This window comes from Stegodyphus dumicola, chromosome 3 (assembly GCF_044657685.1).
Source record: "Stegodyphus dumicola isolate Sdum_Otavi_A_Nest chromosome 3, ASM4465768v1".
In the NCBI taxonomy this organism is placed as follows: Eukaryota; Metazoa; Arthropoda; class Arachnida; order Araneae; family Eresidae; genus Stegodyphus; species Stegodyphus dumicola.
In genome coordinates, this window is record NC_140770.1 from 142,276,931 (window position 1) to 142,842,240 (window position 565,310).

At 33.7% G+C, this 565,310-nt stretch overlaps 4 protein-coding genes, 1 long non-coding RNA gene and 2 other non-coding genes across 14 annotated transcripts; 5 read left to right on the forward strand and 2 right to left on the reverse strand.

Annotated features, from left to right (window-relative positions):
- The first annotated feature begins 30,935 nt into the window (after window positions 1–30,935).
- LOC118191847 (potassium channel, subfamily K, member 16-like) lies at window positions 30,936–308,669 on the forward strand. Of its 4 annotated transcripts, none has more exons than XM_085813392.1 (6): window positions 30,936–31,088; window positions 211,329–211,479; window positions 270,440–270,610; window positions 278,470–278,808; window positions 294,626–294,852; window positions 299,677–308,669. In XM_085813392.1, the coding sequence occupies exons 1-6, from the start codon at window positions 31,074–31,076 to the stop codon at window positions 300,190–300,192; spliced, it is 1,419 nt and encodes a 472-aa protein (XP_085669518.1). In that variant the 5' UTR covers window positions 30,936–31,073; the 3' UTR covers window positions 300,193–308,669. The 4 variants fall into 4 exon arrangements, with proteins under 4 accessions (XP_085669518.1, XP_085669519.1, XP_085669521.1 ...); XM_085813393.1 differs by lacking the exon at window positions 30,936–31,088 and adding an exon at window positions 106,833–107,642; XM_085813391.1 differs by lacking the exon at window positions 30,936–31,088 and adding an exon at window positions 170,314–170,470.
- Window positions 88,591–94,413, forward strand: LOC146998101 (uncharacterized). Its single transcript, XR_015040288.1, has 3 exons — window positions 88,591–88,653; window positions 91,173–91,262; window positions 94,281–94,413. It is a non-coding gene; the product is annotated as an uncharacterized LOC146998101 (long non-coding RNA).
- A 9,578-nt stretch (window positions 308,670–318,247) lies between the features above and the next one.
- On the forward strand, window positions 318,248–400,903 carry LOC118191845 (RNA exonuclease 1 homolog). The gene is made up of 15 exons (XM_035362702.2): window positions 318,248–318,946; window positions 332,356–333,992; window positions 340,670–340,762; window positions 343,724–343,828; window positions 345,703–345,903; window positions 353,626–353,757; window positions 366,428–366,665; window positions 368,723–368,869; window positions 377,011–377,124; window positions 386,691–386,764; window positions 391,433–391,546; window positions 392,891–393,006; window positions 396,900–397,038; window positions 397,501–397,621; window positions 399,080–400,903. Exons 1-15 carry the CDS (start codon window positions 318,847–318,849, stop codon window positions 399,166–399,168), a joined length of 3,420 nt encoding a protein of 1,139 aa, XP_035218593.1. The 5' UTR covers window positions 318,248–318,846; the 3' UTR covers window positions 399,169–400,903.
- A 3,209-nt stretch (window positions 400,904–404,112) lies between these two features.
- On the reverse strand, window positions 404,113–436,562 carry LOC118191846 (uncharacterized). 4 transcript variants are annotated; one of them, XM_085813397.1, is made up of 5 exons: window positions 436,217–436,562; window positions 436,041–436,091; window positions 418,484–418,592; window positions 414,467–414,541; window positions 404,113–404,268 (listed from the first exon to the last, which is right to left on the reverse strand). In XM_085813397.1, the coding sequence occupies exons 3-5, from the start codon at window positions 418,587–418,589 to the stop codon at window positions 404,132–404,134; spliced, it is 318 nt and encodes a 105-aa protein (XP_085669523.1). In that variant the 5' UTR covers window positions 418,590–418,592; window positions 436,041–436,091; window positions 436,217–436,562; the 3' UTR covers window positions 404,113–404,131. The 4 variants fall into 4 exon arrangements, with proteins under 4 accessions (XP_085669523.1, XP_085669522.1, XP_035218594.1 ...); XM_085813396.1 differs by lacking the exon at window positions 436,041–436,091 and having other exon boundaries at window positions 436,217–436,561; XM_035362703.2 differs by lacking the exon at window positions 436,217–436,562 and having other exon boundaries at window positions 436,041–436,197.
- A 6,302-nt stretch (window positions 436,563–442,864) lies between these two features.
- LOC118191844 (somatostatin receptor type 5-like) lies at window positions 442,865–508,767 on the reverse strand. Of its 2 annotated transcripts, none has more exons than XM_035362701.2 (3): window positions 508,598–508,767; window positions 449,557–449,762; window positions 442,865–446,182 (listed from the first exon to the last, which is right to left on the reverse strand). In XM_035362701.2, the coding sequence occupies exons 2-3, from the start codon at window positions 449,745–449,747 to the stop codon at window positions 445,399–445,401; spliced, it is 975 nt and encodes a 324-aa protein (XP_035218592.1). In that variant the 5' UTR covers window positions 449,748–449,762; window positions 508,598–508,767; the 3' UTR covers window positions 442,865–445,398. The 2 variants fall into 2 exon arrangements, with proteins under 2 accessions (XP_035218592.1, XP_035218591.1); XM_035362700.2 differs by lacking the exon at window positions 508,598–508,767 and adding an exon at window positions 476,969–477,147.
- On the forward strand, window positions 505,913–505,985 carry TRNAT-UGU (transfer RNA threonine (anticodon UGU)). Its single transcript has one exon. It is a non-coding gene; the product is annotated as a tRNA-Thr (tRNA).
- A 6,597-nt stretch (window positions 508,768–515,364) lies between the features above and the next one.
- On the forward strand, window positions 515,365–515,435 carry TRNAG-CCC (transfer RNA glycine (anticodon CCC)). The gene has a single exon. It is a non-coding gene; the product is annotated as a tRNA-Gly (tRNA).
- The last annotated feature ends 49,875 nt before the right edge of the window (window positions 515,436–565,310 follow it).

Below are 565,310 nucleotides of genomic sequence, written 5' to 3' on the forward strand. Positions count from 1 at the left end.
CCCCCCTTCCTATCATGCCTTTGTTGTGTAGTGGTCAGCACACTGAGCCGGTATTTCAGAAGTCCGTGGTCCGGCTTTTCCAATAAACCTAATGTCTCTACAATTTAAAGCAGTAAGATGGGTCTTTTGCTTTACCAAATGTTTAACTAACTTTTTTTTTCCAGTACGAAGTACAAGTGCCAACAAAATGAATAAGAGGGCCACATGTGGTCCGTAGGCCGTGGGTTGGACCACGGTGGTTTAACCCAACTCTCTAATCTTCAGCAGAAAAGTTTAGGTATACGCCTGATGAAAGTTTTTGAGCTGTTAGACATTTTTTAATCTTTGACTATCTGTTCACACTGCTTTTGTTAAACTTACTAAATTAACCCATTAAACTTTTAAACTCACTAAGCTTCTGACCTGAACCTGAACTCTTCCGAGGATACGGTATAAGCTGCATTTTCTTTTGTCAAGAACTGCTATCGCAGAACAGATGACATTTAATTTCTACTTAAATTTCAAACTCTATCAGGAAAGATATTTGTCTGTTTTATAATTCAAAAATTCCCCATCCCTTTTCAAAAAATATCTGGAAGAAAGTTAATATTTTGTTTTAAATAATGGTATACATTTAAGTTTCGTAGTTCTGGGTGTTCAATTCCTAACTTTTAGTTTTTTAAACATTGTTATTACATAGTTTCAAGTAATTATGTTTCTCTGTGTGTAGTTTCAAATACTTCTCTAGGTGCTTCCTGATTTAAAATTTTTAGGATTCTGTTATTGAATAGCTTATGGCGTAAGTGCGAAGATAATGATTCTTAATAATAAAGCTAAAAAAACAAAAATAAATGGGTAAGCAGGAGTTAGTACAATGCATGGGTTAGCAGTAAACTGTTAAACTGCAAGCTTATGGAGAGCGTAAAAAAACCTTACAAATCCCTTTGGGAGATCTTTAAAATCTGAAAACCTTTTAGATTTTGTTTGAATGTTACTCAATGTTTAAAATATGGTATGGTGTATATAACGATTTTTACAGAAAGATCATAGTTTCCTCTAGTACCAACGTCTCCAATAAAAGCAAACATAAAATGAATTCATTTGCTATTTGAGCTAATGTCAGTGCTGCCAGTCTATACCGAGCAATGGAATAACAGATCAAAATAAACAATAAGCAGCTTTGTGTAATGAAAAATTAAATCCTTTAAAACTATTTTCTTCATTTCAAGCCTTTTAGAAGCATAACTATAAGTAATTGTCACATTAAAGAAATTCTGTTGTTGTTGTCGTTGCTGTTACCAATCTCACTTGTCTGGCAATAGTCAGCACAAGCCCGCGACATTCATCGTTGCAAGGAGTCAAACATCGTTGGCAAGAGCCTTGAGCAACATAGAGATAGATGACTGCTCGACTTTAGCCCAACGCCCATCCCTTTTCCTCTACCATCAACGTCTCGAAAGGACTTTCGTGTCGCCGCATACTTAGAGTGCCTTATGTCGCTCAGACACTATGTATTTACAAACATTCATTCCTTCTAAGGGATTTGAACCTGGGCCCTTCGGTACGGCAGTCGGAATTACTAACCACTATTGCAGTTGGGCGGATTAAGGAAATTCTAACAACGAGCAGATGTATTCAGTGCAGTTTATTGTATAATTCTTGTGGCATTTGAAATATAGATGCGGCAGATTGAAAAGTGCATTCATTAATGTAATATTAGTAAAATATGAGTATAATACATACATTACACTAATTATATACTAATATTACATTAATAATAATTATTAATGTAATATTAGTATATTACAAAAAACAACAATTTTGATTTATTTTTAAAATTCTGAAATATTTTTATGAAATTACACTAATTAAACTCATCATAATAGTAAAATATTTTCCCTTTTATAATAAGTATTTCATTCGGTTGGCCAAGCAAGCGGATGGCATTTAAAAAAAATAACTATCGTAGCAAATTTCATTTCATTATGTGTTATAAGATTACTAAAATATTTCTCCAGCCGCTGAAGATTATCTCCGAGAAATGATGCCGAAAAACTGTGACTCATTCTAACTTTACAGCAATGATAAACGTGAACTTATTTAATACTTAGAAAAAAGCTCAAAATTATGTGGCAATATCTTAAAAGTCTAGATTTTAAAGAAATAATCGTTTCTCTGCTCTTACGTTTGTTATTTTTATTAGTATTTTTTGACTCACGAGTGCGCATTAAGATTTCTTTTCTGGACGATTCCCGCATATTTTTACTAGAAATATAGTTTCCAGAAATAGAACATTTCCTAGCCATTTCCTAGGAACATTAACGTATTTTAAACATTATTATACTGATTTGTAATAACTCCTGAAAAATGAACAGAGCATCGTGAGGATACCAGAGTAGCATGTGTAAACTGTGCTTTCAAATGTTAATACAGACTTCTTTTTCAGCTGCAGGACCTGTAATGTGAATACGAGATATTTTCCTTAGAAATTTGCTCCATGAGTGCATCCTTTCCTTAGACAAATAATTGTCTGTGCGTTTCTATATGCAAAGAGACAATTTTTAGCTGAAGGAGTGAGAATTACGAGTGGGCAATATCTACTCACAAAATAACAATAGATAACAAATCTGATGCGGACACCGCATGACTTCCTTGCATGGCTTACTAAATTATGCACGATTTTTGCTGCGTTTCATTTAAACTTATTTTTTTGAATTTCATCAGAGATATATTTCTTATTTAATTAATTTAGTACTCGCTTCACGACAAGGCAAAAATACATAAAAACTCAAAGCATCTTTATTAAAAACTGTAAAATGTGGAAAAACAGAAAACACCAAAAGCAGTTAAAAAAATCAGGTTTTAAAATTAAAATTAGAATTTATGCGCAAAAAACAAGCAATTCGGCCAGCGGACAGGAAGACAGAATTTTTGGTGCACAAAATTTAAAGTTCACTTTTGGTCTCACTCAGCAAAAAATCACTGAAATTGCTGTACAAACTGATTTAATTCGCTATTCTACCAGCAGTTTCAAATGTAAATAAATGGTAGCTTCGTTAGGCTTAGTACCGCTTAAATAACTTTTAAATTGTTGATAATTGTACAGCTATTGTATGCAGATTAACTAAGAGCATAAGTACGTTAACTGAAACATAAGATCAACATAATTCAGTAACTTTTAAAGAAACACACATTTTACCAATACATAATGAAAAAGCTGAGCTCACTGAGCTGGTAACAGAGTGGGTATATACACTACCCGACATTAAAAATCTATTAATAAGAAGGAATTGTCGAAAAATTACGCAAATTTCAGGGTAGACGCACGTCACATAGCTATGCGAATAATGTGAAATGCGCAGCTCTCCAGCACACCTTGAAGAAGATATAAGGGAAGGAACCTGCAGAATGTTTAATTTTCATCCCGTTATTTCTGTTAGCATCTACTAGATCTTTTCTAGCATCGTGGAATTTTTTTCTTGTCTCAGAGGACGCGTGTAATAGCACAAAATGCCAGGCCGTCGTCAATGTAGGCAGTTCCAGCACGATTTTACGAGGGGCGTGGTGATCGGACTGAGAAGGGCAGGTAGGTCTATACGGCAAATATCAGCTGACAAAGCTATAGACGCGTCCACAGTGCAGCGAAGATGGCTGAAAAAATGAAATGCGGCAAGTTCGAAGGGTGCCGATGCAGCCAGAGTCACGTCAGCACGCATGGATCGGCGCATCCGCTGATAAGCGGTGGCGAACACGTAAGCAGCTTCTACTTCCAGTCTGCAGCATGTTCAAGACATCCTGCATGTTCCCATATCGACCAGAATTATTTGACGTCGAGTGGTGGCTAGTGGCCTGCACTCGCGGAGTCCGTTACGAAGACTACTATTGTCCTTACATCATAGACGCCAACGTCTGCAATAGTGCCGGGTTCGAGGGATATGGACGACGGAATGCTACAGGGTCGTGTTCTCAGATGAGTCACGCTTCTGTTTCTCCAATGATAGTCATGGTATACTGATTCATTGTTAGGAGTGGGCATAGCTTTAACTGAGTTAAAAGGAAAAGGAGTAGCAAAGTGAAAGGTCTGCCGTTAGCAGTTCGCTCTGAATTTAGCTGGATAATTTCAAGAACTGTTGATACCTCAGGAAGAACTACCTCACTATGTTAAACAATACTATATACACTGCTGATCGACTTATTGGAAAATCTGCAATTTAGAAAATGTGTCAAATATAAAAGCACTTTTATCTAAGCCAGAGAGGTATGTGAATTGCACTTTCAAAATACGCATGGGAAATTTCTCGTTAGACTTCCTTTTAAGAACTTGCGTGACCAGCTGGATCAATTAAAACAATGGGAAATGAAGAGATTCCACAGTTTAGAGAGAACGATTTCAGCAGTTTCCGAGATTGAATAACAATGCCAAGACTTCATGAAAGAGCATATCGGACATACGGAGAAAATTTTGATGTTAAAGATTCGAGAGTTGCATCAAAAGGTTTCTATTTGCCACACGATACGGTGATTAAGAAGTTGAATGTGATGACAAAGTGATAAGTTATTTACACTCATGTCCATAAATTAAGGATAATGCAAAATCAGGCAAAGGAAGAGTTAGAAGCAAAACAAATTTGATTTATTTGTAAAGCTTATTTATTAAATAGAAGGTAAAGAGCAAAAAAAGATGCTATATGTTTGATATTATTAAAAAAATTAGCGATTTTTTCTCCCTGGAGCAAATTACAAAAAAACCTATTTACAAAAAACCAATATTACATGGTTGGTATGACTGTTAATATATTGCATGTCTCCCAGACGATGCAATACAGTCTGTACAACGCCTAGGCATGCTGAGTATCAAATTATCGACCTGATCTTTGGGGATATTTTACCACTCAAAAAGCAATGCACTCCGAAGTTCCGGTAGACATGTAGGAGGAGGTTGACGGGCTGCAACTCGTCGGCCAAGCATGTCCCACACGTGCTCTACTGGATTCAAGTCCGGTGAGAATGCTGGCTAGTCCATACGGGGGATATCTTCCGATTGAAGGCATTTGCTTACGATGTTTGCACGGTGAGGACGGGCGTTGTCATCCATAAACACAAATTGTGCGCCCATGGCGCCCCGAAACAAACGTACATGTTGTTACAGAATGACGTCCCGATAGATTTGGCTTGTCATGGTTCCAATTTGAACATGCAGATCAGTTCTGGAACCCAGAATAATTCCACCTCAAACGAGCACTCCTGCACCACCTTAACGGTGTCGTTCAATGATGGTTTGTTGGTGGTAACGGGTACCTGGAGCTTTCCGTATGAACGTCCGACGAGAATCAGACTGCAAGCTAAACCTGGACTCGTCGGAAAACATCACACAAGCCCACTGTTGCGGTGTCCACAATGCATGCTCTCTACTCCAGGCTAACTGCAGGAGACAGTGAGTTGCAGTAAGTGGAACGCATCTGACAGGTCTACGAGCATATAGACCAATCTGCCCTAAGTGTCTGTACACGGTCTGCCTCGAAATTGTCGTACCAGTGGCTGAAGAGAACTGGTGAGACAGGTCTGAGGCTGCGCTCCGCCTGTTTCTTTTGGCAGTAATTGCCAAATATCGGTCCTCATTCGGCGTTGTAACTCTGGGGCGACCTGTGCTGTAACGTCTACTCACATTGCCATCATCTTGGAATCGTTGCCAAAGCCTGGAGATGACACTTTGGGCATCTCCAGGCTGTGTTTCCGAATTATCCTTAATTTATGGACATGAGTGCATTACACGACGGAAAACTCATCATCGGGACTCTCGCTGAATTACATATTAATGGAGGTTAGGCAGAGTCCGCCAGATACGAGTCCGCTTGCTACGGGAAGTAATGCCTTTACGGAGGAATTTCTGTATCCATATCACACGTGAGGAAAACCACGATAGTGCTCGTGCGACCAGCCGTTCGTCTGAAATAGAGCCCAGGTTGAACTACCTGTATCGCTGTGCCGCTGGTAGCCTGTGAGAAAATACTTTTAACAAAATGTAAATATATATTGCATTGTGTACTCAAACCATAACTACGGGGGGAATTTCGATAATTGGAATTTACGACTCTCATATCCTTACGGACATTAAGCTTGGATCTGTAATTTGTTTAAATGCGATCAAGTTAAATAGACAACAAATCAACTAAAATTAACCTTTTTATAGCCTTGCTGTCTACACTCTTGTGAAAAATTAAGCAAATTTGCCCATTATGTCGAATTACTGAAAAATTAATGCGCAAATTTCAATGAAACTTAGTAACAAAATACATTTATTACAGAAAAAGTGCTGTACACTGCGAAAAAAAAAAGAGGACAGTATTATATCTCTCGTTTTACTGGGCCGATTGACAAAATTGAAATTGCGTTTTTCATGTCTCGAAGCGCGACTTAGGATATATATTAGATTTATATATAGCATTATACTAACGTAGGTAATTTGAGAGAAAATGGGACTTTTTTTAAAATAACATACTAATTTTTTTTCCATATTACGATTCTACTACTCAAATTATGCCTAGATAATTATATCTAGGCATAAATTATGCCTAATTGGCATGTCAATTCAGAAAAAATCCGATTTTGTGTCAAAATACCTATAATAGAACAATGCCATTTATAAATCTAAACATATCCTAAGACGCGCTTTCGAGACATGAAAAATGCAAGTTGAATTTCGTTAATCGGCCCAGTAAAACGGGAGATAGAGAACAGTTTGGGGGAGGGAGCATGTGTACTATTCAAAAGTTATTTTATGTACGCATGATTATCAGTAAAGTTCACAGTGAAGGTATGTCCAGCATCTCCATTGTGGTATTGAACTGGAAAGTAGTCTAATATGGGATATGGTCCCCTCTCAGAGCCAGACAGTCATGTAGCGTGATTGAACAGGCCATACTGGATATTTGCATGCTGGCATACTGGACAGGTGTAATGGCATACGTACAGGGGCCAATGAGTAGTCCTTGTAGCAGCTGATCCCAATCCTTCAGCAAGGCAGTTTTCAACTCAGGGATGGTTCTCGGAGGGAAATGGCGAGATGAAGTTAATCTCATAAGAGCGTATGGAACATGCTGTACAGGGTTAAGATTAGCAGTTAAGATTAGCAGATTCATGCGGCGAATGTCCTCGCTTTTCAGGTATCTTCGACCAGTTGAGCTCTATGTGGCAGAGCGTTATCGTCCATTAACAAGAACCCAGGTTGAACTGCAACCCTCAGAGGTCTAATATAGAGCTCTACGATCTCCTCTCTATACCTAATAGCAAACAAGGAGACTTTATTAAGCACATGCAGGGGTATGCAGCCGTTCCAACGTAATGTCTGCCCAAACTATTGATATTACACCTCCATCATAGTTATGATACTTTTTCCTTATAAGAGAGGGATGGTATCGCGGTCCAGGCCGTTTCCAAATACAGATACGCCAAGAATCAGTGTCCAAGCTGAATCTCAACTCATCTGTAAAAAAGCACGGAGATCCACTGAAGTCTAAGGCGTAGGTTCACTGCACCATACTAAGCGCACTGTCTTGTATTTTGCATTGAGAGGGAAGCAAACAAAGGTCCTTTGACATACAGCTCTCACGATGTATCCTCATTAGGGTTTTATTTTTCTGAAGTAGGAAACGTGAAACATTTCCATAGACCTCACTGGGACTCGAACTTGGAGCTCTCGATATGCGTCAAGTGTGCCATTAGTGTACCATTAGATTACACTTTCAAGCACTGGTAAAGCAGATTATATATCCTGCTTCACCAGTGCTTGAAACTGTAGCAAAGAAGAACATATTTCAAGATGGAATGGCGGATGTTACGATAGCGATAAAATCCCTTGTATTAGAGCTTGAACTGATAAAAGCGAATGAACTTTAGCACTTGAATGATGTTAAATTTTTGCTTTTCTTTTGAATTTGTAGTAATGGTAAAACAACCTTAATGTGAGCAAGTTGAGAATTATAAAAATAGTGTGTGTGTATATTTTACCTGCATATTGTCAGTAAAAGTTTATTTTTTAAAATCATATCAGAGTTATACTACTCGGTGTCTTGAAAGAGCGCAAGAAGAAAATATGTTTGATTATATTTATCAAATATATTTAATATATCAAATATATTTAATATAGAAAATATGTTTGATTATTGTTTTATATAATTATTTCTTGATACTTTGTTCTTAACACAGGCTGAAGAAGATCAGTAACACATTTTTTATTGTGACGATGAAAATGATGATACAAATTGTAGTTACTAATGGAAGTCTGAGTTTTATTAAAAATCTATGCCAGCCATTAATCCCCTTGAACCATTTTATTTTTTGGATCACCGTAAACTCGTAAGTTTTGATTCTAATTTTATATCAATTTCATTCAGAATCATCTACACCAGTCTAAATTTTCACTTTCGCCTAGTTTTAAATTCGTGTTACACTCACTGTTCAGTCTTCTCTGGAAGTACTTGTCAAAATCAACCTGCAATTTTGAGAAATTTCTTACAATTTCGTCATTTACCCCCTTTATCCATTTTGCTTTTTGGATCGCAGTGTTACATTTAAAGAGGATTGTTTCAGTCTCGGAAGATGGTGAGTTTTGATTGGAGTTTTATTCAGAATCTACACCCGTCTAAGTGTTCTCTTTTACCTAATTTTAAACTCATTTTACTAATACCTATGTTCAGATTACTCAGAGTAATTGTTAAAATGAACTGAAAGGTACGATAAATAATAATAATAATAATAAAAATAAATAAAAAACTGAAATCCTTTCGGATTCTAACGGCCGCCCCAAAGGGTCTATTACGGTTTTTTACGCTTTCGATAAGCTCGCAGTTAACCTGTCTGGTACTATACTTACACACTGATTTTTTAACTGATTGTACTAACTGATTTTTTTGTCTTTTTAGCTTTATTATTAAACATAATTTTCTTCGCACTTTACAAATAAACAATTCAACAGCAAAATTACAAAAATTTTAAAAGCAACAGAGCAGTATATCTTTAGAATTTCCCATGCAACGTGAAGTGTTGGCATACATTCTGTTTTCTTCAGTCTTTTGTCTGTTTATCGTATCAATGGTCAATTTTCTTGCTAAGATGGCTTTACAAAACTTTTTTTTTGTCTTGTTTTTATTAACGTTTTGTGTGTTTACTTTGTTTATGAAATATATTCTTGTCACTTACGCTCCATAAAATTCTATTCAAGAGCGAAATCACAAAATATTTAGAAACCGCATACCTTTAGAGTTTCTGATAAACAGTCTCGCACGTTTGAGATAAAAATGTTTCTTTCCCCGTAGTGTTGCCACTGCTCTCTTTGAAATCGTTGAGTTTGTAAATCAAAAATTCGTTTTGGGTGGAGTATTACGTTATTCAGAACTGGATGGGTCTAAGTATCGGCATTTTTCTTTCATTGCGAGATAGATGCATGATTCATGCAGATTATTCATTATTTAATTACTTTAAATGTAATACAGGGCGATAATATTTGGTGGCAACAATCTAAGAAGTGATACGAAATTTGATGTGGCCCGAAGGCACACCCGCTTTACTAAGAACTTCTCAGCTCTTCTACGGAAGTGGCTGAACTTCCACATTAAGTACTGGTTCTACTTCATAAAATATCTACTTCATAAAAGGCGACACTGGAATTTCATTCTGACAGGGAGTTTCAGGTGGAAAACAAAACTTTTAAAGGAAAGGGTTTCAAAATTAAAAATAACTATTAGAAAATCAAAATAATCCCTACAGTATATATGTTACCGTGAAAGACCGAAATTGGAGAATGTCGAATTTCATCGGAGAATGTCAACATTAGATCGAATATTGCATGACATTCTTATACATTCGGACGCTCATCGGTGTATGTCGACAATCCCAGATATGCTCTGGTGTAGGTCGAAAAGAGAGGAGTCTATGTACACTCTGTCATTGCTAAAGGAAGTGTTCCACAAAGTAAGGGCAAGGTGTAAGGGAAGTGTTGTAAAAGCAAGGGCCTCTTGGGCAATTCAAAGTGTCATAATAGTTTACGTTGTTGCAATAAATAAGATTTGAATCACATAATTGAGTAACTTTTTAACTTCTATTATTTTCCTTTCTCATTTTGAATGTATTGTGTGTTTTAAGTTTAATGTTTTTAAGTTCTTATTTTATGTCTCAAGTGCGTTTTTTTGCGACTGAATTACGGAGAAGAAAATATAATATTCTTATACGTTCAACATTACCATTAGTACATGGTGAATGTCGACATTGACCGGTGTAAGTCAGAAATAAGAGTATTTGGAAAATATTTCGGACATACACCAAGCGACTAGGTGAATGTTGACATTCACCGGTGAAAGTCGACATTTTCCAGATTTCGGTGTTTCACCGTAACATATATATTTCTACTTTTATGATTGTCATTTTAAGCCTCGTGGCCAGTTTCATAAAAATAGAAATGAGATAGTCTTTAAAGAAATATATACTCAAAAGCGGGGAGAAAGTCTAAATAACTGTGCTTTATGTTTTTCTAGTTTACTGTTTTGACTGAAATACTCTTATGTAATCAGAGGAAAAAATAAATAACTCGAAAAGAAAGAGAAACAGCCCTGTCGTCAAGAAGAATTTGGAACGTTTGATCCAACTTCGACATTTTGCAGTTTCTGTTGTAACAGTTCTTTTGTTTTCGCTCTTAATGAATGCTTCCATTGTTGAAAGACGTTTTTTTCAGCAAACTTTTCATGCGAAAAACTTTATTTTTAACACCATCAAAGAGTGGGATCTCTTCTGCACCGCCAGAGTGATGTTTCTGAAGGCAACCTGTAAGATTAAAATATTTATACAGCAAGATCTTGAGGGTTTAACAACATTTAGATAACAGTTCCAGTTGCACAGTAAAGAATTATTTTATGTTGCCATTAGAAACGTCCTTAGATGAGTCTTTCTAAAATTTTACACACTCGTTACATTATTTTGCTTTCATCATAAATATGTCACCTGCTCGACAATATTAAGATTTCACGAAGCATAAAGTATTTAAATTTTTCACGCGCGCATTGCGTTGAGAACTAGTTGCGCAGATTTCTATGCGCACAACTAGTTCTCAAAAGTGTTGCCATTCAGTAATCCGTTAACTCTTTATCTTAATAATTTTAGTTAGTTTGTTATTGCTTTATAAACCGAGCGATTTAAAAATATTAAATGAATTTCTTAATATTTTATTAACCCAAAGGCGCTTTGCGTCGGTTCACTATAAATTCACTTTTCAAATTGTTGCCACCAAATATTAGAGCTCTGCATTAATTTAATGAAATTAAATAAGGATGAATCTGCACGAACGTATATATATGTTTCTCGCATTGAGAAAAAACCACGGTTCATAGGGACATTTTGAATAATGTACTCCTCCATTCGAATATGGGCATCTGGAAGCCCAAATTTGGAATTTGTTTAATTATCTATTTCATATTTTGTCAAACTTTAAAGAATTCTTGATCAACAAACTCAACGATTTTAAAGCGAGCAATAGGAACACTGTACGAAAAAAAAAAAAAAAGCATTTTTATCTCCGGCCCGCGAGACTGTGTATCCGAAATTCTAAAGATTTGCTCTTTTTCAATATATTGTGATCTTGCAGTTGAATTAAAGTTTATGGTTTTAGTGCGAAAAACATGATATTTAATAAGTAAAGATAACACACAAAATGTTAAAAAACGCCCCTTTGGGCGTGATATGAAATATAAAAACTTTCAGATTTCTATTTTATTTATTTTATTTTAATAAAATTATAATAATAATATCTACACACCGTGTTTACAGACGTCCTTATCCTAACTTTATTTTCGCAATCGTTTGTCGTAGACATATACTTCTAATTCCACTAATGTTTAAATGATGGAAATATTCATGTTTTGGCATTTCTAAAGTTAAAAAAGATAAATTACATAAAAATTGCGGAATTTAACATTTCATATATTCTTTTGGTCGCTGTACTTATGATTAGGAAAATGTGTACTCTTTATAAAAAATGGAATTCAAAATGTATGGTTTTTGTACGGCCAGAAACTGCCTGAGATATTCTGATTCAAAACTGGAAATGCTGTTTGGGGAACAACTCTCAAGCTGAACAACGAAATATTCACACTCGTACATAAATAAAAAAATATCAATTTATAAAAAGTTTTCTGTTGTTCATAGATTAAGTGAACAGCATCTCTATGCATATGCAGATTATTGTGAAGTGTATTGATAAATATTATGTATTTTAAAAAGGACATCGGGCATCTTGTTAAGAGAATATTATTAAATAGAATAAGAAATATAGTCTTAACTTTTAGGAAACACTGGCAAACACATAACCAAATAATATTATGAGTTGGCTACGCACTCTATTATTATTTATATATGTGTTGATTTAAAGCTAACTTTATAAGGTATTTCTCCAGCCTTCTATGCGTGCCTTCGTGGTGTGGTGGTCTGCACGCTGGGCGCGTATTCCAGAGGTCCGTGGTTCGATTCCCGGCGAGGGAAATGCTCATTTCTCATCTCTCCTGCTTTCAAAAAATACCAAATGTTTCTACAACTTATAATATTATTTGCATAAATTAGATTCATTTCTAGTTAATGAATTTTTCTGTATAATTATTAGATTATGATTTTAAAATAATGAAATTGCATAAGAATATTAATAACGTATTTTTAGCGTTTGAAATCTTATAAAGCGAAAATGTTTTCGACGTATATACCTCTTGTAGCAAAATAAAAAATAAAAAATTGTGGTACTTTTCCGTTTCGCCGGCACAAATCTCGCCAAGCAGACTTTGTTGGCGACAAGATACAGCATATGCATAAAAAATTTTAACGAATGTTAGTTCTAAGAATTTTTTATTCTGAAGGTATAAACATTTTAATATGGTTTAAAATTTTATAAAATGCCAATAAATAAAGACAATAAATTTGTGAAAAGACATTAATTTAAAAATTTACTATGCTTTCATGGTTCAACATCCTGATTCGCCGGTTCGTACCATGTGACCCCTAGTGATCTCATCTCACGTAAACTACGCTACAAAAATCTAATTCTCTCAGTAATTATTTACACTGATTTCAAGTTAAATTTTAATTTGGAATGCAAGTTTAAATGCAAGAATTATTTCAATTCGTACATATAGCTTATTCAGAAATTATATAAAACCCCAGTGCTTTACTTCGCTAGTGCATTCTCATTAGAATGGATGAATGTAACTCTTGATTTTGCCTTTTCTATATTTTCGCTTTCGGGTAAGTGGTGTGATTGCATTCTAATTGAATTAATTACCGCGAATCGTCTTAGAGCATAAAATTTAACTATCTTGTAAAAATTCTATGTAATTGTATGCCAGTATTGAAGGAAACAATCATTCTGATAAGAAATAGCTGCGACTTGTTTTGAAAATGAGGCGTAAAAGGTTACCAGCGAAGATATTCCGGCATCAGTTGTACCATTATTGGCGACTTTATCGTTTGCGCCGGCAAAACAGAAAAGTACCAAATAATTTTATTATAAATTTCCCTTTAACAATTAAAATTTGAAAGTGATCCTATGCCGATTTATACGAGTTATTCTACAAGAATTTATCTGTGTCCTGGAGTAATACGGAGTAAATTAATATTAATAATAAAAATTAATAAATATTTGAAAACTTATAAATACATTATGATATTGAGCAACGTTGATATTGATTGGGCAAATTAATGGCGAAGCTGCTTTACCTCATAGTGTAACGGAACAAAAACTGCTCTTTAGCTTTCGCGTCCACAAAAGCATTTCTTTCTTCTATTTTTCATTATGTTCTATTAATGAGGAACTATATGAAGCTAAACTCATACTTAAAGAAGGAAGTATTGTAATCGCGAAAAGTTTCAGGCAGCATATTTCAACGAAAATATCCATTTTGACCGCTATCGAATGCAATTTAACGATGTATTTGCGTGATATCTGTACGTAAGGACAGAATAAAAGACTCTTTTCCTCCAAAAATATTATAAAACTGCTTTAAAATGAATTCTGAAGAGAATTTTTCATGGCGTCTGTACGAACGTACGTATGTATCTCGCATAACTCAAAAACGAGTAGCCTGAGAACGTTGAAATTTTATATATAGGACTACTATAACATGTAGAGGTGCACCTCGTATTTTGATTGCAATCGGCCGCGCCAAACATACATAAATATATCTATATATATATCCACTCTGTTACCCGGCTGAGTGATCTCAGTTTCTTTACTCTTATATGTTTGTAAATTGTACATTTTTTACTTTAAAAATGATTGAGTTATGTTGTTCTTATCTTTCGGTTAAGGTTTTTATGCCTTTAGTAAACCTGTATGCAATATTTTTAGAATTATCAACAATTTTAAAGTTGTTTAAGTGCCGCTAAGCCTAATAATTTTTTTTGATGGCGGCCATTGCTTGTTTACATTTGAAACAGCAGAGTAGTGGATTTGTTGCCAATCTAGAGAAACGTAGCTTCGCAACAACAAACATAACGCCTTCATTTATTATTGCGAATTAAATCATGCTTAATCCTTTCTGGAACTTTGTCGAGGAAATAAGTGTTTAAGATTTACTTCGTAATTTTTAATACAGATATTTTGAGTTTTTATGTATTTTTGCCTTGTCGAGAAGTGAGAACTGAATTAATTGAATGAGAAATACTCAATCGTCTGTGAAAAACTGTTTCTTTTTTGTTTTGTTTGCTTAATTTCTTTTATACATCGTTCTAGCTTTATTATAGTATTTGAATAGAACATGTGGCAACGATTAGATAATTCTTTAAATGATATCAATTTTGTGCATTCTGAGTTGTAATATAAACGAAATATAATACTGTTAAGTGAACCTAGCACGAGAATGTCGCTATGGTAAACAAATAAAGTGAATTTTAAAGAATGCATTTATTCTATTGTGGCTGACTACCGTTCCGAAGAGCCCGGCCTCGAATCTCGGAGAAGACATGGATGTTAGTAAATGAATACTATCTCTTCGGCATGGGGGCACTCGAAATATTCAGCAAGCCGAAAGGCTGATGATAGGGAAAGAAGGGTGAGAGACTCTCGGACCCGTCCCCCCCAGGGGGACCTTCAAAATCGGGGGGGGCGGAACTGAGCAAAGTCCTATGTCACCTGTATGGTGTTCGAGGCTCTTGCCAAAGGCGCAAACTTGCACTCTTTGTCACGACCAATTTCGTGGGCTTTTACTAATGTTACAAGTGAGATAAGTCACAACACAACATGTTTCTTTAGCACATTAAAAAGAAAATACTCTCTTAGAAATAATTACGATGATACCGTTATCACCTCTTCTTCTTTTAGTTGCTAAGCTGCTTGAATTTTCTCCAAGCTTAGTCTTCAGATTACTTTCTGTCTTGATGAATTGGTTTGATTTATTTGATTATGGCAAATCACTAGAGGACTATCTGCCTAAGGGAAAGGATACCTTCGTGGAGAATTTTCTAAGGAATACTGGCTTGTATCCAGGATACGCATAAAAAACATCACGAAAGCCCCATGCAGCCAGCCATTCGCTGGCATTCGAACCCCAAATCGAACTACCAGCATTCAGGGACTTCAGTGTTTTTTTTTTAAGCAGCTTCTCTCCTGATAGAATTCGTTGCTTAGTTCTTAAAGCTTTTACTTCAGTTTTTAAATTTCTAGCAGATTAATATTGTTACGAATTTGGTATTTAAAAAGCTAATGTTAGTTCAATTATAAATTAAATGGTTTTATTTCTCGCGCAGTGCAGCGCGTGACGAATATTAAAAGAAAGCTAAGCCGGAAAAAGTAAAAATACAAGAGCGCGTGCGTTAAATAAATAAATATCTCTTTTTGATTTCGAGAAAGTACTGGAAAATTCTAGCGCGTGATTTTAAAATCTTATAAAAGGAGGAAAACATCTCAGTTTGTAGTAGTTGCTTAGTTTGTTGTTGTTTAGAAAACTGCCGTTGTTGATTGTAGCGAATTCGCGGATTAGCGTTCTTTAGCTGTTTTGAATTACGTTCTATTGGATATTTGAGTAGTTAAAAGATAACTACTGTGAGATATTGTAATACTGCATGATAATTTGAGAAAATTTAAGCATTTGTTTGTGACAATAATAAATTTTTGTTCATTTTTCATCGGACTTGTGTATTCATTTCATAACGAACCCGTACGCACGCAACAATTTTTGGTGTCAGAAGTGGGATGTGAATGCCAATCACAAGAGCGATGGAAGAGCAATTAAGACAGCTGATATCAGCGTTTGCCTCGTTTAAAGAAGAAATGAAAGCAGAGATGAAATGTAATCAGGAAAAGATTGAAGCAAGACAAGAAGAGATGAAAAGAGAAATTACCAGCGTAATAGAAAACAAATTCGAGGTTATGGAAGGCAGAATTGACGCACTTGAGAATAAAGTTGGAAACATTGAAGAAAAAGTTTCTTCGGTAAAAGAAGAAATAGAAGAGAGAGTTTCTGCCGTGGAACAACAAATTAATGATAGAGTTTCTGCGGTCACCAAAGAAGTTGATGATTTAAAGAAATTCGTAGGTAAATTTAAAGTATTATAGTATATTCGTAGGTAATTTAAAGAAATTCAGGTAGCAATCCGGAAGGTTTCAAATTTTTATCGATGCCTGCTCGTTCCGTTCTGAAACTATCTACATATGATGGGAAGACCTCCTGGCAGGTGTATAGGACACAATTTTCTATCGTTGCGGATGCGAATGGATGGGATTCCCAAGCTAAGGCCTGTCATCTCGCCGCTTCTCTGAGAGCAGACGCAGCGGATATCCTGCAGACGCTTCCCGAAAATCAAAGGCTAGATTTCGAAGCTCTATCCGGCGCTTTGGAGCTGCGCTTCGGCGAGAAATGTTTAAAAGACTACAGCAGGCTCCAATTAAAATCTCGTCAACAGAAGCCTACCGAAACACTTCAGGAGCTCGCCGCGGATGTTGAAAGGCTGTCCCATCTCGCCTTTTCGGAATGCCCGACAGAAACAAGGGAAATCCTGTCCTTACAATACTTTATCGACGGCATCCGAGATACTGAAATACAGAAACCTCTTCGAATGGCAGATGTAAAGGACATAAAAAGCGCTCTGTTGTACGCCATGAAGTTCGAGGCAGCCCAGCAAGCAACTAGTAGAGATCGCTACCCAGTTAGAGCTGTGCGAGTCCATGAGCCAGTGGATCAACTGATGGCTCGTTTAGATGATTTAGCCAGACAAGTCGAAGATTTGATACGGAGTAGGAGCAAGAAGAAAGTGGCTCTAAGGTGTTGGAGATGTGGTAGTGAAGGTCACCTAAGACGGAATTGCAGAACACCCCAGGGTACGGAATATAAAGCAGATGATTTTACCAGACAAGTCAGTGGCTTGAGACGGAACAGAAGTGAAAAGAAACTAATTCTAAAGTGCTGGAACTGCGCAGTTGAAGGCCACATACGAAGAAACTGCAGAACACCCCGAGGTACGGAAAATAAGACCATTTCCCAGCAACAACGCAGTAAACAAATTAGTGACCATATCGAGGAACGGAGGTTGCCAGATAGTGAAAAACCTTGTTTTAAAGCTCTTAAAATTTATACAGTGAGTGGCAACAATAACGGACTGTCCATCAATGGGAATATCGATGGAGTTCCTTGCAGTATGATCATTGACACAGGAGCTAATGTTACCATCATTAGGAAAGATTTAGCTGAACAGTTTAAAGATAAACTTATTTGGACGCCATCCTGTGTTACCCTTCAGACTGCGTCTGGTGACAAGATCGACATAACTGCGAAGTTAAACGTAAACATCACGTTTGGAAATGCCGCCTATCATCACACGGCATATGTGGCGGATATTACAGATCCATGCATACTCGGATTGGACTTTTTAAGGAAATACAATTTTTCCTTAGATTTCAAAAACAATAAGCTGCTTTCAGCATCTGATGGCATGACTATCCATCCTCAAAAGGGATCCTCGCCTGGAAATGCCGTCGCTTTGTCCGAAAGAACCAGCTCGAGAAACAGCCGAAATCATGATAGGGTCGAAAAGAAACATCAGACTACCAGCTATTCTCCATCTCAGATGCTCTTCGGTCGAGACCTTCGTCTGCCTTGTGACCGCCTGTTTCATCGCCGTACGGATGCGCCTTCATCGCCTGAGGAACACATCCAAGATGTCAAGGCCCGTTTTGAAGTGATGCACCGTTCCGCACGAAAGCGAGTGAACTTGGCGACGGAGAAAGTGAAGACCAGATACAACACGAGAGCTGCTGGACATAGATCCGACGAAGGAGACAAGGTGTGATTGTGGAACCCGATTCGACGAAAAGGAGTCAGGCCTGATTTACAGTCGCCTTAGGATGGTTCGCACACAATCCTAAACAGGCTAAATGACGTCATGGTTCGGATCCGTGAGTCTTCGAACTCTTACGACAGGTTAGCTCATTACTATGGCCATAGTACGTAATGTAAATAATTGTAAATAGTATCAGACCATGGTCCTTTTTGTTTATAAATGTGTATTTAGTATTTGATTTGTATTTAGTATTTGATTTGCATTTAGTATTTGATTTGTATTTAGTATTTGTTTTGTATTTAGTATTTGATAGCATTTGATTTGTTTTATGTATTGCATTTATTGTTCATGTTGTTTATTATAGTAATGTAATGCTTATTAATGCATTTATGCCACAGTTGTAAGTTTAGCTTCCTGTCCAGGGATTGTACTGCCCGGGACGTGCAGTCCTTGGGAAGGGGGCAGTGTTACGAATTTGGTATTTAAAAAGCTAATGTTAGTTCAATTATAAATTAAATGGTTTTATTTCTCGCGCAGTGCAGCGCGTGACGAATATTAAAAGAAAGCTAAGCCGGAAAAAGTAAAAATACAAGAGCGCGTGCGTTAAATAAATAAATATCTCTTTTTGATTTCGAGAAAGTACTGGAAAATTCTAGCGCGTGATTTTAAAATCTTATAAAAGGAGGAAAACATCTCAGTTTGTAGTAGTTGCTTAGTTTGTTGTTGTTTAGAAAACTGCCGTTGTTGATTGTAGCAAATTCGCGGATTAGCGTTCTTTAGCTGTTTTGAATTACGTTCTATTGGATATTTGAGTAGTTAAAAGATAACTACTGTGAGATATTGTAATACTGCATGATAATTTGAGAAAATTTAAGCATTTGTTTGTGACAATAATAAATTTTTGTTCATTTTTCATCGGACTTGTGCATTCATTTCATAACGAACCCGTACGCACGCAACAATATAATTTCCTTTTGCGTGATTTAATATATGACCTTGAAAAAAGGAAGAGGATATGAAAATATCACATTAAAGAGCCAGATTCTTAGATCAGAAAAATAAGATTCAATAAATCTTCCATTATTATAATATGCTATGACCTTTATTTTCCTAAAAATCATACAAAACCTTCTCAATTTGATGAACTAGATCTCTCTTTAGCCATCCAATTTTAACTAAATCTATAAACTTTAGTTGATTATTCCATTTCATATTTTTTTTTTTTTTTGTTGTTGTTTTCTTACTAGTTTATTTCATAGCTGACCTAATATACTTACTTCGTTTTTGTTTCATTTATTTCTGTTTTGTGAGACAGAGGGATCTACGATTGTTACTTCCCTTTATTTATTTATTTATTTTGTTTCGCATATTTAAATTACATTTTCCAAATCTAAGATGATCCCACATTCATCGCTATTTAAGCGCACTGAAGGTTTTGTATAACTATTGACAGCATTTACACTGGTGTGCAAAAATTAAGGACGAGACGGTTTTTTCAATATAACTTTGTACAAAAGCTTTCCAAATCAACACATTTAATACCGTAAGATCCCCAATACGTAAGGACATGAGTAATGTAAGCAACACTTACTAAAAGAGAAATCAGAGGGATAAAAAGAAGCTTTATTGAAAAAGTAGCATGGAGCGCAATGCTACTGAAGACCGAAACATACCTGTGATGGGTGTCCAGCAAGAAACATCCGGTCTTTAATAGGGGATATGATCTCCCCTTACTGCTAGGCAGGTTTCACAGCGTCTGCCCATGCTGAGAATGAGGGTGTCAATGAGTTGTTGAGGCATTGCTGCCCATTCGTCTTGCAGCGCCAATCGAAGCTCCGGAATCGTTACTGGTGGTAAGGTACGAGCTGCCAAGCGTCTGCCTAGAAAATCCCATACATGCTCGATGGGATTGAGATCCGGAGATCGTGACGGCCAATCCATACGTTCAATATCCTCACTCTCTAAGAGCTGTTCGGCAGCTACTGTGCGATGACATGGTACATTTTCGTCCATGAAAAGGAACTGCGGACCCATAGCGCCTCTAAAAAGACGCACATATGGAAGAAGAATCTCGTTACAATAACGGGTCCCGTTGACTGAACCTGCGTCGAAGATGTGAAGGTATGTTCGACTACCAAGCATGATGCCTCCCCAAACGAGAACACCGCCACCTCCATACCTGTCCCTTTCAATGATGTTCGAGGGATGATTGCGGCTTCCCCGCTCTCTCCAGATGAGTATGCGATGAGAATCGCTACTCAGACTGAATCTGCTCTCATCTGTAAATAATACTCGTCCCCATTCATTGTCTCTCCAATTCCGGTGTTCCCGGCACCACAGAGAAAGCCTTCTCCGATGGGCAGGCGTTAGAGGTACACACCGTACAGGGCGTCGTGCAAACAGACCACCACCGTGCAGTCTTCTGGCCATGGTAAAACGCGATATCGGTCGTCCAGTCGCCCGTGTCGTGTGTCTAGCGATTTTTCCCGCTGTCTGCCGCCTGTTTCTTCTGGCCTGTAAGGCAATATACCGGTCATCTGCGGGTGTGGTTCCTCGTGGACGACCACTACTAAACCCCCGAATAGCTGTTCCTGTAGTTTGAAATTGTCTCCAAAGCCGTGAAACGATGCTGTGAGCAATTCCGAACTCTGCAGCCACACTTGTCACACTGCGGCCTTCCTCCAACTTCCCGATGATTCGGCCTCGGGTAAAAGCATCCAGATGTCGTCTAACAGATTGATTATTCGCCATTTCTCGTTGAGGCAGCAACTCGGTGTGATTTTAACTGCTATACGGCGTGCAATCTCTTTGCCAGAAATACTGATCTTACACCGACAACATGCTTTATACTACTCAGACACTCCCTCATTACGTCTACCTGCATATCTGCGCATGTGCTACCTAAAAAAAGAAGAGACCTACTAAAAAAAGAAGAGGATATGAAAATATCACATTAAAGAGCCAGATTCTTAGATCAGAAAAATAAGATTCAATAAATCTTCCATTATTATAATATGCTATGACCTTTATTTTCCTAAAAATCATACAAAACCTTCTCAATTTGATGAACTAGATTATCTCTTTACTTAATCTCCTGATTGGTCTTTCTGTCCGATCTGCCTCTTCGTTCAGCTGATATGCTAATTTTTCGACTTCGTCCTTAATTTTTGCACACCAGTGTATATAATACTGTAATATTATTAATAAAGAAATTTATATCCAGTAGATATCAATGTTCATGCAATCCGTGAAACTGGTATTATAGCTATATTTTCTAACACTGCTAATTGCTGTCAACATGAAACATAATTTTCAGAAAATGCAGTGTAAGAGTAGAATTCATAGAAATAAAATTAAATGTGAATTTCCGCTTTTCAGTTTTATATTCTGTTATATGTTAGCTATTGTTTCATTCATTATTGTTAACAGTGTATTTTTCATCCGTTTTTATTTCCTTGTACGAAGTAAAAAGGAAGTATTGTAATAGCTAAAAATTTCGGGTATCATATTTCAACGTAAATATCCATTTTGCCCGCTTTGGAATTCAATTTAACGATGTTTTTGTGTGACATCTATACGTAAGGACAGAAAAAAGGACTTTATGCCCCCCCCCCAAAAATTATAAAACTGATTTAATATGAATTCTAAAGAGATTTTTTTCGTGGCGTCTGTACGTACGTATCTCGAATAACTCAAAAATGAGTAGCCTCAGAACGTTGCAATTTTGTATATAGGACTGCTATAACATGTAGATGTACACCTCTCATTTTAATTGCAACCGGCAGCACCAAAAGTATATAAATATATGTCTCTCTCTCTCTCTTTGGCCTGACTAGAATTGCCGGTTTGGCTTTAACTTATAACTCGAGTAAAGACGAAACACTTTCGTATTTACGTATTTTTATCAATTATTGTTCATTGAACGGGAGTTGGTTTGTTCCCCTTGAAAAGTCAACTAATTTCCGATCAATGACAATGATTACATGTTTTTAACTTTTCCTTTTACAATTGAAATTTTATTCTTCATGATGATTTAACTCCAGTCCCCGTTAAAACATTATTAACATTTTGCTTTCAAATTACTTCAAAACATCTTTCAAAATATAACTTACCAGTATGGATTCACTCTTTTAAAATAATTCTACTTTAATTTAACTTAGGAGATAATATAATCAATTAATCAATACTGTTTAGGAAATAAATTATTATATATATATATATATATATATTCACTCTGCTATTCGGCTCAGTGAGCTCAGTTTCTTTATTCTTATATGTTTGTAAATTGTGCAGTTTTTGCTTTAAAAATTATTGAATTGTATTGTTCTTATCATCCGGTTAAGGTTTGTATGCCTTTAATTAATCTGCATGCAATAATTGCGGAATGATCAACAATTTAAAAGTTGTTTAAGTGCGGCTAAGCCTAATTTTGGATTACCATTGCAGCCATATTTGTTTACATTTGAAACTTAGAAGAATAGTGGATTTGTTGCCAATCTAAAGAAACTAAGCTTCGCAACAACAAAGTAACGTCTTCTTTCATTATTGCGAAATAAATTATGCTTAACTCATTCTGGAATTATCATTTAAGTTATTAGCTTGTTTTTGCGTAGAAACTGTAATTTTAACTGTAAAAATTATTGTTTTAACTATAATTCATGTTTTATGTTTTCCTATATCTTTCAATTTACAAGGAAAATATTTTGAATTTTAATATATTTCTGCCTTGCCGTGAAGTGGGAACTGAATTTATTAGTAGCGCATGCGCATTAGGTAAGCGGCGCTGAATCGTCTGGGAAAAACTATTTCTTTTTTATTTGTTTAATTTCTTTTATACATCGCTTTAGATTTATAATAGTACTTGAATAAACATGCGGTAAGTCTCCAGATGATATAAACTTTGTACACTCTGAGTTATAAAATGAAAGAGATTTAACGCTGTTAAGTGAACCTAACGCTGAAGTGACGCTATGGTAAATAAATATAGTGAACTTTAAAGAGTGCAATTATTCTATTGTGGCTTATGCGATATCGACAAAGTAGATTTAGTTCAAAATTCGTTAACTTAATTCAATATGTTTAAACGAAATGCAGAAAAATTGCGTATGATTTAATATTCCGTACAAGGAAGTCATGTGGTGTACACATCAGATTTTTTACATTACAGTTTCCTGTCCTTGCAGTTGTTGGTGCCAAAAGCTTAAATTTAATACATGTTTTAGAAATTGGTGGTAAGACATTTTGAGAATTATCAAGAAATTGATTTGTTTTGCAGAATTTTCTCTCTTCTTTTCATGCCTTTGTCGCACCTTATCACAAAAACAAAGGAAGCTCAAATCCCAAAGTAAAGGTACACGCAACTGGTGTCGTTGAAGGGACAACACTGCATCCAGCTGGAGGATGTCCAAGAGCACAAAAAGCGAAAAGAATAGTTGGTTTTTGCGTCTTGAGTCTGAACTGACGTCTAAACTTGTGACATTATCGCCAAAATGGTCTCTGTCTTTCTGAAGTGGATTGAAAAGTTTTAAAACATACATGTTGAAATATGTTTAGATCCATCATTAAAACAGTGAACTTATATATTCACTCATATACCAAATTGAAATTATATAAGTCATCTACAGGATTTTAATTTGCATTTTAACTCAGTTAGTTTCCCTGTATTTTAGAGGTAAATTGAATTAGAGCAAAACGAAATTCTGCTACTAACACAGCTATTACAGGCCGCAGATAAAAACACATCGAATAATACTCTTTTATATTTAAATAATTACTGCATGTAATCAATTAAAATGAAAAGAAAATTTCCATAGTATGAAGTGATTTGTTTTAAGTTCAAGTTACAAAAATCTAACTGAATTCAACTTAAGGACTCTCGCTTGCACAGTAACTGAAGGTATTCTTGATAATATTAAGAAGACGTCTTACATAGTTAAATATTACGGTAAGCTTTTAAAGTAATAATATTTTTATGAATTTTGGAAAAATTCTTCAGAAACTTTCCTTTTATCACTTAAACAAATTCTTAAAAAAGTTTAACTCTCGTACGGCTAAAACTGATGAGATAGTTAATTTAAAAATTTTGGATATTTGACGAAAAATGCAAGCAATGCGTTTTTAAATTTGTGCATGGCCCTTAAAATGATTTCCAAAATTAAAATGAAACAGCTGGGTCAATATTTGCTTTGCAGGAGTCATACGTTTTGTATTTTACTTTTATAAGTATAAAAGTTTTCTTAATATAAGTACAGGTACCTCGGAACGTAAAAAAAAAAAAATTAGATTTCATTAACTTTCACAAAATCTTAATTTATTTTTTAAAACTTAAAATTGCCAAAACATTGGTTACAGCCGAAAACATCGCGGCAAAAACATTGTGGACGAAAGCGTTGCGGAGAAAACAACGCAAGGCTAAAACGACGTGTTACAAAACATCGTGGGAGAAAACATCGCAGTTCTAAAACATTGTGATACAAAATATCGTCGTCCAAAACAAAACGGTTCAAAACTTTCGCAATTTAAAAACATCGTCGTCGAAAATATCGTGGTAAAAAATAAAGTATCTACAAATCATCACAGGACGATAACATCGCAGACATGCTTTTTTCAGGCTTTAATAATTGTAAATGGATATTTCCATAATGATTTGTGAGCGCAAGATGGAAAGAAGGATAATCTTTACTTTCATATTTCTTATTAACTAATAAATTTTTGCTGAAAAAAGTATTGTTACGAATTTGGTATTTAAAAAGCTAATATTAGTTCAATTATAAATTAATTGGTTTTATTTCTCGCGCAGTGCAGCGCGTGACGAATATTAAAAGAAAGCTAAGCCGGAAAATTGAAAATACAAGAGCGCGTGCATTAAATAAATAAATATCTCTTTTTGATTTCGAGAAAGTACTGGAAAATTCTAGCGCGTGATTTTAAAATCTTATAAAAGGAGGAAAACATCTCAGTTTGTAGGAGTTGCTTAGTTTGTTGTTGTTTAGAAAACTACTGTTGTTGATTGTAGCGAATTCGCGGATTAGCGTTCTTTAGCTGTTTTGAATTACGTTCTATTGGATATTTGAGTAGTTAAAAGATAACTACTGTGGGGTATTGTAATACTGCATGATAATTTGAGAAAATTTAAGCATTTTTGTTGTAATAATAATAAATTTTTGTTCATTTTTCATCGGACTTGTGCATTCATTTCATAACGAACCCGTACGCACGCAACAATTTTTGGTGTCAGAAGTGGGATTTGAATGCCAATAACAAGAGCGATGGAAGAACAATTCAGGCAAATGATGACTGCATTTGCTGCTTTCCAAGAAAAGATGGAAGGGGCCGTCAAATCCGTTAAGGAAGAAATGAAATTGGGCCAGGAATCCGTTAAGGAAGAAATGAAATTGGGCCAGGAATCCGTTAAGGACGAAATGAAAGCCGTTCAAGCTGGTCAAGAAAAGATTGAAGCATGTCAAGAAGAAATGAAAAGAGAAATTACCTGCATAATAGAAAATAAATTTGAAGCTATGGAAGGCAGAATTGACACAGTTGAAAATAAAGTTGGACAAATTGAAGAAAAAGTTTCTTTCGTAAAAGATCAAATTGAAGAAAGAGTTTCTTCGGTGAAAGAAGAAATAGAAAAAAAAAGTTTCTTCTGTAAAAGAACATATAGAAGGGAGAGTTTCGGCTGTGGAGGAACGAACTGAAGGAAGAGTTTGTGCCGTCCAACACCAAGTCGAACAACAAATTGATGAGAGAGTTTCTGCAGTTGCCAAAGAAATGGAAACGTTAAAGAAATTCGTAGCGACGGCAGGGAGCAAGAATGATGATTTTAAATTCTTACCGATGCCTGCTCGTCCATTTCTGAAGCTATCCACATATGATGGGAAGACATCCTGGCAAGTGTACAAGACCCAGTTTTCTATCGTTGCGGATGCGAATGGATGGGATTCCCAAGCTAAGGCCTGTCATCTCGCCGCTTCTTTAAGAGCCGACGCAGCGGATATCCTTCAGACTCTTCCCGAAAACAAAAGGTTAGATTTCGAAGCTCTGTCCGGCGCTTTGGAGCTGCGCTTTGGCGAGAAATGTTTAAAAGACTACAGCAGGCTTCAATTAAAATCCCGTCAACAGAAGCCCACCGAATCACTCCAGGAGCTCGCCACGGATGTTGAAAGGCTGTCCCACCTCGCCTTTTCGGAGTGCCCGACAGAAACAAGAGAAATCCTGTCGCTGCAATATTTCATCGACGGCATCCGGGATCCTGAAATACAGAAAGCTCTTCGAATGGCAGATGTAAAGGACATAAAAAGCGCTCTGTTGTACGCCATGAAGTTCGAGGCAGCCCAGCAAGCAACTCTTAGAGATCGCTACCCAGTCAGAGCTGTGCGAATCCACGACCCAGGGGACCAATTGATGGCTCGTTTAGATGATTTATCCAGACAAGTCGATGCTTTGATACGGAGTAGCAGTGAGAACAAAGTGGCTGTAAGATGCTGGAGATGTGGTTCTGAAGGTCACCTACGACGGCATTGCAGAACACCCCAGGGCACGGATAATAAAACGGATGAGTTGACAAGACCAGTGAATGCTTTAAGACGGAATAGTGGTGAAACGAAACCGACCCTAAAGTGCTGGAATTGCGGTGTTGAAGGCCACCTACGAAGGAACTGCAGAACTCCCCAGAGCACGGAAAATAAAGCATACGATTTAAACAGACAATTAAATGCCACGGGAAGGAAAAGGACTGACAAGAAACCAAAGTGCTGGAACTGTGGAGCTGAAGGCCACGTACGAAAGAATTGCAGAACACCCCAGGGTACGAAAATTGAGACAATTTCTGAGCAACGACGCAGGAAACAAATTAATGACCATATCAAGGAACGGAGGTTACCAGATAATGAGAAACCCTGTTTTAAAGCGCTTAAGATCTCTATAGTGAGTGGCAACAATAACGGACTGTCCATCAATGGGAATATCGATGGAGTTCCTTGCAATATGATCATTGACACAGGAGCTAATGTTACCATCATTAGGAAAGATTTAGCTGAACAGTTTAAAGATAAACTTATTTGGACGCCATCCTATGTTACCCTTCAGACTGCGTCTGGTGATAAGATCGACATAGCTGGGAAGTTAAACCTGAAAATCACGTTTGGAAGTGCCGCCTACCATCACACGGCATATGTGGCGGATATTACAGATCCATGCATACTCGGATTGGACTTTTTAAGGAAATACAATTTTTCCTTAGATTTCAAAAACAATAAGCTGCTTTCAGCATCTGATGGCATGACTATCCATCCTCAAAAGGGATCCTCGCCTGGAAATGTCGACGCCTTGTCCGAAAGATCGAGCTCGGGAAGCTGCCGAAATCATATCAGGGTCGAAAAGAAACGCAAGACTATCAGCTATTCTCCATCTCAGAAGTTCTTCGGTCAAGACCTTCGTCTGCCTTGTGACCGCCTGTTTAGTCTCCCTACGGATGCGCCTTCATCGCCTGAGGAACACATCCAAGATGCCCAGGCCCGGTTTGAGGGGATGCACCGTTCTGCACGAAAGCGAGTCAACTTGGCGACGGAGAAAACGAAGACCAGATGCGACACAAGAGCTACTAGACATAGATCCAACAAAGGAGACAAGGTGTGGTTGTGGAACCCGATTCAACAAAAAGGACTGTCACCTAAATTACAGTCACCTTCGGATGGTCCATATACAGTGCTGAACACGAATGACGTCGTGGTTCGGATCCGTGAGTCTTCGAACTCTTACGACAGGTTAGCTCATTACTATGGCCATAGTACATAATGTAAATAATTGTAAATAGTATAAGACCATGGTCCTTTTTGTTTATAAATGTGTATTTGATTTGATTTGTATTTAGTATTTGATTTGCATTTAGTATTTGATTTGTATTTAGTATTTGATTTGTATTTAGTATTTGTTTTGTATTTAGTATTTGATAGCATTTGATTTGTTCAAGTTAGTTATTGCATTTATTGTTTATATTGTTTGATATTGTAATGTAATGTTTATGCTTCAGTTGCATTTATGCCACAGTTGTAAATTTAGCTTCCTGTCCAGGGATTGTACTGCCCGGGACGTGCAGTCCTTGGGAAGGGGGCAGTGTTACGAATTTGGTATTTAAAAAGCTAATATTAGTTCAATTATAAATTAATTGGTTTTATTTCTCGCGCAGTGCAGCGCGTGACGAATATTAAAAGAAAGCTAAGCCGGAAAATTGAAAATACAAGAGCGCGTGCATTAAATAAATAAATATCTCTTTTTGATTTCGAGAAAGTACTGGAAAATTCTAGCGCGTGATTTTAAAATCTTATAAAAGGAGGAAAACATCTCAGTTTGTAGGAGTTGCTTAGTTTGTTGTTGTTTAGAAAACTACTGTTGTTGATTGTAGCGAATTCGCGGATTAGCGTTCTTTAGCTGTTTTGAATTACGTTCTATTGGATATTTGAGTAGTTAAAAGATAACTACTGTGAGGTATTGTAATACTGCATGATAATTTGAGAAAATTTAAGCATTTTTGTTGTAATAATAATAAATTTTTGTTCATTTTTCATCGGACTTGTGCATTCATTTCATAACGAACCCGTACGCACGCAACAGTATTTATTTAAAGGAAATTTAAGCATAGAAAATTAAGGCAACTTATAGCACTTAATAGAATTTTAAACTGACATAGTTAACTAGCAAATGTCATTGATAAATCATTTTTTATAAAGTTTCTAGTGGTAATTTTTCATTAAAAGTATAATCTAAAAATGTTTAGAAAAAGGAAGCTACGTAACTGCATGACGTTATCTATAAAAAATTGCTAATTATGAGATTATTTTCTTCACTTTTGTCAATCTAATACTCTTATAATGAAAATTATTTCCTGTTCTGCTTCAGTTTATTCTTAAGTATTAAGTTTCCTTCTTACGTTTTAGCAAAAATTTATTAGTTAATAAAAATATGAAAGTAAAAATTATCTTTCTTTCCATCTCGCGCTCACAAATCATTATGGGAATATCCATTTACAATTATTAAAGCCTGAATAAAGCAGGTCTGCGATGTTATCGTCCTGCGATGATTAGTCGATACTTTATTTTTTATCGCGATATTTTCGACGACGATGTTTTTAAACTGCGAAGTTTTTGAACCGCTTTATTTTCGACGACGATATTTTGTACCACGATGTTTTAGAACTGCGATGTTTTCTTTTTGCGATGTTTTCTCCCACGATGTTTTGTAGCACAACGTTTTTGCCTTGCGTTGTTTTCTCCACGACGTTTTCGCGTGCGATGATTTTGCCGCGATGTTATCGGCGGACACCAAAACATCAATATTTGAGTCATTTTTTAAAGCCTTTTTTCTAATTGGAAATGTATGTCTGTTACTCACAGTTGATAAAATAAAGCCTAGATAAGGACTTTTGTGGACACGGTGCATATACAGAAATATCACTTTCCAAATGGATAGCAAATAAATCAGTTTGTATCTTTATTTTCAAAGTGTTGTTTCAAAACACAACATTCCATTTATTAAGTATATAAAACAGTTGCGCAATTGGGAAAAAGTTCATATTTAAAACTTAGTTTAATTCTTCATTATATACTAAGCGAATTTGAAGGCATAAGTATAAGCGAGCTTGAAATACATTAATCAAGAATGTCGTGCTATAATGTACAACTTGCTCCAAAAAAGGGGGAACTACTTACTATTCGGCCGCTGTTGTACTGAAGACATTTCCTTTCATTATAAAAGCAAAGAGAGATATAACGTCATTAAAAAGGTAAAATTGTAAAATATAGTTAAAGGACTTCCACATTTAATGAAAATAATTAGAATCTATGCTGCACTGATTTGAGAAAGATTTGATTTGATTTATGTAATGACGGCAAAGCTTCGAGGGCTATCTCCCTAAGGGAAGGGATGCCTTCGTGGAAGCCGTTCTAAGGAAAACTGACTCATATATGTTTGCACGTGGGGAAAACCACGAAAACGTTCATACAGCCAGCTCGTTTGTGGGATTCAAACCTCGGACCGAATTACCAGCGCTCAGCGGCTTTACCGCTAGGCCGCTTGTGGACCTATTTGAGAAAGAAAAGAATGATACAAATAGCAAAATTCTTAAATGCGGCCGAAAATCTTTCACGTCTCACAAGAACAAAATATGCTGCACTGATTTGAAAAAGAAAAGAAAAACAAAGAGATACATTCATTAAAAAAGCAAAATTCTTAAATGCAATTAAAAAAAAACTTCCACGTCTCATTAGAAAATTAGAATCTACGCTGCTCGGACTTGAGAAAGAAAAGATAAATTCATTAACCTTTTTTTACAAACGCAGACAAGGAAATTCCACGTCTCATGAGGACAATTCGAATCCATGGTGGTCTGATTTGAGAAAGAAGAAGAGATGAATTCATTAAAAAAGCAAAATTTTCAAATGGGGAATAAAATATTACACATTTCATGAAGACAATTAGAATCCATGGTGTACTGATTTGAGAAAGAGAAGAACAACAAAGAAATAAAAGGCACAGCGACAAAAAAAAAAAAAAAAAAAAAAAAAAAAGAGGAGTCCGAAAAAAAAAAAAAAAAAAAAGAAAAGAAAACTTCTCGCAGAAGCAACCGGTGTCGGAGTCTGAAATGTCCAACTGGAGGAGTTCCAAAGCAATCGCAAGCGCTACAGACGGAGTAAATACTAAAAATACAGTCGTGTGCGAGCGCGTGTGGGACATGACGATGCTCGTGGATCCGATGAGCACTCTGGAGGACAATTCTTCGCCGCTTCATCGAGGGGATGATCCCGAGAACGGTAAGCACGCCCCTCACTCCTCTTAAATCCAACGCGCTATGTCGTACTGCGCTCACTGGCCGCTACATTTGGTTGTGTAAAGGACGCATGAAAAACTTTTATGCTATCTTTCATGTAATCGGTTAAAACATTAGCATATCGTAACATAGTTCAATAAATGTTTGCAGTACATATAAGGAGAACTGCAATCTTGCCTTGCGGTCAAAACCTGAATGTAACTAAATACTGGAGATCAGATGGTCACTGGCTTTACTAGAATGTCACTAATAGTGAAAATGCATTTAATCGTGGAATCAAATCAAAACATTGATTTCCTACAAATCCTAATTTGCTTATCGTGCTTTTGACAGTGTCCGGATGGTCACTGGCTTTTCTGGAATGCCACTAATAGACAAAATGCATTTAATCGTGGAATCAAATCAAAACATTGATTTCCTACAAATCCTAATTTGTTTATTGTGCTTTTGACAGTGTCCGTATGGTTACTATCTTTTCTGGAATGCCACTAATAGTCAAATTGCATTTAATCGTGGAATCAAATCAAAACATTGATTTCCTACAAATCCTAATTTGCTTATCGTGCTTTTGACAGTGTTCGGAAGACTAAAAAAATGCGATAAGCCTTTTTGAATTTGTGTCTAATTGGAAGCTGAATCGCGCATTTGTGATAGCTGAGAAATCTCTACATTAAATAGAGTTTTACTCCTTAAGCATTCCTGTTTCGCTCTACATAATTAATTTAATAACTATAAATGGTAATGTGTCTTACAAAGATACCGTAGAAAAACTCATTAAATTTTAGCATCTTGCATGATAACTAAGTAGAGAGAATTCTTTAAAATTATTTCTTTAAAAAGGGTGAGCATGCTGGAAATTTCACTGAATTTCTTGTTATAAATAGTAATTTAGGCAATTAATTTCATATACTCTGGAAAATCCCCAAATTGTTTTGCATTTATCAGAATACATGACTCTTTGGTCTAAATAATATCGTTTGTAAAACTTATAGTTACACTGTTTTTAGTTATTTTCCTTTTGAAGTAATTTTTGAAAAATAATATTGTTAATTACGTTAAACCTTAAAATTCAAAAAATGTTATTTAATGCAAAAATATTTTAAAAACTGCAATAATGTATGTGTAATAATGTCAAAAACATTAAAAATATAACGAGTACATTTAAAAAAGAAAGTACATGTTCTTGGATTTCCATCCAAACCAGTGAACCTTGGAGTTGGAATTCCGATTTTTTTTCATTTATTTTACATATTCTGTGAATTTAATGAAATTTTGAAGACGAAACGCAGCGATTTAAATCAATATGTTGTCACTCGCAAAGCGTAAGATATTTATGTTTCAAAACTCAGGGATTTTTTATAAATATATTACTTATACATCATATAGAAATATATACTAATACAGAAAGTTTTAATGCTTGTCAAAGCATAAAATATTTAACTTTCAAATTTCAAAAAATAAAATAAAATATTTAAAAAAATCTGAAAGTTTTTAGATTTTATATTACGCCCAAAGGGATTTTTTAATGTTTTCTGTGTTACCTTTATTTATTATATATAATGTTCTTGGCACTTAAACCATAAAATTCAATTCAGCAACAATATCGCAAAATAATTTTAAAATGAGCCTATCTTTAGAATTTCCGATACACAGTCTCATGCGCTGGAGATAAAAATCCTTTTTTTCCGTGCAATTTTGGCATTGTTCGCTTTGAAATTGTTTTGTTAATCAAAAATTCGTTAAAGTGTTACAAAATAGGAAATCGATAATAAAACAAATTTCAAATCCTAAATTAGGGCTTCCACATACCCATATTCAGTGGAAGATTACGTTATTCAGAATTAGATGGCTCTATGCACCGTTGTTTTATCACAATGCGAGAACACATACATGCATTCATGCAAATACTTCATTATTTAATTTCTTTAAATATAATACAGGTCTCTAATAGTTTCTGGCAACAATTCGAAAAGTGATTCGGACATTTTATAGTGAACCAACGCAAATGAATGAACTAAGCAATTTTATAGTAATGAGCGTAATGCTTCATCTGTTGTTATTCACTAGTTCGAACAGTGCAATTGCGTTATCCTGAAATCATTAAAAGCATAACATATTTCTCATATTTTATAATAAGTCATTAAAATTAGGCTGCTGCGCACGCAAGACACTAATAATATTGAAAAGATGGTTTATAAAATTTTGCTTAGCATATGTGACTTAACTTCAACTGTTCTAGAAAATTTATTCTCATAAATCTGATATCTGAAAATATAATACCTTTTACCAACAAATTATATACTACCACAGCATTCACTTACCTTTTTATGCTTCTGTTCGGGAAAGTGATCCATGTCTTGTCTTTATTTTGGAAGTTTAAGAATGTAAAAATGCAGTGGGAAATTGTATCTGAATATGAAGTAAATGACAAAAAGAGATATTAATTTTTTTCGTTTCTGTTATTAAAAATAATCACAAAAGTAGGGAATTATTAGCCTAATCTTAATTTGTTTATGGGTCACACAAAAATCTGCCCTATGTTTTCTTTCGCACGACATAAGACAGAAGCAACGTTTTTCAGTTTTCTCCTTGTAGAAAAATATCACTCGTAGAAACGGTTACGCTTTGCAGAAGAACATCGAAATTATTCATTAAAATTTATAAATACAAAGCTTAAATCAACTGCTGTCGCCCAGGTGGTATAGTGGTGAGAGGAGCCTTTACGGTTCCATAGGTCCTGGGTTCAAATCCCGGAGCAGGCATGAATGTTTGTAATGCATTGTGTCTGCACGGCATGGAAGGACTCTAAATATGCGGGAGTGGAACTGGATCCCTCGAATACGCTCCGAATGTGCTACCGTTAAACCACGAAGGCATGCAGAAAGGAGGGAGAAAATACCTTATATACTCCCCCCTTTTATAGGGCGAGTGAGGATTAGCGGACCCAATCGCCAAATCCTGGGGATGAAGAATCATCCTCCCCCACTTTCCTGTTCGACCACCAGTCATACGGATTTTTTTTTTTTTTTTTTTAAGTGGGAGAAGAGTAAAATGTGCAGTGCCTGCGCCGGGACTCGAACTTGGACCTCTCGAATAAGCGCCGTGTGTGCTACCATTACACCAAAGCATGCAGAAAGGAGGAAGAAAATACCTTATAATACTTAAATCAAGATTATGTGCTTCTTTTATTAGTCGTCAAGCTGATAATATCAGTAAATATTAGGATTGGTGAATGCAAGTTTGGTTCTTAGCAGCGGAACTGGCTGTTTGTGTTGCAGTTTTTATGGTTTATCTCCCGTGGAAAGTAAGCAGGACTCTATTTTTCCAAGAGTTTCCTTCAGAATACGACACTGTATATTAAGGGTAACTTTCGTGTCCATTTTTATTGTAATTTACCTTTATTTATAAGAATATGCTTCAGCGGATTAATTATTAAAAAATCACAAAAACACCTGCACGCTCAATTTATATTATGCCAATTCCATTTTTAGCCCAAAAGGAACGTTAGTCATGAATGGGATATTAGTCTCGAAACGGCATTTTGCGTTGAATCGCTATAAATGGAATATCCCTTTTGAAATTGTTGCCACCAAAAATTATTGCCCTGTATTATATTTAAAGAAATTAAATAAAGACGAATCTGCATGAATTTATGCATGTTTCTCGCATTGTGAAAAAACAACGGTACTTAGAGCCATGAATTTTGAATTGCGTAGTCCTCCACCCGAACATGGGCAGCTGGAAGCCCGAATTTTGATTTCGAATTGTTTTACTATCTTTATCATATTTTTGTAAAACTTTAACGAATTTTTTATTAACATTTGAACGATTTCAAAGCGGGCAGTGGCAAAGCTATACGGAAAAAAAAAATTATCTCCAGCGTGCGAGACTGTCTGTCGAAAATTCTAAAGGTGTGCGATTTTTAAATATTTTGTGGGTTTGCTGTTAAATCGAATTGTATAGGAACGCCAAGGAGCGCCAGGAATGTGATATTTGATAAATAAAGTAAACACATAAAACATTAAAGATAAAAAGAGAAAAAAAGTTTTGTAAAGCCTTCTTAGTAAGGAAACTTAACATTGATATGATAGAGTGAGAAAAGACTGAAAATAAATAGAAAAATATATGCCAACAACAACAACAAAAAAAAAAAAAAAATCTTAACACTGCATAGAGAATTCTAAACGTATATTACAATGCAGCTTTTTTAAATGTAATTTTGCTATTGAATTGTATATGGTGTAAGCGCAAAGAAAATTATGCTTGATAATAAAGCTAAAAAGACAAAAAAAAAAGAGTGGGTTGGTAGGAGTGAGCGCAATAGCAGACTGGTCGACTGCGAGCTCAACGAGAGTGCCCTTTTAGGCAACCGTTAATATTTGTAAACTTTCATATTATTGTGTTTAAACTAAAGCTAATATAATACCTATTTTATTGAAGGAAGTGTTTGCAACACCCTTTACAGAAGCATATTGTTGATGAACCAGGTTTACATGTTATACTTTGGGATACTCAATCAGATTAAGGTCTTGGCTTTTCAGTTGCCGAATCGAATATAAGCTCTTCATTTTTGGGATTAGTTTTTTTTTTTTTTTTTTTTTTTTTTTTTCCAGTAAATAACTTAAGCATAAATTATTACCTTATTGAAAACTCTATTCACTCCGATCTAATGACATTTTAAACGGGTCTAGAATATTTCGCCGTCGCCATTTCACCGTGGCCGTTTCGCCTTCGGGATATTTCGCCTTCAAGACATATTTTCGTTTGCATGACTGTATTATATCTTACCATATTATGCTCGTATTAAATTTATTTTGTTTAATAATTCTGCTTATTTTTGTATACTTAATAAAGCTTGCTTGTAATATATATAATTGTTTACAAGTATGAGATATAAGGAAATTACATATAGATAGTTAAAAAATGATGTCAGCATCAAAGAGAACTAAAGCTAAACCTCTGATATAATAGAAGATATATTATCGATTTTAAAATTATGCTGGTTCAATATTTGCATCATTCGTCAAAATGTATTGAAATTTTAATCGGTTAGTTTATAGGAATCACTCTGCAAGCAGGAAACTGACATTTTTATGAAATGTAGAAACGGAATTACTTTGGAATTTTGTCAGCGTTATTATTAATATTTAATTATTATTATTAATATTTCATGCGCAACGTTGTATTTGTATAAATTTGCACACACAAAAATATTTTATATACAATTTTTATTAAATTAAATTAAATTATTAAACTAAATAGAATTATTAAATTAAATTAACTTAATATAATATGGCAAGATATAGTACAGTCGTGTAAAGAAAAATATGTCTTGACGGCAAAACGTCTCGACACTAAAACGGCCCGACGTCGAAACGGCCACAGCGAATAGTGCCATTTTAAACTATCAAAAAGTATAGAATGATAACAAATGATGCTGTCTGATAGTGGCTGTCTAGTGCCAGACTTGCCAACGTATCTAAACTATATCCTTATTATCACTATAGCTGTCCATTTTTATCTTTAGGCATAACAACATCTTATATCATGAGGATCGGCCTCACTGAATTTTCCTCTTCTATAAAACGCTTATCTTTCACATGTCTGATAATATCATTCGTTACGCACATTAATTTTTCAGCTTTATACCTCTGTCTTAATAAATAGGTTTGCTCTATTTTAACATATTTAATATTTTAATTTAGCCTTAAAATACGTACGGCTATTATTATTTTAATTAATCAGAATTTTATGATTTGGATCTTTATAACTTCTACTTTTAGCTTTCCTCACAAGAATGCAAATCAGTTAGCTAAGCATTTAAATTGATGGTTTTGAATTTTAAGATAGAGTGTGTTTCTGACATGTATATGCACGCTACATTTAGTTCCTGCCTGCTTTGGTAGCTGTATTTGCATTTTTCACTGCGAGCAAATTAATTTTGATGCTCCGGTTACAATTACTCAGCTTAGAATAAGATTTCAAGTATGTAGTCTCTGATTACTGTTGTGCGTTTTAATTTGAAGTGATTGTTCTCCTTAGATACATCCCCACGAGCTGTAGCTGATATTAACAGCACAAGAAACTGCGTTTATATTCTAAATTCTGTTTAAATAAAAAGATTGTTTAAATCATTCCACGACTGTGTAATTATTCCAGACATAGCGATAACTCATTTTACGTCTGTTGGGAGTTATTGGACTTATACCAGTTTCAGATCAAATAAAACCTCATAAATGGATCACTGAAAATTTTACCAAAACGCAAGAAATGGCAGCCTTGAATGCATAGAATGTATGTACTTCGAAACAGAACACTGATATTTTGCATCTTTCACTCAATATGAATTTTCTAACAATAATTTTTAACTTAATTACAATCTTGGTTTGCTTTCAGTATAATTTGTATACTAAGATTAGTTAGGTTAGGTTATTTAATTACGGCAAAGCCTCGAGGGCTATCTGCCTATGGGGAGAGATGCATTCGTGGAGGACTTTCTAAGGGAAACCGGGCTCGTATACACGTTACACATGGGGAACACCACTGTATACTAAGAATAGATGTATTAATTAATCTAGCAAATCATTCATACGCTTACTTTCATCGTTATTAAAAAACATGTGTTATGTCATAAGACATTTGTGGCGCATCAGCATAAATACAACATTATTTTTAGATGGTTTTTTATAAATTAGAAAAATAACATCTAATGAAAATTATACACAGAAAAAGAATTTAATTATATTTTCCTCGAAAGTAACATTTAAATGTTCCTAAAATCGACTATTTTTAGACATAAAATTAAAAGTAATTTCTTAACTTTGCGTGAGAAGCGTAGTGTTTGATCATTTTAGAATCAAATAAGGTTCGCAATTTCACTGAAAATTTACTGAAAGTGTAAGCAAGTTTCAGGGATCTCATGAGCACAAGTAGGAAAAACATCGTTTTCAGAAATTATAAATTAATCGATATCGATATCTTTATTATATTAGAAATTAATAGGTATCGATATCTTAACGATAACTTCAAATCCTAGAAATGCAACATTATTATTAAAGATTAGTAAAGAAATGTAAAAAAAAAAACAAGTTGTAAATGCGCAAAATTATATACTTAAACAATATTTCATATATATTCTTCATAATTTAAATTGAAATAATGAAAAGTTTCATTCGATTTCAAGTTTCATTATAGTTCCAAAAGTTCTTAAGTAAGGATCGTAATAAACAAGTCATTTTACACAAATATAGTGCTCGCAGCTTTAAGAGAATTTTTAAATTTCTAATATACCAGTTCAGAAAAATCACGAACGCAAGCATCCAAAATCTCATTTTTATGAAATTTTATTGAAAAGTGAGATTACCTTGAAATATGTAAGCACATTAGTTCCTTGAATTTAATAAATACACAGAAAGATATGTTAATATGTTACTTTTTTATCATATGTAACTAGTATATATTTAACATAAGGCAACTTATAAATATGTAACGAAGTTTGCGTAAACCAACAGATCCTGCTGCAAGAAAAAAAAAAAAAATCTTACGGAACGTTTTACAGAAATGCCCCCAGAAATGTAACAGAACGACAAACGTTCATCTGGATTAATTTCCTGGTAGTACAAAAGCAATTTATGTATGCATTTCATGGGGTTTAATACTCGGAATTTGCTAAAATGCAAATAAAAACAAACCAGCTGCTTCTTTAAATGGCAGAATCTCAGAACTTGTTTTAACATAAATCTGGTTCTAGACCGAATTCATGCATAGGATTTGTTTTAAAATGCTTATTTAAACTCCAAATTTAATATAAAGCATAAATCATTTCGATTTTCTTAAAATTTATTTAAGGGCTCCTTAAGGAAAATGTAAAGCTTAGTCATCAATAGAGTTGAGTACATTTTAAACCAAAATCAGTTAGTCAACCTACTGCGAACTTCAAAGTTTAGCATTACGAATAATACAAAACACCGTTCTTCATGCATACGATTAACTCTCGAGTCGTGCTTTAAAAATAGATCTCAGCTTGGCAGATTAAAACATCGTAGAAGGAATACAATTACAGAGTTAATCCAAAGAACGGTAGAGAACGCCTACACAATTTTTTTTTCTTTTCTTAACTCTCTTCTTAACAAATCAATGACGCTTCATTATGATACAGCGATTGGCATAGAATGTATTATCGTTTGTACATTGTTTCAGTTATTTTCTGATACATGAAAAACAAAGTGTCATAGTAACTGTTTCAGTTATGCTCTGATACACGAAAACAAAGGGTTAAAGGAATGTAAGTTGCTCTGTCCGGACAGTAGAAAAAAATCTCTTGTGGACACCACATGACTTCCTTGCACGGCCTATTAAATTAAACACATTTTTGTTTCACTTCATTTAAGCTTTTTTCCTCGAATTATTCTAACTTAATTAACTGACTTCTCAAGGCAAGTTGAAAATGACATCAAAAGTTGCAAATTTTTAAAAAAGTGAAACTGCCTCCTATTTACGCTACACATGGAAAACCACGAAAACCAAATATGCAGCCAGTTCATTCGCCTGGGATCGAACCCAAGCTAGGTCGAATTACTAGCATTTAGTGTCTTACCCGCTCGGCCATTGGTGAGGCCATTTCAATATGCGAATGGTAATTTTGGAAATAAAGTAATGGCTTAAGTAATTTTAGATTTAGCGCTTAATTGGTCATCTGCCAAAATATTTATAAAAAAGAATGTCCAATGATTTTTAACGAATCTCGTTAGTCCACTTAGTCCTTTGGGTCGACTTAGATAATTTCCTAAAAATATTGAATGATTTTTTGCAGTTAATTAAAAGTAGTGCTTTTCCGATTAGCAATCTTAATAAATTGTTCTACTCCAATGATTCTGGATTTCAGATGCAACAGAAGTTATACGAGGAGTCGTAGTTAATATTGCAGCTCATTGTGCAATTTCTTTAACATGACAATATTTTTAAGTATGCTGCGAAAAGACCTGAAATAAAGACAAATATGCCAACTTATATTTTTCAGTGCTCAGAAAGCAACTTATTATTTAACAATTAACTACCGGATATGAAATACAACAGTTTATTTATTTAGTTCTGATCTTTTCAACTATATGTACATTATTTTTGACATTCTGTTGTATTTTTCAGTATATATTGGCATCATTAATATTAATCATTTTATTTTGTTTTTGTTTTTATTGAAGAAGAGAATAAACGAGGAAGCAATTATATTTCTATAACAGTCTTCTTACATACCGTTTCTGTAGTAAAATTCCTTTTTTCTTTTTACCGGGAGAATCTTCTTGCCAAAGAAAGAAAACAACAACTCCCCCCCCCCCGCCAAAGAAAAAATATCTGAAAGTTTTTAAAATACGATCAAAGGGGCGTTTTTTTAACGTTTTGTGTGTTACCTTTACTTGCTAAATATCATGCTGTTTGCACTCAACCATAAAATTCAATTCAACAGCAATATCACAAAATAGTTTTAAAATGAGCATATCCTTTAGAATTTCCCATACACAGTTCCGCGCGCTAGAGATGAAAAGGTTCCCCCCCCCCGGAGAGTGTTGCCGTTGCTCGCTTTTAAAATGTTGAGTTTGTTAATCAAAAATTCGTTTTATAAAATATCAAATCGATAATAAAACAAATTTCTAATTTGGGCCTTCAGATGCCCATATTCGCAGTAGGATTACGTCATTCAAAATTGGATGGCTCTAGGTACCGTTGTTTTATCACAATGCGAGAAACATACATACATTTATGCAGATTCTTCATTATTTAATTTCTTCAAATATAATACAGGGTGACAGTATTTGGTGGCAACGATTTGAAAAGTGATGCGCCGCTTATAGGGTTCCGACGCAAAATGGCAAAACGAAAACTACAGTCCTTCAGGGACAAAGCCCTTTTGGACTAATAGTAATAATAATAAGGAAAGAAGCTTAAAGCAATATTACCACAAGATATAGGATAGATTGTGCGAAATAAATATAACGATTACTGAAGAATTTTCGTACAAATCATGAACAAAAATCTAGCTAAGCAAGACATTGTCATCTAACATCTTCATATTACAACATTTTTAAACGATAAATCCTCGAAAAAGGATTTTATTTTTATAAAAAGTAAAAGACCTTAAAACTAGAAAAATTATTCTGTACCAGTAACTTATTAATGTTTTAATAGAAAAATCCTTCAATATTTATTAAAAAAACTATAATTATTAATTAGATACATCACGTATTAAAAGAATTTTTATTCAAATTAATCAGACTAAAAGGTTACTGAATCTATTGCTTTTATATAACTTAGTTTCTTAATTAATTACAGATAGATTAAGTCTGAAAGTTAAATGTCATACATGTTACCGAATGGCAACACAGTGAAGCGAGGAAGGTAATAATATTTTATTTCTGGCAGTGGCAACAAATGCTTTTAAATAACCGATATTGTTAATTAAATTTAAAGATATAAACACTTTGCAAACGACAACGCACTGACGTGCGGAAGACAAAAGTGTTTGATTTCGAACTGCTAACTGAGTCTGCTATTCGAAAACTCGTTGCTTTAACAGAAAATGTGATGTAAATAAAAAAAAAATTCGAAATAAGGGATAAGGGCTTCTAAGTGTACGTGTTTGTGTGGTTCTGTACCCGAGGAACACAGATACGTGCATGCATGTATGCTGTTTCTTCATCGTTTGCTAACAGAGATAGCGTATTAAGTACATGAAGCAACAGATGGTTTTGACTAAACTCGGTTATAGCACTACGAAATCGATATGTATTGAATAAATATGAACTTGCAAGCACTAGGAGAAGGTGTAGGTTGGCAAGATAATGATATACGATTAAGTTTAAGTATCATGTAATTACCAAGCAATTATTTATTTTTCATCACCTTTTGCTTTCTAAATTGATAATAAGCACTGCAGTATTTTCCACAGTTTCAAAGACAGATTTTCCTCTTTAGACTAGAATAAAGTATCAGTACTCAGACCATGATCTCTTGCCTCAAATTATAAACTTCATAGGTTGTTCTAATCGTTTTCCATAGCCTTATTAAATGTAAAATGAGCTACTTTTCTTAACCCACGATATTCCTTTGCAGTATTTCATAAAAATGTAACCAGTTTAAAATAATCTCTACTTTTGATCCAAAGTTAATATCACCTATGTTGCTTATGATAGTGTAAAGACAACTCTTAAATATAGAAAAAAGTTTCATTAAACTAACAGATCCTGGTCTGGAAGACTGAGTTATGGCATAATTTTTAAAAACACATCGCGAAACAGAACTGAACGACAAACATTCACCTGATCTAATCCTTTGAGTCTTTTACGGAGATCTACTAAGGCCGATACCATTTTGTTGCAGACATTGCGATCTTAAAGAGAAGAATTTACTAAGGCATTTAACGAAGATTACTTTAAGATACCCTGACGAACATCATTTGGAGTTTGATTGCCACTGAAATATCGTTTGTGCTGGTAAATGGTACCATACTCAAAGGTATTGGAGACTATGAGGACTTTTGCCTTAATTAAATCAAGTCAAGCTTACACACTAATAGTCAAAAGGTGGTTGTATTATGTAGTACATCCAGCATAATACTTATCATAAGGGGCTTAGTTACTTCCACTACATATTTCGAAACAAAGTAAATTCATGGGCTTGTGAAATTATTATTTGAAATTATTTTAACTTGAGTTTGAATTTTGCATGCTAAAAGTGAACGAAAATTTCCAATGATTTGAAATCAAATGGCACAGGCTGAAACTATGATGCAGATCTATTTACAACATCAATTAAAAGCCTAACTCAAGACCTTGAAAGACACGCCTGTTTGGCTCTCACACTCACTAAATTCTATCTGAAGTAATCTAACTTTAAATAGATTATCTAGGCAGTCAAATTCCGAGTGATTCTTATCTTGGGCTAGGATAGCTCAGCGTGTTTGAACAGCAAAGCAGACAGCTTCTTAGTTAAGGTTGCCGTTAAGCTCACTCTAATTAATCATAGTCACACTTCTTTCTAGACTTTTTTCTATCCTCCATTTGCATATTTCTGGAGTCAACGAGTGAAAATGAACAAAAGAGATAGAAAGGAAAAAACATTGAAACTTAAAACGGTTATCAAATATAAATATAATCTTACAGCACATTTATAAATTTGCTGATGTCTTGTTAACACAAGATCTCCCCAACGCAAGTGCGAAATTGAATTTTAGACAATGAGATTATAATGGGTTTGCATTCTCAAATGTAAATCATTTGTCATTGCTGAGTTAACTTCTAGTTGTTCTTTGATTTCCTTTAATAATTAATTTGCGTTTCCTTTTGCTAATTTCTTTCTATTTTAGCATTTCTTGGCTGATATATAATAATTACATCATTATCGTTTTTCTCAGATTCTTTGGCAGATTTTTTCATGTTGCGACTTATCTCACTTGTTTCACAGTAACATTAGAAACGTCAAAACAATTCCACAAATTTTACTGTGCGTAGGAGTGCAACATTGCGCGTGTCATTGGTATGGGCCTTGAGGACCTAATGGATAGAAATACAGCTTTTCCAGTTTTCAATAAGAATTCTCCGGAGGACGGGTTCAAGATCTTCCACCTCTCATCCTCTACCAGCAAACCGCTCGAAAGTGCTTTCGGCTCGCCGTTTATTTTAAGTACCCCCATGCCGTAATGGCAATATACAATAACAAACTTCCAAGCTTTCCCCGAGATCGAACCTGGGCCCGATGATACGGTAGCCAGCAACGCTAATCACTATACTGATGAGAGCGGCGCAGACTTTTGCTATGATTATGAGTTAGATCTTTAAAATTCTAATAATATTTGCAAATTTCACCCTTAAATACATGCAAAATGAAATCAAACGATAGAAAGTAAAATTTTGGATAAATCTGTTCGCAGCTGCAATTATAATACGCAATTTCAGAAACTTTATACATAAACAATTTACACATTATGTCATTTCTTTAATATTACAGTTGTCTTAATATTCACTAATAACTCGTATTTGGAAGCAAATTTCGAATTACTTTAAGTCTCATACATAAATCAAATCGACATCAATTCCTTATTAATATTAATATTAACGTTAAGTTTAATATTATGAAATTAATAGCAATATGAAACTTTTTTTCAAATTCTTAAATTTTTTTTTTCGTTCTTTCCGTGACAAGTGAATTCTTGTTATGTCAGCAATAAAAGTCTTGTTGTTTGTTCTTAATTTTCTATGATCATTATTGCTCTAAATAATCCAAGTAACATGACCAGTTTTTATAAGTGACTTAAACTTTATAAGTATTTTCCAACATAACCCTTAATTTTATGTCACTTAGAGTATTATAGTGTGAGATCTAGTGTGTTTTGCAGGCATGAAATGGTAACTAGATCTACTTAAAGTTCGTACCTGGCGATATCTCACACAGGCGTGAAGATGAAGATAACAGGGAAAGGATATAAAAGATCCTTCTTTTATCACAACTGTATTTCAAAAAGCATGGACTTACATGCTTAAACAAAACACGGACCACTTCTGATGAGAACTTAACAGTTATTAACTATAAATTTAAAAGTTATGGTGTAGTGCTTAACTACACAATTCAATTCAATCTAACAGGTTGATTCAGGAACCTACACTGGTGATATACAAACTGGACGGCCAGAATTCGCAGCCGCTACTAAGATTAACAGCTGAAGGACAAAATGACAAACGGGCGCCTCATTAACTAAATCATGCTCTGTCCAAACTTTTCTTTTCAACAGTTTAAATACTTTCGTTCGCCTATTTAATTTGCATCCTGGGGAGAAATTGGGAAGTAAGAGAATTCACGAAATGCCCAAAAATTAAAATAAGTGATAGTACAGCAAAACAGGACCCTATAATAATATAATTTGTTATCAATATTCTTCCTCTAAGAATTCGTATCTCTAATAACAATTGTAGAGTCAGTAGGTTATTTTTTAAAGCAAGAGTGATGAAAAATGAGCAACGCCCTCGCCGGGAATCGAACCACGGTCCTCTGCAATACGCGCCCAGCGTGCTGAATACTACACTACGAAGGCATGCTAAGAAGGCGGGAGAAATACCTTATACAAAATATAAACATAAAATTCACTACTGAAACTCAATAAGTGGCGCTTCTCTCTAGAATATGTAATTTAAAGCAACTTATTTCCAATGCATCCAGCATTGGCTGCTGGTTACCACTCATAATTGATTCGAGTTAAAAGTATAGCGAACGGCCTGATTGCCTGGATGTTTTAATGGTTTTCCCTGTTTATAATGTAGATAAGACCCATTGTCGCTTAGAAAGTACTCGACGAAGCTATTATGTACCCTTAGGTATTGACATCTCTAGTCTGCTTTGCCATAATCAAATAATTCAGTTCCTTTCATTACTAAAGAACCAAATAAATATCTGCAACAATACCTCACCAAATTCGAGTACCTGATTCAGTCAATATCCCAGGCAATTAGAATTCGGACTCATTGGGAGACTAAACACATACAGAAATTGATAATTGGTTCTGAAAACTTTTATCTCTTTTTCAAAATACAAAACGCTGTAAATAAATCCGAATGTCTTTTCTAGAAATAATTTTAAAAATACATACAAATTTGATTCCCTAAAAACTGTAATATCCATATCTGTACATTTTTCCTCTTTAGCGCCTTTTTCCTTCATATGTAGAAACGAACTATATACTGTTTATCATTCGGCGAATTGTAAGGCATCGTTTAATGTTCGGATCAACCTCTATTATGCTCTAACAACATTCCAAGGATTTCAGTAACTATTTTTTAAATTATAACACACCGAGATATTCATTTTAAGGTTAGAGATTCTATTCTAGGACTACATATAACTTGAAGAGCGAAATACACTTGTAAATAATAAAAAAATAAAATATTGTTTTGGAAAGAGGTTTCTGATGTTAGGTTAAGTGAAGTTCTCTGTGCAGACTGTCGTAAAAAGTATTGACGAATACAAAATTTTTGAGAAAAAAAGATCTTATTCCCTGAGTTTTAAAAGTTTGGTTTATTTGATTATGGCAAAGTATTCTAGAGTTATTTGTGTAAGGAAAGGGATGCCTTCGTGGAGGACATTCGAAGAGAAACTTGCTCGTATACATGTTACACATGGAGTGAAGCAGGAAAGCATCCACGCAGCCAGCCCATTTTCCCGGAGTTTAACGCAGGTAGAACTATTAGTATTCAGCGACTTTACTCCTTGGTCACTAGTGGTCCCAGAGTCTTGTAGAATTTGCTCTCTAGTAAACATAAGCCCTCTTCAGTACTGGTCCATAGTCAGCATATTTGCATAAATTAAATACACAAATTTCTAATTTAATGAATTATGCGCGTTGTTATTGTTCTAAAGTAATGAAATTATTTAATAATAATAAAGTGTTTTTTAACGCTTGGAAACTTATAAATTACAGCATGTTACACACTAGTTAATACGTAAAAAATATCATTGAGTGAAAAAATCAAAAAAGGAAATCATCAACCTCGAATTTTAATTAGCCCAAAGGGCCCAGAAGGCCTAGAGGTTCGAATCCCGCGAACGGGCTGGCTGCATGGGCGTTTTCGTGGTTTTCCTCATGTGTAACGTGTATACGAGCCAGTTTCCCTTAGAAAGTCCTCCACGAAGGCATCCCTCCCATTAGGCAGATAGCCCCCGAGGCTTTGCCATAATCACACACACACCCAGAAGGCTTATTCATTTCGTTTCGGCGCTTTGCGGTGGTTCACTATAAATGTGAGTTTACTTTTCAAATTGTTGCCACCAAATATTAGAGTCCTGTGTTATATTTAAAGAAATAAAATAATGAAGAATACACATAAATATATGTATGTTTCTCACATTGTGATAAAACAACGGTATATAGAGCCATCAAATTTTGAATAATGTAATCTCCCAATGAATTTGGCATTTGAAATTTGTTTTATTATCGATTTCATATTTTGTAACACTTAAACGAATTTTTTATTAACAAACTCAAAGATTTGAAAGCGAGCAATGGCAATACTGTGCGGTATAAAAAACATATTTATCTCCAGCGAGCGAGACTGTATATCGGAAATTCTAAACATATGCTCATGCGATATTACTGTTGAATTGAAGTTTATGGTTTAAGTGCGAAGAGCATGATATTTTATAAATGTAGCACAAACGTTAAGAAAACGCCCCTTTGGGCGTAATGTATAATCTGAAAGTTTTCAAGTTTTATCTGTTTTTGTTATGTTTATTTAATTTATTTAGTAACAGATTGTAATTTTAATAATTTATTTATTAACCATTCTCTCAAGATATCGCTCAGTTACGGCACAGTTTGAAATATGAACTTGTTAGATAAACGTTTTTAAATTTTTTCTTGGCTTTAAAACACACGAATCATACTCTTAATGAATGGTTTTGCTTGGTTTATGTGTGTTACCATCTTATGATAAGTATTACAATATTATAAAATGGCATTCATAATGTTTCAGTGTTACGTCATTAACCAAACTACAAAAAAAAGTAAACGATTTATAAAACAATAGCCTGTATTTGCATAAATTTCAGAACAGAATCTATTTTTAACATTCAAATGTTCGATTTCTGTAAAATGCTGAATAATAGTTTGGTATTGCATTACTGACTAAAATCTCTTCTTTGATATTGCAAAGGTTTGTTGTAAGCATTCAGCTTCCTTGGAGGATTGTAAACCTTTCCTTTTCTGGAGGTTTGTTTTAAAATCTGTTTTCTTATAGAAGAAATGATCCAATGATTATTTTTTTACTTTTTTCGGAGAAATGTTTAAGTGTAAACTGTCATTGTTATGTACTTATAATAAAATTTTGACACATCTCCTCACTAAAGACGTCATTTCCTATTTCTAAAAGTTTGTAAGGGTTGCCTTGCTTCTTTGCCATACTACTTAGAGAGGCGTATTGATATGGAACATAGATGGGGATCGATTTCAATATTTTCAATTAAAGAGTGAGCCTAATCTCCTACATTTTGCATGTGACCAACAACAATAAAATTATGTGTTATGCTTTTAATCTGTAAGCATACCACAACATGCAAATAACTGGCAAACTGAACACCTGGCTCAAAATAAGATGTGTGAGTACTGCAACCAGTGTAAGCAAGAAACCAAAGGATTTTAAACCTTGGATCTTTAGATGGTAAAATTTGCATATAGCCAGTAATCTTAGAGTTTTGCCCTGAGGCGATGATAACATACAATATAACGAGCTCTAAGCGAGGAATACTGTGCCTTTGCCTTCATCTGATTACACGAAACAGAAGTTTTCTTCAACATCATTAAGAAATGAGCTGTTCGAGTGGTGAAGAATTCTAATGATACGGGAAACTGATATGATGTTGTTGAGGATCAGTTTATTAGGTTTGCACCTTGCAGTTAAACAGATAATTGAAGATACAATATAGCAAAAGATGAAAGTCTCTTAGTCCTGTTTTGTCAGGCACTGCACAGGAAAGTCTACAGGCTACGTTTCCAGGCATGTATAGAAAAATATAGTTTCCCCGTATACATACCAAAGAATGCAACAAAGTTCGTTACAGTCTGTTATTTTAGAAGAGGCACTTGAAAGACATTTCTTCTCTCCAAACCATGACTCTTGACCACGGCAACGAGCGTTGCGTAAAAAAGGTTGAATCCCCTAATTTGCTAAAATTCCACATTTTGCGCAGTGTGCAAAATTCTGTGCGGTGATGACGAACATATTGTTACTCTTTCTTCACGTACTTACGGGTTCATGCATTTTGAAGTGAATAACGCCGACGCTTGATTAGCTAACGAAACACAATTTATTAGCCAGTATTATTCTAGACAGTTCCAATAACACGTTTACAGTCGTCAAAGAACTACTATAAACGCACTGAAATAATTAGCGACACAGCCTTCAGACTAACAGGCTATAAAGACAGCTTCCCGGCCAAGCACCAGAGTAGAGCTCCCGACTCTACTCGGTCATTCTAGGAACTCTACGTACTCTCTAGACTTTAGACGCTACAACTCGCGATGCTCCCGACTTGGTTCGCTCTTTCTCAGAGCTCAACACACTCTAAGATGAACCTCGACGATGCACTAACTCACTGAAATAATTAATAACGCACTGAAATAATTAGCGACCCAGCCTTCAGACTAACAGGCTATAAAGACAGCTTCCCGGCCAAGCACCAGAGTAGAGCTCCCGACTCTACTCGGTCATTCTAGGAACTCTACGTACTCTCTAGACTTTACACGCTACAACTCGCGATGCTCCCGACTTGGTTCGCTCTTTCTCAGAGCTCAACACACTCTAAGATGAACCTCGACGATGCACTAACTCGCGATACACTAAGAGACTCTCTCGATGCATTCGACGACTAACTCAGCACTAAACTTCGAGACACTCGCTCACTGACTCTTAACTGACTCGACTAGGCACTCACTGATTGACTACCAACTCGATGGACTCGGCACGAACTGACTGACTATCAACTCGATAGAATCTGCATAGACTCGCGATCAACTCGCTAGACAATACACTGACTGACTATCCGCGTACCAGCAGGGTTTATATAGCTCTTAGCTTGGGTTCGAGAACATTCTGGGCTAAACCAGAAAGAATTAGTTCCAGAAGGTTCTCCATTCGTCTATGGCATATCGCCAGTTTTGTCACCAAATTTTGCTAAATGGACGATTTCTCGCGAAATGTGGTAACCCTGCCTTCCCTTGGCGTTATCTGGCAACCCTAAACCTGCTTTGCGGTGGAAGCTATTTTACCGCGCCTGGACATTTCGTAACAATATTGTAATATTGTTAATTAGGGGAGGGTGGCTACGACTTTGAAAGGCGTATTCTAAACAGACTACTGCGGTAGTGAAGTGAAATAAGGACCTATGCTGCTGAAGCAGAGAGGATGATTTCACGATATTGGAAACGGTCATAGTTCAAAATTCGTATATTTTGAGTTGTTTCAGTATTGCAGCTCACGAACGATAATTTTCTCTGCGATTTCTTACAAAGATCGGGTATCACTCGGATTTTGTTCTGGGGAATATCATGGATGTTAATTTAAAATCTTTCGCATATTCTTCAATTTCTAAGGCTGCTGTTACACATCTGTTTGTTTCGGGCGAATAACTGTTTCAAACAATTTTTCTATTTGCATTACAACGAAAGAAAGACGCATGATTTCCCCCCTCTTTCTTTAGGAAAAAAATTTTAATTGTTTGTTTTGAACAACCAATTAGCTATCAGCATCGAATCCGCCGTCATCTGTAATGGAAAACAAGTTTCCCCTTTCCTGAAGGTTAGCTATTTTGTACCATGTGAAAAAGAAATGTGCTTAACAGTTGTTATTCCGAGATGTTTTGAATGTATGATACGACATTAACATGCTTCTGACAATGGTAACCTTTGTTAACTACCCTTGCAATAGATTCATCACGAACTACCCTTCTTTATACTTGCCGCTGATTGCGTTTGATATTCCCTTGTAATGCGCAAGAGCGTTTTATCAAAGATCAAACACAAATTACCCTAAAGAGCAATTCTTGAAAATTTTAAAGTAAGGTAAATTTAATATTTGTAATGAGAGTTTGAAGATTTCCTAATTACATTGCGTAATTGTTCCAAAACGAGTTATATTTGGCCTTAAGAATATCTTTCATTGATTATAATGTTCAAATATTAATAAATGTTACGAATTGAATGTATTATAAATTACATAAATTACACGTATTTTAAAATTATAATAATTGCACCGTTTAAAAACACATTTCAAAATTATGATAATTACATCATTTAAAAATACAGTTCAAAAATAAAATAAAGATAGAAATATTTATGAAATAGTTATATTGCTACTAAATCTCTCTAAAAGATTCAATTACAGTTATAATTTGATTTAAGATAAAAATTTTACGCCAAATCGAGTTGCAACTTTTGTCAGAATTAATTTTCCGGATTGTTTTAATGATAAATCTCGGGTAACTTAGCGTACCTTCATGTAGCAAAGCAATAAATGTAAAAACTAAGCCTCAGATTTTTCGAAGAGCAGTATGACAGAGTGCTCATAATTTAGAGTGGAACTAAATATTTATTCTTTGAATAGAAAAAGGTTTCGTTTATATGGTTACGACAAAGCACTGGAGGGCTAAGGAAAGGGAGGCCTCCGTGAAGAACTTTCTAAGGGAAACCGGTTCCTATACACGTTACACACGAGGAAAACCACAAAAACGCACATGCAGCCAGCCCATTCGTGGGCTTCTAACCTCGGAACAAACCAAATAAAGCAGAATTTTCAGAATATGTCTATTTTGATCGTGTGATCATTTTTTGGCAAAGTCTATCTAGTCCCCTAGTTATCTGCGACTCTCGATGATTTAAAAGCAATGCGTTGTTACTCGGCAAAGGGTAAGATTTAAGGCAAAGGTTACTCGGCAAAGGCAAAGATAAGATCTTTCACATTTAATCAGCAAACTAAGTGATTTTCAAAACTATGCTGCGACCAGGAAATGCATAAGATATTTGTCTTCCAAATTTTATCAACAAACGGGAGGATTTAAAAGAAATGTTGCAATCGCCGGAATTTAATATATATATGCTGATCTTTAATCTGCCAATATCTTGGCACTCGGCAAAGCGTAAGAAATATATTTTTGCTTCAGATTTAATTTATCTGCTACTGATTAAAATAACTAAGAAATTTAAAAGCAATAAACGCATTTCTTTATCTCAGTCATTATTAATTACTAGCTAGATCCGTGAATTACAATAGCTTGACATTATTTTCTATTTTTACAACAATTATTTTAGGCGCGAAACACGCAAGTGGCTGGTTATTAACATAAAAATTCTGATGTGGGCACCCCACCGACTTCCTTATACGGCCTATTAAAATTATACACATTTTTTATTGCACTTCATTTTAACTTGTTTCCTCGAGCTGCATTAGAGATATATTTCTCATTCAATCAATTTAATTCTCACTTCGCGGCAAGGCAAATTGTAAAACACAGAAAAATAACTAAAAATACAGTTAAAAGCAATTACCAAAACAATTTTTACAATTAAAATTAGACTTTCTAAGCAAGAACAAGCAATTCATCAGCCAGCGGACAGGAAGACCAAATTTTCGGTGTACAAAACTAAAAGTTAACTTTTGCTCCCAAGGTGCAAAAGAGACACTGAAGTTAATGCACCAACTGGATTAATTCTCTCTATTCTACTGTTTTCAAATGCAATCAAATGGCGGCCTCGTTATGCTTAGTCACTTGAAGTTTTAAACTGTGCATAATTCTATAACTATTGCATTCAAGATTAACTAAAGGCATAAAACCTTTTAAACAGAACATGATAACAACATTATTCGAACAATATTAAAGCAAAAAATACGCTATTTACCTACACATAAGAACGAAAAAGTGAGCTCACTTCAGCCGGTTACTGATAATATACGTAATTATACAGGATTAGTGCGGCCGATTGAAGTGAAAAAGGGAGATGTACATGTTATAGCAGTCCCATGTAAAACATCTCAGTCTTCTACGATAACTTGTTTTTGAGTTATGCGAGATAGTACGTACACTGCGAAAAAAAAATCTATTATCTACACCACATGACTTCCTTATACGGAATATTAAATTATACGCATTTTTTCTTGCATTTCATTTAAACTTATTGGATTGAATTAAATTTATTTCGTCATTATCGCATAAAGCACAATAGAATAAATGCATTCTTTAAAATTCACTATATTTGTTTACCATAGCGACACTCTGGCCCTAGGTTCGCTTAACAGCGTTAAATTTCACTCATTTTAAACTCAGAATGCACAAAATTTATATTATTTTAAGAATTATCTAATCGTTACCACATATTCTATTCAAATACTATAATAAATCTTATTAAACGATGTATAAAAGAAATAAGGCAAACAACTACAACAACAAAAATAAATAAATAAGGCTTTCACAGACGATTCAGTATTTCTCATTCAATTAATTCAGTTTTTACTTCGCGACAAGGCAAAAATACATAAAAACTCAAAGTATCTGTATTGAAAATTATGAAGTAAATCTTAAACACTTATTTCCTGGAATAAATTTCAGAATGGATTAAACATGATTTAATTCGCAATAATAAAAGAAGGCGTTATCTTATTTTTGCGAAGCTTACTTTCTCTAGATTGGCAACAAATCTACTATTCTGCTGTTTAAAATGTAAACAAACATTGCCGCTATTGCAAAAGCCTTAGCGGCGCTTAAACAACTTTTAAATTGTTAATAATTCTAAAAATATCGCATGCAGATTTACTAAAGGCATAAAAACCTTAACCGGAAGATAAGAACAACATAATTCAATCATTTTTAAAGCAGAAAGTGTCCAATTTACAAACATATAAAAATAAAGAAACTGAGATTACTGAGTTGAGTAACAGAGTGGATATATATATATACATATATTTATATACTTTTGGTGCGGCCGATGGCAACCAAAATACGAGGCGCACATCTACATGCTATAGCAATCCTATATACAAAATTTCAATGTTCTGAGGCTACTCGTTCTTGAGTTATGCGAGATACGTACATAAGCACAGACGCCACGAAACTTTCTCTTGAGAATTCATTTTAAATGAGTTTTATTTATTCATTTATTTTTTTTTTTTTTTTTTTTTTTTTTTTTTTTTTTTTTTGTAGGGGAAAAGAGTCCTTTATTCTGCCCTTGCGTACGGATGTCACGCAAAAATATCGTTAAATTGGATTCGATAGCGGTCAAAATGGATATTTTCGTTGAAATATGATGCCTGAAGTTGTTCGCGATTACAATACTTCCTTTTTACTTCGTAAAAGGATGTAAAAAGAGACCGTTCTACTGAGCCGATTGACGAAATTCAAACTGCATTTTTCATGTCTCGAATGCGCAACTAGGATGTATATTAGATTTACACATAGTATACTTCTACCATAGGTATTTTGGGTATTTTGACACAAAAATCGGACTTTTTCTGAAATAACATACGAATGTTTTTCCATATGTCGATTGTACGATTCAAAGTATGCCTAAATATTAAATTTTGTAAAATTTGGTGAGAAATTTATGGAGAAATTCACAAATTTATCTTCACACATTTTTTTCAGTTTGCGCCAAGAATAATTCACTTCTTAATATATGGCAACATATTTTCCTTTCCTTTCCATTGTGCAGGAGGGGGAAAAAAGTCACCTAGGTCCTAGATTTTTACATTATTGCATGAGCAGCTTTTTACATTATTGCATGAGCAGAAAAAAAGTCACATCGTTCCTCCTTTCAAATAATTTTAAAAACGTGCCTAAACCACATTTGATGTTATTATCGCTTTCAACGAATATGCTAAATTTCAAAACGCGCCAATCTATAAATTCACGTATATCTTCAGAAATTTTGAATCAAAAATTGCAATGTTTTGCAGGTATGCTTAGAAATACATCTAATTTAAGATAACGTTAAAAATTTTATAGATTAAAATTAAAAAGGTTTTCCGAAAAAATTCATAAAAATGAATTAAAAATACAAATTTTAAAAATTAATCACGAAATTACTCGTGGCAAGGAGAGCAAGATTACGCCTATCATTGGCTACAACCTTGAGTATCTCACAGCTGATAGTGCGACTTAGCTCAGTTCCGTCCCCAATTTTGATGGAGAGCACCCTCCGGGGAGGAACGGGTCCAAGGATCTCCTACCCCTCTTCCCCTACCTCCGACTTCTTGAGAAGACTTCTTGCCGCCTATTTAGAGTGCCTCCATGCCGCACGGATACTATACATTTACAGACATCCACGCCTTCTATGAGATTCGATCTCGGGTCCTACGTCACGGTAGTCAGCGATGCTAAACACTCTATCACCGGTTGGGCAACAAAAAGTGTACAACTACGCCTTGAATAATATAATTTATCTTATTAAACTATTAAAAAATCTCCACATGGTTATATTATGAAAGAATAATGTAATAAGAATTTCATTTTTATATATTTGGATTATTATGTTGAGGAGCTCGTTTTAAATATATTTCTGAAAGTAATGGTTTCGTAGATGTTTCTTAAAGTAAACCCTCAGATGAAATGTAAGAATTTTGCAGCTTATTGGGAAAATAATAATGCTTTTCAAAAATTACTACTTGCAGATAACTCAAAGAGAACGTTGATATTACGCAAATCCTCCTTAACATAGAAAAATATCGGAAATTACTGATATCACTCAGAGCTCTAAAACGCAATTCTGCTAACTCTCTCTCTCTCTGAACTTTAGTCTCTCACAGCTACTAACAAAATGAATTCTGCTGGCTGTCGAAGGCGTATTTATAGATTTTGCGTCTGGAAGCTTCGAGAAAAATCATCCCATAGCTCCGAAATTGCTTTTTCCCGAAACTTTCAAAAAGTCGTCGTTCTGTTGGCGAAAAAGCGGTAGATATCACCAAGATCAATTTAGGTTTCATCTTCAAATTGAGTTATTTTCTCAGTTTAAATGTTATTTAATTCACAATCCTAAGATGCGCGATGCATAGATATATACGTCACGAAAAAAATCTCTTTAGAATTCATTTTAAATCAGATTTATAATTTTTCGAGGGAATAAGTGTTCTTTATTCTTTCCTTAAGTACAACCAGAAGTAGACCTACATCTCCAATGTAAAAAATTACTTGTTTATTAGGGAGTTGCGGTGCAGTCTAGGAAGAACGTAAATGCCGCGAGCGCGCAGCCGCGAGGCCGGGGACTCGAAAAAAACGTGGCCGAGGCTATAGCATCGCCACTGACTCGAATGACTCCCAATGATAGAAAAACAGGAGAGGTCAAACAGGGGACCGATAGGACGGACAAATGTCCAACGCCAGCCAAATGGCGGCTTATGCGAGATTTTAATGAAAAGATGTAACATAGTTACATGTAAATCCCAGGGAAGATGTAAAGCAGACTAATCATAAAGACTAGAGGTCATAACCTCTAGTCTTAATGATTAGTCTGCCTTCACTTCATTAAAATGATGAGCCACCATTTGATAACCTTACAAGATCAGCTGTAGGTAGCTGATCAACTTAAATATGAGAAACGCACGAAACAAGGCTCCACAACGAATTAAAAGATCCGCATTCCCAGTGAGCTAGTGGGATTCGTCCCCAAGTGACCATCTTAGAATCCGTTCGCTAGATTCGAGGATTCACCTGGTGATATAGCAGATCCTAATTGCGAGGATAATACGGCTATAGCTTCGTTAAAACGACGAGAGCTACCATTTTGATAACCTAAGAGACGAACCCAGGCCTCCACACACTAAATCCGGCATCGTCAAGAAAGCCGTATTAAGTACCACAACTATGACTCCCGATCAGGGCAAAAGTGGCACTGTCTACAGCAACCGGAACTCGCCCGAACATACAGTTAGCCCAGGCTGGGAAGAGGAGCCACAGCTTGGTTACGTAGTGCAGCCACGAAGAGGCCTATCTTCGAGCTAGAGCAGTGAGAGGCTATGTATTCCGCGTCATCTGCCCCATCCTCTTTCCAACCTCTCGGATTGTGTCCGGTCAAGCTCCAGGTCGCCTTCCATTGATGTGGCCGGATCCGGACAACCCGTCCAGGCCTTTTCCTTGAGGAGGTTTAACTGTTTATCAACTGTCCTTACGTACAGACATCACGCAAAGACATCGTTAAATTGCATTCGGTAGCGGTCAAAATGGATATTTTCGTTAAAATATGATACCCGAAATTTTTAGCGATTACAATACTTCCTTTTTACTTACAAAGAAGTAAAAATTACGAAGTAAATCTTAAACATTTATTTCCTCAAATAAATTCCAGAATGGATTAAGCATGATTTAATACCCAGTAATAAAAGAAGGCGTAACTTTGTTGCTAGGAAGCTTAGTTTCTCTAGATTGGCAACAAATCAACAATTCCGATAAGTTTTAAATGTAAATAAATATAGCCGCCATAGTAAAAATAATTAGGCTTAGCCGCACTTAAGCAACTTTTAAATTGTTGATAATTCCACAAATATTGCATGCAGATTTATTAAAGGCATAAAAACCTTAACCAGAAGATAAGAACAATATAATTCAATCATTTTTAAAGCAAATAGTGCCTAATTTACAAACATATAAGAATAAAAAAACTGAGATTACTGAGCCGAGTAACAAAGTGTATATATATATATACATACATATATTTATATACTTTCAGTGCGGCCGATTGTAACTAAAGTACGAGGTGCACATCTACATGCTATAGCAATCCTATATACAAAATTTCAATGTTCTGAGACTACTTGTTTTTGAGTTATGCGAGATACGTACATACGCACAGACGCCACGAAAATTTCTCTTCAGAATTCATTTTAAATCAGTTTTAGATTTTTTTTTTTTGGGGGGGAAGAGTCCTTTATTCTGTCCTTACGTACGGATGTCACCCAAAAACATTGTTAAATTGCATTCGCTAGTGGTAGAAATGGATATTTTCGCTGAATTATGATACCTGAAATTTTTCTCAATTACAATACTTCCTTCAGGGTTCGTACACATTTCTGCACATGGAAATTAAGTACTTTTAAGGACTTTTAAGGACCATTAATGAAAAAATTAAGGACCTATGAGCAAATAGCAAATTAATAAGTTCAATTAAAAATACTATCTATGCCTGAACTTCACTTTTGTAATACCGTCCAAAAAATAAAATAGATCCCTACGTAGGATGCATTATTATTAAATATAACTTAATTAACATAATTATTAGTAAGTTTGAATATAAAATATACTTTATGAAATTTATCAAACAGCATTAAATATTTTACACTTATAATAGTTAAGCATATTTGAAAGAAAATAAGTGACATTTTATTTATGTTTTACTAATAGTTATGTTTAGTTATGTTTCATGTTGGATTTTTTTTTTTTTTTTTTTTTTTTTTTTTTTTAATGTCTCATTACTTGCTCAATCTAGAGGTTTAGTGAATAGCCAGGTAGATTTTATGTCAAGCGTCATGGGTTAAAATGAGAAGTAAAATCATAATAAGAATGAATTATAACAAAAGACTGGCTGTTGTCACCGCTGTTCCTTGCCTAAAGACAGACCTGCAGACCAGAACAAAACTGAAAGGCCTAATGTGGGCACGGTTAGCTAGTTTTTTAAGTTAGTTGGACTCTGTCTGTTGGAGTTAGTGTCGTAGCTCCGTGTAGAGTTCCAAAGATTAAAACCCAGTTAATATACTTTAAGGTGTCGTAACTCCGTGTACAGTTCCAGGGGATGTAATCCAGTTAATATACTTTAAGGTTCCAATAAGCCACTAAAGCACCAGAGATGACACTAAGGCTGCTTTGTATTATTTTAGGTCTCACTAGATACGAAGAATAAGTTTTACGTGAATTTTTACATTTTTGTGTTTTACCTTGTACCACGCTAAGAAATAATGAAAGGCAATAACTCACTTTAATAGGCACAGATAATTTTTAAGGGTAAGCAGTTAGTTATAAATTAAATTAGATAGTTAGATAACCTTAGTCATTATGGATTTACATGACCACTATTAAATTTTACCTATTTTTTTAACAATACTGTTAAAAGTACCTATTAAAATCACAATCTAATAAAATTTCACACTTTAAAATAAATGCAATTTATGTCATTGATTCATCAACGATATTAGGATAATTATACATTAAAAGCTACAAAACATTTATGTTTTATAGCAACAGCACTCAACAAAATACTTATGCTTCTTTTTAATTTGAAGCTTGGCCAGACATTTTGGCTAATTTATATCTATTTCCTTCTCTTTAAGCATCTTTACTAAGAATTAGAAATTTCTCTCAATATGCAAACCAATGTTCTCATTAGTTTCTGTGTGTTTTACCTCCTAAATTGTCAACCTCTCCACAATGTACCTAGGAGGGTTTACTTGATCTGGTAAAAGTTAAATAATCCAAAAACTCCCGAAAGATGTGAAGCAAATTATCGCTATGTCTCAAAGTAACTATAAGGTTTAAATAACCCTCTTATTTAAAAAGAACTTAAAGGTATGTTCTTATGCTAACCAAATCAATTAAAGTTTGGGGTGATGTAATTAAACAAGAACAATCAAATTCAAACAAAAAATGTGGACTAGTGGTCAAAGACTATACAATTTAATTTAATTTTAAGCTGGCTAAGTAACTCTACTGTCATAACAAATTCAAATGTCAGCAGCAGTAATGCAAAGACGAATAATTACAAATTATCAGAGCCGGCAGAAACTAATGCATGGAGCAAGTGGAGGTCAGAAACACACTTTTTTTCGTCTTACACTCCAAACACCTCAGTTTAAAAATGTCTAAGTGATTCCCACTCTGGGGAAAAAATACAAAAGGGAAATTATAGTAATAGCTGAAATTGTAAACAACCAGGTAATTTACATAATAATAACTGTACATATCTTTAAAGAATAATTTTATATATTCAGTTTCTTATTTGTCTATATTTTCTTTTCATTTTAGAATTTTTGGATTTAGTTAAATATTTCTGTTATTCTAAAAAAATCTGAATACATTTAAAATGTATAGAAAAAGCTGCTAATTTTATTTCTTTAGTAATATAGTTATTCACAAAGATATGAAATATATATGGTAAGGGCCGGTTACAGAGCTGGTGTGGCAGAATTTTTAGAATTTAGTGACACACCCAGCAACAAAATGTAGAAATGGCAAAACTTTTAGAATTTAGAGCAGGCACTGGAAGCAGAATTTAGAAAGGCACTAGTCAGCAAAATTTAGGATCTACACAGAGAGGTTTAATATTCCACGTGATTGCACTAGGGGGGAAAATGCCTAGCGTCAGACTAGTGTATGATGCATTAAGACATATTAGATGGATTTTTTAAATTGCCAGTTTTCAATTTCTTTATTAATCAAAAAATTCCTTTCTATAATGCCTGTCCATGTGATAAGATTCGAAGCATTTTTAATATTTTCCATACTTGTGTCTAGTGAAAAGTACAGAAAATAAAGGGAAGATAAGAATGTTATAAAAACGATTCTACTATCAGAAGTAAAACATTCAAGTATTATGTTTTTGTTGTTTTTCCAGATGCTATCCAAAAAGTAAGAAATTCATTGCAAATGTTCTGTAAAATACATCCATTACGTGTTAATACCATAGTGACATTTTTCATTTTGTCACATTTTACTAAAATCTTATGGAATCGTGGGTCTATAAATTTTGTCTTCAAATCTTTCTAAACTTTTCAAGTTGCAGTGTCTAACGTCACGAACAAAAAATACCCCTACCAGTTTTGTAACAGCAAACAGGCAGAAATATTTTGAAAAAAATCAGACGAAAAAAGTGTGAAATTAATTCATTAATTTTATAGAAAAAACTGATGCATATTATGACAATTCGGAATACTCTGAGACACATGAGAAACATGAGAAAACTGTTATCATGAAAAAAATGGAAAAGATATTTTTAAATTAATATGTTACTTTTTAAATATTTAATTTCAATATAATACCATTATTTTAATGAAATTGATCAATGTTAGAATGTTTAAAAAAAGTCGTCGAAAAATTCCCAGCTCTTGGAATTTAAAATTTTCTATAGAAACTGATCTTAAAAATCGCCAAACTTAGATCCGTTCAACAAAAGAATTCACATCCCTAAAAGCAAAAAATTGTTTAAGAGCTCTTCATTAGAAAAAGTGAAATAATTTCTAAATACTTGTTTCACTTCTTGCTCAGAAACTCGAGTATCCCACCACTTATATTAGAAATAGGAACAAATCATAACCCATTCGAATAACCATATTTATCAGTGAATCGCCAAAAATATACCTCCAAACTGCTAATTCACTCTCAAAATGGCAGTCGTAAAAACAGAAAGAAATTTCACATGATTAAAATTAAGGACCTTCAGTCGATTTTGGCCAAAATTAAGGACTTTCAAGGACCAAAAATCGATTTCAAAAAACTTAAGGGCTTTTAAGGACTCTTAAGGACCGTACGAACCCTGTCTCCTTTTTACTCTACAAGGAAGAAAAAAGATTCAGTAAAATTGTGTATATTATTATTATAGTAAAATTGCGTACACTCTTATAAAATGACGTACGCGTCTTTTATGATCTCAAACACTACAGAATAAATTCTGAAAATTGCTTAAAATAAAAATCAATCTGATGGATCTCCGCCCCCCAAAAAGTGGTTTTAAGAACCTTTTATTGTGCAGTTTCTTTAATGATTTAAATAGAAACTTTTCTTTCCTTGTATATATTTTTGCTTTTTAAGATAATTAGCTCTGTTTTAGAAACATAATTTTATACTTTTTAGTGCATAAAAGTATCTTATTCGTTTACGATTAAATACAGAGAATGGAACATGAAACAGATTTTATTTTCATTTATAGAATTCTATGCTAGAGGGCACAACAGGTGTTCTGTAGCAATTACTTTTGTAGTAAAAATACTTTATTCTCTTCACCTATGCAATAAAACTTGGCGATCGTTCTTGAAGAACATTGAAAAGGACAATGAAAGCAGCTTAATATTAATGACGCAAAATATAAAACAGACTAAACGGCCTAAAAATTAATGAAGACTGAAGAATCTCCGTAAGAAATATTTGCACGTGTCCACTAGTTTTGTACACAGAATCAGAATACATATTACGTGTTTACACACGTTACTTGCGTCATTGATTAAATAAAGAAAGAGCGATGATCGAACGTTACAATTTCAAACTGAGAGTATACAGCTGCAGAATCGCCACATATTTCATCATTTCTATCTAACGTTCCGTTGGCTCCGCTACGGAGCCGTCCGTCGTTTGTTCCGTAACTTCGTAGGCTCCGCTGCGGAGCCCAATGTTTTTAGCATGATTAGGCTTAAGATGTTACGGAATCGTCGGAGTTGGCAATAATTATCTGTAGTTAAAACGTGCTCAGTCTCGCTACTGTTACGATTGAAACATTATTTGAACCATTTTATGGTTAGCAACATGAAGAAAAATCATTATTGGGATGAGAATATAGAGTGATAGTGAAGATGTGCTTCATGTTTCATTGTTAGAAGATATTGTGGAAGACAATGTTGATTATAATTCTGACACTTCAAGTAGTGGTTCCGAAATTATATTACCAAAGAGACGACGAATGGTAGTTATTGAAAGAGAAAGCGAAGAGTCGCTGGAGGATTTAGATGAATGGCGCGATGTCACGGAAGAAATAGATATTCCGGATAGAATACATTTTAGTGTATCGCCAAAGGTCATTGGACCATGTATTCCTACAAATATTGTACAGCCGACACAATATTTCAAATTTTTTTTCCGCAACCGAACTGGTAAATAAAATTATAAAAGAAATCAGCAATTACGCAGAAAATGTTCTAAAGAATAAAGAAATATCTAGTAATTCTATTTGGAAAACGTGGCGTGCGGTGGAAGAGGATGAGTTTTGGGCTTTTATTGGAGTTATTATCAATATGGGTACGATACCCCTGGCGAATATGCAGGATTATTGGTCAGTTAACGAGAATAGTCACATTCCTTTCTTTGGTAAAATATTTACAAGAAAGAGATTTATGCAGATATTCTGGATGCTGCATTTAAAACAACGGATCCTGCGAAAATGTACCGGAGTTGCTAGTAGGCAGTAGTACAAAAACATGCGAAGCGCTAAGGGCTAAGTTTTAACGTTCACGGGAACTGCAAACCGTGAGAAGGTACTTAACCTAGATTACTCAGCGACGACGAAACAAATATATATGCTACTTTACTCAGCTATTTTTTTTCAGTCATACATATTAAAATTCGTTATTAGAATTGGTCAGCTGTTTAGTCTAAAAACTTTCTCTGCAATGATGCATTTCTGCTGTATTTCACTTTGCTTGCAAGAAAGAAGCATTTAAAAGACAAAGACAGACATGATAACTGGAAGGCATATGTTTAAAGAAATATTCTAAAAGTAAATATGTAAATAATTATGAAAATAAGTATTCAAAAAATTATTAGTTCAAAGGGGCTTTGTCCCTGAGGGACTATTGTTTCCGTTTTGCGATTTTACGTCGAATCACTCTGAATGTCCGTTTCACTTTTCAAAGTGTTGTTCCCAAATATTATCGACTTGTATTATATTTGAAGAAATTAAGTAATGAAGAATTTGCATAAATGTATGGATGTTTCTCGCATTGTGATAAAACAACGGTACATAGAATCATCGAATTTTGAATGACGTAATCCTACTGCGAATATGGGCATGTGGAAGCCCAAATTTGGAATTTGTTTTATTATCTATTTTATATTTTGTAAAACTTTAATGAATTTTTGAGTAACAAGCTCAACGTTTTGAAAGCGAGCAATGGCAACGTTGTACAGAAAAACATTTTTATCCCCAGCGAGTGTGTATCGGAAATTCTAAATATATGCTCAATTTAAAATTATTTTGCGATATTGCTCTTGAACTGAATTTTATGGTTTAAGTGCGAAGAACATGATATTTAATAAATAAAGGTAACACACAAAATGTTAAAAAAACGCCCCTTTGGACGTAATTTAAAATCTGAAACCTTTCAGAACTTTTTTTTTTTTTTTTTTTATAGTTGTGAAAATTTAACAAAATTTCTTGGTATTGTCCTTTTCTTTGCTTCTATAGATTGCTTAGGTATTCTCAGGGAATAGCCTAATCGCCATTCATTTAAAGTTCGAACATCAGGAGGTTCTGCCAGTGGTTGAGTTCACCGTCGAACCACTAAGCGCTAAGATTTGGACCTAAGATTTAATCCCATGTGATTGGACTGGTTACATGTTTAGATTTCACAGTTTCCGCTACTACGTGTTTTCCTTAGTAAGTTCTCAATGAAGGCATCAATCCTTGTATGCTTTGCCATATCTGAAGAAGCTAACCTAATCTCAATATTACGAAAATTGGTAAACCTCATCCCTCCACTGGCAGAAGCTTCCCAAACGTTAGTTTCAGATCCGAAGGATGAGTTAATTGATTAAAGTAAAGCAACTCGAGGTCAATCTGCCTCATTTGCGATTCGACACCGAGATCGTTAGTAGGATCACGGTTTCTGATAACCACATATTAGAGATCTTAAATTACTAGATAGTCGTCCAGCCGGGATAGTGGTTAGTGATCCTGATTGTCGTAGCGATGCTCCCGGCTCAAATCCCGAAGAAGGCATTGTTGTGACTGTGCGTCTTCTTCATAAGAGGCAACGATGGCCATCTATTAGGTATTCTATAATGAAACGGTCACCACTACAGCCCCTATTAAAGCGCCCGGCTGTTAAAAAAATTCTAGACATCAATTTTTAAAAAAACCTTATTTCGATATTGAGATTCACAGTTAGAATATGTGAAAAAATATTGAAATGGAAATATTAAAAAACGCAACTAAATTCAAGCGATCTTAAAGTATGCTACTATTTTGGAACTAATAAATATGTTTCATTTGTTGTGTGTCAAGTCTGCGATAGTTTTAGGCTTTCAATATTATTTTTTCAAAGTCTTTCTGTCTTCGAGTTACGAGTGGAGGACGAGGTCTCCTTTATATGCGAATAATTAACTACCACTGACTCACAGAATATGGTTTAATATTTGAAATAACAGTTTATATATAAACAATTGTTCTAGTAGGGAGAAAATATAACGTCACCAAAGGATCCTTTAAAAGAATAAAATGTCATCAGTATACTTGTCGGTTTTACCTGCGAAGCACCAAGAGTAAAATGTAGCCAAATTTAAGAACCATGTAAATAAATAAACAAACAGTTTTTCTAAAATAACGTAACGTAATAATGTAACGTAATTTTAATTGTAAAAATCTAACGTGAAATGTAAATGTAATGTGAAATGTAATGAATGAAATGTAAAAAAAGGGAAGAAATTATTTTATTTCCAAAAATACAAAGAATGTTGGCAAGTCTTATGAATCCGCTAATGCTGTACGGCAGTTTCGCTGTCGATATGAAGGCCTTTCGCTTTCTATGAGGGTTCGAATTTCGGCCAAATGGTTGCCGGCGTGGGCGTACCTTGGGTTTCCTTTTGCCTAATGTAGCTACGAGCCTTCTCTTAGAAACTGCTTTACGAAGGAGGCTATCAGCGGCCAAGCGGTAAAGTCATTGGACATTGGTAGTTCGGTCCCAGGTTCGAATCCAACGAACGGGCTGGCTGCATGCACGTTTTAGTGGTTTTCACCATGTGTAACGTGTATATGAGCCAGTTTCCCTTAGAACATCCTCCAAGAAGACTTCCTTCCCTAGAAGAGAGATAGCCCTCGAGGCTTTGCCGTAATCACATAAACCAAATCAAACCTTTACGAAGGCATACCTCTTTCTAGGAGAATTGCTCTCATAAGCATTTCCATAATCAAATAACCTAAACCAATTCTTTTTCTATTAATGTTTCTCATTCCACCTCCGTGTAACTTCTGCAGTACTATAAAGCTTCCTTTCATACCCGTTTTCATAAATCCAGGTGGAAGGTCAAATAGCCCCTTTTTTTGGAAGAACGCAAAAGCTTTATTTTTCACTTAATGATAAATTGAAAATTGTCATCACTATAAATTCTCCCCCCAACCCCCCAACCCCGAAAAAAAAAAAGAAAAAAATTTCCTAGGAAGGCAAAAAAAAAAAAAAAAAAAAAAAAAAAAAAAAAAAAATCTCAGAAATTCTTGTTTTGGGTTTGATTTCTAACTCCGGAGGATGCACGTATGCTTTACAAGCATGAAGACGCTTAAACCGAAGAGATATCTCAAAACTCATCAGCAAAATATTACAATAAGAGTAAAATGAGAAGTGAAAAATCTTTAAGAGGTTTTGGTTATGGTTTTGTGTTTGTCATGTCATTTGGCGATAAGATTCGCCAAACTTGGAGTTTAATCTCTAGTTGTCGGTAAAATCAGCGAGTATCAGGTCATCTTTGGAATTTTTGTTTCTACAAAGCAAACGCGTACACTTGCCTTTTAAAATTAATGTGAACTTTACCTTGATTTACAAGTAGCATCTAAAAGAGTATGCTTTTCAAATACAGAGGGTTCCTTTCAGTTGGGCATTTTTGTTAAATCACCGTTTGGATGTGTCAAGATTTAAGCACGTTACTTCTCTAAACATAAGCTATATAAACTATTATCTTCAAATTCAAAACTTCGTTTTCACTCAGAGATTCTCATATCCTTTCATTAAAACATCATATTTTGGAATTTGTCGCTGTTTTATAGTTTGCTGATAAAAGCTACAACAAACATTTTAGGACGATTATGCGATTTTTTTCAAGATTTTAGTTACTGCAGAATCTTTCACATGTCCAACAATAAGCGTATAAATCTGAACATTAAAATATAGTGATTCGTCAAAATGCTCTAAAGTGCAAATGTCCTCCAAACGCGGGAGTTCCAGATTTCTCTTAAGAACTGTATGACAAATGAGAGTAACAAATGTGTCATTTTCTTTATGAAACGAATAAGCTACAGAGGACAGTTATTTCTAGGATATATAAAACAGAGAATTAGGTTTATGATATGCAGAAGTTGAATTTGATGTGTTCTTTTTTTCTGACAGCGTGTTATGTTTTGGGAAGCTGTTTTGATTTCCTGGTAATCCGTCTGTTAACATCGAGGTAGCATTGAGAAATTTTTGGAACGACACGTAACTACGAGGTGCTCTCGGTAGGAAGTACGTCAGAAATGTCCCTGAGCTCACTGACACGATACACGTCACTTAAAAAAAACTTTTCTTTCCAGTCTATCTAAATTTAGTTGCTCAACGAACACAATCTATTCTTTGATACCAGTAACCGATATTATTCTTTGCTATTGTTGTCAGTAACGTTTGGATTTTGTTTTGGATTTACAAGCCAAATTGTAGCTTGGAATTTAAATTTTTATGCATGCAAGGTGTTAATTTAAAGTTTTAGACAGGTAAAGGCCAGATGTTTTCTAATTAAGTAGCAACAATAATAACAAAACCCGAGCGATTCTGTATCAGATAAGTAATATATGATGTTAGAAATATTTCTGGTGCTGAAAAATAAAGTTTCATAGTTTTTAATTTGCCCCAGTTGAATCTATTATTAAAAATAAAATAAAGATTTAAATTATTGAGAACTGTTTTCAAAGCTCGCAATTGTTTGGCCATTTATACGTTGATTAAATTCGAAAAACAAATTAAACATTATTATAGGTTTTGCCAAATGGCAACAGTGAGAGCTGTTTAACCACTTGCGTTACGACTAAACTCCATAGTTGCGGTGCCGTGCGCTACAATATAACAAGCGGTAAAGTGTCTCATTTACGCCGCTCCGCGTCTGAGAGTGCAATCCAGAGCTTTAACTCGAGAAATAAACAATCTCGTTGTTAGGCGACGTGTGCACTACGTTATTTTTATTTTTGCGATAAATGCCTATCGACGTGGTGTTCACGTCGCTCGCGGTTTGAGACAAAAGCATCTCGATGTGCGTGGCACGTCTTTTCAGCGCAAGTGGTTAAGTGCGACGCTGCGTGGAATATAACTTAAAAAGACCTCATTTTATGTGCAGTAGTAAGTTTACTAAGACGAGAAGGAACTATACTCACACTATAGCGTAACCAGTGGCAGAATGGCCAAAGAAATCGGCCTTGGCAGGATAAAATATGTGGGCTCTAAGGTCCCATATGAAATGTCATTTTCTACATATAAGTTATCACTGCCATCATCATAAAAAATAATTTTTAAAATTTTTTTAAAAAATTTAAAATCTGAAAGGCTTCAGATTTTGAATTACGTCTCCAAAGGGGCGTTTTTTAAACGTTTTGTTTGTTACTTTTATTTATTATATATCATGTTCTTCGCACTTAAACCGTAAATTTCAGTTCAATAGCAATGTCCCAAAATAATTTTAAAATGGCTCTATTTTTAGAATTTCCGATACACAGTTCCGCGCGCTGGAGATAAAAATTCCCCCCCCCCTCGTAGTTTGTTGCCGTGGCTCGCTTTCAAATCGTTGAGTTTGTTAATCAAAAATTCGCTGAAGTTTCACAAAATACGAAACCGATAATAAAACAAATTTCAAATTTGGTCTTCCAGATGCCCATATTCGCAGTAGGATTCATTATTTAATTTCTTCAAATATAATGCAGGACTCTAACATTTGATGGCAACAGTTTGAAAAGTGAAACGGACATGTATAGTATTCAACGCAAAATCGCAAAACGAAAACAATAGTCCTTCAGAAACAAAGCCCCTTTGGACTACAAATATACCTTTGCAGAAAAGTAACACTTTATATATACACATATATATGCAAATAAAATACAAACAATAAATAACAGTAACTAAATAATTATATAAACAAAACAGCGGTTGATTCATAATTAGCCATTTTATTTCTTTATTCCAAGCCCGCATGGGCAAATATTTCCTCCATTACATCTTCAGTTTTTGCTTTAGCCAAAATATCCTTCTCGATGTTCGTCAATAGCAATGAATCCAAATGAGCTTGCTTCATAGTACTCTTTAACCTACCTTTTACACTTTTTAAATTCAAAAAAGATCTTTCGTATTCAACTTGTGTTATAGGTTGAGTTACTACAAACTTATAAGCAAAAAAGGCATTGGCGCACGCGTTACTATATAAATTATATTTCAAGAGTAATTTTTATGCACACAAGATGCAATTTTTTGCAAAGCTTTGGATGAATGTTCATTAATAGATAGAGTACTCTGTCTTTCTGACTCGGTATCAGATTGAAAATAATGATTTTCAATTGAATTTTTTAGTATTTCCCGTTTACTTACTAAGTCCTGATATTAATCTTTAAGATTATCAATTGTTACTCCTGCGTAGTGCCCTAATCATGTAAATTAAATAGTCAAAAGAGTTCGACGACAATGCTTTCGAAAATCTTTGGGGATCGAGAAGAGGTATGTATTTGTACAACTTCCTATGCCCTTCAAACCTACTTTCCATCGATGAAATGGTGTTATCCATTATTGAATTAAAGACAGTAACTTCGAAATTTTTGACAGGGCAATTGATATTATAGTCGAACGGTTCTTCGTAGTCCATTTGCTTCACTTTACGACATCTTCTAGCTGGTAGTTCTTCTATAATTATATTACAACCCAACCTTTCTAGTTTATTATTGCAATCCGTTTCAAGCAATTTTGATGCATTAAATATTAAATCAAAGTTTCTAGAAAGGGCTTTTAAAGAGCTCGTAACCTCTTCAGTCAGGATATGCTAGTTTGTAATCTAATCCTTTAGTCTGCAAATATTTCGTTACTGGCTCAATATATTGAAGTATTTTCAAATATACGTGAACAGACAAAATTATTCTAAAAGTTGTTATTTTGTCCAGAATAGATTTTGCCCTTTGTCGTATCTGTAAATTTTGTATATCATTGGAAGCAATACTTTTGAGTATAAGTATTAATTCTACGTATAAACAATAATCTTCAGTAATCTTTGCAATCGAAAGTGCCAAAAATTTGTATTAGGACGTTTCTTTTCTCGAATTTTCTCCTTTTATTTTTGGTTTATCCATTCCACGTACCTAAAACGCAATGTAAAAAAATTCAACTGCAATATTTTTTTTTTTTATCAACTTGCATTATTCAGTGACACAGCAAAATTCCCTAAAGAGTCTCTTTTAATCGCAGTTATAATGGAATATTTTCAATTTCACAATTAAAATAGAACATGAATGTGCTGTATTTTCATAAATCTACTTTACGACTGTCGACACTGTTGACTATAGACTCTACGCTATCCCTATAGCCTACAGGTACCTCATCTCAGGTGAGTTTGAGTGCGATATGCAGTCCGCGCTTCCATGTCTGTTTCACGCGCAGGGCTATCTCGCAGAGTCATCCGTGTCGATTCGATCTTTCGAGTTTCTTGATCGGCTCGAAATCGCTCCTGCCCACCGGGCATCTGTCGCCCCTATTCGCCACTGAACGTAACTTCGAAATACTTAAAGACTCTGCTAACGACATTTCTAACATCAATACACAGCACAAAATTTAGAAAAAATCTATTAAAGGTGAATCTAACGTATTCTAAATCATTCTTGTTTCCTTCTATGCACCTAGATTAGAATATTTTATCCTGAAAGTTTAGATTAAAGAATTTTTATAACTCAGACAACTACTCTTTGAAAATTACTATATTTAGAGCTCGTAGTATCTTATTGTAAGTTGTTAAATAGTAAATAATAATCCAAAAATATTATCAAAGCTCTTTTAAATAAGTAATACATTTTGCGCAACTTAAAAACCTGGTTTTTGAGTTTCTTTTTCTCTGCAGATGAGAGCTCTAACATCAATGACGCAGATTGAAAAAGCTTTAATATGTTAACTTTTAAATGGTTAAGCAGAATATTTGAATACGGCAAAGAAAACGAGGGTTACCTGCCAAAGGTAAGACATATCTCCATGGAAAGGTTTTTAAGGGTAAACTAACTCGTATGCAAGTTATACATGGAAAAAATAAACCCAATCATACAGCCAGCCCTTTAGCCTAGGATCGAAGCTGGGTTAAACTTCCAGCATACAGGAGTCTTAACTACTAGGCTACTTATGGGGCAAATATTGAGTTCAAACAAAATGTATTAAACAAATTTAACAAGAAAATTCTGGTGTCGTAGCTGCTGCTAAAACTTGCTCTGAAATCTCTTCAGTTAAATCGGTCGTAGGCATAAAAATAGCATGAGAAAAATTATTCTTAATACCTCTATAAATTTTGAACTTAGTCAGCGTTTTATTTTCGGTGGTTATTTTAACTTAACATATTGTGTTCTATTGCCCTGCTCAGACAGTGTGATGATTAGTGACGCTGACTTCCTTACCGACGAGCCTGGGTTTGAATCCTGGCGAAGGCATGGATATCTGTAGGTATATACTGTCTGAACGGAAAGACACAGTCAAAATACACGGGGAGCGAATTGTATAATTGTCTGCTGCGAGATGAGCAGGAAAAAACACAATTGCTAATATACAGTACCCTTTGATCGGCTTCTGCGGACCCTTGCCTTCTACCCGACGCTCTCCCAAAAGATATGTGCAGACTTGGGGCAAAACCGTAGAAAGAAGTCTTCGCCTGTGTTTGAGCCTTTTACTTCTATAAATTTCTTTTCTCCTTAGGCGATCACAAATAGAAACTTAAAATCGGATATAAGGACATGAAGCTTGAAGCAGGAGTCTTAATCCATGGTACCAACCGCCCCGACATACATTGTATAAAGTTATGGTGGTTATGTAATGATAAGAATGTTTTTTCTCAGCAACCAAGTTTTGAGACTTCTGGAGCTTGAGTTTAAAACATTCATTGCATCTCAGTACGTAAACCTTCTGGGTGATCACTGACCCTTCACGCTTTTTGCTGCTCATGTTACGTGTTCCAATTGGTTATCACCTGATTCGAGATTCATTCTACTGAATTCTCTTTACTGAGTTGGCCACCGAGAAGACACGACTTAACGCCTCTGGAAAGAGGTGTACAAGAACGTTGTCACTTCTAATATTCTTAACTGACTTGTGCGAAATTTTAGAAGGCATTTCGCAGACCATGCCTCTGAAATATTTTACCAGACTCGTTGAAACCATTTCTCATTACGTGCCCTATCGTTAGAATTGAGAAAGCCTAATTAGCGCCAAATATCGGCGAAAGTAGTTCCTGGTAACCCAAAGCCGGCTCTGTTTCACCAATGTTATAACAAAACGTTTGTTAAAACATTGTGCTAATGTATTTCTTAAGTTTAATTTGACTAATTTAGTGATCGATCTTAGATTAGAAACATGTGATATATACCTGTATCACGTACTACAAATAATGTATTTTTAATTTTGACCGTATTTTGAATTGTTGGAATTTTAACTGCCGTTAATTTATCGTTGGTTTTTATTAGCTAGCTTGTTCTAAATTATCATTGTCCCATCACATCCTAAAGAAATTTATCTAGTAAGATAATAATCGCTTTTTCCGTTGGGAAGGTTCCCACGAAATAAACTTTGCACCGTTGTTGATTGGAACAGTTAAAACAGGAAGTCTGTGGCCATGCATTAATATCTAGACCGTCAGTTGAAATAGGTGGCACTGGAAATATTGTCGAACATGACGAAAGTCTGTTTTCGCGTTGAATAAAAAACGTTGGTTGCAATTCTTCCACCCCATTGGATGTGCGGTGGGATTTCCCGAGAAAAAATAAAAAAACAGTGTGTTTAATTAACCATACATATGATTTTTATCGATCCCAATACTGGTTGCCATACTCGAACTATTTAAAGGTCATGGGGAAGTACGAAATAGTGAAACAGATTACAACTCGTCGCTGACCGTAACCAGTTAGATTCTTATTTGAGTTCATGTGGCGGCAGCAGCGTCCTAAAATGTAAATGTTTTCAAACAATTTTAAATGATATCCTCAGTTTCGTGCCTCCGCGTTGATCTTAATTCGCTAACCGACTCTTTTTTTATTTCTTTAGCAAGCTGTTTAATTAACACCATAAATTTCTGATTTTATGAATATCTGTTCATTTGTTTCCCTTGGATTTTTCTTCAACTTAACCGTATCATAAATATTTTGACGACTATTTTTATGCTTCGAATTTTTCGCTCGGTAGTCTGTTTTTTGGCGATATCTCAATATCCCGATAACAGAATAGTGCCGAAATTCGTAATGACAAACATATTTTAGGGATTATATTGTAATCTGAAATATTCAGATCGCAGATCCGGATTTTACGTTTCTATTTGTGATCGCCTAAAGAGAAAAGAAGTTTATAGAAGTAAAGGCTCAAATACTGCCGAAGACTTTTTTCTACGATTTTGCCCTGCAAATATCGAGTGGAAGAACGTCCGGTAAAAGGCAAGGGTCCGCAGAAGGCGATCAAAGGGTACTGTATATTAGCAATTATATTAGCAATTGTGTCTTCCCTATTTATCTCGCAGCAAACAATTATACATGCTTATTTTGAGTATACTGAGATTATATCCATAGTAATATACAAAAGGATATATTAACATACAGCAAGCTAAAGTACTGTAAATAGTATATACTGTAAAAATTGTACATGTATAGTCTCACCAAACTAATTGTGCAGCTCCTTCCCAATACCGAAGGAAAATATCCCTGGAGGCGGTCTGAGGGTTTCCCTACCTCTTCTCCTTTCTTTTGAGATCTCTATCCCTAACAAGAGACTTTACGCTCCCCGTGTATTTTGACTATCCCCTTCAGACACTATATACCTACAGACATCCATGCCTTCGCCAGGATTCAAACCCAGGCCCGTCGGTAAGTCAAGCTTCACTAATCACTACACTGTCTGAGCAGGGCATTAAGTTAAAATAACCACCGCAAATAAAACGCTGATTAAGTTCAAAATTTACAGAGGTATTAAGAATAATTTTTCTCATTCTATTTTTATTCCTGCGACTGATTTAACTCAAGAGATCTCAGAGCAAGTTTTAGAAGCAGCTGTGACACCAGAATTATTTCTGTATTGGGTTGAACAACATACGATCTTAAATTTGTAACCGGACCTTTGGAAGCATTTATTAATCCTATCTCTGCGAATTTTGCATGCTAAGGAGTGATATACTTTGCATTTTAATTAAACGTGCAAAATATATAGTTTACCAATCATGACATTTTGCACTAACTTAATCATATGAAAATTAAGCCTTAGAAGGAAGCTTAGAACACTCAAGCGTGAATTTGTCTCCATAAAGTTCTTCAGTATTCTTCAGAATCTTTCCTTTCTCATAAATGTAATTACCTGAGATCGGCTGTCGTTGATGAATATTTCTCCTAGCGATCACTGAGGAGAAAGCCTTTAAAAAATTTATCTTTCCGTCAAAAAAACATTCTATAAGAAATAACAGTAATAACATTGACATTATTCCATTCCAGCCTTCTATCAGTCAAACAATCTCACGGACTCTCCGAAAATTCACCTTTCAGGTCATTTTCTCACCTGCCAATAAAATTCTTAGTACGTATATATCTACGTGAGTTTATAAGAAAATCTCCCTTACGCCACAAGCTATACCCATGTGTGAATTGTTTACGATCATAGAAGTTTAGAACGTCTGGAACGAAACATTTTGGGACATGCATACAATTTAAAATCTTTCCCCAAGAACGAAGTATCTAAGAAAGGATCGAAAATTATTTCGTCTTTTTGAAATACTTTTTCTGCAGTGAAAAATAGTTGAAATGTTTTTGTGTTAAAACTGTTGCCCTAGTAAAAAGGAAAGAGTAATTTTGAAGTGAATAATATAGCAGTGGAGAAGAAATCTCTCGCGAGGCTTACAAAAAATTCGAATATTAGCAATGAGGAACACTCGAAAATTTTCAGAAAAATAATGATAAACCAAATTACATCTTCGGATGCTGATTCAAATACTGACGAATGCAATAATAATAAATGTGGTGTAGATACTACTGATCACATTTTATAAAAATTGGTTGTTTAGGAAAAAAGAAAAGTGGACATCGAAGAAAGCACAAGTTTAGAATTTTTGCAGTCACCCGAATACGGATGACTTATCAGAATTTTTGCCGTCGCCAGAATACGGGTGATATGGTAGTCAAAGTATTAACGATCCATTTCCTGGTTTTAATTCTTGGGAAATTTTTAGTATGTCTTGTGAGTGTAGTTTTACATATATATCTGCCACACTAAAAGAGCATTAAATTTCACGTCAAGGAAGACGAATTTTTGTCCAAACAGGAAAAATACACAAAACTTCAATTGTTAATCAGATGTCTTCAGTTAATCGCCATTTTGGAACTGTCTTTGCAACAATTATCAATAAAGCTACTAAAGGGGGTTTTCTTTTTCATTATTGATTTTACATTGTTTACAGTACGTACACTGGCAAACATTTATTTTCTGAATTATAAGGAATGAAACCTGTTATTGTACATAACCATACATTATAATATGAGCATTAAAATATATTACGCAATTAACATATTATTTCGTTATACACTGACAAATATTCAGCTGATACTAACAAGTATACATTGCGAAAGGAGGATGAAAATATAGTAGCAAGTTACAATACTTATGGTACTCAGACAGGCTGGAGTAATTTTCAGCTGGCATTCCTCGTCGCCAGCACGGCTCCTGTATGTTTTATGTTTGCAGTTAATGTATTTTATTTAAATTAGCTTTTCCCGTTCGTTTCTGTTTATACTTATTTCCTATTGACTAACCTTGACCTCTGCATCTTGTCTTACTTAATGTATTACGTTTACTTTTTTTTAATCAATCACTCTGTTAATTGTTTCCATATTCATAATTAATGCACTATTTAGCTGATTGTAATTCAGTTATACCTCTACTTGTAGTTTATCTACACACAGTACTCATTTATTGTTCACATTGTGGATGCCTATTGACAGCATTTCAGTTGTAATCATCTATCTGTAACTCTGTACATGTGAAACTGGAATTATTCTCTCACCCGCACTACACCCTTCTTCCATCACTGTACTATTGGCTCGCCCAGCGTTTGTTCGCATTTCCAGCACTCGTCTTAAACACAATATGCACCAAAGTGTGTTATTTGGATATTTGAAAGAGCTGGACCACATCAATTTACTTACTCATTTGCCAAACGTAGGCCTAGGATGCCTGTAATCCACGAACTTTTGTAACCAAGTTAATTCCGTTCAGTGGGGCTATCTGGCCGATCGGCTAACTGCCTCAGTGCCTCGCTGTCGATGGAAAGAAAGAAAGTCCTTGTGGTGATAATATATACCTTAACAAAATATTCAGTTAATAAATTACGAAATAAAATCAATTATTGTTGATAATTATACATTAAAACGTAAAAAAATTAATATACTCGTTGCAAATAATGATTCATTGCTGTGACAGCATCATATCAAAAACATGATTACAGTAATTTTATATTGTTTCTATTGACAACAGCTAAGTTGGCCCATTGAGAAAATTTGCATTATGTTTTATCTATAAAATATTTTAACTATAAATATTTACACTAGTTTAAAATACCCAGTATATTCATAATGAAGAAACTATTTAAAATTTACAGATACACTGGTTATCATAAAATTAAGGAAAAATCACAAAAATAGCGACCGTGTAAAAAAATCAAAAATAAGACAAACCGTGTAAAATTTGAATATGTTGCCAAGTAAGAGTAGCTGAGTAAAACTGCAATATGCAAATTAGTGGCGTTGCACTCGAAATACGTCACCTGCGAGGAGAATAAAAGTCCATTTTGAGAACAAGCCCACATATTTCACTGTGATGTGACATCAGAAATCTGAGATATTGGGAGACTAGAGGCAGGATAAAGTCAAACAGAAGTTGTCAGATGGCTAAATGTGAGTCCTTCTGTGTTTCATAGACTTTGGAGGCGATTTCAAACCACAGATTCGGCCTCTAGAAGGTTCCCTCAAGGACGGCCAACTGCTACGACGAGCGCTGATGACCGCTATTTGACATTATGTGCACACAGAAATAGAACCGCTACTCCGACTCTTCTTTGATCCTCCCTTGCTGCAGCCACCGGAAGGTTGATGTCAACGTCAACTGTGCGTAGAAGGCTTCACAAAGGTGGTCTGTATGCGAGACGACCAGCCATTTGCGTGCCACTCACTTCACGCCATTGGAGAGCCCGTTTGCAGTAGGCACGACAACATGTCCACTGGACGCTTGATCAGTAGAGGGCTGTTCTCTTTACGGTTGAGCCCAGGTTTAGTCTAGAAAGCGATAGTAGGCGTTATTTGATATGGAGAGAACCTGGAACCCGTTATCATCCGTCAAACATCCGTTAAAGAGATGCATACGGAGAGGCAGTGTCTGTGTTTGGGGTGCCATCTCTTTGGGTGGACGCACAGACCTCCATGTCTTTCCAACGGAAACCGTGAATGCTCCGGTTTATAGAGATAGCATCCTTGATGCTTATGTGGGCCTATGTGCCGGGGCAATAGGTGATGCTTTCCTGTTACAGGATGATAACTCAAGACTACACTGGGTTCTCATCCTAGATGATTATCTTCTCAGGAAACAATTATGCGCATGGAGTGGCCAGCTCGATCTCCGGACTTGAATCCTATCGAGCACGTTTGGGATGATTTAGAGAGACGTCTAGCTGTGCTCAGTCTGCCTCCTAAGACCCTTGCCGCGCTTGCAACAGCTTTGCAAGAGCAATGGCTCTCGCCTCCTATGAAATTGATAGACCGCATAATTGAAAGCATCACGCATCACTGTATGTGCTGTATTGCTTCTAGAGGCGACCCTATTCTCTATTGAAGGTACTTTTACTAAAGCAAACTGACACCTTCGATTTATTCATTTTATACATGTGCTAATTTCTATACTACCATAATTGTCTGGTAATTTATTTTTATGTTATTTGATACCTTACTATGTGTTGTATGTTGTGGGCAAGTTTCACAAAATTCTACGTGTAACTTTTTCAGTAATCGTGAATTTTGTGATTTTTCCTTAATTTATGATAACCAGTGTATAACTGAGTGCAGCTCAGCTGGCTATACCCAGCTCATTGTTCTTCTGGCCTCTTCAAGATGGGATCAGCAATACTCACGCATTTTTTCACTCTTTCAATCTCATAGAAAATGTAAGTATTTTACAAAAAGGGTCTCATGTTTCTATAACAAAAAGTACAGAGCGTGATAATTAAGCTACCTGTTTTCAAAATAGGGTTATTTTACGCTGCACTGAATACAATTTAGCACTGTTAAATATGTCAGTTTCTTGGATTCATAAAAACCAGCTTCGCGTTTTCAACCCGATGTCCTAAAAATATTCGCCATGATAATCGAGGCATTGTTTCCATCTTCAGCAAGTACATTTGACATGCCATTTTCCCCCCAATGGCGGGCACAAGTGGTCCTAGACGTTGGCTACTATTAAGGCTGGAAGAGGTGATCACTTTATTATGGAGGCACCTAATGGATGGTGCCACCGTTGTCTGCTAGGAAGGGACAGACCATTTGCATCCATGCCTTCTCCAGAATTCGAACCCAACGGACCGTCCTCCCGTCTGGGCGGCACATTATAGGATGCAGAATGTCTTACATAACATTTACGATCTCCTGACGCATTGCATTTTTAAAGGATGTAACTGGAAACCTGGGCTTTCAGATACCCTTATAATAATTCACTCCGCTTTTCGGGTGAGTCTTCTCTCAGTTTGGTGACATGAGTGACTATCAAGTTTTTACTGCAGCAGACTAGTTTTATTTAGGCTATTTTAAAATTCAAGTTTTCACTTATATCTTACTTGATAATTGGTTTGTTTAATAATGATTTGGATCAAGACGAGAAAAGTGACAGAACATATTTTATTTGTTGGAATACATACATGTGTATCGCAAGTAATTCCTCCTCAGCTGGATGCACAGTCACATTTCCAAAGGAGTTTTCGGATGGCTGCAAGAAACCACTCTTTAGAAGTACTATGGCCTCACTCATGGACAACCTGTTGTAATTCTTCGTTGCTGGCTAATAACTGACCACGAAGGTTTATCATTTTATCAAAAAATGCATGGTTCGACGCAGAAACTCTTGGCTCATTGTGTTGTTTTTGCAAGTCAGTGACCTATCGGGAATCCAACTTTTATACACTTTCAAATTTTCGTGCACTATAGTTGTATGGAGTTCCTCTGCCAATACAAGTTTTTTATAGTTCAGGGGGAAAAAAGGTTCGACTTGTCAGTATAAAAGTAGACATTTATTAGATTGCGGCTGGTGTGTGCCTTCTCTACTGATCATTCCTATGGCTCATTCATTACCTTGTTTTCTTTTCCTGACTGATCATTCCTTTAAATGCACTTTCATTTTAAAATTCCTTACCTAGTTAAATACTTAGCTTCCTGTAATAAATAGCTCACCATGTGCAGCCACTAGTTGCTTGTAAACTTGAGCTACTGACTGTCTCTCTTTCCGAAAGAACCATACAGTCTAAGAGTGGACTGCATGGAAGATAGTGCACAATGGTACAGAATGATTAGGTTCATTACCTGCATTTCACCACGACTACACTTATTGACAGTTTTCTGAATCGTAGTTCACATTATGGCTTACTACTACTATCGCACTGGGACTAAGCATGCCATGATACGTCAGACTGTTGTACTCATTCTACATCTGATGCAAATACCAGTATAACGTTCAGCGTTTTGTTAACCTTGCACATCAGTACGAGCACAAATCTTTGTCGAATGAACTAAATATTACCAGCCTTAAATCAGAAGATTACGAATGTTTCTCAGGATACTCTCGAACGCAACAAGTCTTGGGAGATGACATCTCGCATTGGTTATCAAGGAAAACATCTTCTAGAAATTGTGTCTAAAAAGTCAGGCTTCTTTCGTAAATCTAAAACACGGGGCCTTACCTAAACTTGTTTAACTGTATTTATTGCTTGCTGTGTACAATAAATGTGTTAGCCTACATAAAAAAAAAATGCGTAACCTTATTATTAGGACATAAAATGTTACTATTTTACATCCAAATATCAATGAAAAAGAGAATATTATTTCCTTCGGCTCTTCTTATTTTCTAAAACTTACGTAGTCCTTCCCCAGAGGATACTACTATCACATTCATAATTTTATTTATTAAAGAAAAATCACTGCATTCGATTGGAGAGAGATAGTCTTTTAGAAGGAATTATATAACACCTTTTAACAAGTGTTAACAGCTGACCGTAAAGTTTCATATTATTGGGACATCAAAGAAAGAAGTTAACGCCATTAATTTAAATATGTTGTCTTACGCATAAATAAAGCGGTGTAGTTCCTAAATATAAAGGTTTGAGAAGATTAAACGTTGAATTACATTATATGTGGATACGTAAGTAATCGTATCCACATATAATGGATACGTAAGCTCTTAATAAAAGAAGCAAAACTTATTTATTCCGGCATATTTTAGTTGCTAAGCACAAAAACAAAATTCTTTCTTATTCGTGTACTCTAAATACATCATCCAAATTTTCTGTTTTTTTTTTTTTTTTTTTTTTTTTTTTTACGCTTGCTGAGAAAACATTTCTTTTGCACTATTGTCAAACAGACACTTCAAAAAGATGACATCTCCGAAATTGAAACACCTTTAAAGTTTTTTTTTAATTTTATTTTTTATTTATTTTTACTCATTTCTTGCAGTTTCGAAAGGTTCAGCGAAGCATCTGGGCTGTTCAAGTTCATCGAACTTTTAACCCTTTGTAAATGAGGGTCGTAAGTGCCAACATTAGCGTTTTTCACTGAATAGAAGACTATTTTTAATTTTAGTCTCACTGCAACAGTTTAAGTAGATCTGATCCATCTTAGTCGCAGTTGAATGAAGTAAACAATTAGCATCCCCCTCAGTGATGCTAGACCATTAATTTGCACAATATAGTTAATTAATTGCATATAAAATATCTAATGCCACTGCACGTGTTAGCGTCCATTAATATAATACAGTGTTAATTACCCCCCAATGGATATATTCATATTATAAATAAAAACAAGAATGTAAATGAATTTTTTAGCTAGTTCTGCAAAACCTGAAGAAGTATCATTAGTTTATATGTGTAGTCTCTTTTAAAGCAACACATCGTAGAATCACATAAGGTTTTTCACACATTTAAATGCAGCGATGTGTATCGTGTTACACATTCTACATCTATAAATATGTAAATAATTATATGATTATTAATTTCTAAACTTGATACTTTTATTTACTACAAAAGGTGAAGACAGAAAGTTTGATAAATTTATTTGAAATTTAATAACAACCTATTGGATGTACGCATAATGTAGCTACTAATCTGAGCGGATAGTTCTGCCAAAATACAGATAGCATGTTTGTTATACCTAAATCCGTAGAGAGCTAGGTTTCAGGCAGTGAGTGTACCACAGATCTTTTGTCGGTACAGTAAGAATCGCAACGATTTTTTTACTTAGTTATTACGTGATCCGCCTTTACGCACTACACGGAAAGTGAGAAATGCTCTGTAGAGATCTTTAATCGCTATGATAAATGTCTTCATTACAACAGACTTCGTCATAGATGGTCTGCGGTGAAACATTGAAGATCAGTAGGGTTATAGACAAGAGAGTTTTAGGATACAGTTTGGCTCTATAAGGCTGGCGCAATAGCAAGTATTATGAACTGGCTTCATATCAGCAAGTTTTGAGTCCATATCAGCGAATTCATTAACTCTGATTTCAGTTGTCCATTGTTTACAGAGAAGAAAAAACATGCTTATAAGTTTTCAAAATGTACGCTAAGTGCTAAACAGCCTATAGCCAAATGTGAAACAGGGCCACTGAAGCAAACTAAGCGTTAAATTTTTCCACAGTAATCACGACTATATGGACGTGCATACAAGCTTTCCTAATGGATGTTACTAAATGAGAAGGGAGGATGAGAAGGATGAAAATGGAAATTTTTGGAATCTCATTTATGTTCTCAGCTCGGTTATAGCTCGGTTCTCAGAAATTATGCTTTCCTTGGCTGATTTTTTTCCCGTGACGGTTACAAAAATACCAGCAAAAGCTATCAGTGGTCAAAATATCTGGATGCTCTCTGTCTACCACGTACCCAATTTTGCCCGTTAAATGTCTCTCAGATAAACTTTTAGCATTCTCCCTTTTCTCATTAGCGACATTTTATCGCAGTTCTCGTATTCAAAATCTTTTTTTATTTGCGTTACAAATTCTTCCAAGTGTAAAAGTAGTAATTCTACCAGTGGTTCTAAAGCGTGAAGCCGTGATGTATTCTAAAGCGTGAAGCCGTGATGATATTCTTTAGTGAAAAAACAAAAATTTTGAAGCGTACATTTTGGTGTTAACAATATACTCGTATAATAACATTGGTGTTAACAATATATAATAACATTGGTGTTAACAATATATAAAATGGTACATAGTGCAACACCTTTTATTATTATTCATTAATAGTGGTAAAGCCCTAGTGGGCCAAATTTATTAATTTGACTTCACCGAATTTATAAATGTTACATGTAGAGAAAAAGACTATTCGCGGTTGCCATTTCGCCGTGGCTGTTTCGCCGTGGTCGTTTTACAGTCAAGACATATTTTTCTTTACACGACTGTATTATATCTTGCCGTATTATATTAAGTTGATTTAAACTAATAACTCTGTTTAGTTTAATACTTTAATTTAATTTAATGAACATTTTATATAAAAATACATAAAATAATATATTAAATGTTTTTTGTGTACAGTTTTATACAAATACACCGTTACACATAACATATTAATTTTAAGAGAGTAAGATGCTGACAAGATTCCAAAGTAATTCCGTCTTCCATTCAGATTTCATAGAAATGTGAATTTCCTGCTCATTTTTCTGAACTAGCCAATTAAAATTTAAAGAAATTTTGACGAATCATGTAAATATTGTACCCGCATAATTTTAAAATCGATAACATAACTTCTATTATATCAGAAGTTTAGCCCCAGTTCTCTTTTATACTGGCAAAATTTTCCAACTAACTATGTGTAATTTCTTTATATTTCATACTTGCAAATGACTTTCTTTCTTGCCACCGACAGCGAGGCAGCCGGTCCACTGGGTAGTTAGCATATCGGCCAGGTAGCCCCGCTGACGGAAATAACTTGAACAAAATAACACACTTATAAATACATATTGTGCTCAAGACGACTGCTGGGGGCAGTGCAAACAAATGCTGGACGAAGACGATAGTGTATGATGGAAGAAGGGTGCATTGCCGGTGAGAAGAACAATTTCAGTTACATATTTACAGAGTTATGGATAGGTGGTTACAAATTCTAAAAGTAATAAGAAGTAAAATACTAGAAAGTAAAATAATACATAAAATTAAAAAAAGGCAAAACAGTGGAAACAATACATAAAATAAGGCAAAATACATAGTTCAAGGTTCATAATTCAAGGTTTACAGTTCAAGGAGATAAATATATACAGAGAATAAGAAAAGCCGAATAAGCTAACTTAAGATAAAATTAGTTCACTACAGGTACTGAGTATACAGGGGCTGTGCTGGTGACGAGGATGGTGGCTGAGAATTACTCCAGCCTGTCTGAGATTTTGCGTGCAATGTTTATGCAGTCGCATATGCGTTTCAATGCATTGCGATTTTTTGAAGTAGCTTCGGCCCATGCATGGATGTGGTTTGCTACTGGTTGCCTAAGATGATATTTGGCAGTCTCAATGCAAGCGAACAGATAGTGATCCGGATCTCCTACCATCCCGCATGAGCAATGCTCGTTTTCGCGTCGTCTGAAGCGATGCAGATAAGTCATGAAGGGAACATTTCCTGTTAGATACTGAGTGAAGTGAGACGAGCCATATTTTAGAAGCCGGCAGACTTTTGGAAAAATTCTGTAAACTCTTCTGCCGGTGGTCTCTGTCTCCCACAGATGTTGCCAACGTTTGAGTAATTCTCTCTCGAGCTCAGCTTTTAAGAACGAAACCGGGAGAGGCACGTCAAGTGTGCGAACGTGGGGGGGTCAGTTGCTGCTCTTTTGGCTATTGCATCTGCAATTTCATTGCCCAGTATTCCAGTATGGGCAGGTACCCACTGGAGTTCAGGCCTATAGTATTTAGGTGTTCTTAGTAAGAGTTTTTGTACGGCCCTGGCGAGTGAATTTTTACTACATGTGCCTTGGATTGCCTGGAGGCTAGAGGCTGAATCTGAATATATACTGGAATAGTTATTTTCCAGTGCGTAGAGAAGTGCGGCCACGTTGGTGACCCGCAGTTAATCGAGATGTTGAATTCGGCCGGGTGGCAAGGTGGCTCGGGAATGCTTTGCTCATAGTCAGTATAAACATAAGTCATGTCCCATAAACTTATTGTCTCTTTGAGTCGGAGCACTCGCACTATTGCACTCTCGCGCTGAGCTAAGAGATGCAGAGGCGGTAGTCCTGAAATCACGTTAAGAGCATTAGTGGGCGAGGTTTTATATCCTCGGGTAATGCTTAGGAGGAATGGTCTTTCTGCTGAGCGTAGCAGATTCTCCATTTTAGTAGTGATCGTTATGCCCCACATGGAGGCCCTATAGAGTGCAATACGTTCAGCAACTACAGAGTACCACGTCTTAAGCATCCTCGAAGAAACTCCCCATATTGGTGCTGCTGTTCTGAGCATGGAATGAAATATCCTGTGAAGTCGTGCCTTGACCTCCTTTAAATGTGGGATCCAAGTGAATGTGTCGTCAATTATAACTCCAAGGTACCTCAAGTTTCTGACTATTTTAATGTTTTTCCCATGAAGGTTGATGCACGGGGTTCTTCGATGACGCTTACCTGGGCAAATAAGCATACCTTGGGTTTTTGAGTTGGCAGTAATTAACTTATGGTCATTGGCCCATTTGGCCATCTTGTCCATTGCTTGTTGCGCCATAGTCTCATATGCGTTGCGGCTGTGCCCTTTGGTTACCAGCAAAAAGTCATCGGTATAAGCCAGTATTTCCGTGTGAGGATCTGTGTTAAAGAGAGACAGCGCTGTGTCCGCTACAAGATTCCAGAACAGTGGACCCAGACAGGATCCTTGAGGACAGCCTCTATTGATGGAACGGGAGTGCACTCCTGCGTCCGTAGTGGCGTGTAAGGGCGATCACTTAGGTAGCTGTAAATAAGGTCAAAGAGAATCTTAGCGCAACCCATGTCCTGTAATCTCTTCAGTACATCGGGCCACCACAACGAGTCGAAAGCGCCCTGTAGGTCCACAGAGATAATGAGACTATGTTGGTTATTTCTTCTGTTATTTGCTATTAATTTTCGTAGGTGCTGCAGCGCGTGATCCACTGATCTGCCAGGAATGAAGCCGAATTGTTTGTCATTTATGCTTTGTCCAGACAGGATATAGTGTTTAAATCTTTGAAGGACGACTCTCTCTAGTACTTTACCCAAGGCAGGAAGAAGGCAAATAGGCCGGTAAGACGTTGGTACATTAGGGTCTTTTTTCGCTTTGAGGAAGAGCACCACCTCACCGAGTTTCGTGCCGGATGGGAAATATCTGTTGCGCCAACACGCAGTAATGAAGGCATACAGTAACTCCGGATGCGTACTGTTAATGGCTTGCAGAATGCCATTATCTATCCCATCAGGACCTAGGACTTTATTGGTGTTTAACGCTTTAACAATGTCGTTCATTTCTTTGGCGTTTGGCAGCGGTTCAAAATCTGTTTTCTTGGTATTGTAATATTGCTCAACACTGGCTCTGATATTTCTTTGAGCGGAATTATCTGTGTCTGCGTTATCAGGTCTAAAGATATTGTCCAGAATGTGCGCAACTACTTCTGTGCTGGTTTCTGCTCCGTGGCTTATTGTGGCAGTAAGATTAGTAGGTGTAAACATCTTATCATGTGCAACACGGAAGACAGTTCCGAACTTATTCGCAGTGTTAGTACAGTACTCTTTCCAGGATGAAAACTTCGCTTTTGCAATCTGTCTTTTGTAAGCAGCTCTGTGCTTTCGAAAAATTAGCGAGTGTGTCTCTCTTTCTAACGGATCCTTGCATGTTTGCATTCTGCGCCTTAGGACACGGACTTTGCTGCGTTCAGCAGTCAGCGTGGCGCTCCACTAAGGAGTGCATTTCAGGGCTGCGTAATGGTTCCTTTTCAAGACTTTTTCGCAAACTGAGAGCAGTGTTTGCATAAGATCTTCATGCATGGCGTCGATGTCTTTACTACTGTTGCAATTGTTACATTGTGCGACGAGACTTTCAATATGGGTTGAGAGTGAATCTTTAAATTTGTTGAGGTTTATTTACTTCGTTTTCCATCTGTTTTTTGTGATAAATTGGTGCTCCGAATCAATTCTGAACTCAATGTAGCGATGGTCACTGAACGAGGGGGTTTCGCTAACCTTCCAATTGTGAATATTATTAAGTATACCTATTATTAAGTAGTGGTGGCTAAAGTGATATCAGGCCACCCCTGAGCCCTGGTAGTCCAGTATGTAGGAGAGCTGTCGCAGGAGTTGACGACTGCAAGGTTATGAGAAGTGATGAAGTCAAGGACAGGGCATGCACTCCTGTTTTCCTCTGGCGCACCCCATAGAGGGCTAGCAGCGTTAAAGTCCCCAGCGATTTTCTTATTCCTAGTCGGAATCATCATGACTTGTTCCAGCTCCTGGAGTGCAGTGACAATGTCGTGCGAAGGAGGAAAATACACGCTGGTGATGGCAATCTGACCATAAGGCCCTTCCAGGTGTACAGTAACGGTGTAATCTCCTTTATGCATTAGCAGGGGCGTGAGTGGACCATTGTAGGCGATGGCTGCTTGATTGCCTACTGAATGGTAAGTTTTGAAGTTGCTCAATCCTGTGATCCTGTTGTTAATGGAATGAAACTCTTGTACTGCGGCTAGATCTACATTGTTTTCTAGAATAACCTGGGCTGCATGGACAGTTGCGGCTTGGCTGCGTTGCAAGTTACCTTGAAGAACTGCAAAACCATGTACTGTTCTTGGATATGCAATAGCCTGCTGTTCATCTAACACTGCGCCGTTGTTTTCATTCTGAACAGTTCTGCCTTGCAGGCTTGACATTGTCTTGCACTACACGGGTGTGTGGTGTCGAAGCTAGTGCCTTTCCCCCATAACACAAAACATCCTCAGGATGTCCTATTTAAGTCGCAATATCCCGGGACATACTTAAGATGTCCTAAGGATGTTGATTCTCAGATGTCCTGAGGAGATCGTAATTTAACATCCTGAGGATGTCTTATTTAAGTCGCTATGTCCCGGGATATGACAGGATGTCCTGAAGATGTTGATTCTCAGATGTCCTGAGGAGTTCACCAATTTCACATCCTGAGGACATTCATTCTGCATTGTCCGGAGGACTTTCGTTGTCAAACATTTTGAGGATATTTGTTCTCAAATTTACCAGTTTTAATTTTTTGACATTGCACATCTGAAACTTGCACATTATTTTATTTTTCATATGTATTTTACTAAGTTGTTTCTAAATGCTGTACATTAAAAATATTGATATGATTGATGATTTATTCTTGTTATTTTGTTATTAATTTTAACTGCTATTTTTCTGACGTTTTTAAAAATTTATTTAGTCATGGAAAAGATTTTTTTCAATGGATCAGCATTTTCTAGAATATTTGCAAAATTCTAAATAAAATACATTTTTTTTATAAAAAAAAGTATAAATTACATGTATAATTACTTACAGATTACAAACCCTACTACAAATATAGGTAAAATTAGATATAGATATATTTAATTACGGAAACGAATTTTTTTTTAAATTTGGGTATAGAGACATTAGGTATTTTTTTGGAAGCAGGAAACATGAAAAATTAGCAACTTCCTTCGCCGGGAATAGAAGGACGGACCTCTGGAATACCGGCCCAGTGTGCAGAACCTCTACACCACGAAGACACGCTAGGTGTGGTGGTGGTGTATTTAATTATGGCAAAGCACACTAGGGCTATCTGCCTAAGGGGAGGGATGTCTTCGTGGAGGACTTTCTAAGGGAAACTGGCGTATACACGTTACACGTGGGGAAAACCACAAAAACACCCATGCAGCCAGCCCGTTCGCGGGATTCGAACCTCGGATCGCACTACCAGGGTTCAGCGACTTTACCGCTCGGCCACTGGTGGGCCGAAGACACGCTAGGAAAGCGGGAGAAATACCTTATATTACTTCTCTTTTTAAAGGCCGACTTTTTTTAAGGGGATCCAATCACTAAATCCTGGGTGTGGATATACCTCATCCAACACCTTTTTAGTTCGGGCGCCACTGTAGAGACATTAGGATTTTTTGGGGAAGCCGTAGAGATGAAAAATTAGCAACCGCCTTCGCCGTGAATCGAACCACGGACCTCTGAAATACCGGCCCAGCGTGCAGAACTATTACACCACGAAGGCACGCTAGGAAAGCGGGAGAAATACCTCATAAGGAAAATTTTTTTCCTCTAATTACAGGACAGAAAATGTTTTTCAATCGCGCGATCTGTTATTGATATTGAATTACAGTCGTGCGATAATTTCGCAGTAAAGATACATCTCTGATGACTATCCAAGATTCTAAAAACTTTGGTCTTATATAGAGATGGTCGTCTTATAGAAATAAAGCATAATATCAGTATTTATTTATAATCTCAGAACTATTGGTCACTTTCAGAAGTGGTCGTTTGAGAGGCGATATTCTATATATTTATTTACCGATACTCTCAGATTCCAAAATTTGTTTATATTCTCAGAAATATTGGACGGAAGGTGGTCGTCCCATACATGCAAAATTGTACATTTCATTAAAAATGAATTCGGCATTATTTAACTATTTCCCTATTAATTAATTAATTAGATAAAGAAAAAATTAGGAAATAGTACTGTTTATTACGGAATAATGTAGGAAGTTCTACAGAACTATATTCTTTCGCGTCATTGCACAGTGTATCCGGCAAACTACTAGTTCCTCGTATTCTTCCGCAAATCCGTAAACATCTGTCTGATTTGAAACGAAATCCAAAATGGCTGCGCCATGAGGTTAACTTGTATGGATATTTTTTGTTGCATGAAAGGTAAGTTCAATTGCAATACTTGTATGTTTACTTTTTTTGCTTTTCGAATTTATGTCATTTTGACAGTTAAATGTTTCACAGCTTTATGAATTGTTACCATTCTGTCGTGAATTACGTGTATCTCAATGGCTGGCTGTCTTTTCAAATATCTAATTTGCCCTGCTATCCAAATGTTTATGACTGAATTTTTTTAGTCTAGTTTATGCATTCAGTTTCAAAATAATATGTGTGATCAGATTGCTTATTATTTTATTGCAGCAATAAATTTATGTTAAATAGTTTGAACAATTGTATAAAAATAAGAGTTTTCATTGTTTTGTCCAAAATATGTATGGTTGAAACATTATCTTAATCTAGTTTGTAATTTAAGTTTTTTTGGGGGTACTGTTCTGTTATTGGGACCAGAATCGGAAATGTATGAACCTGTGTTCGTAAGTATGTGCATAGATGTGTATATGTAGACACACAAACATACAAATGTACAAGCATACATAAATACAATTTTGAACCCGGTCCTGATAACAGAACAGTACCTTAATCTTTTTTGAATATTTTATAAAAGGATTAAGCATTTTTCAAACTGCATATCATTTTAAGATTCGACTTGCAAGAAGACAAAATATGGTCATTCAATCAAATGCTTATGATTGCTTTTAACATTTTCTCATAAATATTGTTTGCATTTTTATATTAGGAAAGCTGAAGAATAGGAATAGCTACCATAATACATGTATTTTTTCATAGAGCCCATTGTTTTAGAAACCAATGCACCATTATTATATGCTGGCTTATTTTATAGTTATATGCAGTTTAAATTTATGTTCATGTTACTGTAGTATTGTCATTATAATAAAAGTATTGATAATTTTTGTTGAATCTTGCAAGTTGCCTAACATTCAGAATTATTACTACCGAATTTTACTGATAGGTTTTTTCGAAATGACATAATCTGTCTGATAAATAAAATAAACTGGTGTTTAAGTTACATGCATTTCTCTTAATGTTTCATTGAAAGTGAGATGGAAATATAAATGCTATCCAGAAAAGTGAATTCTTTTTGCCTGAAATAACAAACTGTACTAAATGATTAATGTTTATATCATTTTAGAAATGTCAATATTAAAGTTTCTCCTCCTCTCTTCTTTGATTTTGAAATAATTTATAATAAAATAATATATGCATAAGTGTAATTAATGTAAAGTGTCATTCAATAATATAATTTATTTTTACTGATATTTTTATATTTCTTATCTGGGTTTTCTTTTGGTGTTAGAAGGAGGAAAAGACTGTAATGTTTTAATTAAGGAAATAATTAAAACATTACTGTCTTTTAAATAACACAGTTACAGTAATGTTTATTGAAGCAATCAGTACTGTGTGATTGCCAGTGATTGAATAATGTTAAAATGCATTGTTCATAATGAAATTTGCTTATCTTTGTGTTATAGATTTTATTTTGACACAAGCTGAAATTTGAATTATTGGAATCACTTTGAAAACCCGAATTATTTCCTGAATCATTAATCAGGCCAATATATAACATACAAATTTTCATACAAAATTATTTCTTTGAGCATATTATAAAGAGCTCATTTAATTTTATTATTTGTACAAATTTTAGACAAAAGTAGCATGTTAAGATTTATTGAAGCCTACTTGTTACTTGTGGTAACAAAGAAGTGTGAAAGATATTGCCACATTAGCGAACATGACGATCATTGATGCTTAGTTTAGTAATTTAATAATATATTGAGAAACTAATTAATTAAATAATTTAATAATATAAGAGAAATGCTGGGAACTTTCAGAAGTAGGCATTTCGGAAATGATGGGCTTGATAAGAAATTTACGTGGTTTTATTATTTATTCTTTAGTTAAGAATGGATTTTAGATGTTCACGTGAAAGAATTCTGTTTAATTATATGTGAAAGAATTGTTAAAGTTTGGCATTTAAAAAAATGAATTAATAATATGCAATTATCTTTTTATTATACATATATTACTATATATTTCTAATGCGCTATGTAAATGTCAGTGCTAAACAATTGAGATACTATTGTCAGGGCAATCTTTTCTTATACATGAAAAATTCTGATACTTTCTTATCATCTGCCCTCACAGCTTCAACTTATGCTAAAACAGCAAGAGTATGCACACGATAATAGCAAACTATGAATATGCATACCACACACATGTATTTACATGCTTTATATTTAATCTTTATTTCTGAATAGTATTCCATTGGATGAAAAATATGTGAATATTGACCCAATGTATATATTTTTGTGTGTGTGCATCCTAAAATTTGTTTCTTATAAAGTGCTTATTTGAATTACTACTTGTGAACAGAGCAGTAGATATGAACCATAAACTAACCATTTTGCCAATTTTCACAGCTTTGCAGATAGTCAGAAAGCACCAAAATTTGTAATAATGTTAAGTTTAAATGATGTTCTATACTTTTGTGTTAATTTTTCTATTCTATTAATTCTATTACTGTGTTATCAAACTTTCTGCAGGAATTTCACCTGGTTAAGATGTTATTACCATGTGGAGAAGAATTTGGTTTTCAAGCTAGAAAAAATTGCAGCTGAAGGATTTTGTAGAAGGTCAGTCAAACTGGTTTTAGTTAATTATAATTTAATTTTGGGTGAAGAATTCTCAAATTTATTTATAATAAGTGTCTAAAGGTCTTCTAAATTAAATTCTGCTTGTTTTTGAAATTTTTCATCAGATTCATTCTTTTATTATTATTATTTTTTTTTAATTTACTAACTTATATCCAGGCACATAATGTTGCATTTAATGCCATACCTTAAATATTATAAAATGTTAAAATAATACATTTCACTTAAAAATGTGGTTGTGACAGTAAATTTTCTGTTACATTTAATCATATCTATAAACATTGGTATACATCATTTTTCAATAATCTGTATATTATTTTGTGCATTTCTTTTACATCCAAGATCTGGCATATGACTTGCTTTTCAAACTGATAACATGGTAATAATGTAATCTAATGGTTAAAGTTTACTATGGAACGGGCCAAATTTAATAAATTATTCTTTGATAGAAATTTATTCATGTGTTCAGTGTGTCTCATCTCTTTAAATTGCTAAAGTAAATTTTATGTACTTGCATTTAGGAATTTGACTGTATCAGAGTAATTTTGTTTCAGTTATTATAACATGCAAGGGAAAAAATTCATTCACAGCTCCGTATTTAAAATTGGTTAATTAAAGTCCTTAATAAAGAGGGACGTTTTGTTGTTTTTAATGTCGATAGAGTTTAATTCAAAAATATGCCACATTAAGGGTTACTTTTTAACCTAATTTAAAATTTTCATTACTTTAACATGTCCAATAATTGTTATTTTAACTCCGATATTGTAATAATATCAAAATTCCCTATTTTTTTGATAGGTAATCCAAATGTAAAACAAGAAAAGAAAAAATTAAAATCTAGAAGTATATTTATTTCATACCTCTAACAAATAAAAACAACACAAGCACTTTTTACTGTCTATCTGCATAGTGTGGCATGTCCCGTAAGACTGAGATTTGTATGGTCAAATCCATGTTTCAGTTAAAGGAAAATGCATGCACAGTCTTCTGATTTTCCCTTTGATTAAGGATTCTGTATATACTAGCGTAAGAAATATATTAGTTAATGCAGTGTTATACATCAGTATTTATAGACAATTATTGTGGCTATGTTTATTATAATTTTGTTCACTGTAATGGTTGGAGTGCCTAAACCATCATGCTGTGTAAACAAAACTCAAATCTTCATCTCTGCATACTGCTCCACTAGTGTTTAAACCACAGAAATGATGATTATGGTAGAACATCTTTAGTAAAAATTTACTCTACTGTAACCCTTGCCGAATCGTTTCTTTTTTTTTATATCAAGATCGTCACCTGAGAGGATCAGCACCAATTTCAAGGTGGCCGCTACACAAAACCAAAATAAGAAGTCAAAGACATACACAAACTCTGTGTCCATGTACACATCGACCTATTAAAACAGAGAACTGCACAAACTGGGCATTGTGCACTGCCTTAACTTTGTCCATGTACACATTGATCTATTTTCACTTTAAGAAAACCAGAAAGTTAAAAATATCATAGTTACCAGAAAAAATTTGCCTCTGTCTTAACACACAGACAACCAAAAATACACAAACAGAGAGGAATAAGTTACCAAAAATACATATTTCCTAACATAAAAACATTAAACAATAAATCTTCCAACAAAAATTAACACACAGAGACAAAAAAATAAATGAAACGTCATTTTTTTAACATACCTTTTTTTTCACATGCATATATATGTTTAGGCTTCCCACCACCATCCTCCAGGTAAGCAATTCAATTAAATTTTTCGTCTCTTAGTCACCTCAGACATACTCAAACGATGGTACCCACACCAAAATAATAAATAGCATGTTCAAAATACAAGACCATACCACTTCCGTGCAACCAAACACAGCAATTGAAAAGAATAATAAGAACCAAAAACCTGGGACTGTACAAAAGGTTTACTATTAAAAAAAGTAGCCCAAAACTAAATTTATCACAGCACGTTGGCAATATTTGCAGAAATAACTCCTTTTTATTGACAAAAAAAAAAAATTTTTTTTTTTTTTTTTTTTTCCCCCAAAGGCTACTTTTGCCAACATTATCAACATTAGGGTTACCGAAAAACTTATTTGACGCAATGGGCTTCCACATTTCACAAACAACCAATACCACTTTGCAATTTTTTTTTCAGACAGAAACCAAGGTGTACCATACAGTAAAGATTAGCCACATCTTCATTTACTACTGTTACAAGTACTTCTTTGGTAAATTTCTGCGGTTAAATTCAAAAGTTTAAAATTGCATTAACATGATCAGATTCAGAGTCATAGCTAGGGTTTTCAGCGCTCAGGGACAACTGAAGATTTCGCACCCCCTACTGCTTGCCAAGGATGGAAAACATTTAATTCTAAAATGTTCTAACATCAGTTTGGCGCCCCTTGGATTCTGTACCCGGGGACAGATGCCCCTTGCCCCCCTCTAGCTACGCCTCTGATCAGATTTTATTTTCTGCACGTAGCTAACAATTACTTATGTGTTGTCAGATAAATGTTACCAGATGCAGTTAATTATTTTTTACTTGCCAATCTCATGAGACAAGTTTTTTTTTGCTCCTGCAAGACTTTACTTTGTGTTGCAAAATAAATTCATTCTCACTCTTTTTGGACTTGCCTACACATTAAATTTAAAATAGTTTTATGAATAGGTAAGATGTGATTATCATAATTTTGTTTCTCTCTTTATCTTGGCAACTTTATATGTTGATTCAGTATCCAGGTTACCTACCAGTGGCTGATTGATAAAACTGTTCATATGTTCAGCTGGTGGTTTGAGTTTATTTTCTGACATAAAAAATTTTAAAAGGCATCCCCCATGTTTATTTTACTATAATCGAAAAATCAAATAATTGCTACTCTGTTTATAGGTACTAAATGTTAAAATATTTTAAATGCTTCCTTTAATTTCCATTCTAATAGTCATTTGTTTAAATTTAATTATGAATTATATTCACATATAGTAATTGTGAGTGTTTTTTTATTTTAGGTGCTGTGAAAGGCAATGACAGAGATCCAATTTATCAAGAGTTCTTATATACATAAGAATACATGGATATAAGATTGTTTTTCATGAATTCAAATAAAATGTGATAAATTGGATTAATAAAAACTATTTTGAATTTTGAAAAGTGTTTATCCTCTGTTAATCATGATATAGTGTCATAAATTTCTGAATGTGTTTATCTTTCATCCAAATAAATAGCTTTACAAAAATTTGTCATATTAATAGATATTGCATAATTTAGCATTATTATAAATATTTATTATAGCAGATTTAGCTGAACTACTTTTTTAGTCTCTTTGCAGATGAAGTCACAAAGGTAAGTGGTTAGATATTTTTCTATATTCCCCATTAAGTAATTTTATCTGGTAAATTACCATTACTTATATACTAAAGGTGAAAGAATAAGCTTCCTTGAAGATACAAAAATTTGCAGTTATTTCAAAAAATTGGTATACGTAAAAAAGTTCTTAAATTGCCACATATGTGAAACCGAAAATGTTATATATGAAATAGTTCAGAAATATAAATATTTTCACTATTTTTTAACTATAATTCACTGCATTTGTTATATATAATCACAGTTTAAGGTAGAAGTGCTTTTCTCACTGTGATTTCTCATGTATTTTGATTCATAAATACACGTACATAAATCCATGTATTTTGATTTCTCTTTTGAGACCGAATAAAAAATGAACTAAACATTCTCGTTGACATTGAGAGTTGAATAAAAGCTCACCTCAAAATAAAATGAATTAATAAATTTATGGAAAATTTTACATTGCATATATTGAGCAGAAAGAGTAAACTGAATATACTTAATGGAATTAATAATTGGTAGAGTTGATAGCAGAATAAAATGCCTTAATTGCATGGTAAACAGTAGATCTTTTGAAGTTTTTCTATGTTGGGTAAAATGCAGATTTAAATTTTTGATATTGATTGTCATATAAATGGCAATTACTGTTTTATTTTGCTCTGAAATGAATGGTTAGTAATAAAATTCTGGATGAGACAACCTTTAACATGCGCTAGAATTTACAAAGTTTAATTTGGTGCTGATTTCAACGGGTAAATTTCATTTTACTGAATTTTGCGTAAAATAATACCAATGAACCATTGCAAATTATTTTCAGAACTTTTTTTTTTAATCTAAAAGGGCTATTAGTTTTGAAATGTGACTTCATATTGTCAATCGTAAACTTGTTTCGCTTTTCATTCAAGTCTTGCCATTTGGCAAAATTTAACATATTTACCTTTAAAATCTAATATATTATTGACTAACAAGCCAAGCTATTTAAAAGCATTACACACAGTTCTTAACAATGCTTTTTTTAATTTTTAATCTGATTGATTTAAAATGCATTTAATTCATGATATATCTAATTGAAAACATTTTAATATTTCTACATAATTACATGATATATTTCTTCATTTTTCAAATATATAGAAGATATATAACTTTCTGGTGTCAGTATCTTATAAAATGTTTTGCTGTTTCCACTGCCCCATCTGTATTGATAGTCTATGCATTCATAAACTTTTAGCCTCTTTGAGTGACTGCTAAAATCTGAGGCCTTTCAGATTTTTTTTTAATTGTGTGAGCAGAAAGATAGAATTTTAGAAGAGCTTCTTGAGTTACCTTTTGAATGATATAAAGAATTGTTAACATAATGTCAAATTTTTACAACTAAATATTAAATATATAAAAAAGCCTGCAGCATTCTCATGTTACGAAAACACATTTATTTATTCTGAGGCTAGGAATTGATTTAGTTTTAAAAATACAATTTATTCCTTTTAACAATTTCCCAACAGTGTCATGAAAACACTATAAATTCCTTACATGTTTTAAAGAAAGATGATTCATTTATGTAAAGATTATTAAATGGGTAATTTTATTATTCAATTTTTAATACAAATTAACTGAAATTAGAAACTGATTTTGTAAAATAATTTGATTATGAATAATTCAATTTGGGGGCTATTGGATGTTTAAAAATGATCAAAAGATTTTTAATATCTTAAAAATAAAAGCAAAATTTTCAGTTTTAATATTTTGTATTAATAATTCATTTTAATTTCCTTACTTAGTTTTAATATATTCACAAATTCAGATTTAAAAACAAAATAAGTTGTATAAATATTTTCAACATCTGATTTTTCCATAGTAACCATAGGAGAACGATTTGAGACTGTGTAAAAAAAAGTAGGTTTTAGATCATCACACCTTCACATACTTTCACTGGAATTTTCCTCTGTATATATACTGGGATGTGACACTAAGCAGTTGAGAGTATGTATTTAAGAGGTTAAATGGATATTGTAACTAGTGTTTCAAATCCTGATAACATCCCATATGCTGTCGGTGGGACATAGATAGGATGTCCTAAGGATATACTGGGATGTGACATTAAGCGCTCAGGAGGATGAGTTTAGGAGGAAATTGGGATATTACGGGATGTCCTGACGATGTAGTAAGTAGGACTTTAAATCCTAATAACATCCCATATGCTGTCGATGGGACATAGATAGGATGTTTTTAGGATATAATGGGATGTGCTTAGGAGGTTTGTGGGATGTCCTGAGGATGTAGTAAGTAGGAGTTCATATCCTAATAACATCCCGCACGCTGTCGATGGGACTTGGTTAGGATGTCCTGAGGATATCCCGGGATGTGACATTAAGCACTCGGGAGGAGGTTCGCGGGATATTCCGGGATGTCCTGAGGATGTGCGCATATCCCGCGAGCAACATCCTTGGGATATCCCAAGGATGTTTTTGTGCTATGTGGGTTGGATTTATTGTGAGTTGCGCAATTGACGCAGTGTGGAGTCTGCTTTGCAGTTATCCTGGCTATGAGCTTGACAACAGTTTACGCAGGCCAACGCTGCTTTACAAGAACGACTCAAGTGTCCCAGCCGCTGATAATTAAAACACCTTGCAACTTGAAAGTATTTTCTGAAAGCACAAGAGCTGAATCCTATAAGAATTCTCCTAAGACCCTTAACATCCTCGTACAGATTCTGCTGTAGGTCGACGATCCAAGTGAGGCCGATAGTTGTGCGAATAGGATTTCTTGGATGTATTTGTTCTTCACTTGCTGAGGGCACCAGGCTCGCGAAAGCTTCACGTATGTCGTCTGCTGTTGCGGATGTTGGGGTACCAAAGACGATTATTCTGGACTTCCTGAAAGAGGGCTCTCTGAGCGTGACTGATGCTGAGAGTGACGGCTTTTCCTCAATCGCTTTCCTGAGTGTTTCTATATTTTGTCTGTGGCTGCACCTAATTAAAAGTTCGTTAGAGCCTGTGGGCCGCATTTCTTCAACAGTAATGCCCAGTTCCCTGGCGCTAAGTTCAGTAGTCAGTTGTGATCTGACTTGTTCTGGAGTTCTATCTGTTTCTTTTGCTTTTAATAGGAGGACGTGGTCTGATAACTGTTTGTTAAGTTGCGCAGTTCGTGCTTTTCTCCTTCTCTTTTTGACTTCGGTAAATGGGGTTTCTTCTGTTTCCGTCTGTTCTGGAAGGTCTTCTGGTGTGGCCGGAGCTGTTGAGGAACGATTATCATTCACGCTGAGTTGCTGTTGCAGCAGCTGAATTTGTCCTTGCAGACTTGCACAGTACACTTCTTGTTCTGTTAACGTATTGCGGATAGAGGTAATTAGTGAACCAAGCAGTTTTTTCTCGCTCACGCTGAATTTGCGGCTGTCTCTTGTTTGCATTAAAAATGAATGCAGCTAGTCGCTAAGATGATTGATGGTCTCGATTCTGGAAGCTGGTGAATTGATAGTAGTGGTACGCGTCTCAGCTGGAGGGGAAGCGTTCACATTAATCATAGCACCATCTGAGTTTGCTTGGGATTTTGGAGTTTGCGAGCTCATTCTAGTGACTAGCAATATCTTGCATAAACAATACAAGTAGGTTTAACTCAGCAAGTAATATAATACAAGTAGATATAACTCAGCACTAGGATGGTAATTGCGTAGAATTATATGCACCGTCGCACTGAGAGATCCTCTCAGTAGGGTACAGAGCCTCGACTGCCAGCCCCTTTAAATAAGCATATACAGGTAATCTTAGAATTAAACAGTTGGAAGTATCTTAACTGAACACACTAAATACTATTAAAAAAATTGCATAATAAGTATGAGCTAATAGCTCAGAACAAAACATAGGGGTGATGCACAGCGTTAATAAATTTTTAAACAGCTACATATAAGATAAACCAATACAAAAAAAAATATTAAAACAAACAATTAATTCAATTATACAATGTACAAGGAAATGAGAGAAAACTACGGATAACTGAGATACACTATTTACACTCAACACGTGTATTTAACTCAACACGTACTCGTGTTATTTACACGAGTATGTTTCAATTATGATGGGCAACATATGCTAGGAATATTCAAATAATACAGAAATTAAAATTATAATATCCGGTAGTCACAATGTTTGAGAATTGAAATGTTTAAATTATGATGGGTTCAGCATATATACTAGGCATATTCAAATAACACAGAAATTAAAATTATAATAACCCATAAGCACAATATTTGAGAATTGAAATGTTTAAATTATGATGGGTGCAACATATACTAGGAATATTCAAAGAATACACTAATTAAAATTATAATATTCGATAAGCACAATGTTTGAGAATTAAAATGAATATGTAATGTAGAATATTAAAGGTACAATAATACAAGACGGGCGAGACCACTGAACGTACGTTGCGGAGTTACTGCAAAATTTGCGACACTGCAGATTTTAGCAGAGAGATAGTAAACTGTGGCATGCAAGATGAGAACTCAAAAATGCTCCAATGCAATAAAACAATTTTAAAATCCTACCTTATGATATTATACATCTATTCTTCTCTTCATAAGATCCACAGATAAAACACATTCTGAAACCTGCACTCTATTTTTGGTTCGTACACTAAAAACGCAGATACAAATGTTAACACTGAAAACACAGACACTAATGTAATTACCCGAATTGACTGGGTATTATCTAGTAGCGGAACACGGGATGGCCTTGCCTAAATTCACTCTTATAACGCTGTACACACAGATGTAGTCACTAATTTAACTGAAGTTAATTAGTCGTATGCATAGATCGGCTTGCAAAATTCAGACTAGAACACACTTCGCGCACAGACGTAAACGTAAATTTAGAAGCGTTGAAGAATAATTGCTTGTCATTGAAAAATTTGCTTAAATCACTGAAACCAATTAACTTACTATTCCGTCAAATTTGAATTTTGAGTTGGTGGTGTCCTTCGCTGTGTAAAAAGTTCGAATGAAACTGTATAAATAGCTAGACTTGGAGTTTTCGAACTAACAGTCCGAATTTCTTCAATTTTAGAAACTTTGGTTCCACTCGATATGCTGTTTATGGGAAAATTAGATTGGAGGCGCTAAAGTAATTAGCAGCGGAGATATGACTTTGAAAATAAACACACACTTCCATTTGTTATCTCTCCTTATTGCAGCTCCATAAGTTCCCTTTGCAGGGGGGAGCGGGGAAGGTTGCACTGCTGCTCTGCGAAGGTCAAAGTTCACGGGTGGTGCCGCTTCTAGGGAAGTTGTAGCTCCTAGCTTTACACAATGCACGTAAATAGAGATACTTTAATATTGCTTAATAATTTTCATAAGCGTCACACGGTCAAAATCGTTAATCAATATGTACGATAGAGCTTGCTCTTTGCGATGATACTATTTTAAACTATTGTCACACACTAAATCTGCATATACACGGCTTTGAGGCGAAGCGATAAAAAACGCTTGCTACTTCCTTTGTCCTTCCTCCTACCTCGTTTTTTACTTGCAAATGACTATATATATTGAAAGCAAACTTTATTAAGTATACAAAAGGTAAACGGAATTATTAAACTAAATAAATTTAATACGCGTATAAAACGGCAAGATAAACTGCAATCACGTAAAGAAAATATGTCTTGACTGCGAAACGTTCCGACGGCGAAACATCCCAATGGCGAAACGTCCCGACGGCGAAACATCGCGACGGCGAAACGGCCACGGTGAAATGGCGACGGCAAAACGTTCTAGACCCTCTACATGGTACATCTTGTTCTACACAGGGTTTGGTATTATCCTCGATTTCACGTATCTATGATATGTCCTGGAACAAGTTATCCGTGGATAAAGTCGTACTATATTATGTATGCCACATTGAGACATGCCACGGAGGCTTTTCTGCATGACCTCAAACGATTGACACTATGCATTAATTTCCAGATTAACTTCATACCAGTATTATCCATATTAATCAATGTGCAGTTATCCCTGCAACTAACATCTAAGTGTTGTTGTCTTTCACAATCATGTAATATTATTACAAGCACCCATCGCCTTTCTGCTATTATTTAAAGTCGATAGATACAATACGCCGCTTCCTATATAAGATCGCAAAACACAGAATGTTTCGAATAACTGGGTATAAATTTAAACTGAGATCACGGAAAAAAGTATGTCATTTTTCAACATGTTACTTTTAATAAATCAAAGTGATTTTGGAGTGATCAAATCGTAATCTAATGTGCACTAGATGCTCTTTTATTTCCATTTATAAGTAAACTATATACTCTCAGAGCTTTGTTGCGTAAAGTCATAAGAAGATGTGATGATCAGCCCTGCATTTGTGTGCAGTGTTCCGTTTAAGTTATGTCCCAAAATATTGTCTGTCATTCAGTAAGCGTGTCTGGATTTTGTAAACATACTTAATATGAATTCCGTCAGTGTTGTCTGATATAGTCAAAATGTTCTTGTGACATCAAAAGTACATACAGTATTCAATAGTCACAATAATGGCAAAAAAGTGATTATGTCTGACTGAGTACATGGAGATCTGCACTTTTGAAATTTAACAGTCATTTTCCGATTAGTATTTCTTTTTATTACTTTTATTTTATCGTACCGAATCGTAATATAATTATGGAATTTTATTTCTTACATTTTCTTTATGGTCTAGTGTATGCTGAAGTTTCAACTATTTTGGGGCGACCGCGGCCAATGCATAGTGTCGAGGTTGTGCCATTATTTTTTTTAAGTGTGAAACTAGACTGGTGTACTTGGAAAGGTTAGGTTAGGTTATTTAATTACGACAAAGCCTCGAGTGCTATCTGCCTAAGGGGAGGGTTGCCTTCGTGGAGGATTTTCTAAAGGAAACTGGCTCGAATACACGTTACACGTGGGGAAAACCACGAAAATGGAGCCAGCCCTTTCGTAGGATTCGAACCTCGGACCCAACTACCAGTGTTCAGCGACTTTACCGCTCGGCCGCTGGTGGGCCGTACATGGAAAGAACAACAACGTAAAAAAATTACAAAAGGATTCTCAGAAAACATTATGTGGTTTATTTTTTAATAAATGCAGAAAAAAATGCGACAATGGATACATCTTTGAAATAGACGTTAAGATATCCAAACGTTTCTCTCCAATGTCTCCAACGAGTTCACGACTTTTCGGTGGAGAATCAAGGAAGTACTAAGGAATATTTTAATCCTTTGCGTGCTTTTCTGTACCTAAAGTCTGTTATTAGAATTGATTCCAAACTTGGTGGCATATAGTCTTTCATCATTTTAATTCGGAAGCAATTGGGAAGTTTTGGGCCTCCGAATCGAAATGTAAATTGAGAAGAGTTAGGTTGAAGAATCTTTGAATAAACTGTGCCCATTCCGAAGCCTAATCTGGTATTTTTATTTACCATGGACACATTTGGATTTGTGCAGCATAAAATTAAATGTGATCATAATAACAGATGTCTTAATTCTTTATAACATAGGAACTTGAGAACGCGTAAAATTACAAACAAAAGCAATAGCGTATATAAAATTTAATTTAATGCAATTAAGTGCTAATCATTTGTGTAGAAAATTTTCACATACGTAAGGACATGTAAAATAAATTTTCCATTAAATTAAAAAGTTTTTTTCAAATGTCTGTAGATTCCCGTAACAGAAGCAAGTGTTGAAAACCTGTCAGCAAGTTGTGTTTATTTGTGCTAAAATACATTGGGTGTTGACTTTGCTAGTGTAAAATGTCGCACCGTATGCCTCGTCTTCCAGGTAGAGTCAATTACACCATTCACGAGACGAGTTTTGTAAACATGTTCTGGAAAGTCTCCAGCTTACGTTTTTTGTTTACTTTGGTTTATATGACAAGAAAATGTATATAAAGGAAGCAGACTGTAGTTGTAAATAAAGAAAACAGAGGGAATATTAAATATATCTACAAATTGTATTTCGTGTGATATTAAGACGAAGACAAGAGAAAGCATGCATCGATGAGTCTCCAGACCATTTATAAATACAGCTTCAGGAAAAATAGGATTTAGCAAGAATCTATTGCCAAAAATTAATACTCATTTAAAATACTTAAAACTAACAAATTAAATCTTACTTCTGATGTTGTCATCTAATTCTTATTTATTTATTTACTTTATTTTATTTTATTTTTTGCTTCCAAGCTCAGATTCCCTTATAATATGCTCCTTTTCATGCCTTGTGGCGAAAATAAGAACAAGAAAATAAAAAGACACATCATTCATCTTGTTGGATAAAATAGGAAATATTTATTTGAATTGTTGGAATCACCCCATACCTGAGACTCGGTAAAACTAAAGAAGAAGAATGAAGAAAATGGGAGTTAGGACTGTTTTTTTTTTTTTTATCTGATAGAAGTATTCCACCACATTTTAAAGAGATATCTAAAAGAAAGCATTTACACCAACAAACTTCCAACCGAGACAAAACTAAATGATATTCAAGATACTGTAAAAAACAACCAATCGCAAACTTCGATAAAAACAGCAAATAGTTCTGCAAAGAATATGAAGGACTCTAATCAAGTATGATCTAAGCAAGTTCCAACATTAATATGCATATGATAGTCGTATTAATTCTTATTTTATTCCTTTTTTAGCAGACAAATAAATGCTTACAATTTCTTTGCATGCCTCAACGGCAGAAACAATTTGATTCTTTGTAAATTGTTTGTGCTAAGTCTTGGGGCTAATAAACTTGATCAGTTGCAGCAGTTTTTCTTAACTTTCTTTTAATATCGAACCCCTTGACCTATCATCACTGCTCTACGTATCCCAATCCCCGCTATGTATAATTACTAACATCTAAAGGTACAGGAATAACACTATATAATACAGACAGTTATGCAAAAATGACGTACACTGCGCCAAAAGAAAGGGGGGCAGTTCTATATCTGCCATTCTACTGGGCCGATTGACGAGATTCAACTTGTGTTTTACATGTCTCGAAAGGGCGACCTAGGATAAGTATTAGATTTATATATACCATTGTTCTAATATAGGCATTTTGACAAACACCAATATGCCGAAAACCCGTCTAACGTTCCAACTTATCATTTTCTATGAAATGGTTTAAGCCACAGAACATTGACAAATTTCTAGTAATTGAAAGGGATGTTGAGGGTGTGAGTTGTGTCGGTACTTATTTGTTATAGCGCCGCCCGAGACTGAATCGCCAACCAACCAAAATATCTAGTCAAATTGTGGCTGCTTGTTCTTATACCTCGCCGCGTAATCGTATGTATCGCTTTCGTATGTATTTAGACATTCATTTATTATGTATTAACGCGGCAATCACGTAATTATGTGTGTATTTATGTGTGTACCTATGTGTTAAATTACTTCGGTCTGTATGAATGAACATGTCGCAAATGTATGCTTATATCTAAGTATTCAGTTTTCATGTAACGTCGTATTTAGCACTCATATGCACACGTACTTAGTTCTCAGGTATTTATGTATTTAGGAATCTTTTTATTATGTACTTAAGTGGCACTTTTGTATTTATGTATCTACGCGTGTATTTATATGCTTATTTAGGTCGGTCTTATGAATGAACATGTCGCAAATGTATGCTAACATTTATGTATTCAGTATCCAGGTAACGTTGTATTTAGTACTCATGTGCACACGCAATTAGTTCTCAAGTATTTATGCATTTGGGTATTTACTTGTTATGTATTAAGTGGCATCTATGCATTTATGCATCTATGTATGTATATATGTGTTTAATTAAGTCGGTTTGTATGCACGCAATGTATGCACAATGTATGCCTGTCGCAATGTATGCACAATGATATCAAACGAATGTATTACTGCCCCTGTTCGGCCATGTAAACTTTTTATTGGAGTTCAATATATGCTGGGCCGGGACACTTTGGACGGGAGTCCACCCCGTTGGCATTTGATCGGCATGACTGCTGACGGTACGGTCCGGGCGTTGGGACAGGGCATCCTGTGCGAGGCTTGCGTGTGGCCCCTGAAGCCGGACTCTAGATAAGGAAGGACGTGGCGCTATACAAATTGACCATTGTGGTAGAGCGATGGTGCCCACGCCCTCCGTCATTTATCACTTATTCACTTATCGCTTTCGCTGCGTGCTCTTATACCAATCATTTTTGATGAGGGATTTCGAATTCGCATTGTTTATTTAAAAATATATCCCTTGTTTTTTTTTTTTTTTTTTTTTTTTTTTCTTTCGCTGAATAAGACGTTAGCGGTCTTTATTTTTCCAAGTAATGAGGTGGATGCCATGCCATTTCTTTAAGAGAGAAATTTTTAACCTGACAAACGAGTGTGCGAAAATGGCCACAACTTGAAATTTTATGTTAACGACGAAACGATTTGGAAGTACATTGTTACGAATTGCAAAAAGGAGAAAGATCTTCGTCTTGGAAATTGGTTCAGCGGTTCCTGAATGCCGTTCATCTCTGCCATTATTCAATTTATGTATTCTTGGGCAGAGGAGCTGAAGTTGACGAAATGGTGTAGCAAACGGCTAAGTGCTGCAGTTAACTGGAACGATTACATGCGATAAAATAGTAATAATAATAAGGTTAATTATTCTTAAACATATTCTTAAGAAACGACATGTCAGTATTATTGTTATTATTATATATTGTATTGTTTATTTTTACATTCGCGCTTCACGAGCTTGGAGAAATTATAAAAGGTCTTGGTGCAAATTTAAAATCTCCAAATGTGGTTGGGCGCTGCTATAACAAAAAAGTACCGTTGCGTCATTTCCCGTGTTTTAAAGTAAATGCTACCTAGCTTCTTCTGTATCTGTATCAATCTTGCTTTTTAAGCAAGAAGAAAGGAGATGAGGACTTTGGCGAACGCCGTTTTCTCCAGTCCGTGAGGGTTAATATTGAAACGAAGACAATTAACAACAAACTGTTTTACAACTTTTTATTAAATATTTACAAATATCCATGCCTTCTCCGGGATTCGAACCCGCACCCTTCGGCATAGCAGTCAGCAACCCTAACCACTATACCGGTTGGGCGGCACCTAGCTTCTTAAACGTATAAGAGTATTAGAGAGCCGACTGTAAAACTAAAGGGCCCGAGTTCGAATTCCGGATAAGGCATAGTTGTAACTGTCCGTCCCTTCATGGGAGGCAAAGGTGGCCCACCTTTAGATGCTTCCATAATAAAGTAACCACCGATTCTGGCCTTAGTAGTGGACAACGTCTATAAGGATGACTCGTGTCTGCCATTGGGAGGGGGGAACCTAGCTTCTTAAAAAAATAAGAAATATTTACTTAACATGAGCATATAGCTTTGCTTTTGTTGATTACGGAACCAACAAAATGCTAAATAACATTTCAAACGACTAAGATACAAAATGTCGGAAAAGGAATTGGGAATTCACCAGTTACGCTCAGATATACTGAACTCATTCATACTCCGGTTTGGCGAATCAGTGTGCATTGGTATTTCGTTATATTCTTTCTTATTTATCGTATTTACGAAGAATACTCTCAAATTATATTTGAGAGTGAATTCTTGAAGAACTACATATAGGTAGTGAATACTTGAAGCAGAATAAAGAAGCTTATTATCTATATTCTTTTTCTTCCTTTGAAAAATCATGCTTGTAACTAGAAACATAAATATTATATGATTTGTTATTAAGCAACAAGAAAATTCAAAACTTTTCGTAGTCTTTAAGATAATAAAATTATGACTTCAGTCTGGCCGATACACGAATAAATAATGGTTTTTTCTCAAGTATTTTGCATTAATTTTTTCATCATTCCAGTTTATTGCATAAATTAAGAAACAAAAGTAAATTTATTTGTTTCTTGGAAACGTAATTTCGATTCTTCTTTTATACATTTGAATTTGTGTTGGTTTCGTTAGACAAATATTAATTTTTTAGGCGAAAAAGGACTGCAAAATTTAGCTGAAACACTGGATTTTTAATATTTTGATTATCTGAATTTTATTCCTCGTTTCATTTGATTTTTAAAATTTTAAATCTGAGATTATTGTAACTTTAAATCATGGCTCCTAAAATATAAATGAGAAATTTGAGATTTATTTTTTATAAGAAGTCAATTTATTTCTTTTCTTCCAAAAGGTAGAATTTGTATTTTAGTGTATTAATACTTGATTAAATAATACTTGTCTAAAAAAAAGTGTTATTATCTTAACAATTTTATGAAAAGCATTCTGGATTATTTAATAATGCATTAATTACTTTGTACTATTTAAACTTAAAATGACATTAAAGATTAAATATCAACAATTCTGAAATTTTAAAAATTGCGAAAGTATAATATTCCAGTGATTTTATATTATAATTATTATATGTATTGCCTATTGGCAAAGATACTTATTTTTCAAATTTAATCCACAAGCACAGAGATTTAAAATAAATGTGTTGCCGCCGTCCGAAATAAAATATTTTTATCTTCCACGCGCTAGTCCTCTGCCATGGAGAAGTAGTCATACATTTATTTATTTATTTCAATCTGTTTGTTATTAATTAGCAAGCGATTCTATTTCATTCGAAGAAAGTTTTAATTGCATTCATTATTTAGTGCAATTTTGAAAAAAAAAAAAAAAAAAAAAAAACGTGAAAAGCTGTTACAAAATAACGTCTTCCTTAGCTACTCGCAACGTAACAACTACGAAGAAAGACAATCGTAAGTTGAACAGGCAAAATAACTAAACATGATGTGGCGACAATAATAGAAACAGAGTTGTGTTTATTGCGGTGCCTTACTTCGGCGGATGTCAAAAATAGGTTTTCTACTGCCGGGATCGACTAATAATAAGACTCATCTCTGGGCCAACCCCTCAGTCCCCAGAATGAGCAGGATCTTTATCTTTCAACTAATTTCTCTTTGTCTTGGAGGCTTATTTTTTATTTTTTTGGTGTGTGTGTGTGTGTGTCTTCTTTGTCTTGTTTGTTGTTGTCATCTCGAGTTGCTTTCCACTGACTACCTAGCGGAGCGTTAAAATAACCAGAAATTGCAGCATCGTTGTAAGTAGTAAATTATATGTACTCATTATAGACGTTACAGTAATATGCTAAATATGACACTGTCTTGCTGGAAATGGGCTGAAGAGTAAGGCATTTATGGTAATAAATTACCCGTAAGGTAATTAAATGCCAAATCAAAATTCAGATTTTTAAAGCGAATCTTAACTAAGCTTTTCAATGTAATTTGCAACACACGATTCTCCTTAAAAATATTTAAAATAAATAAATAATCGGTATGTGTTTCATAATCTGTTATTAAATAATTTCTGTATAGATATGTACCTCGCACTGTGGAGAAAAACGGCGGCTTCTGGAGCCACGAGAATTTGAGCAGGCCTTTACTCGTACACGTGCAACTCGAAGGCCGAATTCTGTATTGCAAATTTGTTTATTTATTTATTTCGTACTTTATGAGTTTTAATTTTTGTTCAGCACACCCAGCTGCTTAACGTAATGTATTTCCATCAAGTAAAGAATGAGAGGTTTATCTTTCAAATGTCATCAGAAAACTCAGAGATTTTTTTTATAAAAAAAGTTTTAACATTCGACACTATGTAAGATATTTAGGTAATAATGTAGTGTGCTACCTACTGCTTTGAATTAGCTGTTTACTTTTAAGGTGGTGCCAATATAAAACGCTTTTTTTAAACATGAAAATAAATTAAAATAATTAGGACTACCTAAAAGAAAATAATTTCATTACTTAATTTAATAAACAACTTTTTTTTAATTCTATTAAATTTTAATTCCTTCCTATTTTACGAAACAAAAGCAGGATTGACCAATAAAAGGGCCACTTTTATGAGTCAATCATATACATTATGAATGTCACACAGTATGGCCAAAAAGTAGTCATAATTTTTATTAATGGTTATCTGTCACGCTTCTGTGAGGTAAGGTGCAAGCATCTGTGGTGTGATACTCCTCAAATCTGTGCAGAAACTTTAATTTCAAAATCTCCAGCACGATTCAGTTGTTGTACCATCTACAGGATTGGGAAGAACTCCCAATTCTGCAAACAGTACTATAATGTGTTACTATAGTGTGTTAGTTTAAAACAAGCAATTTCAAAGTTGTTGCCTGTTCCCAGTTTGAGATCGTAACTCGTGTCGTCATCACCGCAGACAATTTATTTTCTCTGCGGCTTCTGAGGCTAAATTCAAGTCGCTTTCGTTCGCGTGCTTTTCATGAAGTGAAAAACGCTAAACGGAAATGAAGTAAGGAAAAATTATTAAGCGACTCGGACTTTTTTCCACCTCTGTTTCTTATTATGGTTACGAATCAAATCCGACGGTGAAAAAAAAAAACTTATTTTAAAGCAATAAAGATCCTATTTTAAAGTAAAAGACCATAATGCTAGCGGTACTAAATTGATTAAAATAACAACCAATTTTACAAGAGCCATTTAAAAAATAAATTAACTAAAAAGAATAGTTCACATACTACATCATTACTGATATCTGCTTAATAGAAGTATGTTACCACTGCCCCCAATAAAATATTTTTAGCTTCCACACTCCGGTGTCAAAGTGCAAGATATTTCAATTCCAGATTTAATCTATCTGTTACTGATCAACATGGTGATTTAAAAGCAATAAATACAATTCTTCATCTCTTATTAATTAATTGCTGGATATTATAAAAATACCTTAATTGGATCCATTAAAGCCCTATATTTCTTTCTTTTAGTCCAAAGGGACAATTTCCACCAAAGGGGTCCAAAAGGAAGGCCTATTAATTCGGTTTTGACATTTTTCTTTGATTCAGTACAAGCGTTGTTTCACTTTTCATATTGTTGCCACTAAATATTTTCGTCCTGTATTATACACTGGTGAAATAAATTAAGAGAATTTGCATATTTTACCGCATTGCATGAAAAGAACTCAACTGAAAGAAAAACCATTGCTTCTAGATAAAAATGCAAATCTTGTACGGCAACTACTCAAGCGTATACGTGTGTGTAGGCGGAGCCAGCTCAAAAATAGGCTTTATAAGCGTGTGGATGGTAAGGCGAATTGCGTTACCTAGCAAAACTCCGCGAATTCCTTTGTGTTATCTCGCAGCAATCGGTTAAATTCACATCGGAACATTAAAAATAAGTAACTACCAACGTTTAGATGATGGAATGAGGTGGCGAATTATGGGGAGGCTAGAGGCAGGCCAATTGCAAGTCCAGATATGCACAGAGTTTAACGCCCAGCGTCGTGTGTAACCTATGAAAACAGTTTCAGGATACTGGATCCATCGAGAGAAAGCCTGGCAAGGTCGTCCAAGAGCCACGACGGCCAGAGAAAATCGCTATTTGTCCATTTTAGTGAGGCGTAACAGAGGGGCTACAGCTTTTCAGCTCTCTCAGGACCTGTATGCAGCCACAGGAATCCGTGCAACAAGGGTGACTGTTTTCCAAAAGACTGAATGAGAGAGGGTTGTTTGCCAGAAGACTGGCTGTTTGCGTCCCGCTCACGTCCACGGACAGGAGAGTCCGATTAGCATAGTGCAGGCAGCATAATGATTGGAGTATGGAGCAATGGGCAACCGTTCTGTTCACCGACAAGTCCCGTTTTAGCCTACACACCGATTCTCGTCGTACTTTCCCATGGTGAGAGCCGGATACCCGCTACCTACCCTCCAATGTCCGCGAAATCAACAATTATGGCGGTGGCGGTGTAAGGTCTGGACAAGCACACCTCTCCATGCCTTTGACTGAGGTTCTGTGACTGGTGTGAGGTATAGGGATGAGTTCTTGGAGCCCTATGTTCGCCTTTTCCGGGGTGTAGTGGGCCCCAAGTTCATCTTACCGGACGATAGAGGCCACATACAGCTCCTCCGGTCGACAAACTTCTCGAGAGCGAGGATATTCGCCGGATGGAGTGGCTAGCCAGGTCTCCAGACCCTCAACCCTATACAGCATATATGGGACGCTCTGGGAAGGACAATTGCAACTCGCAACACTCCTCCGAGAACCGTTCAGGAACTGAAAACAGCGTTGCTGAATGAGTGGGAACAGTTGCCACAGGCACTGATAAACTGCCTTATTTCCAGTATGACATCACGCTGCGAGGCCTGTATGGCTGTAAGAGGGGACCATACCCCCTATTAACCCCTTTCCTTTGTGTCTTCTGGAACCGCTGTTTTAGACCTTCAGACTCCCATGAGTGTTACACACGAACATGTGTGTCTATTATAACTGTTGAATGTTTATTTTGTTTGTATTATATGGACCTATGTTCACACCAAATTTTATTAAAATCTGTCCAGTAGTTCTGGAGATCGTAGATCAAATATGAAAATTCTCTTAATTTAATTCACCAGTGTATTACAAAAAATTAAATAATGAAGAATCTTCATAAATGTATGTATGTTTCCGCATTGTGATAAAACAACGGTACCTAGAGCCATCCAATTTTGAATGACGTAATCCTACTGTGCATATAGGCCTCTGGAAGATCAAATTTGGAATTTGTTTTATGGTCGATTTCATATTTTGTAAAACTTTAACGAATTTTTGATTAACAAACTCAAGGATTTCAAAGTGAGCAATGGGAACGTTGTACAAAAAAAAACATTTTTATCTCCAGCGCCCGAGTTTGTGTATTGAAAATTGTAAAGATATGCTCATTTTAAATTCTTTTGCGATATTGTTCTTGAACAACTGAATTTTATGATTTCAGTACGAAGAACATATTTAATAAATAAAGATAACAGACCAAATGTTAAAAAAACGCCCCTTTGGACGTAATTCTGAAACCTTTCAGTTTTTTTTTTTTAATTCTTATTGTTGTGTGCGTACGGGTTCGTAATAGATTACATGTACAAGTCCGATAAAAAGTTAATAAAATTTATTCTTAACACAAGAAATATAACAAAATGCAGGATTTTCCCTCAAAGATATTCGTATAATATTACACTATCACGCAATATAATCAGTAGCTATATTTTAAACTACTGAAGCATTAAATAGAATGCAATTCAAAGCTAATCCGATCAATATTACAGCAGCTAAGTAAATAACAACAGCTCACTAAAACAACTGAACTGAGATGTTTCTCTCCGGCTTTATAAAGCATTTTAATCAGTCACGAGAAGGTTCTCGTAATTTCTGTTTTCTCGAGGTTTCTGGAAAGAAAAAGAGTAGAATTACGTGATATCTATTTATTCACTAATAAATGCGCGTGCTCCTGTATTTTTACTTTTCCGACGTAGCTTTGTCTTAAAACTTTTCACGCGCCGAACTGCACCGGGAAATAAAACAATTTTAATTACAATTCTACTAAAAATAGCTAACTAAATACAAAATAAATAACATTGTTCTTATTTTTATTATTATAACTGTTTTAGGCAGCTAACAACTATTTAAGCTTATAATAATAATACTCAGCGGTAATACTCAACGGATATTGACGTTAACGCCAGTAACGTTACTGTTAACAACCGTCGATGTCTTCCTCTCTCGTATGCTACTCTGGCCCTTAACCAGTAATGTTCCCAATTACATTTGCATACTAACATTCCTACTAGAGATGTTCCATTCGTTTTTGAACTGATTCATTTTATGTAAGCAAGCTAATGTTGATTCAAAACAGCGGTAATTCTTTTAAGTTTATCCACCGAGAGGTCTGGTTGGAGGCCTACCAGGATAGGGTAGTTTGGTTTCCATTTCAGGTAAGAAAGGAATATTTATCCTTGCATATTACAAAATTAGTTAAATTTTTATGCTCTCTCAACGTTTTGGACATTTTTCGGTCTAGAATGTTACTGTTCTATGTAGAAAAATGGTTTTGCCGACTCTAAAAACTACACTGAAAAGAAATTAATCCAAGGAGTTATCAATTCTATATAGCGTGTTCTCCCGATATAATTGCTCGTTCGATTCTTTCTGCTCTTCGTTTAATCCTCGCACACCTTTCTTGATTCATTTCTCGTTCCAAATCTTATTCATTGAGGTTGTTGTGAGAGGTGAGTCGTAACAGAGAAACTCATTATGTTCAGTGAGCGAAGAGATCTGATCTCATCCTATAAAAGAGCGGTTCTTCCACCGCTAATTCCAAATATTGCTGCCACAGAGATTTAATCAGAGAAGAAATTGAATTCTAAATAGTTCCAATTCGAAACGAGCAAAAGATCTTACAAGACTGTCACTTTTCCCATCATAAAAGCGATTTATCAAATCATAATATAATGCATTTACGCAAAAAATTCAATTCTTCGTTGAGATTCAATTCACAAAAGAGGAGCCCCGGAGATTTTAGTAACAACTGAATCTCGGATCACGAACGCTTTACTTCACGAATAAATCGGTTCATAGACAAATTATCTAAACTAAAAACGTCTTTGACGACAAACGTTTTCTCGATTTAAAGATACCAAAAATCGGCAACACGGTGGTTGTCAAAGCAGTTTTGAAATACATTTTGCGAGATATATAAGTGCCCCAAATTATTTTTTTTTTGTTCAAGCTGTACAGGTACTGTAATTAAAAAAATCTTTTTTTTTTCTGCCCCTTATTTTGTAGTCGTTCGAAGAGAATATAGTACTATTCTCTTACTCACTTTAGTACAAGTGTAATCTTTGGCAAATGCACTTTTGAATATTTTGGTGCGTACTCTCAAATTTCATGCATAAAGTTCATTTCATACCATTTTTTTCATTTCATACCTATTTGTCTTTCGAAACTATTCAGTTAATGGTATATAGTTTATAAAATATAATGGATTAGTATTTAAAATCCTTTATATCCTCTTTTTCCCCTCCCTCTTTTTTCTTATCATAAAGTTTCATTTCAGTTGTTGTAAACGTTTGCTATCAAAAGGCTTTTTTTTAATTTTGAAACAGAACAGCACATAATACACAGCTTTAATTTATTTAAAATAAGTCCCTATAAGCTCTTTTTTAATTATTAAAATTTATTTCGTAATGTTTCTTATGTCTTCTTATTTCATTACCTTATATCCACTTCTTACTGATGTTTAAGTATGTATAGTGCTTTTTTGTTGTTATGTCGTATCTCACGTGTCTGATAGTAGCTTTATAGCAAGCCCACATATTTTCCGCGGGGGGGGGAGGGAGCGCAGAATTGCTTCTATCATCTGAATGGACTCAGATAACTTGGAGAGTATTTACACGGCGATCTAGTAGTAATTATTTTCATAACACTAAGATTTCCACAATGAAGTCCGTCAACGCTTGTAGAACAGGATTTATTGCGTAGCCAGTCAGAGACGATAGTATTGCGTATGAGTCTACGTGCAGTTGACTCAGCGAAATCATCGACCGAATGTCAGTTATTGTTCGCTTCATTGTGACTGGTCGGTTTTTATACCAGGTTCACATGAAATTGAACAGTTAGAATATTTAGGCAAAATCCTTCTGCCAGTTTGTGGGACATAGCAAGGTCTGGTTGTTTAACGACGGAATTAGGCTCACTTTAGCAAAGCCCTTCGTATAAACGATCTCGTATACAGGCAACACTATAATTTAGTACAGATTCATCCCAATTTTGAAGGATAATCCCAGTTTATTAGCATCCAAGCCATTTCTGGCATTCGAAACCAGATCCAACGATACATTCCCCAGCAATGGCAACCACTATACCGAGCCAAGAAGGGGAGATAACTATGTAGTGTTTTAACAACGTATAAACAATTTTGCAGGGGATTTATGAACGGCTTAGAAGATACGGAACAATTGAGAAGCTGTCATAATGCAATGACACGGATATATTTCTTTATAATTTAAAGAAATGTCTTAATGGCAGATAACTACGACTTTTGGCAGCACAACAGAAGAAAAATTTATCATTATATGGATCAAAAAGTTGTTTTCAGGCCCCGCATAGTCACACTCTTTGTTGTATTGCTAGTAGAAGAGTTATAACATGAACACCCTCGTTAGCTGTATCTGTAGTTGTCCTTCATCGAAAACATAAAAACTTAGAGGGCTTTTTAATTGCTTCTTTACTTCCTTGTACGAAGTAAAGGAAGTATTGTAATTACAAAAAATTCCGAAAATATTTCAACGAAAATATCGATTTTGACTGTTATCGAATACAAATTAACGACGTTTTTGCGTGACAACTGTACGTAAGGACAGAATAAAGGACTCTTTTTTTTTTTTTTTTTTTTTTTTCCCAAACGAGTTGCAAAATGGATTCAGAAGAGATTTTTTTGTGACGTCTGTACGTATGTACGTATCTCGCATTATTCAAAAACAAGTAGCCTCAGAACGTTGAAATGTTGTACATATTACTGCTATAGCACGTAGTTCTGCTCCTCTTTTTTTGGTTGCAATCGGCCTCACGAAATTTACCTAAATATATATACATACTTACTCTGTTACTCGGCTCGGTGAGCTCATTTTTTTTTTTATTCTTGTATGTTGGTGAATTGTGCAATTTTTGCTTTAAAAATAATTGAATTATCTTGTTCTTATCTTCCGGTTAAGGTTTTTATGCCTTTAGTTAATCTGTATGCAATAATTGTAGAATTATCAACAATATAAAAGTGGTTTAAGTGCGGCTAAACCTAATTTTTTTTTACCATAGCAGTTTTAATTGTTTACTTTTGAAACTTGACAGAATAGTGAATTAAGCCAGTTTCTGAACCTTCGGTGTCTTTTTGACGAGTGAGACCAAAAGTAAACTTTTAGTTTGTGCACCGAAAATGTGTCTTCTTGCCTGCTGGCCGAATTGCTTGTTTTTGCAATTCGGCCAGCAGGCAGGAAGTGCCTTTAGTAAATGCCTTTAGTAAATCTGTACGCAATATTTTTAAGAATTATGAACAATTTTAAAGTTGTTTAAGTGCCGCTAAGCCTAATAATTGTTTTGATGGCGGCCATTGCTTGTTTACATTTGAAACAGCAGAGTAACGGATTTGTTGCCAATCTACAGAAACGTAACTTCGCAACAACAAAGATAACACCTTCCTTTATTATTACGAATTAAATCATGCTTAATCCTTTCTGGGATTTCTTTCGAGGAAATAAGTGTTTAAGATTTACTTCGTAATTTTTGATACAGATATTTTGAGTTTTTATGTATTTTTGCCTTGTCGCGAAGTGAGAACTGAATTAATTAAATGAGAAATACTCAATAGTCTGTGAAAACTGTTTCTTTTTTGTTTTGTTTGCTTAATTTCTTTTATGCATCGTTCTAGCTTTATTATAGTATTTGAATAAAACATGTGGCAACGATTAGATAATTCTTTAAATGATATAAATTTTGTGCATTCTGAGTTATAATATGAACGAAATATAATACTGTTAAATGAACCTCGCGCCAGAGTGTCGCTATGGTAAACAAATAGAGTGAATTTTAAAGAATGCATTTATTCTATTGTGGTTTATGCGCTGTCGGCGAAGTAGATTTAATTCAATCCAATAAGTTTAAACGAAATGCAAGAAAAAATGCGTATAATTTAATATTCCGTACAAGGAAGTCATGTGGTGTACAGATCAGATTTTTTTTTCACGCGTCTTGGACAGAATTTGTGTAATTGTAGCAAATAACTTCATTGTAACACCTGATAAAGTAAATAAAACAAGAATTTTGCTGAGAAAGTTAATTGCCTTTTCCTGCCCCTCAAAGAGTTAAGAAATTTAGAAATGACATTCTCTTCCTTTTGAATTCTACTTACAAATGAATATTGCACTTTTTTGTGCCTTAAGGAGAAATAACAAATAGTTCCGTTGATACAATCAAAAAAGTTTAAATTAGCATTGCACTTCTTTTTGGTGCATTAAGGGTTTATATTCCATATACAATTAACAAACTTGCAAATGAACATAGTTCTTCTTTCTGGTGAATTAAGGGGTTATAACAATTAAAGGAAATTTAAAAGGAACATTGTTGTTATTTTTGGTGCATTTGTTTCCCCAGCTGTGGAATAAAAAACTTTCCGACAGGTTATTTTAAGAAAAGCTCTGAAAGAACTGAAAACAAAATCTTGTGCTTGTCTGGAGAAGTTTCTTTGTGTAACAATTTAATTTGTAGAATAAGGATGGCACACCTAGTTGTGGTTTCAAAACAAAACAGTTTTTTTTTTTTTTTCAATGGTTAACAAGTAAAATGAACATGGCGAACAACTGCATTAAGTGGAACCTAGCCAGATGACCCAAAAGTTTTATTTTGGAAAGCTGAGACAGACTAGTTTTCAATAAAAATTACACCATTTCATTAGTTTTACGAAAATGAACGTAGAAATCTGTTTATTTGAAATTATTATATATTCATCAAAAATTATGTAATTTTTGCCAATACCTGATGTTAAATTTCTATGCTTTCACGAATTATAAGCATGGAACATTGCTCCATCTTTTTCTTATTGCATGTTACATTCTTATTACATTCCTTCTTATTATATGAATTGAATTCCTATAACACATTTGAAAACTGCTTTGTGTTATGATACTAACAGATAGCAAAATAGAATTATGAATTTTAGTTTTTAACACGATATTTTTATTTTATAACATTTTTCGGAAATAACAATGATTCACACTTATACTAATCATAAAATAATAATATTTTATTAACTCTTAAGTATTATTAAATAATACAGTACTAATTCTTCTTAGTACATTGTTTAATATTTCTAATGCTAATCAATTTTATTGATTATCAACTGCTCAAATGTAAATTGAAATAGCAAATTGTGCGAAAATATAATTTCAAGTAGCAAACATTTACGACATTTGACACCGTAAATATACACACTTAGACAGGAAAAAAAAAAAAAAAAAAAGACGCACCAAGAAAGAGTTATCCGAATGGGACGAAAATCGGTAGAAGTGATGCACATGTACAGAAAAACAAATGATTACAGTTTGAGAAAAATTGGATGATTTATTGAAACGACAGAGCTTCACAAAGTGAAAATGTCAGTAACGCGTTTTTCCACCTCTGGCCCTTATGCAAGCAGTTCTTCGGCTTGGCATCGATTGATAGAGGTTTCGGATGTCTCCTTGAGGGATATCGTGCCAAATTCTGTCCAACGGGAGCTTTAGATCGTTAACATCCCGAGCTGGTTGGAGGGCCTTGCCCATAATGCTCCAACGTGCTCAATAGGAGAGAGATCCGACGAACTTGCTGACCAAGGTACTGTTCGGCAAGCACTAAGGCAAGCAGTAGAAGCATGCACAGTGTGGGGACGGACATTATCTTGCTGAAATGTAAGCCCAGGGGGGCGTGACATGAAGGGCAATACAACGGGCCTTAGAACTTCGTCGACATACCGCTGTGTTGTAAGGTTGCGACGGATGACAACCAAAGGCGTCCTACTATGAAATGAAATGGCAACCCAGACAATCAATCCTGGTTGTCGGCCTGTCTGTCGGAAGACAGCCAGGTTGGTATCACACCACTGTCCGGGGCGTCTCCAGACTCGCCTTCGCTGGCCATCTAAGCTCAGTTCAAAGCGGGACTCATCACTGAAGACTATTCTACTCCAGTCAGTCACATTCCAATGCGAATGAGCCAGACACCACTGCAAACGGGTTTGACGTTGTACAGAGGTCAATGATAGTCGGCGCAAGGGGGCGCCATGACCTCAGCCCCCTTTCTGTGAGCCGTCTATGAATGGTCCTTGCGGTCACTGAAGCACTAGTTGCCCGTACAATCGATGATAATGATGCATCTGGGGCTGTGAGTGCCGCTCTGACGATTGCTCGGTCTTCACGTTCTGTCGTTTCTCTAGGCCTACCGCTTCCTTCTTGACGCTGTGTGCGGCCATGGTTCACCCATTCCTGCCACCATCGTCTAATAGTGTCATCGCTCCTGCTCAAATGTCGAGCTATTCGCCGATAAGACAACCGGCTTGTTTGGGTCCGACTACACGACCTCTCTCAAATTCTGACATCTGCGCATATCGTTCGTGCAACTGTATGCGAAGCATAGTTATTGTCTACCAGAGTACACGGAATGAAATTCGCGAAGAATTTATGATCTGGAATCGTAATTTCTTCTCTTAAATATCCTGCCAGTTGCGCAGATCAGATGCGCTGTAGCGACAACCGTACATTCATTGGCAGCCAAAATGTAAAATTTTGCATTTTCCGTCGAAATCTGCATGCATATCAATTTGTGTCCAATTTGCTTTATATCTTCTCGGTGCGTCGTGGTGCGTCTTTTTTTTAATCTAAGAGTGTATATTTTCGCAGAAGCCACAGTACTATACAATAAACTCCTGATTAAAAGAGATAATACTGGCAATGGCATCCTAAAACTACGGTCTTAGGAGTTAACCTAAAACTACGGTTAATCTGGAAGGCGTTAACTAGTTATTTGAACACGAGAAAGCAAAAGAGAACTATTTGCCTCAGAAAGGGATGCCTTCGTGAGAAACTTTCTAATCGAAGCTGGTTTAGTATTCACGTTACACATAAGAGAAAGCATGAAAATCAACCATGTAATCAAGCTGTCCACTTAGGATCGGACATGGGTCGAACTACCAGTATTCCGCGGTTTCATCCACTCAACCACCAGTGGGGCCGTCAGACGTTTAAGATAAGATATACAAGAAGGAAGAATAAGCCATGTTATTATTAACAGAAAAATGCTATTGACAACTTACTTATACTTTAAAGCAACATAGCTTAGAGAATAAGTTCATTTGGCTGCTTGAATTAAATCAGCATTCAAATCAAGAAACACACACTTCGAAACCGAAAAAATAACGTCTCTCTTTATATTATATTTCTATTTCAATAAAAGTTAAAGGGAAACAAAAAACTCATCCCACTAATTAATTTGTAACTAATGACTTGACAATTTTTATATATTTTAGGCTATGCATAACTAAATCTCGTAATTTTAAGGATAAAAATTTCTCTTAATACTTATCCTTGAACTTATCCTTGAGCGAATATATCCTTGAACTGTGGTAGTTCGGCCTGGGCCTATAGCAAGTTTTCGAAGACGATATCTCTCCCTTTAGGCAGACAGCCCTTGAGTGTTTTACCGTAATCTAAATTATCCAATCCAATCGAATCCAGTTCTAGATACTATTATATTCACTGCTTTTATCTCACAAATATTTTTCTCATTTTTGTATCTCTCGTAAAAATTTCGCTTTACTCTGATGATTTGCGATGGCAGTTTTTGACAACTTTCCAACAATTAATACATTTAACTTTTTTTCACTGAACATGAACAGATTAATATGGAATAGATGCATTTATTTTTAGTCAAATAATAAATATAAATACACAGGTTATATGTTAAAACAAACAGTATGTTCCCTGACAAACAATATCCTTAAGCAAATATCGCATAAAACATACTTCACTTCATAAAACGATTCTTCTGGAATATCAGTATTTAGTCATGATTCTGATTAATTACTATTTTAATTTGGGTTAAGCTATTTAATAAATGATTACCATTTTTACTTCCTTGTACGAAGTAAAGGAAGTATTGTAATCGCGAAAAATTTTGAGTATCATATTATGGTGTGTTGAGGTTACGGCTTGTTGTATACCCCTAAAAGACATGACTCCGTTTCGTTAAACATAACTTTTATTCACAAACACCATAATTTTAAACACAACTATCATAACATAACAGAAAACTACTAAACTAAAATTCGTACATCCTACGCTCGAGCTAAGGGCGAAGTGGGCGAGTTCATTGCCGAGCTTGCAGTTTCTACAAACACAACATGACGTGGTCTAGCGACGCACGCAGTCGAACAACAGACTGTCACAATATTGATATATTGTACGTACGGACAGAATTAAAGGACCGTTTTAGACAAAAAGGATTGAAAAATGGATTCAGAAGAGATTTCTTTCTTGACGTCTGTACGTGCGTATGTACGCACACACACACATATGTATGTATCTCGCATAGCTCAAGAACAAGTAGTAATAGAACGTTGAAATTTTGTATATGGGACTGCTACAGCATGTAGTTGTGTCCCTCACGTTTTCATTGCAATCGGCTGAGATAATCATCTATAAATATATGTAAATATATATATATATTTTCTCTGTTCTCTGTTACCTGGCTTGGTCAGCTTAAATTTTATATTTTATATGTGGGTAATTTGTGCATATTTTACTTGAAAAATTACTGAATTTTGTGGGTTTTATGCCTTTAATTAATCTGCATGCACTATAATTGTAGAATTATCAACAAGTTAAAATTGACGAGTTAAGCCTAACAGACCGCCATTTATTTACATTTGAAACTCAGCAGAATAGTGAGTTCCGTTTCTGCACCTTCAATATCTTTTTGCCGACTGGTACCAAAACTAAACTTCCAGTTTCGTGCACCGAAAAATCTGCCTTGTTCCTCGCTTGTTTTTGCACAGAAACATTAATTTTAATTGTAAATGTTTTTTTTTTACTGTATTTTGTGTTTTATGTTTTTCTGTATTTTTCAATTTTTAATGTAGGCTGTTTTTATGCATTTTTGCTTTACCGCGAAGTAAAAAAAAGTTTAAATGAAATGAAAAAAAAAAAAAAAATGTGTATAATTTAAAAGGCCATACATGCCAAATAAAATAAAATAAAAATAAATAAAATATAATAAAATAAAAAAATAAATAAAATATAATAAAAAGTCATGCGGTTTCCACATTAGATTGCTTTATAAGGCTTCGTTAAGCAAATCCACTCGCATAGTACTGTGTATTTCATATGTGCCGATTTCAGAAGCATTATTTACTTGATAAATGTTTGAGAGACATATTGTTCCGTCTTTTTGGTAGATAGGTGGCGCTCTTGATGCGCGCCGATGAAAAATATATCACTTGACGCTTGAACACGAAGAATGACGCATGTCATATTTATTTGATGCTTGATTATGTTTCATGGCCGCTATAAGCGGAAGTAATATAAGTTTATCGTTAATAAATGTTATTTCTATGTTCTAAGAAATCTTGAAGTTTTGATTTGAAATTCTAATGCTCTCCCAACCTTGACTCCTGAAACGAAACGATCTTTGAATTTATGACTCAAGAAGAGAGACACACACACACATATATATATCCTTAGATGCTGATAGGAAATTTTAGCTATTCCTCTCTAGCTATACGCTTTCTAAAGTAAGAAACACAAATAATCAACTATCCTTAACTGGAAGTCAGTTTTCAGATCTTCCAATGCTACAGTTCGTTACTTTAAAATAGGCACTTCTAAGTCGTAGTGACTCTACCTTCATTTAACAACCGTAACGCGTGTAGTCACCACAACGCAGGAGACTTTGACAAATCTGAGGATTCGACCTTTTTTCGCAGCAGTTGCAGCCAGCCCGTTCGCGGGATTCGAACCTCGGACCGAACTACCAGTGTTCAGCGACTTTACCGCTCGGCCGCTGGTGGGCTGGCGCCACTGTAGAGACATTAGGTTATTTCGAAGCAGGAGACATGAAAAATGAGCAATGCCCTGGCCGGGACTCGAACCTCGGACCTCTCGAATATGCTCCGAGCGTGCTGACCATTATACCACGAAGGCATGCTAAAAAGGCGGGAGAAATACATTACACAGTCGTTAACATGATTAAAATGAGAGCCAAAAGGGAGAATGGCATTGGTATGCCTGTTTTAAAATAATAAACTCTAGGTGGACGTGTTACCACTTACACCATGAAGAAACTCAGAACAAAAGGTGAATATTCCTTACATTTTTCCTGATTTAAAGGTAGGGTTTTAAATCAGGGGAGATAGGATTCTGAATCTCTAAATGCAGGTGGCAATGAATTATCGTCCACCGTATATTAGTATCGCCTGCTCTAGAATCTTTAGATGTTTTCGAAGCCGAATAACAGGAAGAATCGACTAAATTCTCGAAGATTTGAACTCTGAATCTTCCGATATTATCTGGACATGCTATCACTGAACACAAAGAAGGCCCTCAGAGGCGAAGGCGAAATCTCTTTGTATTGTAACAATAATTTAACTATCAATTTCCATATGATAAATATTTTTAGTTTAATTTAGCTTAAAATATTGCATATATTTATTTCACAGATTTAACCAGCTCAATCAGATTAGCATTGAATCAGCAAAAATATAATGCAGTGACTCAAATGTATTTTTATTGCATTTTTGTATATGTTAATTGAAAATGGAATACTAATGAATGATGAGAATAATTTTGTCTATAAGTATAAAATGTTGTTGAAATTATGCCTTGCTTAATAATTTCAGACTCCAAAAAATGTTTAACTGCGTCAAATGTCTTTCATGCTTTTTTCGTAATTTTGTTAAGTAACGAATTCGTTATTTTCTGTATTTCACTCAAAATATCATTGCAAATTATGAATACGATTTATTCTCTTACTAATCGTTGTAGTAGTTTTATTTTATAGCAGAAGTATAAAACTTTAACGAGTAAAGAAGTAAAAAAATATAAAAATTAAAGAAAGAAATTTTTATTTGCAACGAATAATATAAATTGGTGAAGAAAGCTAGCTATCTCTCGATACTCTAAAATATTTAAAATCTAATTTTAAAGACGTAAAGAAAAGACACACACAAAAAAAAAAAAAAAAAAAAAAAAAAAAATCTATCTTAGTAACAAAACGATACATTTTAGAGTTTGACGGGTTTTCAAACCCGTTTTTTAAAAACCGGTTTTTAAAGTAAATTTGTCACATTTCTTAATTAAGAAAACCGGTTCTTAATTAAGACTTATTTTATGTTTCTTAAAATCCTATTTTCTTAAGAGAAATTAAAGTTAGTGAAAATAATATAAACATTATCTGAAATTTTGTTCGAGTTTTCGTTATTTTGTATCCTTAATTTATTTTTATATTTTGACTTTGATATTGATTTCGTTATTTTGCGTAAGTAATATGTATATATAATTCTTAATATTTTTTATATTTTGACTTTGATTTCGTTTTTCGTTATCCTTACTAATACTATAAATACAAATGTGAGTTTGTTTGTGTGTTTGTTTGTTTGTTACGCTTTCACGCCTTAATTACTTAATCGATCATCATGAAATTTTCAAGAAATATTTTTGATATATCAGAAAAGGTTTTATAGGCTATAAAATGTCTTTGTATGACTTCAATTAGGCGAGATATTAATTAAAAAATACTTTTCCCCTACATTTTCACTTACTTTGTTGGGGTTTTCCCTATTAAAGGGATTTGGCTACGCGCCAATTTATATTTTCACAAATATCTATGGAACGGCGGTTGGTTGAATTTCGAGACACATATCTGCTGATTCCAAAAATTCGTCGGAATACACATGAGGGATTTTTTTCTTGAGTCTTCCCGTGTGGGTCCAATAAATTGGTGATAAAAATTATAACTTTTGATTTAATTATCCAAATTTCTCGAAATTTAGAATTTTGTGTCGCTCTCTGAATGATAGGAACAATTGGTGATGTAACTGTTTTTGTCGCTTAATTATTTCCAGTTTAATCACAGATGAAATAATACTCCGCTTGCTTTTGTTAATTCTTTGTTGACAGGCTGGGATTCAAAAGCGACGGAGGGGGGGGGGCAGCTGCTATCCGGTTGACCGTCGGGTTGGCGAAAAGGTTAACACTTTCCGGCACGCTACCTTTTAAAGTTGGAGTTTTGATTAAAAAAAAAAAGATAGGCAGTTTAATTAGGCCTAGAGGAGTACACAAGTAAAATTTTGTGAAGATAAAAGTTATCGTTTTACTTCTGCGTGTGTACCCAAAGTGGCGATTGGTTGAATAGAGCTTCGAAAAGAGTGCTGAAACGAGCATTGTTGTCAATGAACTGACGATGAGATGCAGAGAAACAAAGAATACAGACTCTCAGTTGTCCTAGAATATCGGTGAGCCCGGTCTAGGTACACATAGGATTCGCCGTTTGATTTTAGGCAAGATTTCAAAGCAAAAGTTTAAAACTAATATAGAATAAGGAGATTAACATATAGCCAAAAAATAACAAAGAAATTTCTTTTCAAACAATTCCTTTTATACCCTAAAAAAATCTCGAAGATTTCTTTGAGAAATGAGGGTCTTAAAAAACTGAACATGGCTAAAATATATGGACCGGTTTGTGTTGAGCTACCATCTACTATAAATAAAGAAGGTTCTATAGTAACCTATAAATCCTTTTTCATTCAATTTTTCTGTGCGTACAGAAGGAAAGTTTTAGGTGTATCTACACCGGACACACTGTGCCGGAAAGGGTTAAAGTTCGTGGATTTACACGTGGAAAATCATTTTAAAATTAATAACTTCTAATTAACTTACCGACTTGAAACTATTATCAACATTTCGACTTTTGTGATATATTTAATGTTTTGTTTCGTATTTTTTTTTAAAATCTATTCATTCGTGTTGTATATTTCTGTTATTGTTGCTTGAAAAATTGCATTTGCATTTTATATTCTTTACATTTTACTGTGTGCGATAAATAATTTTGCTTTACCATTTTAAGACGCTCGAATGTTCTTTATTTTGAAATTTTACGCGGAGTGTATTTTTAAAATTCACGCAAAGTTGAAACTTATTTAAGGACATCAACGCGAGCGAAGCCGTTGGTAAAGCTAGTTTTATATAAATTAAATAAAATATTTTGCTTTAGTCTATTTTTTTGACAAAAATTCGAAAACTGGTTTTTGGAAATGCTAAATTCAAAAACCGGCTTTTCAAAAAAGTAGGTTTTTGTATAAACCCTAACACATTTCAAATAAATATATCTTCAAATAGCTTTAATGGTTTTAGTACCAGTGTTTTATTTTGGGTACGAAATATAGTCCAACAACTAACAAAAATATTTTATAATTGTCTAAAAATATCGTTTGAAACTTCTTCAGAGAGATTATCAAATTCTGGCAATGTCCTAAATCAAGCAAATCCTTTTAAAACAGACCCAACAGCAGTCAACTTGCTTCTCTTTCTATCCTCTATTTGCTCTCTCTCTCTCTCTTTTTCTTTTTTTTTTTTTTTCTTTATGTGTTCAGTCTGTGCTCATGGTTAATGGCAGGTGAAAAACCTTGCGTCACCGTCGCAAGCAGATGATGGAAAAGTCGCTGACGAGTGTTTCTACTAGGGTCGGAGGTCCCGCAGGAAATGGGGCAAAATAAGCTTGGGAATTATATTTTTAGCAGTTATTAGTAGAGGTGAGCAAAATAAAGTCCACAGACGGTGTCGTCGAGCACGTTCCGCTCTAGATTTGTAATTCGCGAAAAAAATGATGAAGATCTTTTGTTTCGATGGGACCTAATTTAAACAGCTCAAAGACGCGTACTTAATTTGTCAAAATCATGGACAACTTTTAAACAAGTGATTTAAATCAGCACGTCAAAAATGAAAGATTGTACATATGTGTATAATAAATAGCATAATTTCATTTTTTTTTTTTTTTTTTTTTTTTTTTTTCAGTGAACCTTTTTTTAAAAAAAGAAAATTAAAATTAGGTTGCTGCGTATGAACTATCTTTGAGCTACTTACCTTCTAACGCCCAGCTGTACAGTGTAAGCAATATGTAAATATTACATATTCCTTTCACTGCAATATGTAAATATTTTTAAAAAAACATATGGTCTTAACTGTGCAAGATAGTCCGGGAGTCTGCTGAACTGTCTTGCTGCTGCGGGATTCTAGGAAAATATCAACTTCTCTCTTTAAATCAAACCCGCACAAACATTTTGGACCAAAACGCCCATTTGGGATTAAAGGAAAACAACAGCCTGCATAAAAAAAAAAAAAAAAAAAAAAAAAAAAATTATAAATATATAAATTATTATTATCTGCAAATTCCAATGTAAAAAATACCTGATGTAGACACCGTATATGACTTCCTTGTATGGCCTACTAAATTATAAACATTTTTTGCTGCATTTCATTTAAACTTATTTCCTTGAATTTTGTTAGAGATGTGTTTCTCATTCAATCAATTCAGTTCTCAATTTGCAGAAAGGCAAATATGCAGAAAAACTCGATCCCCATTAAAACCTGTAAAATACAGAAAAACTAAAACACCAAATTTAAAAAAAAATTAAAAACAATTTAAAGACAATGTTTAGAATTAAAATTAGTTTCTACGCAAAAACAAGCAACCAGCCAGCGGGCAGGAAAACAAAATTTTCTGTGTAAAAAGTTAACTTTCGGTTACACTGGGTAAAAACACACTGAAGGTTGTGCACCAACTGATTTAAATCACTATTCTACTAAAAGTTTCAAATGTCAACGAATGGCGGTCTCGTGCTTAGCGGCACTTTAACTTTTAAATTGTTGATAATTCTACATCTGTTGCCTGCAGATTAACAAAAGGCATAAAAACTTACTAGATTATGACAACAACATAATTCAATCACTTTTAAAGCAAAGTGCACAATTTACCAACATATAAGAATAAAAAAAAATCTGAGCTTACAGAACCGGGTAACTATGGCAATATACGCATGTAAAATATAAAATATACGATGGCTTTGCTCTACGCGAACAGGCAACCTCTAATTAACTTTCTGCAACTCAAGATCTTCCCCCTAGACCAGGGGTCGGCAACCTACGGCTCGCGAGCCACATGCGGATGTGAAGCTGCGTCTCTTTAGTTCCATACGCAAATATTATTTATTTTATCCCCCCCCCCAAAAAAAAGAGAAGAACTGAAGAAGAGCATCGAGAATTCAATCGGCATTGGACACAGTCGTTTTCTTTCATATGCAACTGAGATGGCCTTCCGACTTGTCTCATTTACCTCGAAAAACTCGCACACAATAAGAAATCAAATTTAGAGAGACACTTCACTAAAAACATACTCAGTTTGCTAGTAAATATCCAGCCGGCAAAGAACGAAAAAAAGCTGTCGAGGAGCTCCAAACACAAAAACAGCAATCAAGTTCCATGTTAAGTACCTGAACGCAATCTACAAGTAATGTTAATTTGGCAAACTCGCGGTATCATTAGAAATTGCAAAAAAAGGCAAACCATTCACAGATGGTGAGTATGTCAAAGATTGCTTCATCCGTGCATCTGAAGAACTGTTTTGTGATTTCAAAAAGAAACCAGAAATCTTGAAAAAAAATCAAAGATTTTCCACTATCCGCTAAAACAGTACCAGATAGAATAGCAGAAATGTCTTCAAATGTAACATATTTGCAGATAGAAGATTTGCAAATATAAGGAGCACCTGCAAATATATAGCTGAATATCTTCTACCTGCAAGATATTCAGCTTTCTTCTGCCTTATCACTTGCTATAGCTGAGCTTGTGACATAAAAGACACGGCACAAGTTGCCCTTTATGTCAGGTATATGTCTTCCCAAGATCCAAAAGAAGAACTTATAGGATTGCTAGCCTTGAAAACAATAAGATCGATTTAAATAAAATCGTTTCAATAGCAACTGATGGAGCCAGAAGTATGACATGGAAAAATAAAGAGGCAACAATGATTCTTATTAGCAAAATAAACCACGAAATTCTTACGTTTCACTGCATAATACACCAAGAAGCGCTTTGTGCCCAAACATTTCCGACCGAAATAGTTGAGGTCATGAATTTGGTAATCAAACAGCTTGTCAAAAGCACTCTACTATCGTCAATTTAAAAAATTCTTAAGCAAAATGGAGACTCAGTATTCCGACCTCCTTCTTCACAATAAAGTGCGATGGCTTTCCAAATGAAAGGTGTTGAAACGTTCTGCTTTGTGCTTGAATGAAATAAATCTATTCCTAAATGAAAAAGGGCATTAATCACCCTGAATTAGAGAACGACAAATGGTTGCAAAAATTTTACTTTATGGTGGATGTCACAGCGAAATTAAATGATCAAAATCTAAAACTGCAAGAAAAGAGAAACCCAGCTTATGTTTTAGAAGAATTGGTTTGTTTTGAAGAAAAATTAATTCTTTTTGCAGAAGATATTCAGAGCGGTAAATTACTTCATTTTTCAATTTCTAAAGCAATATCGGGATAAATCCAGTGCAATTGTTGATACGAATTACTTCAGCACAGTTACAAAAAAATTAAAGATGAATTTGCTGACAAGTTTGAGCAATTCAAAAACAACAAAACCACTCTAGCATTCATAGTAAATCCTCTCAACACAAGTAGTAACGAAATCCACATTGAGCCATTTGGAATTGATGCTGAATCTCTAGAAATGCAATTGATCGATTTAAAAAGTAAAGCTTTGTGGAGTCTAAAAGCAAGTTGGAAGAGTTGGAGGTCCAGAAATGAATGTAGGTAATGCAACAAAAGTGGACAGTTTTAAAAGAAATGCCGCGAGTTGAGGCACTTATATTCGACACATGAAATAGTCTTTCAGATTGCTACATTGAGGTGAAGGAGTTGGCATTTAGAGTGCTAACTATCTTCGGATCTACATATTCGTGCGAGCAAGCGTTCTCTTGCATAAATATAATTAAAAATACAGTAAGAAGTCAACTAACAAATAAAAATTTAGAGTCGTGTTTGAAACTTAAAACAACCAGTTATGAGCCAAACTCATCCAAACTTTCTAAAACCATGCAAAGGCAACGCTCCCATTGAATTTGTTTGCTCAATTGTTTCTTATTGAAGTACAAGTTAGTGTTGTAAGTAAATGTTTAAGTGCTTTAATTTTTTACTTAAATAATAAGTAATTATCTAATAATGTCATAAATATATTATCTAATTTGTTGTAAAAAACACTATTTATATATGAATAAATAGATATTTTTCTTATGAATAAATAGATATTTTTTTCTTATGAATAAATAGATTAGTTTTTGTTTATAAAAAACTTTATTTATGCGAGTACTATTTATTATTGGCAAGAAAATTTTGGTGTCTCTTTAAAAACTTTGAAATTTTGTAAATTGCAATTTGACTCTGCCGACTCAAAAGGTTGCCGACCCCTGCCCTAGACCAGTAGCTTCCAGAACATTCGAGCTTATTACGTAACCGCTATTATAAATAACGAATGCGCGCCATTTTGCGGACAGAAGCTTTTCTCTTCCTCGGCTGTTAGGATCTATGCTACTGCGCTTCTCATCTGCCTTCCTTTTACTAGAATTAGTTATGACGCAGAAAGTTTAAATTCAATCGTACTTAGTTTAAATCACTATTGAATATGTAAGTTGGAGAATTTCATATGAAGTAAAGCATGATCTAAGGTGAAAATTGAATTAAAGCTATAGAAAAAGATGCGCACTTTAAAGCTAAATCATCTTGTCTCGCTATTTGGATTCCGCCTTACCACTCTGCAAAAGCAATGCGTGAACTTTGATGCCAAGCTTCATCGCGACTGCTGGAAAATATCACATGCATATATGTATATGTATTGTTACAAAATGTACAGGCGCGGTAAGCTGGCTTCCCCGCAAAGAAGTTTTAGGGTTGCCATAAAATAGCAAAGAAAGCAGTGTTGCCACATTTGGCGAGAAATAGCACATTTGGCGATATTTGGCGGCAAAATTGGCGATATGCCATGTACGGATGGAGAACTCTCAGAAAAAATGGAAAGAATTCTGGAAAGAATTCTTACCGATTTAGCTCAGAATGTCTCGAACACCATCCAAAAGCTATATAAACCCTGCTGGTACGCAGAGTGTTAGTTAATATCGAGTTGGTGTTTCGTCTAGCGAGTCAATCCCTGCAGAGTCGACCGAGTTGACAGCCGGGCAGCGAGTGCCGAGTATATCGTGGAGTGCACCGAAAGAGTCTGATAGTGTATCGCGGTTAGTTCGAGAGAGACTCGAGAGAGCGTGTTGAACTCCGAAAATGACTGAACCCAAGAGTTGGGAGCTGTGCTCTGTGTGTCATCGAGTGCATCGCGAGTTGCAGCGTCAATAGTCTCGAGAGTACGTGGAGTTCCGAGAACGACCAAGCAGAGTCGCGAGCTGTACTCTAATGCTTTGCGGTGAAGCTTTCTCCACCGTGATAGCCTGATAACCTGGAGGCTGTGTCGCTGATCGTATCAGCGTGTTTATAGTAGTTCATCGACGACTGTAAGAACGTATTTTGGAGCTGTCCTGACAATACTGGCCAATAAAGTGTGTTTCCATACTTCATCAAGTGTCATTGTTATTCACTCCAAATTTACAAAGCCCGTACGAACGTGAAGGAAGAAAATAACGCAACAACTGGTGTAAAAAAAAAACGCATCAATATATACATATATATATATATATATATATATATATATATGTGTGTGTGTGTGTGTGTCTTTGTGTATGTATATATATATATATATATATACATTCTTTTAGTGAGGCGGATTGTAATGAAAAAGGAAAGTGCGCAAATACATATTATTCCAGTCCCATATACAAAATTTCAACGCTCTACAGTTATTTGTTTTTGAGTTATGCGAGATACCAATCTACATACATGCGTATAGACGTCACGGGAAAAAACTCTTCTGAGTCCATTTTACCATCCGTTTTGCAAAAATGAGGCCTTAATTGCGTCCATACGTAGAGATGTCACGCAAACATGTCTTTCAAAGGGATTGGAGAGAGGTCAAATGGATATTTTCGTTGAAATATGATACCCGAAATTTTTCGTGGTTACAATAATTCCTTTACTTCGTACAAGGAAGTAATAAATACATGTCTAACGCTTAATGAAATGAAATAATGGTATTTTACAGCTTTCATTCTCTCTCTCTCTATATATGGTGTATATGTGCGTGTGTGTATATATATATATATGTGTGATCGTCTGGATGGAGGAGATTTGAATTTTTTTCAGTCATGGCCGATGTTACAGATGACAATGGCCATGACGTGTAGATGCGTAAATATGTAGTATGGCATACATACACGTAGTCTAATGGAGCCGTCGTGAAGATGTAATGCACCTTATTTCTAGACAAAACAATTCTTGAGATGGCGTTCATATTACGAATTGCACATGGCTATGGGCGCAATCTGCTCGCCCGTTTTTAATTACATTTGACACTTTTCTACGTGTTGCGACAATACGATGGAGGAAATAGAAAAGTTCATTAAATATTCAGGACGTGAAATCGTGAAGATTCAATGCACCATGAAAGGAAACAGAAGAACTAAGAAATTCCTGGTTCATGTTAGCAACATTGAAAATCATGGATGAACAACAACCAAGATAAAAAAAATATATATTATTTCGAAAAATTACTGTAAATGACTGCTTTGAAATATAGATCGTAATAATCTTAAAAGATCTATCCATATAATTTTTTAATCCATTAGCTTTCTAACTAAAGCCCCTTCAGAAATGATGCACATTGCGTATTTTTCATTTCTCGATTTTCAAGAAGTCTAATTATTATAGCAAAGTGGGATAAATGCGCGAATAACTTTTTTTTTTTTTTTGTGCGCTTCTGTAAAATTCCATAAGCTTTGGATAAATTATGTGCCAAATCTCCGCCTAAAAGGTATCGAAATTTGCATACCAAATAAAAATTTTCTACAGAACCAAACTCCTTTAAACACTATCTCTGGCTCTGTGTAAATGTCATATCTGGCTTTTGTTTGCAGACAGGCAAGCGATTTATCGCCCCGACGTACTACTCTCTCAGAGAAATAACACTGGACAGAGAAGAAGGTTTAAAACAAGCCTTTATATTATATCTTCCGCCTAAGTTGTTTCACAATTCGTTCGAGCAATGTTTAATGTGCGCAGTTTAAAGACAAGTAGATCGCTGTGTACATGGATAGCACAGCAGCTCTCTTCATGTGCACAGGGATCTTTTTCCGCTTTAAAAACGTTACAGAATTGCACAAATTCGACATTCCGCACATTAAACTTTATAGCTACATATATATATATATATATTGTTACGAAATGTACAGGAGCGGTAAGATAGCTTCCCCGCAAAGCAGTTTTAGGGTTGCCATAAAATGACAAGGGAAGGCAGGGTTGCCACATTTGGCGAGACATCGCCCATTTGGCGACAGAATTGGCAATATCCCATGGACGAATGGAGAAACTTGTGGAACGAATTCTTACTGGTTTAGCCCAGAATGTTCTCGAACACAAGCCGAAAGCTATATAAACCCTGCTGGTCCGCAGTCAGTGAGTGTGCGTGTCTCATCGAGTGAGTGGTCTCGTCTCGCAAGTCAATCCCTGCGGAGGCGATCGCGCTGACAGCCGGCCAGCGAGTGCCGAGTGGGTCGTCGAGTGCACCGAAAGAGTCTCGTAGAGTATCGCGGTTAGTGCATCATCGAGAGAGCGTGATGAGCTCCGGAAACGACTGAACCGAAGAGTTAGGAGCTGTGCTCTGTTGTGTCGTCGAGTGCATCGCGAGTTGTAGCGTGGAGAGTCTCGAGAGTACGTGGAGTTCCGAGAACGACCAAGCAGAGTCGGGAGCTGTACTCTAGTGCTTTGCCGTAAAGCTGTCTGTACCGTGATAGCCTGATAACCTGGACGCTCTGTCGCTGATCGTGTCAGCGTGTTTATAGTAGTTAATCGATGACTGTAAAACGTATTTTGGAGCTGTCCTGACAATACTGACTAAATAAAGTATGTTTCGATACTTCATCAAGTTTCGTCGTTATTCAATCCAAATCCACACAAACCCTGTACGAACGTGAAGGAAGAATATAACGCAACAATATATATATTATGCGATAAATTAAGGTTTTTACAATCCATGTCTACTATTATTGCATAACCCCCCCTTCTCATGAAGATTTACGGATCGTTAGGGTTGCCTTCATTTACTTAGATTTCAAGCAAATGTTTAAGTTTGGCCCTAAGTGACGTCGTTAACAGAAAAGCATCTATTCCACTGCTTGAGAGATAAAGATAACACAGACGTTAAAATTAAGTATTTAAAATACGATATTCACAAGACAAAGATGCCTGTTTTTAAATTCAGCAACTCTCTTATAATTTGTGTTATATACGGGTAAAGCCTTGTTTCTGATTACACAGTTTGAAGGTACTATGTAAAGTTTAAGAGCGGAAATTTCAACACCAAAGATCGTGGACGACCGTGTTTTGTAAGCAAGGGGCTATTAAAAAAAACCTTCAGTTTTAAAATGCAAAAACATATTAAATTTCTCGAAATCTTTAGTAAAGTACATGAAGCCTTTATATATTTAAAATACAAAAACAAGTAAATTTTATTTGTAAGCTAGAGAAGAAAGCACATATCATTGTGATGCAGCAAAATTTGGGAATTTTGCAAAATCAGTTCTAAATACAGAGGAGAATCTCAGAACCTGTTTTTGTACTTCTGCTTAAATGTACCTCAAAGTCATTTAGAAATATTTACTTTATGCACATAAAGCTGCCTATTTTTGTGTTTTGAATGTTTTTTGTACGAAAGAGATACAAAAACTACTTTTAAAAGTATTAGTAATTAATTTTAAAAAGCATTTTGCATTACAGCTTGCTCTTTTTTAATTGTTAATTTTCTTATTTATTTGTATTTCGTTTATTAACAATTCTTTCAAATGGTCTATAAATAAAATTCTCAACTTCGAGTAAAGAATAGACTGTGTTTCAATCTCAAGGACTGACGACTTCAGCTTTAAAATACGTTAGTAGTCTTGAGAGTTCATTTTCTTAAGAAATTGCGAAAGATACAAGTAACGTCAAAAACACTCACCGTCTTCAAGAACAAGATTTTGACAAAAATAAACTGTGAACGATGAGCATCTGAAGAAAAAATCTCATTGAAGACGTTTCGTCGTTTAACTTGAAATGTTCCTAGACTTTTTAGAAGCGAAGCACCTAAGAGATGGTTATGAAACGTTCTCTGATGGTTGTCACAACGATGGGGTAAATAATGCAAGCATTATTTCTTATATCGTATGTGTTTTTAGTTCCTTTATTTAGAAATGAATCAGTAACTATGAAATATTTCTATGCAATTGTTTTTAGCAAATATATATATATATATTAAATCTAATTCTTATAATTTACATTATGTAAGTACATCTTTGTAAGTGCAATATGATCTGGTGACTTAGGGCATACTCCTCTTCAAACTGAATAAGTATTAAAAATACCTGCGGGCGCGCAAGTGCTGGATACGTTGCCTTGTTTCTACGGCAGGCTTTGAACTACGTCACCCTATTCTAAAGAACCCACTCGGCTGTCTTGAAATTGTTGCAAGATTTGTTTAAATGCACTGAATGCGGCATAACTGGAAAATAAATAAATTTTAAAAAATGTGCATTGAATGAAGCGAAATTTTTCTGAGGACATAGCCCGATAAGTGTTTACGCAGGCAAAGAAATTCTGATTGGTGAGAGGAAGAGTAGAATAATTGCATAGCCATGGTAAGTCGAACTATCTACTAAATGTTCAAAAATATAGATGATCTTTCATTCAAGGTACATCGAAGATCTTAGACCACTTCTGGCTTATTTTTACTCTTCTGCCAATAGGTTCTTCGTTCAAATCTCAGTTAAAGTGTGGGTTGTTCGTATCTTTTCTATATCAAGTTTAAAATTCATCTTTTATCAAAGACTATGAACAGTGTACTAAAGTCCTTACCCGACCTTTATTTTCAGAACCATTTGTCACAGACATGTACTTCCTATTCCAAAAATGTTTATATGGTGCAAAGATTCATATTTTCTGTATTTTAAATTTTAAATATTTAATTTTCTGTAAAATACACGCAAAACATATGAATTGTATAAAATACGTAATGTAAAAAAATGACATTTTAAATGCTTTCTCGATGCGAAATACTTAGAAAAATTCAAAGCCAAAATGTACGGGAAAATTCTTAACTCGTTTTAAAAATAAAATGCAAAACTTTTGACCCTCGAGAAACAAAAATTGATCTAGATATTCAATTTCAAAATTTGTAATTTTTGACGTCATTTTCAATTTATGTTGAAGAGTCTGTTAACAAATATATTAGAATAATTTGAGATTGATTTTTTTTCTCTCTAAAATGTCATTCAATAAGATTCTTTTGGGATTTATTATTGTTTTTAATTTATAAATATGTTACATTTGGTAGGGCGAAACAATCGAAAAAACGAATTTCCGCATGAGAAAATTATAAGTTTTCAAAGTATAAAAGTACACTATTAATATTGTCGTGAAGTTTTATTACTTTAGAATTACAATCTGATAATCGTAAAAAAAATGAACTATTACAAATATTTTGGATTTTTCATTAATGCAAACAATACGAATTGACGACTCTACGAATTGAGTACGAGCCAATATTGAAGCCTGCCAGTGTTTCCTAGAACACGAATTCTGTAACACTGTGTGAATAAGATCTCTGTTCGAAACAAAATTACATTCATCATTACTTTTCAGAATAATCTGCAGAAACGCTTGTCGCGTAATTATTTAATTTCAGAAACCTTTTTCTAAACAATATTTTATTTTTAGTTACGTACAAAATCAAAGATGATTCGATTTGTGTGCTACCCCTGAATATGATTGTCAAATTTAGTACGAATTTTTGTCGTACGAGAGTCAAACTGCAAAGAAAAGCAATGTACGGAAGCGTAAACCTTCACGTTATTTAAATCCTTTTTGTAATTGGAAGCGTATGTCTACGACCAACGATTGCTCAAATGAAAGCCAGATAAGAATTTTTGTGGATATTGTGCATATCCAGTACTTCGTGACGTGTGGTGGAAGAGGTGGTGGAAGAGGATGAGTTTTGGGCTTTTATTGGAGTTATTATCAATATGGGTACGATACCCCTGGCGAATATGCAGGATTATTGGTCAGTTAAGGAGAACAGTCACATCTCTTTCTTTGGTAAAATATTTACAAGAAAGAGATTTATGCAGATATTTTGGATGCTGCATTCCGCTGCGAAAATGTGCCGGAGTTGCTGGTAAGCAGTGGTACAAAAACGTGCGGAGCGCTAAGGGCTCAATTTTAGCGAATTTATAGTATATCTAGTCATTATGGTTTGAGATACATCGGCCAAACTAAAACAGCATTGACGTTTCGCGTCAAGGAGCACAAATGTGCGTCCGAAAAGGAGAAATAAACAGATCTTTAATAGATAATCATAGTTGGAGACTTGATCACAGTTTTAACTTAGGGCCTGATAAAATCATCCATAAAGATTCTTTAGGGGGAGGAATGGATTTCTTTGCAGAATTTTCAATTGCCAAAACTTTATCTTCATTAATTAATGGCATTAATTTCAGTTCGGTAATTCCTAACGCTTTCAGAGTTGTAATATTTTACTTCTAATTCATTCTAGCATTTCAGAATTATAATATAACCGTAATTTGTTACGTTTCATTACTATTTTTCCCGATAGATGGTGTTATGTTCGTGCTTGATTTGCTCCGCCCATTGCTTTCAGTGAAAAACCGGTCATCGCTCCTCCTATTTTGCAAAAATGTATTTGCTCCGTGAAACCCATGTCTGATCGCCTTCTAAACAGAAATAGTTTTTTTTTTTTATTCAAAATCTGTGCCGAAATAAGAATGCCTATTCTAACCTTTAGATACACTGCTCTTTTTATCACGGATATCCAAAAAAATGGCAGCATAGAAATGATTCAAACGGATAATAAAATGACGATATATAGATGGTCAGTTTTAGCAGCAATAGAACTTTATTTAATCCGTGGACTAAATAAAATGGTATACATTTGGAAGATTTAAATTTCTTTATTTTTATGTCATTTTGTATTTATTAACTCTAGTAGCTTTGCTAGTTTAATTCAGTGCGCATTGTCTTAAAGATACACCCGTATATTGGCCAAATTATACTGTTGATTAATCTAGAAAAAGAGATTTCTTATTTATCGTATTTAGTTGCTAAATATAAAATCTGTAAAGATTCTTTTAAAGGAAGTTAAGCATTTTTCAAGATATAGTTTCACTGTCACTACTTACAATAACTCAAATACCTTTAGCTATGGTAAACTAAAAAATATATTAAATTAAAAATCAAGCAAGAGAAAGCCGCTAGAATATTGCCATCTTGAGAAAAATGACATGATTTTTTTTAACTAAAATGCGCTGCAATTTTGCGTAGAAAATATAAAATCACATAAAATATTTTTTACTCACTTTTATTTAACAGGTTTTTTTTTTCTTTATTTAATTGAGCCAAATATTGATAATAATTTTTATTTATCTTCCTTTAAATATATTAAACATATGTATTTATAACCTAACCTAAGCTAAATCTGTGATAACCTAATGTTTATGGTACCATCAATTGATGATACCTTAAACCACGGGAATTTTTCGAAATTTGATCTATATTTTTTTAAATTTAGTTTTGAATTTCTTTTATGTACGAGGGGAAGTCAAATGAAAACCATAATTATTTTTTTAAATATTATTTATTGGTCACACAGGGTACAGAAGTAAATCACTTTTCAACATAGTCCCCTCCTCGTTCAATGCAAGTCCGCCAGCGCTTCGGAAGAGCCTGAATACCTGCAGAAAAAAAGTCTTTTGGGCGACGGCGCAACCACTCGTGCACCGCGTTGCGTACCTCTTCATCGGAGTGGAACTTCCTGGCCCCCATTGCTTCTTTGAGCGGCCCAAACAGATGGAAATCGCTCGGTGCGAGGTCTGGCGAGTAAAGGGGATATGGGAGGTATTCAAATTTCAGGTCTGTGATGATCGCAACCGTTGCACGCGATTTATGGGGCCGTGCATTGTCGTGTTGCAGCAGCACACCGGCTGACAGCAATCCACGTCGTTTCGTTTTGATGGCAGGCCAGAGATGATTTTTTAGGTGGTCCGAGTATGTAGCACTCGTCACAGAGTTTCCTCGTGGCGTGTAGTGTTCCAAGATGATGCCCTTTTCGTCCCAAAAGAGGGTCAGCATAACCTTCCCTGCAGACGGCTGTGTCCGAAACTTTTTGGATTTCGGTGATGAGGAGTGGCGCTACTCCTTGCTCGCTCGCTTTGTTTCAGGCTGATGGTAATGCAACCATGTTTCGTCACCAGTGACGATTCGTGACAGGAAGGCATTACCGTCACGTTCAGCACGCCACAAAAGGTCTTCGCACGCATCAACACGTCGCTGTTTCAGTTCAGGCGTCAGTTGTCGGGGCACCCATCTTGCAGACACCTTATGAAACTGGAGAACATCATGCACAATATGATGTGCTGATCCATGACTCATGTGTACACATGCTGCAGTTTCGTCTATTGTCACACGGCGGTTTTCCAAAACGATGGCTTCAACGGCTGAAATGGTCTCTGGAATCACTACGCGCCGAGCCTGGCCGGGGCGTGGAGCATTGGTCACGTACGTAACACAATTTTGATTGAGAAGCTGTATTTTATAGATTACGTTGATTCTATAGATTACGTTATTTATTTATAGATTACGTTATTTATAGCTGTATTTTATAGATTACGTTGATTTTGTATCATTAGAGTTGCCGTCTTTGACGTGAAATTTAAATTCCCGTGAAAGAACTATCTATGCTTTCTTTTATTTCCTCATGTTCAATATGAATGGAGAATTATAATTCGTTCTAATTATTCCTCGAAAAGTAGTAAAAGCATACTATTTTACATGTGCTTTACACGATTTTTGTCTAACGAAACCACAGTCATGAGCACAAATCATAATCATGAGCCGTACCTCCGACGGCCAACATGTATTCCATAATATCAAACTTCACATACTCCTGATTTCTTAACTGACGCTAGTTTTTCAAAAATATATAGATATTTTTTTTTATCCTTTACAAAATAAAGTACGGTGATCTCCTAATTCAATAACAAATTAAATATAATGAAACTTATCGCATCTAAACTGTGCACCAAGTGGTACAGTGATAAATATGTTTTAATCAATATTCGATTTAGGTTCAAAATGAATTTATAAGAAATATCATAAACAAATAATCTAAACTAGAAAAATCTAATATCTTACATACAAATTACATTTAAATCACAAATTAAAAGAATGCTCTTTTTCTTTTGTTGCGGCTTATCATTCATATAAATGGCATGCGCCTTTTATACCAATATTTGTTGTGTTGCCGCTGAGTGGTAGTGAAAAATGTATATTCATAAGAGAAATAGTGTTTTATTGCTTGTTTAATCAAGCAGGGTATACTTTTGGACTAAGCTAGGAACATAGTCCGCTTATAATCAACAGCGTTTCCTCGATGAAAAGAGTTTTATTAAATTAATTAGTATGCTGCATGCCTTGAATGTTTGCAAATTGCCAAATATAAATCAAAGTACGGAGTAAACGAATAAAAAAATTTAAACCTTTGTATAAAACTACTTTTCTAAATACTGCTTCAAAAATCTTACGACTTCTAGCTCACTGAAAGGAAAATGAATGCTCCTAAATTATGCATAAATTTATAAAAAATAATTACCTAATTATGTAAACAAATCTTATAATCTTCTGTATTTAAGGATGCAGTATAAGTATGCATAATACATTGTTGGAATCTAAAAGCAAAATGAAAAAGAGCAGCTTTATTTTCATGCTGTTAGGTACCTTACGTACATTTATTTATTTCGCGAGTGGAAAAATATATGCAATCAAAGAAAACGATACATCAAGAGAACTTACCTGCTATAAAAACACTAGACGTTTTACGGATAATCGTCGGGTTTCTCAGAGCGAATCCTTTTTAAAAACCTAAAGCAGCGGGTGCCTTTTATCACGTTTTTTTTATCAGTCTCTTAGACCTCCTTAGTGCACGATGAAAACTTCAAACAGATACAGCTGCAAAGTGTGACAGACCCTCCACGCTGTGGCTGGCATCCAAATCCGAGACGTTTTCTAGGGAAAAAGAGGAGAAATTAAATGAAAACCGAAAATAAAAAATTTCTTCAGCTTTCTTTTGAAAAGAGCTCTCATTGAAAATTTCTTCACACGCGATAATGTTTAGTGCAACGAGAAACACCTCAGATGGTGAGTACAGGTGAACGTATCTAATTTTTTTTTATTTTAGATATTAAATATATTTATGTGACTAGGAAATGATTTTACTAACCTGCGCTAATACCAGCAGTAAATATGAAAATATGTATCGGAAAAAGCTCAAAAAGCACAATTTTATACATCTTTGCAATAATTTTCAAATTAACTTATAGACGAGAGGATTAAGGTCTTAGACCTAAAAGATTCTGTAATGAAAGTTTTACAGTAAAATTGCTGGGGAGACTGAAGAAATCTTCGACATTAGTTAGACTTAATTATTGTAAACCTGTCTAGAAGTAAGTGGACAACAATAGGAATGCAATAACATTTAACTCAAACCTAAAATTATTATCTTAACCCTCTGAGTGGCACAGCTTTTTGGGATCTCCTCATGAACACCTGTATTTAAACAGCATTTAGCTAGATTTGTATCCTAATTTGCTTTAATCTCTGTTTTTGCAAACTTGCATTCTTATTCTTCAAGACCGACCAGAGGCTGAGCGGTAAAATCGCTGAACGTTGGTAGTTCTGACCTAGGTTTGATTCCAGGTGAACGTCCATGAAAGCATCCCTACCCTTAGGCAGATAACCCTAGTGTGTTTTACCATGAATCAGCCATTTAGAGGAATTAAAGCAAGTGTTCCCCAGTCAGTTTTGCGAGCAAAAGTATTCCGTTAATACCATAATAGCTATTTTTTCTAGTCTAAAGATTAGTGCATAGTTCGTCTGATCGTATACTAATTAACGCTGCTGGTTGCCGTATCATTGGGTCCGAATTCGTATCTCGGATACGGCTTGAATGTTTTTTAATGCATAATATCTGTGCAACATGGAAGCGCTTAAAGCACTGGTGAGTAGAATTTAGGTGACCGAAGGCCACGAGATACGGCTCCTGGGCAGAACTCTATCCCAGAAGAAGAAGCAAGGTTCTTGCATAACTAGCAAATTAATTACGATAATCAAAACTCGACTGATTTTCTGGTAAGAAAAAGGGGCGGAAGACCCTCGGATCCGCCCATCAAAAATTGAAGTAAAGCTTTCCCCTTTTTTGCATCTGTGAAATCGGTCCCCTCCATGGAGGTAGGAAGTTTCCTACCTCCATGGTCCCCTCTTCTGCTTTCGCCAAGTTCTCGGTGACCTTGGGCAAAATTTTCGGTGAATCAGATAGCCAGGTCGAGATTTATATTCACTATTCCGGACGAATGAACTAACTTGAAAATGTCCGGACATTTGGTAACAACAATAATATAATAGCGAATTTTCCTTTGCGATTGTAATGATCCTGTTTCTTCTTCCTCGGAGTATGTTATTTCTGTTATTTTTATAACAAATCAACATCAAGATGATATCTTTTTTACTCCCTTGCACGAAGTAAATGAAGTGTTGCAATCACAAAGAATTCCGGGTATCATATTTCAAACAAAATATTCATGTTGACCACTATCGAATGTAATTTAACGATGTTTTTGAATGGCATCTGTACGTAAGGACAGAATAAAGGACTCCTTTTCCCCCCAAAAGAATTATAAAACTGATTTAAAATGGGTTCAAAAGAGTTTTTTCGTCGTGTCTTGTAAATACGTACGTATGTACAGATGGAGGACAAAATAATACGAACTTCTGTTAAATAATGGAAAATCTTTCCTAATAGGGGATTGTACCACTTTTTGACTGAAGTACGTGATTGAATGTCACGTAGGATAGATGCATAAAGGTCATGAACAATATTTAAAGGAATATTAAGCCATTCCTCCTACAGAGCGGTCTCTGATTCCGAAAGTCCGAATGGAGGTGGAAATCGAGAACGAAGTTTGGACTCCAAATATGCCCATAAATGTTCAATAATATTCAAGTCCGGAGACTGAGGGGGTCAAGCGAGATGTTCAGTTGCATCGTCATGCTCTTCGAACCATTCTTGAATACACCTAGCACTGTGGATATGTGTATTCGTTGTCGTCTTGAAAAAGCGGTCGTTCCCCAGGGAATACAGTCTGGACAAAAGGATGGACATGCAGTTTTTCACCTCCTACTTTGGTTGCAATCGACCGCACCAAAAGTGTATGTATATATATATATATATATATGGTATATATATACTTATGATATATATACTTATGTTTTCCAATTTTTGGTCTTTGTGAAAAATTTCTTCTTCTTATATATATAGATAGATAGATATAGATATAGATATAGATATAATAAGAAGAAATTTCATATATATAGATATAATAAGAAGAAATTTCATATATATAGATATAATAAGAAGAAATTTTTCACAAAGACCAAAAATTGGAAAATCATAAGTTTCAAATAATCCTATAAATGCAAAAAAGAATTTAAAAAATGTTAAAACTGAAACTCTTCAAACAAGCAATACTCCAATTAAAAAAAATCAATGAAATTTAAAGAAAAACGTGCATTAGAGAAGAGGAATTCAAGCTACTCCAATGCCACATAGTCAGAAGGAGGACACTGAAATCATTTGAAATCTCTCTTCCAGAAAAATCTTTGCTTTTCTCTATATGAATATATCTCTCTATTTCCCTGTATATCTCCGATGAACCCTTTCAATATATTTGAATTATAATAGTTCACCCGAATGTTCTGGCCTCTCCCCAAAGCAGGGAGAAAACCCACTCTGTTACTTGGCTCGGTGAGCTGAGGTTTTTTTATTCTTATATGTTGTAAATTGTTCCTTTTTGCTTTAAAAAATGATTGAATAGTGTTGTTCTTATCTTCCGGTAAAGATTTTTTATGCCTTTAGTTAATCTGCATGCAATAGTTGTAGAATTATCAACAATTATAAAAGTTATTTAAGTGCGACCAAGCCTATTTTTTTCCCATAACAAACATGCTTTGTTACATTTAAAATGTAGCAGAATAGTGAATCAGTTTATGCACTTTCAGTGTCTTTTTGCCGAATGAGACAAAAAGAAAATTTTAGTTTTGAGCACCCAAAAATATGCATTCTTGCCTGCTGGTCGATGGCTTGTTTTTTCGTAGAAACTCTAATTTTTAATTGTAAATTAATTTTTTTCATTGTTTAACTGTATTTGATGTTTTACGTTTTTTTATATCTTTCAATTTTTAATGACGATATTTTGAAGATTTATGTATTTTTGCCTTGCCGTGAAGTGAGAAGTGAATTAGAAATCTATCTCTAATGAAATTCGAGGAAATAAGTTTATTTATATGAAATGCAACAAAAAATGCGTATAATTTAATATTTCGTACTAGGAACTCATATGATGTCCGCATCAGCTTTTTTTTTTTTTAACTGCTTCTTTCCATTTATCCATTTTCTGGTAAAAATTTTAATACTTTTTATATTGCTAGAAAGAAAAAATATTGATATGGAGCTATATGTATGATTTTATTATGATCAGTCTTTAGTTGAGATAATATTTCGAAGTTTTGTTTTTTCCGATTCGGGTAGGGTTCACCCAGTTATCCGAGTGTCATAAACACCGTTCCACAAGGGGTATGATATCTTTTTGAAAATTTGCATTTAGATTTTAATAAGTTCCTAAAGCATATTTCATGATTATAAACATATTATCTAGAACTTAAAATGGTATTTTGTACTTAAAATATTTGATTGAAAATCATATGCGAATTACGTGTACAGTCTAAAGCTTAAAAATATATTAAAATATTTATGAATTTTTTCCTCAGAGTGCAATGATTTTTATCAGGATCCCTTTCAGTTACCTTTCTTTAAAAGGAACGAAAGAAAGAAAAATATTTCCCAAAATATATTTGAAGTATGTTTTTCCCATTTGAACTAATAATTGGAGGAGGACATGATAAACTACCTGCATCAACTTGCTACAGAAATAATTAGCAAATTTAGCTTGTTCTTATTCTTAGTACGAGTTTTTATGAGTGCTTTTGATTTTAAAATTGCTTTTTGAAAGTTAAATAGAAGTGAAAAAAGAACATATTCAGCATATTTTGCTTTATGAGTTCAGTTAAATAATTATTAATAGGAATATTAATGCAGTATAAGGCGTTCGTACAATAAGCCAGTTTTAACCGTGATCCGAGGAACTCCCAGCCAAAGCTTAGACGATGTGCCTTGTTCTGGAAGATCTGCAGACCTGGATAAAGACATCTCGCTAGTTCTGGTGGAACAAAATCCCATTCGCATCGTAACTAATAAGAACTAGGGGTACAAGTCTGTTATCGGAATCGGGTTCAGAAATGTATGTGTATGTATGTATGCGCATACGTGTGTGTACATACATAAGTACGAATACTCTGCACCCTCCCCCCGAAAAATGGGGCACTTCTATATCACTGGTTCTACTCTCTTCTATCGAGAAAAATTAATTTGTGTTTTTCATGCCTCGAAAATGCGACATAGGATATATATTAGATTTATATATAACATTGGTATTTTGACCCAAAATCGGACATTTTCTGAAATGACATACTAATTGTTTTCCATTTTTCGATTCTCCTATTCGATACTCCAGTTAACGTATAGTGCAGGCCAGTTAAAAATGCTTATTTTTATGATTATTTATGAATACAATATTACTTATTGCCGTAAAGATTCGAGACAAATGTTAATCGTCAGTTCACAAAGTAGCCAGTAAGGTGGCCTTTCGTAAGGATGCGGATAATAAAATAAAGTACCAACACATGCATTTCTAAGGAGCGTTACATGGAATAATGTTCAAAATTCTACAACTACACACTTGAGTTGCATTCGGAAAGAAATTACTGTCACTAAATAAATTAATGGACATCTTTCAAAGGCCTGCCTTTAAATTTCATCTAGAAAATTACTTTCATAATGTTTTTCATTCACAGTACTAATATTTATAAATATATATATTGATCTGATATGTACATTTCACGTTTCTAAAAAAAACGGCCGGAACGCTGGTTGTTAGAGTTAAGTTCGATTCCAAGCGAAATGGCTGATTGCATGGGCGTTTTCGTGGCTTTTTGTAACGTGGATGCGAGCCAGTTTTCCTTAGAAAGTCTTCCCCGAAGCTATCCCCCTCCAATCAAATAAAACAAACTAAACATGTTCTAAGACAATTATTTTATAGACTGTAGAAACTTATTCCAGTCGTATATGCAAACAGCTACCACTTTCAAATCTCATAATAGTGTATAATTAATTATCAAAGCCAAAATAGTTGATTCTGTGTCAAAGCTGGAGAAATTCACTGTAAATAAAAATGATCTCGATCGTACTCAACTGTAACTGTCACTTGAGATTTCAGAAGATTTTCGTTGTTTAGGAAAAGAAGTAGAAATTCTTCTTGAAAACTTCCATCTTTATTTTAAAATGCCTCTCGCTGTTTGATGGGTTTCAATACCAGTTAGTAAAGTTAATTCAAAACCTTCTCCTGCAAACATAATTTTCCTGTATTTCTTATAAGCTTTAATTTAGTTCACTTATGGCGTTTCACTATGGACGGAATTTTGCCATAGATTTTTTAACCTACTTTCTGATAAGTTCAAATTTTGTACACGCACAATTGGTCGATTGATCACGCAATGTGGAGAAGCGATTTTTTTTAAAAAATTCTATTTAAATGCATTTTTTATTTATTTAGTTTTATTAAAACGGATAATAAAAGGCTTTTGGCGATATTCAAAAGTTGCACGTTGTAAATTTACCAATAATTTATCAATATGGCAAACTTTACACTTCTTTAACAAGAATGTAACCTTTTTCCCAATTTCCTCCCAGTATCGAGGTTTTTGATTTATATTGAAACTTCATATGCTATGAATATCGCAGAAAATAAAATATTGTGCATAAAATGATTAAATTATGCACATGTGATATAATAGCATAATAGTGTTAATTATAAACTTAAAACTAATTATTTCATTTTAAGAAGTAAAAGAAGTATTGCAATTAAGAAAAATTTCGCTTATCAGATTTCAACAAAAACATTAATTTTGACCATTCTTGAATCCATTTTAACTATTTTTGCGGGATGTCTGTACTTACGGAGAGAATAAAGGACTCTTTATTCCAAAATGGATTGTGAAATGGATTCAAAATGGATTTCTTCGTTGCTGTCTGTACGTACGTACTTAAGCATCTATATCGCATAACTCAAAAACTACCGCAGATCGTTGACATTTTGTATATGGGACTATGGGTATAAAATCTAGTTGTGCGGCCTCTTTTTTATTGAAATCCGCAATACCAAAATTATATATATATATATATATATATATATATATATATATATATATATAAGGATAACGAAACACGAATTGAGTAATTGAAAAGTTAGGTTTGGAGGCAACTTCCCCTTGATAAGATCTGTCTCCTGCCTGCTCAACAATTATTCACTTATGCAAATTAATTTAGTCTTAATTTTTTTTTAAATTTCTGGGATTAATTTTTTGGAATATTATATATTTTTATATGGTTTTAGATTAAAGTGACCACATTTTCATTGAAACAAAGTGGGACAAATGGAATGAAATTAAAATTCTAATTTAGTTATAGAAGCAGACCAATAATTCAAAAAAATATATTTTTATATGTATTCATATACTTGTCTACAAATATACAAAAATATATTTATTATTAATTATTTGTAACTACAAAAATATTTGTAAAAAACAATAATTTGAATATTATTTTTTAAAATTAATTAAAAATTTTATTTAAAAAAATTATTCACGATTTTCTTTCACGATCATATTTTTTATCCGAGTGAATACTTTTCACTAGATTCGAATCACTTGTTAAAATGTCGTGAAATTTCTCACATGAATTGGTCAAATTATATTTTAGGCTTAATACAGATTTTAAAGTTTTAATGTTCATATGCGTTTTTTCAATTGTCCGTATTCTATTGATACTAGAAAAAACACGTCTTGTTGCTGCATTTGTTCCTGGAAGGGAGAGCGCGTGTTCTACAATTTTCAAAATAAGGAATATTATTATTTCGAAACAAGGAACAAATAATGTTTAAAGTGAAGGAATAACTCCGTCCATTTTTTGTTTGTTTCCACATTTGCAGACACCAACATTTAATTTTTTCATCAGTAACGCATCTTTTTACCAATGACACCTCATCAAAAAGATCATTTTCGCAAATATTATTTTTCGGAAAATAGTTACTAATATATTAAAAAATATTTTTCCACATGTTCCCATAAAATCTCCTTTTTTAATGTCACGCAATGAAAATTTTTAATATCCTCGAATTGAAATGTCCGTTCTTCAAGATATTTCATGTAGTTATTATAAAAAATTCTGACTTTCAGAAAATCCGGTCGTTTAATGGCACCTTGTTTTTCCAACCTAGTGATGTCCTTTCGAATAACTAAAGAAACGTAATCGTTATCAATTCTTTCTCGCAGTTTTATTTTTAAATTATTGATTTCATTTGACACATCCGTAACTGAAATTTTCTCCCCTTCAATAATTTTCACAGCATTGAAAAGTAATGTAGCTTGGATGAACTGAAACCAAATTTGTGATGTGTCATTTTCAAAAAAGAGCTGCAATATTCTTGGACATTTATCTTGTGATAAAAAGTATGATTTTAATGGTTTGTATATTTTAAAAACATTTTCTACAGCTGGTAAAAAGAACTAGCTATCGTGTTTTGCTGTAACCAATAATTCTTTTATATTCGATTTCTGCGCTTTCACAAAAATTCTTCAAACTTTCAACATGCACAGTATATGTAAAAAATACGAATAAATTTTTGTAATAATATTTTCAACATCCACTGGAAGTTAAGCCAGATGCTGTTTGAATAGTATTGTGTAGAATGTGCGCTGCACAACCTACTGCAGTGATTTTTTGGTTCAAATGATCGTTAAGTTTCGTAAAAATGTTATTGATATTTCTTCTAGCTTTTCCAGCAAAATCTGCCTTAGTGTTATCCTCACAATAGACTATAATTTTATTGTTTAAATTATTCTCTTTTAAATTAGTAGTTATTGAATCAAAAATTATTTATGAAGTGTCACCCGGCAATGAAACAAAATCTAATATTCTAATTTTAATTCCTATTTGGGATCAAAACGTCTAACAATTGTAGGAAATAATTCTAAATCCTTGTGGCTGGAAGCATCGTACTATATGTATATAAATGTGCATTTATCTAATTCTTTCTGCAATTGCGAAAACGTATATGGAGAAAAAACATTACAAATAATGCTTCGATTTTTATCCTTCCACATGCAAATTTGTTGTTGTACAATGTTTGACAAACAATCAATTGATATGAAACTTTGATTGTGGTTTATGGTGTGGAAAGCAAATAGCCCTTCAGCTAATGCTAGCTGTTCCTCCGTTAGCAATACATACTCCTTGACGAGACCTAACGACATTGATCGAACGTCAGCGAGTAAATCTAACTCGTTACATCGCCTGATTTAATTTACTCTGCATGCATTTTATGTGTTTTTTTATTTATGTATTTTTTATTTCTTTATATTCACTATAATAATTAATAAATAAATAGGTAATATATTTTTACAGTACATTTAAAATAAGAAATTCAGATGTTTTCTGAAAAGCGGGACATTTTAAAAAATCGGTGGGACGCGGGACAGTCGAACGAAAAGCGGGACTGTCCCGCCAAAATCGGGACGTGTGGTCACTTTTTTTTAGATACTTGCACTTCTTTATCTTTATATTATATAAGCGGCTAAAGTGTGTGTCGCCGATAGTTTATTGTTGCTACTCGGAAAAATGAGCGCGGAAATTAACGTTTCCGCAGTTTTTAATAAATATGTCGGCCGATTAAAGTCGTACGAAAATGAGAGCGGTATCGATGGATTCGGAGAATTTTTTGGAATCCAAAGATACGCGTTTCGAATTTCAATTCCGTTCTGTAGATATTCGAGGAAAAAGAATTTGGCACGTAGCCAAATCCCTCTAATAGAGAAAACCCAAGAAAGAAAGTGGAAAATGTACGGAAAACGTAAAGGGAAAATAGTTTTTAATTAATATCCCGGCTAATTAAAGTACCAAGAAGACGCGAATGGTCAAAATGGTGTGCCACGGACCTGCGGAATCGAACGGTGTGCTTCGTTAAGCCCAGGAACCAGCCGTTTCGGAGGAGATGATGTTACTTCGCCCCATATATATATGCGGCTTAAGTGTCTTTTTGTCGCCGATAGTTTATTGGTTGCTTGCGTAACTGTACTAGCCAATGGGGTGAAATTGCCACGGCACAGGGTTGCCGTTTCAATTGAGACGTAGACAATTTCCTGTAAAACTTGCCTTTGCTATGACCATCAATAAGTCTCAGGGTCAAACGCTTAACCGTGTTGGCATTTTTTTACCTGAGCCTGCTTTTGGACACGGTCAACTTTATGTTGCCTGTTCAAGAGTTCGTTAAAATTAAAAATAATTGATGGTCCTCTGCAAGGCGAGCTTAAAAATGATGGAAAGATCTACACAAGGAATGTTGTGTACAAAGAGATCTTTGACATGTGAATTAACATTTTATTATTTAAATCACCTTTATTTATTGAGCTTGCGTTGGCTCTTAAGAAATGTACCGTCAGTGGTTTCCTTCATTACACTCTACTTTAAGAATTTAAGCAAGTAGAAGGGGGAAACCCCGTGGGGCAGTAAGCAAAGGGTGTCTTCGCCGCCTGCCCTGGGTAATTCAATTTAAATTAGCAGACACCTTTGCACAAATCATTTTAATTACAATTTATAATATCTAAAACAGCGGTCATATCATATGACTGCCCGGCCTTCTAGTATATATATAAATACTAGAAGAATGTGTGTGTTATGTGCGGCTAATGTGTGTGTCGCCGATAGTTTATCGTTGCCACTCGGAAAATGAGCGCGGAAATTAACGCTTCCGCAGTTTTTAATTAATATCTCTGCCGATTAAAGTCGTACGAAGATGAGAATGATATCGATGGATTCGGAGAATTTTTTGGAATTCGAGGATACGCGTCTCGAATTTCAACTCGGCGCCGTTCCGTAGATATTCGAGAGAAAAGAATTGGGCACGTAGCCAAATCTCTCTCATAGGAAAAACCAAAGAAAGAAAGTGGGAAATGTAGAAAAAACGTAGGGGTAAATTAGTTTTTAATTAATATATCGGCTAATTAAATTTCCAAGAAGACGCGAATGGTGAAAATGGCGTGCCACTGACCTGCAGAATCCAACGGTGTGCTTCGCTAAGCCCAGGAACCAGCCGTTTCGGAGGAGATGATGTTACTTCACCCCATATATATATGCGGCTTAAGTGTCTGTTTGTCGCCGATAGTTTATTCATTGCTTGCGTAACTGTACTAGCCAATGGGGTGAAGTTGCCACGGCACAGGGTTGCCGCTTCAATTGAGACGTAGACAATTTCCTGTAAAACTTGCCTTTGCTATGACCATCAATAAGTTTCAGGGCCAAACACTTAAGCGTGTTGGCATTTTTTTTACCTGAGCCTGCATTTGGACACAGTGAACTTTATGTTGTCTGTTCAAGAGTTCGTGAAAGAACGGACGTAAAATTAAAAATAATGGATGGTCCTCTGCGAGGCGAGCTTAAAATTGATGGAAAGCTCTACACAAGAAATGTTGTGTACAAAGAGATCTTTGACATGTGAATTAACATTTCATTGTTTAAATCACCTTTACTTATTGAGCTAGCGGTTGCTCTTAGGAAATGTACCGCCAGTGGTTTCTTTCATTGCACTCTACTTTAAGCAATTAAGCAAGTAGAAGGGGGAAACCCCGTGGGGCAGTAAGCAAAGGGGCGTCCTCGCCGCCTGCCCTGGGTAATTCAGTTTAAATTAGCAGACACCTTTGCACAAAACATTTTAATTACAATTTATAATATTTAGAACAGCGGTCATTTCATATGATCGCCGGGCTTTCTAGTATTTACATATGCTCTCAGAATTTAAATGATATTGTAAACTAATCCGCAATAATAATTAATCTTTCATTTGTATGCAATTAAAATTTCATAATTTAAAATTTAAATTTAAATTAACTTTAAATTAGCTTTATACGAATAGAGAATATTTGTTAAATTATGTATATATATCCGGTTTAAAAATCTTTACCTAGCATTTATTTTCGTAATCATTGGTGTAGTCATAAACTTCCAATTGCAGAAGTGTTTTAAATAATGAAAATATTCATGTTTTGGCAATGTAAAGTTAAAAAAAAAAAAAAAAAAAAAAAGTTTATTTTGAGCAGCTAACAAAATCTAACTTTTAATGCGATCTCCCAGTTCCTATACTTATATTTGGGAAAATGAAATAGTATCCAAGCGCTAAAATCGCTGAACACTGGTAGTTCCAACTTGAGGTCGATTCCAGACGAACGGGCTGGCTGCATGGGCGTTTTCGTGTTTCTTTCCATGTGTAACATGAATACGAGCCGATCCCTTCTCGTAGGCAGACAGCTCTGGTATGCTTTGCCATAATTAATTAAAGCAAACCAAAACCGAGTTAGGTTTTTAATAAACAACAAGATTTTTTTTTTATTCCAGTGAAAAACAATTCTCTAATTCAAACCGTTTCTCAGCATTACGCGAATTTATTTTTCACATCTCATGCTTAAATGTATTTACAGAATAACGCTTTTTGATGCCAATTGGAGTTTAGGCAACAATAAACTTACGTTATACATTTCATTGTAAGAAAGTAAATTAGGCGCTTTACGTACACTGTCAATCTTATGAGGTAAATATATCGTAAATTAACTAATTTATTCAAGACAATAGATTCCATATTATCAGTTTCGTTTCAAATATCTTCATATTTTGTCAAATTATCGTTTGACGTTCAAATTAAATCATAAGAAATTATACTTATTATGAATTCAATATTGTAAACAATCCTTTAATATAAACTGTTGGACTAACTGTGACAACAAGACTGCCCTCTGGTGAGTACACAGAGAAGTACTTCAGTAAAAGCCAAGTGTCCCACTTGATAGGTTGTACGGACCCTTGCTCTGTAATTTTTCTTAACCTTTAAGTGCTGTGAGCGGTCTCTCAGACCGCGAGACATTTTTCATTAAATGCTTCCACCCCTTAGAATAATTAATGGGTATTGCCATTTCTAGTACCTTCCTAAATCAGTTGTCCAAGGTCACATACCAAGTTGCATTTGGGTAACTATATTTCTTCTTTCCCTTTTTAAAAATTTTTCCCCTCAGCGGTCTGTGGGACCGATCACAGCAGATACGATTCAAATTTCGGCCGATAAAGTTCAATTTTCGTTGTTGTTACATATTTCGCTTTTTTATAAATATTCTTGTAATGGTTTCAAATGCGTGCAGAAAACGTTCTATATATCTTACCCAAGACCAAATTGACTACATAGTTCGAAATTGGTCTAATTTAGAGTTCTCTGATGAAAGTTCCCATGATGAAATTATGAAGCGCGACCATGACACAACTTCAGAGATATCTGCCGATGAAAATGAAAATCCATGTTCTCCTTCTACAGGAGATTTTTTTATTGTAAAAAATTAATTCATATGGTCTATTCAAGAGTCCAACAAGGGTGTTCGAACTCGTAGTCACAATATTATTTTTCGTTCAATCTATTCAACTGCTCGTCGAACACGACGTTGGCCTATGGCAATATTCTTCAGAAACTTGGATATCTGTGCAATAAATGCATTTGTAATTATTTCAAACTTAACCCATTGAAAATGAAACGAAAAAATTTTAGCAATTCAATTGGTGCAGTCTCATGTAAAACGGAGGATAACTTCATCATTTTTACCTAAAGAACTCAAATAATAAGAAGAGCGGAATAAATGATGATGAAGCGAATCATCACTGCGATCGAAGACGATAAGTAAGATAAAAAAATGAACGTGCTGTATTTATCCACCGAAGCAAAAAAAAAAAAAAAAAAAAAGGAAAACAGCTTACGAATATGTAGCATGCAAAGAATCAGTGTGTCTACAAAGCAGTAGAAAAGTATGTATAAAATGCAGCTCGAATTATAATTTTTAAAATAAAAATTAATTTTCTATATTCGTATTAAAGCATTCTTATCGCAAATTTTAATGTAAAATAAAAAAGTTGAATTTTAAAATTTACTTCTTCCATCCAGATACGTGAGCGAAGGAATTATTATCATAGTATATATTTTATTTTAATGAACTGATTTAAGTATAAAAATTGCTTTATATCTTCATGAAAACATTAAATATATGAAATTAAATAACATTTACTCAAATAAGAAAAAAGAAAACAATATCTTATTTTGTTTTTAGTAGAAGCGGTCTGAGAGATCGCTCACAGTAGTTATGCGACAATTTAAGTCACAGTAGTTAAAGGTTAAAGTTAAATATAATGTCTGTTTGTAACTTAAACCTGTTAATAAATACTTGTTACACTATACAGGACTCTTCTATGATCTTATCTAAAACGATCCCCTCACAAAGTGGCGTCCAACGTTAATGTTTAGCTTTAAGAATTTTCCTTGGCTTTTGCTAACTTTCTTTTTCAGAAATAGTACTTGCATCCACCCCGTTGGATCCAAATCCTAAAATTTTAGGAAAAGAAATACCTCGCCCATCAGGTATGAATTATAGTGTGTGTGCGCCACTCCGATTGCTTATCAGCAACAAATAGTTGTTGTTAGTGTTATAATTTGTTTTGCATTTAAACACTAATGTTCTATAATGTGTTAACTCTTAATTTTACTGTGTTCTTAAAGTATATATGTATATCTTTTATGAATATTGCATCATCCTGAAGTGATTACGAAATTCTTTCATTTTGTTTACACATAATGAGTGTTCGAGAACTGCATAATTATAATATACAGTTTTGTTTCGAAATGGTAAATGTGGTAAAACATAAAAAGGTATAACATATGGCCAGTGGCTTAATGACATGTTTATTACCCTGGTGCGTCCATAACGGTTTTATTTATTGATATTTTTTTTTCTTGAATTTCCGGTTACATTGCGGAAAATTGTTTATATTTGATGATTTAAAGAAGCGTAAGATTCCTTTTGGCAAAATGTTATTTTTTTATACTGATTGATATACGTTTCAGATATGCGTAATTTAGTTTCATAAGTGTATTGCTATCCATGAATGTTTTATTTTGTCCTTTGAGAATAGAAATAATTAACAGAAAAGGATTTTATTGATGTTATTTAAGCTGTGCCATTTCTAAGCCCTGTAAAATGTTTTTTTTTAAAGAAAACAGTGTTTTTTATATATTATTTTGACACTGTGTTACTTTTGATACAACTAACTTTAGTATAGTGCTATTCTATAGTAAAATTACTACAAATCGTTTCTAGGTATAGTGTAAGGTACCAGATTTTAACATTGTTAAAGAGGGACACCACTGACCGGGGGGGGGAATTCTTGATTAAAAATTTGGTCTATATGGAGCAACACAAATTTTCATAGAACGCAAAAGTAGTATTGTAATATATATTTTTTTAATTCCAACATAAGTACAATTTACGAATATAATACATTAAGAAATTACGTATAGTATTATTTCATTCTTTGGCATATTTCTCATTTGAGTGAATTTAGTAGATTGCTGTCTTTTTTTGTTGAATAACGTTTGGACAACTTGTGATGTACAAGTTGTGAAGAAATAATTGTGATTATTAGCATGAAAAGACATAAGTTCTCCTGCTAATGCTAATTTCTTTTCTTCGTCTCCATAAATTGTTTTCCGAAAGAATTCCTGCGTTTTGGAGGAAGATGCAGTAGTATTTAAATATCTTTTATGTTTCTGTGTCCCCGAGTGCTTTGAAATATCATTCTTACAGCCGGGCGAAATAGAAAATTCACCATTACATTTCTCACATTTTACCATGTGATCGCCTTTTTTTTTTTTTTTTTTTTTTTTTTTTTTTTACAAAAGTAAATTTACTTCTTAGATCATCTTTGAATTTGCATCTTCTGTTCTTACTCATTATGTTAAAAATCTAAAGAAGTAATTTATTATAAATTACATTATAAATTTTTATCCCTATATATTGCTTAAAAACACAGTAAGTAGATTATAAATTTTTATCCATATATATTGCTTAAAAACACAGTAAGTAGGTACATAATTACATGAACATATTTTATTGTTAAAAATTAAATTAATTTGTTTGTTATAAAGTAACTATATTTTAAAAATGATTTAAATTTCAATCCTATAATTCTTTCTAAATAATAACAGTATTAACTTGTATTTACTTTCTTCTGAATTTGCCGTAACGTAAGTCGTAAGCGTCACTTTCAAGACCGACGCTAGCCTTTTGCCGCCACTAAGAAATATAAATAATAAGAGTACTATCTGCTAAATTCAAGAAAATATATGTGTTTGTGAAATAAGTAAATAAATTACGTACCTAAATTATCTGAATAGCTGATTTGTTGACATCACTTCTTTAACTAGCACTGTCACTAAAGTTTGAACGGTAGGATACGAACTGCGCCAAATTTGATCGAAAATCCCCGTCCCACTCTTTTTTAATCCACGAAGTGCGCGACGTTTGTTTCCTGTCCCCCCCAAGAAGATTGGGTACTACAAAAAGTCGTTTATCGCCATTAATGGGACATTCTATTGAGACTGCAAGCCTTTATTTTCGTTTATCAATATTGTAAAAATTGTGCATATAAAACAAATATTAATTTAAAGTCTGGCGGGTGCTAAAAAATAAATTTCTTTCACACTCATTTTAAAGTTTTATGATGCTTAAAAGAATGATAAGCCAGATCTTTTTTATTCTCTGTAAGAATTAAAAACTTTCCAAATTGTAGATTTTAGTCGCTGATATATATATTAGTTTTGAATAGTAAAATTGATAGATTAATGACATACACAAAACTGATACATAATCAGTGGGCCCACCAGCGGCCGAGCGGTTAAGTAGCTGAACACTGGTAGTTCGGTCCGAGGTTCGAATCCCGCGAACGGGCTGGCTGCATGGGTGTTTTCGTGGTTTTCCCCATGTGTAACGTGTATACGAGCCAGTTTCCCTTAGAAAGTCCTCCACGAAGGCACTCCTCCTCTTAGGCAGATAGCCCTCGAGGCTTTGCCATAATCTCACACACACACACCCACACATAATCAACGTATCAAATATCGGATTTGTAGCTCACCTTAAACAAGTTTCTTGTCTAGATAAATATTAACAAATCTTCTTAGATAGCAGAATGGTTTTAACTTTCAAATTTACCATTTTAGGTAAACAGTTCTAATTTAATTATAAAAATTATCTTTATTAAATCTAAAAATTGGACTTCTTAAGTCGTTCTAAATTCACACTAATATTATTGCAATATATTCCCGTGTTAAGCTTTCCATTTTTAATCATTGAAGTTATTTTAAGGTTATTTAACTTTGTTACAAATTCCATATTTTAATACTAGAAACGTTTAAATATTTATTCTGTTTCCCACCTGATGTACTTTGGCATGCATTTAATTTCTAATACACATTTAATTAATAAATTGATAATTATGAGCGTCATCAGAATTTTTATAATTAACCAAAAAAAAAATCAAACTCCCTTATATTCGTATCCTGGGATTTTCAGTCTCCCTTTTAATCCATTCCTTTTTCACATATTGTTGCACTGTACTCAAGTTTTCATGTATGTAAAATTTATATAATTTGTATTGTATTTATGCCAATTTATAATTAAATGATAATTTTTACAAATTCTTGCTTCATAACTCTAGTTAACAGAAGATGTTTCTAACACCTTGGCAAAGCTTAATCTTCAGCATGTAGCTTATTTTCTAATCTAGTTTCAGGCTGAATTATTTGTAAAATTAGTTACTTGAAATTATTTGTTAACAAAGATGGTCGCTGAATCACGCTAATAATATTTCTATCTGTTGTAATTTATAATGCAACGAGTTCATACGGATTTATAATATAATTCATTTATAATTTTTTCATCAGTAATGAAATTAATAGCAGATACTGATAATGTTATACATTTAGATTACAATGATTTAGATTGCCATTGCCTTCTTGCCCACCAGCGGCCGAGCGGTAAAGACGCTGAACACTGGTAGTTCGGTCTGAGGTTCGAATCCCGCGAACGGGCTGGCTGCATGGGCGTTTTCGTGGTTTTCCCCATGTGTAACGTGTATACGAGCCAGTTTCCCTTAGAAAGTCCTCCACGAAAGGCATCCCTCCCTTTAGGCAGATAGCCCTCGTGTGCTTTGCCATAATTAAATACACCAACACCAACGCCATTGCCTTCTTCACTCATGCTTTTATGCTACTTCCTAATATTTCATAATGGCATACAGATAAGTTTAACTTATTCATTAAACATGTAAATCTATAATTCAGCCCACTTTTGTTCTTACGTGTGCTGTATCTTCTATTTTCTTTAATATATTGTTCAGCCTAATTTAAAAATGTCTTATGATCAAGCGGAAAAGTCACTAAACATTGGTAGTTCGACCCGAGTTTCTAGTCCCAGTGATCCCCTAGCTCTTTCTTTTCTTGTACTTATTTACTGTGTAAAAATGCATAGTAAAAATTTCAGTTCATGAAGTAAAAATACTTTTAAAATTTATTCTTTAAAAATATTGCGAAATTTTTCATCTTAGCGTATCTTTTTAGAAATCCCTCTGATAAGAAAAAGTAAGGAAAGAAATTAACTTGGTTTCGGTGATTGATACCTCAGTGCAAATTATGTGTAACTTTTTCCAAAAGCATAGAGTTTAGTATATGGATATCAATAAATTATGGATTATTTCTCATCTAATTTTCTTAACATTTTTATTCCAGAATTTTCCTTTCACACTGTAGTGTTTAACTCTATGCGTTTTGTATAATAATTTACATTTGTTTATAATTTTACGCGAATAAAAGTGATTATTCAATTGTATAAACTTTGCTGAAAGATAAACGAGAAAACAAAATTCTATCACTTGCGGTCAAGAGAGTATTTGATGTAATAATTCTTATATATTTTCTTTGATAGTTTTTATTTAATTTCTTTCACTTATGCATTACTACATAGTTCTTTTCAAAAAATATTTTTCTGTGCCGCTATGTCCGTATTTCAGTTTCAAGGAATGCGTGCTCCGTGTAGGGTATATAATGCTTAATAAACTTATGATATGAAAGATATCTAAATTCTCTTCTCATTTCTACTGTATTTTTTAAATTTCAACCCCTAAGAAATTTACTCTAGAAATCGTTTTCGTGATTTAATATTTTATACTTATTTATTTATTTTATTCATACTTTAGCATTTTCTTTAAGTTTATCCTTTATCATGCTAACCTGTTTTTAAATATTTTTCTCAGCAAATATTCAGAAGCAAATAGATTTTTCACCAAGATAGTCAAAGAATCATTCGGAACTGATTGAAAATTTAGCTATTTAAGTAATATACACTGGCTTCCGGTTGTAGGGGTGAAAAAGGTCAGAGCCAATAGTTGTGCTCATGAAGAATGCCCTGTAGCGCCACATGTTGTTACAAAGATTAATTTAATGCCTGCAAGAGTATTACGAAAGTCCTCTGAAAATTTCTTTTGTGTTACAGAGCAATTAACAAAAGTAAATCTAAAGTGATGTATAAAAGAAATTAAACAAACAAAAAAGAAACGATTTTTCACAGACAATTCAGTGTTTCTCATCAATTAATTCAGTTCTTACATCACGACAAGGCAAAAATACATAAAAACTCAAAATATCTGTATTAATTACGAAGTAAATTTCAAACACTTATTTCCTGGAATAAATTCCAGAAAGGATTAAGCATGACTTAATTCGCAATAATAATAAAAGAAGGCGTTATCTTTGTTGTTGCCGAAGCATAGTTTCTCTAGATTGGCAACAAATCCACTATTCATTTATAAAAAATATATTTCTTTATTTTTATTTTCCTCTTGGCTACAGTTGGCTTCGAAAAATAAAATTGTATTGTAACCCTGTAGGCAACGGGGGAAAGTAATTTTGATCGGCGCAGTTGGACTATAGCAGGACGAGGGGTAGATTTTCATCAGCGCAGTTGGAGTACACCCGTTTGAACATACTTACTCCAAAACAATATGTTGCCACGCGACAAATCGTAAAATATTTATGTTTAAATTCATTAAGAAAACTCAGCAGTTCAAAAATAGTACGGTGCTTCTCCGAAAAGGATAACATATTTGTCTTTCAAATTTTATCAACCAACTCAGCGATTTAAAAAAAAAAAAAAAAACATGTTACATACTGTCCGAAATAAAATATTTTTATTTTCAATAAGCCACTATTTTGCCATTCGCAAACGATAAGATATTTAATTTTTCTTCCACATTTAATCTGTCTGTTATGTTAAGTAAATTAAGTAATTTAAAAGTAGTAAACGCAATTTTTCATGACTGTCATTTTTATTTTACTAGCTGGGCTCGTGAAACTACACTAGTTGCATTCAATAAATTCCTTATACATTTCTTGTTTTCATAACTACTTTAGGGGCTGGCCGCGTAGGTGGTACTGTACATAAATAAGAAAAGAAACTACAACTTACAAACTTCTACATATATATAATCCCACTAGACAAACGAATTTCTGTTGCTGAAATAAGAATTCAGCGTGACGGAAGGGGATATAGTCTAAAGTTTAAACATAGGGAAGCAAAATTACTCAAGTTCTTTTTCCACTATATCTTACTAAAAGTGTTTTTTCTAAACACTTTGCTAAATTTGTAACGTCTTCCTTCGAACTTTATTCTTAACTATGATTATCTATTAGTCACACGTAACGCTGTTTTGGGTGATTTTCTCTCCCCCCCCCAAAAAAAAAAAATCAGCGAAACTGCGTTTGCAGTAGCAGAGGCAAGAATGATATTAACTGAAAAAAAAAAAAAAATGTTTCAAACTTCAGGTCACGCAAACTAAACATGATGTGCAGCTAAAATGTGATGGAAACTTTGCACACCTGTTCAGTAACTGTTAATGATTTACATTCATGAAATACACATTTCCTTTACGCTTATGTATTCTTATGTATTTTTTATGCTTATGCTTATTTTTATGCTAGTCCAAAGGAGCAATTTGCCCTGAAGGACTATTATTTTCGTTTTGGAATTTTACGTTGGTTCACTATAAATGTCCGATTTACTTTCCGTTAAGTTGTTGCCACCAAATATTATCGTCCTGTATTACATTTTAAAGATATTAAATAATGAAGCATCTGCATAAATGTATGTATGTTTCTCCCACTGTGATAAAATAACGGTACCTAGAGCCATTTAATTTTCAATAACATACGTTTCCATCCGAATATGGGCATATGGAAGCCCTTATTTTAGAATTTGGAATTTGTTTTATTTTCTATTTCATATTTTATAAAACTTTAACGAATTTTTGATTAACAAACACAACGATTTAAAAGCGAGTAATGGCAACACTCCACAGGGAAAAAAAACCTTTTTATCTCGAGCGCGCGGAACTGTGTATCGGAAATTCTAAAGATATGCTCATTTTAAAATTATTTTGCGATATTGCTCTTGAACTGAATTGTATGGTTTAAGTGCGAAGAACATGATATTTAACAAATAAAGGCAACACACAAAACATTAAAAAAAAAACCCGCCCCTTCAGACGTAATTTAAAATCTGAAACCTTTTAGATATTTTAAAAAATTTCTTTATTAGTTTAAAGGGGATTTGTTCCTGAAGGACTATTGTTTTCGTTTTGCGATTCTGCTTTGAATCACTATAAATGTCCGTTTACTTTTCAAACTGTTGCCACCAAATGTCCTGCATTATGTTTGAAGAAATTAAATAATGAAAAATCTGCAGAAATGTATGTATATTTCTCCCATTGTGATAAAACAACGGTACATAGAGCCATCGAATTTTGAATGACGTAATCGTCCTACGATTAAGAGCATGTGGAAGATCAAATTTGAAATTTGGAATTTATTTTATGATCGATTTCATATTTTCTAAAACGTTAACGAATTTTTGACTAACAAAATCAACCATTTAAAAGCGAGCAATGACAACACTCTACGGGAAAAACACACCTTTTTATATCCAGCGCGCGGAACTGTGTATCGGAAATCCTAAAGATATGCTCATTTTAAAATTATTTTGCGACATTGCTATTGAACTGAATTTATGGTTTAAGTGCAAAGAACGTGATATATAACACAAAACGTTAAGAAAACGCGCCTTTGAACGTAATTTAAAATCTGAAACCATTCAGATTTTTAACGAGGTACTAGGCTCCGAGTTTTGCAGTCAGCTTAGATTATTTATAAGTAATCTTCTTCCTTAGGTTTGAGCTCCTCAAAGTTGTAGAATTAAATAGAGAGGGAAAAAATTGTATATCCATCCTTCTGTGAATAAATCGGTCCTAATGGCGCATGCGTGTTTGTGCTTATGGTTTGATAAAGGGCATACAGTGGGATAGTTCCAGGGATCTCATACCCGCCTTTCTTTCCACCAAGCCTTTAGAAAACTCGTAGATACATTAAGTATTTTTTTAATGCAGGAGATATAAAAAATAAGCAATACCTTCGCCGGGACTCGAACCGCAGACCTCTCGAATACGCGTCGAGTATGCTGACTACTACACCACGAAGGCATGCTAAGAAGGTGGGAGGAATACCTTATAAACGTTTCCCTCGATAATACTTTAAATGCGTCCATACTATAAACACATATATACTACTTACAAACACACATGTCTTTTCTAGGATTGAAACTAAGTCCAAGGCTACAGCCCCCTTATCAACATGACAACAGAACCCGCCGGAACAAGCATTTAAAACAGGTGCACAATTTAATAGGCATGTACAGCTAAATAAATAGACACTGTTATAAATTTTGATACTGATTTTAATTTCCATTAATTTTAAACCTGATATCCATTTTTTAAAGCGCAAATATTTCGTAAAATTTAACAAAACTTTTTATTTTCTTTTTTCTTTTTTTTTCTTTCTTTCTTTTTTTTTTTTTTTTTTTTTGAGAATTTGGGAGAATTAATACAAGATTCTTTACTGATTATATAAGTAGCATATACGTATTCATTCGAATGATATTGATCTTCATTGTGTTATTTGATAATATCGCATTTTTTTTCGCTTCGCATGATCGTTTAAAAGTTTATATCTACTTTTTTTCGTCAAAGATTTTCCATAATATTTTTCATTGAACAGCGATAAGAATGAATGCTAAAAGTCATCTCTTAATTTACGTTTGCTCCACCATTAACCGAGTGGTTATGACGGCTGAATGTTGGGTCAGTCCCACACAAACGGGTGGCTACATATTTGTTTTTCGTGGCTTTTCCTATTTGTAGCGCGGTTAGGTTTGCTTTATTTGGTTATTGCAAAACACGCGGGAGCTATTTGACTAAAGGAAGGGATGTCTTCTTAGAGAACTTTGTAAAGGAATCTGGCTCGTATCCACGTTATACAAGAAGAAATCCACGAAAGCACCCACGCGGGCTGCCTGTGCGCCCGGAACTACCACGTGCTTTTAATCTTTAACCCCGTATTAAATAATGCGTCGATGACAAGTGTCCCACAGTTATATTTGTCTCAAGTTTAAAACACTGTGCGTTGATTTTTGGAGTCGCGCCTTTGAGTAGCTGAACGTCAATAGTTGGTGTTTGTAATCGCGGCAGTAGCACGAGAATGATTTCCCTTATTCTAGATGCACTTTAATAGGAAGTTGACAGATGTCACCCACCTATTAAAATATATCTAGAATGAGGAAAATCATTTTCGTTCTAATACGTACGTACTTTTCTAATGCAGGGTTAATGTACAGGGGGAATGTAACTAAAATTCACGTTCAAAATCGTCTGAAATAAGAACTGCTGAACAGAACGACTTGAAATTTTACGTAATATTGGTGAAGTAATGGAACTTTGAATAAAAATAAGTCTTTCAAAATTTAACTGCTAGATGAAATAACTGACCTTTTTATTATAAGGAATATTCAGTATTCTATCCGCATTTTGATGTAAGCAAGCAAAATACAAATGTAACGACGAAGGTGAGTGCTTCTGCAAAGATGCTGTGCATACAATACGTGATTCTACCTTTCAATTCCAATATAGTATTAGTTCGATTCTACTAAACTTAGTATTCTTTAGATACAGTGGTACACTGCGGGGGGAAAAGAAAAAAAAATAGGACAGTTCTATATTTCCCGTGGGCCGATTGACGAAATTCAAATTGCGTTCTTCATGTCTCGAAAGCGCGACTTAAAATATATATTACATTTATATAAAGTTCTATTCTAACATAGTTATTTTGACACAAAATCGTACTTTTTCTGAAATAACATACCAATTGTTTTACATATTTCGATTCTATGACTCAAATTATGCCTAAATATGAAAATTTGGTGCGAAATTTACGGAGAAACTCACAAATTTGTGTTGGCGCTTTTTTTTCAATTTGCGCCAAGAATAGTTCACTTGGCGAACTTCTTAATATATGGCAACCTATTTTCCTTTCCCGTGAGTGGAAAAAAAGCCACAATCGTTCCTTTTTTTCAAATAATGTTCTTTCTATTATATTTTTAATTATAATTGTTATTATTTTAAGTAAATTTTTCTTTTTCGAATTTCATTTTAATTGTTTAAATTGCATGGTTTCTTTCAAATAACTGTTTTAAAAATTTCCATTTACCCATTCGAACTGCGTAGTTTAAATAAAAGGTGCATCGTTTATTTTTTTCATATAGTTTTCTATATAATTTTTTTGGTCATAGTTATTATTTTAGGTAATTTTTAAATTTGTATACTTTTATTTTAATTGTTTGTCTCTTCAGATAATTGTTTTAAAATTTTCTATTTATTCATTCGAACTGAGAATTTTAAATATATTTATTAATATAAATTTTTCAGGATTTGATTTTGTTTATTTGAATTGCGTTTCTTTCGGAAGAATGTTTTGTGTCCCAGACTAAGATGCAGCTGAAAACAAAATATATTAAAAGAAAAAATACAGTAAAGCACAGTTAACACGCCTTTCAATGTTCCGTTCAGAAAAGATATACTATAAAGGAGAAAAATGTATAACCGACATTGTAACTTAGGATGACTTGCATATATTGCTTTAAATAGCTTTAACAAAATGCTCATTGCTTTGCACAATTTTATCATCTTACATTTAGTTTCTTAAAATGTTATTCATATTTTAGTCAATATTTTATTTTTGAAATCGCATTTGGCTGTATATTTGCAAAATGTAAGAGTAACAGACCAAGAAAATGAATAGAATTTTAAACATTTTTCTTTGGACTCATGGGCTAACGACTGTATTGTATTTTTAATTACATCAAGGATATTGAAGCTATTTTGACAACTTTTAGCATTTTTAATATCATGATTAATTAATTTTATAATGAAACTTGCTGCTACTTTTTCACTTCTTACCACGGTCACTTCACATGTGGAAATGTTTCTAAATAAATAATAATTTCTGAATGTGGACGATAATTATTGTGATTTATTTACGTTTAAATTTTAAAAAATTATGTAGACGCTCCATGACTCTTTGTACGGCCAATTAAATTATACACATTTTTTACTGAATTTCATCTAAACTTATTTCAATGAACTTCATTAGAGATATATTTCTCATTTAATTAAGATACTGTTTGTTTCAACATATAATCTATGTATTTACATTTATTATTCGGCTAAAAATAAATGCATCTATCATATGCATTCATTTTCAGTCAAATGTAACTCTCGATATATTTAGTTGTATTTCAATAATTTTGTCAATAACAACAACGCGCATAATGAGACTATATTTTAAGTTATTTGAAGAATAATTAACCGGCGACGTATTAACAAGGTTAAAAATTAACCGGCAGCATATTATCTGGGTTATGGATTAATCGCTTTGTCTAAAAAATGTTAAATGTATTATTTGTCCATCAAAGTAAAGCGAAATTTTTACGGAAAGGTGGAGAAACAGACTTCATTCAATATTCTGCAGAGTTTCAAATGTAAACAAATGACAGTATCTTAGATTTAACTCGCCACTTACATTTTTAAATTTTTGATAATTCTACAACTATTGCATGCAGATTAACTAAAGGCATAAAATCCTTAACCGGAACACAAAAACCACGTAATTCAATCACTTATAACGGGAAAATATGCACATTTTGCCAGTGCATAAGATTAAAAAAAACTAAGCTCTCCGAGCCAGGTAACAGAGTAGGAATATATATATGTAAGATAAAAAATATGAAAGCAAACTTCTAAACTTAATTCACTATAACTTCCATTATTTTCTATTTCATTTCAGAACTTCCTCTATCTATCCTAAAAATAGCGCTTAAGTCTAAACTGTGTCATTCAAATTAATCATGCGATCTTACTTAACCCATAATGCAGATCCCTCTCGACCAATCACCGAATTGTAAACCAAAACTTTTCTCTTCGCCTGCTTCCATCCTTCATAACTACGCACTTCAGCTTTTGCTCTCTACTTTGCTAAGATGTAATTTCGCTGGCTTGCTTTCTATTCCAACAATATCAAAAATGTAAATCTTCTGTGGAAAGGCACGACTAGAGTGCCAAGTGATTGTGGCCACAAATATCAATTGCAAATAAAAATGGAATTAAAACTGCCTCGACTGCCAAGTTCTTTAAATACTACGCAATCAAAATTCTTCTTCAATATGGATCTAATCACGCATCTACACTGCTCCGTCTTTTTTCCTTGTGCTTTTAATATTACATATATACATACGATTGTTGCAGCCAATTGCAACGGAAAAGGGAGGTGCACAACTACATGTTATAGCAGTCGCATATACAAAATTCTAACGTTCTACGGCTACTCACTCAATACGTACGTAAGTTCAAAAAAAAAAAAAAAAACTCTTCTGAATTAATTTTAAATCCATTTTAGAATCATATCTGGCATATACAGTCCTTTATTCTGTCCATACGTACAGATGTCATGCAAAAACATAGTTCAAATGATTTCGAGAGCGGTTGAAATATGGTACCCGAAATCTTTCACTATTACATTACTTTCTTTACTTCGTATACAGAAGTAAAAATATGATAAGAAACACCGCCTGCCAGTATATCTTACCAAAATTTTCGAGTGTCCTTATTATTATACTTGTTACTAATTAAAATTTTTGAAATAACTTATTTATTGCAAGGAATATTTTGATGCTGCTCATTTTGTAAAAACAAGGCTTAAAATAAATATACGTAATATATTACAAAAAAAAAATCGAGTTCAGTTATTCAATATTTAGTACAACATCCATGTAAATAAATTTGAAAATATGCAAGTGTCCGAAAACACGTGTGAGCGACTGTATATAGTCATTACAATCCACACCATACAGATTATCATTAAGGATGGATAGCAATATCTATTCCTAATGAGACAGCAAAGAATGTATTAGATGTGAACTACAAAACATTTACATATTTTATTTATTGATTAAGTTAACTTTTTATTTGAAGTTATTAGTTTTCGAAAGCACATTTCAGATATGTTACCAATGAAGAGAATATCATAATTATGAGTCATTATTTTATTTTAAGATAAATTACTTCCAATAGATTTTTTAAAATGATAAAAGTGCAAGATATTCTGAAGTAAATGAAATATGTTAACGATGATACTCATTATACCATGCAAAGAATTATGAAGAACACCGACAGATGAATGTTACAATTCTAAAAAAAATATATAACTTAATTAGACAATAAAAACTAATTAACTTTTATTACAGATTTTAATCAAATAATAAAAACCCCAAGAATGAAACATACCTGAATCGAGTATCGATAGAATTTAGCGGTGCTTTCATGGATGCTATGAATTGATACAGACTACAAAATCAACAAATCCAGTCACATCCAAATTTCTTTAATGTGCAGATGATTTTAAAACTATGCAGTTTCTTTGAGTAAAGACACATACTTAACAAAATCTCTTTACGTCAGTGATTCGATATTCAAGCGACCATAAATAAAACTTATTGTTCAGCTTGAAATGCAGTGTGTAGGTTATGCTGTATTTTCGGAGAATCAATGCACAGGATTCTACACACATCTTTTAAATATATACCGATAGTATCACTTGTAAGCACAGCCACTTAGTGAATTTTATACGTGAGAAAGTACTTATCCATTAGTAAAATAGTCTAATGTAGTTGTTTCAGTCAAAGAACGAAATAAATATCGAAGAGTCCTTTTCAACACTGTTTGATAACTTATAAATGTCCAACAGCATATGACTTAAAACTCACGTAAGAAAGCTGATGTTCACTAACACCTTATCAAACTGTTAAAATACATAGTTGCATGCTATTTCAACTATATGAGTTTCGCTGTTTTTCCTCAAATAAATATACCTTGAGATTAAAATGCTAAAATACGACTTCTGCCTGGAATAGACTCAGACCCATTCATGAGGGCCTAGAAGACATTCTTTTGGCAGAAAATAAAATAAATGCTTCCCTGCGCAAGCTTCAAAGAAACATAAACAGAGTGACTTGCTTGGATAGAGACCTCTTTCATAAAATCTGCATTTAAGCTGTTGCCTGAATATGTATCTCAAGTGGCCGTAGCATGCTTCGATGCAAGCCAAGGAAATGAAATTGCTCAGAGATTATTATGAAGTCTGGCGGTTTCAACAATGTCCAGTGATGTATCTACGATGTTATTTGAATTAAGTCCCTTGTTGATGATTTGACAATTCCCTAACAGATTCTAGTAACTACTAACGACATTACGGCTAATGTTCACTTGCATGGCTGCTTGCTTTCTTCCTCTTTCATTCCTCATCTAAAAGAATTGTGAAATTTCATGGTTGTTAACCTCGATGTACTAAGAAGTACAGGTGATCCTCGATTTAAGGTGCTTTGCTTGCGATTTTTTGACTTAAATGTGGTACAAAAGCGCTATCATTCAGTATCTTTCAAATTGGTCATTTTGATTATTCGAATCTTTCAAATTGGTCATTTTGATCATTTTCTAAGTTAACTATATGCAGATATATGTAGCACATATACGCAAAGCGTTGCAAGGTATATGCAATATACTCTTCCTAGAAAATATACAAGGAAAAGAAGAAAAAAATATACTTTTAAAAGCTTATTCTTTTCTGAAGAAGTCAGTGTTTATTTAACCATTTAACCATTAGTCATTGTCCTGGAATTTTTATCAGGTATCCCCAAGTTCATCAGAAGAAAATAACGTGATTTGCTGTAGCATCCGAGAATTAATTTTAAAATCAATGCTTCTAATTTATTCAGTATTATTTAGGCGGAGTATGCTTTCAGCTGGGTCCGTTAATGGTGAGTACACGTACAGCAATAACATTGTTCACTTTTAATGCAATACTTCGGAACTGATATTAAACTTTATTTCAAAACGTTCTTATTGTTAAATGAGTTTTCCTATTTAAGTGCTTCTGTTTGCATTTTAGGAAGTTTGATTAGCTTTATTGTTTGATAGATCAAAAGTGTTTAGGATTTACAATATTTCCTGCTTATGGTGATATTATTAGCATGTAACATGAGCAAAAGTTGAGAAACACCTGCTTATAGAGTTAAGGTTTTCAGATTTACGAATTTTGAAACGAAATAAAAACACCCGAAGGTGTTGGTAAACTGAGAGATTAAGATATTAACTCTTAATCTAAAATACAAAGCTCGCAGTATTTAAATAAGATGCTATAGTTTTAACATCCTTATTTCAAAATAAAGTGTCAATTTATAAAATTCTCAAAATATTAATTCTTATATTGCATTGAATATTTAAACATTTCATGCACCTCTACATTAATTGAAAATAGTTTGGTTTTTCACTTTCCTGGAAGCCCCTTGATTCGTGTAAGTTTCCACCCCCCCCCCAAAAAAAATATTGTTTCATTTTCTTTATCATAGTATTTACACACATCTGCGGTTAAATTAACTTAATAATTCAAAAACTTCTAATTTCAAAATAGGATTTAAGAACTGGAAATTTAAAGCAAACGAATTTAGGCACCTTTCACAGAGATTAAGAAAACATTGTAGAAATAAGAATTTTAAATCTTTGAACTCTGATTTAGCTTTTAAGTATTGTAAAAGCTGATTATGTTTACGTTTCTTTCATATCAGAGCTTTGGAATGACGTAATACTTTCATTCTTAGCGTAATAAGTGTTTTATTAAGTTTTTAAACGTTTTTATTCATCGTGTAGGAATTGGATACTGTTTAAACCTATTTTTTCAGTATACTTTAAGCCGATCTTGCTTTAATGTGAAACTAAATTCGAATTTAAAATTTAAATTTATTATATATATATATATGTATAACAATCCCACATAGTTTTCTTAAGACTTTCTTTTATTCTGACTGTACTTTTATTACACTAACAGCCTAAAATAGTTATTAAACAAATATATATACATACATATATATATATAATGATTCTGATGAGTCTAGCTAATGTCATATCTCGAGACCAGGTAGTAATTAATAAAAGAGATGAAGAACAGTGTTTACTGCTTTTAAATTTCTTAGTTTGTTAATCGGGAACAGATAGATTAAATTTGAAAGAAAAATTAAATATCCTACTCTTTTCCGAAGGGCAACTCACTGACTTGTCGAAGGTAAACAGATTTTATTTTAGGCAGTGCAACACTTTTCTTTTAAAACCACCGAATTTTTTTATTAAATTTGAAAGTCAAGTAATCAAAATAAATTTGAAAGTTGCTTTGTCAAATGGCAGCACATTTCTTTTAATTCGCTGAGATTTCGTATTAAATTTCAAACATGAATAGCTTAAACTCCCGAACATATGCAGTGTTTGGGAGGGGGACTGCACGTGACAGTTTCCAAAATATTACGATATATTAAGTAAGTTAATGTGAAGCATGACATCCCAGTTATTTCAGCATAGAATATAAAAATATTATTTTCATTATAGAAGCTGAATACAATTCAACTCTAAATGCTGAGTATCGCTTGTTGATTGTTTTTGTTTCGTGTAGTGATCTTTTAACAAAAGTAGAGAACGAAAAACTGCTATCATAGATAAATTTATATATAAATTTAATTTTAATGTGCATTTATTAAAACGTTGTTCATATACAAATTAGGAGTATAGTTTGGATTCCTACACGCTTCTTAAAATTTATCATGACGTCGCTCTTTCGTTTTTCGACGATACTTCCCTTTTCAATAGACGTAAGTAATACTTCGAATAATTTTTTCTTGTTTTATGAAGTGTAAAAATTATTTTAAATATTAATTTTTTTTCGAATTCATTGCAATAGTTATATTTTACTACAATAACTCGATATTTTATGTGCAGCACTTCAGAATTGAGTATAATAAATGAGAACAGTCTGAATAGAATAAATGAGAATCTTATGCCACGCAAAAATGTTCTATGAGGCAAAGTTAAGATCTTCAGATGACTTCTTTTTTAAATGTAGGTATACCATATTTTAAATTTTTGCAATAATTTTGCTTTTTGCAAAAGATCTTTTATGTCATTAGTTAGGAATTATTGTTAGGTTATGATAACGGAAGTACGTATTTGCTGTGTAACACATCGAGATGCAGTGCTGTGTAATACAGTATAATGAGTTCGATAATGTTTAAAAATATAATATAAAGCATGAATTATGACAAAATTGAACCTAACATTGGTATTAATAAAATATGTTTCTACTTATTTTTCGGTAAAGGGTATGTTTCAATCCAATAAATTTTTGCAAATAAATATTTTATGACACTTACCGCTTTTGAAACAGATAATATGAATCCTGATTTGATATTTCTTCATAATCTGAGTTGTAATAGTTGAACAAAAGTTATAAATATTATTATAGTTGAAGAACTCAGATTCGAGAGTTTTAAAATTAGCATGCATCTTAATATAGCAATTTTTAGGTTTTTTAGCATTCAAAGGATTGAAAAAAGAATACGACTAAAGTATTCCTAAAATAAGAAATGTTTTTAATTTTTAAAGCTAAAAAATTTGCTAATTTAATAATTTACTGTAAGAGACGTGAATTAAATGCTGAAGCATGTATTAAAATACACTCATGTCCATAAATTAAGGATAATTCGGAGTCACGCGGAAATCGAACTCTAAAATAAATATATCACCTGTAAAATCACTACACACATCTTCAAGAATCATATGGAAATTTCAGTAAGTAACCAGATGACACCGATGGCACGTCACAATGACGAGAGTGTAAGAGAGTGATATATACAGTGTCTCACAAAAGTGATGGGACACTTGTGCTTTACAAAAGGAAACTGCAATAAAATAAATTAAAACATGTAAAATTTTTTGTGGGTGTGTTTCATACTTAAATTTAGTAACAATTATTACATAACATACATTTTCTCAAAATATTAAAATATTAATTTAATAAAAATACAATTCTTTAGAACGGAGCAAAAAATGGCCCACATAAGTGATGGGACACTTACTTTTCCATCAAATATTTATTCAAAAATTTTACTTTTTAAAAGGTTTTAATATTTTGTTGGATTTCCTTTTAACACAATTGCTTAAAACACGATTGCGAATTCTTGATTCCAATTCTTGCCAAATATTCTCTATGGGATTTAAGTCTGGAGATTGTGGTGGTGTTTTTATTATTTCAGGACAGTTATACAGCCACCAGAGTCTAACATTCAAAGCAGTGTGCTTGGGGGTCATTGTCCTGGTAGAATTTAAAATCGTTATGAAGGTTCAATTTTCGTGCTGAAGATTTCAAATTTTGATTTAAAAATGTCAATATACTTGAACTGATCCATTATACTGTTAATAAAAACAAGATTACCAACTCCAGCGGACGACATACACCCCCATACCATAACTACTCCTCCACCATGTTTTACTGTTGGCACCAAGTTCTGTTTGCGAAATTCTTCCCTGGGTTTTCTCCACACCAATATTCTACCGTCAGAACCAAATATATTAAATTTACTCTCATCAGTAAATATAACTTCAATCCAGTAATCAGAATTCTTATTTTTATGTTGGATTTTGCGAAAGCCAGTCTGTTTTCTATTCTTTTCACTTACGAAGAATTTTTTCTTGGCTGCTCTATCGTGATATCCAGTAGATCGAATTACTCTTCTAATAGTCTTAGAATTAACAATTACTCCATATAATTCATGTAAATCAGCAGCAACTTTAGGAGCACTCATTCTTGGAATTTTTTTAATATTTCGAACGATAATTCGCTTTATTCCATTGGATAGCTTTGATGGTCGGCTAGGTCTTCTTTTATTCTGAATCATATGATTCTTTTTATATCGTTTAATGATATTGAAAACTGTTGAATGACTCAAGTTAACTGTTTCAGCAGTTTCTCTAATAGATTTTCCACGTTCAATATGCAAATTAATAACTAATTTTCGACTTTCAGGCAAAGTTTCTTTTCGTTTAGCATTCATGGCTGCACAGAGCTAAAAAACACAAAAATTCCAAAACAAACTGGAGAGAAATACTGCAGACGATTTTATAAGTTATTGCTAATTGCTTTTGAGTAAAAATAAATACCCCAAAAGATATTTTTATTGCTTACTTCAGACGATTTTTGTTGCATAGTACGTAGTGTCTCATCACTTATATGAGCCATTTTTTGCTCCGTTCTAAACAATTGTATTTTTATTAAATTAATATTTTAATATTTTGAGAAAATGTATGTTATGTAATAATTGTTACTAAATTAAAGTATGAAACACATCCACAAAAAATTTCTACATGTTTTTTTAATTAATTTTATTACAGTTTCCTTTTGTAAAGCACAAGTGTCCCATTACTTTTGTGAGACACTGTAAGAAATACAGGCAAAGAACTAAAATTGTTCGCAGGCGCTTTATAAGCATTTCAGTGCAATAACCGAATAGTTATGACACAAAGGACGCATTTGGATGATTTTTTACGTGGTAGAATTATCGGCCGTCTGGAATGTGGGCGTACCCAACTGGAAGTCTCAGACGAACTTGGAATTGCCCAGAGTGTCATCTCCAGGCATTGGCAACGATTCCAAGATGATGGTAATGTGAGTAGACGTTAAAGCACGGGTCGCCCCAGAGTTACAACGCCGAATGAGGACCGGTATTTGGCAGTTACTACCAAAAGAAACAGGTGAAGCACAGCCTCAGACCTGTATCGTCAGCTCTCTTCAGCCACTGGTGGGACAATTTCAAGGCAGATCGCTTAGGGCAGATTGGTCTATATGCTCGTAGACCTTTCAGATGCGTTACACTTGCTGCAACTCACTGTCGCCTGCAGTTAGCCTGGAGTAGAGAGCATGCAACAGTGGACAAACACCGCAACAGTGGGCTTGTTGTGGACACCGCAACAGTGGGCTTGTGTGATGTTTTCCGACGAGTCCAGGTTTAGCTTGCAGTCTGATTCTCGCTGGACGTTCATATGGAGAGTTCCAGGTACCCGTTACCACCAAGAAAACATCATTGAACGACACCGTTACGGTGGTGCCAGAGTGCTCGTTTGGGGTGGAATTATTCTGGGTTCCAGAACTGACCTGCATGTTCAAATTGGAACCATGACAAGCCAAATCTATCGGGACGTCATTCTGGAACAACATGTACGTTTGTTTCTGGGCGCCATGGGCGCACAATTTGTGTTTATAGATGACAACGCCCGTCCTCACCGTGCAAACATCGTAAGCGAATGCCTTCAATCGGAGGATATCGCCCGTATGGACTGGCCAGCATTCTTACCGGACTTGAATCCAGTAGAGCACGTGTGGGACATGCTTGGCCGACGAGTTGCAGCCCATCAACCTCCTCCTACATGTCTACCGGAACTTCGGAGAGCATTGCTTTTTGAGTGGTGTAATATCCCCCAAGATCTGATCGATAATTTGATACTAAGCATGCCTAGGCGTTGTACGGACTCTATTGCATCGTCTGGGAGACATACAATGTATTAACAATCATACGAACCACGTAATATTGGTTTTTTATAAATAGGTTTTTTTTTTGTAATTTGCTCCAGGGAGAAAAAATTGCTAATTTTTTTAATAATATCAAACATATAGCACTTTTTTTGCTCTTTACCTTTTGTTTAATAAATAAGCTTTACAGATAAGTCAAATTTGTTTTGCTTCTAACTCTTCCTTTGCCTGATTTTGCATTATCCTTAATTTATGGACATGAGTGTAATTTATTATAGTAGAATAAGTAATTCTGTAGGTAAACCTAGAAGTTCTGGCTTGGCGTTTATGATGTAAACCTAGCTTGTTAGCTTACTGTTCAGCTCAGAAAAGTGTAATGAGTCTTCATTTCGTTTAATTTATCTTCATTCATCTCCAGTACAATAATTTGTGGTTTAAACACAGTAAGCATAAGGCTTCCTAAAGATAATCTTTGAAGGAATTTTGACAGCGTTTTAGCATTATGTGAACGATTAACATTTTTTTACGTTAGTTGTCATTAATGCATGATAAAGGTACAAATGCTCATAAAAATTTTAGCGGAATTGTAATTTAAAATATTTTAAACTATATCAATTAGACAAACTTTCAAATGACTAAAATAAAGCTAGGAACTATTAAAATGTACATTTATTGCTTTTAAATGCAGTAAAATTTGAAGATCCACAAATATAATTTGAAAGATAACTTTTAATCTAAGACCACGTCAAATAGTAACATTAAGAATTATATTATTCGTCAGGCCGCGTAGAAGCTAATTTAGAGATCTTATGTCGCTTGGAATGGCAACTCTTGTCAAGTCACATTTGGTTTCATACATGGGAAAGCCACGAAAACACTCATGCAACCAGCCCGTTCGCCAGAATACGAAACCCGGACTGAATTACCAGTACTCAGCAACTTTGCCGTTAATAGGCACGCCAAATCGCATAGATGATAGATGCCATATAATATAGTGTAATAAAGCAAAAAAAAAAAAAAAAAAAAAAGAACTCCGAAACCAAATGTTCCTACAATTTTGTTTTTGATTTTAGTTGATTATGGCAAAGTAATCGAGGACTATCTAAGAAGAAGGGGTGTCTTATTCGCGGGTGACTTTTTAAAAACTTACTTCTATATAAGTTACGCATGGGAAAAACCTCGAAGACGCCCATGCAGTCTACCCTTTCGTCTGAAACTACCAGTGTTCAGCGACTGTACCGCTCGGCCGCTGTTGAGCTGCTTCTAATGTTAAAGTATAAGAAATAATATCGTATTCCTAAATATTTATAAAGACTTATCTTGTATGTGTATGATAAATAAAAAAATTAAATTAAAAAAAGATTCATTTGTTACCATACGATCGTACATAGTCTTTGTGTGTTTTGGATTAGTCACACTAACCAATCAACTCATGGTTACGATAGGCCCACAAGCGGCCGTGCGGTAAAGTCGCTGAACACTGGTAGTTCGGTCCGAGGTTCGAATCCCGCGAACGGGCTGGCTGCATGGGTGTTTTCGTGGTTTTCCCCATATGTAACGTGTATACGAGCCAGTTTCCCTTAGAAAGTCCTCCACGAAGGCATCCCTCCTCTCAGGCAGATAGCCCTCGAGGCTTTGCTGTAATTAAATAACCTGACTCAACCATGGTTACGATAATGCATCTAGTTTAAGCTGGTGTTTGATGAAGATGAAAAGCAAAGATGATCTGTGACTTTGTCAATAAATCTAAATGCATGAAAGTATTAAAACAGTGTTTATAAATCCGTGATTGTATTTAAAGTTCAAACGCAGTTAATGTAAATGAAAAAAAAAATATATTTTTCAAAGCATAGTTTATTTTCTTAATCATTTTCTAATAAAGCTGAATTAATGAATAGTGTTATTGTAGAAATAAGGTGCTATAAAGGAAAGCTATACAATTTACAAGCTTGTTACATATTTAGATGCTTTTAATTCATAGGTGCCCTCTAATCTTTCGTAACTTTTGGATCACAAATATGTTCCAAAGGCCGCATTAGCAGAACAAAATATTCCAACAATAGCCAGCGGAATTTAAATATGATTATTTACGATTAATTCGCACCCCAGCGAAAAGTCGCCAATTCTTTGACAACTTGGTAAGTTGGCGAACACCTTCTGCTTGGCTATCTTTACAGATCATAGGTATTGTTCTATGCTTAATAAAAGGAAGCATTTTATAAGAACCGTGAAATTTTGTGAGAAAGAACTAAAAATCTAAGTGACCGATATTTACATTTTTACAGCCGGTAAAAGAAATTACGCTTTAATGCAAAGCATCTAAGTCGATGTGTATCGATATGTACTCAAACATGTATGTAGTATGCGCTTGCGTGGACTGGCTATTACTGTATTTGTCCATAAAATTCGTCAAAAATAGAGCAATTTTACCATACATAAAAATGGGGAATGCAGATAATCAGAAAACATCTTTATATTAACTACCACAGTACAATATGTATTAATTGTATATCTGATAAAATTAATGGGGTTTTCAAATATGATTTAAACGAATGAAATGAATAAAAGAAATATGGAATCCTTACATACTTATAAAGCATCTCATGATTCGAAGACATCTTCCTTATATGTCTTGAATATTTCCTAACATTCGGGAATCTTTTTCATACTCTCTTCAAAGATAGTACTTTAAGATGGGGCATGGATTTTCTTCTAAATCATATTTCAGCCTTGCAAACACTTCATAATAAATCTTTACTACAAAGAAGACGTTCCATAGACGACGTATACTACCCATCCATACATCTCCCTGTTTTTGACGAAATCTGGTCAATATCCGAGAGCTTCAAATCCATTTCTTGATTAAAACCTTAACGATAATATTTCTTTCACAAACCGGAACACATCCATCTTAATTATTAGACTCACAGTTTCCACAAAAGACTCCAAGATCGAGTTTGAATTGCATTTTAAGCAACGTGTTACGATCAGAGTATCCAAGCTTGATTACAGTGCCACAGGAAGCACTATGTGAAAAATCGAATAGTCCGTGCCATATCTGACCAGGAAGTTGACTTTCTAATTCGAAAGATATTTAGTAGAAAAAAATTATGAGTAAACGGTTTTTAATAACAATCGAGGAAGCTTAATTGCGATTGCAAGGAGTATATTCAAGAAGTTCATCGGACATTTTTATTGTTCTTTTGCTTTTATATGATTTTTTGAGTGAAAAAATTGCTGTAAATACACATGATTTGAAAACGAAGCGTAATTCTTTATGAAGCACTGAAACGTTTTCTTCAAATGGTGGATATTTATCAAGTTGTTAAGAAATAACTTCTCCTTTTAATTGTTTTATATAGTGAAATCGGTACAGTTTGGTTGTGTGTGTGGGGGGGGGGGGGTACCGGCCGGCCGTAATTGTGGGCTTAAATGCAAAATGTGGTAAACTGTTCATTTCACTTTCCTGTAACGATGCAATGATATTGAACAATAATGGCGCGGTGTATCTCTGACGTTCCAGGATAACTCAAAGACTTGCCGCATCTAAAATTCTATATGAAGCAATTCTGTTGTAATTCTGTCTTAAAAATATATTCCATTTAATTTTAATATGAATTTATTGGAATATTGAAATAATCTCATCAGCAGCATTCAAACCGAATTAAAATAAATCGAATGAATGTTCTATTCCATTCTGTTGCCACTTATGGTTTTAAATTAAAGCGCTTGTACTGCTTTTCGCGTTGCCATTCAGAGACAGAGAAAAGTGTCTAGTCAAAGCGGAATAGGCATCATTATGAAAGAATAAACAAAAGCGGAAAGAATAAACATTGATCACGTAATTTTCCCTTTCGAGATTTTCAGCTGCTTGTACTTAACTACCGAAATAGGAATGCAACGAAAGATTGTGTTGCGAAAAGAAAGATTTTCAGAGAACATGCCAGTTTGTATATTCCTTTCCTTATCACTTCGTCTTATTTAATTCCGATCAAGACCTTACGGAATAATTCCATCTTTTTTTACTTCTTTGTACGAAGTAAAGGAAGTACTGTAATTACGATATTTAAATTATAATAAAAATTCGGGTATTATATTTCAACGAAAATATTCATTTTGACCGGTATCGAATGCAATTTAACGATGTTTTATGCATGGCATTTGTACATAAAAAGAGAATAAAGAACTCTTTTTCACAAAACGGGTTATGAAATGGATTCAGATGATACATTTTCCATGACCTCCGTACGTGCGTATGTATGTATCTGGTATAGAGTAGCCTCATAACGCTGAAATTTTGTATGATGTAGTTGTACATCTTCCTTTTTGGTTGTAATCCGACCGGACCAAAAGTATATATATTGTGTGCGTACGGGTTCGTAATTAATTGAATGCACAAGGCCAATGAAAAGTGAATAAAATTTATCATTATCCCAAGAATAAATACAAAATGCTTAAATTTCCTCAGAGATATTCGTACAATATCATAATATCTCAACAGTGGTTATATTTTAAACTACTAAAACGCTGAATAGAACTCAATTCAAAGCAGAGAAAAAGTTAATCCGATCTCACCGCGAATTCGCTACATTCAATCAGAGCACTAAGTAAACAACTGAATTGAGATGTTTTCCTCTAGCTTTTATAAGCTTTTTTAATTATGCACGAAATCATTCTGGTATTTTCTCGAGTACAAATACGAGATATCTATTTATTAAATGTTAAATGCGCGTGCTCCTGCATTTTAACTTTTCCGGAAGAACTCTCTCTTCAAATAAGTCTCGCGCTGCATTGCACGGGAATATAAAACAATTTTAATTACAAATTCTAGTAAAAATAGCTAAATAAATACAAAAACCGTGACAATATATATACACCCAATCTGTTACCCAGCTCAGTGAGCTAAGCTTTTTTTATTCTTATATGTTGGCAAATTGTGTTTTATTTACTTTAAAGGTGATTGAATTATGTTCCGGTTAAAGTTTTTATGCCTGTATTTAATCTGCATGAAATAGTTGTAGAATTATCAACAATTTAAAAGTTGTCTAAGGGCGACTAAGTTTAATAGAGCATCCATATTTGTTTACATTTGAAACTTAGCAGAATAGTGAATTAGTCAGTTTCTGCACCTTCAGTGTCTTTTTGACGAATGGGCCTTCTTGCCCGTTGGCCGAATTGCGTGTTTTTGCGCAGAAACTCTAATTTTAATTGTAAGAAAAAAACTTTAACTCCTTTAATTGCATTCGGTGTTTTATGTTTTGGCTATTTTTTCAATTTTTAATGATTGCTAAATGTGGTGGTTACTTTGAATTAGTTCTTAAAGCGACTGTCAGAAAATTTCTGCCAAAACAAACGATGCAAATATAATCCACTTATAAGTAGATTTATTAATTGATTTTTCTGAATAAATACTTAATTAAAATGTAAAATAGGTATGCAATAAATAATGTTTTGTAATTTTTAGGTCATCATCCTCTTCTCTAATATAAAATCGCCAACTACCTAATAGAATTTGTTAGCATTGTTTTTCCTTTGGTTAAAGCCAAATGCTTTGAGCAAAGTACCAATTTACGTGTTTTTAATCCAGTACAGTTCAACCAGTTGAAGTTCCTTTGTAATTACGGTAGCCATTGTTCTTCATATTGTAAATAAATCTCTGAATTCAAGCTGTGGTCCGTTAATATTTTCTTAAAACTGCTGAATTTCTAAAGGTGTAAAAGTGTTTCTAAATCAGTTCCTGCGAAACATGTATTGGATTCCTCGGTTTCAGATTCAACCAAATGAGAAATTTCACTTTTTTGGAGCCATTGATCATCATCGTTTTTCTACAATGCTCTTTTACCTTGTCTAAACGGCAAATTTGTAAGCTATTCATTTATGGAAGATTGATTCCACCAATCTAAATTAGAAAAATTTATTATTCCTTCAATTCTGTTTTTTACAAGTACCAATGAAGCTAATGTTGAATAATTATGGAAGCTTTAACCAAAAATAAAATTTAGTATGGTTCAGAAGTTTCAAGTTACTACTCCTACAAAGAGCAAATTCAGATCTAGGCAATGCAATTTCATGTACCGGCACACTTCGAGGTTGCTAAAATTGTACTGGATTTTCCACTTGTAACATTATAACTAAATAAATCACACGTCTTTTGCTTGCATCTTCAAAACATTTATCTTCATTTGCCAATTAGTTGATTCTTCAGTTTCCTTTAGTGCAAATAAATGTTTCGATAATGAATTTTTGTTCAAGTAATGTAGTTATTCACACTATTCTTATGGTACGGATCTTCATTGTCATATCTCTTGAAGTATCACTTTTGCTCCAACTATGTGTGAAGAAATAATCCCAGTTCTTTCTCATATCTTTCCGACAGTTGTTATCACACCTCTCTTTGACGATTTTAATTCGTAGGCATTCTTCGTATTCTTCAGTTTTTCGTTATTAATTCTTATACAATTTTTATTTGAGTTGCTTCTATATCGAAAAATCTTACAAATCAGTAACAGTTTTTTGAGATAGTTGTAAGTTTAGTATTTAAGTATCCGAAATAGATTTTTCATTGATCTTGAGGTTAGCTGTAAGTTTTGTTCGCCATTTTCCCGTGTTGAATCCTGCTTTTTCTTAAATGAACTTCACCTAATAATGCACTTAATAGAGCATCTATATCTGAGATAAGGTAGATTATTTATCTTAACTGTGGATAAAACCAACATATAATTTATTACTCAGAATTTGGAAAGCAGCGGGGTAAGCTTCTTCGCACAGTTTTATCTGGTTTTCCAGTGTTATGTTTAGTAAGAATGTACTCACCCTCGTAGCTCCCAGAACTTCTGTTCCATATTCGTGTCATCCAGAGAAATCTGACAGCGTTTCTATCATCCTGAGCTAATGTTATCTGCAGGAACTCACCTTCACTATTATTAGCTTCATGGCAACATTATTCAATCTAAATTGCAAAAGTGATACTAACCAACCTGGTATTACGTTCGGAACTAAATTCAGATATTAAGGGAGAAACGTTAGTGCATTAAATGGACATCAAAAACAATCCTCATTTTTGTAGTTAATTTATCTTAACAGATTACTCCTTGGTGAGGCATATAATAAATGCTAAAATTTTTATCTTGAGGTATCATAAAAGAAAAGACTTTTCTTACTTCCTTGTACGAAGTAAAGGAAGTATTGTAGTCGCAAAAAAAATTAGGTACCATATTTCAACAAAAATATCCGTTTTGACAGCTCTCGAATCCATTTAAACGATGTTTTTTCCTGACATCTGTATGACAGCATAATGAACTCTTTTTTTCCTATAAAACAGATTGTAAAATGGATTTAAAATCTATTCAGAAGAGATTTTTTTCGTGACTAATTGTGCGTACATACGTACGTATGTATATATCTCGCATAACTCAAAAACGACTAGCAGTAAGAAGGTAGAAATTTTATATTTGAGACTTATAACAAGTAGTTCTGCACCTCCCGTTTTCGTTGCAACCGCCCACAACAAACATATATAAATAGATACATAAAAATATTTCAGCGCTATTACCCGGCTCAGTGAGTCCAGATTTTATTCCTTTATGTTCGTAAATTGTGCATTTTTTGCTTTAAAAGTAATTGAATTATGTTGTTCTTCGGAGTTTCCAGTTCTGATTTTTGTAACTTAAGTCAATATGCTTGCAATACTTGTCTCCATTTGAAACGCTTAGTAGAATAATGAATTATGTCAGTTTATGCACCAGTTTCAGAATCTTTTTGCCCAGCGTGACCAAAAGTTAACCTTCAATTTTGTGTACCGAAAACTTTGTCTTCATATCCGTTGGCCGAAGTGCTTGTTTTTGCATAAAGTCTAATTTTAGAAACTGTTTTTAACTGCATTTGGTGCACTAGGTTTTTTTAAATTTAACAATTTTTAAATTTACAATTTTTTTTTAAATGTATTTTTGCCTTGCTGTGAAGTGAGAATTGGATTACTTGAATGAGAAATATTTCTTTAATGAAATTCGAGGAAATAAGTTTAAAAAAATGCAGCAAGAAATGTGTATAATTTAATAGGCCGTACAAGGAAGTCGGTGTATTTTTGCTGAGTGTGACCAAAAGTAAATTTTCAATTTTGTGCGCCGAAAACTCTGCCTTCCTTCTCCCTGGCTGATTTTTTTTTTTTTTTTTTTTTTTTTTTTTTTTTTTGCGTAGAAACTCTTAATTTTAATTGTAAAAGTGTTTTTTTTTAATTGTTTTGGTATTTTATGTATTTCGGATTACAATTTTTAATGAAGATGCTTTGAGTTTTTATGCATTTTTGCCTTGCACCGAAGTAAGAACTTAAATTAATTAAATTAGAATTATATCTGTAATGAAATTCGAGGAAATAAGTTTAAATGAAATGCAGCAAAAATGGGTGTAATTTAATAGGCCGTTTAAAGAAGTCAATTATAACTAAGAAAAGTAATCCAAAGATAGGAGACGCCACAGAAGGTAAACACTATAATATATTGAAACACGAAAAAAAAACTGAAACTTTTCAGATTTTAAAATTACGTCTAAAACAACGTGTTTTTTTAACGGTTTGTGTGTCACCTTTATTTATTAAATATCATGATCTACGTGCTCAAACCATAAAATTCAATTCAACAGCAATATCGCAAAACAATTTTAAAATGAGGTTTTTTAATCAAAAATTCGTTGAAATGTTACAAAATATGAAATCGATAATAAAACAAATTTCAAATTCAAATTAGGGCTTCCACATGCCTATATTCTCTATGGAAGATTAAGTTATTCAAATTTTGATGGCTGTAGGTTCTGTTGTTTTATCACAGAAACATACATACATTCATGTAGATTCTTCATTATTTAATTTCTTTAAATATAATACAGGGCGATAATATTTGGTGGCATCAATTTGAAAAGTGATTCGCGTTTAAAGTTCTCAACGCAAAATGCGAAAACGAAATTAATAGTCCTTCAGGGCAAATTGCCCCTTTGGACTAATAAACATTAATAATACGTTACAATTTAGTATTAGCATTGAATAGATATCTTATATGTAATCATTCTTGCATCTCTGCCGGTTTCGAAAGTTTTAAGTAAATTAAAACTCCTGCTAGAAAGATGCTGAAATGTAGCTTGCTTCTCACTCCCTATAGTTTTGTGGTAAGTTCTTACTTTCGAGACAGGGCGCCTTTGGTTTAAGACGTTCCCTGTAGATGGATGGGAGTCAAAAGGAATCGTCAAATAGGGCGGGGAAAACCGCGGTCGCAAAGCCTAACTTGGAACAAAAAAACAAAAAAAAAAAGTCTTTAGTCCAAACGGTCACAGTATTTTATACCATTTTAGATTATTAAAGACATCATATAACTTGATATTAGCACTTTAATAATCTATTTCTTTTACATTACATGAAAATGCAGGAAAAAATGCTTACATTGAGAAATAATTTTTGGAAGAGCTACTCAAATTATTCCGAAATTGTAATTGATAGATATATTACCGACTTTTAAAATTTATAAAAAAATACAAGAAAAACTTTTTAAAGAGGACGTAACTAAATAAACTTCAGTTTTACTTTCATGTAACATTTAAATCAGTTCTCTCGGCTATTCTTCTTCAACTTTGCTTCGAAATAGCCTGGTTGTAACAAAGGTTTTTCGTCAAAAAACGCTCTTAATAAAGTTAGGAAAAAAACAAGAAAGCAAGTGAGGGTAGTAATCTCAAGTGAATGGGGGTAACAACAGGTTCATACGGGCATCTACTTTTGCCTATACTGTTAAAATTGTTACCAGAAAACATGGTTCTAGAATTTCATAAGAAAAAGAATACAGAAAATGAGTATAAGGTCAATGACCTGTTGGAATTTATAAGAGAAGATTTACGTGCCCGTGAGGCCACATTATTAGTAAATAATTCTTCTAATAATAAAATACATGACACTTACAGTAATTTTAATTCCAAACAAAAATATAATCAGAACGTTTCTTCGGCTGTGTTCCTTCGGCTGCTGCCTTGAACACTTCTATAAAAATATATTGTGTATTTTGTGATTCTTCAGATCATACAAGCTTGGGTTGTAAAAGGTATACAGACCAAGAGAAACGTTTTAAATTAAAGAAGGGAGGACGCTGTTACAAGTGTTCTTGAAATCACACCTGTCTTCTAACTGTAAAAGTAAATTAACCCCATGTTCGAAATGTGATAATAAATTTCACAATGAGCTGTTCTGTAACAAATCAGAAAAACATGAAAGTCCTGAAAATATTAACACAGATAAATCCACAATCTTAGTATCTTGCGTTTCTGAACAGAAATATAAAACTATTTCTACATTACTCCAAACTTGTATTGTATGTGTCTCTGGTGGTGAAAACAGAATCCATGCAAGGGTTTTGTGTGATAGTGGTTCAGAAAAATGCTTTATAAAAAGAAATTTAGTAAGAAAACTGAATTTAAAGCCTATTAGAAAAGAAAATTTATTAGTATATTCATTTGGCGCACGAAAACCACAAGAATCATCATTTGACGTAGTTCCTCTTGAATTACAAAATGTTTCGCAACCAAGCAATACCATAAATATTGAAGTTGAAAAAATTGGTAGTTGAAAAAATAACTGGCGCTACAGTCAAAATTCAGACAAAGGTTTGATTCAACGCTTGAAAATGAGAGGATTTAATCCTGCTGATACAGGGCATGAACGGGAAATAACTATTTTACTAGGGTCAGACTTTTTATGGCAAATTCAATTAGGTATTGTAGGAAAAATTGGAAAACATTTATACATTGCAGAAACTATTTTCGGACATACTATTCAGGGGCAGACAGAATCAAAAAATAGAAAAATAAATTGTTGTAGTGTATCAGTTGAGAGTGAAAATGATGAACTGAAGAAATTTTTGGGATTTAGAAGTCATGGGTATTGTTGAGAATAACGAAAAGAATTCTAGTGATTTAGAAATCATAAATGACTTTCAAAATAATTTGAAATTCAAAAATGGTCGTTATGAGGCAAAGTTACTATGGAACAAATCTCGCGATTTATTGAAAAACAATCTTGAAGTGGCTAAAAGAAGATTCGCTGGTCTAGAAAATAAATTTAAGTGTAATGAAATGTTATTTGAGGAATACAACAGTATTCTCAGGGAACAAGCACATTTAGGAATTGTAGAGGTATGCCCTGAAAACAGCTCGACACTTAATTCTTATTATATGCCTCACCATCCTGTAATTAGAGACGACAAAACAACAACAAAAGTACGCATCGTTTACGATGCTTCTTCAAAATCAAATAATGCTCTTTCTCTCAATGATTGTCTTCACCCAGGGCCAAATCTAAATCCAAATGTTTTGGACATTATTTTGAAATTCCGCGAAAATAGGATCGCCTTTTCGGCAGATATCGAAAAGGCATTCCTTCAAATATCAGTCGCAGAAGAAGACAGAGACTATCTGAGATTTCTTTATTTTAAAAACCTTGATAGAAAAGAGAGTGTAATTTCTTACAAAATGACAAGAGCAACCTTTGGTGTAACTTGTAGTCCTTTCATCCTTGCCTACACAATAAAACATCACATTGATAAGTACAGGAATTCTAACTTTAAGACTTTTGAAATGCTTAACTCAAATCTTTACGTGGATGACCTATTTTCTGGAGCGACAACTGTTGAAGAAGCGCTTAATCTATCAAATGAATCTGTTAAAGTTCTTGCTGAAGGAGGTCTAAATCTAAGAAAATTCGAAACCAATTCCCTAGAGCTTAAGCAGAAATGGCTTGAGGAAAAGTTAATCTCTCTCAATAATGACACTGCATGTACATCCTTAAAGGTACTAGGTTTAATATGGAATAATGATTAAGATGTCTTAGGACTAGAATTAACACCCTTACTGTCCTCTATAAACACTGACTGTACCAAACGTAATGTATTAAAACTAGCAGCCAAAATGTTTGACCCATCTGGATTTATCGCACCCTTTGTAATTCGAATTAAATGTTTATTGCAACAGCTATGGCTTCAAGGGGTACCTTGGGATGAGGTCTTTTCTGGAGAACTCGAAAATGACTGGAAAATATGGCTCTCTGAAATAAAGAACTTAAAATGTTGAAAATTCCCAGATATTATTTTCATGTACCAAATTTAGACAGGGACACTGTTCAGTTACACATTTTTAGTGACGCTAATCCGAATGCGTATGGCTCAGTCGCATACTTGAGATACAGAACTGATGAGGATAAATTTGAAACTACATTTGTTTTGGCAAAATCACGTGTTGCACCATTAAAGAAATTAACGCTTCCCCGCCTTGAATTGATGGGAGCACTGGTGGTGCTAGGGTTGCCAACTACCTGAAAAATATTCTACATATTTCAAATGTCATTTTATGGTCAGATTCGGAAATAGTTCTACATTGGATTAAAAGTACAGCTAAAAGATGGAAACCTTTCATTGCTAATAGAATTTCAGAAATACATGAAATTTCAGATCCTTGTTCATGGAGACATTGCGAAGGAAAACTCAACCCTGCAGATCTAATAACAAAAGGTTGTTCTGCAAAAGAACTGATAAATTCTTCGAAATGGTGGCATGGCCCTGCATTTCTTTCGCTATCTGAAAGTCAATGGCCAAAACCCAAACTATCAAAGTCAAAATCACATGATGTATCAGAAGAATCTCGAAAATCGGAAGCTATCCTAGCGTGTTTGATCAAAACAGACAAAACTGAAAAAGTTCCACTCATGAATTTGACAAAATTTAGTTCCTTGAAAAAACTTTATCGTGTGATTGCTTGGATTTTCAGATTTATATCAAATTTTAAGGTAAAAAGGGAAAATAGAAATTTTGTGGAAATTCCAGCGGATAGGGTTAATGAATCTCCGCCTTTCGCAATTTGTGGACTCGATTTTGCAGGTCCTTTGTATGTAAAAGAAAATGACAACGAATATTACATATTATTGTTTACTTGCGCCACTACAAGAGCTATTCACCTGGAGCTCGTAAAAGGCATGAGCACTGAAGAATTTTTACTTGCGTTCCGCAGGTTCGTATCCCGAAGAGGTCTGTGTTCCACTGTGTACTCGCACAATGCTAGAACATTTAAAAGAGTCGAACTTGAATTAAAGCAAATGTGGAAAGTGATTAACCACCCTGAAGTTAAAAAATTTTATGCTTCGTATGGAATCGCATGGAAATACATTGTGGAACGTGCTGCACGGTGGGGCGGTTTTTATGAACGTTTAGTTCGCAGTGTAAAAACTAGTTTAAGAAAGAACATTGGGAAATTATCTTTGACTCAAAGTGAATTAGAAACGCTTTTGCTTGAAATAGAAGCGATGATAAACTCGCGTCCATTAACATATGTCTTTTCTGATCTTGAAGAGGCCCGCCAGCGGCCGAGCGGTAAAAGTCGCTGAACACTGGTAGTTCGGTCCGAGGTTCGAATCCCGCGAACGGGCTGGCTGCATGGGTGTTTTCGTGGTTTTCCCCATGTGTAACGTGTATACGACCCAGTTTCCCTTAGAAAGTCCTCCACGAAGGCATCCCTCCCCTTAGGCAGATAGCCCTAGTGAGCTTTGCCATAATTAAATATACCACACCACTGATCTTGAAGAGCCCTCCGCACTTACTCCAGCCCACCTGTTGATTGGTAAACGACTCTTGAGTTTGCCAGCTGTAAGGAGGAATGACTTGAATTTACCAGGTTCCAGAGAAGTAATGTTAAAACGTTTCCGTACACGAGAAAATCTAATAAATCACTTTTGGAACAGATGGAAAAACGAATATCTCCTTTGCTTGAGATCTGCTCATTATACCGATCAGAAGAAACCATCAGCATTCAAAGTAAATGATATAGTGCTTGTTCATAATGAAAACTTACCTAGAAGCTGGTGGAAATTAGGAAGAATAACCAAAACTTTTATTGGTAGAGATGGAATGATCAGATCATGTGAAGAGAAAACTGGTAATATCAAAAATAGACTGAATGACTGATAAACTGATGATAAACAAAAAAAATATTCTTTCCTAATGTTTTCATTTATTCATTTTATTATTTTCATTGGTTTAATGATTTGTGGTGATCTTGAGAAATGTTAATTTAAGTGTTTTTTTTTATAGTTTCAGAAAAAAAATTAATTAAGAAATTATTGATATAATGTTACCTGTATATGTAAGTAATTTTTATTTTTTTCTTATTTTTATAGTAATATTGTAATGCTTAGTTAAATGTGTGATGAACCTATTGTTCATCGGGGCGGGGGAGTTGAAATTATTTCTTTTTCCCTCCGATGGAGCGAATTTTCCTTTATTATTTATCGTCTGTCGCCGACTAGGTCACGTGACTGGCGGCAGAGAAAGAATGTAATAACTCTTTTAGTTAAGTTTGAGTGCGACGCTTGAAATGATCTATTCTTGGCCGCATAGCTGTAATCAACAATTATAATAATTGGTCTTGATAACCTAATCTTGGCCCTATGATGGGGAAATTTATATTATATGCAAATTTTGTGTTTTGAATAATGTAAATAATGTACATAAGCTCTTCATTAAATATTTCTGTGTTTCAACTGGAAGTTCTTATTTTCAAGTTGAGTCTTTTTACGTGAAAATGGTATATTGACTACTAGTATATTCTTGATTAAATTGATGCTCTCCCAACTCGTGACAAATAGAATCGTGAATTCGTGATCATAAACGTAACAAGTTTTTATAATAGGTATGATTTGGTGACATTCTGTAGCTGACCTTTACAAATTTCACAACGCAGTCTTCTAAAGCAAGTCTCTTTCATATGCCAAAAATCGTTGACGAAACATGATTAAAGACGCCAACGCGAGCAGTTTGCACAAACAATATTTGCGGTAGTGGGCAACTTTTGTTAAAACTCGATAATTTACTCCTATTGATTAAGAAAGAAAGGATTTTCTCTTAAATTTTTATCAGTTTTCAAAAACGTTCTTTAGCATTGGGATAATTATTGAATAAAGCTTCTGCATATTCATTCCACGAGAGATTGATTTGATAACCATCAACCACTTTTATCAAATTTTCGAAGTACTTTAAAACAATATCTCGTTCTAAATAATCACTACATTCGATTCGCAAACTTTCTATCTAAAATATTTTCTTTAAAGTCTCAGTAACCTTCAAGTTTTCGTTTCAAGCAAAGCCTTCGCCCACCAGCCGCCGAGCGGTCACTGGTAAGTCGCTGAACACTGGTAGTTCGGTCCGAGGTTCGAATCCCGCGAACGGGCTGGCTGCATGGGTGTTTTCGTGGTTTTCCCCATGTGTAACGTGTATACAAGCCAGTTTCCCTTAGAAAGTCCTCCACGAAGGCATCCCTCCTCTTAGGCAGATAGCCCTAGTGTGCTTTGCCATAATTAAATACACACACCAAAAAAAAAAAAAAAAAAAAAAAATACAAGCAAAGCCTTCATTACTTTAGTAGAGTACTATGTGATTGGGGTGTCAGATGCGTTGAATAAGTATCCCAGTTTTATTCCCATTCCCACCAATGATCATGACATTCCTTTTATTTTCACAGTAAAGATAGTTCAAAAATTATCTAAACAAATTAACAAGCTTATATTCTATTTCTTGAATTTCAAAATCTGATTCCCCAAGCATTTGTATATTCATCTGTTTACAATATTTTCTAATTCCTTTGCTGGGATTTTTAATTATCGCTTTGGAAATACGTAGAATCCCGATAGCATCTAAACTTACTATTTCTTTCGAATTATAAACATTTATCTGTTTTACTCTCAGGCAGTTACTCCTTACTTTTTTTTGGTGCTCTTCAGGCCCTCTTAAAAAACAGTTAAACGTTCTTAATCTGTTTCTTTCCCATTTAATATAAGAGCTATCTGTTTATCAATAAAAAAATTTTCACTACTATAAACATTTAATTTTTACTTTCGGTTTTTGCTGAGTCGACAAAGAAATAGCTGTATGTATGTTGCAACCGTCTCGACTCTCGTATCCACATTACGCATAGAGAAAACTACGAAAACTCGCATACAGCCAGCCCGTTAGCCCACAGTCGAACTACTATTATTCAGCGACTTTTGACGCTCCCCTCTGTTCGGGCAGTCGACTGGAAACGGAATAATTTGATGAAGGATTTATGTAGCTGACGTTATCTGCCTTTACTTTGTTTATTTGTTTCCACGATAAGCTTTTTGCCATTGTTCCCTCCTCTCACATTTCGCACACCGTATGCCATCGCGGTAGAATCTTGAAACATAAGATTTTTTTTTTTTTTTTTTTTTCAGAAAAGACTTCGAATCTTAATAGCAGTTGTTTCATGCAACTTTCTCGTTCTTTTGAATTCGAACACGATTTCACATGATTTTGTCCAATAGTTTGTTTACATAAGAATATACAGTAATTGTCGTTTTACCAACGTTTTTGTAATAGCTCAGGTGCTGAATCATAAATAGTATGCGTTAAAGTTAATCCTTGTATACATATTAATGTGGAAACTCATACGTTTTAATGCGGATTTTCAATAGTTAAATTTATTCTTCTTTGTTATTCTCGTGAAATTGCATCTTCAATTTGTCCCAAATTTTCCTGCCAGTTTCCATATTTGTAGCTCAAAGGTTCTATTTTTAATTTCTGCAATTTGACTAGATAACTAATATTTATCTTTTCTTCAGAAGTTTTAGATGCGCTGATTGTAATTTCATTTTGATTTTACTTTTAAAGTTTTTGTCTGTCTTTCAAGTTAATTTAGAACTGGTAAACTTTTAGCAGTATTGCTGGCTTGCCAGAGCATCAGCTTCAAGTATTTCTAAATCATTTTATAATTCATTATATTCTTAAATCTAGCTGAAAGATCTGATTAGCTCTCTCTTCTAATTTATTTTTCAATCTTCCAAATCGTCATCATCAGTATTGTCTTCCTTTAATGTATCAGTTATTTTGTTTTTACTTATTCTATCGAATACTTCTTCTTCTACCATTTAGCTTCTCTATTTCACTAAATTGTACTATAGCTTTCAATTTTTTCGATAGCATAAAATTAAAATTCAATCGACAATCAGTTTAAATAAAATGAAACAATTTTTATCAGGTTCTTGATGATCTGCTGAAATTCTTATGTAAGTAATTGACCACGATTTACACATAAATTCTTTATTTGACACAATATAATGGGGACAATTTTACGCACTCAGTGATATACAACACACATAAGCTATATCAAAACGTTAACTGAAAGCCCACAGTAATGGGATATTAGTGTCTAGAATTCACAAAAACCGATAGTGAAATAGTCCAAACTAATTCAGTCCAATGTATATCTCTTATTTGCGAGTAACGCATCTGCAATTTTTGATGGACATGTAAAGATCAAATTTTAATTGTTAATGAACATTAAATAATGTAACATTTTTCTTCAAATTCTTGTGTTTTTTCTATCACTGATTTAAAAAACTTGATTCCTTACATAATTTCAGAATTTCCGGTATGCAGACTCTGATAACTTAGGAAATAGGTTTGGTATGCAGAAGTTTCAGATTGAATTCGTCTTCTTAGGGAATGCTCGTATTTGCCAATTAAAGCCAAATGCTATTAGATAAAAGTTAAATTATTTATTATTACAGTTTATTAAGGCCTTTCGAAGTATCTAGCCAAGATGTATGTGTTTCCGTTATATGTGAATTTCCGCTTGAATAGGTGGATGATGTTATGTTAGGGTAAAGGAGCAACACGAAAGTTATCTGCTCATAGGAAGAGATATTTTCATTTCTAAGAGAAATTGGCTGGTATCCTTGTGCATTAGTGGGTTTTCATGAGTTTCCCCATGAATAACACAAAAATGAGCCAGCTTCCCTCAGAAAATCTTCCACGAAAGCTTCCTTATTCATTAGTTAGATAACGCTTATATGCTTTCTCTAAATAAATTCAAAGAAACATTTGAATTTCCGTGAAATAAGTAACAAGTGGCAGTTAGTTAGCAATCCTAAAAATGCGGAAATACTTTTCCCGCGCATTTCATTCTCAAATAATGGAACTATAGAATTCCAGGTAAGATTAAAAGTTTTGTCATAAAATACATCGAGCTTTTCGAAAAATAATTTTTTGTAGGATTTTAAGACTTTCTTCATCGCTTCTAAAATTGGTACAATTTTTTCAGAACTTTACTTGTGACTACGTAAGTTAGAGAAACATTTTTGAACTTCCAAAGCAAATAATTTTATCAATTACTTTTGCGTGGATTATTTAAAATGCATTTACTCAATAGTAAGTAATAAATACACCATATACGTGGGGGGGGGGAAGAAATATTTTAATTGGCTTGACTATAATCTTAATAAGGGCAGTGCTGAGTTTAGTAGAATGGTGTTAGCTTCATGTGCAGGAAAGGAATATTTTATTTTTTTATCTAGAACACTGTTTGAGTTAGGGCTTGTGGTTTGCTTTTTGAGAGCCTGGGAGTAATTGAAACCAAAACTTCCTTTATATGGGTAATCTGTTCTTTTACCTGGTTAAAAAAATTTAATGCAACGGGCTGGAAGCAGCAATTTTTGGAGAAGTGTTTCCACCTATGACAGTTATAACACTGTGGAAAGGAGTTTTTTGGTTATATATTTCTCCTCATATATTGAGAATAACAGATTTCCTCAACATTTGCTTTCTGCATAATTTAAATTAAGAATAATGGCTTAGGTGCTCTTATTTTTCTGCGTTTCAGTGTGAAATCCTTTTTACTTCCTTGTACGAAGTAAAAAGGAAGTATTGTAATCGCGAAAAGTTTCAGGCAGCATATTTCAACGAAAATATCCATTTTGACCGCTATTGAACGCAATTTAACGATGTTTTTGCGTGATATCTGTACGTAAGAACAGAATAAAAGACTCTTTTCCTCCAAAAAATTTATAAAACTGCTTTAAAATGAATTCTAAAGAGAATTTTTAGTGGCGTCTGTACGAACGTATGTACGTACGTACATATCTCGCATAACTAAAAAACGAGTAGCCTCAGAACGTTGAAATTTTGTATATAGGACTGCTATAACATGTACATGTGCACCTCGTATTTTGGTTGCAATCGGCCGCACCAAACGTATATAAATATATTTATATATATATCCACTCTGTTATCCGTCTCGGTGATCTCAGTTTCTTTACTCTTATATCTTTGTAAATTGTACATTTTTTGCTTTAAAAATGATTTAATTATGTGGTTCTTATCTTCCGGCTAAGGTTTTTATGCCTTTAGTAAAATCTGTATGCAATAGTTTTAGAATTATCAACAATTTTAAAGTTGTTTAAGTGCCGCTAAGCCTAATAATTTTTTTTGATGGCGGCCATTGCTTGTTTACATTTGAAACAGCAGACTTGTGGATTTGTTGCCAATCTAGAGAAACTTAGTTTCGCAACAACAAAGATAACGCCTTCATTTATTATTGCGAATTAAATCATGCTTAATCCTTTCTGGAATTTTTTCGAGGAAATAAGTGTTTAAGATTTACTTCGTAATTTTTAATACAGATATTTTGAGTTTTTATGTATTTTTGCCTTGTCGCGAAGTGACAACTGAATTAATTGAATGAGAAATACTCAATCGTCTGTGAAAAACTGTTTCTTTTTTGTTTGCTTAATCTATTTTATACTTCGTTCTAGCTTTATTATAGTATTTGAATAGAACATATTGCAACGATTGGATAATTCTTTAAATGATATAAATTTTGTGCATTCTGTGTTATAATATGAACGAAATATAATACTGTAAGTGAATCTAGGGCCAGAGTGTCGCTATGGTAAACAAATAGAGTGAATTTTAAAGAATGCATTTATTCTATTGTGGTTTATGCCCTGTCGGCGAAGTAGATTTCTTTCAATAAGTTTAAATGAAATGCAAGAAATAATGCGTATAATTTAATATTCCGTACAATGAAGTCATGTGAAAAGTTCTATTAGTTGTAGCTAATTTAATGCTATTTTGGTTGGTGATGGAAGTCCTCTGACAACTTTTAATTGGTCTTTTGTGCTTTGCTTTGCATTAATGACATAGTGCACAGTATTTCAGTGATGAAAGAATTCTGTGTCAAGGGTATATCGTTTATCTACAATACAAGTTATTTTCTCCTTTCTTTCCACATGCGTTCGTGATGTAACTGGAAGCACACTCGACGCGTATTTGGGAGGTCCGACTTTCGAATCCCGGCCAGGGCATAGCTCATTTTTCACTTCCCCTGCATCGGTAATCCCAATAACTCTATAGTAGTATTAGGTATAACTTTAATGTTTTCGCCATTAACTTCTCCTGGGAGTTTAGTTGGTGTGGTTTGAGTTAATTTGTTTAGAAACTCCTCATGCGAAAATGATGCAGGACTAATTTATGGTATCGAAGAGTGAATGCTCATAATATTATCTTCCTGCAGCTCCTGTGGGATCGGAGATTCTTCAGAATTTGCAAGACTACCAAAAACTTAAAATTTGTTCACTATGAGCATTGATTTTAGGATGTTTGGACGTTTTATCGGCTGGTAGGAATCCATCTTGTTCCGAGTTACTGGGCAGTTCCATATCATATTTTGTTTTTACATTTTACAGTCTTATTATTAAAAGTTTTAAATATGTCATTTATAGCGGCGGTTGAACCTGCATTATTAATAAAATTTACCCCTCAGATGTTGAGCTTCTTTTTTGACGATAGAAATCTTTTTTATTTAAGGATGTCGTTATTCATAGTATCAATGGAAGAAGAGAATCTAATAGATATGACTTGTAAAGCAATGTCATAGTTATTATCGAATTCTTTAATACGCCTTCTTAAGATCACGTGTTCTGAATCTTGGTCTATAGACGAGTTCTCATGAGTAAGCCCGGTCTTTGTCAATTAGCATTAGATTAGAGCGAGTCTTTGCAGCTAAATGCACTCATAAGCAAATCGGAGAGCTCCTTCACGTATAACGGCTAAAAGGCGATTTTTTTATCTTTCACTTCTGATGTACTAACTTGACTGTTTAACAACATAGTGTTTGTCACTGCCTGAAACAAAATATTTTTATCTTTCGTTCGTAAACGCGTTGCCATTCTGCAAATCATAAAATATTTAACTTTTACTTTTAATCTATACTAATAATTAACAAACCAGGCAATTTTATACCCCCCAAAAAAGACATTCTTAAGAATATTTTCTATTACAAAATCTGATTGATTTAAATAAAAATGCATTTCGATATCCGTTTCGTAGAACTATTTTACAACAAACAAACAAACAAACAAAAAAACAAATAGAGTAATGAATTTTATTATATGTTTATAGCACTAGTATAAGATACGTATATATAATATTTAATACATAGAAGATGAGATTACGCTATGTATTAGTAGCCTCTACTATGAAAGAGTATGTATCTGAAATTCTTCCCTGTACGCTATTGTTTGTATCAAAGGTAAACCCTATCATAAATTTTAAATTATTTAGCTATATGTTACATAGGTTATATATTTTTCATTCCTCTTTGACTTAATTGATAATACAATTTTTATATACTCATGGATTTGGACCTTTTAACGTTTAAAAATGTGGAAATAAATAATCGAGCTTTTAAGAACTAGGAAATACTTTTAACTTAAATCTATCATTAAGATAGCTAGCAACACTGTTGATAATTTTAATGGCATTTGTGATTTCATATACAATTGGGGCTCCTTAGAGCATCGGTGCCCAAACTTGTGCTCGCCAGCCCGATTAGGTACTATGAACAAAAAATATTTTTAAAATAACCATTCATTTATATTTCTTAATTGTTAAAATATGGTAAGCATTTATAGTCATAAGAGATATCGGTACTATTCCGTTTTGAGGACCTTCAAAATTACCTTCAAAATTAGGTTTTGATGCATTTTCAATATTATATAGTGTGTGTTGTCTGTGAAAGCAATAAAATATAGCTAAAACATTGGGAAAATGCGTTAAATTGACGACGTAATAAGTAAAATAAATGTGTAAACAGAGGATTCGATTTATCTTCCGCACCTTGAGATTTGTTTTCATAGCAAACGCATTAACCCTTTCCGTCACGCTACCTTTTAAAGTTGGAGTTTTGATTAAAAAAAATGGTAGGCAGTCTAATTAGGTCTAGAGGAGTACACAAGTAAAATTTTGTGAAGATAGCACTTATCTTTGTATCTTTGCACTTATCTTTGTTTTGAGGACCGTAAAAAAATTGCAGCGAAAATGTATGCTCAAAAGCGGCAAATCTAGCAAACGCGCCCATTTAACCGCGCGCCAAATCTAGCATACGCGCTGATTTCAGATTGCGTAAGTTTATATAGTTCTATATTTCTTAAAACGCCATTAAAATACTAGTTTAATTTTTAAATCCTTTTCTGATTTTAAGTCCTTTTTTGATATTTTATGGATTTTAACAATTTGGGAATTGCCCATGACGAAAAAAAAAAAAAAAAAAAAAAAAAAAACTTGTAAAGCAATGAATTTTGGGTAAAGTGCAGAATCACCTACTGCTTGACGCGTTTTTTAAGAATTGCACATACTCGGTATCCATGTGCACATCGACCTATTTTCACTTAAAAAAAAATCCCAAAATTGCACAAAAATGGCACTGCGCACACCCTTGGCTTTATCTATGTACACATCGACCTATTTTCACTTAAAAAGTAAAAGAAAAATGACAAAAATCCAATTGTTTTTACCCTTGTAAAAAGGTGCAAACAAATAAGTGAGCGATTCTGCACTTCACCGAGATTTTTTTCAAAGAAAAGGCATCATTCATTATAGAAAATTACGTTTGAACAACCAACGAGATGAAATTATGCTTTTTAGCGATAAGTCGGTAGCGAAATAGCGATGCAGGCATCCATTCAGTTATGTTTAGCAATTTTTATATAAATTATAATAATGATCTGAAATAGTAACTTATGCTTCCATTCAGTCATGTTTAGCCTTTTTTATATAAATTATAATAATAAAAAAGTATTATATGAAATTAACCTTTCATCTAAATTAAATCATCGATCTTAAATAGTTATTTACTATTATACTTCCTTTCTCGCATTAGGGTTGCCGCAATTATTTTTGGCAGCACTGTCATCAACAATTGTTTGGCGATTTTTTACGGCCCTCAAAACCGAATAGTACACAGATATCTTGCAAGACGTTATAAAATAATTGATTGCTGACTGATGAACTTGATAGAGAACATGGCATCTTATTGCTTCGTTCCGATGTTAGATGGCTCAGCTGGGAAAAAGTACTTCAACGATTTGTAGAACATCTTTCGCCAATAAAGCAGTTTTGGAAATCCGGAAACGAAAGTTATAAAGAATTGGAAGACAATAATTGGTTATCCGATCTGTATTTTCTCACGGATATAACAGCTAAACTGAACGAAGATCTCCAGATAAAAATTTAAAAACCCTTTTTCAGTTGACTGGGACTGTAACTACTTTTCAGATAAAGATAAATTTGTGGGCAAATCAGATGAAAGAAACAAATTTCACCCATTTTCAGAATTTATCAAGCCATATAATAACCACAAGGCAATTGAAACAGAGAAATACTCGGAAAACCTAAATGCACTGAAACATAATTTTGAACTCCGCTTCTCTGATTTCCATAAAGTTCAACTAATATTATTATTCATCTCAAACACATTTGCCGAAATTAATATTTCTTATGTGACATAAGATTGGAAATACGTTTAACAAAAATGCTGATGTTTTGGAAATGTGCTCGCGAGAGTCCAAGGGTTGGGCACCACTGCCTTAGAGGGTCCTGCAGCTTCCAAAAAGGGCAGAGGAACACGAAATATTTATATGATATCTCTCCGCTTTCTATTTGAGCTAACTGCAATATGCAAAATTCAGAACTTTTTCAAATGTTATTTATACTTCAATATTGTTAAAAAGTCGATTTCCTTTTATTCATATAAAATAGGCAGGTGAGGATTTATTTCCCAGTTACACATTTTAAATTACAAGCATACCAGTCTAAGATACTTGTAAGTACTATTAAATCAGAAGGATAATAGCTTAGTTTTATTACCTTCAAAATTAGGTTTTGATGCATTTTCAATATTATATAGTGTGTGTTGTCTGTGAAAGCAATAAAATATAGCTAAAACATTGGGAAAATGCGTTAAATTGACGACGTAATAAGTAAAATAAATGTGTAAACAGAGGATTCGATTTATCTTCCGCACCTTGAGATTTGTTTTCATAGCAAACGCATTAACCCTTTCCGTCACGCTACCTTTTAAAGTTGGAGTTTTGATTAAAAAAAATGGTAGGCAGTCTAATTAGGTCTAGAGGAGTACACAAGTAAAATTTTGTGAAGATAGCACTTATCTTTGTATTTTGTGAGTGTGCCCAAATTGGGCACACTGATTCTGAAACGAGCATTGTTGTCAATGAACTGACCGATGAGATGCGGAGAAACAAAGAATACAGACTCTCAGTTGTTCTAGATTATCGGTGAGCCTGGTCTGGGCACACCTAGGGCTCGCCGTTTGATTTTAGGCAAGATTTCAAGGTAAAAATTTAAAACTAATATAGAATAAGGAGATTAGGATACAGCCAAAAAATAACATAGAAATTTCTTTTCAAACAACTCCTTTTATACCCTAAAAAAATCTGAAGATTTCTTTGAAAAATGAGGGTCTTAAAAAACTAAACATGGTTAAAATATATGGATTGATTTGTGTTGAGCTGCCATTTACTATAAATAAATAAGGTTCAGAGTAACCTATAAATCCTTTTTCATGCAATTTTTTTTGTGCGTACAGAAGGAAATTTTTAGGTGTATCCAGACCGGACACACTGTGTCGCAAAGGGTTAACGCGTTTACCCTTTAATACATTTAACCTTCAAATTTTTCTCGCATTGCGCCGATCTGATAGGCAAACCTTTTCATGGAGCATTCCATTCACCTGGATAAAATAAATATACACCTAAAGAATCATTCTGAGATAGAGTTAAAACATTTTACAGCTAGAAATTCCATAATTGTGAATCACGACGACTTCATTTGACTGCCATATTTTGCTATTGTTGCTTCCGTATTTCTTGTTTTTTACCTACATATATACGCAGGTGAGTTTTATTCCATAATGTCCAGACTATTTGAAAAAGCAGTACAAAAGCATAAAAAAACTTTAACGAATAGCATAAGCACTGTTCTGTTCTATAATTATTTGCCGTATCTCTGGGAGCAGGGAAAATTCCCTTTTTGAAAAGGCCATTAGGTTTTTTCGTAAAAACGTTATACAGGAAATTGTCAATAACGTTTCGTAAAAACGTTATTGACAATTTCCAAAGAAGTTAACTCCAAGCCGTTTAGAGAATTTTAAAGTGACTTGAAGAGATTTTATAGTCATAAGTTTTTTTTCTTTTTTTTCTATTTTTTTTTTTTTTTTTTACCAGGAGACCTAAAAAATGGGCAGGGTCCTCTCCGAGACCACAAATACGCGTCGAGTATGCTTCCATTTACACAAAGGCATGCTGAAAGGAGGGAGAAAATACCTTAAGATGAAATTCCAGTGAATCCAGTCAAATCTGTTGAATATGGGAAGTGAAACAAAATTGAACACTGGTAGTTCGACTTGTTTTCTGTTTCCAAGCGAATGGGCTCCATAAATAGAAAGGGCTAGTTCATTCCTTTGTTCGATTCCTCGTTGACACTAGTCTCACGGGGAGAGTTAACTGGAAGTTATCTGACGTCACTGGGTTGCACCTGCTCTGATTTCGCACGTTTAAAACTATAGTTTCATTCAGCTGGGAGACGATTTTCTGGAAGTCGTATATCCCAAATTAATTTAATCACATATATTTATTTTCTAATAATGTTAATATTTAAAATAATTTGTATATATATAGTTTTAGTCAGTTTTCCTTTTAAGTTCTAAAGTATCGTTTATGTAATATGGCTTAATGCTCTATGGCAACGCGCCGTAACACTTATAGAAATACGAAAGGAAGAGATATTGTATTTCATGCTTTCCCAAAAGACAATTTGCTTTTGACAAAAGAATGGATACATAAATGCCGAAGACAGGATTTTATTAATGTGAAGGGCGCCAGAATTTGAAGCGAACATTTTCTATGATTATGAAGATGATATGAAAAATCACTTCCTGGATTACCGCAAAGGAAACTGTTGAAATGCAATGCTGTGCCGAAAGTAAATTTACCGTGTGAAGTAAACGAAATAACACTAAAATATTGAAGACAAGATAAAAGAAAACGAATACTGAGTGCTTTTGAAAGACTACACGAATTAGCCCAAAGAAAATTCATTTTGAAGCCAAAACGAAGTTGATAAAGACAATAATAAATCAAATGTGAATGATTTTAAAGTAAAACTCAGAAATGACAATGTAAATATCCGTGAATTTCCTAAATGTAAAGATAAACAAGAATACATTGAATAATTTGAAGAAGAAAATAATATCTTTAGAAAATTGTATTAAAATATTGAAAAATAGAGAAAAGAAAAATCTTAGAATGTTTTCTCAGTGATAAGGAAGGCGGACGACATCCATATTGGTATCAGAAATTCAAAAATTAAAACCTCAAGTTATAAAATATTTCTCCCATTTTCCCAGCGTGCCTTCGTGGTGTAGTGGTTCTGCATGCTGAGCCGGTATTCCAGAGGTCCGTGGTTCGATTCCCGGCGAAGGCGGTTGCTAATTTTTCATCTCTCCGGCTTTTCCAATTAACCTAATGTCTCTACAAGTGGCGCCCGAACTAAAAGGGTTGTGGATGATGATTCTGCGCACCCAGGATTTGGCGACTTGGACCCCTAAAACCCTAGTCGCCCTTTAAAAAGGGGAGTATATAAAGTATTTCTCCCACTTCCCTAGCGTGCCTTCGTGGTGTAACGGTAGCACGCTGGGCCGGTATTACAGAGGTCCGTGGTTCGATTCCCGGCAAAGGCGACTGCTTATTTGTCATCTTGCCTGCTTTCAATTAACGTAATGTCTCTACAGTGGCGCCCGAACTAAAAGGTGTTGGATGAGGTTTCTCCACACTCAGGATTTGGCGATTGGGTCCCCTGAAAACCCCAGTCGCCCTTTAAAAAGGGGAATATATAAGGTATTTCTCCCATTTTCCTAGCGTGCCTTCGTGGTGTAGTGGTTCTGCACGCTATGCCGGTATTCCAGAGGTCCGTGGTTCGATTCCCGGCGAAGGCGGTTGTTAATTTTTCATCTCTTCGGCTTTTCCAATTAACCTAATGTCTGTATAAGTGGCGCTCGGACTAAAAGGGGGTTATGGATGATGATTCTCCGCACCCAGGATTTGGCGACTAGGTCCCCTGAAACCCAAGTCGCCCTTTAAAAAGGGGAGTATATAAGGTATTTCTCCCGCTTTCCAGCATGCCTTCGTGGTGTAACGGTAGCACGCTGGGCCGGTATTCCAGAGGGCCGTGGTTCGATTCCCGGCGAAAGCGTTGTTAATTTTTCATCTTTTCTGCCTCTAAAAAAATCCTAATGATTCTACAAAGTAGCAAAATTTAGAAAAAAAACGGCACGGATCGGAGAATTTGGTGTGGTGGTGTATTTAATTATGGCAAAGCACACTAGGGCTATCTGCCTAAGGGGAGGGATGCCTTTCGTGGAGGACTTTCTAAGGGAAACTGGCTCGTATACACGTTACACATGGGGAAAACCACGAAAACACCCATGCGGCCAGCCCGTTCGCGGGATTCGGAGAATTTGGAAAAACGTCTAAAGCAAATTTTTACAAAGACGCAGATTAATGCATTGCAAGAAAAGAAGGTAAAAATCAGGTGCATTAGTGAAGATATTTCACTTTGCATTGTCACAATAGCTCTGTCATCTAAAAGCTACGATTTTTGAAAAGGAAAAAATGGGAATTCTTTTACCTTGTTCTTTTACCTTACTTTAAAGAAATGTCGCGAAAAGATAGCTTAAAAGGCAAAAAAGTGGATTGCTTCGAATGTGGCAGCTAATAAATAATATTTGAACAGCTTGTACTTGCAATGCGATTGTGCAAGTAAGCATTTATATCATTTGCATTTAAATATAATATGTTTTGATTTGAAATATTTTTGAATGACATTTTAGAAGTTAATAGCATAAACCATACTTTTTTTTTCCCAATGGCGGGCACTTGCCTATAACAGCATTGGCCACTACTAAGGCCAGAAGTGGTGGCCATTTTATTGTGGAAGCACCTAATAGGCGGCCACCGCTACCATCCTATGAAGGGACAGCCAATTTTGCAGCCACGCTTTCTCCGCGATTCGAACCCGGGCCCTTCGGTATCGCAGTCAGGCTCCTCTAACCACTAATGCCGTTTGGGCGGCTAAACCGTATTTTAAATGAGAACTAATTTTGTTAAGTTGGTGTATTTAATTATGGGAAAGCACACTAGGGCTATCTGCCTAAGAGGAGGGATGCCTTTCGTGAAGGACTTTCTAAGGGAAACTGGCTCGTATACACATTGCACATGGGGAAAACCACGAAAACACCCATGCAGCCAGCCCGTTCGCGGGATTCGAACCTCGGACCGAACTACCAGTGTTCAGCGACTTTACCGCTCGGCTGCTGGTGGGCCTTAATTTTGTTAAGTACTTGTTAGGTTATTCTTATTGTATGCTTTGTAACTAATTATTGATTCGATTTTGTGCTAGCTTAGCATTCTAGACAAAATATAATAGTATAAAACACCCAAAGTAATTGCCATAAAAAGACCTCCCTCCTTAACCCCCACTTTTAAAAAATTAAATAATTTTTCAGGTACTGTGAGTAAAGCTGTTTTCTCAAAAATAAGATAAAAATCTTACATATCCCAAATAACACACTCTAAATAAATTCGCTGGTTCGATTCTTTATTAATTCTCATAATTAATTACAATTAACTCATAGCTGTGACCAGCATTCTTACACCGTCGATGGCGATTCTCAAACTCGTGTGATCATCACATTACAGAAGCGCATGCGTGGATTACATTACAGATGCGCAGGCGCGAACATGCCGCCCGCGTTGCAATGCTTAGCATTCAAATATTGTAATTAAGATATAGCATAAAAAATTAAACAAGTATATCATAAACAATTCTGAATAAGTACTATTTTATAAAATCATTATTATAATTAGACATTTACCATATACATTAGCGTATAACTCAAAGCAATACAATATAACATTTCAGTTACATAATGACATTTTATGTGAAGCACATTCAATACTGTACAATAAGTATAAAGACAATACTCATTTTTGTATTGGTAAGACACATAATTTAGTAATTGGTCGTTTGAAAGTTCCAGTTTGAGTTTTTGCTTTACACACGCGAACCTTTCCATCTTTACCATTAAATAATTCTTTCTATTATACGACCAACCGCCCAATTACAACAAGGCAAATTATCTTTAATTAAGACCATGTCTCCAACTTGTATATTGTTTTTAGAACTTTGCCATTTAGATCGATTTTGCAAATGACTTAAATAATTGGAGTTCCATTTTTTCCAGATAATTTGTACTAATTTTGTGACCTGTTGCCACAATTTTAACCTGTTAATGTCAATTTCCGTGATATCTGGCTAAGGGATCGAATTAATTGCTCTACCAATTAAAAAATGCCCAGGTGTTAGAACCTCTAAATCATCAATGTCCGAAGAAAAGGGTGTCAATGGTCGGGAAAATTCCTTCAATCTGAATCATAATTGTTAAAAATTGTTCAAATGTCAATTTTACATTACCTACGACACGTTTGAAGTGGTACTTAAAAGATTTAACTCCAGCCTCCCAAAGGCCTCCAAAATTGGGTGCTCTGGGAGGAAGAAATTTCCATTCGATATTCTCAGAACTCAAATAACCAGCTAAAAGCTCATCTTGTTCGTTCACTAGTTTGTTTAACCTCTTTAATTCTGCATTTGCACCTACAAAATTCGTAGCGTTGTCACTACAATTTTTTACAATTTTTCTACAAACATTTCTACCACTTACAATCCAAAATTTTTGTCTTATATGATATAACAAAGATTGAGGACCCACATGCAAATATTTTAAATGATAGTAATTAACTATTAACTCTGTTAATTTATGTTTAGAAGGCAGAATAATAGGAAATTTTTTCTCATAAGTTAAATTGCTATTTTTAAATCTACCTCCAACTCTCAACAGTCCATTACTGTCAATGAAAGGGTTAAGACTTTTAATAGAACTATTTCTTGGATTTTTTAAGATCATTTATCTCATTTATAAAATACTCACACTGTACTAATTTTATTAAAGTTTTTTCAGCTGCTCTCAATTCTCCCACTTGTAAATTACCTACCTTCTTTTGTTCTTGCTTACAATTCTTGTAAAACCTAAAACAAAAACTTATAATACGAATTAATTTTAAATACTTATTACTGCAATTCAATAAATCATTAATAAAATTATTCACATTCAGATTTAAACATGTAGATAGTTCAGAATCAGCAAAGCTTTTAAGTTCATTACTGTCCTTTTCAGTAATTGCTTCAGGTATAACTCTTATAGGGTACCCATCCTTCATTAAGAAGTCAGGCCCGTTCCACCACAGTTGACTTAATTGCAGTTTTTTGGCAGACATACCTCTAGATATGAGATCTGATGGGTTTTCTTCAGAAGCGATATGATGCCACTGTGCTCTTTCAGTCAGATCCTGTATCTTTGAAATCCGGTTTGCAACAAATGTCTTGAGCAGATGTGGCTCTTTGTTGATCCATGACATAATCATAGAATCGGTCCAAAGGTGGATAGCAGTAAGCTCCAATTTTAACGATGATTTCACTCGATGTATTAGTTTAGCTAACAGCACTGCTGCGCAAAGCCCAAGTCTTGGGATTGTAGTCTTCTTTAGGGGGGAGACACGCAATTTACTGCACACCAGCCTCACTGATGTATGGTTTGTTGCTGATGTTGCTTTACAGTAGATAACTGCTCCATATGCGGTTCCTGAAGCATCACAGAAACCATGTAATTCAATCTTGATTCTATCTGGTAATAAAATACATCTATGGACTTCAATGTTGTTAATTAGCTGCAAGGTAGTGGAGAATTCTTTCCATTCTTTAGCCTCCTTTTCTGGTAAAACATCATTCCAGTTCAATTTTAACAGCCATAATTTCTGCATAAATATTTTTGATACAATTATAACTGGGAAAACTATGCCCAATGCGTCAAAGATGCGAGATATGACGGATAACACTTGCCGTTTCGTTACCTTTACGTTGTCTTCGATTTTAACGTTGAAGCTCAAACAATCTCCTTTTGACTTCCAACCAAGTTTGCTGTTTGTATTCCACAAGTTTTTCAATGTTATTCCAAAACTGTTTGATTTCTCTTGACATTATGCTTGCAATCTTGCGAAGCCTCATTTGTTCTTCTCGCTCAGCTTTCTCAGCTTTTATTTCCTTCTCTTGAAAGTACTTCGTGATCATACGTGCACACTTTTTAGCAGCAGCTTTCTTCCATTTTCGTTCTTGAGCATAGTCTGTTGCTAGCCATACCATTTCTTCTAAAAGATAGTCCCAATGAGCTTTTATACGTGGACATTCTGCTACATTTGGAAGTCGTTTTAGAGACCATAATCCTTCTTTTTTTAGATCGCCAACTCTCTGCATAACATAGGCTTCCTGCTTAGCTCTCTCCACTATTTCTTCCTGTGATCCAATTTGAGAATAATAGACTGAAGATATAGAGTTATGTTTTGCAGATTGCTTATGTGTCGTAAGTGGCTGTCGGACACCTTTAGTCGCTGATGTTTGGGATCCAGAAAATGAATCTGCCGAACGCTGTAATGAAGATGGCAATGGTGGAAGGCGAGAAGGGGATGACTGGGAGTGACTAGAACTCACTGTATTGGATTTAGATGGAGATGAATCACATGATGCAAATCTGCAGTGTTTCACTTTTGATGAATATCCGTATCCAAAATCAGCGATATTCGTTGAAAAGAACAAGCTGGAAATACTTGTAAACACAAACACTCCTGTGTTCTCAAAAACGAAACACTATTTATTCACGCACAAAATTCACGCTCCGGTCGACTACGATCAGATATGTTTGGGTCTCATCCCAAATAACACACACTAAATAAATTCGCTGGTTCGATTCTTTATCAATTCTCATAATTAATTACAATTAACTCATAGCTGTGACCAGCCCTCTTACACCGTCGATGGCGATTCTCAAACTCGTGTGATCATCACATTACAGATGCGCATGCGTGGATTACATTACAGGTGCGCAGGCGCGAACACATATATTTATTTAAATGTAATATAGATGTGATATGTAAGTATAAATTACAAAATTATTTTAAAAGTATCTATTATTATATTGAATCTGAAGAGAAATATGCCAATGTAAAATTAACAATTAACATCAACCTTAGATTAGCAGAAATTTTGCCACATATACCATATATGTTTAAAGCTATGTCAATCTAAGTTTTTCTTTTGATAATTTTAAATAGCTGTTATCGCATTTACAGCAGTAGCAGAATTTTCTCAATTAGCATGCAGATAAAGAAATAATTATAAATAAAATCTCATAAAAAGGGGGGGCAAATTAAAAAAAAAAACTTTATGTTAAAAGAGTAGCGCATTTTTTCAAATTTGAATAAGTATTATTAAATTTTTTAATATTCAGCGTAAAATGCATACAGCAGTAACATTGTCTCTTCAGAATTATAGATATGTTTCTCCCGCAGTTCGTTTTAAACGCTGATTCTTCAAATCTAAAACGCAAATTATGTCTATGTTGTGAATTGCATCTCCGGGCTTCGTGTCAACATGACTACGTCATCACTTCTCACTTCCCGACTTCCTGCTTCAGGGGTGAAAAGCTGTATGAGCTAGCCTTTCTCTTTTAAGTCCTGGAATGTGTTAGCTGCATGGGCGTTTTTGTGGTTTTTCCCATGTGTAATGTGTATACAAGCCAGTTTCCCTTAGAAGGTTCTCCACGAAGCATCCCTCTCCGTAGGCAGATAGCCCTAGCGAGCTTTGAAATAATCATATAAGCCAATCTTATTACTATGAATTTTGAGGAGTTTGAAGAGAAACATGCCAATGTGAAATTCAAAATTGGGTAAAAATGCGACTTTTCTTCAGTGTAGATTTTAAATAAAGCTCCGTCAATCTTTCTTCTTAAGAGGAAAAAAAATTGCAAAAATATTTTTGTTTCTGAAAAAGAGACTTGTGTCTGATCGCTCTTTTTTTCGAAATCAATGCGTTTTTTGTTCCAAATTTACGTCAAGCTAATTTTCTTTCTTTATCTAATGATGTTTGATGGTCAAGGTTTTCAAAATGTAATTGTAAAAAATATATAATCTTTGAAGGCTGTTTTCCAGAAGATTCAATATATCGTTTGAAAAATAGGATTATCTGCTTTGTTGTATAATTTTACGTCGTAAGGTAGTAATGCTTTAGGGTTTATCACTTTTTTTTTTTTTTTTTGGCTTGAAACGTGAAGGAAAAAAAAATCTAATCAAAAATCATTTTCTATAAATATTGATTTTAGTTTGTCAGTTGATCCAGATAAAGATAGCTATCTGATTAAAGGAAATAAACACCATCGTGAAGTAGTTTCTAAAGAACATCGGCTTGTATTTTTAATACACTGTGGAGAAACCTATGAAAACCCCACACAGCCGGATTCGGATGGAATTATCAATACTCATCCTATCCATTCGGCCATTTTCTATGAACAAATATCTATATTTTATTTTCCAAGCGAACGCAGTACGGAATCATTTGCCGGCTTGTTGCATTTTCACAAGCTGAATTTTTCCGTATTCTCATAACTACGGAATTCAATTCTGAGTATCACAATGTTACATAATAATAGAGTTCCCTTAAACATAAAAAAAGCACTGTTTTTAAATTACCGATTTATACTACTTATAAAAGATTCATTAAATAAGCGAAGATTCGTAGGCAAACATTCATAGCAAATAAGCGTTTATTTACCCCGCCCAAGCGGTATAGTGGTTAGCGTCGCTGACTGCCCGGGTTCGAATCCCGGAGAAGGCATCGATGTTTGTAAATGTATAGTGTCAGCGCGGTAGGCGACACTCTAAATATGTAAACAAACATTAACGGAAAAATACATTTTTAACATGCATAATATTTTTTTTCAGTCAAATCATGCATAAAATCTTCCGTTATATTTCCAGTTCAATGTAAGGTAAGTAAGTTAACTTGAAAGAATATTTAGTTAACATTTATATTTGATACTTACGCCTTTTACAAAAAAAAAAAAAAAAAAAAAAAAAAAAACACCCTCAGAAACAAGTACTGCAGTCTTTAAATTGAAATAAATTTCGAATTGAAATCACATTGAAGTACCTAATGAAACTATTGATTCGTCTAAATCGGAATGGTTTTGTTGAATTAATTATTGCAAATCAATCCAAGAACTATCTGCCTGAGACCAGGATGCCTTGATGGATAGATCCGAATTCATCCATACATGGAGGAAAAAGAACATAAAAAGTTCCATGCAATCAGTCGTCAGTCCGTTTGCTAAGAGAACAACCCGGGCTCGAACTGCTGATGTTTAGAACTTTTGTCTACCCTGCCCCAGATGGGTCAAATCGCGTAATACGGATAAGCCTTTTTAGATGTTTTCTGTGAGTTTTTTTTACTTCCAGTCGCGGCAGAAAAATAAAAAGAAAATTCAAATAAGTAAATAATACTGTATTCAGTCACGATGACTTTGATGGATTTAAAACATCTGTCGGGCGAAAGTTCAAAGCTTTTATGAAGCTATCTAGAGTTTTTACTGGGAAATTACAATTTGACAGTAGCATTATTTTCGCCCCCCATTTGATTAGATTAAGATATTCCTGCCCCACTTACTTAAACAAAGGAGTAGTTTTTGAAAGTTCGCAGTGCATAAGATTTAATTGTCTTGTTAAATAGAGAATTGCACCTTAAAATCAGAATAACTATGAAATATTTAATTATGAATAAATATCTTACGAAATATTAAATAGTATAACGGTTCGCGGTAGCTTCTGGGAAGCTAAAGCTAATATGAGTAATGCTATGCAATCACTTGTTTCAAGGTGTCTATATTGTTTTAAGCTTTAAATTCCTATAAATATTTTCGATTTATTGTTTATAGGGTCAAATGATTCTAAAACTATTTTCTCTAATTAGCTTATCGTGCATACTGTTTCTAATCAGCTCAAAGATAAATGAAAGAACTTACGCGTCACGTCATTTTCCACTTATTAAAATTTAGAATAAAGCATGATAATAATAAGTTTTCGATTACGCTTCCCTATTTCCGGTGTAACATCACTTTTTCCATGCGGTGTGTTCTTGTTAAATTTGCGCTCACAGATAGATTCGGTAGTCCCCCCTCCCGCAGATAGAACACCTAATAGACAAGTACCTGACATTTGGGAGGGGGAATATTATTTGTATATGTAATCAAATATTACTTGCATATGTAAACTACCGCTATCAAACAATTCATAAAAAGTAAGTATACTTTTAAATGCTTCTTTCTCCCTCAGTGACTTTTATATTATTCTCAGAAGGACGAACCAGCTATTTTAAGAACATTTAGATACGAGTGTTGCTAAAATATTTTATAATCTGATATTTTTATAATCTATATTATTCTCAGAAGGACGAACCAGCTATTTTAAGAACATTTAGATACGAGTGTTGCTAAAATATTTTATAATCTGATATTTTTATAATCTATATTATTCTCAGAAGGACGAACCAGCTATTTTAAGAACATTTAGATACGAGTGTTGCTAAAATATTTTATAATCTGATATTTTTATAATCTATATTATTCTCAGAAGGACGAACCAGCTATTTTAAGAACATTTAGATACGAGTGTTGCTAAAATATTTTATAATCTGATAAGGTCTAACACATTCCTAGATAGCCCTCGAGGCTTTGCCATAATCAGACACACACACACACACACACACTAACACATTCCTCACTAGTTCTTAATGCATTTTATACTGCCATACCTACATAATCTAAATTATATAGTAAATCTATAGTAAATTCTGTTGTATATAATAAAGAAGTTTCACTAAAGTTTCTTTAATTAAAGAGACCTTAATTAAGTTTCTTTGATTAAAAACCATTAACATAACCATCAATGCTAGCTATAGGCGTCCTTTATTCGGCATGAGATGTGTTCTATAGAAATACTATAGCACCCGAGGAAAAAAATGGAAAATAAAAGAAGTTGATTGCTTTTGAAACACCAAAAATGAATATCTATTTAAGTACATTTTATAGTAAAGGTAATTGTACATTTCAGTAATCATTCTCATCATGCAAGTTTCTCCTTTCCCTCCTATCTTATTTTTTATTTCTTCTTTCCTTCGTATTACTTGATTAATGCTATTTTTACAGCAACTAAAAATATTCTTTAATTATTTCTCGGAATTCAAGTAATCACCTCTTGGCTGTCAACTGTGACTGACCTGTGACAGTAATCAACTGTTAGAATAGCTGTTTGCAGTTCTAAAAATAGTATCAAGAATTTGCGGTTTCTTGAAATCAAATTAAGAAAAAAAAAGCAATTTCAGAATTTTGAGGTGCATTCGTAATTTAATGGAATTTATGTATGCTGCGTATATTTAGAATTTTGGACAAAACAATTCTTTTATTTGATTAATTATGAAATAGTAATTTGACTTCTTATGAAAACACAAATTAAATAATACAGTGTGAAATTAATTCTAAATTACGTGCCTCAAGTTGTCTCATAATTCTGATCTAGGCGTTAGTTTACAACGCTAAATTTTCTAATGAGTGTTTAATAAATAATTCCTATGAATGATGTAAGCTCGACAAAATTCGGCTTCTGTTTAGTTGAATATTTTCATTTAATAGCAATACTAACTGTTAAATTTTGAGATAAATGAAAATTAATTTTAATTAACTCAGAATTTCTTGTCATATGTTGTCTTGCATTTATAGTAATTCTTAAACTCATTCCGAAGAAGATTTATTTTTTCATTTTAAATACTTTAGGACTATTTATTGGGATGTAATTAAAGTAGTATATAAAACTGAAATATTCTCTCTTTCAAGTTGCTGTATCAAACCCTTAGACCATTAAATTGCAATTAAAGTTTTTTTCCCCCATTATCGTTAAATATACGAACGTCCTTTATTTTGTTTCTATTTTTCAGGGCATCACCGTCAGCAAAAAAGAGCTTCTGGGTTTATTGCTAGTGTTTATAGCTTATGTTCTGCTAGGTGGTCTCATTTTTATGCTTCTTGAAAGCCCCCTGGAGGAGCAGCTTAGAAAAGAATTAGATGAACTTCGAAATGAATTCCAAGGTAAAATTCATATTTTCAGTAATTATTTATATGCTTTTGAAAAGCAGAATTTTTCAGTCTAATATTTATGTAATAATGTAGCATATGAAAATTAATTAACCGTGTCTGACTGCATGATGACTTCATGCGTTTTACTAACATGCCATTTTATTATTTTAGAATTAAGAAGGTGTAAATTACGTTTGTTATGTACGGTTTCATAAGCTTGGATTTCAGATAAAATAACTAAAATTGAATTTGATTTTTATTCTCCGAATGTATAATATCTGTGATATTCCTTATCATACCTTCCTTACAGAGGGATTCGGAAAGAAAACGCCAATTTTTGTCCACTCAGACGTTTTTTAAGCAACTCAAGTCTATTAATTTTTGTCATGTTTACAATGTGCTAAAATTGTTTACAATGTGCTAAAATTGTTTACAATGTGCTAAAATTGTTTACAATGTGCTGTGCGTGTTAAATTTTATTTTTGTATGTTTATTGCTCCAAATTTTAACAGCGATTAAAAAATTTATTTATAAATCCTCCAAACTGCTCATTAACATTTGAAGACGTGATATCCCATTTCAAATGTTTTTCGCGTCAGGTTTTCTGCAGATGGCAGCAAAAGTCATGTCACTTCAGTATTTTTCTTCCCTTCTTTCCAGTGATGAAAATCATAAAGCGTGCCATTTCAGCTCTTTTTTCCCGCTGGAGAAGAAGTTTTTCTTTAACAAATAATAACCGTAATAAAAGGCATAGATTAAAACTGTATTGAGTAAATACCAGACTTATTTCACCTACTTCACATTAAATCTTATCTATAACCAAAACTACCATAAACAAAAGACTCAGTTGGCTTTTTCAAATAGTTTTAATTAACAAAACACAATTAAGATAAAACATTACAATTAAGGGCGTTATAATTACACATTTAGGTTACAAGGTAAATCTCGGGAAACATCATGCTTAGTGTCTTGAGTCCAGTACGTCGACTGACTGCTATAGTCTTTGTTGGCCGATGTTTTTCCGGCGGCCGCTAGGTGGCGCACGTTAAGCCGTGGGGTTACATATCTACTTATCAGCCATCAAAAGTTTATTAGTGAGAAAACTCTCTCATAGTTTGCTGTAGAAACATCGAAGCATCGACTCAAAAATAAAATTCACTCATACTTTAAACAATCCTCCCTACACCCAAATTGTGGGTGAAACAGGGATAAACGAAAAAGAGGGGACATTTTACGGTTGATAGATGACACCCATTTAACTGTAGAAAGAGGACGTAGCATTTATTTTAATATTGTATAATAACTTTGTTCGTCAATTGGCCAAATCCATTTCACTATAAATTTTTCATCGCTCTGCACGATGAAGCAAACATTTAAAAAAAATAGTTTTTAAAATAAAGAACATTTTATTAAAAACTTTGAATAGCAGCATCATGTACAATTTTCATGTGTCTTCGGAGTATTATATTTTTCGATTTAATTTATTGCTAACCTCAGTTTTTCGTTTCCATTTAAAGTGTAGAGTTTTTAAAATACTTTAGCCGCGATTATTCTCTAGAATTCGACATCTTAAGATGATAACAATACACTGAATGACGATTAAGTAAGAAGTATCTGATGTGTACACCACATGGCTTCCTTATACTGTCTATTAAATTATACACATTTTTGCTGCACTTTATTTAAACTTATTTCTTCGAATTTCATTAAAGATACATTTCTCATTTAATCAATTCAGTTTCATTTGGCGGCAAGGCAAAAATACATAAAAACTCAAAACATCTTCATTAAAAATTGTAAAACATAGAAGAATCTAAAACCCCAAATATAATCAAAAATGGTTAAAAAAAAACTTTTTCTACGTTTAAAATTAGGCCGTCTAGACGGTACAGCCGTTAGGGAAGCCGACTGCGATACTAAAGGGCCCGGGTTCGAATCCGGAATGCCCAGAAAGGAAATTTTTAAAGCTTAATTGCTGGAAAAAAGAGTTAAATGACAACAGTTTTCAAATAATTGAATCCAGAGTAAGCAAACCTTATAAAGAGCAAACCTTGAGAGCATCGCAAAACGTTTAAAAATGAAATAAATACAGAAATAACCTTTGACCTAGGTTCCTCCTATTTTTGAAATTAAATTACCTAAAAAGTCTAAATTACCTAAAAGTTTGGAGCCAGTGGCTCCAAACATATTATGTCCATGGACCCCTTTTATAGTAGAAACCTAACAATAAATTCCGAAGTGATGTAACTCTACATATCTGCATAATAGGAAAATTGTAAATTTAACTTTGATGTCTTGAATGGTAAATGGTGATTTAAAAATAAAATATTTAAAAAAACGATATTTAAAATAGCCTTTATTGATATTATAACTTTTGTTTGAAAACGCAAAAATACGTTGTTTTTTTTTTCCAATGAGATGGGTAAATCTGATGGAATGGTATGAAATTATTTATGTTCGGCTCTATGTTTGTAACATTCGCATGTCTCCATGAGCATTAATTTCCATTCGGTTTCTATCTACCATGATCTGCACTAAATTCACTTTCTACTAGATGGCAGTTACAGGAAAGTAATCAACAGTTTCGCTACATTACCCATAATGAAGACAAAATTTGTAGCTCATTATATAAACACAATTTCTTGTATGCTTGTTCAAAGATTGACTTCAGCTCCTGACTTATGGATAATTCAATAGATTGATTCTGTATATGTAAGAATTCATCTGAGTTTATGGGTGGGTCTGTTTGCAAAAGGATCCAATATCCAATCGGAATAACTAACTGAAGAATGTCCTCAAATGTTTGGCTGAGGTCAGAATAAAGAGCAGTTAAGTGTCGAGAAGAAGCAAACAAATATTCATCTAGTTTTTGTAAATTTGAATGATTTGGGAACTGAGAGCATTCCCCTCTCGCCAAGTCGTGTTTGTATAGAAAACGTTTTGCAAGAAAGGCAGATAATAGTTTTAATTTTGATTAAATTTAATTGATCGCATTCGAGCTTCTAAATGCTTTTGCGAAGTTTGAAAGTACGGGATTATTGATATATTATGATGTGTTACTTGTATGATTAAAAAGTTTAGTAAATTTCAATTTTAGTATATTACAACTTAAAAGTGATATATAAAGCATACTGAAATAAACTAACTTTTCTACCCCTGAAATATTTTCGCATGAAGCATTCTTTATTAAATTTCGATAATATTAGAAATAAATCAAACATGTCACTTTTTATAGGAAATATTAGAAAGGAACACTTAACTGAGAGCTAATAAAACCTAAATAAGTCCTCAAAATAATCATAGATGTCATTTTAAAAATTGTAATGCTATACACATACATTTAGACTTCAACCCTATTTCTTAATAATATCCTAAATATTGTTAATTATAGATATCATCTTTATTTCTTTAAAACAAGAACTTAACAAATAAGCTAGTCATATAAGTTATTTTTTTAATTAACTAAACAGAGCAGCAGATCACTGCCTTTAATTTCAGGAATTCCAACACTGAAGAGTGTATAAAATCATTCTAACTTGCACTTTTAGATAAACAAAGAACTTCCCATGTCAAGTAATAAACTATTGTAATGAAATGCTCTAACCTATAGCTTTAACCTAATTTCGAGAACATTATCGAGAAAACTGCCAAGACGAGCAAGAATGTTCTCGCTCCGTCTATGGCATATCGCCAATTTTGTCACCAAGCGGGCGATTTTGCGCCAAACCTGGCAGTCCTTCCGTTCTTTGCCAAGTTCTGACAACCCTAACTCCGCTTTGCGGGAAAACGATCTTACCGCAGCTGAGTATTTCGTAACACTGCAAACGTGTTTTTGGAACTGTCCTGAGTAATAGTGGCAGATAAATTGTATTTTGATTTTCATCAAGTTTTGAAAGCAATCATTCCAAATCCGCGAACCCATAGAACCCAATAACTGGTGTCAGGAGTGAGATTTGCGAGTGAATGCCAGTGACTCGCCTGCAGGAGAAAGCCACGGCGGAAGAAATGAAAGATTTGATGGACTTGTTTGCAGCTGTAAAAGCTGAACTGAAAGAAATGAAGGCTGAGATGAAAGCCGGCGAAGAAGAGTTAGTTAGCGAAATAAAATCGTGTGGAGTAGAAATAAAAGCCGGAGCGATTTCGCGCGAAATCTGGCAACTCTGCCTTTCCTTGTCACTTTATGGCGACCCTAACCCTGCTTTGCGGGAAACGTATCTTACCTCAGCTGGGTATTTCATAACATTGCCCCACACCAAAGACTGCACGTCCCGGGTAATACAATATTTGGTCAGAAAGCAAATTCAATACAAACAAAAGGTAAAAAACAAACAAAAAGGATAAATAAAGATAAAAGAAACAAATATTTAAACTATTTACAAGTTACGTACACAAATTAACTACATAAAAATGTTAACTTATATAAATTAAAGTTCAGAATGATTTTCAGTTTCAGGCTTTTCATTAAGTTATACCTGGGTTAATTACTTTTTCCCTGCAATTCTGAGATGTATTTCTATTTTGCATATCACAGTCTGAAGATTCAGTACTTTCAGATTTTTCATCCACAAGAAGATCTGAAAGAGTTTACTCACCAATCTGCACTTTATTCGCCTCATGTGTTCAGATTATATTCGGTATTTTCAACAGTTGGTACTTGCCTATTTTCCTCTATTTCCCGAAAAGCAGTTCCCATGCTTGCATTAGAGTTAGGAACAGAATCCGATTCTTTACAAATAGAAGTATCTTGGCTTAGAATCAAGTTTTAGGTCTGTACAATAGGAGACACACACTTTATTTGTGAAGATGTATTTTTCTACAATATTGGAACACTGCTCAAGCTGTACATCAGCTTTTCCCAACCCTACGTCACATGAACTTACGGACTGCGATTTCGTAATTCCAGTATCAGTTTCTACCAACTTAACAGCCACATTTTCACTTTCTTCCATCTCTACTTCAGACACTTAAGAAGCAGGAACTTTATTTCCATGAATTATTTCTTCACCTTTTTCAGATGCTTTACTAGCCACTTCTTTCATTTCATCTTTACAACCAGTATTATCGCTTTCTTCCCTTTCCACTTCAGACACTTTAAAAATCTAAAGCTTCTTTGTCGTCTTTCATTTCTTCAGCTTTTCGTTCTAGTTCTTTAATCTCGTCAGTTGTTTCATACCTCATTTCTTGAGCTTTCTCAGATAGTTCATTAGATACTTCCTTCATTTCTTCATCCTTCGATTCTTCAGATGCCACTATTGTCATTTTCACATGTTTTATTTTGGCTCTAATTTTCTCTCTAAACTCCAAGACGTCTCTTATAATCTCATTTTGCTTCACTTCAACTCGTTAGAGTTGCTCTTGCACCTTTTCTTGACGGCATTTATTTCTGATCGACACGATTTTATTTTACTTACTAACTCTTCTTGTCCGGCTTTCATCACAGCCTTCACCTCTACGAGTCCAGCTTTCACAGCTGCAAACGAGTCCATCAAATCTTTCATTTCTTCCGCTATGGCTTTCTCCTGCAGGCGGGTGACTGGCATTCACTCGTAAATCCCACTTCTGATAAAAGTTTATTGCGTTCTACCGGTTGTTGGATTTGGAGTGGCTGATGACAAAACGATGAATCACAATATAATTTATTCGCCATTGTTACTCAGGACAGTTTCAAGAACATGTTTACAGTCGTCAAAACACGCTGAAACAATCAGTAACACAGCCTTGAGGCCACAATGGTAAAGACAGCCTCACGACAAAGCACTAAAGTACAGCTCCCGACTCGGTTCAAGGTAATCTCTGAATGCTCAGTAGTAGTGTTTTTGAGTCGGAAGCTGTATTTTAGTGCTCCCCCCCGGGGGTTGACTCAGGAGAATTCCTGGGAAATACTGGTTAGATCTGTACCTAGGCAGTCTCAACCACGGGGGTATACAAATTGTCTTCACAGGACTAGAACCCGAGTATTGTACTCAGGTAGGTTCAGGCTTGGCAGGGACCGTACTGGTACTGTCGTGTCTGTTCCTCTGGCTGTGGTGGAGCTATATACAAGATGTTTGGGCCTTCTCGATGGGGGTTCAGTCTCCAGAGTCCTAGTGGCGGGGACTGACATAGTAAGGCAGGGCACCGATTTGACGTACGATGCTGAGGGAGTAGTGCCCCGAAGCAAAGGTGTCTCAGCGATTTGAATTAGTCACAGCGATAATCTTCTTCGTCCTTCTGGGGCTGTGTATAAAGCCGGGCAGCGACTGTGGGGCCTGCGCCGTCACTGAGGGGTCCGTCATGGCCCGGATATATAAATCCTCGAAAGGCTTACCAGGACGAGGGTCTTGGTCATGGAGTTCTGTATTTTAGTGATTTACCGTGAAGCTGTCTTCAGCGTTGTAGCTTGAAGGCTGTGTTGCTGATTGTTTCAGCGTGTTTAACGTAGTCTTTTCGACGACTGTAAACTTGTTTTTGGAACTTTGCTGAGTAATACTGGCGAATAAATTGTATGTTGTTTCTTCATCAAGTGTTGTCGTCAGTAACTCTAAATTCACGAACCCGTAGAATGCAATACTACTGCAATCTACGTTTATTATTTTCCAAAAAAAGTTGAACGTACAAAATCATAAATAAACTCTCATTTAAGGGATTCCTTTTGATTTTATTAACTTCTCTAATAACATAATCTAGCTGGACCATAGAAAAGTTCACGACTTTTATGATGAATGATACAATGTACAAATAATAGTACAGAATGTTTTATATTGAAATATATATATATATATATGATATATAGGGGTTCAGAAAGAAAGCCTAGGTGTTAATGCTATAATTGTTTCATTTTGATAAATCCAATTTACGTGGAAATACCCATGTTTCTACAGATGTTCTGTGTATGCCCCTCCGGTGAAACGGCAAATATCTTTGCGGCATTCCAGTTCTTGCCACAGTCGTGGTAGATTATCCTTTGTTAATGCTTCGTACACTTTAGTTCTCTGTTGCTTCAGTTGCTTTAAGTCCTGGAGAAATGGAGGCACTTTGTCTTTAATAAAATCCCGTAGGAAAAAATCACAAGGGGATCTCTATGGCCAAAAAAGCAGTGGCATAGCGTTTGACCTAGGACGGCCATTACAGCGATGAAGCTAAATGATTGTAAGTTTTTATGTCAATGTGGTGGAGTTCCGTCTTGCTGCAGAAAGAAGTCCGGAACTGCTTTCTCCAACTGAGAGAACAATCATTCTGATAACATACCTCCGTAAAGGCCCCCAGTAACGATTTTTCCAGGAAGAAAAAAAGGACCAAAATCACAACTTTTGAAAATGTCACAGAAAAGATTCACCTCTGGAGAATTACGCTCATGTTCCATTACACCATGTGGATTTTCTGCGCCCCAAAATCTTAAATTATAGAGATTGTGGTATAGTGGCCGAAACCGCTATGCAAACCCTGGGTTGTGACATCAGGTTCAAAACAAAACACAGCATAAAAATTTTATTGAACGCAAAAAAAAAAAAAAAAAAAAAAAAAAAAAAAATGGCTACATACAATTCGAGAAGAGAGAAACTTACTATTTTTAAAAATCAAATTCTATACATTTTACGTGCAAGAGCAATTCGTGGCTCTCGAGCTTGCGTTTTTAACATTGCCAACGATTTAATTATTTTCATAAAGACTATTTTAATAACTATTGAAAACGTATTTTGTAAGTTAAAAAAAATTATAATTTTCAGCTTATGCTCACGAGACATCCTTGTCCATATAAATCTTCAGTCTATTCTTCTTTTATGTAACCTTATCACAACTCCTTCCCTCATAAAGAAATTTTTCTTGACTATGGAAGGAAAAATTCTAAATACATTTCACTGCTTTCAAAACACAAGTGGTAACCCTTTAAGTGATAATAGAGAAGTCAGTTAGTTACATTACCCTGCACTTATTTCTAGATAACATAACCGCATAAATACAACAAGAATAATTTAAGCTACTCCTAATGTCTGCCTTATACAAAGCATATTCCTCAAATTTTACACAATGCTAATATTTAAGATAAAACATTTAATTCTAACAATTTTTTTGAAAATGAAACACACAATGCAAACAATTTTGAATATACACAAATATAATTCCAAAACTCAACAAAAATCATTTTCACCCATTTTCATTACTTTTTTACCTTACTTTATATCCACTAGTGATATCCAGTCACTAGACTAGGGCACGACTCAAGCCATCTGCATTACCGTGCAATTTGCCTGGCCTATGAACAATTTCAAAGTTGTACTGTTGGAGGACACAATGCCCAGCGAGTCAAACGAGAATTTGATCCCATCATTTTGTTTAAAAAAGTAAACGGATTATGATCCGTCTGGATCTTGAATTTTGCCTGTCTAAGTAATGACTTAGTTTCTTCAGTCCATAAATAATGGCCGCTAGTTCTCTTTCAATGGTGCTATAATTTCGCTCCGCTTTAGTAAACATTTTGCTAAGATACAGTATAGGGTGTTCCTCCCCATCCTGAATTTGAGACAACACAATACCCGCACCATAAAAGCTGGCATCTGTCTGCACAATAAGTTCTTTAGAATAATCTGGTGCAAATAAAACCGGAATTTTTACTAGTTTGGTCTTCAGTTTATTGAAAGCCTCGTCGCACTCTTTTGTCCAAATCACTTTTTCTTTTTTGTTTTTGCCCTTCAAAGCGTCTGTCAAAGGTGCCGCAATACTGGCGTAGTCTTTTATGTACCTTGCATAGAAGCCCACAGTACCAAGGTAGCTACGTATCTGTGTTTTAGTAGTGGGGATCGGAAAATCTCCGATTGCTTGAATCTTGGCTTCACTAGGCGACCTTTTCCAAGACCCTACTTCATGACCCAGAAATTTCACATGGTCTTGTGCGAATTTGCATTTCGAGGGCTTAACAGTCAATTTAGCCTCCTGAAGGCGACTTAAAACCACATCCAAATCCTTCATATGCCTGTCCCAAGTCGGCGAAAAGACTGCAATGTCGTCAATGTACGGTAGAACAAAATTGTCCAGCCCTCCTAAAACTTGAGCGATCAATTTACAAAAATAGAAAGGCGCATTTAAAAGCCCAAACATCATTTTCTTCGGGATCCAAAAGGCGTCACAAATGCGGCATACCTACGTGCAAGCTCTGTGAGTGGTATCTGGAAGTATCCTTTGGTTAGATCCATGATTGTGATAAATGGAGCTGCGCTGACTTTTTCTACCACTTCTTCAATATTGGGAAGAGGGAAAAATTCGGTCATAGTTTTTGAATTTGATTTTCTGTAGTTTATACAAGGACGAGGATCTTTACCTGGGACCTCTACTAAGATCATAGGCGAAGCATAATCAGATTGCCCGACTTCTATGACTCCTAGCTCAAACAACCGCCTAATTTCCTCTTTTAGGATGCCGGTTTGTCTCGCCGACATTCGGTAAGGCCTGACTCTAACCGGAATCTCATCCAACAATTTAATATCCATTTCGACCAAAAACGTACAGCCGGGGTCGGATGAAAACACCGCTCCATACTTCCTTATAACTTGTTGGAATTTTCCTATTTCCTCTGCCGAAGCTCTTTCTTCTAGCTTACTATCTCCAACTATTTTCCAAAAATCTACCTGAGTTGGATCAGCCAAGGGATAAGGAATATCCACTTCTCCCTCAATATCTTCCATGACCTCCTCCATCACAAGATTCACAAGCTCGGGGCGCTGATAATAAGGTTTCATCAAATTTACGTGATAAATGGTGTCACTGCTACGCTTACCCGGAATCTCTACCGTATAATTGGTTTCGGAAATCATACTAGTTACTTTACCTGGCTCTATCCAGTTCAGAGCCATTTTGTGTGGTTTAGACGTGGCTAAAACAAGCACGAGATCTCCGACCTTAAACCTTCTCGTAACAGCGTTGCGATCATACCAGAGTTTCCTTTTACTCTGACACTCTTTCATCCTCTCTACAGCCAGCTCCTGACACTTCTTTAATCTGTTTATTAAGTCTAGAACATACTCGACCACAGTGGGGTCTGAACTTTCTTCCTCTAGCCAGTTTTCATACACAATCGTTTGAGGCATTCTCAAATTTTTTTTTCATGTACTAACTCGCAGGGACTAAAACCTGTGCTCTCATGCCTAACAGTTCTGAGGGCGAACAAAGAACATGGCAAACATTCTTCCCAGTCCTTTCCGCTTTCCAAGCACAAAGACTTCAGTACCCTTTTCAAGGTGGAATGCAACCTTTCAACAGAATTGCTTTGAGGGTAACACACAGAAGAATGATACACCTTAATTCCGAACTTGCTAGAAAACTCAGACGATCTACCCAAATCACACTGAATTTCCTTAGGGTAACCTGATCTAGAAAAGATTTGTATCAAGGCTTGAATCAAACATTTAGAGTTTAAATTCTGTATAGGAATGGCATCTGGATATTTGGAAGCAACACAAATAGACGTAATTAAGTATTTATTTTCACGCGAACTAGGGATCAGAGGTCCTACTGCATCAATATTTAATCTGCTAAACACTTCTGATATAACAGGCACAATCTTCATAGGGGCTTTCTTTTTATCCTTATTGTGACCTACACGCTGACAAATATCGCACGTTCTCACAAATTCTTCAATTTCCTGGTAGCAATTAGGCCAGAAATAGTGTGTCAAAACTCTGTCCTTGGTTTTTGTTACCCCTAAATGACCAGAGATTTCCTCGTGGCATAACTTCAAGATCCCTTTTCTAAAAACGAGAGGCACATACAGCTGACGCTTATCTTCCCCTTTTTTAGAACTTGCCACTCTGAATAGTCTTTCCTTGACTATTATAAACTCTTTTTCATTTTCACTTTCCCCTTTCTTCCACAGGGTCGCTAAACTAGCGACGGCCCTTTCACTTTCTATCTCTTTCTTTACTTCCGATCTGGAATCTAAGTCTTTTGCACTCGCTCTCTCTAAACTCCTGCGCGCATGAGCCTGACTACGAGTCTCCACAGCATTCAAGAGAACCGGTCGTTCTCTAATTTCCTCAATCAACTGTGCAGTTTTATTCCCTAACAAATAGTACTCTTTATCTAACTCTACCGGAGTAACCGCTGCCTTTGTGGTGACCACACCAAAATCAACTTCAATGGTGACTTTTGCCAAAGGTAAACATTTACATTCTGAGTCCAAAGGCTGTTTCACCCATACAGTTTCCCCTAATAAGTCACTAGTATTAATCCAAGTACTATTACACAGATCTACACCAGATCCAGTATCTCTCAGATATTCTCTCTCTATACCATTAATTACTGCTTTCTTGAAATACGGCTCAAAACATTTTCCTAAACTCTCCGTTCCAAGATTATTCACCAGATTAGCCTTATTCTTTTCCAGCGATGGACAGTTAGGTCGGATATGTCCGTCCTTTCCACATTGGTAACACCTTATTTTCCGCTGTTTCTCGAAACCTGCTTCATTGAAAACTTGCTTTTTTTTAGGAGCCTCCACTTTTCTATGCTTCTCTGATTTAATTCTTTGATGACCACTACTTTTCTGATTATAACTACAGTTAGAATTTATATACCGCTCTCTATCTTTCTCAAATGGTTTCTTTAACCCCGCTCTCTGTTCTAACTTCCTCATATCTTTTCGCAAAGCCTCATACTTGTCGCATTTCTCTGCTAAAATGGAAGCTGTTTTAAATTCTTCCCAATTGTCTAAGTAGTGCTCTCTTATTTCTAGAGGGACTCGCTGCTTAATTTTCTCAGTGAGCATAAGTTCCTTAAGACTTTCAAAATCTTGAACTTCTACTGAATCCAACCAATTCTCTAAATACACTCTCAATTCACACACTAAATCCACCCATAACATTCCGTTTTTTCTAGAATGTTCTTCAAATTTTGTTTTTAGTGCCCAAGAAGTAAGCTTGAATCTTTGCATGAGTAATTTCTTAACATGCTAATAATCATCCCCTTTATCCGCTGGTTCTTTCACTATTAACTGGGCTACATCGTGAGTTAATAAAGGAATTAATTGCGAGACCCAATCAATCTCATTAACGTTCTCTTTTTGAGCTTGTTTCTCGAATAGAAAAAATAATAATGAAATATCTATATTACTCGGTTCAAAACGCGGTACTACATCTTTCAAATTAACCTTTTTTTCTCTAGATTGTTCAACTTTCGAAACCGTGGAAGCTAGGCTATTAGTCTGAACCACATTCATCAGTTTTAACCTTTCCAATTCAAAAACTCGCTCTCGCTCCCGTTCCGCTCTCTCTTGTTCACGTTCCCCTCTGCTCTCTCTTGTTCGGCTATTTCTTCTGCTTTTCTCTGTTCAGCCGCAGCCCAAATTCTTGCCGCGTATTCTTTCGCAGCTTCTTCTTCATAGTCCTCGGCATATTCTATTTGCCTGAGACACATTTGTTTCAAACTTCTCCGCTAACTCCAATAGCAGAGCTTTAGTAAATTTCCTCATAAACTCACCCATTATGGAAAATTAAACCTACCCCGAAATACAATAACACAAAAACAACAACAGGTCTATCTCTCCAAAACTGAATGATTCCCTAACAATTCTGAACACAAATTGCCTTACAACACTTAATGATAATACCTATGCCTACAAACAATATGTATATAAAAAAATGCTAATTAAGAGGCAACCTTTTCCTGCTCTATATCCAAAATAAGCCTAGTCTCGAATAACTGGCATAACCTCTCCAAAATCACAAAAATGGTACTACCAATTTTGAAGACGCCTTCGATTGACTCTCCTGGCACTACTTGGATATTCTTTCGGGAAATTTCACTATTTTGCGGCACTAGATGACGCTTCCTCCGGCGTTCCCTTCTGACACACTGTCACTTGTCACTGAAGAGGCTTCACCACACGAACTCTCCTTGCACGCAAAATTAGATCGTTCTTGAAGAGAAGAAAGTCTTTACTGTTCACATAAAACTCAAGTTCACAGGCGAAAAAGTCCGTTCCTAAATTTACTCTCAGGAACAATCCCTAAAAGCTGCCACCAACTTTTAATATTTACTGCTGTGGTGTCGTGGCCGAAACTGCTATGCAAACCCTGGTTGTGACATCAGGTTCAAAACAAAACACAGCATAAAAATTTTATTGAACGCAAAAAAACTTGCTACATACAATTCGACAAGAGAGAAACTTACTATTTTTATGACTTATGACTTACTTTTTTCTGGTTATTAACTACTAAAGAGTTTTCGCCAGTAGATCGCATTAAAATGCACTAGGCAAAGATATTTTCAAATAAATGGTACTAGGGAAGTACCAACACCCGTGGGCGAAGAAAATTCAGCTGCGTGAGCAGGCATATCTTAATACTTACGAAAGTAGGCGTTTATCATAAAAATTGTGCAGTGGTAAGCAATGGCATTAAATTGAAGCATGCAGGCAGGTTCAGTGAGTTGTATGGCAAATGCAGGTGGTGAGTGCAATATAGCTAGTAAGAGTGCAGGATAATCAATTGTGAGACATCATGAAAATGGCGCGAAGACAGTTTGAAGCTGTGAATGGCATAAGAGTTCAGAAGTAAGTCCTTCAGAAGTATGCAGTAGTTTAGATACGCCGTAAAAAGTTCAAAAGTTCGTAGAATCATACGATAAAGTAAAAATTCATACAAAATAATTTAAAAAATGAAATAGTAACATAAAAATCTTGAATAAAAAATTTTCTTCATTAACATAAGTATAAGATGCAACACAAATAATAGGATAGAGTCCAATTTAATTTTAAAGTTTTAAAATTAAAATTTACAAATTACTACCATAACGAATTGTGATGAATTGTCCTTGGGCGTTTGACAGTGTATTCAATGGTTGGATCATAATCCAACATTTGTTTAATTGCGTTATACTGACTATGTTTCATCTTCTCGAAGAAGTTGTGAGCTGTCATGAGTATAAAGTTATGTACAGATGGAATATCCAGTTATGAATTATAGAGTTTCACACGTACCAAGGTGCATTCACAATGCTACGTAGAATTTTATTTTGAAGTATATCCAATTTTTTGCGCTCAGTTTTATTGGCGATTGCCCAGGCCGGCACTGCATATAGAATGATCGGTCGAATTAGAGATATGTAAAGCATTTTCTTTATTTTTAGACTGAGCTTCGATTTTTTTTTGCCGATAATAGAATAAATTGCCATGTAGGCTGCATTTGCTTTGTTTAAGATATAAGAAATATGATCTTTGAAGTTGAGAGACTTATCTATGTAAACACCTAATATTTATAGGAATTAGCTACAGGGATTAGAGTTCTATCTAAGTAGATATCAGTATTAACTCTTAATCTTGTTTTGTATCTTCGATAGAGCACAATACAACATTTAGAGGGGTGCTACTTTGGTAGACGGTTGCACGGATTTTGGCGATTTTTTGGCGATTTTCCTTTGGCGAGTAATACAACTTATGGTAAACCCATTGCTGGATAATTTATTTATGGTAACCGATACTTTGTTGTCATTTTATTTAAAAAATAGTGCGTTTTATTGTGCATAAATTCCGTGTTTAAAATATTATTTATGGCTTTTAAATATTAAAATACAATTTAATTTTGCATTTTTTTAAAAAATGATTTTATTATGTATGAATTTTTAAATAATTTTAATTCTAGCCGTGATGTAATAAGCTCTCTGATTGGTTATAGAATATTTGTGAATTAACGAGCTGTAATCAGCTCCCTGATTGGTTACTGACAATTTGTGCATTTCCGCGCCGTTTTAAAATTTAATTTATATCTTTGAATTCCTTCAAAGATGTCTTCAAAGATGTTATCTAAATTATGATTCTGATTTTTTATTGTGCTACTTATCAATAAACAACAGGTTAAACACTCAAAAAAATGTTAGTACATATTTTTCTTTTATTTTATAATTGTATACTTCAATTTTTGTTAAAAAAATTAATACACTATTTTCAGAAATTACTGAGATAATTATTGTCCATGTTTTAATCTTAATTATATTCTATATAACGTATTTTAAAGTACGAGTATTTGAATTTAATAATATTCTAATTCTTTTAAATGTTGGTATGATGGTTTTTAATTCGATATTCAATTTCAGTAATATTTTAATCTAATTAAACGTTGGCCCAAAGTTTTTATAGCGGTGTTTTTATTCTCTTCTTTGCTATATGAAAGTAATAATAACCTTACTTTAGTATTTTATACTCATAGTAAATGTATTTATTTACACTTGCCTGCCATCTTAAAAAATGACATTTTCAACAAAAAATTAATCCATTACTTTTAACGATATTTATTTATTTATTTTTTAAGTTTCGAATACTTTACTACGCATAAAAACCAAGGAGGTTAGAATAGAAGGAGGGAGGGTTCGCAGTTTCCTCCACTATCGGGGAATGAAACTCCGCCGAACAAGCGGCGTCCATGTTTGTGACTTCAAAACATTGCATTACGGCAGTGACATGTACGTGTTTCTAAGCTGTTCCGTGCATTTATTTTCCAGTAAAATTATGTTAAATTTATAATGAAATCCCCCGCTATTGTTGAATTTTTGTTTTAAAGTAATAAAGATGATATCCATAATTTACTATGTACAGCAAATTGTTAAGAAATAGTTCGAAATCTAAATGCATGCGCATAACATAAGCCTTTAAAAAATGATGTTTCTGCATATTTCACGAATTCGCTTAGGTTAGAAAATAAATCTTAATAAAATGTAACAGAATTCATTGATTTCAGTTTATGCGCATTTCATATTTATTAATCTCAAAGAAACTGCCTTTAATTAAGTTGAATTACAGAAATACACCTATATAAGTTTTTGGATACATCTTTCCACATGTTCACTTGTGTAAATATTGTACTTAATTTTATCACTATACTGCCCAGAAATTTGTAAGTTTATGCAAAAAATTTTTAACAACAGAACAGTTTATCTTAACTTAAAAAAATGAATAATAATTAATATACAAAGAAAACCATTGCTTTATTTAACACCTTTACAATTAATAAAAATAGTAACAATTGATTTCTTACTTTTCATGAAAGTTATAAAACGAATTAACTAAAACGTTCAAATTATACAATTTAAATCCTACCATATAGCATTGTATCTTAAGGAACGAAGATACCAGCTATAAACAGAAACATTAAAATGTATTTAATATATTTTGATTATAGTTATATTAAATAACCTATTTTAAGTCCTTTTTTTCACATCTGGAAAGAAAACCACATGACATTGTGATATTTTTTGACATAGTTGTCATATTACATAAAAAAAAAGAAAATTAATACTTACGTGTGAAAAATAATGCCCGGAAATTTTTTCGAGAATCTATTTGTGCATCCATATGCAATACAAGCTGACATGCTTCAAAAAGAAAAGAAAAAAATGTTGCAATGACAGACTTCCTTGCACAAGTCACGGTGATAACAGGAAGATGGCCGCCAAGCTTCACCGTTTGAGTTGAACCTTCCCTCCTTCTATTCTAACCTCCTTGATAAAAACAGCGTTTTTCAAGATGGCTGACGTTTGTAAAAATCGCGCCAACAATTCGGCCAACGTAAATCGCCAAAAATCCGTGCAACCGTCTACCGAAGTAGCACCTTTAGAGGCGTTGAGCTTAATTTTCCAAGTCTTGCACCAATGATTGATCATATTGAGATGCATTTGTAAATTACTTAGAGCGAGCTGGGGACTTCTGGATTCAGTCAGTACTACAGTGTCGTCAGAGTATTTGAGTATTTTCGTGTTGAATGGGTGCGGGAAATCATTGATATAAACATTATAGAGCCGGGGGGAAAGAACGGATCCTTGCGGGATCCCGCTATGAATTCTTTTTCTGACAGATAAGGCGTCACCGCAGCGAACTTGAAAAGTTCTGTTTTTCAGATAGGAACTAATGAGTTTTACGAAACTGTTAGGAAGCATAAAATTATTCAATTTATGCAGGAGGCCTGCATGCCACACTCTATCAAAGGCCTTTTCGAAGTCGAGATAGCATGCAGCCACCCCGTTTTTCTTAGTAAAGGCTTGCGAAACAAATTCCACCAAATTGAGAATTTGATGAGTCGTGCAGTGTCCACTGCGGAAGCCGAATTGCAGATCATCTATTAAATTGAGTCTTTCGAGATGGTTAGTGAGCCTTGAGCAGAGCATTTTCTCAAATACTTTTCCTAATGAAGGTAAAAGACTGATAGGTCTGTAGGAAGTGACGAGTTTAGGATCTTTCTTTGGTTTTATTATTGAGTGTTTCTGACTTTTGCTGAGGGAAATAATTATTTCGAATGCAGGCATTAAAAATATTGACTATGTTAGTAATACAACGTCTAGGAAGGGCTTTAAGTGCTTCATTGCTAATTTGATCATAGCCTTTGGCTTTCCTTGGCTTGAGTTTGTGAATAATTTCTCTTACTTCTCTTGGTGAAGTAAAGGGAATGAAATTTTTGTTATAAGATAAGTGTTAATACTGTCAATGGTAAAATTAACTTCTTCTTCTTCTTGGGAGTTATTCTCAGGCGGGTGAGGTTGGAAGATTTTCTCTAATTCATTAGCCATTATATTAGCAATCTTGTCCTCAGATTGATAGGAGATTCCCATGTGATGAATTGCATGAGTTTGATTTGGTCTGCTATTTCTTAAAGATTTAGCAATTTTCCATACTGCTTGATCTTGAGGATCCAGGTTTGATAGGAGAAAGTCGCATTTTTTGTTTCTGAATTCCATAATTTCATGCTTGATTTTCCTGTTTAAAAAGTTGATGTGCCTTTTGGCACGAGGGTCTCTGGACCGCTGCCATTCCTTATGTTTTCTATTCTTCTCTGTAATAATATCTTTTATATATTTAGGAAGGGAGAGAAAATTAGTGCTTTTGCAGGGATAAGTCGCATTATTGATTGCATCTTTCATTTTAGTGGTGAATTTATAAATTTCATCTTCGATATCACTGCAATGATAATAATTATTTCTGCAATTATAGTCTTTCATAGTATCAGAGAATTGGGTCCAATTTATCTTAGTTCTGTGTTTCTTTAACGGGGGATAAAAGCCATAAAAGACGAAGTTCACTGGAAGATGATCAGAATTTAAGTCCGTTATTACTTCTAAGAGAGGGGTATGAGGAATATTTTTAAGAAGTACAATGTCCAAAACTTCGCCGTTTCCGTTAGCATCAAATCTTGTTGGAGAAGTGGGAGCAACAAAATTGAGGTCGTTGCTAATTAAATAGTTATGTAAAATGTTTCCATTGCTTGTTAGATCCTCTAGAATTCCAAGCATTATGCTTTGCGTTCAAGTCCCCTGCGATGATAGTCGGGAAGTTGGTGGAGGTTAAGATATCCAGGTCATTATTAGTCATCAGATTATTAGGAGGATTGTAAATAGAAATAAATAGGTAGGCTTCATTTAAAGCAGTATAAATGATAGCTGAAGTAAATTCGAGCAGACTATTGTGAGGAAGATCATATTCAGTATGCTTTAAGTGATTTTTAATGATAATTGCAGTACAACCCCATCTACTTCGGGTTCTGTCTTTCCTTATAATATTGTAGCCGTTTATTTTAAATTTATCGCAAGCTTTAAGGTGAGTTTCACTTATCATCATGACATCAATGTTGTACTTATCCAAGTAATCTTTAATTTCTTGATATTGTTTTATGACACCGTTCGCATTGAAATAGGAAATTTTTAAGAAGCTATTGGTAGCTGAAATCATCGCGTTTATATTGCTATGAGGTCTAAAAGTCATAGTCTAAAGAAGTGAAATATTTAATTGCGGCCATTCCGACCTCGAGTTTACCCATGATGTTTTTGGTTTTTTTAAATTCTGTAAAGAATTCTTTCGCTTTTAGGAGTTGGGTTTTTATCCACTCAAAAAAATGAAACTTCTTTAGTTTCGCTTTCTTGTTTATTTTCGTTTTCCTTTTGAGTTGTCCAGCTTGGTTGAATTTTAGTATTTTCGTTTTCCGTAGCTCCAGGGAGAGTAGGAAAATTTTCTTTATTTAATTGAAATTGTTCCTGTTCATGCTTTTTCTCGTTTTGATTGCTCTTATTGAAGACTCTTTTGGATAGGTTATCCGGATGGTATTTACATTCCTTCGAGTTGCTCGGGTGGCAATCGCCGCACAGAACGCAGAGCGCTGGTAGTTCGTCCTTGTTCTTCTTACAGGTGTAAGTTTCGTGCGGTTCGGCGCATTTAAGACACCTAGGTTTGTAATGAAATAGATCTCGAGTGTGTCCGTATCTTTGACACCTGTGGCATTGCACAGGGCCAGGTCTGGATTTGTAAGCACGGACTATGACGTCTAATCCACGAAGTTGCTTTATTTGGTAGATTTGTTTACCCTTTTCGTTTCTTTTGACCTCGACTAAGAATATAGGTAGTTTAACAATTTTTCCTTCTCGCAATCTTTCGAGCTGACGTATCTTTTCTACAGGAATTCCGTGTTCAGTGAGTTCTTTGTGAATTATTTCCACGTTTGAGTTTCTAGGCAGCTTCTTAATTACTACTTTGATTGGTTTTTCGGAATTAATTTTGTATGCGTGGAATTGCACACCTCGTTTGGCCAGAAACTCCGTGATTGCGCGATAGTCATCTTTATCCCAGACTCTGATGTTGAGTGTATCTCCTGTGAGATTGCCTTTGACTTTTTTTACTCCTAAATTTTCGATTTCCTCTTTTAACGTATCCCAGTTGGCTATAAAATCTGAAAGAAAAATTGGGGGAATATGTCCAGTGCTTTTTTTGGCGAGAGTAAATCCTTCGGACTCTGAGTTCGATTCCTGCTCCATGCGGTCATCGTCCTGTAGGTCATTGAACTTATTTTTCTGTACGGGTAGTTCAGCTTCCGATGAATTTGAATGCGTTCGTTTATGCGTGATGCGAGGGGTTTTAAACCCGTCGCTGTTAGTAGTAATTTTCTTTTTCTTATTCTTAGATATAGTCGAACGCTCTATATTTTTTGCATCGCTTTTTTGTGTTTTATTAGATGCTTTTGCCTTTAACATAGCACCGCTTTCGTTGTTATTTTCCATAATGGAATTGTTAGTTTGATTTTTATGCATGACGGCCAGATTTAAGAATGCCTCGTAATCCTGAATGATGCGTTCAAGTTCCGCTATACGTTTGAGATCATCGCTAGTTTTGTTTTCAACTGAGTTGAATTTAAGGAGATCAGCAATAGCTTGCTTTCTTAGGGTTGTGTAAGAGCTAACATTGGGTGGGAGATTAGCTCTCTCTAAGTGTATATTAATTCTACCGAAGGCTTGTTCGGCGGCTGAGATTTCATTACCTAAATTTGCGGATGGCTGACACTCACTCATATTTCACCGAGGTAAAGCATAGCGAGGGAATCAAAAAGCAAAAATATCTTACCTAAATCCAGAGCAGCAGCTTCGGTGAAATACCGTACTCCAAAGAAAAGCAATAATATCCAAAATGATATTATGTTTACTATTTTTAAAAATCAAATTCTATACATTTTACGTGCGAGAGCAATTCGTGGCTCTCGAGCTTGCGTTTTTAACATTGCCAACGATTTAATTATTTTAATAAAGACTATTTTAATAAGTATTGAAAACGTATTTTCTAAGTTAAAAAAAAATAATAATTTTCAGCTTATGCTCACGAGACATCCTTGTCCATATAAATCTTCAGTCTCTTCTTCTTTTATGTAACCTTATCACAAGATTAACTTTGTAGAAACGTGAAAAGTGGCTTCATCCTTAAATTCACCTGCACCATCTGAAATATTTAGAACTGTATAGACGTTTCCGCAACACAAGTCACGCCGTTACATGGGGCACACTGAGTTTAGAACTCGTACAACGCGTTTATTTGGCGGGGCTTCATTCACGAATTTTTTCAACTACTTCGATTTTGGCTGCTATTCATCCTGAGCTGGTTTTTTTACACAAGCAGCCCGTGTTCTGAAACTGGTTCACCCATTTTCATTTCACGTTGGATGTTGTGGTTTATTTCGTGCTTAATTTCGTGTGAAAATGTCTTTGAACGACGCTAAACGATGATGTTTTGCCATATTTCAAAATACAGTACGCTTTCTTATGCATGGATGGCGCTATTTTTATTAACAGCCCTTTAATCTGCGATTTCGTAACTGAGAAAATTTTCACTCTTTACAAATAAAATTTGTATAATTGCAGTTTCAAAATTAATTTGTTTCGAAATAATAAATCAGTTACAAAATTTGTATACTATGTTATTCTTTTTGTCCCATTCAATATGAAACACCCTGTACATTCGGTATAGATTTTTATAAGTACGCCAGTAAGCCTTGTTGTCGTCCTCCCTTTGCACCATCAATACCAAACGGCAGGATCTTCTGAAGGATATAGTTTTTACATCAAAAATCTTTTCAATTCATTAAAAGTATTGTTTCATCTGTCATACCTGTTTGCGAAAATTTGATAAATAACAGTTCTTGAAAAATATTTTCTTCTTTTACAAATCTCACATAAGTAAATCTTCATTTCCTGGCAAAGTTGACTTGTCAAATTAATAGAGAATTCGCATGTTTTTAAGAAGTCACATAGCGAATTTTCTATGCTCTAAGCCGTTTCATCAATCCTCCTTCTTTGTACTATATTATTATTAGTCAATGGAATTCTTTTTAAACTCGTAGCATACATTCAAAACACTTCTATAGAACAAATGTTTAATACAATTTGTCTGTTCTGTCACATGACACAAAACAGCTAATCACCACAGATCACTTTGGAGCTATCATGTAAAGGGGAAACAAATTTTCAATTACATATGATGGTTGATGACGGGGAATTCGATGCTGGTAGCTGATTCGTTGTTGGAAATTAAAAATTTACACTTTTGGGGAAAAGGAAAGCAAAAGTCGCGTGTCTTTCTTTCAGTGATAAAGCAAATGGAAAAACTTTTTGAAAAAGTTGTTCATCTGAAAGAAATGGATGCGTGATAGCAAACTTGTAATATCGAAAGACTACTTGTTGTGCTTCACAGTGCGTATTACCTCATTTACAGGTGGTAGAATAAGTACTTCACCAATAGTGTATGGCTTTCCGATTTTGCAGTCAGTAAAAAAATGTTAAATAAGCACGAAATCCATCATCATCATCTCGCTGTTGTCGCCATAACGGTGTTTTCAAACATTTTTTTTTTTTTTAAACTGCTTTAAAAATTTGAAGTCTTTTTTGTTTTTTGTCGCTATGAGTATTCTTCAAATGTTCTTTCAGCTTCGTTGATACATTTGACATAGTTTTATTGAATAGAAGGCATGCAGGTAAATTAAATTGCTCAATTAAAGGATAAATTTTGACCATCTGAGAGATATTCAGTAATAGGTCATTTTTAAGAAATTTAGAGCAGAATTTCGAGTCAAAAATAACGGAAACAGAAATGGAATATTTTCCATATCTATCTAACTCAGCGCTTGTATTTGAACTAATAGATAGTTATCTAATCTACTTCTTGTATTTGTTGTAGTAAGCGGAATGTACTAGAGGTTTTCAAAAGAATCAAACGTAAAACATTATAAGGTATTTATCCCGCTTTCTTAGCGTGCCTTCGTGGTGTAGTGGTCTGCATGTTGGGCGTGTATTCCAGAGGTCCGTGGTTCGATTCTCGGCGAAGGCGTTGCTCATTTTTCATTTCTTCTCATTTAAAAAAATTCTAATGATTCTACAACACTTTCAAAGATGTTAATTACGAAACAATCCAGTTTATTATAGCTTACTTGCCGAAATCTGCTTCAAAGGTTTCCTAAAAACTGCATTCAAAATAAGAACTGATAAGTGCCTATGCACAATAGGTAGACTGGTAGAATAACTCAGATATCAATATATCTCACCAGTTACTATGGCGTTTAGAAGAAGGTGGAAATGGTTACCACAGTAAGGAGTTTATGTAAAGCCTGGACGTTTGTAGCTGTTCCTCTCTTTTTTGAGAATGCAACACTAGTCCACTCCCAGTGAGGTATCCCGCTTCCAAGATTAGTCTGTTGCTTTAAAATAAGCAGTTCAAGACGGTGGCGACCCTTCTCTCATTTACGATTGTTGCGTGTGTCATCATCACCGCACAGAGGAATTTAAAGGATTTTTTGAGAATTTGCTCTTTTTTTAACAAGCAATCGTTGTTATGTTTATGAGTCATGGTTAGGGGGCAGAAATGTTCTTGAAGTGTCTATTTTAAAGTAAACCTTGATTAGTCTTAACATTCTAAAAAGGATACCTAATCAAAAAATCACCTGACCTTTCAGAAAAAATATAGATGAGTGCATTAATTTAGAAACATTTCTTTATCCAATGTGATAAAACTCATTTGTTAAAAGAAAATTTTAAAATGCTAGAATTTTCGAATGATGAAAGCAATGAATACTTTTAAACGTATTTCACAAATGTAATCCAGAGAAAAGTATTTACATTTAAATAACGACAAAGCTTTTTAATTATTGACAGAAGGACATTATTACTGACAGCAGGAATAGTGTAGATCGGAACTTCCACTAAAAGAACAAAATCTTTTACTAAATTCACTCTACAGATTCTAAGAAACTGTGGGAAACTGTTTTAAGAAACAAAGGGAAAGGGACAAAAATTGCGAAATTAGAATACCATAAAAATCTTTGAAAAGAACAGGAAAACATATTGACATTTATACAGTGTTCTTACATTTCTTATGACATGCTGCACTTATAGTGCTTCAAGCAATACATAATTTACATATAATTTTGACATTAGTATATAATTTGTGTTTAAAAGTGCTATACAGATCATATATATATATATATATACATTACTTTAGTTCATAAATTCAATATATTACTCCTGTACGTAATAGAATTCAAAAGAATTTAAACCATAGAAATTTTAGAATACAGAGTCCGTAGATTTTCATTAAGAAACACAGAAAGGCCCACCAGCAGCCGAGTAGTAAAGTCGCTGAACACTGGTATTTGGGTCCTAGGTTCGTATCCGACGAACGGGCTAGCTACATGGGCGTCTTCATGGTTTTCCACATGTGTAACGTGTATATGAGCCTGTTTTCCTTAGAAAGTCACGAAGGCATCCCTACCCTTAGGCAGATAGCCCTCCAGGCTTTGCTGTAATCACATAAACCGTTAAGAAACATAGTTTATCGGTATTCTATAGTCCAATAATCAATTGATTTAATATTGTTACGTTATTTCCTTCCTTCACATTCGTAGATTTGGAGTGAATAACGATGACACTTGATGAAGTATCGAAACACACTTTATTTAGCCAATATTAATCAGGACAGCTTCAACAACACTTTATAAAGTCGAAGATCTACTATAAACACTCTGGAACAATCAGCTACACAGCCTTCACACTGTTAGGCAATAACGGTGGAGAGAGCTTCACGGCAAAGCACTAGAGTACAGCTCCCGACTCTGATCAGACGCTCTCGGAACTCCACGTACTCACGAGTCTCTCCACGCTACAACTCGCGATGCACTCGACGACACAGAGAGCACGGCTCCCGACTTTTCGGTTCAGTCGTTCCCGGAGCTCAACACGCTCTCTCGACGATGCACTAACCGCAATACACTAAGAGACTCTTTCGGTGCACTCGACGACCCACTCGGCACTCGCTGCCCGGCTGTCAACTCGATCGACTCCGCACGAACTGACTCGTTAGACGAGACACCAACTCGATACTAACTATCTCGTACTCTAGACGAGGCACGCACTCTTCCTGACTGCGGACCAGCAGGGTTTATATAGCTTTTGGCTGGTGTTCGAGAACATTCTGGGTTAAACCGGTAAGAATTCGTTCCAGAAGGTTCTCCATCCGTCAAAGGCCATATCGCCAATTTTGTCGCCAAATGGGCGATTTCTCACCAAATATGGCAATCCTGCTTTTCCTTGCCATTTTATGGCAACCCTCAAACTGCTTTGCGGGGAAGCCATCTTATCGCGCCTGTACATTAACAATATTAACAAAAGTATACTGACACAGCGGAATGCAAATTAAATAGTTGCTGCCATTATGATATGTCCCTTCGTTAAATGTTAGCCATTTTATAATTGCAGTTGTCTTTGTTGGTCCATCTATTAATAAACCATCAAATTGCTTCAAAAATAATGTTTCTATTGACTAGCAGAAAAAATTTAACGATTTTAGAAAAATCTGAAAGCATTCATATTTTAACTATCACCCTTAACGGCTCTTATAACATTGAATATGGTTTATTAGTAGAGATTATCCATCCAAAGTAAATGTACGGTTAAGTGAATTATTTTAAATGTCTGCATTCCACTGTATAGAAAGTAGACCGCAAATGAAGACGGCAATTTAAAATTTTTATATTTTTCTTGTGTAACAGCATCCTTCTCAGAAAAATAAGTCGAAAAATAAGCAAACATATTTCATTTCGAATCACGTGTCTACACTAAAATCGTCTGTCGTGTGAGAAGTCTGTGACATCAGCAGGAAACCCGCAATTTAAAAAAAAATGTATTTCATGCGTATTACGCATCCGTTTTTTTTTTTTCGCATGCTCTCCAATGTATTTGTATCCCCTCGCCGAAAATGACTTGACGCAACTTCGCTATAATTAGACATTTTTCAACTGCGTATTTTACTGTTGTCCAATTTTGTATGTAGTACGTATCTCTTACTTAAAGCCCTCTGTATTCTCTTTCTCTTACATTTAACAAACATACAGTTATGTTTGTTATTCTATAGACAGTTCGAATTATATAGATGATAGGAAGAAGAAGAGTTAAGAAGATAAATTTGTTCGAATTTTCTGTTTGCTGTATAACAGCCATATGCATTTAACTATGAATTTACATAATGTTAAAATAATTTTTTAAATAATTTTTTACTTTAAGAAAGAAAATTAATAAAGCTAAGAAATATTTTTATGAATGCTGGCAGTGTCGGGGAAAAACGAATAACAAATATGTAATATTGAAAATTAAATAAAGATATTTATCTTAAATCATTGTGACCGTCAAAGCACATGCAGGCGTTACGAACTGAAAAATATAAGAAAAATTACGTTAAATATGAGTTTGATATACACTATCATCAATAAGTGCGATTAATTGAAATGCAATTATTTTTGCTTAAATTAAGTTTTTTTTTTTTTTTTTTTTTTTTTTTTTTTTTTTTTTTACGTTACACGAAATTTCCTTTTGTTAATTAGCAAAGAGAATTGGTTTTAAAACTGACAGTATTGTGGAAGCTGAGAAAAATATATGGCACTTTGGAAAGCTCAGATTACGATCTGACACTTTGAAAAAAATTTTTTTTCCATTTTTAACGTAATGCACATTTAACGTAAACACTTTTAAAAATTGAAGGTAAATGAAATTGTCTACTTATTGAGAACACGATTTTATGCAAAGCATTAATAATAAAAACTTTAAAAAAAAGTTTTTCTTCGGGATGTTTAAAAATTGGTAATTCTAGCATTCAGCAAAAACTATATAGGCGTCGAAATTTTTCAATAATATATTAAAACACTGGCAATACATTCTGAAAGGCAAACATAAATATAGCATTTATATTTTAATAGTAAGATTTGTTGAGCGTGGTGAAAGATTTTAATAAGTAATAACATTCCCCTATAATAAATATGTTGAGTCTTTTGTCGTTAGTAGTATTTTACAAACAATTTGATGAATTTTTTATTAACAAATACAGCTGTTTGAAAACGAAAAATGGCAACATTGTTCCAAAAAAAAAAAACACATTTGTCACCAGAGCGCCAGAATATGACCATTCTACAAAATGTAAGATACAGTGGGTACCGCTTAATATGATCACGTTCGTTCATAAAGCGGTAGAGTTTTATATGTGGTGCTGGGCCGCATACAGAATTTAGTTTCGGCTAGGGATACAAGGTTGAACATTTTCGAGGAAGGGAGCTATAAAAATATTTGAGCTGAAGTGCAGAATCGCCCATTTGTTTGGTGCTTTTTACAAGAGTAAGAAGAATTGGATTTTTGTCAATTTTCTTTGACTTTTAAAGTGAAAATAGGTCGATGTGTACATGGATAAAGTCAAAGCAGTGCGCAATGCCGTTTTTGTGCAATTCTGGAACGTTCTTTTAAGTGAAAATAGGTCGACGTGTACATGGATACCGAGTATGTGCAATTCTTAAAAACGTGCCAAGCAGTGGGCGATTCTGCACTTTCCCCAATATTTGTTTTAAAACATAGACATATTTTATATAAGATCTCAATAAATTTTTATGAATGAAATGTGTACGTACTTGTTCCTCTCTCTCCTTTCATATGGCCCTGCTGTTTGAGATTAATACTATAAATCTGAGGTACGCGCGAGTAACACGTGCCTAGAAAATTATAGATAACATTACTTAGAAAAATAGCAATCGTAATTGAGATAGGCCTATACCGTTAATAATGAGATTTAATCAGGAAAAGTAACATAGATACATTATAATGGCTTAAGATATAGCACAGTCCCAACACAGCTATGAATGCCGAAGTTTACATATTCCAGTGGAGCACAAGACTGAAGTGCAACTAGCCCGGTGGAGGCACAGACTAGACTGAACACAGAACCAAAGAATTTGTAAGGGAGTTGCTTTGGATGTGTTGCCTTTGGGATATACACTGACTACCAATAAGTATTTGGACACCTGTGAAAGAAAAGAAAAACTAACTTTATTCAAAATCAATAGTTGGTAGAGCCTCCACGAGAGGTAATTACAGCGTGGACCCTCCGGGGCATACTTTCCACAAGTCTTTGTATGACAGCTAGTGGTATTTTCTTCCACTCGGCTTGGAGAAGACGTAGAAGTTCCTTCACCGATTTTACACGGGTAGTGCACCCCTGAATTCGGCGATGCAACTCGTCCCAGAGGTTCTCGATAGGGTTCAGGTATGGACTGTGGGCAGGCCAGTCCATTCGATGAACTCCATTGGCACCATACCAAGCCGTGGTTAACGTCGAAACATGACAACTGGCATTGCCGTCCTGAAAGTAACAGGCGTCCAACCCGTAAAACTGCCACAACGTAGAAACCCGTAAAACTGCCACAATGACTGCCACAACATTGTCATTCAAAATAGTGCAGGAGGCATCGGAGTTAAGCTTACCATGAATGGGAACCAAGGGTCCCAGCCCATACCAGGAGAAACACCCCCAGACCATAATTCCACCTCTGCCGAACTTGACTGTTGGCACAATGTATTCTGGCAAGAGACGTTCTCCAGGTACACGCCAGACCCAGACCCTGCCATCCGAATGGTAAAGGGTGAACCTTGATTCGTCACTCTAAAGAACCCGTTTCAACTGATCTACGGTCCAATTTCGATGTGCTTTGCACCACATTAACCGAGCAGCGCGGTTGGACTTTGTGATCAAAGGCTTGTGGGCAGCAGCCCGACCATGAAAACCAAGCGGATGTGCTTCCTTAACGGATGGTATTCATTGAAACAATACTCCCGGATGCCTGTTGAAACTTCTCGCGGATGAGGGCCATCTGTTGGGTGCGGTTCCTCCGAATTTCTCTGGACAGCACTTGTCGGTCCCTATCTCCCAGTTTCGTTGGTCTGCCGACTCGGGGCACATTCCGACACTCACCGCTCACCTTCCACTTCTTAATCACATAGGCCGCAGTCGATTTTAGGTACTTCAGATCGCTAGATATGTCCCTTAAGGATCGGCCTCATTTGTGATACCCGATAATTATACCTTTCTCGAAATCAGAGAGCTTCGAACTGCGAGGCATCTTGCATGCGACTAAAGCCGATGCTGTTTCCTACACGATATATACCGGCGGAGTCCGTGACGTACCTTAGGACCGTAGATATCGTCATTTGCATAGGTGTCCAAATACTTATTGTAGTCAGTGTACACAGACCAGGCTAGACCGGGTTTCCATTTGGCGTTGCTGTGCCGTCGAAGCTTTATTTCTTCTCCGTACAGATTCTTTGTATAAAACTGCCGGAGAAAACTCGGCTCTCCCCGTCAGCCAGCAGGTTTACTCTTCGCCAAATGGAGGTTTTCTCTAGAGTTTTCGAGTCTGTATCGCCTGTTTGGAGCTGCCGCTGCAAATCTTTCATTAAATTTTTACATGAATTACCGTCTCAGGTAAAAAAAAATTGTAATTATTTCAACATGTTGCATATATCAATACAATATGTAAGCATATCAAACATAATTAAAAAAACTTATCCATTCGAGTTCGTTGCATATTTCTTGTTAATAGCTTTTCAACGGTGGTGTCCAAAACACGCCATTCCATATGCAACTTACTGTATCTCCGCCATTAAGTTCGAGCGTTCTTATCAAAATTTATAATGCTTGTCGAGACTCTGCTGCTACTGGTATAGGATCGGGATTTTCCCTATTCGGACCACTTTCATTTTCGCTAATTCCTATGTTTTCTCTGATAACCTCAATGATCTCTGCATCACTCTTTTCGTAGCAAGTCTGGATATTTTCATCGATTCCAAATATTCGAGGAAGGTCTTGTAGCCTTGGCTACTAATGTTTAAAATTAATTTATGATTAGGAACAGCATGAATTATAAACAAATAGCTAAGTTTATTGCATTTTATTTTCCAGCTATCGAAATGCGACGCTATGAGCAACGTTTTTGAAACCAAAACCTAGCAATCATGAATCAGAACTAGTTGTCATTCAGCATAAAAAAATTTAAATATAACTATGAACTTCTTATTGCCATTCAGCATAAAAGAAATATAAATATTAATATTAACAAAATATTAAAGTTAATTTTATAAAATAATTAAACACATGAACAAATATATGAAATAAAAAATAATTATTTCTCATGCAATAACTGGGCCACTACACTACTCCCCCACCAGTAACTAAGTTACGTTACGAAGATGGAGAAATAGGTAGAAACTAGTATTGCAGTGTTAACCACTATTTTATTAAAAAATGCTCCTGCAACGTTCCAACGATTTATTCACGAAATCCTTAGAGGATTAGAATTTGTTTTTCCCTATTTAGACGATATACTCATTGCACCTAGTACCCATGAAGAACACGAAAAATCACCTTAAATTAGTTTTCGAAAGATTACATTTGGGTTAAGAATTAATGTTTCAAAATATGTATTTGCTGTTCCACAAATCGAGTTTCTAGGCTACCTAATTACACCTAAGGGTTCCCGTCCTTTGCCAGAAAGAGTTAGCTGTTACTAACTACAAACGACCAGAAACAATTCATGAACTTAGAACTTTTCTTGGAATACTTAACTTTTATCGTCGTTATATAAAGGATGCAGCGAAGAATCAAGCATTGTTACATGCGTATCTTAAGGGAGCTAAAAAGAGGGACAAACGTAAAATCGAATGGACTGAAGAAGCTGAAAAACAGTTAGAATAATTTAGTAGTCCTTGAATCTAACAGGTAAACGTATAGTTCTGCCTGTGCGAGAATGTTTTTGATTCACATCGGAATTTGAGTCCGGTCTCTGCAAGTTACTGTAGTCAGGTTGTATCAACTGGGGATTTTCCTCAGCTAAAATATATGCTGGTTTCAAACGATCCAAGGATACATTAACATGTTTTCCTTTTATGCTAATAGTAAAATATTTGTCTTTGCGATTAATAACAAGAAATGGTCCTTCATAAGGAGGCTCCAGAGGTTTTTTTATCCGATCTATTCGCCGAAACACATGAGAACAAGTTTTTAAGTCTTTATGTACAAATATACGTTCAGATTAATTTTTACGAATTAGTCTAGGTCCAACAACTTCCATCTGTTTCTTTAGGTTATTAGCAAAAGTCTCCGATGCTGTCTGGATACTTGGTTCGCTGAAAACCTCTCCAGGAAGTCTGAGACTCTGGCCATAATCTACTTGCGCAATAGAATGATTTCTATCTTCTTGAATAGCAGTACGCAAACCCAAAAGTACTGTTGGTAATGTGTCAGTCCAAGATATTTTGTTACGGGCATTTGATGCTGTTTTTAATGTTCGATGAAGGCGCTCAACTTTGCCATTACACTAGGGGTGGTAGGCAGTAGTGTGTTGTAAATTGATGCCACAGATTTTGGACAAAGCTCGTAATGTATCACTTTTAAATTGGGATCCACGATCACTAATGAGTTTACTTGGCGTTCCGAAACGCGCAATCCAGTTGCTATAAACTTTGCGACATTCTCAGCTGAAATATTTTCTAAAGGAATTGCTTCCATCCAATTCGAAAATCTATCTATGCAAGTAAGGCAATAAATATTCCCTTTTGATGGGGGAAGTGGTCCAATGAGATCAATATGGATAACAGAAAATCTTCCTGGTGGTACTTCAAACTCACCGAATTTTGTTTTGGTATGCCGACTGATTTTAGCTTTTTGGCAAGTAATGCAGGTTCTTGTCCACAACTGTACACCTTTTTTTATGTTAGGCCAAATGAATTTTGATGTCATTAATTTCACAGTCGATTTTATTCCTGGATGTGATAAACCATGAATTCACTGAAAGACGTGTTTTCTGAAAGTTTGAGGAATATACGGTCGAATATGTTAGTTATTTCCCCGAAGGTAGAGAACATTGTTTTAAATTCAAGGAAGTAGTGGTTTGCAAACTCTTCAGTTCTTCATCTTGAGTTTGTTCATCAGCTATTTTATCATAATCCATCGATGAAATTTCATTAACTCTAGATAATGTATCCACCACAATATTATTCTCACCTTTTACATATTTGATATCAGTTGAAAACTGGGAGATGTATTAAAGTTGGCGAGCCTGTCTAGGTGCTGCTTTGTAAAGTTTTTGACGAAAGGCGAATATTAAGGGCTTGTGATCTGTATAAATTGTAAATACTCTTCCTTCTAGATAATGCTTAAAGTGTCTAACTGAAAGATATATGCTTAATAGCTCTCTATCATAGGTGCTGTATTTTTGCTGAGTATCATTTAATTTTTTAGAAAAAAATGCTATAAGCTTTCACGAGGAGTTTTCGTATTGTTGCAACACTGAGCCAATCGCCGTATCTAAAGCATCTGTAAATAATGCCAGAGGTAGTTCAGAATTGGGAAAAGACAACAGTGCCGTGTTCACCAGGTCATTCTTGCACTTTTCAAACTGTTTTTCAGCTCCTTCAGTCCATTCGATTTTACGTTTGTCCCTCTTTTTAGCTCCCTTAAGATACGCATGTAACAATGCTTGATTTTTCGCTGCATCCTTTATATAACGACGATAAAAGTTAAGTATTCCAAGAAAAGTTCTAAGTTCATGAATTGTTTCTGGTCGTTTGTAGTTAGTAACAGCTAACTCTTTCTGGCAAAGGACGGGAACCCTTAGGTGTAATTAGGTAGCCTAGAAACTCGATTTGTGGAACAGCAAATACAGATTTTGAAACATTAATTCTTAACCCAAATGTAATCTTTCGAAAACTAATTTAAGGTGATTTTTCGTGTTCTTCATGGGTACTGGGTGCAATGAGTATATCGTCTAAATAGGGAAAAACAAATTCTAATCCTCTAAGGATTTCGTGAATAAATCGTTGGAACGTTGCAGGAGCATTTTTTAAACCGAAACTCATTACGTTAAATTCGTATAAACCGAAAGGAGGGAGGATAGCCGTTTTACATTTGTCTTCTTCTGCAATGGGAATTTGAAAATAAGCTTTGAATAAATCAGTTTTAGAAAAAAATATTTGTACCTCTTAAAACATGATGAAAATCATCAATGCGAGGAATTGGGTATCAATCAGTTATCGTCTGCGCATTCAATCGTCGGTAGTCCCCGCAAGGACGATATGAACCATCCTTTTTTGTAACAAGGTGCAAGGGGCTTGACCACTGGAAGTTTGATGGATGAATTATTCCATTGTCAAGCATAAATTTAAATTCCTCTTTAGCTATAGCTAAGCGTTTTGGATCGAGCTGTCGTACCTTTGAATAAACGGGTTGACCATCAGTCGTAATAAAATGTGTAACACCATGTTTAATTTGTGTAGGAAAAAGGTTAGGTTTAGAAATTTCGGGATATTTCGACAGTAAATCGAAAATTTTGATGGATTTATTTAATGTGGTTACTGAGTAATCACTGGAAATAGCAACGACATCACACGGGACACAAAGCTGTGTTACGCCATCAATTAATTTTTTCTTATTTATATCGATAAGCAATTTATATTTGTGAAGAAAGTCAACTCCTAAAATACCTTTTGTGACATCAGCAATTATGAATGGAAACTGAAAATCACGACGTAATCCCAAATCAAGAGTTAGCGTTTTTATTCCATAAGTGAAATATCTGTTGCCATTAGCTACATACAGTTTGTATTCAGTTTTACATTTATTCTGTGAAGTAGCAGGAATTATGCTTACGTCAGCTCCGCTATCAATAAGAAAGTGAAAATTTGATTTTCGGTCACGAACGAATAAACGAAATTTGCGACAATCCTTGATATTTCCTGCAGAAGCGTTTGCCGCTGAACCTACTGCAGATTCGAGTTTTCCTGGCTTTTGGAATCCTTGTTTACCCAAGCACACGGAGGCCGGCATTTCTCTGGAATACATTTTGCTCCAAATCGAAAGTGATAGAAACAAAATTTGCTAGTAGGGTCATATCATGTACGAGATCGGCTTCGAGATCGTGAACGTGAATTACGTAAATCCGAGTCCCTGCGGCTTGAGCGAATGGTTATTTGATCAATTTGTTGTTCAAGAGAGGTAATTCTTTGCAATAAATCATTTGCGGGAACAGAAGGAGCATTAGCACTAAATACTTCTGGTTTCCGATTCATGTCACTAATTTTATCTGCCATAGACGCTAACTTGGATACATCTTCATCACTAACTAATAATATATTTTTTATTGAGTCAGGTAGCTTCTCCAGCCATAAAGTTTTGATTAGATTTTGTCACAGATTAGACACATCTGTAGTAGCAACTAATCTCAACTTCTGCAAAAGGTTGGCTTGGCTTCATGTCTCCAAGTTCGATACCAGTAATCAAACGTTTAATCCGTACATTTTCACTTTCTTTGAATAAATGTAATGATCTAATTTTAGCATCCGAATATTTTGTGGCACTATCGTTCGTTACAATGCCCCAAATATTTTCGATGAACTTAGGTTCAAGCTGTAAAACTAAATAATTAAATTTTGTTTCTTCTGAAACGATATTACTAATTTTGAACTGAGCTTCAACTGTTATGTGCCTTTTAAAGAGACACAGTAACACACAAGATTTTCCTATCAACTTGACCTATAACCTAATCAAAAAAAAAAAAAAAAAAAAAAAAAAAAAAAAAAAATCATTGCATTGTGTATTAACCGGATTAACCCTGAAATAAAACTAAGTAGTGGACTGGTGAAAGACATGAGCACAAATAAACATACCATTTGACTGATCCAGTAGAATATGATTATTTATTTAACTCTTAAGCAATTTATATTTTAGAAAACTTTAACCAGTTAGGGAGAAATAATTGAATAAAATAAAAGGTATACTTTAACAAAATAAACTCACAATTTTCCTTCAAAACATTCTGCAATATCAAACATTATATTGAATTCATACTGCTAAGCATAATCATTTACATTGTATGATAGAATAACATACCCTCCCCGGGAAGAAAAAAAAAGAAAATAATATTTAACAATTTAAACACTTTGCAAGAGCATTCCACACAGAATAAGCATTTATGAACTTAGTTACATAAACAAAATGATACTAATTTCTTATTGCACATTTTAATTTTTGAGTTTTGAATTGAGAGAATAAACCGGGTAAAATATTTAAAAATAAAATCAGGTTTTACATCTTAACAGACAACTTATTCCAACAGCGAAGTAATGAAACCCAATTAATTGCACCTGATATAAAAATCTTAACGATAAAAAAATTACTGCTTTAATTAAATTATTTAATTAATAATATATTTCCCTAGCTATTCTAATTAAGTTACCTATAACAAGAAAAAAAAATTTCTTAAGTACAGAAGAAATAGTGTATAATAAAATAAATCAACCATTAACTATTGAGGGGGAAAAAAATAAAATCACTTAGCTGTCGCTTCTAGGACGCCTGGTTGGTGAGGTTGTCAATCAAAGAATTTCTTAATTTAACAGGTCACAACTAAATACCCAGAAGTCTTGTAGAAAAGTTCCATGAAACTATTGTCATTGAATTTCTTGAATTAGAAGCGTAAAAATTACTTAAAACCCAGATGGCTTGTAGAAAGTTCTATGGAAACTATTGTCATTGAATTTCTTGAATTTCTTAAATTAGAAGCGTCACCAGCATTGACATCGGTTGAAGAAATTTTAGTTGGATGAATTCTTGACTCCTTAAGGACTAGAACTGGAACAGGTTATCGATAATTTTCAGCAAGAGATAGCATCCTTGAAGATGGCTCTGCAACAGGTCATCAGTTTTGACGAGATTTTTGGTTTTGTCTGAAGATCACTGAGTGTTGGACATAAGCCGTTGTTAAACTATTTCGTATGGGTATTCACAGCAGATAGAACATTTGAAACTTATTGATAGTAAACGCAGAGAAAAAAAATTATGCAGATGAAAATAGGGCTGATGAAAATTAATCTGTAGCATTTTTCTTTCGAGGGCAAGAGCCCCGTAGATCACGCGGGAGAAACTCCGCCATTTCTTTCTTTTAGCCGGCTCGCAGAGCACGCGCCTCTAATCCCGCAAGAACAGCTTAATTCGCGGCTCAAAAGTGTAATAAGCGAAAAAAGTCTCTTCGTCCCACAAAACAACCCGTTAAAAGAGAGCGCCGGACTGCCAACTTAGCACAACTCACTCCTCGCCAATAGTTAAACCAGTTGCAACTACAGCATTCCTTCATGTTAGCAAACTCGCCAAAGCCACCACTTTGAAACCCCAACGGAAATTCTAAGTCGCCAAGCCGTCGCCAAATAACCACGCCTAGTAAAGGGAGAAAACTTGGAATTTCAACAACCCTGTAAGCAGTCTCAACGAAGGAACGCTGAAACTTGAAATAACGACTATTTTACCGGAAAAAGGGCACTTCTTCCCCCAAAGGAGAAATCACAATGAAAACGGAAAAAAAACTATTAATTAAAGCTTATAACTAAAATGCAATTAAAGTTAGGAAAACGAAACTTATGTCAAATTAAAGAGCTAATTTTTCTGCAACTAATGATATTAAATACTAAGAAATCAAATTAATTTTTAACCTAAAAACTGAGTTTATTACATGAAAATTCACCTATATCCATTGTCTGAGTGTACAAGATTGAAGACGCAGTTCGCGTAAACTCGAATAGCCGAAATAGATTACACTAGAATTAATAAGCCAAATAAAAGAATATAACCAAACTTGTTATGTAGCTCAAATTTTGAATAATCACAAATTAAAATTTTGATTTTTATGAATCACTTAATTAAATTAAATTCGCTACACAACACAACTTGAAAAAAAGAACCATATTTCCGGTTTATCAGTCCAAAAAGGAGGTATTTTTACACTCACGTTATGAAGCTCTGGTGATTGCATCGTATCTTTCGTAGCAGTTTCAGAAGAGTCATTTGTTGACATTTGGAAAATTATTCAGGGTCACCACGATGTAGCCTTGGCTACTAGTGTTTAAAATTAATTTATGATTAGGAACAGCATGAATTATTAACAAATAGCTAAGTTTATTGCATTTTATTTTCCAGCTATCGAAATGCGACGCTACGAGCAACGTTTTGAAACTAAAACCTAGCAATCATGAATCAGAACTAGTTGCCCTTCAGCATAAAGAAATTTAAATATAAATATGAACTACTTATTGCCATTCAGCATAAAAGAAATATAAATGTGAATATTAACAAAATATTAAAGTTAATTTTATAAAATAATTAGACACATGAACAAATATATGAAATAAAAAATACTTATTTCTCATGCAATAACTGGGCCACTACAGTCTCATGCATTTCTTTATCTTCACCCTTGTCTTCTGGCTTATCGTGACAGTTTCCAGAAATTTGCTTTGGATGGAGGCCGGCTTTTTTAAAACAATTTTAAATTGTTCACGAAGTTACTTCATAACACGCATTTAAAATAACATGCATGGCATCTAAGAGAGAAACCGACTAAACAATTTCCTTAGAAGAAAAAACTGCATCTGTCTTGTGAATTTCATTAATAACGTTTTGAGCCACTTCCTGGAGATAGTGGACTTTAAAAATTAGTTTTTTAAGTTTTTGTATTTTCAACAAGAAATTTTATACACATACGTATTATAACATCAGTTTATAACATATATGTTAAAAATTTTAATTTATTTTAAATTAAAAATTTTTTAAACAAATAATTATTTTAATTAAAGATTTAAAATGCTCCTTGCGCGCTAATTTTCAATATTTTTTCCTTATTTTTCCTTTAAGTTTGTTATAAAGACTTGACAAACGTTTTTGTGTATCCGTTATTGAATATGATGAATCAAAAACTTTTAAAAAGGAATTTTGTGAACTTAAACCCTGTTTTCGGGAAAATATCACCTTTCATTAAACATTATCACAAGTTTAAGCTTCTTAATAACCTCATATCCTAAAACGCATACACAGATCTATTGTAACATATAACAGTTTCTTCCAAATATCATTCATTTTTAACTAAAAATGAGACGCATGGAGCATTTTCAAGACATATGAACTGCGAAAAATTTTGTTTTGAGAAAACAGAGTTTAAAGTTTTTCTTCAAACTTACGTTTAATACATGCTCATGAGAAACAGCAAATTAACTTTAAATATGAATATATAGACACTAGATAACATTTTCGTAGCATTTAACTATTTTTAATCTCATAACATTAATATATGATAAAAATAAACATTTTTTTTTGAGCAAATATATAAATTATTACATCAGTAAATAACTGTTAAAATACATTTTTTTTAAAGATTCTTCTCCAAAATTTAAAGGGCAAAGTTTACGTTTTTACATTTTAAATGCTTGTAAATTCCTTAAAAATTAGCATATTTGAACTCGGTTTGTTGCATACGATATAGTTACGTATATATGAAATATTATGAGAGTAAGAAAACGAATTCGATATTTTGGTTGATTTTAGCTATTCTAAAGCCCACCGTCCCCTTAAAGATTCTTAAATGATTTTATAGCACTCTAATCTAATGGCTGAAGAATGGAAGTTCTATTAGGAGAAAGGAAAACTAATTTTATAATTCTGCAGCGCCACCTTTTATTGCTGAAGTTCTTTGTCCTCCTTCGTAAGAAAATTACTGCTTTTCATCCACACATTTTTATTGTTGTACTAAGTCACAGGTAAATGCTCGACGCCCTTCAGATAACGAGGGTTTTAGCTTGCACCGATGATTAATGGAGTCTTTCTAACCGTTCCATCCATATTACACGTTAATAACACAGTAACACATTGTTTAATTTATTTACAGCCAGTTGACGACTAAGTTTTAAACAGTAAAGTGTGCTGCGGTTGGGCTCGATAATAGACTAGTCTCACCTGAATTAAAAATTTGATGTGGTTTGAATTCTTGAAAAAGCCCGGTTAAATTCTTTTCTATTTAATTATCGCTTTAATTAGAGTCTACATCTTGTTTCTCTCCATGTAATTTTCTGAAAACGATGTTATTGATTTCTTTTCATCTTGTGAGCCATCCAACGGTAGGGACAAACTCCTCTCCCATCTTTTTGGTGAATTCAGTTGCCTATTGATATAGAATTTTTTGCGACATCGTGGTGTTCTTGTTCCTAGCATTTCAGAACCACCCAAAGAGGGCAATTTCTACATCGGTAGACTTTCCACTTCGCATGCGTCATTTCGCTTGCGTAAGACATTATTTGCACGTGCCATCAGTTCATCCGATATTTCCACCCTTCTTTTCGACAACGTACATAATGCAGATTGTAAAACTCCGAGTTGTACAGAGGCTTCACGCTGGCTGCATTTTGGTAAAGCATCATATTTTTATACAGATTTTATCAGGCATTTTCTTTTTTTATACAGATTTTCCCTCACAACTTTTTTTGTTATGTTTTCCCTTTCTCCTGGTCTGAGCCAGTTCTGGCAAACCTCTTGTAACCTATCCCCACCCATGATTAGTCCAGATAATAAATTTCTAGCATTTGTAGCTCCGCGTGTAAAAGTGAATCGAACTTGAATGAAATCACTGACCTTGAAACTTAGGGGTTTTGACAATTCCAGATGATAAAATTCTAGCATTTGCACCTCCACGCGCGAAAGTGAATCGACAAATTCACTAAACCTGAAACACAAACTTGTGATTTTGACTTCTCTCTCAGCGCTACGGCCGGAAAATTTCGTACAGAAAGTTGCCTTCCACATTCATTATACATGAAAATTTCTGCTGGCTTTTAAAGTATCTTATTTCAGTTTGGATGTATATTGGAAGAAAAAGAATCAAGGTACAAAATGAAAGAGTCATTTTTTAATTAAAATCAAGAAAATATCACTTATTCATGACATTTTGAGGAACTTTGAAATTTCAGGACTAAACCCGTAACGCTCAGAGGGTTAGAATGCTAAAAGCGATTTGATTTTTACAAGCGGTAGCACTGATTTTATTAAGTGGTTATTTTATCATAACATTGTATTCATTTAAATTCGTTCCTTAGCTTTTGATAAGCGGTTGAATTTATAAAGCAGTGATTTTTTTTTAAAGCCTTTTCTTACACATCTTTTCCTGATTTTTTGTTAGTAATTTTTTTTTAACTTTATTGATTAAACTTCACTTTCTTCATTCTTACTTCACGTAAAATACAACAGCAAAATCACAAAATATTTAAAAGCAGCATATCTTTAGATCTTTAGAATTCCCGAAAGAGTGTTCAGTGTTGCCATAATTTTTTTTTATATTTGCTACATTGTTTCTTTATAATTAATATATGGCGATAACATTTGGCGGCAACACACTTTTATTTGAAAAAAGATACGGATATAAAATTTATAAGGACACAAAAGTGATGCAGACAAAAAGTGAGGTTCGATATTTTTAGCACCTCTGATGATTAAAAAAATAAAAATCTAAAAAAGGTGGGACAGAATCAGAATAAAGATAAATTGCCACAAATCTGAACTCGAAACATAAGAATATTATTATGTCTGGTAGAAAATCTTTTATTTAATGATGCTTGGCATAGGTAAAAAAATAGCCTATGTTTATTTAATAATAATGAATATAAAATTCATGAATCATTGACACTTCTAATCAACAAAGCTTATGCAGGAGAAATTGTGTGGTTATGTTCACTTTCATAATCTAATCCTGCTTTGTCAGTTCTTTAACTTCGCACAGCTGGAATTCGCAGGCGTCTGCATCACACGGATTTTTATGACCAATTTATACTGAGGAATTACTTATATGTTTAGTCCCTAAAAATGAAACATGCCACGAATTTTCAACTGTTACAAGATTATTCTGTTTCTCAGAGTGGTAACGAAATAAATGAAGTGGTTATGAAAATAAGCATATTTGAAATTCACCTAAGATACATTAATGATTCAAAGAATGTATGTACATCAAAAATTTTTTTGTTTGTTTTTTCATCTGAATACATAAAACGCACGATTCTTACATGCCCTTAGGAGAGAGTTGCTTTCGTGGACGAAAGTAGGACTTTATTAAGGATTCATACTTTTACATATTATAAAAGAATCGATTTATTTTGCATCTTTATTTATAAAAGGAATTGCGCTATTGAATAATTATGGCAGATTATCAGAAGCTGTCCCAAATAGTTTACAAATGACCCTTCTCAGGAAAGAAAACTGTTTTAGTTTTTGTCGTATCATATGTGTCATTGCAATTCATGTGATGACAGACTAAAAAGCGGTGTCGAGACGTCTTTACGAAACCCGCCTCGTAAAATGGGAGACCTTTTGAAAAGAAGCTGTTTTATGGGACAGGATTTTCAGAATTGGTAAACACAGTTGTTATTTGTTAGTTTCGGATGAAAATGGGCTTCAAAAATATCTTCAAAACTATTTTCATTTAAATTTAATTTTCCTTGCCCTTACTATATTTGCTGGATATTGTTTTAAGTCTTTATGATAAGTTATCAAAATCCATAAAATTACTTTCCCTTATTAAGAGTTCACTACATTAATGAAACGCAGAACGCACCGTACAAACGGAAGTCTCTTAAATTACATTAATTATATATATTTAAAACTAACTATGTTCATCCATCATTTTATTTAATGCTGTAAAAGCGAATAATGGTCGCACTATTTATGTGAGAAAATATTTTTAAATCGGTTTATTCATTCTAGATTTTACGTAGTTTAGACGTACGTATATATAAATTTGTTTTTGTTAAAAAAAATACTTTTAAAGTTGTATCAACTGAAATCGGATCTCAAACTTAATCTAACTTAAATATAACAAGCAACAAACCCAAGAAATTATTTCTAGGATCTATAAACTTTCTAGCTTACTTTTGCTTCTCTCTTTTCTTTTCATGATAGCATTAAGTTGCATGCTTAGGACTCTAGAAAGTTTTAATTAAATTCTCTATTTTTTACATGTCCAGGCACAGTTTCTTAAGCCAGTCTATCCCAGCGTTTAAAGGCAGTAAATGAAGTATGAGACGCAGACACATGAGCATTTTTGAAAAGGAAAAGCGGCTAGCTCTCTAAGTTGGTAACCAAAGTAGAAAAACGTGTAAATGAGTTAATAAATATGTTCACCTCCCGACAATTTAAAGAGAAAACAGATAAATTTTAAATTCACTTCTAAAAATGCTTGTCTACCGACCGTGAGAAAACTTCCAAAAAATTATGCTTCCATTGAGGACAATGGAAGCATAATTTTTATAGTCATAAAATTATACAGTGCACTCCTGATTATCCGCGGAATTGGGTGGCGCGGCCACCGCGGATAACAAAAATCGCGGATAATCCGAAAAAAGCTAAAAACAGGTATAGCAAAAGATAAAACAGTCATTCCAACTTTGAAAAATCGTTTTATGTACAATAAAACGTAAAACAAACTAACCTAATATGCATTTTGTTAACGAAAACAGAAAAGAGCTTTGTATACTTACGAGAGGCGTCAAGGATACACAGAAAAATTAATACATATGTACTGTTTTAATACTGTAATGTATTATGTAATTTCAATAACATAACTGTAAAACTACACCTGTTTGAAGAAATCAGTCATTTGTGTTTGCTTCTTGTTTTGAAAGCATTTTCTCTTGATCCGAGATTGCATTTTTCATAGCATAAGTTTCTCGGCCAACTTCGTGTCGTCTTGTTCTTCCAAATAGCTCAGCAGTCTATCGCCTTGTTGCAAAGCCGTTTCGCGAGTCTTCCGCAACTGCACAGTGGGCTCTTCTTCGCCTTCACTTCGCTTTCCTTCATTCTCGGTCTCTCCCCTTGCTTTCTTCACAATTTCGTCATCTGTCAAGCGTTCGAATCCAGGTTCGTTAACGTCACACTCCAACCACTCGTTAATATTTTCAGCATCGACGTTCTCACCACCCGGAACTGTTTTCACCATATCGGCAAGAGTTGCCGTGGGCATGTCTACATCTTCATTCTCTTCCTTCACAACTCAAAGGGGTTAGGTTGTTGTTGGCTTCAGTTTTCTCCATGATTTTATATGGGTTGACTGGTTTCACTGAGTCCCATGCAGATGCAATATCGTAGATGCTGTCCAAGATCGTGTAGTGTTTCCAAAACTCTTTCAGATCATAACCTTCTTCAATTTTGGTCATTAGCAGCTTGGTTCAGTATGTTCTCTTCATTGTTGCAATGACTCCTTGGTCCATGGGTTGGATTAGCGCAGTAACGTTTGGGGGGAGAAACTTTGCAAAAATTTTGTCCATCAGAAGACCTTAGCACGCTTGTTGCTGGGCGAGAAGGTGCGTTGTTGATCAATAGCACAGCTTCTTCAGGCAGGTTTTTCAATTTAAGATGTTTACGCACTTGAAGAAAAAAGATTTTTTCGAACGATTCTTGAAAAATGTTTCGGTTCATCCCTTTTTTTTTTTTTTTTCCAATGACAACAAGTCTATGTCCACCAGTAGCGTTACTGCAAGACATGATAGTGATCCTTTCCTTGCTGCTTTTATGACCCGCCGCTTTACTTTCACTTTCAGATGCTAAAGTGCGAGTGGGAAGACATTTTCACAAAAGTCCCGATTCGTCGGCATCGTAAATTTGTTCAAAAGGTAGCTTTTCTTTTAAAACAAATTCATGGTGGAAATCGTAGGCTGCTTGTTGGTCACCACTAAGTTTCTCCCCATGAAGTCCAATTTCTCGAATTCCATGTCGCTGCTTAAAATGAGTCAACCAGCCAGAAGACGCATCAAAATTTCCTTTCAGGCCTAACAACTTAAAAAAGTTTGTCTTTTTGCTTTAGAATGTCACGCACTGTTGTTTCCGCGATTCCGTAATCCAATTCCATCTGCTGCCTTGTAGCGCCGTTTGCTACTTTGAAAATTAAGTCTAGTTTTTGCGCAATCGTCAACACAACCTTCTTTCTTTTTCCTGACATTTTAAATCGGTAACGAAAAACACAAAACCGAAAAGCACCAGCACTGAACACAATAAAAGATAAGAAATTAACTCCGACCGGTTCGCAAACACTATCAGGCTTAAACTAACAGACTTAGCGGGTGCAAAACAAGACATCTGTCTACTTTGTCTGTCAATGGCGAGTGGGAGGAAGTGGACGTGTCAGTAAGATTAAGACGAGAGAGGGCGGTGGAGCGGACACTGCAAGAGTGAGTAAGAAATCACTTACTCATCAGAGGGCAAGGTTCCGAGAAGGCCGAGGGGAAGGTTCCGAGAAGGCCTGTGATATTTTTTCCATAAATAAGCACGATGTTAGCAAATTTAACGTTTCGCTCAGTTTTGTGAACATTTTTTTTTCTTTGTTTTACGCTTAAAAAAAAAAAAACACTTTGTGCGGCAGGCACGGACGATCGGGAGTGTACTGTATTAATGTTGCATTTTTGTTCAAACATATAAATTTTCGCTCTGTTTGATGTATGAAAGTAAATTGCTATTTCTCATAATTCAGTTACGTTGTCATTCTTCTTAAACCATCATATTATGTATTACTATTGCATAAATTTGTTTAGCTGAGACATTTTACCTAATATAAATGATATCATTTAAAAAGTTGAGATATCATTTACATTGCTGGCGTCTTTTAGTTTTAGACACCTTTATAAAGCTTTACTCATTCCATATAATGTCACATTTATCGCACAATTTTAGATTTATTTAAACACAAAATGTATACATTTTACTATTTGCTAACTACCTGAACACTAAATTTTACAAAACCTTTCCAGAAATTCTGAGTTTTTTAAAGGATTTTCTGTGTGTCGAGAGACAAGGCTTAGGGCAGTCCTCGAGTTCATTCATAATCTGTTAAACTGTAAATTGTATTTCAACTCAATAAAATTTTATAACAACTTGAAAATATGCTCTATAAGTATTATTATCAATAACTGCTCTTGAAAGGTAATTGACTGTTGGAATGCAGTTAGATTTCTCTTATTCAGTAACTGAAATCCATACTCGTAAAACTTAACAATATATATGCAATATTCAGAACTTATAAGGTAACAGGAAAAACAGAATGCAGAAAGCATCTGTTTATCTGTATGGTTAAACATAGCGAAATAGGATCATGCAAGCAGTGAGGTACTAACCAATCCATCGCGAAGATGGATAAACCACACCAATTTCTTTGCCATATGGAAACTGCTCGCTAAAAGAACCATAATTAATATATCAGGTTTACAAACCTCCTGATTAACATTTCTTACAGTAACAAAAATCTAAAATGCGTAATTTTTTTTTTTTTTTTTGTAACCTGTTCATTAATTGCTCTTGATTGTTTATAAAACTTGATTCAACTGAATGCTTCTATTTGGTAAAGTTGTAAAATATTTCTGCACTTTTGAAAATTCATACGTATTACACATATATATACAATAATAACGAAGTGTATATATATATACTTCATAATTATTGTAGAAAAACGGTACATAAAAAGAAGAAAAACTAATAAAATTTATACTAGTAAAAGAGATTCTAGTAAAAAAAAAAAAAAAAAAAAAGGAATATCACTGAGTGGTTTTCAATGCAAAGAAACCAACCTCGAATTATTCCAAATTTGTTTATTAACCGATTTCACAGTGCAAGTTCAAAATGGCGTCAGAATTAAATACAGGGTTCGTACGGTCCTTAAAAGTCCTTAATTTTTTAAAAAATGATTTTTGGTCCTTAAAAGTCCTTAATTTTGTCCAAAATGAATAAACGGTCCTTAATTTTGCTCATTTGACATTTTCTTATCATTTCTAATGATTGCCATTCTCAGTGTGAATTGCGATTTCTCATGAATATGGAATTAAAATTACACGGCTCTTAACCAATCTGTTGGCGGATTTGCGTTGCAAACAATTTAAAAAAAAAAAAAAAAAAAAAAAAACTTCCCGAACGAAAGTATCGGTGTCTGATTGGCTATTCACCCAATCTTTCGAAACAGGTGTTATCCATAAATTTAGGCAGATTGTGACGAAAGCGTGAAGCCGGAAGTTTTTTAAGAGGCGGAAGTGATGATGAAGGTGCTCGAGAAAAAAAAAGGGGCGGGGATTCTGAAAATATTTGCCAAAATTAGAGCAGTTCCAAGCTGGAAGGCCACAACCCTTCCGACGCCAATAGGAAAGAGATGCCTGGCAAGTGTGTAACGTTGCGCGCCTCCAACTTGCACGCAACCAAGAGGTGACTGTGAAAACTGGATAAAACACAGAGTCTTGTGAAGGGTTTAAGTCCCTTTTTATTCAACGTAAAAATTACAATTGCGTGCTCTTGACGCTCACAGACTGCGCCAACTCGGCGGTCAAATAAAAATAATAACCTGAAAAGAAACTAAAGACAAGACTCTAACTACGAGGCTCTCTAAAATAACTAACTCACCGCGTTTTACAATACCGCTGCTAATTCAGCAGACTTGAAGCTCACTTGAACGATTAACACTACTTCCCGCCAAGCACATAGGCCGAAACGCGGGGTTCTTCAATTTCTCGCTAACTACCTCCGCGCTCGTGAAGTAAGAATATATCACACACCGAACTTGTTTCCTTCTATTTAAATCATAATACTTCCGCTGATAATTTGAATCCTTGCGCGTTCTACTAAAATTTACATATTCTGGCATTGGCAGTTCCAGGGGAAAGTAAGGCTTGACAGGAAAGATAGTTTAAACTTAAAATAAATGTTAGTTAAAATAAATATAAACCCTACATTTGCCGCTGCCAGAATTTGGAAAACTTAGAAGCAGGTCCTACAAACGACCTGTTGTAAGTTTCTCTAATTCTGAACTAAAGGCCCGTCCACACGAGGACGCTCCCGACGTAGTTGACGTAACTTTTTTGACGCCGGCGTAAATTCGCGGGACGCAGAAGACGTAAAACTGAGTACGCTCCTGTTCAGCTTTTTCGGCCGCGACGCGCGCGTATAGCCAATAGCCGACCGAGTTTTTATCACGTGTCATAATCAGAAAACCTTCTTGCTTACCCGTTTCAATATGGCGTCAGAGCCACACAGAGATGAGTTTTTGCTTAGAAATATAACTGTATACAGCAATAAAATAATCAGCATTGTTCACGCCATTTTCAGATTTCTCAAACCGTACATATTAGTATACATTTAAAATTCTCATTAAAGAGAAAAACTGTATACTTATAAAGCAATGATCCGACCAGTATATCCATATGCTTCACCTATTTATAACATCGTAAGTAATAGGAACCTAAATAAATTACAGTTTCTACGAAATCAAAGTTTCTGCCTTACAAAATTCTCCTTAATTATTATAAATATTGGCTATTCATGTGTAATAAAAAGCTCTATAAATATCCCAATATTAAATACACCAAAAACTAACTTCAGCAATATAATAACTTCTAAAATAAAGCAGTTGACTGTGAAAGAGTATTCAATAAAATACAATTACGAAATTTTGGAGGAAAGTTACAACTTGTGTCATACAGCAATCATTTATTTAGTTTAATTAAATTACCTTTGCAGCGACTTCTACTTGTTACATTATTTTTCACAAACATTGCTATCACAGATAGCTAAGTGGTCAGCGCGCTGCTTTGGTAGCGGAGGAATGGAAAGGTGGCAAGTTCGAATCTCACCCGTAGACGGTATAGTTCAGTTATCTCATTTTGAAACGTGTTTCTTATATTTAATCATGAATCATTATATTCTTATTTTACCTATTATTATTGTTTTCATTTCTTATTTTATTCATTATTATTATTGTTTTAAATTTAGTTTAAAAATGTGCAATGCAAATAGAAATCCTTATGTAAAAATATATCTGCATCTCTTTATCATATATCATCTATAAATTCTCTCTTTATTTTTACTTTATTGCATATTTTATCATGCACATAATTTCTCATAAACTGTCCAAAGTTTGAACCTCATTCTAAATTCAAAAATAAATAAAAAGAAAAACAAAAGACCAAGGGAGAGCGAGTTAAAAAAAATATGAAGTTGGTTTTATTATATGGTGGATGGTGTATATAAAGAGAATTAAGTAATTTAATTCTCTTTATATACTGTATTCCAAACCAATTTTATAAATTCTAATTTTCATACCATATAGAATCTGCAAGTCTGTCAAAGTGGTCGATACTCATCCTGAAGGAATTAAAAAACAAGTAATATACACCCCCCCCCAAAAAAAAAATTAAGTGAATTCCTACTTAGGTCCACAAAGAAAAGTTTAAAAATGCAAAAATAAATAAATAAAAATACAAACATAATTTTTTTAATTAAAAAATTTTAATATGTGAAAAAGCTGTATTAACATCAAGTGTCATTCACTGCAAGTTTAAAAAATTGTATTTGAACTTGAGTGGATGAATAAAAAGCATTTTATGCACTGAAAATTTGAACAAGATATAGGAAGAGTGTGAGCTAATAGTAGGAATTTAATAATTCCAGATATTCCTTTCGCAAACAAGGCAGTTACAAAAAAAAAAAAAAAAAAAAAAAAACTCTTTGAACAGGTCGCTCTAAATAAATCTTTCGGACCCATTCTTGCCATTTTTTTCGGTTTTGCCTCTGCTTAATAATTGCACATAATAGTAAAGTTTCAGCTATAAAAAAAATCATCTGATTCGGACAATTTGCCGCACAACCTACAGAAGAACAGCGAAGTAATAAGATATAGCTCTGTTGACGCTATATTACAGCGTCACGTGATTTTTGCGCAAAATAATTCTATTGGTTAAACGCACTCTTCGCAAGCGTACTCGTTTGGACACTTTTACGCTGGTAACGTAAAAGCGCGTTCGTCAGCTACGTTTCGAGCGTACTCGTGTGGACGGGCCTTAACTGGCGAAAACCTCGTTTACACAAAAAAAATCTTATGCAACAATTTGTATACTAAAATTCTGTTGCTCGTTTTAACTCTCTCTTCTTACAGCAACTTTTCCTGGACTTCATCAATCAATCTTGGTCTTTCCTTCCAGCATCTGGAAGGAATAAGTATCAGTATCTTTCTACATACATTATAATTTACACTTTCTTGACACAATAAATTTTTGTTTTTAACGATTCGTTTTTCTTAGTTATTGCTTACTTCACATTCATTCAATTTTTCAAGCATTAATTTAACTTTAACCTGGCTCTCCACCGTGTGTGGTGTCAAACGGGAATATTCGTGTTTTAGTCTTACAACACTTCCCCTAACCACCATGATTTGTTAGAATTCAACGACCAAATAGACACACCTTACTCAACATTCTACAACTCCATGAGCTACTTTAATAGTCTTAAAAATTCAAATGTAGGTGGAGAACCCTACAAAACACATTCATTCTAACTTCCCCCTCATTCATCTTTAAACATGCAGGCTTTCGCTCTAAAGCATGACTTTATCTACAATTTAATACTTAAATTTTGACTTCATTGCTTTTAAGTAGCATCTACAATTTTATGCTTCTAGACTAAATTCTACTTTTACATAACATTCAAGTATTTACGTACATTTACAAAATTTTAATACATATGCTTTTTACAATTTACCATAAAATGAATAAGAGAAAATAAATTTTTACTTTACTCATTCTTCGCCAAGCTGGCGGCACTGAAAGTAAAATTCTTATTAATACAAGAATACGAAGTTATTTTTATCTTCGGCCAAATTTTGGCTTTAACATAACAGAATTAGTCTTTCGACCAACAGAAAATGCTTGTTTTTAGCTTTTACACTTAAAGAAAATAATACTTTTGCCTTAGCTAAATAAAGTAAAACAAAACTAAGTCTCAACCGAAACATATTGACTTTCGTCAAAACATAGAACTTCGTACTTATGCATAACATTTCGGAACAAAAGAGAAAAAAAAATTATAGAAGGTTTTAACTTATCTTTGAGTTTTCGATGCTTGAAACTCCGTCATTCGTTTTTGGCAATATTGTTCCCAAGTTAGAGGTTTCATGGATGTCAATCTTCTCCTTATTGATCTCCGAGTGTCGTCCATATTACTTTTTCTTTTGCGTCCTCTACATGCTGGCCTCTTGGCGGAGTAATCGTCTGGTTGTTGGCATTTCCGTTTTTCCCTGGGACGGCTGGTCTTGACGTCCTCCGGTCTGGAGTCCTTCTTGAATTTCTTCTGTTCGTCGTATTTTTGTGCCTCCTGTTGCCGTTTCAGTTTCGGAAACGGCGGCCTTGCTGGCACCTGACTCTGTGGCGGAGTGCGCGTTCTCCTTGATGTATAATTTTCCCTGCAATCCTTTGTAGGTGGTGTTTTTCTCTTTACCACGGTTTCTTTACCCGGTGCATCTGTATTTTTGTTTTTCTTAAACGCTGGAGTTTGAAAATTATTTTTTCTTTTTGATACCGACGTCCGGGTTGTAGAAGGGCTAGGTCTCTCTTCAGTTCTCTGTTTCTTGGGTGGTGGAATAGTTGTTATCACTGGACCTTCTATTTCGTTTAGACTTGAGTCCTGCAAGAAACTTTTAAGGATTTCAAAATCATTTGGATTATAGTATTTTTTCACCTGGTCGGGACTTGCTTTACAGATTTCCCCTCTCTCGTTCTTAAGATATAATACTACTCCTTTGATTTCCTGAATTACATAGGGGCCTTCAAACTTTGGAGCTAGCTTTGCCATAAAATTGTCTGGGGCACTTGATAAAGAAAATTTCCGCTTCAATACTTTATCCCCAACTTTAAAATCTGCTTCACGGCGTTTTCTATCATAATATATTTTCTGCCTATTTTTTGCCGTATCCGAGGTTTTAAGCGCCTGATCAATCAGCTTTTGCACATCTTTTTGTTTAAACTCCTGCTTTGTTGCACAAAGAATAATTTATCTAAAGGCGTAATTAATTTTCGGCCTAAGAATAATTCTGCTGGAGTTTTTCCCGTAGTATCATGATTTGCCGTTCTTAAAGCATAAGCTAATTCATTTATGTAGCCATCCCAGCGCTTGTGATGTGTGCTCACGTAACTGCGAATTATTTTTACTATGTTTTTATTAACTCTTTCTGCTATGTTAGCCTGTGGTCTATACGGAACCATTTTGATATGGCGTATGCCAAGTCCATTGCATATGTTTTCAAATATTTGACTAATGAATTGTTTTCCGTTATCGCTAATGACTTTTATCGGTGCACCGTATTTTAAAATGTATCTGTGTAAGAATGCATCTGCGACTATTTTGGCTGACGCGCGTTTAAGTGGAACAATTTCTGTCCATTTTGAAAAATGATCTACTATTACTAAAAGAAAACGATTTTTATTTAACTCGCTCTGGGGGAAGGGACCAAGAAAATCTATGCCTTCATTCGGAAATGTAGCGCGAATGCTATTTAAGTACCCGGCCGGGCTGTAATTAATATCATTTATTAACTGACATTGATTGCAGGACCTGACATACGCAGTTATTATTTTGTATAATTGCGGTAAATATACCGCCTCGCGTACCCTTTTTAAAGTCTTTCTGACCCCTAGATGGCCCGCTGTTTTTGCTTCGTGCAACTCCTTCAAAATGCTTAATCGAAGCGAGGCTGGGATGACTGGTTTATACTCAAGATTTTCGTTTGTTGTTTTCGTATAGGATAATAAATTATCTATTATTTCATAGTTTTTTGCTCTATTTCTTATCGCATCGATATCTGTGTGCTCGAAGCTTTCGGGGTCTTTCAAATAAGCATAGATATTTCCAAATTCAGGATCAGCTTTCAGTTCAGTAATAACCGTATCTCTAGAATCTAAAATTTTTGAAGTCAACACAGCGCATTTAAGTTCATTTCCTTCATCGTCCAGTTTTATACGAGAAAGTGCGTCAGCTACATTGTTTTCCTTACCCGGTTTATATTTTATTGTGATGTTATATTCTTGGAGTTTTAAAGCCCATCTTATTAACCTGGGCGTTAGGTTTTTCCCCGAGTAAAGTCTACCAACAGCCGCATGATCCGAAAAGACTGTTACTGGCGATTTGCCGAAATAAACTCGAAATTTGTGTACAGCCATTAATACGGCTAATGTTTCTCTTTCTGTAGCTGTATAATTCCTTTGTGTCTGATTCAACGTTTTACTAAAAAATGGCAGAGGATGGTTATTTTGCATAAGAATCGCACCCACCGCATAGTCTGACGCATCTGCTGCAATTTCCAGGTTTTCGTCCCCCTCCGGGAATTTTAAAACAGGGGCATTAATGAGCGCTTCTTTTAATCTTTCAAATGCTGTGTTAGCTTCCGCTGTCCACGTAAATTTACCCCTTTTTCGTTTGATTACTAAGAGTGGTTCAACAATATTAGCGAAATCTTTTATGAAAGATCGATAGTAAGAACATAACCCAAGGAAGGAAGAAAGTTTCTTGGCGGTGTTGGGCGGTGGGAAATTCTTAATAGCTTTTATTTTTGAATCTTGCGTTTCTATACCCTTTTGCGAAATTTTATTACCGAGATATTTAAGTTCTTTAGTTGCGAACTTGCATTTTGAGGCGTTAATTCTAAGACCGGCCTCTTTTAATAATTTAAAAACTTGTTCTAGATCATTAATGTGTTGTTCCAACGTACTACTCGTTATAATTATATCATCTAGATAAATTAAAGTTGACTTTCCTAGGACAGGCTTTAGAACAATGTCCATAGCTCTCTGAAATGTTGATGGGGCCCCACACAACCCAAAAGGCATGCATAAGTGCCCGATTTTGTTATAAACGCGGTTTTATGTATATCTTCGAGTCTCATAGCTATTTGATAGTAGCCAGACGTTAAGTCCAAAGTAGACATATATCTTGTCGATTTGATCTGTCTAATGATCTCGTCTATAACCGGCAAAGGGTAAACTGGAAATTTGGTAATACTATTTAGTTTTCTGTAATCAATAGCAAACCTCCAAGCCCTTTTATCCGAAGGAGGAAACTCGTTCTTTTTCCTACACAGTACGACTCGACTCGCGTACTCACTATTTATGGGCGTTATTATTTTATTCTTTAACATCTCTTGAATATGTTCTTCGATGATTACGTCTTTTTGTTTGTCATACCGATAAGGTTTAGTCCTACAAGGTTTTTCGGCATTTAATTGAATCTTGTGCGTCACTATTTGGCAGTTTCCTGGTTTTTCTGAAAACAAATGAGAAAAATTACTCACCACTTGCTGTATTGCTTTCCTTTCATGGTCATTCAGATGGCTAAGGTCCACTTGAGGTGTCTCCACAGGTTCCACCACCCTCTGGTCCATCTCCAACACCACGGAACTATCTTGAAAATTTAATTTGGCCCTCGCGGCCCTTAAAAACTCCATACCTAAAATAAGAGAGTTTTGCAGATCTTTCACCACAAAAATTAATACTTTGAGACTTTCCTCTTTTACCTGTAAGTTTAATGATAAATTCCCGATGCAGTGACATGTTTTTCCTTGCGCCGCTATAATTTCCGTATTTTTGGTTTTAAATAATCGTACCCTATAAAAATTCTTTTTGAAGAAATTTTCACTCATAAAATTTCCTTCTGCTCCTGTATCGATGAGGGCTTCTACTGGTACATCGCCAACCAGGACTTGTATAATTGGTAGCTGTGAGTTTTTTACGATGACCGTATTTAAATGTCTATTTGAGGGTTTTTTTAAAACTTCCGGGGTCTGGACCCTCCCTTTCACAGGCCCCTCTACTCGTTTAAAGCTTTCCTTTCAATCTGTGTCTTCTGGGTACGCGGATGTTTATTTTCAAATTTTCTTTTTGGGCCTTGACCTTCGGGTTTCGATGCGTTAGCTTGATAGCTCTTTCCCCCATAAGAGCGATTTCCATTTCTGGTTTCCTCATTTGAAGATTTCCTTCGGGTACTTTGAGAATATGTTTCCCCTCTCGCTTTTTCCGCTATTCTGCGATTTTGAAACTTCACCGCCAATTCGAAGAGTTCCTGCAATGTGCTTGGGTTTCTAATTTCAAAGTAGTCTTGAACAGCGGGTAACAATCTTGGTAATATTATTTCAATAATCTCCGCATCGGGTTTCTTCCCATACAGCATATCCGTTAGCTTAATTTTTCGTAGAATAAAGTCCGTCGATTCTGCTATATCCCGTTGATAGAAACTATATAGTTAGGCTTCCAGCCGTGCGCGATGTTTCACTATGGGGAAGGCCTTTACTAACGATTTTTTGAAATTTTCAAATGTATATGTCTGGCTTCCAAATTCCCCTAATAAAAATTTGCCTATATTTTTCCACCATAGCGCGGCCTGTCCTCTTAGTGCTGATGTGGCGATGGCAACCTTTTGTCTTTCAGGAACAGGGTAGAGCTGAAAGTGGTTTTCTAGACCTTCTAGAAATACCGCCACCAAATTTTTTCCGTCGAAATGGACGTTTGGCTTGATTGACGCTCTCAAAGTCTGGACCAGGTATCCAAATCCTTCTAACTGGCTTGTCATTTCTTGGTGTTGTCCAGCGGTTTCCATCCAATTTTCGGCCATTTCAGTTCGATAAGTCCTCCAACTTGCACGCAACCAAGAGGTGACTGTGAAAACTGGATAAAACACAGAGTCTTGTGAAGGGTTTAAGTCCCTTTTTATTCAACGTAAAAATTACAATTGCGTGCTCTTGACGCTCACAGACTGCGCCAACTCGGCGGTCAAATAAAAATAATAACCTGAAAAGAAACTAAAGACAAGACTCTAACTACGAGGCTCTCTAAAATAACTAACTCACCGCGTTTTACAATACCGCTGCTAATTCAGCAGACTTGAAGCTCACTTGAACGATTAACACTACTTCCCGAAACGCGGGGTTCTTCAATTTCTCGCTAACTACCTCCGCGCTCGTGAAGTAAGAATATATCACACACACCGAACTTGTTTCCTTCTATTTAAATCATAATACTTCCGCTGATAATTTGAATCCTTGCGCGTTCTACTAAAATTTACATATTCTGGCATTGGCAGTTCCAGGGGAAAGTAAGGCTTGACAGGAAAGATAGTTTAAACTTAAAATAAATGTTAGTTAAAATAAATATAAACCCTACAAGTGCATTTTCAATAAACTGTGGCCTCATCAAGCTGACTATAAAGACTGGATATTGATGGATGACAATCCTTATAAAGCTAAATGTGGTCTTTGTCTGAAACAAATTGAAATTTCTAGAATGGAAGACTCAGCGCTGGAAATTCACATGAAAATTAAGTTTCATTTTATCATTTCAATTTGTTTTTACACGTTTTTGCTTAGCTTAATTTCTGTGTTTGTTTCAATTAAGCCATAAATTAATTTTTATCACCTTCTACGGAGTTTATTCTCTTTTGCACATACTATATGTATGTATCGGGATTATGAGTTTATTTCTGCAGATGGTCTGTTATCGATTTCGCGGGAAATCTGTTGGCTCCATTTCGATTTTAGGTCGCCAAGGGCAAATTCCGTAACGCTAGCCGATAAAAAGTGAAGTTCGGAAATACGTTTTGAAGCTTCAATAGACAATTAAGTATTTGGTTTAATCCTATGCTGTTAATAGTAATGCATTATTTTTGCTAATGGCGATACAATTATTAGTTGAAAACAACTAACTAATTAAAAAATTTTTAATATTTTTAAAGCTGAAAACAACTAATTGAAACTAATTTTCCTGAATTAACTAGACGCAAAATTAACTTTCATGAATTACTAAAGTTATTGGGTAGAAGTTTAACTGAAAATATACATTCCGTATTATATATATATATATATAATACGGAATATATATATATATATATATATATTTATGCAGTACAAAGTCCGAGGTTTGGACTCGTCGATCCCAGATTTGAGATTTTTCCGGATATTAGATCATTTTAAATCTACTAAGATGGCACGTAGAAATTATATAATTGAAAATATGAAATCGTGATTTATGAAATAATGAAGCATTTATGATTTAAAGGGTATCAAAATTTAAAAAAGAAAAGAGCTTAATATTTATATGTTTACTTTATTAAACATTTCTTTCAATGTGAGTTGTTTGATTTGTTTTCTCTGCTAATACTTTAGACTAATACTATAGACATATAATTTCTTGTTCAGTTATTAAGTTCCATTGTTCAAGTCCTGTAATTGCTGGTCGAGAATTCCGAATAACCTGTCAAAAATTTTTTCTCGTTCAGTAACCTCTCTGGTACTTTCTTCACTATTGGTAGCTGTATTTTCTGGATTTAGAACCATACTACTGATTTCGCCCTCCGTTAATTGATTGATGATTGGGGCATTGTCATCGCAATGAAAAACTTCTGTTTAACTTCCCTAAATTCTGTCGCCTGGTGCGGCCATGCGAGCTCTGGTGCTGGTTCTGGCTTTACGTGAATAACAAATCAGTTATTCTTAATTCAAATAGCACTAAATATAATCGTTTGTCCTATGAGTATCATCAACAAAATCTATTTTTAGCATAAGGAAAGAAATTTCTGTTAAATCTCCCCTTGTCAGCATTTTAGTGCATTAAACTTAAATCTGTAATCGGATAATGCTCTGTTATTTGGCGTCGCTGCATGAGTCATCACTCAAGTTGTCATCCGTTGATAAACACGCGGTAATGAAAGCAAAATACAATAAATAATGATTCGCGATTTCGGCATCAAGGATATAAAATATTAGTTGGTGTAAAATTAACAAATGTTTCGGTTTGAGATTATGCCAAGCAGATACGCAGCTATGGAGTCAAGTTACTAATCACACAAATTTATGCTAAAATAATTATTTCTTCAATAATGAGATATTTTATTTAGCGCCAAACTGAGATTAAGAATCGGGATTTCCGACTTGTTTTTTTTATGATGAGGAAGAGAATCTAATGCGCATGCGTAAAGCATACCCCTTCCCTCCAAAAAAAGCCCTAAAAAATTGCTTGGTGGTGGCTTTGAGGTCCGGATTTTAGATCATTCCAGATATTGGATGTCCGGATCTCGGACTTTGTACTGTATATATATATATATATATATATATATATATATATAGTAAAAAATGTATATTTTCAGTATACATTTCTTATTATATATATATATACATTATATACATATACACTCATGTCCATAAATTAAGGATAATGCAAAATCAGGCAAAGGAAGAGTTAGAAGCAAAACAAATTTGACTTATTTGTAAAGCTTATTTATGCATCACGAAAATAAGGTCAGAACTCAGTACCTTACTTCTGCATTTATAGGGCATGCAACAAGTCAAATTATTTTATCCAAATATTATGAATGTGTTGAAAAACTAGACTTGTCATAACTCTTACAAATATCGATGGATGGTCCTGCAGTAAATTGGAAATTTTATGATTTATTGCAACAGGACTTGACAAAGGAATATAACATTCAATGCTTGACATTAGGGACATGCGGTTTACACATTCTTAACAATGCTTTCAAGCATGGGATGTCATCCACTGGCTGGGACATTCCATCATTCTTATCCTCCTTATATTAGATTTTTAAAGATTCTCCTGCAAGACGTGAAGATTTTTTTAAGTATATCTGGCTTAAAAAAGCTACATGTGAAGTTCTGCTTTTTACCGATAGTTGCAAAATGTCCCAGCAGTTGAAAGAGCCATTGAAATATGGGATGACTTGCTACTGTACATTAAAAAAGTTGAAATGGGGAAGTTTAAAAAAAAATTCATCGAAATCCTTCTCAAATATTTTGGAGGCAACTAAAGATAAAACATTTCTTATAAAATTTAATTTTTTTCTCTCTCTGTCGAAAATATTATTGCCTTTCCTTGAATATTATCAAAGTGATAAATCACTTATTCACTTTTTTGCTGAAGATATCTTAAAACTTGTAAATGATTGCCTTCAGCACTTTAAAATTTTGAAACTAGAATATTCAAAAATAACTAAAGCAGAAAATGTTTATAAATTTAATTTTAATGATCCAAATTGTTATAATGATAAAAGTAAAGTTTATTTGGGATTTATTGCTGAGCAGTTAATGAATGATAAATGCCGCAAGAAGGACATTTCACAAGCTGAAAGTTTTGCATTGAAACAAGAAGGTCAACAATGTGTCTTAACAATGGTACAACACTTAATGTCTAAATGTCCAATAAATTATTCTCTTATTCGAAATGCATCTTGTATAGACCAGCGATTGATGGTTAAAAGTCCAGAAAAAGCCCAGAACAAAATGAAAATAGTTCTAACGGTATTAATGCGGAATAAACGTGTTTTACAAGATGATTGTGATGAAATTCTGCTGCAGTTTGAAGAGTTTCTAGACAAAGTAGTTAAGACAAATTTACATGAATTTTCTACTTTTGATCCTCAAAATCTTTCTCTTGACACATTTCTCACTTCTTATTTTCATGATTTTCACTATTCAAAAGTATGGAAAATAGTGTAAATGATTCTTATCTTGTCACATAGACAGGCCTCTGTGGAAAGGGGCTTCTCTGTAAATAAAGCAATTGAAATTGAAAATTTAAGTGACTCATCATACATTTTTCAACGCACAGTATTTGATTACATAAAATTTTCTGGAGTTGTTCTTAATATCGAAATTAATAAAGAAATGAGATCAGCAGCAGCTTCTGCAAGGTCTAAATATATGCAGTATTTAGAAGAACAAAAATCTTTAACTAAATCTGAAAATTCAAAGAGGAAAAGAAATATTATTGAGAAAGAAATTGATTATATGAAGCAGAAGAAAAAATTTCTTCAAAGGGACATTAAAGATATTAATGAAGAAGTAGATGCTTTAGCAGATGAAGCTGAGACCAGCAGGAACATTGATTTGTTTATCAAAGCAAATGAACTTAGAAGAATAGTTAAAGAAAAGGAAATAGACATAAATAAATTAGATGTTAAAATAGCTGAAAAGATTTCAGATTTAAAAAAAAGCACAAATGTTTTGTATCTTTTATTTATTGTACAGTTTATTATTCTAGTATCTTTCAAAAAACCAAGGAAATAAATTGTATGTTTACAAATCAGTTTACAAATCAGTTATTTTAATCTGCAAAATATTCTTACATTGTGATTATAATAGTAGTTGACTGTGTTTAAATAAATATTAAATAAGTTAAATAATAATAATTAAATCTCTAAAATAGTGACTGTTATTAGTGTAAAATACACTTATACATGTTTTTCAAGAAATCATGTTCCTAATTTAATGTTATATACTTCATAACTTGTAGGGAGTTTAATTTTCAAAATTGTTTTATGGTAAGTATTAAATTGAATTTAATAATAGTGCATAATACACACTTCTGTTAGTTTCTTAAAGTGAAATTACAAGCATGAAATCGGTTGTATGTATAATTGCTTTATTCTACTCGTTTTTTTGTTTGCTGATAGGTCCTTAATTTTTTCTTTGATGGTCCTTAAAAGTCCTTAATTTTCATGTAAGGAAATGTGTACGAACCCTGTAAATATCAATGAATGACATCAATAAATGACGTCAGAATATTTGAAATTAAATAGTATATCGTTCATACTTTTTGTATTTCATAGAAATAAGAACTAATTAATTATTGATGTTGCACTGAACATGCTGTAATAATATTTTTTTTTTTTTTTTTTTTTTTTTTTTTTTTTTTTAAGACAAACTTAACCGCTTGGGGGAGGCAAACGTGACAAGAGCAGATCTAGAAAGTCTTATGTTACGTCTTGCACACAGTCAATCTCTAATCGATGAATCAGGGAATGACACGCACACGAATTGGAGTTTCGATAACTCTTTTTTCTTCGCTATCACAGTCGTCACAACAATAGGTAAATAACTTTTGTTCTTTTAATTTTTGTATTTTTTGTGTTTATTAAGTAACATAACTATTTAATAATTGAGTAATTAATTTTAATGCAAAATACTTTGTCTTTCCCGAACTGTTTTCTTACTGATGTATTTAGAAACTTTAATGCCATTTAGAGATTATATATGATAAGTCTGAATATGTAGTTGCAGCCACTATATTTTTATTGTTTCTTATGCCACAATATTTAAAACAAATAATAAAACCAAGCAAGCTATTTATTCTTTATAAATAATAACACCATAATTAGAAACATAAAGTCATATAGCATCATCACTTTATTTTAAATCACTCTCCAAAAGTGCTTATGGTTAAATCATGAGTCTTTAGCAACTGAAACCTTGGAGAAGAGTATAGCGACTTTAAGCTGTTCTTACAACTATAGAAACAAAGTCCAAAGAAGGACTCAAAGAATAATAACAGGTCGCCTCTCTCGAGCTTACAAGAAAGCCTCCACTTGGGCTTTAACTTAAGGTAACTTTAACTAAGAAACTAGTTTAACTAAAATTTAGCCGAAGCTGTACAGAAATAACTAACTGAGTTGGCCCTTAATTAACACTCTACGAAAAAAAACCATTTTTATCTCTAGCACGTGACACTGTCTGTCGAAAATTCTAAAAATATTTTTTATATTTTGTGATTTTGCCGTTGAATCGAACTTTTTGTGGCCAAGAACGTGATATTCAAAAAATAAAGTAAAAAAAAAAAAAAAAAATTATTTTATTGTTTTTTATTTCTTTATTTTATTTTTGAGTTGGTGCTTCTGATTTTGTTTAAGCCAATCACTTGTTAGTTATCAGGATTCACCGCTATGCAATTCAGTGGGTATATAGATTAAAACAAACTATTTTTAAAGCATACTTTTTTGTGCTTGTTCTAACATCTACATTATATTAATAGCTATTTGCGAATAGCTATTCATAATTGTCTTCATAATCTCCATAACTGTATCTGACTTTTGAATGTTATTTTCATATGAAAATCTGTAATAAGGAAATATCAAGTTTAAAAAAACATTTTACGTTGCCATTACGAAACGGATTTTAAAGCAAAATTTGAAATTTTGGAAGCCAGATTGAAGAAAGAAATGTTCTTGTAATCTGGCTGAAAAAGCCAGCAAGATAGTTTCAAAGAAACAAATATATTCAGTGAAGCAAAAATTCACCAAAGATGTTCTCTGTTTACACGCAAATATATGCAGAGTGAATCACCTAAAACTTTGACCGCATTTATTTCTAAAATAAAAGATGCTCATTTGGAAGTTTAGACAAAGTAGTTTACAAGCTATTTTGATGATATCAAAACTGTAACCTCGGACAGTTATGTGCTCCATTTAACAACAGTTATGTCCTCCATTTATTAGATACGATGTTCGTATATTTGTCAACATTTGCTTCCATTTACAGTTCTTGGATTTGGACTCACTTTATTGTCAGCACTTTTTGAAATTCCTAGAAGCAAAACACGCTGAAAGATGGTATTTTTAATTCTAAAAAAGCGACAAGCTCGTGGTGTATGGGGAATGAAGGAAAAGTACTGTGTGTTCTTATAATATGTTTGCTGAAAGATATCCCAATAAACCTAAACCATCTCGAAAATTATTAGTGAAACCTTTTAATCAATTAGAAGAAACTAGAAGTGCAACATCTAGAAAGCGTAACAGTAACAAACGAGTGACTGGAAAAGAGGGCGAAACTCACAATAAAATAAAATATAGTAATGAAAAATATGATAAATAATGAAATAAGTTACTTTAAACAAAGTCCAATTCCTGCTTTGCTAGGAAACAAAGTCCATTTCTCTTTGTCAGTAAATAATATATAGTACATATATACAATTTTACCACTTTCATTGGATTGGATTATCCAATTATGTCACAGCACACGAGGGCTCTCTGTCTAAAGGGAGGGATGCCTTCGTGGAGGACTTTCGAAGGAAACTGAAGAAAACTTCGTGGAGGATTCGTATACATGTTACACATGGGGAAAACCCCGAAAACGTCCATGCAGCCAGCCCGTTCGCGGGATTTGAATCTCGGACCGAACTACCAGTGTTCAGCGTCTTTACCGCTCGGCCGCTGGTGGGCCCTTTACCACTTTGAATTGTGGTGAACTGAACTGGGTCTTTTTACTACGCTTTCCACATTAGGGCCATAGTTTACAATTTGTTTAATTAAACTGTAAAATGTTTTTTTTTTTTTTTTCCCATGTTCTCAAAGAAATTACGTGCGTCTATTAAGATGAAACATGCAATATTGATCAGTAAATAATCTCCACTGGCTTCACCCAAACGGGAGCATCAGCGTCTATGGAGTGTAAATTAGTGGTGTGGAATAATTAACCGTTCCTTTTTTAGGCCCTTTGTTCGCAGAAGGAACACTGGATCTCTTAAAACTGAGGAATGGCAACAGTCTGAAGCGCTAGAGAAAAATGTTTCATTTCGAACATAATACCACCACTCGCTGTTAAATCGCTGAGTTTGTTAATCAGACTTTACCTTAATTCGAGCAAAATATTAAATAAATTTTAAAAAAATCGAAATTCAAAATTTAGTCTCCGATGTGCCCATGTTCGATGTAGGACTAGGTGTGCTCAAAAAGTGGTGGTTCTAGATGCCATCGTTTTTCCACAATATAAGGAACACACATACATACCTATATACATAAAGTTTCTTCGTTGTTTAATAATAGAGATTAAGTATTCGAAAATATAGGGCTGGATTCGTTGGAGACAGTGTTGTATAATGTTGCTTCAAAATATGCACTTCAAGATTATTTTTCACCTGTCCCGCCTTATCTCGTAACCATGGTAACTAGAGTTGCAAAGATGGTAAAGTTCCCTTATTACAACCCCAACACAAACACATTTCTTCCTTTAGTATGTTTCGCTTCGCGAAAGGCGATGTATGAAGGTTAGATTGAACTACTCTCTTAGATGAGGCGGAGGAAATATGTGATGTGCTGTGATGACACGTGTTATAATCGCAAATGAGGGAGGATCCTAAAGACCTAGAAGTGCCTATTATAAAGTAATATAGTGCAGTAGTAGAATGTAACTAAGAAGGACCATAAGTAGCTAAAACCGTGAAACGAAATACTGCGTTTTATTACCTGAATGGGCTTCCTAAATTAAGTTCCATCGTTCCCCTCATGTATAGCATAAATACGAGTCAGTTGCTCTTAGCAAGTAATTTGCGAAACCTTTCTCTGTAGCAGATAGTTTTAGTGAATTTTGACATAATCAAATAATCCAATAGAATTGAATATTTTTCATTAGTATATCTTGTTTGGTTTATTAGTGTATTTAACGATTCCTGTTAAATTTGATATACTCTGTTATTCGATAATATCGATTTTGGATAATTGTTGGTAATGCGAATGCATCCCCCCCCTTTACTGCAGGTTTTTATCATTCACAGAAACCACATTGCAGATTAACATTCTTGAATCTGATTCAAAAATCTCTGTCTGGCAATATATTTCATAAATTTTTTATTCGAAATGGTTCAACTTAAATAATAATAATAATAATAATAATAATAAACTTAAATAACACTAAAAAAAATCTGAAAGGTTTCGGATTTTAAATTACGTCCAAAGGGGCGTTTTTTTAACGTTTTGTATGTTACCTTTATTTATTAAATATCATAATTATTTGCACTTAAATCATAAAATTCAGTTCAATAGCAATGTGATTTTAAAATGAGCATACCTTTAGAATTTCCGATACACAGTTCCGCGCGCTGGAGATATTTTTTTTTTTTTTTTAATTTTTTTTTTTTTTTTTCCCCTTTTGCCTTTCCCTGTAAAGTTTTGCCTTTGCTCGCTTTTAAATCGTTGAGTTTGTTACTAAAAAATACGTTAAAGTTTTACAAAATATGAAATGGATAACAAAACAAATTCCAAATTTCAAATTTGGTCTTCCACATGACCGTATACATAGGAGGATTACGCAATTCAAAATTCGATGGCTCTATGTACCGTTGTTTAATTACAATGCGAGCAATATATATACATTTATGTTATTTTTCATTGTATAATTTCTTCAAATATAATGCAGGACTAAAACATTTAGTGGCAACAGTTTGAAAAGTGAAACGGACATTTATAATGATTCAACGCAAAATCGCGAAACGAAAACAATAGTTCTTCAGGCACAAAGTCCCTTTGGACTAATAAAAAAAATTTTTGAGATTATTAAAACTTAAGGAAGTAACTAAATAATGGCTTCAGTGATAATGGCTTCACTAAACACAGTTGTTCTAATTTTCATGCAGTAAAATAATTTTTTTCAGCTGATTTATTTATTTAAAAACTTATAAATAATCTTAATGATCAAGATATTGAAGTTATATATTAATGATGGATTATTGTTAAAATACACAGCGAAAAAACATTTAATTCTAAATATTAATATTTTAAATTAAAATTGTTTTTGAAAAGAATTTAATATTTGCTTACATTTCATACACAATTTAACTTTACGTTCCTAAGCAAGATGAAAGCATTCATTTGCGGTTTTGCAGCTGAGGATGGTGGTTCGGTAAAACCATCGAAACTAGTTAACTGTGAAAATTTTGAAAATTAACGCTGATTTTTGTTGTTTGACTTCTGAATTAGTACTTATTCGGCGTGTTATTGTGTCTTAATTATTGTTTTTATTTCTTTGCAAAATATTTCTGAAATCCCGATAACTTAGTTATTAAATTTTTTTGGAAATTCAAGGTAAATCAGGAATGTCGGGTGATGAAAAACTGAATTATTGAGAAACCGGTGTCCACCGAAAATATCGAGGGCATCAACGTCGCGGGAAAACAACGCAAACGGGAAAGTATTGTGGAAGAAAAGAAAGCAAAGTGAAAACATCTCAATTCTAAAACATCTTGGTTTAAAGCAGCGTTTCTTAAACTGTGGGTCGCGACTCCCGCTGCAGCAGGGAATCGCCAAAAAATTTAGCATTTTTGATACTTCTTTAACTTATAATAATAATTTTACAATTACCAAATATTTTTACACAATGTATCTGAAAATAGATAAAGATAAGACAGTACAGACAAAGTAAAAAGGAAAACGTTTCGACGCATTCTTTTTATAATAGAAACGGTTCATTTTCCTTGCTTTGCACGTGACGCTGTCATTTCTCTGTTACTTATTTAAAATTTTCACATTGTTCTATGTCTTAAAATTAGAAATTAAAGTTAATGACCTAAAACTGCAATAGTGTTTTACAGTACAAGTGAAAAAATTGACAGTTTCACACACGCTTGTGTCGTATTTGCGCAATGCTTATGGGTTCCCACAAAATTTTCGTAAATATTATGGGGGTCCTGGGGATCGCGACAGAAGAAAGTTTAAGAAACCCTGGTATAAAGCATCATCATAGGAAATAAAACAGGTCAAAAACTCCGGAATTTAAAAAAATTTCTCACAGAAAATACCGTGTGTGTGTGTGGGGGGGGGAGGAAGCACTATACAAAATAATCGCGTGATAATAAAATGCAGGCATATGTTTTAAGAATTTAAAAGTTTTAAATGAATGTTCTCATTACTAATCCAAATTTAAAACCAGTTTACTACTGATATGACTTTATAAAGCGAACTACATAAATAACAATCTCTATTAGTTTATATATAAGTTCTATATACGTTTAAAATTCTATTAACTGTTATACATAGCATTAACTTTCTATTTACACTCATGTCCATAAATTAAGGATAATTCGGAGTCACGCGGAAATCGAACTCTAAAATAAATATATCACCTGTAAAATCACTACACACATCTTCAAGAATCATATGCAAATATCAGGAAGTAACCAGATGACACCGATGGTACGTCACAATGACGAGAGTGTAAGAGAGTGATATATAAGGAATACAGGCAAAGAAGTAAAATTGTTTGCAGGCGCTTTATAAGCATTTCGGTGCAATAACCAAACAGTTATGACACAAAGGACGCATTGGGATGATTTTTTTACGTAGTAGAATTATCGGCCGTCATGAATATGGGCGTACCCAACTGGAAGTATCAGACAAACTTGGAATTGCCCAGAGTGTCATCTCCAGGCTTTGCCAACGAATCCAAGATGATGGTAATGTGAGTAGACGTAACAGCACAGGTCCCCCAGAGTTACAACGCCGAATGAGGACCGGCATTTGGCAGTTACTGCCAAAAGAAACAGGCGGAGCACAGCCTCAGACCTGTCTCGTCAGCTCTCTTCAGCCACTGGTACGACAATTTCAAGGCAGACTGTGTACAGACGCTTAAGGCAGATTGGTCTATATGCTCGTAGACCTGTCAGATGCGTTCCACTTACTGCAACTCACTGTCGCCTGCGGTTAGCCTGGAGTAGAGAACATGCAGTGTAGACACCGCAACAGTGGGCTTGTGTTATGTTTTTCGACGAGTCCAGATTTAGTTTACAGTCTGATTCTCGCCGGACTTTCATATGGAGAGCTCCAGATACCCGTTACCACCAAGAAAACATCATTGAACGACACCGTTACGGTGGTGCAGGAGTACTCGTTTGGGGTGGAATTATTCTGGGTTCCAGAACTGACCTGCATGTCCAAATTGGAACCATGACAAGCCAAATCTATCGGGACGTCATTCTGGAACAACATGTACGTTTGTTTCGGGCCGCCATGGGCGCACAATTTGGGTTTATGGATGACAACGCCCGTCCTCACCGTGCAAACATCGTAAGCGAATACCTTTAATCGGAGGATATCACCCGTATGGACTGGCCAGCATTCTCACCGGCTTGAATCCAGTAGAGCACGTGTGGGACATGCTTGGCCGCGATGAGTTGCAGCCCGTCAACCTCCTCCTACATGTCTACCGGAACTTCGGAGAGCATTGCTTTTTGAGTGGTGTAATATCCCCCAAGATCAGATCCATAATTTGATACTCAGCATGCCTATGCGTTGTACGGACTGTATTGTATCGTCTGGGAGACATACAATCTATTAACAATCATACCAACTATGTAATATTGGTTTTTTGTAAATAGGTGTTTTTTGTAATTTGCTCCAGGGAGAAAAATCGCTAATTTTTTTTAATAATATCAAACATATAGCATCTTTTTTTACTCTTTATCTTTTGTTTAATAAATAAGCTTTACAAATAAGTCAAATTTGTTTTGCTTCTAACTCTTCCTTTGCCTGATTTTGCATTATCCTTAATTTATGGACATGAGTGTATTTCCAGTTTTTGAGTGCTGAAGTTTCTTTCTTGCTTTTTCAGCAAAAATTTATTAGTTAATTCAAAAATATGAAATACAAAGGCAAAGATATTCATTATTCCTCTTTCGCTCAAAACTCATTATGCGAACATGCATTTAAACTTTTCAAATCCAAAAACACAAGTCTAAGATGTTATCATCATGCGATGATTTGTTGTTGCTTCATTTTTTACCACGATTTTTTCTGCGCGATGTTTTAAAACTGCGTGGTTTTTGAACAGTTTCATTTTCTGCGACCACAATGTTTGAGAATTGCGACTGTTTTCGCTTTGATTTTTTTTTTCTTTCTTCTTCTTTCCTCGCAATATTTTCCTTTGAATTGTTTTCCCCTGCAACGCACATACCCTATATGTAACTGTATATCTGAGGAAGCCTATACTACAGTATTCTGCCGCAAATGTCCATAACTGTCAAATTCTTTATTTTTTTAAAAAAAGAAGATGTGCATCTATTTCTTTATAACTTATGTAACTTAAATTCTCATGCTTTATTCCCACCTTTGCAAAAGTAAATTGTTCAACAATAAAACTTATTTATTTAACTTATTTATTTTTTATTATTTATTTTTCTGTATTACAGGTTATGGTCATCTTTCACCTTCCACTACAGGAGGTCGTCTGTTTTGTATTTTTTACGCCACAATTGGCATACCTCTGACAGGAATTTTATTAGCTGCTATTGGAGGTCATTACAGTCAACATTTGGTAAAAGGTATTCAAAGAGCAAGAAAAAATAGGAGTAGGAACTCAAAACTTGCTATTGCTTTCTGTGCTACAAAGTGCCTTCTTCCCTGGTTGGTTGTATTTCTTGTGGTGCCCGCGGGTTTCTTCATGTGGCTCGAAGAGTGGACTTTTGTTGAAAGTTTTTACTATTGTTTCATTACATTGTCTACTATTGGCTTCGGAGATTACGTTGCAAGTAAGTATGGAAAAGTGAATTTATTCTGCCCTAGAAAGACTTCTTGAATATTTTATATTAATATTAACATGCTTTTAAAATATTAAAGTAAAAATAAATTTTTCTGTGGTAGTTTTGAATTCCTTGTATGATAATTAGTTTTAATCTTTTCGTCAGTTCAAAAATACTTAAATGATACTTACGTATTATTATGTCGACTGTGAATGTTGGCTACCATCGAACCATGAAAGTTGGCAGAGGTCCTACTCGTACCAAAGTCAATCGTTCCTATGGAATTTTGAGCCGCAATTCCAATTGCAACTGATGCAATAAAAATTCATCAGTCTCTCTGCACAATCCCCATATAGCCTATTATTATTTTATATTCTTTATCTTACTTCTAACTAATTAATCAAGGTAAAACAAAACTGCTTACCTTGTTCCAATGGGTTCGGCCAGGGCCAATGGGCTGAAGTTCCTCTGTGCTGTGCATCTGCAAAATCTTGAGAGGGATAATCCATAAATGATAAACTTTCTTAACACAAATATATTTAATAAAGACGCTAACGGTTACATAATATTTACATAATGAAAGGTTTAAATGTTCGCACGACGCAGCGTGCGACTTCTCCGTCCCGAGTTCTCGTGATCTCTAGCGAGAGTTCATAGTTCGAGATGACGTCACTCAGCCATCGGATCTCAGCAAGAGTTAAGTTGCATCATCCTCCCGCCCGGAAGGACAATTGCCGTAATTGTCCTTATTACATTCCAGCTCCACCGGATATAGTAATTGCACTGGTCTTTTAATCGTATGTCTATTGGGCAAGCGGACAGCACAGGCTCTCACCTTGCCATCTCTCCCAGGAAAGACTTCCATTATGACGCCCATCTTCCACATCAGCCGTGGAATTTTATCTTCATGCACTAATACAATAGTTCCTTTATTCAAACAGGTTCCTGTTTTCGCCAGTTTGGAATGATGAGCAGATTTTAAATTCATCAAATAATCCTGCCTCCATTTTCGCCAGATTCTTCCTACCAGTATCTGTTGATGTCTAAATCGACGTGTAAGACTCTCCTTTGTTGAAGTTAATTTAGAGCTTCCTTGTGGCAATGATAGTAATCGTCTTCCTATTAAGAAGTGACCAGGGGTCAAAGATTCTGGCTCTCCTAGATCTGAGTATGTAAATGTTAAAGGTCTGGAGTTCAATATAGCTTCCACTTCTGTTATGACTGTCTCTAATTCCCTGAATGTCAAGGATGATTTTCCTAAGATTCTTTTCAGAAGAGCTTTATGAGACTGAACCATACGCTCCCAAAAGCCTCCCCACCATGCCGCCCTCTCAACTATAAATTTCCATTTGATTCCTTGCTTAGAGAACTCGTCTTGAACTTTATTGCTTTTCATCACCTCGTTCAATAGCTCTAATTCTTTTTTCGCTCTTTTAAAGGTTTGGGCGTTATCGGTGTACACTATTCGGCACAAACCTCTTCTCGCTGTGAACCGTCTAAATGCAAGCAAAAATTTTTCTGTGGAAAGGTCAGCCGTAAGTTCTAAATGCACGGCTCTGGTTACAGCACAGGTAAACAGTAAAACGTATGTCTTAGATAATTCTTTTCCACTTTTGACGTACAGTGGAACCGCGTAATCTATTCCGGAGTTCTCAAACGGAAAGACGTCTCGGCATCTGTGTGGTTTGAAAGGTGCCATATCTTGCATGAAAGGTTTAGTTCGAAATATTTTGCAGACATTGCAATTGTACAGAACACTTTTAATTTTCCGACGAGCCTTCAGCAACTAAAATTTATCTCTTATCTGATTTAAAAAGTATCTGCTATTCCTCCGTGCCTTACCACCTGATGACTGTGAAGAATAATTAGATCAGTCAAATGATTTTTGTCGGGCAACACGATTGGATGTGCTTGTTTGTAATCCAAATTTGAATTTTCTAATCGTCCACCAACACGAATTACACCACTTTCGTCTGCAAATGGACTGAGGGACCTTAGTTTTGATTCTGAACTTAATTCATCGTTGTTCTTCAATGCCCATATTTCATTTGTAAAATTTCGCTCCTGAACATGTTTAATCCAATAAGTTTGTGCCATTTCCAATTCGGTAACCTGCAAACATCCTGATAATTTCGAGGTATTTTTAATATTGTTGATGAACCTTAAGCACCACGCAGTAATTCGGTAAATTCGGTGTAAATTGCTGTAATTTTGGGTTTTAAATAAATCTTCGGAAGGTTCGGTAACGCATGCATTTACGAAAACTTCCTTTGATGTTTTTCTTAGTTCCTTGTTGGAATCTTCAATGTTCATTGTGGAACATAAATTCGGTTTTGGCCAGTGTTCCATTTCTTCTTTCAACCACGTGGGCCCTTCCCACCATATGCTATTCTGCTTCAGATGTTTGACATTTTCACCTCCAGTTAGTAAATCAGCTAGATTATGTTCACCAGGCGTATATCTCCAGTTCAAGACATCTGAATTCTTCTGTATTTCCTTCACTCTGTTTTGAACGAATGGCTTCCACCTTTTCACATCACCTCTAATCCAATGTAACGTTATACTAGAATCGGCCCACATATATACAATTAAATCAATGTCCCGAAGTTTCTTTTGAATGTAATTTGACAAGCGCGAGCCTATCAAAGCACCCATCAATTCCAATCTGGGAAGTGATAATTTTTTCAAAGGTGCTACTCGTGATTTTGATGTAATGAAACTTGTATGAATGACTCCATTTTTCGAATAACGAAAATACAGAACAGCCCCATAGGCCTTCTGACTCGCATCTGTGAAACAGTGTAACTGTAAACCATCCTTTATATCCCTTTTCCCAGCACCTGCAAACTGATGTCTTGGTATTTCCAAACTAGAAATATGAGTTAATTCACCACACCAGCTTTGCCAATTCTTTCTGAGATTTTCTGGTATTTCAGTGTCCCATGCTATCTTTTGTTCCCATAAATCTTGTAATAAAATCCTAGCTCGAATGGTGTATGGATTTAAAAACCCCAGTGGATCAAAGAAACGTCCTACAAATCTCAAGATTTCTCTTTTATTTGGTATGTTATCTATCCTTTTGGCATCTTTTACCAACTCTTCAATTTCTATCAAAACTGTATCATTTGACCTATTCCATATGTATCCCAATACTTTAGAACAAGTCGAATCGTTTGAAAATCTTCTTCATTCCATACCCTTTGTAAATTCGTTTCATTCGTTTTCCACTTCCGCATGTTAAATCCACCTTCTTTCAGTATGCGTTTAATATGTTCCGATTCCTCGAATGCTTCTGATTCTTCATCTGCTCCAGCGATTAAATCGTCAACAAACATATTTTCAGTTAGCATGGAAAATACGTTCGGATACTGTAACTTGTATTTGTCAGCATGCACATTAAGAGTTGCTCTGAGAAGATACAGACTAGATGTTGCTCCAAAAAGTACCCTTGTCATACGAAGAGCCTTTATGTTGGTTCCATTTAATACACCATCGTTCCATAGAAACTTGACTGCGTTTCTGCCTTCATCAGCAAGAGAAATCTGCAATAATGCTTGTTCGATGTGAGCTGTAAGCGCAATTCGATTTTGACGGAACTTAAGGAGCAATTCCAGTATGTCTGGACACATCTTAGGACCTGAATGTAAACAGTCATTTAATGACAAACAATTCTCCGCATGTGACGAATAGTCAAAAACCACACGGAGTTTTGTAGTTTCCTTGTTTTCTCTTATAACGGCTTGATGCGGCATAAAATACGTTTTTGGTCCAATTTCAATGTTAGTCTCTTTGGCGATTCCTTCTTTTAAGTACCTATCAATTACTTCGCGATATCTGTCATAGAACTGTTGATTATTCTGAAATCTACGACTTAAACTCTTAAATCTAATTTTAGCAATCTCCAGATTATCTCCTAGCTCATTTGAATTATGATTCCAAGGAAGGCGCACAATATAACGATTGTTTTCAAACTTTACAGATCTTTTGAAATTATCGAAAACTAAATTATTTTCTAATTCGAGTTCCTTATCCGAATCATAATTTATCCCCATAGAATCGAGCTCCCAGAGATTCTTCAGCAAACTAGACAGTGATTCGTTCTGTGTATCTTTATTATTATGAACCACAACCTTCATCGTATTCACATTAGTTTGTGAAATTCCGTAAGCCCTTTCGGTTCCACTAATGGTCCAACCCAATTTTGTTTCAACCGCAACTAAGGAATTAGACAGTCTGTGAACCTTTCCCGTAACTATTTTTCAATAAAAATCCGCTCCTATCAACAAAGAAATTTTCGGCGGTTTATTCTCTGGTCCCCATTCATCGGAAAGTTGTATGCCCTGTTTTTTAATAACATTAACTACTTCATTTCTAGGGGAATGAATATGTGATCCATTAATGACAGGAATAATTAAAGCTTCTATTTTGATTTCATATCGATTCTTCGAATTACGCAAAATGAGCTTGGTTTTTTTAACATTCTGCACTTCAGACGTCGTGCAGCCGAAAGAGAATATTTTTATTTTTTCTTCTCCAATAACGGGAAGTTTTAATTTCTTACAGATGTCCTCCCTAATAAATGTTCGCTGCGATCCTAAATCAAACAACAAGCGAACGCTTTGCTGGCGCCAATTGCCTGTGTTTATAATTTCAACTCGGCTGTCAGAAGAAATGAGTTATTTGCTGTTGCGCAATCGGAAACAGAAGAGACTACTGCCCTTTGGACGGGACTCTTGTCTGACGCATTCGTTTCGTCAGAGTGTATCAATGTATGATGTCGCCGATCGCAAATACCACAAGTTAGTTTCGATTTGCACATCCTCGCTAAATGGTATCCTTTGAGGCACCTGAAACAAAATCCCCTTCGCTTTAACGCTTCCCTTTTTTCTGGCACAGTTTTTTGACATAATTCTGACGTATGATTTTCAGAACAGAATAAACAGCTGTTAGATAGTGATGTGTTTAACGCTGCCGCTGAAGGAATTCTACCCTTATTATAATCCCGATTTCTTTCGCTGTCTCGAAAACGTTCTCCAAACTGCCGCTTATTTTCAAAATGGGATTTCTTTTCAGTGACTTCAGAATCTGTTGGCTTAATTAAAAATCCTGTACGTTCTCGACTTTCTATTTCTTTTCTTAGAAAATGGAGCAAATTCGTAATTTTTGTCTGATTATCATCTTCATATTTCCTATTAAATTCTAGTGCTAAATCATTCGGAATGAACTTTATTAATATCGGATATAATAAGGTACTGTACGAATTCGGTAAAATATTACACGATTCTAATCCTCTAATTTGTACTTCACAACGATCATATAATTTTCGAAGTGCTGTCACATTGCCAGACCTTTTAACCGGAGTCAGAGTTAATAAATTGTTCATATGGATATCTATTATTAGTTCTTTGCGTCCGAAGCGATCTTTTAATATTTCCTTAGCCTTCTCGTAATTCTCCGCTGTTAATGTCAACCCTTGTATTGCAGTTTCTGCATCGGAAGTAAGAATTGACTTTAAATAGTTAAATTTATCTACGGCATGTAGACTTTCGTTTACGCGTACAGCTGTCTCAAATCGTGCCCAAAACCCGGGCCAACTGCACACGTCCTTTCCCGAAAATGTTTCCAGTGCCAATTTGGGGAGTTTAATTTTGTTCTGCGATTCAGTGATATTTCCATATGAAGTAGAATTAGCGCTATGTGAATAAGTATCTAAATATCTTTTCGCGCGTAATTTCCAAATAATAATTTTACTTTTATACTCTTCTCTAGACATTATCTCATCTTCTAAATTTGCTACATCAATTAAAGTTTCAATACCATTATCCGCTAAGATTAGTTCTTCTTCTTTACTAATTAACTGAGCAACGGTTTCTTCAATTACATTTTTATCCCCCTCATTAGCAATTTCTGTTTCTATTTTATTTATTAGCCTCGTAACTACTGCTCTTATAGCAGATAGTTTTTTTTTTTTTTTAAATTTTTCTAAATCCATGTTTTTGCTTAAGCAAAATCTATTAAATTTCAGTTCAAATTCAACCCAATGGCCCCACGTTATGGCGCCACAATATTATTATTTTATATCCTTTATCTTACTTCTAACTAATTAATCAAGGTAAAACAAAACTGCTTACCTTGTTCCAATGGGTTCGGCCAGGACCAATGGGCTGAAGTTCCTCTGTGCTGTGCATCTGCAAAATCTTGAGAGGGATAATCCATAAATGATAAACTTTCTTAACACAAATATATTTAATGAAGACGCTAACGGTTACATAATATTTACATAATGAAAGGTTTAAATGTTCGCACGACGCAGCGTGCGACTTCTCCGTCCCGAGTTCTCGTGATCTCTAGCGAGAGTTCATAGTTCGAGATGACGTCACTCAGCCATCGGATCTCAGCAAGAGTTGAGTTGCAACATAGCCTCTGCTGCGGAAGTATTCGATCGGCTTCGTTTTTGCGCTTGGTAAAAATGCTTTCCTTGAGTTCTACTGTTTTGTTAAGCTCTTAGATTTTAATGGTAGCTTTGTCTAGAACACTATGAGTACAAACTTCCCGTAGATTGTTCTAATCCATTACTGTATTGTCGGCCATATCTATCTATTCTTTACCTTATCAAACAGGCGTTGATTTCCTTTACCAGCTGTAAATGAATGGCTGTGCAGTCCCAAATGTGTTATATGTGCCTCATTGAAAATCAGTCGGGATTATATCAAATCAAAAGGCAGATGTTATGAGTGTGTTGCGACGTTACGCTTATCCGTAGCTGGCACTGAATCGTGCTGCTTGACGACTTTCTACGGTCGACAGAATAACACGTAAGTATGTATCACACATTGTGAAATTTAAAATTAAGTAAAAAAAAGGCACCGTAATTTGCGTAGATTTTTAGTAAAACACAAACCATTACGGCGGAGATCAGATACCATGAGTCCCTCTTCATCAAGAAAGAAGAAAAAAAAAATTTTTTTTTTTTCATATATAATTTTACTTGCCCATACGATTCGGTTACGCCATCTGCTCGTGAATTTGCAAGTAAATTTTTAATTAACTTACAAATTCATAAAAAATAATAAAAAGTAAATTTTTCAGTGAAAAATTAATCATTTTTTGCTTTACATCGGGAAATTCCAAATTAGCAACAAAGAATCTGACAAAACTAAAAAAAAGAAGTCCGTAGCTGATTTAACTATTTTTCTGAGGTTAAAAAGGCTGAAATTATTAAAATATATAATTTTCAGAAGCATATTTTTCAACCTGTTAATTATTATTAATTTCATGCAAACTGACAGCTTTTTTCTTTATTGTTACTATAATCTACTTTTATCTTTTGAGTATTTAACTATTTAAAAGCAGACTAAGTACATTTAGGTGAAAACATGGCAATATAAAAAAAATTTTTCGTTTAAAATGGAAATATTTAAAGTACCTACAAGTGTGCTGATAATAGGTTAACGGAATAAACAAAATTTCTTCTTTTCAATTTAATCATTTATTATTTTTTTTTCTTTAAAAAACATGCTTAAAAATTTTAATAAAGAAATAAATTTTTAAAAATCCTTACGCTGATATTTCTTTAAATTCATATATTGAAGTTATTATGTTGATAAGAATCAGTTTGCTAAGTTTCCTTTAAAATTTTGAAAATGAAGCCGAATGAAAAATAAGCGCAAGAAACAAAAATATAAAATAGTACAAAACAGAATGATGCTCACAGTATCATTTCACTTTAAATCCTATGATAAATTTAGAATGATCGCCTAAATTTTTTTACTATTTAAATTTCCATATATTATATATTCAAAACAATTCTTTCAGAAACCAAATAAAAACATGCCTAGTATTTTCGCGCATTAAGCTGCAGAAAAAATTATCATTAAAGACATAAAGTAAGAAATTTAAAACTAATATTTCACAAAAATCAAAAATTTAAATTCATAATTAATAAATCTCAAACAAATACAACAAAGAATTTTAAAATGTTAAAACCAAAACAATTTAAACAAACAAAACCCCGTTTCAAAAAATTAATGAAATTTAAAGAAAAACGAACAAAAACTGAAGAGGAATTCAATCAACTTCAATGCCACTTCACGGAGAGGAATATTCAAATCAATTAAATTCTTTCTTCTACAAAAATCCCTGCTTTTCTATATCCAGAATTAGCCGCTGAATATAATAGTTCACTCGAAAATTCTGGCCGTTTCCCAAAGCAAGGGGAAAAAACAAAATAATTTCTAATTAGAAAGCTTAAAAAAAAAAAAAAAAAAAAAAAAAAAAAATTCTATTTTATTAAAATTGAAACCGAAAGTGAAAAAAACAAAATACTTCAGTGACGAATTTTAAATAAAAATGCTTACTTTTAAACAGATAATCCAATGAATTAAGATGCGAGATTTTATAAACTGTTGAAAAAAATCTAATTAGAACACAAAAGAAGTAATTAAGAACTTCAGCACTCTCATTTGACACAGTCTTAACTATGAAATGTGAAACAGAAGTGATGTACAGGTTTGCCATTTTGGCTTTATTGGTGATATATATATATATATCAGTGGTCTCAAACTGATAGCAAGAATTTGAATAAAATCTTCAGATTTTGATTAAGAACGATTTTGAATCCAGTTTTACATAAATCTTATTGAAAGATTTGAAGACACAGATCTGTTTAACCGTTTTCCGTACTTTTGAGGGAAGGGGAGAAACCTTCAGTTACGGATTTTTGTAATAAGAATAATCTCTTTGCTTGGGAATACATTTACATGTTAAAAAATTTTTCAGCTGAGAATTAATGAGTCTAAAAAAAGATTTAGGCTGATCGACGAGCATCTATAATTCGTAATAAAGATAATTCGTCAAGCAAATTAACTCTCTAAACTTAACAATGCTTTTTAAATTCTGGTTATATATTTTACTTTTTACTTTTATTCTATATAACCCGAATATTATTACTTATTTAAGTTATACCTTTTTATCTAAATTCCCAATTTAAATTCCAGTTTTACTCCTCTAAGTTTTAATTCAGATTTACTCAATCTCTCCCTCTCTGCTTGAAAGAGGTCGTAGCTTAAGCTTACCATCTACCGCATATGTAAGACCGTTCGGCCAATAATGTACGAAGAATGGTAACGCATTAACACTGGCAATTTGTCCTGAATTCGCTTCCTGATGAACATATCGCTTATAGCTTAGATGAAATTTTTGTGCCTTTCCTGTGCATAAAGCTGAGCTGAGTATAAACCAATTTGTCTTTAAAGATCGTCCACCACCGGCTGAGCGGTAAAGTCGGTGAACATTGTAGTTCCGACTTGGGATCGATTACAGGCGAACGCACTGGCTGTATGGACGTTTTCATGATTTTCCCCATGTGTAATGTGTATACAAGCCAGTTTCCCTTAGAAAGCCCTCCACGAAGGCATCCGTCTTCTTAGGCAGATAGCCCTCGCGAGCTCTGCCAGAATTAATTAAACCAAATGTCTCTGAAGATTTTCCATCAAGGCCATTCTGAAAGATGGATCTTACATTCCTACATCAGTTACTCAACCAAACTCTGGTGTAAATTTAAGGCATGAGAGAAGCGCATAAAGCAAATTATATCTGCAGATAACAGCAATAATTTTTAATTTCGTTTTGAGCAAACATATTTTGTGAATAATTCATATTTTGACTAACTTAATGTTTGGGATACTTCTATCGCTTTTCAGAAGACATAATTCTAATATATACGAGTAAATAACACATACATTGTAAAATATAATAAATACCCAAGTAAAAGATGCAGTATTCAGTACCTTTTCGTTTTTAATATCACATAAATAATTTCTATTACATAAGATTCTCATGCCATATTAAAATGTGCAAAAGTATATTTTCTTATTTAAAATTAAAATATGATTTTTAAACCAAACAACTTGGTGAACGGGTGGGAAAATAAGTGGCTAATTGCCTTGTATTAGCTCTTTTACTTAAAAAAAAAAAAAAAAAAAAAATGTGATATGATGAATTTTTGTTTGAGCTAAAGTGATATTTAATTATTCTGCCGGTATACTGTTTTTTTTTTTTTTTTTCTCTTTCTTGAAGCTTCTTTAATTTACAGCTAGAGATAACCAAAAATATTGATAGAGGAATAGTGCTTTAAAAGTTAAGAGTAAGCAAACGAACAGATGAAATTTAATAATGATTTTATAGAATTTTATTTTAAAACGATACAAATATTAAATCTACAATCTCATTTAAATTACATGCACAGCAAATAAAAAGCGAAAGTAAAAAACTGGAAAATAAGCACTCGGGGTTTCTTAATTTATCTAACTACTCAAACATTATTATGCTCGAGTAAATAATCGCATCTCATTGAACTAATGAATTGTAACTCAATAGTCATCCAAGGAATAAAATAGAAGTTTATTCTACGACCTGTAGCTTTACAAACACTAAACGTTTCAAAGCGTATCCATTGATAATTAAGGGAAGTTAAAATCAAATCAACTTCTCTCAAAAGTGGATAAACGAGGAAAAACTTTTGTTATTAACAATAGCAATCGACCATTAAACCAAACTCTGTTTAGATATTTGTAAACAACATCTTTCCTTTCTCATTTAAAGCGTGTTAAAATTCAAGGGCGAGATTTGTTTTCACTCCGAGCATGACAAACTCATCCGAGGAAAATGCCCGCTCCTTTATGAGTCATTTTTAACTGGCTAAACGCCAGGTTCAAACCGTTCGTTTGTTCTGCAGTCTTCAGGTGAAACGTTTAGAAAATGAAAGCAGTCAAAAATGTGTTGCGAATTTTCAAACACTGTTATTTTCGATAGGAACGGATTTTCTTCTTTCTGCCAGCGAAAGATGTTTTAAAACTTAGTAATAAAGAATCTATGGAAAATAAATAGTTGTTCTCCAAACATGTCTTAAAGTAATTCTCTATGCCTCGTAAAATGATGGATTTCGAGTTAATATTTCAGCCGTACATATTTACTTTTTGAATGATTATCTATTTAGATTTTAGCCCTTAGACTCGCTGTTTATAAACATGAACAATACTGACTGTCAATGAATTTATATCTGTTTTACAAACTTCGGCGCCATTTTAATCTTAGATCTTAATCTAGACATATAAAACTTAAATATATATAATAGCATACATATATATATATATACTATTAATTTAATGAATAATTAAAAGCGTGCCCCAGTTTTCAGATGCATTTCCTTTTTCAACAAATTTTTATTAGTCTTTAAAAATTCCAGTATTGTAACAAAATCGTTACAATTCGTGAACTCTTTAGTACTCTGATGCTTATATTATCTATAGATACTACTATTTAGCTTTTCCACCATCTTCATCTATAGTAATTATGGGCAAAACAACTATCATCTTCCAAGTAATTATATTAGAAAAAATTTGTGATAATAAGCAAATTCATACAAACCCATTGCTATCATTACATAACGATCAAGCGAAGGTTATCAGGCATTCTTGCATGGTTACTGTGGGTTTTAGCTTATTTTCCGTGTATTGCGGTTAAGAGGCGTGAATTCCAATTTTAAATCGAAAGAAGATATTTTTCTTTATGGATTCCATTTTGTTTAGCCAGGCAGTTAATAATTTAAAGATGTTTTATCAGAAGACAAGCTAATCACATCACTGGGCTGGTTTGGTTTAACTGCATCTTTCTTCTAAGCAATATTCTAGAAAACAATGATGAGTTCGGAAGCCCTTCCTGCCTTTTCTTGGCATACATTAGAGGAAGGCTCTAATTTGCGAGCCTTATGCCATCCCAGTATATGAATGGGTACTATGCCAGTTTGGCAAAGGACAAGAGCCTGGCTGTGCCAAATTTTGCGGCGCATTCGACACAAAGACGAGTGGTAAAACGGATGTCCTTTTGTTCGCTAGAGGTGAAGTCAATGCAGTGCAGATCCTCGGCGCCTGCTGATTGGATTGGAAAGAAGACTTGACGTCACATGTTTACTAACATGGACTCTTGATATGACTTGCTCATGGGGTGGCTAGATTTGTAGTTAGCAAATCGTTTTACGAGATATCTCGTCTACTTCATAAATTGGAGATACAATATGTGGGCCTGTTTGTAAACACAAAACTACTCTGAAAATTTATAGACATCAAGACACTTAAAGTATTCAGCAAAACTGCACTCACACCATTATTTTTCAGAAACATTCTGAAATGCATACTTTTTTAGTAAAACATAATGAATGAAAATGGAATTCCAAATGTTATTTGTAAAATTCGTAGTCCAGTTTTAAGCTGTAACAAATGAGAGTATGCGAAAAAAAAAAATCGATTTTTATGCAATTACTGCTAAACCCATTAATTTACTAAAAGTGCCACTGCGGCCAAATTGAACTGGACTACATTCTGTCTGAATACTTAAAGAATCCGAATAATTGCAATATCGTGTATACTTTGCAGTCCAAATAAGTATTTATTTTACTAAAAATAAAGAAATTTTATTTTTACCTTTATCAACTTCATTTAAAAAAATAATATGTAGTTTTAAAAAAGTACTCCTCTGATATAAAGTATGAGACTAAATTGTAAAATCCTCATTTAGGGGAACAATGTTGAAATTTTAACTGAATATTTTTGGCATTAATTATTAAAGTGATAATAAGTGAAATATAATAGTGAAATATATTACTGAAAATAATTTATCGCCAATAATCTTTAAATGTGAAATTAATCTTATTTGCTTAGACCCTAAACATGCAGTCGTGCCTTTATTTACTGTACTAAAAATTAAGCCCAAAAGTCTTCTCATTTCCTCGAAAAAAAGAAGACAAACTATTTTCATTCGCTTTAAATTAAACTAAAGAATTATTTCTAATTGACATAAAATAACCAAATAATAAACTTAAAAATGCTGCTCATGTTTTTAGAAAAGAAGCACTTATAATGACTAAGAAAATAAACAGGATGCCATATAAGCTGATTATAGAGTTTCGTAGCCGTATTTGTCGAATTTTGATCAAGAATTCCCAAAAAAGAACATTATGAGCAGGTGCATTAATTGTGATGCAAAACTCATAGGTTACCTGGTTTTATTTCAATCTGGTTTTATTTTATTCTGGTTTTATTTCTATCAACTCTTTAATGAAAGCACTACAAAAATGTTCAAATATTACTCTATGTTAACAGCTTGGCTAATTGGAATTCAAGATATGCTAGCTACATAACTATTAAATTATTTCTATATCAGTATCAATATGTAGAATGTTTTAATATAGAAGCAACTCATTATATCATTCGCTAGTAATAATGTGTTTCAAAAAGAAAAAAACAAATCGTGGGCCACTTGAACTAATTGTTGCTAGAAAACATTCAGTGTTTTTAGAATAATTCGAGCAGCAACTCACTACCAGCCTAAAGATGATTAAAATAATATAAAACTTATTCAATGATATCACTAAATGTTGAAGTTAGTAGTCTTATTTGTATGCCCAACTTATGCTATAATAATGTAATAGCTGTGTTCCTATCTTGTATGTTCTTATTTTGTTCCAATTCTTCTTACAGTATTCCCTAAGGAAATCACAGAAGACATTGCAATAAGCTCTAGTTTATTTATTCATTTATTTTTATTCCATTGACGGGATGCATATAAGCATTCTGTACCGTGCCACGCGCATAGGAAGAAAACCCGTACTTGTGATCGGGCATACTCTCAGATGACATCATTTTCTCTTGATATAATGACGTTTAGGTCGGATTCTTACGGTTTTTGTTTTCGTTGAATGACGCGCACGAGTGGCACAGAAGGAGGAAAATTATCTTTTGTTTCCTTCTGTTTCATAGAATAATAAAATTATAAAATCTTTCAAAGATGTTGCTAATATCAGAAGCAATCTTAAGCGCTTAGATTTTACAAAAGAGCTGAGTTCATGAATTTAGTGCAAAAACCAAAATACGATGATCTCGATCCAATTGTAAAAGCATTGTGCACTAGTAAGTACATTATTATTGCAATTTTGTTGCATTCTGTTCCTTTCATATTGCAGAAAATATTTCCTTTGCAAATACTATGTTATTTCCATGTTTAATATCCATGTCTTTCACATTTCTAATATTCTGTTATCTTAAATCAAAGAAAAATGTGCATTCAGTATTGTCGCTGGATTAAATACACATGTATAAGAAAGGAAACTTCCTTCTCTGAGAAACACTATTTTTATGCAAAGGTACAAGAGACGTTACACATTAAAAAATGGGCAATATTCATAAAATAATATTATTCAATTTAAAATACGTATCTCTATTTCTCTGTTCCAAATCTACTCTATTAACTTCAAAAATAAATTTTACTTTTTTTCAGAATGATTTTAAATATTGTTAATTTGCTGTGTACTATGTTAGCTCCAAACACCGTTTTTGCTATTTCCAAAAACTGACTTGTCTCGTGCTTTCGGAGATTGCATCTGTAGAGCATGGTATATAATGAACATGGAATAATGAATTGATAATCACAAAATCTCAAATATGAAGGATTTTAAACTAAGAATACATTTATTAAAAATCTCTGCAATTAATACACATTGACGGAGTTAGCACATGAAGAAATAATACTTTTTCTCTCTAAGGAAAAGAAATTGCTACATTTTTTATATTAAATTCACCACACTAGTGTTGTAAGAAGTGTAATCTCATAGCAACAGAAATACATCTCGCGTAATATTCTTTTCGGTACTGCTATCAAAATGTAAACAAATGGTATGGAGGTGTACCATTGAGCCCAAGTAAAGTCAAGGCGTTCCTAAGTGTAGAAGAAATGATGTCGTCGGAAGCCAAATCCAATCACGAGGAGGGATTTTTCTCCATGTGTGTGGAGCGGTACAGAATGCTTAAATGCTGATGGGATCCAACACGCTGATAAGCACCAAACCAAGTGTATCAGCTGTTCTATCTATGGTGAAAAGAAAGTCGCTGAGAAATGGTTCAGTTTTGTATTACTTATTTGATGGTACCACGCATATCCATGTAAATATGTCATACCTTGTATCTATATTGTATGTACCTATAGATTTTAATAATAATTTTTGTTGAAGTATTAACCATAAATAACAGTATTTAAGTTCTGTCAGTCCTTCTGCAGCTCCAGTACTGATCACGTATTCTGTCAGAGACAGCCCAATAACGTTTGGAAACTATATATATGTTCTCATCCGCATTGCATCTTTTATTCTTCCATGAACCACTCATTCGTCCAACACTCTTCATATTCCCCCCCTCCTCTCGAACAAAGATATTTCTGTCAGAGAAGCTACCTGGCCGATATGGTTTGGCTATCCCACTGTCAGTGAAAAGAAACAAAGTCACTATGATTCTCTGATTTGACTGATGTTTTGCCCATTAACTTTTTGAAAACCGAAGTTTCCGCTAACCTGTATGCATAAAATACTGAACTGCCCAAAAAGGTTTTTGAGAATCACAGTTATTTCCTCTCCTCCCCATCCATTAACGCACAAAGAAGAGTGAAGATTTCAAATGTCATCCTGTCTACGCATTTTGGGAAACTGCACCTGCTACTGCATACCTTAGGGGAGGGAAGAAAACGACATCAGAATTTCGGCCGTTTGGGGCGGTTGTGGTCGTTTGAATGAAAGGCCGTCTGGGGCGTTATGGTCTTCAAAGAGTTAACTGAAACGGATAGCAAGCAGAGTCCTGACATTAATTTTCAGTTTAATGTTCTAAAATATCATATATATATATATCTTGTATTTCATTGTCTTTGTTTAACCAAATAAAAAGGAATTCGCACATAAAAGTTGTTTCATAAGATATTTGTTCTTACATTTGTTTCATATTTTCAGGCAATTTTGAAGGCCCTTACGTGGGATTTTACAAAACTTTCGTAGTGTTATGGATTATATTTGGTCTGGGATACTTAGCCATGATCCTCAACTATATATCTCGAATGATGCGATGTAAACAAATCAGGCGAGTGGAGCGAAAATTGTCCTCCAGCATCCATCACACTCAACAAAGGGTGGGACAAAGACTTGATGAAGTCTACCACATCCTGCAAGATGTTTCTAGGGTACGTTTTGAATACATAAACTTCTATTGTATTTAAATTTAATGCCAATCATGCTGCTGTAATAAGTATACGAAATGCTGCTGTAATAAGATCATACGAAAAGAATGCTGAGATTAACAAAACATATTATTCAAAATTTATTGAAATTGTCAAAATGAATTATGTACAAAAAGATTATCAAACGACAGAAGTATTTTATTACTTCAAGTAGAATTAGAAATTTATTGTATTTGCCACATGTCACACTTCGAACTTTATTCAGACTGTTAACACGCAGAATTTTCTTGGCTTACACTCGTTAAATAAAGCATTTTTATTTGAACTTGGGGCTTTTCAACATATTAGAACTGAATAAGTCCTTATTTAATCATTTAGATTATCGCAAATAATTTTTCTTTTACATCTTTATCTCATATCCACCAAATTTTACATGGTCCTTTTCATTACATTTAACACTTGAACTATTTCTACGTGTACAAAAGTTTTCGAACAAGTTTTCATATCCTGGTATTCGTTTTCAGGTGTCTTGTAACTGAGTTATACAGGTGGATTATAAAATAACACGCCGAATTACGATTATTGGAGAAGTTAAAGCAACAAGAATCATCCTAATATTCATAAATTTGCAGGACTAGTTTGGAAGGTTTAATTATAGAATCTTCTTTAAGTATAGCTTAAATATGAAACACTCTTCAGCTGCATGGCGAAGGGGCAATATTTTATGAATATTACGCTGGACCTTGTTGTTTTAACTTCTCCAGTAGTCCTGTATTTATTAAGCACATTCCCATAAAAAAGAGATTTTCAAATAAAATGCGTAACTTTGCAATTTTTTACCGACATTTTCATCATCTCCCTGTATGTTTATATGCGCCGTGTTAATGTAACTCATTACCTGGCCTTTATTTTCTCAACCATTGGTCATAGACATATACTTCAAATCATAAAAATGTTTCAAATGACACAAATATTTATGTTTTGGTATTTTTAACTTTAAGAAAGACTTTTCAAAATTACGAATCTGACTTCTAATATATTCTCCGCTTCCTATAATTAAATTTCGAAAAAAGAGCTATGTGCATTATAGAAAATAAAACACAAAGAATATTACTCCCATTCGACAAAAATTGACCAAGCTATTTAAAGTGAAAAATCATATTCAGGGGCCGTACGCAAATTGAAGAATGAAATGTACATAATTTGTACATAATTAGAAATAAAATATCAGTTTAGAAAAAGGTTTTTATGTTAAGAGATGAAAAGAAGAGCTATTCTGTGTAAATTATTGAGAACGAAAAAGAGATCTTATTTACAGAATTTTGATATAAAATTACTTTTTGAGAAAACATTGGGAATTTTCAGCACATTGGCACATAGCCAGCTTGCAATATTATTTGCTTAAATTAAAAATTTCTCTAATTTAATAAGTTTTTCTACATAATTAATTGATCATGATTCTAACGTATTGAAACTGCATGAGATCTGTAATAATGTCATTTTAGTGTTTGAAAACTTATAAATTTATTGTGTGAAAATACTTTCGGCATACCAACTGTAACAAAATTATAAATTAAAGATTATTGGAGACTAGTAAATTGCAATAGAGCATCAATAAATGATACTTAAATGAGAAAAAATTCAACTTTGAACTTTTCTAATTTGCTTATCAACTGATCCTTTCAAAGCAAATTGAAAATGACGTCAAAAACCACAAATTTTGACATTAAATATATCGATTAATTCTTGTCCTATGGAAATCAAACGTATTGTGTTTTTATTTTATACAGAAAGTAAGTTTCGTAAATATAAGTACAAGAACCGGAACCACTTTAAAAGTTAGATTACGTAATGTTTGTAAAACTAATTTCTTTAATTTAAAAATGCCCAAACGTGATTGCGTCATTTAAAATATTTTTTAATTGGAAGTATATGTCTCGAACCAATGTTTGTGAAAATAAACGCCCGGTAAGGATTTTTGTGAATACGGTATGTGCCTATATATGTTTGTATAAAATTAAATCATAAGTTTAATTTGTAATAGCTCTTTAAGTTTAATTTTAATTTGGTTATTTCCACTTTTTTCTTAAAAATGGAAATCCATGTCCTGCAAACGCATATCTTCTCTTTCTTATGACACATATCTTGTTTTAAAAATGTGAAAAGTAAGAATGTAGTTATTGAAAAACCTAGCGAGAGAGAGAACAAGAACATGCCAAAGTTATACATAAAGTTAGGCAAAGAAACAACCTTGTGTCGGGCGTAGATTTTAGTCAAACTTAGAGCCTTCACCAAAACCATTTGTGCCTGTTAAGCTCTATATTTTTTATTCGCCCACCAGAGGTCGAGCGGTAAAGTCGCTGAACACTGGTAGTTCGGTCCGAGGTTCGAATCCCGCGAACGGGCTGGCTGCATGGGCGTTTTCGTGGTTTTCCCCATGTGTAACGTGTATACGAGCCAGTTTCCCTTAGAAAGTCCTCCACGAAGGCATCCCTTAGGCATATAGCCCTCGTGTGCTTTGCCATAATTAAATACACCAACACTATATTTTTTATTCAATTTTTGGACAAGAATAAAGTAGTAGTTAATTAGCTATGGGTGAAATTACAACTTCATTTATTATATATTTTTTGCTTTTGATCAGTTTTATATTTTTCATATTTGTATGTATTGTGTTTACTCTTTAATTTATACTTTTTGTCATTTTCAAGTAAGATTCAAATAAAAGCATTTATTTTATACAAATAAATAATTTTCCCTTTTCATATTATTTGCCATGATTTGGCTACTATTGGTATTTTTATGTAGCTGATTTTGTTTATTCATTCTAGATAGTGGTTCTCAACGTTTTTGCTCCATGCACCATTTTTAACATTGTTAGACGACCCCCCCTCCGTTTTTCTAAACTCGAAAAATACAAATACATTTTTTAAAAGTTTAGATCATTTTTAATGTGTTTGATAAATTAAGGAAGAAAAGTATAGAAAATGGGGATAAATACCAGAACTTGAAAAAAAGTAGTTTTTATGTTCATAAATTAAAAGTAAATACTTAACATGTAAATTTAACCGCATCCCTTCTTAAAACTACGAAATCCCCTCTCCGCCGGGTTTCAGAACCTCTGAACTAGAGTTTGTAATTCCGTAATTGTATGTTGACATTGTTTGTTCCAACCGCTTGAGAGTAGGTTTGTTCCTGGTATGAATTTTACTTAAGTTTATTTTACAACCATTTAAGTAATTTTTAGAAGTTTATTTTACCACCAACATTAAGTTATTCTAGGTTTTCTTTCTAGGTACTGGCACTCTCCGGTTTTTGGTAGTCTGTTAATCTATGGAGAACCCAATGGCAAACTAATTTTTTCATACTCAGTTCTTCAAGAATAATTTTACATATAGCTGCGGATCCAATGCTAAGTTCCTTCTGTATCATTTTATAAATACAGTGATTACCATTGGTCAACATTTTTCGTTTGGCCGATTGCTGAAGCTATAGTTAACAAGACTTTCTCTGTGTTCTTCATCCAGGAGAAAATTTCGGCCTCTGCGAAATTCTATGAACAATTTGAATACAGTGACACAAAATGGAGCTTCCATTCCATATGTTAATGTTAGACGTTGAAGATATTTTTCTTGATTTAACCCCACTTTAAAATCATAAAAAAATCACAGGCGATATTCCTCTGGCATCATCTAAATTTTCCTTTCCCACAAAGGTTGTGCTATGGCAAATAAATTGTGGTTACTGCCAAAATTATAGTCTGTGGACATAAAAGAATTCGAATTTAGATATCGAATGAAAAATTGTTTTTACCGCATATAGTTTGCTCCCATCTAAAACATTTCAGAGTTAGCTACGTATATATAAATAAAGTTTGTCATAAAAATATCAAAACTCTGTGTACGAATTCTGAAGGTAGATAGCAAATGCTGCATATTAATATAAAATTAAGTTGTTTAGAAATCCAAATAGAAAAGGACTACACGCCTTAGACAAAAGTCTTTCGTGACAGGCATTCTAAGGAGAGTTGACTTGTCTTTAAATTTCACATGGCATTCAAATGCAAAAAATGCTGCAAATTTTTCTGTCACCAGGGAACGAACTTGTAGTAACATACATGGAAACTCGTAGATGCATTTTTAACAAATGCATCACTTATAAGAACTTGAAATTCAAAGTAATCAATAATATCAAATAAAAGTACAAAAAAGTTATAATTATTACCATTCTAATAAGATTTAAGAAAAATTATTCTACAAGACAAATTTAATATTGCTGCCAACAAATTTTTTCTAGTTTTGGGGGAATCTCAGGTATGATGGAATTAGAAGATTACAGAAAATTAACATTTAAGAAGAATGCCTTTTATTTAAATGCTCCTAAAAGAAAGCATCTTTCTCAAAACCATTATCTTGACTCATTTAAAAAAAGTTGCATTACAGTAAACCTGTTTGGTTTCATTAGATTTTGTTTACTTTACTTTTATTTAAAAATTAAAATATCTATTTGAATATTTTAGATTCATCACTGTTAAAATTTACATTGCTTTTCGTAATATGTAATAATGATATGGTCCAATTTCCCTTAAGAATGTCTATACAGGAAGCATTCCTTCCATAGACAAATAGTGTTAGTGTACTTTATCATAATTGAATAATAATCCAATCTAAAATGTTTCTTTAGTTCTAATTTTATTCTCTCATCTAAAAATGTAAAATACCAAGCACCACGATACCATTTTAACTTTATATGTTTTAAAGTATGTAAAAATATCATAAAACCATGATATTTAATGAATTTTTACTTATTAAAAAATTTATTTTTCAGACCCGCACTATAAGACCACGGAACAGAGCTGCACTCAAAAGAATGCAGTCTTTCCCAGCTCCAGAGTTAAAGGACAGGAACCATAATCACAAAATTCAGAAACTTTTAACTCTCGTACAGACTTTGAGAGAAGAGGAGCCACCTGCAAGACCTCGACGTTTCAGTCTTCCTTTACCTGTATCTCCTACTTTGCAGCCAGCTAATTTTGGCAGAGGTTCTTTGCAAGTATTCACAACCAATGGACCATGTAGACAAAGATCAGAGAGAGAAATTGTTAGGAATGGTTATCAGAGAAAACCACAAGACAAACCAGCAACTCTTGTAGCTCCTACAGACATTGAGATTAGAACAGAGATCTTGGATTCACCGAATATTGAGAGAGACAGGAGCAGGTGCCATACACCCATGTCGAAACTAACAATAATAGATGTAATATCAGCAGAACCCAAATCAGATTTCGTGGCTGATCGTCGGACAGTTATCGATATGGAAGGACTTCAGTGCACGCGAGTTTGACACTTTTTAAATGAATAAGTCAGCAAAGCTGCAGGGTATATAGATTTCAATACAATGATCTCATATTCGTCCATACTTGCTTGAGAACATAGGTGACGGAAAACTCATCTTAAGGCCTGCAATAATCAATGTGATATCTGCCAAATTCTAGTTGAGACTCGCCTCAGATCTTTCAACAGTTGTTGATGTGGATGAGCATCAGTCCATTACTACCTTGTAAAAAGAAACTTTATGTTTAAAGTTTGCAAAACCTAGCCTTAGAGATCTAAGGCGATCCTGATCTAAGATCTTTGAATGGCATTAGAAAGCTATCGGAGTGTAATGAAACTTAAATAATTCTTCAGATTAAGAAACACAGTGAAAGTTATTTTCGTTTCAGAAATACCACTACATTAGTTTCTTCAAGAAGCAGGTTGTTTCTCTTGAGAATGAACTGATATAAGATATCAGAAACTTTGCCATTGAAGAAATTTTGTGTCAGAATTCCTTAGAAACATTTCTGTTCCAAACCAGAACTCATTGCACATTTTGTAGTTTCTCTTGAGAATAAACAGGTTGTTTCTCTTGAGAATAAACTGATATAAGATATCAGAAACTTTGCCATTGAAGAAATTTTGTGTCAGAATTCCTTAGAAACATTTCTGTTCCAAACCAGAACTCATTGCACATTTTGTGGAAACAGAAACTTCTGTGTTGGATGCATTTTAAAATTCTCAAAACCATGATTTACCACTAAATACCTCATGATTTTCATGAAGATTAAGTCATTATGAAAATACTATTTTTTTACAATTTCAAATCTGCTCGAAGGCTAGTTTAGTGGGTATGTTATCTAAACAAAATTATTCTGGGCATTTTAAAGGAAGTTTATATAAAAAGCTAATTTCTATATAGCTCATTTGATTGCAAGTTTTGAATAACATACAGAAAGTACAAGCCAAAAGATTGTTTCAAAAAATATACATGTAATTTTATCATTGAAGTAATATGCCTTACTTAATTTACATTCATCCTTTTAGTTCTCAAAATGTGATAACTAAGTGCTTTTCAAAAACAGATTTCATAACATTCAAGAGCATCCGCATGCATGATGCGCTAATAAAACTCTTTCTTACAGTCAGTGCAATTATTTCAGCTAGTTTTAAAGTGGAAAGTGTTCCAAGTGTTCTAAGGTTGTGGAAATATTGCTCAATGTTTCCTAATGAGTCTTAATAAGAACTTATATGACAGAAAAGTACCGATTTATATTAAGGTCTATGGCTTAGTTACATAGTGATGTCATTTCTACCACTTAAAAGTAGTGTACTATGTTCCTAATCCACAATCATTTCTCACATTATGTTTCATATAACATAAGTACAATGGAGAAGATGAAACATATCATTTTTAGTATACTTCTTTTATGTTTAATCATTTGTGTAAGTGATTAATTTAAAATTTTACATTAGAGATAAATGTATAAAATTCTGGAAGGTAAAATGGTGCTTAACAATTCTTCTCTTCATTACAGACATAAATTTGATTAAAATTTAGTCAAATCTAAGATGTTACTGATTCGATGAAATACTGCAGATTTGTTTTATACCTCAGAATGCTATTCTAATATTTTATGTCTGTAATGATGACTTTTTTCCAAATATGCGAGTTTAAAAGAAATATTATACCATTTTTCCTTTTAAGAATTAGTATTATGAAATCTATCAGTTATAGGTTTGATTTCTACACTTCTGTTGCTGTATATATATGTTATTGAAAAGGTAGCATACTAAAGAAAAAGTATTAACATATTCACTTCAAATAACTATATTAGTTTTCCCAAAAGTAACATATTTATAGAACTGATCAGTATTGCCATGCCAGAATTATGCTCTCTTTTTCATCAAAAAATGTATAAATTGGAAACTACTAAAAATAAAAATGTTATAGAGATTCTCAACCGGGTACGCTAGAAAAAAATAGATGGTATGCAAATAAACAAAGTGTTTTTTAACTATTGAATTCAAAAATTAAATACCCCAACATCCTGTTTACATTTTTTTCTCTAACACTTGTAAATTTATGCGATCTGAGCTTTGTTGAAAATCAATAGCCACTCATAGACTTTAGCAAAATAATCTGTTTTTACTTTCACAAATATTCTTTTAGCCATATGCATAATAAAATTTGTCATAAATGGTGTTTTTAAAAGAAGTTATAGAAATTAATGTTGTATTTGATAAGAAATAGAGTTGATCGATTTATTAGCATGTCTAAACTTTATGTCGTCACCATTTCCAGACTCGTATTTCTCTATTAGAATCATTTTTATGTAGATTTGTTGTCTATAAGAGCAGATATTTTGTCTTCTTGGCTTTTATTCCTTACTCTTCTACGCGATTTGAGAATATAGTCGTTTGATTTTAAAAAACTCTTAATATATCTTTCATTTCAATATTTGTGAAAAAATAATAAAACAAACCTTTGATTTTCCAAATGGAAAAATGACTATGATTGACTAAGCGTAATTGTAAGTGATGATTCACAGGTGATGGATCCAGGACAATCTACTAACACTAAGAATACTGAAAAGAAAAAAAAAAAAAAAAAACTTTAAAAAATATATTGAAAGTTATTTAACATTTTGGATTTATTTCGAATGGAGATGGAATCTCAACCTCAGTGTGTTGTTTGCGGTTAACTGTTAACCAATCAAAGTATGAAACCATCCTTTCTTAAAAGACATTTTGAATCTAATCATGCTAATTTGAAGGATAAATCTGAAGAAAATTTTAAGAGTAAATTATCGGAGTTCAAAAATCGCAAACAAGTAATGAAAGTTTTTGTTAATTAAAAAGCTTTAGAAGCTAGTTGCATACTAAGTCTAAAAATTGCCAAGACTGGGCAGGCTCATACTATTGGAGAAAACTTTTATATTACCAGCAGCTAAAGATATCGTTTTAACATTATTCAACGAAAAAGCGGCTGATGAACTTAATAGTCCGTTATCAAATGATACATTGAAGTCGATGAATTCATGAAATGGTTAATTCTATAAAAGAAACTCTTATTCAAAAAACAAAACACAGTGAGTGTTTTGCATTGCAGTTGGATGAAAGTACCGATATAACGATTTTTGTTCAGTTATTAGTTTACATTTGTTCAGTTATTACTTACATGCATTTCGAAGGAGATGAAGGAATTGCCAAAGAGTCTTTATTTTGTGAATTTCTTCATGAAAGAGCAACTGCAAATTAAATTTTCAAAGTAATTGATAATTTTATGTCAGAGAATGATATTCATTGGAATAAATTCATTGCCGTATGCTGCAACGGAACTTGGGCTTTAACAGGGAAACATTTTGTGTTATTTCTCAAATAAGGAAAGTCGCACTTGAAACTAAATTTACTTATAGCTCCAGTCATCCTAAAGCTTTAGTAGCCAAAACAAACCCTAAAAACTTAAAATTCGTTTTGAATCAAGCTGTGAAAATTGTTGATTTTATTAAAAGCCAAGCTTTAAATTCAAGAATATTTTCGATTTTATGCCATGAAATGAACAGTGAACTTGAAACGCCTACATTCCGAAGTTAAGTGGTTATCCAAAGATAAAATTTTAAACTGTCTTTTTGAATTTCGATCAGAAATTCAAATTTCCTCTATGAATTTGAACTGCAAAATTGTTTATTTAGTAAATTATGATTAGTGTGTTTAGCATATTTAGCTGATATTTTTGAAAAGCTAAATGAATTCAATTTAGAATTACAAGGACAAAGCATTAATTTGTTTACTATTACAAATAAAATAAATGCAATGATAACGAAACTTGAGCTAATAATCAAAGAATTGGATAATAATATTTTAAGCTTTTTACCACTTTTAGAAAGTTTTCTAACCAGAAATAATTTGAAAATAAAAGAAAAAAATAGCATTAGACATTAAAAATCATTGTTTTTTATTGATAAATAATTTCAGCACGTATTTTCCTGAGGATTATGAAAAAGAAAATTGCATTAGAAATACATTTTGTTCAAATGTACCTGAAATTTTATCTCGTGGAGAAAAAGAACAGTTGATAGATATTTCCTGTGATCTAACTTTAACTGAAGATTTCAAAAATAACACACTTATTAACTTTTGGCTGAGCCGAAAAAAAGCATTTAAATGAATTTCAAATAAAGCACTTAAATTTTTATTGCCTTTTTGCAAACCTAATTGTGTGAAGAAGAATTTTCTTCCATGTTATATTTGAAAAATAAATACAGAATAAAATGAAAAGTAGATCCTAATTAGCGGTTAAAAGTAAGTGAAATAAGATCAGACATAAAGAAATTGATCTTTCTTAAACAGGCCCAAAAATCTTGCACTTTGTTCAGTTTTTTGAACTAAAACATTATAACTTAAAATTTTGACAGTTAATATGATAACCAATTTTTAATCTAACATTTTTTTTATGTGTACATATTTAATACAAATAGCCAATAGGCTGTGCAAATGGTAAAATACATTTTTTAATATTTCTATCGAGAAATTCAAGAATAATCATTGTAAAATGTAGTGGTGGTACTAAAGTTTCTCAATTTTTGAAAAAGGTACGCTTTAGTCGAAAGGTTGAGAACTGCTGTTCTAAAGCAAATGTAAAGTAATTTTCTGTTAAATATATATAAAAGAATTGAGAAATTTTTTTTTTTTTAAATCAAACGCAGATAAAATCTTAAAACTCGACGAAAACAATTTCACAGATCCATGATAAGGGCGTGTGCCCCTTGATAGTTATATCAAGTATTTTATATATGCCAATTTTTTGTAAAATAAAAATTAATTTCAATAGGCTTTCTTTGTTGACGAAAATATTGTCTATTTCATCCCATTTTATGTGTATGAACGAATGTCAGAAAAATACAAATTGTTTTGAAATGATGTTAATTTTCATCAATATTTCTTAAAATTTGTTAGCATAATTACTTTTACACCTGTGAATTAAGTAAAAATTATAATAGAATTTGGGATATTCATAGCTTTTTATCAAGCAATCATGACAATATGTTACAATTTATTTTTAGGTATTATTATGATTTTAAACTGATTGTGATTGAATTCGAAATTAATTTTAATAAGTTATATACTTCAGGCATTATGTTGCGTATTGTGTAGTTTACAGTCGTTATGTCATTTCATAAATTTTCAGTGTTCGAAGCAAAGCAATATTTAAATCTATAAAGCATATTTATAAATTATCTCATAATTAATAAACATCAAATTAAAAAAATATAATTTTTTAAGAGATTACTGTAGTAATTAGTAATTTTGAGATTAATGTAACTGTGTGAATGTATATGTGTAGATTATGTAATATACTTTCAGTTATATTTGAAGATTTAGAAGTTACATGTTGCCTTATTAATATAACTTTTCTGAATACCAACAGAACAAAATGATCAGGCTTCTAAGATCTGTCATAATTAAAAGCATGACTCTTATCATCAAGTTTTTCTTAAGCTTTTGTCTCAACATTCCAAAAAAGAAAAATGCAGCTGTTTTCTCTGTGAGACTTAACAAAGTCTTGTTATTTAAAAACAAGGTAAACAGCTTCTACCATTGGCATAATTTTTAGCTCTGTTGAATGATCTATTTTAATGCTTAAATTTTTTTCTGACATTAAAGTATCACCTCCTAAGTCAAAAAGAAAACTGTTTTTACAAAATGTACGTTAAAATGAATGAAAATTTATTTAATTTTCTCCAGTTTTGTTTTTATTATAAAATCGATACTATAAAAAACAGCGTTATTTTAGTTCTATATTGTTTCAGGTTATATTTGTCATATTTATAGCACGATGCTACCAAACAACACAATGAAATTACTGTTGCTAAAATTTTATACTGTTCATAATTTTTTTTTTTTTTTTTTTTATTTTCTGCAGATTTCTGTTGACGAATATTTCTTCATCATCTAGCAGATTTTAGATAATTTGTATTCCATGCACTTTTGTGTGCCTTATTTAAAATGCATTCGAGGTGTACTAGTAAACCATTTTTCCTGGCTAAAAACATGAATGCACAGTGATTTTGTTTTTCAAAGTTGCAAAATTAAAATAAATAACTTAAGATTTCCTTCGAATGAGTGCAAGAGGAAATCTTTTAGATAATACATAAAACAATTTATGCTTCACTTTTTTATTATTTCTTGTAAAAAAGGAGTCAAAGAATGTTCAAACCATTCACTACTGTTTTTTGAACTTACAGCATTTACAGATTACTCCAAGTGCATTTTAGAAAATGCAGTGAACTCTGTGAGAGAGAGAAATAACTATTTGTATATAGTCTGTTATATTCCTGTGAAATTCAATAAATGAATTTTTAATTATTTGTTTGTTTTGCTTTAGTCTTTTCAATTAGTTACATGATTTAGTGTAATCCATTCCAAATACGCAATAGCCTATTAAGCTAACCTGGAATTCTATGCACTGTAGTTTTTTAAGTGCTTTCAGTGAGCATTTCCATCCCTTAAAAAAAATCAGATTATGAGGTATCCAAGATCTTGTTCTCGTAAATCAAGACAATAAAAAATCAGGCCTTGGAAATGAAATGTTCTGCATTCACCTAGATGGTTTGCATTACTTTCCATCATATCTTTGATTTTGATTTTTAATATTTTAATATTCAGCTTACATTCTAATGTATATTCTTTTGTTTAAACATGCTATTTATTACATATTAGTTTTTTTTTGTCTAAAGGGCTTTGTCCCTGAGGGACTATTGTTTTCTTTTTGCGATTTTCCTTCGAATTAAGGCTCGTTTCCACTGCTGCATATGTGTTTCTCCAATCAGCGTGCGAATTCACTTTGATTGACATCTGCAATGTGGGGTGATGCATGACGTACGGATGGAGTTCAACTTCTATCCGTATGTCTGCAGATGCGTTGGGGTCACGGGGTAAAAAAGAAGCAATCAGGTGTTGTCACCAATAGTGGCAGAAGTAGCAATGAAAGCTCGCTTAGGGAAAGAATGTTTCGATAAAAAATATTTATTTCTGAATTAATATTATAGCGAGAAATCTGCGTGCTGAAAAAGACAGCAATTAGCTGAATTTAGTTAAAAAAGATAACTGCAATTACAGTACTTGTTTGCAGATAAAATCAGGCGTAAAAAATATAATTTCAAGTCCATGAAATAGCAAAATTTGTCCTGACAATTATTTCCTAGTTCTGCATACACATTTGCCTTTAATGAAACTGAACATCTGACTATATCAAACTGCTGTAGCAAATCACATATGGCATTAAAATTATTTTTTCTTTTGAAACAGGTAAAAACTAAAAATGTTAAAATTAAATTTGATAGCCTTTTAAATATTCCATTGCATTAAAGAGTATGTTAAATTTGTATTTCTCTATTTATAAATATACCTTTTTGGCTAAGAGCATGTAATATATTTTTAGCAGCCCGTGTAACTTCAATCGAAATACTACTTTAAAAGATAATGTTTTTTGTAAGAAATGTATTAGAAGCTGAAAAACAAACTCTGGTGACTTTTTTAGACGATAGCACACTGAAATAGAACCAAAAAGTTTAGTTTTAAGAATTGGTTTACTTGATGATGTATATAAGCCAAAATATGCATACCATTCTCGTATGATGATAGCTTAGTGGTAAAGCTGATGGTAACAAGGTTTAACTTTTGGGGTCGTGAGTTCGAATCCCATATGCTTTTTCCACCCTGTCTGCAACTTTCTTAGCTTCTTGCTTCAATTTGATGTATATTCGTGTTTTATAATTTATTTCTATTATTATATGCATTAAACATTGTTTTATTTATGCTCTTATTTATTTAAATTTTCCCCACAAAAAATTTTGAAAATTATATAATGCGAATTTGAAGCATGCCCTGTACATATATATATATATTTTCGTTTCACTTTTATGTGAACGTATATTCATGTGCTCAGACTTTGGGATGTTTCCAGCTCTAAAATTAACATGATACAGTATTAATGCCATAATTTTTTTAAAAATTACTATAATAATTGCTTTTAAATTCAGTCCTCTCCAGCAGAACTACAGGAATTAATTAATTAAATATTTCCATTTTCTTTACCTAACGTGTGTGTATATATACATATATATATGTAAGATAAAAATGTATGAATCAGAATTATAATATAACTATAAACATTAATTCTTCCTATTCTAAAATCGTAATAACTTATCTGCATTGCGTCACTGAAATTAATCATGCGATCTTACGTAACCGTTAATACCAGATGCCTCTTAACAACCAATCACCGAATTGTAAACCAAAACTTTTCTCTTCGCATGCTTCCATTTTGCATAACTACGTACTTCAGCTTTGCTCTTTACTCTGCTAAGATGTAATTTCGCTGGCTTGCTTTCTATCTCAACAATATCAAAAATGTAAATCTTCTGTGGAAAGGCACGACTAGAGTGCCAAGTGATTGTGGCCACAAATATCAATTGGAAATAAAAATGGAATTAAAACTGCCTCGACTGCCAAGTTCTTTAAATACTACGCAATAAAAATTCTTCTTCAATATGGGTCTAATCACGCATCTACAGTGTTCTGTCTTTTCCTTTTTCTTGTGATTTTATTATTATATATATATATATATATAAAGATAATATTTTATGAATTATGCATAAAATAAAACTGCCCATAGTGCATTTTAAAACAAATAAGATTTCTAATAAATTATCCAACTATGACCTGAAGAAATTAAAAATGAAGAAATCGATGCTAAAATTTTATATGTTACCTGCTTCTTCCCCAAATTTTGGCATATTTTAAAAATATACAATCTCACATGGCAGTCAGCGGTATACAAGCATAGCAAATTTTGTGTAAATATTGTGAACCTTCTTTACAGTTGCTCTGTAGTACCAACTATTTTTTAATTCATTTAACTTTTTTATTTTATTTGTTTATTTTTTTCAATAACAGTACACTTTAGTTTTAATAATATATATATTATTTCCTTAATATTTAAGGCTTCTAGAAACACAAAGAAATGTTTTTAATTTACTTCAGCTTCTATGCAATTAGTGATGTTCATAATATGCATTATAACCTTACCTATCTAAATTGCTAGTGTACTTTACTTTCGCAGTTCATATGCAGAAATAAAAATTTCCAATAACATGGAATTTCCTTTCATAACCGCCCTGTTTCTTTAAAAGTAAAAGAAACAAAACTTTTCTGCATTTTACTTCAGGATCAATATCAAATCCAAAATAAACAATACTCGCTTAAGCTGGAAGGACTGGCGAATAGTGTTTGCGGACCAGCAATTGAGAAACACTGCTCTACAAGAGAATGTAAAACGGTAAGTTAAGCTCGGTTTCGGGACGTAGCAGAAATTTTGCCCCGTAGGAATAAAGAAAATTTTTAAATATACTTTTCACGGATAGTTCACATCTGATATCAATAAACTATTTCATATTTTTTGTAATAAAGGAATAATGTTCAGATGTTCAGCCAAAGAACCTCTATGCATATTCTTTGGTTCAATACAATTTGGAACAATACATATTCTTTGGTTCAATACAATTTGGAACAATACATATTCTTTGGTTCAGCGTCGTAACTCACAAGCTGGTTGATTAGTGCCAAAATATTACAGTGACACCTTATGGTGGAAAATGAAAATAATCTACAGATACACGGCAGTGGAAACACTTGTACGAATGCCGTAGGCGTGTCTTCAACTGATGCAACGCGTTCGCACGCAGTAGTGGAAATGGACCTTAACCCTTTCTCTGCTGCGAGCTCTCCGTCTAGTTTTAAAAAAATTGCAAGATGTAACAAGCGACAAATGTGAGCACATTCTAGTGTTGCCAACCTTCAAATACAAAAATTTCAACCTCTTCACATCGTTTTTCTTTGCTCAAGTTTCATAATAGCAATTGAATTTGATTAAAAAACTTCGTTGTCATTTGCTTAACTTCTGCTTTTTGTAAATAAAATTATTTAAAGAAGTTCGTTCTATTTATTACACTAATAATACAGCTGTCATTATTCAGCGGACTTCAAAAAATAATAAGCGTTTCACCACTGAAAACGAATATGTCTTGTTTTAGAGTACTCGTTACCCGCAAATACATGTTCATGATACAACAATAGGTCTCCTAATACTAATGAATGTAAATTAAACAGACAACAACAGATACGTTGAGAAAGCTTGAGTTAATGCATTGCACAGTATGCCTGTCAGATTTTTAATTATTTTCTTTCATAAACGACGGTAGGTATATTGTCATACACAATACATCTGAATTTGGAAGGACTGGCGAATAGTGTTTGCGGACTGGCAGTTGAGAAACACTGCTCTACAAGAGAATGTAAAATGGTAAGTTAAGCTCGGTTTCGGGACGTAGCAGAAATTTTCCCCCGTAGGAATAAAGAAAATTTTTAAATATACTTTTCACAGATAGTTCACATCTGATATACAATAAACTATTTTATATTTTTTGTAATAAAGGAATAATGAAAAGTTACCAAATTTTTATTGCATTCTTTCACTTATTTTTCCTTGTTTCACGCATTTTTGTGTATAAAGAGAGAAATGAAAAATATAAAGACGCATGCGCAAATTACATGGCATGCATGTAAAAGAAACAATAAAGCATGCATGTAAAAAAGAAGTCTGAAAAAGGACATGCGTTTTAAGTGTTTAGTTTCAAGTTTAAATTCTTTTTGATAAAACTAAATTAATATTCATATTTCTTTCAATGCTATCTTTCAGTACTCTTTCTGTTAAATATACAAAGATATCATAAAATCAGTTAGGCAGGAAATATTTATTAACAGAAAATTTTTTGCAAATCCTAACACATCTTTACTTTCTTATTGGTGGTATAATAACACCTAATGCAGAATAACTGCAGTAAACTTAGATATATTATGATAACTATAAAAATAATCTGAATTTCTACAATATGGATAAACGATAAAATACGAAAGGTAAAGCTTTCTCTGTGTTCCCTAATTGAATAACAAATAAAAATAACTTAAATATAATTTTTTTAAATGCTTGTTTTCCAGGTCAAGTTAAGCATTTGTCATAAAAAATTGCACATGTTCGTGTCTTATCTTTTCCTTGTAAGCCCAGACATCAAGAACATCCGCAGCAAAATTAAAATTTTCAGGTATTTCAAAATTCCAACTGATTCTTGCCTTTTCATAACTATCGAAACATGTCCTTGATATAGTCGATGAACTTCGAAACTTAAATGCTTCTATATTAAATGCGAAACTGTAAGGCTACCGTTGTATACATTTTCTAAGACTTAAAATGTGGTATAGTAGATGTATCATGGTATCTTAAATTCCCCCTTGAAGAATTTGACACAACTGGTTTATCTTCTTCTCAAAAGTTCATTGTCACGTGCCAACAATAATATTTCGACTCATTCATTCGCCAATGCGATAACAGGAATGACCTTAAGCAGCATTTTGGAGACTGATTTTCTCTGTCTTAATAGAGAAAGCATTTAGCTACATATATATGGCACTGACGAAATGAAGATCAATAACACACTACTTTGATAGTTTACATTTCATTATAACATCATTTATGCAGAAAGAAATCACAATAACAGTTATCTCTATTGCATCAAAAAATAAAATAAATCTATTTTTTATTATGACTATTGTTAAAAAATAGAAATTGAATTCAGTACACTTCGTGAAAGTCTAAAAGAAGAAGTAGAAAAGTTTATAGGTACAATGAAAGTGCACCAAGTTTTGTGGGCCAGAGCAGAATCTAATGTTCTGTGTTTCAGAAGATTAAGTTGTTTCTTGTGTATGCCAACTGATATTTCTTCACACAGATATCATAAAGGAGTCCTATTAGTAGCTCCTGATCAACCTGGATGTTCCAACATAAATCAGTCTAAATCCTCTTTTAAGAGACTGAAAGTTAACGATGTCTGTTCTGACACAGATGACGAAATTCCTAGCAAAATTCTGAAAATGGATGAATGCAATACAATGAAATTACCTTTGACAGAAGTTAGCTTAATAAATGCACATGTGGTTGCAAAATTCACAGGGCGGAAAAAAACGCATCACTTTATAGGGATGATTTTAGAAGAAGATGACTGTCAACAGGGTGGAAGCAAAATGTATCATGGTGACTATGTATCATGTCTAAAAATGCAGAAAATACCTTTTCATTTCTATTTCAAAGAGACTTATCTTGGGTTTACTCTAGAGATATAAAACAAGTTTTTACCCGTTGAAAGGCCATGGAAGCAGCTAAGGCAGGCTTTGACCAATTTAGCCAATGTAGGATACTTATAATCATTTGTGAAATCATCTTTTAAATTAAAAACTTTAGACCAATATTTATCAATTGTACACTTGACTTGATTTCCACTTTCATCAGATGTGTAAAGCATTTCTTTGGTGATATCAATATCACTCTGGTATAACCTTATTTCAGTTTCTACTTTTGACTTTTCATTATCACTAAAAATATGGGACATAAAAGATGATAATTTTTCAAAAGCTAATATTGTACTGGTTTTACTTCTTAGCTCTGGATCTAATGCTGTAAAACTAATTAGATATGAATTTTTAAGGGGTAATTTCTGTTTCATATGCTGTGCTGTATTAGTATAAGCTTTCATCAGAGAAATTTGGAATTCTTTTGCTATTGGATGATTTTTTGATAATTTCTTCAGGAGAGTGGAAGCTTCTGCACCAGTAAATATTACTTTGCCAGGTAGATGGAATTCTGGATTTGTGACATCAACCTTTAATAAATCATTATAAGATGTGCACTCTATATTTTCTGGCTTCATAAAAAAAGAGAAAAATTTTGCCATCAATTTATAAATACTGGAATGTATTAAGTAAAGCATTGGTTTTTTTTTTTTTCAAATAATTTAATATATGTGTTGAACTCTAGTAATACTGCTGAATATAATGCCATATGCAATAAAGTTTTGTTTTGCATAACAAATAACCCATTTAGTATTCTTTTTTTTCGAGCTAAAGCATCCTTTGTGAGTTGTTGGGAATGCAAGCAAAAATACACCCCTTCAACAATTTTTTTTCTGAGCTGCAGAAATATTTCTTTTATTGTATACAGTTTCAACATAAGAAAAATAATCCCCTTTATCAGTTTTATCCAAGTAGTGAAAATAAAATGCAATAAGAGCATCCCACAGACCTTTGATTCTTTCTAAAACACATAAAATGTACACCCACCTATGGTCTGGTCTCTTCAAGGGCTTAAGTTTTTTAATGACAAGGGATTCACAGATTTTGAAAAAATTTTCTCTTTTACTGCAGCTTTTCATATCAAAATAGATGTCATCAAACAAATCTTCTAAGTATTTATCAAAACATGAAGCAATTTTTTTTTTGCACAGTTATTAGCTGTGTGACATGTGTCACCATCAATATTTAATAAGTGGGGTGCTTTGTTTGATCGTAGTCTGGTTTCAACACCCTTTTTTTTTCCACGCATGGTGTTACACGAGTCCATTAATACACTAATTAAGTTTGCCCATGGAATATTATTATCTTCAATAGTATTAATAACTGCTTTAAAAACAGCTTCTGAATTGCAAGATTCCATCTTTAGAGATGCAAAATGATGAACTACAACTTCATTTTGATTGTTGTCATAAAACTGCACCAATATTGCCAGTATACTTTCTTGAGCATTGCTAGTACTTTCATCCAAATTTAGAGAAAATGGAGTCTCCTTTAAAGTTTTAATGATATTTTCCTTAATAGTTTTTGCGAGCCCATATTTCATCTTATAACATGCAGTAGTCCTAGACATTTCCAACGAGTTTAGTGCCGTCTGATCGCGGCTCAACTGTTTGCAGAGTTCAATTAAATTGGGAGCTACATTGAAAGAAAGGGAATTCTCGGCGATAAACGAAGTTATTAATACCTCTTGGCGTGCTTTTTTTGTCACTATATCCAATGGCCGAGCATCAGTCTCCAGCAAGTCATCAGTATTTTTTGAATTAGCATAATTACTTAAAGTCATTGAATGTCTAATGCACTTTGAATATTTTATGTGTGTCACAGTTTTAGAATGATTTGTGAAAGCCTTGAATCCTTCTCCACCATACTTCAGCAGTGAGTTACAAAAAACACAATATGCTTGTCCAGCAACATTTATTTTCTTGCACCATGTGCTGATGGTATCCCCATTACCATATCTCCGTTCAATCCAATTCCACCTAAATGCATTCCAGACACCTTCTTCTAATTGTATAATATCACTATTTATATCGAGAAATTTCATAGTGAAATTCTCTTGCGTACATAAATAAAAAAATATTTCAATAAACGAAACGAAAAATTTACACGTGCATCAATAAACGAAACGAAAATTTTACACAGCGGAGAAAAAAAGTTGAGAAGCAATCAATGACAAATAGCCAATACAGCGAATGCCACAAGTCTTCTCTACTTATTGGCGCCACGCCAGGAGAGTTAAGACCTTCGAACCCAGAGTCACGCGATCGCACATCTGGTCGAACAAAGTCTCTCCCTTTTTTTTCTGCCGCGCCTACTTGCCGAAAAGAATCCAGAAGAGAATGTCCGAGAACCGGGGGAACGAGTCGTAACTCGCAATAAGGAAAGAACAAAAAAGTTTTTTCCCCCTTTTCACGCATTATCACTGCCTTTGGAGAAAGAAAGGAAAAGTTTTCACCACACACACTGACCTTGCGTTTTCTTCTTTCAAAGCAAACAAAATTACCCAGATCAAAATAAATAATTCATTATTATTCCTACTTTCTTTCGAACGACGATCCCCGAAATTTCCGGGTATCGAAGTTCAAAATCCCCGGAATTCTGGGGTTTCCCCGGAGCACAAACACCCCTATATCTAAGTCATTCTCTCTACTAAATGACTTGTCACATTCCTTGCACAAATGAGACTTTTGTCTTGTGTTAATAAGCATATATGTGTACTCTTTTAACTAAATGATGTCTTACATACTTCACACATATAATATTCTGTCTTACGTAAATAAGCATATGTATATTTAAATTAACCTTTCGATTAAATGACTTGTTGCATACCTTGCACATGAGGCTTTTCTTCAATCCTGAATATGCATATGGTTATTTAAAGTACTCTTTTGACTAAATGTATTACATACTTCACACATATAAGGTTAATTTCTCATGTGAATAACCCTATGCGTATTTAAGGGACACTTCTGAATAAATGACTTGTTACATACCTCATACACATAAGGCTTTTCTCCAGTTTGAATACACACATGCATATTTAAAGTACCGTTTTGACTTAATGATGACTTATCTCAGACGAAATACGGTTTCTTTCTTGTGTAAATAAAATTATGCATATTTACATCAACCTTTTGACTAAATGACTTGTGGCATACCTCATGAGGCTTTTCAGTAGTGTGAATATGAATATGGATATTTAAAGTGCTCTTTTAACTAAATGATGTCTTACATAATTCACACGTGGTTTCTGTCATGTGTGAATAAGCATATGCTTATTTAAGCGAGCCTTTCGATTAAATGACTTGTTGCATACCTCACACATATGAGGCTTTTCGCCTGTGTGAATCAGCATATGCCTATTTAAAGTATTCTTTTGACTAAATGATGTCATGCAAACTTCACACATATGAGTTTTCTGTCTTGTGTGAATAAGCATATGTTTATTTAAGCCACCCTTTTGATTAAATGACTTGTTGCATACCTCGCACACATAAGGCTTTTCACCTGTGTGAATCAGCATATGTGTATTCAAAGTATTCTTTCTAGCAAATGATGTCTTACATACTTCACACATATAAGGTTTCTGTCTTGTGTGTATAAGCGTATGTCTATCTAAGTCACCCTTTCGATTAAATGACTTGTTGCACACCTCGCAGACATAAGGCTTTTCTGCAGTGTGAATACGCATATGGATATTTAAAGTACTCTTTTGACTAAATGATGTCTTACATACTTCACACATATAAGGTTTTTGTCTTGTGTGAATAAGTATATGTCTATTTAAGCCACCTTTTAGATTAAATGACTTGTTGCATACCTCGCACACATAGGGCCTTTCTCCTGTGTGAAAAAGCATATGGCTAATTAAAGTATTCTTTTGACTAAATGATGTCTTGCAAACTTCACACATATAAGGTTTCCGTCCTGTGTGTATAAACATATGTCTATTTAAGTTACCCTTTTGATTAAATGACTTGTTGCATACCTCACACACATGACTGTTTTCTCTGTGAATAAGCATATTCTTATTTAAGTAATTCTTTTGACTAAAGGACTTTTCACATATCTCACAAAAATGAGACGGCTCTTCTCCTGAGTGAATATGTATATGCATATTTAAAGTACTCTTTTGGCTAAATGATGACTTACATACTTCATACACATAAGGTTTCTGTCTGGTGTGAATAAGCATATATATAAGTTACCCTTTTAAAAGAGATGTATTGTTACATACCTCAAGCACACAAGGTTTCTCTTCTGTGTGAATAAGCATACGTATACTTGAAGTACTCTTTCAAGAAAACCATTTCTTATATATATTACATAGATGAGTTTCCTTTCCTGTATGAAATGCAACAGTTATATTTAAACAGTTTTTTACTTTAAATGTTTGGTAATATACCTATCATTACCAGATTTCAAATACAGATAATACAGGACATTTTACTAAAAACTAATTGCAGTATTAAAAATAATAATAAACAAGTCAGCTATGCAGTCTTGCTTTCCGTATGAAAACAAATACTGGTATGGAGAGATTTAGGAAATGACATTTCAAGAAAGTGCATCAACAAAAAACAGGAAATTAATTTGCATATATTCTGGGTTTTTCCTATGCACAGGTAGATGAGACTATACAGTGCTAACAGAATTGCTCATCAAGATTCTTCATTTTATCCAAAAATACTAATGAATTTCTAGTCAATGAAAACATTTTTAAGGTTTCACAAAATTACCCTCTTACTCAATAAATTAAAAATTTGTTCTATTTTTAAAATAACTTATGATGGATGTTTTTCCGTCCACGATGCAGCTTCGCATTTAAATGTAAAACCAAAATTGTCCAAGTGAATCTTAGTTACACTATAACATGTTTAAGATGTACAAGGATGACGATTTTGTTGTGTTAATAAATATATTATACTTAAAAATCCTGCTTATTTCAAATGCTTAGTCGCTTTCACACAAATTGTTTTCTCCTATATGTTTATCCACGAGCTTTTCAAAATGACTCACCGCATATGACATTTCTGTCCGATATGAAGAAGCATATTCACATTTAATTTAATTATGATATACTATATATATGTCATACCTTTTCTCTGCAGACAAGCATACATATATTCATAACACTTTTTTTTACATCCCTTGTTACATTTAGTTTCTTCACTATATGACACACTTCGCTGAAAACTAATCTGCTGCGTTTCCCTCAAATATTATTTCTTTCTCACAGTTCAGCACAGTTGGCATTCCTCTTTGACCCAGTGATATAAAAGCCAGAATGTTATTTAAGGACTCTGAAATGGCACTGTAAACGGTAATCAAAGTAGAGTTCTAATTACGAATTCATATAGTGATATTCTACCAAGTTCTTCCCGCCAAGTTATTCCACTTGACAAAGTAGAAAAAAAAATTTGTCTTGTTATGCACTAAGCCTACGTCTTTTTGCCACTGGGCGAAAAATCAAAGCTATTAAAAAACTGAAATTTTTTCTGTAATATTGAGCGATATTTGTAATTTTATGCCACCTGTTTATACTGAATTTCGTTTCGTTTTGTTATTTTTTTATTTATGAGTAGAATAGTCTTTGTGCCACCGGTTTAGATCAAACTTCGTTTTGTTTTGTTAGTTTTTATTTATGTGTAGAAGAATATTGTAGATTAAAAAAATTAAAAGGAAAAATTTACTTTCTTTAATGATGAACTTAAAAAATATTTTTTACAGCACTAATTTTTTTAGTCTTTTGAAGTTTATTATTAGTTTATAATTTTATACTTGGCAACAATTGGTGACAAAAAAAAGTAATACACTTTTTTAACTGACGCCGCTCTAATGAAAAAGTACCTTCTTCGCAATCGCTATAAATTTCTAAATTAAAAAAATCAATAAATTAATTTTAGTGACCACATCTTGCATCGTAAACACACAACTTGCAGAGATTCCTGTTCATAACCCATGTGACTACATTTTTCCTCTTTTTCTCTTGTGGAATGTATTAACTTTGTGAACATTGCCAACAAAATATGCCTGAAAAGGAATATTGAGAGGAATAAATTGGCAACATGCTTATGTTTTTGTTGTGAGCGCATTGGTCGTACTGAGAATTTTGTGGTTAAAAATGTGTTAATGGGTGTCAGTATGTTATTTTGTTCGATGTTTTTTTTTTTTTTTTTTTTTTTTGACCTGATCATATTTTAGCTGTTTGAGTATTGAATTTGCCATCGGTTGAGAATTATATCCCTAAAATAATTTTAATCTTATTATAATTTCCCTTTTGACAGAAGGAGTTAAGAAATATGTGTGAGAACAATCAGTATGTAACTCCTGGCTCTGAAGAATTGAGCCAAAATTTATATAATTACAACATTACGAAAATGATACTGAATGTTATTGTGAGTTTTTTGTGATATCTGAAATTTAAAATTAAAACATGTTACCTTCGTGTGGTTTCTTTAAGAACATTTTATGTCCGTATGCGAAAGCTGGTCTTTGTCTTCGGCCCCATTGTCATTACAAGCATGAAAAATCAGGTTTGTATTTTTATTTCCTTTCAAAATGATATTATTTGATTTATAACTTTCAGTGGTAATGTATAAACTATGTGCTTCCATTCTGCTGTGATTGAATTCTGGTATTTTTTAAGCATGATTTTGATCTTAAAAATGTTAGGAATACTGTTTGATTTCTCATAAAAATGCTTATTCTACGAATTCTAAAAGTGTAAACTTCTAGAAATATAAAAAATTATTTGTTTTTCTTCATATGATATATTTATTTGGAGTAGTGACTTTCGAAAACCCAACAGTACACAAATATGATATGGCTCATATACTATTTAGGTTCTAAAATCAGTTAATTTCAAAATTTCTTCTGTTTTTAAAATTCTGTGTTTTGGATGTCATCTTCAGTATATTGCTTTGAGACAGCTGTATAGGGTTTCCTTCTTCAGAAATATATATAGATAGATAAATTCAGGTTCTGTGTTTCTGAAAGGACTTTTGAGTCCATATAAACAAGTCAACATTATTTCTTGAAAGTAATAAACCAGGTGATAAGTGTTTTCCTAAAAGAGTGCTTTGCCTAATGTCTGCTAGCAATAATCTTATCAGAACATCAACACATCAGTAGTCTGATTTTGAAACCACATGGAATAAATGTTTTTGTTATGAACACTATGTAATATTTCAGAGCAACCATCTAAACCAGGAATTCCCGACCTTTTTCTTACTTTGACTCTTTTTAAAGGAATGGTTTTACTCATACATTTTATATTTTTGTCTGTATTGTACAGTTTACAACATAATCATAATACAAATAATTGCAGATAAGTAACTGAACGATAACAATTAGATTAAGAATATGAACAAATGTTTTTAAAAAATTGTTTATTAGTTTTATGTTTAATTATTTTTGCATTATTATTTTTAATTTTACAAGTATAAAAAAGCTTTCAGAAATAAAATCACACACTTTTGTGCTGCACTAGATGTATTTATGCAGTTTTTTTAATATTTGGCATAAAATTTCTTAATTCCGTTTTTAAATCATGTTGTTCAAAAATATTCAGTCTGTTTCTCAATCCCATTCTAGCTGTTTGTTCTTCATATTTTTTATATTATTTTTGGTACAACTCTGATATACGCCCTAATTTCACCAAATGTGGCGATATGTGTTCTGCGCTGGTTTTTGGCGCGATTGCGTGTTGTATGCCAACCCTGTTGACGTTGAAAAATCTTTCGCTGAAGTTCGTAGGTTCCCGTCATGCTTTGTGTCTGAGAAGCTAGGAGGGGAAGATTTAATGATGAAAATTGTTGAATTGAAGTTCGGCATAAGGAAATATCATCGTGGACATCCTGTTGAGGGGCAATGGGTATTTGGAGGTGTGGAAAGAAGGTATGGGAGATTATTGCTGTTTGTTCTTCATATTTTTTTATATTATTAAACAGAAGAAATATGAGCCATATCATATTTGTGATTATTTGTTATTTTATTTAACCATAGTATGAATTTTCTGGATAGTGTGTCTGACTGTCATATAAATACGATAGTGATTACGTGGCGGTATGTTAAAGGCGGTATGAAATTGGTATTTCTGTTGTTCGAAAAAGCATTAATGGTAAGTGCATTCTATTTTATTCTTGTTCGGTACTTTTCCGTTTCGCCGGCGCAAATCTCGGCAAGCAGACTTTATTGGCGACAACATACAGTATACACATAAAAAATTTTAGTTCTAAGAATTCTTTTTTTTTTTTTTTGAAGGCATAAACATTTTAATATCGCTTAAAACTTTATGAAAAGCCAATAAATAAAGACAATAAATTTGTAAAAAGACATTAATTTAAGAATTTACTATGCTTTCATGGTTCAACATCCTAATTCGCCGGTTCATATCACGTGACTCCAAGCGATCTCATCTCACGTAAACTACTCTACAAAAATCTAATGCTCTCCGTAATTATCTACATTAATTTCAAGTTAAATCTTAATTTGGAACACAAGTTTAAATGCAAGAAATATTTCAATGCGTACGAATAGCTTCAGAAATTATGTAAAACTGCAGTGCTTTACTTCGCTAATGCATTCTCATTAGAATTGATGAATTTAACCCTTGACTTTTCTTTTCTATATTTTCGGCTTCGGGTAAGCGCTGTGATTGCATCCTAATTGACCTAATTACCGAAAATGGCTTTAGACATAAAACTGAACTATCTGATAAAAATTCTATGTAATTATATGCCAGTATTGAAAGAAACAATCAATCTGATAAGAAAAAGCTGCGACTTGTTTTGAAAATGAGGCGTAAAAGGTTACCAGCAGGAATATTCCGTTTGGCATCGGTTGTACCATTATTGGCAACTTTATCGCTTGCGCCGGCAAAACGGAAAAGTACCTCTTGTTCTTATTTTGTAGAATGTTATGTTCATTGTTGTTTTAGTATGAAGTTCTGTTGTTATTGTTGTTTTTTGAATTTTTTGAAATTTATTTTAGTTATTTTGTTGATTAGTGCGTACCATCTGAATTGTGCAATTCGTAGATTTTTTTTAAAGTTGAAACAGAACGCTGTGTACATGGTATTCTTTGAAATTTATTGTTGTTATGTTAATTTATTAAAGCGAGGTGTGCGTAGTTTGTAGATTCGTTCATTGCCTACATTGTTAAATTCGTAGATGCTTTTTTAAGTTAAAACATGTCGCTGTGTGCATGGATTCTCGTCAAATATTTTTGGTTAGAAACTTTACGTTTTTGCTATCTAAATTTTTTGTTTTTGTTTCGGATTTTTAGCTAAATTGTGTGTTTAAAACGTAGTTTTTGCATGTGCGAAAACTGCGTTTTTGGAGACATTTTAGGCTAAAAGTTCAAAATGTAGACAAAAAATTTAGATAGTAATATGGCAGCGTGAAGTTTCTCACCAAAAATATTTGGCGACTTGAGGGCACATATCAGAGTAGTTCCAAAATGTTTAGTAAATACTATGAAGAAAATTGGTTACATTATTTATAGTTCATAATTAATAGAAAATAAATCATTTCTTAGCTTATCAGAATTTATTTTTAACACATTTATAAACAGTACTAATTTAAACAAACATACCATTATGATTTCAATAACTATGAAATAGAAAATCCAAATCTGTGTCTTTGATGGTCTAGTAGATTGGACATCTCGTTTACTACAATTCAGCAGGGTGCTGACTCAACTATGGCAGATCTTTTAAAACGACAAAATCAAAGAAACAATCAGAGTAGTTCCTTATTTTCTTGTGTTCTTGCATTTTACTTTTGGAACTACTCTGTCGCCAAATTTCTCGCCAAACATTTTTGGCAAGAAACTCCACGCTGCCATATTGCTATCTAAATTTTTTGTCTACATTTCGAACTTTAAGCCAAAAATGTCTCCAAAATACGGTTTTCGCGAATGCAAAAACCACGTTTTGAACACACAATTTAAGCTAAAAATCCAAAATAAAAACAAAAAATTTAGATAGCAAAACCTTAAAGTTTCTAACCAAAATTATTTGACAAGAGTCCATGTGCACAGCGATATGTTTTAACTTAAAAAAAACATCTACGAATGCCATAATCTAGGCAATGAACGAATCTACGAACTATGCACACCTCGCTTTAATAAATTAACATAACAAATTTCAAACAATACCATGTACACAGCGTCCTGTTTCAACTTGATCTACGAATTGCACAATTTAGGCAACAAACGAATCTACGAACTACGCACACCTCACTTTGATAAATTAATATAACAACAAGAAATTTCAAAGAATACCATGTATAAAGCGTTCTGTTTCAACTTTAAAAAAACATCTACAAATTGCACAATTCAGACGGTATGCACTAATCAACAAAATAACTAAAATAAATTTCAAACAATTAAAAAAAAAACAATAACGACAAAAATTCATACTAAAAAAACAATGAACATAACATTCTACAAAATAAGAACAAGAATAAAATAAAATGCACTTGCCATGAATTAATGCTTTTTCGAACAGCAGAAGACAGCCAGACACACTATCCAGAAAATTCATACTACGGTTCACAAATAAATAAAATAGCAAATAATCACAAATCCCTACTTCTATCATGCACAGCCACTAAAAATAATCTCATAGACCCTCTTTCCACACCTCCAAATATCCACTGCCCCTCAATAGGATGGCCACGACGATTTTTCCTTTTGCCGAACTTCAATACAACAACTTCCACCATTTTATCCCCTTAGCTACTCAAACACAGAGCATGACGCGAACCAAGGAACTCCAGCAAAAGATTTTTCAACGTCATTAGGGTTGCCATACAACACGCAATCGCACCGAAAACCAGCGCAGAACCCATTTTATGCGAGTTCTTCCTTACTACATAATGCTGGTAAAAATATAAAATATATTTACGGGGGTGTCCCTTGGTGTTTTTTGGCAGAACATGGACACCAAGTTTGTGTAATTCTTTGACTTGTTATTTTCGTTTTCTGGAGCAGCAATTCTATTGCCAAAAATAGCTGGTAGACAAATAACAGTTTAAAGAATTGCACAAACTTGGTATCCATATACACATCGACCTATTTTCACTTAAAAAAACATCATCGATTAAGCACAAACTTTGACTTTGTCCATGTATACGTCGATCTATATTCACTAAAAAAGTCAAAAGAGCAGCTAATAAAAATATCTAATCTCAATAAACTACATTTTAAATCAAATAATGCAATAACATAAAAAAAGAAATTCATCTTAGCACTACACGAAGGAAATATCCACCTATCTTATTTGCGAATTTCCGTGTCTTCAGTGTCAAACAAAATTCCTTAACAGCATCCAAAAACTTCCTAAAATTATCTAAACTAGAATCTGTATACTAGCGTGGCCACATAAATTCACAAAAATAAGAGTCAAAACTATCCTCCGTTGTGCCGGTGTCCTGAGGCGTTCGACCATGCACATTTCCTTCGTACAAACAGGACACTTACAATGGCTACTAAGTAAACCTTCATTTACACACCAGTCAATTAATATACTTTTTTTTCTCTTTCATTCCAAATCATACAGAAATTCAAATTAATCTTGCTACATTCAGCCATTTTACTGTGTAAACCACAAAATAATCAACGTACTTTTTATTCAACACACAAACAAGCATTACAAATCTTTTCCCATTATTCAAATTCACCGACGTCATAATAGGGTTTCGATAACATTCAACTACCTAGGTTACCTAGGTTACCATAAATGAAACAACTTGGCGATACAGTCAAAAGTCGTTAATTCGGACACCCATGATCCGGACCTCAAAGCTACAAACTTTCTGCGCATGCGCGTAAGACCTTTACGACTGTGAATATGCGTGTTCGCAGGCTCAAAATACGTTTACGCATGCGCGTTTAATGTATAACGGACGGTATAAGCTAAGCTAAAATTATCTAATTCAGTTAATGTTGCAGATTGTGTTGTTCCTTAATCTTCGAATTGGATCCGGCTTATTATTTTTTGCAGATTGTTAGAGCAATTTTATAAAAGTAAACTTGAACTTTCGATTATGTCAAATAGAATTTCCGATATATATTTACTAATATGTAAAGTGTCTACAAAGCGAAAGTATGTTTTGAAGTCTATTAAACAAAAAGTGGAATTGTTGCAAAAAATGGATAAAGGCATATCCTTTGTTTATCTAACCATTCCGAAATCTGTTTATCAATTTCACGCTGCTCTGCGGCGCGCAATGAATTGGAAGTTGATCTATCAGCACTATCCTTATCTTCAGGGCAGATATTTTTATTTTATTTGGCTTATAATTCCTTACTAAATGTTATTTGGCTTATAATTCCTTACTAAATGTAGTATTTCATCTCGATGTATTCCGTCTTTGATATGATTTAAATCAAATTCCTCGTCGTCATAATTCGCTTTCGATAGCGAAGAAAGTAAAGTAAACAAATAAATATTAAGCTTTTTTTTTTTTTGTGTGTGTGTGTGTGTAAATTTTGATATTCTTTAGATCATAATTGTTCTTTATTTCATAAATTAGCATGCCATCTTACCAGATTTAAACTGATGATCTGTAATCCGGAATCGCCGAAGTTCCGATGAGTCCGGATTAACGACTTTTGACTGTATATGAAACAATGATTTGACAATCCAAAAGGTACCCTATAATATAGACTGCCCTATAAATGTTATAATTAAGAAAAATTTAAATAATGTCACGCAGTCACATAAATACGTTTGTGGGTAAAAGTATAGTTTAGGCTACCCCCTTGGCGATCTTTGGCGGTACATGGCTACCGATTTTGTACCCTATAATATAGACTGCCCTATAAATGTTATAATTAAGAAAAATTTAAATAATGTCACGCTGTCACATAAATACGTTTGTGGGTAAAAGTATAGTTTAGGGTACCCCCTTGGCGATTTTTGGCGGTACATGGCTACCGATTTTGTGCAGTTTTTTGACTCGTTATTTTGGCATGCGATTTTTGGGCCAAAAATCGCCGCTACATAAATCCAAAATAACAAAACAAACAATTGCACAAACTCTGTATCCATGTACACGTCAACTTATTTTCACTTAAAAAAAATTCCCCGAATTGCACAAAAATGGCATTGCACACTCCTTTGACTTTATCCATGTACACGTCGACCTATTTTCACTTTAAAAAAAATCCCAGAATTGCACAAAAATGGCATTGCGCTCTCTTTTAACTTTATCCATGTACACGTCGACCTATTTTCACTTAAAAAAATTCCCAGAAATGCACAAACTTGCATTGCGCACTCCTTGCATTGCGCAAAAAGTGAAAGGAGCACCAAATTCTACAATATAGGCAAACAAAAAATACATAATCTCAATAAAATACATTTTAAACCAAACAGTAAAATAACATAAAAAAGGAAAAGCATGTTATACATTTAAACACTACCAAAAGCAAATATTCACTTACCATGATTTTCGAGTTCGCTTCGTACATCCAGAGCCACTTAAAAATCAAATTATCAATCATACGCAAATGACTTTTTTCAAACCAGGTTCTCTTTCTGATCAAACACTTCACATAGTGACCATCTGAACCTTTCTTCCTACAAACTCCTTCAAATCCATCTAAACAATTTTTACATTCGACTAGACGCATATCCTTCCTACATACAGGGTGCTGTAACTTATGATCTTTTTTCTTATTCTTATTATTTACATTTAACAACATTGATAAGTGAAATTTTGCTTACCTTTCTTAATAAATATCCAGGAAAGCTTGGAATTCCTTTTCATTTTTATCACACAGAAGCTTTATTTACAGCTATGTAAAAGAATTGTATGCTTACATTAGAACATTCATCATGTTTTTTTTTTGGTTGCCACTACATCTATCTCAAAAATCCGCAATGCGGTAAGAAAAATATAACAAGCTAAAAGTAAAAAACGCTGCGCCCTCTCGTGGCCAGCTACATTAACTGTAACATCCTCCCCCTCGATGAACTCTTGGTTCATCAAAGGATTGGATTCTGAAGTTATCTTAAACACTAAATGTTTTTAATGTTCTACAAGTTTAAATGTTCATAGATGCAGTGTTCGCAATTTAAGTTCATTGTATTCAGTTCAAAGAGTTCAAGTCATTTCTAATGGGTACAATAACTGCACAGGACGACGAAGATGAGTTCCATTAGCTAAACGGACAGTGCAAGCCCTTATTTTCCCATCTCGTCCTGGATGACACTCCTGTACAACTCCCATCTTCCATAATAATCTTGGTAATTTTTCTTCATGTACTAGAACTACAGAGCCTTTCAAAAGATCTGTTATGGCATTACCTCTTTGAATTTGTTTCACGTTTCTAATTTCAAGTAAGTATTCTCTTTTCCATCTTTTCCAAAACTCTTCTAATAACCTTAGCCGGTATTTGTATCGCCTTGTTAAATTTTCTTTAGTTGAATCAGGTTCAAGAATTTTGCCAGATGGTAAAGATGTCAGTCTTCGTCCAACTAGAAAATGAGCTGGCGTCAGCGGTTCTGGTTCTCTAACTTCTCTATAAACATAAGTCAGTGGACGCAAATTCAATATCGCCTCAATTTCAATTAAAACTGTTTCCAGCTCTTCATCCTTTGTACTCATAGGACCAGCAAAATCAAGCCCTACAACTTCGAAGGGATTTGCCTCTGTTATTCTTTCGATTGGTAAAGGAGCGATATCCTGACTTAGTGGCTTAGCTTTAAATCTGTAGCAAATCACACACTTGTTAATATTACTCTTTACACGCTGTCAACCCTTAAGTATTCAAAATTTTTCCCTAATTTGAGTTAAAGTTTCAGCTACACCACCGTGTGCTTGCGTTTCGTGACAATCTTTAATGATATGATCTGTGAAATGAGACTTCTCAGGTAGTATTGCTGGGTATGTTTGATTATAGCTTAACTCAGCATTTTGAAGCCTTCCTTCTACTCTGAGTATTCCATTTGAGTCTACAAATGGATTTAATGTAAATATTTTCGAACTATGTATGCTTTGTTTCATCTTTAATTTCCTTATTTCTTCTCTAAAATTTTCTTCCTGAGTTTTCTTGATCCAGAAATTCTCTGCTTCATTCATCTCTTCAGCCTTAACAGGTCCAGTTCTTCTTAGTTTTGGGTTTTTCAAAATATTGATAAATCTGAAAACATAAGATGTTATTCTATATACCTTTTTTATGTCACTGAAATTCTCGATAGGAATGATAGGTTCGCTGTTTTCAACAATACAGTTTGCGGTTAAGATTTCTTGCTTCTTTCCTTTACGTTTCTCAGAATTTGTTATTTTATCATCTTCCTTAAAATTTCTCGAAGATCTGGGCCAAACGTTGTTGTCTTTGACAAGCCAAGGTGGGCCATACCACCACAGCTCATTTTTTGAAAGGGTTTCTACCTTCTGTCCTCTCGTCAATAAGTCCGAAGGATTCTCATGGCTGGGACAATAATTCCACCAATCTGGATCAGTTTTCTCTTGTATTTCTAGACACCTATTTCGTACAAATTGTTTCCATTTTGTCGGATCAGCCTTGACCCAATGTAATACAATTTCTGAATCTATCCACATATAAATTTTCATTTCTATGTTTTTCAACAAATGTCGGATGTATGTGATGAGTCGAGCTCCTATGACTGCTCCTAAAAGCTCCAGTCGAGGTAACGTAACCCTTTTTATGGGAGCAACTCTTGCTTTGGACATAACAAATGATGTTTTTGTTAACTCGTTTTCATTGTATCTCAAATATACACCGGCACCATATCCCTTTTGGCTATTATCTGTAAAACAGTGCAATTGAATATTCGGCAGATTTCCTTTTGACAGATTGTTGAAATAATGTCTTGGAATTTCAACATTTTTTAATTTAGGAATTTCATTATACCAGGTTTTAAATCAATTCTGCAATTCTTGATCAAGTGGTGCATCCCATTGGTAACCTCTTTGCCAACATTCTTGCATCATCATTTTAGCTGCAACAACAAAGGGAGATATGAAACCGATAGGATCGTATAGTTCGCCCGCAACTTGAAGAATCTTCCGTTTTGTTATTTCCTCAGTCGGATCCGTGAGTAATTCATCTTTGATTCGAAATTTCAGTTTATCTGCTTCATGGTTCCAAATATATCCTAACAAAGTGCTATTCATTCCGTCTCCATTAAACTTCGTATTTTCAGCTGCATTCCAAATCGCATGTAATTGGGCGTTATTGCTCCTCCACTTTCTCATATTGAAACTAGCAAGCATCATAATTCTTTTCACATCTTCATAAATTTCTGCAGCTTCTTCTTCATCATCTGTACCATGAATCAAATCATCTACGTAAAAATTTTCTTCAAGAAGCTGACAGATCTTCGAATATTGTGCTTTCAACTTTCTTGCGTGATGCTTTATAGTTGCTGCTAGTAAAAAGGGGCTACAGGTTGCTCCAAATATTACACGCATCATTCTTAAAATCGTCGGTTGCTCCTTTTCCTTTGAAGTCCAAAGAAATCTTACTGCATTTCTGTCCTCAGGCTTCAACAGAATTTGTAGAAAAGCAGCTTCGATATCTGCAGCAAATGCTATTTTGTGTTGACGAAATTTAATTAGCAAATCTAATAATTCAGGGTTTAAATTTGGTCCTGAATGTAAGCAATCATTTAAAGATAGACTGTCATGAGTATGCGAGGAAACATCAAATTCGACCCTTAATTTCGTAGAATCGTGATCTTCTCTGATTACACAATGGTGTGGCAAATAATAGATGTTTTCTTCAGAATTCTTCGGAGCCTTTTCAGCTATTCCTTTATTTAGATAATCTTCAATTACCCTTGAATACTTGTCATAAATTTCAGGATTTTTCTTAAACCTTCTAAGTAAACTGTTCCATCTGTTTAAGGCGATGTTATAATTACTACCCATTTTGTTCATATTGTCCTTCCAAGGTAATGAAACTTCATAACGATTGGTTTTATATTCAATAGTTTCTTCAAATCTACGCATAACTTCAGTGTCATTTTCATTTGCTGAATAGTCATGTATTCCAATTGCATCTAAATCCCATAGCCTTTTTAGAGCTGCACTAATTTCCAAATCATGTGGATGTGAAGTATTCTCAACAACATTCATTACCGTAATTCCGGAATGAAGTGTAGAAACATTACTTAATGCTTCAGTTCCGCTTATAGTGTAACCAAATAAGGTTTCAGAGGCAACAAGACCCTTTGATAATCTTTTAACTTTTCCAGTGACTATTTTCCAGTAATAATCATTACCAATTAATACTGATATTTGAGAGTTATGGACACCTATATCTGTAGCATCAGCAAGTCTTATCGAATTTTCCTTACAATAATTAAGTATTTCCTTTCCTGGCATACCAATAACAGCTTGATTTATTTCTGGAGTTTCAAGAGCTTCAATTATTATTTTCCCAGGTCCACATATATCTTTAAGAATAACCTTAACCTTTCTTAGCCTTTTAACTGTAGGCTCAGTAGAGCCGAAGGTGTAAATCTGAAGTTCTTCTTCCCCCACAACACTTAATTTTAATTGTTTTGATACTTCTGTCAGGATGAAAGATTTATGAGAGGCAGAATCGAAAATGAGTCTTACATTTTTTCTTCTATTCTGACCTAAAGCTATTGCATTTGCAGTTTGTAAATAAACCCTATTTTTGTTATCTCTTTCCGAAATTGACGCCACCACTGTGTCTGTTTTAAGCTCACCTTTACTTTCCCGTTTATTTTCAAATTTATTATCATATAAAATAGTATTATGCCTTAATGAACATAAATCACAGCGTATATTCGAGCTGCAACGGGCAGATGTATGAGACCTACGAAAGCATAAATAGCATCTGTTAGCCAATTTTAGATTTTTTCTTTTTTCCTCAATTGGAATTGCGCAATTTGAAGTAGAATGTTTCAAAGATTCATTTTCTATCTTCCCACAAAATATACAATCGGCTCTTGATGTATTCGTATTCAACGACGCAACTGCTGGAACAAAATGTTTGTTATTGAAGGCAGTATGATATTTCTCACTTTTAATAAGGTCTCGCGATTGATGTTTATGTTGTTCGGTTCTAATGTTAAACTCGGAATAGTTTGGCGATGTTTGGAAAAACGTACGCTCTCTGCTTTCAACTTCCTTCTTCAGAAATTCCAAAATGTTAATCACTGTGGTTTCTGTGTCAGGGGTTAAAGATCGATTAAACTCTAAAACCAATTCGCTAGGAAATATCCTCATTAACAGTGGGCATAACAAATAGCTGTAAGAATTCGAAGTAACGTTAAGGGAATCAAGGCTTCTAATTTCAATTTCTAAGCTATCATATAAGTTACATAATGTTTTAATATCATCTATTTTTTTAACTGGCTTTAAATTCAGCAGACGATTCATATGTGCATTTATTAAACTGTCCTCTCTACCAAACCTTTCTTTCAGAATATTTATTGCCTTAGCATAATTTTCGGCAACTAACGGTAATCCCTTTATTGACATTAAAGCTGTGTCCGTTAGTAAAGATGTGAGGTAATTAAATTTGTCTACATCCTTTAAAGCAGAGTTATTATGTATAGCAGATTCGTATTGAGCCCAAAAACTTTGAAATTCACATATTTCGCCTTTAAATTTATTTATGGTTAGTTTCGGAAGTTTAGCGCCATTTGTATTTGTGTTCTCTACCGTATCTATAGTAGCAGAATTATATGGCAACTCATTTAATTTAACACATTTTCTATTTCTAAATATTCTACTGATCTTCGATTTACACAAGGTAATTTTATTTTTATATTCCAAGCTATCCTGTATTTCAGTTTCGTACTCTTTTTCATCTGTTAGGATAGATTCGATTTCAGAGTTCAATATTAGTACATCGTTTTCATTTTCATTTAAGATGGATAAATCATCTTCTAATAAATCAAATTTAATATTATCCGATTCTATTTCCTTTTCCATTTTAGCTATCAGTCGTGTTACTGATGCTCTTAACATTCCTCGCTTCTTTTTTAGTGCTTTTAACTTATCCATCTTAATAATCAATATTCAATCACTAATCGAACAATAATAAATACTTAAATCACAATATATCTAAAGATCACTGTTATCTCGGAATTTTGGCACCATGTTGTAACTTATGATCTTTTTTCTTATTCTTATTATTTACATTTAACAACATTGATAAGTGAAATTTTGCTTACCTTTCTTAATAAATATCCAGGAAAGCTTGGAATTCCTTTTCATTTTTATCACACAGAAGCTTTATTTACAGCTATGTAAAAGAATTGTATGCTTACATTAGAACATTCATCATGTTTTTTTGGTTGCCACTACATCTATCTCAAAAATCCGCAATGCGGTAAGAAAAATATAACAAGCTAAAAGTAAAAAACGCTGCACCCTCTCGTGGCCAGCTACATAAACTGTAACACAGGGCACTTATAATGGCTACTAAGTAAACCTTCATTTACACACCAGTCAATTAAAGCTCTTTTCCCCTTTCGCTTCAAAACGTATGGAAACTTCAAATTAATCTTACTACATTCGGCCATTCTACCGTCTAAAGAATCAAACCAACATACACCACAATAGCTCTTACAAAACGTCCTGGATTCAAAATTTCTCAGAGTCATGCACCCGATTACGTCACAATAGGATTTTCATAACATTCAACTACTCAGGCTACCATAAATGAAACAACAACTTGGCGATAAATCAAACAACAACTTCGCCATAATACAAGGGGTACCTTAAAGTCTACTCTACCCACATTTAGGTAATGGGGTGACATTTTGTGCCTTATCAGTGTATTTTTGCAGCTTTTCATTGAAGGATATGAATAATCAGACAGCACAAATTTTTACTGATGTTATCTTTAGTAGAAAAGTGTACATATTTAATCAGTAGAACAGAGTGAAATCTAATGCAGATATTTATTTTCTTCTTTCTTTCAGATCTTACTAAAGAAGTACCACTGTATTCATCTGTTGATGAAACAGATTATCTTTTTGACAGCCAGCCAGATTCTAGTTTACATATTTTAAGCAAATCTGGATATCATAAGCAGATGGTGACCGATAGTCAAGAGAATGCTACTTATATTCCAACTCCAGTTGACAGATGTGTAAAACCTGCTGGCATTTTGAAGACTAATAGTTCTAATGTAGATAGGCCTTCAACTTCTTTTGTGCCTGAATATAAACCAACTCCTATATCTAAATTGAAAGAGCTTAATATATCTCAAGGTGTTTCTAAGAGTGATGAGTACACACCTGATTATTCTTTGTCATTGCGTAAAAAGAAGAACATAGAGGAGTATGATCCCACTGAAGTTAAATGTGTTGTTAAGAAAAGTGTTACTTTTATTGATGAACCAATTGAGTCTGCTGCTGGAGCTTATGTTCCTCCTTTTAGTTCTGATGATGACTTAGATGATTCTGCTAGTGCTCCAAAATTTAGTGATGATGACATTGATGAAGAAATTCCTCAACGTCCAAAAAAGATCGATCCTGTTAAAAAAGAAATAGATGTCTCTGAGAAAACTGAAGAAACTAAAATTGATAAATTTTCTTTAGTTGATAAAATATTGGATGAGACAAAGAAAACAGAACAAATAATAAATGCTTTTCGTAAACCAGCATGCCCTCCAAAACAGAGCATTGTACCTAAAGAAAGTAAGACTACATTATCTAAAACAGCTCTGTTAAAAAATAAATCAGTGGTACCATACCTATTTGAAGACACCGATGAAGTAGAAATTTTAAGTATTAAAACTGCCGAGTCAAAAGAATCATCTGATTCTATAAATTTAAAAACATATCCTGATACCTCAGTACAAAATAAAGCAGATGATATTTCAGAAGGTAGCCTTATACAAATTTCAGAGTCTATTGAATGTACAACTGAAAAACCCAAATCTAAAAAGCAAACTGATTCATTAGATAGAAAAAGTAAAAAGTCAGAAAGTGATAAACAAAATGAAAAATCTAAAAAGCATTCAGTGTCTTCTAAAAGTAAAAAATCTTCAGATTCTGCTGATAAAACAAAACTTAGTAAAAAGATATCTGATAGTAAAAGTAAGTCTTCAAGTAGTAAAAAATCTAGTTCGGGTAATAAAATTCGTGATTCGGAAAAGAATAAATCATCAGATATATTATCTGATAAAAAGCATCAAAATAAAAATGTATCTAATTCTCAAAAAAGTGAAAAGGTTAAACTTCAGGATGAAAAAGTTAGTAGTAGTAGCATAATAAAAAAAAGTAAGCATGGTCACAGTAAAAAGGAATCAACCAATTTGGACACAGGCTCAAAATCAAAAGATAGTGATACCAAAAAAAGAAAACTTGAAGATATTGACCATGAATCTTCTAGAAAACATAAATCTAAAATTAAAAATGTTCCTGTGTCTTCAACAACAGCAAAAAAACTTAAGGCAGAAAACTGCCATAATAGTGTTGATGAAGAAATGGATACATCTGTTATCACTGTTTCCTCCTCAGAATCTGAATCAGATCCTAATGAAGAATGCTGGAGGATATATAATGAGAATTTTCCAGAAAATGTAGATAATTCTGCTGGCTCTGATAAAGAGGTTTGTTTGAGTCGTTTTCATAACTAATATTTGTAAAACTGTGCCTTATATGTTGGTTATTTCTAGCAGTAAATGTTTGTAAAATTTAGTGACTAAACATTTTTGATTTTCTAAATAAAATTTTGAATGTAATAAAAAAATCTAAAAGTCTATATTAAAAAAAGAAATTGCTAAATATTTGTAAAATTTAATGGCTAAACATTTTGGCTTTTCTATATAAAATTTTGAATCTAATAAAAAATCTGAAAGTCTGTATTGAAAAAACAAAAACAAATTGTTAAACTTTTCATTGCTTTTGTTTTTAGTATTTCGTTTTAATCTAGTTGGGAGTGCCACTGAGCTTTAATTGTGTGCAGTGACTTGTATTTGTTTTTGGACAAACTCGCCAATGGCTGAACAATAAAATTGCTGAATGCTGGTTTTACGACCTACATTTAAATCATGGGAAATAGGCTGGGAATTTTTTATGGTTTTCTCCATAAGCTTTTAGAAAGTTCTCCATGGAAGTATCACTTTCCTTTGGCAAATAGCTTTCCCATGCTATTTTCTGTTTCAAAACTTCCTTGTGGAAAAATTTAGAAACATTCCTAAAGTTAATTTTTTCAGAACGTGCTAAAAATATTTTGCTTAGTAAAATACTCAGTGTATTGTTAATATTTAGCAAAAATATGCAAACAGGCCATTTAATATTTAATTGGATATCCTTTAGCTATAAAGTATATTTTTTGTGCTCTGTAGCATAGTTTTTTCATGTAGAAATGCTCAAAATTTCTGAGTAAAACTTGCTTTCATTTTGCACATTTACAGAAATATGTTTCTTTGTTCTCTTTTCTAGTTCACTTCATGTATGTTTAGTGAGGGTTCAGTTCTGGAAAATGTGGAGAAATTTTGCTAATTTGAGGGCAGTTGTATATTAGCCATAATCAAACATTTAAAATTTTATGTTGAGAATCATTATCATGATAAAACTTAAATGCATGTTTTATTTCAAATTGTTGCACTGATATTTTCAGATTTTCATTCAGAATCTTTATATATTTATGCTGATCTGCAGTACTTTCTATAAATTTTCATCTTTAAAAGCAGCAGAATATCCTTGAACTATTATGTATGCCTTCACTTCTGTATGTATTAATAGGCAATACTTTTTTTTTATTTAGTTAGTTATTTGTTAAACATTGCTGTAGAGTAATTTGTCCATTAGATCCAAATATATTAAATATTAATTTATGTGCAAATATCGGTATTTTTCAGTTTCACCGGCGAGGCCCACCAGCGGCTGAGCGGTAAAGTTGCTGAACACTGGTAGTTCGAATCCCGCAAACGCGCTGGCTGCATGGGTGTTTTCGTGGTTTTCCCCATGTGTAACGTGTATACAAGCCAGTTTCCCTTAGAAAGTCCTCCACGAAGGCATTTCTCCCCTTAGGCAGGTAGCCCTAGTGTGCTTTGCCATAATTAAATAAACCGCACCGTTTAGCCGGCGCAAATCTCGGCAAGCAGACTGACTTTATTGGTGTCAACAAACAGTATACATATAAAAAAATGTTAGTTCTAAGATTTTTTTATTTTGAAGGCATAAACATTTTAATATGGTTTAAAATTTTGTAAGATGCCAATAAATAAAGACAATAAATTCATCAATTCATCAATTTGGAAAATGACATTAATTTAAGAATTTACTATGCTTTCATGGTTCAACATCCTGATTCGCCGGTTCATTTCACGTGACCCCAAGATATCTCATCTCACGTAAACTACGCTACAAAAATCTAATTCTCTCAATAATTATGTACATTAATTTCAAGTTAAATCTTATTTTGGAATACAAGTTTAAATGCAAGAATTGTTTCAATTTGTATGAATAGCTTACTCAGAAATTATGTAATGCTTTACTTTGCTGGTGTATTCCATTAGAATTGATGAATTTAACCCTTGACATTGCATTTACTACATTTTCGTCTTCGAGTGAGTGGTGTGATTGCTTCCTAATTGACTTAATTACCATGAATGGTCTTAGGGCATACAATTGAACTATCTGGTAAAAATGCTATGTAATTTTATGCCAGTATTGATAAAAACTATCAATCTGATAAGAAATGGCTGCGACTTGATTTGAAAATGAGGCGTAAAAGGTTACCAGTGAGGATATTCCGTTTGGCATCAGTTGTACCATTACTGCTGACTTTATCGCCTGCACCGGCAAAACGGAAAAGTACCCAAATATCTTATTCTAGTATAATAAATCTTTCCCATGAATTTTCTAACACCAGATTTAATTTCTTGTTCAAAAATAATTTTATTCTTCCCATTTATCTGTTATGTTCTTGTGCCCAGATAATTCATCTGGAAGTTTCAGATTTAAATTTTATTTGCTTGATTTTCTACAGCATAAACCTCCATTTCCTTAGTGTCAACTTAAAATTTGGTTCTGATTACAATTTTTTCAATTGTTCCATGCAATATCCATTGTTTCATAACATCAAAGAAATATAAGTTCTTAATATTAGCAATTTTTGTGATGCTTCTAGTAGTATCACATTTAAATTGTATAATTTCTAATAGAATTTGTAATTACTTTGTAACATCTTGCCATTTTCACTTGAAATTTGAAAGTTCTAAAATATTCTGCTGAAGAATTTAAAAGTTTCAATCTAAAGACAATAAATCTTAAAATATATTATCATTTAAATTCAAAGCGAATAAAACAAAATTTCTCAAAAGAAGTTTTGAGCATCTGAATCATTATGCAGATTCAATTGTAGTATTTTTTAAATAAATTATTTCATTTTAAGCATTTTGGGGGGGGGGTTACATGTTATGCATTAACAGTGAGAGGTTTTTAAATATGTAAACAATGTTGAAAAATCTAAAACCAGTTCTTAATGTTTCGAAGATATTTTTTACAAATAAATTCTAAAAACATAATTATCCAAAAATATAGTGAGCCGCTGTGTATTTTATACTTTCAAAACGAAATCTTATCAACAACAGCAGCAAATCCAGTACATTATTATTTCAAGCACTAGGAAATTTTGTCTATTCATTCTAGAAAAATAAAAAATTTAGGTTTAAAACTTTAGTGCTGTCATGCTTTAACTGAGATCACAAATTTGTATCTTTTTCATTGCAGTCACATAGGTCTAATGCAATTAAAGGTTTTGAATCTCTTTATTATATATTTATATGTTTTGGGAAGGGGCGGTAGTATGCTGCATGGAATTTTCCTTTCTTTTGGTTGAAGAAGAAAGCTCCTTAAATATCTGCAATCTGGCTTTAGTTTTGATTAGATCACCATGATTTATTTTACTTCAGATATTTCATATTGAAGATTTTATTTCATTGTCACCTAATCATTTAACTTTTCTAAAATTTGAAAGAAGATTGAAGGTTGTTTTCTGAAATTTAGAATAAAATTAACATGAACTTTTCATACTGTCCAAGACATTATAATTTCTCAGAATTAAGGTATTAAATATGAAAATATGTGTACATGATTATCAAGTATGCTATTATTCATTTATTATGCAACTAAACTTTCAGATGTCTCACGTAAAATTTCTTCAGTTGAACTTTTGTAGCTTTGGAATTGTAGCTCAACCAAGCTACCTATAGGGGGAAGTAGTGGAAGGGTCTCAGGGAATGAACTTATGCTGCGGCAGTTGCCTCTGGAACCCTGGAGAGTGTGCATCACTTGCAGCATGAGTGTGTATCATTGACCTCGGTTGAAAAGTGGGAGAGGCGAAAATGGAGCAGCCACTTGAAGCAACGCTATGTGATTAAGTTTTGCGTGCGGCTAAACAAAACTGCCACAGAGACTCTCGGTATAATTGAAGAGGCCTTTAAGGAAAAAACCATGTTCCGTGCACTGTTTTTCATGCGGCACAAACATTTCAAAGATGGCCGCGGGAATGTTGATGATGACCGCTCTGGGAGGCCATCATCAAGCCGAACGGATCAAAATGTGGAGAGAGTGTGGGAACTAAAAATGACCGTCGTCTTAGTACTAGATTAATTGCCGATGAACTGGGACTTGGTCAGAGTATGGTGTGAAGGATTGTGACGGAGAATTTGATGATGCGAAAAGTGTGTGCCAAACTAGTGCCAAGACTTTTGTCAGTGGATCAGAAGAAACGGCGCATGACTGTTTGCCAGGAAATGCTCCAACAGTTGATTGTTGATCCAAACCTTCTGCAGAAAGTAGTTACTGGTGATGAGACCTGGGTCTACAAGTACAATTCTGACTTGAATGCTCAAAATGGCATACTGCTTCCTCACCGAAGCCCAAGAAGGCTCGCATGAGCAAGTCGCGTGTGAAGTGCATGCTGATTGTTTTTTTTTTTTTTTTTTTTATGGTAAAGGAGTGATTCACAAAGAGTTTGTTGCTCATGGACAGACTGTCACAGGTCTTTTACACTGGAGTGCTCTGCTGCGTCCACCTGGCAATCAAGGGCGCTTGTATTCTCCACCACAACAACGCTCCCGATCACACGTTGTGCGTCACTGCCGAAGTTTTAGTCAAGTTCAGCGTGACAACACTGTCACAGCCACACTACAGCCGCGACTTAGCTCCAAGTGACTTTTTCCTCTTCCCTCGAATCAAGACAGGCCTAAAAGGGAAGCGATTCAACTCCATTGGCGCCAACCAGCAGGCTTTGACTAGAGCCCTTGACACCATGATGCCCGAGGCCTTCCAGAAGGGCTACGAACAGTGGAAGACACGCTGGCAATGCTGTGTTGATGCTAAAAGATCATATTTTGAAGAATTTTAGTCCGCTGTACTTAAATGTCCAATAAATTTCTAGTTCTTGAAACTTTTGAATCACACCCTGTTTATTAATGATCACACTGTTATGTAAATAACATTTAAATAATAAATTAGAATGTGGAAAATTATCTGCAATTTTAATTTTACAATTGGATTATGCAGTCTTCAGCAAGGTTGGATTTCTTACAGGACAGTGGGAAAAACTTGAAGAAAAGGAAAGGCCTGGAAGATACGTATAAGCAATGATTTATGCATAAAGTTGCTAAAAGGGATATTTTTACTAATAAAAGTTTAATGTATTTAAAAATAAATGTTTTTTTATTTCTGCAGTAACATGCAAAATAATTAAATAATTTCCCGCCAAAAAATACTGGAAAGTGTGGTTGAATTCTTATTCGTTTGCTGATGATATTGATATATTGTGCATATAACACAATTGCGGTGTTTGAATACACTATTAACACAGTTTTTTTAAACAATTATAAGTTAGAATAACTATGAAATCTTTATTAATTTAGAAGTCAAAAAACAAAAATCGGCGTTATATTTGCAAATTTTAAAAGGACAAGTTTCGATGGTTTTACCAAACCATCATCCTCAGCTGCCAAAGCGCAAATGAACAAAATAAGATGTATTTATTAGATAAGATAAGAATGGCTAGACAGGAGTTAAGGTACTGGCACTATCTTTTTTTTTTGTCTTGTTTTTTTTTTTTGTTTTTTTTTTTTTTTTTGTTTTTTTTGTTTCATTTCTGAGTTAATACTTGTTTGCTGTGTTATTTTATCTTAATTACGAGATCTTTATTTAACAACTTAGAGAGTTTGCTTAACACAAATAGAATACAAATCAAAGTTAACAGTTTTTACAAATATTTAAATTGAAGTATTGAAATAAAGAACTTACAAGATACTCTTTTATAGGTTTTAACAATCTTCAGGCTTTATAGTAGGCAATATTATCAGAAGTATATTCCATAAAAAAAGGTAACATGCTGAAAAGAATAAAGCACGAAAAATAATGCAAGTACGAAATATTTTAAGACTTCTGCTTCTTTAAAGAGTCCTCTCACTGATATATATCATTTGGTGCTCATTTGTTTTTGATGTTGCTGAGTTTCATTTATGCAAAAGTGACACTAATTTATTCTAACAGCTATTTCATTGAATTTCTTTTTTTGTGTGTGTGCCAAGCATGCTTGTGCAATAAGAAAATAAATCAGTACAAATTAAAATTTTATAAATGAATTATTTTTTAAATTGTATATTTAAATAATAGTTTTTAAGAATATTTCTTAGTTTTTAACATGTATCGGTTTATGCCATATTTTTTACTTTTTTCTTTGTCGAATTCTTTCTCCTCTTTCCTATAACCTTGTAGCACTTATTACAAGAAGTTCCACTCATTTTGATAATAATATAAAACAATTGTTGCACCTCTGCGTATGAACTTGCATTTATGCATGGAATTAGTTAAGTAATATGTTAATTTGGTTTTTGACCACTTGAGCACATACGTTCCTTATCATTTTTACTTCAGTCTCAGAAAAGATAATAATTCCTTTTGAAATTGCATTCATTTCTTGTACTGTAATATGAATTAAGGAAGAAGAGATTCAATATGAGAGATATTGCCACAAAGAAATTGGCAAAATAAATGTTAAGTCCTGTGATTATACAAATAGTGAACACTTATAGAATGCATCCTTATATAAAGTTACATATGAATAAAAATATAGGTATAATAATACAAAATAAATTTCTTACATTTTTTCCTAATTGCTTTTTTCTTTTGATGGGTTAATTTGTTGTAGAAGAAATTTACAAACCTTGGTATGCACTTGTTTGTAAACTAAAGCAGTGCTAATAAAAATGTATTTATTTTAAAATGAAATGTCCTGTATTTCGTTTGTTAGGATTCATCAAAAGAAGCAGATTCAAAGTGCGAGGATCTGTTGATTCGGAGGAAACAGCGCTTTGCACATGCTGCTGCAGCTTCTTTAAAAAAGGTACTTTTGATATTATAATTGCATCATTTGTATGTATAGAAGCTGTAGAACATAAAGTGAAAACACTCATGATCACCATCTCTGAAAAAGGGACTCGAATTTTAGAGAATATAATACTGAGTATCACTGATAATCTTGTTTTGATAGCAGTCCCGTATTGACCAAAATCATCTTTGTTGTGGTTACCTTGCAGGTTTCGTTAGGATCTTTTTGATGAACACTTATACTGAAAATAATGCAAAATGATTTTAAAGAGACTTCTCATACAAAGATATTCTATGTCTTCATATGGCATAGCCTTCATTTAAGCAAAATATACACTCCATCGTTGAACATAACTTTCGAATCAGACATACATTTGATGGCTTCCTACTGTGAAGCTGTTTAATGAGTTCTGGCTTTTTTTTTTAATTAAATAGTTTGCCATTGTTAATTTTAAGATATCATTTCTGTAAACATCTTGTAGCCTTCTGTGGATATCAGATTGTTCGCAGCCTTCTTTTGTTAGGAACTCAATGATAGCTAATTGTTTGTACTTCACATTAATTACTTATTTGCAATGAAAAAATTATAATTGCACATTTATACAGCTGAACAAGCACTCCAGTAACATGGAGTTTGAATGATTTATGTCAATTAATGAAAAAAGTTAAACCAACCATCATCACTTACAGTATGGTCCTTGTATTATGGGACAGCATGGTAGTAAAATTTTTCTAAACATAAGAAATATTCTTTTTGGTTGGTAAACATGTTGGTAAACATAGGATTAAAATAGAATGACATACTTTAAAAATATTGTAGTTACAATATTTACTTTGAAAACAAAAACACTTCTATAAGCTATGAAACCAACAAATTTAAGTGGCCAGTAGGCAGCAGTGTCATTTAAAATATGCTCAAATAGATTTTTGTCATTATTCCAGTGTCTTCATGTGAATCCACACAAGAATTAAATAAATGATGGCTAATAAGTTGGGATACACATCTTTCTATAAAAAATTGTTTAGTGTATATTGTTCTATACCAGAAAAGGTTCTTTTGCCTATTAAAGTTCTGAAACATGCAATTTATATTTTCCCTCGATTTCTGCAAATTTCTCACTATTCTGAATATAAATTTATAAATGATAATTGTTTGTGTTTACATAATTAATTAGAAAGTTTATAATGATATATATATATATATAAACTTAAATTATCTAAATTTATTATTAAATTAAAATAAAAGCAAGGCAATTCCTCTATAATATAATAATTGCAGCCGTGTATAAGAGGTTTAACACAATATCAAAACAAATCCAATTAAAGAAAGAATTCATAGTAGAACAAACATGTAAAATAAAAATACGAAAGGTAAAATATACAAAATTTTACAAATAAAAATTAATCTTCTTTCATTGAAACTCCAATTCAGAACTCATCATTTGAGCTTTCAGTTTTATATGAATTTTAAAATCTTGAATAAAAATTTGATGAAATCTTTTTACTGTTTTTTATTTTAAATGGTCCAGGGAAACAAAACATATTAAGTGACTTTTGTGAAGCTTTAATTCATTTTTCCCTAATGAGTTCTGAATTGGAGTTTAAATGAAAGGAGATTAATTTTTATTTGCATAATTTTGTGTATTTTCCTTTTCACATTTTTATTTTTCAAGTTTGTTCTACTATGAATTGTTTCTTTAATTGGATTTGTTTTGATCTTGTGTTAAACCTTTTATACATGGTTGCAATAATTATGGTATAGAGGAATTGCCTTGCTTTTATTCCAAGTTAATAATAAGTTTAGATGCTTTAAGTTTTTTTTTTTTTTTACTTCAGTCCTGCAGCTATAGCACAGGACGTGTTTAAAAATTTTTTAATGCTCATTTTTAGGCTATTTTTATATTTTGTTGTGTGTGTATATATAATATACAGTTAAAATAAACTTCTTCCAAAATTATAATCAGATTTAATTTTTATACATTTTCATAACAACTTCTTAAAAGTATTCTTAAAGTATCAATATTTTAGTGTTAATTAATGATTTCAGTTTTTATTCAATACCATTACTGCAGAAAAGTTATGCTTGTGCTTAGTGAAAGATAGTTTAAGAGCATTTAAAGAAATCTTGTGCAATGTTGGAAGCTCCATGTCATCAATGTCTGAAGTAAATAAAAGCTTTTTTTTTAATAACTGTGCCTGAGAAGTTTGTTTTTGTTTTTGAGGAAAAATTTGTCTGCATGTCACTTAAGACTAAATTATTATTTCAAGCTTATTTTACACTGTACAACAAATAAATTATGCCATTCCTTATGTTCTTATTATTTGCAGTGAGCAAGCACTGCATGAAGCTTGGTCCGCATCAAAAATTTTGATCAGTATCTTCTTTGAAAATTAAAACAATGCTTCTTTATTTTATGGATGATGAGAGTATAGGTGTGAAAGCAGAGTTAACATAATTTTCTTTATAGGAATTTGAAGCAAATAGACTAAAGCTATATTCCTGTTTTATTTCACCGAAACTTTACTGTCAGTTGTCATATGAATAAGTTTGACAAATAACCTGTTTGTTACCAAATTATAAAAATTGTTCGATCTTGTACTTTAAAACAAAATAATTTAAGGTAAGCCAGTTATTCCTGGAAAGTGTTTGAAAAATAAAAAAAATTCCTGGAAGATGAAAAGCAATATATTATTTTCTTTTCGATAAAGAAACCTGGCAATTACATCTTTGTAGTGGTTTTGATATATGCATGTGCAATATGGAAAGCAAATACATTATTTGAGTTGGGGAAAACAAAAGTGTTCTGTTACAAAGTTTTCTAATTTTTGTTAAATTTATTTAGCTAACCAAAGTTTCTATAGATGAAGACTATATTTCATTCATTTAAAAATTTGCTTAATGATTTAAATTAAATACAGCTGTTTAAACTCTATAACTATTTTAATTATTTATTTCTGGTTACATTTTCTTCCACAGACTAAGGAGAAACTTGCTGTAAAACCATCGATTAATCCTGCTCAAGTTATGCACAATCGTTTTGCCCAAATAAAAGCCCTGCATGCTCGGCAAAATGAGCAAAAGGTATCTAAAATTATATGTTCTTTTTTTAGCCCTTTAATTTAGTGCCTCATTAAAGGTATATATGTATTTATTTCCGGTATATATTATCGTATTGAAGGTATTTGGTACTTGCATATTAATTGCTACTGTAACTTTGCCATTAAAGTTACTGGTGACAATCTCTATATTCCTGTTGATGGTGTTCAAGTAATGACAGATTCAGTTAGGATGCTAAGAATTTCAGGCCTCTCTCTCTTTCAGTAATGAAATTTCTCAAAGTAATTAGAATGTTTTATCTATCATATGCTCTTCTTAGTAAAATTTGACTGACATTAATAAAGTGATTCCGTGATCCATGGGCTATATTGAATTCAGTAAAAGGAATTTAACCTGGATCGCTTGAAGTTCAGTAATTTCTATGTATCATTATAAAAAGAATTTTCTCTTTCTTAAAAGTTAGTACAATTATCTCCAGAAGTTTTCATAACCTTGACTTGTTTTCCACACTTTGTTGTGTAGAAACAAAATCATTTGACACTTAATTTTTTTCCCCCTTCTATGAATAAAAGTGGGAACTTCTGTGAATTTTCTATGTTATCTACAAATAATATTCTAATTTTCTGCCCAGCTCTTTTCTCACTGCTGTGTGTATCATTTTCAAAAACAAAACTTTTGTTTGGTGAAATTTTGAAAAATGAACTACTCTGATCACTATCTAATCTGGAGGATCGGAGAGAGCCTTCTAGCATATTCTAAAAGCAGAGATTTTAACTTTTCTTCTTTCTGTTCAATAGCAGTATCTCTATGTCTGTCTCAATTCTTTTGCAAATTTGAGTCAAATTGCAAACATTTGGTTCTTTAAAATCTTTGGAGTCCGTCTTTGGGGAACAACTTGGCTTTTTCCTTAGGCAGATAGCCCTCAAGGCTTTGCCATAATCACACACACACACACACACACACTCCTTCAGGTTTCCATTGATAGGGTTATTTTGGCTTCTCATTTTTTGCAATAAGTAATTACTATTTTCTCCACTTCTAGTAATTTTCCTTCCCAGAAAAATTTAGAAAACAGTGCAGTTCTGCTGCCAATATGATCGACAGCTATAATCTTTTGTATGGCTTTGAAGACTGTACTCAGCAAATTCTTCGGAATCTCATATTGTTCTGCAATCTCAAACTTAGTCAGACATGACTGTCTACTCCATAATTTTTTTTTCCAAAATTTCAGTTTGTGGTGGCAAGACTGTGTTAAGATTATTTTAAGCAAAATGCTTTGCATTCAAGCATGTTAAATTGTATTATTGAAAATGTGGTAAAACCATATCTTAAATGTACTAGAATTGTAATTAAATGCATATTATTAGTCTTGAAATGGTGTTTTGTGTCAAATCACTATAAATGGCTGTATCATTTTTCAGATTGTTGCTACTAAATGTTAGCACCCTGTATAATATTTAAAGAAATTAAATAATGAAGAATCTGCCAAATTTATGTATATATCTCACATTGTGAAAAAACACCTGGAGCCATAAAATTTTAAATAAAGTTGTCCTCCACCTGAATATGGGCACCTGGAAACCAATATCTTGAATTCTGAATTTTTTTATTATCTATTTCATATTTTTAAACTTTAACAAATTTTTGATTAAGAAACTGAATAGTTTCAAAGCGAGCAGTGGCACAGTACAGAAAAAATATTTTTATCTCCAGTGTGCGAGACTTTCTATAAAAAATTCTAAAGATATGCTGTTTTCAATTATTTTTCCACCTTCCCAGATGCTCTCAAAGCATAAAGCACCGTTAGTGCATAATATAAAAATCTCAAACCTTTCAGATTTCTTTTTTTAAATTTATTATTTAATAAATTTTTACTTTAATTAAAAAATTTTTTTTAGTCGGGTAATTTGAACGCATTGGGTGGACATCCTGATAAGAAACGTATATCAGTAGTGCCGAATCCTAGCCTTCTTGCTGCTGTTACACAGAAGCAAATGCAGGCAAAGAATAATGCTGCCCTGGGTGATTTTTCTCCACTACCTCCTACAGTATCAAAAAATCTGAAAGTAACAAAAAGAGTAGCGCATGTACCTGATGTGGTAAGTATTTGATGTTTTATTTGCGTCTTTGCTGATGTACTTCTAGTACTTTTTCTATAAATTTTTTTTGTTTGTTTCCATGCTTTTTAGTTTTTATTCTGATATAAATTTTGCTTTTTCTTGTTAGAAAAAATTCTAAATAAATTTATCATTCTCTTGTAAAAGATAATTGCTAAACATTTTTATATGTTCACTTTGTGTCTGTAAAAAAGACCTATATGCATATACTCTTCAATTTAATTTCAAATTTGTGAGTCCATATGCATCTGTTTTAAGACATTGACACCGGTGGGTCATACTTGTCTGTTTTGTGGAGCGGCATGACCCACCGTGAGTCATACTTGTCTGTTCTATGCGGTGGCATAACCCACCGGTGGGTCATGCTTGATTGTTCTGCTGCCTGCATGACTCGCTGATGGGTCACGTTTGTATATCAAAAAATAATAAATAGTACAAATTTTATTTTAATTATTCAACAGTATACATTAACATTTTAACATTGTAATCAAACATTCAGTATAAAACAAAATGTAGCTTATAAATTAAATATAATTTTTATTTTTTCTATGAGTAAGAATATTTTCTTAACAATTTCTGAAAATGTACTACAGTTTAAGGCGGTGCAGATATTCATTGTTCTTTTTGTGCGGCAGCGTAGCACCACACTATGAAATGGACCGTTAATTTAAGCTCTGACACATGGAAAGAACAATGAATATCCGTGCTGCCGTCAACGTGTTAATACTGCATGATCAGTTAATGTATTGGAACCAAATATGTGCTGAGCAATATGTAGCATAGTTAGTATATACTACGAGGGCCATCCAGGAAGTAGATTACGTTTCCGTCTGTGTCCGCTAGGGGCGGGGCTAGCGCGGCCATCTTGGGGTCAGAGCGTTGCGCAGCTCAGTCTGCATCTAGCCGTGCTAGTGAGAGGTTCGTGCTGTGCTCCGTTCAGATACTGTGACGGTTTGAAATGTCTGCGTTAATTGAAAATCCCGCGAGCTGCGAGGTGCGCTCAGTAATAAGGTTTCTGACTGCAAAAAACTGTAAACCGATAGAAATCTATCGGCAGCTTCGTGAAGTGTATGGGGACAACATTATCACTGAAGGTGGAGTGCGTCAGTGGGTCATAAGATTTCAAAATGGCCGAACCAATGTTCACGACGAAGATCGAAGTGGGAGACCCAGCATAGTGACCGCCGAACTTCTCGAAAAAGTCTATGCTAAAGTCCGTGAAAATCGAAATTTCACAATAACGGAACTTTATTTGAGTTTTCCACAAATTTCGCGAAGTTTGTTGCACGAAATCATCAGCGAAAAGCTTGGTTACCACAAGTTTTGTGCAAGATGGATTCCAAAAATCTTGACAGAGGACCACAAAAATCAGCGAATGGCTGCAGCGTTGAACTTTTTGGACGCTTACCATAAGGATGGTGACTCTTTACTCGATCGCATCGTTACTGGTGACGAAACATGGGTGAAACATGTGAACTGTGAAACAAAATTGCAATCAATGCAGTGGGGGCACACAAGTTCTCCCCAAAAACCCAAGAAATGCATGCAAACAATGTCGGCAAGGAAGATGATGGCGACTGTTTTTTAGGACAGAAAAGGTGTAATTTTGGTGGACTTCCTGGAAAGAGGCACTACAATAAACTCTCAAAGGTATTGCCAAACTCTCCAAAAACTCAGAAGAGCAATTCAAAACAAGCGCAGAGGAATGTTGAGCTCTAAGATCTTGTTGATTCACGACAACGCCCGGCCCCACACGGCAAATGTCACTCGTAAAGTTCTTGAATCTTTTAAGTGGGAGTTGTTTCCTCATCCGCCGTACAGTCCCGACCTGGCACCGAGCGACTTCCACCTATTCCCAGCAATGAAGAAGTGGCTGGCTATGCAGCGTTTTGATGACGACGCACAGCTGCAAGAAGAGGTAACGAAGTGGTTGAAGGCGCAGGCGGCTGAATTTTTCGACGAAGGAATTTCCAAGCTCGTACATCGCTACGATAAATGCCTTAATTTGTATGGTGACTATGTAGAAAAGTAGTATTTGAGTGTGGCTTTCATCTGTACATAATAAAATTTGTTTCCTATACTTTGTTTATTTTTTTATTCCAAAACGTAATCTACTTTCTGGATAGCCCTCGTATAAACCACTACATATATCCTCCTCCCCCCAAAAAAATTATGCACTTGAAGAAATAGGCAAATGTTTTCTTTTCAGTATTTCTTTCCCATGTATGTTATTTTTTAATAGAAATTGCCAAACTGCTATTATTTGCCTTTTTATGCTCTGCTTGTAGTAGAATGCATAGTTTTATCTTTGAAATACAATTACAGGGTTCGTATGGTCCTTAAAAGTACTTAAGTTTTTTGGAATCGATTTTTAGTCCTTAAAAGTCCTTAATTTCGGCCAAAATCTGCAGAAGGTTCTTAATTTTAATAATCTGAAATTTTTGTCTGTTTTTATGATTGCCATTTTGAGTGTGAATTAGCATTTTGCTGGCGATTCACTGACAAATATGGTTAATTTTTGTATGGGTGAATGGGCTCATTGATTATAATTTGTTTCTATTTGTAATATAACTGGTGGGATACTTGAGTTTTTGAGCAAGAAGTGGAACATAAGCATTTCAAAATTATTTCATTTTTTGTAATGAAGAGCTCGTAAACAACTTTCTGCTTTTGTGGATGTGAATTCTTTTATTAAATGGTTCTAAATTTGGCGATTTTAAGATCGGTTTCTATGGAAAATTTTTAACTCCGAACTCTGGGAAATTTTTGGAGACTTTTTTAGAACATTGTAACACTGATAAATTTCATTAAAATAATGGCAGTGTATTGGAATTATACTTAAGAAATAACTTTAAAATAAATTTTTACTGTCATATTATAAAGTTCCATTTTTGGCCACATATTATACAATGTTTTGAATCTGAAAATTAAGCAAGGTGTAATGCTATAAAGCACAATTTACGAAACAGTTTTTAGCAAAAGCAAGATAGCTATGAAATTAATTAGAAACGTCTTTTTAATTTTTTCACAGTAAGAGTTTTTCTCCATTTCTCAGAATTTTCAGAATTCTCAGAATATGCATCAGTTTTCTTTTCTCTACTTTTCACTAGACACAAGCATGGAAAATATCAAAAATGCTTCTAATTTTATCATATGGACAGGCATTATAGAAAGAAATTTTGTTATTAATAAAAAATTGAAAACTGGCAATTCAAAAATTCATCTAATATGTCTTATGCATCATACACAGGGCTGACGCTAGGCATTTTGACACCTGATGCAGTCTCTATGGATCCGAAATTCTTCTGCCTGGTACCTTTCTAAATTCTGCTTCCAATGCCTGATCTAAATTGTAAATGTTTTGCAATTTCTAGATTTTGTTGCTCGGTGTGTCACTAAATTCTAAAAATTATGCCTCACCAGCTCTGTGACCGGACCTTTCCATATGTATTTCACATAATGAAAAGGAAACAAGTTGAAGATACGAACTAAATATATAAAGAGAAAGAAAATTATTCTTCAGAGATATGTAGTTATTATTTTGTAAATTACCCAGTTAACAATTTCAGCCTTTACTATAATTTCTCATTTCTATTTCCTCTATGCAAATCACTGAGACAGTTTTTAAACTGAGGTTTTTGGAGTGTAAGACAAGGGTGTGTTTCTGACCTCTGCTTGCTCCTTGTATTGCTCCTATTAGCTCTGACCGCTGCTGACATTTGAATTTATTATGATGATATATGAGTTATTGAACCAGATTAAATTGAAATTAAATTGGTCACTTGTCTTTGACTACTAGTCCATCTTTTTAGTGTGAATTTGACTCTTCTCGTTTAATTACATCACCACGAGCTGTAATTGATTTTGTTAGCATAAGAACATGCCTTTATGTTCTAAGTTCTTTTTAAATAAGAAGCTTATTTAAACCTCTTATTTATAGTTTTTTTCAGACATAGCCATAATTTGTTTCACGTCTGTCGGGGGGGGGGTGGACTATTTAAAACCTTCATAGGTAGTACATTGTGGTGAGGTTGACAGTTAGAAGATAAAACCGGCAGAAACTAATGAGAACATTGTTTTGCATACTGAGACAAATTTCTAATTGTTAGAAAATTAACTGTTTTTTAAGCATCTTTTCTTAATTGTTAGAAAAGATGCTTAAAAAAAAGGAAATCGATATAAATTAGCCAAAATGTCTGGGCAGGGCTTCAAATTAAAAAGATGCATGCTTATTTTCTTTTGTTGCTACAAAATATAAATGTTTAACGTGTAATTATCCTAACATTGTTTAAAATTCAATGTCGTAAATTGCACGTATTTTAAACTGTGAAATTTTATTAGATTGGGATATTAATAGGGTTTTTCTAACAAATATTATTAAAAAATAAATTTAATATGATAGTGTCCATGTAAATCCATATGATTAAGATTATCTAATACCTAATTTAATTACTTATAACTTAGTTACCCTTAAAAATTATCTTTGCATATTAAAGTGAGTTATTGCCTTTCATTAACCTTTACTGTGGTCACAAGGTAAAACACAAAAATATAAAAATTCATGTAAAACTTATTCTTCGCATCTAGTGAAACTTAAAATAATGAAAAACAACTTATCACCTCTAGTGCTTTAGTGGCTTAATAGAACCTTAAAGTATATTAACTGAGTTACAACCCGTGGAACTCTACACGAAGCTACGACACTAACTGCATCAGACAGACCTCAGCTAACTTTCAGAACTTACTAACTGTACCTACAGGTTTGTTCTGATCAGCAGGTTTCTCTCTAGGCAAGCAGGAGCAGTGATAGCAGCCAGTCTTTTGTTATGAATCATGTTGATTATGATTTTAATGCTCATTTTAACCTGTGCTTCTTGACATAAAATCTACTTACTATTAACTAAACCTCTAGACTGAGCAAATATGTGACAAAATGAGACATTAAAAATAAAAAAGCTGTTAGCAAAACTTAACTAAAATGTCACTTATCTTCTTTCAAATATGTCCAGTTATTATTAGTATAAAATACAAATTGATACTTGATAAATTTGATAATATTTGTTTTATTTTCAAATGCATTAATAATTATGTTAATTAAGCTATGTTTAATAATAATGCATCCTACTTACGGATCTCTTTTATTTTTAGGAGGGTATTAAAAAGTGAAGTTCAGGCATAGATATAATATTTTTAATTGAATTTATTCAGTTCCCATTTGCTAACAGGTTCTTAATTTTTTTCATTAATGGTCCTTTAAAGTCCTTAAAGGTACTTAATTTCCGTGTGCAGAAATGTGTAGGAACCCTGAATTTTAGTATAAAATATCATGTTTATTGAGAACCAATAATTTAAGTTTTTAAAATTACAATTTGCACATAATGATTTTAAATTGTGTGCCATGCTCTAATTGCCAAAGTAATAGATACGTTTTATCCCATTATCCTGGTTATTGGATAGATTTGTTTTAGGTTGTAATAAATATTTGATTTATAACCTACCCTGTGTCTGATATCACTAATTATAATTTTTTTTTTTTTTTTTTGTCAATTCCTTATTGCATCTTCCTTGTATTTAATTTTTACTAGGATTATTGACGAATCGCTAGTGTTTGCTGCAAACAGTTGCCAAATAGCCAGCAGTCTTAATTGGTACATGCAGAACATTGTTGCTAGGCAGCTAGACCCTGCTTTGCACAAAAATGTGTTATAAATGTAAAGTTTTGCCTAAATGTTCTAGCTTATTTATTTTATGACAAGATAGCATTCAAAGTAAAGCAAGTAAGCTAACACATGTAAGTAAGCTAACACAACGGCATATGCATTAATGCATATGCCGTTTTCTCTGATTGGATAAGTCTTGGACTTTGTTCAACAGGTATGAATGAAGGTTGTGACTTTTTTGCTTTATGACCGTAACAGATGTGATTTTTAAAGCCTTTTGTGAATGTTCTCTTATGGTCCACATAAGTGTCTTACACAGTTTCTTTTCTTTTCTTTTTTCTTTTTTTCTTTTTCTTTTTTTTTTTAATTGTTAACAATTTTTGATTTACCAAGGAATCAGGATGATACTGTATTACTCTTTAAAGAGGCATTTTATTTGAATATGCAAAAAGAACTATAAAATGAAATTTTTTTAATCAATGAAGGATTTTGTAGGTGCAATTTTAGTTACGTGTGAAAGAAAAGTGGACATTCTGATAACTGGTTGAGTGGTTGCAAAATACCATTTATTTGTAACTGCAATGAGACAAACTATATGCAAGAAGTATAAGTTCTTAATTAAAACTTGGTATTAATCTTATCATTTAAATAATGGGTTTTCTAATAATAAAGAAATACCAAAGTGTTAAAATAGATACATTAATTTTTATATTAATTTTGAAAGTAATGTTTTGTTATCCATAAAAAGATAAAAATGCATAAAAGTTATTAATTTTGCTAAAGAGTTTAAAGACTTTTAATTTCTGTTCTACAAATGCTATGAAGCCTTTCATGATGACTCCTTTCTGAAAAGATCATTTGTAAAAGTGACTATTGTTTTTTAGTGTATAATTAAATATTGGAGTTAATAATTGTGATATTCTTCTCTGAGAAAACTTCATAAACTAGTCATCATTATGAAATACACCTCAAAAATCACATAATCTCCAAACTATCTTAATTTCAGTATCAATGAAAAATTTTTTGAGAGATTAATAAATGTATATAAAGAAAAAAAAATTCTTCATGAATTCATGGAATATAATTTATCATAAAGATTAATTTGTGACACTTAATCATTTTATCATAAAGATTAATTATGCAATTAAATAATTAATTGTATTGTGCTGAACTATTTATGCCCGCTTTACCATTTTTTCTGCCTGTGTAGACTGGCTACAATAATAATTATCATAAGTAAAAGATCATGATTTCAAGAATATTTATAATGCTGAGAAGCAGATTTCTGTTACCATTCAATATGCACTAAATCAGTGACATTGAAATGTTCAGGTGTGCATGGTACTAAAAATGTAATACAAAGAGTAGCAGTGATGGTGTATCTCAGAGATTTAGAAAAAAAAAAGTAATTTTTTTAATAAGCAATTATTTGTTTGCTGTAAGTAATAAATACTTTACTCTAATCAAGATATTTAAAAAATGGTAGTATGTCTGAGCTAAAAGTAAAATAATATACAAATACACAATTTTGAGAAATGGATGTAATATTTTAAAGGTTCTAAATTGTGTTAATAATTAGGTGAACAGGAAAATCAAGTAGACAAATTTTGTTGTTTGAATGATGAGTGTTTCTGAAATTTTTTCAAATATTACTTAATTTACAATATTTGAGAAAAATAAATGTTAAATTATATCAATTAAAAATATTTTTAATATGCTATTATTAGTAAAGGTGTTGCATAGCTACTTTAATGTTTTTTTCTCTAACAGACTCTAATTGCTTTGAATAAGTCCATTAAGCAGATCAATAATAACCATCACTAATAAACGTAAGACCAGAATTATCTGAAAATAGGGGTGGTTGTCTCAAAGAGAGAGAGTTCATTATAATTAATCTTATCTTATTTCCTAAATCTCTTATGCTAACTTTTGTACTTTAATCATTAAAATTTTGCTTGATTTATGTTGTTTTAAACCTTGTAATTTAAAAAAGTTATCATCTTTGTTAACTGAGAATTGTTAATATTAATTTTTAATATTCTAGGCTGTTAAACCTCGACCTGTTATACCAGCTGATTATGGTAGTAAAGTTCCTACAAATGTAAGACAGAAATTTCTCAATGCTTTTATTGATGAATATTTGAAGTTTTCAACAGAAGAAGAAGCTTATGAAAGTGTAAGTATTAGAACTTAAATTTAAAAAGTTATATGTTCATTTTTGTGAAATTTCTATTTCCTTTTTTGGTATATTCCTATATTTTTGGTGAAATTTTCAGTAAGAAAGTAATTATTAATATTATTGCTTGACTTTACTGTGTCTATTGTCAAAAAAAAATTTACTTTTCTGTCTATTATCTGCTCTGGTTCCTCGTAATGTTTTTTTACTGAATAATTTAAAATGGCTGTAAGTTGGAATTCCAGAATTTAATTTAAAATGTTGGTTGAATGTATTTAGTCCATATGGGTTTTGAATTTAAGCATGTAGAGTGACTCTTGAAATAATCTTTCTTTGTATCCAGGCACAATGTCCAAAATTTGAATACTAATTTTGCTGAAATTATGTATTTGAAAATGTTCTAATTCTGCTGTATTAGGCGAGTTAAAATTAGTAGTAGCGAATTTTTTAATATGTGCTCTGTCGTTGTCAATTTCTCAGAATTCCACTTGTTTAAATTTCTTTTTAGTAATTCACAACATTTGATTTTACTTTGGATTTTTTTACTTTTACCCTTGCCTACGTGGATGACGAAACATGAATGATTAAAGAGTTAGGTTTGGAGGCAATTTCCCCTTGATAAGTCTGTCTCCTGCTTGCTCAACAGTTATTCACTTATGCATTTTTATAAAATTTTTAGGATTAAAAATTTTTGGAATTACATATTTATTCATGGATTTTGATACTTGCACTTAATTTACATATACTCTCAGAATTTAAATGATATTGTAGATTAATTCGCAGCAATAATTAATCATTTATTTGTTTGCAATTAAATTTTGTTATTTAAAATTTAATTAATTTAAATATGCTTTTTAGGAATAGAGGATGTTTGTTAAATTCAAATTTCATTCCTTGCAGCAATGGCACAAGAGAATTATTTAAATTTAATTTAACTTTACTGTTTATTCTTTTGAAACAATTTTTCTGATATAAGATATTTTTTTAATAAATTTCCAGTTTTACTTCATATAGTTATGAAAGATGATACTGATGTTTCAACTGATAAACTACAGTCACAGTTTTGCAGTTTACAATTAGAAAACTTGGGTAAGCTTATAAAACCAGCTAGGACTGAAACCCAGTGGAGTTTAATTGGAAAGTGCTGATAAAATTTTAAAGTCTGAGATCCAGACTTGTCAGGACATCCGCGATTCCAGATTTGGGATTTTTCCGGATATTAGATCATCATTTTAAATCTAGTAAGATGTCATGTAGGCATAATAAAGTTAAAAATAGGAAATCATGATTTATGAAATAATGAAGCACTTATGATCTAAAGAGTATCAAAATTTAGGGGGGAAAAAAAAAGCTTAATAGTTATTTGTTTACTTTATTAAATATTTCTTTCAAATTGTATAAGTTGCTTTGTGTTTTTTTTTTTTTTTTTTTTTTTTTTTTTTGTGTGTGTGTGTGTGTGTGTGTGTGTGTGTTAATACTCTTTAATTCTATAGACCAGGGGTGACCAACCTGCGGCTTGCGAGCCACATGCAGCTCTTTGAAGGATTATTTATGGCTTTCTATAAATGTAGCCTGAGTTCCCTTTTCATTTTTGTGTTGTTATAATTTTAAAATTTTTATTGTTCCATATGTGTTTCAAAATGTCTTTTAAATTACTAACAGCAAATATGAAAGACTAAGTGCAACATTGTAAAAAATTTCATTTCCGTCCAAATTAACTCTTTTTCATCAAGAGAGGGCAAAATCTCTTTTCCTCAAACATCGAAAACGCCTGCGTCTATGAATTTCTCCTGAAATGCCGTATGGCAAATTGAATACTACAGTGCTAACAATAATAACCTACTTAAGTAGAGCGAGAACTTCTTTCTTGGATGCTTTCACTCTGTGTGAAGTTCTCCCTTGGGACGGGATTGCAACTTGGGGCGTCAAAAGCTAAACATTGACAGTAAACAATGGAAAGAGAAGGTGCATTAAAATAACAGAACTTCTTTTAGTCGCTTCAAAAGAATGATTGACACATCATTTAACAACACCTGAAAGCAATGAGCAATGCAGTAACGTTATGGGGAAAAGTGCTAGGTAGGAAATTATTCAGGTGTGTGGGGCTCCAGCTGATGTCTGAATGCGACTCCAGACAGATTTTGAATTTGTAAACTTTCATTGCAACGGACAGTTGACATTGTGCTCTGTAGCAAACAATTTGTATCACTTTTGCTACGGATATAATTTGTAATCTGGAGTTTTTGGTAAATTAACTATAATTTGCTTCGTAGTATGTAACATGTGTTGTTATTATTTTAATAACACAACACTTGTATTTTCTAAATTTCTTTATTTCTTTCCAGTTCTTTTAAAAATATGATGACAGAGAATGAAAGTAAAAAAAGAAAGTATGGGCAAGAAAATAGCTTTAATAATGAGTGGAAGGAAAATTTCTTTTTTATTGACAATAACGGAAAAGCATTATGTGTTATTTATAATTCTACGGTCAAAAATTATAAAGCTAGCAATTTATGTTGATATTATGAAACCAATCATCCTCAGTTTTCTAATCAGTATCCACCAAATTCCAAATTAAGATCGGATAAACTTGCTTCTTTAAAATCAAATTTAAATACACAACAGTCAATTTTGATGATCTTCAGCAATCAACCTAATAATGGGGCTGAAGCCAGTTTTGTTATTGGCTGGAATGTGGCTCGTGCAAAACGCCTGTATGGAGAGGGAGAGTTTATTAAAAAAAAAACTTGAAAGATGTATTTAAAGTTTTAGATCTAAATAATGCAGCATTGCACGAAGTTGTTGCACAAATTCCCATCTCGAAACACACAACCGAACGAAGCATAACTGCAATTAATACATCTCTTGAATATAATTTTAAAAATGATTTGGAGAATATTGCATTCAGCTTAGCCCTTGACGAATCAACAGATATCACAGATCTTCCACAATTGGAAGTTTTCATACGTTTTATTTCACCTTACTTCGTTGTTAAATAAGAATTATTAGATTTAGTCTCACTTCAAGAGTCAACCCGCAATGTTGATATTAAAAATGCATTAGATTCCATAGTGAAAACTTTTAATGTGCCTCATAATAAACTTGTTGCCATTGCAACCGATGGAGCTCCAGCAATGCTGGGTAAAAAAAATTCGTCTTATTGGGCTTTTAAGAGAGGATTCTCAAATTCCACAATTCATACTGATTCCCTGTTTAATTTACCAAGAACATCTCGTTACAAAATATAAAATATCCTGATGTTATGAGAACAGTGTTACACATTGTAAATTACATTCTCACCAATGCAAAAAAATCACTGAGCATTGTCATCAATATGCTCAGTGAACCATGGATGATTATTCTTTTGTATCATCTTCATATATTACCGCTTCTCCACATTTCTTTACAAAATCTGTTAATTAGAAAATTTTCTATATCCAAAAGATCCTTCAGATTCACGGCTATCATCATAAAATATAGCTATCATTCACTATACATATTTGGCTATGTATCATGAGATTGTCGACTAAAGACAAGTTGTTCCACTAAATTTTATCTTGCTTCTGTTGCACCCTGAAACAATTAAACCTGATTTACATTAGTTATTTATTATACTTACACCTGTTCCTTGCACATGCTTAAGGCTTATTTGAGTCCTGAATAAATAAATTTCCAGATATACTTAAGGCTTATTGAGGGCCGGTGCTAGAAATCTTACTGCCTGATGCAGTAAGATTTCTAGCACCTGCCCTCAATAAGCCTTAAGTATATGTGGAATTTGGTAGATAACTGATTAGAAAACTGAGGATGATTGGTTTCATAATATCAACATAAATTGCTAGCTTTATAATTTGTCTCTGTAGGTTCTTAATTCGTGCTACCAAGCGCCTTCTTTGTCTTCTGTCAGTACGGCCATACGAGCTCTGCCGCTCGTTCTGGGTTTATGTGAATAACAAATCAGTTATTCTTAATTCAAATAGCATTAAATGTAATCTTTTGGCCTATGAGTATCATTAACAAAATTGATTTTTAGCATATGCGAAAAAATTTTTATTAAATTTTTCTTGTCAACGTTTTTTAGCGCATTATCTGTAATCATCATCAAACATAATGTCAACATAAAATGTTACCATACACTTTGTTATTCAATTGCTAATTAAAAAAAACATTTTTTTTTTGGCATCACTACATGAGTCATTACTCAAGTTGTCATGTGCTGATAAACGTGTGATGATGAAAGCAAAATATAATAAATAATGATAAAAAAATATATTTGCCAGGTTTTCATCAGGGCTATAAAGTGTGTAAAATCAATGATGTATCTATGTAGTATGTTTTGATTTGAGATGTATGCGAAGCAGATACACAGCTATGGAGCCAAATTATTGATCAAACAAATTTATGCTAAAATGATTGATTCTCCAATAATGAGGTATTTTATTTGGTACCGAATTGAAATTAAGAATCCAGACTCTCCACATGCGCATGCGTAAAGCACAAATGCACAAAATAAATAAATAAAAAAAAGTTGGTGATTGCTTTGAGGTCCGGATTTTAGATTATTCTGGATATTGGATGTCCGAATCTCTAACTTTGTACTGTACAGTAAACTGTCCAAAATAATGTTGGCCATCCTGACAATTTCCCATAGTAATGCAGAGTGTAAGAGGATTTTTAGTGTTATTCCAAAAACAAGGACTAGTTTAGATCTAATATTAGTAATGACACACTAGAGAAACTTTTATTAGCAAAAGCAGGCCTACAGGGCAATTGTTATGAACAAAATTATGTTTCTTAACGAAAGCAAAATCTGCCACTGTTCGTATCATTTGTACAAAAACTGATTAAAGTACTTTTTTCTGTTAAAAGGTGAAAATAATAAAAATGTTTATACATTTTACATGTATGTATTTTTGAAGTACATTTAAGAATTAGTAACTGAACTTTCAGATATTAATTAGTAACTATTTAAAGTTAATTCACTTTAAAAAAAATATATTGTTATCATTAAAAAAATATTTTTGTTACTGAGAAAATTCCTCCCGATTCTTTAATAAATCTTCTGATTTTTGAGTGACGTAGGTTGGCAAGCATGCAAATGTATACACTGAGCATCATTTCCTTAAGGTGACTATCTTCATAGAGGATCAAAATCATTTGGAACCATAGATGATTATTTAATCGGCCCTAATGGGCACATACGTCCCACAGATTAGATTTCATGGTCTATTGGGTAAATAACCCCACTTTTAAATGGGTTTTTACATTTGCAGTGTTTTTAAGGAATTAGGGAACAAATATATGACTAAAGAAACCTGGCAACACTTTTAAATTGCAAATGTCACACTTATGTTTTTGAGCATACCAATTACTTAAATTTCGATTTGTCTTTTTTTTTTTTTTTTTTTTTTTAATTTTACAGTATATACAAATATATCTAAGGCATGCTTAGTGTGAAATAGTTCTTATTAAGTAGTAATTTTAAGAAATTTTGAATTCTTTTTGTGGGATATATTGTCTCAATCATACTGAACAGAGGGTTAATATTCCCATCAGTGATCAAATTACTACATGGTGATATACATTATAAAGTCCGAAATCCGGATGTCCATTATCCGGAATGATCTAAAATCTGGACCTCAAAACCACCAACAAAGTTTTCCGCATAGGCTTTACGCATGCACATTTGATTACCCTCTTTGTGCATAATATAATATCTGGAGAGTTCCGATTCTTAATTTCACTTTGACACTAAATAAAATACCTTGTTATTGAAGAAACAATCATTTTAGCATAAATTTGTACCATCAGTAATTTGGCTCTATTGCTGCGTATGTGCCTCCCTTTCATCAAAGCATGTTTATCAAAACATGACAACTTGAGTAATGACTCATGTAGCGATGCCTAATTTTTTTTTTTTTTTTTTTTTTTTTTTTTTTTTTTATGTTAGTAATTGAATAATAAAGGAGTATGGTAAACTTTTATGTTGACAATGGCGTTTTTATCACTTTGTGATGATTACAGATTTAAGTTAAATGCGCTAAATATTAATGAGGAAAAATTTACCAAACATTTCTTCCATATATAGACCCAAAAATTACATTTAGGGCTATTTGAATTAAGAATAACTGATTTGTTATTCATGTAAACCCAGAACCAGTGCCAGGGCTCGTATGGCCACGCTGAGTCGCAGAATTTAGGACCCACAGAGACTGCATCAGGCAGTAAGATATCTAACGCCGGCCCTCATAATCCTGACCTCAAAGCCACAAACTTACGCATGTGCTTTTACTGTATGCATGCACATAAAGCGTTTACTCGTGTGCACTTCCAGTAGTGAAGACAGAGAGGTTATTAAAAACGAAAAAATTTTGATTGAGAAGTTAGTCGGTATTCTCGATACAGCAATTACAGGACTTGAACAGTGGAACTTTGTAAATTAAAAAGAAATTATGTCTGTTTATAGAATTAAAGAGAAAGTATTAGCACAAAAAACGAAGCAACTTATTTTCGAACACGAAATTAACGAAGCAACTTACATTGAAAGAAATGTTTAATAAAGTAAACAAATAAATATTAAGCTTTTTTTTTTCATAAATTTTGATACCCTTTAGATCATAATTGCTCTATATTTCATGAATTGCGGTTTCGTATTTTTAATTGTATAATTTCTGCATGCCATCTTACCAGATTTAAATTGATTATCTGTAATTTGGAAAAAAACTCTAATCCGGAATTGCCGAAGTTCCGATGAGTCTGGATAATTTCTGCATGCCATCTTACTAGATTTAAATTGATGATCTATAATCTGGAAAAAAACTCTAATCCGGAATTGCCAAAGTTCCGACGAGTCCGGATTACGGACTTTATACTGTATAATAAATAACTAAACTAATACAATTCAGGTTTAATTGTCTCAGTGCGTGATAGGAGCAAGATAAAATTTAACAGAACAACAAATTTTAAAGTTTTTTTTTTTTTTTTTTTCTTGATATAGTAAAACAAAGGTTAAATTTTCCAATTAACGGATTTTGTAAAGAAATGTGGAGAAGCAATAATAAATGAACATGCTATAAAAGAAGTTTTTCATTGTGGTGAAAATACTTCTCAATCATCAATCAATTAATGAATGGCGAAATCTATAGTATGGTTTTAGATCCAGAAAATACCACTACCAATAGTGAAGTGCCAGAGACGTTACTGAAAACGAGAAAATTTCAATTGACAAGTTAGAGTTCTCCAAACAGCAGTTGCAGGACTTCAACAATGTAACTGAACAAGAGATTATGTCTGTCTACAGAATTAAACAGAAAGTATTATCACGAAAAACAAAGCAACTTAAACAACTTAGGCTGAAAGAAATGTTTAATAAGGTAAACAAATAAATATTAAGCTTTTTTTGTAAATTTTGATACCCTTTAGATCATAAATACTTCGTTATTTTATAAATCACGATTTCAATTTCTACATGCCATCTTACTAGATTTAAACTGATGATCTAATATCCGGAAAATCTCAAATCCGGAATCTCTGATGAGTCTGAATTTCGGACTTTCTACGGTATTATGTTTATGAAACATATATGAAAATTTTCATTGTATATGAACTGGTGCATGTGACAGAGTTTATGTTTTTTAATATTTGCTTAATACATTACCACAAATTTTAGTATTGTTTTTCCCAGTTGACAATACGATTAGGACATATTGTCCCAGAAGATTTCCAGGAAACAGGAATAGTTAAAAACTTTAAACTCAAATTACACTTCTTTTAATGTGTCAACATTAAATTAAGCTACTTTTCATAGTTAAATTTTAATCATGCAAAAGTCAGGTCGAAAGCGTTAATGTAGGTTTTACTGTATCTAATTTAGCCTGTCTTGAAAACATTTCAATATGCATGTCATATATACACCGAAGGGTCATTACATTATGACAGCCCTGTTAATAATATGTAGGACCACCTTTAGCTTTTAAAACTTCCAGTACTCGGCATGGCATTAACTCCATAAGCTGCTGATAGGTAGTCTGAGGTATCTGGTACCAAGGGCTCACCAACAGGTCCTGCAATTCCTGCACATTGCAAGGGGGTAGCATGGCAGCATGAATTTGGTTTTCCAGATGGGACCACAAATGCTCTATTGAATTCATGTCAGGAGAATTTAGAACTCAAGACGTGACTTAAGAGTTGCTAAAATGTTCCTCAAACCACTCCTTGATGATTCGATCCTTATAAGATAGTGCATTATCCTGTTGGTAAACACAATCCCCTGTATCAATAATAATTGGAAATAATGTTTTCATGAATGGGTGAATCTGGTCTGCAACGATATTCAGGTAGCACACAGATATCTGGGATTGTTTTATGGTGATTGTGGATCCTAATGTGCTCTATGAAACCATTGCTCACACCATAATACCCCTCACACAGGCTTCTCTCCATCCAAAGGCCAGGGTTTCATTTGGAAATTGGCATATTAGCACGTGAAACAGGAAATGTGATTCGTTGGACCATGAAACTTCCATTCTCCTAATGTCCAGTTCATATGTTTGTTGGCCCATTGCAGACTTAGCCGGTGATGACATGCCATCAGTTGCAGGGACATGCTTCGGCCTCCACAGTGTAGGTCCATACGCAGCAATGTATGCTGCACAGTGTGTTGAGAAACACTGTTTGGGTTGTCACTGCTGTAGCTGATAGTGATTTCGGCTGTTGTAGCTGTTTGGTCACGGTAAACAATGCGTAGCAGGCTCCACTCTGTTGTGGAATCAATGTGCCATTGACGACACACTGCTGGCCGGTGACTTGTTTCACCATGATAAATCGGTTGCTTTTCCCATTATGTTGCTAAATGCACTATGTTTGGAAAGACAATGCATAGCCGCTTTATATACTCCAATATCAACCACGCATGTGCAGTGGTTTTGTTCCTGGGTGAGCCCATTTTTATAGATGGTGGGTGGTCATAATGTAATAGCTCTTTGGTATATATGTATTGCATGTATTTTCTTCTAAGTATAGTGTGTGAATCATTAAATGTAAGTATTATTTATTAGAAAAATTTTCTCTTTTGTCGTCATTTGAAAGATAAAGTTTATAGAAATTACCTTGTTAGTTCGACTCACTGCAAATCGAACTGATTGCACATTTTTTATCAGTGAAAATTTGAAAATGCTTTGCTTCCATCATATATTTAAACTGTTTAACAGAGAAACATATTGAGAGCAACTCATGATCATAAGTACTGTATTTTCTGAGCCCCATTTAGTTTCTTTGAATAAAATTCAACTGGTTTCCAGTTACCATCTTCATACTGCCGTAAAACTAACCCAATTGCCCAATCTGAGGCATTGGTGCACTGAGATAATGGACATTCAGGCTTTGAGTAACTTAAAAGGGCAGTATTAGCCAAGTCTGTCTTGCATTTCTCAAATTGCTTTATGCTTTCTTTGGTCCAAGGTACTTTACTTTTATCTTTTTTTCTTTGCTCCATTAAGCATTTCATGTAGTATGGCCTGAGTTTGAGCAGCATCTTTCAGGTATCTCCTATAAAAATTTACCATACCTAAAAACGTTCTTAAGCCATGCAGAGTGAATGGTAGTTCATAATCAAGAATAGCTTTGACTTTATCAGGCAAGGGTTGTGAACCAGATGGTGTACTGAGGTAGCCCCAAAATTCAATTCCTTTGACTAATACAGATTTCTAAATACAAATTTTGATACATTTATGCACAGGCCATATTTATCAAGCCTGTCAAAAACTAATTTCAGATGTGTTTTATGCTCATCTTCAGATCATGAAGCAATCAAAATATCATCCAGGTAAGGAAAACAGAAATCTAGCCCTCGGAACACTTCATGCACAAATCTTTGAAAGATAGAAGGGGCATTCCGCAAACCAAAACTCATGACGTTAAATTCATACAATCCAAATAGTGTTATGATGGCTGTTTTTGGTTTGTCATCCTCAGCTATGGATATTTGATGATAGTATGCCTTGAATAGGTCTAATTTAGAGAAAATTAAAGATTAAATGAAAGTCCTCAATCCTAGAAATTGGGTATCTGTGTGGAATGGTCTGCTCGTTCAGATGTCTATAATCAGCACAAGGTCTTAAAGTTCCGTCTTTTTTTGTAACTAAATGTAGAAGACTAGCCCACTGTGATTTAGATGGCCTGATTATGCCACTGTCTAACATAAACTGAAATTCTTGCTTGGCCAGATTCAGTTTCTTGGCATCAAGTTGCTGAGCATGAAAGTAAACCAAACCGGTTGTCCTTTTGTAGCAATATAGTGCTGGACCTTATGCTTCACTTTGGTATTCAATAAATTGGGCTTTGTAATACCAGGATACTTTTGCAACAACTCAGAAAATTTTAAAGAATTGCACACTGTACTAATCGCAATATCTTTCAATACTGACATTGCATCACTGTATACATACATATTTGTGACACCATCAATTAATTTCTTCTGGCGAATGTCAAGCAATAAATGAAACTGATTCAGAAAGTCAGCACCTAAAATGCCTCTATTTACCTTTGCTACAATGAATGGCTATTAAAATGGGCACACAGTCCAAGGTCCACAGTCAACATTTTACGTCCAAATGTTGGGATTTCAGTTCCATTAGCTGCATATAGCTTATATAAGGTGCAGGTGCTTTTAGATTTAGTGTCAGCTGGAATCAAGCTGATATCTGCTCCACTATCAATAAGAAATTTTATTCCTGTTTTCCTGTCTTTGGCAAAAAGGCAAAATTTGCGGCAATTCATGTTTTCAGTAGCAGCAGGGCTTGCCGCTGATTCTACTGCTAATTTGAGTTTTCCGGTTGCTTCCAACTGCAGGAAGGTTTACATTTATCCGGGTTGCGTTTTTCCCATATTTGAAATGAAAAAAACAATATTTTCCATTAGGGTCAAAATGCTTGTGGGATTTGCTGCGACTTCTATTTCTTTGATGGCTTGGACTTCGTCTTCTGCCTCTCGTATGTTCAACACTCAGAGTTGCAATCCGTTGCTCAAGTGAAGAAATTTTTTTCAACAACATATCACATGGGCCAGTTTCTTGGGCAACACTAGCAAGCTATATTCAGGGATTCATCTCCAGAATTTTATCGGCCATGGTGGCCAGCTTGTCAGTGCATTCTTCACTAACAATCAAGATGTTTTTTACTTGATCCAGTAGTTTCTCCATCCATGAAGTCCTCAGAACTTTATCAGACACCTCATCATCATCTCCAAGGGTCCCCATTTTCTGGAGCAGTTGGTTGGGCTTCAAATCTCCTAATTCAAGTCCAGTTAACAATCGCTTGATACGTTTATTCTCACTTTCTTTGAAAGTGCTAAGAAGTCGGTCTTTAGCCGCTGAAGCTGTCACGCCGTCTGGCGTGTCATTTTTAATGATGTCCCAAATATTTTCTATCAATTTGGGTTCAAGTTGTGCAACCAGGTAGTTAAATCTTGTTTCTTCAGAAGTAATTCCACTGATTTTAAATTGTGCTTTGACGGGAAAAAAACCACATTTCGAGTTTTTCCACCCAAAATGGCGGTATCTTCACACTCATTTTACTAGCTTCAAGTTTTGAAGTAACTAGGGATTCACTGTCCACTGACATATTTGCAAATTTTAAGTCAAACTAAAACATGCAGAATACAAGATGAGTTACCAGATGTTAATTTGACTCACTGCAAATCAAACTGATTGCACATTTTTTATTCATAGTTAAGAAGAAAAAAAAGCACAACTTATACAGCATAAACTAAGCTACGTCATCTTACTCACATCAACAGTCAGCCACATGGTTATCTATATTGTGGTCAATGTTACAGTTACATATGAAAATTTAGAAGACACACAAACGATACAAAAGAAATCTGAAAATGAACACATTTGATCTAAAAAAATGAATATACACCATTATAGTTATTAGCTGTGAAAAAACAATTATTCCATTTTTCTTTCTTAATTTAAACTAATTTTCATCAATTCCTGATCTATCATCAGGCCATTGAAATACAACTTCCAAATCCAATATATTGACTGCTGCAGCCATCTAGTGGCATTTGCCCAAGTTAATATTTAAGTGCCAACAAACTACACAGTATTTTTTTATGCCTTTTTATTATCTGCGCCCCCATCAAAATATGTCAAAGTCAAAAGATGGTGACTTTAGAAAACATTCGCAAACTCATTGGTTACTAATTTTTCACTAAGCTAATACATGAAAGACTACAGCCATTTTCAAAATGGCCCTACACTAAGCATTTCATGCAAGAGTAATCAGTGAATAAATTTTTAAAAAAATTAAAAGAAGAAAGAAGAGAAAATGTTGGTAATAAAACACCTTATTCGTGAAATCCTTTTTTTCCTTTTTTTTCCCCCGTTATTCTCCACATATATACAGCAATTTATTTTCTCCAAAAAGGCATCAAAAGAGAACTCTGCACTGGTGTAGCTTCGGCATTGCACACTGGCCAAAACAGGCATGCTACAGACATGCTTGGGTTACCACATAACTGTTTTGACGATATGCTGCTTTGTCACACGAATACCTTTTCATAGGCTTTTGGTGGAGGTGCAGATAATCAAAAAGTACTCTACTTTTTGCAATCTTGTGTATAGATTTTTTAATTATCTTTCTTTATTGGCTTTTCATATCATTTTTAGGCATTAGAGGAAGAAAAACGAGCCTATCAGAGGAGCTCAAGTAAAGCCATATACATGAATGTTGCATCAAATGCTCTCACACGACTTAGACACAAACCTGAAACAGTTAAAAAAGGTAATGGTGTGTCATCTACAACTAACAGAGTATCCCATCAGACAGTACTAAATGGACCTTTGGCTCAGCGCACCAGTTTTAGTATAGAACGCAAGAAAGCTCAGGTGATTCCTGAATTGAAAGGTTAGTAACATTTCTGTGTTTGAAGATTCAGTTATTTTCAGGTTTTTAACTATAGGGGCATTATTCTTCTCAATACGGCATGTAAAATATTCTTTAACATATTATATGCAAGTCAGCTACGCTTTGTTGATAAGGTAATTTGAAACTATCAATGTGGATTTATACCCCAAAGATCTGCTATTGAGCAAATTAATGCTTTAAGAGGAATCCATGAAAAAACTAAAGAATACAGTATTAAAACTTACCATCTGTTTATTGATTTCAAGGCAATGTACAACAGTATAAAGAGAGAAAAGTTGTTTGAAGCAGTGGCAGAGTTTGGAATCCCTATTATTAATTTAATTAATTTAATTAAAGCTACACTTGATAAAGTGAGATGTAGGATTAAAATTCAAAATAATTTATCTGAGTCTTTTGTAACAGAAAGAGGCCTTTGTCAAGGCGATTCCGTTGCTTGTCTGCTATTTAGTATAGCGTTAGAAAAGAGCATTAGAGACAGCAGTTTAGGTTGAAGGGGCACTATTTCAATAATATGGATATTATGAAATAATATGGATATTATTGAAAGGTCAGAAAACACAGTAACTAAGGCTTTTCCAGCTCTTGAGTCCACAAATATAGGCCTCATAGCCAACGAGGATAAAACTAAATTCATAGAAATTACACCCTCCTTAGTAAACTATTGTATTAATGGTTACATCTTTGAAAAGGCTGAGGAATTTAAATACCTTAGACATGTAATTAATGACAAAAATAAGAACAGAAATTAATAACACAATTAAACAACAGCTTATAGATTCTTCTTTGAGCTAAGAAGACAAGGTCTTATAAGGTGTAGAAGAAAATTACAAATATATGAGACACTAATACTACCTGTTTTACTTTAGACATATAGTACTTACTGGACATGTGCGAGAGAAAATTCTTCAGAGAAATTTTTGGCCCAGAGCAGGAAGAGAGGCATTGGAGAGCAAGGCATAACTTTGAACTGTATAGGCTGTACCAATAACACAAGCCATCTATAGTAATAGGTTAAGATTTCCGGCCATGTTTGAAGAAGACTGGAACATTGGACTCTGGAAGATCCCACTAAGATTTTGGCATTCAAGAAACCTAAGAGATCTCGAGCTAAAGGAAGACTAGTGACCGTATGGTTAGATGACACTGAAAAAGACATAAAAACTTTGAAAATTAAAATTTTGAGAGAGTCGCTGCAGATAGAAGAGACTGAAAGGAGTGCATTGTCAAGGCAGCCTGTGCTGTTGTGCTTGTGAAGAAGAAGAATCCATTCATGTTAGGGCTTACATTATTCAGAGTGGATCTTTGGCAAGCACTTTATCGACATTGGCTAACTGAATAATTTATTAAACATTGATAGTTTTTTTTTTTTTTTTTTTTTGTGTGTGTGTGTGTGTGTGTGTGTGTAATTTACAACGTGAAACAAACTGGCTGAATGGGTATTTTGGCTCTTATCACCCCAGTAATGTAAATCTGAATAAGTTTCTTGAGGAAAATTTTCCATGATGGCTTTCCTTCATAGACATAGACTCCTCACATACTGTATAATGAAAATAAAATTTAAAATTATTAATCAAACAGTATGATGTCTCTTAGCCTGTCCAGACTAATTAATAAATTGGTGATTATTTGAGAAAGAAGCCATTTCAGATGTTAGCTGTAGCAAAGTTAAAAATGGTATCTTAAAAGTAATAAATTTTTATGGGCAATGTATGATCACTTCAACTGATTGAAATCATATTTTGTGTACTTCATAATAATATAGTTAAAACTAATCTGTTTCATAATTCAGATCTTATTAAATATGCTGTTACTTGTGTATATTAATATTATGTTTGAGTATATCTGTAAATGATTATATTTATAAGCTATCTTCACATTTCCTAGAAATATAGCTTTTCAAATTGGCCAAGATAAAGCAAATTATTAAGATTAACTTAATAGTAATATTATAATAATAACCTAATGATATTAATAAAATTGTTTTTAAAATGTAAATATGTTTAATTTTTTTTTTTTTTTTTTTTCCTTTTATATAGGTGCAACTCTGTATGAACATCTTTTACCTTTTGTCATGACTGAAGAGCAGCTAAAAGAAAATGGTTATCCCTTGCTTCATCCTACTGAGGCTGGTCGGGCAGTTATTGAAGGGATATATGCAAGTAGAACTCAGTATTGCAATGATCGTATGTTTTGATTTATTGATTAATAACTCTTGTATATACTAAAGTGATGTTCTAATTGTTAGTTTTCTTTTAGAAGTCTTTTTTTTTTTTTTTTTTAATTTATGTAAAACTCCTAATATTTTTCTTCAACTATTCTCGTTTTTAATTGTTAAATATTTCCTCAATAGGATCAGCCATATGTAGTCAAATGCAGGGCATCTCAAAAAAATGTACTCACATTTAGAATGACAAGAAAAATTTTATTTCTGAACATAGAGTGAAATGGAAGGGCTTCGAATACAGAAGACTAATATAATAAAGGAATCATGTTCGTGAATATTCAAATTGATGACCATCATTGTCCAGAAAACGCTGATAACATGCACCAAGGGATTCGCAAGCATAACGAAACAGGTCATTAGGAATATTGTGACATTGTCTTTCAATTTCCAGTTTCAGTGCGTCAGTTTTTCTTGGTTTGGTGTGATAAACTTTGTCTTTGAGATATCCCTACAAAAAGAAGTCCATGGGCGTGAGGTCTGGGGAACGTGCAGGGTATTCAGTGGTACCCCTTCGTCCAATCCATCCATCTGAAAAAGCTGCATCGAGGAGAACTCATACATCGTGATGGTAGTGGGGAGGTGCTCCATCTTGCTGAAAGTAAATATGGTGGGTCATCATCTTTGGAATATGTGGACCGACAAACTCCTGAAGCAAGTTGAGGTAAGTCTCAACAATGACAATTTCATTAAACAAATGGTCCTATGATGCCCAATGCGAATATCCCAATCATACTATTACTCCTGGTAAGTTTATAAGGTATTTCTCCTGCCTTCCTAGTGTGCCTTCATGGTGTAGTGGTCAGCACACTGAGCCGGTATTTCAGAGGTCTGTAGTTTGATTCCCGGCGAAGGCGATTGCTAATTTTTTTTCTCTCTTGCTTTTTAAAAATTCAAATGTCTCTACATTGGCACCCGAACAAAAAGGGTGGTGGATAATGATTTCTCTCCACCCAGGATTTGGTAGTTGGGTCATCAAAAACCCCAGTCGCCCTTTAAAAGGGGGAGTATATAAGGTATTTCTCCCACCGTCTTGGCATGGCTTTGTGGTGATGTGGTTCTGCACACTGGGCCGCTATTCCAGAGGTCCGTGATTCAATTCCCGGTGAAGATGATTGCTCATTTTTCATGTCTTTTCCAAAAAATGTCCTGTCTCAACAGTGGCGCCGAACTAAAAAGGGTGTCGGATAATGATTCTCCTCACCCAGGATTTGGCAACTGGGTTCCCTAAAAACCCCAGTCACCCTTTAAAAAGGGGAGTATATAAGATATTTCTCCTGCCTTCCTAGCGTCCTTCATGGTGTAATGGTCAGCATACTGAGCCGGTATTTCAGAGGTCCGTGATCCGATTCCCGGCGAAGGCAATTGTTAATTTTTTCATCTTTCCTGTTTCCAAGAATATATACTTAATGTCTCTGCAAGTTTATATGGTGTTCACGTGTTATATGAGGATTTACAGTATGTGCAATTATATGTTCCATTTAATTTAAAGGATGCCTCATCGCTTCACACAATTTTTTGTGAAAACCCTGCATCTTCTGTGCATTTTGTCAGGTACCATTCAAAGAATTGAACTCTCCAGTCAAGATCATCTTCGTTGATAGCATGGATTAGTGTTGGAATGCAGCATTTCCATTGCAGACACTTCATAATGCGATAGACGCTATCTTTTGAGATGTGGGTTTCCTGAACAGTTTGTCGAAGAGATTTCTGTAGTGATCGAAGGAGTGTTTCCAGCACCTGCTCTTCTTTTCCAGGACTTGTGGATGTCCGTTGTCATCCAGAACGTTTCTTGTTCACGTTTGGGACAGTTCTATCTGCTTCAAATTTGTCTGTGATGTGAGCAATGGTCTAGCGCGTTGGTGGCAGTTTTGCGTATTCCCTTCTATATGGTTTTTGCACTTCAGTGGCGTTTTCAGTCTTCCAATAACATTTCAGGACAAACTTCCTATCTTCTAAGCTAAGTTGATTTCCTGCCATGCTGTGATAAATTAATTACATGAGTACATTTTTTGAGACACCCTGTATATATGACCTTAATTAATAAATTCGTTATTTATAGATCTGCAATCATTTTTTCAAAGGAAATTATTTAGGCAGTTGTAAGTAAATGATGCTAAAATTTATAATCACTTCTCTAAAGTAAACTGAGAATGAAATAATGTATATGTTACCAGCATGTATGAAACGACTGCATTCTATATACTTTACCTAGGCATTTTATAGAATGATAAAAGTGCTTTAGGCAAAGTATGAAAAAAAGGTCATGATAAGCAATTATTTAAAAGATGTTCATTCCTGTAAAATACAAATGCTGTTTTGAAAAAAGAATGAAAGACTGCCATTAAAAAACTTTTATTCTAAATATTTTAAAACAAAAACAAATAGTGAGATGATCTTGGTACACCATAATAAATTTGTTTTCTTTATCTGACTGGAAATCAATAAGATCTACCTTATGAAAAGAATTTTAAATTCAGAAAAAACGTAGGTTTCACAATGATGCCATTTTTAATACCTTTCTGTTTTTTCTGGCAGGGATGACAAAAGTGTTTTCAATATCATTCCATGTAACAGTTTTGTATTTGGTTGAAATTTCTTTCAACATTCAGTCATGTTTTCCATGTCCAATAGACAAATGAGTTTCATGAAGTGTGTGAAATAGCTCAGTGTCCGTGATGTAATACTGTATAGTACTAATGCTTTCTTTAACAGGATAAATAAGTTACTTTTATTTTCCTCAAACATCACATCGTAGCGATTTCAGCCACCAATAGTCCCATGGTTCCTTTTTAGCAGTCATTTTGGCTTTTTTACATAATTTATTAACTTCTGGTAAGTAGTTCTGGTTATTCGAAAAGAATGGCAGATGTATTTCATGCTATGCTGGTTTGTCATTTGGCATTCTATGCCTAGGCAAGGGGTGAAATGCCTAGGTAATGTGTGAAATGCCTAGGCAATGTGTGAAATGTTTAATCATTTCATACATTGACAGCCAAGTTTTAACATTCTTTAAATTGCCTAGGTATTCTATAGAATTTTCATATTTTGCCAGTAACATATATATATATCTACAGTGGTGACCAAAATTGTGGACACTTTTGGAAATTTTTCTGTTTTTGAACTTTGTATGCTTATAGAAAACGTTACGTTTCACAAAATGCAAACTCATATATATCATTTTAAAGAGAATTTATTACTGAATTCAATACAAAACACAAAATCCAATTATTTGCAATACAAAAAAAAGGGAAACGATAATAGTTATCGATATACATTAGATAGTGATGATTGCAGTGAGTTATCAGTACTTAGTAGGGTAACCTTTATTTTTGATTACAGCTTCACATCGACGTTTCATTGAGCTGAAAAGAGTTTTAAGCTCTTCTTTCGTCATTACATGATGCCAGGAAACAATTAAGCCTCAATTAGTTCCCTTTTATTTGGTGGGCGCCTCATTCGGACAAGAGTTTTCAAACGGTGCCACAAATTTTCGATAGGATTGAGGTCAGGACTGTTTCCTGGCAATGACAACAATTTAATGCTCTTTGTACGAAACCGCTCTTTCGATATTTTGTCCGTGTGGCAAGGAGCAGAATTCTGCTGAAAAATAAACGAAGCATTGTTGGGAAAGAGATCTCTGATGGAAGGTAGAAGTTTTAGTTCTAGAATAGTGTCAATGTATTTTCTGGCATTCGGTGTCCCATCGATGACATGAAGGCGACCAATACTATCTGCTGACATGCATGACCAAATCATAACACTAACTGGGTTTTTCACAGTTGCTTGAATGCAGTCAGGATGTAGCTCTTCTCCTATTCTATGTCTTACATATTTTCGCCCATCACTACCAAATAACGATATCTTAGTTTCATCACTTCATATAACTTGTGACCACTGATCATCTGTCCAATTAATGTGTTCCTTTGCCCTCTGTAGTCTTTTTTTTTTTTTTTTCGTTGCTGAAAATTAAGATAAGGCTTTTTTCGTTGGATTCTACCTCTTAGTCCAACATCTGTTAATCTTCTCCTGATTGTTCTTGAACTGACAGAAACACCAGCATCATACAGATCACTTCTGATGGCCGCTGATGACATTTTTCTATCTTGGAGACATAGTCTTTTTATTCTTCTGTCATCAATAGATGTGGTGCACTTTTTTCGGCCTTTTCTTTCTTTGTTTTTTATTGAATTTGTCTCCTGATATTGTAAACAAAACTTTCGGACTCCAGATGTAGTCACTGAACCACTCACCTGTCTTGCAATTTCAGCATAGGAAAGACCACTTTCTCATAACACAATAATACTACATTTCTTTCTAGGTGTCCAATCTACTCTTTTATTTGATGTCATTGCTTCTTGACTAAATATTAAAAATTTTTACAAAAATCCCTACTTGTAATTGCAATGTATAAGAAACAGGTCGTCTTTCTACAGAATAAAGCAAACTAATGAATTGTTTCAAGTGTAAACATGATGTCAGCTTCTACTGGCAGTTACTAACATTTGATTGGTTCTCAGAACAGGAACAGTGATTGGCCAGGAAAGCTAGACGTTACAAACCACTTCATAACTGTGTTTTTTATTTATATTAAAATACATATAACTTTTTTTGTATTGCAAATAATTGAATTTTGTGTTTTGTATTGAATTCAGTAATAAATTGTCTTTAAAATGATATATACAAGTTTGTATTTTGCGAAACATAACATTTTCTATAAGCATACAATTAAGTTCAAAAACATAAAAATTTCCAAAAGTGTCCACAGTTTTGGCCACCACTGTATATAATTTAATTGCCAAAGCATTGTCATTGCTTATGTAATTTTTAGAGCATGTTATGTTTAGCAGTAATATGCTGGTGTTATCTTGTAACTCTTCTTTATGCTATTTTATTCCTGCACACAAATTTATCCATTATAATTTTTTTAAGGATTAATTGAAAAAAGGGAAATTAACTTTCTGTTACATAACCAGTGCTAGGAAATAGGAAGGTGAATGAATCTGTCTTTTATGAAATGCAGTTGAGAGATTAATATACACTCTTTCGTAAAAAAATCGAAGCACCAAGAAGGACTTTTGTGATCGTGACAAAATTTGATGAACAAAAACATCTTGATCGCACAGGCAAATGATAAAAGTTTCAAGGCAAGTGAACAAGAATTGCAATCATAGTGCATATTTCTAGTGCGCGATTCGCAAAGTATAAAACCAGTAACAGAGGTGGAAAATTTATCTTTTTTTGTTGTGAGCCATTGTAATTCCGTAAAGAAGCAACTAAAGATGCCATTACAACAATATCGAAGACCTCACAGACAACTAAATGACTTTGAATGCAGTCCATTGTAGGGGTGCATGAAGCTGGGTGGTCATACCGAGCAATAGGCTGCAGAAATTGTCGGCCAAGTGAAGGCTCTGGAAGACCAAAGGAGCACAAATGCGAGGCAAGATAGGATGGTTGTTTGCCAGGTCCGATCCGCCTCAAAGCTATCATTGTCGACTATTCAACGCACTACAGCTATGTCTATATCTCCCGTAGTACCGTCCACTATCTCACGGCACTTGTCTGGGGCAGGGTTACGCTCACAGAAGCTTTTTAAGACATTTGCCTTTGACCCCACAACATTGGCGGAGTCGTCTAGAGTGGTGTCGCAGCCGATCATCATGTCTGCCATCAGACTGGGATCATATAGTGTTCAGCGATTAATCCCGCTTCACTCTTCAAGCAGATGACCACCATGTTTGTGTCTGGAGAGGACCGGGCCAGCGGTCCCAATCAGCCTTTTTTTTTACAAAGACATACAATCATAATCTCTGGTGTCATGGTGTGGTTCACTATTTCTTACGAGAGCAAGTCATCTTTAGTCGTCCTCCGTACATCTTTAACAGCTCAACGATATGTTGATACCATCCTGCGGCAGGTTTCATTACCCTTCATGGCATGTCATCCTGGGGCCATTTTCCAACAAGATAATGCCAGGCCACATACCGCTCGCATAGCTCCGGACTGTCTCAGTGTGGTTGATACTCTTCTTTGGCCAGCAAGGTCACCAGACCTTTCACCAATTGAGCATGTCTGGGGCATGGCAGGCCGCACCACAAAATATTGCAGATCTGGAGTGATAACTTATGAATGTGTCGCAGGATGACATTAGGAACCTCTACCACTCCTTGCCTGGACGAATTCAAGCATGCATTGCCGCCAAAGGCGGTTCGACCAACTAACTAATTTGAACACTCAATAAGTGATTGTGAGCTGTGAACAGGTACTATGACCTTGATGTTTTAATCATTTTATTATCTGTGTATGAGCTATACATATAATCAATCTCATTAAAAACAAGCACTTCCTTCATGGTGCTTTGATTTTTTTTGAGAAAAGATAGTAGTGTATATGAAAGAGTGTATATGAAAAAAGATCTGAAAGCTTTCAGATTTAACATTATACCCAAAAGGATGTTTTTTAACCTTTTGTGTGTTACCTTTATTTATTAAATGTTATTTGCACTTAAACCATAAAATTCAATTTAACAACAATATCACAAAACAATTTTAAAATGAGCATATCTTTAGAATTTTCTATATACAGTCTCACATGCTGGAGGTAAAAAAAAATTTTTTTTTTTCCCTTTACAGTTTCGCCTTTGCTAGTTTTGAAATCTTTGAGTTTGTTAATCAAAAATTCATTGAAGTGTTACAAGATATGAAATCGATAATAAAACAAATTTCATATTCCAAATTAGGTCATCCAGATGCCCATATTCGGTTAAGATTACGTTATTCAAAATTTGATGGCTCTAGGTACCATTGTTTAAAGAACGAAGGATGTGAGGAACCTATATACATTTATGCAGATTCTTTGTTATTTAATTTCTTTAAATATGACACAGAGAGATAATATTTGGTGTCAACAATTTGAAAAGTGAACCGACATTTAAAGTTTTGAACGAAAAATGCCAAAACGAAATTAAGAGCCCTTCTGGGCTAACAAATAATTAAATATATTAATATAATTTCTTATTCGCTTTTATATTAGATTTTTTATGTAAATTTATATAAGAAAACCACAAATTTTACTAAAAAGTATAACATTATAATATCTAAATAATCTCATCGGCAGATATTATCAAGATTCATTTTCTGATACATCAACAGCCAAATATTCCTTAAAAATAGTAAAATATATCTGATTCATGTCAGGGGAAAAAATAGCTAATTAGAACAGAATCAGTAAAAAAATACTTTCCTTGAGTCGCCCCCTTTATAGTTTTTTTCTGAATGTTAGCCAGTTTTTATTATAAACTTCTTCATGAAAACATCACTTTCCTAAGCTTTTGTATATATTGTTATAATTGATTAAATAATAAACAGTTTTTTTGGGGGGGGGAGGTCAGGTAATTTTTTATGTTACTCTTTTAAAAATCTTTCAAAGAGCAGATTTCTTCAAAATAAAATAATATGCAGAAAAATCCTGTTGGACCTGAATTCTATAATTTCCACAGATTGTTGCTTAATCAAAGTAGACTCCACCTGCACAAAATCAGGCAATTGGAAGGTTAAATTCAATTTTCTGTGTTATTTAAGTGATGTGCAAACCAAGGTTTTCTGTATGCATTGCTTTTAAAGTGTGTGAGTTTGGATAAAATTGATGAGTCGGTATTAAGAGCTCTTTTTAGATAAACTGAAATAGTAAATATATCTTGGATAATACGTTTACTGCAGAGTTGATTTCTGTAATGACTTCACTGGGAAAGAATAAATTTTAGATGAAGCAGAGATGCCATTTATCAGATAATACTGATTTCTGTATTACTCCGAAAATTTCCTTAGAATTTAGAATAATAACAAAAAATAATTAATTAAAAAATTCATCAATATTATATATAATTGAAAAACCAGATCATAAGTAAATATCTGAGTACTCCTTCTGTAGTGTAAAATAAATTTTTCGATTTTAGTTTTGATATCTTATAACATTCATTGCATAAATACTTTTAGATCACTCAATAAATTTATTAAAATTTTCATTACATTTTTATGTTGCATTCCGTGTGTTTTATTTATATGCTAGTAATATATGACTAATAAATTTACAACTGATTAGCTTTCAAGAGAACATGCTGTCGCTGTCAAAAGACATACTACGTGAACGTAGATGGGGATTATGTACGAGATGAAGAATGTGATTTCCACTGGGGAAGATTGTGGAAAAGGAGAAGTGAGTGTTATTTTGTAAATATATAAAACTGAACTATTTAAAATTTTGTTATTTGTTGTGCTGAGATTGATTAGTTAAATATTTATTCAAGTACTCGAGCTTCTTTTCTAAATCAGTGCTAATCTGATCAGAGGATAAATCTCATCAGATTATCCTCTATCTCATCAGATGTACTTGTTTGTAATAAACCACTTTTCATTTGCACAAATTAATTAATCAATGCATTATGCTTATATTCTGTGCCCATTAAAGCCCTCCTTATCTGGTCATTATTTTCACAACTGTTGATTGTAGATATATACATCCATTACAAAAAAGGGTTAGAGTAGACTTTGGTTACCCCTTGTATTATGGCGAAGTTGTTGTTTTATTTATGGTAGCCTGAGTAGCTCAATGTTATCATTCTCTATCGTGACGTAATCTGTGCATGATTCTGGGAAATTTTGAATCATGGGATTTTTGTAAGTGCTTTTGTGGTGTGTGTTGGTTTTATTGTTTAGACAGTAGAATGGCTGAATGTAGTAAGATGAATTTGAAGTTTCTTTACAATTTGGAACAAAAGGGAAAAAGAGTGTTAATTGACTGGTGTGTAAATGAAGGTTTACGTAGTAGCTGTTATAAGTGTCCTGTATGTAGAAAGGATTTGTGTCTAGTCAAATTTAAAAGCCGTTTAGATGGATTTGAATGGGTTTGTAGGAAGAAAGGTTCAGATGTGGTGACGCCGAATTGTTCAGATAATTTATGAAGTTTTTGGATGCTGTTAAGGAATTATGTGTGCCACAGACTAAAAGAACTTCTGAATAGGGTAAGTAGATATCTGCTTTTTTAGTGCTTAAATGTATAACATGTTTTCCCTTTTTAATGTTATTCTATAGTTTAAAATGTAATTTATTGAGATTGTGTATTTTTTGTTTGCCTGTATTGTAGAAATGGGTGCTTATTTGACTTTTTAAGTGAAAATACACTGCTGGGCAGTGTAAATGCAACACCCTGAAGGAAGCATGCAAATAACATGGAATTTACAATATGCATTAGCGGAGGTGAGATACGCAAATGATTAGAATTTCAGCGCAGATGCACATCACGCATGACTGGTGCCACTCCAAAGCACTATTTAAAGGTTTGGGTTATTGACGATTTCAAGTTCCAAAATTGTGTTTTTCTTGTGGTTTTTTCCAAAAAAAAAAAAAAAAAAAAAAATCAATTATGCCTTGTAGTAAACAGTAATCATCGTTTGATCAAGTATCCGAGTGCGACAGAGGAAGGATAGTGGCATACTGAGAGTGTGGATTATCTTTCAGGGAAATCGGTAGTCGTGTTGGATGAAACCAAACAACTGTAATGCGGATAAGTGACCATTGGATGCAGAAAGGTACGACGGACCGACGTGTTTGATCGCATCCACTTCAGTGCACCACTTCATGTGATGACAGGAACATTGTGCACATGGCAGTGACGGATCACTCAGTCACATCACGAACAATAGCACAGCACATTCAGTCTGTAACACATCATCCAGTGTCTGCGCGTACCATTCATCGCCACTTACAACAGAGTGGTGAGTCCGCAAGACGTCCATTGCTTCGTCTACCCTTGACGCAGAACCACAGATGTCTCTGTCGCCAATGGTGTGACGAAAGAAGGGTGTGGACGGCAGAGTGGAATGAAATTGTCTTTACTGACGAGTCACGATTCTGTCTGCAACACCACAATGGTCGGATTTGAGTCTGGAGACACTGTGGAGAGAGGATGCTGAACAGCTGCGTTATACACCGCCACATTGGTCCTGCACTGGGTATTACGGTATGGGGTGGTATTGGATATCACTCTCGCACTCCTCTAATACGCATTGCCTGTACTATAAACAGCCAGCACTACATCTCCGAGGTGTTGGAGCCAGTTGTCCTTCCTTACCTTCAGGGCGTGCCCACAGCCATATTTCAACAGGATAATACGCAACCACACATGACACGCATTGTCCAAGGGTTCTTCGTCAATCGTCAGATTGAATTGCTTCCTTTATCAGGTTCAATGTTCCGTCTTACTTTCTTCGGAAACATGCAAGAACCTGACTCGGAACAGAGAGCTTACTAAAGCTATGTTCAATCACTGTGGGAAGTAGACAGGATACACAAGAAGGGTATACAAAACCCTTTATTTTTCTCTATTTACAATAACTTCCGTACTTCGGAATACACAGATCCACTACTTGTGGTCTAAACGTAAAAATACAAAAAATAAAACTAAACTCTAATTTAACTTTAAAATAATAAACGTGGAAGATTGGCCTTATATTAACAGGAAGCCATATGTAGTACAGAGAACTGTGAACACTACAATACGTTTAAAGTTATCAAGAGGATTAAACCTCTGGGCTGGAAGGCAACCAGCAACTGAGTAAAACTTCTAAGGTAAGCGGCCTGCTTCGACTAACTGCTTCCTCTCTCTCGCTTGGCAAAAAGCCCCAACTTAAGTACTTGGCATTCGCCAGACAAACTTTGCATAAATACATTAACGTTTATAATTCTGGCCGGAAGTAGAAAATAAGAAGTGATAGTAAAAATTTAAAATAAAATAAACGTTAGTAAAACTTAAGATCCTTACATACTTCCTGCCAGAGTTAATTAGTTTGAAACTGAGGTCTAAAACGACCTTGTTGAAAACTTTTAGCTCTAGAATCTAACGCGAGGCCAATCTTTTACAAACATTTTTCGCTAGAAACTAGAAATTTAAAAGAAAGAAATTTGTTTTTACAATAGCAGCTCCCAGGACACACAATTTTTTTCATCTGTACTGCATCTAAACAGGAGCTTTTATTCAAATCTGGTTCCTTCCAGAGATCTGGAAGGAAAACTAGTTTATTGAAATGTTACTCAATGAAATGGTAAGTAACATGTATAATTATATTTCTCTTAACATTCTTATTTCATTCATAACTATTTTAGTTATCTCTCCCCGTGCTCTCTGACATGTGTTGTAAAAGAACACCAAACACGAATGTGTTTATGTCTATGTGTTCAACACTTCCTCCTACAATCAAAACACTAACGTGTTAAAATTCAACATACGAAGACCTCGTAACACACCCTAATTTCAACTCTAAACCCTGAGGTACTATTCTGAAGGTGGCTAACTCTGAAGTGTAGCGTCAGAGAGCCTAACTACATCATTCAACCTTTAACACATATTCACCATGATTTAGTCTTTTTACAGTCACACGAATAAAAAAAATTTTAACATTACTTTCACTTTTACCATATCACGGTATTTCTTAACATTTAAAATAACAGCTCACATTGTATATAAGAACATATTAACATGCCGTTAATTTTATACATTTGAAAACATACATTAGTAGTACATTGTTAACTTCTATTCTTTTCAAAGCAAGTGCCAATTCTTTCTACATTGAAATAATACATTTCAAAAAGTCTTTCAGACTAAAATTTCTTTCTTGCCAGAATGTTTTAAATAATATTTATACAATAACTTTTTATAATATTTAAGTCTTTACACAACGCTATTATACATCAACTTTAGTTTTACGCGCGAGTAATTGAAAAACATAATACCAAAATCGGTAACAACTCATTTCTCGCCCTTTTGGCGATAAAGGTAGACCTCGCATGAGGTAAAACTTCTTGAAATCTGCCACTTGCAGTAAGAATGAAAGATTAACTTAAGTTTGCAAAGTAACATAAAATTTTACTTATCTTTGTGATATTCGGCCATTCTTTTCTGGGCCCAGTCCTGACAGGTAGTGCAGATTGTTGTTTGATTTATCCTCCTTCTTGTAAGGGCTCGCCCTTCAGTGCCTTCCTCTAGATGCTTTCTTTTTTCTCCAGTTCGGTCACCCTTGAATACCTTCTTTTTCGCTTCTGCCTGTGGTCTTGGTTGTTTGATGGCAGCTGGTCTTGGCGGAATACGGGAAACTTCTTTCGTGTTCCTGCTTGGACCTCGTTGCTGGCCGTTCAAAATTTCCTTGTAACTTTTCCTCCGCCGCTGGTGGCCCTTCCGCAGTTCGGCGACATTTACTGCGGAGAGTCCTGTCGGATGAGTCGATCTTCCGTTTTAGAGCCGGGTTATAGTTGCCGTCATTTCTCCTGGTTCTCTTTGCATACGTCGTCCTTCTCCCTTCTTCATTCTGGGGGTGTTCGTGAGCTCTCTTTTCTGGACGGTGGAACGGCTTCTTTTTCTTGCTACCTTCAATTTTTCCGCAGGGAAACTTTCTTTTCACTTGCTCCTGCCTGTTAATGGCTTGCCCTTGTACTTGTCGTTTTTCCACCTCTGGAGCTTGTGCCTGCGGTGTCTGCCGTGCCGGATCCTGCAAAAGATCTGAAAATATTTGCATTTTATTACGATCATAGTAGGGTTTGATTTGATCAATGTTTGCGGAGCAGGTTTCACCATTTCTGGCTTTTAACACTACTACAGCGTGAGTTATTTTTTCTATAACATATGGTCCTTCAAATCGTGGAAAAAATTTGGCAGTTTTATCTTCTGGTGCTGAAGAAAGTGAATGCTTAATTTTTAAAACTTCATCCCCTACTTTATAAGTTACTCCCCTTCGTTTCAAGTCATAATAGAGTTTTTGTTTTCTCTGTGCTACTTCAGTATTCTTCTTTGCTTCCTTAATTAGTTTTTCTATATCACCCATTTTAAATTCTGGGGCTTTTTGTTGCACATAAAATAATTTATCTAACGGCGTTATAATCTTTCTGCCTAAAAATAACTCAGCAGGAGTTTTGCCCGTTGTATCATGTCTTGCCGTCCTAAGGGCGAAAGCAAATTCATTGACATAGTTATCCCAGCTTTTATGAAAATTTTTAACATAGCTACGGATAATTTTCACTATATTTCTATTGACCCGTTCTGCTATATTTGATTGCGGCCGATACGGGACCATTTTTAAATGATGTATGCCCAGTTTTTGGCACATGTCTTCAAATACATTACTTACAAATTGAGGACCATTATCCGATACAACTTTTAGGGGCACCCCGTATTTTAAAATATATTTATTTAAAATAGAGTCAGTAACTAATTTTGCGGAGGCTCGTTTTAAGGGAACAATTTCGATCCATTTACTAAAATGATCAACCATAACAAGGAGATAGCGACTTTTATTTAACTGACTTTTTGGGAAAGGGCCCAATAAATCGATGCCAATTATTTCATTTGGAAATTCGGATTTAATACTATTTAGAAACCCGGCCGGGCGGAAATTAATATAATTAACTGCTTGACATGTTGGGCAGGACTGGACATACGCCCTTGTTAACTTTTGCAGTTCAGGAAAATAGACTGCCTCGCGTACGCGTTGGATAGTTTTTCGAATACCAGCATGAGAAGCTAAAGGGCTGTCATGGAGCTCCTGCAGGATATTTAATCTAAGACTACCTGGGATAACAGGTCGAAATTCGTTGTTGGAATTCGTAGTTTTTGTATAGAATAATAGACCATCTATTAGTTCGTAATGGGCCGCCCTATTTCTTATCGCCACAATATCTTGGTGGCTAAAATTTTCAGGATCCTTTAAATACTCATAAATGCTTCCAAACTCAGGATCCTTACCCAGTTCGGTTATTACAGTTTCTCGGGAATTTATTGTACATGCTGTGAGCATTGCCACCTTTACGGTATTACCTTCTTCATCTATTTTAATTCTGGATAGGGCATCTGCTACGATATTTTCCTTTCCGGGGGTATGCTTGATTACCAGATTATATTCTTGTAGCTTGAGTGCCCATCTTATTAACCTTGGGGATAAGTTTTTCCCTGAGTACAATCTAGTTACCGCCGCATGATCAAAGTACACTGTTATTGGCGCCTTTCCAAAATAGACTCGGAACTTTTGCACTGCTAACAGAACTGCAAGTGCCTCTCCCTTGGTCGCGGAATAGTTTGTTTGTGTTTGATTTAAAGTTTGGCTAAAAAATGCCACGGGCTGCTGATTTTGCGAAAGTACCGCTCCTACCGCATAATCCGAAGCATCCGCTGAAATTTCTAAATTCTCATCCTTTTCAGGAAATTTCAACACAGGGGCTTGCGTTAATGCTTGTTTTAATTTTTCGAAAGCACTATTGGCTTCGTACGTCCACGAGAATCTTGCCTTTTTCCTTTTTAATTTTAACAATGGTTCAGCAATAGCTGCAAAATTTTTTATGAAGGACCTATAATATGAACAAAGTCCTAGAAAAGAAGAGAGCTTCTTCGCCGTGTTTGGAGTCAGATACTTTTGTACAGCGATTATTTTTGATTCGTCTGTCTCTATTCCTTTCTGAGATATCTTGTAACCTAAATATTTTAATTCAGGGGCTGCAAATTTGCACTTTTCGACATTAACTTTTAGACCGGCCTCATTTAATAAAGAAAACACCTGTCTTATATCCTGTACATGTTGGTCGAGATTATCACTAGTAATAATGATGTCTTCTAAATAGATAAATGTGGACTTTCCAAGAACAGGTCTTAACGCAATGTCCGTACATCGCTGAAATGTTGCCGGCGCCCCTGAAAGGCCAAACGGCATACGCAAAAATGCATAAGTGCCAGACTTGGTTATAAAAGCAGTCTTAGGCACGTCCTCAGGCCTAACCCCTATTTGAAAATAACCAGTCGTTAAGTCTAAAGTCGTCATATATTTGGTGGATGTTATGTTCCTTAGAATTTCTTCAATAATAGGTAACGGATATACCGGATATTTAGTTATGGAGTTTAATTTACGGTAGTCAATTGCGAATCTCCACCTTTTTGGATGTGTCAAAGGATAGTCATTATTTTTCTTACATAAAACCACCGGGCTAGCATAACTACTTGAAATGGGCGTTATGATCTTTTTACGTAGCATATCGGTGATATGCCATTCTATAATTTTTTCCTTATTCTTATCATACCGGTATGCTTTGAGGTGAACTGGCATTGAATCTCCGGTGTCAATACTATGGTTAGTAACCTGAGTAAATCCTGGAATATCACTAAATAACGAAGCAAATTCACTTACCACTTGTCGGATTCTTCGTTGTTCGTCATTAGGCAGGTGGTCAAGATTTAACATCGGCGGTTCAGCCTTTTCTTCTCGAACTGGTTTCATCATCAGCTTAAGGGACGCTTCATTAAAATCCAGCGTTGCTTGTGCCTCTGAAAGAAAGTCTATTCCTAAGATTATATGTGCTTGCAGATTCTTTACTATAAAAAACATCACCTTTACTTGTTCGTCCTTGATACGGACATACAGCGGTACTTTACCTATACACTTACATTTTTCTCCTTGCGCCGCTAACACTGTCGTATTATCCGAATTATATACGCAGTATTTCCGAAAATACTTCCTAAAAAATTCTTCTACCACACAGGAACACTGCGCGCCTGTATCCAGGAGTGCGGTGGCTGGGATATTATTCACCAACACATCAATCTTCGGAAGAGTCAAATTTTTCACCATTACTGTATTTAACTTGAAGGAAGAGGGGTTTTCTTGGCCTTCGGATTTCCGCACCCTCCCGTCAGCAGAAATCCATTTTAGTTTAACTTATTTTTCATTTCCGTGCTTTCCTTCTTTTTCCACTGGCCTTGAGACTTTTTTCCTGGATTGCTATTGAACTGTCGACGTTCGCCGGCTGTTTTTGAATGCTCGTGTTTCCTTGCCCACTGATTCGCTTTGCTTCCGTAGCCGTGTGCTTGAGTTTGCTGTAGTCTTGGCGCACCAAATTGGTTTTGCTGTTGATATTGGCGTCTTCTTTCAATGTCCGCCGTTCTTCTACTTTCAAACTGGATTGCTAGCTCAAATAACTTTTCCAGTGTAGTCGGATTTCTTAATTCAATAAAGTCTTGCACTTGGGGCAGTAACCTCGGCAAAATCACTTGAATTATCTCAGGATCCGGACGGTTTCCATACAAGAGTTTGAAGACGTGAATTTTTCTTAAAATAAAGCTTGAGAGATTTTCAATTGGTTTCTGGTATATGCTGAAAAGTTCCGTTTCTAATTTCGCACGATCCCTTACAACAGGGAAGGCTTTTAGTAGGGCAGTCTTGAAATTTTCGTAAGTATAGGTGGGACTTCCTGCTTGACCCAAGAGACTTCTGCCTATACATTTGAACCAATTAAGCGCTTGGCCCCTCAAAGCGCTGGTAGCTAAGGTAACTTTTTGAAATTCGTGCACGGGGTAGAGCATGAAGTGGTCATCCAATTTTTCCAAAAAACTGGTTACCGGTGAATTTCCATTAAATGTTGCTTCTGGTTTCATTGAAGCGCGCATGGTCTGGACGATGTAACCAAATCCTTCGAGGGCGGCAGCTGGCATTTCTGGATTCTGAGCAGCTTCTGCAGGCAGCCCAGGTTCTTCTTGAAACTCGGCCATGGTTATTCTTCTTCGTTGGGCGCCACTATCAGGTTCAATGTTCTGTCTTACTTTCTTCGGAAACATGCAAGGACCTGACTCGGAACAGAGAGCTTACTAAAGCTATGTTCAATCACTGTGGGAAGTAGACAGGATACACAAGAAGGGTATACAAAACCCTTTATTTTTCTCTATTTACAATAACTTCCGTACTTCGGAATACACAGATCCACTACTTGTGGTCTAAACGTAAAAATATAAAAAATAAAACTAAACTCTAATTTTACTTTAAAATAATAAACGTGGAAGATTGGCCTTATATTAACAGGAAGCCGTATGTAGTACAGAGAACCGTGAACACTACAATACGTTTAAAGTTATCAAGAGGATTAAACCTCTGGCCTGGAAGGCAACCAGCAACTGAGTAAAACTTCTAAGGTAAGCGGCCTGCTTCGACTAACTGCTTCCTCTCTCTCGCTTGGCAAAAAGCCCCAACTTAAGTACTTGGCGTTCGCCAGACAAACTTTGCATAAATACATTAACGCTTATGATTCTGGCCGGAAGAAGAAAATAAGAAGTGATAGTAAAGATTTAAAATAAAATGAACGTTAGTAAAACTTAAGATCCTTACACCTTGACTGGCTAGCTCTCCGGATGTTTATTTTAAAATAAGGGATTCTTTCTGTATTTATGTCTTTCATTAATTCTGACTTTTGAACAATTTATAATTAATATAATATGGAATGCATAATGCCAGCATGTGCTTTATATCAGATAAACCCATCAGCTCATAGTAGTTCAGCATTCATAATGGAAGATTTTATAAATAACATGACAGCATAATCCCTTCATATTTGCAATCTTGTTTGAATCTACTAAAAAAATTATTAGGAATTATTTATGATAAAGTTTTAGTATTGTATTAAATGTTCATAAAAATTTTATTCCTCATTTTTTATTAGAATGCTTAAAGTCTATCCTTGTGTGTAGTAAATTTATTGTAGCATATATTGTTCTACATACCTTGCTAAAATTTGCTGTTAATGGAAAGAATTATTATTAACACTTATAACTGAAGAATTTTAATTGGAGTAAATTGCGTCAGATTGAAATTAATTATATAATTTTTAATAATGTTTTAGTTTAGTATTCATGTGCATATTTCATCTTAAAATTCATTCCCTCCCCTTCTTTGGAGTTATAATATATTTTAATTCTATTTGAAGTTGCTGGAGCCATCGAAAGCCGATATTCATGTTGTCAAGGGGATTCTGAATCTGATGGTTGTTGTGTCAGTGCGGTAAGTATTTATTTTATGGCAACATATAAAAGAAAACATTTCTGATTATTGTTGTTTTTTATATACAGTGTGTCTGAAAATTCATTGAACAAACTTTGTTTTGGATGTATGACAAGCACATCAAAAAAAAAATATATATATATATATTACATAAGGTATGGTCAGAATATAAGCAGGAGGATGCTTATACAAGAGGCAGAAAGTGAAAAATTGTGCTTTGCTGCAACTGCTTAAAATAAAAATCACTACCCATAATACAAGCTTGAGAGTGTCAATTCATTGATTATTGTTAGTACTCAAAGAGACTAGACATTTTCCATATAGTAGCAACAATAAATATTGGCAATAAATTCAGCAAATTGAAAGAAGTCTTTGTCAGAGACTCATTAGATGTCTGTAAAAAGAAATCCAGACATGACAAAACCAGTGATCCTGGTGCTTGACATATAAGCCCATCATAGCTAATCCATAGCCACTTAAGTATTCATATTTGGGGCTCAAGTGATTATGATCTTTTATTGTATTGGTAACCAAATTTCTGCTGAAACTACAGTAAACATCAGATGGCTACTGTAGGAAGCTCTCTAAGAAAAAGAATTCTTCCTATTAAGTTAGCTTGAGATAGTTAAGGCCTAATAAAGAAACAATTTTCATAAACCATTCAGTATTAATCCCCTCCCCAAAAAATTTATTTCTCAGCATGCGACTGCATAACTTATTAATTCACTTCTTGTTTATAGGTGAACATTATGAGAATGTTTGTCCCATGCATTTAGAAACATCTTGTAATGTTGAGAACTAACATTTCATATTCACAGGGTTCGTATGACCCTTTAGAGTCCTTAAAAGTCCTTAGGTTTTTTTTTAATCTGTTTTTAACCCTTAATTTTGGCCGAAATTGGCAGGAAGTCCTTAATTTTAATCGTCTAAAATTTCTGTCTGTTTTTATAACTTTCATTTTGAGTGTGAATTAGCATTTTGGAGGAATATTTTTGGTGACTCACTGACAAATACAGTTATCTTTGGAATATGTTCATGGGTTGTAATTTGTTCTTATTTCTAATATAAATGGTGGAATACTTGAGTTTCTGAACAAGAAGTGAAAAATAAGGATGTTGAAATTATTTTATTTTTTCTAATGAAGAGTTCTTAAACAACTTTCACTTTGGGGGATGTGAAATCTTTTATTAAACTGCTCTAAATTTGGCAACTTATCAGCATTTTGGTGATTTTAAGATGAGTTTCTATAGAAAATTGTTAATTCCAAGATCTGGGAATTTTTCAACGATATTTTTAAAACATTGTAACATTGATAAATTTCATTAAAATAATGGTAATGTATGAAAATTATATTTAAAAATAATGTTAAAATAAAATATTTTTATTTTTCGCTGTCATATTATAAAAGTTCCATTTTGGCCACTTATTATATAATATTTTGTATCAGTATAATGCTATAAAGCACAGTTTAGGAAGCAGTTCTTGGCAAAAGCAAAATAGCTATGTAATTAATTAAAAATGTCTTTCTTTTAATTTTTTCATGGTAAGAGTTTTTTCCATGTAATTGTCTCAGAATAGGCATCAGTTTTTCTGTAAAATTAATTTAACATTCACCCCCTTTTTTTTTTCAAAATATTTCTGGCTTTTTGTTGTTACAGAATTCATAGGTGTAAATTTTCTTCAGGATTTTAGACACTGCAGCTTGGAAAGTTTAGAAGGATTTGAAGGCAAGGTTTATAGTCCCACGATTCTGGAAGATTCCAAAAAAATGTAACAAAATTAAAAATGTCTCCATGGTATTAACCCGTAAAATTTTACAGAAAGTTTGTGATGAATTTCTTACTTTTTCGAAAACATCTGGAAGAACATTGAAAACATAATATTTGAATGTTTTACTTCTGACACTCGAGTCTTTTCCTGAACATGTTTATCTTCCCTTTATTTTCTCTACTTTTCGCTAGACACACATGCACAGGCACTTTTTATTAATAAAAAAATTGAAAACTAACAGTTTAAAAGAAGAGGTATCTAATATGTCTTAATGCATCATGCACAAGGCTGGTGCTAGGCATTTTCCCACTTGATGCAATCTCTTTGGATCTTAAATTCTGCTGCCTAGTGTCTTTCTGAATTCTGCTTCCAAATCCTGCTCTAAATTCTAAAAGTTTTGCCATTTCTAAATTTTGATGCTTGGTTTGTGACTAAATTCTAAAAATTCTGCCATATCAGCTTTGTAACCAGCCCTTACCATATGTATTTCATATTTCTTCTGAATGTTCATATGACTTATTTATTAACCATTGCCTTAAAAGAGCAGGTGTTAAATACTCACTCTAAATCATTTAACTGATAGGAATATGATAATTTGTTCCTAAACCTGAGAAGGCGGTATAAGTTGGATGACTATCAGTTGAAGGATTTGTATATAGTGTAATTACTCAGTTGTATATATTGTAAAAAGCTAATTGTCTTCAGACTTATGTTGTTACTAAAAAAAATGGGCCTAGTTCATAATCTTTAGTCAGTCTAATAGCTCTTTGACAGTAAAAATTCCTTTTTTTCCTTTCTTAAATTCTTAATCGTTTCGTCACCACAATTAGCCAGAAATTAATTAATTTCCATTTACTAGTATTTTCAAAAAATAAATAAATAAATAAATAAATAAAAAAAATTAACAGACGGTTTCACTCAAATAAGAACTCCTCAGAATACATCCCTCAAGAATTCCGAGTCCCACCCACTACCATAAATTACTTCACCCAAGTCTTACCGACTGATATTATTCAAAGCCCCCACTGCCGCTAAGAATTTTTCGGACACCCTACACTTCTGAGTTAGACTCGAAGAGAACACTTTGCCGACTCCCCACTAGAAAGAATATAAGTTACTTAATACTTTTTCTGGCCTTCATTTCTTCATGTACATTCACTGTTCTTATTATTTTTTTTATATTATTTTTGATTTGTTTTTGCAAAGTTTACATTATTTATCTTATTTTGTGATATCCTATGTTTATTTCAACTTTATACTTTGAATTCTATTTCATAATGATAATTTCCAATATTAAATTTTTACAAATAATATAGAACTCAAATGCATAAACACGAGGGTGTTGGGGACGGTTACTCAAGTTTTTTCGGGTTTCTCTACAGAAATTGCTTTTCACTCAAAATTGAATTGGCTAAAATGCTTCATAAGAATAAGTTCTTCGAGTATCAGCATTGGTTCATAATCCCTTTTATTCGCGGAAATATTTGGCCTGACTAGAATTGCCGGTTTGGCTTAACCTTATTACTCGAGTAAAGATGAAACACCTTCGTATTTACGTATTTATTTATTAATTATTGCTCATTGAACAGGAGTTGGTTTGTTCCCCTTGAAAAGTCAGCTAATTTCCGATCAATGACAATGATTACATGCTTCTAATTTAATTTTTCCTTTTACAATTGAATTTTTGTTCTTCATAATTATTTAATTCCAGTCCCCGTTAAAACATTATTAACATATTACTTTCAAATTACTTCAAAACATCTTTCAAAATATAACTTACCAGTATGGATTCACTCTTTTAAAATAATTCTACGTTAATTAATAATAATCAATTAATCAATATTGTTTAGGAATTAAATTATTATTAACTTACTTTGCAGCAATTGCGCAAGTAGTAGTAACTTGTTTTCGCACTAAATGAATTTAAGATCATACAACATTATATATATATATATATAGTGCTGATTTCACCAAATTATACATATCTTTTTGGAGGTATGCTGCCTGGGCCCCACCTTATGTTTCTGTGGTACTGCAACAAAAATTTCCTGAATATATACTTTTCCAGTCTTCTTCAGTGATTTAACAGCCCATGCTAGGTCCTGACCCTTTTTATACCCTTCTTTGGGTGCTGATTAAATTATGATGACTCTATGCCCATATGTCCTGTAAATTTCTGCATTGTTTCTTCTTCTGCAGAGTCTGTCTATTTGAGTACTTCCAACAACACTTCTCAAAAAACTTTCCCTCAAAGACTGCAAGTATTTTTTTATACTTTTCATCCAGTGTCCAGTTTACAGTACCATATGTCAATGTAGGTCTAATTAAACATTCATAAATTGTCAGTATAGCTGCTCTTTTATTAAAGCTTGATTTTGGATATTTCTTTAAACCAAGGAAGCATTTTTAGCGTTACTCTGTTATGAATTTCTGGGGAGATATTGTTCCCTATATTAATTAAAGAGTCAAGATATGTGAAACACTCAACAACTTCAATTTATTTTTTCAATTTTTAAGAAAAAATGATCGAGTTTTTATTAGTTCATTGCATATATTTAGTTCTTGTTTGATTGATGACTTTTTCTAGTCTGCTAGAGTACGGTTTAATAAGATGCATGTTTTTACGTTATGCATTCAGTTGGGTTAGTAAGTTGATAGAATTTGATTCTCACCATTATTGTAGACGTGAGTGTTGCTTACATTGTACCATTTGTGTCTGGCTTATAGACGGGTATCAAAATTTGTTTGGAGGTTTTTTAAGTTCTGGGTGGAATCTGCATAGTGTTTGAGTCATTGAAAAAATATTTAGTATATTATTAAATTTCATTTACATTTACATTTTATCAAAATAGTAGTTAAAATGGTACTTGTATAGTATTGAAGTTTTTATCTTTATAGGGCCATGTATTTGAAGGGTCTGAGGCTCATGTTTTGAAAGGATATGTTAGAACTTTACCCAAAACCCCACCTCCTGATAAATATTATGGAATTTACGCTTTGGATTGCGAAATGGTAATATATTAATTCTTAAAATAATATTTTTTGTTGTATTCATAAATAATTATTTATTTTTATGAGTGTATCAGTAGTTATTTTAAGTAACAAGGCAAAAATTAAATTTTCAAAAATGAAAATGTGTTATTATTAACAAAATTATTCTCTAAGCTCTGTTCATATAATGAGCAATATTTAAAAACATTTCGTAGAATACATTTTAACTTGTGAGTGTTGTTTATTCAGTCTAAGATATCCAGTCCAGTATGCATAATCTTGATGCAAAGTAATTAAAGAACTCTCTATTATTTAGTTATTTAGCAAAATTTTTCCTTATCAAGATAATAATCTAATTGTGAAATATTGAACTTTTGAAATTTTTTCAGGGTATTAAAGGAATATGTAATATTTTTTGTTTAACATTCTAAACAAGGTAGTGATTTAATTATAAACTAATACATTTTGAATTTCAGGACTTACATTTTGATTAATTTATCTACAATTAATTTTCATCAAATGTAACAGAAGATTAAATAGGAAGAGAAGCATGTCATTGTCTTAAAGCATGCTGTTTCATGCCAAAACTTAAAATTGGGCAAAACAACAATTTAAGTGAGCAGAATTTTTTTGCCTCTGAAGAAGAGGGACATGTGTCAAATTACTCTCAAAATCAATAGAGTTTTATCTAAAATCCACCCCAGAATTACTGTTTTGCCTAATTGCAAGTAATAGAAGATACTAGACAAAGAATTCAGTTTGTAAAATTGTTGATGGTGAACAAAATCATCTTTTCAAAGTCATTGGGTATACTGCTAGTTTTATTGAAACTTTATACCAGAACAATTTTATATTGTTAAAAATCAACAGTTTTGAGTGGCCTGAATTATAAATGATGCAAGCTACAAAAAGGCAAATAAAAATAAATGACCAAAAAGAAGCATTTACTTACAATTACTATGTAATATAACACTGTATAGTGTAAACTAACTGCAAATTAATTCTGTAGACTAAAGACACTTTTTAGTTGTCTAATTCTTTAGATCTTTATTATTTGTTATTGCTAGTTAATTTGATAATTCTACATTCTGTCAAAGAAATTTTTGCAACATTTAAGTGATATTGTCATGTAAAATTTCTAAATCAGTTTTCTGGCTTTTGTTCCCCTCTTGAAGGACCATAATTTGTGTGTGTGTGTTCTTAAATTTTCTGTAAAAATTTTATTATTCACATTTTATTATAATTGTGTATTCATTCATAAATAAAGAGTTTATTGTGAAACTTCAGTTATTAATTGAATGTGGTGCAAATGTTTTACTTCTGTGTTTTTTTAATAAATTTATTATTTTTTTATTTACTTTTTAGTGTTATACAACAGCAGGCTTGGAACTAACAAGAGTAACTGTGATAGGAACTGATCTAAAACCAGTATATGAAACATTTGTAAAACCACAAAATAAAGTTCTGGATTATAATACAAGGTTTATTTTCTGTTTTGTGCATTTTATTAGCAAAAATATATGAACTTTTTTTATACCATGTATATACCATATGATGTGTGTTATTTATATGATTGTATATGTATATAACAATAAACTATGGGATTTTTCTCTTGTAAAGCTGTATATACTTAGTTGAAACCAATTTTGCAGACATATATCATTTAAGAAATCTAAATCATCGGAGTTCCATAAATACAAGTAAAGTGTAAGAAGTTAAAGCATTTTTTCATGTAGTGCTGCTGTCAGATAGCCTATTATGACATATAAGTGCATATTGCAAACATATTAAATATGCTTTTGTTTTTTTTAGCTAGCCGGTATTAACTATACACACACACGGGGGGGGGGGGGGATTTTATTTTATTTTACTTTTTTATTTTTATTTTTATTTATTTATTTATTTATTTTTTTGGTAAGTTTTTTTTAGGTAGCTTGCTTGATTAATTTCTACTATAGTTTGAAACTTATTTTGTCAATAATTCTGAGCATTTTTTTATTTTGAGTCTTTATTAGGTTTAATTGTTGAATTTAGCAAATTCTTGCATTTTTTGCATTATTGCCTACATTTGTTTTGCAAGATTCCTTTCAAAATACAGTATTAATACTCAAAACTACTTCTGCCACATTTTCTTTTACTGGAACAAAAGATACTGTAAAATTTCATCATTAAAACAAACATTCTGCACTGAATGTGTGTGTGTGTGCTTGGGAAAGGAATATTATTTATTCATCAAATTTCTTTGCAGGTCATCACATGCCTCTATTTTCCAATAATTTATTTAGTTCTGGCAAAGCATTTTTTTTTCTCACCAATAAAACATTCAGAAGTAATAATCAAATATTTATAATTACACAAAACCCATTCCCCGAAATTACCCCTACCACCAAAACATATTTTAAAGTTTAAAATTGGGCGAGATTAAGTCTTAAATTCAGTTTGATTCTTAAACACAATTTTTTCCTCCATATTTGGAGAGAATATGACATTTAATTTTCTTTTTATTTAGTTTTAAAGGCTGTTGCCTTCATCTCTTATTTTAAAGTCATAAGAATGTCTCTAATTTTGGTATTCATCTAAAAAATTCAAAGAAATTTTAAAATTTTAATAGGGTTAAATTTATTAAAATGATTTTCTGTTAGAAGTCAACAAATAACAATTATGAAATTAATCTAGTTTTGTATTTTAGAAAATTTTCAAATCTTTTGAAAAAGTTGATTTACCTTCCATAACTGATTGAATTTGTTTGTACTCTTAATAATAATAATAAATTTGTAAGCTTAAAAATTGCATATACAACAATCTTCAGTTAAATGCTAAGTGAAGCATTGGTAATTATTAATTAGTACCGAGAAGACTGATAGCTATCTGATGTATAAAATCTTACGGCTTTTAAGTGTACAAAATTTAAATTCTTAATATTTAAAGGAGTATGTAAATGCATATTGACTCATTTATTATTTATTTATGCATTTGTACATAAAATACATGTATAAATCATGTCCATTTGTATGTCAACTCTGTGAATATATGCAGAATATCATTGTCTTTTATTGAGGCAAGAACTGTATTTGAAATATGTGAGTGTGGGGAAATTGTTTGAATGGTGGTTTCTATTTGATTGTTAGATCACCTTTAAAATTAGGTACATCTAATTTTGTCTTTTGTTATATGAATCCATGAAGTCTGTTAATTTTCCCTTCCCTTCTGATCAAAGTAATCTTAAGTTAAAAGAAAATGCTATAGTGGCATTTGAAAGGGATAAATTGCAAGGTGAATGGACAGTGGTTATTATGTCCTCCCAAAACAGTACTATTTAGAAATGTTTTTTGTAAAATAATGTGCAGAATTCCAGTTAAAAATTGCATATGAAGCTGTTAAGGAGGGGGAATTGTAAGATGGAATAACTATGTCCTATCTCCCCCCCCAAAAAAATACTATTTAGAAAAGATTTTGAAAAACTATGGACCAAATATTAGTTGCTTATTTTTGGAAAATTATTTAAATATTGAAAGTTTTTAAAAATTGAAGGTACAGAAAGCAAAATATATTACCTCATTCTTTGAATTCTGTAAATAATAAAAATAATACTTTTGAAATTTTTATCTGCAATACAGTAAGTAAGTGCAGCTTAATTCAGTGTACACTTTATTAAATTTATATTCCCATTTAATTACTAATTGTGTAAAGCTTCATGATTTTGAATAAGAATACTGAATCAGGTTTTAATTCAATAGATAGATTCTTTTTGTTTTAACTATGTTTTTTTTTTTTTTTTTTTAAAGTTAAGCAGTGATATGCAGATTGTGTAGCTTTATAATCAGTGCATTAAATTTTGTATATGCAGGCTGTTTGAGCACAGTATTTAGAAACTTTCAGGAGAGATAGATTACACCTAGATGATAGAAAATCACATAGCAGTACAAGGTCAGAAATGCTTTACTGTTCCCATTGGTGATGACACAAAACAGAAGAAACGAATATATATATATGCATATAAAAATAAGGTAATACATTACCAGTCTCTATATGCCAGCATTGTCGGGCAGTGCTTGTTGCCCCAACATCTGACATGTGCAGTCAATCTCATCTTTCTTTTGCAAGTATTGCCGCAACTGTTGGAGAATGCACATACCTGCTGTGATGCATTCTGCCATATGGTTTGAGCATGATAGGATCCCTTCATATTACAGCCTTAATGTGCATTTCAACCTGAATGCAATGTATTCTCAACATTGGATCAGCAAGGATGGTTCAGTGCATTGGCTAGCAACATTGCCAAACTTCACTTGCATTGACACTTCCTCTGGGGGTACCTCAAGACAATGGTGTATGAAACACCCTGTTAACAGTTCTGAGGAACATGTTGCACACATCATGGCAGCTGTTGGGGAAGTCCGGAACATGACCAGTATTTTCCAGAATATCAGATCTTTCCTGTGTTGGAGATGTGAGGGACAGATCAGGGTCTGAGGTCATAATTTTGAACACCTTCTTTGATAGTTGTCTTTGTTCTTACTTCTTGATTTCTGCTGTACTAAGCATAATAAACATGTTTTCTTACTCTGTTCATGTCCATCCTTTCTTGTGTTTTGTGTTGTCACTACCGTGCCAGGAAAATGTTTCTGACCATGCAATTGCTATGTGATTTTCCATTATCTAGTGTACACTGTCTCCTGAAAGTTATTAATTTCTTTGTTGAAACAAAGTAGATAGATGCACGGGATAATGTAAATATAAAAATTAATTTTTTTACATCACTTTTCCTTGGTATGTATTTTAAAATATATAGAGATTTTGTTTTCAAATGGCAGACATTTGCATTGCGAGTATTTGACAGAAATAGTTGAACCCATCACTTAATTAACCATCGTATCACCAAAAGCATTTCCTTAGGTGCATTATAGGGTATGGATTCATACTGTACCTTCAAGAAGAACGGTAAGGCACACATAAACAACCAATATAAGCAGGAGTCAAACCTGCCTTCTAAATATGCCAAAGTTATTCTCTGTAACTTTTCTAGTTTTGATTTTTTTTTTTTAATCTGTGGTATAATATTTCTAAAAAAGTCTATCATAAAAGTTTTGATAAATAGTTAACTATGATTCATTTTTCTTTGGATTTTATTTTTGCATTTGTCACTTTATTTTTTCAAATTTCCCTTCAGACTGAAAAGCTTTATCCAATAGGTGAATTTATTCAACCCAGAAATTCTTGAATATCATACATTTTTGTTCGTGTGAACTTATTTAAGAGCATGAAAAGTATTATCTCTTTTTTTTTTTTTTTTTTTTTTTTTTTTGTATTTATTATAATTCTTTGGTATAAGAAAGTTATGACCATTATTTTATTGTTTTAATTAAAATTGCAGATTCAGTGGCATTACAGAAGATGATTTGAAGAATGTACGTACAACAATACGAGATGTTCAAGCTGTAATGCTATGTATATTTAATGATAAGACAATACTTATTGGGCACAGTTTGGAAAGTGACTTCAAGGCTCTAAAGGTATATTTTATGGGTTTCATTTTGAGTATTTCAGGAAAGCAAGTAATATTTGATTTTGTGTTTTAAAAAAAGTGAAATATAAGTGGACTTTTTATGTGCAGTATGACCTGTTAACAAATTCCTTCATCAATATATTATCTTTCAATGTTTTTATACAAAATTTTGATAGTTTATCAATGCTGAAATTATTTAAAAAATTTCAGCTTTATTTGTATGATAGGTTAAGAATTATTCTTTATGACCAGATTTTTTCCCTTCTTATTCTTTTTCACATTTGCAGAAGTTTGTGCAAAAAAGTGTAATATGCCGTAATTTACTCAAAAATAATTAGCTTTGTTTCTGTTCCAAAATTTGGTAGGATCTTATAAATGGATACTTTGATAAATGAAATTACAGTTTGCAAAATTAAATATATATATAACTTACTGTGTTAAAAGCTGATTCATGTTTTTGCTCTATCAGTTGATTCATAAGACTGTGGTTGACACATCAGTTGTATTCCCTCATAAAATGGGGCTTCCATACAAGAGAGCTCTTAAAACACTGATGGCTGAAAAACTGAACAAGATTATTCAGAATGATGGTAAATTTTTTCTATTATCTTTCAGTTACTGAATTGAATATAGTTGAACATTTAATAATGATCTTTCATTAATACATGTCAGAATTTTCTTCATCATGATATGACAACAGCAGCATAATTGATTGGAAACTGGTGTAGTAGATGACTAGATAGAATTTGGAGAGAAGCATTGTCCATGGCAAAGTACTTAAACATCATTTTCTTAGCACATATTTTTTTAATTGGTAGAACACTAGGGGTGCTAAACATGTCCCACTATTAGATACATAATTATATCTCAAATGATAGAGAATAGTTAGTAGAGGCTAAGCAGCATGCTGCCGGCATTAAGGTGAAAGAGTGATGCGTAATAATTGCAGTAGTATTTATAAGCTAAGAAAGTCTTTGTTTTATATCTAAGCGACAGTTGGGCAAAAGATTTCGCACTATGGTTACTTCAGGAAAAGCATGATGTAAAATGGTAAAATAGGGAGCCTTGAAGAGGGAATGTAAGCAATTAAGAATTTAAAGGACCATTCCAATTAAGTTTTCTTTGTAATAAATTTTCTTCATATTTTGATATATATATATATGCACACATTAATTTTTTGAAGAGGTAGAGCAAATGTTTTTCCCCAATTATAAAAATTTTGTGATATATGTGTCATTGTGATGGATGATTTTGATTTTGTATTACACTCATGAATTGACCTTTAATCATAAATGAATGAAAATGATTCACCTGTGTTATTTATTTATTTATTTATTTATTTATTTATTAGCTATAACTTGCTTTGCACTAGAATGTTTTGCATCTCTGTACAAATAAGTGATACCATTTGTTATGCTTTTTAAAAGCTTGTAAAAGTTTGAAGACTAAATTCTAATACTTACCTGTAGATTAAAGCTCCCATTCTCTGAAATAACTCAGATTTCAACCCATCCATATTATTAAAACCAAGCATATAATTATGTTATTTCTCCTGTTGTTTTTCTTAATGTCATGTTTCGTATGTTTTTATAAAGTTTCTTATGTTATTTTTCTTAATGTTATGTTATGTATGTTTCTTATGTTATTTTTCTTAATGTTATGTTATGTATGTTTCTTATGTTATTTTTCATAATATTGATGAGCATAGATTAGCTAAAATATGAAGGATCTAGTAATATGCTTAAATTTTGAACATTCATGTATTAGTAGCAGTTGTCAAGATTATGTAGTATGAATTGGTGAAAGTTAGCTCAAACCAATTTCAGTCTGGTCTCCTGCATAAATCTTTGGTATAATATTTGTAGCAGTTATTTTGCCATGATTTTACTTTGTCCTTTAGAATAATGTATCATGTACTCATTACTATTAAAATAGTAAACCTATATAATTAGAAAATTTTTGCACATTTAATTTTTTTGTTAAAAATATGAATTTTTTTAAAATAGGTACTGTGAAAGAAAAATATAATATTTTTTGTTATTTTGCAGTTGGTGGTCATGATAGTAATGAAGATGCTGTATCTTGTATGGAGCTTATGGTTTGGAAAATAAAAGAAGAACTGAAAGGCAACAGATGATAATATGAAGCTCATTTAGATTACTTGTACTGAAATCTCAGGAAAAGTTTTTTTTCGAACATAATGCTAGCAATACTTACTTTCTGTTCATTGTGTGATGTAGTGAAATTTTTCTCATTTCTTTTCAGTGTATATCTTTTCTTTTAATCTGAATTATGTGTATCATACTTCTAGTATATATTCAATAAAGGAAAAGTTTGTTGATTTGTAATCTTTAGAATATGGCTTAAATTTTTGTTTAGTGTATATTATTGTTTAGTGCAAGATTTGGTTGGATATATATTTTATGATAGTTAAACTATTATTTGATGTAATTTTCTGTTTTAGAAATCTGTTAATTTTCATAAATCCAGCAGATTATGAACTTCATGTTTTCTTAAAGGAATATGTGAGAAGACCTGCTGTGAATAATAATATGATAAGTTTTTAAATTCTATAATTGGAATATAAGCATAATTAAAAATTGTACGTATTTAACTTTTTTTCTTTTAACAAAAATGAAGCATTTTATAAAACTTACAAAGATTTATTTTTTATTTTTTTTTTTATTTTTATAATGAAATTATTCTGTACATCTCATTAAATGACTTCAAATTCTCCATACAAGTCGTACTTTTTTTTTTTTTTTCCTCCTTTCTTTTTATTAGAAAATATTTTCAGAGCTTAGGTGTATATACCATGAAAACAGTTTGTGTGTTAGTTGAAGTACTAAAATGTGTTTCATATATTGTATGAGTGAATTAGTAGAATGAATGCATTCATAGGATTCTGTAAGATGGATTTACACATGCAGTAAAATGTTTTATTATTTTTATTTTGTTTTATGAATTTTCAGTTTTAATTTTTAATTGTTCTAGGAGGATTTGGACCACATGGCTTCCAGCATTATTTAAAAAAAGTATGGCTATGCATGAAAAGACATAAACACATGAAGTATTTAATAAATACATTTTCATAAGTGACAAAGTTTACTAGAAATTCCATGTGATACCTTATAATATATACATTAAGGTAAGGGCGTAGCTAAAGTTTCCAGCGCCCGGGGACAACTGAAGAATTTGCACCTTTTTCTGTGTGCCAAGAATGGAAAACATTTCATTAAAAAATTTTGTAGCATCAATTTGGCACCCCTTGGATGGTGCGCCTGGGGACAGATGTCTCTCCTTTCCCCACCCTAGCTATGCCACTGCATTAAGGGAAGAATACAGTGTAAAAATTACTTTTAACTCACTTCTTTAAGCAATCTCTTGTACTATATTTGAATTAATCCAACATTATACAGTGTTGGAAATTTGTAAATTATGAAAAATTTTGAATGCCTAAAAATGGTTAATGGGTATTTATCATTATTATTTATTTTGGAGCATCAAGATATTTGCATCAAAAAATTCATGTATATATTAAAAAACTCTTATATATGTTTGAAATTTCCAAACATTAAAATTATTAGCAGCTAAGTATTAGATCAAGTATTAGATCTTCTATGAAATGGCATAATTGCTGTAGAAAATGGGAAGTAAGTGTTAGTGAAAATGATTGATATCAAAAAATTATATTTTGTTAATTTTGAAGAATGTGAATAATATATGTTTGTTTGTGCCTTTCAACTAATATTGTCCTGAAAATAAGTTGCTGGCAAATTTAAGTGAAGTGCCACCGCACGTTTCTGCTGCTGTATTTAATGCCCATTGTTTAATCCTTATTATATATGTATAATAAAGCATTTCATTTGTAATATTGTGTAGTTATTTCTTTGTTGCTGAGTTAAAATATGCATGGTGCAGAGAATTATCTATTAAATGTTTTGCATGATATTACAAAATATGAAATTCTTTTGGTAAAGAGGTTTAAAAGACAATATTTCCCTTGCTTAAAAAGTGCTGGGATTTTAGACTTAAATACATATAGTCATGGTTTGTAATATCATATTTTCATATGTATTTTTTACTTCTTTATTTTCATGACACTGCTTTGGAAAATATTATACAGTATTTTCTTATGGAAAGTATAGGTCTAGGAAGGTGAAATCTGAAGGCAATGAAAAGATTATCAGATAAAATCATGAAAGCAAATAATGAAAGTTGAATGGATGTTGTGATGATTTTTGATGGCCTAATTTCAATTTGACAACTTCTTTATATACCAATTAAAAAAACCTTTCAAAGATTTTCATGCAAAATGTACCGCCCGATATGTGTTTTGTGACTTGCCATCAGGAAGTGGAATACAGTGGTTGAGTTTAAAAGTGATGTATAAAAGTATTATGGAAGTCAATTACACCAATACTAAATGAGAAAATTCTCAATAAAAGTCTTTTGATTTCCATTTCCATGAGTAGTTTTGATTGTGAGTTAATTTGACAAAAATTGTTAGGGCAATAATTTTCAGAATTAAATATGTTTGATACCTAAATCTGAAATGTGATTATTCTTCACTGCAGTTTAGAACTTGCAACTTGTTACAAGCTATTGATGATAATATTTAGGAGTTTGAAAGAAAACCATTATTCTTAAAAGATCTGTTGTAAGTCCATTTTGGGTTTAGATAGGAGATAAATATGGCAACATGCCTTCTTGAACCATTAATATATACCGAGTGGAAATATGGTCAAAAGATTTGATTAAGTGGTTAATTGATAATTATGCTAAGTCTGGTATCATTTAATTATGCAAGTCTGGTATCTTTTAATTATGCTAAGTCTGGTATCCTTTAATTATGCTAAATCTGGTATTCTTTCTTTTACAGATTTACATGCCGGCCTAATGAGATGTTGGGACTAACATGCCTTCACAAGGATCTCTTTCACTAACATTAAGGAATTAATAAGATATTTTTTTATTTACTTGAGATTTGAAAGGGCATGGAATTGCAGTGCAAAACAAGATTGAACTTGTGCATAAATGCAGACCGCAGGTCATTTGATGGCTTCTTTTTAGCATAAAGACATACTTTGAGAAGTTTGTACACATTGTTGCTGAAAATAGTACTTATTTAGCTTTGATAAGTGTAGCACTTAGTTTGATGTGTGTACTCCAGCCTGAACCATAGAAAAGTGCATTTTTATTTATTTGGCTTCTTTGCCGTAGCATTAAAATATTTAATATCTTAATATCAATTTTTAGGCATAAGCTGTTAATAATAAATTTGCATGTTCTGACAACAATGCTTCATTTTTGCCTACAGTTTAGCAATGTGTCTCATTCAGTATTTATTTCTAATTTTTTTAATTGCGAATGAGAGTTCTTCCTCCCCATAAATTATTGAAGGTAGTATAGCTTAACTCTTCTTTTCTGTAGGGAGGGGGAACCTCAGTTTAATATTTCAATAATGCAATTAGTTCAATGAATGAAGGGGAAAATGAAGAGCTTTCTTTTATATTTATTGTAGTAAGAAGGATTTTATATCATTAATTAAATAAACCAGTTTATTTATTATTGTCACTATTATTCAGCCTCTCATCTTTCCTTCCTTTTCTCAAAATGTAGACTTCTTGAATGAAAGTATAGGTTTTAAAATTTAGTAGGATACATCATACAAAATACTTGGTGAGAAAATATTTGTCCGAAGAAAAAATTCTTGGAACACTCATGTGTAAAACTTGCAAAGGTAGATTATTTGAGTATGACACAGTTCTCAGAGACTATCTGTCTAATAGGAGACATGCCTTTGTGCTTCACCTTTTTAATGAAATTGGCTTGTGTTCATATTACACATGGGAAAATCCAACCATGCAGCCAGGCTATTCACCTGGTTTGAATCATGGTCAAACTAAGAGTATTCAGTGATTTTAACCACTTGGCTACTGGTGGACCCTGGGAAATTACAGTAATTTTCTTTGATTGTTACAGAGCATTAGAATACTCTTTACTGAAGAAATAATCACTTATGGTGATGTATAGTTCATGGTATAATGTAAACGGAATTAAAACATCTTGTGACCATTTGGTGCAGTGTCACATTTTTAACAGAGAAATTTGTTTTTCTGCAGACCACAATTAAATCTCTGTCATGACAAAACTATTTTATTTACCACAGATTTATTATTCCCTAATCTCACTATTCTCTGTTATTGTGATGGTTCTTTGAAATCGTAATTTTTGTACAATTTGAGCTATTCAAAATGATGCATTTCTAATTAAATAAAATCTATCAATACTCCCAGGAATAAGAGGAGCAGTGGAGCAAATATATGCATTATGCTGAATATTGGTAATAATTAGTAATAAATTTTTACCCTTTTAAGTAGAACTTCCCAATGTATTTTCCACTTTTTAACATGGGAATATTTTTAGGTGGTGGAAAATTATGGATTATTATTTCATTAATTCTTTAAATGTTTGTTTGCTTACTTAATACTATATGTAGGGTTATAATATACATATTATTATGTTATTTGAATATGGCAGACCACAAGAGGGCTATCTGCCTAAAGGGGTGGTTGCCTTTGTGGAGAATATTTAAAGAAAACAGGTTCATATTCAACTACTCGTATGTATACAGAGAGTTGTTCCCATGGGTGGAATAATATATAATTTATTCTGGGGCATGCTTATTTGTATACAATCTGCACACAAGGGCCATCTGCCCACAAAAATGTAGGACTTATTAAGAGAAACTATCTCCTAAATGTCACACATGCTGGAAACCTCGAAAATTTCCATACAGTTAGCTCTCACGTGGATTGTATTCTTGGTGAATTTTCTTACATTTGAGCTTGCCATTATCCATTTGAATGACTAATCTTTTTATAATCTGTGTTGATTTAGCACTGTACATTTATTCTTACTTTTACTGAACCATCATGTGCTTGTTAATACTGACTGCAGTCTGTCTTGTGTTACACTGCAGTAGGTATTAAATAGCAAAGGATGGTCTAGTAAAACTGGCAATATTACAGCTATCACACTATAACAGTATAGTATTTACATATCAAAGTAATCGTCATTTGTAAGCTATATAATTTTTATTTTTTTTGGCAGCATTTGCTGAGATGCAAGAAAAACTGAGAAATGGTATAAGAAAAAGTGTATACAACTGAACATGCAACAAATATAACACAAAATGTGATGAGTACAGATAACCATAGATCGGTATTCATACCTGTAAAAGAAAAATATTTCATTCTTTTTCTATTTTATGTGTCTAATTTTGAAAATAATAAATAAATAAACTGTGTAGATGAAATTGAAGTACTAATATCACATTTTTAAATTCAGGCCATGCTATGAAACACTTATTTCTTTCTATATATATTGAATTATGTTACAGCAAAGTATGCAAGGCTGTTTCCCTATAGGAAGGCATGCTTTTGATAGAGTATATTTTTAAGGGAAAACTGTCTCGTATTCACATTTACGCATGGGAAAAACCATGAGAACTTCCATGCAGGCAGCCTATTCCTTGGGCTCTGAAGCTTGATCAAACAAGTTTTCAATAATTTTATTGCTTGATTGCTGGTGGGCCTTTGTATATCGAATCTGGTTTAATTAAGATTAATTTAAATAGTTAACATGATTGAAAGTTGTGAATTTTTTTTAATTGGTAGTGGTTTTATTAAAGTTTTTCCATCATTAAGTAATGAAGTCAATTTTTTATTTGTTTGAAACCATGATGATTTTATTCAAAACAGAATTTTAGTAACTTTATTCTGATGATTAAAATTACCCATTCTAATCAAGATTTTAATTTATTTTAAAAAAGTAAATGATTGTAATAAAAAATGTGTTTATAACAAATTTCACATTGTTAATTTGGAAACCTGTAGAAAGTTTCAGGAAATATTTATGGACTCTAATATATATCTCTATCATATCTTTTTCCTCAGCTAAAAATGGAAATGTTATGAAAAAAATGGAAATTTTATTTATGAAATTTGGCATTTCATAAAACTTGTCATCCGCTTACTCCTTGCCTAGGTTATAATCTATCAAGTACAGTGTTAAAAAGATATTTTTTTCATGAAGTATCGATCTAAAAGGAAATAAACACTCCAAAGAAAATATCGATGGGGAGGGGGGAGGTAATGAATAACATTGTCATCCCCTAATGAAACTGAAAATTAAGCGAAATTCACTCTTCATACTCTCGCCGGGACTAGAACTCCAAACCTTCTGAATGGCCAACCGAACATACTACTACGAAGGGACGCCATGCGGAACACAAAATTCTTTTACATTCTTTCCCACAAAAGGGTTGAAAGATCCAATCGCTCAATTCTTGTGGTGACGAATTATCGTCAGACACATTTCAGGCAATTTTCTAAAGAGTTATTATATTTTTTGGAGCAAGAAACATGAGAAAATTAGCTATGCTTTTGCCAGGATTCAATCTTCTGGCTTGACTGTCACCCGGATATGCTACACACGAAAGCACGCTGTAGGGAAGGCGAAAATTTCGTACAGAACATCTAATTGCTATTTATCATAACGATCAGAACTGCATGGTCCCTTTAAGAATAATATTTCTTTAATGTTGACCATTACATGATTTGAATCTGCTTTTAATTTTAGGAACTTAACTATTTTTAATATTTTAATTAAGACGATATGAACTACAATATATTTTCTTCATTACTGCGGCCGAGCGGTAAAGTCGCTGAACACTGGTAGTTCAGTCCGAGGTTCGAATCCCGCGAACGGGCTGGCTTCATGGGCGTTTTCGTGGTTTTCCCCATGTGTAACGTGTATACGAGCCAGTTTCCCTTAGAAAGTCCTCCACGAAGGCATCCCTGCCCTTAGGCAGATAGCCCTCGATGCTTTGCCATAATCACACGCACACACTTCATTACTGCGCGTATAATATTTGTAAATGAAAATTCTGTGCTTAATATTGTAAATAAAGAAAAATAAACTGTACATTTCTTGTATGTTAATACGTGGATCATAACATTAGTTTCCCCTTTTCCCAGAATTTCTATATATTGTTGCGTGCGTATGGGTTCCTTATCAATAGCAACAACATAGTAGTATTAGCAATAGTAACAACACAAATCAAAGTGCATCTACAGTCATGTGCAAAGACCACTAGCCATTTTCCTGTTATTTTAACAAATTCACCATTTTTGCTCATGATTGCGTTATCTTATATGTAAGAACAAATTGATTGAACAAAAGCGTTGATTGCATAAGATGCTTTGTACTGCTATAAATATAATGTGGTCTTGTTTATCAGTAGTTCGCTATTAGCTTTTGCATACACAGTGCTGTTGTATAATTCTTGTAATGGGTAAAAAAAAACTTCACTTATTCACTTACTGTTGAAAAACGGGCAAAAATAGATAAACGGGCAAGATAGATGATGAATAGATGCACCTTGCATGAAGTTGGCTTTTCTGAACGTGAAATAAGTTTGAAGATAAATATCAGTAAGACAGGCACGCACCAATCTATCAGTAAATTCAAAATTTTGAAAAATTATACGGATCTTTAAAAAAAGCGGTCGTCCAAGGAAAACTTTTGTACGGGATGATCGTGTGATAAGAAGGATGATCACTCCATGTTCAACAACCTCCTGCAATAAAATTAAAGCTGCTCTGCCTTCAAAGGGTACTAGTTCAAGACGTTTGACTAAAGATTATAATTTATTTACCTATGATTCTGCAAGGAAACCTCGACTGACTCGAAGGATGGACTGTCTTTTGTCAGACAATATCATAATTAAACCAAACAACAGTGGAGTACAGTGTTATTTTCGATGAGTCAAGTGTGCAGCAATTTTCGGTACTCTTCTGTTTTGAGGGCCATAAAAAATTTGCAGCGAAAATGTATGTGCAAAAGTGTCAAATCTAGCAAACGCGCCCATTTAACAGTGTGCCAAATCTAGTGTACGCGTTAGTTTCAGATTGCATAAGTTTATATAGTTCTATATTTCTTAAGACGCCATTGAAATGCTAGTTTAATTTTTAAATTCTTTTTTGATATCCTATGGATTTAACAATTTGGGAATTGCCCATGAGGAAAAGTCAGCAATAGAATTTTGGGTAAAGTGCAGAATCACTCACTGCTTGACGCGTTTTTAAGAATTGCACATACTCGGTATCCATGTGCACATTGACCTATTTTCACTTAAAAAAAATCCCAGAATTGCACAAAAATGGCACTGCGCACCCCCTTGACTTTATTTATGTACACATCGATTCTATTTTTATTCAAAAAGTAAAATAAAATTGACAATAAGTATTTACAGAGAAGATGATAGTTCATGCATAGTGCAACAAATTTTGAAGAGACTGATTGCCTGTATGATGCAAACTGTTTTGCTATATTATTTGATATAGGCTAGCCAAAATGTTCCTATTAAAAATTTTATGCTCATTTTTCTCAAATAAGTATGTTTTTAATATGTTTGTGTACTTTTTTCATGCATTTTAATAATACAAGTGAAACTGAAAAAAATTAATAAATATCAGATTTTATATGTATGTTATATGTGGCGCTCAACACACTTTTGTTCTGCAGTGTTGCCTCTGCGATAATTTTATGGAACACTGCATTTCTGAATATTAAAAAAAAATGGATATCAATTGTATAGGCTGCATCTTTTATGAAAGACAAATTAAATGCAGATTCTGCCAAACTGGTGAATAATAGGTAGCAGTGCCAGGAATGTGTTTTTTTTTTTTACATATATCAAGCATTCAAACTTTCTGTGTTTTCAGCATTCATCTTCACCACCTGTATTTGTGTCACTAAACTTGATTTAGTATTAAACTATTATTTTAATTCTAAGGTATGCATAGATGGAATTTGTTTCATTAGTTAAAAAGATTATTAGTAAGTAAGATGCTTGCTTGCAATGGTATATTGCTAAAGATATATAAGCATGCAGGAAAAGAATTGTTTTAAAGGACATAAATTATATCTTAATAGACAAATCAACAAACCAATCAATGATATAATTTGCTATTTCAGAATTTTCAATAACAATTTTCTTTTTCTTTCTTTTTTTTTTTTTTAATTTTTTCAAAGCCACAAAACAGAAAATAAATCCATGACTGTTTCAAAATTTAAATAATGAAAGTGTAGAGAACAAAATATATTAATATTGAATATTTATAAGAACTGTCGAAATAAACTATCACTAACAGCAACACATGCATCTCAACCACAATGAGGTAATTGGCATATACTTCTACAGCAATGATGCTAATTTGGTGCCAAGGTCAGACTAGGGTTTCAAAAATTTATAGTTAACTATCACAAATTCTGCAAAAACGTGCCTTGTGGTATAATAAAAAATTTCTTTAAATTTTGTATATGCCAAACAGGTATTATATCTCATTTTGTGATCGGCTAGCCTATATCAAATAATATAGCAAAACAGTTTGCATCATACAGGCAATCAGTCTCTTCAAAATTTGTTGCACTATGCATGAACTATCTTCTCTGTAAATACTTCTGCTTGATAGTTCATAATTTAGAGTAAACTTGGAAAGATTTGTTATGTACTGCTAAGAAACTTTTGCTTATTTAATATTACTATTACATTAGTGTTTATAGAGAATAAACACTGAAGGGAAATATGATACCTCATGTTTTAAAGAAATTATTCTGTACTTTGCTATTAACGCAATTCGTACAGTCTATAAACAAGTTATTCTTTTTTCTAAAATTACAATTTTGAGTTTTTAAATTATTGAATATAGTTCTGTTTGGATCATAATTATACTTACAAATTAACACTGCATTATTTATATTATAACAAAGGACTGAATAGTTATTTGGCTAAGAGGAAGAATGCCTTTGTGGAATACTTTTTATAAGAAAAGTTCCTCGCTTCCATGTTACACATGAAAAAAACCACAAAAACTCTCATACAGTCAATCCATTTGCTGGGATTTGAAACTGGGTTGAACTAACAGCACTCCTCAGTTTTATCAATTGCCTAGTGTGAGCCATTTCTGTCGCAGGAAAATATTGTTAATACACATTAAATATGGATCTCACCAGTCGTTGGGAAGTTATGACCCCTGAACACACTGATAGTTCAACCCAGGTTTGAACACACTGAAATGGGCTAGCTGCATGGTTGTTTTTCTCCATGTGTAACATGAATATAAGCTAGTTTCCCTTAAGAAGTTCTCCACAAAGGTTTCCCTGTCCATAGGCATGTAGCCCTTGTGTACTTGTGCCATATTAAAATAACCTAATCTAACTTTAAATTTGAATGCAGTGTTCACAGTTAATGGTAAATCACACATTTTAAGGTATTTAAAAAAAATTTCTTGAACTATAGAGAAAATTACTCATTATCTGTAATATGTGTTATTGATCGTTTCGCATTCCTAGACATCCATTCACTGTATGGCCATTAAACCTTTAACTGTAATAACTCATTTGCATCATTGGAAAGAAACATTATATCTATTGCAATGATTCATCCACTGCTACTTGTTTTTCTATATTCTCTTTTTTTCTATATAACACACATATACGTCTAAGTTTTTGTGCTTTTGTTCTCACCATATGCATAGTCATCTGTTTTCAGGTAAGGAAACATCTGAGAATATTATAAACTTGGTATTAAAATTCCAAAATCAGAAAGAAGAAAGAGGTGCATGATGTCTTTAAAGCAAGCCACATTACAGTCTATGCATGCAGAAGGCTAAATGTGAGATTTTGCCGAAAACAATCAAAACTGCACTATGCTGTCCACCACTAGGCTAAAACATTACAATTCCCATTGGAGTGATCATGATCTGCAGTCATGCTACTGAAAAACCATCTGTGAGAATGCTATACATATGCCTGGGCTGAACAATAAATATTTTTTGGTGACATCATGGGTTGCCACGTAAATGCTTTTTGGTGACATGGTGTCTTGCTTCATGAGAACAGCATATGAGCGTATGCACCACATCTGCTCACAAAGTTACGTGATCAGCACGACGATTCATCTGCAAAGTCACATGACAGCCAAAGCAAAGCATTTACATACAGAAAGAAAATAACCCTTTCCTTTTCTCTTTCTCCCTAGCGTAGTGAAGATCTAAACTAGCAACCTAAACCGTCCTCCCACTGTATGGCGCGTATCGCCCAAGTTGCCGAACGCGATTTCAGGAAGTTCGCCAAGTGCCGGTTATCTGAGTATCCCTGCCTCATCAATGCATTCTCATGGCTTATCGGTGGAGATGTACTAAAAAAAAATCAACTGGCAAAATATTAGGTACTGTTCTATTTTATCGGGACCGGATTGACAAATGTATGCATTGTTAGGCTGTATATACATATAAGTATATGTGTATACACATACATTCGTACTTACAATATATGAACACATACATCCATATATACATGCATACATATCTACATTTCTGAATTAGGTCCTGATAAAAAACAGTGCCAAATATTATACGCAAATAGATAAATTATGCATTTAATAGACAATACAGTGGCTTTTAAAGCCCTCACCAACCAGTTAAAAATCCTTTACCTACTTCAACGCAGCCTTTTTCTACTCAGATATTTATAGATTTAAAAATTTCCTGTGAGGAGACATCAGCAAATTTTCAACTCTACATTATGTAGCAAGAAGGTTTTCAAATTCTTGCTACATAATGTAGAATTTTATGAAATTAACTAAAACATATGTAATACAGAGTAATGACACATTTCTATATTTTAAAAAGAAATTAAAAGACATTCATAATTGGAGGACATCAAAATCAAAACATACTGATATGGCAACGAAATGAACTGAAATATAAACAGAACTTTAGTTTTAAAAATGTTGTGATACTTCTTTTGTATTGCAGCTTCCAATTTTTAAACATCAAGCTGGGATCAGAAATTATTGCCAAGTTCATGTCTCATGCACACTTTGTTGCTGCCTTACTTCCTCAATTGCTTTTAATATGGCATAATAGGGCATTCTAAGGTCTCAAAGATTTTTACTATATTAACTCTGCAAAGTACGATATATGATGATAGTTGAAACGTGCCTCTTCAATTTTTATTCCACCACTTAGCGGAGCTCCACAGTGTTTCTATATTTTATATATGAGCAGCTGTTGTTAGATCAAGAAAATGAAATTTATATTCCACAGAAAAATATCTCTTAAGCTGGTATGTACAAGTTCCTGTCTTTTGTATTCTCACCAGAAGTTTGAATTGTCACTCCCTCTTGTAGAGGGTTGACAACTTTTGGCATGAGTGTGGATGGCTCTCTATTTAGAAACTGAACGAGAAAGAATTTTTCAGTTTTTTGGCATAACTTTTAACAAATGTATATTGTAAAAGAATCATGCCAGTTTTGGTTTTTTGTTGTATGAACAGATTTTCCGCTGTGTTCAAAATGTTTTCAGGGCCACCTATTCACATATTTGGTTGGTGGATCATATGCAGAGAATACATCTCTCTCGTAAAATTGTTTCAGTGAATAGTCAAATTTTTGTAGGGTTTCTTTCATTTTATGCTGTTACAAACAGTATTCTGAAGCCACTAAACCAGCTGTTAAATCATATACTTTTCTTTCATTTGCAAATTTTCAAGCTGTACCTCTAAATGCTTTCACTGATGTGAAATTTTATTTAATGTCCATTTTTGCATATTGGAATGTGATGTAAAATATGCGCATTTCTTGAAAGAAATATATAGCAAGCATCTTCCTTACTTCTCAGTAAATTAAGAATTTTAAGATTAAAGCATAAATAAAATTTATTAACATGTAGAATACTGAGAGCTCTTCTTGTGATGAGAGAATTCTGAGTGATTATAAATTATTAGCATTTGCATGGTAAGAAATATGATAACATGGTTTCCTCGAAGGTCTTCTTATTACAAGCAAACTGTAAATCATCATTGTTGGGGCTGCCAGATGTTTCAGAATAGTTTACATTGGCGATTTATCAAAAATCTTGACACCTTTAAAAACAGGTTCCATAATAATAAGAAAGAAACAATATCACATCCTTACCAAGCTTGATTTAATTTATTTGATTATAGCACGTAAGGGCTATTAACCTAAAACAATGGATGTATTTGTGAAGGACTTTCTGGGGGAAACTGGCTCTTATATATACTAGAAAAGCCTGGAACCCATTTTTGAAGTCATTTTTAAGCTTTAAATTAATATTAGCTTTCTATGAAATTACCTTGGCAGCTCCCCAAGGGCTCATTCATATTAAAATTTGAGTGTATTTCACAGGATAAAAATTTGTTATTTAAATTTAGTGTGGGTGCAATATATTTTTCAAAACTATTCAGAACAAACTTATATACACATTAAAAATTCTGAACATGCAAAAACCATAAAAAAAAATCTTCCAGTAGATCTTTAGTTTAAATATACTGCATGATAGTTTTTCTATCCAAAGATTATGTAAATAATCTATATTTAAACCAGATTCCTTTCAGATATAGAATAAAATAATACAAGTTCTCACATTTATTACAAAATGTTCGTAATTTAAAATTCATTAATTACTCATTTGAATAATATATAGAGAAACAAATAATAATTTTTTTTTCTAATACAATGATGAAATTAAAGCACAAAACATTATTTATTAGATGAAATGTATTGCAAATATTAACAGAATTAATTTAAAACTGAAATCTCATATATTTCTTAGCGATTTAAAATAAACACACGAATATATTGTAAACTTATACATGCTAAAATGTTAATATTTGGTATGTATTTAGTTAGCATCTGTAGTATTTTCAGAAAAATTTTCTTTACTTCTGAAACTCAAATCGCACAAAAATGTTTCAATTTATGCGCAGAAATTTACTGAGCGTAAGGGGCGTATCTTTGACGTGACATCATCTTACACGTGTTTCGAATGTCACGTGATCTCCCTGCGCGTTTGGGGATTTAGCGCTGACCCAGAATTTAAGGTACTTTTCGTTTCACCGGCGCAAATCTCGTCAAGCAGAGTTTGTTGACGACAATATACAGTATACACATTAAAAATGTTAACAAATGTTAATTCTAAGAATTTTTCATTTTGAAGGCATAAACATTTTAATATGGTTTAAAAATTTGTAAAACGCCAAAAAATTTATAAAAAAGACATTAATTTAAGAATTTACTATGCTTTCATGGTTAAATATCCTGATTGGATGGTTCGTATCACGTGACCCCCAAGTGATCTCATCTCACGTAAACTACGCTACAAAAATCTAATTCTCTCAGTAATTATCTACATTAACATTTTCAAGTTAAATCTTAATTTGGAATACAAGTTTAAATGCAAGAATTATTTCATTTTGTATGAATAGCTTACTCAGAAATTATGTAAAACCACAGTGCTTTACTTCACTAGTGAATTCTCATTAAAATTGATGAACTTAACCCTTGATTTCGCTTTTTCTATATTTTCGGGTGAGCGGTGTGATTGCATTCTAAGTGACTTAATTACCGCGAATGGTCTTTGGGCATAAAATTTAACTACTTGTAAAAATTCTATGTAATTGTATGCCAATATTGCAAGAAACAATCTATCTGATAAGAAATGACTGGGACTTGTTTTGGTAATAAGGCGTAAAAGGTTACCAGCGAAGATATTCCGTTTGGCATCGGTTGTGCCATTGTTGGCGACTTTATCGTTTGCGCCGGGAAAACGGAAAAATACCGAATTTAACTAATTGAATATAAAAATGCCAAGAACCATATGAATTCACAGCATTTTAATTAGGAAAATGCAAAAGCGGACCGATGCTGTGACGCTGTAAAGATTAAAAAAGAATGATAATACTAAACATGTAATTTGCATATTATACTTTCACGTAATTTCTTCATATCGGATTGCTTATGTTCAGAATGCTGACGATATACCATATGATATAATATTAGTGTTGATACAACCATATTATAAACATTTTTATTGGCTTATTATCTTCTCAATTTAGTTTGTTGTTGCAGAAACCATTACTTTCCAGCACCGCTATTGGAATTTTAATAATATGAGGAATGCTATTTCAAACTTTTTCAATAGTTATAATGCAAAGGTTTATTCGTAGTTGAATGTAAAAATCTCAGCCAAGTTTCGATAGTTTTATGCTGCATGAGGTTTTTTACATATCTAATGCAAATACGGCTTAGTTTTCCTTAAAATGCTCTCTACGAAATTTTATCCCTGTTATGTATTATATTACATTTTATGAGTCGCATTTTTGCCAAACTTTATTTCGTAATCTGCCCATCTTGTCCACTATTGTGACGTTGTGACTGCTGATTACATTTGCGTGAAGTGAATTACTGAATTGTTATCGTTCTTTTATTTCGGTCTTTTAACCTAAATTACAGAACAATAATATGAAATAAAGTAATATTTCATGTAAAAAAAATAACTTACTGTTTACAAATGTGCCATAATATTTTTTAACCAGAGAAGTTGCGTTATTCCATAATCCCGTATGGTTTTTCTTTCCTGTAATGCACAAAAATATTAAATAGCAGCTTAATTAATTTTTAATTAATTTAATTTTTTTCCTTTTTTCCCTATGGGAAAAAAGGAATGAATTCATTAATTTTTTTAATTTTTTCCCTATGGGTTTTACGCCTCTTTTTCCTGAAATACTGTTATTAACATTGGTATTAAAAAAGATAGTAACATATATGAAGATTACCTCTTTTACATAATAATGTGTACGCATTACTATTATTCATCTTTTTGAAGTTTTCTTCTTGTTTGAATAAAATTTATCGGCACTATTCCGTTTTGAGGACCGTAAAAAGTGACCAAACTATTGTTGATGCCAGTGCTGCCAAAAATAATTGCGGCAACCCTAACGCGAGAAAGGACGTATAATAGTACATAACTATCTAGAGATTATTGTTTTAATTTATGTGAAAGGTTAATTTCATATACTCTTTTATTATTATAATTTATATAAAAAAGGCTAAACATAACTGACTGGAAGCATAAGAGTAAATAACTACACTCATGTCCATAAATTAAGGATAATGCAAAATCAGGCAAAGGAAGAGTTAGAAGCAAAGCAAATTTCACTTATTGTAAAGCTTATTTATTAAACAAAAGGTGAAGAACAAAAAAAGATACTATATGTTTGATATTATTAAAAAAATTAGCGATTTTTTCTCCCTGGAGCAAATTACAAAAAAAAAAAAAAAAAAAAAAAAAAAAAAAAAAACAATATTACATCGTTGGTGTGATTGTTAATACATTGTATGTCTCCCAGACGATGGAATACAGTCCGTACAACGCCTAGGCATGCTGAGTATCAAATTATCGATCGGATCTTAGGGTATATTACACCACTCAAAAAGCAATGCTCTCCGAAGTTCCACTAGACATGTAGGAGGAGGTTGACGGGCTGTAACTCGTCGGCCAGGCATGTCCCACACGTGCTGTACTGAATTCAAGTCCGGTGAGAATGCTGGCCAGTCCATACGGGTGATATCCTCCGACTGAAGGCATTCGCTTACGATGTTTGCACGGTGAGGACGGGCGTTGTCATCCATAAACACAAATTGAGTGCCCATGGCGCCCCGAAACAAAAGTACATGTTGTTCCAGAATGACGTCCCGATAGATTTGGCTTGTCATGGTTCCAATTTGAACATGCAGGTCAGTTCTGGAACCCAGAATAATTCCACCCCAAACGAGCACTCCTGCACCACCGTAACGGTGTCGTTGAATGATGTTTTCTTGTTGGTAACGGGTACCTGGAGCTCTCCATATGAAAGTCCGGCGAGAATCAGATTGCAAGCTAAACCTGGACTCGTCGGAAAACATCACAGAAGCCCACTGTTGCGGTGTCCACAATTCATGCTCTCTACTCCAGGCTAACCGCAGGCGACAGTGAGTTGCAGTAAGTGAAACGCATCTGACAGGTCTACGAGCATATACAGCAATCTGCTCTAAGCGTCTGTACACGATCTTGAAATTGTCGTACCAGTGGCTGAAGAGAGCTGACGAGACAAGTCTTAGGCTGTGCTCCGTCTGTTTCGTTTGGCAGTAACTGCCAAATACCGGTCCTCATTCGGCGTTGTAACTCTAGGGCGACCTGTGCTGTAACGTCTACTCACATTACCATCATCTTGGAATCGTTGCCAAAGCCTGGAGATGACACTCTGGGCAATGCCAAGTTCGTCTGATACTTCCAGTTGGGTACGCTCACATTCCAGACGGCTGATAATTCTACCACGTAAAAAATCATCCAAATGCGTCCTTTGTGTCATAACTATTCGGTTATTGCACTGAAATACTTATAAAGCGCCTGCGAACAATTTTACTTTTTTGCCTGTATTCCTTATATATCACTCTCTTAAAACTCTCGTCATTGTGACGCACCATCGGTGTCATCTGGTTACTTCCTGAAATTTGCATATGATTCTTGAAGATGTGTGTAGTGATTATCCTTAATTTATGGACATGAGTGTATTTCAGATCATTATTATAATTTATATAAAAAAGGCTAAACATAACTGAATGGATTCCTGCATCGCTATTTCGCTACCGAGTTATCGCTAAAGCATAATTTCATCTCGTTGGTTGTTCAAACATAATTTTCTATAATGAATGAGGCCTTTTCTTTGAAAAGATTCTATTCCAGACTTTTCGTCATGGGCAATTCCCAAATTTTTAAATCCATAGGATATCAAAAAAGGATTTAAAAATTAAACTAGTATTTCAATGGCGTCTTAAGAAGTATAAAACTATCTAAACTTACGCAATTTGAAATCAGCCTTGTACGCTATATTTGGCGTGCTGTTAAAAGGGCGCGTTTGCTAGATTTGGCGCTTTTACGCATACATTTTCGCTGAAATTTTTTACGGTCCTCAAAAGGGAATAGTACCAATTTATCTTTCTACAAATTTCTCTTTGCAGAAGTTATTAATGGACAAATGTAAGTCGAACGCAGCTGTGAAAGCATCCATAACTTCGTACGGAAAGACGGTCTTTCCTTTTGGTTAAATTAGAAATGTAATAGAATGAAAATCTTCCAAGCATTCTTTTTTAAAACATTAATTTTAGATCATTAAATTAAATGGATATAGTTATTAGAACGGGCTTGTGAAATAATGATAGTATAACAAATAATATTAAATATTAAAAAAATGATAAAAGAAAATTTGAAAGGATTCAGATTTTAACAGTTTCCCAAAAGGGATTCTTAAGGTTTTTGTTTGCTCTCACTGAGTGTGCAGTTAACCAGTATACTGTTACACTCACTTCTAATTCATTTGTTTTGTCTTTTTAGCTTTATTATTAAGCATCTTTTTTTTATCGCATTTACCCCATACACAATTCAGCGTCAAAATTACAAATACTTTAAATACAGCATAGCAGTATACGTTTAGAATTTCCGTAATATCAATGTTCAATTCTCTTACTAAAACAGCTTTATAAAACTTTTTTTTGTGTGTTTTTATTATTAACATCTTGGGTGTTTTCTTTATTTATTTAATATCCCGTTCTTTGGACTTATGTCTCATAAAATTCATAGCAAAATCATAAAATACTTAGAAACATCATACTTGTAAGATTTCCGATAAACAGACTCACGCGCTGGAGATGAAAATATTTTATTCCGTACAGTGTTGCCACTGCTCGCTTTGGAATCGTTTAGTTTGTTAATCAAAAATCCATTAAAGTTTAACAAAATAGGAAATAGATAAAAAAAATTTCAAGATTTGGGTTCCCAGATGCCCATATTCGGGTGAAGGGCTATGATATTCAAAATTTGATGGCTCTAGGTATCTTTTTTTCGCAATGCGAGAAACATATTTAATTTATTCAAATATAACTCAGGGCGATAATATTTGGTGGCAAAAATTGTAAAAGTGATACGAAGTTAACAGTGATTCAAGGCAAAATGACGTCAATCTTGCAGATTCATTTGCTCCTGACGAAGAGAGACCTCTATCTGTTTTCCCTCGAAATCGATTGAGAGCTTGACTGAATCTACTCCAAAGCTGTTGCGTTTCTAATGCTACGTTTCACTTGCCTTGTATCTCTTCGGTTTTGATTTCAGCACCTTAACCTAGAATAAGCTCAGCTTCCAGTGCCACTTTCTGCAGTTTCAGAAGCTGTAAACGCAAACAGCGCAATGTCGTAAATTTTAAATTATGCAAAGCGATGTTCAGTTTAATAATAAAAGAATAAAAAGGTAATTTGTGATTATATTGAAATTGAAAATAAAATAAGCTTTAGTGCGCAGAATTAGGTTTCATAATTTTTTTTTTAGGGGAGTGGATAAATTTTTAAGACCAGTACTAACTACCAATAACCAAAAGATAGTAAATTTTCATGTTTCAAGAATTTAAGGATAAAATCATTTAATAATTAGCTAAGAAGATGTTTATTCATTCGAGAGATATGTTTACTATTATTTTTTAAATCTTACCGGTGATATCACTTGCACTCCCTTCTTGAGGAAAACCTGGTACAAGCAGAATCCAGAAAATACTCGAAAGCAAGAAAAACAGAGTACATTTCCTGATCAGCTGCATTTTCTAAAAATAAGTAAGAAATTGCAAACTAAAAAACATAAAAACGAAGAAAATCTGAAAGGTTTCAGATTTTAAATTACGTCCAAAGCGGCGTTTTTTTTTTTAACATTTTATCTGTTACCTTTGTTTATTAAATATCACGTTCTTCGCACTTAAACCATAAAATTCATTTCAACAGCAATATCGCAGAATAGTTTTAAAATGAGCATATCTTTAGAATTTCCGATTCACAGTCTGTACAATGTTGCCATTGCTCGCTTTGAAATTCTTGAGTTTGTAAATCAAAATTTCGTTAAAGATTTACAAAATGTGAAATAGATCATAACACAAATTCCAAATTTCAAATTTCAGCTTCCACATGCCCATATTCGCAGTAGGATTACGTCATTCAAAATTCGATGGCTATATGTACCGTTATTTTATCACAATGCGAGAAATATGCATACATTTATGCAGATTTTTCATTATTTCATTTCTTCAAATATAATGCAGGACTCTAACATTTGGTGGCAACAGTTTGAAAAGTCAAACGGACATTCATAGTGAACCAACGCAAAATCGCAAAACGAAAACAATAGTCCTTCAGGGACAAAGTTCCTTTGGACTAATACTAATACCCAATTCATGCATTAGGCGACTTGTATATAATACAAGCAAAGTGAGAAATCAGCATTACACAGAATACAGGAGCGGTTAACTAGATTTTAAACAATTGAATTACACGTACAGCAGTAATTGATAAATGAAAAGAACCAGAAATTTTCCAAGATACACGCTATAAATGTTCTGCAGGTGACCCAACGGTCATGCGACATTATATGTCTAAGGGTAGCCTAGTTGTAGGATTTCTCATGGTAACACTTATGCATTCTCTTGAACTCTCTCATTATTCTTTATTTCGGTGATTGATTCTCCCAGAAGATTATTTTTAATATTTAATTTTGAAGTACAGTGTTTGTTTTTAAAAGTTTTACTGTTTAATATTTGCAGGAGGTTAAGCTGTTATTTGTGGGAGAATGTTGGATTTCAGATGACGTGAATTGATGAGTTTATAATTTATAAATATTTTCGTTTAATTTTGTTTAGTTAATGGTTTCCTGGGTCAATTAATTATTGGTCCAAAGGGGCAATTTGCCCTGAAGGACTATTAATTTCGTTTTGGCTTTTTGCTTTGAAAACTTTAAAATGCTTTCAAATTGTTGACACCATATATTATCGCTCTGTCTTATATTTAAAGAAATTAAATAATGAAGAATCTGTATAAATGTATGTTTCTCGCGTTGTGATAAAACAACGGTATCTAAAGCCATCAAAATTTGAATAACGTAACCTTCCATAGAATATGGACATGTGGAAGCCCTAATTTGAAAATAATTTTTTTTATTATCAATTTCAGATTTTGTAACACTTCAACGAATTTATTTAAAAACTAAACGATTTCAAAGCGAGCAATGACAACACTCTACGGAGAGATCGGAGATCATCTTTCGTTAAGTGGTGTTCGACAGGAAGGCCTTTACCACTACATGTTTATCTTTCCCCTAAGGACATGTAAAAGTTCGTTAAATTCCATAAAAATGGAAAAATCATGTGCACTTATAATAAAAGTGCAAAGTCTTCAGTAGTGAAGAAGTTGATCAGGCGTGGCGCTATTTATCGGCCACGGATGATGTCTTCGTTGGATAAGCAATAAGAGCAATTAGATATTGTCAGGCACAACTTTGGTATAACTTTTCGCAATGGCATATCTATTACACATTAACGTAGATTTGGCACAGTGTCGTATAGTAAAAATAGAAAATAATCTATACAAGTCCCAGAAATTTTTGTGCTTTCGTCTGAGGCGAAAGTACCTATATCTTAATACTCATAGGGAAGTAGACTGTCACGTGATATACGAATTTAAAAATGAATAAAATCAGTAGCCTTGGTACCGGGCAGACTCCATAATAAGATGAAAATGATGATAAAGATGAAACAAAATCTAAATTAAATTGTTGAAAATAATAAAATATATACAAAAACTACCATCTAACATTATGATGTATAGTTCTGGGCCGTTTATGCAGCTGTTCGATTAGACATGTACACTATGTTTTTAATAACTTCGTGAGTGGAGGAATCCCATTTTTCGTAGAATTTGAATGTAATATTTAGTAATTCGGCATCTAATGGTAAAATCTCTAGCAAATTATGGATGACAGTGTTCCTAACGAACTACGGAGAGTTCGATAGGAATCTGAGAGTTTTACTCTGAAAACTTTGAAGCTTTGCTCAGTTTGAACTTGCAGTAGCTGCCCACGCCGGAGCGGCATATAGGGTCGGATTGCCTGTAGATAGAGTGATCTTTTAGTGTTGACATCTAACTTCAAATATTTGCATATTAATGGGTAAATGCTCATTAAGGCACGTTGCGATTTGTCTCTGATATAATTAACATGAAATTTGAAAGTTAACTTTTGGTCGAGATAAACACATAAATATTTTACTTGGTGGTCACCTGACACGATTTATCCGTTCAGCGTAATTTCTTCTAAGCCTTGAGGGATATTTAATTTTTTAAAGTAAATCACTTTTGGTTTTTCGAGGTTAATTCTTATTTTCCATCCTTTAAACCAGGGTGAAATGTAATCAGTGGCATTCTGTAGTTTATTTCTTGCATGGTATGGATTAAGTGAGTGACATAAAAGTGCCGTGTCGTCAGCATAGCACGCAGTGAGAATATTTTCAATATTAGGAAGATCATTGATATATAAATTAGAGAAAAGTGGGGAAATTACCGACCCCTGTGGTAAACCCGCGTGAATTTATGTTGTGGTCGAATAGTTATCTTGAATTTTAACTTGAAAAGTTCTGTTCTTTAAAAAATCAGCGATTAGATGGAGGACGGCAGGTGGAAAATTATAGTTCATCAGCTTGATGATAAGACCGCGATGCCAAACTTTATCGAAGGCTTTCTCTATGCAAAGTTTCTCTATGTCCATAAAAATAGCAGCAATTGCTTCCTTTTTATTAAAATTTTCACCTATGAATTCCACGATTCAGGCGATCTGCTGAGTCGTTGAGAATCTCTGGTGGAATCCGAATTGATGGTCTTTGGTGATGTTATTTTAATTAATCAAAGTGGTGAGTTGAGACTCGAAAAGCCTTTCGAAAAGTTTGGCAATCGCAGGCAGAAGACTAATCGGTCTAAAGTTACTTGTGAGATTTCCAGCTTTGCCAGGCTTTTTAATGACAGTTAGAATGGCGTGTTTCCAACTTTTGGGGAATGTATTCAGACTTAAACATGCGTTAAAATATGTGTAATAAGGACGATGCTTTTCCCTGGGAGATATTGCAGGGCCTTATTAGTGATATTGTTATATCCAGATGCTTTCTTTGGATTAAGTTTCTTTATAATTTTCTGTATTTCTTTGGGAGAAGTCGGTTTATTTTGATTTTCAGGATCTTTGCAGAGGAAATCGGTCACGTGACTAATAATATTGATATCATTCGGATGCGGGAAATTATTTAAAGTAAACTGTTGTTCAGAATTATCAGCGAAGAGATTGAGAATTTTCTTATGATCGTAAATTTGAGTATTATAATCATCTAGAATAGGTCCAATATTGGAGGGAGTGGCTTCAGAGAGCTTTAGCAACTTTCCACACAGAGTGGTCGGTGTGCGAAAGACTTTCAGTGAAGTTATCCCAGCAACTGTTTCTGTACTCTTGGATAGGTTTTCTGAGGTTTCGATTATCAGCATTATATCTTGTTTTGTCTTGGGTGGAGTGGGAACGTTGATAAATTTTTCTTAGTCTATTTTTCTCTGTGATTTTCTATCTAATATTGTGTGGGAGCGTATAATTCGTCTGTTTTGGAATAAATTTGGCGTGGTTGATGATTTCGTTTGTTTTAGTGCTAAGATAGAATGTGGCATCATGAATTTTGCTGATATTAGTCATTTTAATGGTAACAGATATGTTTTCTTCAAACTGTAAGCATAGTTTTCCCAATTAATGCGACACTCTATATGTAAGACTATATGCTTTAAAGCCATATAAAGTGAAGCGTACTGGTAGGTGATCTGAAGAAAGTTCATTATCCACTTGGAGAAAAGGTGTTTGAGGAACATTCAAGGTAATTATGATGTCTAATAATACATCAGAAGTATTAGAGATTTGATGAAGATGCGTTGGTTAGTCTGGACCAAAAATGTTGATATCAGGGTTTTAGATGATGTAATTATTAAGGATAACGTGGGATAATTTCACAATTTCACTCCACGTGGGGAAAAAAAAAGAAAAAAAAAAAAAAAAAAAAAAAAACACCGCTTTTTATCTCTAGCGCGCGGAACTGTGTATCGGAAATTCTACAGATATGCTCATTTTAAAATGAGTTTGCGACATTGCTGTTGAACTGAATTTTATGGTTTAAGTGCAAAGAACATGATATTTAATAAATAAAGGTAACACTCAAAACGTTAAAAAAACGCCCCTTTGGAAGTAATTTAAAATCTGAATCTCTTCAGATTTTTTAAATTTATTTTTTAAAATTTATTTATTTCATTTTTGGTTTCGTTTCTTGCATGTGGCAGTCGAAAGATGTGGAATGTTTAAAGTTTTGAAAGAAAGTTGTTTAATGTGTTGAATTCTACAACGATAGTAACTTGTATATTTTAGTGAGTTTATGATGCATCCGTTGTTAGTGAATTTGAATATATTTACTTGGTTGACAATTTTAGAGTCCGAGGAATGTGTTATATAATTTATTATTTTATTATTTTATTATTCACTATACTATTTTATCATGAATTACATAGATAGGATTATGTTTTTAGCTGCAAAGCTGGTGAACTTTGTTTTAGTATTTTATCATCTCATTTTACTATTCTGTTTATGTAAATTAACGGCTTTTCACTTCTGCAAAACTTAAAAGTTACTATTCTGTTTACGTTTAAAAATCACATCTTAGTGCTCTCATTACCGCCAACTTACCTCGCTTATGGAAAATTAGACAGTATGACTGCATTAGTATATGTGAAAATTAACTGCTGATTTAATTTGGAACCTTAATTTTTACCTAGTTTAAAAGTGTCATTTTTGATAATTTATTTAATTTTTTATTCCTAGGTATCGCTCAATCATTTTGCTCCGAGCTATGAAACAAGTAACATATATTTATTTGGCTCTACTCTTATATGCGCCCTAATATCACCAAATGTGGCGATATGTGTTCTGTACTGCTTTTGGGCGTGATTGCATGTTGTATGGCAACCCTTTTGACGTTGAAAACTCTTTTGCTGGAGTGGTTTAATTGCTCGATGGTTCGTGTCGTGCGTGTTTTGAAATGGCCTATGTTGCACTGAGAGACGTGGTTGGAAGAGGATCTGGGAGATTATTTTTAGTGGCTGTGCATGATAGAAGTAAAAAAATGCTGATGCAGTGTATTAAAGAGTGGATTGAGCCCTGTACAACTATTTTTTCGGATGGCTAGAAATCTTACAAGGATTTAGGAAAAGAAGGAATTTATTTGTGAATCATAGTATGAATTTTGTGGATAGCGAGTCTGGCTGTCATATAAATATCATAGAGAGTACGTGGCGGCATGTTAAAGCTACGTTCTGCTGTCCGAAGAAACATCCATTATGGTAAGTGCATTTTAGTTTATTGTTTTTATTTTGCAGAATGTTATGTTCATTGTTTTTTATTATGAATTTCTGTTGGTATTGTTGTTTTTTGAATTATTTTAGTTTATTTTGTTGATTTGTGCGCAATGCCTAGATTGCGCAATTCGTAGATTTTTTTAAAGTTGAAACAGAATGCTGTGTACATGGTATTCTTTGAATTTTATTGTTATGTTAATTTATTAAAGCGAGGTGTGCGCAGTTCGTAGATTTCTTCGCTGCCTATATTGCGCAATTCGTAGATGTTTTTTAAGTTAAAACATATCGCTGTGTTCATGGATTCTTGTCAGATATTTTTAATTAGAAACTTTACGTTTTTGCTATCTAAATTTTTTGTTTTTGTTTCGGATTTTTAGCTTAAAATGTATCTTCAAAACGGGGTTTTTGCATGTGCGAAAACCGCGTTTTAAAGACATTTTAGCTTAAAGTTTGAAATGTAGAAACAAAATTTAATAGCAATATGACACCGTGAAGTTTCTCGCCAAACATGTTTGGCGAAAAATTTGGCGACCTGAGGGCGCATATAAGAGTAGTTCGATTTATTTATAGTACCAATAATAATAACAATAACAATGAATAATTCGGTACTTGCTTATAAAAGATCTCAGATACTCTGGCAGTATTTTGGTTACTAATATCTGAGAAAGAAATAAACTGCACGTTATAAATGTAGCGATGCGTTTGTGAAAATGGGTGACTAAAATGGCAAAATTATCGTCAGGTTTTACAAGGCCGCTTGAACAAAAAAAAAAAAAAAAAAAAAAAAAAAAAAAAAAAATACAAATAATTTAAAGTAAATTTCGTGTACCCCAAGATTATGAGTTTTAAAATATGCTGCCAACCGATTAAATTCTTGAATCACTATAGTAAATATGCATATGCTACAATAGAAATATAATATTAAATCTTATTGATGCTATTTAATATAGAGAAAAATCGAGGGAAAAAAGAAGAGCATCAAACGAAATGAAATCCATGCCAAGTTGTTTATTTATATTGGAAAATGCTTTAAATGTCACATCAACTGGGAAGAGTTTCGAGAAAACGTCCAAAAACTTCAAACTTCTACTTTTACAGCTAAGTAATATAATGTTGGAAAAAAGTCTTTTCAATATTTCATGCAATCATATAATAAAAAGAGATTTTTCTATCGATTTTAGCTCTGTCTGCCTCTATAAGCATTTAAGATTTCTTTATAACTAGAACGGAAATTTTCATTTCAAAAGCTTTCAGATATTTGTAATGAGACATCAACTTATGAAATAAACAGGCTGTTAATGAAAAGCAGTTTTAGTAAGAACGTTTTGAGATTAGCTTTCAAAAACTGCTGATTTTATTGGATTTGCCTATCTAATGCAGAAGGATGTGAGTATCTGCATTGTGTAAGTGCACAGAAACTTATTATATACTCAGAGATAAATATTAAATAAATACATTTAGTTCATTTAAATGACTTATTTGTTTAGATTAAAAGCTCAACTAAAATTAGAAAATTCACAGATTAATTAATAATTATTCAGTGAAATTATTAATAAGTTTTTTCATACTTCTTTTTTAAAGCGGCTATAGTTATATAGAAAAACTGGCAAATTAAACTGCCCAAGCTGAATCATGTTAATTTTGAATGTCACGAAATTTTGGTGATGCGGTCGCTCTCAAAAGGAAGCGCCGATTTTTGTAATAGGAGAAATTTAAAAAAAATCGCTTGAAGTAATTTATGGCAGAAAGTATTCAGACTTACCTACTAAATTATTTCAGTATTGAAATATAAGCACATCCTATCTGCTCCAAAAAAGGAAACAGCAACTTCAAAAAGTTATGCAGCTGTTGCCATTTAAAAAATAAATAACAAATTAATTTTTAAAATAGTTAACGGTTGAAATGTTTCTCGAGATATTCTCCCTAGGAACCTATAATATTAAATTCTGTGTACGCTGGTTTGTTTGTTTCCTGCATTATCTCCTCCAGAACGGCGGGGAGTTGAATTTGTAAGAGGTAACCCCTGATTCCAAAAATTCATGGGAAGGTATTTCGACAATTCTCATCTTCGTGCGACTTTCATCAGCCGAGATATTAATTAAAAACTCTGAAAACGTCAATTTTCGCCCTCATTTTTCCAAGTAGCAACAATTTCGTACACTGGAGCTAAAAATCTGCTTTATTTCGAAAAGTGTTGCCACTGCTTGCTTTTAAATCTTAGAGTTTGCTAATAAAAATTTTGTACGTTTTACAAAATATGAAATAAAAATAGCATTGCCAAATATTAAATATATTTTTATTATATAAGGCTACGTTTTGAAGTTAAAAAAAGCACGCGATTTCATGTGGCGTCATTCTATGTCGAAAATGTTTCGTTAATATGAGCATTTTAAATAAATGACTGCTGTTGGCACCTTTTTTGTTTCAGATTAAGATAATTGACATGGTGTCCTACTGCTACGTTAATTATTTTATTGAAATTGGAATTTTTTTTATATTACATTAAATCATGACGTCGTACGTATATGTACTATTAAACTGAAGTATCTAAAGTTTTTGTTTCCTGGTTTGGAAAAAAATAAATAAATAAATAAATAAAAATGAAAAAAAAAAATTGAAAAGATTCAGATTTTAAACTACAGGGGCGTTTTTTTAACATTTTGTGTGTTACCTTTATTTATTAAATATCATGTTCTTCGCACTTAAACCATAAATTTCATTTTTAAAATGAGCCTATCTTTTCTTCAAATATAATGCAGTACTCTAACATTTGATGGCAACAGTTTGAAAAATGAAACGGACATTTATAGTGATTCAACGCAAAATCGCAAAACGAAACCAATAGTCCTTCAGAGACAAAGCCCCTTTGGACTAAAAAAAAAATATATATATTTACGAATTGGTTGTTGCTTGGAAAGAATGAACTGATTTCATTCATACTGAAATGCTTTTATACACTTTTTGTTTTCAGGTGTACATAGAATTCATAAATTTTACTTTGGTCGCAGCTAGCAACTTTGTATACAGTACATTAAATGAATATTTAATTTTATTTTCAGTTTTTCAGCACATAGAACTTATAAATATTGCTTTGGCTGTAGCCCGCCAGTAAAATCTGAATTTGAGTCATGATTCATAATTTGGAAAATTATTAAGAATCTTATAAATAAACTACAATTAAGAAAATGTTTTATACAATAAGCTTTTATTTAAAATGTATATCATAATTAATGCACAAAAAAGATAAATAACTTATCAGGTAACTTGACTGACAGATGAAATAATTTTATTTGCTGAGTTCATTTACAATTTTATATTGCACTGTCATCGACAAACAGTGTGTGTGCGAAATTGAAAACAGATTGTTTATCAGGAAATAGGCTAAAAACCGATGACAAAATTGCACCCACAAAATGAAACACTAACGAGTGAACTAAATAAAAGCTTATAAAAATGAGCTGTCATAATATTTTTATTTATTCGTATTTAAATATTTTTAATACATTTGCAAATATTCTGGCTTTTGTAAATTAAGCCATTATTTGACATATCTCCTAATACTTCCGAGTTACAGCATTAAAACCATCAAGTTCAGAGAACACATTTAAATGTAATGAATTGTAGCTGAAGGGATGGATTATCCAGAGTGACAAAGAGTAGCTACTCGAGAATTTTTGAGTTTTATGCGAAACAGCTAGCATTAAGGCTATTATGTTCCGTTAAAGGACGGAATGATGTTAGAGCTTAGCATATTCCTTTCCAGGTGATATTGCCAAGCAGTTTCCTCAGCAGTCAAATATGAGTCATGAGCATTGCAAAATTCCATGTTTATGAATCTTTTAACAGAATGAAAGTCATAAAGGGTACTGCAGTAGGTTTGTTCGTAATCCACCAGGGTTAATATTTGTTCAACATTTGCCTCTTCTTTCTACTTCTGATGATTCTTATATGCTATAATTTCATTATGAATAAGAAGGAAATTTGAGAATCTTCCAGTGGTGACCTTGCTGGTGGAAACCTTTCCAAGCTAAGAATAGGTGACTAAACATGAGATTCTTGGAATGCTTAAATATAGCTTCTATTAGGACACTAAAATCATTTCAAGGAACAATAGCAGTGATATATAGAAACGAGATATACGAAATAGGAACAAATTACATTCAGTTTATTAAATTTTTCTTTGACAATGGTATTTGAAATACGGTATAGTTATTAGCTCCGCGATTTTAGTTTTAATCATTATGGCCAAAAATATGATAATAAATGAAAACAAATTATTTCTGATTGTGTAGTACATTTACATAAATTTTATTCCTTTTTCATTATCAAAGTTTTTTCTTTGGACTTCCATGTGCTTTCCTAAAAACTTATGTTTTAAATAATTTTCTCGAATGGAGAATGAGCATATTGCTATAGTTTGTTACTTTAAAATAGGCACATTGAGATCGTAGCAACCCTTCCCTCGTTTACTATCGTAACGTATGTCGTCGTCACAGCACATATTGGCAAATTACAGGATTCGATATTTTTTCCGCATCAAAGGTTGCCATAGTTATGAGTTTGGAGGAAAGAAATGACCTTGAAAGGCATATTCGAAAGTAGCAGACTATTACTAAGGTAAAAATAACTATCGCTGACTTATATGCTCAGAATTAGGCATGAATTGTTTCACCAAAGGCATATATATCACGTCAAAATATAGAGAACATCGGTCCCCCAAACAGATCCTGCCCAAATTATTCTGGAAAGAAAAAAACCTTAAAAATATACTGGCTGAAGAAGTCGTGAATCACTCTTGTTACTAGAGAGGATAATTATGATAATAATGAATTACATAATTGTGAGAGGATGAAAAAAAACGCAGATGTTATTTTTAGATTGTTTATTTTACAAGGATTATTATTTTTTAGATTACATATATCTTAACTTTGTAAATTTTAGATTAATTCGATATTCATTAAAAAGAAAATAATGAATTATCGAAATTGGAGATGTCGAATTTTATAGAAATCGAACAAAAATATTCTGAATAAGCAGTTGATGTTTCAGTCGAGGCAGCAGTAAGCATCTCGTGGAGACCGCCACACAATCACAGCTCCTAATGTCCATGATCCAGTAATGTCCAATCACAAGTCGATGATAAGACGCAGTATCACATTAATACAAAAACTGTGTGCAAAGAAATCACTCACTGAGCGTTTATTTTCGCACCCCGTTGGTCGTTGACATATAATTCCAATCACAGAAATGTTTTAAATTACGCAAATATCCATTTGGTATATCTAAATTAAAAAAAATAAGCTTTATGAAAGACACAAAATGTAACTTTTTATACTATTCCCTGGTTCTCGTACTTAAGGTCACGTGCCACATCTTTCCTTCCCTCCTCCCATCGAATGTACATAATCCATCGTTCCTGAAATATGGTAACCTTACGTATGTGGGATTATCTTGAATGCCACAAAAACCTTTCACAGACACTGATTAATGAATGTGACATATTAAAAGCCTCTTAAATCAAATTCAACAACCACTTTGGGGGAAAATCTTATGTTTACTTCACGTGAAAAACAAAACAAGAGAATTTTTCATCAGTAATAAATGGAGCGATTCCGCTCTTTGAAGACTATCATTAATAAATTTGCGAACAGTTTCATTTCTTAGAAAATATTAAATTTCAGTAAATTTGAGTGAAATATTTTCGCTCTAAAGTTTCGGTATTAACTTCAAAATCTTTTGTTTCGCAGTAGAACATTTCAGATAGAGGCTGCAACTGACATAAATATATGTAATTTTTTAATAAAAGAAGTATATGATGACTGAAATTCTAAAAAATGTTTTTTTAATAATTATTTTTTCCACAATAAGTTATTTATATTTTAATAGTGTGTTACACAGTGTTTACACAGTGTAATTATCATGTATGTTGAAATTAAAACTATGAAATTTTAGCCATTTTTTATGGAATTATACGTACAAACAAATTATGTACAAAATATTATTAATATGAGGATATCTAGAAACTATTCCTGCTTCCCTAATTTTCTTTATTGAATGTATGTGGATGTAGTTGAATGTTAACTAGACTATATATTCAAGGAAGATTCAATAAAATAATGATAACTATTCTAAAAGGGACATTAGTCCCGAATGGGATATTAGTCTCGAAAGGCATTTTGCTTGATTAACCATGAACGGTGTATCGCTTTTCAGATCATTGCCACCAAATATAATCCCTCTCTATTATATGTTTAAAAAAACTAAATAATGAAATATCTGCATGAATGTACACATATTTCTTTCATTGTTGAAAAACAACGGTACCTAGAGACATTTAGGTTTTAATAACTTAGTCCTCCACCCGAACATGGGCACCTGGAAACGCAAATTTTGAATTTCAAATTTTTTTAATTACCTACTTCATATTTTTTAAACTTTAACTAATTTTTGATTAACAAATTCAAAGATTTTAAACTGAGCAGTGGCAACACTGTACGGAATAAAATAGTTTCATCTGCAGCACGCGATGCTGTCTGTCGAAAATTCTACATATATGCTGTTTTTAAATATGTTGTGATTTTCCCAGTGAATCGAATTTTATACTGCGTAAACCCCAAGAACATGATATTTAATAAGTAAAGTAAACACATAAAAAGTTAATAATAAAAAGACGAAATAAAGTTTTGTAAAGGCAGCTTAGTAAGAAAACTGAACACTGATATGATAAACGGAGAAAAGATTGGAAAAAAAGTGTATGTCCACACTTATCGAGAATTCTAAACGTGTACCTCTATGCTGCTTTAATTTTACTATTGATTTCAGATAATGATGCTTAATAAAAAAGCTAAGCAAAAAAAAAAAAAAAAAAAAAAAAAGGGTGTAGTAGAAGTGACTGTAACAGCAAGTTCAGCGAGAGCCTTCTTAACAGACCCTTTTGGGCGACAGTTAAAATATGAAGTCTTTCATATTATATTATATTATTTTATTATGTATAGTGTACTCTCGAGTATCAGGTTTGTGGATTATCCGTGAGTGGCAGTGCCAGCGGATAATTCGCAAACTCAACGCTATGCGGGAGAGTGTGTAAAAATATATATATCCGAGCATGCTCTAAAAACCAATAATACTCGCTCGATCATGGAAAATAATCTTAATAATATAGAAATCGGATATTTATTTAATTATGAAAAAGTCAAAGCAATAACTGAAGTTAAAAATGTGAAAAAAAAAATCGAAAATGTTGATAGAGAGAAAGAGAGAGAACGGAGGACGTGGGCACTATCCCCTTATCAAACGGTTAATTAGCATAGCACCACGTCCAAAACATCCAGGAATAATTATATGGCGATTGCATTAATCATTCGACTTTCAGTGCTTGACAGATGCGGATACTGTTTCAAATGTTGCAAGAACAGAAGAGTCAGGAGTGATACTAAGTAACACAAAGGAAGAAGATCCTCACAATGACAATAGTCCCGAAACGGCAGTGACTTCTTTCGAAAATTTATTGGATTTTTTTCTACAAAGGGGATTCGAATATAATAATAAAATAGCACTCGAAAAACAGGCAATCAAATTCGACAAATATTTAAACATTTTCAAAAAAAAAAAAAAAAAAAAAAAGTAAAATTACTGATTTTTTAAACAAATACAATATACATGAAAACTGATAGTTTGTATGATCCGTGTTTTTTAATTATTCGTGACGTGCTTCCAGAGCATTAGCCCAGATAATAGAGAACATACTGTTATCTGGTGTGTGAATAAAATATAAAAATTTTTTGGTTTTAAATTAATAATAGCGGAAGTAACCGAAGCCAGTTAAGTTATATTGAGAGTAATGCCTCTCTAACAACAGAGAGAACGACACCGCTGTAATTCTTCTCTAAGTACGATGCAAAAAATACGATTCATAGTCATACATTTTGCAGTCTGCTACGATGTGGAATCCACCTAAAAAATTCGATAGAAAAATAAGCTAATTCTCTCAAATTATATCAGCAACAATATCTCTCAAATTATATAGCACGCAGTTTTTAATGATTTTCGTCTTTCCAATCAAACGGTCGTAAAAGCTCAAGTTCCATCCACTATTTCATCTATATTTCCATTTTAGTCGATTAAATGTGGCAAAAGATTCATCGTAATTGGTCAGAAATATATAACGCAAAAAACAAACAAACAAACAAAAAAAAAAAAAAAAAAAGAAACAGACATTCTTCTTTACATGTATAGATTTTGTAAAAGTTACAAATTTTTGATGAACAAGCTGTACGATTTGAAAGCGAGCAATAGCAACACTTTTCGAAATAAAAATTTTTATCTCCAATGCTCCAGACTGTTGCCACTCGGAAGAATGAGTGCGAAAATGAGCGCTTTCAGAGTTTTTAATTAGTATTTCGGTTGATTAAAGTCGTTGATTAAAAACCGGCTTCCCACGAATTTTTGGAATCGGGACTAATGTATTTAATGTTTGGCAATACTAATTTTATTTCATCATAAAACTTAGAAATTTTTTATTAACAAACTCTAAGATTTGAAAGTGAGCATTGGCAGCAACTTTCGAAATAAAGCAGGTTTTTATCTCTAGCTTGCGAGACTGTTTCCACTCGGAAAAATGAGGGCGAAAATGATCGTTTTTCCGTGGTTTTAATTAATATCTCTGATTTTAACTTTTTTTTTTGAAAAAAAGTGGATTTCGACCTTTTCTAGGACCCAGAAAAGAATTGTAGAAAGTTTGGTGACGATAGCTATAGTAGTGACTGAGTTATTAGGGGGCAAACAAACACACGTACTTTCTTCTTTATATATGGATGTATAGTTCATATACATTATTTATTACGAGATGATCCAAAACTTCTCACATTCGGTATTCCAAACTTATATAGAAATATATAAGCCATTTTAATCAAAAATAAAGTAGTACATATTAAGTCTATTTCTATTACATCCAGACATTACATTTATTTACATCAGGCAGTCGGCAGAGTAATTTTTATTTTGAACAGTGTGCAGTGTTTCAATTGCTGAACTTCAAAACTCTCGTTATTTACGCATTTTACCAAAAAAAAAAAAAAAAAAAAAAAAAAGCACTTGTTATTTATTATCGATGATGACGGAGCAAAGAGAAAATAGAAAATCAGAAAATACATCTTACTTTACTCCTTACTGAATCTCGGATCACTTACACGGTAATCATTATTCAGCTTAATTTCATAAACTAACGAACATTGTTTACTGATACCTGAATATTGAGGGCATATATATGCAGATCAAAATGAATTTAGATTTGTTGATGATATTGAAATAACACAGGAAAAATTAAATTATGATATTTGTTTTAAAGTATTTATTTTAAATGTATTGTATACACTTACACTAAAAACATATTAATTTATACATTATTCAACTGCTTAATAAAATAACATTTTGATGTACAGAAATAAAGGACCAAACATTTCATTATGTTGATATAAATTAAGAAAAATCAGTTTTTACACACTGCCAATTAATTATATCTAATAAAATATAAGCCAAATTTTCGTATTAGAGGTGTTCCTATTTAATGAAACAACCAATTTATTTTTTGTCTGTAAATGATCAACCGGAAGTGGTACTTTACTTAAATCCAGCTGCTATTAAAACATTGAATTGGCGGGTGGTCTTATGTTGGCCACATAGCAAACCTAAATCAAAACCTAAACTCAACATATAAACTGTACCTCCAATACTTGCAAACAGGTAAAACTAAGGAACAATCAAAGAACCAAATAAAGTAATTAATCAAATTAAAAAAACTGGGCACCTCGTCCTAAACTCGTTCTCCGAGAAAGATCCTCTGGTCTTTCCAGCAGTGTCACCTCGAACTTAATTCTGAATGGATTCAACATGATAGCTAGAATAAAATAGGATACAATTAAAAATATGACAAGATGACTTGGAGTAAGCTACAACAGACCGGCGATGGTTCTGTGCGTCATATCCTGAGGAGACTTGACTGCGTAGTTAGAAAGATGACACTCGAAGGAAAGATTTGTAGACAGACGTGGCCAAAGTGAATATGACTCTTATTGGTGGATAAGACCTAATTATTAAAATCATATTTCTCATCATTCATGCTCATGGGCTCAATACTCACCCAATAATTTTATAAATAGTATTACATTTTAGATAATATCATCATTTTAGATATTAACAAGGTAGAAGCTAGCAGAATAACGACATAATTACCTCACCAGAGGTATAATTACCTCATCAGAGGTATTTATACCAAAGTAGGTGCTTTTCTAGAGAAAAGCTATGATTGGTTAATGTTAGTTTTAGTTGATCTTTTTCAGTATGTTACATAACATAGAAAAATCTCGAATTTGGGAGAACAGATGAATTTAGGGGGAGATCGCCAATTTTTAAAGCAGCTATCGTATTTTGTTGTATCTTATATAATTTTTGAAGTAATTTAAATGCGTAGAATGAGAAATCGGGTACTTTTAACTTCTGCCTGTAGACATGGCTAAGAAGAGGCTGAGGGTGAAGGCTTGATGAAGCAGCTAACAAAACTGAATTGAAGATCCACTATCTCCATTTTTACACATCTCAAATCATCACTTTGGCAGACAAATTTACTTTTCAATTGTATTTGAATACAGCAACATCTTATATACACAGATAGAGAGATACTACGTCATTTCAGCCAGGAAAGCATAAACGGCGCTGAATTGTTTGCATAGCAGAAGTCAGGAAGAAAAAAGGGACGTAGTTCCTCGCAAAGCCGTATTTATACTACATAGGTGCAGATAGTATTCTAGGCTATGATGGGTCAATATTAGTTTTAGTTACCTTTTTCAAGCAGTGTTATGTAATTTGGAATGATCTCGAATTTGGAAGAACAGAGGAATTTAGAGGGTGAGAATCAAATCTAGAATCGTTAATTTTGAGGTCGCCAACTATTTTTTAAAGCAGCTATCATATTTTGTTATATCTTGTGTGTGTGTGTAATAGGAAGACTTGGAGAAAGCTGCAAAGGACTGAGGATGGTTCTTTGCTTTGTAATAACTTGAACAGGCTTTACTGCGTAGTTAGAAAGATGACATTCGAAAACAGACGTAACGTATAGTCCACACATAATTTTATTCCTTGATAACTAATTCTTAGGACACTTATTTTTAATTTAATAGCATTATTGTAGATGCGCTATGCAGCCTACAATTTTATACATATTATATTTTTTGAATAATGGACAAGAGCTAACAGAGGATACGCAAGCGAACTGGCGTCTTAAAGGCTAGAGAGCTAAAGTGCGGTTCCGGTTTAAGTTGTTCATTAAAAGAAAATTCTCGAAATTTTAACTTCAAGTTCTTAATTAGTTACTTCAAAGTTTCGGTTTAGGTTCCATATTAGTTATGTCATCAACGTTACATAAGTCATGTGACATAGATTGATCTAGAAATGACGTAGTCCAGAGTGTTGTATTACATCATATATTAACCGAAGTTAAATATAAAATTTTACTACAGACAATAGAATCATATAAACTAATACTATGAAATCAGAAACCATAAAAAGCATTACTATGTTTAGAATAGAGAGTGGGAATTAAGGGGTTGTAGATAGTTTAAATTATAATTTTAATTTACCTATTGTTTATCTTACGCATATATATTCTTTAAATGTTACTATTCACAAATTGAAGGCTTAATCCCAAAATAATTTAAATAATTTATGACTATAATTCTGTATTGTTATTTTCCTTTTGTGACAAGTTCGCAATAAAACGAATAAAAAATAAAATAATTCAAAATTATGCTTACATTACTTTTTATCCATTTGCAACTCTGTGTATATTTTTCAGCTTCTCTCTCCTTATACATATTATTATGAGTTCACATTTGACAATATCGTTAAGACACCGAAAAAAAAAAAAATAAAAAAACATTTTAAGCATCTAAACTGAGGCAAACATCCAAAATGCAAGAAGAGAACTTACCCGTCCACTGAACTACTTAACCGTGAAAAATCGCACCCATAGAGATAAGACTTGAAGCCGCAAAAGCTTCTTTACACTAGCCTTGAACTACATAACGAAAGAGTTGCTTTTATTTTTGAAACATAGCAGCCATTTTTAAAAAGATAATTCCTAAATTAGACCAAAATAATAAGAAAATATCCCTTGGATTTTTAAGCCTTATTTATGAGTCAAAGATAAGTGTTCTTGTACAAGAAACAGCTTATATACGGAAATGAAGCTACTTCCAATTCAGGTTTTCAGTTTACGTTGCACTTTTGTGGAGCCCGTTTAATGACGAACATTTCGACTAACAGTGCCTCTTAAATTAATCTCTTCGAACAAATAAGGTTTTGTTTGAAGAGATAAGCACTGTAATCTGAAATGCCGTGTAGAATATTCTTGCTCTGCTATTTCCGGGATATATGCATTTCCGTGTAGCTTATCTTTATAGAAGAAAAAAAAAAAAAAAAGGAAGTGTGTAGCTTGGTAGAGTTTTCAATATGTTACTCATGTAGTTTGTCAACTGTATTTATCGTGACAATTACTTTGAAAGTTGTATAAATTGAGCATTATTCCATTATTTGATGAAGTGCCTTATTTTTTTTAACCCTTAAATGCATAAATTTTTAGCCCAAAGTACGTTAGCCCAGAAGAGCTATTAATTTCGTTTTGGCATTTTGCGTTGGTCCACTGTAAATGTCGGTTCACTTTTCAAATTGTTGCCACCAAATATTAGAGCCCTGTGTTATATTTAAATAAATTAATGAAGAATCTGAATAAATGTATGTATATTTCTTGCATTGTGATCAAACAATGGTACCGAGAACGATCATAAAATTTTAATAACGTAATCCTCCACTGAATATGGGTATCTAGAAGCCCTAATTTGGAATTTGAAACTTGTTTCATAACCGATTTCATATTTTGTAACTCTTCAACGATTTTTGATTAAACTCAACGATTTCAAAGTGAGCAATGTGAAAACTTTACGGAAAAAAAAATTATCTCCAGAGCGCGAGACTGTGTATCGGAAATTCTAAAGATATGTTCATTTAAAAATTATTTTGCGATATTGCAATTGAATTGAATTTTATGGTTTAAGTGCGAAGAGCATGATATTTAATAAATAAAGGTAACACAAAAAAGATTGGAAAAACGTTCCTTTGGGCGAATTATAAAATCTGAAAGCTTTCAAATTTTATATTCTTCATTTTATTATTTTATTTGTTTAATTTTAGTCAAAAATACATTAGAATCGATATCTAGTAAAATAGGAAAAATACTAAAAAAACCTAAACTAAGTTTTTATTGCAATTTCTGAAAAAATATTATTGTTGCCAAATGGCTACATTATGCAAAAGAAATATGATAGGAAAATGTATAATAACAATTTTATGTAATAATACATTCCTTATAAATTTGTTCAAACAATTTTAAAACTTTGAATATATCAAAATAACAGCAAACACAAAATCAAAAATTCGTCAAGACAAATAATGTCCACACCCTACACATCAACTCACAATAATGACCGTTACGCCGTTAGTGTTACACTCAAACTTTCAAAACTGTATACTTAAATAGTATGTGTCCAATTGGTTACGCTATGAAGTAAGCTAAAATTTGTGTTTTGATTTGATTTACATGACTAAATATGAGTTTTTGCCAAATGGCAACTACATGCATTTAAGGGTTAATACAAGCCGCCTGTGCGGCTAGCCATCTAAAAGAGTTCTTTTAGATTTAGCCGATTTAGCAGCGTCATTGTTTTTACTTCCTTGTACGAAGTAAAAAGGAAGTATTGTAATCGCGAAAAGTTTCAGGCAGCATATTTCAACGCTATCGAATGCAACTTAACGATGTTTTCGCTTGACAACTGTTCGTAAAGATAGAATAAAGGACTCTTTCCCCCCAAAAATTTGTAAAACTAATTTAAAATGAATTCTAAAGATAATTTTTCGTGGCGTCTGTGCGTACGTACGTACGTACGTATGTATCTCGCATAACTCAAAAACGAGTAGCCTGAGACCGTTGAAATTTTGTATATAGGACTGCTATAACATGTAGATGTGCATCTCGTATTTTGGTTGCTATCGGCCGCACCAAAAGTATATAAATATATATATATATATTTATATACTTCTAGTATTCTTTTCTAGTATTGTATTCTTCTTTTTTGTTGCTGTTCTTTGCTTAATTTCTTTTATACATCGTTTTAGATTTATTGTAGTATTTGAATAGAACATATGGCAACGATTAGATAATTCTTAAGATGATATAAATTTTGTGCATTCTGAGTTAAAATGTCTTAAAATGATTGAAATGTAGTGCTGTTAAGTGAGCTTAGAGCCAGAGTGTCGCTATGGTAAACGAATATATTGAATTTTAAAGAGTGCATTTATTCTACTGTGGTTTATGCGCTATCGACGAAGTAGATTTAATTCAATCCAATAAGTTTAAATGAAATGCAATAAAAAATACGCATAATTTAATATTCCGTACAAGGAAGTCATGTGGTGCACACATCAGATTTTTTAGAATAATAGACACCATCGTACTTGGCATACGATACGTAAGAGCAAGTGTCGGATATGCATACATTCTTCATGCTTTTCAACAAACTCTTTGTTTTCACTTCAATGGTGATTCTAATAATTTTCTTCACTACTTGACTAACTTTGTAGAATCATCAGATTATTTTGAAGCAGGAGACGTGAAAAATGTGCAGTACCCTCACAGTATTCGAACACTGGACCTCTCGAATACGCTTCGAGTGTGCTTCCAATTACATCACGAAAGCATGCAGAAAGGAGAGAGAAAATATAAATTTTACTCGTTAAATTCATTGGTAATGAATTTCTAAAACATTTAAGAAAAAAATAAATAAATAAATAAAAATCAGTTATTAGCGCAGGTTATTCGCTGAATTGTAACAACATGAGTGTTGGTGCTCATGGGCACTCTTGTCGAACGACATAAACAAGTCTAGAGTGCACAGTCATGACTCATCGAACTCAAAGTGTCATACAGCAAACAAATATTTTCATGTCAAAACGGGAAGTATATCAAGTTGGACGTATTTCAAAGCGGACGTATACCGAAGTAACTCTGTAGTTTATTTTTTTTCTCGTGTAAGTCTCCATTTTTTTATACAGCGTTTTTTGGAGTTCTTAAAACATTTCCCTAATTTTATATTCTTAATAATTTCGTAAAACTATATGATATTTTATATACGACTAGTCTGTCTTTAATGCTTATTAAAACTGAAGCTAAAAATGAGAATGCAACTGATTACGAATGCAAATTTAAAAAATTGTTTAATCAAGAAAAATGCATTGATTCGATCTCAGTATCTGCCATTCTTCCTTCCTTGACGACATTAAATCTGCTATTCGAAAGATGGATTGGGAAAATTCAGAATTTTCTGCTTCGATCTCAGTATCTGCCACTCTTTATTCCTTGGCGGCATTAAATCTGCTATTCGAAACATTGATTGGCAAAATTCAGAATTTTCTGCTCCGGGCAATAGAGGGGATGGAACAGTAAATCACTCGTATTTTACATTCCGGTGTGTTAAACGCAAACATCTATCTGTTCTCCTGGATGCCAAACTGGATGAGTGGAATGGTTAGCGGAGGCTGACTGGCAGCACTAAACTACTGGTTGTCGGTTCGAATCCCGCGTTAGGCTTAGTTGTTTGAACATGCACTTACCTCCTCTTGCGAGTGTAATATAGATTCCCCCTTCTGCGGTGCATCTTGAACAATAATTCCAGCGATGAGACAGTTTAATGGCATATGGGCCTCACCCTTACTGATGAATGCATTAAAGTGTTTTAGGCGTGACTACTGCTTATCCCACATAATAATGTAATCACTCTAAACAAATAATTTAATATCTTCTCCAAGTATATATTTAGTATTCTTTTTAATAATAACATTTTCAATAATCAGTACTGAATAACTAAAATTTTCCCTTTAATTTCTTATTATCTGCGTGCATTGCAAATTATTGCCTTTTGAAGCATTTTTTTTCTCTCTAAATTGACTTTACAGAGTATTCTAAAAATATTGTACGAATAAATATCTCTAACACTCTTGGTTGTATAACCGTAGTTCCACTTAAAAAATAAGCTAAATAAATTTCAGACTACGATGATTTTTATTATATGTTAGCTTACGGCAAATTATTTCATGCTTTTTGTCTTCAAATAGAGTTTCAATTCATAAATTTCTTTTTATCGTATTAAAGAACTTTAGCTAGGTTTGATCCTGAAGTTTTTCATTTGAACGCAAAACACTTTAATTAAACGTACAAAAGTATTAGTAACGCATATTACCTTATGAAAACAAATCAGAAGCAGAAATATATAGAGAGGTTTGAAATTTTTATGTCACAACAACATTTCATTACGTATTAAATTTTATTCTGGATGCAGATGATAGCATACTCAAGAATCTGCAGTTAAAAAATTGTAGTGAGTTTGAAAACTGTTTTATTTAAGAGATGCAGAGTCTAAAATAATGCTTGTTGTAAAATATTGTTAAGAAGTTCGAGTAGAAATAACTTTCCAATGATTAACTTCTGCTCTTCAGAGTAAAGAATTGTGGTAACATTGATTATAAATGAAATATTTTTATGCAGTGTCATTTGGCAATAGCATTATTTATTATTAATTGAAAGCTATAACCAAGGAAGTGAAAATAGATGGAGTAAGTCTGACGTCACAAAAAAGAAACCAAGGAAATGTTAGTAACATGACGTCACGATTTATCATGGCCGCCATACAGCGCACGGATGCGAAACATATAGTAAGATAAAATTACACTGACTTTGAGAGTAAATATCAACGTTCGCAAGCTCAGAAAAGTGTATTTAGGTATATAATTTGCATAAAACACCATTGAAACTTCCACTGATCTTCCAAGTTTTACCATCTATGCATTTGTAAAACGGGAGACTTATAAACTTTCAATGACAAATAGCTAACATGTAGACAACACCGATTAGAATATGACCAAAACCAACCAGAAGTTTGCTCATGACACAGGCCATGATGAGTCTTGACGTCATACTGTCAAATTTCATAGTTTTATTTTTATTGCAAGAGATATATGAGGGGGGAGGTTTACTCAACTTATTCTAATCTCCTCGGCAATAACCAATTCAAAGAGGTCTGCTTTCATGTGTTTAAAATAACTATATTTTGATATGCAGAATATTGTTCCAAAATATTTATGAAAATTATGTGATTTCACCGATAAGCTACTTTCTGTGATTAAAAGAATGGCGAAGAATTTTGATTTTGTAAGTGTAATAAAAACCGAATTCCAGTAAGTGAATTTTCCGAATTTTAGTATTTCTATAAAGTTCAGTATGAAATCTGTATTTGTATATTCGTGGCTGTGTATCATAAAAGGTATATTTTCGAAAGTTTGGCTTGGGCAATATTTGTACATAGCTAGCAAAAACTTAAATTAATGATTCCTCGGCTAATTTCGATTGCACAAATATGACCATTTGAATTTCTCTTGGGGTCTGGAAGAAGCTTCTAAGTGTCTACTACGGATAGATTAAATTATTGAATTCATAGCACTTGTGAAAGCAACTTGTGGTTAAACCAGATCTAGTTGGCTGGTAAATTTGTATCTGTATATTTTAACTCCTCATAAATGGTAAGGTAGAATAAGTTTAAATTGTTTTAATTCTATATCTGTTTACTTGATGATTAGCTATTCTGGTAGTGGTAACACATTTTATAGAACCTAAATAGCACCTTGTTTGATTGGAATTAAGCTAGCTAAGTTATTTGTACCCACAGCAGTTTTACAATACAGCTGTGAACGACATTTTTTTCTAATAGCACCGAGTAAAATTTTAAGTTTCGTATATTTTTATTAAAAATTCTCACAGAATTTAAATTACCATGGGCCAACTTTAATGGAAAAAATTAAATTATCATGGGCCAACCATAGCCAACTTTATTTGATTCAGCTCTTAAACTAGAAATAGGAATCGACGATCAGCCATTAAATAGATATTTAGTCGAGCAAATACTTCGAAGCAACTGCATTTTTACGAGGCTTTTAATATGTGTTCTTTATGCAAAGTAATCAGTCCAAAGGAAAGTATTAGTATAGTGTATTCTTATGTTGTTGTCTAGTCAATGTACTTCATGGAAGAATGGTTGCTAGAGTCTCAAGGAGGTTGAACTACTTCCACCGCAGTTTTGAGGGAGAGCACCCCAGGGAGTGGTCCAAGAGTCTCCCACCTGTCTTTCCTACCAGCAATCCACACGAGAGGACTTTGGCTCGCCTAATATTTACAGTGTCCCTATGGTATATTCTTATATAAAAGGGATAATTAAATTTCGTGATTGATTAGTGGCTGTGAAACGTAAAATATTAATTATTTATTTTTCTTCATGTATTATGTATGAAAAAATATAAATATATAATTTAACTGAGCAAAAATGCAATATTAGATTAGATTCCGTAGATTGTAAATAAAATCTTATTCAGTCTAAGGGTTCTTTTTTTTTGTTGATTTATCTTAAATATTGGACTAGTATGTTTCGTTTCACTTCCAGTTAGATTTAATTAAATAATTGGATGCACAAAATCATAACAAATCATATTTTTATTGGTTTTATACATTCAAATCTCTGAACAGTTACTCGCAATACAGAAAAATTCATGCTTTAAATACAAGACTTTGTAAAAGTACAAAATTCAGTTCTCAAACATAATGAAAACTCATGTTTGAAGACTAAATTTAAGATCATGCACATTGGAGGACTTTTCAAACATCAGAAAACTATACTACGTTTTAGCCAATTTTAGTTGTAATTGAAAAGTCTTCCAACAGAGTAAAAATTCACACAAATTTCGCAAAATGATGAACAGCAGGAAAATATAAACGAAAAACCATGAGGTACGTCTAGCATATACAAAATTGATTACAAATACACAGATTACATATTTAATAAATATTGCAGGCCGTGTATGGCCATGTATTTGTTTTACAACCATCTGCCATAAAATAGTTGCCAGTTAACTTTTTCAAATTGAAAGCTTTAAAACATTTCAGTTTTTCTTTCTTGACGTTACAACAAATTTACTGAACGAACGCATTAGAAAATTTTTAAAATTTATCTTTATGAACAATATGGTAGTCTAGATGATTAACACCAATGGCTGAGTGGTTAAGCTCTCTGAAAGATGGTAGTCCGGCATTGGTTTGAATAAAGCCGAATAGAATATTTGCATGGTTGCATTTCGTGGTTATCCCCATTTGTACCTAGTTAACCTTTGAACCTTTTAAAGCCAGTTAACCAGAAGTAACCTATAAAGCCATTTGACTTCTAAAGCCAGAAACCAACCAGTTGACCTCTGAAAGTCCTCCACGAAGGCCTGTTTTCCCCGTAAGCAGATACCCGTCATATGCTTTGCCGTGTTCAATAACCTAGATACTTAACATATTAAGGAAATATAATTTAAATTATGCTCAAGATTATACATACATAAAATAAAAATGTGCGAAATGTGTCGCAGGAATGGAAATTAATGTGTTTTTATGCATCTATCAGATATCAAGTTCCTATTGCAAATACATTTTTGTACATAACAGTAACTTTATGCAAATTATTTTTGTCTAAACCTACTAAATATATCAGTTCTTAGTTAAGATACTGTTTAAAATATTAATGCAATTTAAAATACTTTCAATTTTGCTTAGTCATCGGTTAACCATTTAAGGAAATAATTTTATGAAAAGCTACAACAAAATTTGTTTATATGCATCTATCAGATATCAAGTTCCTATTGCAAATACATTTTTATACACAACAGTAACTTTATGCAAATTATTTTCATCTAAATCTATTAAATATATCAATTCTTAGTTAAGAAACTGTTTAAAATATTAATGCAATTTAAAATATTAATTCAATTTAAAATACTTTCAGTTTTGCTTAGTCATAGCTTAAACATTTAAAGAAATAATTTTATGAAAAGCAACAACAAAATTTGTAAAAGGTCATGCAGCTTGTGAAATACTATATTACATGTATTTGCATACGTACTTATTTATGTATTCTGTTAAAGGGATATATAGTATATGCATTCTGACATGCATGTAATGGAAGAAGATTCAAAACACAAATACTGAACATTTAGTAAAAGCATATATATGCAGAAAATATATAACACAACAAACTTAACAACATTCGAAGGATTATAAGTCTTATTTCTGCAGAACCATATAAGCTGGAAATGCAGCATGTATAAATAAGAAAGTATAATGAAACAATCTTCTGCTTAACGAAATTGATTAACAAAAATAATGAAGCATCATATAATTATATTTTCTTAATGAATATTATGTTTAATCGATGTTTCAGATCATTGTTCTCATGTAGAACATTTTGAAATTAAAAAGGTGAGGTGCAATTTCCTCGATTTCTGAATGTAATATTTCAGATACTGCAAGCTTCGCTAGCAAAAATTTAATTTGCTAATTTTAAATAAATAATCAGATTTCATAAAGAGTTATGAAGTACAAAAAAGTATTAGAGTTCATTGTAGATTGGTGCTTGTTACAGAATTTATGTAAATAATCCATATTACTTTTGCGATACATTCATTTGTATATTAGAATTATTTTCAGTTGTGCAGAAATAGTCTCAAGCGTAGCATAAACATCGTTTTTTCATATTTCATCCCATGAATCTTTTTCTAAACACACTTTGCAAATGAAGAAAGAATCTGCAATCTGTAGTATCTTGTTCTCTGTTTACTATTTTTATAGTATATCTGCAATAGAACAGCTGTTTCTCATCTGTAAGTCTTCCAGAAACATAAAAATTTCCAAAGTGCCTGTCTAAAATCTTTCTTTTCCTATCCGTAGACAACCGAATTTACCTACAGGTATTCATCTCACTTTCATTTTAACTTGATTTTTGTAACGTAACTGAATACACTTTCTCGAAAGCAATATAAAAACTTCTTGTATATTTCGTCCCATGATGACTCTCTTAGTTTAACATACCTTTAAAATGCGGAAGGAACTTGAAATGCAGTTTTACTTTTCTGTTAAACATTTTGATGATGCGCCTGAATCAGAATAACTTAATTCTACACATGCGATACAAAATTGCTTCTTCAACTGTAGCTCTTGTCGAAACTTAAAATCTTCCTAAACGCATGCCTAAAATCTTTGTTTTTCCATCCATAAACGACCGGATTTATTGCCGATTTTCCAAAATAGCAGCAAACAACGAAAGGTTTGAAAAATCCAATGCGTTCTTGATTCAAACCATCAACATACCTCAGGGTAATAACAATGAGGTACGGCAAGAAACCTAGAAAATTGACACTCATCACCAGAGCCATCATCCTAGCTGTTTTAGTTTCTTGACGTACTTTATGGTTCAGCTCAAGAGCCACCACTGCTCGTTTGTGTCTCCAGGCTTCCTTGAAGATCATCGAATATAAAGTAGTAGTAACAATAAATGTTACCAACACGACAGATGCTACGGCAGCAAGTGCATATTCTTTCGTATGAGTATAATATAAATCGCATTCCTTTGAAGGATCAAACTGGTCTCCTACTCCCAGAAGAGGAAGAGAACTGACGATGCCCATTGATATCCACACAGCCAAAACGTAAGCTGAAGCATGCCTAGTTCTCATCAACCTGTGATAAGACAAAGGATGAAGGATTGCTATGTAACGATCCACAGCTACACCAACTACACATAACATCGAACATCCTGAAGTGTAGATTGTGAACCAGTATCTGAGCAGGCAACTGATACGATGGCAAGAAAGAGACCTGAAGTTGAAGTAGAATAGGATGTAATACGGTACATTCAGGCCAACCAGTAGATCTGCAGCAGCTAGTCCCAAAATGAAAACATTGGTGACACTCCGTAACTGTCGATACCTACGTAAAAGTATACTGTGTTAATCAGATAATAAAAACTACAGTTATTGATTATCTTAAAATATTGAAGACAGCTAAATATGCATAATGCTATAGAATTTTTACAACTCATTATTTACCTTACCTTGTTATTATTTTATTTGCTTATTTACTTTCATCTTAATTGATAATGCTTTGCATAGGTTGGCCAAAGAGAAACGCACAATGCATTATAGAATAGCATTGGTTTTATAAACAATATTTAAATGTTGGTATTTAACCCTATGAAATTTAAATAAAACTACGCTATTTTGATTGGATTCTTTCTTCGACACTAAATCGATCAATAAATGAAACAGACAAACACTGTAATCTGTAGGAGGTTGGCGTTCGAGTTAACGATATATTAGCTTTAAGAAACAGATAACAAGCAAATCGCTCAGAAGTTCCTTGGAATGTCCTTTCATTTTGGTCTTTAGACACTAATGATCAGTAAGATATTTCTATTGACATTCCTCAATTAATGAAAGATATTTTTAGTTCTGCGCATTCTTTGCCTCATGTCAATAGTGGATTATTATAGAAAATGGGAACAAATACAATAATTTTAATACTTCATTACTTTAATATAAATATTTATTTCTGCTTTCTTCAAAATATAAATAAATGATAAAAGATTTCCTTAAGCAAAGTTTTTTTAAGGGCTTTCGGAAGAGTTGTCTAAATGTTTTGTTTCTTAAGTATTGATCCTAGACACGCACTTCCAGTTACCAGATTTTAAAAATAAAGTAGAGAATATATAGATGCTTTAGCAATTTTCAGTTGGAAAGGTTTTCTGAGTATTAAAAAAAGTAACTAGAAAAGAAAGGAAGCCAGGTTCAGTAGTATGTAATTTCAGAAAGATATTTTATTATTATATTTAAAATATTACTGTACAAGTCCACAAAAAGTATCACTTGGGTAGATTACGCATCTATTACGTAGAGTTCAGAAGTAAAATTAAATTGAAAGATGACTATCGAGGTAGTCATCATCGGTAGGAGGGTACACAGTAAATTTGCATTATTAAAATAAGCCAAAAGATACTCATGACCATCATGATCATTGTTAACCAGTGACCAGCATGTTGACAGTTACTGGTAATCAAATTATAAGTTATCAATTCGTTCGTAAGAATTGGTTGGTGATTCGTAGTCACTTTTGATCAGTTCATATATTACTGTTGCCGGTTGGTTCAGTAAATCTAGATTTTTTTGTAGAAATTATGATTGATTACTAACAATTAGGTTTAATCAAATGGAAGCGAAACATCCATGCCTTCTCCAGGATTCAAACCCGGGCCCTTCAGTACGACAATCAGCGTCACTACTATCCTGGTTGGGCCGCGCGCTGAAATCTCATTACTTCTAGTTTATTCATTATCTTTGGTTTTAAGCCAAAAGTGTTGGCTTTTGTAAGCACGAGAGTGTGCCATCTGTTCAGTTTAATTTGGATTAATAATAGGGTCACTTACACCCTTTCTCTTGGGTATTTATAAGTCACTAGCTGTCTTTTTAGAGTTCTGGAATTGTATGCTTACTAAGAAGACCAGATCTTGTAAATTTAGAACCACCTTTTATCTTTCAGATCAGATATCTGACTTTAAGCGTGATAGCTTCGAAAACATAGACATAAAAATTACTTTAATTCTTCTGCTTATAAATGTAACAGTAATTACTATTACTAATAAATGACTAATAACGTAAGCATTGAAGAAAACGATATAAACAGAATTTATTTCTGAGAATAACAATTTGGTTTAATAAATAAAATTTTAAACAGATGTTAGATCACAGCAGTGCATTGAATATATAAATCTGTTACACAACAGCAAATTAATTTTAATTAATAATACGTTTAAGGACAAATATAAATAAGCTAAAACTTATCGCAAATTGCTTACTTTTAACTGATAAACTAATAATTTAATGCTGAAGGGAATCTGATTTTTAAGGCGAAAATTATGGTCTGTTACTTTAGGCACTTCTAGGACTTTTCATCCTCCCTCTTACGATCGTAACACGTGTCCTCATCACCACACAGGACTTTATTTTCTCCACTTTATTTGAGACTGTACTCAAATTATTCTTCATTAGTGCGATTTTCAAGACGCGAAACAGCTAAACGGAAATATATATATTAAAAAATAAATAAATAAATAAATAAATAAAAAAAATAAATAAAAATAAAAATAAAAAAGAAAGGAAGAAATTAGGCAGATTCTTCGAGTTCTAAGGGTTTGGACAGCGTTTCTATAGTCACATTATTGATATATTTTTTATGTTACGTTAAGTATAAGTGCAGGGGCACCTATTATTTAACCTAAGAAAGTAGGTAAAGGTCCCTTACACTATCTATACAGATTAACATCGCCTTCCCGGGGACCACGGTGCCGTTCTAGAGCCGAGGTGCTACTGTTGTTTACTGGAACTGACATTGCAAGCTCTGCCACTACTGACGTTATTATCAATTACCTCGTCTTATGTTTGGACTTGGACAGGAGGAGCATTTAAACCGCTGCCTAGATTATAATGATTGCATCTTCATTAAACCTGGCCATTTATTATATAAAGATACATAAAGCCTAGCCCCTTGCACTACATGTGAGTGCTCTATGTCCTGCTTCATGTTGTTGGCGGCGCTTATTGCTTTCCTGTGTAGTTGCCTGCACAAATATTGCATCTATGTTTAATTGTTTTGTTTCGCTATTACTGAATCACCTTTTTTTTGGCTGCATAGCTCTGGATTTCTGGTAGCTAGAAAGTCAATACTTTTCGCAATTTTATTCCTTAAGTGCTTACTTTTGACTACATATCTTAGGAAATGGGAATAAATACCGTTCTGAATTCGGATTCATTAGATGAAGTTATTTTATTAACGGGTAAGAAAAAAGAAGTGGGTGGGAAAAGGGCATGCCCTAATAAACCACGTGATTTGTCCGGTAGCATGAATTGGAAATGACTTAACTTTGAGGAAGAGGTTGTAAACTCTTCTTCCTGTATTGGCATGTCATTATTGTTGACATGAAGTTTTGGGTGTATTTTGCAGTTTTAGATTCAGGTGTGAAGCTGAACTGTGAATGATTGTTTTCACGGCTTTTTTATGTTTGAGGGAACCTTCGGAAGTACCGTTTGTTGATAGTTTGACAGTTGGTGATGAGATATGAGACACGGGGAAATCCATGACACCTTGATAAGTTTATTGGTGCCACATACCATCTGCGTGAGCTGTTATTACTACGGTTACCAAGGCAAGCTGATCGGGAAAACTCACTTCAAAAAGTCTTCAAAAAGTTCTAAAGTAACAGATTATAGTGAAATAATGGACCATCTATATGTAAAGTTTTAAATACTTACCTCAGAACTGCGTAGACGACAAGTACATTCCCTGCGATGGAAACAGCAGAAAGGACGATATCCAGTATGACTACCACGAAAATAGTTCGGCTGAGGCGGGGCTCGAAGCAAGTATTATCTTTCGATACGTTTAGCGAGTTGAGGACTTGAGATACATCGTTAGAGGTATTTCCGACAGAGGCGTTTAGCATGTCATGGGTTATAATCTAGAAAAGACGAAACTTGAAACTTGGTTAAATAAAATTTTAATTATAATGTTTCGTGGTTGAGCAATTTAAGGAACATCATTATTAAGGCCTACAATAATAGATGGCTTAAAAATTTTAACGCATGTCATTTGACGCTCAATTAACGTTTATGAGTTGTCCAAAAGTAATCAAAATAAAGAAAAAAGGACGTTGAAACAGCAGAATTTACATACGTCATAGTTCAGTTATTGCCACCTTCGTCCGTTTGCCTGATTATCTTATCTGGTATGTCTTATTAGTCAGGATTAGATTACAGTAGGGGTGGCCACTAAATGTGATGGCGATTTATGTAGCTTTTGGACATTGTTGTCAAAATATTTCTTCGTTCGGTTTGACCGGCACACTTTGACGAGAATTTTGTTTAGAAAACGCTCGTTATTTTATACTGTTTAATAATTTTTATCATGGAGTCCAGCAAAAGGCATAATGATCTGAGTCTAGTGGATAAAGTCAACTTGTTATGTTTATATTAAATTAGTTATATTCTATTGATATTTTGAGGATATCTTTTTCATCTGTTATAATCATTCAATTAATATCAAAATAGTCATGGACCAAATGTGATCATATTAAACAGCGTCTACTGCGTATACATAATATTAAACAGCGTATACATAATATAGACGCGTCTACTGTATACATAATATAGACATTGTATGAAACACGTAATAATACAAATAAATTGCATCAAAAAATAAAAGTTTCCACAGACTGTAGACTGAGTCAATATACACGGGTGTGCAAAAATTAAGGACGAAGTCGAAAAATTAGCATATCAGCTGAACGAAGAGGCAGAGCGGACAGAAAGACCAATCAGGAGATTAAGTAAGATGATGTACGGTAGCACATGCGCAGATATGCAGGTAGACGTAATGGGGGAGTGTCTGAGTAGTATAAAGCATGTTGTCGGTGTAAGATCAGTATTTCTGGCAAAGAGATTGCACGCCGTATAGCAGTTAAAATCACACCGAGTTGCTGCCTCAGCGAGAAATGGCGAATAATCAATCTGTTAGACGACATCTGGATGCTTTTACCCAAGGTCGAATCATTGGGAAGTTGGGGGAAGGCCGCAGTGTGACAAGTGTGGCTGCAGAGTTCGGAATTACTCACAGCATCGTTTCACGACTTTGGATACAATTTCAAACTACAGGAACAGCTATCCGGGGGTTTAGTAGTGGTCGTCCAGGAGGAACCACAACCGCAGATGACCGGTATATTGCCTTACAGGCCAGAAGATACAGGCGGCAGACAGCGGGAGAAATCGCTAGACACGACATAGGCGACTGGACGACCGATATCGCGTTTTACCGTGGCCAGAAGACTGCACGGTGGTGGTCTGTTTGCACGACGCCCTGTACGATGTGTACCTCTAACGCCTGCCCATCGGAGAAGGCGTTCTCTGTAGTGCCGAGAACACCGGAATTGGAGAGACAATGAATGGGGACGAGTACTCTTTACAGATGAGAGCAGATTCAGTCTGAGTAGCGATTCTCATCGCATACTCATCTGGAGAGAGCGGGAAAGCCGAAATCATCCCTCGAACATCATTGAAAGGGACAGGTATGGAGGTGGCGGCGTTCTCGTTTGGGGAGGCATCATGCTTGGTAGTCGTACAGACCTTCACATCTTCGACGCAGGTTCAGTCAACGGGACCCGTTATTATAACGAGATTCTTCTTCCATATGTGTGTCTTTTTAGAGGCGCTACGGGTCCGCAGTTCCTTTTCATGGGCGACAATGCACCATGTCATCGCACAGTAGCTGCCGAACAGCTCTTAGAGAGTGAGGATATTGAACTTATGGATCGGCCGGCACGATCTTCGGATCTCAATCCCATCGAGCATGTATGGGATTTTCTAGGCAAACGCTTGGCAGCTCGTACCTTACCACCAGTAACGATTCCGGAGCTTCGATTGGCGCTGCAAGACGAATGGGCAGCAATGCCTCAACAACTCATTGACACCCTCATTCTCAGAATGGGCAGACGCTGTGAAACCTGCCTAGCAGTCAGGCGAGATCATATCCCCTATTAAAGACTGGATGTTTCTTGCTGGACACCCATCACAGGGATGTTTCGGCCTTCAGTCGCATTGCGCTCCATGCTACTTTTTGAATAAAGCTTCTTTTTATCCCTCTGATTTCTCTTTTAGTAAGTGGTTGCTTACATTACTCATGTCCTTACGTATTGGGGATCTTACGGTATTAAATGTGTTGATTTGGAAAGCTTTTGTACAAAGTTATATTGAAAAAACCGTCTCGTCCTTAATTTTTGCACACCAGTGTATATTTGATGCAAAATCATAAAAGCAGAAATATTCTTTTTTGAGCTGAAATAGCTTTGGTTGTGACATTTTATTTTGTTTATTTAAATATTATCTTTATGCTTTACATCACGTGTTTGCTCAGTCTAAAAATTTTATCAGATTGTTAATAGGCGGCATAGTATAAACTAAGAGGCAGAATTGTAACCGTGTAACTTGTAACAGACAGTTGTTTAGTTATGTAACTGTTGCCGCACGTGCATCTAGAAAACCCATGGTCTGGAAGTTTACCGGATTGTTAGTTCAAGTTGTAAGTTCTTGATTTAGATTGGGTTTCTGATCTAGAAGTGCTAAAGTAGAAGTACTTGCATTTTATCTGGTTGAATTGTAAGATTCAGTTATTCGCTGACAATTCCAGAATGCTTATTTTTGTTCTGTAATATTTTGATTTAGCACTAACAAATTGTGAAATTGTGAAGTAAAAGGAAGTTAAGTTAAAGTTTTACTTGCTCATGTGTTTGTGCTTTCACAGTTAGTTTAAGCTACAGCTCGTACCATAGTTTTATGTTAACTTCGAAAGCATAAATATTTATTTATATATTTAATTAATTAGAAATACTACTCAAGTGTTAGCTGAGAAGCGAAAAGACTTTAAGCCTTTAAATATTTGGCATTTCTTTTAATAATATGCACACCCAAATATTTATATCTTCCGAAAATATTTTTAAATAGCTTATTTCGGGTTATGATGCTTATAAAATATTTATTTAGGTATGTTAATTCAGTTTAGTGGTCAACGCTTACTGTTTCGGTTTTTAGATGGAAGTATATTTCCCCGGATATTGTTTACTGAGATTATCCGAATTTAATAGTTAAAAAGCACTAATTAGATTAAAAAATTCTTTGAATTGGCACTTATTTTGAAATTTACGAAACAGGTTTTATATTAATAATATACATATCTGGGCATTAAAACATTAATAACAGTTAATAATCCTGTTAGTAAAATTCAATTATAAATGAATGTATATAATAAACTTCACGCAAAGCTGAAATGGCAGGCACTAGCTAAGTATAAAATCTCGTTACGAGGAGCAGGTCATGCATATAGATCATATATTTTGCATAATATTATCATTTCTTAAACTTTGGCATATCATCTTGACATTTAACTTATTTTACGTAAAATAGTACTAATTGGTTAAATTTCAGATCAGCATTTAAAAATTAAATATAATTTGTTAGGAAAATATAGTATTTGTCTCCGATTTAAACATCACATATATACTTTTATAGAAATCACATATGACAAATCTACTTTTATAGAAAGTTTTAAAACCTTTTATGCGCCTTTTTGCTTTCGATCGAGAAGTAATTTACAGAACTGGATAATGCGTAAAACTAGAACTTGATATATTTTAATCAAATATACAGGAGGAAATATTCTATATAATTTTAGTCTATTTTAATACCTAAATAAAATTTTATTAAATTTTCTTTGATTTTTTAAAAAACGTTTTTTGTTGATATGTATGGAATGAAATTCCTGCATTATTTACATATTGCAAGTTACTATTAACTCTGAAAAGATACTACAAATCATTATTTATCTTCTGAGAAATTTGAATTTTTTATTCTTATAGTTATCTTCTGGAATTTTAAGCTGTCAAAATAAAAGACGAATAAAGCCTAAAATACTTTGTGAACTTTCATTCCTTAATAGATTTTATTAAAATACCTCTTTCAGAACATGTAATGTGTATGGTGAAAGAAAACTTTAAATTCATTGCAACATTATAATTAAGTTTGACACATTTGAATAAAACATTTTCTACAATAAAAATAAATAAATAAATAAATAAATAAAATAGAAACTAACGTTGTTGCTAGGTTGGATCCTATTATATATACATTCATTTATAGTCAGTCCAGAATGAAAGTTCTAATAATTTAACATTAAAGCAATATTGGATATATTAAAATTATTTCTATTTATTTTATGAATTTATTTATTTTAAAAACTATATCAAATTATATAAATGGCTTACATTACTTGCGACTTTATTAGTTGTTTAAAGGCATCTAACACTATCAGGAAAATAAACTTACTTCAGAACAAGTTTCACATACTGTACACGTTTTTATAAAATGCTTTTCTGTCTTGCTTCTGTGAACGTTATTAACCTTCAGAACTACAATAATACATTCAGAATTTTTTTCAGTTGGTCGCATTCTATTATCATTAAATTTCAAATTTCTTCTAAATTGCTAGAAAAAAAATCGACTTTAACTGCTTGATTTTAATACTACTGGAATTTTCAATTATTGCGATTGGATTTTTAATGTTTATCCTATACTGATCTTTCTTGAAAATTACTGAATGAAAATGAAAGCATAGCAATGCTATGAAATCGTTAATATTTAACAAGAAAATAGACATGTAGACTTCATTAAAGATGTGTAAATTAGAAGTTTAAAAAACTATAATGAAAGCTGATTTATTACAATAAAACATATGAAGAATTGCAAAATAGAAAGTAAAAGTTAATATGTTTCAAAATTTCAATTTAAAAGACGTTTCCATGATTGTCAGTTGAACAATTAAAAACGATTTAAAACGTAGAAAAATGAAATAAGAATGTACTGACAGATAATCATGAATAATAAGGTAAGAACAAAGAAAGAGATGAAATGAAAAACAAAAGAGAGGAAATATGTAAATATGTATAATAGCTATGTAGATATCAGAGAAATTTCAAACAGAAGGCATAAGTCGTACCACAAAAATCATCAATTTAAAATTATATAGCTTTAACAGGAATTATGTGAAAGAAAAGCAGTCAAATATATAAAATAAGTCTATATACAAGAACCAGAAAGAATTTATATATAATTCTTTCGAAGGTAATACTGTGAAGAAGTATAATATATAAAGTGGAAAATGTGGAAACGAAATTGCTTTATTTTGAAACTTTTAAAATTTGAAGAATGAAAAAAATTACTGAAATCTGAAATTTAAAAGAAAATCCCAAAGAATCATTAACTCTCTAATTTATGCAAAAACGAATAAAGTGGACTAGAAGGAAAATTCTAAATAATCTAAATCTTTAACATAAATAGGTTGTTAAAAGCACGAAACATCTGGAAGCATTTGCTAGTTTCCCTATGACCAAACGAACGTCTGAGAGAGAGACGCAATGTTGGCGTTGCCAATCTTCAGAATGGCTTTCCTCAAACGGGTTGTCGAAAATGAATCACGACTCAGAACTGTAGATGTATTAGATGATGGCCCTAAAATTGTTATATCTACCGGCACGAATATCTCTGAAGATCAATAATCGCTTCTGGGAAAAAAAGAGAAATCAGACTGACGATTTAGAGTGATTACCCTTGAACTACTCACTGCCAGAGCTTAGGTTTTCTGTTTTTAGAGGGAAAAATACGAATTATTATAATTTCTGAGTAAAATGGACATTTAAGAAAATATTAGAAATTTGTAACAAATGCTAGTGCTTTAAGTTTGTAAGTTTAAATAATTATGGGCACTATATCGCATTAAGAGAAGGATGCTGTCGAATGGAAAAGGTACTGTCGATGCTAGAAACACTAAAAATAAAATTTTAAAAAATCTGTTTTTATATTTCGGTCCGCAGTTCTGATTTCTAATCCTGCTGAAAATAGAGAAAAAATTCTTGAGCTGCAATCCTTCTTTCAAGAAAAGTCTCAGTCCGAATCCAGTTCATGCAGAGATTTGGCTTTAAAAATGAGATTTCTCTTTAATGGGGATGTTTGAAGTCTGTGATGCATTCAATTTCATGTAACAATGATGAGCTAATAAATAACAGAATTCATAATGCTGGAACATTTCATGGAAGTATTCAAGAAAACACTATTTGATAGTTCAGTTAGATAGAGACTCAGTAGTAGAATAAAAAATCCAAAGGTGATTCCTAAATTGAAGCAGACATTAAGGAAGAATTAAATTATGATCAAATAATCTGAAAATACGCGCATTTTTCATTTATTAATTATTACATTAACAGAAATTTTGATAATGATATAACGTAAATACAAAATGTCGAGTGTTGCATTTACTTTTTTCCATAATAAGTAATCGCAAACATAAGGTGTGCCCAAATAAAAAGGAGTAAAGGCCAAGTAAACAGTTAGATGTAAAGAAATTTAATAGCAATATTATAATTACAGCTCACGTAGAACAGCACAATTATAAATAATCGCATTGATATTGACACACTGATTCCAGCGCGTAGGAAGGAAACCGTCTCGGCGTCCGTAGGAAGGAAAACCGTCTAACCACTATACCGTTTCAGCGGTGCTCTAGTCTCAGAAAGTCGTATTTAATATCAAATTTATAAAAAACTAAAAATGATTTCCAAGTTTTGAAACAAATCTTTCTTTAATATGCTCTATGTCAGTAATACAAATCTCATATCTTGATTTGGTATTTGCAGAATTTACGAAACCGTTGATCATATCTTTGAACTGCAACCACTCTTCATGTACCTGGAGGATCTGGTTTCCTGGAGGATCTGCGGAGGCATTTCATGGACTTCAGTGTAGAAACGTCTGAGTTGCTGATGGATCTAGTTTTCCACGGTATCCTACGCCTCTTTGTCACAGGTGAGCCTCTAACTTTTCAGAGATTTTTTCAAGTGGCCGACGATTTAGGAATCACATCAGGAGATATCGGGACTGTAAGGAGGATGTTGTAGTACCTCCTATCGAAGCTGCTCAAGGAGCTTGAGGGTCTTCTTGGCCACATGAGGAGACGTTGTCCTGGAGAAACGCTATCCTATTCGACTTGCCTCTGCGCTTGTTTTCGATGATCTGTCTCAGCAACGTATTAGAATACTACTCCGCGTTAACTGCTGCACCCCATTGTACTCATTCGATGACTAGAGGTCCTTATTTGTCCAAAAAAGACAGTGAGCGTCATTTCTCTGGCTTTCTGGGCAGAGTAAACGTTTTTGGAAAGACGCAATGCCACCAATTCATCCGTTTGGAGGCAGGGTCGAAGTGGAAACACCAAGTGGTGTCTGCCCGGGGCGTGGCAAGTCCTTGAGGTTTGGGAAGCAAATACAAAGCTCTTAACTTTATTTCTAGAGGGTGTTTTAACGAGTCACGTTACTGGTTATTTATGATGTCATCTTACACGCGATTAAATGGAAGTCTGGCTTCTCATATATTACTACCAAGAATTTTTATATTTGTCACGAGTAAAAGGCCAGATGTCAACAGTGGATATGAAGCAGTTATAAATGTTTCATTAGCTTAAAATTTTCATTAGTCATTAGGTTATTTTGAAACAGGAGACCTGAAAAATGAGCAAAGCCTCGCCGGTACTCGAACCTGACCTCTCGTATACGCGCCGAGTGTGCTACCGTTAAACCGTGAAGGCATGGTGGAAGGAGGCAGAAAATATCTTATAAGGTCACAAATAAATGATAACGTTTTAAATTTTAGTTGAAATGAAACAAGACGCAGTATTGATAAAATTAGATGCACGTTAAGAGAGACTTGCCTAATTTATAATAGGGGTCTGAAATTAAAAATGAATTTTTATATTATATATTCCTTATCTTACAGAAGATAATATGTCAAAAATTAGGAACGAACATTAAACAATTTACATAATATAATTCTACACTTCGATTCTAAAAAGCAATGAAATGTTTGCCTTAAAATCTCTTATAAAATAAAAAATGTCATTTTTTTGCAAGAGATAAAAGTTAACTCAAGTCCTGCCTATATTCACATAATGCAATTTATGTGCATATAGACAGCCGGTATATGGCATGATGGTATATAGGTATAATGGTATATAGGCAGATACACTTAACCTATATACCATTAACGGTTACACATAGAATGTTTTCAACAAATGTGTAATTTAGTTTCGTGAAACAGAGTAAACAGAGTTTTATTTAAACGACAACCTCTAAAATATTTACGTGATAAAGCAATTCTATTTATCTTTAAAATAAATATATTGCTTGTAAAGTTTGGTAGGAAACACAATTTGTAGCTGCTTAACACTCCACACATCTGAACTGCACAGTATTTCACACATACGCCATCGAACACTCCGAATTTTTTTCAAATTATTAAATTTTTAACCTTTTTGTGAGAAAATAATGTATTAAATTAGTACCGCTTCTGTAGCTGAAACGCATCGCTTTCGCGTGTCGTAATACGGTAAGCTTTGTAATTAATTAATGCCTTTCTTTTTTTCATTGTAATGTGTCTTTCAGTAAGGATTGAATAGCATTTAATACATTGCTGTGGTATTTTGAGACTGCTCTACGCGATTGGTAAGTGTTAAAATCTTGTCAACTTGTTCCAAACTCTACCTGACACTTAATTTTCCGCATCGCTGCGCACATTACCGCTCTGGATAATGCAATTTTTCTTTCTCAGCTTTCTAATATCCTTTCGATATAAGACTAAGACGTTTGAGTTTCACTTTTGTACAGGCGCTCAAGAAAGAAGAACCATTAAATATGAAAAATACTTAACCGCCAATGTTGCATAAGAGGCATGATTTTCAAAGAATTTCATAGTAAATATTCGCATTAGGATTTAACAATAGCGCTGATGAAGTATTAGAATAATAAAATGTTAAAACCAATGAAGAGTAGTTTTAGCAAATGTAATTTCTGATCAATATGATGCCTTGCCAGGTATACATCTATTTCCATTGTAAATATTAATAATTGAAAATCTTGAACTGTTTTTCAAAATTACAGTGTGCATCTAAAAAGGGAGCTTCAAATTAAAATTAATAATAATGATTTTTTTTAAATGTTAACTAAATATTTTGTTAGAAAATGTTGTTCCTTAAATACCGTTCTCTCTTTCTTTCTTTCTTTTTCTAAAGAATTGTAGGGTTTATATTTATTTTAACTAACATTTATTTTAAGTTTAAACTATCTTTCCTGTCAAGCCTTACTTTCCCCTGGAACTGCCAATGCCAGAATATGTAAATTTTAGTAGAACGCGCAAGGATTCAAATTATCAGCGGAAGTATTATGATTTAAATAGGAAGGAAACAAGTTCGGGGTGTGATATTCTTACTTCACGAGCGCGGAGGTAGTTAGCGAGAAATTGAAGAACCCCGCGTTTCGGCCTATGTGCTTGGCGGAAAGTAGTGTTAATCGTTCAAGTGAGCTTCAAGTCTGCTGAATTAGCAGCGGTATTGTAAAACGCGGTGAGTTAGTTATTTTAGAGAGCCTCGTAATTAGAGTCTTGTCTTTATTTTCTTTTCAGGTTATTATTTTTATTTGACTGCCAAGTTGCCACCGTCTGTAAGCGTCAAGAGCACGCAATTGTAATTTATTACGTTGAATAAAAAGGGACTTAAACCCTTTACAAGACTCTGTGTTTTATCCTGTTTTCACAGTCACCCCTTGGTTGCGTGCAAGTTGGAGGCACGCAACGTTACATTGGCGCCCGAACACTTATCGAACTGAAATGGCCGAAAATTGGATGGAAGCCGCTGGACGACACCAAGAAATGAAAACTCAGTTGGAAGGATTTGGATAGCTGGTCCAGACTTTGAGAGCGTCAATCAAGCCAAACGTCCATTTCGACGGAAAAAATTCGGTGGCGGTATTTCTAGAAGGTCTAGAAAACCACTTTCAGCTCTACCCTGTTCCCGAAAGACAAAAAGTTGCCATCGCCACATCAGCACTAAGAGGACAGGCCGCGCTATGGTGGAAAAACATAGGCAAATTTTTATTAGGGGAATTTGGAAGCCAGACATATATATTTGAAAATTTCAAAAAATCGTTAGTAAAGGCCTTCCCCATAGTGAAAGATCGCGCACGGCTGGAAGCCGAACTATATAGTTTCTATCAACGGGATACAGCAGAATTGACGGACTTTATTCTACGAAAAATCAAGCTAACGGATATGCTGTATGGAAAGAAACCCGATGCGGAGATAATTGAAATAATATTACCAAGATTGTTACCCGCTGTTCAAGACTACTTTGAAATTAGAAGCCCAAGCACATTGCAGGAGCTCTTCGAATTGGCGGTGAAATTTCAAAATCGCAGAATAGCGGAAAAAGCGAGAGGGGAAACATATTCTCAAAGTACCCGAAGGAAATCCTCAAATGAGGAAACCAGAAATGGAAATCGCTCCTATGGGGGAAAGAACTATCAAGCTAACGCATCGAAACTCGAAGGTCAAGGCCCAAAAAGAAAATTTGAAAATAAACATCCGCGTACCCAGAAGACACAGATTGAAAGGAAAGCTTTAAACGAGTAGAGGGGCCTGTGAAAGGGAGGGTCCAGACCCCGAAAGTTTTAAAAAAACCCTCAAATAGACATTTAAATACGGTCATCGTAAAAAACTCACAGCTACCAATTATACAAGTCCTGGTTGGCGATGTACCAGTAGAAGCCCTCATCGATACAGGAGCAGAAGGAAATTTTATGAGTGAAAATTTCTTCAAAAAGAATTACGATTATTTAAAACCAAAAATACGGAAATTATAGCGGCGCAAGGAAAAACATGTCACTGCATCGGGAAATTATCATTAAACTTACAAGTAAAAGAGGAAAGTCTCAAAGTATTAATTTTTGTGGTGAAAGATCTGCAACATTCTCTTATTTTAGGTATGGACTTTTTAAGGGCCGCGAGGGCCAAATTAAATTTTCAAGATAGTTCCGTGGTGTTGGAGATGGACCAGAGGGTGGTGGAACCTGTGGAGACACCGCAATTGGACCTTAGCCATCTGAATGACCATGAAAGTAAAGCAATATAGCAAATGGTGAGTAATTTTTCTCATTTGTTTTCAGAAAAACCAGGAAACTGCCAAATAGTAACGCATAAGATTCAATTAAATGCCGAAAAACCTTGTAGGACTAAACCTTATCGCTATGACAAACAAAAAGACGTAATCATCGAGGAACATATTCAGGAGATGTTAAAGAATAAAATAATAACGCCCATAAATAGTGAGTACGCGAGTCCAGTCGTACTATGTAGGAAAAAGAACGAGTTTCCTCCTTCGGATAAAAGGGCTTTTGATTACAGAAACAGAGGTTTGCTATTGATTACAGAAAACTAAATAGTATTACCAAATTTCCAGTTTACCCTTTGCCGGTTATAGACGAGATCATTAGACAGATCAAATCGACAAGATATATGTCTACTTTGGACATAACGTCTGGCTACTATCAAATAGCTATGAGACCCGAAGATATACATAAAACCGCGTTTATAACAAAATCGGGCACTTATGCATTTTTACGCATGCCTTTTGGGTTGTGTGGGGCCCCATCAACATTCCAGAGAGCTATGGACATTGTTCTAAAGCCTGTCCTAGGAAAATCAACTTTAATTTATCTAGATGATATAATTATAATGAGTAGTACGTTGGAACAACATATTAATGATCTAGAACAAGTTTTTAAATTATTAAAAGAGGCCGGTCTTACAATTAACGCCTCAAAATGCAAGTTCGCAACTAAGGAACTTAAATATCTCGGTTATAAAATTTCGCAAAAGGTATAGAAACGCAAGATTCAAAAATAAAAGCTATTAAGAATTTCCCACCGCCCAACACCGCCAAGAAACTTTCTTCCTTCCTTGGGTTATGTTCTTACTATCGATCTTTCATAAAAGATTTCGCTAATATTGTTGAACCACTCTTAGTAATCAAAAGAAAAAAGAGTAAATTTATGTGGACAGCGGAAGCTAACACAGCTTTTGAAAGATTAAAAGAAGCGCTTATTAATGTCCCTGTTTTAAAATTCCCGGAGGGGGACGAAAACCTGGAAATTGCAGCAGATGCGTCAGACTATGCGGTGGGTGCGGTTCTTATGCAAAATAACCATCCTCTGGCATTCTTTAGTAAAACATTGAATCAGACACAAAGGAATTATACAGCTACAGAAAGAGAAACATTAGCCGTATTAATGGCTGTACACAAATTTCGAGTTTAATTCGGCAAATCGCCAGTAACAGTCTTTTCGGATCATGCGGCTGTTGGTAGACTTTACTCGGGGAAAAACCTAACGCCCAGGTTAATAAGATGGGCTTTAAAACTCCAAGAATATAATATCACAATAAAATATAAACCGAGTAAGGAAAACAATGTAGCTGACGCACTTTCTCGTATAAAACTGGACGATGAAGGAAATGAACTTAAATGCGCTGTGTTGACTTCAAAAATTTTAGATTCTAGAGATACGGTTATTACTGAACTGAAAGCTGATCCTGAATTTGGAAATATCTATGCTTATTTGAAAGACCCCGAAAGCTTCGAGCACACAGATATCGATGCGATAAGAAATAGAGCAAAAAACTATGAAATAATAGATAATTTATTATTTTATACGAAAACAACAAACGAAAATCTTGAGTATAAGCCAGTCATCCTAGCCTCGCTTCGATTAAGCATTTTGAAGGAGTTGCACGAAGCAAAAACAGCGGGCCATCTAGGGGTCAGAAAGACTTTAAAAAGGGTACGCGAGGCGGTATATTTCCCGCAATTATACAAAATAGTAACTGCGTATGTCAGGTCCTGCAATCAATGTCAGTTAATAAATGATATTAATTACAGCCCGGCCGGGTACTTAAATAGCATTCGCGCTACATTTCCGAATGAAATTTTAGGCATAGATCTTCTTGGTCCCTTCCCCCAGAGCGAGTTAAATAAAAATCGTTTTCTTTTAGCAATAGTAGATCATTTTTCAAAATGGACAGAAATTGTTCCACTTAAACGCGCGTCAGCCAAAACAGTCGCAGATGCATTCTTACACAGATACATTTTAAAATACGGTGCACCGATAAAAGTCATTAGCGATAACGGAAAACAATTCATTAGTCAAATATTTGAAAACATATGCCATGGACTTGGCATACGCCATATCAAAATGGTTCCGTATAGACCACAAGCTAACATAGCAGAAAGAGTTAATAAAAATATATTAAAAATAATTGGCAGTTACGTGAGCACACATCACAAGCGCTGGGATGGCTACATAAATGAATTAGCTTATGCTTTAAGAACGGCACATCATGATACTACGGGAAAAACTCCAGCAGAATTATTCTTAGGCCGAAAATTAATTACGCCTTTAGATAAATTATTCTTTGTGCAACAAAGAGAGCAGGAGTTTAAACAAAAAGATGTGCAAAAGCTAATTGATCAGGCGCTTAAAACCTCGGATACGGCAAGAAATAGACAGAAAATATATTATGATAGAAAACGCCGTGAAGCAGATTTTAAAGTTGGGGATAAAGTATTGAAGCGGAAATTTTCTTTATCAAGTGCCCCAGACAATTTTATGGCAAAGCTAGCTCCAAAGTTTGAAGGCCCCTATGTAATTCAGGAAATCAAAGGAGTAGTCTTATATCTTAAGAACGAGAGAGGGGAAATCTGTAAAGCAAGTCCCGACCAGGTGAAAAAATACTATAATCCAAATGATTTTGAAATCCTTAAAAGTTTCTTGCAGGACTCAAGGCTAAACGAAATAGAAGGTCCAGAGACAACAACTATTCCACCACCTAAGAAACAGAGAACTGAAGAGAGACCTAGCCCTTCTACAACCCGGACGTCGGTATCAAAAAGAAAAAATAATTTTCAAACGCCGGCGTTTAAGAAAAACAAAAATACAGATGCACCGGGTAAAGAAACCGTGGTAAAGAGAAAAACACCACCTACAAAGGATTGCAGGAAAAATTATACATCAAGGAGAACGCGCACACGGCCACAGAGTCAGGTACCAGCAAGGCCGCCGTTCCGGAAACTGAAACGCCAACAGGAGGCACAAAAATACGAGGAACAGAAGAAATTCAAGAAGGACTCCAGACCGGAGGATGTCAAGACCAGCCGTCCCAGGGAAAAACGGAAATGCCAACAAACAGACGATTACTCCGCCAAGAGGCCAGCATGTAGAGGACGCAAAAGAAAAAGTAAGGTGGACGATACTCGGAGGACAGTAAGGAGAAGATTAACATCCATGAAACCTCTAACTTGGGAACAATTTTCCAAAAACGAATGACGGAGTTTCAAGCATCGAAAACTCAAAGATAAGTTAAAACCTTCTATAATTTTTTTTTCTCTTTTATTCCGAAATGTTATGCATAAGTACGAAGTTCTATGTTTTGACGAAAGTCAATATGTCTCGGTTGAGACTTAGTTTGTTTTACTTTATTTAGCTAAGGCAAAAGTATTATTTTCTTTAAATGTAAAAGCTAAAAACAAGCATTTTCTGTTGGTCGAAAGACTAATTCTGTTATGTTAAAGCCAAAATTTGGCCGAAGATAAAAATAACTTCGTATTCTTGTATTAATAAGAATTTTAGTTTCAGTGCCGCCAGCTTGGCGAAGAATGAGTAAAGTAAAAATTTATTTTCTCTTATTCATTTTATGGTAAATTGTAAAAATCATATGTATTAAAATTTTGTAAATGTACGTAAAATACTTGAATGTTATGTAAAAGTAGAATTTAGTCTAGAAGCATAAAATTGTAGATGCTAAAAGTGAATGCTTAAAAGCAATGAAGTCAAAATTTAAGTATTAAATTGTAGATAAAGTCATGCGTTAGAGCGAAAGCCTGCATGTTTAAAGATGAATGAGGGGGAAGTTAGAATGAATGTGTTTTGTAGGGTTCTCCACCTACATTTGAATTTTTAAGACTATTAAAGTAGCTCATTGAGTTGTAGAATGTCGAGTAAGGTGTGTCTATTTGGTCGTTGAATTCTAACAAATCATGGTGGTTAGGGGAAGTGTTGTAAGACTAAAACACGAATATTCCCGTTTGACACCACACACGGTGGAGAGCCAGGGTAAAGTTAAATTAATGCTTGAAAAATTGAATGAATGTGAAGTAAGTAATAACTAAGAAAAACGAATCGTTTAAAAACAAAAATTTATTGTGTCAAGAAAGTGTAAATTATAATGTATTTAGAAAGATACTGATACTTATTCCTTCCAGATGCTGGAAGGAAAGACCAAGATTGATTGATGAAGTCCAGGAAAAGTTGCTGTAAGAAGAGAGCTTTATAACGATCAACAGAATTTTAGTATACAAATTGTTACATAAGATTTTTTTGTGTAAACGAGGTTCTCGCCAGTTAGTTCAGAATTAGAGAAACTTACAACAGGTCGTTTGTAGGACCTGCTTCCAAGTTTTCCAAATTCTGGAAGCGGCAAATGTAGGGTTTATATTTATTTTAACTAACATTTATTTTAAGTTTAAACTATCTTTCCTGTCAAGCCTTACTTTCCCCTGGAACTGCCAATGCCAGAATATGTAAATTTTAGTAGAACGCGCAAGGATTCAAATTATCAGCGGAAGTATTATGATTTAAATAGGAAGGAAACAAGTTCGGGGTGTGATATTCTTACTTCACGAGCGCGGAGGTAGTTAGCGAGAAATTGAAGAACCCCGCGTTTCGGCCTATGTGCTTGGCGGAAAGTAGTGTTAATCGTTCAAGTGAGCTTCAAGTCTGCTGAATTAGCAGCGGTATTGTAAAACGCGGTGAGTTAGTTATTTAGAGAGCCTCGTAGTTAGAGTCTTGTCTTTAGTTTCTTTTCAGGTTATTATTTTTATTTGACCGCCGAGTTGGCGCCGTCTGTAAGCGTCAAGAGCACGCAATTGTAATTTATTACGTTGAATAAAAAGGGACTTAAACCCTTTACAAGACTCTGTGTTTTATCCTGTTTTCACAGTCACCCCTTGGTTGCGTGCAAGTTGGAGGCACGCAACGTTACAGAATGACTCTTATAAAAATCCTCAAATTTTCTTTGAGCTTAGATCTGGTGCGACGAAGTGCAGCTGTTCGTCTGTTAAGAACGGTCTGTTGAGGAACCATCTTTTAAGAAAATGGTGGCACAAATGGCAAAGCCCGAACTTCGTTGCTAGGCAACCAGACTCATCTCTACGTCATCGAAACTGGTATAAGGCTTTCATTTAAGTGTTCTAATTACTCATATCTTTGTCAGCCTGATATATGAACCGAAAAATCAGAGGGAAGCAAACACGAACTGACATTCGGTTGTCGATTTCACGGAGTCACTTGTACATTTACTCATGCGCAAATTTTCCCTACCTTAAGTTCCGTTCAGACTGTGGTATAAATGCCATAACTGGCTTAAGCCGAGGTTCTTTGCTAGGTAAACACACCTTGCTACGTCACAAAAAAATGGTTTAGGGGTTTGAGCATAAGTTCGAAGTTTTAACCTTATGCCGACTTGGTAAAAGAATCGACCAATCAGAGCGAATGTGTGAAAGCTATTCAGCGCGAAAACAGAGCAGAAAGCTGTAGACACATTCACGCATGCACAAATTTGGCTTCTCTAATTGGCTACGGCTTAGGCCCTGCCTCGCTGGTGTGAACGGAACTCCCGCATTTTATGCCTTATGACTATGCCTCTATGACATTTAAACCAACGTCTGAACGCAGCCTTACTGGCTACGGCTTAATTTCTGTTCCAAGGTGTAAAGAGCAATAATGACTTTTACCCCTTAGAATTTTAATAATAATACGGCTGGACCATCGTGTGAATGCTTCCTTAGGTGTCTTAAGTTTAAACCAAAGTCAGGTGGAACTGTCGCTTCTTGTACGAGATGAAATTTATGGAACTCATCTGGTTGGAGGTCTGAATCATGATTATTAGGAGCAACAACAGAAAGTTTCCACATGTTTGAATTTTTATTTCCCCATTTCAGGAAAGAAAGGGGAAATTTTCAGTGACTAATATATTAACACTCTTAAGTTTCAGGATCCCGAGTCTTTTTAACCTCGCGATATTTTTGACAATATGTCAGGACTTATGACTAATTTAATTCTATATATGATTGTAAGAACGTTTCCTTCATTAACGTTTTCTAACTCCCATGCGTCTAAATATTAGGCATTCATTGTTTTAAATCCGATTTATTACAATTTATTTTTAGAATACTAAATTAATAAGTAAGTCTATATTTTTCTAACTGAGTGTCTAAATTTTCTTACATGAATCCTGCTTCCTTGTTGATTTGCAAATTAGAGACTTTGTGGACAAGAGTATTATTGTCAGCTTTAATTAATTTATGATTAAAATATACGACGCAAGTTCTTAAACTCAGCAAGTCTTGAAAACAAGTATAATTTTATTCAGTTTTTTTCAAGAATACGAAAAACAACACAGAATAGTAATTAAAATTTGAATATTCATTTCTTAGTATAATCCTTTTAATATTATTTTTTTCCGAGATTACAAAAGAAAATGATCTCGGCTTTGTAAAATTTCTTCAGTACTGCTTTTGTTTAGTTCTTTAAAATAAATAGTTGCAAGTTTCTTTAATATGCTTTGAGGTTGTGCGTGGTATAATTGTATACACAATTTAATCGAATCTGCAGGAAATGCTTGACTCAAAATACATTTTTACTAGAGTAAGGAAATGCATTAATAGACAGAATTAATGGTGGTGTTGGGTGTATTTGATTATGGCAAACAATTCGAGATCTACTTGCTTAAGGAGAGGGAGGCTCTTCGTAGAGGCCTTTCTAAGAGAAACTGACCCGCATACACGTTACACTTCGGGAAAACCATGAAAACGCCCATGCAGCCACTTTACCGCTCAGGCCGCTGGTGTCAGAATTATTGAACTAACAAGGGAAATGTAATATAAATCAATGCAGAAGCTGTTCATTTCTTTACTTTTAAAAGAATTTTAATTTTGTATTGTGTAAAATAAATGTTCTGGATAGAAAGTAAAGAGAAACACTAATTTAAGATTACACTAGAGAAAATTACACTTTTTTTAAAATTGCGTCATAAATTTAGTACTTAACAGATCAATTAACTTACTCAAAAATTTAATTAAGTTATGAAATAATTAAGTTATTTAATTAAGTTTTCAACATTCATTTATTAAATACGTACTTGTTAACTTTGTAGGCGACCAAATCCCCAAAGTAAAAGGTTTAAGGTGTGGATTCCTTAAGTTATTTTGAAGAAGGTGATATGAAAAATGAGCAATGCCTTCTTCGGGACTCGAACCTTGACCTCTTAATTACGCGCCGTGTGGGCTACCGTTACACCACGAAGACATGCAGCAAGGAGGGGGAGAATACCTTATATACTCCCCTTTTTAAAGGGCGACTGGTGATTAGGAGTCCGATAAAGGGTGGTGAAGAATCGTTATCCATCACATTTTAGTTCGGGTGCCACTATAAATTTATTAGGTTAGATTTTTAGTTCATTTAATTCCTTACCTTAATAAATGTAAGTGACTTAAACAAAAGTAAAATATTAATAAATATGTTTGTGAGAATATATCTAGTAATCCTGAAATTTAACATGTTTTTAACCCAAAATGTGAGGAAAATCAAAATCATGCTTTTATAATGTGTTTATCAGCTGATTCTATCATTTTAAGTAGTTACCCTACTAAAACAACACTAATAATATATTTATTTGTACTATTTTCCAAAATTTGGGTGTCGAGCGTAATCGGATACCTCAAAATTTGTAAGGATTATCGTGTGAACAACATGACTCAGTTTTTTTCAAAATCAAGCGCCGCCAAACATTCACAAGCGCACTTCTTTTGAAGCAACTGCTTTGCCCATTCACGGCTTTGGTTGAGTGCCTGCGATATGTGGTAATTTTATAAAGTAAAATAGATAAATGATAAATAATATAGAAATTAACATTTACTTCCACTTCCGAATGTATGAAAATCTTATGCTTCCCGAAGCGGGTGAAATAGTAAATATTTACAGGCATAATATAAAACAATTTCTTCGTGCCATTTGAAGTAAGAGCTGAAAAACAATAAGTTGTAAAAATGTCAGTTTTTCTTTTATACCCATATTTGCCTTGACTATAAACGATGACCGAGAAAGTGAATTCTGTAAGAAAGAATAACAGATTTCCGGTGACAAAAGCCTTTTCTAAGGACACTGTAAAATTTAAAAGTGCTAAGTATAGGTTACTTTACAGAATGCTAATGTGGAAGGCTATCTATGTGGAGTACTTTCTAAGAAAACTGGTCCATATTCATGTAATGCACTAGGACAGCCAGCCCGTTTGCTTGGGTTTAAAAGTGGGTCGAATTACAGGTATTCAGAAGTCGTAACCATTCGCCTAATGTTGGGGCTGAAAATGCTTACATTTATTATAATGGTATATAGTATTTCCCTTCACTTTGGGGTTTAGCAGCGGCAGAGCGATAAAGTCGATGAGCATTGATAGGTAGGCTCGGTGTTCTAATCCCGGCGAAAGGGTTGGCTGCATGGGAGCTTTCGTTGATTTCCTTTTGTGTAACGTGGATTTCCGTTACAAAATCCTCCACGAAGGCATCCTTGCCTTTAAACAGGAAGCCCTGGATTGTTTTACCATATCCAAATAAACCAAACTAATCTTCTGTCTCAGTGGATGGGTCATCTGCGTAGGAGGTTTTGCTTTTTCCGAAACACAAACAATTTTTCTCAGAAAATACTCTTCGAAGGCATTGTTCTACTTGGGCCTTTGTGTGCTATGTCATAATCAAAATCATTCACGCTAAAAAAACTTTCTACTCTAAGAATTAAGAATAAAAAAATTAATAATTAGTATGCTTTAAAGAACAATGGCATTCTTTATATAATCACACGAACTCTGTTTTTCAAATTATGTGGTGTTTAATTTATATAGTAAATTAAATAATTATTAGCTCAGAAGGGCTATTAGTCAAAAAACGGCATTTTGCGTTGAATCACATTTCAGATTGTTGCCACCAAATAGTGTATTATATTTAAAGAAACTAAATAAAGGATCTACATGAATGTAAGTATTATGTTTCTTACATTGCGAAAAAACAACGGTACCTAGAGACATGAAATTTTGAATTACATAGTTCTCCACTCGAACACGGGAACTTGGAAACCCGAATTTGGGATTTGTAATTTTTTTTACTGTCTATTTTATTTCTACGTATAATAAAAGAAAGAGTCTGTCTCTGTGTGTGTGTGTGTCTTTCGTTCGCGCTTGTGCGTAAGCTAATAGACCTATGGCTACGAAATTTGGCACATAGGTGCATCTAGACAAGAGCCAATGCCCTTCGAAGAGATTTTTTCGAAATTAGAATTAGAATTCTTTTTTAAATTTTATGTTTTGTTACGAAATCGCGTCATTTTGAGACATAATGGGCTATAGAAAAGCGAGATTTTACTCTATACACTCCATTTTCACATCGTCGTGAAACGTAGGCACTTAGCTATTTTACGAACTTAAAATAAATTTCGTGTTTCAATAAATTGATTAAATACGAATTTATTTAACAAAGGGAGCTTAACACCTTTTCAACAGGATTTTTTCTAAAAAAGTTTATTTTTAAAAATGTAAAGTCTATTTTTCTCTGATTTTTGGACACGTTAAACTTTTATCCTTGCGACTGCCTTTACAAAAAGAATTTTGGAAAAATGATAATATTTTGTATTTTTAAGAAATTTTTTAAATGAAGCTTCCGAGTACACTTTCTCACATCTCACATCTTTAAAAATGTGATTTTGGTAACAATTTTTCTTTCTTAATGGTGTTGATAGATTTTTGATGAAATCGCATCGTTTTGAATAGTTTCAATCTTTTAGAAATATGGGTTTGGCAACAATTTTTCATCGCATTTCTTATGTCACTGTTTTTAAGAGTTTGGCATAGTTCACTGTCATTTATATATATATATATATGTAATAATAAAATTCCATAGTCAAGAATACACTTAAATTTCTAACTGTATGGTCTTTTAATTTTTTAATGGCGACGGTCTCTTATTTGAAAGTACGTGGAATTAAATCCATTGCCCCGTAGTCTATTTTTCCCGCCTTTTCTACACGTATAGTTATAGAATGTTCTGGAAATATTTAAAGCGAACTGGATTGGCTGACGAGGCTGACGTCATTTCTTGGAAGCTCCGCATTTCCAGAGGCTATAAAAGGACTCGCAAAGGAATATCGGGGGCTTTTTCTTAAATGTAACGATGCAGTACATTTCATACAAAAAGTTATTACTAATTCTTTTTTATTTACTCCGGAAATATGATTTTGTAACTGCTATTTCTCCTGAGATAATAAATGGATCCTCTTTTTTAAACTTATCGTCTGATAATTTAAGCTACGACTACATCTATGATTCTTCACCAATCTATTTATTCCGGACAAAAGCTGGTACATCACATATATATATATAATACATATTTATTGATTTTTTTGATAAAGTTGTTCTGTAGATTAAAATTCTGCACGGAATTTTATGTTTTTTGAGTTTCTCTCATGTTATTTTTTGCTTATTTCACTGTTTATAAGATATTGAAAAGTTTTGCGTGATTTTTTTTCTTCAACGGAAAGTTGGTTAATTTTTTTATTAGGATAATTAATATTTGTATTAAGGGATATAGCTTATTTCATTGTAATTTTTTTCTCTTGAACATATAAGATAAAATATCATTAATTATACATTGCTTTTCAGAATTTTTTGTTTTTTGCATTCTTTTATGTTATTTATTGCTCATTTGACTGTTTTTAAGACATCGAAAAGTTTTGAGTGATTTTTTTAAGGAAACAAAGCTCTTAACCTCCTTTATACCATTTGAGTTCTTAAGATTTTGCAAAGGGAAGTTGGTTAATTTATTTATTAGTATAATTAATATTTGTATTAAGGGATATTGCTTATTTCATTGTAATTTTGTTATACGTAATAACTTTTTTTTATGAAGTTGTTCTGCAGAGTACAATTCTACGCAGTTATATAATTTAACGTTTGGTGTTTCCTTCAGCCATTTTTCCGGTACACTTAGAAGCCAGACGAAGGCTGGCAGCGAAGCTGCTGGTATTTTATAAAATTTTAACGAATGTTTTATTAAAAAACTCAACAATTTCAAAGCGAGCAGAGGTAACATTGTAGAGAATAACACGTTTTTATCTCCAGTGTTCGAAGCTGTCTATCTATATTCAACAGCTTCAGAAAATTTATAAATATGTTTAAAATTATAAAATTTTTATGTTTCATATTAAGGTTTTCATTTAAAATGTTGTTAAATAAATATTGCATCTGCTTTGTTTATAAAAAGTGGAACGGAATGTTTTTATCTGGATTAAAGCAAATGTCAAGGAACAGATTGAAAAGATAAAGATTAGATAAAAAGAAAAATAAAATATAAAAATCCATAAGCAACATACCAGTTAAAAGCAAAGCAGAATAAAAGCTGAATAAACTGCTGAGGTCAATGATCATAAATTTAATTCATTATGACACGTAGTTGCTACTCATATTATTCAATAACATTTCATTGGTTACTTAGATTGTTGTGTATTTTAAAAAATGTCGACCACTCCGACCATTAATTAAAGAAAAAATTATTTTAATAAGTAGGATATTTTAATTTCAGTATTTTTCCATCAAAGGCTGTTTTGTGAATTATGTGTTAAGAAAATAAAGAATACACAGAAAAGCATTGGCATTTGAGTTAACAAGAAAAAAAGGCCATTTACGATACAGAGCATTTTTTTCTTTTTCTCTGTTTTTTCGCCGGGGAGGATGAGCCATAAAAACTATTTTCCGTATTTAAAAGATATCGTTAAGCAAAAATTTGGTTAAGTGTCATATTACGATATAAAATTTTATTTATAAATGAGTCATTATTTCAAATAAGTAATGTATTTGCAAGCAGTATAGCTTTTCAACGATTCGCAATATTTCTGTGATTTACACTTCGCTTCTAGATATTTAAATTAATATAATAAAACTAAATTTGTGCACAACATGGATATATTAAAAGAATACTTTATTTCTCCAATGACTATCTGTGAAAGTGTGAAAGGACATCACATATTTTAACATTCGACAAGAGGAAAAAATTGCATGCAGGCTGACTTCTTACACATGAGTGTGATATTTTGAAAGTGATACTAAAAAACATTAAACGCTTATGTTTTGAGGTTTAACTACACAGATATATTTTTAGCTTTTTAGCCCGAAAGGACATTTGTCCGAATGGGACATTAGTCTCGCAAGTGCATTTTGCTTTGAATCACTGTAAACGGCGTATCACTTTTCAAACTGTTGTCACCAAATATTATCGCCCTGTTTAAGAAAATTAAATAATGAAGAATCTGCATGAATGTAGGCATGAAGCTGGGAAAAGGTAATGGTACCTAAGGCCATCCAATTTTAATAATGTAATCCTCCACCCGAAAATAGGCACAGAATTGTTAATTTTGAATTAGTTTTATTATCTATTTCATATTTTGTATTACTTTAATGAATTTTTTATTAACAAACTCAACGATTTGTAAGTGAGCAGTAGCAACTAACATTATATCCAGGACGCGACACTGTCTAATGGAAATTCGAAAGATATGCTATTTTTAAATAATTTGTGATTCTGCTGTTGAATCGAATTTTATGTGGCGTAAGAGCCAAGAACGTATATTTAATTAATAAAGTTATAAGGTATTTCTCCCGCTTTCTTAGCATGCCTTCGTGGTGTAGTGGTCAGCACGCTGGATGCGAATTCGGGAAGTCCGAGGTTCAAGTCCCGACGAGGGCATTACTCATTTATCATCCCTTCTGCTTCGAAATAACCTAATGTCTCTACAGTGGCGCCTGAACTAAAAGATGGTGAATAACTCTTGCCCACTCACAGCAGACAACCACATTAAGCATCCCACTCCTCCTACAGATGCCTTTCAACGGTTCATTATTAAAAACAGACCTGCAATCAATAAAATATGTAAGGTCATTGACCAGCTCGCAGCTATGGGCCAAGATATACGCGACGATGCATAATCCCACAACGTTCGCCACTAACAGGAGTCAGCATAACCATCATCCTGTGCTGTTAACATGTCACCGCGCTCGGCGAGTTCACACACTCAGCAACTTACGTTCTCCACAAATATATTCGCCAGGACCTCTCCGTGTCCCCCCATATCAATGCCCAGCAATCACATGGTAATCCCATATCATGGCCTCTCGTCTGTAAACACCCCCACACTGTACCATATATGTGGTCAATGAGACCAAATATGTACCCTACATGTGGTATATGTGTTTTTAAGTGTGTTTTCTGTACATTTTTATGTTTTTATGTTTTTATATATTTAGTACTTAGCTCTGAGCCCCTCATTTGTAAATCCGTCTCACAAGTCTCATTCCTGTAATTATGTGATTATTCAAGCAATGTCAATAAGTCGCCCCTGTTTGGCAACTTAAACTTGTAAGGATCTTAAGTTTTGCTAACGTTTATTATATTTTAAAACTTTACTATCACTTCTTATTTTCTACTTCCGGCCAGAATTAAGCATGTTAACTTGTTTATGCAAATTTTACTTGCTAACGCCCAAGTATTTACGTTTGTGGCTTTTTGCCCAGAGTTAAGAGAGAGAGGAAGGAAGTCAGCCGCCTTGCCACTGCATTACGCACGAGTTTTCAATCAGCTGCTGTTTGCCCTTAAGGCCAGAGGTTTAGTCCTCTTGATATTTTAAAAACGTATTATTGGAAATATACAGTAAACGCCGGGGCTCATCCTCCCCGGCGAAAAAAAAAAAAAAAAAAAAAAAAAAAAATGCTCTGTATCGTAAATGGACTTTTTTTCTTGTTAACTCAAATGCCAATACGGCAGTTTGTGTACTACATACGTAATAATTTAAAAGGCCAGTCTTAGTGTTAGGGATTTGTAAATTAATTCAAAGTTAGCTCTTATTTAAAATTTTAATTAGTAGTTTTATATTTTTAAGTTCAGACCACAAGTGGTTGGTCTCTGTACCCCGAAGTGCGGGAGAACCTGTAATCTTATAGAGAATAAAGGGTAAAGTCAACTCTTCCTGCTGGTGTTATCTATTCCATACATATTTGAACATAGCTTGAATAAGCTCCCTCTTCCTATTCAAGACACATCATGTTTCCAAAGCAAATCAAAAGATATGCAAGTCTTGACAAACTCCTCTTGCGCTCTCAATAAGCTCCAGGTGGTGATCTCTTCAGGCCAGTCATCCTTTAAACGGGGTAATATATAAGGTATTTCTCCCGCTTTCTTAGCATGCCTTCATGGCGTAGTGGTCAGCATGCTCGGTGAGAATTCGAGAGGTTCATGGTTCGAGTTCCGTCGAGGGCAATTGCTTATTTTTCATCTCTCCTGCTTCGAAATAACCTAATGTATCTACAAAGTAAATACACAAAAGGTTAATAAAAAAAGACAAAGAAAAGTTTCGTAAAGCCATCTTAGTAAGAAAATTGATCATTGACGTGATGAACTGAGAAAAGGCTCAAAAACGAACATTAAAATGTATGTCAACACTTAACGCCGCATCTGGAATTCTAAGCGTATACTGCTATGTTGCTTTTTAAACTTCCTAATTTTGCTCTTGAACTGTACATGAGGCAAGTGGGAAGAAAACGATGCTTAATAATAAAGTTATAAAGACCCCAAAGAAAATGGGTTAGTAGAAATGACTGTAACAGCAGACTGATAGGTTGCGAGCTCAGAGAAAGAGCTTAAATATGTAAGTGAAACTTTGTGTTACTAACTGCTTGAGCGACCAGTTGCTTAAAATACTTATTATAAGAAACTAGAAAAATGTATAACCATTTTAATGAGTCCAGCTAGTGTCATTTAGTGCATCCAGCTAGTAACTATTAGTAACAAGAATAAAAAATTACATTTATTACTTTTAAATCGCTTAGTGTATTAATCAATAATAGACTGATTGAATGGGAAAGAAAAACTAATACATTTTACTTCAGGCAGAGGCAACATGTTTCTTTCAAATCGCTCAGCCTGTTGACTAAACTTGAAAAAAAAAAAAAAAAAAAAAAAAAAAAAAAAAGAAAAATCTCAGAGAATTCAGATTTTAAATTACGTCCAAAGGGGCACTTTTTTAACGTTTTATATGTTATTTTTACTTATTAAATATCATGTTCTAGGTAGTCAAATCACAAAATTCAGTTCAACAGCAATATCGCAAAATAATTTAAAAATGAGTGTATCCTTAGAATTTACGACAAAGATTCTCGCGCGCTTGGAATAAAAATGTTTTTTCTGTACAACGTTGCCATGGCTCGCTTTGAAAACCTTGAGTTTGTTAATCGAAAAATTCGTTAAAGTTTTACAAAATAGGAAATAGATAATAAAACAAATTCCAAATTTCAAATTTATGCTTCTAGATGCCCATATTGACAGGAGAATTACGTTATTCAAAATTGGATGGCTCTAGGTACCGTTGTTTTATCACAGTGCGAGAAACATACATAGATTTATGAAGATTCTTTATCATTTAATTTTTTTAAATATAATACAGGGTGATAATGTTTGGTGGCTACAATTTGAAAAGTGAAACGAAGCTTATCGCGAATGGACGCAAAATGACAAAACGAAATTAATAGTCCTTCTGGGCAAATTCCCCTTTTGACTAACAAGTCTTACGCTTTGCCGAGTGGCAACACATACAGTCTTCAGTTTAATTAATAAACATTTCATAAAGTTCGCACCAAGCATAAAAGAAATAAAAAATCAAATTCAAAATTCAAAATTCGGGCACACATTCCAGTAGAAAACTACATATATTTAAACGCTTATGGTTCCAGGTGTAACTGTTTTTATACAATGCGAAGACCAAATACACATACAAATGTAATACATTTTCATTATTTAATAATGCAAGTTATGTATTTTAAACGTTAAACGGATATTGTTCTTTTTAAAAAATGTAGGCATCATTTAAATTTGGAAATATACAGTATTTAACATAAGGGATGATGATTTAATTCACTTATAAATATGTTTGAAATAATTTAAATTTTTACTATATGTTTTGCTTGTATTTTTTATTAATTTTTATTCTCAGTTTTTAAAATAAATTTTACTTCTTGTATCATGAGGATTTTCGTAAAAAATAATTACCTTCAAGTCTGCCCACGGGGAACAGGTAATGCATGTCCAGTTCCCGTAGCTCACAGTTATCATTCCAAAATCAGAGCTTGAAAGTGCTCATAATCTGGATTCGCCTAGTCCAATGAAATCATTTAATCTCTCTGCCGCTTTCATAAACTTCTCTGTAGGTGACAAAGTGATGAGTACCGTCACCACTTCGTCGCGACTGGAAAATATCATTGAGAGGATGCCTGGAACAGCAAGAGCTCGTGATCTCGCGAGATGCGAGTCAGGCAGCCAATCAGAGCTCGCCGAAATTTTTTCCCCCACACCTATAACCCTTCTTCATATTGACGTCCCCAACAAATAAGCATCTTCATCTTCTGAGTTTTATATTTTTACACCACGAATACTTAAGATTGTAATCGCGTTTTCTGTTCGTTTCGCTTGGGTATTAAGTGCTAGTCATATATTACAGACATGTTAATAAATCTGAAAGATTTCAGATTTTACCAGTCGTCCAAAAGGGTTTGTTAAGTTTTTTTAACATTTTTGCTGAGCTCGAACTTTATCAGGCTGCTGTTACAATAACTCCTCTAACCTTTTTTTTTTTTTTTTGTCTTTTTAGCTTTATTATCAAGCATCATTTTCTTCGCACTTACGCATTATATATAATTCAAAAGCAAAATTTAAAAATTAAAAAGGCATCGTAGCAGTATACGTTTAGAATTCCCGATGCAGCATTAAGTATTCGCATATATATATATATATATTCTTTCAGTTCATCATATCAATGTTCAATTTTCTTACTAAGATGGCTTTACATTTTTTTCTTTATTATTAAGGTTTTGTGTGTTTGTTTTATCTATTATATATTACATTCTTGGCGCTTCCGCCACATAAAATTGGATGAAAAACAGGGTATCTTTAGAGTTTCCGAGAGACAGACACGTACGCTGGAGATAAAAATGTTCTTATTCCGTACAGCATTGCCACTGCTTTCTTTTTGAAATCGTTGAGTCTGGTAATCATTTACAAAATAGAAAACAGATAATAAAACAAATTCGGAATCCAAAATTCGCGTTTCCGGGTCTCCATGTTTGAGAGGAGAATTACGTTATTAAAAATTTGATGGCTCTAGGTACCGCCGTTTATTCACAATGCTAGAAACATTCATTCAGATTCTTCATTATTTAATTTCTTTAAATACAATACAGGGATATCATATTGGGTGGCAACAATTGAAAGAGTGTATCAGACTTTCATAGGGATTCAACGCAAGACGCCGTTTCGAGAATAATATCCTATTGTTCCCCAATACCTATTATTTTAAGAGGCGGGCCGCGCAAACGGGCAGTACAGTTAATGAAATAAATTTGAAACGTTTAAGAACCTATACTAATTACTGGACTTTAATACACCATACAAAAACAATTTTTGTACTGTACAATTTTTTTAATTTTTTGTAAAACAATTCATTCAGATTCTTCATTATTTAATTTCTTTAAATACAATACAGGGATATCATATTTGGTGGCAACAATTGAAAGAGTGTATCAGACTTTCATAGGGATTCAACGCAAGACGCCGTTTCGAGAATAATATCCTATTGTTCCCCAATACCTATTATTTTAAGAGGCGGGCCGCGCAAACGGGCAGTACAGTTAATGAAATAAATTTGAAACGTTTAAGAACCTATACTAATTACTGGACTTTAATACACCATACAAAAACAATTTTTGTACTGTACATTTTTTTTAATTTTTTGTAAAACAATTCATTCAGATTCTTCATTATTTAATTTCTTTAAATACAATACAGGGATATCATATTTGGTGGCAACAATTGAAAGAGTGTATCAGACTTTCATAGGGATTCAACGCAAGACGCCGTTTCGAGAATAATATCCTATTGTTCCCCAATACCTATTATTTTAAGAGGCGGGCCGCGCAAACGGGCAGTACAGTTAATGAAATAAATTTGAAACGTTTAAGAACCTATACTAATTGCTGGACTTTAATACACCATACAAAAACAATTTTTGTACTGTACAATTTTTGTAATTTTTTGTAAAACAATTTGTTTGTGTATTTAACACACCATACAAAAACAATTTTTGTAATTTTTATACTTGTTTTAAAACTGTGTAATTTTTGTACAAAAACAATTTGCGTACTGCAGTTTCAGAATAAAAGAAATATTTATATATATATAGATATATTGACACTGATAACGGAAATTTTATCTTTTCCACATTTTTAGATATATTTTTAACTTAATATTCCTATTTATCAGCATAACACGACGATGCAGCCTTGCATTCCATCGCAAGGCTGCATCGTCGTTTTTCATCTTCACTTTCGACTATTAATACTTTTTGAAGAATGGCAAATTGTTATGTCATACGGTACAACACGTTTACCTTTTCGTTTAAATTATGGTAATCTATTACTCAAGAGCAACGTAACAAAGGCTGACATTTAAAACTAATGCTTCTTAACAATAATTCAATATTGTTTCTAGAATAATGGGTTAAGTACCTTTAAAATGATAAATTAAGACAAAAATTTTAACTCACTTTAAAGCAATGCCTATATAACTAATAGAGTTATGATTGGGAAATTTTATGCACATATTTTGATGTGCTTTATATTGTATTTGTTGCCTTTACTTCGTATTTCAATAATAAAATAATTTAAACAAAATGAATGTAAAATAACATTTTTGTCATGAACATAAAATCGTAGTACGCAGTGCAAGCATTGTTATAAATAAAGAAATCACTATTTTTAGCTAATTTGTTTTCTAAAATTAGAAAATTAATATATAATTAAAATTATTTACCTTTAGAATAATCGAATAATATTATCTTAAAAAATGTAACTTCAGAACGCAAAATAGTCTTTTTTTTGCAGCATAAAAGTTACCCTAATTTCTCAAGTTTTTATGCGACAAGCCTAATAATTGCTTGTTATATATCTATATGAGGTTTAAAAGATTGATTAAAATATCTTGTAGTTATAAAGAACGGTTTCAAAGAAATCTTGCACAAGAGCAGAAAAATTATAATTTTGAGGCATCTTAACCTTGTAAATGCGCATTATTTTTATTATATATTAGACATATTATTTTTTCATTAATATTGATATTAAAGGTAAGATTTAAAATTTGTAGATATGTATAATTACATATTTAAACAGTATTACACAACCATATATATGCACATAATGTATATAATTATCAGAAATTTATTTGAGACAGGGAAAAGTGACGGTCGAAATTTTTACACGACTCCAAACTCAGTTATAAATTTAAGCGATCTTAATGTCAAAAACACAATTATTTATCGTCCTGCACAGATATATTGCTTACACAATTCCTCAAAATGGAGAAGAACTTCAGTTTTAAACAATTTGGTTTCTGTTTTTGATTTTCTTTTTGACAATGAAATGCATACATAGAAAATATCAAAATATAAAACACATTTCTACCAATAGAATTTAAAATATAAATTTAAGAGAGAAGCTTACAGTATATTACCGAATTTCTTTATCATAACCTCTGAATTCTACTTGATGCAGACAAAAAAGATAGACAAAAAGTATCCCAATAGTTCCGAGAAATTTTGATACCGATGTATTGTTACGAACTTTGTATAAGTTTAAATAATTTTAGTGATATTATATGTAAAATTGTTGTATCTTTTTGTACAACATAGCATGAAAATCTATAGAGGCGATGTTTTGCCGGAAAAGCACGAATACAGGGGCAAGTCTATTTAACATTGAGTAAATGGCTGTCGCTCTGAAATGGCGAGGTATAGCCAAGTTGGCAAAGTTTATTGCCAAAACTTTTTGGCACCAAATTTGGCGAGAAATCACTAAAATTCGCCAAATATGGCTACCATTTGGTTCCGATCCCTGTGTTAACTGTTACGATATTGCAACTGAATAACTATAATTGATCCTCTATGCAGCTGTAACCGTATTCGGTCCTCATATGCCTTCCAGTAATTTCGAGAAGTACTAGAGGTTTCTCGGCGATAGGGGGGACTTTATAAGAAGAGATAGATCATTAGTTTCTCACTTTCTCAGATCGAAGAAAGCATCAGTTCAGAATTGAATTCAGAGCACTTAGATATCCACGAGAGTTTCGCCATTTCCGTGCGCTGTGCATTGTGTTGTCTTTAATGTGCTTAGTAGTTTGAAGTGTAACTACTCATTGTACTAGTTGATACTGTGAATAGATGGACGATTATTTTTGTTGAAAGTTCCAGAACAGTAAAGTGATTCGTTTCGTATAACAAATTTTATTAAGCTATCAGCGGTGCATTCAATCTGTTACGACCGATGCGCATGCATTAGTATTACATAATAGAAATTTAATTTATGCTGTTCGTAACATAACGTAATGCTTTCTGCAAAAATGTGTTAATAACCGACATAAGCCAGCTTTTTAAAATGTTGCCTTTTGCGCTGATGAAGAGTGCATTTTATATTATTGTTACGTGCGTACGGGTTCGCAACACATTGAATGCACACAGAATCGATGACAGCTTGATAAAATTTATTTTAGCGAAGGAAACACTCTACAAATCTGGAGTTTTCCCCAAAAATACTCGTACTGCTCTTCTTAGAATCACAGAGCACTAGCAGTAGTTACACATCAGGCCACTAAGAATGTTAAACACGGCATAATGCAAAGCACATCTAAAAGGCGGAGCTCACACGAAGTACTCCGTACTGAACGCTGAACTAAACAACTGAGAAACTGATAATCTTCCCTGCCTTCTGCAGTTTTTCCTCGGCCGCCGAGAAATTTGTAGTACCTTCCACTTCTAGAAATTAATGGATGGCATATGAGTGTCGGATACAGATACAGTTATGGTGCTGCGCAGGTTGTCTGCCATGTTGGTTGGTGTTTTGTAGTGTGATTCTTAAATTGCTTATTTTCCAGTGTGTTTTGATTTTTACGTGGTGAAAATGCTCTTACATGATTGCTTACGAGTTCCGGTTTATGGAAAAGTGCTACTTTGTGCATGATGTTGGATTTCTACAAGGTTTGAAGAAGTTTAAAATTTCAAGTCCACGTAGCAGCTTATTTGCATACGGAAGTGCTGTTTTCGGTCTCTTTGGTATTAAAAGTCCGTGCAAATGGTATTTTTTTACCGTGCTTTTGATCTAAATGCTTGATTTTATGCTTGTACAAGTTTATGTTAAACTCTGGCTGCTATTTTAAAACTTTTGGATACTCTTAGTTACATGTTTCGAAGATAGGCTTAGCGTGGCTGCCAAGTGTTTATATTTTTAGATCTTTTGTTTTGCACTTGTAATTTTAGACCTTTTGCAAGGTGATTAAAAATTTTTGAATTATCTTATTACTAGAAGTAACTGCCCAACATTTGATGTTTCGAAGTTTTGAGGAATTGTTTTAAGAAGTCTCATTGCAAGTTTTTGAATTATATTTAAAAAAAAAATTTGGTGCTACATCAACTGAAGACTTTCCTCCCGTTAAAGAACAGTTAAACCAATTTTGGTGCACCAAAATCTAAGTTTTGCTGCCCGTTTGGGTAACTTTTTTAATTCTTGCGCTAGAACTCTAGTTTTTGCTTTACAAATTATATTATCATTTATGCTGTAGGAATTTACCTGTCTGTTTGAGTGTTTTGTATTATAGAAAGTTTTTATTCAGTTTTAAGATATTGAATTCACGAAATTTTGATTTTATAATATAGTCCCCTTATCGTAGTCCTTTACCAAGATTTAAGAAGTGTAAAATATGTCTCTATTAACGACAAAAGATATTCTTAGTCAAAGTTATAGAGAATCTGAAGAAGATGTTGGAAAGTCCGATATTTTAGGAGTAATTCAGAGTCTTTTCGACACTATTGAAACTATGAGAGATAAACGAATTGCCAAGAATAACATACATGATTTGTCTTCTGGCCTGACATTTATTGCTAAATGGATAGAGAGATGTTCTACAAATGAAATTGACTTTGAGAATTCCAGAAGGAGAGATGAAGGAATGAGCCAGGTCTTAGAAGAGATTAGAGAGATTAAGGACCTGATTTCAATAAGAAATGCTGATGGAGAAGCTGGTGAGTGTAAGATGGAGGAGGAGGAAGTACGAATAATTGCAGAAAAAGAGAATAAAGATATAGAAAAAAAGATTAAAAGGGATAGAAGAAAAGATAACGAAATTTTACTTAGACCAATTGATAAACAGATTGATATTTACGATGAAATAACCCATCAGCTGGATCCTGGCAGATTGGGTATTGGAGTGGTCAATTCGTTTGCTCGAAAGAACGGAGATGTGATCGTAAAATTAAAAGTACGAGGTTGTTATTCTGGAGAAGGCTATTCTAAAAGAAGAGAAATTGAAAACTATTGTAAGGCCCAGAAAATACAAATTTATTAAACCTAAGATCATTTTATATAATATGGGAGATCATGTTGAGGATGGAGATATTATGAAGAAATTGAAAGAAGAATGTCATTGTTCTGGAGAATGTGCCAGAGCGCTGTTTCGAATTCCTGCAGAGGAGAAAGGTGTTACTCACCGTATTTATTTTATTTCCTCAGACTGCCAAAGCACAGTTCTTGAAGAAGAGAGACTGGCACTCGTTTGGAAATCTCGTCTCTTGTTTCCACCTGAACCCTAAGAGATGCTCTAAATGCCTACGTTTTGGGCATACTGGAAAAATTGCAAATTTGAATTACGTTGTTCAACTTGCTCTCTTAATCATGAGAAAAAAGATTGTAAAAATGACAATCTTGGTTGCGGTAATTGTTTAGAGTATAACGAGAGATACGGTACTAACTATGAATGTGCTCACGATTCCTTTTCACGCTCTTGTCCGGTTTATAAAGAAGAAGTTAGATTTTTAAAAGATCACCTTGACATTTGATCTCTGTTTTATTGAACAGTTGCACTGCGATGGGGACTTAAATATTGTAATTTTTAATTTTTGTTTATTTTGTCTGAATACTGTTCCTGCTCAAGATATTTCTAGAAAGTTTGAATGCTCTGATTCCGTCCCGGTTGCGAGTAACTACATTTTGTTTATAGCTGTTTTTACTTGTATATAGAAATTTTAATTTTGAATTGGAGTTTTAACTGTATATAGAGATTTGGATATTAGCTAATGAATTTTATTGTAAACTGTTTTATTTTGATCTATATCATCTTAAATTATATTGATTTTACTATGAAGATCTTAAACATTAAGCTCAATCATTGTGCTGTTGCATCTGCCCAGCTTACATGTTTAGAAAAAATTATACAATACATGCCTGATATCCTGACTTTGCAGGAGCCTTATTATATTGGGGACAACCTGGCATATCAGAAAAATGAATGGAGATCAGTGAACATCAAAAACGGCAGGTCTGCTATTATTATTATCAATACAAATATAAATTTCCATGTCAATTATGTTTCTGACATTATTACTTGTATTGCCTGTGTCAAACAAGGGAAAATGTTCTCTATTATCTCGATCTGCTTTTCTCCTGCGGAAAATATCAGTGAACACTTAATTCAATTGGAGAACTTGTTGAGAGATTTTAACAATAGTTTTTTTAATTCTTGGTGATTTTAACTCAAAACATTTTAATTGGGGGGCTTCTATTGTTGATCAACAGGGTGTTTTAACTACGGAATTTATTTTACAGTTGGAGTTGATTCTTTTTAATGAAAGTGATTCACCGCCTATTTTCGTTTCTCCTGTTTGAACAGGCTGGACAGACCTGATTCTGGGCTCAGCTGACTTAAGCATGGAAAATATTAATATGGAGATTCTAGACTGTGAATCTTTGAGTGACCATCGCTATGTTTCAGTCAATTTGGAGAGTAATTATGGATCGACAAGAGCCTTTAGGAAAAGCAGTCAGGTTCCGGGTCTATCAGAGTCCTTGAGATTAACACGGAAAGTCAATTATAAAAAATACTTGGCATTATACAAAAAGACCATAAAAAGGACAAAGTACGAATTATACGTGCCGCAGGAAAAGGAGAAAAAAGGCCATCCTCTATAAAAGACAGGAAGATATCACATTGGAAAACCACTGTAGAGGACTTGTAAAAGACATATTGAATTTGGATGAAAACTTTAGTGACACTGAGTTTGAAAGTATTCTACATGAATCCCAGGTTAATAAAGAACAGGACTTTACATACACTGAAATTGATATTGCTATTGCCTCTTTTCGTGAAAAAATTGCACCTGGGCCGGATGGGATCGGGGTTACTATTGTTAAGACATTATATTCATCCTGCCCTTCCTTATTGCTATTTCTTTACAATAAATGCCTAAATCTAAATACATTTCCTAAAGCATAGAAAACTGGAGAGCTGATTCTTATACCAAAAACAAATGATAAATTTAGACCGATATGTTTACTGAATATTATGGGTTTATACTTGAAGAACTGATAACTAATAGACTTCAATTTTTTATTTATAGCAAAAATTATATCTCAGACTCTCAATATGGCTTTCGTAAGAGCAGAAGTGCAGATGGGGCGCTTTATAAAGTAGTTGAAGAAATAAGATGTAAACGAACACTTTATCATGTGGCCCTGGTCTCGTTTGATATCCAGGGTGCATTCGACACAGTAAAATGGTCTTCTGTTTTGTACACATTAGAGAAACTTGATGTTTGAAGTCAAATGTTTGACACAGTCAAGGATTACTTCAGAGACAGGTATTTGGTCTACAAGGGAGAACTTGGAGAATTCAACATTAAATATGCCATGAATAAAGATTGTCCCCAGGGCTCCTGTAGCGCTCTCCTGTTCTGGGGTCTTATTGTAAATAATTTGCTCAAGGATGTAAATATACCTAATATTTCCACTTATTGTTACGCAGACGACTATTATTTTTAATCTATGATGTTTCTTTGGATAAAATTGAGTCCCATTTCAGGAAATTGGGTTGCGTTCTAAATAGTTGGACTAAAGAGGAAAATATTTTATTTAACACGGATAAAATTTGTGGAATTTTTTTCCCAAAAGAAGGGAAAAAAGTAAGGAATCCAAGACTTAAATTTCATGACTAAAACATCAAATTTTATAGTACAATTAAATATCTGGGTGTCACACTGGATGAAAAACTGACTTTTATAGAACGTTTTAAGAATATCCATAGAGCAACCGACAAGATCTTAAATTTTTACAGGACTCAATTTAACGTTAATACTTTACAGGTCAAGAGTGATATTCTGAAAAATCTGTATGACAATGTTATTATACCTAAGATTATGTACAGTATCGGAGCTTAGGGTCGCCGGGCAGGGGAGCTTGTCAGGTTGAGAACTAAGCTTGATTCAATACAAGGAGGATGGCTTCTGATTATTACTAGATGCTTTAGAACAGTTTCATCTGAAGTCGCATGTATTTTTGCCGGGGTTCCCCCTCTCTCCTTTCATTATGAATTTTTCTATAATAAATTCCTATTACAATATTCAATAGAAAGCTTTCTTATTCTGGATGGAATCCAGGTTGAAAGCAACGCATTTGCCCACATTGACAATAATTCGATTCATCCAAGACATAGATATGGTATTTTATTTGATTGCAATGTATTGCCTACCAGCGATATGAAATCTGTACAGATGGGTCCGGTTTCGAGGGAGGTGTGGGATGTGCGTTAGTCGTATATTTTTATGGTTTGGAGATCCAATATCAAAAATACATACTGGATAACATAATTCAGTTTATCAATCAGAGCTATACGCCATTTATAAAGCCTTGGAATGGATTAAATCCAGTTTGATCTATAAATGTATAGTTCATATATACTCGGATGCTTATTCAGCACTCGTTGCCCTCTCTCGGCCGGACCATAAAAATGATATCATGAATAAAATTAAAAAATGATTATATGAATTTAAAATATAAAATGTCAATCAATATTCATTGGGTAAAGGCCCATATTGGTATCATTGGGAATGAGAGGGTGGATTCCCTGGCAAAAGAGGCTGCCCTGGGGGATGGGATCTCTGATGGTGATCTACAATATTCTAAAAAAGTTACAATTAGCAAAATGAAATATCACATGTATAAAACCTGGTCTGATCAATGGAATGTGTCTCCTAGAAGATCAGAGGCCTTGTCAAATATAATAATTAAGAAGAATATGCCTATATTTTGCGATAAAGACTATAATCAATTAGTAACAGGGCATGGACGTTTTCCTATGTACTTACAGAGATTCCACCTCCAGGGGGTAAATTTATGCCTTAAATGTGATACTGCTGGTGACTGCATTCATTTTATTGAAAGTTGTACACTCACCGGGGGGGGGGTAAGAGCCTTACATGGAATCGGAAATGTAAGAGAAATGATTCAAAATTATAAAAAAGGAGTAAAATTTGCACAAGACATTATGAAAGTCATCAATTCTCATAAACATGTCATCGGTATCTGATTGATCGAGCTAACATACTAAAAGCGCTCAATTTATGGACACTACCCTTAAAGGGAGAGAAAGACTTTATATGCAAAGGTGCAGGGACAGCTTGACTGTTTTATGTGCCGTGTTATTCTTTTTAGTATACTAACTTAATTTTCTTTTCTTTTTGTTAAGCTGCTAAATTGATTTTGTTTTTATTTGGATACGGCCGGCTCGTGTCATTTGTTGTTGGAAGGGATGCGCCTGCTTTTCTTCATAAGGTTCAACAAACCAGGCGAAAGGGCTACGCCCGTATAAAACAAAACATAAAACAAAACGGATACAGTTATATGCAGGGATCAATTACAATTATTCAACTACAATACCCATTACAGATATGCAGGAATGCACCGAAATACAGCAAAATTTTAATTTTTGTTCCAACAACGACAAGTTTGGTGACTTTTGGCGATTTCTTCCCGAATTTGGCGATAAAAACTAGTCGTCAAAACCATCGACATCTCGCCAAGTTGGCGATCTTTATATACTTTGCCTTTTTAGAGAGAAAGCTATTTACTCAATGTTAGACTTACCTCTGTGTTCTTACGTTTCTGGCACAAAGTATCACCTCTTTAGATTTTCATGCCATGTTGAAAAAAAGAAATAAATATATTTCTTTTGGATAAATTAAAATAAAAAAAGAAATAAATTAAATTTACATATAATTTCATTAAAATTATTTAGACATACGCAAAATTCGTGACAATACATCCATACCCAAAATTTTTTATAACTATTGGGATCCTTTTTGTCTTCATGAAGTAGAATTCAAAAGTTATGATAATTAAATTCCGTAATAATAAATATTATACTATAAGCTTCTCTCTTAAATTTATATTTTAAATTCTTTTGGTAGAAATATTTTGATATTTTTCTGTGTATGGCATTTTACGGTCAAAAAGAAAATTAGAAACAGAAGTCAAATTCCCTAAAATTTAAATTCTTCGTCATTGGAAGAATTGTGTAAGCACTGTATCAGCGCAGGACGATAAATAATTGTGTTTCTGACATTAAGATGGCTTATACCTATAGCTGAATTTGGAGTCGTATGGAAATTCTTATGATAGATATTTATCTTAAGTGTTAAATAAACCTGCGAATGTAATCTTGTTTTCCCAGCAGATTATCGTCTCTTTAAAAAAAAATTTGTTACATTATATAAAAAAATACCACAGTTTCATATATGATTTGACTAAAATTATTTACATATATGCAAAATTCGTAACATTATAAAGAAAAAGGAAAGATTTTAGACTGCACCGATCAGTAATGGATCTAGTAATGGACTTATTTGTAATGAATCGAAATAAATTGTTTTCATTATCTCCCTAAAGTCAGGGATATATCTTCATAGCCTACATTACGAGGGTAAACTAAGTAGTATACTCTTTACATACAGAACACGAAAGAACTTTCGCAACACGCCCATTCTCCGAGATTTTAGCTTACTAGACTCAGAAGTCTAATTTACTTGTCATATCCTTTATTAAAAATAATATATAATCTTCGAAGTTTAAAAGTACTTGCAGTTGCTACAGATGCTTTTATAGAACCGCATCTACACTGCTGGCCATTAAAATTGCAACACCATGAAGGAAATACAAACGATATTTAGATATATATTGTACATAAATAGTGTGCCATGAAGATTAAATTTGTAAGCAGTTTGGGAATTTACAGGGGGGGAGAATTATTAGAACCAGCTGTCACTCCTGTCAGCTAAAATGACCCTTACCCGGTTAGGCATGGAGTCAAACGGGCTTGGATGTCAGATACGAGCAGCTCATTCCACGCTGCTTCAAGTATGTACCTCACATCATCAACTGTATTAGCTGGAGAGGAGTGATGGGCCAGTCTCTCAGCAACCCATGACCAGAGGTTTTCATTGGATGACAGATCTGGAGAACGTGCAGGCCAGGGAAGCAATTGATTACCCAGTGTATCGAGGAAGGTCAGAACACGAATGTTGGCTTTGGCAGGCCTCAAAGGTAGGGCAGAACCACTGGACGTAAGATGCCATAAATGTATCGATCTGCGTTCAAATTACCGTCGACCCGAATTAGAGATATGCTTGTGGTGTACCTAATGGCTTCCCAAACCATCAAAGCAAGTGCAGGGCTCCTATGACGATATCGAAAACAAGCGAACAATGTGCGGTCTCCTCGGAGCCTCCAGACGCGTATTCGACCATCAGAATACTGTCCGCAGAATCGGGACTCGACTGAAAAGACGACATTGGGCCACTCCTGTATCCAGCTTTGTCGTTTAGCGCACCAGCGTCGCCATCTCTCTCTATTTTGCATTGTCAAGGGAAGTCGAGGTAATGGTCGCCATGCTGATATTCCACGCTGTTCAAATTTGATAAAAAAAGTTATCCCTATTTAAAATTATAGAAATATTTATTTGTCTTTTGTCGGATAGCAAAGCACTAGTATGTGAAAGATTAAAAAATTATTTCCCTTCGGCCAGTGGCAACACAACTCATTTAAATGGCTGGCCTTTTAATTAAATTTGACAGGCAATCTTAGGCTTTGGCGAGTGGCAACATATTTCTTTTAGTTCATGGAGTATATGTAGTAGTGGCAACATATTACTTTTAAACCGCTGATTCTTTTAACTAAAATTTAATAAAATTCGCATAAAAATAACACAAACGAAAAGCAAATTCGAAATCCAAAACTCAGACTTTGAGATGCTAATGTTCGAACGGTGGACTTCATGTGTTTCAAATTTTGTGCTTTAGGTGCTGCCGTTTCTCTAAATTGCGTGGAAGAAATATACATCCATGCATACAAGATTTTTAATTATTTAACAACAGAAAAAGCGATAATGAAACAAAATAAATTATCTTATAATCTTTTTCCTGCAATAAATGTTTTTTAGCCTTATTATAATATTTTTGAAGACTTTCATTACAGGAAATGCATGCTAAATTATTGATTTTTCGCCTCTTAATTGTGATTATAATTGAAACATAGCGAATGAACGCAAGCGAAACTTTGTAATTAGATCGCAGTCGGACATTTCAGCTTAATTCAATTAAAAGACGATGTAATAATTATTAAAGTGATTTAAAACTCTCTATTTCCTTTGATTAAAAGGAAGAATATCAAAATAAAATGTTTGAAAAAAATTATTTAATATTTTCTTTTTTACAGATACAAAGAAATGAAAAAAAAAAAAAAAACTTTTGGATGACATATAAAGGTCAAAACATCATTTAGTCATCGGATTCAAAATTTCTTTGAAATTCTGAGCTTAAACGGATGCAACATTAAAAGTAGAATTATCAGATTAAACAAATTTTAAAAGTAGAATTACAAAATACTCAGAATTAACGGTGGAACCATGTGCAACATGCCGAATGTTACGAGAGAATGTTCAATGTTATGTTCTTCTTTGTTATGTTCGACAAATTCAAAATATGTTTATAACTTTACTTTGAAATATTTATAGTGCTCAGAATGAACGGTGGAACAATGTGCATCATACCGAATATTGCTAAAGAACGTGAAATTAATTAATATGTTCGGCATGAATAGGAGATCGTGAGAAGCTAGTGAGAAACCAGATCATAGCGGAAAAAAACGAATTACTTTCGCTGCAGACTTTGCTACTTCAAAGGACCAATTTTCCTTTTGCAGCCCCCCAAAAAAGTCCTTATTTAAAAGATTCGCTTCTAAGTAAATGTCCTTTGCTAATGTTGTATTCAAAAAGCAGTAAAACATCATTAAGAAGTATGCCGTTTTAAACTGGTTTATTCTGTTTTACATGTATCAGATCACTGATGAGATGTCAGAAAACACAAAGAAACAGTAACACAATTAGGTCTTAAGCTCTTATCAGATCTTAGACACGAAACTAAGAAGCTTTTCTAAGAAACACACTCCTTGCAGAAGTATAAACGAAGGCTACCTAGAAGTGCAGAAACTCATTACAGCACGTGAAAGAGACCATTTACCATAGTGAAGACAACATGAGCCTTGGACCAGACTTTCGTGGAGTATTTTACAGATGAGTTGAAATTCAACCTGGACATACCTCTATCTGAAGATAGCATGGAACACGATATCATTCCTCCCTCATCAGGTAAAAGGATCATTACGGCGATGGAGGTGCAATGGCTTAGGCAGGCATTATGTTGGACGGCTACACACCCCTGCACGTGTATTACAAAGGCTCCCTTACTGCCATGAGGTAGAAAGAGGGGATCTTATAGCCCTATGTTCGGCTTTTCAGGTGCGCAGTTAGTCCTGGGTTCCTGATAATGGGCGAGAACGCTCGTCCACAAGCTAGTCGACGATTACCCGAAAAATGAGGATATTCGCTACATGATTTGATTAGCCAGATTTCCCGTCCTTAACGGTATACAGCATGTCTGGGATGTTCTTGGGAGGTCAATTTCATCTAGGCATCCTTCTCCGAGAACCATCCCAGAGTTGAAAACTGTCTTGCTACAGGAGTGGAATCAACTGCCACAGGATCTCCTCAGCTGCCTACTGTCCAGTATGCCGTCATGTTGCGCAATCTGTTTGGCTGTGAGAGAGGATCATTTCCAATATTAGACTCATTTTCAATTTGATATCCCCATGTTGCTTTTGGACATCCCTGCACTATGAGCTTTCTCCGCTTTCCTGCGCCCACTATCTATTTGAATGTGAACCTAGACTTCCCATATGGACGAAATGTCTAATTTCGAATTGATAAATTTTTTAATTTAAAGTCGGGAAATATAGTGCCAGTCAGTGAATCTGTCATACAAAGATTTCCTCATCACTCATGAGGTACTGTGTATTGAGATGCGTCCCCAATATTTAACGTGGCAGGATCCCCAGTAGGTTTACACCACGAAAAATCGCCAACATAAAGCCAAGGTTTATTGTATATTTAACTGTTATCATAAATTTCATGAAAATGAATGTTATTATCTTTGTTATCAAATTTTTTAATCAATTATAATTATTTGTCCTTGATTTTTACGTATGGTATTTTTTATAAATAACAAAAACATTTTTATTTTTCATCACAATAATTTATTTCTCTCAATAATAACATTTATTTTCATGAAACTTCTAACAGTTAAATATAAATGTTATTATTAACCTTATCATTTAAATGTCGTTTGTATACATTGGAAAGTTGCAAGTTATTTATCAATTTAATAATTTAAAAGAAAATGCATTCATTGACAGCATTGTATTTCATATCTAGTTTTGACAACAGTAAAAGAAAATTCTGAACTTGGATTTGAAAACCAAATACGTGAGAAGCTTTTATTGTATAACAAAAACAGGATTTACGTAAAATCCGTTCTTAGTGCGCGTCTACATCGTGGAATGAGTAACTATGAAAAATTTCAAAGTCAATCGGATGTATAGTTTCGGAAAACTCGTGATGAGTCAGTGGTATTTCGCTTATATACATATATATATATATATATATATAGATAGATATTCATATCAAATTTCCTTAAAAATCTGTTCATTAGGTTTTCAGAAATTCGACATAATGTGCAAATTCTTTTAATTTTACGCATGGTGTATTTTTGAGTGTTACAAGCGCCTATGCTTTACAAGCGTTATAAAAATAATTAAATTAATTAAAATTTTGTTAAAGCATCATTGACAAAACTTAAGCATTTACAGTATTTATAGACTACAACATTATCGCTTATATTAACGATTCTATAGCACAAGGGGCCCAGTATCTGCGTCTACCTATATCTATTTACATATCTGTTGTCTGTACCTACATCTATATATACATAATCGACTTCTGATTTAACAAGTGATCCCATACCAAACTGAAGATGGAGAGTAAAAGCCCATCTGGTGTTAAAATATACAACGGTGAAGTGTTAAGTAGATTTTATTAGTATCAATAAGTCTTCAAAAATTCTTGATGAGTTCATACTCTCATAAAAAAATCAAACGTTCCCTGTTAGGCTCAACTCATCACTTTCTTAATGTTCTGCTGTCTTTTGTTTCTCCTTTCTAACTCAATATTGTCGAGAAATATGTAAATTAATTTCGTGTTAATGAAGGCATAGGGGTCATCGAATTGCAGCTGTGTATCAGACAGAAGTGACTGGGCAACAGACCCCTTCCTGGGCAACTGGTGAGGTATAGCAAGACTTCGCACATAGTATTAAAATTGGAACCCAAATATGCACATACTTTTCGTACCTAACATGGAGTTAAGGGGACTCATACACCTTAAACCCCTTATGATCTTCGAATATGTGACTGTTGCAAGAATTGGGATATTTTATTTATTTTAAAAGCAATTGCTTCCAACTTCTTACAGCTGACTACATAATATAGCTGCTTTGCAAAATAGTAACCAGAAAGTTTGTGTTGCCACAAATATTTTTGTAATTTAATCCTCTTTGTGACAAAATATTTCGCCATGTTTTCACCTTGCGCGCATGCTATTTTAAAAATGGCTGACGGTACATACTTGAAATTGGATGGAATTCTTTATATGGGCACTACTTTCTAACTGAACCAACAATCTGATGAATATTTTAATACTGAAACATTTTATGGACGAAAACATTAAAAATTTTGTTAATAAAATACATTTTATAAAATTAACTCAAAATAAAATAAAAATTTAACATGAAATTTTTAGAATTTTAGGTTAACAGTAGTTTCCAAATGTTATAAAATATATATATTGATTATGGAATTAAATTATGAAACAGAATGTTTTAAACTGTGCGCGCAATTTGGAAACATGACGAAAAATGTTGTCACAAAGTGGATTAAATTATAAAAATATTTGTGGCAACACAAACTTTCTGATTACTATTTCAGAAAGCAGCTATATTATGTAGTCAGCTGTAAAAAGTTGGTAGTAATTGCTTTTAAAATAAATAAGTTATCCCAATTCTTGCAACAGTCACCTATTCGAACATCTTATGGATTTTAAGGTGTATGAGTCCGCTTAAGATTTAATAATTCCTGCAATTACTTTCGTTGACAAGAACGGTCAGACATTTAATTAACTTAGTCACGTAATTATATAGGAAAAGACCAGGCTTTAAGAGGATTATATTGAGTGGTCCAAGATAAACCAAACCCAAAGTAAGTGAAGTCTCTCATGCCCGTTCCAGTTTATCTTGGGCCTACCGATAGAACACCATAGAACACGTTTGCAGTATTAAAAAATATGATGTGTACACCAGACAACTTCTTTCTACGGGATATTAAATTATGCGCTTTTTTTTGCTGCATTTCATTTAAACTTATTTCCTAGAATTTCATTGGAGATACATTTCTCATTCAAATAATTCAGTTCTCACTTCACGGCAAGGTAAAAAATACGCAAAAATACATAAAAAATCAAAATATCCTTATTAAAAGTTGAAAAATATAGAAAAAAAAAACACCAAATACAGTTAAAACAGTTACAAAAAAAATTACAACTAAAATTAGAGTTTCTACGAAAAAACAAACAATTAAGCCAGCGGGGACGAAGACAGATTTTTCGATGCACAGAGCTGAAAGTTAACTTTTGGTCCCACTCGGCAAAAAGACACTGAAGTTGGTGCACAAACTGACTTAATTCACTGTTCTGCTAAGTTTCAAATGTAAACAAATGTGGCTGCTATGGTATAAATTGTTCATAATTCTATAACTATTGCACGCAGATTAACTAAAAACATAAAAACCTTAACCGGAAGATAAGAACAGCATAATTCAGTCCTTTTTAAATAAAAAAGTGCTCAATTTACCAACACATAAGAATAAAAAAAAACTGAGCTTTCGAAGTCAAGTCACAGAACGGCTATATATCTGGAGAGAGTATATATATATACAATATTTGAATTTAACAAATATTCTCTCATTCGTTTAAAGATAATTTCAATTTAAATTTCCAATTATGAAAATTTAGTTGTATACAAATAAAAGATTAATTATTGCTGCGAACTAATTTGCAATATCATTTAAATTCAGAGAGCATATGTAAATTAAGTGCACATATCTAAAACCATGAAAAAATATTTAATAATCTAAAAACTTAATCCTAAAATTTTAAAGAATTTTTAAGAATAAATTAATTTGCATAAAGTATATATATATATATATACTTTATATATATATATATATATATGCATAAGATACATATATATGTGTGTGTATGTATATACTTTTGGTGCAGCCGATGGCAACCAGACAGTGAGATGTTATAGTAGTCCTATATAGTCCTACATGTTATAGCAGTCCTATATACAAAATTTCAACGTTCTGAGGCTACTCGTTTTTGAGTTATGAGAGATACATACGTACGTGCAGAGGGGAGGGGTGTCACGAAAAAATATCTTTTGAATCCATTTCAAATCCTTTTTGCAACCCCGATAGCGATTAAAATGGATAGTTTCGTTGCAATATGATACCCGAAAATTTTCGCGATTACAATACTTCCTTTACTTCATACAAGGAGGTAAAAAGTGTCTTCATGTAATATTAGCTTTATGTGTCGCTTTTAGTTGAAGCGAAATTTGAAACAAAAGGAATTTATTGCTACACTCTGAACTGTAATTCGTAGGCTTTATTTATTTTAAATACGACTATGTTATGATAGTCAAACAACATAAGTGCTGTAAGGAAATATTTCCTGTATATGTGATTATTTTAATGTGATCGTACACTCGCTATCAGAACATAAAGGAACGAGTAGAGGCAAACGAGCGAAATAGCATAAAAATGTGTCTCATCACACGAGGATAAAACGACAATTACAGAATGTACTAAATACTTTTAATTAAATTTAAGTGATGGAAATATGGAAGCACGCAATGCTAGTTACGGTTAGCACTTACAATTTGTTGGCAGTAATTATTTAATTAAAGCGTTTCACAGGAAGAGAGCATTAAACGAACATGAGCTAAATTAATAATATGGAATGTATTAAAAAGCAATTCAAATACACTCATGTCCATAAATTAAGGATAATTCGGAGTCACGCGGAAATCGAACTCTAAAATAAATATATCACCTGTAAAATCACTACACATATCTTCAAGAATCATATGCAAATTTCAGGAAGTAACCAAATGACACCGATGGTACGTCACAATGACGGGAGTGTAAGAGAGTGATATATAAGGAATACAGGAGAAGAAGTAAAATTGTTCGCAGGCGTTTTATAAGCATTTCAGTGTAATAACCAAATAATTATGACAAAAAGGACGCATTTGGATGATTTTTTACGTGGTAGAATTATCGGCCATCTGGAATGTGGGCGTACCCAACTGGAAGTATCAGACGAACTTGGAATTGCCCTGAGTGTCATCTCCAGGCTTTGGCAACGATTCCAAGATGATGGTAATGTGAGTAGACGTTACAGCACAGGTCGCCCTAGAGTTACAACGCCGAATGAGGACCGGTATTTGGCAGTTACTGCCAAACGAAACAGACGGAGCACAGCCTAAGACTTGTCTCGTCAGCTCTCTTCAGCCACTGGTACGACAATTTCAAGATCGTGTACAGACGCTTAGAGCAGATTGCTGTATATGCTCGTAGACCTGTCAGATGCGTTCCACTTACTGCAACTCACTGTCGCCTGCGGTTAGCCTGGAGTAAAGAGCATGCATCTTGGACACTACAACAGTGGGCTTATGTGATGTTTTTCGACGAGTCCAGGTTTAGCTTGCAGTCTGATTCTCGCCGGACTTTCATATGGAGAGCTCCAGGTACCCGTTACCACCAAGAAAACATCATTGAACGTCACCGTTATGTGGTGCAGGAGTGCTCGTTTGTGGTGGAATTATTCTGGGTTCCAGAACTGACCTGCATGTTCAAATTGGAACCATGACAAGCCAAATCTATCGGTACGTCATTTTGGAACAACATGCACGTTTGTTTCGGGGCGCCATGGGCGCACAATTTGTTTTTATGGATGACAACACCCGTCCTCACCGTGCAAACATCGTAAGCGAATGCCTTCAATCGGAGGATATCACCCGTATGGACTGGCCAGCATTCTCACCGGACTTGAATCCAGTAGAGCACGTGTGGGACATGTTTGGCCCACGAGTTGCAGCCCGTCAACCTCCTCCTACATGTCTACCGGAACTTCGGAGAGCATTGCTTTTTGAGTGGTGTAATATCCCCCAAGATGAGATCGATAATTTGATACTCAGCATGCCTAGGTGTTGTACGGACTGTTGTTGTTGTACGGAGTTGAATCGTCTGGGAGACATACAATGTATTAACATTCATACCAACCATGTAATATTGGTTTTTCGTAAATAGATGTTTTTTGTAATTTTCTCCAGGGAGAAAAAATCGCTAATTTTTTAATAATATCAAACATATGGCATCTTTTTTTGCTCTTTACCTTTTGTTTAATAACTAAGCTTTACAAATAAGTCAAATTTGGTTTGCTTCTAACTCTTCCTTTGCCTGATTTTGCATTATCCTTAATTTATGGACATGAGTGTATTTTGAACTAATTAAGTTTATGGTATAATTCAGAAGAATTCTATTTGTAAACATATGTATTTATACGTAACCTGCAGGTATTTCTGAATTGTAATGTAATAAACATTTAGCAGCTAATCGAAATGAGAACTGATTCTGCTATTTAAAAGCATATATAATAAAGTATCGTAACTACAATAAAAATGCTTACGATTCATTTTTGTAAAACAATAAAACTACGTCATATGATGAAGCGCGCAAGAATTATTTAAACGAACAAGAAATTTGTAAAAACTATCCTCTCATTTCCCTTTGAATGTTTTCGTGGTGTAAGTGGTTATCGCGTTTACCTAGAAAATTAAAAGACCCATGGTTCAAATTTTGACGGGTATCAAGTTGATTTTTCCTGCTGTCAGACTGAAAATTTGACATTCCCTTACAGTGACTTTCGAATTAAAAGGTGGTAAAGGATAGTTCGTTACTACTTGGATCTTGTTACTTGGACTGCATCACTCTTCTCAGTTGCCTTTCAAGAGGGGGAGAATGTAAGGAAATATCACACTCTCTTTCCCATGCTGTTATGCTTTATGTGGCTGGTATATCTAACTGGCAAAATAAAAGTTCTGTGGTTCAAACCTCGGATACAGCATACTGGATTTTTTATGTTTCTGCTCTGAAATAAAGCTAACGGTCCTACAAATTTGGTTTAATAAACCAAGAAACAAAGCAGATTTGTTAATACTGATTCGTCAAATTTTAATTGTAGTATTTGGTAAATTTCAGTATTCATTCCCAACTTTCTACATTGAATAAGTTTTTTTTTTAGTAGAGAATTTGAAAATAAAGTGTTTGGGTGGTGCTTCATCAGTACCCTGCACTCGAAAAACTCACTGTTCTACTCACTGTTCAGTGGTTCTAATTCTATAAATACGGCTGAGACAGTACGTCTCAACCATGTGTGTACTATCACTCTGAAATTTAAATTATTTGCATATTATAAACTGTTGTGTACTCCGAATAAATCTCAGTTTAATCTCATAATTTCTTCATGATGTCGCACTTTGCATAAACAGAAGTACGTATATATATATACTAGAAAACCTGGCGGTCATACGAAATGACCGTTTTATAGATATTATAAATTGTAATTAAAATGATTTGTGCAAAGGTGTCTGTTAATTCAAACTGAATTATCCAGGGCAGGCGGCGAGGACGCCCCTTTGCTTACTGCTCCACGGGTTTCCCCCTTCTACTTGCTTAAAGTAGAGTGCAATGAAGGAAACCACTGGCGGTACATTTCCTAACAGCCACCGCTAACTCAATCAATAAAGGTGATTTAAATAATAAAATGTTAATTCACATGTTAAAGATCTCTTTGTACACAATATTTCTTGTGTAGATCTTTCCATCATTTTTAAGCTTGCCTTGCAGAGAACCATGCATTATTTTTAATTTTACGTCCGTTCTTTCACGAACTCTTGAACAAGCAACATAAAGTTGACCGTGTTCAAATGCAGGCTCAGATAAAAAAATGCCAACACGTTTAAGTGTTTGGCCTGAGACTTATGAATAGTCATAGCAAAGGCAAGTTTTACAGGAAATTGTCTACGTCTCAATTGAAACGGCAACCCTGTGCCATGGCTGGCTCCCGGGCTTAGCAAAGCACACCGTTGGATTCCGCAGGTCCGTGGCACGCCATTTTGACCATTTGCGTCTTGGGACATTAATTAGCTGATATGTTATTTAAAAACTAATTTTTCCTACGTTCTCCACTTTCTTCCTTGGGTTTTCCCTATTAGAGGGATTTGGCTACATGCCAAATTCTTTTTTCTCGAATATATACGGAACGGCGCCGAATTGAAATTCGAGACGCGTATCCTCGGATTCAAAAAGTTCTCCTAATCCATCAATACCGTTGTCATCTTGGTACGACTTTAATCGGCCGAGATATTAATTAAAAAATTAAGCGCGTTAATTTCCGCGCTCATTTTTCCCAGGGGCAACAATAAACTATCGGCGACACACACTTTTGCCTTATATATATATAAAGATATATATATATATATATATATATATATTAACTGGCAATGAAAATCTCCAGAAAAATTAGTACTTTACTCAACAAACGGTTACTTTAATCAAATCAGTAGAGAAGTTTTAGCAACATCCTGAAGCAGCAATTGTATAATGTAAATGGAAATTTTTTATCAAGGCAGAAAACTTATCATCTCTTCCACAAAATTAATTTTCATCTATTGTTACTAAAAATGTAAACACCTTTGAGAATTGCTTGTAAAATGCCCCAAAGGAGATTTACAGGGAAATTTTATTTTGTTTTAATGACCCAAATGTTCTTTTTGACATTTTCTCACAATATTTTAAGCGAACCTAAATTCAGCCTCTTTACGATAATCATGCTAATGTAATAAACACATTGAATAATTATTAAAAGTAGTCTAAAACTTATTTAATTCTGAAAATTATTTTTTGTTTTTAAACTTCTAATTTATCTTTTAATCAAAACTTTAAAAAAAATAGCATCAGTTAAGAATCTGGACTTAATTCTAACTGCAGTTCTGAAGCCACATGACAGAAGCAGTAGATTTCATATTGCATCATTAATAAAAAATTTTTGAAGGACCAAAACTTGTGTCATATATGTACAATCAGATTCACTTGACTTTATGTCAACTAATTCTAGTGAAACAGAAACTTAATTAAAGTGCGTTTTGCATAAAGAAGTCAAGGTTAATAAGATTAAAGTTAGCACTAAATTTTAATACTAGTGTTAACTAAACTCACAATTAATTTTCTGCAAGTAAACAAAGTCTACATTTTAAATTCCGGAAAATACATATATCCCAATTATACGCATAAGCGTAAGCTTGAAATTTAACAAAATTTGATTAAAAAAAGAGATTTTTTTATATCTGTATTATTTACCTCTGCCGTTAAATAATGCAGAATTTATGTATGTGTGCATGTCTGTATGTTATGTATATTAAAACCTCCCTAGCAATTGTGGATAAACGGCTACCACAAGAGTCATGGAATTTCGAATACACATAGCATTCCACCAGAGTATATGCACAATGAAACCGAAATTTTCAAGTCTGTTCCTTATTTATTTCATTTTTGTATGAATTTAATGACTTTTTTATTAATAAATTCAGCAATTTCAAAGCGAGCAGTGGCAAGAGAGTTCGAAATACAATACTTTTGTCTTCAGTGCGCCAGTCTGGCTGCCATTCCGGAAGACATAAGATAGTTAAATTTTAGTTCTAATCAACGAACTCGGCTATTTAAAAGAGATGTGTTCTCACCGCTTGAAATAAGATATTTTTATCTTCTGCGCTCCAGCATGCTGCCAGTCATTCAAAGGAAACTTTCATTAATCTGTCTGTTACTGAGTAACAAACTAAGCGATGTTAAGACATAAACAAAATTCTTAGGAATACACTTTTCTATTTTTAAAATTTGATTGATTTAAATAAAAATATGTTTAAAACTGGACTCACTGAAGTAATTTATTTTTTCACATCGAGTATAAAACGTTCCAAAATATAAGTATAGAAAACGAGAGAGCGCATTTAAAAATCGATTTCGCTGTTTGTTAAAAATGAGTTTTTTTTTTTTGGGGGGGGTGACATTGCCAAAATATGAATATTTTCGTCATTTAAAACACTTTTATTACTGGAAGTATATCACCGTGCAAACATCGTAAGCGAATGCCTTCAATCGGAGGATATCACCCGTATGGACTGGCCAGCATTCTCACCGGACTTGAATCCAGTAGAGCACGTGTGGGACATGTTTGGCCCACGAGTTGCAGCCCGTCAACCTCCTCCTACATGTCTACCGGAACTTCGGAGAGCATTGCTTTTTGAGTGGTGTAATATCCCCCAAGATGAGATCGATAATTTGATACTCAGCATGCCTAGGTGTTGTACGGACTGTTGTTGTTGTACGGAGTTGAATCGTCTGGGAGACATACAATGTATTAACATTCATACCAACCATGTAATATTGGTTTTTCGTAAATAGATGTTTTTTGTAATTTTCTCCAGGGAGAAAAAATCGCTAATTTTTTAATAATATCAAACATATGGCATCTTTTTTTGCTCTTTACCTTTTGTTTAATAACTAAGCTTTACAAATAAGTCAAATTTGGTTTGCTTCTAACTCTTCCTTTGCCTGATTTTGCATTATCCTTAATTTATGGACATGAGTGTATTTTGAACTAATTAAGTTTATGGTATAATTCAGAAGAATTCTATTTGTAAACATATGTATTTATACGTAACCTGCAGGTATTTCTGAATTGTAATGTAATAAACATTTAGCAGCTAATCGAAATGAGAACTGATTCTGCTATTTAAAAGCATATATAATAAAGTATCGTAACTACAATAAAAATGCTTACGATTCATTTTTGTAAAACAATAAAACTACGTCATATGATGAAGCGCGCAAGAATTATTTAAACGAACAAGAAATTTGTAAAAACTATCCTCTCATTTCCCTTTGAATGTTTTCGTGGTGTAAGTGGTTATCGCGTTTACCTAGAAAATTAAAAGACCCATGGTTCAAATTTTGACGGGTATCAAGTTGATTTTTCCTGCTGTCAGACTGAAAATTTGACATTCCCTTACAGTGACTTTCGAATTAAAAGGTGGTAAAGGATAGTTCGTTACTACTTGGATCTTGTTACTTGGACTGCATCACTCTTCTCAGTTGCCTTTCAAGAGGGGGAGAATGTAAGGAAATATCACACTCTCTTTCCCATGCTGTTATGCTTTATGTGGCTGGTATATCTAACTGGCAAAATAAAAGTTCTGTGGTTCAAACCTCGGATACAGCATACTGGATTTTTTATGTTTCTGCTCTGAAATAAAGCTAACGGTCCTACAAATTTGGTTTAATAAACCAAGAAACAAAGCAGATTTGTTAATACTGATTCGTCAAATTTTAATTGTAGTATTTGGTAAATTTCAGTATTCATTCCCAACTTTCTACATTGAATACGTTTTTTTTTTAGTAGAGAATTTGAAAATAAAGTGTTTGGGTGGTGCTTCATCAGTACCCTGCACTCGAAAAACTCACTGTTCTACTCACTGTTCAGTGGTTCTAATTCTATAAATACGGCTGAGACAGTACGTCTCAACCATGTGTGTACTATCACTCTGAAATTTAAATTATTTGCATATTATAAACTGTTGTGTACTCCGAATAAATCTCAGTTTAATCTCATAATTTCTTCATGATGTCGCACTTTGCATAAACAGAAGTACGTATATATATATACTAGAAAACCTGGCGGTCATACGAAATGACCGTTTTATAGATATTATAAATTGTAATTAAAATGATTTGTGCAAAGGTGTCTGTTAATTCAAACTGAATTATCCAGGGCAGGCGGCGAGGACGCCCCTTTGCTTACTGCTCCACGGGTTTCCCCCTTCTACTTGCTTAAAGTAGAGTGCAATGAAGGAAACCACTGGCGGTACATTTCCTAACAGCCACCGCTAACTCAATCAATAAAGGTGATTTAAATAATAAAATGTTAATTCACATGTTAAAGATCTCTTTGTACACAATATTTCTTGTGTAGATCTTTCCATCATTTTTAAGCTTGCCTTGCAGAGAACCATGCATTATTTTTAATTTTACGTCCGTTCTTTCACGAACTCTTGAACAAGCAACATAAAGTTGACCGTGTTCAAATGCAGGCTCAGATAAAAAAATGCCAACACGTTTAAGTGTTTGGCCTGAGACTTATGAATAGTCATAGCAAAGGCAAGTTTTACAGGAAATTGTCTACGTCTCAATTGAAACGGCAACCCTGTGCCATGGCTGGCTCCCGGGCTTAGCAAAGCACACCGTTGGATTCCGCAGGTCCGTGGCACGCCATTTTGACCATTTGCGTCTTGGGACATTAATTAGCTGATATGTTATTTAAAAACTAATTTTTCCTACGTTCTCCACTTTCTTCCTTGGGTTTTCCCTATTAGAGGGATTTGGCTACATGCCAAATTCTTTTTTCTCGAATATATACGGAACGGCGCCGAATTGAAATTCGAGACGCGTATCCTCGGATTCAAAAAGTTCTCCTAATCCATCAATACCGTTGTCATCTTGGTACGACTTTAATCGGCCGAGATATTAATTAAAAAATTAAGCGCGTTAATTTCCGCGCTCATTTTTCCCAGGGGCAACAATAAACTATCGGCGACACACACTTTTGCCTTATATATATATAAAGATATATATATATATATATATATATATATTAACTGGCAATGAAAATCTCCAGAAAAATTAGTACTTTACTCAACAAACGGTTACTTTAATCAAATCAGTAGAGAAGTTTTAGCAACATCCTGAAGCAGCAATTGTATAATGTAAATGGAAATTTTTTATCAAGGCAGAAAACTTATCATCTCTTCCACAAAATTAATTTTCATCTATTGTTACTAAAAATGTAAACACCTTTGAGAATTGCTTGTAAAATGCCCCAAAGGAGATTTACAGGGAAATTTTATTTTGTTTTAATGACCCAAATGTTCTTTTTGACATTTTCTCACAATATTTTAAGCGAACCTAAATTCAGCCTCTTTACGATAATCATGCTAATGTAATAAACACATTGAATAATTATTAAAAGTAGTCTAAAACTTATTTAATTCTGAAAATTATTTTTTGTTTTTAAACTTCTAATTTATCTTTTAATCAAAACTTTAAAAAAAATAGCATCAGTTAAGAATCTGGACTTAATTCTAACTGCAGTTCTGAAGCCACATGACAGAAGCAGTAGATTTCATATTGCATCATTAATAAAAAATTTTTGAAGGACCAAAACTTGTGTCATATATGTACAATCAGATTCACTTGACTTTATGTCAACTAATTCTAGTGAAACAGAAACTTAATTAAAGTGCGTTTTGCATAAAGAAGTCAAGGTTAATAAGATTAAAGTTAGCACTAAATTTTAATACTAGTGTTAACTAAACTCACAATTAATTTTCTGCAAGTAAACAAAGTCTACATTTTAAATTCCGGAAAATACATATATCCCAATTATACGCATAAGCGTAAGCTTGAAATTTAACAAAATTTGATTAAAAAAAGAGATTTTTTTATATCTGTATTATTTACCTCTGCCGTTAAATAATGCAGAATTTATGTATGTGTGCATGTCTGTATGTTATGTATATTAAAACCTCCCTAGCAATTGTGGATAAACGGCTACCACAAGAGTCATGGAATTTCGAATACACATAGCATTCCACCAGAGTATATGCACAATGAAACCGAAATTTTCAAGTCTGTTCCTTATTTATTTCATTTTTGTATGAATTTAATGACTTTTTTATTAATAAATTCAGCAATTTCAAAGCGAGCAGTGGCAAGAGAGTTCGAAATACAATACTTTTGTCTTCAGTGCGCCAGTCTGGCTGCCATTCCGGAAGACATAAGATAGTTAAATTTTAGTTCTAATCAACGAACTCGGCTATTTAAAAGAGATGTGTTCTCACCGCTTGAAATAAGATATTTTTATCTTCTGCGCTCCAGCATGCTGCCAGTCATTCAAAGGAAACTTTCATTAATCTGTCTGTTACTGAGTAACAAACTAAGCGATGTTAAGACATAAACAAAATTCTTAGGAATACACTTTTCTATTTTTAAAATTTGATTGATTTAAATAAAAATATGTTTAAAACTGGACTCACTGAAGTAATTTATTTTTTCACATCGAGTATAAAACGTTCCAAAATATAAGTATAGAAAACGAGAGAGCGCATTTAAAAATCGATTTCGCTGTTTGTTAAAAATGAGTTTTTTTTTTTGGGGGGGGTGACATTGCCAAAATATGAATATTTTCGTCATTTAAAACACTTTTATTACTGGAAGTATATTACTCCGAGCAATGGCTGCGAAATTAAATGTCGCGCAAGGACTTTTAAGCCGGGTAAGGGTATGTGTACGCTTGTGTGTGTGTGTGTATATAATGTGGTGACAATGTTGAACGCCAAATGGCCCCGAGCTGCTCATCGAATAATTCGCTCTGTTTCGCTTGGCGGTTGTCGCCACCATATCTCAGTCGTTAGAGCACTGGTCTTGTAAACCAGAGGTCGTGAGTTCGATTCTCACTGGTGGCTCTGTAATGGAAGTGCTAGTTCTAATTTTAGCTGATAATTTTCTAAGTCAGAAATCGGAAAGATGCGACACTGAAAAATATTTCACCATCTGCTATCCTGTCCTTTGGACTTCAGCGCCTGTAGTTGCACTCATCTGATGACCGCCGGCAGACGAACTAATATTGTAACATTGGGGGCGGAGGAACTGAATTTATTCTTTATTATTAATTTCGAAAATGCGTATATATTTTAATGTAATTAAGCGTGTCCTATAAAGAACTCTGCAGATGTTTCTATCACCCACATATATATGTTTATACGTATAAGTATATATATAATTATGACATATATATATATATATCGTATCGTACGTTCAAACGTCACGAAAAAAAATCCCTTTTGAATCCATTTTACAATCCGCTTTGGAAAAAAGATCTCTTTTTTCTGTCTGTACGTGCAGACGTCAAGCAAAAGAAATCATCCAAGTGGATTCGGGAATGGTCAAAATTTATATTTCTAATGGAAATATGATACCTGAATTTTTTTGCGATTATAATTCTTTATTTCGTACAAGGAAGTCAAAATTTTTATGAAGTTTTTCTAATTCATCAAAGTAAAATTTGATGAATAGCTTTTTAAAAGGAAGCCATTTATTGATGAATTTCCTGATATAATATCAGGTATAAAAACTTCTATCAACGATATTGATTGATGGATTAGATGGGATCCAAAATTAATTAGTTAAGACTTTTGAATATTAACTATGAGTTTTTTTTATCTTATGTTATGCTGATAGGGGAAAACTGCTTTATAAATGTGTTAGTTTATAAGAGCTGTTGTTATGGACCTACTTTTGTACTACACTTGATTAGCAAAATTATAGACTGTGATTTTTATATTTTTTGAATCGCTTTGCGTTCCTTTTAAATATAAATAAATATCTTATCTGGTAACCGTAGAACTATATTCTGATTTACTCTCTCTAATGCATTGCGAAAACATATGCATCGCGGAAACAACAAAAATAAGCGTAGCTTCCTAATTAAAATAATCTTGGTTAATACATATATTTAACCTTATAAACACTATCTTTTATGTTTCCGTCTCACTGTAATATTCAGATTTTTTTTACTTGTAAAGGAAGTATTGTAAACGTGAAAACATTCGAGTACCATATTTCTAGTTAAGTGTCCATTTTGACCATTCCCGAATTTATTTGTACGATTTTTTTTTGCGTTAAGTCTCTATGTACGCACAAAGTAATAGACACTTTTTTCCAAAACGGATTGTAAAATGGATTTAAAATCGATTGACCATTGATTTTTTTCGTGACGTCTGTACGTACGTTTATATATATCTCGTATAACTCAAAAATGATTAGACTTACAATGCTGAAGTTTTGTATAATGGGACTGTTATAACATCTAGTTGTGCACCTACCCTTCTTATTGCTATCGCAGTAGCAAATAGTCATACACTTCTAATTACAGATATGTTTTAAATGACGAAAATATTCCTGTTTTGGCAAAGTCAAATTTAAAAAAAAAAATTCGAAAATTAAGGTAATTTAGCATTTAATGCGGTCTTATGACTCCTATACTTATATTTAAGAAAATACTATACTCATATTAAAAAAATAAAATTATAAAAAGTTTAACAATCCGAAGGTAGAGAATAAGAAGGGAGAAAATATTTCGCACGTTTTAGAAAAATTAAATTATCACAAAAGACAATTAAGAGCTTTCTTTTTTAATCTTTTAAACTTTTTTGATTTGTATGCGAAATAACCTAAATGTTATGTTTACGTTAAAAAATTACAAAATTAGATTTAGAAAAATTATAAGTATCTAAATGAAGTTAAAAATCCTGCATTTTCATAACTTTGATCTTTTCAAAAAATTGCAAAGATAAATAAATATCTGTGCGTACAGATTTCGTTAGATTAGGCGCACACACTTTTATTATTCGTGATATATAATGTCACATGAATTTTTCAAAGAGAATTGTTTAATCTCTTATTTCCATTAAACTATGTGATAAATTGTTTTCCTCACTTTTATTTCATTAATTATGAGCTTTAAATAAAGCTTAATTTGTAAAAACATTAAAAACCTTTTATTATTTTCAATTTTTTACGCTCAGTGACACGCTTTCAGACAAATTATTTTAGTTCCAAGATTTCTTTACGTCAAATATTCAAACAAATTGAAAGCCTTTGGAAAATTCGCCAGAAAATCAGAAATGAATACAAAGTTTCAAATAAACCTCATTGAGAAGATAGACTTTTTTCTCTTTATCCGATGGTGTGAACAACAAAATTTTGAGAGTTTTAGTTTGTTTCGAAACCTAATATATCTTCAAATATATTTAACTATTTTGAAGATATATTCTAATATCTTCAAAAATAATTTCAACATTAAATCTTAAACAATCTAAATGGAATTTTTTTAAAAATCGCTTCCTTCTCATAGTTATATTATCCGGAGTACGTTTGTGTGCAAAATTTCAGTTTGCTAATTTACCCGAAAATAGTATAAAATTCGGTGCCATAGTGAGAAATACATTGAACGATTTAAATGATAGCCTATAAAAACTTTTTAATTAATCTAATTAAAAAAATTTTAGAAAGTTACCTAATTAATATATTTATCATTCTTGTTTGTTGTTGTCTAGTCTACGTAATTCATGGAAGAATGGTTGCCAGAGCCTCAAGGAAGTTTGACTTCTACTTCCAGTTTTGAAGGAGGGCACCCTGGGGGGGGGGCATCATTCTTGTTTTAGTAGAGGGTAGAGAGTTGTTTTTTCATAATCTGAAAAATTTTAAAGCTTTATAATAGACCTTTTGGACGGTAGAATTATAAAATCTTATAACAGAATATAATATTTTGAATCCCAATGGAATTAAAAAAATCTACTTTTAAAAAGAAATGCTGAAAATGTGTACATAATGAGGAAAAAATAACACAGTATATTTCATTGCAAATAATATTAAAAGCCCTTCAATCTTTAAACTGTATTACTTTTTTAGCTTAATATTAAGTTTAATTCTTTGCAAGTAAATCTTTATAGCAACTGGGGGATTTAATAATAAATTTGAAAAATCAATTTTTGAGAAATCTATGCAGAAGCAGGGAAAGAAGTGTACGGTAATGACGTCATAAACTTGAATTTATATTTCCAAGTGGTAGCCAAGAAAGAACTAATACTTCCCCTTCTATTTCATGCTGCAAGTTGCTTTTAACACAATGTAGAAAATCACTTAGTTTATATCTTTTATCTGCCGCCCAGAAGGTACAGTGGTTATGGTAGCTTACCGTCATGGTATGCGGTACTGAAGGGCCCAGGTTAGACTCCCTCTAAGAAGGCATGAATGTTTGTAAATGTATAGTGTCCGCGTGGCATGGGGGGACTCTAAATATGCAGGGATCCAGAAGTCTTCTCGAGAGGTTGGTGGTAAGGGAAGAATGGTGGGGGACCCTGGGAAATGTCCCCCTGGTGAAAGGAAAAGTCGTACTGTCACTTGTGTGGTTCTCAAGGCTCTTGCCAACAGGCACGATCTTGCTCTCCTTGTCACAACGAATTGCGTGGTCTTGTCCTGATGTTACTGTCAGAAAAGTGAGATAAGTCACAACACAACAACATATCTTTCGTCGTTTTTATTCTAGATGAAAGGAAAAATTTGCTTTATAAATGAAATTTTTCACAATAATAATAATTTTTCAAAACTTTATAGAAGATATATTTTTAGATGCTGAACTTTTAAAAAAGTAGACATGGAATAGTCGAAAACAAAATCGAGTAATGTTCGAAAATTCGCCAAAAAGATCAGAAATTACGGTACAAATTTTATATAAATTTCATACAAAAGATTTTTTTCACCTTATGATGCAAACAGTAAAATTATGAGATTTTTAGTTTATTCGTTAAAATGAAGATATATTCGAAGAATCGTTTCAGTATTAAATTGAAAAAAAATCTAAGTCGAATTTTGAAAAAACAAATGGCTTCATCACATAATATATCATCCATAAAGATTGTGTGCAGTACTGGAGCTTATCAGGAAGTAGTTCGAAAATCGATGCCAATTTCTTCACCACGGCAAGAAACACCATAAATGAAATCAATAAAAGCTGATAAAAATAAGCAAGCAGTCTTGGGTCATCAACGGGTAAATAAATCCAACAGGAAATCTATGAAAAGTAGCAAATTTTAAGATAGCTGATTCTTGAATATATACCTAAATTAACGTAAAATCACAATAAGCCAAATTCTTTCTGTATTTTCTTTTCATTGACGAAAGGAATAATTTTCAATACCTAACAGTATTCCTTCTGTAAATGCCATTCCTTTCTTTTGAAGGTTTGACCCCTTTTCTTTGCCGATAATGTCCTTGCACTTCTGACGGACTGTCTCATCTTTATGTGCCCAGTGCAATCGATTGGCAAAAAGTTCGCATTTTCCCTAACAGATGTTGCTTCTTCTGAATTTTTTATGCCTTTTCCATTTCCTTTTCTTTGAGCATAAGAAAGAAAGTTCCACGTGACAAGATTCTGTAAATGCACTGAAACGTGAACGGAATCACAGCTGAAATATTCGCCCTTTAGACATTAATTTCGTAGAGGCTATTTTTTCTAAAATTCTTTCTTAAAATGTGTCAAAGATTATAATCGATACGCGTATCGGTAATGCCTCCAGTTTGTGATTCTTTATCACTGTGTATTGTATTTTACTGGTGTATGGTCCAAAACATCTTTAATTCTGCAGTGAAATTTCGGGAATTTATATTATAGATCACTTGTTTTTAAGAATTTTTTGCAGTCCATACTTGCTAAATTTCTTTATATTTGAAATTTTTTCAATGGTATGTAATTTTGTAGCAAATATTAAAATCCTTAATCCTCCACGAGTTTAGGGCTTGGCCCATAAACTCTACAGTTCCGCCAAGTGCTAGGACTATGAGACATTTTCTTGATTTTAATGACTCTCTCACTTTATACCTTGGCTCCTTTTCTTCTAATGAGCACAAAATTCGAAATCAAATCCATCAGAAGGTGATAAAATATTCCTTATATAGAGAATTGGAAACTATCCTTCTAGGAGGATATTTACGTTATTATCATAAAAATCTCGAAACCCATCATAAATATGATTGAAGAATGAAGCCTTTTTAAAAGGAGAAATCAATTTTTCAGTCTGTTCTATTCATGCAATAACATAATTTTAATTTCGTTATGTTTCTTTCTATCTGAAAAACAGATTTGACAGTTACATGATCTATGCATTCCTTGGTTACAACTCAGCTTCATAGTCCAAGGTTTTGGATATCAGTCGATTTAACACTCGCCATTTTTAACCTTCACATAAATAATGTTCAGGGGGTTATAAAACAACATTTCCCATTTAAAGGCATCTGCAGCTGAAACTAATGAATGGAGTATAACAAAATTTCATATAGACTGTGAAAGGTATAGGGAGATACATTTTGGGGCACAAAATAGAACCAAAATGGTATGGAATATTTTGGTCTCTGTAGGAATCGACATAGGTAATTGATTACAATAACCGCACGGAAAATAGATTACATAAATTTTCATTAATGGTTCAGCAATAAAAAATGCACATGATATGAAGAATGAAATTCACAGAAAATAAATTCTTATTAATGAATATTAGTGTCTTATAGACCACGTGCAACATTTTCAACGTGCTGACCTTCCCTGTGTGCAAGATACTGTGCCTGCTGTGCGATTTTCTCTACTGCTTTATGTAAACTGTCAGTCTGAATGTTTGTAATAGCCCATTTTATGTTCTGTTTAAAGGATCTCAGGTTTGTAACACCACTAGTACACACAATGAATTTAAGATACCCACTTACAGCCAAAAGTGACATGGGGTAATGTCTAGAGAATGATGCAGTTATTCCGTCAGAAAATATCGGCTTATACCTGTCTCTTTACCGAAAAGCTGGAAGAATATGTGGCCGTGCATATGTGGCATTGTATAAAAATTGTAAAATTCAAGCACTGTCGTTTTTTCAATTCAGGAACGATAAAAGTTTGCAGTATTTCTCCCCATTAATGGTACAAGTAACAGGAACTGTGGGAATGATACGCTCAAAGATATATGTCCTGTTATGAATTTGGCCGTGAATCCACACCACATGATTACTTTTGCAGAATGGATGACTTGATGGATCAGTGTAACACTTTTGCACTTGATGGATCAGTGTAGGCCGTTCAGATGTCCAAATTCATTTATGAGTATTGACTGAACCATTGAGTTAAAAATTAGCCGCATCTCCCCGCAATATTTTCCCCAAGACCAAGAATTGTCGATTTCCTTTTGGGCAAGAAACGTTAACGCGACAGGCGCTTATCATAATTTGCCGTTTTTAATTCTTGCCCACGACTGATCGCATACGAAGAGGAATGCAGCATTTTCCGTACTATTTTCTTGATAGGAATATAAGGCTCGATTTGGCGAGCTATTGCAAAAATGCTTGGAGCACTGCTAGTCCCTATGGCGCTCAAAACTGCAGTGTTATTGTGTTACATCCTCTGCCGGCTGTAACTTCTAGCGACGTAGTTTCTTCGAATTTTTTAATCATACACGTTGGTGCTGCAACAGACATTGGACTTTTGTGAATGTAGGACGCATATTAAGCACACATCAATAGTCAATCAAAATCTAACGTCTGCCTCTGTTGATCCAACGTCTGCCTCTCTTTTCTCAAAAAGAATGAGTGATGCTGCTGTCACATACGACTAGGAAATTTGCATAATCTACCTAGATTGTGCAAATTTCATATGCACTGTGACAGCTCAACCTAAATCTCTCCTATCGGCGACTTTTATAACAGCCCTTCTTATGTTTTGCACTTTTTTCTGGATTAGTTTTTCTCCGAGATTTTTACAATTTATGCAGGGTTTGTCCCGGAAGTAGTAGAACTGATTTTTTCCAGTCAAAGCGTGGTGAAGGAGGAGGTTGTTACTACGCTCTTTGGGTTGTGGAGGATCTTAAGTACCAGCGCACCAGTCGCCAGTCGTCACCAAGCCTTCATGGAGTGTAGACTGAGTTTAAGGTGCCCCTTTCAAGGTGCCTTATCATCTCCACAGTGAATCTTTTATTAGAGCAGCATTACGCGGTGAAGTTTGGCGTCAAACTGGGTAAACTGCCTATGAGACACATGACATGATCAAAAATGCTTATGGGGGTGATGCCATGGCTCAATCAAATGTTTCTGAATGGCACAAATTGTTTCGGGAGGGAAGAGCGCAAGTTGAAGATGGAATTGATGTTGATCATCTTTTCTGACTGAAAGGAGTGTTTCACAGAGAATTTTCACCGTCTGTTCAGCCTGTGAATGCTGCATTCTATGTTGTGTAAGTAAAGACTCAGAAAAGTAGTCGCCCGCGTCCGTCCAGCAACCGCTAGATCATGAAGGTTCCATCACATCAATGCGCCGAGCCATACTGCCTTTGCTGTCATGGACTTCCTAACCAAACATGGTATTACACAGCTTCCCCAGCCAACCTACAACCCAGATATCGCTCTTTCAGAATTCTTCCGATTAAAGAAGGTCATGAAAGGATGGCACCACGGTTCGTTCTGTCCAGGCCAGGCCGTAATGAAGGAGCTGAAGATTGGATTGGATTATTCAATTATGGCAAAGCACACGAGGGGAAGGAGCTGAAGAATATTCCAATTTCTGCATTTCATCGAGCCTTCAGTTATTGGCAGAGTCGCTGGAAATGTTGTGTTGATGCAGAAGGAGCATATTTTGAAAATTATTAAGTCGATGTGTCAAAATTGTGAATAAATATTTCAAAATAAATTCAGTTCTACTACTTTACGGACAAATTCTGTATATTAAATTTGATTTCTTTCCGTTCATTAGTTTTAAATACCTTCAAAGAGCAAAAGTTATTTATAACTATCCTATATTTCGGATGGGATTAACACTATCTAATTATTTTCAAACTTAAATTCAAATTCAAACTTTTAAGTTTAACAAAGATATGTGTATGACGTCCAATCAAATCCTTTTATTATCCCTTTTTATGATTTGCTTGCGTTAGCTTATTTGCATATTTGATTGGTAAATACCCACTCATGAAGTATGCTTTTTATATTCAGTAACAGGAGCAATCGTAAATAATTACATTCAGTATATTCAAACATTATTATTCAGTAGACGATTAATATTTTTATAGTTTAGCTTCCCATTTATAATTTACCATGAGATGTCATTGATAAAAATAGCAATAAAAATGAAAGGTTTAGGTTTAGCGACTCAGAAAGTCATGAATAGGATGTAAACTTTAGGCAGGTTTCAGAAAGGCTACATAGAAAGTATACTCTTTGTGATACAAACGTACAGTTACTTACCATAGTGCATTAAAATTCCATCTCTTTATTTTTCCTCACGTATGATTTCACACAACATATCTACTACAATAAAACGATAAGAAAAACAAAAATTCTTTCCTGAAAAACACGTAAACATAATACGTGAAAAAGAAAAAGAAATTAAATTTCTCAATGAACTAAATTTTAGAAAATGCATTTAGAATACAGTAGTAAATTCAAGGAATGCACGTTACATTAATAAGTGACGCAGTCCAATCATATAAATGTGAGAATAAGTTACTTTCAGTAGTGGTGCTCTTTATGGTTCTTTTCTTGATAAATATTCTTGTCTCTCCCAGACAACATATAACTATCATTTTTCGTTTTTTGGAGAAATAACCTTGACAAAGGAATACTTGTTCTTCATTCCTGAAAAAGAAAATGAAATGGCCATGAATTTTCTCAGCTAAATGAAGCGGTAGTATAATGATTGTATGAAATAAATCGAAAGAAGAATACAAAAATATGTGACCTCTTTGATGTCGCTATTTTTTTCCAGTAGCGTAGTTAGAGCTTTTGATTCCCCTCTCCGTGCATACCAAAATTATATAAAATGTTCAAACGACATTAAAAAAATGGCTTTCAGATTTTATATTAAGCCCCAAAAGTGTTTCCTTTATTTATTAAATATCATATTCTTCAAACTTAAACCACATAAAATTCAATTCAATAGCAATATTTCATACTTAAAAACAGCATAATTTTAGCGTCTCGAACGCTGGGGATATAAAATCTTTATTTCGTGCAGTGTTGCCATTGCTCGCTTTGAAATCGTTGAGTTCTTGAAATCTATTTTCGTGTTAACATCAACAAATAGAAAGGTGCGTAATGCGCTTTTTTTTAGAAAAAGCGATGTTTTTGTCACTTAAATTACAGAAGAATTATTTAAGAAGTCTTTTTCTGTGGAAAGTTTCTTTTTAACTGAAAATTTTTAATGCTAATTAATTTGAAAATACCCATTCCAAGAGAGTTTCATAGGTTAACCCTCGCGGCATCGGTGGTTTAGTGGTAGAATGCTCGTCTCCCAAGCGGGCGGCCCGGGTTCGATTCCCGGCCGATGCACGAGTCCGTTTTAGATAGTTTTACCCCTATCTAATTGTAACTCAACTAGATATTGATTTCAGCAAATGAACTGGGGAAAAAATAAAGAAATTGTTAAAAAATCGGAAAGGATTCAGATTTAACATCACACAGAGCGTTCTTTTATACTCTTGCTGAGTTCGTAGTCTAACAGTCTGTTCTCGAATTCATTGCTGTTAACTAGATTTTTTTAAAAAAATTAAAGTTTATAGTAGAGTGGAAAAATAATAGTTATATTCGCTCATGCATAACTCAATGGACGTTGCGGCATTCTTTTACATTTTTCATAGTCCTTTCCCATCAGTTTACCATATCAGTGTTTAGTTTTCTTAATAAGATGGCCTACACAACTTTTTTTTTTTTTTGTCTCTTTAAGGTTTTATTTGTTAAGCATTAATTTTTTCACACTTAGCCATATATCATTCAACAGCAAAATCTTAAAAGCAGTGTAGTTTTAGAATTCTAGATAGAGTATTAAGTTTTCCCCTTTTTTATATCCGCTGTATTATTTCTTTATAAAGGATGCATGGCGATACTACTTGGTGGAAGCATCTCTATTTAAAAAAGTGAAACGGGCATGAAAGCTAAATGATGCAAAAGAGAGCATCGAGACCTGTAGCCGCTCTGGTAACTAGCAAGATTTCCTTTTTTCCCAAGGTTTTCGTGAATTAATCAGCAGATTCATTAACGATATAAGAATAGTTTTACTTTAGAAAATTAATATAGATGTAAAGGTACTTTTGCGTTATCGCAATCACCTTGCCGCAATTTGGCGAAGAAGAAAAAGATCGGTAATTTCTAATCGAAAAAAGTTATTTATTTCATACCATACATGTTATTAAGCGCATATTTTAATTTTAGCTCGATATTTGTCACGGGGAACAATTTATAAAACTACTTTCACATGAACTTTACTTTCTTCTTTGTTATGCCTATCTCCCGCTTCTAATTATTCCAGTCTACCACGGCGAATGGCCATTTCTAACTCTTCCGAGAAAACATTAGAACTCGTTAACTATTTGCTCCAGCAGTACATGAATCCGATTGCTGTAGTAAATGGCAGACGACTCTTCTCGAACCAATTACCCTATCGAATATCGACGTGTTCATTACACGTTTTCATGTTGCATTTCCGAAAAGGTTGTTTTTCCAAAATAAATTATCATTAAATGCGAATCTGAATATTCCCGCCTTTGTGACAAAAAATTTCATACAACTTTCTTCGTTTGGAGGCAAATTCCACAAGTACATATTTCGTAAAAGACAAAAAATATCGCAATTTGTCCTTAGAACTTCTAATACAACCAAATCAGCATGTATGAAAATGGCGACGTTTCATATTCAAACTTACAGTTATCCATATGGTTACTTGAAGAATTGTTATGCGTGTGGTTGCCACAGTTTGACGACTTTTATCAAGATGGTTGCTATAATACCCGAAGTACCGATGTAAAAGTGCTGGCTTAAATCTATCTTCTAATGTTCCACAAAATAGTATATCCCGAGATGTGCGCAAGCGGATTGCAGCACTAACCTAATCTATGTGTGTGTGTCTTTCGTTCATCCTTTTGCGCGTAAGGCTAATAGACTCAGGGCTACGAAATTTGATATATAGGTGCATCTAGACAAGAGCCAGTGCACCTCGAAGTGGTTCCAAAAGTCGAATGAGATTAATTTTTATTTTATGTTTTTGATGAACACATCAAATCTATAATTCTCTTTCATTATATCAGCATTGTTGCCACTCGGAAAAATGAGGGCGATAATTCGTGCAGTTTTTTAATTTAGTGTTTCTCTTGGTTACTAAATGTTTGTCGAGAGAAGGCAACAGGACGTTGATTAATTTATATATTAGGATAATTAATATTTGTATTAAGGCATATTGCTTATTTCATTGAAATTTTTTTATATGTAATACATTTTGATTTAAATTTTTTTTGATAAAGTTGTTCTTTAGAGTAAAATTGTGTAAAGTTTTAAAATTTAATGTTTGGTGTTCCCTTTAGGCAATTTTCCGGTACATTTAAAAGCCAGACGAAGGCTGACTGCGTAGCGGCTAGTAAATAAATAAAGAATACGTTCAAGAAAAATGTTAAAAAAAACATGCATCTTCATCGTCGATATTGCAGCTGTACAACGACTTAGACTAAACTTTCAAATTCAAAAACTTACATAAACCCTAGAATGTGACCTATCAATGAAGGGTTTATGTTTAAAGAATTAACGCAAACGTGTTATTCTTTTTCATATAAAATAAAATCTAGAGAAGAACGCTTTTGTAGCGGTCCTTCTGTGGACACTTTTAGCAGTAATCTATAAATTAAATAAGAAAACTTTATATAAATGTAACTTCGGAACTTTCCCATAACTAATGTTAAGTATCTTACTAGATCTAAAGAAAAGTACTGAAGAAACTCCCTGTATAATTTCTACTGCAATGATATACTGAAGGCAATGCAATTTTTGATATAAATATATTCAGCATGAACGTCAAGATATAAACCATAAAGCCAAAGAAACGCCCAGCCCAGTGCTTTATTATTGCCATATATGTGACATATCCTTGTGCCATATATGTGCCATAATGTACCCAAGATCTCATTCACGATAATATTTAATTTGTTTTGCTTTGCAGTCCATTTTTCCTCTGTGGCTCACTTAGAATTAAAGTATAACACTCACACCAGAGTGTTTAAGTATGCAGGACACTGGACAATTCCCCTGCTTTTCTGCTAATTAATTCATTTTAGAAAGAGCTAACAAATACACTTCAAGATTAAAGAATTATCAGGTTCAATGTTTCTTCTAACCTTCTTCGGAAACATACAATGACCTGACTAGAACAGAGAGCTTACTAAAGCTATGTTCACTAATTGTAGTAAGTAGACAGGATACAGACGAAGGGTATACAAAACCCTTTATTTTTTTTCTTTATATACAATGACTTCCGTACTTCGGAATACAATGACCCTCCACTCGGGGTCTAACTTAAAAGATATCAAAATAAAACTAAACTCTAATTTAACTTTAGAATAAGATTGGCCTTATAATAACAGGAAGCGTATGTAGCACAGAGACTGTGAACACTACAATACGTTTAATTTATCAAGAGGATTAAAACCTCTGGCCTGGAAGGCAAAGTAGCAACTGCGTAACTTCTAAGGTAAGCGGCCTGCTTCGAACTCACGGCTTCCTCTCTTCTGCTTGGCAAAAAGGCCACACTTAAATACTTGGCGTTCGCCAGACAACTTTGCATAAACTCCTTCACGCTTATAATTCTGGCCGGAAGTAGAAAATAAGAAGTGATAGTAAAGATTTAAAATAAAATAAACGTTAGTAAAACTTAAGATCCTTACATACTTCCCGCCAGAGTTAATTAGTTTGAAACTGAGGTCTAAAACGACCTTGTTGAAAACTTTTAGCTCTAGAAACTAACGCGAGGCCAAACTTTTACAATCATAACTTAGCTAGAAACTAGAAAATTTTAAAAGAAAGAAATTTGTTACAATAGCAGCTCCCGGAATATACAACAATCTTTTTTCCTTTTCATCTGTACTGCATCAAAACAGGAGCTTTATTCAATTCTGGTTCCTTCCAGAGATCTGGAAGGAAAACTAGTTTAATGAAATGTTACAGAATGACATTGCAAATAACATATAGAATATACTTTTCTTAACATTCTTATTTCATTCATGACTATTTTAATTATCTCTCCCCGTGCTCTCTGACATGTGTTGTAAAAACACCAAACACGAATGTGTTTCTGTCTATGTGTTCAACACTTCCTCCTACAATCAAAACACTAACGTGTTAAAATTCAACATACGAGACCTCTTAACACACCCTAATTTCAACTCTAGACCCTGAGGTACTATTCTGAAAGTGGCTAACTCTAAAGTGTAGCGTCAGAGAGCCTAACTACATCATTCAACCTTTAACACATATTCACCATGATTTAATCTTTACAGTCACACGAATAACAAATTTTTTAACATTACTTTCACTTTTACCATATCACGTTATTTCTAAACATTCAAAATAACAGTTCACATGTATACAAGAACATATCAAGATGCCGTTAATTTTACACATTTGAAAACATACATTAGTAGTACATTGTTAACTTCTATTCTTTTCAAAGCAAGTGCCAATTCTTTCTACATTGAAATAATACTACATTTCAAAAAGTCTTTCAGACTAAAACTTCTTTCTTGTTAGAATGTTTTAAACAAAATTTATACAATAACTTTTTACAATATTTAAGTCTTTATACAACGCTATTATACATCAACTTTAGTTTTACGCGCGAGTAATTGAAAAACATAATAAGAAAATCGGTCACAACTCATTTCTCGCCCTTTTGGCGATAAAGGTAGACCTCGCATGAGGTAAAACTTCTTGAAATCTGCCACTTGCAGTAAGAATGAAAGATTAACTTAAGTTTGTAAAGTAACATAAAATTTTACTTATCTTTGTAATATTCAGACATCCTTTTCTGGGCCCAGTCTTTAAAGGTGCTGCAGACCGTAGCTTGGTTGATCCTCCTTCTTGTACGGGCTCGCCCTTCAGTGCTTTCCTCTGGAAGCTTCCGTTTTTCACCACTACGGCCACCCTTGAACATCTTCCTTCTGTCCTCTGCTTGTGGTCTTGGCCGTTTGAAGGCAGCTGGTCTTGGTGGAACCGGGAAACTTCTGTCGTGATCCTGCTTGGACCTCGTTGTTGGCCGTTCAAATTTTTCTTGTACTTTTTCCTCCGCCGCTGATGGCCCTTCCGCAGTTCGGCGACTTTTGCTGCGGAGAGTTCTGTCGGATGAGTCAATCTTCCGTTTCACAGCCGGGTTATAGTTGCCGTCCTTTCTCCCGGTCTTTTCCACATACGTCGTCCTTCTCCCTTCTTCATTCTGGGGGTGTTCGTGAACTCTGTTTTTTGGACGGTGGAACGGCTTCTTTTTCTTTGTACCTTCAATTTTTCCGCGGGGCAATTTTCTTTTCACTTGCTTCTGTCTCTCATTGGCTTGCCCTTGTGCTTGTCGTTTTCCCACCTCTGGAACTTGTACCTGCGGTGTCTGCCGTACCGGATCCTGCAAAAGATCTGAAAAGATTTGCATTTTATTACGGTCATAGAATGGTTTTATCTGGTCAATGTTTGCGGAACAGGTTTCACCATTTCTTGCCTTTAACACTACAACAGCGTGAGTTATTTTTTCTATAACATATGGTCCTTCAAAGCGTGGAAAAAATTTGGCAGTTTTATCTTCTGGTGCTGAAGAAAGTGAATGCTTAATTTTTAGTACTTCATCCCCTACTTTATAAGTTACTCCCCGTCGTTTCAAGTCATAATACAATTTTTGTTTTCTTTGTGCTACTTCCGTATTCTTTTTTGCTTCTTTTATTAGTTTTTCTATATCACCCATTTTAAATTCTGGGGCTCTTTGTTGCACATAAAATAGTTTATCTAACGGTGTTATAATCTTTCTGCCTAGAAATAACTCAGCAGGAGTTTTTCCCGTTGTATCATGTTTTGCGGTCCTAAGGACGAAAGCAAATTCATTCACATAGTTATCCCAGCTTTTATGAAAATTTTTAACATAACTACGGATAATTTTCACTATATTTCTGTTGACCCGTTCCGCTATATTTGATTGCGGCCGATACGGGACCATTTTTAAATGACGTATGCCCAGTTTTTGGCACATGTCTTCAAATATATTACTTACAAATTGAGGACCATTATCCGATATAACTTTTAGGGGCGCCCCGTATTTTAAAATATATTTATTTAAAATAGAATCGGTAACTAATTTCGCGGAGGCTCGTTTTAAGGGAACAATTTCGGTCCATTTACTAAAATGATCAACTATAACAAGGAGATAGCGACTTTTGTTTAACTGACTTTTTGGGAAAGGGCCCAATAAATCGATGCCGATTATTTCATTTGGAAATTCGGATTTAATACTATTTAGAAACCCGGCCGGGCGGAAATTAATATAATTAACGGCTTGACATGTTGGGCAGGACTGGACATACGCCCTTGTTAACTTTTGCAGTTCAGGAAAGTAGACTGCCTCGCGTACGCGTTGAGTAGTTTTTCGAATACCAGCATGAGAAGCTAAAGGGCTGTCATGGAGCTCTTGCAGGATATTTAATCTAAGACTAGCTGGGATAACAGGTCGAAATTCGTTGTTGGAATTCGTAGTTTTTGTATAAAATAATAGACCATCTATTAGTTCGTAATGGGCCGCCCTATTTCTTATCGCCACAATATCTTGGTGGCTAAAATTTTCAGGATCCTTCAAATACTCATAAATACTTCCAAACTCAGGATCCTTACCCAGTTCGGTTATTACAGTTTCTCGGGAATTTATTGTACACGCTGTCAGCATTGCAACTTTTACGGTATTACCCTGTTCGTCTAATTTAATTCGTGACAGGGCATCTGCTACGATATTTTCCTTTCCGGGGGTATGCTTGATTACCAGATTATATTCTTGCAGCTTGAGTGCCCATCTTATTAACCTTGGGGATAAATTTTTTCCAGAGTACAATCTAGTTACCGCCGCATGATCAGAATATACTGTTATCGGCGCCTTTCCAAAATAGACTCGGAACTTTTGCACTGCTAACAGAACTGCAAGTGCCTCTCTCTCGGTCGCGGAATAGTTTCTTTGTGTTTGATTTAAAGTTCGGCTAAAAAATGCCACTGGCTGCTGATTTTGAGAAAGTACCGCTCCTACCGCATAATCCGAAGCATCCGCTGAAATTTCTAAATTTTCATCCTTTTCAGGAAATTTCAACACAGAGGCTTGCGTTAATGCTTGTTTTAATTTTTCGAAAGCACTATTGGCTTCGGCCGTCCAAGAGAATCTTGCCTTTTTCCTTTTTAATTTTAACAATGGCTCAGCGATAGCCGCAAAATCTTTTATAAAGGACCTATAATATGAACAAAGTCCTAGAAAAGAAGAGAGCTTCTTTGCCGTGTTTGGAGTCGGATACTTTTGTACAGCGATTATTTTTGATTCATCTGTCTCGATCCCTTTTTGCGATATTTTGTAACCTAAATATTTTAATTCAGGGGCTGCAAATTTGCATTTTTCGACATTAACTTTTAGACCGGCCTCATTTAATAAAGAAAACACCTGTCTTAAATCCTGTACATGTTGGTCTAGATTATCACTAGTAATAATGATATCGTCTAAATAGATAAATGTGGACTTTCCGAGAACAGGTCTTAACACAATGTCCATGCATCGCTGAAATGTTGCTGGGGCGCCTGAAAGGCCAAACGGCATTCGCAAAAATGCATAAGTGCCAGACTTGGTTATAAAAGCAGTCTTAGGCACGTCCTCAGGCCTGATCCCTATTTGAAAATAACCATTCGTTAAGTCTAAAGTTGTCATAAATTTGGTTGATTTTATGTTCCTTAAAATTTCTTCTATAATCGGTAACGGATATACCGGATATTTCGTTATGGAATTTAATTTACGGTAATCAATAGCGAATCTCCACCTTTTTGGATGCTCCAAAGGATAATCATTATTTTTCTTACATAAAACCACCGGACTAGCATAACTACTTGAGATAGGCGTTACGATCTTTTTACGTAGCATATCGGTAATATGCCATTCTATAATTTTTTCCTTATTCTTATCATACCGGTATGGTTTTTGACGAACCGGCAATGCATCTCCGGTGTCAATACTATGGTTAGTAACCTGGGTAAATCCTGGAATATCACTAAATAAGGAAGCAAATTCACTTACCACTTGTCGGATTCTATCTTGCTCGTCATTAGGCAGGTGGTCGAGATTTAACCTTGGCGGTTCAACCTTTTCTACACGCACTGGTTTCATCGTCAGCTTAAGAGACGCTTCATTAAAATCCAGTGTAGCTTGTGCGTCTGAAAGAAAGTCTATTCCTAGTATTAAGTGTGCTTGCAAATTCTTTACTATAAAAAACATCACCTTTACTTGTTCGTCCTTGATACGGATGTACAAAGGTACTTTACCTACGCACTTACATTGTTCTCCTTGCGCCGCTAATACTGTTGTATTATCCGCCTTATATATGCGGTATTTGCGAAAATACTTTCTAAAAAAGACTTCTGCCACACAGGAACACTGCGCGCCGGTATCCAGGAGTGCGGTGGCCGGGATATTATTTACCAAGACTTCAATCTTCGGAAGAGTTAAATTTTTCACCATTACTGTATTTAACTTGTAGGAAGAGGGGTTTTCGTGGCCTTCGGATTTCCGCACCCTCTCGTCAGCAGAAATCCGTTTTAGTTTAAATTATTTTTTCTTTCGGTGCTTTCCTTCTTTCTCCACTGGCCTTGAGACTTTTTTCCTGGGTTGCTATTGAACTGTCGACGTTCGCCGGCTGTTTTTGAATGCTCGGGTTTCCTTGCCCACTGATTCGCTTTTTCTCCGTAGCCATGTGCTTGAGTTTGCTGTAGTCTTGGCGTACCAAATTGGTTTCGCTGTTGATATTGGCGTCTTCTTTCGACGTCCGCCGTTCTTCTACTTTCAAACTGGATTGCTAGCTCAAATAATTTTTCCAGTGTAGTCGGATTTCTCAATTCAATAAAGTCTTGCACTTGGGGTAGTAACCTCGGCAAAATCACTTGAATTATTTCAGGATCCGGACGGTTTCCATACAAGAGCTTGAAAACGTGAATTTTTCTTAAAATAAAACTGGAGAGGTTTTTTATTCTTTGTTGATATATACTGAAAAGTTCTGTTTCTAATTTCGCACGATCCCTTACAACAGGGAAGGCTTTTAGTAGGGCAGTCTTGAAATTTTCGTAGGTATAGGTGGGACTTCCTGCTTGACCCAAGAGACTTCTGCCGATACATTTGAACCAGTTAAGCGCTTGGCCCCTCAAAGCGCTGGTAGCTAAGGTAACTTTTTGAAACTCGTGCACGGGGTAGAGCATGAAGTGGTCATCCAATTTTTCCAAAAAACTGGTTACCTGTGAGTTTCCATTAAACGTTGCTTCTGGTTTCATCGAAGCGCGCATGGTCTGGACAATATACCCAAATCCTTCCAGGGCGGCAGCTGGCATTTCTGGATTCTGAGCTGTTTCTGCAGGCAGCACAGGTTCTTCTTGAAACTCGGCCATGGTTATTCTTCGTCGGGCGCCACTATCAGGTTCAATGTTTCTTCTAACCTTCTTCGGAAACATACAATGACCTGACTAGAACAGAGAGCTTACTAAAGCTATGTTCACTAATTGTAGTAAGTAGACAGGATACAGACGAAGGGTATACAAAACCCTTTATTTTTTTTCTTTATATACAATGACTTCCGTACTTCGGAATACAATGACCCTCCACTCGGGGTCTAACTTAAAAGATATCAAAATAAAACTAAACTCTAATTTAACTTTAGAATAAGATTGGCCTTATAATAACAGGAAGCGTATGTAGCACAGAGACTGTGAACACTACAATACGTTTAATTTATCAAGAGGATTAAAACCTCTGGCCTGGAAGGCAAAGTAGCAACTGCGTAACTTCTAAGGTAAGCGGCCTGCTTCGAACTCACGGCTTCCTCTCTTCTGCTTGGCAAAAAGGCCACACTTAAATACTTGGCGTTCGCCAGACAACTTTGCATAAACTCCTTCACGCTTATAATTCTGGCCGGAAGTAGAAAATAAGAAGTGATAGTAAAGATTTAAAATAAAATAAACGTTAGTAAAACTTAAGATCCTTACAGAATTACCTCAATAAAATCGCAAAAACATTTGCATATATATCCCATAATTAATAATCACAAAGAAAAAATTAAAATTAAAAATATGTTATTTAAAAGTATTTCCACTTGAAAGAATTAACAGACAAAATATAAAAATAACAGACAAATTATAAAATAATGATACTTTCACAAAAATCAAATATTCATAACGTTCATTTTTGTGAGTTCAAGAATCTATACACTTCTATATCTCAGACAGAAATTCATCCTAGGCTGACTGTAAGTGATAATATTCAGTGTCTTGTCATCCTGTTAGATTTTCCACCAATATTTGCATTGTTCAATATTCAATAAGTTCACGAAACATTATAACAACATCAACTAGTCATTGGCATGCTCATGAACACAACTCAAATATTACTTTTTATTAAAAATTTCAAAGTATTAAAAGGTTAAAAATTAGTGAAGAAGTTGTTTATATTAATGTACACAAGCAACCTGAAATTTCACTATTTATCAAATGTGCCTTAACCAGCAATGTTAATTATCAGCATTGCTTATGCAGATCTTATAACTAAAGATCTTATAACATTTTCTAAAGATATGCATCATTTGACCTCGCTTTCAATAAAAGGATAATTTTATCATTCACTAAATTTAAATGCTTCTGTTTAAATAATATAGCGAATATAAAAACATTCTACTTCCAAAGATATGTTGTTTTTAAATATTTTGTTATTTTGCTGTCGAAATTTCTGTGTCGCAAGACAAAGAAAATGATTTTTAATAAATTAAAAAACTAAAAAGTTGCATAAGTAATCTTAGTAAGAAACTAATACAATGAACTGAGAAAAGTTTGAAAAAAAATCGATGGCAACACTTAACACTCTATCGGGAATTCTAAACATATGCTGCTTTTTAAAAATTTGGTGCTTTTGCTGTTGAATTTTATGTGGTATAATTGGGACGAAAACGATTTTGAATAACGAGGTTTAAAGGACATAAAAAAAAAAGTTATGATAGAGAGAATCAGTTCAAGACGAGCCTGAGAAACTGAAAACTAAGCGAGACCATGAAAAACCGTAACAAATCCTTTGATGCGACGTTAAAGTCTTAATCTTTTCAGATATTCTTTCCTTTTCATTTTTTTGTCCAAAGGGGCAATTTGCTCGGATGGACTATTGATTTCCTTTTGGCATTTCGCATCGCTTCACGATAAGCCTTGTTTCACTTTTTAGATTGTTGCCACCAAATATTATCGTCCTGTATTCTATTTAAAGAAATTAAATAATGAAGAATCTGCATGGATGTATGTACGTTTTTAGCACTGGAATAAAACAACGGTACCTAGAGTCATCAAAATTTGAATATGGGCATGTGGAAGCCCAAATTTGAATTTGAAATTTGTTTTATTATCGATTTCTTATTTTGCAACACTTCAACGAATTTTTGGTTAGCAGACTCAACGATTTAAAACCTAGCAGTGGCAACACTGTACGAAAAAGAAAACATTTTTATCTCCAGAAACGATACAGTGAGCGATACCCAGAAACCCATACAGTGGTATACCCAGAAACGATACAGGGCGAGAGATTGTGTATTAGAAATTCTAAAAATATGCTCGTTTTAAAATTATTTTGCGATATTGGCGTTGAACTGAGTTTTATGGTTTAAGTGTGAAGAACATTATATTTCATAAATAAAGGTTGTAGCAAGAGAAATGAAAAATAGTATTTTTAAAGCATGAGAAATGAAAAATGAGCAATGCCTTCCCCGGGAATCGAACCACGGACCTATGGAATACGCGCCCAGCGTGCAGACCACGACACCACGAAGGCACGCTAAGAAGGCGGGAGAAATACCTCATAAGGTAACACACAGAATGTTAAAAATCACGCCCCTTTGGACGTAATTTAAAATCTGAAACCTTTCAGATTTATTTTTACTTAAAATTTATTGTGTACTTGAATATATAATGGCATATATATGCACACACACACACACATATGTATACGCATAAAGGAAATTGATTGTTAAGGGTCTTCGTTTTAGTTTACTGAAAAATCTCATGAGTATATGGAGATAAATAGATTTTCTGTCATTTGTTTCACATCTAGTTTTTTTTTTTTTTTTTTTTTTTTTTTTTTTTTTTTGTGTATGCTATCGTAGAAACTGCATTTTTGTGACAGAGGTGTGCCCTTGAAAACTGTCAGCTAGCCATGGTTATTTTATATTTTAACCGGAATAGTAATATGCAGTGTCACGCAAATGTGCGATAGAAAAAAAGCGTTACGAACCGTTTAATGACATTTGACAGGAAGTACTGTTTCTGAAGACAGACACGAGCAACATCAACGTAGATGTCTTTCTGCATTTTTATTAATGAAACCGGATAACATATAACTATTTCCTCAATTACCCATTAAGTAATTAATGTTTCAAAATATTTGCCTTAGTTTTAACCTGATTAGAATAAAGTTACCCAGAAACGATGTATTACTGAAAACAAACCTAGAATATAAATTCTATACTTTCGTTCATGAGTTGTTATTTTGAAACCGAGCTTGGCCAATCAGCTAATGCAAGTTTCCCTAGTGAGACCTTAAATATAAATGTCGATCACGGATGTCCAGCATTGGGGCAACTTCCGGTTAACCACGGGTGACCACTAATTTATGGATTGGGTATATCCATTAGTAGAGACTGCCATGTTGTGTAACTCAGCCTGGTGGTTTATTGCTCCGAGGGGCCATGAATGCGCCATTTACTTCAATGACTCTTAAGCATTTTAAGGTCTTAATGATGCTGATATATTTTGTGGTCGCTCAAGTCTAATCTAAAATAAAATAGTTAAAACCTTAATATTGTTGGAAGATGCAGTGCTGTTCAAGTTTCCTTTAGAATAATTTATTAAGAATAACAAAGTTTCAAAATAAGACGATAATTATATAAGAAATCCGATAATATACCTTTTTACCTGCCGCCAGTCTCTCTCTCTCTCTCTCTCTATATATATATATATGTAAAGGAGGTAATGTAATTGGTCCAAAAATTCGGTAGTGATTTTTCAGTGAATAAGCACGAATTAGAGTCTTTACAACATGTGTTTACTGTTTTTACAATGATGTCTACGTGTGCCACGATAGCTCTTCAGCTAACTTCAACAAATTATGACAAAACAATATCAAACTTCCAAAATTTCTGTTTTCAGTATTTAAATTTTGGCATTCGTATAAAAAGCTCATTATATTTTGGATAAAATCGGAAAACCGGACGTGGTACTTGACGCCAATAACAGTTTTTAACGGACAACCGGAAATAGTACTTCATTTGAAGCCAAAAATATTTCAATAATGAACATAACATATTATTATATATGTAAACCATAATATATTGTTGCAGTTGAACGAGCTTTCTTTATGGATACTAAATATCACGTGGATATAAATTTAGAGTTTTTGATTTCTTGAAATAACACAGAAGAAAACTAAATTATGATATTCGTTTCAAATGCATCGTAAACACGTACTTTCTCAAATTAAAAACCAAGTCAATTGTATGTTATTCAACTGCCCAGTTACAATATAATTCTTTAATAAAATACAATTTTTAATAAAAAATACAATTTTTAATAAAAAAATAAAGGAGCATCATTTAATTATGTTGGCATAAATTTACAAAACGAGTTTTTAAACGAGGTCAATTATACCTAATAATCCAAAATTTCTTATTATAGAGCTTTCTATTGATTGGAACAACAAATTGGATTTTATATATATGCGGCTTAAGTGTTTGTCGCCGATAGTTTATTGGTTGCTTGCGTAACTGTACATTGTTTTATTCTCCGTGCAGACCAGCGCGTGACGAATATTATGAGAAAGCTAAGCCTGAAAAATTAAAAATACAAGAGCACGTGCATATAACATTTAATAAATACATTTAACATCTATATATAATAGAATTCGGAAATATGCAACCGGCAAAAATCGGTAACTATGAAAAAACTAATAAAGTGAAATAAATAAATGTCTTTATTATATGCGGCTTAAGTGTCTGTTTGTCGCCGATAGTTTATTGTTTGCTTGCGTGATTGTACTAGCCAATGCGGTGAAATTGCCACTGCACAGGGTTGCCGTTTCAATTGAGACGTAGACAATTTCCTGTAAAACTTGCCTTTGCTATGACCATCAATAAGTGCCGTACGCTTAAGCGTGTTGGCATTTATTTTACCTGAGTCTGCATTTGGACACGGTCAACTTTATGTTGCCAGTTAAAGAGTTCGTGAAAGAATGGACGTAAAATTAAAAATAATGGATGGTCCTTTTCAAGGCAAGCTTAAAAATGATAGAAAGATCTGCACAAGAAATGTTGTCTACAAAGAGATCTTTGACACGTGAATTAACATTTTATTATTTAAATCAACTTTATTTCTTCAGCTAGCGGTGACTCTTAAGAAATGTACCGCCAGTGGTTTCCTTCATTGCACTTTACTTTAAGCAATTAAGCAAGTAGAAGAGCGAAACTTCGTGGGGCAGTAAGCAAAGGGGCGTCCTCACCCCCTGCCCTGGATGCAGGGCCTTAGCTAGAATGGGGGAATGGGGGAAGGGGGACATCTGTCCCCGGGCGCAAAATCCAAGGGGCGCCAAACTGATGTTACGACATTTTAGAATTAAATGTTTCCCTCTTTGGCAAGCAGTAGGGGGCGCGAAATCTTCAGTTGTGCCTGGGCGCTGAAAACCCTAGCTGACTCTGCCTGGATAATTCAGTTTGAATTAGCAGACACCTTTGCACAAATCATTTTAAATACAATTTATAATATCTAGAGCAGCGGTCATTTCGTATGACCGCCGAGCTTTCTAGTTTATTTATAAGCGATCAACTGGAAGTGATACTTTACTTCTAGCTTGTTGCTATTTAAAATGCAAAATTGGCGGGAGGTCGTTTGTTTGCCACATCAGATTTTTTTTTAAAGTTGAAAACAAAATTTGTATATTATTTTTGCTCTAACCTTTCCTTTACACTTGTCTTTTTTAACTCACGGGTTATATAATTTACACAAAACATTTTACTCTCTTTTTGACTTAAGAGATGTTACATCCGCATTCTAGTTCATAGTTACCAATATATGTTTGTGCTTGTGATTTCACGTTTTGTAAAATACCGTTATTTATCTATATATATAAAGGAGAAAGTCTCTGTGTTTGCCCTCTAATAATTCAATTACTACTACAGCTATCGTCATCAAACTTTCTACTTTCTATAATTCGTTTCTTGGTCCTGGAAAGGTCAACGTCCACTTTTATATATATAAAATAAAATTTAAAAAAAATTTTAAAAAAATTCTAAAATCAGAGATATTAATTAAAAAGTCGGAAAAACGATCATTTTCGTCCTCATTTTTCCGAGTGGTAACAGTCTCGCAACCTGGTGACGAAAATCTGCTTTATTTCGAAAGTTGTTGCCACTGCTCGCTTTCAAATCCTAGAGTTTGATAATAAAAAATTTCTAAATTTTACGATGAAATAAAAATAGCATTGCCAAACATTATTCCCGATTCTAAAAATTCGTGGGAAGCCATTTCGGCTATTCCCATCTTCGTGCGACTTTAATCAGCCGACATATGAATGAAGAACTCTGAAAGCGCTAATATTTTGCACTCATTTTTCTGAGTGGCAACAGTATCGCACGTTGGAGATAAATATGCTTTATTTCCAAAAGTGTTGCTACTACTCGCTTTCAAATCGTAGATTATTTTGTTAATCAAAAATTTGTAAATTTTACAAAATCTATATATACGAAGAAGAATGTCTGTTTGTGTTTTTTTTTTTTTTTTTTATGTTTGTTCGCGTTATTGATTTCTGATCAATTATGATAATTTTTTTGGCCGCTAAAATATAGGTAAAATATTGGGTGGAACTTGAGCCTTTACGACCATTCGATTAGAAAGACGAAAATCATTAAAAACTGCTTGCCATTGCTGCTGATATATCAGCAGCTAATTATAATTAGTGAGAATTAGTTTATTTTTCTTCTGAATCGCTTCAGATTGAAAAATGTATGACCATGAATCGTATTTTTTGCATCACTATTAGATAAGGATTACAGCAGTTTCGTTTTCTCTGTTGTTAGATGCATTACTCTCCATCTAACTTAACTGGCATCGAGTGCTAGTATGTATATAAAATTGCCAGTACTACTTGATTTAACACCGTAAATAAGAAGGAAACATAATGGCTACGAGCAATCCTCGCTGTATGACTAGTTGAAGCATTTTTGCCACGTTCGTTTTTATCGAACTCAATCAGACACGTATTTTTATTATTCTATACGGTTTCGTTGTTTTATATACACTAATAATGATACTGCTTTGTAAGTAAACCAAAACGTTTTGTTACACTATCAAGGCATTTTTTAAACTTATCAGAATTACATTTTAAGAGCATTAGCAGTTTGGAAAAAAGCATTAATAAGTTTGCAGAGTTTAGTGTCTTTGTAATCAAAAGTGTCCAGTCTTTTGGTAAACGTCAAGTGAATTATCGCTGACTCCAAAGAAACAACTGAAACTTGAAAAAGCTGTAAAATACCCCAAGTGAAACTTGAGAAGGGTGTGAAAAGCTTTTAATTAAAACTAAATAAGAACAGAAAGCCCACTATAGCAAGATAACGTAAGAGTAACAGTAAAATTTAAATTCAAATAAACCAGCAGATAAAGGCTACATAGATCAATTAACTCGAAAGTGGCTCGAAACTTAACCGGCTTGGATATTTGTCATATTAGCCTAAATTTTATATAAAACTCAGTTGATTTCATATACGACTGAAGCAGATGCATTTCCTTTAAGGAGGAAAATATTCTGAGCAAGAGACAGAACAAAAGACCAAATAAACAGAAAAGCGAGTAGATCCAGGAGGTAATAAACATAGCTTCATCGTTTGAGCAAAATAAGAATGAAAAGTAATTAAAGCTCGTTAAAATTTTGATAACTATGGGAAAAATTAGTTTGAAATCAACTCCATTAATTGAAGTAAATAAATTTTAGGGAATATGGAGAAATTCAAGGAAATCTATTACCGCAGCTAGGAAAGCGCTTTCAATAAATTAGCCAAATTAAAGATAAAATTGCGGCGAAAAAATCAATAATGGCTAATAATTTAAGATTTATGTATTTATCTTTTTCTAATGTAGGATTTTTATTCCCTAATACGAAATGGAATGAATTAATTAAACAATGGAATGCTAAAATGAACTGCAAACGGAAACATTATGATTAAAATTGTTAGTAATATTAGTTACTTGTCATGAATTTTAGTTAGCTCTGCTTATTAATTATTCCCTGATTAAAGTCATTTCATTTATTTACCTATTTTGTGAAATAATGAGTCGCAGAGAGGCAAAAGAGTAAATTCTATTAAAAGAAATATCAGTTTCATACTATACAAGTCTTTCACATTGAAGACTTTTTATCTTGCTTTAAAGTGAACTAATATTACAGTAACCACCGCTTAATACGTTCACGGTTAATGTCACCAGTCGGATACTATTATTAAATGTGCGAAATCTCCCTCCCCCACCGTTGGCGTTGGAAAAATTCACCACTTATTGTAATCAATAACTCGGTTAATGTTATCAAAATATTGCAGAATAGAATGTTTAAACTTAAGTTCCACCCCCCATAGCAGATTGCGAACAATTACAAATGTCCATTAATCTATGCAAGGCTGGATGTGGTGGTATCTTTATTATGGAGGCACCTAATAGGTGGGCCACCATCGCCTTTCCTATTAAGGGACGGACAACAGTTACAACCATGCCTTCTCCGGGATTCGAACCCAGGCACTTCGGCATCGCAGTCAGCTTCCCTGACCACTATACCGGCTGGGCGACGTTTAAACTGAAGTATAATTACCAAAATAGAGAAATATTCATCAAATAAGGTCGGCCTAGAGTAATGAAGTAGCCAAATGGCAGAGACAAGTCGCCAAGTAAGGCATTAAGCCATCAAACAGCTTGGTTTCAATTTGAGGCTACCATGTGCGAAGGAATCCGTTTTCAAAATTTTAGGAAGTGGAATTTTAAACGACCTTGCTTACGCACCAAATATATCTGAAAAAATTCAAGTTGTAGCATCAATGACAAAAGCAGCCAATAAACTTCCTGAAGAAGAAAATAATGAAATTAGTGGATTTAGTAAAAATACTGAGATGAGGATAGCTCTATGAATATTTGTTATATTTATATTAAATTCTATTGATATTTTGAAGGATATTTTCCCATCGCTTAATGTTTTCGAAATACTCCTTGACAAAAGATATCACATTAAGTTGTGCCTAGTGTACAGACAACGAAAATCGATTTAGAGAGAAAAAAAAAAAAAAAAAAAATAAAATAAAATAAAAATAAATAAATAAATAAAAATAAATAAATAACTAAATAAATAAAATAAAAACTCTGGAAGCTTCCAGACTTTATATTACTCCCAAGGGGACATTTGTCGTTTACACACACATGCATGTTTCGAAAGCATTTGGGATAACTCCATTTGAAAATAATATTTGGTGGCAACAATTTGAAAAGTGATTCAACACTTCTAATAATTCGGCTCAAAACGTTGTTTCAAGACTACTAGCCCTTCTGGATTAACACCGCTTTGGACAAAAAATTGACTAATTCAAGCTCGAATTCGAATCATTCAAGTTACTGTATCAACTTGATGACCGTATGACTGCAACAATGTTAGGGGAGATACATTTAATCCCTTATAATATAAGAACATATTTTTATGTTTATCAGAGGGTTATAGAAATTTAGTTTTCTCATCTTTCTTTTTTAGTGTTCTCTGTCATGTTTGGGTTTTAAAATATGAAACTCGGCTTAACTACAGCCCACCGTAGGCCGAGCGTAAAGTCATTGAACATTGGTCGTTCGGTCCAGAATTCGAATGACGGGGAACGGCCTGGCTGAATGGACATTTGCGCGGTTTTCTCTATGTGTAACATGCATATGAGTCAGCTTCCCTTAGAAAGTCCTCGACAAAGGTATCCCTGTACTCAACAAAGAGATCTAGAGTGCTTTGCCATAATCATATAAATAAACCAGTCAGCTTATATGATTCTTTTAAGTATGAATCTGTCTTTACAAGATCTAGGAATCAGATGGACCTAATGCTAACAGTTATTTGAAAGAAATCTCAGTCATACAGTACACAGACTGATTTATTTAGGTTAGTATTTTAAGAAAGGAAATAATACATAAAAAAGAACGCGTTACACAAAAACACGTAATGATGCTGCTACACAGCAATATGCTACAAAGATACTTTTTTTCATGTACCTCCCAAAGGTCATCAAGTGAATTATTATGCATTGAATGGCGTCAAGAGTTATTCTGAGCACTAATATGTATGCCGGACCTGTATCACCAGGAGAATTTTTTCCCCAACAGGGAAAACAATTGTCATCAACTTGGTTCTCAGATAAAAGAAAGGATTTAATGAACGTCGTGCTCTTGAGTAGATAAAAATTGCGTGAGATGCATCAATTACATAGTATAGAAACTTCTATACTTTGAGTCCCTGCAAGATATTTATAAATTTTATTTTCATAAATTTTTAGTTTTGAATTTTAGAATAAGACGCTCTTCATAGCTTTATAAAGTAAGTAAAGATTTAATGTTCTTTTTAAGTCTTTATAACGTAAGTACAGTGCATTTTAAACGTAAGTACAGTGCATTTTAAATGTAAGTACAACGCTACGTAAGTCCCTAATGCATTTTATGTCTTTGTAAAATAGTACAACTAATGTCTTTATATAATAAGGTTTCGTTGAAAGGGAAAAACAAGAGCAGAATCTGTAGATAGTTCAAACTTCATTGCAGCTTGTAGTTCAAATGATTAATAAATCTCTAAGAAGCAGGAGGGGCGTATTAGAAAATTAGATTTCATACACTGAAGTGACAAAAGTCATGGGACAGCAATATGCAAATATACAGATGGCAGTAGTATCGCGTAGAAAATGTATAAATGCGAAGTGCTTTGATAGGGCTTTCATTTGTGTTCAAGTTATTCATGTGAAGAGGCTTTGACGTGATTATGGCCGCACAACAAGAATTAACAGACTTTGAACGAGGAATGGTAGTTGGAGCTAGACGCATGGGTCATTCCATTTCGGATATCGTTAGGGAATTCAACATTCCGAGATCCACAGTGTCAAGAGTGAGCCGAGAGTATCTAATTTCAGGCATAACATCCCACCATGGACAGCGCAGTGGCCGACCACCTGCACTTAACGACCGAGACCAGCGACGTCTGCGTAGAGTTGTCAATGTTCACAGACAAGAAAGACTGCGTCAAATAACCGCAGAAATCAATGTGGGACGTACGACGGACGTGTCCGATAAGACAGTGCGGCGAAAATTGTCTTCCTTGGGCTATGCCAGCAGAAGACCGATTCGAGTGCCTTTACTGATAGCACGACATTGCCTGCAGCGACTCTCGTGGACTCGTGAGCATATCGGTTGGTTCCTAAACGAATGGAAAACCGTGGCTTGGTCAGACGAGTCACGATTTCAGTTGGTAAGAGCTGATGGTAGGGTTAGAGTGTGGCGCAGACCCCACGAAGTCATGGACCCAAGTTGTCAACAAGGCACTGTTCAAGCTGCTGGTGGTTCCATAATGGTCTGGGCTGTTTTTACATGGCATGGACTCGGTCCTCTGGTGCAACTGAACCGATCATTGACTGGAAATGGATACCTTAAGCTACTTGGAGATCGCTTACAGCCATTCATGGACTTCACGTACTCAAACAACGATGAGATTTTTATGGATGACAATGCGCCATATCACCGGGCCATAATTGTTTGCGATTGGTTAGAAGAACATTCTGGAGAATTCCAGCGAATGATCTGGCCACTTAGGTCGCCCGACATGAATCCCATCGAACATTTATGGGACATCATCGAGAGGTCAGTTCGTGCCCAAAACCCTGCACCGTCAACACTTTCACAATTATGGACGTCTATAGAGGCAGCATGGCTCAATATTCCTGCAGGGGACTTCCAACGACTTGTTGAGTCCATGCCACGTCGAGTTGCTACACTTCGCGGGGCAAAAGGAGATTTCACACAGGGAACGAAAGTTTTCCTGACAGTCTTAGTAGGATTGAAGAACCGTAGTTTCTTTCAGAAAATAATCTTACAAGTATATGCCTATAACCAATGGCTGAGAAAATTAGTCAGTAATAGGACAAGTCAAGCAAGGACTTATATGAACATGTTTACGTATTTTGTACATAGATGCATTTATACATAGATTTTAGGGGGCAATTACATATGGGATTGTTGTATTTTTCTGTGTAATGTTACAGGAAAAATCTCAAACGAAAAGCTGTGCCGGAAAAGTAAGAATACAGGGGCAAACGTATTTAACATTGAGTAACATCTCGGTATTGTCTAAAACTTGTCAAAAGCCGCCAAACTTGGTTACCATTTGGCGTCATTTTGATCCGGTTTCTGCATCACCGTTATAAGTATTGTTATTGAATAAATGTAATTGATCACTGTATTAGCTGCAATCATAATTCGATCCTCATATTGCTTTCCAGTAATTTCGAGAAGCAGAAAGTGCAAGAAATATCTCGGCAGTCAATTAAAAACAACTTGAGGCCGGAGAAAGCATCTGCTCTCCGTTAGTTACCTTGTTGTTATTATTGTTGCGAGTTGTTAGCTCAGCGTGAGGTCAGAGGTATTTCCAAGTTAGCTTTCTCTGTCGATGTACTTTGCATTACGTTGTGTTTAACATTCTTAGTAGTTTGAAACGTAACTACTGATTGCACTGACCTGTACAAGTATTAAGCTGTGTAAGGAGTGAAGGAACTATTTGGATGACCTATCTCAAATAAGATTTAAATAAACATATCTTAAAATCAATTAAGTTAATCAATGCAAATTCTCACACTCAATAATTTTTAACCTAAAAAAGAGAAAAAAATTTTCACTGGTTCTCGGGTAAAAATAGAATATTATTTCTCAAATACAAAAATCTCTTATTCACTAAATTACATATTCAATCATTTCTGTTAATAATTGGACAGCAACAAGTTCATTTTCATTAAATTAAAACCTCGCAGACACCAGAGAAGAAATATTCATGATACTATCAAACAGTCCCTCGAGAAAATCTATCACCAGTTTAATTGGAATCCTGGCACCTAAATATCATTTACCGTTAAATCCAAAAACATTCAAATTATTAAAGTATACGTAGCTAGTACATAAATTAACGGGGCGTTGTGAAACCCTAATGAAAGAAATTAACATTATCCCAAATTAACTAAATCTCCATGTTTCTTAAAAGCCTTTCGGCTCAAACAAATGGACTGACCCGGTAGACCAAATTAAGTTAACACACAAAGTAAACAAATGCAATTAAATTATAAAACAAACACATTTATTATTTTAACTATCTTAAATCAGATAGCTGGGTAACTGATCAGCTCCCCTACACACACAGTAAGTAAATTCCTCATTTTTGCACTCAAGGCATTGCTGTAGAATATATTTCCAATTTAACATATTAACGATTATTAAGATTATTCAATACATAAATTTAGTTATTAAGGAAAAGATCTTAGATAACTGAATAGAAATTACAAAAAAAAAAAAAAAAATACATATTTTAGACACAGTAATTTTAAGTTTTACTGAAGGCACAAACAATCCTCCTTTTCTTTTATTTTTAAATGAGTTTTCAGCTACAAACTTCACTACTTAAAAATTCAGTGATTCTTACAAAATAAAAATTAAGAGAACTCACAACAATAAGAGTCGACAGGAGCCCTTCGTCACATGCAGGAACTCACGACAACTCTATTTGTCCATATAAGACTGAAGAAGGATCATCGCTGATAGAAGACGCCAGATAAATCCCCTTGAAATCCGGAATTCAGAAAGAAAAAGGTGGCAGAAGGCTCGACGAAAACTGCACGAGACGACACAAGATGAATTTCCTCGATCCCATAACCGGAAAGCTTACTGTCAAGCGGCCGGAAAGCTGACTGTAAAGTTGCCACGAGGAACAAACCGCGAGCGTCTAAATTCCTGGCATGACTGCTTCAAGTAAGTCTATGTTTTACTTCTACTTTTTTTTTTTCGTTTTAATTTCATAACTCCAACCCTTAAACCGTGCTCAGCTCATCAAACATCTGCGAAACCACTCATATTCCTCTCTTTCGTTTCCAACCTCTAATTGCAGCAGAAATAACCGCTGGCGCAGGCCGCCCGAAAACAGGGCAGGTCCGCCAAGATCTTTATTAATTTTCACATCTCGGCTGCTCCAACCTGTCTGAATTCTAACCTCGTATAATACCCGAAGAAAGCTCGTTCTCTCCTCCCCTTTAAAGTCATAGGCCTAGAAATGTCGCATAATATGAAACTTCACCAACCCTAGACTATCAATAATTATTTAGCTGAGAAATTTCACCTCTTCAACGAATCAACAACAAGATAATTTTACAAAGAAACTCCGGATTTGCTGCACCTGAGAACGTAGGAAATACCAAACGACCCTCCCCCCCCCAACTAGCAACAGAAAAAACTAACAAATAAGAAGCAAATTTCCGAAAATTTACAGAACATCCACTGTCCGGAAGAAACTGATCTAGTTAACCATTGCAACATACACAAAGCGAGAATGCAAGCGAACGAAAAAGCCAATTTACGACTTCCTTTTACTGCCCATTATCAACCCTCCCAGCGAAGATATTCGAAAACACACTAAATTGCCCTTTGTTCCACTGTTAGTCAAAACCATTTACCAGATATCATTCCCGTTCAAAGAAATGCTCAAAAGAAAGATTTCCTGCCTTAGTTACAAAACCTACGGAAGAAAAAAAAAATACAATCCACTAACGCTTTTAACACTTACAAATACTCTTTATAAATTCAAATTTAAATGAAATGCAAATAAAAACACTTAATTAACGATTACTTAAAAAGTATGAACACATTTAAAAATTCGCGACACAATACAGGGAAAGGCATGGTTTCCATATTCGGTGAGAAATTGCCTATTTATCTATATTTGTCGTCAAAACTGGCGATGACCTAGACGGAGTGAGAACATTCTAAAATGCATTTTTAGCGGTTTTTTAGAGAATATTCTGTAAGGTAGTTTAAAGCTATATATACCTTGCCTTTCCTGGGAGAAAGTAGTGTAGTAAGTAGTGTCTTGAGTTCAGAGATTAGCTTGAGAACGATCGAACTACTTGAGAGTTGTACTTTAGTGCTTTGCCATGAAACTGCCTTCACCGTTATAGCCTGAAGGCTGTGTTTCTGATTGTTTCAGCGCGTTTATCATAGTTTTTCGACGACATTTTTGTAAGCATGTAAGTCCGAGTCATTTGTTAAATATTTGTATTCAATAAAAGGGCATTTCATTCCTTTTCAATGATTGGGTTTCGCTTCAAGTTTATGTGACAATTCGTAAGGAAGAACACTAACTAGGTAGATCTAGTTACATTTTCTGATAGCAAAGAAACCAAATTCTACAAATTTAGCTTAGATTTAATGTGAAATTCTATCTTTTGAGTTACGCCATAAATACTGGATCATCTCATAAACACAAGAAGTACCTTCTGTTCAAGTAGATTTAGTTCTTAATAAAAGGGTCTTTTACATCCTTTTTACGCTCTCCGGTTATTCGCTGGGCATAGCGATAAGTCCCTTGGCTCCATTTCAGAGTTTCGACTTAGTGTATGCTGCTCAGAAGACCGAGACTCTATAATATCTTAATTATTATTAATTTTGCACCATACTGCACAGATTTAATCACATATATCTTCATAATTTGAAATTTCTAAACTTTTGTTTATATATGTACACGTATTTTTATAAGATTTATGGAAATAAATACAGTCGGAATCGCTTTTAAATTCTAATATAATCATCCGCTATGGAAAGATTTCTGTGCTTTTTTATTTTAAAGCATCCATTTCTAAATTGTACTGAAAGTGAACCCAATATTAGACATTCAGCTTTAATAGCTAATCGATAAGTACAGGTAGTACTAGTGAATACAAGTAGAGACAACAGAAAGAATAAAAAGCGGTTTATCTCCTGTGGCTAAAGCTTTGTTTTTTAAATGTCAGGACTACGCATAGCAACATGTTTTACGTAATAGATTGACACGCAATACTTCAGTCACACAAACAATTACGGTATTCAATACCTGTACTTAGAAATGTAGTTTACACTGATTCAAAAAGCATTCTAGGAACGTAAATAGTGATTTTTTAAAGAATTATATTGCATTTTGAATACCTGCTAATATGAAAATGATAAATGTTATGCTTACGAAAATAGTAGATCATTTGCTTCTTTTTGCCCTAAGAGGCGTTAGCCTAGAAAGGGCTATGAGCCTCGAAATGCCATTTTGTGTTGAATTACTATAAACGGGGTATCACTTTTCAAATAGTTGTCACCAAATATTATCTTTCTGTATTATATTTAAAGAACCCAAATAATGAAGAATCAGTATGAATGTATATATGTTTCTTGCATTGGGAAAAAACGGTACCTAGAATTATAAAATTTTAAATAACATAGTCCTCCACACGAATATGTCTACCGGGAAGTCTAAATATTGAATTTGGTTTTATTGTCTATTTCATATTTTGTAAAAATTTAAAGAATATTTTCTATTATCAAACTCAACAGTGTCAAAGCACGCTAGGCCAGTGTGTTAAGTGCTAGGCTTTATATCCGTAAACTTCGTTAGCGAATAATTGCTATTTTATAAATTTGTATTTCAAATTGCAAGCAGATGACGCTTTCTTTTTATCTCTTTGTGCAATTTAAAGGAAGTATTGTAATCGCAAGAAATTTCGGGTATCTTATTCCAACGAAAATATCCATTTTGACCTCTCTCAAATCCAATTAAACCATGTTTTTTGGGTCACGTAATAAAGACAAAGCAGAATAAAGGGCTCTTTTTCTAAAACGGATTTTGAAATGGATTCAGAAAGGATTTTTTTCTTACGTCTGTACGTTCGTACCTTCCATAACTTAAAAACGAGTAGCCGCAGAACTTTGAAATTTTGTATATGGGACTGCTATAATATATAGATGTGCGACTCCTTTTTTTGTTTCAATCGGCAGCACCAAACGTTTGTATATTTTATACCCTTGACCTTTAAATTGCTTATATATGTACACACAAAAAAAGTAAGAAATTTATGTTGTGTAGCGAATTTAATTTAATTAAGTGATTCATAAAAATCAAAATTTTAATTTGTAATTATTCAAAATTTGAGCTACACAAGTTTGGTTATATTCTTTTATTTGGCTTATTAATTCCAGTGTAATCTATTTCGGCTATTCGAGTTTACGCGAACTACGTCTTCAATCTTGTACACGCAGACAATGGATTTAGCTGAACTTTTCACGTAATAAACTCAGTTTTTCATGTCAAAAATTAATTTGATTTCTTAGTATTTAATATCATTAGTTGGAGAAAAATTAGCTCTTTAATTTGACATAACCTTCGTTTTTCTAACTTTAATTGCATTTCAGTTATGAGCTTTAATTAGTAGATTTTTTTTCGTTTGCATTGTGATTTGGGTTGTGGGGGAAGAAATGCCCTTTTCCGGTAGAATTGTCGCTTTTTTCGAGTTTTAGCGTTCTTTCGTTGGGACTGCTTGCAGGGTTGTTGAAATTCCAAGTTTCCCCTTCCACGAGGCGTGGTTATTTTGGCGGCGGCTTGGCGACTTAGAATTTCCGTTGGGGTTTCAAAGTGGCGGATTTGGCGAGTTTGCTAACATGAGGGAATGTTGTAGTTGCAACTGTTTTAACTTTTGGCGAAGAGAGAGTTGTGCCAACTTGGCAGTCCAGCGTCCTCCCTTTTAATGGGTTGTTTTGGGGGACGAGAGACTTTTTTGACATTTCGCTGTCCATTGAATTGCATTCTGATGCTGTACGCGACGGCAGCTGCTTCTGCCGAGGAAATGAAATGTCTTCACGATAGAGCTACGGGCCTCGTGCCTTTGCGCCTTGAGCGCAGGCTTTGGTTTACGGGCATCAATGTCTTCACCTAATTCATCGTTTCACCAGTTTTTTTGGTGTGTGTGTTTGTGTATTTACATTTAAGTTCTCAAGAAATAGAATGCTGAAAAATGTCTACTAGAAAGATGCCTCTACCTAGTTTTCTACCATAGAAATGCTTCATTAGCCTCTTGCTTACTCGGAAAATAGAATATTGTAATTTGGTTGGTCAACAGCCGTTGCTTCTATGACCATAGGGGACGAATTCGCCTTTTCCACCAACAGATTTCTGAGCTGAAATTTTTCATCCTTGCTGACTACTCGTATCTCCAAATCCTGGACTGTATTTCAAATTCCACATAGAACTCTTCAAAACATCAGGAAAAGAAACAATCTTACAATTAAGAAGTCTACTCATCATATCAAAATAAATTCAGTAAACCGATCGTATAGTCACCAACACTAAAACTGATTTTTTCTACTCCCGCAATATAATTACCCAGGTTCGGTTGAAAAACCATGTTTCCGTAAGGATCACATGGGTGACCTACAGTGGACCACAATTAATACACAAAAGAAACATACAATATTAAAGATAATAAACACATTTATTGAAAATTCCCACACATTATAATTTAAGATAGCTGGCCAGACTACCCCTACAAAATCTTTTAAATGTTACTCATAGTTTTCTTTTTTTCTTTTCACAACAATCTCAATTTGAACATTATTCCATTAACACAGAAATCATAGTGAAACACGTCACAGTTCTTAATCATTTTAAACAGGAACACTGAAGAAGATTAAACTCATATAAAAGGCTAATTTAGAATAAATCATATTGAACATAGCACTTAAACATTAAAGCAAAGATTCACTTCCTCCAATTAGTTCAATTAACTTCTGACTATTAAACATTAAATAAAAAAAATACTTTCTCAGCTAGAAATTTGGTAAAAATATTTAATTTTCATCTACTTAACATGACAGATTTTGCTTTAGTACTAAACATTTCCAAATTTAAAAAGATTAATTATCAAAATAAAGCACCAATGAAAATATAAAGTCACTCACGAAATCCGCGGACACAAGAAGATGCCCGGATCCAGTCACAAATCGCCGAAACAATAACTGCCAAATCTTCATCCTTTTCAGGAATCGGACTTTTTCAGAGTTCCAGCAGTAACCTCCGTCAAGCAGCATTTTAACTCAATCAACTTCCCGATTTCGAAGTTCCACTGAAGATAAGAGAAGGAGGTCGAAACTGGAGACGACACACCATGACAAACCTCAGGAGAAGGCGACTTTCCATAATTTCCAGTTTTTTTAAAGCAAAATAGAAACTCCAGCACGAGCTGTTCAGACTCTTCCACAATTGGGAAAAAAATAACCGCGACGTAATTGAAAATAATATACCGCAAGACAGGAATTGCCGCCGACATGACGAGCACCCGCACTATCTGGGATCGCACTCCATAACCAGAATCTCGGAGATAAACAGCTTAACTGCAAACCGCGGTCAACCCCCGAAGAACCGCCGCGTATCCCAGCACTCTCACTGACCGCGGCCGGCCCCGTAGGGGGCCGCCGTCAAAGAAGCAAACCCGCTAAGGCTCCAAAATAATCTGCCAAAAGTCTTCTCTAAAAATCTCGTTTTTTGGTCAAAAGATCCCTCTCTTGCCTCCCGTGCAACGGCTTAAGAAACACCCAGTTGAAAACCCAGAGGCGAATAGTTGACACTCAACAAGAAACGCCTCAAAATTACTATTGGCTCAAACAACACTAAAAATAAAATTTAGCCAATCTTAAGGAAATTTGGGCTCCCACTCGCACACTAGAAAAAAAAGTAATAAATAGCCGCTGAAATTCTCAGAAATTCAGAACTTTCTACAAGATGACAGACCCTTTCTTTCCCACGCAACAGAAGAATGTTTCCAACCTATAACTCTGTCAAAATATCGCCGCCCCTTAGAACTATTCGCCTCTGAACGAGCAAAACACGTGTTTTCAACCCCCCGCGAAAGAGGAAAATGCAGCTGGACAGTGACCTCTAACCTCCAAAGAAGCCGAATCGTGAGAAACGGAAATACACCCGCGCCCTTTTAATTGTAACACAATTCTGCCAAACTTAAAGGAGCTTTGCCGTAAAGTTTAACAATATTAAATATTATACATTAATTTAAAATAAACTCAATATAAATTCAATAAACACAGTAAAATAATACGCAATAATTATACACAACAAAAAATACATAAGAATTTTCCATAACAATTCCCCCACGGTACGGAAAAAGAAAAATTTTAAAATTTTTCTACACACTCCTTAATAATTCCACAAAAATTATGCACAACTGCAGAATATTATTACACACTTGGATGTAGTCACGGAGAAGAGTGATAAGTACGCATAACTATTTAAAATTTACCTACACTTAAAGTAACGAAATTAAGAAAATTCAACTAAAAGTATTTAAATACAAATCAATTTGTAGCTACAAAGACAGCAAGAGTGAAGTGTCACTGATACGTTTTTATTACTAATTTGGTAACACAATACTTATAACCAGAAACAAACCAAACAACTAGTGAGTAAAGAAAAACAAGCTTTTAGAATCTTAACCAACAACAGAAGCAAACAACATGAACCAGAAAAATTTATCACAAAAATAATATATATAGCATACTTTTGCACTCAATACCATCAATTAAAAATGGATAGCTTTAATTATTACACATAATAATTTTCTATTTTTTTTACAGTATAGTTTAACCGGATAGATGTTACGTAGTTACGCTATTACAATCCTACAAACAAAGTTAATCCCTGAGAGGAGCAAAAGAGGCTCAAATAATGATACTACTACAAATCAATCCTCGCCAAGCAGGAACTCCAAAAGTTGAATTACATAATTTCATTAAGAACTTATTATTATTATTTTTTTACAATTACACTAAGTTACAATAATTTAAATAAGGTTATAATTCCTTAGTCAATCTAATACTTTACTTAATCGACACACAAAAATGATTTCTATAGAATTAGGTTAAATTTATCAACTACTAAAAAATTTTAATGCTCAACAAATCAAATTAATTCAATCATTTAACTGCAGAATTCTATAACATTTAACTAACCAGGAAAGAAAACATAAAAAAAAGAAAAACTTATCTGGACCACAGGCAAGCAGGTGCTGTGTAGCAGGCAAAATCAAACCATATGAAAAAAATATGTCCCTTGTAGCTCAGGAGGAAAGCCGACAGCAAGTTGCAGGAAAGGTGTTCGTCGAGTAAATGGAGTTATCACGGGAGCCGAGGAGGTTTTCTATTTGATACAGGATGAACAAGGAGGTTCCCATATTGTAGGATGTTGAAATACAGTCCAGGACTTGGAGATACGAGTAGTCAGCAAGGAGGAAAAATTTCAGCTCAGGAATCTGTCGGTGGAAAAGGCGAATCCGTCCCCTATGGTCATAGAAGCAACGGGTGTTGACCAACCAAATTACAACATTCTATTTTCCGAGTAAGCAAGAGGCTAATGAAGCATTTCTATGGTAGAAAACTAAGTAGAGGCATCTTTCTAGTAGACATTTTTCAGCATTATATTTCTTTAGAACTTAAATGTAAACACACAAACACACACACCAAAAAAACTGATGAAACGATGAATTAGGTGAAGACATTGATGCCCATAAACCAGGGCCCGCGCTCAAGATGCAGAGGCACGAGGCCCGTAGCTCTATCGTGAAGACTTTTCATTTCCTCGGCAGAAGCAGCTGCCGTCGCGTACAGCATCAGAAAGCAATTCAATGGACAGCGAAATGTCAAAAAAAGTCTCTCGTCCCCCAAAACAACCCATTAAAAGGGAGGACGCTGGACTGCCAAGTTGGCACAACTCTCTCTTCGCCAAAAGTTAAAACAGTTGCAACTACAACATTCCCTCATGTTAGCAAACTCGCCAAATCCGCCACTTTGAAACCCCAACGGAAATTCTAAGTCGCCAAGCCGTCGCCAAAATAACCACGCCTCGTGGAAGGGGAAACTTGGAATTTCAACAACCCTGCAAGCAGTCCCAACGAAAGAACGCTAAAACTCCAAAAAAGCGACAATTCTACCGGAAAAGGGCATTTCTTCCCCCACAACCGAAATCACAATGCAAAACGTAAAAAATCTACTAATTAAAGCTCATAACTAAAATGCAATTAAAGTTAGGGAAACGAAAGTTATGTCAAATTAAAGAGCTAATTTTTCTGCAACTAATGATATTAAATACTAAGAAATCAAATTAATTTTTGACAAGAAAAACTGGGTTTATTACGTGAAAAGTTCACCTAAATCCATTGTTTGCGTGTGCAAGATTGAAGACGCAGTTCGCGTAAACTCGAAAAGCCAAAATATATTACACTAGAATTAATAAGCCAAAAAAAGAATATAACCAAACTTGTGTAGCTCAAATTTTGAATAATTACAAATTAAAATTTTGATTTTTATGAATCACTTAATTAAATTAAATTCGCTACACAACAAAATTATCACCTATTCCCCGTGCATAAAGACGCACATAAGCATCAAGAATGTCATTTCTATGGGCACGAGCACTCTTGGTTCCACTTGGAAAGACATGGACATCTGTGCGTCCACCCAAAATATACCACGCGAATTACAGACACGGCCGTATGCAACTCTTTCATGGATCTTTGATAGATGATAACGGTTCCAAGTTCTCTCCAAATCAAATAACTCCAACTATTGCTTTGGAGGCTAAACCTAGATTCATGCGTAAAGAGAACAGCCATCCATTGATCACCTGTCCAGTAGACATGCTGATGTGCCCACCTGAAATATTTCCTTCTATGCTGTGACGTGAGCGGCACTCAAATAGCTTGTCGCCTCGCTTACAGACCTGCTTTGTGAAGCATTCTACAGACAGTTTACGTTGATACGAACTTTCCAGTGGCTGCAGGTAGGGAAGATTTTAGTTTAGGTTCTATTGCTACAACAAATAGCGGTCATCGGCGCTCGTCGTAGCAGTTGGCCGTCCTTTGCTGAATTCCGATTTCTGTGCCACTAATTTGCATACTGTAGTTTTACTCGGCAACTCTATTTTGACGGCATATTCAATTTTATACAGATTGGCTTATTTTTGAACGAGTTATTTCTACTTTGTGATTTTTCTTTCATTTCTGGAAACCAATGCATTTCAGAGGAAACGAAATGCAAAACTAAAACTTCTGAAAAGCTCGAAAAAATTTCGATTTTTAAGAAAATATGTTATTTTAATTTCAAGAACTTTATTTGCGTTAAATGTAGCGTCCTTCTGTTTCAACCGAAGAAATGCATCTAATACTTAAGTACATAAAAAATAATTCGATTTCTTAACTTAATGGGCGCATTCTTCTTCTTCTTTTCTTCCCCCCCTTTTTTTTTGTAAAATAAAATTTATTTTTAATCTATACCATTTTTTTTTCAACAAAGATAGTATAATTAAATAAAATTAAGCATTTTTATAGGTGTTTCCATCAAAAATGCAAAATTTGTATTCTTTCCTTCTTAATAGTAAGACAGAAATTAAAGACCTCCAGTTTTATCACAAATTGATAAAATTGGAGACTTTAATTTCTGTCTTACTATTAAATATAAATTTTATATTATAAATTATATGATATAAACTTTTCTGCAGAATGTTGAATCCCGGTATTCCGGGTTAGCTGTATGATCGATTGTATGCGTCCCTCACAAATAACATGGAAAGTTGCTCACACGAGTGGATACGAACCAAGTTTACTTAGAAATGTTTCCACAAAAGTATCTATTTCCTCAAGCAGATATCATTACATTTCATATAGCGATATATTAAATAGCGGCGAAACTGGAAAATCTCTTAAAATGTTAGACTAGCAGAAGAAACCAAAATTTAACAAATGGATGTTTGCGGAATAATAACAATAATAACACGTGAAGTATTTCGGCATAATAAACATGTGGGTTGTTCCTCTCTTTCGAAATCTTTGTATTGGATACAGTAAAGCAATGAAAACTACTAAATGAATGATAATGAAAGCGAATCAAAGTTAGATTGCCTGAATAGGTCAAAGCACGTCAGAGCTTTCTGCTAAAGGAGAGAGATGTCATCAGAGAGGACTTTCTAAAGGAAACTGCCTCGTATTCAGGGTACACGTAAAGAGCGCAAATCAAATGAAGCTCCTTTTCAATCCTTTTTTGCCTATTCACCCCTTTCACAGTTACTAGACGATCACTCTCCCTTCCTTTCCAAATCTCTAAAAATGATGAATAGCTAGAAGCAAAAGTGATGAATGAAGATAAAAAAAATATTTAAATCAAAATTAAAATTTAAAGTAGCAATAACCCCTTAATTACCCCTCTTTATTCTAATAATAATAAAGCCTCTTTCTGAACTGCGTCATTTCTTGATCAGTCCATATCATATGACTTGCGTAACGCTGTTAATGACGTAGTTAATTCGGAACTTGAACTTACAATTTTGAGAACTGAAACCTTTCTCCTCACAGGCTGCCATATTGGATAACTACGCACTTTTGCTTCTAGCTCCCTTGCCGTTCAGACACTACTTCGCTCGGTGACGATTAGACGTATCGCTTAGCCTCTCCTAGCTAAAATATGATCCATTGTTATAAAAATATGATCTACATAAAATTAGTGGGTGCATAGCTCACCCACAGTGATGATGTGCAATGAAAAAGAATATGTACACTAAGAATTAATTGTTAAGGAATAAAATTGCTACGTCTGTCTTCGGGTGTTTCATTTTTTAACTACGCAGTAAAGCCTCTCGAAGTTATTACAACACAAAGAACCATCGCCAATCCGTCGCAGCTTTCTCGAAGTCATTTTAAGAATACTTTTAATGTGTTTTACGAATTAAAGAAGAAAACATATGTAGAAAATATTGATAAATATCCAAACTTGAACAAAATTAGTTTTTTATATTCATAAATTGAAATTAAATGCTTAATAGGTAAATAAAAAGCTGACTACATCCCCCTCCCCTGAAACTATGAAATTCCTCCACATAGGGAATTTCCTCTCGGTTGAGGACCCCTAATCTACAACAACTAAGATATCGAATCAAAGCACATTATAACTTCATCTATTCATTATAACATTATAAGGTATTTCTTCCGCCTTCCTAGCCTGCCTTCGTGGTGTAGTGGTTCTGCACGCTGGGCCGGTATTCCAGAGGTCCGTGGTTCGATTCTCGGTGAAGGCGTTGCTAATTTTTCATCTTGCCTGCTTTCAAAAAATACTTAATGTATCTACACTTCAAACATACGATCTATTGGAAACATAAATTATTAGAATATATGAAAATTCCATATAGCTGAGTTATTTTTTTCTGAAGGACAAATTTACATTTATTGGAACGCAATTTAAGAAAGTTTAATTTTCGTTTATTATAATTTATTTCAATAAAGATTATACAGTTAAAAAAGTAAAGTATTTTACTTGTATTTCAGTAAAGAGTAATTTTTGTGACCAAATTAAAAAATCTATTAATGTTTTTAACTGCCTAATTATTTAACCCCTATATTTAACTAAAAGAAAACAAGAATATTAATTTTTTATCAGCTTAAAACAACTAATACTTTTTATAGTTAGTATAATAAAATACGCAAATGGATTGATTTTTACATTAGAAAAAAAACATATAATACCTTAGTTATCTAAAACTAAACTAATACATTAACTTCTTTATCGTCATAAAATCATAAAATTAACTATATAATGGAAACGGGTTGTCTAAGAAACGGACATGTATTTTATTTTTGATAATTGTCATAATGCTATCTATTATTATTATATTTATTTCCTGCAAGATGAAACATTTCCCATTACATTCAGATCATTAGGGCTTATTTGTGATGGAAATCTGAGAAAGAAATGGACTAGACCAAGAAATAACATTAAATATATTCCTCCTCAGCGGACAGCTTTGACGAGGCTCCTAAGTGGGCAACTTGAGATGCTTTAAATTTTGCAGTAGAAGTAAGATCTGTCCCATCTGTAAGAAATGCAATAATAATCATTTCACTCCTGGACATCTTGTCACCTGTTCGGGACTTGTAAAAGAAGCCTGTTGAAAAGGTCTACCTTCGTATTGGAAATATTGACGACTCTCGGACTCATAGATCCGGTCTAGCCTAGTGGCTAACTAGTTCGGATCAGTAAAAACAATAACAAAATAAAGCATACCACATTCTTTGATACCTTTACACTTCTAATTATTTTTTCATTAATTCAGTAACATGCAACCAATTCTATTTTACTGATAAGATGGCGAAATGATATCATTATCCCAGAGACTTTTATCCATCTATGAATGCCATTATTTAAATTTCTTGATAGTAGTTTTTTATTATTATACTGTTATTTAAATTTCTTGACTTCCGTTAGTTGAAAACAGGATTTCGTGTTTTATTATCATTTATGGAATACAGAAAAAGTGTACGAGAAAAATTTTATAAAATTCTTTAAGTCTATGCGCAAAGTTTTGTTAATTTATTCCTTTCTAACTACCACTCAGACCGTTGCCAATATTTTTGAAAGATGTTGGTGTAAATAGTAGATATCTAATGCTTCTATTAATGAGAAAAAGGAATATTAAATCAGAGCAAAATGTATGCTCTGTTTTATTTCCAGCTATAATTGCTGCGCTGATTTTCACAGTTGTAATACGCAATGCTTTACGGTGGGTGTCCATACATTTTTGTAACGATTTAGATTTTCTCCATGAATTTAAATATTGATATTAAAATCTAAACGTGACTGGCACTCAGTTGGAATAAGATTTAGTTATCGTCTGCAGCATTAAAAATATTCTTTTCTTTAAAATGTCCCTGAAAAATAAACAATGGATAGAAGGCTATATTTTTGCGCTGTCCGAAGAGAAATATTCTTATTCAATTATTAAAAAAAAAGATATAAAAAGCATGGTTTTAATATTTCTACACATAAAATAAGTGACATAATTAATATGAAAGGAAAGAAACGTCAAAGCTTACACTGGACTGGTAAAAAGGCAAAAAATATATGCCCAACATAGACACGTAAAGCTCTTATGAAATCTTAAGTCGCATCTCATGTTTAAAGGAAAATCCAGCTCCAAAAGAGCTATTACATAATCTTTAAATATCTCTATAGGAACTGTGAACAAAATTACAAAATCTGGTTTAAAGCTAATCAAAACAAAAAAACATGACTTTCATCACTCCGAAACATATTTCTCAGCGTAAGATGTGCAGATTGCAGTATGAAAATTATTTGACAGATGAAAAATTGAAATATACAGTTACAATTAATGAGACTTTGATATAATTATCTGATTGCTATAGAAAAAGATCGATTTACTACCAAAAAAAAAAAAAAAAAAAAAAAAAAAAAAAAAAAAAAAAAAAAGGAGAAAAAGGCTTAATATATTATTTCATAGAAAACAAGGAACATTTTTCTAAAGGTTGTATGGTTGTTACTGGATTCTCTTATAACGGTAAGCTCAAAAAAAGGAAAGTAGAAAAAAGATATCCAAATTAATTCGGATTAATATCAAAAATATGTTTCAAACCTATTTTTAAAGAAGAAATTCCACCTCTTTATATAAACAATCTGCACTTATAAGGTATTTCTCCCGCCTTCTTAGCATGCCTTCGTGGTGCAGTGGTTAGCATGCTGGGCGCGTTTTCCAGAGGTCTGTGGTTCGTTTTCAGGCGAAGGCGTTACTCATTTTTCACTTCTCAAGTTTCCAAAAACTACCTAATGTTTCTACAGTGACGCCCGAACTAAAAGAGTGGTGGATGATGATTCTCCACAACCAGGATTTGGCGATTGGGCCCCTAAAATACCCAGTCACCCTTTAAAAGGGAGTATATAAGGTATTTCCCCCGCCTTCTTAGCATGTCTTCGTGGTGTAGTAGTCAGTACGCTCGACGCGTATTCGAGAGGTCCGTGGTTCGAGTTCCGGCGAGGTCACTGCTTATTTTTCTTCTCTCCTGCTCCGAAATTACCTAATGTCTTTACAAACTATTTTAAGTTCCATCAGGATAAGTGTCCAAGCCATACCTCTAAATCTACCACTCTATTAAAAAGAGAGAGAGAGAAATTAAACCGGAATTAAAGCTATTCCCTTTAAATGCATCGCATCCAAGTCCTGTGATGTGTCTGTTATGGATTACTGTGTATTTGGACTTTTAAAACAAGCTCTTTATAAGCGGCATCCCAAAACATCGGATGGGCTCTGGAAGATGGTGAAGGAAGAGTGGAATAAAATAAACGTTGATGTTTCAAGAATAGGACTTTTATCTTGGAAATCAAGATGTAATATGATAGTTTAACAAAAGATCTATATCATAATGAATATATTAGAAAATAAAATTCTAAGGTTTTTTTTTTTATATATAAATCTTTGCAAAATCGTTCCAAAAATGCTCTTTCAGTGAGAACAGCGCCTGTACATACATTTCCTTAAAACAACAGAATCTATAATAACAAATAACGAAAAAAACCTTAGTTTCAAACTTCATAACAAAAGCAATAAATATTTACTAATAAATCAAAAAATTCTGTATATTTTGGGAGGGGTAGGAAGAGGAATATCAGCAACTGTTTCACTAAAATAGCATAAAAACATAAATATTTAAAGATGAACAAGCTGTATGTTTCATAAAAATTATTATCAAATTATGTATGATATGTACGTTATATTAGAGCTTCTACCCACCGAGGTGTCCGTTAACCGAGCAGAAAATCAGTTCAAAGAATTCATTGGAAATCTGTTGTAAATATGTAAAACGGGTACAGCGAAAATCAGATATTCACTAATATTATCAGCTAATCAATATTTCTATATTTTTCTTACGTTCGTGTACACCGTGGGAATTTTCGAAATGACAGTATTCATGCTGTAACAAAGGTAGCTACGGAACTTCACATTGGTTTAAATCTACGAGACCCTGTTTCTCACTGAAAGAGCATTTATATAATTGATGCCGTCTTGGAACATAGAGTATTTAGTTTCACCAAAAGCACAATGGGCCCCAAGGTGTTTTACTACAATTTTTTAGAGAGTAAACGTTGATCAATTTTCAATACAATTTACTCAGTTTTCGACTGGACATGGCAAATTTAAGAGCTATTTAAAGCGATCTGAACTTGCTCCAAGTACTTTGTTGCAGCTACGGCGATGAAGATGTAAAGCATATTCTTATTGAGTGCGTTCATCTTCAAAGGAAGATATATCAGGCAACTCTGAAACGCCTGTCTGTATCTTGGCCACCAATTTTTTCTCAACGTTTTTTTGACTAACGAGACAATTTCCGCTTTTCGGAATTTCATTCTCAATTTAGATTATTGATTTCTCTTAATTTTGTTATTTTCTTATACATTTTTAATTAATTTTTTCTTTTACTTTGTAAAGTTCACGTGTAAGTGTCTAACCAGGCATTTTATGTTAACTTTCTGTCCTATCAGTCTAATCTCCATTTAATTTTTGCCACGTTTTACCACACTGAATGTCACAATGTAAATTGTGATATTCAAGTGAGGCAGAAAGAAGAGGCTATTTAAAGGAAGGTTTTAGAGAGTGGAATCAGAGTGTGTTCTTTCGGCTTGAAGGCCATGTTGCTAATTTGATTATCTTGCGAACAGTATTCTGTGGCGTTGAGTTATTCTCGCCGTAAGGAATCACCGACCTTAGATTCAAACCAGCTTGTGAAACCTAACTTGCTTTCATTAGTTTTAGTTAATCTATTGTCTATTTTTGATTTAAGGCATAACTACTATCTTCTGTAAGCACGAGTTGATTACGCCTGTTAAACTTTATTTGAGTTAATCAAAGGGTCCTTTCCTGTCTCTGTGGTACACTGCGCAAAATAAATGGGACAGTTCTATATCTTCCATTCTACTGGGCTCATTGACAAAATTCAAATTTCGTTTTTCACGTCTCGAAAGCGCGACTTAGGATATGTATTAGATTTATATATAGCATCGTTCTAATATTTTAAGACAAAATCGGACCTTTTTCTGAAACAGCATACCAGTTTTCTTCCATATTTCGATTCTACGAATCAAATTAACGCCAAACTACCAAATTTTGTAAAAATGGCACGAGTCGTGTTTAAAACATTAGCTCTCAAAATTTTAGCTCCTCAATGGGAATTGAGTTTGGTATATATTTATTAATCTCTCCTTTTTATGAAACGCTTTTGATTCTTCTTTTCCCATTTCGAAATTGAGGTTCATTCCAAACAAAATTCCCCCATTTTTTATGATTTATTTTTAAAACTTATTTTTTAAAATAATTTTTTCAAAAAAATTGAATTATAATCTATAAAAATTTTACCATAATCTTAAAGTAAAGTATACCTGCAAAACATTACAGTTCTTTATTCAAAATTTCCGAAAATATACTTGAATTTATATATTGGCCCGTTTTGAAATTCGGCATATTTTTTGAAAGCGATAAAACATCAAATATGTATCACTTTGCTAAAATTTGAATCGCTTTGCTAAAATTCTTTGGAAGTAGAGGAACGGAAAGGAAAATTGTTTGCCACATATTAAGAAATTCGCCAAGTGAATTATTCTTGGCGCAAACTAGAAAAATTTTGCTAAGATAAATGTTCGAATTTCTCGGTAAATTTCGCAGTTCGATTTTGTGTCAAAATACCTATGTTAGAGTACAGATATATATAAATCTAATATATATCCTAAGTCGCGCTTTCGAGACATAAAGAACGCAATTTGAATTTTATCAATCGCCCCAATAGAACGCGAGATATAGAACTGTACCCCCTTTTTTTTTCGGCGCAGTGTCCTTACAAGACATAGCGAAAATCACATATCCCCTTTTAGAGTGTGGAGTAATGAAGTTTTGAGCATTGGGCTATGAATCCCCTTTTAGAGTTTGGATCTAGTTAATGTAACTTTAAAACTTATTTATTTATTTATTTGCTATTAGCTCAAAAGGAACATTAGTTCCGGATAGGGTATTAGTTTCGAAAGTTTATTTTGTTTCGAATCACTATAAACGGCATATCAGTTTTAAAATTGCTGCCACCACTTTTTATCGCTCTGTATTATATTTAAAGAGATTAAATAATGAAAAATATGCAAAACTGTGTGCATTTTTTAGCACTGTGAAGAAGCAAAGGAGCCAACAAATTTTGAATAAGTAGTCTTCCACTCGAACATGGGCCCGAAGTTTGAATTTCTATTTTTTTATTATCTATTTCATATTTTGTAATACACTGACGAATATCTGATTAATAAACTGAAAGTTTTCAAATTGTATAGTGGCAACACTGTACAAAAAATAATTTTTTCTCCATCGCGCGACACTCAATCGGAAATTCTAAAGATATGCTGTTTTTAAATATTTTCTCATTATGCTGTTGAATCGAATTGTATGTGGTGTATGTTCCAAGAAGGTGATAATTAATACACATAGCGCTCATAGCGCTAATAATAAAAAGACAGAAACAAGATTTGTGTAAGACCTTCTTAGTAAGCAAACTGAACATTAACATAATGAACTAAGAAACGGCTGGGAAAAAAAGGAAAAACGTACAACATTTAACGCTGCATAGCGAATTCTAAACGTATACAACTTTTAAAACTTTTTAAATTTTACTGTTGAATTGTATATGGCGTCAATACGAAAAAAATGATGCTTAATAATAAAGCTAAAAAGACAACTAAAATGAGTTAGAAGAAGTGGGTATAACAGCAGACTGGTAGACTGCGAGCTCAGAGCGTAAAACACCTTAAAAAACAAAAAGGGTTTTAGATACGATTGTTAAAAGTCTGAAAGGTTTCAGATTAAAACTAACTTTGTAACTTTTCTCCATTTGCAGTGTTATTGTACCTTTGTTTATATTATTTTGGTGTTGTAATTTACTCCACGCGTTAAAACGATGAAAAAGCAATTCACACTGCCTTCGGTCGTACTTATATAGCCGGAAAATATTTGCGTGAATCCTGATCAGCGATTGGGCTAAAAATGTCGCAGTGCAGAGACATTGCAGGGAAAGAGTGAAGTAACATGCGGAAGAGTGACACAAAATGGTACAAAGCGAATCTTCGAAGCACGAATGGGTTTAATTAAAATTTATGAATTTCGAGGCCTATTGTCAATTGATTCCAATTAAGTTTAATAATTTCGTTTCGAATTTTATATTTTATATATATGTATATATATATATAGTGATTTAGCCATTTGTTATGGCTTTTTACGCATTTACTGAGTTTTCAGTTTAGCAGTTCTTCTTGAACTCATTCCTGCCAACATAACTTTGTTTTATCTTTTCAACTTTATTATTCAGCATCGCTTTCTAGGCAGTTGTGCCACATAAAATTGAACAGTAAAATACCAACATTTTTAAATGCAGTATATTTTTACAATTCCTAATACCGTATTAATGTTGCCGTACAGTTTTCTATTTCTTTCAGTGTTTTGTCAGTTCATTATTTCACTGCTGAGCTTTCTTAGTAAGATGATTTACACAATATTTTTGACTTTTTATTAACCTTTCATTTTTTTAACTTTATTTATTCAACATCATTTTCGTCTCACTTCCACCACAAAAAATTAATCTGAAAATCACAAAATATTTAAAAATGTGTATGTTTAGAATTCCTGATAAACTGTTGCCATATATTTTTTTATAATCGCAATATTATTTTTTTAATAATAAAAGGCGATAACATTTAGTAGTTGCTTTTATTTGAAAAGTGATACGAGCAAAAAATTAACGATAGCTACTAATAGGACCCAAAAAGTAAGGATATAGATAAATAACACCTAAAAAGTAAGAAGAGATAAAAGCGTAAGGGAAAAAAGATTAAAAAAGTAAGGGTAGGTAATAACAGCTAAAAAAATAAAGATGGAGAACTAAAATGTAAGAACAGAAAACTAAAAAAGAAAGGATAGAGAAATAAAGCATAAGGATAAAGACTAAAATGTAAGGATAGATGCTAATAGCACATAAAAGTGTATAGACAGAGAAATAAAAAGTAAGAATAAAGGTTAATAGTACCTAAAAGTAAGAAAAGGAAGAAAAGAGACAAATATCACTTAAAAAATTAAAGATAAGGAATTAATAGAGACTTATAGTATCTAAAAAAGTAAGGATAGAGAAATAAAAATGCAAGCTAAAAAAGTAAGAAAAGAGACCAACAGCAATCGAAAAAGGTAACGATAAAGACTAAAAAATTTAAAGCTTTAGACTATTAGCTTCTAAGGATAGAGACTAATATCGTTTAAAAAGATAAGGATAGATAAATAAAAAGGTATTTCCCCCGCCTTCCTAGGGTGCATTCTTGGTGTAGCGGCCAGCACAATGAGCCGGTATTTCAGAGGTCCGTGGTTCGATTCCCGGCGAAGGCGATTGCTCAGTTTTCATCTCTCTGCTTTTCCAATTACCTAATGTCTCTACAAAGTAAGGATAAAGAAATAAAAAAATAAGATTCGTAAAATAAAAAAGTAAGAATAGAGACTAAAAGAGTAAGGATAGAGAAATAAAAAAGTAAGAATGGAGACTAGTAGCAGCTAAAAAGTAAGTACAGAAAAATGAAAAAGTAAAGATAGAGAATAATAACACCTATTAAAAGAAAGATAGAGACTAATAGCACCTAAAATAGAAATAATAATTTAGATTATGGGAAAAAGATGAGGCACTTTCAATGACCGATTTCAGGGAAATGCTGATTTCTCATCGGAAGACACTCAAATCGTATGTATTTAGTAAACGGGCGATTTTAAAATGTGCATAATCTTTTAAGCGCAAAACTGATAGTTTTATGCAGAAATGGCGATTAAAATCTAGCAGAATGAATGCGAATGCAGCATATCCGTCAACAATAATACGTATAGGTTTTAATATTACTGGTGTGTGTGTGTATTTAATTATGGCAAAGCACACTAGGGCTATCTGCCTAAGGGGAGGGATGCCTTTCGTGGAGGACTTTCTAAGGGAAACTGGCTCGTATACACGTTACACATGGGGAAAACCACGAAAACGCCCATGCAGCCAGCCCGTTCGCGGGATTCGAACCTCGGACCGAACTACCAGTGTTCAGCGTCTTTACCGCTCGGCCGCTGGTGGGCTTCTTAATATTACTGAACAAAAATCATTTTTCACTATTAACATGAGATTTACAACAGAAAAAAGATATGAATATTCAGTCAAAACAATATATAATGAAACATTTATTAGGAAAGAATATTTAACAGAGGTAACCACAACAACAACAAACTGTCAAAAAAAAAAAAAAAAAAAAAAAAATGAATGCATGAAGTAAATAATTCTGCGTTACGCAAATTAAAAATAAACTTTGTCCCGATGAAGAAGCGAATTATGCATTAATTTTTTTAAATGAATTTAATTAAGCCAATGAACGAAATATAGTTGTAAAATCTCTTTTGCTAGGTTTCTATTTTAAGTCGATCATGAGCGTAGGCACTGTGGTAAGTGAGCACGATATTAAACATATCGTGACAGCTCTGGGAACACGCAATGCTTTGTATTTTTTTGGGGGGGAATAAAATGAGGAATAAAGGTTGAATAAATATCATACACACAAAACAAATGCTATCTTCATAATAAAAGAGATGCATTTTCCAATATTGGTCAATTTACTTCTTATAATACCTTTGCTGTTTAGAAATAGTGTCATGGCCGCTAGTATGCAATCTTCCGAATTAAAAAAGAATTCAAACTGGAGGGGGGGGAGGAGAAAGAAAAAGCAGAAAAATATATTTATATTCTTTATACATTTTATATTTCTTAAGCAGTAATTTTATATGCAAAACATATTTTGTGTTGAAATGTTTTTGTAATATATCCGTAATTAGAGTCAAATCTTGGATTATAAGCTTGTAGCCCAATAGAAGGTTCGAAGCTGAAAGTAAAGTCTCTTAATGACATCAGACTGTTGTTGCGACTTATCTCACTTGTCTGATAGTAGCATCAGAACAATCCCATGAAATTCAACGAGGCAAGGAGTACAAGATTGCGCCTGTCGTTGGAAGAGCCTTGAGCACCATACAGGTCACAGTCCAACTTTTCCACTCCCAGTCCAGGAAGACATTTCCGACGGTCTCCAACTCCTTTTCCCCTACCAATAACCTCTCGAGAGAACTTTCACCTCGCCGCATATTTAGAGTGCCTCCATACATCACAGAAGCTATAAATTTACAAACATACATGCCTTCTCTGGGACTCCAACCCAGGCCCTTCGGAACGGCAATCAGCGTCGGTAACCACTATCCTGGTTAGACACCTACACCAGATTGCAATTCAGATATAACTCAGAAAACATAAGTGGGTCAAATATAGATCAGAAATATAAGAATGTCTTGAGGTAGCATATGTAAGGGTAAGAATTTCATACAGCCAAAGTGGATGCAGTTTCAAACCAAAGTTTCGCAAAATGCGGTCACAAGATCTTCTGCATATGCAATTATTTCGGCAGAATAATCGTAGAAGACAATGGATTGCTGGAGGCACAAATCGTAAATGTAGTATGAGATCTATCATATATAAAATTACGTAAAAGACCAAGAATGCTTTAGAGTTGGCAAAACACATCTATGGAGAGAAAAATAATAGTATCAATAACACAGAGTAATAGATTTGAAAAAAAAAAAGACTGCATTACCATACATATAAATATTTACAATACCTCAATATAATCAGCTCTTGCTATGTCTATAAACTTCCGTCAAATCGGTGTACCAGCGGCCGATCAGTAAAATCACTGAACACCAGCAGTTCGACGTGAGTTCGATTCCAGGCATGCGGGTTGGTTTTTGGAGAGGAGCAATGTTCCGGCTACGCGAGATATTTTAAAACTCTGTCGAAAATGTTTCGCATGCAACTATGTCCCGCGTAGAGGTCAACCAATCAGACGAAAGTTCAGCTTTTGAAGAATCGCGGGAATTTTCCTATATTGCGACGCCTAAAGAAATCAAATTTCTTGGATTAAAAATTGACCAAATGTTTTCTTGGATCCCACACCTCATGGACATTCGGAAGAAGACCCAAACTATTTCTAGAGCCCTCGCAAGGATGCAAGGCACAACGTGGGGCCTCAAGTCGAGGATGCAAAACATTATAATACCGTGATCGAAAAAATAATCTTCTACGGGGCATCAGCATGGGCTCACCCTATGACAGTGAAAACGAAAAGACTCTTAGATTGGATCCAACGCCCCTTCCTCTTACAAATAGCAAAAGCATACAGAACTAGCTCAACGGCAGCTCTCTGTGTATTAACAGGAATCCCTCCCCTCCATCTGAAAGCAAAAGAAGATGCAGACTTAGCCACGTTATTACACCTCAAGAAAAACATAGAGGTAGAAGATCAGAATATGTGCCCCTAGATTTTGAACAGCCACGAAATCCTTACCTAAGACACCCTGCAGTACATGCAAAACTCAGAATATCTACAAAAGAAGACACTCTCAGTGTACCTTCATTTCCAGTCGTGTACACAGATGGGTCAAAGTTAAACGAAGAAGTAGGATGCGCGTTCTTTGCACTCCTCTCAGAACAAGAAACAACAGAATGGAAAGGACACCTAAGAAACAACAACAGCGTTTTCCAAGCTGAGCTTTCAGCCATAAAACACGCTATTCTGTGGTCTTATCAAAAGCATCTAACATATGTTACCATCTACAGTGATAGCCAAGCGGCAATTAAAGCTGTCGATGATGCAAGAAACAAATCATCAATAGTACAAGATATCTACGATTTAATATCACAGCACAACAGAACATCTATAAAAATAAAGTGGGTAAAAGCGCATGCTGGACAAGCCCAAAATGAAAGGGCAGATGCACTTGCTAAGAATGCAGCTCAAGACCCATCTCTACCTCCAATCAATGTCCCACTCTCTAAACCGTATGCGAAACATATGTTGAAAAAAATTACATTAAAGAAATGGCAAGCTGAATGGGAAAATGCAGAAGTAGGTATATGAGACTTTTTAACTTCTACAAGAAACCCACATATGATCCAATCTCTTATAACTTCTTCATCAACATCTTCTTATCTGGACATGGTCCTTTCCCCACGTACTACTTTGCACGAAATTTGAGCGATTCAGACAAGTGCGTATGTGGGAAAAAGGGAGACCCAGAGCACTATATTTTCAAGTGCCAGCTCACAAAAGAGATACACTGCAAAGGAAGGTCACAAATTACGCCTGAGTACATTAAATACATGCTAACGATCCCTCAATTACAACAAAAGGTCTCCTTGATTATGAAGAAATTTTTCTCATATAAAAGAGAAGACATATGTCAAGATGTTATCACATCTGTATAAATACCTCTTATTCCATAACTTGCAAAAATAAAGCAAGATTTCAGAAATATTGCAAATGTCTGGAAACAGGCTGAATATGGTATGAATAGTTTTTACAAAATAATTTCATTAAGAATTTGGACTGTATTAGGAGATGAGGGGGGAAAATCTTGTAATAATTAAATCATTAATTAAAAAATAATATACGACTCTATTAGATATATTAGTGTAAATGTAAGTATTATGTGATTTTCTAATGTATATTTTCTGTGTTTATGATACATTAATTTACAAAAATAATAATGTAAGACTTCAGTAGTGATGCAGTTGTGTGTAACAAGTTAAAAAAATGAAAGGAAATGTATTAATAAGATAATTCGCCTTAGGAATTCAACTAAATATAATGAGATACACAAAAACAAATTCTTCCCCAATTAGTTCCTTAAAAAGATGTTTATTGTAATCCGATGTAACTAGATATACTAATGTAAATATATTGTTTGTATGAAGTACAATGCACAATGAAAGTTTGTATGATGTATGTTCGAAGTAAATATGTTATATTAATTTGCCATAATCCAACTTTTGTTAATAGGTCAATTTCTTTGTACTAATTGTATACTGTGTCTTTGTAATTGTATATTCAATACGTAAGTCTAGTATTAATGTAAAATTTCTATGTAAATGTCTTGGTAGGCTAGCATCCGATGCGGGCCAACCAAAGCCCAGCGGGGTACAGTAGTGCGGCGGAGCAACACCTGTAAAAGTCACTGACGAAGTTCTGGTGCTCCGTCCACTTTTCCCTGTCCCTGCCTGCAGTTCTGAGGTTGTGGACAATAGAAATATAAGCCGATTTTATCGAAGGGATGAAAAAAAACGTAAGCATACACGCACATATATGTATATTTGCTGTATTTTTATAATATAACCATCTAAGTCATTTTAAAAATATTTACATTATAATGTTTTATATATATTTCCTGTTATATAGCCGCCCGGACGGTATACTTGTTATAGAGGAGCCGACTGCGATATCAAAGGGTCTCCGGGTTCGAGTCCCGGAGAATGCATGACGGTAGCAGTCCATGCCTCCGTAGGAGGTCAAGGTGGCCCACCTATTAGGTGCCTAAATAATAAAGTGATCATCTCTTCTGGCCTTAACTGTGGCCAACGTCTATGATAACTCATGCCCGCTAAAGGGAACAAAATCATGTTATATATGTTTATAATATAATTTTAATGTTTGATTTAATTTATAATCATGGAACTTTTATGACAAAGAAAGAAAGTATTTTATGACATTTTTGTACCTTTGACGATTTGTTTGCAAATTATTCATCGCCAAAAGTTCGCCAATTTTGTTACATCTTGTACTGACCCATAGCATATCGTGTAGAAATTCACTGTTATATAATGGAATTTTAATTTATCAAATTTTAGGTGAATAATATTTAAAAATATATTTATATGTGCATGACTTGTACTTTACTAACTTTTAAAATTGTTTCTTTGTTGCATTATAGAGTCAATAGGTTATTTCGAAGCAGGAGAGATGAAAATTGAGCGATGCCCTCGCCGGGACTCTAACTATAGACCTCACGAACGCGCGTCGAGCGCACTGATCACTACACCACGAAAGCATATTAAGAATACCTTATAACATAATCAGCGACATATGTAAACAGCATCAGACGTGCATTAAAAAAGAAAGCATTGCTTATGTAATGATATCATCATCATATTCATTAAATTCCTATGCTGTTATTTTATGTTATTAATGAAATGCTTTTGTAGATTGTTAGAAATTGTATTTTTTTGTAAATGCTACATATTTATACATTTCAAATTTATGGATTTATTATTATGCGTGATGAAAAACATTTGCCTATACATTCATTAATATAAATCTTATTCCTTACATTTACTAATTAGCATACTTAATGATGACCACCTGCCGCCCAGTCGGTATAGTGGTTAAGAGAGCCAATTGTGATACCAAAGGTCTGAGTTCGAGTCCTGGAGAAGATATGGCTGTAATTGTCCGTTCCTTCACAGAAGCAAAGGGGGCACACCTCTTAGGTGCCTCCATAACAAAGTGACCACCGTTTCTGGCCTTAGTAGTGGCCAAAGTCTACGATGACCTGTGCCCGCCATTGGGGAAAAAAAAAAAAAAAAAAAAAAAAAAAAAAGACCACGAACTTTTTATTATCTTTTCTAATAAGGAACAAGTTTAAAAACTGAAATGCTTCCGTAAATGAACAATATGGCACGGAATTTGAACGCAAACGTCGCTTTTAACAATGTGAGGGACAACATATTTTTGTTTGGCATTTAAATCTGTTTAGCAATAGAAAATGGTAACCCGGCTACCTAGGTTTTGTGGAATTGCGGATTCTGAGAAATGTTTCTTTCGACATGCTGCTCCGCGTTGCTATAGTAGGTGTGATAGCGGCCTTATATGGAAATTTTATTTTGTAATATATTTATTTGATCCTCACAGGTAAGAGACTAAATAAACTTGAGTAAAATTTGTCTGTTTGTCTTTTCATATTTAATTATGTTATCAGCGATAACTCACACAATAGCTTTTAGATAACGCTGAGGGGCGGTTTAAATAGCTAACAGCATACAGATAGTCCCACAAATGTTATAATACATGACATTTCTATATATTTATATTGCTGTTTAATAGTCTGCGAATGTACTTATACCATTCGTAAATCACAGCCTCACGACATTTTTTCAGGACGTTTCAAATATTGTGATAGCAAAAAAAGAACTATTTTCTATAATTTGGTCCATTTGATTAAAACCGTGAATTAAAAAATGTATTTATGCAATTTATTTTATACATTTTAATCTATAAAATGCTGGAAAATATAAAGAACTATATTCGTATCTCTGAAAGTGGAACAATTGCTCTAATTTAGGCTATAAGAGTGCATTCAGTTTATAAGGTATTTTTCTTGTCTTCTTAGCATGCCTTCGTGGTGTAGTGGTCAGAACGCTCGATACGTAGTCAAAAGGTCCGCGGTTCAAGTCCCGGCGAGGACATTGCTCATTTTTCATTTCTCTTGCTTTCAAAAAATACCTAATGTCTTTACAGTGGCCCCCGAAGTAAAAGGGTGGTGGATGATGATTCTCCACCACCAAGATTTGGCGATTGGGTCCCCTAATCCCCAGCCGCCTTTTAAAAGGGGGAGTATGTATGGTATCTCTCCCGACTTCTTTGCATGCCTTCGTGGTGTAGTGGTCAAGACGCTCGGCTTGTATTCGAATGGTCCGTGGTTCGAGTCCCGGTGAGTGAATTGCTCATTTTTCGCATTTCCTGCTTAAAATAACCTAATGTTTCTACAAGTTCTCTAAATTTCAACTTAACCTAAACATCATAACTTATCATCAAGTAAAATCATTCAACGAGTTATATGGGAAACTGAGAAACCTTTCATTTGGAAGACTATTTGGTGGAATAAAAATCCAAACTTTGCGGTGATTAGGTTTACCTTTGAACAAGGATTTGTGGAAAGATTCAATTCTTTAAAAAAAATCATCTCTACGGATTTTGGAAATGTCTTTGCGAAATATTGTGCTGTCACTGCAAATACGTATGTATGTAGAATGTCAAGAAAATCATATCCAACAAAGACAAAGTTCAGAATCGCTTTTCAACATTTTATCCAAACAAACAACTAAACCTAAAAATAAAGGTAAATAATTCTGTCTGATAAATAGATTAGTTTTACTTTGAAAACTGGAAAACTTCCGCAGAAATATTATGAGTATTTTTCTTTAAGATAGA

Coding starts and splice junctions, on each gene's coding strand:
- LOC118191847 (XM_085813391.1), top strand. CDS start 170,423: ATGACGTCGCTCTTTCGTTTTTCGACGATACTTCCCTTTTCAATAGAC. Junction 270,611..278,469: donor CACAGTCGTCACAACAATAG/GTAAATAACTTT, acceptor TCTGTATTACAG/GTTATGGTCATCTTTCACCT. Junction 278,809..294,625: donor CTTCGGAGATTACGTTGCAA/GTAAGTATGGAA, acceptor TCATATTTTCAG/GCAATTTTGAAGGCCCTTAC.
- LOC118191845 (XM_035362702.2), top strand. CDS start 318,847: ATGTTACCTTCGTGTGGTTTCTTTAAGAACATTTTATGTCCGTATGCG. Junction 318,947..332,355: donor TTACAAGCATGAAAAATCAG/GTTTGTATTTTT, acceptor TCTTTCTTTCAG/ATCTTACTAAAGAAGTACCA. Junction 397,039..397,500: donor GTGACTTCAAGGCTCTAAAG/GTATATTTTATG, acceptor TTGCTCTATCAG/TTGATTCATAAGACTGTGGT.
- LOC118191846 (XM_035362703.2), bottom strand. CDS start 436,100: ATGTATAAGGAGAGAGAAGCTGAAAAATATACACAGAGTTGCAAATGG. Junction 418,593..436,040: donor GCAAATGGATAAAAAGTAAT/GTAAGCATAATT, acceptor ACTTATTTTTAG/AAAATGCAGCTGATCAGGAA. Junction 414,542..418,483: donor GAGTGCAAGTGATATCACCG/GTAAGATTTAAA, acceptor TGTGCATTACAG/GAAAGAAAAACCATACGGGA.
- LOC118191844 (XM_035362700.2), bottom strand. CDS start 477,031: ATGATAACTGTGAGCTACGGGAACTGGACATGCATTACCTGTTCCCCG. Junction 449,763..476,968: donor CCCCGTGGGCAGACTTGAAG/GTAATTATTTTT, acceptor CGTCTTTTCTAG/ATTATAACCCATGACATGCT. Junction 446,183..449,556: donor GTCGTCTACGCAGTTCTGAG/GTAAGTATTTAA, acceptor ACTTTTACGTAG/GTATCGACAGTTACGGAGTG.